This window comes from Vanellus vanellus (genome assembly GCF_965231255.1).
Source record: "Vanellus vanellus genome assembly, chromosome: 12".
Classification (NCBI taxonomy): Eukaryota; Metazoa; Chordata; class Aves; order Charadriiformes; family Charadriidae; genus Vanellus; species Vanellus vanellus.
The window spans coordinates 18067036-18604200 of record NC_138917.1 but is presented as its reverse complement, the minus strand read 5'-3'; the positions used below and the strand labels follow the sequence as shown (position 1 = coordinate 18604200).

Here is a 537165-nt window from a genome sequence, read left to right as displayed (position 1 = left end):
GACTAGCAAGACGCGCAAGATCAATACTGGATCAATACAGAAGGCAAATCAATCACAAGGGTTTTCTTTTCAAAATATTTAATTAAATGTGGTGGCAAATAACTTCAGGATTTATTGTTGGATGTTGAGCATTACTGATTTTTCTTTTCTAAATTTCCACATGGGGACTGCCTGGTTCCTGGTCAGAGGATTATAAGAGACTAGGGAGTGGAGGAGACAGATTTCCAATATATAATAACTTGTATATATACATGGTTATAGACTCACATGGTGCTTTAAATAATCCACTCTGTCGATGACTCATTCCATTAGCCCTGAAAAAGAAGGCATGTCTGACTTTAGTAGATGGTTTTGTGTTTACCCCTCAACATAAAATCCATTCGGCCTGTAAAGTTAACTGTGGAACAATTTCCATCCTTTACCCTGTCCGCGGGTTTTTCCTTACGATTTTCACCATCCCCGCGATCTGCTCTGCACCCGCGGGGGGACGGGGGACGACAACACGGGGCGGGTTTCGTGTAATGAGCTGGAGACGGGGGTGCAGGGGGGTACCCAGGGCGATGGCGGAGGGGCGCGGTGGGGGCGCGGGATGCGCGGTGCTGCCCGCAACACGCCCCGCCGCCCCGCAGCGCAGCGCAGCCCGGCCCGGCCCGGCCCGCCCCGCGGAGGCTCCGCGGAGGCTCCGCCGCGACTCCGCGCCCCCTCGCCCCTTACGCGGCCGCTCCGCTCCGCTCTGCTCCGCCCCGTCCCGCCCCAGCCCGCCCCGCTCCGCTCCGCCCGCGCGTTCCCTCCACGGCTCATCCCGGAGCTGTTCTCCGCACCTCCTGCTCACCCTTACTTACTTTTAACAAATCACTACAAGCCCGTGGAGCAATCAATAGCTCTGAACGATCGCGTTTGACCTGCTTAAGGAGAGGAAAGAGCAAGCGCCGGCCCCTTTTTTTTTCTCCTTTTTTTTTGGGGGGGGAGGTGTTATTTTTTGGCACGGTCCGGGGAGCCGCGTCCCGCCGCCGTACCGGCTGGGGCAGACGGGGCTGCAGAGAGGAGCCCCGAGCCCCGCTCCGCCCGAGCCCGCCCCCGCGCTCCCCGAAGGTTCCCGCTGCGCGGCGGCGCAGCGCTGCGGCGGGGCCCCGGCGGTTCCCTTCCGCTGCACACCCCTGGGGGGGGTCCCGCCGCCTGCCGGGCTCCCGCTCTGCCTGGCCTAAACCCACCCACCCCTACGGGTCTGTACCCCTTCTCCGGGCTTACACCGGCACCCTAAGGTGGGGGGGGGCTCAATCCCGCCACCCACTCCGCGCCCCCCCGGCCCCCTCGCCTTGCCCGGCCCGCCGAGCTCCCGCCGTCCGCGCCCCCCCCGTAGGTAGAGAGCGGTTCCCTCCCCCGGCGCGCTGCCGCCCGCCCCCCCGGGCCATCCCTCACCCACCACATCATCCATTTCCAGCCGCGCCTCCGCCACACCGGGCTCTATTTACCGCTCGGGTGTCGGGGCTGCACCGGGCCGGCAGCAGCGCCGGTGCCGGGCGGGTGGGGCAGAAACCCACCCACCGCCGGGGCGGCCGTCGGGGTCCCCCCCTGCCCCCGCCGGTGGTGTCCCCTCCCCGGTGAAAGGCAGCCGCGCGTTCTGCCTGGGGGTGTTTCCAGCCATGGGGCAGAGCACACACGCCCCTGGCACACTCCGTGTAGCCCGGGCTGCCCTGAGAGGTGTTTCCTATTCTTTTGGGGAGAATCTTTCCTTTTCTTTATTTATTTCTTTTTTTTTTTTTTTTTTTCCCCGGTCACATTGGAGGAAATGATTAAAAATTGCCTAAAAAAAAAAAAAGACAACTTAGAAAAATGTCACAAGACTAGGTGTCCCCGGTTGATGCACGCCGGCTGCCTGCCTCTCCCGCGCATACCGGCAGCTCCCGCCGCCTCGCATCCCCCCGCCCCGGTGCTCCCGGTGAGAGCATCTCCTCCCCGGCAGCGCACCGCCGGGCTGCCGGTCTCCCGCCCGGCTTCGCTCCCCGTACCGCCCCAGCTGGGGTACGGGGCTCCGCTTTACACCTCTCCCGCCCCTAACCGAGGTTTTACCCTCGGTGACTCCCCCCGTGTCCCGGTGCCGGTGCCTGACCGGCTGAAGGCGAGAAGCGCTATCGGAAATCAATGCGTGTCACCGTCCCGGTAATGATGGCAGAGCTGTAAAAACCGGCCATGGAGAAAAACAGCAGATAAACCGGGCCAAAGGCCGCCGATACAGGGAGCTCCGGTCATGCTCTCACTCATCTCCTAAATCGCTTCCCCTTTCCCCGTTTCTTTCCAAAATACACCGTGGCCCCTTCCCCGGGGCCGGGCGGGCAGGGCCCGGGCTGCCGTGCGCCGAGGAGTTTATAAAAGCATATTTCCTTCGCTAAGTGCTAACACCATCTGGTTATCTGCGACAGGGAGCACGCTGGGTTCCTGTTACCAGCCCTCAAGTCTTTTTTTTTTTTTTTTTTTTTTTTTTTCAGCTCAGCTCCGCCGTGGCCGAAAGCCGAGGGGAGCGGAGGACGCAGCGGTGCTGCCCCGGTAGGGCGGGACACCCCCGTCCCCGGCCCGGGGCACCGTCAGGGCTCCCCTCAAACCCGCTCCCCGCAGTTTTATCCGCCGTTATTGCAGCTCCAGCCTCTTCCACCAAACAACAGATGCAGCCTCTAATGCAAATATTGCCATTTCCCTGCTGAATTAGCCTTGTCACTTAGCCCAGAAGCTGGCAGCGTTAAGCCAGCTTGCATTTTAATTTGGCCCTGAAGTTACTTATTTCATTATTGATCAAACATAATGCTGAATCAATGTTCATCTTGTTACCTGGGCCATTTCCATGTAATACAGTGATAGCACTGCCTGGAGTTACTCATTCCCATCCCAAAGTGACTTTACCATAAAATCAATGCTTGTTTGTTACTGATATAAGGCAGCATCCGTGGGATGAAGAGCAAATAAAGCAGTTACGCCATCGCGATCTGAAAGTTTGGATGGAATATGTACGTGAATAAAGACTTTGATATTTAAATGTACTTTATCGGCATCAAATCGTCCTACCCAGGCCGGTGGGACGGAAAATCTCAGGCTGCAAGATGACGGGCTTTGATACTGTAGGTGTTGCCATTTGTAAACGCTACCTGGGACCTAATGGGGGAATCGTTTCTAAACCAGAGCATCATTACACAGCAGATGTGGGCTGTAAGCTCTTCCGGGCAGGGACTGTTTGGGAAAAATAGTAATTAATACAATCGTAATTAATGATTGTGTCACAAGATTAGGCTCCGCGCAGTGTTATCTTCAGTGCAGCTGCCGCTCCTTTTCTTCGCTTGTGTTTTCCCCTCCAGCTAATAAACCCGGTTACAAATGACACCGAGCTCTCCGCAGCCCCGGCTCTCCCGTGCGGCGGCCGGAGAGCGCTGAGGCATCTCACCCGGGGAATGCCCCACTTCGCTTCCACGCACACCCGAAAAGCGCCCAGGGGCGTCGTTTGAGTGGCACTTCCTTCGCACGGCGCACCGCCGCGTCCAGGTCGTGCGTCCTGTCCCCTTCCCCCGCCAGATGCGCCGTCTCCTGCCCGGGAGGAGTCACCTCCCGGCGGGCTGGGGACGAGGGAAGAGGGACGGGGGTACCCGGCCGGGGAAGCCCGGAGAGGCACCGTCCCGTCGGCCGCGGCGGCCCCGGGGGGGCGGGTCAGTGCCCGGGGCGATGTGACACACACACACACACCCCCCGGTGGCTCCGCGCTGCACCGTGCCGGAGGCTCCGCCGAGGGCGTACCGGGGAACGGAGGGGAATAATTTGGGTTTGAACCCGCTGGTAAAGCTCGAGAAACCCGGGATATTCCCGGCTCCGGTTTACCAAGGCTGCAGCCCTCCCGCCGGTGCCGCTGCCGGTGCCGGAGCCGCGCACAGCCCCGCAGCCGCGGAGGGGGTCGGCGGGGGCGGCCCCTGCCCGGGCCATAATACGCCGGGGGGCTGCGGGCGAGGAAAGATGATGGGACGGCAAAATGGCGAGGGGAAGTTCCCCACAGTTGTGTGCAGTTTCTGCCCACTTCTCCGCTCCCGAGGAGCGCCGGGAACGGCCCCCGCCGGGGGTCGGAGTCAAAGAGCCACACGGACACCAGCAAGGCACAAAAGCCACTCATTCCGATGGAAAGTCTAACCGGGTGCATAAAATATATTGGCATAAAATTAGTGAATTGCACTAACAGATTGTAAATCACCCAAACGGTCAAACCACAGATATGAATCACAAATTCCTATAAAGATTAATGTTTCCTAAGATTCACAGCAATTATGCATTTTTTGGACAAAAGCCTTCTCCCAACCTCTCATTCCTAAGCGCTGCTTCTTTTTTTTTTTTTTTTTTTTTTTTTTCTGAAGTCTTTCCAGGTTTCCGTGGGGTTTCTAATGAACGATTTACCAAAGGAAAGGTTTTATTAACACCTCTGAAAACTATAAAGTTTAAGGGGAGGGAGAAAGGGAGCAGATAGGAAGTTCGGTAACACAATATACTGACCTATTGGCAACGGTCCGAACGCAAATCAACAAAGCACCACAATGGTGGGAAAAAAAAAAAAAAAAGAAAACCTCAGAGAAATGAAAGGGAAAAAATAACACCAAGAGGCCAGCTTTGCCCAGGCGGGGACGAGGCTGCTGTTCAGAGCTGCCCCCGGAGCCTTCAGCATCTGCTGATGGCCCCTTACCTTTGCTTACCCCCTTGTGGTACACCGTGTAGTCTGGTCTGCTTAAAAGCAGCAGCAGAAGGAGGAGAACACGGGTGCGAGCAGAAAGGGGACATTATATCTCGAGGAAATAGGCTGGCAGGAGGTGTACGGGACTTCAGGTCTCTCAGGCGCTATTTTTCCTTTCTCGCCTCTGTGCAGAACTGGAGATAATAGTTGGGGCTGCAGGTAACGGAGTCTGTTCTTATTCAATTTCCCTAAATGGCCTGGAGAGCACTTAAAAGCCCGGAGAGCTTCTGGCCAGCATTTTCTTATTAACTAATTTCACTTCGATCCTATTAAAGTGTACGCTTTATAACCTTCAAATGAACCTCTCTCCCTTCTAAAACAAAGCCATTACCTTTTAATGACCGAGTAAAGCTTTCAAAAATCTTGCTCCTTCCTTTCCTAACATTACAGGACGTGTGATGCACAAACAGCCCCGGAGCACCCACCGCTGCTGTGTCCCCCCCTTAGCACCCGGGGGGGGCTCGGCCGAGGCTCAGGGGTCCCAGAGCCCGGGAAGGAGCGGCGGAGCCAAGGGGAGCCGTGGGCAGAGGGCGCTAGAAAATGGGATTGGGGAGATTGGCTTTATTTCGCTTTGGGAAAATCTCTGCAATAATGGGTTTTAAATGGATACATATATTTACCATTTCAAACGGGTTCTGCTGTTTCCTGGTAACGCTCACCACAAATGGTAATAATAAAAGATGAAGTGTTTTTTCTCACCTTAGGTCATTAGATTTACAGACAAGGTACTAAATCATTTTAGCTCCCCAAACCTTGAAGGAAAGGCGCGCACGCACTCCCGTCCCCTTCTCTTCTCCTCCCCCTTCTGAAGAAACCTGCAACGGGAACGGAGACAAAACAGTGCCGAGGCTCGAGGAATGTCTCCCCTTAGTAGTTTACCAATACTACTACTAATAATAATAAAAAAAAGTTGACGTTGGCTGCAGAGCGCGGATTGTCAGCGGCCTCGTCCCAAAGCCTTAACATGAAGGGTCATTAATTGTGTTTTCTTTCCAAATCATATGTCACTGCAATTAACAGATTCTGATCAAGAGACTCCTTTCAGATTGATTCCATATGTGATAAGGAATGTGCAGCTTGTTATCTATCTGTCGCCTTGGAATTATGGAAAAGCTTCAAACGTGTAATTTGAAGAGTCTTTTACCCAGCGCTTTGATCTTTCCCTCTATTTTTTTAACTCTTTTTTAACTGCGGCCCTTCTACTAATCCAACTTGTTTGTTTACCCCCCCTTCCCTGGGTGGCTGCGCCCCTGTCCCGCCCCCCCCCGCCGTGCAGCGGCACACGCCGCAGCTCCCACCCCACCCGGGACCCCGCACACCCCACGGGCGCCTGCCTGAGCCCCGCAGCTCCGCCGGCGGCTCTGCTGCAACTTCCAGCAGGCAGCCCCCGGCTCCCCAGCCGGGCCCTGCGGCAGAGACACACACCCCCGGCCTGGGGCCACCGCGTCCCCCTGGTCCCCTCCGTCGCCCGTGACCCGGCGGCGGGGCGTCAGCGGTGACAACCGGGACTGGGGTCCCAGGGGCACCGGGGCGGGCGCGACGCTGCCCCGGCCCGCTACATCCTCCCGGAGCCGGTTGCGGACTCGGGGAAGCCCAAATGCGGCCGGAGGGAGGTTTGGTTGGAGCTCGGCGACCGTGTGAGCCAGCCGGGAGAAGAGGGAGGCGAGGCCGGGGGGAGGGCGGGCGGCGGGAGGGGGTGTGTGTGTGTGTGTGTGTGTGTGTGTGTTTGGGGTAATAAATCAGGAGCCGCTCTCCCAGCTTTGACAGGTCCCGGCCAGAAGACACGTGTCTGTCCGGCCGAGGAGCGCTCCGCCGCTGCGGCTTCCCCCACCCCCCCCCGCCCCGGGGGCGGCGGCGGCCGTCGGGGCCCCGCGGCTCCCTCCCGGCCGCCCCGGAGGACGAGCCGGCTCCAGCCTCCCCTTCTCATCTCCCTTCGGCTCCGGCCGGGCAAAGCGCCTCCCGCTCAGCTTCGCTCTCCCCCTGCGGCTCGCTCCGCTCCCGCCGCCGCCCCCCGTTCGCCCCGCCGGGCTCCGCTCCCCTCCTCGGCCCGGCCCCGGGCTTCCCCCGGCCCCGCGGACACCCTCCCGCCGCCACCGGCCGCCCCCCCGCTGCCAAAGGCGTGCGGCGCTTCTAGCCGTGAACATCGCTCCCACACCCCCGCCCCACCCCCGGGAAGATGCCTCCTCTCCTCCTTCTCTCTTCCCCCACCGTTTGCTGTCTTCTCCGCTTTCTTTTTTAATTTTATTATTTTTTTTCCCCTCCCCCGTCAGCCAAGAGCCGCATCCCTCCAGATTTCTCCTCCCGTCCGTTTGGTCCGGCTACGTTTCCTCTCCCTTTCTTTCCCATTAATAAACCACCCCTCGCCCTGCCCTGGATCCATTCGCACCCATAATTTCTCGCCTCCCGTGTCTCCCTCCCGGCTGCCTGCCCGCCACTTCCCCCCCACCGCCAGCCCCCCACCCCACCCCCCCGGCCCCGGGGGACCCCCCGCTCCCGCATCGCCCCGGCCGCTCCCACGCCAGCCCCTGCCGGCGGCTCCCGCGGGGGACGAACTCGTATTGATTGTGCTGTTGATTAAAAATCACAGAATAATCCTGCCGGCTTCGACACTCCGTGCCAGCCACAAAACGACGGGTCCGGTTATGTGGGACACGCGTGTGCCCCGTGTGCGGGACACAGCCCGGCTCTAACACCAGCGTGGCGAGCGCGGCTGCACCTAACGGCGACCGATTTGTCCAATTTTTCATATTCGTCCCTTTTCTCTCCGAGGCAGATATTTTTTAAAAGTTGTGGTCTGCATCCAGACTCTCCGTGGACGCCCTCAACACCGCCTCGCCCCCGCCGAGCGCTTCCCACAGAAAAGTTTAAAGCAAATCGGGACGTGAGGTTCGCTGCCTGTTTTCCTTCTGAATTAAAAAGAAATAAACTTATAACTGAATTTAATATTGTTATCTCCCTTGCATTAGACTATCAAAAGCTATTACAGGAGCAACGTCGAATAGAAGAAAATAAATTCCTCCAACCCAGAGTTGTTTTTGCACTAGATTAGCAGATAGGAAATGCTATAAAGATGAACTTAATACGATTAGAGATGTTTCCTACAGATTTTCATATATTGATTCAGGGAATTTTAATTCTGGAGCTTGCTTTGCTATAATCCGCATTTATTACAAGCTGATATAGTTTTATTATAGCAAGCTATCAAGGTCGATTCCTTTAACTGCATAATCTGACATGAATTTCATTTTTAAAGAAATGTAGTTATAAAAATCCATACTGTGGGCACAGTGGTTATATTGTACCTAAATCATATTTTAAAGGCAATAAATCCAGAGAGTATTTAGGAAGAGAGGGGGATACGGTTAAACGGCTCTCCTCCAGCCTCAACTCCTCAAAAGACTCTTCAAACTTTTTTTTTTTTTTTTTAAACACCGAGTATTTAAAAAAGCAGATAACGGTGGCAGGTTAAGGTCCCCTCTCCCCTGCCCACAATCGCAGCCCCACAGGTTGTACGAACTTTTCCCGTTTCCCTCCAGCCTCTCCCTGCGCACGGCGGGAGCGGAGCTGGGCGCACGGGCGCTTGCGAAAGACGCGCCGTGATTGAACTGTATTTTAACTACTCTTAAAAGGCTAAATTGCAACTCACACGCTGGTTTCGGGGAAGGATGGGGTGGGGGGCGGAAAAAAAAAAGAAAGAAAAAAGAAAATAAAAGCAAACTGTAATTTAAAATGTGTTGATCATAAAAAAAAATCTTATTCGGTAATTAAAACGTATCTTGACTGCTTCTCAATAGCTCCTCACAAGCCCGTGCCACTGCTCCCTTTGCAAATGTTGCACGTACCAGGTACTTCCTTCTAAGCCTTGTAGTGATTCAGAACAGAGGGAATAAGCAAAATGATCATAAATTTCCTAATTAGAGATTTCGCACCAAGACAAAAAGGTGTTAATGAGTTTAATTCCAGTGCCTGTCATTGTCCCTTTTTTCACACCACTTATTTACTAATGGCCCAGAGGGCTGCTCCCGTCTCTCCTTTGTTAAGATTTTAATTTGCCTTCTTTTCTGCCTTTGATGTAAAATTGTGACCTACAACTCTTTGAAGTCCCTTATTAGGAGGAAAATTAACTTAGCTTTTCCACTGTATCTGCCCACTGTTAGCCTAGACAAAATGTAGAGAAGTCCTTAAATATTCAGTACATTAGGAAAATTTTCAAGGTAGCTCTGGAAATGCAAATTAAAAAAAAAAAAAAACCAAAAACCTAATAGACTTTTAAATCTATATTAGGAGATGTAACCCTCGTCAGGGCCGGAGAGGGGGAAGGGAAGGAGGGAATATCTTAATAAAGAAAACAAAATGAAACCGGGCAAGGAAAGCCTGTAAATTTGAAAACCTGAAAAGGGAGACTGGGGGGGGGGGGTGTGTGAGCCTTTATTTTTAAATGTCACAACTTTTTCCTGTCCCTCTCGTGTGCCGCTCACAGCTGACACCCTGGCTTCCTATGCTCCGGGGGAGGGGGGGGGAGCTATGAAAGAAATTATATCTAAATCTATCTCTATATAATTAGAATACCATGAGGCAGGGTTAAACCTTTGTAAAACACACAACTGATTGGCGATCGCTAAAACGAGATTTGAAAGCAACTCAAATAAAAGATCGCGACGTCAGTAAACAGATTTAGGGGGGAAAAAAAAAAAGGAAGGGAAAAAAAAAAGAAAAGCAGCTAGTGACAAACCCGGCGAGAGCGAGCTCTGGGCATGAGAGAGAGAGGGAGGCAGAGGGAGAGAGAGAGACTTAAAAGAAATAGGAGGGGCTTGTGAGAGACTAGAAATGTCAATCACAGCCCAGAGTCCCAATAATCTCAGGCAATCTGTTAGGACCTGACCTGGGTCCACTCAGATCAATAGGAAAAGTGAGAGAAGAAAGAAGCGATCGGATCGTTTACCGCGGCGGCCGAGGACAGGAGGGAGCCCGCGGCCTCCGCGCACCCCCGGCTCCCCCCCCCCCCTTACCCCCCCCCCCTCCTCCTCCATGTCCGCCGGAGTTTGCGGGAGGCGCTGAAAGTGCGGGCGGCCGGCGAGGGCGAGCGACCCGGCTCCCTCCTCCGCTCCCGGCCCTGCTACTTTCTCCCCTTTCTCTCCCTTCTTCCTCTCTTCTCCCCCACCCTCCTCCTCCTCCTCCTCCTCCTCCTCCTTCTCCTCCCCCCCTCCTCCCCTGCCCCCGCTCCCCCACCATGTCTTTCCCCCAGCTGGGCTACCAGTACATCAGGCCGATTTACCCGGCGGAGCGCCCGGGCAGCGGCGGCTCCCGCGGCGGCGCCGAGCTGGCCCCGTCCGGGACCCTCTCCAACGTGCTCTCCTCCATGTACGGCGCGCCCTACGCCGCCGCCGCCGCCGCCCAGGGCTACGGAGCCTTCCTGCCCTACGCCGCCGAGCTGCCCATCTTCCCCCAGCTGGTAAGAGACGCCCCCCCCCCCCGCCCCGGGGGGCTCGGTCCCCGCCAGCGGGATCGCGCCGGGGATCCATCGGTCGGGGCGGGGGGTGGGGGGGGCGGCCGGGGAAGAGGCCGGGAGGGCTGTCAGTGGAGCCGGGGCGTTATCGCCGCCCTGCCCCGGCAGAGCCGCCGGAGAGGGGCAGGGCTGGAGCGGCGACCCCGCGGCTTCTTCACCCCCCCGCCCCCCCCGCCTCCTCTGTCCGTCCGGTCCGTCCGTCCGTCCGCCCGCCGGGTTTGACGGCTGCCGGCGGCCCCGCCGCGCAACACAGGCACCTGGGGAGCCGGTCCTGCCTCCCCTCCCGGGCACCCCCGCGGGCACCGGGGGGCGCAGGCGGCGGGGCCCGGGCTGCCGGGGCCGGGGAGCGCGGCGGCGCGGGGAGGCGGCTCGGCCCGGCCCGGCCCGGCGGGCGGGCTCCGCTCCCGGTAACGGCGGCGGGATGGAGGGGGCCCCGGGTCGGGCCCGGCGCGCCGTTCTCAGCCGGGGCCGCCCCTTCCCTCTCGCTGCAGGGCGCCCAGTACGAGCTGAAGGAGAGCCCGGGGGTGCAGCACGCCGCCTTCCCCCACCACCACCCCGCCTTCTACCCCTACGGGCAGTACCAGTTCGGGGACCCGTCGCGGCCCAAGAACGCCACCCGGGAGAGCACCAGCACCCTCAAGGCCTGGCTCAACGAGCACCGGAAAAACCCCTACCCCACCAAGGGCGAGAAGATCATGCTGGCCATCATCACCAAAATGACCCTCACCCAGGTCTCCACCTGGTTCGCCAACGCGCGGCGGCGGCTCAAAAAGGAGAATAAAATGACCTGGGCCCCCCGCAGCAGGACGGACGAGGAGGGCAACTCCTACGGGAGCGACCACGAGGGGGAAGAGGACAAGAGGGAGGACGAGGAGGAGATCGACCTGGAGAACATCGACACCGAGAACATCGAGAGCAACAAGGACGAGCTGGAGGACGAGCTGCAGGACGCCGACCTCCTGCACTCCGACTCCAAGACGGACTCGGAGGGCTCCGAGGGCTTCGAGGACCTGCCCGGCTCCGAGGAGCGCTACCTCAAGGCCGCCGAGGGGGAGCCGCACCACCTCCGCCACCACCACCTCCACCACCATCACCACCACCACCACCACCACAAGTGCGAGCTCCCCGCCGCCGCCGCCCCCCCCGCCGGCCTGGAGCCCCTCAAGCCGCCCCTCCAGCCGCCGCCGCACCACCTCTCGCCCCCCTCCTCCGCCTCCTCCTCCGCCGCCTCCTCCCCGACGGACGGCGCTTTGGCCGGCACCCTGCCGAAGCCCAAGATCTGGTCGCTGGCCGAGACGGCCACCAGCCCGGACAACCCCCGCAAGTCTCCCGGCGGCGGCTCCCCGCCGGCGGCCGCCCCCCAGCCGCTGCCGCTGCCCCCCCCGCCGCCCCACAGACTCGTCTCCTCCTGCCCCCTGGGCAAGTTCCCCAACTGGACCAACCGCGCCTTCCCGGCCCACCACCACCACCACCACCACCCGCCCCCGCACCCGCTGGCCTTACTGAACACTCCCCACCTGCTGGGGCTGGGGGCCGCCCCGGCCGCCCCCCCCGCCGCCGCCGCCGCCGCCGCCGCCTTCCCGCGGCCCGCGGACCAGGCGCAGAGCGCGGAGCCCGCCGGAGCAGGTGACCGCTGAGGGACGCGGCGGGGACGGGACGGGACGGGACGCTGCGCGGTGCTGCGCGGAGCGGCGCGGGAGGCCCCGCCGGGCCGAGGCGTTGGGGACGTGGGGGGGTGTGGGGGGCGCCGGCCCCGCGGGTTTCTCACGCTGCCCCCCGGGCCCGGCGCAGCCGTCGGGGCGCAGGTGGCGGCGGGGGGGGGGCGGCGGCGGGACACCTCCTCGCCAGGTTAGTCTCAGCCCCCGAGATTTACCTTCCTCCGACGGAGATAATTTTTGTTGCTGTTGTTGTTGCTGCTGCTGAAATGGTCTTTGTGGGAAGGACCCGGCCGTGAGGGCTGCTCCGGGCTTGGTTTATTTTCCTCTTGACGGTCACTCCCGCAGCAAAGCAGTCGTCTGGTCGTATTTGCAACTTGCTGAGAAGAGATCTTGAGTCTAGAGCCTTAATTCAGGGATGGGAGGGGGAGAATAAAACGGGGGCTATAAAGGAACGCTTTTTTTTTTTTTTTCCCCTTCTCTTTTTAGATCGATCTAGTGCCTTGGAAGTAGAGAAAAAGTTAATAAAGACAGCTTTCCAGCCAGTGCAGAGGCGGTAAGAGATTGCTTCCTCAGTCTCCTAAGGATATATAGAGGCAGTTGTAAATGGTTAGCTTATTTTCTCCGCTTCTTTAGTCCCCTTTCCAGGGCGGTTTCTTGTTCTTCCTCTGCGTGCGTGGTGGGTTATTCTGATTATCTTTTTTTTTTTTTTTTCTTTCTTTCTGTTTTCTCTTCTGGACTTGGCGAGCGGTTCCCGCGGGCAGGCCGCGCTGCGTTCGGGGGCGGCGGGGCGGCGCGGGGGACCGAGCCCGGGGTCGGGCCGGGCCGGGCGGGAGCCCATCGGGGACCCCGAGCACCCCCGGCACGGCCGGGACCCGCCGGTGCCGCCTGGCCGGCGGGAGAAATACAGCGGCAGTGGGAAAACAATCCATAAAAATTCAAAAATATAACCCCAAACCCAGCGAGTATGAGAGGCGAAGAGGCTGCGCCGTGCTGTCCTAAGTTTGGCGTAGTAGTCACCGAAATCAATTACTCTTTTGATTGACTGAAACCACGGGGATCGGGCCCGTGGTATTTTCGTAGCCAAATAAATTTGCTCTAAGTCACTCCGAAAAGTTTTTTATTTTTAATTTAGAAATCTATTTTTAAAAATAACAACAACAACAACAAAACCAGTGCTACCTACAGTTAAAAATATTGTGCCAGCCCGATCTGACTAGAAACCCTATTAAATATATTTTTTTTTTTCTGTGTCATTTTTTTCCAGGCCCCAGAACCAACTTGATGCCGCTATGGTTCTATCGGCGTTGTCATCATCATAGTTAATTTTTTTTGTTGTTGTAATGATTGTAAAAAAAAAAAAAATCTCTGTATAGTTACAACTTGTAAGCATGTCCGTATATTAAAACTAAAAAGGAAAAAAAAAACCCGCTTCTGTACTATCATCTGGATTAGCTGAGTTTGTGAGGTTTTTTGGGAGTCCAGTGAGAATTAGGTGTTTCGATTTTTTTTTTTTTTTGGTTGTCGTTTTTGTACATATAGTAAAAATGTACATATGTGTGAACCAAATTGTACAAGAAAGTATATATTTTTGGCTAATAAATAAACTGTTGCCACTTTGACTACACTCTCTCCTCCCACCTCTGGAGTTATTTTCCTCCGTTCCCCGGTGTCCCCCCTCCCCGTTCCCCCGCCGGTCACAGCTTCTCCGAGGCGGCGGCGGGCGCATCTTCGGGCGGACGGCGGGGCCGGGGCCGAGGGCCCTTGGCCGGGGCCGGGGCCGGGGCGGGCGGCGGCGGAGCCCAACGCTGGAGCCGCAGCGCCCCCTGCAGGCGCCGGTGCCCCCTCCCGGTGCCCGCCGGTGGGTGGTGGCGGGGCGGCGGCGGCGGCGGCGGGGGGGGGGGTGTGTATGTGTGCGACTCCGTGCGCGGCTCCGGGGGACGGCGGCGGGGTGGGGGGAGCCCGGGGGCAACCGGCGGTAATCCGTCGCCCCCCGAGGACGTTATTACCGGGTACCGGCTATCGACACCCCCTCCCCCCCCCCGCCGCCCCTCGGAGCACGGGAGGGGTTAATTGAAAGGAAACTTCGGGGGTCGACGGTGCGGCAGCGGAGCTGCGTTATCCCCCCCCGCCCCGCTGCGCGCATCTCAGAGGTCAGGGTTATTTTGGGGGGGCTCTCCCCGGTCCCCGCCGCTGCCGGGGGTTTACACCGGGCGGGAGTTACCGACCGAGAAGCGGAGCGCGGCGGCGCACGGCCGGCGGGGATCTCCGCGCCGCTCCGCGCCGGGCTGCCCGCCCGCCCCGCCGAGCCCCGGGAGCCGCGGCTTCCCCGCCGCCTCGAGAACTTGTAGCTTCGTTTCCTCGGAAAAACGCTCAAAATTGGCCCCGGTGCGGGAAAAGCCGGCGCTGGCTGCCGGCGGGGCTGGCGAGGGGGGGGGAAGGCGGCCGCGGGCCCCTCCCGCCTGGCGGTGAGATGGAAACCACCCCCACGGTGGTTGTTGTTGGGGGGGGGAGGGGGCGGGGGGTGCTCCCCCCTCCCTTCGTCCCAATTTACCCGCGGCAATCGGTGCCCGCGGATGGCCGCGCTCATCCCCGCGCCCCCCCCCCGGCTGGAGGGGGCAGGTAGAGCTCCCAGCCCGGCTCCCCCCTGCTTTTGTTCCCAGGCTCTTCCTCAACATCTCTGTCGGGGGGAGGGGGGGGGGGACACGGGACGTGCCCCCCACCCTTCCTCGCCTTACAGTCCTGGAAACGGCATAATTACGGGAGGTGGTGATTAAACAGCTTTTCTGGTTTGGGTGACAGACCCTGCGGAGGGGGAGGGCGCGCGGAGCTAGGAAGCGAGAGTTAAAATGAAGTTAAAGTACAAACAGAGGCACATAGCTGACATGCTTCAAGTTTAGACAGTACAAGATATGCAAATGTGCAGGGCTGCGCGGTATTGACATTTTGAGGTCATAGTGATAGGAATGTATTATTTATAGGATTGGGTTGCGCTAGGCCGATAAACTACATTTTAAATCCTAGGTGTTTGAAAGTGCTGAGATTTATATGTATGTTTACGCTATCTATACGTGTGTGAGTATACACACGTTTTATATAGGTGTTTTAATATTTCACCATTAATATTCTCCCTGGCAGGCGGTGCATTGCGGTGGGGAGACCCCTCGCCTGGCGCTGGGAGCCCTGGCTGCAGCGGGGCCAGCTCTGGCCCTCCAGGGAGGCCACGGAAGGGACCCGCGGAGTTTACGGCAGCGTTGCCATCTCTGGGTTCTTCCTCCCACCTCCCCTTCCTTTCCCCCTACGTCTTCTCTGGCCCTCCAGGGAGGCCACGGAAGGGACCCGCGGAGTTTACGGCAGCGTTGCCATCTCTGGGTTCTTCCTCCCACCTCCCCTTCCTTTCCCCCTACGTCTTCTCTGGCCCCAGCTCGCCCTGGAAATGGCGTTGGGAACCCTTCCCCTTCTTTCGCTCTGACAGGCTCCCAAAACGAGGGGAAACTCTGCGGGTGGGTGGTTAGAAAACGGATTGTTTCTCATGTAAATTTTACCCAGTCTCTCTGCACTTTGTATCCCTGCTTTTTCCTTAGCCAAATCTTGCTGAGGGGGAGAAAAAAAAAAGAAGGAAAAAAAAAAGATTAATGGGGGGGGGGGGAAGAGAAAGCTAGAGGCAAATTTCCACATCCCCTTCCTCTGGACATCCTGGTGGGTTTTCCATAGAAACTTTCACACAGTGGCCAGACAGATGCTTAAAAGGGATGGAAGAAAATAATGAGACCACGATGGGAAAACAATTGCATCCCCAGCTTTCCACCTCCCATTAAAGGCTCCTTTGCCTTCGCAGCGGAGCCCCTCGGCTCCCCATGCCCGCGGAGCCCTCTCCCCTCGCCCCGACTGGCGGGGATGCTCCCGCGGCAGCGGCGGCTGCGTGGCAGCCATGGGAAAGCCGCCCCTTTGGCTTCTGGAAGTGAGAACTTGGTTTCCCTGCGGGGGGAAAGCAGCTTTTGTGCCTGCCTGGCTTCCCTAATGTGGAGAAAATTCCCATTAATTTTGTGAGGAAACATTTTGTTATGTGCGTTTCAACAAACATTAAAAACCCTACTCGTATTTTTTTTTTTTTTTTTTAGAAATCACTCTCGCAGCTTGACAGCCTCGCTGGAGCCCCGGCCAGGCCTGCCCGAGACGGCGCAGAGAGGCCTCCCTCTCCTTCTCCCTCTCTGTTGGCTGCTCTTTTCCTGTCTAATCAATTATCTCCCTAGCTAGTCCTTCTCAAAGGTGAGAGCTCATTATGCATATTCATAAATCACAGCTCCCAGACCTGACACTGATTGATGTAATCATCTCCCGCTCGCTCCCTGTCTGCGCGGGGCAGGCCGGAGGAAGCGCCGGCGAGGAGGAGAAGGAGGAGGAGGAGGAGGAGGAGGAGGAGGCAGGAGAAAGAGACTTCCAACTTGTCAGCCCTACTTCTGCTGGGAGCGGCTCGGCGGGCGTAGCGGGCCGTGTCAGGCCTCCCATTCACCGCCGCCAAAGTGCCCATCACAGCCCGGGGACGAGACAGCAGAAAAGCCCCGTGAGCTGAGAAACACCAGTGAGCCGCCTCCAGCACAGCTAACTGTTACGCAGGCAAAATCGCAAGAGTAAGGAAAAGATCCGGCAGTTTTCACAACTAGGCATCAGGCCATGCATTAAAATACTTCCCCCCCCCCCCCCCAAGCTTTCGTGTTAGCCAACGCGCCTGCTTTTATTTTCCTTAGCTAGTTAAAGCTGGTTTCTCCCCATGAGCACAGATGTATTCTAGTATGGATTCTGATCATGTGTGTTTAGATAAGCAATATGGCAAATATCTTTACTACTACACCTGCAGCTGTTCTCAGGACCTATATTGTAAAAAAAAACGAAAAGGAAAAAGTTGTGAACGATGTAAGTTACCGCTGGGAGGGTTTGAGGGCGGAAGGGCTGCTCCAGCCCTGCCTACACCAGCTTTCCAGCTAGGAAGGTGTATCTCAGCTGTGATTTGTTTCCCAAAGCGTGCTTCGGCATGGCAGCCTTCGAGATGCTGTTCAGATTATGCGGTTTACCTGTACGGTTAATATTTACACTTTTAAGATACCTCTTTTTATCACTTTGATCAGAACGATCAGTGTTACTAAAGTAATAATACAAAAATATATGCCCTGGAAATCATAACAAGATACAAATCAAAGGGAGTCCTAATCAAGTACTTTTGAGAGCGTTATCTTCCTTGTTAACAAATGGTAATAAGAAAATTAAGGCTTACAGCTTGCTTGCATTTTATCTAAGAAGACCAATAAAGATATCAGATGTTCTTTGTTTTATATGTTTGAATGTAAAGCGGAAGAATGAAGAACACGTACCTTCTAAGGCTTCGTTTGCTTTATGGGTATTAACCCTTTAGGACGCCAGCGACATTCTGAATTTGCAGAGCGAGGAGGAGACTGCGCTGCCACCCGGGGTTTTGAGGCCCGCTTTTGCTGCAGTCGAGGCAACATCTTTTTTTATTAAATGCTGAAATTGGAACAAAGCAACAATGGCTGCTTGCTAACTATGCATGTCCAACAGCCCTCTTTACTATTCAGCAAATGGAAGATATTAAACAACGTTTTGCTTAAAGGTACACTGAGGCCATTTCCATTAGGACATGGTGTCATTCATTTATTCACATGTTAAGTGGATGTCCTTGTGGCTAATGAGTAATAATCAACAGTGACTCCACTTTATTCCTTTGCTCCCAGCGATGTTAAATACTCTGATGGAGTCTCTTTGCTGACACACTAGAGAATACGGTTAAAAAGTGCTAAAGGACATTTTCAGCTTAGAGCAGCCGCGTACACGCGTGCTGGAAATAGCACTTTTATTACAGTCTATTCTATTAGGCTTTGTTCCTGTTTAAGGCATGGCGCGTGGAAACCGCTGATATTTATTTGAAGGTAGTTTATGCCTTAAAAGCCGAGAACTCTCCCGGTTTGAGAGTCACTTTGGTTATTGCTGGGAGATGAGCTCTCGCCCAGCTAGTTTATATAGAAAAAAAAAATAAAATCAAACTGCACCTTACGGTACCTTCTCAGAGAAATGTTTAGCGGTGGAGCGATTTAGGACGAAACCTTTCCTGAAAAAAATCTAGTTTGACACGTATTTTATAAAATAAACTAACTCTCCTGCCAGCTAATTAATCCATTTTATTACATCAACCTCAGCAGCTAAGTAGGCTAATAAACTGTATTAATATATATTTTTTCCTGTACGTGATTGCTTACGCTGGAGCCTGCAGCTTGGTTGTCTCCTGTGTCAATTCCTAAAGTTTGAAAGGTATAAATGAATCATTCTTGGTCATGATTAAGCTTAAGTTAGAAATAAAATATGTCAATCAATCCGGTTGGAAATGTTCCTGCTGTCTAAGTTGGTTATGCAAAACACTCTAAGGTGTGTAGGCATGCTCAATTAGGTCAAGGGATCTGATGGCACTCCTAGCCATAAATGTGTGTCACTCGGATTCCTCATTATTTTTAGCAGTGGTGAAAATACATGTCAGTAGGCCAGCTAGCCAGGCTGGAATAAAATTACTTACCGAGCACGCATAAAACCGAGGGTTTAATACATTAATATTATACTTATTTTCAAGCAAAACAGCGAAAGGAAAATACGTCTGTCTCTCTCGGTCTCAAATACGTGAGTCACTCTATTGCATTTCTCAGCCATCATTAGTATAATTCACACTGGACTATGCAATACTCAAGATACCTTAGCGGTAAAATTTGAGTGCCTAAAAACATAGATGTAATGTGAAATTAGATACAAGGAGTAAAACATCGATTTGCTCAGTTACAGTCTAACTTGCTTCCAAGAGAGGTGAAGCGCAAGCTTCGCTAGGAGGCCAGACCAGCCCCGGTCCAAAATAATTTGATGAGAAAGGACATTGGAGACGGCTATTGAAGAGCGGCGCTCGAGCCGGTGTTCTCAGATGGAGACTTCCGTGAGCCATTCCTACAGAAGATGAGGTTAGAAATTTACGCTTGATAGACAGGTCTCCTCCGGCGTACCGAATCATGGCCTGAGACTAACAGAAATGTTTCCGGGTAATTCCAGGAAAATTCAAGAAAAAGCCAGGCAAAGCAAGTTTTAGCGCTCAGGGCTGCCCTCCCGGCGCCTGGGGGAGTCGCTGCACGGGCTAAGTGACCGGGGTTAACCCTCCGGTTTTAAACTTGCCGTGCTGGTACTTTGAACCGCACCGAGACCCGGGGCTTGGGCGCACGCGACAGAATGAGAAACCAGCTGAAACCAGCTAGAACCAGCACAAATTTTTGTTAGGAAAAAAACCCAACCAACCTCAAAGCAGGGGCAAACTGGCAAACTAGAAGAAAACCGTTGCTTGCGGGACTCGGAGGCAGGACGGGTACTGCAGGTAAGGCTGGCGCGTCTTGAGCGCGATTCTTAAACGCGGTGTTAAAGATGGCAGCGTCTCTTTAAGAACAGCAACCACGCAGCTAGTGTTTTCTTTACTGCCAACAAAATGCAATTAAATCTCATGAATTAATATATTCACTTGGGGAAGAATTCTCATTCTTTTCTCCGGATATCAAAATGGAGCCATCATCAGTCAGTCAGTTAAATAGGAGAATCCGGAGGGTAAGTAAATGGAAGAGCTTTCAAATGCGGGGCTGAAAATGCCCAATGAATGTGTAGGGGGCTTCAATAAAAAGATTTTGACTTGTGTTTTCACCCCTTTCCCACTTTGCTCATTGTTTACTGACACTGCTATGGACACAGTATTCAGTCCCTGCCCGCCCCAGCCCTGGGATGTAAAAATGTCATCTCTATTGTGCTGCCGGGCTCCCTTTGATGCTGCCGCGGCCCTTTGTGTGCCCTTCTCAATCCCTTTATAAGGCTGTCCCGATTGTCCATACTGAACATTGCCACAAAAGCTCGTCTTATTGAGAAAATAAAAAAGTCAGAGAGGGGCCAAATGACGGGAGATTGGGCCTTTGCTGTAAAAGACCTACTATTCACATTCAGCGGTCACTTTTTCACCAAGGAATTACAAAGTTGGGACAGTGACCGCACCAGCAAAGCCATTTTAGACACTTTCTTCTTCAGTTTCATTTAAAATTACTATTACTGCTTGTTTTGTTTTGTTTTTTTTTTTTTAAAGATCACGTACTACTGAGGACAAACGTCAAATCCTACAAGCTGTCGCGGAGGGTATTTTCGCCTTTCCAAACGAAAAATACTGCATAACTCTTCATGTGCGTGCTTCATCTGGGAAGTTAAGACACACAGATTGGGTGGAAAGTCAACGATATGTATACTACAAGAAGGTCTTGTTGTGGTTGCAAAATAAGCCAGAAACAGACCCCACCGCCCCCCGCTATGTAGGAGCACAGATTTGCAACCGAGAACCTGAGACTGAGGGTTGAAATTGTCGGTCTGGAAAACCTCTACCAGTTGTTCTTCCCCTTAACGCTACCCTAACTTGTACCGAGTGTCCGTGGGCAGGACGGAGACAAAGGCTGGATAAGGTCTTATTCTTTGGGAACGGGCTATCGGAATGGGAGGACGGTGATTTCATGGCTTTTGTTACCGAGGTTAGGGACCGAATTCTCTCACTGAATTAGAATGGTAACAAGTGGGACTGGGGATCTCTGGGGCTTTTGTAGTGCACTCATCTGAGAGATTGCGCTTTTCTCAGCCCTTCAGATTTATTTTGCCAAAGTTACAGGGCAATTATGGAAATGCGCCCTTTGAAGCCCGGCCGATTTCTCTTTATTTTCTCCCCCCTCCCAAAGCAAAGCCTCCCTCGCCTCCTTTCTTCAGCAAGTCAGCAGTCATTAGGCAGCGGGGTTTCGAGTGGCCATTCAAATATTCTTTTGAATAGTGCGAGAAAATTTTTAAAAAATATATGTTAAAAAGAATCGACTTTGAAGCTTTTTGGGAAGGAAGTGTAAAATAACAGCAAGGTAACGACGTCCCAGAAAAGGCTCCGTGTGCGCGAGGTGCTGGAACATGAAATGCTTCCCATGAAAAGAGGCTCAGTGTTGCCGGGACCGGGGCCGGCCGGTGGCACGCAGGGTGTTTGGCCAAGTGGCCACCTGGGCGCTGCCGCTGCCTCGCCACGCCGGTGCGGTCGGCAGCTCTGTAGAAGCGCTTTGCTTCTCATCCCTCGCATCTCCCTAACGAGAGGCCCACGACAAACAGAATTGTACTTTCGCACCTTTGTACATTATTTATCACGGGAGTTCGGAATCTCGGTGCTGCCTGTGAACTAAGATGACACAGCTTTTACTTTACTTGACATACTAACGTTAAGGAAACGTGTCTCGAACCAGATGGTGAGACCTGGAGCGAGGCAGGCTCCGACCGGCACTGCTTTTTGCCCAGAAACTCAGTTCTGTACGTCTCTCTTCACTCTCTACTCTGTTTCTTTATTTGTATTGGGCTACTTTGCTCTTGTAAGATAAATCGGTGTTTTTCTGGGCTATTTAACAAATGCTACGGGCCAAAGTCAGACTTGATGTAAGAGGGAGGAGATACTATTGGTGCCCCTGAAAGTTATACACGCTTAACACGGGGCCTGAGCCTGGCCTGAAGCGCGGACCTTCCACCGTCAGCAAAACATGGCAGGAATATTAAAGTTTTTTGTCCGAGTTTTGTAACTGAGGCACAGATATCTTTTTTGCTTTCTGTGGAGTTCGTGAGGGATCCTAGGACCACATCTCCAGCAGCACAGAGCATAAGAGGTTTGTGTTTTCTGGACCTTAGGGCTCACAAATTTTGCAGCAGAAAGCTCCTCCTAATCACGAATCTGCTCAAAAGCATGAAAACCCAGCTCAGACCTCTACGGAAGCGTGCTTACAATAAATTGATACTAATATTTCTCACGATGGATGCAGAAGGTTGAAGGCTGCATCTGTAGCATTCAGCACTGTGCACAGAGGTCTCGGCAAAGAAATTTTGTGAGTTGGGCTCAGTGGAGTTGCAGTGGGTACCACGGGAGGACCAACAACTCCCCAAACTTCTCCCCATCCTCCCCCCCTAGTTCCCTTTCACACATCTAAATTTCTTCCCCAGCCTCACACAAGTGTTGAGGGTTCCTTCCTATTCCTCTGTACCTTCTCCCGGTCTGGGATCATCTTCGTTTTTTCTGGAACCCATCCCGTTATTGGGACGAATTCCGAATCTGCCCAAACAGGATCCATTGTCTAAAAGCCCTCCAGGACCTTTGGGATATCCGATTCATTTCAACTTGCAGCTGGGTATGGCGTGCTCTCCTTTTGTTTGTAATAAAGAGAGGAGGGCTTGTGGGATACAGTTCTAGGTTCAGGTTTGGGTACAAAACCTTCAAATGGGTTTAGGCTCTAACGTGCTGGTCTACTCCAATAACATTTCTAATTTTAAAAACTTACAAGTCAAGTTAAGAGAAGAGAAACACGCTAATAATATTAAGAAGCTATCCCAACTGCAGACATAACAGGGTGGGGAGTTGACTCTGAAAAACGGTAGTATTCATACTCTTGGTAGCTCCTGACATAACCCTAGGAAACACGCAATGGCAAACGACCAACGCCTTGCTAGGGAAATCATTTAGGGAAATTAATGCAATCCTTCTGTTTCTGCCTTGAACAATTTCTATTTATTGATATGTTTTAAATTCTACATAAAACCCAAACAGCGCGCTTATGTTTTGAGCCTCAGGCTTGTCACGGACGCTGCAAAGGGTCAGGTGGCAGCCGACAAGCCAGGTGTCACCCTCCAAGCCACAGGCTGAGCTTGCCTAGCTCATCGCCTTTTGCTTGGAGGAGACGGAGAACAGCCGCCTGGGCAGCACAACCTGCCTTCCGTGCTCCCTATCCTTACAGCCAGGCACCCGCACCTTCAGGTCTGCACAGCCCCTGGGGGAGGAGACGTGTCTGCAGGCTACCTTCGGGTGCCTCCAGGATGAGTTGGACCACAGTAGAGGACAGTTTCACGTGCCTTTGTTGTACCTTGTAGCTGTAAGTATTTGTCATGTGCGTCTCCCCTGAGAAACACCACGGTGTGACACGGTGCGTGGGTTCCTCAGAGAGTCCGGCTTTCTACTGCTTTAGGCTTTAAACACCAATAATTAAAAAGACTTTGAATCATACCTGCTAATGCGGTTCGCCAGCTTCCCCAGGTGAGGGCCCTCGAGCAGTCATGCTGCTCCTCTCCGGCAGCTCCGGCCTGCAGGTGGTTTTGGGGGGTGCATTGTAGTAATCTGGCCTTAAGGCCACAGATGCGTAGATCACCACAACGAAGAAGTCTCTGACCGGAGGTAAAGGTCACAGATTTTGAATACTTTAGATATTTTGTAAGCCACTTTTGAAGACTGTAAAGAAAACAGGTTTCCATGTTTGGTGCTGTCAAAAACGACCCTCAGGATGCAACGCTTCTCGGCGTGCTTAGGTCAAAGCCCACCAATAGGGAGGGCAGTCGTAGCAGGGTGAGATCTTCCAGATGCTTTGTCTCACAGGGAATAATCCTGGCTCATCTGGCTTGAGTTTTAGCCCCTGGGCCTTGCATTTACTCTGTGCAGGTCAGAGTTGTGACAATCAGTGTCTTGAAGGTTTAGCAATAGAGGCGTGGCCATTATAACCTGTAACGATAAACTTATTTACAGTACACGAGATGGTGTCTCCCTACTACTCCTACAAATAGACTTTAGATACGGGTGTCTACTATTTGACTGTCAGTGGGAAGTGTATATCTCGTAAGGCTCTGACCTGGTTATCTTCTCACCCTGAGCAATTAATCACCAGCATCTAATAGGCAACAGCAGTGCATGGGAGCGTTTGGGGTCCAGCCTGTTCAAAGCAACGCTTTCACCTTTTCTACAACTATCAGGCCTATACCTTCCCTCGACGTGGGACCGCTGCTCTTCTTTGGAAGAACTGGAACAAAATTAACCTTCCTCTGTAAGGGGAACCCACCAATTCCAGTCTCTTTAAAAAAACGTGCACAAAAAAGCCCCAGAACACCCAAACCAGAGCAGCCTGTGCAGGAAAGCCACCAAATACCAAGGGCTCAGTTATCAGCCACGCTGATATCTGCACGCGGGAGCAGAGGAGAAGAGAAAGGGTCCCCCGTTCCCCCTCCACGGGGGTTACCTGTGTTTCTAGCGCCTGTGTCTGCAGGAGCGGGCTGGGAGAGGACTGGAAACCGCAGTTCCTTCAGGCTGGTGGGGAGGGCTGGGGGCTTTCCCCACCCTCTCAGTTGTAAGCAGGAGGAACGGCTTTGTCTGCAGCGGGCTGCGCAAAGTTGGAGTAAAGTAGTGAAGGATCAGGCCCCATCGATTCTTTGTAGTAGTGGAGCTTTGTTTTGAAGTGCAATAAAAATACAGGTGGTGGAGGAGATAATGCACGGTACCGTTCCTTTGGGACACTCGGGGAGGCGGTAAGGAATTCCAAAATACGGAGCGTGGGGTTTTTTTTCTAGCATTGATCACAAACATTAGTTCAAGAAAACACCCAGAAGTAGTAAATATGCAAATTTGCTATGAAAGAAGAACCTACAAGTATGCACTGTGTTAGAGAATTTGTTTAAAGACATTTGATCCTCATGCAGAGTTTATCAGATTACGGCTTTAATTTGCACATTCACATTTTTTTCAAAAAAGGGGGAGGTTCCCTTTTAAAAATCTTTTCTTTCTCTTCTGCTCCAATACTTGTACTGGAGCTATCTCACTTCTGCTAAGATAGAAGAAGTCTGTTTACAGTGTAATATAAATCTGGGTTGAAGAATACCAATTTCATATAAATTAGATGGCAGAGCACTGTTCCGCTATTTTGTTGTCTAAATTATATGGAAATTGGTCTTATGCAAGGAGTAAGTCCTCACAGAACAGGGCCCTTAGGCTTTTGGTTTAATTATCATAAGCTTCCATTTAATTAAACTTATTAAATGGTTTGGTGTAAGAGCAGACTATCGTTTTGCAGAAGCTTTCTGGAAGAGAAAAATATTTATGACCGAGCTGCTTGGGAAGGAAATAAAACTTTCCTTCAGAGATGCTTCCCTCGATGTGAGAGTGAGGGTCACCTGGGCCATCCTCTCAGGCACCTTCAAACACTTCATACGCAGAGCCATTTTGACCCGATCCTTACTACAGGGCCAATGAGTAAGCTGAGTTTTTCCCGTGGTTGGTATTTCAGTTTACAGGTTAGAAATGATAGGATAACGCTGGCATAAGAAGCAGCAGACGTAAACGAACCACGAATACCTGGAAACTAAAATAAGGTCCTAAACCATCAGAACAGGGAGGCACTGTGACAGCAAAAAACCCCCAACCCAACCAACAAAAACAACTTGAACAAAACCCAAGCCCTTATTTGCTTTCAGATCAGCTTGATAAATTAGGTTTGGGCATTACATGATACAGTGTCTGTATTAACCAGAGATGGGACTTGATGACACGGGAAGCCTCCTCCAGTCTTTTGTTTGTAGGCAAACCTTGTGGCTAATGGGATTCACACCAAAAGTGTTGGCCATCTTCATATGCAACCATTGTCTGTGGTATATATCGCTTTAACCAGGAAAGGTCTTAACTGAGACTTAGATATTATAAAAATCCTTGTTCTGATGAATTTGACTGTTGGTGACTTCCTACAGAATCATGGCTTTATTTATTAAGTCAACTCTGTAACACAATCACTGGTAGTGCTGCCTTGTAGGAAACATTACACCTCTTACTCTACAAAACATAAAACTTTGTCTGCATTGAAAAAAAAAATAATCTATTCATTGATACTATTTCTCCACATACAACCTTGCGGAATAGCACTGCCTATTAGAACTTGTGGTACTGTGTACTGACTCCTTTAAAAAAGGAATAATTAGAAGAATAATTAGCTGAACACGTGAAATTGAGATGCTTCTTCAGGGACATGCGAGAAGCTGATTAATAAGAGGAAGGGGGGCCACTGTGTGTCAGGGACCTAATAAATATAGTTAAGGACAAATAGGTAGAAAAAGAAAGCACACATTACTAATGTTGATAGAAAGCCTTAACTGCTTAATGAATTTCAGAAATTGGTTGAGAATAGTTAATCTGTGTGATAACATGACCCTCGGGGTTAGTTAGATCTGTGAATTCTTATCCCCCTGGGGACTTAACAAGTTTCCAGAGATTCACACCAAATTCTTACAAGGAAAAGGCATTCACAGTTGGAAGATTTCATGCAGGTTTTGCTTCTGAATGCTCATGTTACACAAAACCCAATATACTCAGATAACGGCAGAGTGAAACTCGGTACCAGCCACACTGTTAATTACAATTTTCACTTTCTAACAAACAATCATGCACATTTGGATTTATTATTGGATCACATATAACTCCAGATGAAAGGAAGTGTTTTACCATAACAATAGTTGATTCTCTATGCTAAATTAAGCTCTGTATATATATGTGCTGAAAAGCAAATGTATCAGTTGGTATTTTCTTCATTGGATCAGGCATTTCTTACACACCCTTTACAAAAATTTCATGGGAAACTCACAGAAAAACCCACCTAACTTATATAGACTAGAGCTATAAAGTGCTTAGCAATTGCAGTCTCATCAGTGCTTTACGAACACTGCCAACGGCAAGGCAAAGCCAAATATTTCAGAGAGAGCTCAAAAGAAAAGGTAGGCAGCGTAACGTGCTATGACCCGAGCAGCAGTGCGACTGTGAGATTTCTTCTTCCGAAGTCAGCGGGCACCAGCGCTGTTGGGGGGGAGCGAAACGCGTCCCTTTGTGAGCAGGGGAGGCTGGAAAAGCCATTTCTTGTTTGCTTGAGATGCTGTGTCCCGGCTGGCCTAGGAGAGAGGTGCAAAACGAAGAGGAAACTTCCCTCGCAGAAGGTGGTTTTTACCCACCTCCCCCCAAGGACTATTAGATTAGGTTTTCCAAAAGAATTTCGGGCTGTTAGGCACCCAAATCCCACTGAAATCTCTGAAAAAATCTCAGCCGTAGCCGTTAGTGACATGTTATAGCAGCAGCTTTTTCTTTTGAAGAGTGGGATGGATTTCATTCTTCTTAATATGGATGTAAAGGTGCGGAAGGGGGCAAAAAAGGAAAGACGCCGAGTCCGCGGAGTTGGCATTCCGATTGAAAGGATGAGCGTGTCCCCACTTGTGTGGGGAATCTGCATTCACGTCCAACCCATGCTTTTGTCCAACCCATAATCCGGGGCTTGTCTTCCTGCACAGCGATCTCCAAAAGTCTTAAAAAGAGGCAAGTGAGACCAGAGAGTGATGATCCTGAAAATAAAAAGCAGATACGCATTTTGTGCGTGTATCTCTGACTATATACCTCCGGCTCACCCTCTAAAAAAAAAAAAAAAGGCAAAATTTGTTTGTAACAGTGACATTAACATAAATGGTGTTGAAGGTATACTTTTCAGCTGATATCGCAAAAGTGAATGCTCACTGTGTAGTTGTGCATAGGAGGTCCTGCTGAAAATACTTATATATAATTTAACAAAAAAGAAGCTTTTGTACTAAGAAATTATGGCTTAAAGCTTTCTTATTTGGGAAAATTCCAGCCTTTGTGCTCATATCCCAGTTATTACAGTAAAGACTTCCAAATGGGAGATATTTTAGAAGAAAACAGTACCAGAGCGATAAGGGTACTGTGCTTATTTTTCTTCAAGCAGTGGTATGCTTTTAGTTGGAGAAGGAATTTTAAAAGGTCCTAGATGAGATGGTACAAATCAAACATATTCTTATAATATTTATATAAAATATGTCAAGAAAAAGGACTAACACGGACTATTAAAAAACACTGCCTGAGAAACAACAATAGCAGGGCCAGAATGCATCTTATTGACCTATACGGAGCTAAAAATATATGAATCCGTCTGTAGCACAGGACAATAAAAATGATTTTAGAAACACAAACCTGTTACTAAACAAGACCAACATCTCAGTTGTCATTCCATTTAACTGCCTATTCGACATGGCTTCTGTGGGAAGACTTGCACGTGGAAGACTTGTGTGGACTGCCATTGCTAAAAATGGCCAAACCAAGGTGATGTTTCTTGACATCGGAATTAGTATTTGCTACTACAGTATCTTTTCCTGTAGGGACATTAACATACAGATAACATTAACAGAAAGAAAATTTATTAGCAATGACAGAAAGGCAAGGAAGATTGGCGAGTAAGATCCAAGGGTATGAGGGGAAAGATCAAAAAACATCACAGAGTCTATCATCAGTCTGTTCCTGGGTACCTACAAGAGAAAGCGAAGCTTCAAAAAGATGAGAAGAAAGCTGACGATGGGGTGACAGAAGCAGCTCCTCTCCAGGACAATGACAGAACAGTAATTACAGACAACGATGACATGTGATGGAGAGTTTCACCCTCCAACTTTACTGGAAAGGATCTAGGCAAAACACACGTATCGACATATTCTACGCTAGGAGGGATAGGGAGTGAGAGGAAAGGTGAAACGCATCCTCTGCCGCAGCCATATCACCATGCTGGTGGTATCAGGAGCGAGGAGAACCTAACGCAAGGGAAGCAGATAGGTGTGTCCCTCTGCAGAAGACAAGTGGGGCAGCTGAGCAGCCCCTGTGTCCTGGATGATGCTGGGGGCTCTCGCCATGACATGCTGACAGCCTGCAAGAGCTGCAGATCAGTGCTGGATGCTGCCAGCAACGATCCCGAGAAGCAGTACTTACGTATTAATTTCCTTTCACGATACATATATTTACAGTGCTTCCTCTAACCTGAAGATACCACAAACCAAAGAGAGTGTCACAGGACGTGTTTGAACCGCAGCATCTCCTACAGGAGCACTGAACAACTGCTGATGTCTCGCCTGCTCTGGTGGGAGGTGTCCCATGGCAGGGGGGTTGGAACTAGATGATCTTTAAGTTCCTTTCCAACCCAACCCATTCTGTGATTCTATGAAAGCCAACCAACGGCCCCTCACCACGACGACCAGCCTACAGGGAAGAGCAGCAGAAAAGTAGCACACGGAAGTCCTGTTTCGAGCAGGGTTTTCGGAGTCCCATCTGGACCGCGCGGGTGATGCACAGCGAGCGCCTCGCTGACGGCTCCCTTCCCACGCCGAAAGGACTCGGGTGTGACCACGTTCCCTGCCCATCACCCCACCGACACCACGAGGACAGCAGCCTGTCTCACCCCAAGCTTCCCAGCGCTGGGGCTTGTGATCTGGCATATTTTTGCTCCGAAGAGAGACTAAAGGATGGCTGGGTGTGAGATCCACCACACCAAGAGGCCGTTCCAGAGCATGCGGCTGCGGTGCCTTAGCGTTGACTCCCGCCACAGGGCCAGACCGGGTGGGATCGAAGCGCTGTGGCTTCGCCCTCTTTTACTGCCCCCGCACAGGCAGAGGGGGTTTGTTTTCATCTGGCTCAAAGGGGAAATAAAGCAAAATAAAGAGATTCCACATTTCACTTTCAATAAGGCCCGAGAAAAGTACCAGTTAAAAAAAAAAAAAAAAAGTAGCTTTGGTGAATAGCAGTGTGTTTCTGAGAAGTGCACTCTTTTTGTCAAAGGAATGAGCAATTAGGTTATTAGATAATATTCAAAGTAATAATTTTAATTATATCTCCAATAAAGTCTAATTGACAACAACCAACCCACTGCTAAACCATTTGAAAATACCCAACAAAATTGGTCCTGTTTTACCTCAAACCAGGACATTTTCCATTAAAATATATCTAGTTAATTTGGTCATAATTATTAAAATTTCTTTATATTTTATCTTGTCAAGAATAATCATAGAATGGTTTAGGTTGGAAAGGACCTTGAAGATCATTGAGTTCCAACCCCCCTGCCATAGGCAGGGACACCTCCCACTAGACCAGGTTGCCCGAGGCCATGTCCAGCCTGGCCTTGAACACCTCCAGGGATGGGGCCTCAACAGCCTCTCTGGGCAACCTGGGACAGTGCCTCACCACCCTCACAGTGAAAAACTTCTTCCTAATGTTCAATCTGAACCTGCCCTCTTCCGGTTTAAAGCCATTCCATCCTGCTGTCATCCTACTCGTCCTTCCCCTCGGCTCTGCTCCCAGGCAAGTGGGTGACGGGCCGGGGAGCAGTGGGAGCACCCTGTCCATGCCGCTGGCTCGTGCCATGCGGTGTGGAGAGCCGGAGCCCACCTACAAGCAGTAGATGTGCCCAAAGAGCCCTGTGGTCAGCTCTGCACAGCGCATCTAGAGACTGCTGGCAGTCTGAAAAGAAATAATCGCAGAATTTTTCCCCGTATCCATGCACACACGCGTGTTTGCTCTCTCTCACGCACACGGGTACTATAAGGACCAATAAAAGATCAAAAGCAAATAAACAAAGCAAATTAATGAAAATGAAGTGGAAGACTGTAATCACACCCAACCACGCCAAAAAAAAAAAAGCTCTGAACAAATTAGTATGTAATACACTACTTCAGACAGATGTTCAAACAGGAACAAAAGGAAATAAGGAGGAAAAGCATACACTGCTGGCTTCAGAACTTTCAGGAATATGAAAAAAAAAAAAAAAAAAAAAAAAAAAAAAAAAAGAGAGGATAATTTCCCATTTAGCCTGGAGCAGAAATAAGGCCGGATTCTGATCCACTGAAGATACCCTTCCCATCGCCTTCAACAAAATCCCTCTCTAGCCTCTGCAGTAACAGCTGAGAAACATGTTTCCTGAGCAAAAAGGGGCCGTGCCGTGCCTCGGGCTCCTGGACACGGGTTAGCACTTAACCCCAGGCACAGGGTCCTGCTTGGCTTCCACAGGATTCTTCTTTCTGCTCCTCCGTAACTATCCTTGCCCGCGATTTTTAACCATGAAAATCACAACTGTTTTCTTTAGCGTGCTAGGATTTTGGAACATTTGAATTCAGTTGTGATCACAAACAGATCAGCAAACTTCTGCCAGTGTGAGAGCTCCGGTGGGTAACTTTAGGGAAGGGCTACGGCAGCAAACAGCGTACAGAGCATCACGTCGGCACCTGTGCAGGCACAACCGTCAGCTCCCCAAAACCTTCAAAGCTTCCCAGTCTGTTCTATCTACTCACTCAACAAAAGTTGAATATGTCACGGTTTGGAGGGAGAGGGTACACGCAGTCATCAGTGATTCACAGCAATTTCACATCTTCTGCGTTTTCCGGCATCAAAATACTCAGTTTTATTGCAGCCATATAAGTGTTTTTCAATCTACTCCTTTAAGACAAAGTGTATTGGGTGTGGATTAATACTGGTAACTTTTTGTAAATTTATCACTGTAATTTTGCCATTTCAGAATGACATTCTCAGATACTAGAAATGTCAGTTGTAAGGCATAACACATACAACAGATTAATACAATGGTCTCCTTGATGGTGCCCGATATTGTTAGGAAACAGGTGGATTTTGAAGTGAAACCAGTTGTTACAAAGCGAAGCAAAACGCCTTCCCAGAAGAGACTTGCATTTTGGAAACCCCATTGCCTTTCTCTGTCTCGCAGTACAAATGGCCACGGGAGCCAGCTGTGCGTTCACTCTAATGTCCTCCTGCGGTCTGGTTTGTCCCTTGCCCCACAGCATTGCCAGGTCTCTGCTGTACATTTGGTGGATCATCTGCCCGCTTCCTCCACAAGCAGCCTCTGCTCCGCTGCCCTCTGCAAGTTTGGTCTTCAGGAGGTGGGTATCCTTCATCAAGCAGATGCTTAAACAGGTGGAACTCCCCCCTCAAAAATGCACCAAACAATTATCTTTTTTGTACCTACCTGTTTTCCGAGTGTCTCATTTCTGATGTGGTTTCACTGGCTGACTTTACTCAGCCATCTGCAATACCTCGTTTGAAGGTCAGCAACCTTTATGTGTTGATTTCTGAAGGTCTGTGGTTGTTGCACAAACCATCCTTAGAATAAATATAAACTCGAGCAGCTTGAATTTTCTACAGCGAACTATCCTTTATCTTTCCGTGCTGACCTGAACTCCTCTGTTTTCCCACGTGGAAAGACTTTCTCGTTAGCAGAAGAATCTGCATTGCCCACTTAGTTTAAGTCCTGCTTGGTTCTCTCTCCCACGGAGAAACATTGCCCCAGCAATTGCCCCCAGTCTAAATTATTTACTGGTACCATGGAGGGCAGTCCTGGGCTCAACAAGCCTTTCCCCTCCCAGAGGGGCAGGTGAACCTCAGATTACTGTTAGATTGCCATATTGTCTTTAACCTGAGGTCTGCGCTGTCACAGTTCTCTCCACTGCCTTCTCAAGACAGACCCAGAAGGTGCCAGAAGACACCAAAACCTCTCCATTGTTGGCTGCGGTCTTGAAGCTGACACTTCCCTTACCTTGCTCTTGGGCAGGACTGATGATTGAGTCTCTTCAACTGGGGTTTTAAGAGCTGGATGAATGATTTCTTGTCCAAACAGTAAAAAGCAGTTCTTGACTCATCATGCCAGATTGAGCAAAATGCCTTTTGGAAGCAAACAAAGCAGTTAAAGACTTTCCCATCCACTTATTTGAATTTGTCTGCAATCAGTTCAGGCACAGGACTTGGTGTGCTGTCCTATCTGCACTTTGAATCTCTGAAGAATTTCTGAAGAACTTAACTTCCTGAGCGGTAAGATCATGAGTTTGCATACTGTGAAAGGCCGGAGTCTAGGAACAGAGCCATGAAGCTGAAACCTCATCCCTCCGTATCTCAGTTACATCTGATAGCTGGGGAAAGGGGGAATTGCTTATCAGTAATTTTATACTCTAGAAGTACAAGCCTGACTTCTCCACTGCTGTGCACGAGAATTACTCATTACACTACCAAATCGACTAGGAGCAGTATTCTGCTGTTGCTCCGTTATAAACGAGGGGGAGAGGCTCCGGAGACCCGGAGCACTTATGAGAGGTGCAGCGACACCGCTGCAAATCGTCTCGTGTTTTAGTTATCAAGGAAAGAAAAGACACTGGCCCTTGCTGAGAAGTATGCCGCTGCAGCCAGACTGCTTCTCGTTTCTGACCTACCCTGTTTATAAAGTTATACATTTACTTCTGAAGTCAGCAGAGCCATCACGCATTTGAACTTCATGTAATTAGGAGAAAACGTCAGGTCATAAAAATGCAGAGCATGTCTTACCAAGAGAGGCAAGCAGGATTTGGTGGTCTTGACGGGGAGGAACAACGCAAAACCGCAGAAAGTATATTCAACACTCAACTGTAAAAATTGCAGTTGGCTGTGATGCCCACCTTGATGGGCTTTATAATATTATTGTAATTAATTTCATCCGTCTTTTTTCCTTTTACCATCTGTCCAGCTGCTTTCCCATCCCTGCAGATACTCTTCCCCGAGCCGGCAGTCCTTCCTTTGTCTCGAGGGAGGTGCCTCTGTAGGTTTTTGGTTTTTTTTTCTAAAAAGATCATTTCTATTCCCTTATGCCAAAAGATAAACATGACAACTCATTCAAATAATTAAAGGCTTATTATCAAACCAGAAAATACTGAATAAGTTAATTAAAATATTTATTATTTAATGCATTATGTCTTTCCACTCTTTTACATAATGCACCAGGATAACAGTGACATGCTCTTAAAGTGAATATACTCAGAGACTCAACTTCTGTTTCTAACTGCAACAGCACCAAATGGAAACTAGGAACTGTTTAACAGAATTGCAGACAGAGAAAGAATGAACAGAATTAATGGATAGAGAAATATGCTCATGAACCTCCATTTACGCTCGAATTGTGCATATTTTTTTCAAGTAGCATCAACTATTTGGGAAAAAAAATAAAGAAAAAAACCTACTTGATTGACTGTATACATATTTGTGTGAGGCAACAACAAAGTCTGGAATTATATTATACCAGAAGATTTTTGTAATTGTCCCTAAAAGCCAGTGATTTTCTGATGCTGTATTAGATCATAATGTAATACCCCTTACCAGCTGAATACATGGCCGGGGCCAAGCAGCCCTGGAACAGTATTTATGTTAATTAAAAAGAGTTTCTTTGCAAAGTTTTAGTCTTAGCAAACAATTTCAACTTAATGTGCACCTCCGAATTCACCTTTCTTTTTCTGTCAAGAAAGTATTTGCAGCAACATTGTCATTAGGCAGTTATGTTTGTGATATTAGGTACATATGATGGCAATTAGAGGCAGAACCTCCGAAAATCCTGGTAGTACACCCAGGCACGGCTACAGCTATTTTAAGCAGATTTATACTTAGGGCATCAAAGAATGTCACAGAGAGAAGAAAATATGGTAACTGTTGCTTTAAATTATAGCTATCATTACTTCAAAAGGATATTCAATCAAATACCACTGCAGACTAAAACTATTTATGTCTTCTGACACTGAAAGGAAAGTAGGCAGTTTCAGCCTGTCATCTCTTAATTCTTCCCCCCCCCCCTCTCTCTTTTTTAATAAAAGAAAAGTACTGTTTGGTCTGTAAGAAACAAGTTATAAGTCCAGGAGGAATGAGTCAGAACAGGTCTCCTGCTTGTTTTTGACCTTTCCCTGCCTGTCAGCCTCATTAAGTATTGCAGGTTCTTTGCTAGTTATTTTACAAAAGCTATTGGAAAAATGAGACAAAACTGTGCAGTAGTACTGCTTTGGCTACTCGGAGGACGTATCGCTCAGCAGCGTTTGCCCAGCAAAACACTTCGGGTGCCAAGTAGTAACAGGTAGAGCTTTTTTTACTCGCATGAAAACTTTTCCCTACAAAGCGAAAAGACAGAAGAAGTGAAACCGTGATGGCTTGCAGAGTAAGTTTTGAACAAAATAAGATCATGATTAAATTATCCAGGGGGATTCGCGGCCTCTTCTAGCAACAACAACAGACCCCCCCATTAGTAAAACATTTAAAAGCAAGGAACTTTCTATTCAGCCACTGGTTGGCTGTGGGATGCCCTGCAAAAATTAGCAGTTAGAAGTTTCAGAAATTAAATAAAAGTAAAAACAACAACAACAAGCAGCTATTTTCTTTTGATGCACCTTCTGCTTCCTTCCCCTCCCAGTGCACTTAATGTGCTGAGCAAACAGTGACAAGGAAATGTCATTAAATAAAAATAAAAAATCACTAAAAATGAGCGAGAAGGATCTCATGACAAGAGAGAGGAGAAAAGGACGTGTCCTCCATGGAAAAAACATTCCTTCAGCAAAACCAGCACCCCATATTCCCAGCTGCAGGGTAGAAGTAAGACGCGCGGGTCTGGAATTTGGAGATGGGTGGGCACAGAGGTGTATTTCCGATAACTCCGGGGTCCAGGCTTTGGGGGACCAGCCCGTGGGGTCCGAGGCATTATGCAGGGCAGCTGCAAACAGCTCACAGCGGAGCTCACGGGCTTCCTGTATGGTAACGGAGTGGTTGGTAGTTTGAATTACGCCGCGTTCGTCACGCACAAATATGTACATGAGGTGAGAGCAAAAGAACCCAAATCAAGAAACCAGCCTGTTGTGTGATTTCCAGAAAGCGGGACCATTTCTGAAGAACATTTCCGTTTTGAAACAAGGGGCTCCAAAAGCACGGGCCACAAGCCCAGCAGTGGCCGAGGACTCCTGCGAGGGTCTCTCCAGCACGGAGAGCAGTACACCAGGGAAGCAGTCAAGCCCTTCCACTACCAGATGGTTCTGGTTGATTTTTTTTTTGCTCCCAGTATAGCTGGTTTAAGATCCAGCTACCTGGCAGAGTAGGACTGGCAGGATCACAGCCTGGGGGGGGCTTCAAAACAAAAAAAAAAAAAAAAAAGGCAATTTCCAACCCAGCCGACTTCAGGTGGGTGCTGCAGTGTCCCACGGCAGCTGGTCCCCGAAGTGCCTGCGGAGCAGCCGGCTTCATGGACTGGGATCGCTAACGCCATCCTCCTTATGGAAGCGCTGAAGCCACACTGGTTCCGCTCGAAGTTGAACCTCTGCACCTACAGCGAGATGGAAGCCAAAATCAAACAGGTTCAGCACAGAACACGGGGCCTGAAATTTAGAAAAATGTCCAGTAAAAAACAAGCAAAGGCGGCAACTGAGTGTAACGTGTGTGGCCGCTCTCTTCATTGTTGGCATTTTAGCTGTATTTTGGACCACACACATAGCATCTTTCACAATTTGCTATTGTAATTTTTTTTTTTTTTATCTTTCCTTGGTAGAATCTATTTGTGCAAAAAAGTTACATTTTTCTGCTCCCCTTTCCAGTTCTGCAATATCAACGAATGGCCAAGCAGTCTGTACTGTTCCTAGATTTGTACCACTCACCACAGTGAAAAGGCAGTTACCTGACCCACATCTAAACAAACAAGCGGTCTCCTGTTGACATCTATTCTCAGCAGAGTTACCGATAGTAGTTTGCTCAGGCACAGAGTCCAGAACAGCTTTTCCCCACCGAGATTCACGTGCCTTTGGGTCACACACATCATCCCAGCTCGCTGCTTTTTTTGCTGCATGAGCAGGAGAGAGCACAAAGACCAGGGAGCAAGAGCAAGTATCTTCCCGTATGTGAATTAAAGTAAATAAATAATAATAATTAAAAAAAAATAATCCCTGAACACCTAAAGGAAAGTAAAGACATAATGGGGAGACAAAAGATACTACCCGGAGAAAGAAGTAGCTGAAGAATAAGTGTGTAAACGGCACTGAAAAGCGGAAGAGATGACCGAAAGCTTCGAAGTGTTTCATTCCACGGGGCCGCTGTCCCTTCCCAAGGGGATCACTGTACTTTCTAGATGCCATAAACTACTCCCTGACGATAGCTGGCCTCACTGCAGACACAGATGTGACGAGAGCGTTGGTGCTCGAGCGCAGGCAGTCCGTGTGCTAAGGCACGGGGAAGGAAAAAGGCTGCTGACAGTCAGCTATGTGTCTTTTCGTTACAGGTAACTACCACTTTAAGCAAATTGTTTCAGGGATTGGAATGTAGCAATAACTGATCTAATTAGCGTAAGCTGTAATTTAGGAGGGTTCATTATGTCACAGACATTATGACTCCTGGGTATTACTAAAGGACTCATTTGTAGTACTTGAAATGAATTTCTCCGAACACATATAATGTCACCCATATAACTAGTATGTAGCTTTAAGATGATGTGACATATTTAAAATCTCTGACTTTGAGCAGGATTAAGTTTCCAGACAGTAATAAACAAATCAGCAAATAGTACAGATTTACTTCTGGCCGAGAGAAGGAAAAAAATAAATATGTAACAATTTAATGGCTATTTCAGATTGAAATGGTGAGTAAACTCTGTGACAAAACTACAGAGGAAACTAATAAATCATGCCAGAGGAAATACAGATCGTGATTAAAGACACATACACACGCACACACAAACTTAGCAAAGACTTTGCATTTCTGGGTACAATACCTGTTTACTTCATGTAATAAGGAAAAAGTTTAACGGCTGCTTAAGAGAAGTCAGTTATTTATTATTTCTGCTCTCAAAGCTGCCGTGAGCCTTCCTGCAGCAGGACAGCAAGCCTATGTTTCAGGTGACAAACCCAACTACATGACATACATAACGAGACAAATGCATAGAAGTGTGTAAACAGGTTTCAGTAGCACAACGCTGAAGTAAAAACCGAGTTATAATTAAGTTTAAATTGGTAATCTGAAAAGGTTATAAATACAACCTCTGTTATTTGCTTCCCTTCAGGGGTCTCTCACCAACTAGCTATTTCATAGTTCTTTGCTTTTATGACCTAAAAAGTTCGTTCTCACACAGATAAAAATATGCTTTTCCTCTTTACTTACATAAATGTCTGATATTAAAAAAAAAAAAGAAAATTCTTCTGGAGAGCACTTATGTATATGCTTAACGTTAAGCAGTCCTTAGAGCCCCTGCCTGCACCTTCTTAAATCACTATTAAAGCCTCTCTTAATTTCATTTGTTCATGATCCCCACTCAAGGGGAAAATGCTATCATGACATCGACATTAGTGATTTCTGTGGTGTTCTATTCTGAGCCCACTGATCTCCAGACCTGATCTAAAATTAACTGAAAGTAATTAATTCTTTACTTACTTTCATATGATTTGCATCGGACCTGCCCTTCTTTGTGGGAGTCAGAATTCACATATTATTTTTTTCTCAACTTCCTTTTGAAAACTTGAATTTTACAAGATTAATTTTTAAAGTCCGAGTTCATAAAGTAGATTAGAATTAAATCCTGTACACTGAATATAGCATTGCTCAATCAGAAACAGGCGTGCCAAGTTGTGAATGAAGCCAATAGGAAAGTGCTTCAGCACGAGCTGCTTTTGTTTCACTGCAGTATGTTCCAGGGGCTTGGAGCACCCCTGGACTAAAATCAAAAACTTTAAAAATGATTTTGAAAAAATTCTTTCCCCTGGAAAGCTAAAGACCTAACTGGATGACTTATTCCCATTACTTCCTAATAGAGAAGGGGGTTCAATATCTCTTAAATGGGTTTTAAAAATCTCAGATATAAATTTAATTTCCAGATACAAATTAGATTCCCGTTCTCTTACAAAACCTTCTTTAATGTTGTTACCACTGGTGTGCTTTTTGGCTGCCTAGATATCAAATATATTTTTAAGTGGGTACTGAACCAGCTAGAAAGACTGACTGTATTTAGTCTTTAATTAAATGCTGATGGATTTCCTTCAATAGCATTAAGCTCCGAAGTGAAAAAACATAATTAAATGATGCTCCTACGCAGGCAATGATCAGCATTCTTGCATGCAAGGTGTGGTAGCAGAGTAAGCTAAGGATTACTTCTCAGTTTTAGCTTTCATATTAAAGTTCTCATAGCTCATGAGAAACCTTATTCTGTATGCATGAAACATAAACCAGGCAATTGTCCTAAGAATGCAGTGGATTTATAAAAGTCCATTAATCTGATTAATAATTGGATTGCTGACAAGTTAAGTGTCTCAGTGCTGTTAAAACTAAGTATATTTTAAACGTATCTGACTTCCTCCCATTATCTGTCATCTCACTGAAGATGTGGGCAAATAAAAGGTTGCTGCCATAAGAAGTCGCTCTCCTGCGGAAGCCCCTGTATCGCTAGCAAGCGGGGGAAAGCCCCAGCATGAAGAGCTGGTGGACTGTACAAGGTTTTGGGACATACCGAGGAACTGTATGACAGCAGAAAAGGAGGGCTATTAAGGTTAATCTTTAACACTACTGTTCTAAATGGAAATGTTTCCAATACTCGTGAACTGCAATTTCCACGTGTATATCTAAAACGCTCCTTTTTTGTGGACATGTTCTACGTGATGTCTTAGCAGAAACCAAGAGATACAGACTCTGATCTGAGCTTCGCCACTGACCTGCCCCGTGACCCTGGATAAATCATTCCTCTGTTCTGTTTCTCTTCTTACTTCTGCCTGTCTTGCTTCTCCAGAGCACAAGTTCTTCATAGGAGGAGCCGACATCTAGTTATGTTTTTTTCCAACATGTCGAGGCCCTGAGCTCAGAGCAAGCCTCTAGGGACTCCTGAAAATAACAAAAATGATGGTGAGGGGCAGATGGTACTGACATTCAGAACCCTCATTCCAGCCCAAGGAATACACCAGCATCAGCACAAGTACACCTACAATACTTCATCACGGGTTTTGGCCATGACTTAGTGGGGTACAGGTAAGAAAATACACCTCTGTGGTCATTACTGCTCGCTGTCGATAGTCTAATTTATGTTAAATAACGGAATTATTTTTCCATATCGCAAACATTTGACTAAGACCACAAACTCAATTAGACTGAAGAGCCAAAGGAAATTCTATCACCAATCCAGGCTGAATTGAGATGAGCCATTCTTTGTCTTCGACTTCCTCCCCTCACGCTGCGCCGAACACACGGATTTTTCAAGATAAAGAACAAAGTGCTACTCGTGCTAGATCAAGGCATAGCTGCTAGGTAGGACAGTTCCACGATATGAATTTGAACCCCTCCGGCCAAGTAGATGTCACGTCTTACCCACCTCAGAAGAGCACACGAATGATCAGCCTATTTTACAAAAGACTGGACATACTTCTGCCTCCTCTTGAGCCTGTGTTTCACGGATGACTGATGCTACTCCGGTACTTTGGGCATCAAGCCTGGAAGGTTTAAATCCTGATCTGATTTAGGATCTCCATTAGTTACAAGGACTCCCAAGAAGGGCACAGCTCCAGAAGGGTGCTCCTTAGCACCTCCTAGATTTTCCTTACTCAGTGTGCTGGCTGCTGTGACTCCTACTCCAAGTTGCCTCAAATCAGCTGACTTGGCCGAATCCCTCTACACCCTCATCTTACCAGGAAGACATGCTCAGGCACAGCCTTAGCAGTGGTGATACATAAGGAACAATGTAAGAAAGCCAATCCTACCCTCCAGCATGGGGACGGACAACCTGTGACACTTGAGCTTCGTGATGTTGATAAGCAGATTAAGTACAGCTCCCATGCTAAAACTACACCACGTGTCCGGCACCAGGATCGTGTTGGTGGAAAACCTTCTGGGTAATTCAGATCTTCAGCTGTGGGACTCTCTAAGTCAGCAAGAACTGCCAAAAACGGTATTCCAGGACTAGGCTGGGATGCGGTTGCGTGCTCACTCCAACCCCATTAGGTACTGCAAAACTGAGATCCCCCTGGGCAGCTTCCACCACCTTCCACCTGCAAACTTCTGCCTGTGTCTCTGAGGTACCTACCTGCCCAGTGCCTCTCAACCACTGCAAAATTTTGGTGTGTAGCCCATAAACTGGAGGAGGATTGCCCACTTTCTTGCTATCACCTCTGTCCTCACCAGTGATACCATATGCCCCCTTCAAAGCAAGAGCTTCAGTTCCTTGGGAACTTCAGCTGAGCTGTGAAAGCTGCCCTAAGGAATCTAGATAAATGAACGCATACACTAAATTACTTGGAAAGATTAATGATAAAAATTCTGTGTCGCTTCTGAGTTGAGCCCCATAAAAAGCAAAGGAAACTGGTGTCAGTTTTGGTAAACAGGCTTTACTAAAGAAACTGTTGTGGGCCCAAAAAACCACCCAGAAATACAGAATAAAGCTAAGACTGTAAGAAAAGATATAAGAAACTAACTATTTTCTTCTTTTCCTCCCTTTACCCTTCCTCCCTTTCTTAAAGTAAGCTTGACCTAGTGTGACTCCTAGAAGTTACCTGCTGGGCACATCAGAAATATATCAGTAACCAGAGAACGAGGAATATATCTTAGGCCATGGAAAAGAAACCAAAATGAAAGCTTTGCCATTAGGAGTATTAATATCAGTACTGTCTGAGTTAAGACAGTTACAGACTGGAAGACTCAGTTGCTGCTCTTAGCTTGGGTAAGCAGGAATATCAGGAATCAATCCTGTGAAAAACAGTACTCCAGCTGGTAGAGTTGGAAGAGAAGAGTGAGAGAAATTGAGGCCTTTCGTCTCAGATTACATGTCTAAGGGCTAGAAAAACCCTATTACCCCCACACCCCCGTAAAAAAAAAAAAAAAAAAAGAAAAAAAAAGAAACAGAAGGCAAAAAAACCCCACCAACAACATAGCGACATGACAGTGATGGGTATAATGATCTCTGGCAGCCTAAGATAAGATCACAGCCCTTGGGACTGGTGGAGCCTGGAGCTAACAGACCCCTGCTTTGGGGAAAAACTAGAAGTGTACAAAAAAAAAAAGTTCAGCTCTCTTTTTAATAAGAGAGGAGAGGTATGTTGCTAAATCTCTTCCTTCTGAAGAAACCTCTGAAAATACAAGTGTACGAAAACATCTGAGTCACTTCTGCATCCAGGAGTGAGTGATCCCCTCCATCCTCACCAGTAATGCCAGGAAGGGCTGCCCCACTCCCAGTTTGCCCCACGAACTACACCGTGTTCAGTTAGTTCCATCAATTTTGTTTCACTACAAGTCAACGCGCAGATATCATTCTCCTGTTGAAGTCACTTTATTTTGTTTTTTAATGCAAACTTGTGTGTAAATTTTAAATTGAGCGTATAACGAACGGGGCTCGTCAAAATTACTTCTGTCACTATCCAACCCTCAAATCTCCCTCAGACCTTGGGAACAAGCCTGTTCTTTCAGGGAGGTTGTTTGGAACAACTGTAAGGTAATTGAATAAAAAAAAAAAGAAATAAAAAATCAGTTCTGTTCCAGGAAAAGATCCAGAAACTCCTCAAAGTCCACAAGCAGCTTTGTTGTTTCTATTGATTTTAGATGGAAGGTGTGAAATACGACGACTAAATGGCAGTACCATTGAAAAAAATCAAGTTATTTATGGTTCTCTTCAGTTGGATCAGTTTCTCTAAATATTTCCTTGTTTATCTGCATTAGTGTTTGGACTACTGCAGTGCAAGGCAGGAGCAGGATGGGAAAACAACCTGCTTTTTTGGGATGCTATTTAAGCACATGTCAAACAGTGCCCTGGCTGCTGCTGAATCCTGAGCTCTTCTGAAAATCCAGCCCTTTCCCCGGGTGCTGAACAAAGACAAGCCACGCTCCTGGTTAGCTTAAAAGCCTGGTACCAAAAAAAAAAAAAAAAAAAAAAATAATCAGAGGGTTGGCAGCCCCGTGCATGTTTGAGCAGAGGAAAATACATGAGAATCAGATGCTGAGTGGGTGGAAAGAGCAGGGAGCAGCGGGGCTGTGAATCACTGCCTCCCCCAAGGCCTTGCTGTCATTAGGAGTACAGGTGTGCGGTTTTAAAACCACGCGTTGTCCATACTGATATTTTAACAAGCGTTAGTCAAAGCGGTAGCAGTTTTAACAGGCATTTACTGGTCAAGACAAACCCTAAGCCCCCCCCCCGGGTTATCGCAGTCAGCTAACATGTTAAAACTGTAGCTGCCTAGTCCCTAGTCCAAGAAAGGATTTTAACGCGAGTTAAAAATAAAGTCCTTTTTGTACATGCATGGCTTAAGAGAGGAGAGTCCAAATCCCTTCTTCCAGCAAGAAGAATAGAAAGAAGCAGAAGAAAAAGAGGATTAGAAGCAGCATATGTGCTCTGTCCTCCCCGTTTTCTTCCCAAGCTTTTATTTTGCTTACTGAGTGTGCCGCTGGGTGCCGACCCAAGGAATTTCCGTATTACCTTTCAAATCAGCCCCCCGTACAGAAGAGGGTCAAAGCCGGGATTTCTGCTGCCCAGTGCCCACCGGTACAGGAACAGGTAAATGTTTTGCAAAGCAAATGCTTCTGAAACGGCTGTCATCGACTCAAAATCTGTCATCTCTTTAAAAGCATTAGAAACAGAGGATGAGGGAGATGCTCTCACATCCAGCCAGCTCTGCCATTGGGAATACATCCGAAAAGCTCTCTGGCATTTTCTGAGGTGTAAGACGAGGCAGAATTTGCCCCAAAAGCATGAAAGCAAAGTTTATGTCCATTGCCGTGCGACTGTATTTACACTAATACTGAATTTGGAGCTCAATGCCCGGTACTAATCACTCATTCCGAGTCAATTTGAACGTACCTCTCTCTAGAGGCAACAGAAGTCTAAACTCAAAGACTGTAGGAAATAAAATGTCATTTCACTGGAGAGAGGAAAGAGCCTTGTGAAAGCGAGAGAATTCAAGGGGCACTCCTTTCTGCTGTCATTTGTCATGTATGACACAGGAATGTTGACATCATCCTCTGATAAATGACACTGGCACCTGCATCAGAGAGATATTCTTCAGCAAAATAGGAGTCTGAAAATCCAGCAGCAGGGCACTAGTAGTAGGTTCCAGGAGCTTGCAAGAAAGGAAAGATAGATGATGGTAATTTTCTTCCAAAGAGAAACATAAGACTTTTTAAGAACCATTCTCTTTTGCTTCCCCTTCTGCTCCCTCTGGGCTTTGGGAAATGATTCTGTTTTCTAAATCTAATAGCGGCTTAGACACAAGCTATATGTTATCCAAGAGCTAACCTGTGGCACTCGTGCCACCACCCCATCCGGGGGGATAAGTGTCAGGCAGAGAGCTCCAGAAGGCATAGCTGGGAAGGGGAGCTTCAAAGCGGCCAGTCTGGCCTTCTCCTGTCCCGGGCCAGTTAGAGATGTCAATGAACAGTCTATTCTGGCACTAATCCTTCCAAATCTCACCTTTGCATCCACAACCTGTAATGCAGAGAGCTTTTCCTCTTTGAAAGAGCGGGAACACACATCTCCATCCCGCTCCCGGGAGGTATTCTGTACAGCCGCAGGTTGGGTTTGTGGCAGAGGAAGATCCTCCGGGGACTTCTGCAGAGCCACGCAAAGCCTGCCATGGTGGGGTTCAACATCGGCAGGCAAAGCTGCTTAAAGATGACATGGTAAAAAGATTTCTTAAGAGAGACACATCACAGGTTTTCCGTTTTGAAAAGCTGAAGACCAGTGGATTAACTTTGTGAGGGAATGTCCTGCTACTCTTGAAAATGAAAAGCAAATAGATGTTTTCTCTGTCAGAATTTCCACTTGGTTGGCTCATGGAATTTATATGCAGCCCGATTTTTCTTCTAATTCTATGATTTTTTTTCCTTCCTTTCTGGGATAAATAAATCTATTTGATTTGGAACAGCAGGTCGGGAAGGCGAGTACGCAGGCTCTGCGACCAAGGTAGACTGGTTCATCCTCAGGAAATCTGCGTTCTGCGCCAAGGACCTCCCTAGCTACCGGCTAGCCCCACTTTGCTCCAACTTGCTAACTCCTGTCCAGTCTATTTATCATTTGCCATCTCCAGGGATCGCTGTGCAGTGATACGGACTAATAGCCCAGCAATATGCCAAGACATATCCTTTTCATCCCGCACAGCCAGCACTGTCTTCCAGACCTCTTAGTGCAAAGGGAGGCTGGAATCTGGATGAAGAACAGCTGGCTTAAAACACACCCTGACAAGCCAATACTGGCTGAAAGGAGAAAACACTGGAAGAATGAAGCAGTACCTTCATTTGCAGGGCTCTTTCTCCAGGACAGTTAAAATACTATCCTGCTTTTGCGTCTTACTGAATCCATCTTTGGTACTGAGCACTGGAGCAGAGGTAATCTCCACACTCGTGATTCTCCCGCTGGGATAACAACCCCGCATTCGCGTCTTCAGTATTTTCAGGTTGGATTATCGTAACCTGGGCTATGTAACACATTCACCACTTTCATCTTCTAATGCAGAGAGGCAAAAGAGAGCGCATCATACAGATGTGCTCTTCAGGCTGCTTTGGAGTAGAGACGTGTTAACTAAGCTGCAGCCTCGTGACTGGTGAGACCCAACCAGAAAGCACAAGACTTTCCGCACCATAGTGAAAGGGGAACGCTAACCCCAGATTCCGGCCCCTTGACCTACGGGGGTTAGGTCAGCCCCGTTTGGAAAGGCTGCTTAGCACATTTTGTCCATTTTGTCTCATCACGTCACACATGTACGGCTACGGTCATCACAGAAGACAGTGACTCAATTTTCATGCTCAAGCATGTGCCAAATTTCAAGTGCTTAGGCACTTGGATGAACAACTTTCAGCAGCCCGTTCTTCAGAAGGAAACAGTAACTTCGGGGACTGAGGGAGAATGTGAATTTTTACAAAGGAGGGCGAGACAGGGGATTGGTTTCTATCGTACACATTTTCTTCAACAAAATACTGACATTTATTATCCTTACAGTCTTGATACTCTTAACAGCTTTTCTGTAGCAATCTATTACTTGATTAGTTTATACTGTTTAGAGCACAGCAGTGATGACATAATTTTATTGTAGTGAAGATAAATACTATCTCAGAATGTCAGAAGGCACCACATCACCCGTTAAGTGTAATGACTTCAAAATACCCTAAAGAAAAGTCTTTGGGGCTGGTTGCAGGAAAATACACACACATACACGTCTGATTTTGATTAAAATACAAGTTATTGAAATGCTCAGTTCAGTCCAAGACTAGAATCAACTGTTCAGGCCCATAGACTGAAACACAGAATAAGGGGGGGGAAAAAAAAAATCCTCCTAGGACTCTCCGTGTTCTCTACGCGTTGGCCAGACAATGATCTAATAACAGCAGTGACTTTGGGGATATTTGTTTATCTACTGTGAGCCCAGTTAAGTAACTCAGAGGTAACAAGGCGTTTCACTGATGTTCTGTTGGGCCGAGCCGCGCTGTACTAGTAACTTTATCCGAAAGGAGGCGATTCATAGTAGGCACTCAGCAATGCTGCAAAAGCGGTAATTCGAAGACGGCTGCAAATACATTTGTGGATACAAATGAGGCAACCAAAAGTCTTCATATTTTATCTACGCAAACGCGAGTATAAGACGGCAGGGCGGGAGTCCGGAGGGTTTCCCCCAGAGCGGGGATGCTAGACCGGTTCTTCATCCAGCCGACAGGGGGTCTCTGGCTAGTTTTGATTATTAGACTGCTGAGTATTAGTCAGGAGTGCAGGATCAGGCCCTCAGCACCAACAAAATTCTGCGCTCAATCTTTTCTCACCTCTCATGTGAAAGTATGTTTAAACAACCGCAAAATACAGGAGATTGAGGAGACGGGGGCTAGAAGGAGGAAAGCTGAAGGAAAATACGCTCTAAATATGAACGGGGTCACATAAAAAGATTAAGTATAAAAGACAGCTTTCTTGTAATGTCCAGCTGTTTCTCCTAAATATTTCTAGCAAGCCTACCTATGTACAGTTTCAGAAAAGCACCAAGAGGGAATATTAGTACTTCACTTAGAAAAAACTCAGTAGGATTGCTAGTGGTTTTTGAAGCTGTAGTGCCGAGATCTGTCAGGATAGGACGGGAGTTATTTCAACGGTACTAAATAGCTCTCCCACTGCTTTACTGTGGATTGATGCATTTTCACCCTTTGTTGCCTTTCTGCAGTCACACGCAGATGTAAAACAGATTAAAGCTCCGTGGAAATAAAATAAAATAAAATAAAAAAGACACCTAGGACTTTTTTGACTTCCCCTACAATAAAGTGTGGGGAGAGGTGAATAAAGCCACGCAAGAGACAGTAACAAAATGAAAAAGGTCCTGACTGATAGTTTATCGAGATGACAACTCAGTGAGTTTTTAGACATCTCTGACATGAAGACTATTTTTGTCTTTCCACAAGTTAAAACACATGTACTATCAAGACGACTGCCTGCCTATCTGTTGAAGCTTGTTTCTCCCCATTACCTCTCTCTAACAGAGCCGTACCTGACTGCAAAATATTCCTTCTGCATTTTAATGTACTTTAGAACAACAGTTGACAATGCTTGAAAAGAAACCAAAGCAAAATAACAAACCATTATCAATATATTATTTATGCAGGATCCAAAAGCAGGGAAACATCACTAACAAGTCACTTAAATTTTCAGCCACAGATCTCGAGCGTGGAAAAGCATCATTATCCGCACCCGGCTGGTGGGGAAACGGTGCAGGGGAAGGAGTGCACCGTCGCAATGAGAAGGGTTTGATTGTTGCCCCTCGCAGCAATTCTTACCAGCGCAAAGGGAGAGCGAGAGACTTTTGCTCTGCCTGGGCAGCACTTGATACTCCATTTCTTTTGGTGCAGAGCTCTGCACAAGCTCCAGAACCGCAGGGGACCGATCCCTGGGCTCCCGCTCAGTCCCTGACCTCTGCCGCCAGGTCTTTTGCCTCCCAGCCTGGAGCACGGCCGACCGGACCTCGCTGCATGCAGCAGCCAGGCTCTGGAACGCCTCGGATTTAGCTTCAGACACAATACGGATTACAAATTATAGAGCACAGTGGGAATGAGAGAGATGGGTTGCCCCCTCTGACTATCCATCACTGTTTCCCGTGTCTCTGGGCAAAAGCAAACAAAGCTTTCTCAACAGCCCAAAGACAAAAATGGGTCGGTATCTATTTTTAAGTGTTATACTTTCCCACTCTTAGGCTAATAAAAGTCAGAAAATAGAGAAGGCATCGATTTTATACTTTCTAAAGTCACTAGTGTAAGAGTGCCCCTACAATTTGTATTTTCAAGCGATAAAATATTGAAGCAGAGGCAAGTAGTCAAAATAACATTTTTCAGCTCAAAGTGCTTAACAATGAAGCACTTCCATTATATGCAAATTTTGCTATCCCTTTTTTTATCTGCAGTAAGTTCAGGCACAAAGCAATTAAACAAGCTGCCGCACAGTCATATAGTAAGTGAGAATCAGTGAGGTTACATATCTGTTTTGAGGTTTAAAATGTGAAACTGACTAAAAACTAGATGGTTTCGAACTTAAGAGAAGGCTCATACTGGACCCGATCCTGTCATACGATCGCAAGCTCTCAGAGATGCCAAACAGAATTTAAAACTAACAATTTTTTGTGATAATAATTCCAAAAGTCAGAACAATATTGGATATTTCTAGGAGTTCTGGTTTGCGCCTTCTTGGCCAACTCCAGCAATTTGTTGGGGACTGTTGACTGCTGAAGGCACCACTGCCATTAGCTGGAGATAAAAGATCTCAAGGTGATGGCTGTAGATGGGGCAAAGAGAGCGCACGAAGTTACAGATACATATGCCTAGTCGTTTATTATTATTAAATTTTAGAACGCCCCTGAATACATACACAGATACACACAAACACTGGTGCACAAAAGCACGCATTTTAGAACAAGGCTTCCCTGACAGCAGTTGTTGTATTTTGATGTCAGTCTAAGGAAATGCGTTGGCAGCTCCTCCACACAAAAATCTATTTTCCACAAACAGCGTATTCTGCCAGTATAAAATTCATCATCCAGCCATACAAAGGACACAGGGCCAAGGGGCTTGAGTGACACACCAAAAACCTCAAAACACATGTCTGAGCTGCCGCATGACTTGTATAACACTGTTCACGTACAGCATGAAACCAGAGCTCTGTAAGCTGCATCTTCATAATCTTTTGCAACATCCTGTAAATTCATCGCAGGGAAACATACGAATACTAAAAGCAGTCTGGCCACTGCAATGACAGACACCCTCTAATTACTCCAATTTTAATTTTTTTTTTTTTTTTTTAAAAAAAAAAGGGGAAGATGTTGACTGGAGGGGAAGTCAGTCATGCCGTTTATGCAACACTAAATACTCAAGCCGTGCATCTTGGTAAAGAAAAAAGGTACATCGTATCTCAGCTGCTATTCAGTGGAAACAAGGTACTGCTGAAGCCATATAATTGGCGATTTGAAGCCACAGGCCATCTCTGGAATGGAGATAATTCCAAAGGAAATAGTTTAATGATGTAAGGAAAGAGGGCCACTGTGGAAAAATATCTTAAACAAAGTAGGGGAAAAAAAAAAAAAAAAAAAAAAAAGGCCTTCATGGAACATTGATTTAGTTGGTTCTCCAGGATTCCAGTGGAAAGATAAATCTCATACCTGAGCCAAATGGATTTGTGAAAGAGATAGAAGTTATCAGCATCTTCTATCCCCGGTTTCTTCTGTTTTTATTCCACTTTTCAACACTGGGAGAACAACTTAGAAATTGTTCATGAAATTAATACTAATAAGCACTGAGATGTTTTATCATTTGCCCTGATGGGTAATTCCTGAGAAGAAGGTAATTTCTGCAGGCTCGAGAGTCCTGCAAATAAACCAGCAACAACCCAAAACTCAGAATCTAAAAACTGCAGAAAAGGGGAATTCAGCTCTGTTTTCAAAACTCAGTTTAATAAATCTTTTTGGTGGTTTTATGACTAACGTAAGACTGAAAGTAGGCAAATTCCATCTGTGGTTCATCTGAGCAGGAGCAAACATGCACTAAAAATATAATTTCATCAAAAAAGCGCTGGGCAATTTAACACGAGATCTACGGTATTTTAAAGGCGGGAAGTATCTTTGTGAAAATGCCCTTTTTCCTTAATCAGAAAAAATCAATACAGAGTCGAACCGGGAGAATATTTATCTTTTAAATAAGAGCGTGAGAGATTCTTGCGGAGTGCTTCTGGCTGACTAATACGTAGCTGCTTCACCTCCCAGCACAGAGCGAGATCTTTGTGCGTTGGATAAGCAGCCTCCTTGCGCAACCCTTGCGCTTCCGTGTCCACGGCCGGGTTATCTCAGCACACGCGTGCGCGGGAGGGTCACGCAGCCCGAAATCACCAGCGCCCAGCCCCAGGTCTTACCCCTCACAGCGCTCCTGCTCCTCAGCCACGTACCCGGGCTATATACCCGCGTGACTAGGAACTTGCGGCATCCGGCTTGTATTAATTTGCCCCCTTAGAAATTATTCTTAGCCTGCTGGGGACCGCGGGGCAGCACCTCGCCCAAGGGGGATCTCTTCTCCCTGCAGCAGCCATCTCCACTGCTGCTTCTTGGGAGACGGCGGTACCGAGAGCTGCAGCAATTCCTGTGACAATGTTTCAGGGGCAAATTCTCTTTTGATACTGCCGGAAAATCCTTGCCAAGCTGACGCTACATATTAAAGGGTTCACAATAACAGAAGGCAGAAATTAAATTGAACAGGATATTAATACCTTGTAGTTGAGGAAATGATATTTCCTTTTGATTTTACTTTTTGCTTTGTGAATTAGCCAAAACCTGCAGCCCTGCATAAACCGAACCAGCTCACCAGGTTCTCCACAAAGAAACACAGTGGCCCTCCTCCCCCCGAGCGTGCCACAACAGCAACCGCCTCCAATGCCTCCCCTGCTAAAAACGCTCTTCAGAAACCTGGCAGGTTTAAAATAATCAGGTCTACTTCATTCCACAGCCCATCCAGATCTTTTATCCAATCCTATTAGTTTCCACAGCAGCAAATATTAGTTGGCTTGTGATTAACTCATCTGAACAGCCCACAGATGTGAAGAGAAGGTTTAAAATGTGAAAAAGGGTTTTCACAGCCCGATTTCATTCTGTTTCTTTCTGCTGTGCACGAAGATCTTTTATTTTCCCCACTCTCTTTCATTGCTACAGAGAGCATTCGAGCGCATGGATCCAACAAACATGAATAAGCACTACCTGGGCTAAGACAGTTAGAAAGATAGAGGAAATATCAGAGGGGGAAAATCTATGTTTTGAAGGGAGCCAAACTGAAGCACCTGGGTGTGTTCATAGACTTAAGCGACAAAATTATTTCCAAAAAGATTAAAAGTGTTTTCTGTTGCACGACGTATTTCGGTGGGTTGAGGACACTTTGCTTACATGAGAAACTCTTACTGACCCACTGTGACTTATTAACGCTTCGCACTCTGGAGTGTGAAGTGGCTATCGCGCGTGGCTGACGAGACGCGTATTAAGGTTCACACAGGGTAAAACGTGTTACTGTCTTTCAAAAAAGGATCTATCACACTTTACTAAGCTAGATATGAGAAACCACCTGTGCCAAGGTAAGAAATACCATTTTCACAGCTGCTGAAATTGCCTCTATACCTTCAACGATAAACAAATTAACTACGGCAGCCAAAAGGTGTGGGTTTGCAAACCTGCCTTTACAGACCGGCTCTGGTCCCGTGCACAGCCCTTGGCTGCCCCAGCCTGCCCTGGCCTCCTGCGAGGCATCTTCCCGCGGCCCCATGCATCTGTGGCTCCATCTCATGGTGCGACTCCGCGGGCAGGACATGGCCCCGCTGCACAGCCCAGCCTGTTCTCCCTCTTCCCCCTGTGCAGCAGCCTGCAGGGGAGAGTTAGGGCTGGCCGTGATCCCTTTGTCCAAAAAGTTTGAGGAGGGCTGCTTTGGTTACGCCTACGGAGCTCCATCACATCATGGAAGAACCACTTCGGGAATAATGTGCCAACATCTCTCTGTTAACTGGATTCTCGCTAAAATCCATACATTGGCATGAGAGGTGCGTGAGTAGATACGCGTATTTAAGAGAAACCCATCGGTATGTACGCTCTGTAGGGACTGACTTTTTAAAAACATTAGGTTGCAGTATTTGTACATTATCCAGGCTCAATTTAATTCAGCTTTCGGAGCGCTGGCATGGCGCAAATTAGTTGGTCTGCATGCCAGCAGCCATCACTAGCGTAGCAGCAGAGCCAAATTGGGGAAACATTAAGAAGCACGTTTTGTGTACATAATTGTGTGTTTACAAATGAGGCATTTGAATATTATATAGTTAGTCCTGTGCAACACTGAGATGGGAGTCATAAGAGTAAGGAAATTTGGCACGCTGGTATGAAACTCTAGCCAAAAACATCATTTAATCCAGACAAGGAAAAAGATCGATCAATTATGCCAGTAAGTTTGAAACAGCACTATAAAAAGAAAAAGTGACATGGCATAGGTTTGTGGTTCCCAGCTAATGGAGCTAAAACCTACCATCAGATGGTTTGTATTTTACATTATTGTCAAACAAAAATAAATCATCAAAAACATGGCAGAATCAAGCCTAACTGGCAGGACATACCATAAAAAAAAAGCAGCTAGCGGTTGAAGTGAAAATTAAGAAGTGCTGTTCATTCTCCCAGAAATGCCAGGGCTAACCAGAAGAAGCAGCTCACACTTACAGGCTTTGCAATCCCCTTCTCTTTTTTCCTGCAAGCAAGAGGCTGTTAGGCCATAGCCGAGTTCTGCTCCAGTGAGATTTTGCTTCCTGATGTTCAGAGATTAGCATATTAAGTACATTATGTACTGTATTTACATAACTATTGTATTATGGCGCAGTTAAAATTTTGTTGGCATTTCTATTGTAAACCCCAGTTTCGGAGCCTAGAGTTGTGATTAAAGATTATCTCCAGATGACCATCTTTACAGGGGTCGGGGAAAGGGGAGATTAAGTATTTATTTTTAAAACATATTCCAGATTTCCAAAAGAAACAATAAACTGCCAAAGACACAGCAGTCTAATCGATACATCAGTACTGGAAGGGAACAAGTTTTCTTCCAGGAGGAATTGATCTTTCACACGCGAGAATTGACAGGCCGATGCTAAAATGACTTCATCGTTCTTTACATTACCACCAACCCCAAAGACTCACATATCACGGACCTGAGCCCCAAGATTAGAAGCTTACCTTAAAAACAACGGGACCTAAAAGATCACAGATTTTGAGATAATTCTATGTTCTTTCAATTTTTTGAAGCTATCGACTTCTAACACCACCTAGCTTTCCTTGGCCACTGTATGGGCTACACTTATCAACTAAAGAACACACTGTCCTTTGAATCTGGGAGATAGACCTACATAAATGAGAGTCATGATAAAGTCACGAAAGTTGCCAGCTTTGTATTACGCTATGTTCTAGGTTATTCTATGTTTTTAAGAACTATCAGAAGAACAGAAGTAGCTATTTCACCAAGCAATTTCTGGTTTGTATTTCCAACCACCGTGATGTTCTTCCCCCAAGCCCTCCTGACTGGCTGTGCCGGGCTTTCTTCTGCGCTGGTGCAACTCGAGAGGTGGCACTTGCAGCGCCGACCCGGAGCTCTGCATGCCCTGTGCTCCCCCCGGGCCTGCAACCGCTGCTGCGCTGTATCAGATTAAAACAACCACTGGGCCACAGACTAGGGATTACCATCAGTGGGCTGTGTTTGGCTCCAACCAGAGTGATGCAGAGGGGTCAGGGAACCAAGAAAATCTTCCAGGCAGGGTTTGCCCAGCCGAGTTCTGCGCTAGCCTCTCCCACGGTCCCGGCGCCATGGGCCACCCGCAGCCCTGAGCGTCCCTCCTGGCCAGTGCAGGACAATACGACGATTCCCCGGTTTCATCTGTTGCGGTGGGTTTCCCTGCCTGCATCAACGGCGCACGATTGCAGCAGCGCTACTCCCGCATCTCCACCAGCAATGCCCTTGCAGCAACCCAAGCACAGCAGTGGCTGGAAGCATTTGCGCTTGATCTCCTCCCATCTTTGCCATAGTTCGGATGGGGAATTTATTTAGATTTAAATAGCCACATCAAAAACTCATACAAGTTTTACTTTAAATTGCTAGCATCGACAAATGCACTGCTCCAGCTGACCTGGCATCACGTCAGCTCACATTTCGAGCACAGGACATTCAGCCGTGTCTCAGGGCCAGATTCCCAAATGCAGCCAGGTGTCTCAAAGCGCAGGGAAATATCTACGTTACAACACTACAATTAAAGTGACTATTCGAAACTTTAGACACTTTAATTTTGGCGTATAGGATTCTACATCCCAGTGACTCTCAACGAGACTCAGGCTCTTAAGTGCTTTCATTACTTTATTAAGACTGAGTCTCGAGGCCAAATTTTAAAAGCCATTTAATCTTAATTCTCATCTGGCCCTAAGCCACTGAGCAGCTTTGAAACCTTTACCCACTCTCTCTTCTAACTGGAATGGAGAAATTGAGAGGATGGTGACACATTTTATAATGAAAAACTGGATCCTGCTTAAACGGAATGGGACTCTAGAGGAAGACTGGGGCTGTCCAGCGCCATAGCCCGGCCTCACATACATCTCAGATGCCTATGCATTGTCACTCAGAAAAATGAGTGAATGAAGTCCTCATTCATAACTTCTCTATGAAAAGTCACTTCTCCAGAATATAAATTTCTACTTGTAAACTTTGTGTCAAAACAGGTTTTGTTTTAAAAAAAATTTTTTGGCTTACGTCACACGGCAGATCTTTGTCATGAGGAAATGTTTATGCAGAAATTATAATGTTCTGAATACAGGTGGCTATAGTAGGAATAAAAACACATCCAGACCATTAACTGTAATGGCAGACTGGGGCAGTGTTGACACATACACACACATATCATATTTATTGACAAGTTACAGCATTTACGAATTTCTGAAGTTCTGAAGTTGGAAAGTCTGTACTGTATGTGGAGCCAAAGGCTATGGGCAATATTTCACCACTGAGGTAACTTTCTTAACTCATGAATTTACTCGCCTGTAGATCATCTTTAAGTATATCATGTGGCATGTCTACATCAATGAGCAGCTCTTTCAATCCCCAAGATTACCATAAATTACATACGTCGCGCTATGCAGAGAAAGGTAAAAATCTTGACTACACTGAAGCATCTCACCTTGCTAAAGTCAACACCTGCCTCGTTTTGCTTAACAGCAAAGCGATCCAACCAATTTAGAGCAAACTTGGCCACTCTCCACCCAACCAAACACTTACAAAACTTCGGTTAGTTTATCCGTCCAACATATTATGGAAATATTAGTATTTGCTGCTCTGAAAAATACTTTTTTTGGCATCTTCATTTCCCATCCCTATTCTAAGATAAACACTGACAGCTGACGGTATTCAGGAACACTGCCATATGTTCCCTTAGAAATGGAATTCTGGAATACGGCTGTTATCCACCGATTGGCATATTTACTAATTAGCACAAGATTGCTCAAATACATTCATTTCTCCCCCAAGGGAGAATCCCTCTGAAGAATTCTCATCTGATGCATCAGGATCTCCTACTCGCCACTTACCCACTCTCACAGATTCTGATTTAATGGTTAACACAAGGAATCAAACAACTCTCCTAGGGAGCAAAGTCAAACCCCGTATCTTCGATTGCTACTTTTTTTTCCAGACGAGCAATGCAAACAGCACTCGTAGAGTTAATATTTGAATGCCTTTTCTAATAAAACCAGCTTCCAGTTTTTCAGTCTTTTGTGCAAGTTTAATAAAATAAATTTTGAATATCAATGGAGTACATTCTATTTTTCTTGGCACGTCTCTGCCTCGCTATGTCCCTCTATTGCAGGAGTCATGCCATAGGGAGAGCACTTTTCCACAGTCCATTGAAGTTGTGCCATAAGGGCTGGAGATGATTTGCTAAAATGCTCCAAAGGTATTCAAATTTCTTTAAAGAAGAAATTCAATTTATGTGCATTTATATTGCAGTGTCTGTCAGGAAGAAAGGTTATAATCACCAGCATATTTTAGATTTACATTTTCTTCTATACATGAGGTAATGGTATTAGAGGTAAACTATGAGGTTTAAAGTTGAATTCGATGTATGGTACTATTTTCATTGCTGCTAAAAGCATGTTTTTGAAGTTCTCGAGGAAAGCATATGTTAGCATATGTTACTGAAATATCAAGAACAGGATGCTGGGTGGCTTAGAGGATAAACCATTTGTCTTTCTTCTCCGCATTCTTATATAAAGTACGGCTGGATTTCAAGAGCAAAACGAATAGAGGATTCTCGGCTCACAGATCAGTTCGCATCATAAAGTTGCGGCGCAGTTTTGTTAAGCAGAGCTATCAGTGAGGCGCATTTCTGCATTAACACGCGAGCTAAACGTGCCTTCAGTTGTGCCACGGAGGAAGGGAAAAAGAGGGCTTAGAATTTTGTGATATCGCTTATGTAACCCTCAGAAGAACAAATACTCATCAAAAATTAAAAGGAAACCCTGTCTCAACCATATTGCTGTGGGAAGTGCTTCGCCTCGTTTTTCTCTGAAAATTGACTTCATTTAAATTTCCTGTGACTGTATTAAATATTTAGATGTTGATATTTTCACCGAGTAGAAAACATTATCGCAATTCTTATCAAGTTGGATTCATTATAAGCATATGTTAAAGTTATCTGATAATTAAATTGCCACGCTTATCTCATTTAGGACCCCACTAATTATAGCCCAAGTACATCGGTGGTATATACTGCAACTGATTTCAGAACTGTAGCCAAACGTCCTCTTTTAAATAAACACTCATAGTTGGTTTGTAGATTTATTTTATAATTTCACTGCTACCCCTGCAATCTCTGTCAAAAGGGAGCAACCAAAGCTATTACGATGGGGTTCGCACCGCAAGCTAATTGTATTTTAAGCCTACTTCCAAAGGAATTCCCGATAGCTATCCGACCTTGTAAACAGTCATTTGAGCAGCACTCTTTGGGGAAGTGCACACGCACCCCATTTGCTTCATAGATTTCAACAGATAAAAAAAATCCTGTTTTGTTTCTCACAGAGTGTTTATTTTTAATATGTTATAACTAGATACCGGGCCAGATAAGACAACAACAACAGATATTTGCCGAGTACCTGACATGCCCTAGATAAGACCGGGCTTCAGCCCTGCACTCAGGTCCATGTGCCCAGAACCCCCCACGACTTTTCTGTGAGCAGAGTATCAAGATGCATAAATACTTGGAGACAAGAAAGATGTCAAGAGAGGGGTTCTTTGCATAATTGTACATGGTCTATCTAAGCCTAATTCCCTGAACACTCTTATCCTTGCCTTTCTCGCATAGGCTTCTCCTGACTATCAAATCTGATGTGAGCCATTGCCATAACAGGGTGTATTTTGGGATAGCATTTGAGATCTCTTTGTTGAAAGTTTTGTATGGTGTTTAATACCATTGTGTGTGCAAACACACGTGCGCACACAAAGCGTTTCCCTTTGCAAAGTATGGGAACGCCACTTGGATACTCAAAGGTCCAGGTCCAATGCAGGATACAAACATCTCCTGAGGAGAGTCAGTCCCTTATCTTCTCACCAGGAAATGGCTAATCAATTGGTTGGGAGTTCTCCATTGACATGGATGGACCACAACGTGAACTCTTACGTTCAGTCTGAAGCCCTATCCCAAGCATTCTTCATTACCAACAACTGAAAAAAAAACCCAAAACAGTGAAACATCATCTACAAAGTATGACTAACGGTGACACAAGCAGTAATGTAACAAGGCTGTTACTGAAGAAAGAGTACAGAGGAAAAATACACTTAAGGTATACTCTGCGCATTGGACCACGTCTGGTTTATAGCAAGTCCTTGTCACAAGTAAAGCAATTGAAACCAGCAGAACTACCGATAGAGCAGGGTAGGAAACACAGGTATGCTTCCCCCATCACTTTGCACAGTCTGAGCTTTGGATACATCTCAGTGTGCTCAGCTTTGGAGGGCGTATTCTGAAGGTTTTGTGTTCTGTCCCTTTCTAAATGGAAGTTATAGTTGAGTAATGCATGCATGATCATTTATTTAGGGTCCGAAGACTTTTTATTTCTCTTGTCTGTTCCTACCTTCCAGTTATTTTCCAGAGCAGCTCAAGTCTGCTTTTCTTTTGTTTCTTCTCTGCAGTGAAGCCGGCCATTGTTAAGAGGGGCCAATAAACTGCACCTAACATAAAAGGCTTTCATAAAAATAAAGTATAAATTTCCAAAAGTGTATGCTTAGAGTCAAAGTTAAAAATCAATCACCAAATTGTTACCAGATTGCTATTTACATTTCTATTCGCTCATCTGAAGGCCATTTGTTTTACATTGGAAAATTAAAATCTTGCACATGATTTACCTGCTCTAGACTCGCCTGGGAACTCTTCCAACTTGCACTATATTTTGGTGTAACCAACAGTGGCAGGAGTATTAATAAACAACAGATAGCAGCATTCTTACTATGCTGCATTACCTGGCTGGTTTTTGTGCTCTTCCCATTGTTGTTAACAGTTGCTGGAAGATACTCCCCAAACTCTAGAACTATTCCAAATTAATCCAGCCACTGGGTAAAACTAGGCCTTCTGGGCGTGTTCCAGTCCATTCAGTGCAATACCAGCAGTGGTTAAAAAAAAAAAAAAAAAAAAAAAAAAAAAAAAAAAAAAGCAGCAAAGCTTCCTACAGCTCAGCTGTCCATAGCAGTACTTAATTCTACGTACAGTTTTCTGACAGAGTAATTGCAAAATGGTTTTCCAGCAGCAGCAAAGCCAACTTAAGGAGTTCCCATCACCCCCGAGCTGATGACTCCCACCCTGGACAACAGCTCATTTGCAAAGCTCATCCATATGCAGTGCTGAGACCAAAGCTGTGTTACTGAAACGATTCAAGTTAAAAAAAAAAAGTATTTTGCCACCACAGGAAACATACTGGGACCTAAACATGAGACGTGCTGACACCCTACATGCATCGGTAACATCAGCAGTGGTGATGTCACCAGCTGGTGATCAGTGATGACCATGTTTTCTGAAGGGATCCATGTGAAAGGAGCTCAGCTGGCAGTGAGAGACAGAGCTGTGAACGCACCCCTGCATTAAGGGGATTCGAAGCAGGAAGGGAAAATAGGTTCAAACAAGAGCACAAAAAGAGTGAACAAGCAGAAAGGAAAGATTAGCACGGAGGAAAGGACAGGACAGCACGTACCGTATTAGATAATAGATGTCATTTACAAGAACTCCGCTGACCCTTGAATTTGATGCAGCTTTGAGTAAAATCAGATTGTTTTGATTCTCACACTCACCGTATTCACCTGTAATAATAACAAAGACAGTCTATACTTCTATATTGTAACCAGAACTGCCATTTTACTTAGTGCTAAATAACGACGTACAAACAGCAGTAATCCCCTACTAGCCTTCTCTGCATTCCTTCCTACACATTGGCTGTAATGAGCATCTTCACTACTGCTAGAAATCAGGGCTGATTTTCAGCTGGTAAGTGCAGAGATGCTCTTGAAACACAGGAAAGGTAAAAGCAGAGCGATGGGCCCCGTGCCACCGCTGGCTGAGACTTTTCCAGCGAGGTGTCTTCCACGAGAAAACACCAACTAGTAGGAGAATAAACGTTCTGTGGAAGCATATAGATTTTAAATGAGGAGGAGCCCAAACTTTCCAGGTCCACCACAAGCCACGTGGTGTGCTCTGGAGCCCGGCACCAAGGACATCCCTGCTCTGGGACAGCTCTGCCACCCGTATGGCACCGGAGGTGAGGAAGCCTTGGTGAGTGCACTGTGGGCTCATGCCACAGCAGGGAATGTGAAATTTTGGGCCCTTGCTCAATGCCATGTGCAATACACAGGTCTCAAGGACACCTGTCACTGTGTTCAGCCCTCAGCTGCTTCAGATTCAGGAGAAACATGCCCCAGAGGCCACCATGAGCTAGGGGCTTCCTGTATCCACAGGAAGGCCAAGAAGAAACGAAGGCGGGGTAGCTGACCAGTCCCATTTTTGGGGGAGTGTTGTGTTGAGCTGATTTCTCTGAACTTATTTCTAACAGGAAATATCAATATATCTACATTTAATGCTGGTGAGAAATAAAACCCTTAGCATGTTCTTGTTTCCTCCAGCTGTAGCTACTGAAAAAGAAAGCCACCAGATAAGCTGTACCGCTTGGGAAAGGAAGCTTTCAGAGGCTCACCAGGCTCGTAAAGGTCTGGCCTGCACTCTGGGGAAGGGAGGCGATGGGACGGAATGGGACACTTGGTTCCATTTTTACAGGTTTTCCTATTTCAGTGGTGGTAGGCTTTTTCCCCTCGTGTACGTGCTGAGCTGAACCAGGCACAAAGGTGCTATATGGTGTTATGGCTGACCCCGGGACAGCTCCTTTCTCTTTTACACTCACTGGTAGGCACACGTTTGTACACCAGTCGTACCAGTATGGAGAGCTCTGCCCTCCCTCGATGGACGCTGGCACTGCTCACAGCCTGGGTATCGCAGTCCAAGCCTGCTCCAAGGCCCAGCTCCACAACAACACCTCACGAGCTAAAGAAGAAACAGCGAGCTGTGCCAGGAGCCGAAGTGGGCTAGGGCAAAAGGAGGAACGATAGCCATCTTCCAGGCTTCCCCAGGCCACCCGCTGCAAGGGCAGAGCGGGGTTTTCCTCCGGCACTCCTGTCAGAGCCTGTCCTTACACTTCCAAATGAGAACATAAGTCATTAACATAATGCAGCGACATACGCACTCTCTTGCTAAACAGGCACACTATTTCTAGAGGCAAAACCTAGATCCTTCCTTAACACCAGCACTGATGCCTACAAGAAATGCAAAGGCTGAGAAGCTTAGTTTATGTTTAAAATGGATCACTTATCTTATTGTAACATGCGATAGTCAAATTCCTTGAAGGCTCCTCAGATGCACTTTCTGATGCTCAATTCCACCACGGTGAACAGTAGCTTCTCGCATCCAGCAATAGCCTCCTGTCCTTGTGCTCACACCTGCACTCTGCCAGGTCTCCAGCCACATTTTGAGTAGGGATGGATTATATTTCCTCACATTTGCATTTTCAGTTGCATTACCCACGGCAGAACATAATTCTTTTACACGGGCAAAGCATGTGAGGATTTGAATTTATGATGCTGCTGTATCTGTAAGGACACAGCCTTGTACTTCCACAAGACTTCACAACACTTGAAGATTCTGCCCACCCTAAACCTTTTGCAGGACACAGTCTGTAAGCTCCTCCCAGATTGAGATAAAACTGCAAAATAAGTGATAGTCATGAATCCGTATGCTCATCTGCCATCCCAATCTAAAAGATGTACATTCCAATTTGACAAGTCTAAGCAAAATCAAAACCAAAAAAATTTTAGGTGCCCCAAAGAATTTTCCAAAGGCAAATCAATTAAAAGAAAGGCACATTTGAAATTCAAAACAGTCCTACACATTTGGATCCATTGAAAGATATTACATGAGAAATCACAACCACAGTCACTTCAGTGGTCAGCACAGACACGTGTCTGCACTGTGCTTCACTGCATCCCTGCACGTGGTACTTGAAAAAGCATGGTAATTTGCAAAAGTAATTTTGTAAAAGCTTTCATACATGTCCTGTTAAGAGCAATTTGGCTAGTATCTATTGCTAGCCGTGAGCACGCTTTTAGATATTAGATGGATAAGTGCAGACTAGCAGAAGGAAAAAAAAAAAAAAAAACAAAACGGAGAGGATAAATACTTGGCAGGTCTCTAGCAACTTTCACTAGAGGATCGCGAAGTGATTTACAAACATCAATTAATTAAGCCTCAAAAAGCCCCAGTGAGATAGGTAAGTATCATTACTCTCATTTCACTAATGTGTAAACTGAGACACTGAGAGAATAAGTCTTTCACCCAAGGTCACACAGCAAGCAGCTGGCAGAGCCAGGGATAGAAACCAAGAACGCTGACTTACCTTGCTCCTTACCTACCAGACCATTATATTGCTCTTAAAACAGTTTAAAGCTTCTCTTGCACTTGATATTAGCAAATGCTAAATCCGGCAAACCCAGCAAAGTTTCTTTCTACGTCTGGGATCACAAGTCAGAAAACCTCACCAGTGCCATACATTACTGCTGCTGGGTAACACATGAAGGTTCCTAACCTCCTGGTTCCCAGGTTCTATTGCCCAGTCCCAGACTGGTCATGGGGGCAAAGACTGGAGGTAGAATGAAAAAAAAAAAAAAAAAAAAAAGCCAACCACCCCCAAAACAACCAAACCCCGCAAACCCCCCAACCTTCAAGGCTGGAAGCAAAGCCAGTACGGATGGTTCCTGTGCTCTAACCCTGGGACATGCTGCACTGACCATAACACAGAATCACTCAGCCATGACCAAAAATATCACTTCCTTTTAATCGTGGCTCAGCTGAGGAAGCGGTCAGATTGACAGACAGCACTTTCGGGCTAGGCGGAATATACACATGGATGCACAGACTCACACCATACAGAAAGCAAGCCAGAACGGTTGTGTTGATAGCACTAGGTAACACCATACGCTTGGAAAACACCACATGTTTCTGCTTTAAACCAGCAATTACAACAAAAAAAAACACACCACAAAAAACCCCAACCCCCCAAAAAAACAACCCAAACCTTTTCATGCCTGGGGTTACTACTGAATACATTACCAGAGATCAGTTTACAAGGATTTAGGGCATAACTTAAAAAATTGGAATAGCGTCTAGAAATAGATATATACAATATATAATATACGCTCAATATGGCTACACCAGGACACAGACACTATGTATAAAATATTTTAGAAGACACGTGACCCCTGGTATCAGCAGAAATAAACTCCCAACAAACAAACAGCTCTGAATAGATTTGTTTCAGCTCTGAATACATTTGTTTATATACATACATATAATTTTATATGTAGACAATCAACAACAACGGCTTACAGGCAAACAGAAAAAGGATAGAAAACCTTTGCACTATTGGCCGATAACCCTCAAATTTAGATGGACCAATGGGAGAAACAGGTGCCAAAGCCTCCGAACTATCCATATTCATACAGAAGTGCTCTGTTTGGTAATAAAGTTAACTAGCTGGCTGCTGAGATTTGGCAGCTGACTACAGAAGAAACAACAAAACCAAAAAACCCTGCACAACAGTCATGTAGCTACCTGCTGGATGGTCATATGGCAAGGAAACAATTTGTTGTCCACTGACCATAGATATCACAAAAAAGCCACATTGTCCATTTAGCTACTTAAAATGGAAGACAAAAATCACTGAAGAAAGAAAATACTTGCTGTTTGCCTATCCTGCTTTCTTGTGGAGAGAACTGCAAGGACTGGCAGAGAAGAGGTATCTTCTTTCACGTGGAACCATCATTACAGCCAGATTCCCTCGCTAGAAAGAGCGATTGTCCTTTCGGTGTGGAGAATTAGACAACGGCCCCTGTGATTTTGCTGCTGAGGAAGGCCCCTACACGGCTGCTTTAGCATTGCTTGGGTAATGGCTCCGCGAGCTGAACCAGAAAGGCTGCAGGAACTACGTTCTCCCAGACCTCCTGTGAAGTGAGACCCTACAGAAGAACGGGACAGGGTGTCTTCCTGTGCTGCCCCAGGGACCGTGCTGCCTCCACACCCTCTACCTCTTGCATCAGTGAAGACTGGTGATTCAGTCCACTGTATTTGGTACTTACCATGAAGAACTACTCAAAACCCATTCTTGGTGACTCATGGGTGAACGATCAGTTGTGGATTAACCACGTTCCTCGCTAATCCAACGTTCTGCCTGGGGAGCATGCAGTGCTCGCTCCACTCTCTACAGAAAGCCACGGAGAGGCAAATGTACAAATTTTGTCCTTAGACACTAATTTACACAGGTTTTATAATATAGGAGGCTTTGCTTTGCATTTGTCTTGCCCGGCTCCTGCCCCAGCTCACAGATGACTGAGAGAAGACAGACGGACAGAAGGAAGCCAGCTTTCCCACTCTTCCCTCCATGCACCTCGTGTCTGTTCCTCACAGCCAAGGCCACAATCTAGCTGCAAACCCAAGCTGCTGGGCTAGCACATCTGCAATAAGAGAAACACAAGAAACAACTAAAATCCAGGCAGATTACGCATAAAAGAATTTTTTACATTTATCCATTTATGCGTAAAGTAATATTAGTAAAACTGTTGCTTTTTTAAAGCGATTGCCTAATGTATTTATGTGCAAAAAAGGATATATGTGGTATGCTCAGCTATTGCAAATAATTCTGGTGTGCTCCCAAAGAAAGAATTTCAATTTAAATTATTTATCCAAGATTCCATATTAAATCATATAATAAAATACCATTCCTACACAGAAAATAGATTTATTGCATACAGATGTGCTAAAAGCAAAACATCTGCACATGAAAAATCATCAATACCGTGATACTTTATCTACTTTGTGCAGATAAAGCAACCAACTAATTGCTTTCTGAAAAATGCAGGACAGAAATTTAATGCACCAAATATTTATGGGTTAAAAAGAAATGTAGTAATTACAGAATCCTGTATCACTTCCATTTGTACTTAGCGCACTGAGAGTACGCACATGCCACCAGACCTCAAGTAATGCTTTGTAGATTGATGAAGTCTGACTCAAACAATATGTCACAACAGGAGCCTGACAACTGAAAGCATGCTTAATGTAAACTTGCAAAGTCTTCGAGAAGAACGCTAGGTTTTTAGCCAGTTAATGATTTGAGCAGTGGGCTCTTTTTACTGCTACTGAAATGAAATACTCAGTAAACCGCTCATCATTTACAGATGTCCTTCTGTACCAAAATCATGCACCACTTTTGTCTCTTCTACAACATCATATGAAGCAGAGCTGGATCTTTTACTTCTTCCTAAAGTAGATAGACATTATCTTCTCCCCAGTCTAATCTGCTTTGCAGTTTTCTGAGTAAAAATGTAAGCCAAACAACTTAGCAAACAACTCCAATTCTTACTTTTGATAGAAAAGTTCATAACATCTCGTAACGGTAAGCTTTTTGTTTCTGTCTAGCTACTAGACACTGAAGTCATTGGGGATATCTATTAAAATGCATTCAGCTTCTCTTTAGTATGATGTTAATTCTAAATTTATGCTTCCGTAGAGCACGATGAATAACGCTATAATGGCACTTGTTTAGTACTTCATCCACGTACAAAATCATTGGCTGTAAAAAATTCAAGGAATATATAGAGTGGTTGAGAAGTGTTGGAAAAAAAACAACCTTATAAAGGTAAGAAAAGTACTGAAGTTTTGGGAAAAGTATTATTGTCTATTTTTAAATACATATTTAAAGAGCAAGGATGTAGGTGGAGAAATGTGATTATCAAATGTAATTTTAAGTCTTCTTTCCTTTAGAAACTAAATATCTATGAGGATGATTTTTGTACTGTAGGAATGGATTATAAAATTAAAAAAAATGTGCTACATTTTATCCTAAGATGTTGTCTTAAATATTTGATGGATGCAGGTGCCCGACTCTTACAGCTTACATGACACATCTGATCTTCTCAGATAACAATATCGCCCTCCTCATTTTTATTTAATAAATCCTCTGTCAAAAAAAAAAAAAAAGAAAAGAATGGTCTGAGTAGAGTGCGTATAATTTGAAGGAACAGGCAAATTGTGACACTTAGGCAGCTGTTACTGTACCTAAACAAGACGCCACCCCAAAGCCACAGCTATCTGTAGGAAGGGTGGATACAAGGTACTCACATTTGGTTTATAATCAACGTATAAAAGACAATGAAAAAGATGTCAATATAGCAGATGTATCCGACCTAGAGCACCAACCTGGAAACTAGCTTCACTGGACAAATTTCCCCAAGGAATATTCCACCTAGTCAAAGGCAGGGATGAGGAGAGTTGTTTCTTTCTTTCCCACTATATTTATGAAAGGTATTGCATTTCAAGCCATTTAAGGGGGAGGTGGCCTTTCAAGCTGGGTCTTGGAATTGTTATTGTAACAACCTGAATTATCAGCTCTTTAACTCTACTTTTTCCACATGTCCAAAATCCATGAGCTCAGACTTACAATAAAAAAAAAAAAAAAAAAAAAAGAAAAAAAAAAAAGGAAAGTTTTCCAAAAGCCTCATACCAGAAACTGTTAATTTGTCAGCTGTACTATCAGAAGCAGTTTCCACATGCCTCTCCAGGCCTTTGAAACTTCATGGTACATCTATCTCCCTGTAACAACATTTACAGATGCTCTTTTTCTGGCGTGCGTAAGGTGCCTGGACTTATGCTATTAGCATAGCAAGCTCTGTTTGAAATCTTGCCTGGCCTCTACCTAAGAGCACATTTAAAAAGAAAAATTAATACTTTCTGTCCTCCTTATTTTCAAATCATTAAATATAATAAGAATAAAATGAATATATAAGTACATTTAGTATTACAAAATGTTAAATGCTCCTACATTAAGAAACTGGGTAACAAGCAACATCAATATTATATTGTACATAATTCAATAAGACCAATAGCTAAAGAAATTCAGGATTTTCTTTTGCTGCACGGAATCGTGAATGCCTTGATGTTTTCAAATGAGACACTTTGTCAATGTTGCGCTATCTAATAGTACTTGTTCGGTTTGGGAACCAGCTTTTATTGCAGCTGAAATGAGCTGAGAATTTGCAAGAATAAAGACAGACAAAGGTTTAGTTTCCTGATCTGTCTGGGGATGTGATGTTCATTTGAGGACAGTGGAAGAAGTGCAGCGCTGCAGGCGAGCTGGAGAAGGGGAGCAGAACACGGCCATAAACCAGCTATCGGTGGCTTGTTCAGCACTTGACGATTCAGGCTTTAAAAGCACAGACCCAGACAAATGCCTTGATTGGAGCATCTAAACTGCCAATGTAGGCACTAGGGACAGCAAGGTAACGGTGAAGAAAGCTTTTCTCTGGTATCTCCTGGAACCTTGCCACGTTCCACCTTTTCCTTTGTGACAACTCAATGCCTCTCCTCCGTGGTACACCTCCGGTTTGAGAGGTTTCTGCTCTGCAGTGCTGCCCATACAGACAATCCATACATGTGTTTGTAGGGATTTGTGCATAAGCCATATATTGCTGAAAACAGTCAAGCAACCTTTTCCTTTCCTCTTGTCCATAATTAGAATTGCTCATTATATCTTAAGGCAGAATTTAAGCACCTCTGAATATATGCATGCAACGTAACGCAACAGGACTGTTACCGCACCTGCGATTTTCAGGTGTTATCTCAGGTTGAGTACATTAGTTTGGTAGAATGTAAATGCTCGCTATATAGTCACACAAGGATCACAAATGGAGTCACATATTTGCCTTTGTTCTTGTTCACGTATGTTTAAAAGTAAAAAATAAATAGATGAAATAGCAGAACAGCAACAGGAACCTTGACAATTATCTAGAGAGTACCATAACAACTCTGTTGATTCAATTCTTAAGCTTGGAAATGAGAAGGTTGCTCTAAATCACTCACCAGCTGCTCAAAAAAAAAAAAAAAAAAAAAAAAAACCACAACCCCAGATAAACATGTAAAGAAAGCTCAACTCACATCTTCTGGAAACGGCTATGTTTACCATAGCAATCCACCCAGTTCAAATTAGCTCTTGTGAGGACCTGATCACTCGGACCACCTGCTATAGCAGAATTTTAGGGACAGTGCAGTTAGGCATTAGAAGCAAGAGAGCTGCGACCATACCAACTGTGGATGCATGTGAACCACCCAGGAGCTGCCAGGCCAGGGAACACACCATCCTTTCTGTTTACTGAGGAAAAGCTCACTGAGGGGCTCAGCCTGCAAGTCTCCTGCCTCCCTAAGAAACACGGCTGCAAAGTTTTTGTTTAGCATCCTTTTCACTGGCACTTCTATTAAGCATGAATTGCTGCAATTAATACAAGAAGGTAGAAACAAATCTTTCAGTACGAGCTTTGCACAGCCACGTTGTCCGTTTAAGTGTTTCCATCTAATCACTCCACGAAATCCACCCTCTGTGTCCCCGTGCTATTGAGGTAAATCAGCACTAAACAGAACTAGGGATAGAGAGCTCAAAAGGAAATGCTTGGATATAAATGATATAAGTTATGTCATTTCCTCTCTCATAGGACCTCTATCTAAAATTATGACTATGTTCTTTTCTTCCTTTTTACCCATCTCAGATGTGTATACATATATACATGCACGTCCCGTCCCGTCCCGTCCCGTCCCCCCCCCCCCCCAGGTCAGTTTTTACACAATCCAACTTAGAGTCTTTGGGACAAGATAGGTTATGTCACATCACTTGCATAAGAATGGGAGTTTCCATAACCAGGAAAGAAACGTAATGTGTACTCATTCCTGGAGACAAATTGTGCCACGTCCTCCATCCCGACAGCACTGCGCAGACATGGCAGAGGAGTTACAAGGACGTTTGCAAATCTAGGTCCCATATTTGTGCTATGTTCGTAGAATAGTTTGGGTTGGAAGGGACCTTTAAAGGTCATCACACCTAGTCCAACCCCCCTGCAATGAGCAGGGACATCTTCAACTAGGTCAAGCTGCTCAGAGCCCCATCTGAATGTTTCCAGGGACAGGGCATCTACCACCTCTCTGGGCAACCTGTGCCAGTGTTTCACCATCCTCATTGTAAACACTTCTTTCTTATATCTAGCCTAAATCTACCCTCTTTTAGCTTAAGCCATTACCCCCTGTCCTATCGCAACAGGCCCTGCTAAAAAGTCTGTCCTAATCTTTCTTATAAGTCCTCTTTAAGCAGTGAAAGGCTGTACTAAAGTCTCCCCGGAGCCTTCTCTTGTCCGGGCCGAACAACCCCGACTCTCTCAGCCTGTCCCCACAACGGAGGGGCTCCAGCCCTCCCATCATCTTTGTGGCCCTCCTCTGGGAGACCTTCTTATACTTCTTTGGAAAACCATTCCACAGGCTGACACTCGTGCTCAACTGTTATAATCTGAACTTAAAACCCGTTACAGGATCTAAGATTTGGGAATCTGAAAAGCCTTATTCTTTATTACGTGTTTTAAAGAAACACTAGCAAAACTTTGGCTACAATTAGATTCTAAGAACCCCAGCTGTATCTCACTGCTGTAAAACTGTTTCATCGCACTCTGTGAAAGAATATACTATTTATCATTATCATCTCAGGAACTGAAAAAACATCATCTTTCGGTCACAGATTGTGATGGTGTTATCCATTTTATGTATGTCTACAACTACACTCATCATGTATACATGCAAAGAAAAACAGATTAAACAGAGCAGGTGTGTAAACATATAAGTACATATGCAATAAAGACAGATATATGTCAGCAAGCCCTACATTAACTGAAATAAACTGCCAAAATAAAACATTTAACATAAGGCTGTAGACCCACTTTTTTTTTTTTTTTTGCCACATTCCAGAAATCTCGCCCTAGCAGTCCATTACATTTCCTCCTGGTTTTTTTTGTTTGTTTGTTTTTCCTGTCCACGTTCTCAAATTTGGCTAAGTCTTGCCAAGGGAAATGTAATGACACTAATTTTATTTAATGCTGCCAATCAGCATTTAAAAAACATTTTTCTTTTAAACTCCTCTAGCTCCCATTTCGAGCCTTTTTTATGGCTATTACATTTCAATCATTTTAGGGAAATGGATGGAGGTAAAATAGCAAAAAACCATAAGAAATTGCTAAGTTCAGCAGCACAATTAATGCAGTCATCATTGGCAGGTTGGATGAAGACAATCAACAATCAATGGCTGGAAGGTGACCTGGCTTCACAGTTTTCTGCCATAGCAATCAATATCATTCTTACTGCAGACAGGCTACTCTAGATATGTGAGGTTTCATCTCAATGGCTTTTACTCTTGTATAAATACCTTAAATAAATAGCACAAGAAGAACACCTAGGGCTACTTTAAATTACATCCATATCGTGCAAAGTTGAAAGTAGTTCCACTTGGCAGAATTTGCCCTTCTGTCCAAGACAAGATACTTTTAAAAAGGAAAAGCAGAACTTAACAAAATGTTATTTGCACACCCTGCAAGCTTGCATTACGCTGTTTTCACATTATCGGAAACCATTTCCGGTTTGATAGCATCTAGGCTTTGTAAAAAGGCAAATTCTTATAAATTTCTTTTGTTTCCAACTGAAACTTCATAGAGCACCGATTCTATTTACTTGTTACTTTAATAGCAACAAAAACAGTCCCAAAGCAAGCACCATTTGTCAGGGACATTTTTTTCTTCTTCAGAAAATACTGTATAAATCCCTTAAAGATTATATCTGATAAAGCTTTCTTTGATTTTTTTTTTTTATTATATTTATCTTCCATCCCTTTTTTGTGATACGTAAACAGATTGGAAGATTATTGTGTAGTTGTTCCGAGGTAGAAAATAATACAAAAATATTGACAAACAATTGGTTGGGGATGTTCTTGACCAGTACTATTACTGGACCAATTTAGTCAGGAGTGCATTGGGTGGATCCTTTACAAAGACAGTTCTTCAATTCTTTCCATATATGCAAGGTTTCCCACAGCATTAACAACATCTTTTTCATCTCTACACCCAGACTGGCTTCTACAGAAGCCTGTGGGAGTCTTTCTATCAGCAGACAAAGACAGAACTGTGAGTTTCTTTCAAGTGCACTCCCTTAATTTGAGACAGGCTAAGAAAATCCCCTTACAACTCTGGAAAAAAAAAAGTTTCAGTGAGCTAGTAACTAACTTCCACGCCAGGCACAATATTCTCCAGATATGTCCCAAATAAAAGCAATAAGATAAAATTCTTCAGCTAGAATGTATTTGTAAGGGACGGTAATGCCGTGTTTAATTATATGAAATCAAATATTTGAACGGCAGTGCACGACCTCCCAATTACTGCTTGAAAACGTACTTCTAATTATCTGAACAAATGCATCTTAGTAGCTCCTTATGGTACACAGATTGCGAGACAGTTAGGCACCTTCTTCAAAGCCCTGAACATGGGGTGACCCTGATCACAGCGAGATTTGTCCCCAAGGCTGAGCACTACCGCGCTGGAAGGACTGCGAGGAGCAGCTCATTGCTTCCCCATGCGCAGATTACGTGTGGAATGGCAGACATGTGGCACGAGTTGCGGAATTATTTTCAGATTTGTTTTGTGGTGGCTATGTTTGCAGCAAATACTGAAAATATTATACTAAATACTGAAAGCATGCCCATGGCCCCCAGGGACAGACAAGTACATTTTATAAATCAAATTACTATATGCTTCTGGCCTTTTAGTCAACAAGCTACACCAGTACACGCTTACATTCTTGCATAAGGGCGTACGGAAGCACATGCTTAAGGATAAGCACATCACTAGATTTTTTTTGTATAACCAGAATCTGGGATAAGAAGAGCGAAAGAAATAATTTGGGTGCGTGATATCTTTAGGAGGAGGACAGCAAATCTCATCCAAACTAAAAAACCCTAGGCATTAAACTTCCAATACTAACCAAATGCCTGTTTCAAATTATGTCCCGGTCCAACACCGATTCTTTCAATCTCAAAGAGCTTTAGCATAAAAAGAAAAAGAAAAAAGTTAAAAGCCAAACAGAATGGAAATCTATAGTCAGTAACATTATTTGTCTTACAGTAGTTAATGTTACATTCCTTTGGCTCAAGAAAAAAAAAAAAAAATCATAGTCAAATTGCTTTCTTAGGGAAAGATTATAGAATAGCTATTGAAAATACAGAACATTTTTGCCTCTGATTAATAGGAGGTTTTTTAATTACAAAGGAGCTTCAACACTAAGCTTTCTTGTTGCTAGAGTCTATTAAAGAACCTCAAAGTTGCTGAGCAATGCACTTTTAACAGCCGATAAGCATATGCAAGAGTAAGGCCTGGTTTTAAATGCACAGATGTAAGTTATCAAAAGTAACCATTCATTTGATGTCAGCTTTAATATTCTCAACTTGATATACTTTTGATGACTAACTACTTGACTTGTATTCTTAAAAGCAATAGCCTTTGACTCGTGACACTCGAAATGAAGAATGGTAACTAGAGTTGCAGCTCATCTAAGCACGTCAGTAGTCTTACCAACTTTGATTAAACTACTTACATGTTTAAAGTTGGGCAGATGCTTTAGTAATTAGCTGGATCAGGCACAAACCCCAGTAAGTATTGTTAAATTTCCTCACGTTCCATTATATAGAAATCAAGGCATAAAAATTTTTAATGAACATCAGAGAACTGTGTCAGCATTGTTCTAGGAGAACTACAGATTTGTACAGTTTAGATATGTTCTAATTTAAAGATTTCCACAATAGGGAATTAAAAAGACCTGAATTATAATTCCTTTAATGGCAGATCACTTGATAACACTGCCATCTCAAGCAGTTCTATTTTAAAATGCATGGTAGTGCAGACAAATACTTTTTGAAGGAAAAGTGTTTAACATTATCTTTTAACTTTGTCTAATTAGCTGAATACTGTGTTTTTTCACCCTGCAGCTCTTAAAAAGCCGATCTAATTTCACAATGAACACTTAATGCCATTATATTTGGAAATAGTTGCATTTGCCAACTCTTGTGCAACCACCATTCATCCCGCTGCACTCACCCCTGGCTTCTCTTTCCTTGGGAAGGATTCTCTACTTTCTGCCTAGATAAGCTCCTTCCATTAAAACCACCGTTTTGCTGAATCAAGAAAAAAAAAAAAAGTCAGAAAAGTTTCTCTGTGGATATGTGCAGACATCCTCGTACCACTACATGCTAGCTCCTTTTCAAAGGGAGGATGTTTGCCCTCCACATGTATGTTCCATCTCTTCCATCCATGGGAGCTCCTCAACAGCACTGAAATTCAGATTCGGAGGAGTTTCCATGCTCACCACGTGCCCCTTTGCAACTGTTGAATCACAGAATCACCCAGAACAGATGAGGTGGGAAGGGACCTGTGGAAATCACCTAGTCCAAAACCCCCTGTTCAAGCAGGGTCAGCAGGAGCAGGGTGCCCAGGACCGTGTCCACTTGGCTGTTGAATATCTCCAAGGGTGGAGACTCCACAACCTCCCTAGGCAACCCGTTCCAGTGTTCGATCACCCTTATGGTAAAAAAGGCTTTCTTACGTTTAAACAATGTCCCATATTTCAGTCTATGCCCACTGTCTCTTGTCTTTTCACTGGGCACCACTGGGAAGAGCCTGGCCCTCCATCTGCTTTACTCCCCATGCCATCAGGTATTTATTCACATTGATGAGGTCCCCCTGAGCCTTCTCTTCTCAAGGCTGAAAAATCCCAGCTCCTTCAGCCTCTCCTCACAAAACAAATGCTCCAAACCCTTCACCACCTTTGTAGCCTTTTGCTGGACTCGCTCCAATATGCCCACGTCTCTTGTACTACTACTTCTGTGCCCGGAACTGGACACAGCACTCCAGATGTGTTCTCACCACTGCCAAGCAGAGGGGGAAACACAAGTCCGTACCACCATTTACAAAATAAGTTTACCCTTCACAAAAGCCGGCGCACCACCTAAGCCTAGGCTGCGGGCACAGGTTTCCTTCCAAGGCCAGCTCCGTCAGCAGGCTGATGACTAACCCGAAATGCCTGTGACCTCCTTCCTAGCAGAGGGTACAGACACTTGATAGAGCTCAGGCAAAATGAACAGGACTTGTTTACACAGTTTACGTGACTGGTCTACGCCAATCCAGGTGCGCTCAACTGACACAAGCAAAGGCCTGGGAATCCCCCGGAAGAGAACGGGAATGGGAATCCACGCCCGGGAGCAGTCGCTTCTTTCAGTGAAGCAGCCGGATTTTGAAGAGGCGGTCTCTCCACAGCTTAACTCACTAGCAGTTTTGAGCAGACTTTCTGCACGACGACACGTTCTCATTGCTCCAAACCTAGGCGAGCCGATTTCGGCGGCACTGGCAATACTGCTGCACATCTCTGAAAATACATCTGGAGCGCCACGCACAGCTGGGACTGCCTGAGATGAAACACTAATATAATTGATTAATCATGACAGCTATTGAGCATTTCACCAGTTAGGAGGATAAACACATTATGCAGTAAAAGGAGACATTGCCCCAACCTTTCTTTGACTCTATTACAGCAGAGAGCGAGCAGGTCCCGGCCGGAGAAAGGGGCCCTCGGCACCTATAAACCGCCCGAGACATGTCTGCGTACACTTTAGACAAACATTTCTTCGAAGCCGGCCAATTGTTTTTTCTTCTATTTTCATTTTCCATTTGCTTGCTCAACCTCTGCAGCCCCTTTGTTGCCTGGTAATAGGTGAGACAGGCAAATACGGGCTCCGGACACTGGAACGAAAGGGCCTTTCATGTCGTCGGCACCGCCGAATGAGCAAGCAGTGTAAGCCCCCTCCGCAGTTTACATACTGTAGTGGCCTGCTATAGAAACTATGTAATTTGGTTTGCTTTGTTATTTGATAAACGGCAAGGAAAGCTTTGTAGCATGTTGACTGACCCTACTTGTAAGGTCATAGGCCAGCACTGGAGTGAGAGGACACGGCCGTCTGCGTGGTCCCAGCGTGCCTCGAGATTGCCTGGGAGAAAGCAGGCTTTATTAGAGGTACAAAGAGCCCGCGGTGAAGAGCGGCAGCTCTTAATCAGGAAAAAATATTGGGGGAATTTCAACAAAAAGATACCGAGAAGTCTTAATGTGTAATGCCGCACGTAACGCACAATACAGAACAGTAAGTCATATAAATAATACTACCTACAGACAAACCCATAGTCTAGCCCGCCGTAGATTGCTCCTTTTTTGACCCAATCCTACACACTTTTTCACCCTGAACAGGCCTGTTCAAAACACAAGTTGTAAAACTGAGTCTTTCATTTATATTTGAGAAAAATATATCGGAGCGAAAGATGGGTTCGCTTCACTAAACTGTTATTTGTGGCAGCACCTGAGGAGGAATGAAGAAACAGAGCGTGGAAGAGATGCAAGTCAGCCTGTTCATATCAGCTTTTACCTCCAAGAGCCACTTGTGACACAAATCTCGATGATCTTCAAGGTCCTTTCCAATCTAAACCATTCTATGATTCTAAACCATTCTGAATTTGTTAAGAGGAGACTATGCCCAGCATTGGCTCTGAACAAGGGAGAATACTGGACCCCAGATGGTTGAAATATGTGGACATGGAAGAGAAATGGAATTTTAGCCAACAATGTCCATCCCTGCTATGTTATCCCCCCCCCCCCCCACCTGTGGGACCACAAACTGGGATCTTCCTTTAACAGGCCTGAATTGGCTGATATATATTAAAAAAGCTCATAAAACATAACAAGGAAGAGGCTGCACAGTGTCAGTGTGCTGCAGCACGGAGAGCCGACTGGGTGGAGGCAATCTGAAACAGGACTGTCCACCTAGGACCGTCCACCTAGGACCGAAGACTTTGAATCGGAGTACAGTTACAATTACAGTACAAACTGCTGTATTTTTATATATAGCAATTTTCCCTGTGAAACTATCTGGCTTACTCTAGTTCAAAGCTCTATAATTCATATGCACTGCTACATCTGTCCTACCGCTGAGGACGCACGGACACCGTCAAGGACCTGACCCCAAAGACATTCCACGGAAACACCAAGTTAATGGGAGTAGCTACTGTATAAGAAAAATTTGGCTCTCCACTGTGGAGGGTACAGGGCAAAAAAAATCAGTTGTCATTTTACTCAATGCCTTCTGATATACGATTAACATAATAGTCTGAGATGAGTACAGATTATTGACTTGTACCATCACTCAGAGCACTGCAGATCCAAACTGCCTTTGCAATGGAGGGTGGGAAGTTTGCAGAGATAGCAAAGGAACTGGGAGGACCCCGACCACGACAGCTCCGACCAGCTGGGGAGATGCCGATCGCACACAGCTCCAGCTCAAGGAGCGGGCTCAGCACTCGAGAGGAACCTGTTGCCAAATGACAGATGGGTGACAGAGAGATAAAAATCAGCACGTGGGGAGCCTGCACATTAAAGCTGGAATTTACACCTACCATTTTCATAGCAGATAGAACTCAAGACAAACCGAGATCCCTCTTCTGAATTATTTGGCTTGCTTCTTATTTATTTTGTTTTATTCTGCACCAGCTCAATTTTGCAACTCAGGGAGAAGCACTAAGTGGAAATTCCTTGTTAATCACTTAGTCAGAGCTGGACTACAGAGAGAGCCTTACCGAGAATCTCTTAAAACACAGAACAAAGGCTGAATTAGACCAGGAAAACTCACCTGGAAGCAAGCTGTTACAAAGGGGGCACCAAAGTTTGACAGGCAAGGGATGAGACTTACAGCTAGGGGGGGGGAAGAGAGGAAGAAGTTAAATGCTGTTTGGGAACACACAAAACATAAATAGCTCAAAATATTAAATATTTATTATTTGTAGCTCTGAGGGGTTATTTGGAAATATTTTACAGCTCTTTCTCTATCCCCAGTGCTTTTTATGGGAAAGAAGAAAAAGTGGAATACTTCAAAGGACATGAATCAGGAATGGGAGAAGAACTGGGGTGTGTGTTAATTCATGCGCTTCTGGTCTTTCTTTCATTCTCTGACTCATTCCATCCAAGTCTTGGATCTTTACTCAGGTTGAAAAGCCAACACGCACAGATTTGGAAGCGATGGGACTATTCTCACTCCAAGTGACAGTTGACTCTCATTATTAGGACTGGATTTGGAGTAAGCCAAGGCTCTCTAAGCCTCCCTGCTTTGGGCAGCAGGAGGGGACACGTTACCAGCAGAAGGTGTGGATGTACCCTTATCCCCCCTTCAAGGGTCAGGCTGCTCACTTCATAGCCGAGCTGTAACGCACTTTGAAAAGATGCGGTATATATGCATATCAGCCCTCTTTTAGTTACTACAGAAGAGGGACTCAGCCTACCCTTAGCCTCTTTGAGGTGTCAGGCTTACTGAATTATTGAGCTTTTCTGCTCCTTTGAGCACGCTTTCAAAATAGGTACTAGCTAGTCTTCAAGTATATGGATTCTCTATATTACGCAATACTCGTTGCAGTACCTGCGCTTGTTGATTGCGACACTATTATCCTCCCTTCAATCATTGCCATAAAAATCACAAACTTTCTGAAGAAAGAATAAATGCATTCTGAACCTTGGTCCTTTTTTCTCTGATGCTAACTTCGTTGCACTTAAGATTATTTCACATTTTTTTCTCCACAAGCAGGTAAGCTACAAATTTCTCTGTGCGTATTTTAAGTGAAAGCTTAAAGTTAGGGTCCAAGAAAAGCATTAGTTATTTTAAGACATAGAGAAAAATCATAGTTGATAAAGCTGGAATCTTCATTTTAAAGTGCATTGTAAACGTTAAGTAGTCCCTGCAATATCCACCCGAGTAAATAATATTATCTGCACATAGTGGGAATGGGATAAATCCAGAAAGGGACACGTGCGCTACTGAGCTGAGCAGTGCTGTCTCTGACTCCTGCTGACTGCAGCGAGCCCAGAATTTCACTCTCTTGCAATGCTCTGCAGAGCTGAGCCTAATATAAATCCAAAACCGAACAAGTCATCAAACTGCTGTATAACTTCACACACTGACACGTTTGCTAAGGTGTTCAAAGTTTCTCTTCTATTAGATACCATAGTTATTCATGCCAACCTGCTTATGCACCTAAACCTACCATCCTTTTAAGCTTTCTTTCCCTTGAGAACATTAAACTCTTATGTGACTGTATCTTTAAGTGAAATAAAGAATTACACATGCCTTTCCTCCAAAAGAAATGCTGTACGGATCTAGTGCAGCAGGGGAACCACATTAACAGGATCCTGATGAAAGAGAACAGCTTAAAGCAGTACAAGTAGGACAAAACAAGAGGTATTCCGGAGTGCCCTGTCCCTCCTCAAACATCCTAAAGAATTCTTAAGTGCGTTTAAAAAACAAATTTCTCTTTATTACCCTCAAGATAAACTAATCCTTTCAGCATTCTGGTACGGGGGTATCACATAAGTAAGGTCTCCAGCCAAAGATCTGAGGAATAAGGTAGTGCTGCGGGACCTTTTGAAACTGCTCACAGCTTCGGGCAGTGGAAAAGGCAAAGCTAAAGTCATCAAAAGCCGATGAAGTTATGTATGTAGCCTACAACACTTTTGTGATGGAGACTGCTACTCCCATGCTAGAGACAGATGAATCCCTTTATATCCACCAGCATACTCATATCAGCTGTTCCGTCAGAAAGGTAAAAGCAAAGCCAGGTGTGCAGAGCTAAAAACGCACATCTGGGTGCAGATAGGTGGCTGGGCTCACCACCACCGAGTGCAGACCCAGAGGTTCACCCAGGCCACCCTCTGCACCCCAAGCCAAAACAACATAGAGATATGCCGTCCTGAAACAAAGAAAATTACTGCTTATTGCCCGCAGGCTACTGACAGATCATCTCAAAGACAAAGCCCCTTCACCAACAGTATCCTCACCTGGTACAGCTGCCCGTTGTTCAGGCCAAAAGCAGGGGCCTTCTCAAGATGTTTACCATGGAGGGTTGGGGCCAGCCGCTCCCCAAGGGACGGAGGTGACACAGCCAGCAAGGCTGCATGGCAGTGACAAGGTGGAGCTGAGTTCAGGCCAGGAAATTAGTCGAGGACCAGGCAGAGGCATGGTTGAGCTGGAGCCCAGCGCTCCTACAACAAAGCTCTGGCAGGACTGGCTGCCCGTGGCTTTGAGCCCAGGGCTGAGCTGATTTAGAGCACCTGGGCTGGGGGTGTGGGGAGGACCCAAGTGGGGCTGGTCAGGGCCAGTGAGACCTCTAAGTGCCCTCAGGGCCCTGACAGTTCCAGCCCTTTTATCCCAGCTATAACACACCCAAAGCTTTCCTTCTACAGAAAGGAAACGAGCCACAGACTTCCACTGGTCTGCGCCCACCTGATAGCAAGGGATGGACAGTTTGAATGCATAGAACCACAGAATCGTCTAGGTTGGAATGATCCTTTAAGATCATCGAGTCCAATCACCAACCAAACACTGCCAAAACCACCACTAAACCACGTAGTGAGCATCTTTTAGCCAGGCAATGCAATCCACGGTCTGCTGTTCAAACTTGAAAATAGCTTGAGAAGATAACTAAGGAATTAATTCTGGATTAAGGTATGATGTGAATTTAATTTGCTAAGGCATCGCAAAGCAACTGAACTAAGCTCAGCTAGAAAAAAAGCACTTTTAGAGTCTGGTCCCTGGCTGCAGCTGAGGCAGGTTAGGAGGTGATGGGTGTCTCCCCGTGCCACTCACCTCCGCCGAGCCCTCTGGCTGCTTCCTCATCTGCTCTGTCAAAACCAGCGACTTAGGAAAATAAAAAGCGTTTAAGTTAAACCAGATAATCCTGACAAAATACAACAGAGCAAGGTGTGCCGCTGCGCCAGGAGATCTGACAGACAGTGACCTTTAGCGAGGCGAGCGTGTGCGCGTGTACGGGAAGCTCCTGAACCTCCTAACCCCGCTCAGCTCAGGCGGGCCGGCGCAGCTGGCTCTGCCCAGCTGTGTCCCCTGCATGGCACAGCCTGGCTGGTCTCATCTTCCTAAGCCAGATGTCCCTGGCCGGTTCCGTGCTCGCTGGGACACCCCACTGACTGGATCTGGTTAGGTACCTACTCATAACTAAATCCTTGGAATACAGATAAACAGTCTCCGCAGGAAAAAGAAAAGTAATACCAACCATAACCCGAATGCTGCTTTTGTTATTTCCCATGTAAAACACTAGGCCAGTATCGAACAATTACCCAAACTTTTTGAGAGAACTGGCCATAAACCAGTTCTTTTACCAGATGTCAATACCGCAGCTAAAGAAAATCTTTACACATGATATCGATCTGCATCTATCACATCTTGATCAAAGTTTCCTGCCTTCTGTGAAGGTGCTAATGATTTCCTAAGCAAAATCAAACACGGCTACTTCAGCTGTCTGAACAAGTTAGATGAAGTCACTTTAATTGCTGACTTTGATGCATCTTTTCTTGCATACCAATTTCAGCCAAGTAAGACGGCGAGCAAACACGAAATGATAAAGAAGGGCAGTAGCAGAGCCAGCTGCAGGGCATCTTGCAGAAAGTGTCTCACTCGTTCCTAAGCCTCAGTTTTAGGAACTTCCTTTTTCTCCTGTGTTCAGACAGACCCATAACAAGGTCTTGCTCCACAAATAATTCTTCAAGGCCCCAATAAATAAGAATATCCCAATGATAGTTGCAATATTGCTACAAATACAAAGATTCACACTATTGTTTTTTTCCACACGATCACACTATTATTATCTGCTGCCTCTATCTAGTCACCTTTGCTCAGACCTGAAGGGCAAATCTGAGGAACGAAATCAAAACTTCAAATTTACAGGCCTAGAGTGCTTCCTCAAAACAGCTGTGGCACACGCTCGCCCCGAGATTTCCCAGTGCCTCGGCAGCATCTCTTCTGACGTGGCTCCATCTTTGCCTCTTTAAAATTCCATATGGAGAGGCTCATGTTTTCTGTCTGTGCTTGCAACGTGATGAAAGGGAAAAATGAAAGGCAACGGGATTCTGATGGTAACATATTTGTATTGCTATTGTTAAACTTGTGTCAAGAGCTTAGAACTTGGCCATAGAAAAATTTGTACTTGGAGGAAATCTGGAATGAAAGTGCTTGGCCCTGGAGGGAATTTCACAAAATACCAAATTAAGAAATGTCAATTGGGTTCTTAAATTACGTAAAGGCAAAGCAAATAAGATACATCAGTGGCTTCAAGTGCTCTTTTGTAATCAAATGATTTATGTTTCAAACCTGAAATTTGGCAAGTAATTAATTCCTTCTGCATATCTATTTTGTATGTATTTTTTTTGCATTTTTAGAAAAAGATAGATTGCATCATAGTGTAGTAGAATATAAATTATATTATCACAGCATGAAGTTTTTTAGTCTGTGTCTGATTTTTTTATTTTACTTTGTAGAATATATAAGTGCTCTTGGAAATTCTTTCTCCGATTTTACAACTTGCGTCTTGCAAATTTTCTCTCTGACACGTTTGCTTAATTTTTGGATGACTGCCATGGTGTGCACAAATTAGATCTCCTGTTTTGGAACGCCAAGCCCCTTATCCATTACCTTTCCCATTGCTTTCAACAACCATTCAAGGTAGGATGTAAAGGCCCTCTGCACTGCACAGGACAGGGCCACCGGGTCACATGTGCATTTCAAGGAGCATCTCATGCTCCTTGAGCATCTCATCTGCCACTTGGTTCTCACCAGTACTGCTTGTGAACTTACAGTATTTGCACACATGAAGATTTCCCACTTAAGAGTAAATCGGAGAATGATTTTCAGCTCCAGTGGGAGAGCTTAGTGCTTGGGACTTCTACAAATTTGTCTCAGAAATTTGTCTCGGAAACACGTAGTGTAGATTTTAAGCCGAGCTGACCAACAGCTGGTGGCTTCTGAAAACTGGGGGAAGTCTTTTCAAATAGGCACGTACGCGCAGTTATCATCTGGCAGGTACTCTTAATTCACTTTTCTCCTTTTCAAGCCCATGCCTGAGTCACGGTGTTTTGTACCTGCATTACACAACCTCAAAGTACACACACCACTCTTTTCACAGCGCAGGTGACTAAGCCATTGGTCATCCGCAAACTATAGGTTTCCATTAGGCAAATTGCGCTGAAAAGGATGCGTGCGGGCTATTGTTTCAATAAACTCCAGTACATTTGGAAAAGTTCAAACGCACACAATATTAGAACACTAATTTTTGCTGTGCTGTCATACGTTACTTCCAATGGATTTGTGCTGAAGTTTCCCTCTGTTCTGCAAGTCCCCATGTACCTCTGCCAGGCTGGGGCATGGCGCTGGGTGTTTCTGCGGTCTAAAGCAAGTCCTGTTTTTCCTAGCTACACTTCAGTAGCAGTGATGGAGAGGTATCACTCATTGTTAGCCAGCCAGCCCAGTTCTGACCAGGATGAAGGACTTTGCCACCCACAGAAAATACACAGAAACACCTCAGCAATGAGGTAAGACATTTACTGAAATTGCATTTGCACGAAGCCTGGTGCAGAGCCGCCCCTCTGGTCTTGGGCTCCTCTCCAGGCACAAGCAATTTACGCTGGGGACAGAAACAGAGACCATTGCCAAGATACATGGGTTTATACAAACAAAAGTACCGACTTGAACCCCTCGGGATAGCCCGTCCCCTAGCACTGGTGATCTGTAGCAGTCTCTTCATGGGACACCAGAGGAAGGAGGAATGCTGACCACGACTGCTACCTTGGGTGACTTCCCTGAGAGAAGAGGTCTGGTGGAGTAAAGTTGCCCAATATGATGTGAGATAGCTCTAATACAAGAAAATCTTGTCTTTTCATCTCCACAGGCAAAACTCGGCGATCACTGAGAACTCCACAAAGTTCTCACACGTGCAGGGATGCACTGGGTGCAGGATAGGGGCAAAACAAAATCATTCCCTAAGGTCTAGGACTCTAAAATCCCATTTTCTTCAGCCATATTGTTGTTCTCGTTATGACCAGTATGTAAAACAGTTAGCACCAGTCTAACCTCATAATATTTATTATCAATGCGTAGTATTTATCATCAATGGAAGGAACACATCCCTGCCTCAAGTAATGAACACAAGTGCTCTTTCAAAGAGAGCAGAACAAGGTATCTTTTTATATACTACAGGCCAAATTACTTCCCTCCCTGAAGGGTACCCAAGTCTCCTTGGGAGGAACAAATAGGTAGTTTTTTATTTGAAAATGATTTGCTATCCTGTCACATAATCTGAAAGTCCCGAACCTTCATCAGCAGAGTCAAACAAGCGACATCTTTCCCCCTCTCTTTTTGTTTATACCATAGCCAATGTTCCTACCATGCAAAAGGTAAACTCTTTTGGATTTGTATTTCCTTTTATGCCATAACACTATTAATTTAGCTTTAACAACAAAAGTATTTACGATCTCCAGGTTTGAATGAATGCATTAATTGTTCTTTGTGCTCACGAGAGGCTTTGCTTTTGAGGTTGGGAAATATTTCTACTGTAAACATTAGACCAAGCAGCACAAATTCAGCTTTCATTTTTCTCCATAGTGATCTTTGCATACAACTTACGACACAAAAGTGAGTCAATATGGAATACAGCAGCAACAAAACATTTCAATAAAAAGAAATTCCATTTTGTTAATATTTCAGTTGCCTCTACAAACAAAAGATTTGCTGCTATGCCCGTGAATGGCCGGCTCAGCTGTAAGGTGTTTGGTATGTGTAAGGCTCACGACGTGAGCGTCGCCTTGTACCGAACTGCCCTGAAGCAGGAGGGTCATGAAATGTCTTCCTCATAAACTTATTTATATAAGACTGAAAACCAACAAGACTTCAGTTTTGAAGCTGTGAACACTTGAATGTGTGTGGATATACGTATTACGGACTAGAACTAATAAGAACTAGTGCAACTCCGAGGCCAAACCTAGTACGCCTCACCTACTTAATACGGTTGGGTTTTTTTCCCTGTAAAAAGGAATTTAGTTATTCATTAGGCCATTTACTTCAATTATATGTTACTCTGTGCCATCATATGTATCGGTCACTTCTAAAAATTACACGTGCACAATATTTTCTTTTTTGTATCGATATCGTGTGTATTAAAGCCTCATCATCAGCCCGGTAACAAATAGACTACTCGTCCTCAAAGTCTGTTTTCCACTCTGATAGAGGTACACGCAATTCCCAGTTCTGCCCGCTCTTACCATCGCAGGGCTGTGTACCACCAGAAGCCACTGAAACCCCCGATGTGCCTCTTCACCTGACAGACCTGCTAGATATTAGGATGCTCTCTTAAAAGAAGCGATTGTTGGCTTAAAATCATATTCATGTTGGAGACTCAACATTCCATTTTTCTACTTTTGTGTTAAATTACTGCATTATGTAGTTATAACAATAAAAAAAAAAGTCCAATTTCCCTTTATCAGCCATAGCTCTAAGTCACAGTAAGATTTTTGCTATTACAGAGTCTCCCTAGGTACACTGCTCTGTCACAGATCTTAACTCAAAATCATTTATTTAACATCTGTTCCACAATAATTTCTTAAAGATTTACTTCCTTTAAACACAACTAGGACACTCGATCCTCCCTTGTTTCAATCTGCAATATCCTTAAAAATAACAGTAAAAGATGTTATGAATACAAAACCAAAGCTGACACCAATAAATTTCAGTGACTCATTTCTCTTGCATTATTCCTGCCCGGCTGCTGTCTAGGAGGAGATGAACTATAGAGACACTCAGAGGCAATTTAGCGGTATTACAGAAAGACCCATTCAGGCTGGATTGGAAAGATTCTCTCAAAATTACAGGAAAACTTTTTCTGGGGGAGGAAGAAAGAACGATTTCTCAAGTAAGAAGCCCCAAATCACTGCCCGAGCTATGTTTAGAGTGAAGTGTGCACCGGAGCCAGGCACACTGTCCCCTGAGAGCAGGTAGTGCACAAATACAACCACTCTACATGGTCACTTCAGATTAAAAAACTGTTTTTCTTTTGCATAGGAGGTTATCTTTGCAAAATTCACTGTGGGTTTTTGGTTTTGGTTTGTTTGTTTTGTGTTTTTTTTTTTTTTCCTTCATAAACCTAATATATTAAAAGTATGAACAGATTTACCAGGTGTTAGAACATTTTATGTCAGGCTACGACAGCGTTGCCGTGGACTTGTCCTCTTTTTTCCACCTGGAAATTTTGCCTGAGCCGAATTTAAAGATTCCGGACATTGTTCCAGGATTTCTGGCAACCCAGTCAGAGCAGTGACTACTGCTGAGCTGATGGACATCCAGAAACGCCAAACAAACGGCTCCCAAGCAAGTACAGATCAAGTGTACGGCACGAGCACCCATTGACTGTGCAGGACACGCGCTTTAGGTCTCGCGTACCATAGATCTGCCGCAAACGCACAGACCATCTGTGCTACGCATGAGCATATATTTCAACCCAGGAAATCCTGGTCAGAAAGAGGACTACCTGAGCTCTCTGCTGCCCTCCCCCTCCACCAGAAGGCATGCTCTGGATTACAGCTGCCGGCCCACCCGTACCCCGGCTGGACCGGGTCTTGCTGAGCCACGGTGGGCTGCTTTGCCGCTGTCTTCAGCAAAGCGCAGGACCCAGGGCACCTACGCTGCGCTGAACAACCCAGCCAGGCTACGGTTTCCAACAAAGAGATTAAGCTGATATTGCAATGGGTATTGCAATCGAGGGGATCGCAATGTTCGTTGTTCTTGTAGTTGAACTTCTGCAGTCACAGGATTGTGTGAGAATTGGAACTTTTCATTTCAGAAAAATGAAAAAATGAAAAATTCAGATTAGAACCCTGCAGTTGAGAAAATGTAAATTATCTGACGATCTGACTCCAGACTATAGCTTGTCCAAACACGGCGAATAAAGAGCTTGCAAATGTGACCTTAGAGACTTGAAAAGCATAGGTATTTAAAAAGAATCCATAATATTGTGTTCCTTGTTAATAATTTTTAAGCCACGCATAACTCAAAACTATCAATAGCTTTGAAAGTCCACATCCTGCTGATAAACTGAGCAATTCTGTGCGGATTAAGGTTTGATTTAAAAATTAGATTTAAAATCCAATCTAATTTAATTGGGGGTTTTGTGGGGCTGAAGTGTTAATAATAATTGCTGTGCAAAAGATTTTCCTAGATGGGGGCTGTGGCAAATGATCACAAGCGCTTGTGCTGGAGGTATTTGTCACAGCGAGTGCCTGAGCTCCGCTCCCAAAGGGGGCTGGAGGGTCCGTTCCAGCCGGCTGTCGGGCCGTCCCTGCGCCAGCCTACGACAGGGTTTCAAATGGTGGGTGGATTGGATCGAATCAGCGTGGTCTGAGATCATGGGCCCCGATAATTTGTGTCAAGTGTCAAGGAGAGAGATCAGGAAAATAAAAAAAAAAAAAAAAAAGGAAAAGGAAATCTGACATACAAAAATTGTAACTTATTCAGAAAAAAATAATGGTAATTTTCTCAGTCCTATAGTTTCATGCAAACATTTGTAAGAGGCAACAACTACATTTTCCATTTGGTTCTTAATCACAATGCTTGTGAAAAGAGGTTTTTTTTAACAAGTGAAATTACTTGAAGTCTAGAAATTTTACACATTCTAATTTAGGTTAATCTGAAAGTCTAGGAACACAAATTTTATGTGTATATACAGATATTCGTTATAGAAGAGGCGTTCCTTAAAATTATTCCAGATGTATCAGTTTATAGATTTGTTTCTCTTTTTGCAATGGTACAAATCAGAATACACTCACTGAAATCAGTGGTGACACATCAGTGTAAGAATGGTATGAGTACGTGGAAAATCCATCACAACTGGAGTAAGGAATTAAGCCGGGTCCTCCCTCAACCACAGCACAGTTACACAGGTCCAGCCAAGTTAAAGTATAACGTATAGTGAACGAAGTCCCATGGGATGTTGTATATCTTACCGAGGTACTATTTCCCGACTGACAGTTCGTGTGGATGCTGCCGAGGGCTGTGCCTTACCCAGCAGCTCTGCCCTTTGCAACACCTACCCCAAACCGCATCGCTGCGTCCTGCCAAGAAGGTGCTTTATTAGGGAAAAGCAGTTCCACATCACTAATACGTTATGCCCGGTGTCTGTACACAAGAGCTGGCAACTGAAAGCTTTTCAACCATCTCAAACGCCATCACAACTTTATGAATCCTATTTTCCGAGAGGCTCACAGCTTCCCGAGATATCTTGCCTTAAAGGAGCTGGGCAGCCCCAGCGACCCTGGGCTATCTCCCTCTCTCTCCGCTACAATTCCCTGACGTTACCGTGCCGCACTCCTTCACACAAAACACTTGATGGAAAACCTCAAGCGTTCAACCAACTAGAGAGCGGCCAGTCTGCAGTCCTCTTCGCAGCTGCAAACCCCTTGGAAGGAGCCCTGATGGGCTGTGTGAGGAACGACTGTAGGACTGCATCCCATGGCTGCACTTAGAATAAACTACAAATAACCAGGAGTTATTTTAGGTTCTTCGGTACCTAAAGGGCCGTCACTTTTGCATAGGATCAGCTCCTTAAACCTCCAGAGCCAGAACTGAACCTGGCAGAGAAGCTGGAGGCAACGTCCGTAGGTGGCTTCCTCCCTGCCCCCAGTTTGCCAGCTGTCCTCCCTTTCCTGTCACTGTAGGTCCCTGACCCCCGTGTGCACCCCCCCCGCCCCACGCCCCCAATGCACCTCATCAGTCACGCAGTGCTGGGCACTCTCGAAAAACTCCTCACCCACACAGCACCCGGCTTGCCTTCAGACGGATGAGACAGAAGAGGTCTCCATTAAATTCCTTCTCAAAGCTGTTCTTTGCCGTCGCACCCGTACAGAATGTGACAGCTCCTCGGAGGCTGAGCTGTGCTGGGAGCCTGCCTGTGTTCCGACCCTCAGCACCGCCCGCGTCTCTCTTTTCTTGGCTCATAGGACTAACCTGCCTTATCACCCGCGTTCGTACAGCACCGAGCACAATGACGTTCTTGAGTCCAATGATGCATTTCAGCCCACAGCTGCAGCTCCTCGACACTAGAATAATGTAAAAAAGACATGACAACTTGCCTTAACCCCTTTTGCCAGAGAGTCATTAAATATCATTCCTTTATTTTAAGAGAAGAAAAGTGATCTTCATTGGAGGATATTCTTCTCCTACTTATGAGTATCCCAATTTAGAATATTTCTCAAAACATTAAGTACGACAGCAAAGATTCCCACACAAATGCAAACGTACCCACATTTTGACTCAACACAGTCATCCTTTTTTTGCTGGCAGTGAATTGTTTTAAATATCGTTCAGCACTGGCAGCAATGGGAACTGCCCCCAGCTGTATTTTCCCCTGACTATCCCTAGCGAGTGGGTCTCCAACATCTCACTCCAGTGGGAATCTGTAGCACTGGAGCCCTAACACGCCACCCGCTGCCTTTTTCGTGCTCGTATACTACCAGGACTGTTCCACCAAGGTTTGTGAACTTTCTGGTAGTCACGACGCTGTGTATTCCACCAGCTTTTCACAGCAGCCCCGGTCCTACATGGCTGAAAGCGATGTTAGGAGCTGGATGGATGGGCGGGAGCTAGATGAATTTCAGACCATTTTATCTGAATGCATCAAGGTTGCCGCTGAAAAATGGGCTTGTGTGCCCAAATACTTACCTGTTTCTCCATAATTATGCCTAGTTTAAGTATAACGTCTACAATGCCTATAACTAATAAGAGATACTGAATCTTCTTAAATATCTTGTCTCACTTTTATTCTAAGACTATCACGTCTACACCACCACTACTAATACGAGCACTTTACAATCATTAATGGATTAATCTTCACATCACTATTGTAGAGATAGAAGACGAAAGCACAGAGATAACGCGAATCGCTATTTAAGTCAGAGACACAACAAAAAAGGGAAAAAACCACCCCAGAATTTCCAGTTCCTCTTGTTCTTATGTCTGCATTGCAGCCTGGGCTTTTAGTTTTGATATGCCTTCTAAGGTTTTTTTGTAGCTTTTTTTAAATACACCAGAACTGAAAATTTTCATGTTTCAAATTTTCGTGTTTTCATGTTTCAAATTTTCATTTTCAGTTGCACAGAATACTAAACTTCCACAGAAAATCCTATTACAATCCAAAAGAAACTGTTTTGGTCACCATTTCCCAACTAACAATTTTGACCAGTTCTGGTTTTGACAACACAGCTACCAAAGCAAAATACGATTTTGCTGGAGACTTTATTGTAAAAAAGAATGGCTTCCTCAGTAAAGCCAGCTTTACAACAAGTCTAATTACTTACAGGCAAGAAATTATTTGTTATTTTGCTGGCATAAAGATACTAAATAACTGGCAAGATTAGGATGAGATAGGAGTCTAGGGGATGGTCACTGAATTACCCCCAAACCCCCAACTCCCCTCAGGTGCGAGCTTTTGTGTGGCTGCTTTCATTTGTGACCGGGGAAGGGAGTCTGGATTTCCAGAATAACTCATTTTCACTGGTTAATGGGCTAAACTGACTGACATATATATGCCTGAATACCCACAAGAAATATGTCCAAACATATACACTTGTGGGAACACAACAAAGTTAATGTGTGTTGTTTTTTTGTTTCCAGTCAAGCATATGAAAAAATGGAATTTATTTATCTTAAAGCTATTGAAAAAAACCTCCTCTGCTGGATCTGCTCTAGGTTTCCAATTCCTTCACTTTTCTGTATCAGCTGTCCTGTACAGATGCTTCATTCTTCAATGAGAAAGCCAGAAAATTAAAATCAATAACTTCATTATGTTTACAGTGTTTTTCTTTTCACCGGAGTTTTTCCAGTCTTAATGTCTTACTATAACTTAAAAATCACTGGCTGGTTTTACTGAAATATTCCATCTTCATCCCTTTCATATAACTGTTAGGAATATGGTAATTTTTGATAATGTATATTCTGCAAGGATTAAAATAAAAATCTCAGTCTGCTTTCACAAAACGTCCAACTGAGTGTCATGTAAACAAATATTTTTCTAGGATCTTCTACCGTATTGTAGAAATAATAATTATTATTTTAAAATGGAACAATTACCAGGGATCTTTGAAATTCCTATTCACATTTTCTGACAACAAGAATTCTTCCCGCACAGTTGTTCCTGTTTTTTGCATATACAAAAAATAAATAATTGACATTTTGTACTATATGAACTTCATGTATTATTAATTTGATGGAAATGAACACATGATGGAGCACCTTCTTTATCTTTGTGATTGTTTTCACAGATATGTCAGTAACACTGATATTGCATTTTATGATGTGTCCTAGGGACTGTAACATTTCAACAAAATATCTCCAGAAATATATGTGCACCCACAATGTCATCCAACAAACTCACCTTTCATTAAAGTCATCCACAGTAAATCTGAGCTTGCATTTGCAAGGCAAATCTAAAAAGCTATGAAATGAACGCTCAAGGTAAAAAAAAAATTATTAATATAGCAATAGAGCCTTAGAGATTACTTTTCCTATAATTCTAATGAGACAATAAAAATAAAAATCCAGAGATTCAGACTTGACGATAACACGGAACTTCCTTCGCAAGAATATTTGGGGTCTTCATTAAATGATATGCTATGTGCTATTTCTATCTCATCTAAAATTCTGGCATCTCCTGACAATGTCTTCTCCCAGTGATATGCACATGTGTAATCACTCATTTACATTAATGGGATTATGGGTGTTTTGTATCTAGGAGAGAATACCTTTTTTCTTTTTTTTTTTTTTTTTTTTCCTAAGAGTGGTTGCTCACTATGCACTTGGCAACTGAGATGTATTACGGTTTTTCCCTAAACAGGAATTAAGTCTCTACTGTACAGCATGTCATACTTGCCTGAAAGCAAAAATGCTGCCTACTAAGCAATAGACACCCTAATTAAAGTTGCCCAGCATAATATCAGCCCATTAGTATAAACTAAAGACCAAAGAGAATAATGGAGGTGGTATTAGGATACCTCAAAACACAACCTAAGGTCAAATAAAGATTACTTTGCTTTGGGTAATTTTTTTTAATTTATACATTTTCAACCAATTTTCAGCAGCTTTCCGAAGCCAAATATAAACAGGAAAATGCATGTCAGTTTTTAAGCCGCTGCCAGAGCAAAAATGATAACAAATAAACAGCAATAAAATAATTGTCAATCAGATGCTTTCGCACGAACATTTTGCAATAATGAGATACAATAAATATTCATCAACACATAATCCATAAAGGCGCATAGGAGCATATTTTATGCCTGCGTGTAACATATTATGCTGGGCAGTTACAGCTGATCGTGCAGCAGTCTTATAAAGCTTTCTTGCACACTTACAATTTCTTTACCCCTTACGCATAGTCTAGAAAATCTGAACCCTTATAAATTGCGGGAGAATAAGGGGGTAAATATTGCGCACTTTACAACCCAGTCCTTTTTGCAAGACATTCTCTAAAAGGGACGGGCAAAGCTCCAGAAAACGAGAAACCTTGGAATTCCCGTTTTCAAACTTCATGTTTCATCCACAGTCACATCTTTAATGGTGCAATTCCAAATATTCTTGGATTAACTGTTTCAGATCGAAACACTTTAAAATACCTCACAAACAGAAAAAGAATTCATTCTGTAATACTGCTGAATAATAATAATTCAGTAAGACCTCTTAAAATGGTTTTGGGGTTGGTTGTTTTTTTGTTTTGTTTTTTTTTTTTAAATATGACCCTGATCCTGAAAATTAACCAAATAAAATAGTAAATTATCCAGGTTCATTAAGAATGTTTGTATGGCACTTTAACAAACAGGAATGTGTTTCAAAACATGGGAAAATCCTCCCAGAACGGCTGATAAAGGAAACAGCTTGCAGAGAATCTGGTTTTGTTTCACAATACTATAAGCAGCACTTCAATTGTTTCTGCTGCGTGTCTCTCATACAGTTCCTTGAGATATTTATCACTGGATTCAGGAAAATAAGCATTAGGTGGAGTCTCAGGCGTTCCTCAAATGAAGACAAAGGGCCGAATCCTGCCCACACACACCACAGCCCTTTCCAGCATCCCACCGCGCAGCTGAGGACGTGCAATAGACACCTCTCTGGGGTCATTCCCAGCCCTATTTTCTATGATTCCACAAACCTAGCTCAAAATGAAGATCTCAGCCTTCCTTTTCTCTCCGTCCTTGCCCAGGAGGACAGCGACTGCGCTCAACAGAGCAAAGCCCGATGGTGTGCAAGGGGGACCTGCAGCTTCAGGCTTCCCCCCCTCCATAGCCCCATAGGGCACCGGAGAACGCACCTCGCGACGGGGGCAGTCACAGCCCACACCTCCAGAGAAGGGGAGGGAGGAGTAGGTGGTGTAGGGAGCCAGGTCCCCCCCCCGTCTGCTTGGAGGGCGACACAAGGCTGTCGGGTAACGGCACAGCACAGCCCCCCTCACTTCTAGGAATAACCGGAGCGCTTTGGTTTGTAATTGAGATTGGATTGCGGGAATTCATTAAAATAGCATATATTGTGCCAAGGATTCCATCTGTGGTGCACCAAATTAACGAATATGCCTATTAATATTTAGCTGTTGTCTCTGTAAACATCTACCAGAAACGCTTCCGTGTCCGGCACTTTCGCTGGCTTTTATTTTTCAAAAGTCAGAGTGCGCGATTGAGTATGTTCATATTATAGGCTCATGGTCTAGATTTATTCTGAATTTCTTCTGAGAGCTTCAGCCAAAGACCAAATGTAAAAGGACCATATCAGTTAGGAAATAGCCAAAACCTGATCGCCCGTGCCTGGAAAGCAGAGCTCTGAGGCGGTACTGGCTCTGTAAGAGCACCTGGGATTTAGACATGACATGTCTGTCTATTAGCCAGTGGTCTGCAAGTATTTGATAGTTACAAAATTGTCACCGGTAGGTTGTTTGGCTAGAAAAGAACAATAGCGGCAAGAAACATTTGAAATCTTTTGCCGGAGCGCCTGCTTCAGTGACGGTCTGAGCTGTTCTCATTAAAAGTCCGCAGAGAGGATCCTACTGCTTTCAATGCTACGAGCTCAAATCCCGCAAGCATCATTGTGCAGCTGAAAGTAGGTCTGCATAAGAACAATTACGTAGCACAGATCCCAGATACTTGAGCTCTCTTCAGCTGTGGAAGACTCCCGTTATCACATTTGGCAGTGGTACTCAAAATAAGGCTTTCACAGGTTTAAAATGGAGATGACAGAGTATCTCGTAATGGGACCCTTTGGGTGAATGAATTCCTTTGCTCCTCGAGCAACGTGATTAGATGGGCCTGGCTGGAAGGCACGGGAGGAATGACCTATCTGTACCGCAGAGGGGAACGGGTTCTTGGAAAAGATGGGTTAGACCTCTTATTACGATCCTCCTAATCTTATACCATTACACAGCAAGACGGGCAGGAGCTGCTAAAATAACTACGCGTCAGGCAATAACTGTGATGCTCATGGCTTTCTCTAAAATCAGAAAAGTCAGGTATGACTAAACCCCCCCAAGAGGTGGCAAAGTAAGTACGAAGAGAGGCTTTCTGGACCCATCCTGGCTATCACTTCTACCCAGGGCTCTTCCAGTGGTCCTGCAGGGTTGCAAACCCCGACCATTGCCTGATGCTTTGGTGAGCGTCCGTGGGACACTGCTCTCCGAGAACAGCTGTACAATGACCAAGGTGACAACGGCACATCTGCGCCTCAGCCACCCCCAAGCCCTCCTTCACCCCGCAGGGTTTTGGCAGGCTGGGTTTTTCAGCTGGGCCAGATCCATAGTCTGTTGGGTTTGATCATCTCCCCGTTTCATCAAGGTAGCCTTGGGCCACAGTCCAGTAATTGCCAGGGTTTTCCAAATGCCAGGATGAAAACAAGCTCCCATCAAAACTGAGTGGCTCTGCCAAGTTCAAAAGGTGAAATAAATGAATCTTTACACATTATAAGAACAAAATCAACATTCTTCTGTGGCATAAAGTGCCTGAAAAACTAGCAAGTAAAAGCAGGTGTGATGTGCTCCCTGTCAGCTAACAACACTGATAAGCTTGCCATGCCTGGTTCTGCTTCATTTCAAACAGACTGCTGGAAAAAAGGGGGAAAAGCCAGAGCAGAAATAATTGCTGGAGCTTCGAGTTAGCTGAGAGAGCCTGCAGGCTAAGATCAACGCGACTGATTTCATCCTCTTCCTTTTATTTCTATAACCTTAAACGTTCTGCTATTATAAAAGTCATCATGTCAGCTTTCCCCCAAGCCTTAGCAGCGGTCTATTTTAAAATTGTATCAATTGGTAAAGCTCTTGGCTGGAGTATTTTCATCTTGATTTATGGTTTTTGAGCCTTAAAGACGAAGAAAACTCCACTGACCCGATCCAAGCATGTACGCGCATTGTCCCACGCATATGTTTATAATCAGACCCTACAGAAACAACGCATGCTTGGGGAAGCTTTAAAATTATGGGGAAAGCAGCAAATTGCAAGTGAACGCTGTTTATCCCGTATTTGTCTCCAACAAAAAAACCCCACAACCACCTATTTTGATTCTAAATGTTTTCTTTCTCTGCTTAATATCAGGGATTTAGGACTTCCTGAGGCCATTGATAAGGTAAGGGTTTTAGAATTAAGAAACTCGTAAATCAGTGTAACAAATGTAGACATATAATACTGTGGCCTTCTCCTTGCTTCTAGATGAATGTAACTGATAAAAGAACTCTAGGATGGTGAGGAAGGGGGCAAAGGGACTTTTGCCGTTTTTTTTTTTAAGCGGGGACTGATCAAAAGCAACCCCATAACTTAGACTATTTCAGTAAAGCAGCAGCCATTCAGCGCTAACGCATATTGCTTCCCTTTAAACACTCGCAGCCCGGACCCCAGAGAATGCATTATTAAAATGTTCAAGAGGATCGTATTAGGGCTTCAGAATAAATACTAACTCCCCACAATAATCTTCACACATTCGTCCATAGGGAACGATGGAATAATGACCCTTTGAATTTGTAATACAAAGGAGAGGCTTTTCTTCTCCCCCTCTCCTTGCCAGCGGTGCGGTGGCATCGCAGGCGTAAGAGCCCGCCGTTCGCCGAGAGGTTAAGCTGCTAGAGGAGGCAGTTACAGAAAAGAAACTGACTCTAAAAAGATGGCGACCAAAGCAGGCACAGGGAGGTAAGGCTTCCTCACCCGACGGGGGACAATAAGACGCGCTCGTGATGCCCGGGGGTCGCGGGGGAGGCTGAGCAGCGCGTGGTTTCAGCCTGCAGTGAGATGCCCAGGAACCACCCGCAGCGCTGCTCCTGCCATCGCAGGGGAAAACACCTTCCCCTACGCAAAAAAGGTTTGAGCATGAGAAGTATTTGTGAGGTCCTCCCTCCAGATGATTTCATTTTTTGGTATGAGAACTAACCCGAGTAATACCTTAAATAACCTCAGATAAGCTATCCATCAAAAGCGCTGTTTCTTACAATGTGGGCAGAACAGAAGCTCAATCCAAATCTGAGAAAATTCTCTTCGGATTAAGTGGAATTTCAATGGTCCTCTAAAAATGATCTATGTCTGCTCTGCAGACAGACGGCAGGTCAAAAAAAGCTGTTGTCCTTTCGAGGCGAGCTGGTAGCCGCGCTTCTGAAACAATTCTTTCTCTCCTCTTTTGAGAAATGGCTCGACAGAGCTCACCTTACCCAGGGAGACGCTTGATAGATCGCACGTGAAAAAATCCGATCTATCCCTTTTCCCAGGACAGAATTGTTCCCTACAATATACTCCGTATCCACTATCAAATGAATTAAAACATGCAAATAGGAGGAAGGTCTGCTAAGTTATCCCGTTGCTTTGAAGGAGCCTAAAGCCACAATTTAGGGCAAGCGGGAGTCTTTTAAAAAACAGCAAGTGCTTTAGCTGAGCGGGGGGGGGGGAGAGGTTGTGCACGCAGTCGAAGCCACAAACGCAAGCCTCAGTCTGAAAAAAGGTAATTGTGCTGCGAACGCTGACAGGTTTGACAGAAAGTGTCTTCATTGAGCAATTGCATTTTGAAGTTCCCCCTCGTTCCTTCAGAAATAAATGGACGAAAGCAAGAGGGCCGGCTCTGACAGGAAGCGGGGACTCGGGACTTCAAATACAAACATTATGAAAAACAAGCAACATCTGCAAACAGTAAGTACTTATTTATATTTTATGGAGTGCGTGCTTGGGATTTTGACAGGTTTTTAAACAGAGCCTATATTAGGCCCATACAAAGGCGAGAATGTCCCTTTTTAAAAATACATTATGCTTCTGAAAAGCAGCCTAAATCTGCAGTCCAAGCCTCAGGTGAGCTCTGACCCCTCCTAACCTGGTCTAACAAAACACACATGTGGTGTTTGCAATAGAACAGTTTACTGCTACTTTCTCAAGGTCAGGACAAGACAGACACTTGAGGGTTAGTATTCAGCAAGCTTTTCCCTCAGCTGCCAGAGTGGCTTTGAACTTTTCCCTTTTGAACAAATAGGAAACGAAACTGTGAGGAAACAAGTGCTTGGAATCATAGAGAGGAACACATACCAAAAAGAGAGGGGGGAAAAAAAAAAAGCCCCAAACTATAAACAGACCTTTTTCAAGCAAATAAAAAAAAAAAAATCCCCAAACCAAACCCAGCCTGACATCTAATTTAAGGGTTTAAAATTATTCTGTGTGTAGTTTTGAAATTTTAACACACACACACACACACGCGCGCGCCTTTTCACATGCTACCCCTTTATTTTTTTATATAACAAATAATAACCAGTTGGCAGGTATGGTGCACTGTGCACTATAAAATATTTAGTAAGGCAATAACGACTCCCTGGGCAGCATAAGAAAACCGCGATTATATTCAGCGAGAAAGCCATGAACAAACAGAGGGGAAAAAAATACAAAGAAAGATAAAGGAAGGCCTTTCATCAGGTCTTCCTGTCCAATAACACACTCAGGCTTGATCCATATGTTTTGAGAAAAATCAAAGTGTCACGACTACCAAAAATGTCAATAGCTCCAGTAAGGAATATTGTCTAACATTTTCTATTACACTGTTGAAGAATTTGCCTCCCAGCGCAATTTGGAAGAAAAGTCTTTTATTTCTAAAACACTAAAAAAAACGAACAAGGCACGCTTCTGTGCAATGTGTAATACAATAATGCTGTGGGCTTCCAAACTATCCTGGAAACTGATACTTTGATGAAAGTGAGTCCTTCTCCACACCTCTCATATTTTCTGTCCTCTGCGCACAGACAGGGCTGCGAGGCACATCCTGGTCAGTTGGATCTAATAGCGCAATACACCATTCCGCTGGAAATTGGAGAAGGCAAACTTTCATCGGCCGTAATATTTTTATAATCCTGCATAATGACCCCCAGGGTTGGCTAACCCTCCCCTCCGCCCCCCCCCCAAAAAAAAAAGGCGGGAGGGGGGAGGCTGTCCAGGAAGGGGGCGTTAATCGTACTTTGCTCAAAGACGAGCATCTGCCTGCGCGCCGTTTGCATCCCTGCGCATAGCTTGGCTTTAAAGACATCCCGTTTCTTCCTGTCATCTGTAAACAAGCAATTTATTGCTGTCTTGGCAAAATGTAAACAAAACTTAGCACCTTGCCCTGGGGAGAGCTGCAGCTAACATATGGTTTGTCTGTACCTTGGTGCACAATTTCTTTTGTATTTGTCTTTTCCAGCACCCTTCAAGTTCCAGAGGGAAAACACATCAGTGCTGCCGTGTCTTTATCCCGCGGAATCTAAACCAGAATCGAGCGCGTTGCAGGCAATCAATATTACTGTGCAAATTAGCCTTTATGACTGAACCGCTGTTTGTTCACAAGGAGAAAAAAAAAATAGCTGGCGTGAGTACAGCGCACCTAAGAAACTGCTGCTGGGAGCACCCTGCAACTTAACTCGCGTCCCGGGCTTCTCTTCCAGAGGGTTTAGCATCTACCCGAGGGAGGAGTGCCACCAAAGAGCTACTCAGCACTATGAAGGACACAGAATTCATTTTTTAGGTTTTTGCCCTGCAGTCTGCTCCTATCCCCGGGGCTAGAGGAAAGCCAGGAAGGCCCCTTCGTGGCTGCGGCTGGGGTGCCGCCGCCATCGCAAGGGCTGGGTGGGCACTTCCAGTGCTTGGCACATCCCCAAAGGAGCAGGCGCAGCAGGTCCCCGCTTCTGCCCCGTCAGACTGCCCAAGCCCTGACAGACCAGAGCGGAGGGCCCACAAAGTGGCTGGGGCTGGAGCATTTGCTCTGCGAGGACAGGCTCAGGGAGCGGCACGTGTCCATCCTGGAGGAGAGAAGGCTTCAGGGGACCTGACAGCAGCCCCCAGAACCTGCGAGGGGGTTAGGGAGGAGACGGAGCCAGGCTCTTCACAGGGGCATGTGGTGGGAGGATGACACGCAAGGGGCAAAAGGCGACACAAGAGCGGTACGGACTGGAGAACAGGAGAAACTCCTCCCTGAGGCCAGCCAAGCAGGCTCACAGGTTACCCAGAGAGGCTGTGCGGTCTCCATCCTTGGAGGTTTTCAAGACCCAACAAGAAAAAGCCCCGAACGACCAGCTGAAAGCCCACAGCTGACTCTGCTTTCAGCAGGAGGTTGGACGAGAGACCTCCTGAGAGCCCTTCCAACGCAAATTACGAACCCTTCCCCAGTTACTCACAGGAAAGCCTTTTACTTCCCTACGACAGATTTTGGAATAAGATGCACGCTAAGACATTTCAGAGTCTGGCCTTTGGCACGCTGTTTGTCATTAACTTTTGTACTCACTTAACATATTCCAGTACAGTGTTTACACACTCTTACACGAACACACCCACTTACATATTGCTGCATGCAGAAATCCAACAAGGCCGCCCTGTCAATATTTGGTTTTATCGCTCAGTGCAAAGCAGTTTGTTTTCCACCTGTGTGTTATTAAAGGGGAGAGCTAACACGCTAATGGACATTAGTAGTCAATAAAATAAGCATTGATACTACTCATCATGTGAATAAGGTGGTGTTCAAAAGTGAAAATAAATATTGCCTGCCTAAACAAATCGTGGTAAGCGGAAGAAATGTTATAAGAATTTGTTTTGTAGAGGATAAACAATAGGAAATAACTATTACCGAGATACGTGCAATGAGCAAGTTATTCAACAAATGTAACTCCTTTTTCTTGTTTGCAAATTCTCTGCAAACAGAGCGCCAGCTTCTGTATCTATTTGCTATTTAGAATTACTCAGCAAATGGGTCATGTCAGCAAACTGCTGCCAGCGCTTTACCGGCATGTTTTTTACCACAACTATTACTTTGGATATGTGTTCTTTGTGCAATCAAGGATTTGTGCTCGGCACTTCCTCACCAGAGTCCCGTGGCGTCTTCCCTCTCTCCCTGCTGTATGGGGTCAGCCCATTCCCATGCCAGCAAAGAATGCACAAGATGACCATCTACTTTTGCCACCAGTAATTCATAATCACACGAATTCTTTCCACAAATGTTTTCATGCACAGAAAAGAGCTCATAATGTTCCCAGCGAGTGAACAAAGATGGAGCAAACACTGTCAAAGTCACTCGCAGCTTTCGTTTGAAACAACACTCGGAAAGCATTTTTTTCGAGTATTCACACGCCGCTGAAAATAACCCCTCTTAACTTCCTCCTGTAATAGCGGGCTATATTCTAAATAATACATTTTGAAAGGATCACAGAATCCACGAAGCCTTCCTTCCTTTATGTACTGGGTATAGGGTTTTTTGAGCTGCCGTACAACCCAGACGTCGCTTATGAGACTAGCATGCATAGGAAAACGGCCAGGAAGGGTAAGACTGGACTGACAGTCCTAGCTGCGTATGCATGCATCCCCCTTCCAAACACACGCCGGGAGGCGATCCTGTTCCTCCTAAGGCTGGCTGCAGCACTGGGGGCACACTGAGGCATCGCTACTTTGTCAACAGCGTTTTTCTTTGCGGTTCCCCACCGCACCCCCTGATTTTCCTGCAGGTCCATCGGCTGTGTGTTCAACGTGTATCGCTCCAGCTGGAACACACAGGCAGAGCGACATGATACGCGTTTCAACCATTTTCACTGCCTAAGCTGTTTTTTCGAAAAGAAGTCCAGCAAGAGATACTACAGCTAAGGTCTCAAGCATAATATTACCAGAGAGACGACACCGACTTATTCCTTCAGAGGAAAAATGGTCCCCAGGTGACTGAAATTTCCTTCTAGTCAGTGTCGGTAAACAGCAACAGAAATCAAAAGTCGCAAGGGTACAATTGTCATTAGTATGTAAATTTTAAAAGCTCAGTCAAAAATATCAATACTTTCCACTTAATTTATTACTATATAAAGATGGATGATAGTAAAGTGAAACATTGATTTTCAATGCCCTTTAAAAAATGGTGATGAAGAAAATACTCAAGGACAACTACTTCAAAATACACAGACTCAAAATTAATTATTGTATTTTTTTACAACTGCTTGTTCAGTTCAATCCCATTTGATTGCTTTTTTTAATGAAGAAAAGGAATAGACCATTTATGTAAAGAGCCATTTCAAAATTGATTAGATGTAAAGACAGGTTAGCATTTTTACAGTATTGACAGAAAACCATTAACCAAGCAGCCTATAGACACGGTCACTGAAAGTTAATCGAAGTGAATAGTAATTCGGTAGGGCTTTGCGTGACAGTCATACAAGCTCACTGCTTCTATTCACAGATTTTGGTTGTAACCGATCTCTGAGACGCATCGAACTGTCTCTTTTGAATGCAGTGTATAATTACTTTTTGATTATAATCACTGAATTTAAACATTTTTGATCGTGTGTAACTATTGTCACATGCTTGTTTCTAAAATTAACTACAGCGTATTTAACATGGCACAGAGACTTGGATTTCAAAGCACTCTAAGTACAGTCTTGGGTAATAACTTTTCTTTGATTATTTACCTTTCAGATTACTTGAGTCTACATTGTAAGATAAGGCTAAAGCTAAGAAATTATTTTAAAGGCAACAATACTTGTGGGCATTTTAGGTCGATGGTTCTGCAACAAATTCTGTACCACCTGACAAATATCACATGCTTGCAGCAAACACGTTCTTAATAGCGATAAGCTGCAACTAACCCCTTTCTCAAGTGGTTCTGGCATATGAAACAACCAGCACAAGTGAAACACACAGGGCAAACTAGATAGAGGGCCTGATTAAGGGGATACCCAATTTAATAACGTAGACAGCAAATAAGCACGTTTCCTTCCACATGTGTAATTACACTGCAGATTATTAAAATCAGGGCAATTAAAAAAAACAGCACAATTTTTTTTTACTCTACTTCACACAATTAACTCAATATTACCTTTGTTTCACTTTCTCATTCTTAGTGCATTATTTGAAGAAAATGTACTGCAGGTACTTTTTAATTTTCATTTTATTAAAAATATAGGCAGAGTATAACATAGTTATACTGAGTCTGAGGATAGCATAGCTCAGTCCCATGTTGCAGGGATAAAAAATTCGGAGCTTTAAGCTTCTTTCCAGATTCGAAATATTTAATCAACTAGCAACCTTGTCGACATCTTCCTGGAAAAGATTCATTCTAGATAATTAGGCTTTTGATAAAGTTTATTTGCTAGTATCTGTAACGCCATGAACTTAACACAGAAAAGACGAAACCAGGGTTGGATTTCATTCGCGTTGTCTGCGCCCTGGCTTGCGCGCCCACTTAAGGTCTCAGCAGTGACACCCCTGAGCTGGAGAACACCACCCTTGTAAAACTAATTTGTTTCATCATCTTATTCTCCCATGAGAACAACAAAACCCCAAAGGATGGAGCATTTGGAGATGAGTTCCTGAGCGATTAGGGAGCCTCTCAGCAGAAAACCCCTGTGCCCGCACTGGATTCGGAAGGGAACCGACCACAGCGAGGCCATGCAGAAGGACCAGTGTGAAAAGGTTTTTATTTTGATGCACCTTTCTCTGGAGGTAGTTTTTAATACAGCAGAAGGAGGCCAATTAGCCCCTGTTTCCTACTAACCTCATGTTACTCAGCTGACGGGGATGCACTCCACAAAGAGCCCTCGGAGCGGGCTATGAGCAGCAGGAGTAACTGAGGAGCTACTGCGTTAGTCCTCCACAGGAAAAGGCAGAGGCCGGTTTCCATCACCGCTGCAAAGTGCTCAAAAAACATATACGGCATTTTTTGCCGAAGGTCAAAATTTGGCCCTTGTGCAGTACAATATTACAATTCGGCCCTTGGGCGGAACAATGCTAATAGGGAATTTGTAACATTGTCCAGTGAGAGAGACAAACCAGTAATTAGGACAACCCTCAAACAAACAATTATCCGGAGGCTTTGGGAGACAGAGCTGCCTCTGCACGCCACAGCAACAGCACTAATCATTTCTCCTGGTTAGCTCCATTGCTCAAACGCTATGAAGAGCAACTGCTAAAGAGCTGCCATGCAGCGTGCGGCATGCCACGGCTGATGGACGCCTACCAGCGCTCACAGGGACAGGAGGTGCTCTATGCTCCTCAGTGCATTTCAGCTGGAAAGGCATTTAAAAGAGAACAAAATGAGAAGCTGGAGTATGTTCCTCGTCAAACCCAGATGAGGTTCAACCTGAAGTTTGAATACGTGGGCCTTGCGAAAAGGCTTAGTGTGAAAAGATTAAAATTGTTTCCTTGTTTGTCTTGAAAGGAAAATAGGAGCAAAAATGCAAAGATGCCACAAGTTCAGAGGCACGCAACCTCAGAAACACAAACTAAAGGCTGTCGCAACCTGCAGCTGTTGCACAAAATACGCTCAAACCCTTCCCCACGCAAGTATCTTCCTTGCCTGCCTCTTTATTAGCAAATGCTATGAACCCTGACCCAGCTTAGAAAAATTTAATATTTTTCCCCCTAAATACTTTAAAAAACATATTCAAGGGGCCTGCTGGAGTCAGGAAGTCTGGCAAAAGGTAATTTGACATGTGAATTATTTCAAGGCCAATATGGAAAGTTATTCAAAGGCTTATTTGGAGATACGTCAGTCAAGAGACCACTTCTACCACAGAGATGGTGTTCGAAGCCGAAATAGCTTTCAGAAGGCTATGAGATAGAGCAAGGGAACTATGGCGAGTGTCACATCTCAATCGAAGATGTCTATGATTAAGAAAATTACCTTGGTAATAGGCCTATTTCCACACCTGTAAAAGCATTTAAAACTTATTAAAAATGATGAGCGTAAACAATGAACACGGTGTAAAAGCTTCCCTCTGCTAATTTGGTTGCACTGATTAAGATTTTACGTGATGCTTCTAAATCGGAATGTCAGCCCCATGCTTCATGGTGAGGCTTCGCAGCTCGGGGGCCGCAGTGCTTTGGTTAAACAAGTGGCCTTTCCGGACTCTGCTGCGTTGAGGGGCAGGCAGTAGTAAACATCCTTTCTTTCATTTTACATAAGGTGTGGATGATTTAATTACTCTTTATTGTCCATGCAATGTGGCTTAAAATAAAATGGCCAAGCTTCTGCTTTGCTTTCTCCTAAAGCATTCCCCTGCATATAAAAAGATCATCTAATTATCCGCTATTAAAATCTGAAAAAGCATCACGGTTGTAATTATGCAAATCTGAAGCCATTTTGCTAAGAAATGCCCAAGTTCTGTCTGAAATGTAATCAGCAGCGGAAAAGGAAAAATAAATTAATTCGTGTTCATTTCTGCAAATTATTAGTAGTAGCACGTGGCTAACAGCTACTTAACAGGGAGAAAGGAGGTGCGCGGATCCTGGGATGCCTGTCTAAGATTTCTTTCTGCGAGTAACGCAGAGCAGCAACTCAGCCTCCCAGTCCCTGGCTTCATCGTTTTGATCGGAGCCCTGTCGCAGGCACTGCCACCGCTCAGCAGGAGCGGCAGTGACGGGGTTCGCTACTCCGCGACCAGCGCTGGGGAGGACGCGTGGTCAGTTCTAACTGTTCGGGGATCAGCTCTGGCATGAGGCAGTTGGAAGTGGTTTGCTGTCCCGGCTCGTTGCCATATATTATGGACAATTAAAACTATTTTTGCATTGTGCGGAGAGATGGATGACACGGGGCTGCGCAAGCAGAGCGGACAGAGTACCCAAAAGCCCTCACGCACACATGCAGTTTATCTTTAAATGCCCGAGCAGCATGTACGTATTTAAAATTACTTTTCTCATCTATTGATATAGCTGCATTCGTGGCATTCATCACCTAATATTAATGAGAACTTTGGACATAATTTAGTCCGAGGCCCGGGCCGGCAGTCCCTCCCACAGGCAAGGAGCATTGCCTGGATCAGGTCTCCAGGTATTAAAACTCAGCTCTGTGGCTGCAATTCTTAACTTCACAAAGTGAATTTCACAGAAAGTTCTTTTTTTTCTAGATTTACACACATAAACCTGCTACGTACTGATCTGTTCCTTAAAAAAAAAAAGGGTTTCTCCTGCCATTGGCATTTTCTTCGTACAAGCAGCTCTTCTTACCTTCTGCGGATTTTCTATTTTATGGCTCCCAGGCTCAGATTCCAACATACAGAAACTTTAAGTAATATCAGAAATACGACCTTGTCCCAGTATGAAGGCGCACTTCAAGGATAAGAGCCGGTCACGTGCTGGTGAGCGGCGCACTGATGCACCTCTGTGCCTGGCTGTTCCCCTGCACCTCTGGGGAGGAACCCATGGAGGCAGAACTGCGTCACGGCAATACTGCCTGCCTCCTCCCAAGGAAAGAGAGACCGGTATTAAAAAGAAATCTGCGCTGTCAGTTGTAGAAACAGATGGGCTCCCTGCTGCAGGACCATTTATCAGAGGGGGGAAAGAGCTCCCGCAGGTTGTGCCCTCTGTTCTCCAGTGCAGCCATCTCTCAGAAGCTGCTTTTCTCTCCCATCACTCGCCACCATTTCCATCTCAGCAGAGCCAGAACAGGCAGTGCCAGGCCCTTCCCCGGAGGCCGGCTTCACTCTAACCTCCCATCGGTTGCTCTCGCTCAGCCCCACTGTAATGCTTCACAAAGATTTTATCCACCAGCAAATCTCTTGCTAAAGGCTTGCTAATGCGGTGCCGATTGGAGAGATAGCTAATGCCTTGTTGCCAAGTGATTTCTACTTTAATTGCATATAAAGTCGCTTTTAATTGGACCTCTAAAAGTCTCGCGTACGGTAAGCGGAATAAAGTTATACCGTGTGCCTTATTAGTTCTCTCGCAAAGTATGTTCTGCGAAGGATTTCGTATGGCATTGTGGCCTTTCCATTCATTACTTTGAAGGAAAAGATTAGCCAATGATTTGGATATTACTGTTTAAATGGTGGCTCTGTAATTACAAATCTTTTCCTTCCACTAGAATGTTTAAAAACTCCACATATGAAATACAGTGGATGACACCAACCTAATCCTCACAAATAGTTTCTGACCTTTAGCTGCAGGCGTATATTTTCCTGGGTTCTCAGGAACGAAGCCCAGTGTTATGCTTCACAGCCAGCCGTCTCATCTCTCTGCGCACTCCTAAGTTTAAACTTTCTGCTCTGTCTCGCTGGTATTCACAAAGCCCACATATATTAAGGCCATACTTCCATTGACTTTGCTTTTAATATTAAACAGGCAGTACATGATACCCTCAGTATTGACTCTACTAAGTCCATTAATGACCCTTTTGTGGCTTCACTTTAATTTACGCTTTGAAGGAAAACTGCCGTGTTATGAGTCAGGGGTGAGAGAGAATATTGCTTATATTAAAGATCTGTATAAAAAGAATATCATCTCTGACCTACTAAGGCAAAGTTGAACACTCAAAATAATTCCTACTGTAAGGCACATGAAAAATATTATTATGGAATGCCCAGGCTTTCATCGGACAAGGAAGATTTAAGGATTTCATTGTTTATGTACATAAGAGGGAAAGGCCTTTAGTTTTTTGTCGCAGCCAGGCTGCAATAGAGCCAGAGCTGTCCAAAGGCAGAATACATAAATCTATCTCAAAATCCGTGTAATTATACAGATCTGAAGTGCCGCACAGAGTGTATTAAAAACATTAACTGTTGAGAGACATCTCGAGTACTTAAACCTTACAGGTCGCATTAAAGACAGAGTTTCAAAACTTCCCAAGTCTTGCTGGTTTAAGTGAAGCCCTTAATAATTCAGTATAGCTCCGTCTGTGTATATCAGACCCTGCGGTGGAGTTAAGCACGTTGTAATGAGATAGGAGCAGATCTGTATTACAGTGAAGGATGACACGGGCTAATGGCTTTGGCTACAGCATAAAGTGTGAGATTTAAATTGACTAAAGTGAAACTCAAGGGTGAGATTTGCTTGAATGCGGTCATCTGAGGCATATTCCTTCAGATTGCCCCAGGGAAGAAACAATTCAGAAAGGACATTCTGGAATCTGTCAAGGAGACTGTGCGCTCTCCAGCCCACTCTGAAAGGGCAGCTGCTGGGGATGAACAGGAAAGTCCTCCCCACCGGGGCTTGCGGCTCACAAGGCTTTACTAGTACCAGCTTACAGACAAGCATCTACAGGAAGAAGTTTGAAGGCTCCTACTACGTGCCGAAAAGGTGCTTGAGACACTGAGCAGCTGCAATCAAAAAAGTAAAAGACTCACAGGCCAATGATGCATCGAGAAACGCTAAAAGAATTTGAAGGCAGGGGACAGATTCAGAATATGGTTTAAATCAATAAACTTCTAAGTGCGCAGGCACAGAAGGTGCCCTGCAAAAAGCTGATGAACGGTATAGCTACTACATAAGCATCCCTAATGTAGGTTTTGCGATAATAAAGGCTTGCTACTTGGGAAATCGCAGTGAACTGCGAAGAACGTTGCAAAAGGCTAAGGAACACTTAGAAAAATTTGTTTTAAAAAAATTCCTCAAATAGCAGTTGGGAAGAAACTAAACACTAACAGACGCTGGTCCAGTGAAACTGAAATGCATTGGATGATAGCTATAAAAAGTGCAATTATCACACTTTGCCTGGGAGTCTGAACAATGTTCTGTACCATCTCTGCCAGGCTAACTTCAGTTATTGACTACAGCTTTGAATTGGAAAAAGACAAACAAACTCATCTGAAAACGAATCTACCGGAAGGACAATATTTTTCTATAAAGATCAAAAGCAGAGAAATACACATATATGCCTCTGTGTATACAAATTGCATCTGGTGCACTGTTTTTTTTTCATCTGGCCAACACTTGGTAATGCAATTATACGAAGATAAAAATGTGAAACATACCTTAGCATTTTCCAAGAGAGCCCGTGCTGTAAATTCTCAAGCAGCAATCCTCTCCCCCACCCAGGCACTCACCCTCAATCTCAAACCAACTCTTAATTTCCACTAATTGAGTCCTAGCTCAGTCAGGAAACCAAAGCAAGGCTTTTTTCAAGGTGAGCGAAGCCTGGAGTCTCTCAGTCAAACAACAAGAACCAAGAAGTCTGGGATAGTTATACCGACCCTTTTCCAGCCAGCAGCTTCCATAGCCAAAATAAAGCCTGGCAACATGCAGCTGGGCAAACGTTCACATAATACGCTAATTTTTTTTTTGTTTGTTTCACATTTGTGAATACCTTGTAAAAATCTTCAGTTAAAAAACAGATGTGGAAGAAATGTCTCAGCAGCCTGGAAGGAACGAAGCTACCTGTCATTAAGGGGGCAACACAAGTGTTTTTCGGTTTTCTCTATAATCGCACTACTGATTTGGAATGGTTTAGAGGAGAAACAGACTGGGATCAACCTGAATAGCAAACAACTTGCCTTCCTAAGCCCGAGCTCAGAGGTCACTGCTTCCTACAGTGAATAGTGCCAATGGATTGCAGTAGACCAGTGCTTTGCCCTATAAATACTTTAACAGAGGGTTGCATCCTTCTAACACTTCACAAGGGAAACTGTTAACTGACTCCCTCCCTCTGTATCTGTGTTCTGTAGTCATGTCCCTGTGAGAGAACCCGAACGCTGAGAAAGAACAAAGCTGCTGAACGGAGCTCCTGCCTAAACCAAACACAGGGCTTCAGGTCTCCCAGGTAAATGTCATTTTTGTCCTCACACCGGCTAGTTCTGCTCGTCTCTCCTGTGCGAAGGAAGACAGGGCAACCGCAGCCATGTCCCCTCCAAAGGGCTCTACCGGTCTCGTTTCCGTGCAGGATATGGACATCACGTCTCAACAGATTCCCACGGAAAGGTAACTTAGCAGAGCCTGGGATCCTCGTAGTTTCACTGCACTCTTAAGTAGGCGGTACTGTACCCCCAGGAGCATCACTGCAGAGCAGGCACACTACCTGGTGCCGGCAGGAGTCACAGCTCTGCAGGTATCCTGAGTTTAGCAGGACGCACCAACGTGAGTGTGTTAGTGCTGATGAGGAGCACGCTTTTGAGGTGAATCTCCCGATCGCCACCGCTTCCCACGCTTTGGTTGACACGGCGGAGCAGAAAGCCACTGCGTGAACTGGGATCCTCTCAGGTGAAACTAAACCTAACGTTCTCCAGCCACAGGCAAGCGCTCAGCGTGTGGCAGCAGACCAGAGCTCATTTGAAATAGAGTTCCCTGAAACACCCACAGTGTGGACTTCGGGTCTTTAGCACCACAGGTTTGGCTTTACAGAGCTGCTCCGATGGAGCTGCATGACTCCCTCCTGTAGGCTTGGCCTTGTGGACCCTGAGACGTCAGGAGCCCACATCTGCTCAGCGGGAGAGGTGCAAGGCAACGTCTCTGCGAGGGACTGGGGTGAGGCCCTGTTATCACGGACAGATAACATCAAGTGATGCTTGGAGCTAAGCAGTCCAACTTCCACCTCTTCTCACTGTGTAAAAAGAAATCACAAAAAGACCTCGGTATTCGGGCTATTGTCTTGATAAACAACACTGTTTAAAAGCAGGGGACGAAGTTCTGCAGCTTTTCTGTAATGAATACACAACTGCAGTAGGAATTTTTGCTGAATGAAAGGCTGCAGACTTTAGCCCATTAATTTTACAAATGTCTTGTCTTCAAATGCTACAGTAATTAGCTTAACTCCTTCACACTTTAAGATGCTTTAAAGTGTGCTGCAGGAATGTCTTAGATTTTAGGGCAAAGCTAATTTAAACTTCACTAGCAGTATGATCTCTTGGGATACTGCAGGCAATATTGATTTTTATCTGCAAACTCTCTTCTCTTAACTGTTGCCAAGGTTTTAGATGTTATCATAATGTATTCACAAATATTTATGGAAACTATAACTCAAATATGCATCGGTTAAAATTAAGCATATTTTACACAAGGTAACATCAGAGCCAGTTTATATAAATACGAGTTCTTAGCTGGTTCAGCAGGCTTATTTGTCACATTTAGGAAAAAAACACCTTTAAATCCTGACAAAGCTGTCTCATAAAGGAAAGCTAAATCTGTGGTTACGGCTTACTTGCCACCACACCTTTCTCGCGTGCGGTAGCTATTGCAGGAGTCACCGTGATGCTCCCAGCACGGCATCTGCCTGGCCCGGGCTGTGAAGTGAGCTAAGGTGGATGGGCTGTTCCATAGGAAAGCCAACGGTTCATCTGCGGCACAGAGCACAGCAGAGCAGCATGGAGCAGGGCTGAAATCTCACAGCCTTAGGGAACCCCGTGTCTCTGGATCCTGTACGTTTCTGGGGAATGAAAATTTTCCCATGATTGATCTGACTATGGGAATACTTTGGACACCAAAATGATGCAGGTAAAATAATACTCATTGAAACTTTTCAGAAAAAATAAGGAAATGCAATATGAGAACTCATCGACTTCTGGATGTTACAGATACGGAACTGTTCAGTGTAATAAAAGAATCATGGGAAAAGCAGAGGCAGAGGAAACAAAGCAAAGAAGGTACTCAACATTTCCATGGCGTATAAACCTAAATTCAATATTTTAAGTGTGAATATTTACTGTTAGCCCTGCAACCTCAAAAATGCCTACAGCATATGCATGTCATTCATGATTTTCTACAGTTCTAATTCAGCACGCTGCTCAGATTGTTGGGAGAAAATTTGTGGGGACAAAGGGCACCACTGAACAATGGCAAAATGAACCTTGCAGTAACCAAGGCTGGAATCCATCTTGGCTTCAGATAAACACAGATAAATGGATTCATACGTTCTTTGCACTGGAGTTTGTGTTTGACCCAAATTACACTAGTTAAGGGTTTACTCCTGCAAGGACAGTTGCAATGCCGGAAATCTTTAATCTCATGCTGCTTCTATTTTAGCTTGGCCTAATTAATTTCAACCGGCAAACCTTCTCATTAACCCCACAATACCATCACTCCTATGTCATTGACTGGTTTTCTGCCCACTCTACTTTTCTTGACAGGGTAAATTAGCCTATACAAAGGTCTGCGCTGTTACAGCTTGGGTTTAGGACAACAGTATCACTGAATGGTTGAGGTGGGAGGGGACCTCTGGAGTTCATCCGGTGCAACCCCCCTTCTCAAGCAGGGCCACCTAGAGCCCAGCACCGTGCCCAGATGCACGTCCTGGACCTTTAAAAGTTGTGCAGCCAAAAGGAGGACGAACTCATCTGAGCCTGTTAGAAAGGGAATGGCTATCAGGCAGAGCAGATATGCAGAATACGCGGGTTATAAAAAGAGCACATCTGGTATACACTTACAACGAACCTTTCCTCATCCACACATGACAGTGACTACAGCGTGTCTACCTTACACTGAAGTCACCTCTGTGCACGGACCCAATATAGGCCCTCAGTGACCAACAGAGCCCAATAAGGTGCAGGTACAAAGCTTCAGATTTGTAGCTGTAGCCATCCATGGGTGCAGTTTTTACTGTTTTTTTCCTACTGCTTTGGACCAGGTTATTGCTCGGTAGAGGCCTTCTGCTATCAGCAATACCAGATAGGTGCGTCTATTACCTTTAAAGCCCTTGACTACATTTTTAAACCACTTGTTCTCTGGTTATTTTCTTGACTGGATTTTTTTAAGTTCCTTTGACTCCAACAGAAATGAACAACTGTATGAGCTAAGTCTATAAGCTATAGACTATAAGCTAAGCGTAGATTTTTTTCTTCCCCCATATACAGCGTATGGCTAAACCGACAGTCCTGCCTTGATCTGTTATGCAGGTCAAATGAAAAACAGGGAAGGAAAAAACCCTATCAGTATTTGAAACACTTATTCCTTTCATATGCTGTTTTCAGTGACATACTGTGTTGCATGACCCTCTATTTTCTAGGCCGCCTTGGATTTTTTTCTCTTTTTCCACTCGCTATGTGATGTGACCGCTGTTGGAATTATGCTGCAGCCCACCAGGACTGAGGGCTAGGTACTTCTCATAATGCGAGGTCAAACTAAATGAAAGTCAGAGCCCCACCAGTTCTCACAGCTGAATTCCAACACTGGATATGACATGGCCAAGGGGAAAATATTGGATTTATTTTTATGAGTTAGTCATAACCCTAATGCCCTTAAGAGGTACTGTGAGAAGTGAATCCATTCATAAGGCCAACAAGGTCACTTTTAACTTGTAAAAATAAATCCAATATTTTTCACTATGTCTTATTAGGTTTGTACAATGCAGCAACCACAGTGGTTTGTTTTAAAAACGTCACTTCCCACAACTGCTTATATTGCTTTTTAGCATGATTCTCCTCTCCCCTGCTCCTCTGCTCCTCAGCTGAGGTCTGTATTGTCTCTTCCAACTGTCTGTCTTTGTGCTTCGAGACGCACCGACAGAACACATCCCGTTACTGAAAGTACTCTCGAGTTTTATCTTCACCCCTTGCTCTGACACAACTTCGTTGTCCCAACTCTTTCTCTTCTGCCTTATAAGTTTAACGCATCCTTGGCATTTCTCTTGGTTGTTTCCACACAGCCTCAGCCTTCGCTGACCAGTCTCAGTGTCTACTGCTAACTGAACTGCAATCAACAGAAATTCTAAGTAGCATATACAATTTGTTGGTTAGCCTGGTCTGACAAATAGTCTAATAATTAGCCTGAATCCGATAACTTCTTGAGCTTTTTCTTCCCCCCTCGAGGCTTCAGTAGCTTTCCACTCAGAGGAGAATGAAGAGCTGGGAAGCGACTTGGAATGGCCCCAGCCACGAAATCTGCCATTTCAGGCCACGGGAAGTCCTGCAGCCCTCAGAACTGCTTGAATTTGAAGGGCATTCCACCCCCAGACAGCAAGAGACCATTACACATTTCCTTCTTCTCTCTTACAGCCCATGCCATGACTTATAAACAAGAAGGAAACCGCAGAGGGTGCCGAAAGGCACTGCCTCGGAGGCAGGCTGGAACAAGTCTGCCGCAGTCTTACGGCCAAAGAAAGGTTTCAAGTGACTGTCAACACACAGGGGAGTGGGAAGATTTGGGGTGGCATAGCCACACCTTCTTGTTTGCGTGAGAAGGCAGGGCAGCACTTTGTGCCCAGTGGAGTTTGAACAGCTGAGCCTCAGAAAGGTCAGGAGAGATTACAGGGGTAAGGCAGGAAGCGTTTCAGAGGTGGCGAAAGGCAGAACGAGATACTCATCCCTTCGAAACACAGGTGGAAGAGTAGTGTTTCAGGGATGACACTAATACTTGCCACCAAGAAACTGAGGGAAAGCAGGGGATCAAAGAACGTGGACGGAGCAGAACAGTTTGCTCTCAGTATCATTCAAATTTGTTGGGCAGCTTCTGGGCACAAGCGTTAGGGGCATTAACAAAAATCTAATGAGAAAATGACATCTCTCTCACGAGTTATTAGCTCTCCTCATCTGGTTGTAATACATTAAATTAAAGACTAAATATACTAAATCAATTAAAAAGGAGATTTTTATGTCAATCACATTCTATTGCTTCCTTTTAAAACACTTAAAAAGAAAAGCTGGTTTATGCCAAGAAGTCTCTCCAGAAAATATTTGCTTTTTGCCTACAGGCGTGTTCAAAAGTTCCTGAAAGCAATGAAAGGAACTTGTATTTTCTCTCCCCTTTAAGACTAAGCAAAAGACAAACCGAGCTGTGAATAGGAATTAGAAGATCCGTCTCTCCTTGTCTTTCCCCATGTACCCCTCTGTATGTTCTCATTCACCTAAACACGACGATCCTGCATTTTTACTGGTGAAGACAAAGCAGAATTTGGCTGTGACCGATCCATAAATCAGATCTCTACACCACTGTAATTTTTTCACCCTTTATCCAAATTCTGAACCGTATTCCTTCCCAGTAGTGATTTCCACTCAGTTTGTACCAATGTAAATGACAGCATAAGGTGCAAAGGCAAAGCAGATCTTCAGCTGCGCATCTCGGTGAGAAAAGGCTCTGCACGAGCAAAGCAGCTCTAACCGTTCACACGCAGTTCTAAAAATGGCATGGCCACGTCTTTATAATTTCAAAGCTCCAGCTCCCCGTTTGAGTAGCAGCTCCAGATCATATAGTGCAATTTGAAATCTTGGCACTTGGCTTTCAATAATTCCCTGTTAGATTACTGTCTGTGGAAGAGTATATAACACAACTGCTACAAATGCTGGGAGCAAAATCTTCAATAACAACTTAGCGCATATGATAACTTTCCCAATTTCCTGCATCTACACCACCTATCTCTTTACTCGGGTCTGTAGCAGCTTGTTTCTTTATTGAACATCTGCCTTGGGACCCCCTGTCATAAAAAGTAATAAACACATCAATCCAAAAGAAAGAGTATTGCACGGCCCAAAACTACTTAACCAATCAAATTGGCAGCTGGTAGCATGAAACTAAAGGGATAAAACTCAGAGGTGCTTTTTATACAGAGTATTTCTAATGATATTACACACCTGCTGCCATCTTGCACACCTAGCTGCCTGAGCGCTTCTAATAAGTTAATTATAGTTTCTAGCACCAATTATAGATTTCAACCTTTGTGGAACTACCAAGCAATGGGATTAATTTGTAAATCTGCTATCTCACTGATATTTGACAGCTATTGCTTTGATTCTCCTTCCTACAAAATACAGACGGATTGTCTTGGGAAAAAAGCATTCTTTAACTAAATAATAATAAAAAAGCACAATAAAAATGCCTTGTAGCTTATTATCTACAGACCCCACAACTTGTAACTGCGACTGTAATTATAGTTGTTCTAGTTTCCCCCGCAGGTTTTGCTAAACAAACAAATGAAAAATATACCCAAAAGGAAAAACAAAAGCAATTGACGCTCTCCAGTTATCATAATATAAATATCCATAGATTACTTGCATAGAGAGTAGATCAGATCTAATCTTTCACTGGAGTTTCTTGTAAATTAGAAATTACGTTCACTCCAGGTGTATGTTGTTTGCCCAGTTCATATCCAGCTGTAAATTAGAGCAGTTTTGCCTTTTGGGAGAAAAACCTCACTTTTGAAATGTGTCTTATTGACTGTGTATAAATTACCAGCAGCTGATCCATGAAGTAGATTTGAAGGTAGAACTGCCTATAGGCAACTTCCTTTATTGATTGTAGATTGATATTCAGTTGATTTTAAAGAAAAGCAAAACAAAATAAAGCTGCAATGTAATTGCCAACTCTTTGTAGGAATAACAGAAACATTATCTCACATAATACTGCGCTTTGACAAGCTATGTGTTCCTCATCCTAGGACTCCGATTAGTATGGCTGGGCCACCTTTCTTTTCATTGTTTAGGAAGGGGAAGAGGGGAGGGAGCCTGTGGCCAGCTGGCGACCGAACATCCTAACACCCGCACAGCCACGGAGATCACTTGCGTTGCCTCTGTATAACGCCACGGTCCGCATTAACGGGCAGCCTGCCGCACGCGTCCCTTCGCAAGAAAAAGATCCCCGCTTTGGGTTAAAAATGTTGGACATTTTTTTTTAATATGGTGTTTGCTTTTAAAGCTTTATCACAGTAAAAAATACAGGGAGCTCCCTGAGCCATATGACACATGAATCCTTACTTCCTATGCAGCTCCGTCTCATAATTTAACACCTGTGTACGTTGGCTGATTTCTAGCAAGACTGAGTTCTCAAAACAGCCTTTTCCTTACTGGTATTAATAATGCCTCTTTTCCAGTTTCGTGAAACCTGCAGAAAACTTACCCTCTCCTTCAATTCAATTTGATCTAAATAGGTCTTTAGTTGATTCAGATACAGGACTAACAGACATATACGTATGAGCATATAGCACAACTGCAAACATCATACTTCTTCAGGAAGCCAGGGTAAATGATTTATTCTTCTGAAATAACCTCTGCTCAGAAAGTTAGAGAATTGAGGTGCAAAGCATCAGCCCTGATCCAGCAAAGCACTTACACATCTTCTCAACTGGGAAACTCATGCAACTTAAATCTAAATATACGCCCAAGTGCTTTGCTGGTTTGAGGCTGGAAAGCTCAATACCTAGCCCAATTCTACTCTAAGTGTCACACTGACTATTACAAGCAAACATGAGTTAAGAATGTGTGTGGATAATTCCTGGAAGCTTGAAAAATGTTAGCTTTTATATAGCCAAGGCACTTTAAATAACATCACCCTTGATTTATACGTGTAAAACAGAGAGAGTTGTGGTTTTCCCAGGGTCACCAGAAAGAACTCGTTTTGTGAGCAGCAGAACTAATGAAGCCTGATTTCCCATGGATTCAAATTCTTTGTCACCAAAATCCTGCCCCTATCCCCTCACCACAATAGCCCCGCTCTCTCCATGTTGTTTAGTGCTTCCTCTACCCAGGACACAGACCTGGCTGTGATTGACTGACCAGCTGGCTGCTGCAAAGGGACAGGGATGGTCATGTTCTGCTGGTTCCTCCTCACAAGAGACACTGCTGTACATCTCTCTTCTTTTGCCACTTTCTGAACTTCACAAAAATTTCTGAACTTTCATTTTTGAGACCTGAACTTCTATTTCATATTTGATTAAAACTGGCCATAAATGCAAAAGTCTTTAGGACAACTCAGAGAGGAACACACGATGAAAATGCATTCTTAGAGGCTTAGAGTTAAAAAGCAGCAGAGCAAGCGAAAGAGCTTGTCTTCCCAAGCGGAGTTTGGTCCACAGGGGTACCAAAGCCTTGTTCCTACAGATGGAGCGCTCATACTGAAAAATTTCCACGCCTGAATTTGACTCCCCTATTAGTCACAGAAAGTGTTAACTTATTTACTCTACTAAAAGCACTACTTTCTGCAAAACACCATAGTAAACTCAGAACTGTGGCGGAACAGTCCCACCTCCCTTTCTGCCTTCAAGCATGTCCACCAGCTTCTTCCAGCCTCTTTGACTTCCTCCCCACCACTTTTCTAGCTTTCTCCATTGCCACAGGCTCAAGGCTTCCTCCTGAGCTGCTGGGAAAGTAAATGGAGCTTGTGCGTATTTGCTTCCATCTCCTGTCATCTCAGACCTACTATAGCTGTGGATAAGCGTGTCCTTCATGTTTAAGGCCCAGAGCAGGGGGTGCCACCTTGTACATCAATGAATTGCAATTTTCCCCTGCCAAAGGAAGCCATTCCCGTGTATTTGAGGACATTACTTTCATTCCTGTATAAGCCCACACTTATATGACAACCACCTTTGTGGCTCACACAAGGTAAATTGAGGACACAAGGAGCCCACTAAAGCAAAAAACCTACCATTTCCACTAAAAACACTTGAAATGCTTTAACTGCAGATAGCATTAAATGATATCTGTGGACTACCTATAGAATGAACTACTAAAGCATGCTCACGAGCACATTACATTTGTAGAGCGCATAATCTGATGAACTACTCCTTCCTAGCTGGCACACCTCAGTTTCCCTGTAACAGAAATATTCAAATGACAGTATTTTAGAGGAGAAATCACTATAACAGCAAAAACGTATACACTGACCACTGACGCGCAGTTTGTGAGATGGCCCTACGTCTTCTTTCACTGCTGACCAGTTCACTTCTATCCCACATTTTCAATTTCCACCTTTAAAAAAAGTCCTTCCTGCTCCTTTATCTCAGTACTTTTTACATAACTTCACAACACAAACCCCAGTGAATACACAACCTTTGAAAGATATATTGAGTATTTTGTATCTAATTCCTAATGAAAATCAGCAGGTAGATAACCCATAATTGCACACAGCTGCTTCTATCATTTGGGGCAGTTAATTTTGATGCACGTGGTTTCGTCATTAATGATTGAGGGGTTTTCTTCTCTCCGATTACATTTTCTGCAAAAGTTCTGGCAAGGCCACTTGCTTGAGGAGGGTGGAACTACAGTGCAGCACCTCATTTCAGAGCACGTTATTCAGTGATAGGCAGGCAAAATTACTTCACCGGGTGTTTACTGCCCTTCTAATGGACATGAGGTCTGCAAACCTTTCCCTGTATGACTTTCCTACGCTTAAGTACAGGAGTTCCCTGAGCTATTGAGTTTGTCTGCTTTTTAGCATTGGGCATGGCACAAAGATTTACGTTGCTCTGTGAGACCATACCAATCATCCATCACTATTAGTTACAATAAAATCTTTCTCCTTGGTTTTAAAAGCCCTTTGAATTGGATTCCATTATGAGTTAACATACCACATATGGTCAAGTGCTTGTGAACACAGAGAAGGCAAACATTATTCAAAAAAAACCTCTGTGATCTGCCTAGGCTTCTATGTCTGGGAGAAAGTCAAGGGACTAAAGATGACTGTCCTCAACCAAATTTAGCTATCTGAAAGTTAGAAAAGCAAGTTACCTTAGCTCTTCCTAGAGTCAACGGGAAGAGATAGGCTTCTTCAGAGACAGTTCATCCTAACCTGAAATAAATACCAAAACCAGGTGTAATGATTAACCCTCTAGACCTGCTTCTCGCTTTTCATCGGTGATAGAAACCGTCTTAGAACATGGACCTAATTGTCAAAAGATCATCGCCTAGATAAGATGAACATATAGTTTTCCCAGTGGTTCTCAAATTATGGCAACCTTGGGCGTAAAAAAGAAACAAAAATATCTGAGGGGAATTAATAACTATCTGAACACAATTACGCAATTTTAAAAACAAATGCATCATATTCTTCTACTAAAGACAGGAAAATCATACTAAGAGTGGACGTGGCAAATAGTTTCGACTCTCACAAAGGAAATAGCACAGGCTACTTCTCTTCATCTGCAGAATTTCCTTTGAAGTAGTTACACTTAGGTGAGAAGACAGTACTTAATTTCAATTCAGAATAAGAAACACAAAAGTACATTTAAACTGTGCCAAATCCTTCCATTGAGGGGTCCAATTGCAGATATGCTGCATCTTTTTAACCGCTGATCCCATCCTATCGCCCATCAGCTTGTATTACATTTCTTTTCGTTCCAGCTGCCACGCTAAGGCTACATGCCCACTTAGTACTACCACCGCTAAATGCTCTTAATGGGGCAGGCTGCGACGACCGAGATCGTAGTTTTGTTACTAATATATGTTTTTAATTGGGATCTCTGTATTTGCCACCTCGTGTTTGAGTGCGCAAAGTTTACTCCTATTCCGTTCAGCCATAAACAGAAATTCTAGCTCCTCGCTTCTTATATGAAAGCTAAAACAACATTCTTTACAGAATCACTAATTTCCAGGACTTGAGACTTCAAGGAAAATATCAAATATTGCGTGTCTTCCAACTGACAGGAGGACACTAATATGATTTGTTCACAGCATTACTGCAAATCGACCCCCTATCTTTTCATGCTTTCCTTGTTCTTGGATTTAGAAAATCTACACAGCATGGCCTTAATCCACACTTCCCATGTCACCGACCTACTCGAGCCTTCGTCCCTGCCTGGGCCACTAAGGGCAACTGAAACGCACATCACAATGAATATGTTCTTTCATCTGTACGAGCAGACGTGTGCCTTCCTCCCCTGCCCTTCTAGCAGTTTCAGGTGTCTGTGGATCAGCAAGGGCAGCCAGGGGCACTGGCAGCAGTACAGGTTGTAAGGGGTGGGCTGGTTCCCCTGCACAAAGGCTGCTCCGCCGGAGAGGCACGGCACGGTCCTTGCTGACATGTGCTTGCAGGAGCAGGAGGCACTCAGTCAACAATACCTTGGCCACTTCTTAGGTAACAGAAACACAACAAAAGCAGAGTCTAATGGGATTTTTTTTTTCTTTTAAAAGAATTGGTTGGCCCTCTCCCACTTCCTCCAGAATACGGCCACCACTCGCTGTCAGCAGGGCAAGAGCATTATAGCATTCCTCAAGAACAGACATACTGGAATATACTTGCACAGAGTGCCTTTGTAATACCAGATTTTTCTGGATTCACTCAGTTTTACGCTCATGCTCTGAAGAAGACTACTTACCGCTCCTCTGGAAACATGGCTCTTGGGGTGTGGAAAAACCCTCCGTGGACTTTGGCGGTGGCACACCCACAGTACGTCTCCAGTTTAATTTTGCTGGTTTCATCTAGTTTGTATTGTAAGAACCTTTTCCACTATGACCCTCTATTTATTTCTTTTTAAACCCAACACGTTAGGTGTATCAGTGTTTCATCATCTGCTCTTACTGCCCCATTGCAGGAAGCCCCACTGCAGTAAACAGTGGATATTTCAGTGGGGCCTTATTCATCCCACGTGTCAACAACAGCCCTCCGAATGGCTCTTGCTACCTGTCCGATTGTGAAGGAGTTAAAATCCTAATTTTTCTATCGCGTGGCACTTTAAAGATAAACCCCTTTTATTACAGCTTGGTTCAAACCCTCGGCTTGCGCCAGCGTTGCTCAGCAGAGCATTTGGTTTTCTCTTTACATCATATTTTAGCGAATGTTGTGTTTCATAAGATAAAATGATAAATGGCCTGACCTAAATGACCGGAGGGTATCTACTTTCCTGCTACTCTATTTAAAAGGTTTCTGTGAACATTTTACACACCTTATTGTGTGACTGTGGCTGTCTAATAGCAAAGGAAACAATAGCCTCTGATGTCCACAAAGGCAGGGCATACCACACAGGTGCCATGTTTTACAACACCACTATATCTTGTCATTCAGAAGTGCTCCCTGAACAAATTGCCTGTCATATTTAAAGATAAAATCTGACAGTGCCAGAGCTGACAAGTAGTCCTCAACCCTGACATACAACACGGAGCTGAATTTTGCTAGGTTCACTGTAGATGGATTTGTCTTTAGAGATTCACAGCAAAGCCAACTGCTGGCAGAGCAGCAAAAATTATTTCAAAACATTGCTAAGTGTCAGACTTTATTAAACGGTTGCTTTAAAAAAAAAAAAGGGGAAAAAAGCTTCTGTGTTAGCTTTAGAAAAGAACTGTACAGAAATGTTTTTACATACTTTACTTCCCCGTAAAATAATGATGTACAGCGTTTCTAAATAATAGAAAATACTGCAGTACATTTCAGGAAATGTATTTTCATTGCTCCTTAACGCCGGGATATATTTACACTACAGGAGCTTGTGTTCTTTCATCTTTTACCCCGTGAGGCTGTGAAAGCTATGTACAGTAAATACGAATTAAGAAGGAATGACACAGCCATTTCAGTAATTACCGTGCACTGCTCAGGTGCTTACTGGGGAAATGTGGAGGGTTTGCCTTGGGGAGGTAAACACCGGTGCTTCAGTACTGCTGACCCCCACCAAGAGTAGAAGGAGCAGAGGGTTTACATTACAGCACTGCCAACCCCAAGCAGCAGCGGCGGCGCGGCCTGGCAGTGCGGGGCAGCTACTCCAGAGGTATGTTAAAATCCCAGTCTCTGACTGTTTTCCCCTTTTTGTCTTGTTTCGGGGTTCTGAGGGGGTGAAGAGCCACACACATGTTCACCTGCTTATGCAGCTCTTTGTAACCATGTGGTGCCCATGTTAGATCACTCTGCATTTAGCTCCTTCCTTGGCCACTGAATGCAAACTTTGGCATGAATAATTGGAGAGATTCTTCTCTTCCTGTTCGTTAGCCATTAATAAGGAGCTACGAGTTTGCCCTCAAAGAGGTAAAAAAGAGCCCTGAAATATTATCTACAGTTCAAAATGCCACACTGTTTGAAATCATTTCACAAAGACAGCCCTGATGTCGAGATGTCTTTTCGTACCTGCTCCCCAGGTAAAGGGAAGGTGCCAGCAACAACGAGGGAGAGAGACAACGAGGGCAGAAGGGAGGACTGTGCTGTCTCCCGCACGGGGTGACAGCAGGAAGGTGAGAGCGACAGTGCTGCAGCCATGTTTCGGAAGGGGCTGTGGTGCCACCACGCAACTTGATCTGACAAACTAGTGCTAATGCAGGAGTCTGGGTCAGGAGTATTATGCAAGTGTCCTGCGCATCCAGAATGGATGATTGATGTCAGTTAAGCCAGGAGCAACGACTGCAGAGCCTACTGCTACATCTTGCATGGAAAACCGGCATGTGCAGAAGGCTGCGGAATTACAACATTGAGAATTAAGTGGTCAGAAACAGGCAAGGTCTCAGCTACTGCCCACATCTACGATTTATGTTTCAGCCACTGAGCTGCCTTGGAAATCGGGATTTGAATTCAAGACTAATGGGTGGAAATTCCAGGATGCCTTGGACGTTCTGGGAATCGGTAACCTCAGAGGGGCATGCAAACCATCCCTGCTTTGGTTCAGATATACGTGAGCTCAGTGGCGGCTCTAATGCTCTCTAGCTGCACTTAGCACAAGAAGAAAATAAGCCAGACCTTACCAAGGGGACCCACGCAGGGCCACTCCTCACTGTCTCCAGCAGAAGAGCCGCTTATTTGAGCTTCATTTTCTCTCTCATAAAACTTTTCCATAGCGTGGACCTATCTACGAGTCACTTCACTAAAAAAGCTCCCCGATTACTCCATCACCCTGTTACCTACAAAGCATGACTTTGCCTTAGGAACAGTGTTAGTAAAAGCTGTAATTGTCATTCTCCTGGGCTGCATCAAATCTTATTTAAGGATGGATCTCCTCTCAATTTCTCTTAGAGGCACTTTACCCGAGAGAGAACCAATCCATTATTGGAAGAAGATGTTCCGACCCCATTAGCTGCGCAGATGTGTGTTTGAACTACAGACCTCTGAGCACCTTCAACCCAAGATGAGCTAGCTCAGGCTACTGTGTCTGGAAGGGATGCATCCTCAGAGATCCCTTTGCATGCTGCTCTGTACCACGCAGGCAAGTGCCAAACGCACATTGCAACAGGCAGCAGAGAGATCAGGATGCTCAAAAGGTGACTGAAATGAAGATATGCAGATAAATAAAAAATCCTAAGAAACATTACTTTGGACATACGCTTGGTTTAAAAATCAGCACTGGAAAGAAATTCTGCATGATTTGTAATTTTCATATTGGCAGGTACTAAAAATTAGTGTGTAATATGGAATTTTTTAGAAAGACTGCTCTGTTCCCAGCTTTCTTCATGCATGTTTGATTCTGGCCCTCTGAAAATACCGGAACCTGCATAATACAAGCATTTGTAATCTTTAAAAGTGGAAAAGTCATAATTTAGTCTTAGTTAATTGCGGAGCCGACGAAAATGCTGTTACCCAACAAGCTTTGCATTGCATTGATTTTTTTTCCATCGGCTGGGAGTTCTGGTAAAAGAATGATAGATCTAGTAATATCATCAAAGCAAACAAAGTAAGGAACAGTGAGCTCTTCAAAATAAGTAGGTCAGGCCACAATCAGTTTCCAGATTTGAAATTATGCTTTTAAAATGTATGTTTAATACAAGACCTTGTTCTATGTCTATCAAGTCAAAGCTTGTACGGTTTAAAGTTCCTGAACAACTGCTTTATCAGGTAGCCCAGACTTAGGCCCCAGAGGTTAAGCAATAAAAGAGAAACAAAAATAACTTAACAGTTTCTGCAGCTAGTTGAACCCAGCAACAGCTCCTTAAACAGCTTTTACATTCCGACGGTTTGAAATGCCATAAAGCCACAAGATACATTGAAAAGCTATGAATTTGCTAAGTAGCGTTTCACTTCCTCTTGTTATTAGAGGTCATTAAATTTATTAGATGTTAGTAAAATCCTTGTAAACAGAAAATATGAAGGCTTATAAAAGAGTGCTCTTTATTTTCACCCTAATAATTAAGATGCAACCAGGAATAGGATAATAACAGAAGCCTAGTTTATGAAGTGCCGTTAGTTCCAAAATCTTAGTGATAGTTATGCAACAAGTTTTACACATACCCCTTGAAATTAAATACAATTGTGTAAAGAGGGTATCATATAGATAAAATGAAAACTTGCATGTATGCCATCTTTAGTAGAAAATATGATGATTCAGTTACAAACTCTAAAATCCTACTCTTCACTGATGGAAAAGGCAAGTATCCAGAGTGATACAAACTTTCTCTACTTCTTTTTACCTATTTACAAACTCAGTGTGGTTCTTCTATTGTGAAATGAAGGTTCTTTAAATGATCTTGGAATAAAAAACCCAACACTTCTGAAAACGTTTAATAAAACCCACTTCTAGTTATTGAGTGTATTACTGCAAAATAAAGGCACTAGCTGACAGATAAACTGCACACCTGCAACTTCAGCAATATAACTGGAGACCTTTTAGTTCAGAAATGACGTCTTCTCACCGAAGGGAAAGCAGAATATCTTTTAGCTATAGCAGGGTGTATAACCTTTGCAAAACTCTTATTTGCGGGGTGATAACTGCATGTAACAGGGTGCTAGAGCCTTTATGATGAAAGGACAACTACAAGTCCCTCTCCTCAAAGAGAATTTAGGTTTTTATGACAGATTTTCTACAGAAAGGATGGAATTAGGGTAAAATTCAAAGTTCAACAAGCAATGTGTCCTGACTAGTCTCTGCCTCATTTAAGACAAGCTGCTCCTGAGTGCAGAGACTGAAAGGGTGCCTTACTGCTCCCCCCACCCCCAGAAGATGCCTACCTTGAGTGAAGAGGAGGAAGGTGTCCCTGCGCTTGTATCCTTCCAGAAAAGGCCGCCCCTGATGGTTGCATCTTTTTTTTTGAAAGGTCACTACTGCTGTGTGTTTTATCCATTTTTATGAAAAGTTAAGGAACAGGAAAACCTAGGGAATCTTTATCTCTGAAAGAACCTGAAGAAAAGGAACAGCTTAAGGGACTCTAGATCCCGGGGATGCTCATCTTGGTCTTTCTAGATATGCGTAATATATGTTACAGTGAATTGCAAGACATGTTGCAGAGTAATACCAGTTTCCCAAACAGCTCTCCATCCAGTTGCCTGTATACTGACTTTAGTTAAATCAATTAAAACTTTTTCTAAAGCAAAGAAAAGAATGTTCTAGGCTAAGAAATCAAATTTCTTACCTCTTAGATGCCTTGCTGACTCTAAGCTGGAGTATCTGTGCATAATGCTCTCTGTCAACTCTTTTTGGCTTGGAGACTCCATTCCATCCTGGCAGGGAATGACCTGGCCTCTGTTATTCACGCTTTCGTCACCTCTTGGCTGGAATTTAGGAATGCAGAATAACTTGGGAACACAGCCTTTGGCATTAAGGGAACTCCAGGTAATATGCACTGCAGTGCATCTCAGCCACAGGGGCACGTGCACATCAAAGCGTTCTGCTGTACTCTACAATGGCACTCTTCGGAGTATCACATGAAATTTGCAGTAACGGTCCTTGCCTGGCTCTGTGACCTGAAGCTGGGGTAGGTTGGACTTTAGGCTGTCCATAGCCCTGAGACAGAGACAACTGATAATAACTATTCCTTTGACACAGTAGAGCCCTCCACAAAATGCGCTGTGAGTGGGAGATAAAAATGTAAAATGAAGTTCCCTACAAACAACAAGAAATCACAAACTTCATCACCTTTTACTCTATGTGCAAGGCATTTCTTTGATATTGCTTTGTTTTAAATGACTACCTATGTTTCAAATTGCAAACTCTACCGCAACAAACACAGAAGGAACAGAGCACACACACAAACGGGTTGATGCAGTGCTGGTAGGTGCTGAGTTCCTACTACTCACGCACCATAAGAGTTTGTGTTAAACACGGGAAGCGTGGGGTTGCACAGCCAGTCAAATATCTTCTAAACCTAGCAGTAGAGCCATAAACTTTTGCTGAAGGAAACACTAATGCAGGGAGTAGAAGTCAGTCATGTGCATTTATGGTATGAGTCTTACCAAAGTAACGGAAATTAATGTGCCGCCTTTACTAGATTTGCAATATAATCAGAGTTTAATTCCATTAATTTCAAGAATAACAACAAATTCCCCATTATGTCTTTTACCTGTTTACCATTATTGAATTGTCAGCATAAGCATATGAGGATAACTATGCAACCTAACCCGGACTTGCAATACAGTTCAGGTAGAGAGATGAGCCACTGAAGGGTAGATTCAGAGTACCTTTGAGTTTGCTCCTTTGAAGAAGCTTACCTCTCGCTAGTCAGCATATAGAAAGCTTACAGAAATTCATTTTCTCATATAGGTGACTGAAGTTAGATGGCCTACAAATACACTCTTCTTCTGTGCACTGCAACAACGAGGTATTGAAGACAAGACCTAACACCTTCTAGAGGAAAATTATAGACAAACAGATTCTTTAAGTGGTTTATTTCATAAATGTCAGTAAATTAGCAAACACATAAGGCAAATTTAAATATCACCATGTATCTCAGTGTTATATAAATAATCCTTAATAAAAATTACATGTAGCTGTACCAAATGAGCAAGGAACAAAAATATCCTAATAAATCAGTTTGAAAATAAATGTACTTGAGACAATGCTATCTGATACAGAGCTTTTAAGTTTTCTCACTTTAAAGTCACGCCAGCTGAACAAAGAACACAACTTTTTAGTAACATTACTGTTAATACTGAGAACAAAAGGGAAAGAAAGGGCATCGGTGGACAGAAGAGAAAGAACAGCAATGAAAGACTTGTGGAATGCTTTGATAACGTTTGGGTAATAAATTATTAGGATGTTCATCAAAATAACTAGAAAAGCAGTGCTGTCAGTAAAGTACTACCAGACTACCAAATAGGTACCAGACAAAAGTGCTAACAGGTGCACAGCCAACATTCCAGTTTGTTCCAGCAATGCATCTTCACCTTGGTAAATAGCACCCAAATACCCGCCGGGTGCCTCCTTAAGAGTTCCCTAGTACAGCAGTTACACCGCCTTGTGGGGTGTGCGGTGGACATACTTAAAATAGAGTGGATTTTATTATATTATATTGTATTGTATTATAGACTGCATATCTGCATATTCTCCATGGAATAATTTAATAGTTCCAATAAAATTTACCTTTCCTCAGAGAGCTCAGGGACTTGGAATGTAACTAAAAGATTCACTGGAAAGTTTAATCAAACATTAGGAGGCCTGAAAGATCTCTGTTACGCGAGATGTATTACTGTATATTACGCAATTAAATAATATGTTAAATATGACATGAGGAGGACAGACTCCAGCTCCACTTTCAGAGATACCTTTGGAGAAAGTGTCTTCTGTGAGAGAATCTTTAATCTGTAAACTGAGCTGATTAACTGGAAGTAATTGAGACATGCCGGCGACGGAGGGTTTCTTATGCTCGGTTCCAGTGTTTGCAGTCAGAACACAGCTGCGCTTTTGACCTGTGCCTCAGTTTCTCTGTGTAAAGCATCCTGAGATCGTAAGATAAAAAGCTGCTTTAAAATATCACTACAATTGGAGGTTAGATTTTTCTGTGAAGCTTTTGAGCAAAGGACCTTGGAAAATTTCTTCCCATTGTGTATACGTCCCACCTTAATGGATACAATGAAATAGGAAAAAATGGAGGAAAAGCTTCTGAGAACATACAGGTGATTTTGCTGCATTTGGTTCTTCCTTTTTTATGTAGACATTCATCTTCCATGAGAAACCAAGCTCCTCAGGACGCGCTGGATAGCAAAAAGCCCCAGTCATACATGCTTAGTTTCAAAGTTACGTTACTACTCGGAGAAAGAAATCAATGTATACTATATTAAAAACAATCATCACAGCCCTTTAAATGATTGGATAGTTTAGCTTTGAATGCAATTCAACCTAATAGTGGCTTTAATGGCTTTTGACAGATTGTTCCACTGATCAAGGGACATGTATGAAAATAACTGCCTACCAAGCCCTGATTTGATTTTAAGAAAAGAAAACTGAAGGTTAATGGTAAACAGAAGTTGATTGTTCACATTTTCACTGAAATAACTCTACCTGACCTGCTCTTAGAAGCAATGAAATAAAGGATAATGGGAATCCTATACACCTGACTTTTTACTTTAGCCTCTAATCAAGGGGACTAATCAGACCAAGATGTGCTGGCATGAAAGCAAGTATTTGACGATACGGAGGGGGGGGGAAACAACTGTTGTGACCAAATTCTGATTCATCATGGACAAGCGCTGTAAAACCAGTGATTAGAGGGCATAAACCATAGCATAGTGCAGCCTTTTCTATCATGTGAATTATGATATCTCCAAAGCAGCAAGAAGATAAATCATAGTTTTCATGTCGTGTGTGAAGTGCTCACTCTCAAACATAAGCATTTTAGTGTGATAATTTTATCAGTTTTTTGTTGGCTTTTATATGACGTGTTCTTCGGCCAATTCTGCAGCCTAAGTACAGTCTTTTTGCAATCGTATAAATTATCTTCTCTTGTTCAATGAATGCCTCCAGGCTATGGTGAAGAGGACAGATGAATGTAAATGAAGATGTAAGCCCAGCCACACTGAAGGTGATGAGTCTCACTTTGGACTGGGAAGAGAACAGTGGTTGTATTCAGGATTGCCTTTGCCCTTACAGGTGGGGTGAGGTGACAGCCAGACTCATGCAGGTTGGGAGTCCTCAGAAATGCTGAATGCTGGTGGTTTTGCCTGAGTCTTTCATCACTACTTAACAGCTCCCACCCTCTGACACTAGATCAGCGTAGGGCTGAGCTTTTCACTCTGCTGTGGGGAGTGCAGAGGTTGTCATTTTTCAACCAAGGAAGCTCACTGTGACCAGTGTTCTGCTTGTTTGTCTGACCCTTCCCCATAGCAGCTCACCATCCCGGTGGGATAGTTCAGAAGATGAGCTGCAGCAACTTGAAACTCAAACGGGAAACAGATGTTGAGTGGAGGCAGTCAGTCCATGAAGGTGTAGTAGGACAGAGGTGGAGGTTGAAGCTGGGGATCAGGGTTTCTCATGCCTGTTGCTACAGTGGAACAACCACTCTTCCCAACTCCGTAACCTTGGTGCAAGACGACAGTGGTCAGCTCCTAGCAAAAAGCTGAGGACCAGCTGTCGGGGGCATGAGGGGGGTTAAGGAGCCAACATTAACTTTGCACCAGCTGGTAACACTTAAGGGAGAGATCCCGACCTGCACTGTACAAGTTACTGCTCAATGACTCCCATATGACTTAAGTTAATAAAGCTGTGGCCTTGAGAAAGCACATCCCTTGCATCTCATGTGCATCTCATCTCATCTCTCTTACCCTCCTCTCATCCCAGCTTAGAGATCAGATCCTGGGCAAGTTTAATCTCTGTTGCGTTAGCCCACATTCCACTGCATGACACAGCGCTAATGGAACTGCAATCCAATGAGGGAGAAAGGAGCAACGCCCACTCCTAACACACTACACTAGCCATCCTTTGAGATGGATTTTGGTATTCTTTTAATTTCTTTTTTTTCCTGTTGTTATGGCACTGGAATCCCCGAATCTGCCCCTCAGCATTAAGAAGTACAGCATGATTTTAAAGTGCATCTTGCGTCATTACCTGTGAAACTAAAACTATCTCTGGACGATAATAAGACAACTGAGCTGGGTATTTATTACGTTGCACGTTACCCATCCTGGACAGTTTCCAGTCGGTGATTACTCATGGCATTCTTATTTATACTTTAGATAATCAGAATCTGCTGTAAAGCTCAGAGCATAAGCATGATGCCTTTAAAATCTACTGTGTTGAGATTAATATTTTTTATTTACATAACCTTTTAACAAGAAGAAAGGACCTACAGGATAAAATATTTTTACATATGGAGATATGAATAAAGCATTATAAAAACATTTCTAATTACATGGCATAACGCAGCAGTTTTCTATCAAACACTTAAAACCGGCCTTTACCTTCCATCCCCCAAATTATAGAAACAATAAAAGTTTTTCATTTTCTGCCAACATTTTCTTTCTATCTGTGTAAAACCAACTCTATATCAGTTTTTTTAAAGAAAACCCTTGCCTCGAGCATTTCATTTGTATTGGTTCCATGTTTAGTCAGTAGCTTTTGTAAAATTGATGAATATTGTCTAAAGGCAAGTGCAGACAGGCAAACAGATCTGTATCTTCTGTAATCCATTTAGCCTGACACACACGTGCAAGTGAACTATTTTACCTTAATTCTTTCATGGCTGATGAAAAGTAATTGTAAGCAAAGTCGTGAACTTCACCATTTAAAAAGAATCACTGAATCTAATGTTAGAAGATAATTTATGCTCTCACCTCTTCCCTGAAAAAAACTGACCTTGGTCCTCATGCCTCTAGAGCATCCAGACTTGGCAAACAGTTGCTATACACAGAACATCCATTAGAGGCTGTGTTTTTCAGCTCATCCAAAACGGTGATGGGTTATCTAACGCTGGAATATAAATGGATTGCTAAAGTATCATTGCAACATGAGCTAAATTATAACTATTTGACTAAAATAATGAAAACTTTGAAGTATTTGTCTGCTTCTAGTATGTAATCCAAACACAGCAATAATTTACACTCGATCTCTCGGTTTTTTAATAGATATTCACCTTTAACCACGTTGGCATTACTGCATACTTCAAACAGTTCCACCAACCCTACTCAAGTCTTTGCTATCAACTCCTGTGGGCTTTGGAGATACGAAACCCTCTTATACTTCTATATTTCAATGGAACTCCATCAAGTTACAGCGATTTAGATGATGTGAGACTGGAATGCAACACAGAGAATTAACCACTTTAACCACTTCATTATTGGTAGTTTGCCAGTCAATCTTAGGTCTTATCCATTCCAAAGGTGTTCATTTGTTTATGTCAGTGCTATCCATGGCTTAAATGAGTGCTATCTGACTGCACCGAGGCTCGTACCACTTCGGCTAATTCACTAGCTTAAATCTTGAGCACAGAGAAGACTTAGAATCACATATTTTTACAAATTCTATTGCTGCAGGCAGTCTCCTAATACAAGAAAAACCCAGTGTTTTTTCACTACGGCTGGAAATAATATTTGCCAATCATCTTTTAATAGCTATGCCTCCACTTCAGCTACAAACTACAACACTGATGTGCCTTCTCTACCCTTTATGGCTGTCAGATTCATTTCAATACCGGGATCCCCATGGTTTCTAGCAGTGCTTAATTAAACACAAAATAATCATACAGTAACAGCATAAACAAACAAACAATCCCCTCAAACGCTGCGTTAACAGTGTTACATCATTAGCTTGTTTGAATTCATCTTGTTAATTTCCAAAGTAATATCTGTTTCTGTGAGAACTGCCTTTTCAAAAGCAGAATTCCCACATCTTCAGCTAGCTTTTCTCTAAGCGATCTCCAAAGTAAACAGTACTTAGTGTGGCGTTAATCCAAATATACGTTATTTGCCCACTGGTAAAGCCAGCTTTAGCTAGTGCAAGAAAGAAAAAGCTATGCCCATAACAGAGCATTTCCAAACGTTAAGAAATCTGCGGCACAAGAGATAACAGATAAATGTGTGGATCAAGGTTATAATATAATCAAACCTACTTTAAATAATAATTTATTCTTCAGAGAGTCTTTACATTCTGCAGGGTGGCTAATAGTTTTAGCAGAAGTCCAGGACTACAATGAAAAATGCTCGATGCAGGTCTTCATACTTTTGCTGGCACGGCTATATCAAAGGTGTTAAGAGGAACAATCTCCACTTGATATAATTGTCCTGGCAAAAGCTGGGAGGTGTGGACACAGTTTTATACCACTAAAACTGAATTTTTGCTGGCACAGCTTCTTTAGCTCCAGGGAGGTCTGGCATATGTTATACTGTCAAAAGTACACATTTCGGCAGTACGAGCCCCATCCACACACAGAGTGCTCTGCCAATACAGTATACTGGTATGCTCTGGGTAAGCCTGGCCTCAACAGTGATTTTAAACAGAAGATTAACACAGGAGGCGTATTCATTTCTTGGTGGCAACGTCAAGCTCTGAGTCTTACTGGTTTCTTTTGTAGTGGTAATACAGACTGAGTGCAGTTTCACCATAATATGATTTTCTTCTGCTTTTGATGGCAAAGGAAAAGGCATAGACCAGCTCAAGTTAAAATAGCAGCTTAACTAAATGAAAAATCTCTCCCTCATTCAGGAGTGCCCTGTATTGTCCAACACAGAATTGTTCTTTTCATAGCATGTTATTACCAAACAGATCACAAACAGCTTCATTTCTCATAGTTTTGTTCTCATAGATCTCACTAGATCTACACACATGCTGCAATGCCCAGTATCACACAACCTAAACCTCATCTGCCAGGGGACCTGACACACCAAAGGAAAACCCTTTCTGAGGTCCATCAGCTCTTTAGAGAATGCACTGGGAAACCTGGTCTTAGAATAGGATTCACAAAATGCAGAAACAACGCAATGGTTAGGAACCGAATTTTGACTTCCAGGAGGTATAGACTCACATTGGAAATCTCTCCCAGTACTACTCAATTTCCATGACAAAAACCAGCAAGAAAGTCTTGGGATCTATGTCAGGACGCTCCTCCAGAGTTCTTAATCTGAAAAGATGCTCTAAACAAGGAGCCACTGCATAAAGGACTTTCTCCACCATCTGTCTGTACCTCTGTCTATTTTAGCAGAAGAAGAAGTTGCCGTATTGTGTGCACAGCCCTATCCTGGAGATATCCAGCAGATTCACCCCAAGCTGGCATCTCACTAGGATACCTAGATCATGGATTTTGCTTTCTCACAGGTGTGAACTACCCCTTGTGTTGCTCAAACCTGCCAAGCCAGAGGCAGTTCTAGGCACTTGTGGAAGCTGAAAATTAGATTTCAAGGGAACCTGTGGAGAAACGGATATCCATGGGCTGTAGGGTCCATGGGAATTAAGAGTGGAGGAGGAAATAACTGAGGCTGGTGTTCTGGCCTTCAGGTCTTAAAAGCCACCTGTTTCTGTAGATTTGAGGCCTAGCCTTTTTTATTATGAGACAGTAACAAAGGTACTGTGTGAAGACCGGTGAAATCTGCATTGACACATAAAATAACACATGATCTAGGCGTCATAAAGCGGAAAATATTTATTTTAAACTAAAAGGCTTCTATCCAAATGATAAGCATCAATAATTCTAGGCTGGAAGGTCACCTGTTACTCTACCCACTGAACAAGACTTTGTAGATTCACGATTACTTCCTCAAGATCGTACGGCAGAGGCATGTTACTTTCATCATCTGTCCAGAAGGGATGGCATTCTGGTTTCTGGTCTTCTGGCAAGCTCTCTGCCGCTTCTGACTGGCATCTGGAAAGAAGGTAAGCAGACGAACTACTTAAATAAAACTGTATCAAGAAACTGAATACTCAGCAAGGATACATTTGTGCATTAATTCGAAGAGAAAGATGATAATAAAAAAGAAATACCACATCTTCTGACCAAATGGATTGTTCATTTACAGTGAAGTTGATTTCTGTCGTAGGCTTTGTATTTTCTATGGGGATTTCTCAAAAAGCCAATCACAGAGAAAACTCAGTTAGTGTACCTTTATATGGTGAATTATTTTTTCATTATCTCAGCTGTTATTTAAAGTATGTGATTAAACCATTATCAGATTTAAATGTTTGCCGGTTTCCAATGTATTACTAGATTATTGAGAAAGATTAAACTGAATTTACTGCATTAAGGTCAGGGGGGATAGATTAAACAATATTAAAGAAGCCGGACTAGCTTTGTAGATTCTGGAGATTTACAAGGGTATCAGCCTGTTTAGCTCTGAAAAAGGCAATATAAAAAGAGAAAATTCTATAAAGATAAATGGAAATAGAGGTTAATAACAACTTCCAATGATGAATAGGTGGGCAAAACTTCAATAAAATTAAATTAAGAGGTTAGTGTATGTTCGTCCCGAGAGAAAATGTTTAAATTACAGTGGTTTTTATTAAATGGATTATTCATCAATACTAGTGAAGCCTAATTATAATATTCAACTGAACTGCAGCCTGCAGAGGAAAGTTTTATAAGTGGCAACCATCACATCTCTTAAGATTAGGCTGTAATACAACACACTGCATCAAAAAAATTGTCACAGTTCAAGGAGGGTTTCTCCCCCTCTCTTTTCCCATTCCCTCAAACAATTTGCATGTTGCTGATTAATTAGTTAACGTTTGCAACGGGACACGACAAAGAAGAACACTAAGCAGTAATGTAATTTTTGGTAAATACTGCAGGTCTACATAGTTCTTCAAAGACATAAAAAGCCAATTGCAGAAATACACTTTTATCTCTTGTAAGACATTTTTTTAAAATTCGTGTTCTATAAAGCACATAACTGTTGTAACAATTTTAAAGTGGTTTTAAACATATATGTGTCTTTCATCTCTGTAAAATGAACTCTAAAATATTGACACATGCAACTTCCTCGTCCGCACCGTCAGCCTTCTGGAAGAGACTGTTTCCAAATGAAAGATGTCTTCTTCTCTTGGGAATTATTAATGGCAGTGTAATCCCCATGAGAAAACATACTTCAGCTTTACACCCATGTTGGTGTGTGGTTAATTGCCGCACCAGCATCCTGGGCACTCAATCCATCGTACATTACACTACAAGGACAGTATTAACACATAACATTCCAATATATCTTCAGCTCTCCACATCAGCCCCTGATAATAGCATCTGTTAACATGCACTAAGTACTATTATGTAGCACATCACTTCATAAATAATAAGATTAGCCGACCTCAGGGCCCTGGGAAGAGTAATGTGTTTAAATGTTCTCATTATTTATTTAAAACAAGAATTAAAGGAACAGAAGCTACTTGTGACAATCCTCTTAGCATAAATATTAAACTGTTTGCATTGATAAGCTGCACTGTACAGAATAACAGAGGATTTGTTTTGCCGGCTGCTTTATAATAGTTGTTAGAGCAAATGCAGTTTAGCGTATGAGTTCTGAGAGGTACTTAACTGATTGTGCCATCATGTTCTGAAGACATTTTCCAAATTGTATAAAGGAACAGGAGAAAATTAATATGCAGGGAAAGCTGAAACTAATTACAGCATAACTCTATAAGGCTTTTAAAATCTTGCTTTATTTTCTGTCTCGGCACAAAATAATACGCTCAATTTGCTGGGTAGTATGAAATATTCCAGTTTAAGCATTTCAATCTAAAAGTGGATAAATTAACCATGTAGAGATTATTGCAGATGACAAATCAAGAAGCTCAGCCGGTAAATACTGCAGGCATGTTATGTGGTCTGCAAAACTCAGCTTGTAATAATGACCATTTTCTCTTTGATACATCTGCTGTTAACAACAGAATTTTCATTGAGAGGAAAAACACACCAACTTTTAGCTTCTTTGGGATTTCAGAGCCCTTTTTTACCTTTAATGTCTCTTTGTTCCCTTGCGCTCTCACACAAACGGATTGACCAGCTTTTCCCCTCACATTTGGGTTTGGGGCACTTGTGTTGCTGTAGATGTGTCAGAAGTCGCAGTGATGCTGTGACTGAACAGCCCGTGAGCAACTATTCTAGTTGCTACTTTCCCTTCCCTATTTTTCATACCAGCGGAGCCATCTCTGAGAGGTCACCCGACAACTAAGCATGTGCCTTAACTTCCCGGCAATCGTGCACTTGGAAGTTCTAGCCATATCGTATTCCACGTGGAGGGATTAGAGGAATGGAAATGTGTCAGGTCCTTGGACTTCCTCTGCAAGTCTGATGACAGAAATGCATCGGTATGTTGTAAAAGTATAAAAAGGGTAAAACAGTGCTCTAATATTCCAAGTTCTGCAATCCCATAGCTCCTTTGTTCTTCTGTTCAGGATTTCCGTGGCTTTGCTTTATATCAGTAGCAAGAACAGCAGTGAATGTTACATTTTTACATCTTGTGAGTCACCTATTTTGACCAAAATTACAATCCCTGTGCCGGATCCGCTGACACCAAAGTCAGGTGCTCACATTTAAAGCTCAGGGGCTGAGTTCTAAGCAGTCATCGCTGCACCTGGCAGTTCATTAAGCAATTCACCTGAATGGCATCCGCTAGCTTGAACACAGTCATCCAAATATGTGCTGTCTGACTCAGAGCTACTGTGCAAGAACAGTCCTTTCCAGATGAGTATATCACTACTGATTTTAATAAATTTCTGTGGCAGAAACGGTTCCTACAATGCTCTTTAATTTGTAGCAGAGTAACAGACCTGAAGATCCTGCAAAAGGATAGCAATGTTTTTAACTGCAGCAGAACAATCAAAGGCACTTAAATAATTGCACAGAATTATTTCAAATTCCTTTGTAACTGGGGAAAGATAGCGAACATAAGTTAGCTATCTTTACTCAGAACAAACAAAAATTCTATCTTTTCCCAGATACGAAAGAATTTATGAGGCTCCATGTGGGAAACACTGCAAACATTTAAGTATGGTGGTAGTGGGAAAGTACCGAGATTTATAAGTTAATTAAAATATTACATATTAATTAAAACCTGTTAGTTGTGTGAATAAAGTCAAACCTCCAAAGCAGAGTAGATCTAATCTGTATATATTGTATGCACAAAATGTGTTAGGAGTGGAAATAACACATGCTCTGATCTACAGAACAGATGCCAAATCAACAGGCATCTTTCATACCTTATTTGCAGGAGAACAGAAAAACTGCCATAGTATATTCCAGAGCAATTTAGTTCTACCACCTCCACAATCCGTGTTCACCAATGTATTAAAGAAAAGGATGTTTTGTCTAAAGATGTGCAGAATGCACGAAACTCCATGGTCCCTACCTTCTTGTTAAAACAATCAAGACCTGTGCCAGTTTCAATTAAAAAAAGCCCATTTTAAAGGAACAATTACTTACTGTTGCGGTGCACATTCTCACTAGTCTCTCCTGTAAACTTCACAGACTTTTCATCCCCTTTATGTCCACTTTTGCCAAATGTATTTCCTTCATTATTATTTACCAATAGCTGGATATATTAATACAAGTTCAACTGAGTCATGACAAACATTAGTATGACTGTATGACAACATCCGACTCTGAAGGTGGCTGATTTCACGTGTATTCGCTAATACGCGGGCAGGTGTACCTTCCCCGAGACAGACACTTGCCTGTTTATGGTCCCCTGGGCTGCACTGACATTTTGATGATCAGGGTGTCAGCTACATTAGAGGACACTGATCACGATGCTAAAATTAACCAAGCTAGCTAAAGTATGTGTTAATTATGAGTATGCAAGCAGTCAATAAAAGGTTAATGCAAAAGTCAAAGGATAAATTTATTTCGGTATTGCATCACTCCACTGACTAAATGACTAACATTATGCTTTGTTTTTAATCGATATATTTTTCAGTAATGCGTGAGCCATTGATTTGAAAAACAGTCTACTTTCTAACAGTTAACGTTTTGCAACTACTAAGCACCAAGTATCAATATACTTAAAACACTCTTTCTTCAGAGCAGACACCTTTTTGTTCCGTTGTCAGGAACAGGAATGCATCTAAGCCAGGAGGCGGCTTTGGGTTCTGCTGATGAATGTGATTAATGCAAATAAGAATTATTACCTAGGAACCTAAATAAGGTACTGTGAATTAGAGTCCCTGGATTGGATTCTACTCTGCTGTTTGTCTACTCTACAGAAGCGCAGTCAAATCAGATCAATAGGGCTCAATTTGTGGCTCAGACTGCACAGGCGTGTGAAGAGTGAGGGGATGATGAGAGTAGCCCAGTTTCCTAGATGGTACTAATTTAGCTGCCTACGCCTGGCAGCTCAAAGACCAACGGAGATCACGTGGAACTTCACAAGGTAAGTCAAGGAACATGGGTCTAGCCATCTTCCCCATGTACTGACATGGTCAGAAAGGGAGGATGGGATACTGACTCCGCATGTACAAAAGTACACACTCACCCACACACGCTTCCTCCAGCATTCCTGAAACTATTATGTTTTATGTGGGAGTTATTTCCTCCCTCCATTCATGCTGGAATAAAGGTGATAATGAGCTGTTATTGAGAACTTCAGAGTATCTTTTAAAACAATAGTCCAGGTAAGAACAGGGCTTGGATCACCCAACTAGCACAAATGCATTCATTAGTCCCACACCAACGTTGGTTAAAATGATACGACGCTGCTAACGTGGATGCAGTTCTGAGTAGGAGTAACAGTAGTAGCTTCTTTCGACAGCATCTTCCATTCTTAAGATTCACAATACCTTTGCAAATTTGGGTCTGACCAAATATGGCTTATCGCTGTTCCAACACAGAGTTCTGCTGTGCGAACACAAATCCTAGTAGTACAGGTACCTGGTACATAGAGTTTTGCTTGCAGGTTTGGATTTTTTCATCCTTCAAACCTTTCTTCTGCCTGGAAATTACTGTGCAAACTACGTGTAGTTACTCTAATCTCAGCGTTAGGATTACCCTGTGTCATTTCAAGCTCACATTCTTAGCTGCCAAAGCATCATGAAGACAATACAGTGCGTTCTCAGATATCTGAATTGTTACACAAAGCACAGAGAAAATATAAAGTTACATACATGAGAACGATTCTTCAAGTTAACCTTGATTTTTTCTTTTTTCTAAATAGTGTATCTCATTGACAGGTATGACAAATTTACTTCTGCTGCTGAATGCATCCCAATTAAAACCTGATACTGATTGAGTCAAAGTTGAAACTTTCAAGAAGAAGATTTCAATGCTTTTCCAGAAACCATTCACAATAGACATGATCTAGTGTGCAAAATAATAAATAACAACCAAAAGAAATTATGGAAGGAATGAAATATAGTTTCTCAAAGTGAAATTTAGCAAGGGATACTCAATTTAGATTTTTTTTGTCCAATTACAACCACTTACAATGGTGGTTAAATTATTGGCATTGTAAGTCAGCTAATACAATGTGGAGTAACAAGATACGATGTTCTGTAACTTCAAAGTTGCCACAGGAAGAAAAAATACCTGTTTTATCAAACTGAATTGCTCAGTAAAGCACAGAAAAACTCTAAAGTGAAAACTCAGATTGATGCTGTAAATACACATTCTGCTTCACTTTTTGACATGGATAGGACACTGGGATAAAGTCCCTCAAAGGGACTGAAAAAGTCCCCCCTATTGTTTGAAGAACTAAATTTTCATGTATCTTCATGAAAAATGAAAAGGTGGAAGGGGTAAACGTAATTAATGATAAAATTGAACGGGGGTGAGAAATCTGAAAAGCAGCTGCTTTCTAGTTGGGTGCCCATTGCAGCACTAGCAATTTCAGAAATTACAATATGCCTCATTTTAAGTTTTCTTCTACTCCAGGCACCTGTTCGGACATAGTAGCTGGTAACAAGTGAAAGTTTCCGACCACTAATTAAGGATTAAGGCCATCAGGTTGACTGTTGAGAACAGTTTTACACCTAGATCTATTTGTCATGAGACACCAGTGGTGATGAGCGGGGCATTTTGCCAGCTGACCAGTTAGGAGCTGCTGCCCTCCGACATCAGTCGCTGGAGGGGGACACCTGGAGCCTGCACGGCTCCTTTCTGGCCGCATGGAATAATATGGGGATCAAATGGGCAGGGTGATTATATATGGCATATCTGAGGCAACCCCACTAGAGCTCTAACGTACTCAGAGTTGAATTCCAGAGCTGAGCACAAAACTGAGACAACTGTAGAAATGTACAAACCAAAAGGTGCGTGGTTTCACAGCGGTATCAGGCAGCTGTCCTTGCCGTGCGGGAGAAAGGACACGTTGTTCTCAAAGAACGATGAAAACAAACACAGTTGAAGAAACGGCAACTCTTCCATCCAGAGCAAAAGGTACAACAGGCGTTGTGTCACTGGTGCCCTCATCCTGCACGGACAGAGCTCCAGCCTGGATCAGCTATATCAGAGGGAAACCATTGCTACGCTCTCCCGGGAATACTCTTTCGGGAGATCTACTCCAAGACACGAGATTTACATAGGGAACTAGTGCTAAACTTCTTTAGAGTTAAAAAGTGTTGAAATCTTGACTTCTGGTTTGGCTTATTTTAGAGGAAATAACACAAAAATCAGTATTTTAGCTGGAACTTCACCAAAATTGAAGGGTGTTTGGAAAATGGGGGTTAGTTAATGCCCCATCGTGACACAGGCTTACGGTGGAATGTTTCTGGTCTCTTTGTTTAAAGCCTGTAAAACATAAGCAAGCCAAGAATTTACAAATCCTTCACTTGGTATTATGATTAAATATCATAATTTGTACCCTAAAAACTCTTTACTGAAAAAACAAAGGATGGAGAAAACATATTGAAATATAACAATATGAAGGTTTTTTCTTCATATGGGTGCACATGCTTTGTCTTTATCACCAACAAAATCTTAGTTTTTCATGCCAAAACTAGAATTTTGAAAGTTATTCAGTTCAATCTAAACCTTAAACCAAAGATTTTCTTAGCTTTTTTAATTAACCAGTCAGAAAGTTTTCAACCTTGGCAGAGAGTATTTCTTGCAGTTGCTCCCCACTGTGACTGCACAAGAAAAACCTTCCCAGGTTTCCTCTGCCCTTTAAGAACAAAACAAATTATATCAATAGTTGACTTTGCAAACCAGATTTCTGAAGTACTGCTCCCAAATAGGCAGTGAAATGAAATGGCCAGATGGAAAGAGAGTGGTGTTTCGTTCTTTTGAGCATCTAACCCCCAGTGTGTTCCCAAGGAGTCTGTCCCATTTACATCAAGTCACCGCTGATGCTCTTTCACGTGCTGTAACTAGAGTGTGCCCAGCCATAAGTAATGGCTGAGACCAGGAACTGCATTTATAGTAGGGACAAAATGAGTTTGTTTCCAGATAAGAACATTGAAAAGAGAATGCCAGATTTAGGAAGGGATGGAGGCGACACCAGTTACAATTTAATCCAAGAAAAGCCTTAGTATCAGCTGCACAAATATGCAAGTACAAATACACATGATGGCACGTAAGAAGACCTCTCCTGTCTACTTCTGTCAAAAGTTGATAATGATTTGTGTCACTGATGCATTTGGCCCTTACTACAGAACCAGTTTACAGTCACTGACCCAAGAGCTTTATGCCTCCAAAGGCCCCACTCTATCGAAAATGAGGACGCTGCTAAAATATCCTGAGGCATCACAGGTGACGTAGTGGGACAGCCTGACAACAGCCAGCTTTATCCTTGTGTGTCCTTCCACAAAGCGAATCTATAGCAGAATCCATCTTTTAACACTGGCCTGCGGAGTGCATTTTGCTGTTCCAGAGAGATGGGAGAGAGATCAATGAACCTGACACTAAAGAGGTTTAAATGACAGTTGCATGAACTTGAAAATGCCAGAGTTTCTATTATTATCCAAATTGTAAATCAGTTAAGTATGAGAAAAATATAAATTGTTAATACCCTCCAAATGTTGAAATAGCAGCAACCAAAGTACAGGTGGAGTCCAACTGTGAGGAGTTTTCAGGTGGTGTGCCATCATGTTTCACATGCATTTGTAGAAATATGGGAAAAACTCACAAAACTATTTTAAAAGAATGTTTTGCTTTGCCTTAACTGTGGAGAAACTAAAATAAATTTTCAACTTTTTTGACTACGATACTAATTGAAATCTGTAAAAGCATATTTCAGCCTTTCTAAGCTATTTAGCTGGCAAACTATGGGAAAGGATAGAGATTTGCTACTACAGAGTGGGGACTGTAAAACAAAGCCTCGGAAACATTCCAGCTCTAGGCGGAAAGAACAGAAGAAAAGGGCACAAGAAGCTACTCTACTTAATACATTAATCTCTACCGTGGGTGAATTAATAAACAGGGTTCTACCCAAAAGATACTTCTGATGAGATTGCCAGTGATTTTCCTCACCATGTCCACCAACTCCACCCTACCAAAGGGGAATTCCTAGGAGATGGCACTGCAACAGCTGTAAAGCCGCTGAGAACAGTGCTGGCACTGGACATGTGATGTAAACTTGACTTCCCCAGATGGAGACGTTCCTCTCTTTTGTGGCCTCCGTCCAACAGACTTAGAAACTGTCCATGAGAAAATCAGTGCGCCTCCTATTCCCACAAGAGAAGGGCTGTGTGGGGCAGCCTCCATTCCATGTTTGATTTTTTAATTAAGAAACATCACTACTCTCTATATAAAGTGCAGGGGGTAGGGAAATCCCCCAGAGAAACCCTGAATAAATAACACAGCATTTGCTGAAAGATGAAGTTAAATCCAATTTAACCTATAGGTCTACAAATTGTTCCCTTTCAGCCCTTTTTCTCAGATGCTTTTGTTTCCTGTTTTTAGAATAATAGGTATACAAGCAACGTATCCTGACCGTATGAGAAGCACGTTTATACATATTTATATACACACCCCATCATAGCAACACTTGCAAAAAATCCCCTCAGTCCAAAAGAGACAGCATTTAGGAGGAAATTTTCAGCACCCCGACATGGGTTTAGTTATATACTTTTCAGGATCAGCAATGGGATGCGAGTTATTCCCCCTGTGCTGAGAATATTTGGCTTTGACTTCAAACAGCGTAGAAATATATCAACCTCAATATAATTTATATTCTCTCAAAAGGAACCTAAAATGCTCTGAGCCTTTGCCGAGGCATCTGATGTTCCAGTCCCCTCTGTTGCACTGTATGATCGGCTGTTTTATTTCACTTGCTTTCCTATGATTTTTTCAGACAAAGAAACAAAATGTCTGCTACACACCGAGTATAAACACAGCTGACTTGTTTCCCCCAAAGTATTGATTTTATGCACTTTTAAAATAACTATTTTCATTCTGTTTGCATAATCAGCTGGGGCATTGTTCCTCTACATTTGCAGAAACACAGATGGAATTGCTGATTTGGAGCCTTTGGAGAGATTTTACAGTATTCTCCAGAATCTAAGCTTCTATTAAAATAAGGTTTCGAGCACTTCTGGTTGTGAAGATAGCCTGGACAATGTAAATTGATGCATGGTTATCTTGTCGAGTCCACAACCAGACAGACAGACACAATAGCGCCAAGGGAGCTGTGAACTTCCCCCACTTATTTTATTGGGTGTTTACTTGGGGCCAGACGCTCCCCTCTGTTGTGCAGAACGGCGTTAAATGACGGAGAAAAAGAGAGGAAAAGGAAATGGAAATAAAAACCAACAAAGAGGAGAAAAGGAAATCTCCACAGCCTGCTTCCCAGGGGGCTACAGATGCCCTCCCTTGCCAGTATTAGACTGCTGGAAGATTTGGGGCCGAGCCATGCATACGGCAAATTTTTTGAAAGACGCTGTATTTTCCAAAAGAATTTCACAAGAAAAGTTAATGACGCTTCCAGCATCATCTACTGCCTTTTGTTCTCCTTTTATGTAGATGTCATACAGCCAACGAAAAATGTAAACATAGGATGGTTTTAGATGACACTGCGGGAGGATGGCCCTTCCATTTAATGCCCCCTTGTTTAAAGTAAGCAATCACATTTTCCAAAGAACTTCAGGGCTTTCAGGCTCTGCCCTTCTGTAAGAAAGCTAAAGCATTTAACTGTTGAGTGTGCATTTTTTCGTAAGACAACCTTTCACGTTAATAAAAATCAACTGCTGTATGACAAATCCCTATTTGTTATATGTGGAAAGTGAGATCAAAAGAAGCGCAACTGAATGCAAGTAAAAGTAACCATATTACTTGATCCTTAAATGAGGCTGGACAGAAATGGGCTATATCTTTCCAGCATCAAAGCTATTAACCCTTGCAGCCCCAGGCGCTTCCTGCAGCACTGCTGCAAGCTGCTAACACAACCCATCCTCAAAATCCATGGACCAAACGCAAGGGCGACACAGAGGGGCGGCACTTGGGAGCAGAATGGAACCACAGACCTTAGATATTTGTAGTAACTACTGCGCAAGAAGGTCTCTGCATATGATTTTACGCGGAACAGTCCTTCGCTGATTTAAGTTTATGAGGGAGAGTGACACCAAAAGGAGATCTTGCCCCAGGAACCGTTTTGTCTAGCTGTTCTCAGTCTCTTACTAAAATACAGCTCTCTCTAGCTTTGGTCCATCCCAGTGAATATGCATGCTTCATTAGCCAAAAGGGAACTATGACAGACTGATAGCCAGCACCGTATGGGAAAGCTGAACAACCACGAGACTGACTCTCTGTTTGCAGGCTGAAATTGAGATCTTGCTTATCACTATAACTTTTGCTATAAATACCTATGTGTACATACATACATCTCATCTCTCTGTGTATACATAGATACATATATACTCACACACATATATGAGAGGAGCTTACACCACATTTTCTATCAAGAGATATGGCCTTGAACTCCTATGTGGCTTAGGGAAGAAAAAGTAAAAAAAAAAAAAAAAAAAAAAAAGAGGTTTATTGTGCTGCAGAACTACATTGTCTTCCCTGTGTTGTGCACCTCGGCTGTAGCCTGCAACCAGAATGTTTATAACACATATTGGAACTAATACTATAAGAGCAATGCAATCCTATGGACTAAAACACAGTTTCCTTTAGGTCAACATGAGGTCAAACAGAAGCAGAAGGGAACAAATAATAGGGAAATGAGAAAACAGATACAAGAAAGGCAGAGAGGCTCAAAAAGAGGAAAAAGAAGTTTAGGAATAAAAAAGAAAGCCTCATGTAACTAATCACATTTCAGCCACTGCAGAATTTCTCCATGGCTGCTGCTTTATTCGGCGATATTTTATGGATAAATCACTATAAAAATACACCGCCAAAAAAATACCAGTGCCGGCAGAGAAATAGACTTGATGTCCCAGGAAATGCTACAGTACATCCAGGCACAAATAAAAATCATATGGCAACAATATGCTCAATATGGTTCTTCTCTAATTCTGTAAGTGGAGTACGTCTTTCTGATTTCCAAACAAGACCTCAGAATTTTTTCTCTTTACCCCTTGCATTTCAAATAACTGAAAACATTATACAGAGATGGTAAATATCCTTTTCTACTTTGACTCACAAATAATTACCATCACTCAAATACAATGCGAATAAGCACATTTCTTTACTTATCTCCAACTGCATTAAGGGAAGAAATTGTGTGAAGGTTCAGAATCACTATACCTCAGAATTTTGCAATGAATGTAATTCTGTAATATTTTTAATACCAACTCAAATTCCAGTATAAACTGAACGATGATTTAAAGTTATTAGACAGGAATACACTTTCCTTTATGGAATACGATTGCATTCAACCAATTTAAACACACAAGAAACTACATGCACCTGATCCTGCCCTACTTTCACAGGCATTGTTTCCATGAGTGCTTAAAAGAAGTGCAAGGTCCTGATCTATAACATTCCATCCGTGGACTTGAACTCTCTCAGCACCATGAAGACTTATTACCGAAGTGAGTACCAAAATGCTACCAGTAGGTAAAACCTAAAATGTCTATTGCAACAAACACATACAGCTCTTCATATTGTTTTCCGTGGTGTAAGGAATATTTCTGACTGCAATATCAATGACTTTAAACCACAGACTAAGACTTTAGACCTTCTGGTGGTGCCAACTCACTTGTTTTATATGCTATGATATCTAGTCCTGGCTTTGAGCTATCTCTCACTACTGATGCTTTTGATGCTTTGTTCTCTTTTTACTTTAGGATGGAAAATAACAAATAATGCTGAGTTCTCTTCTTACTCTTGGATTCTTCTGATGTCTATCTTCAGAACTCTTCTAACATCCAATTTATGTCATTCTTTTTCTTTCTTATGCTGTGAATTTGAAACGAAAGAAGGTAACATAATATCATAAGATCTACGGACGACTGAAATGGCCTTCGGAGTAAACTTCAGAGTTATTCGTAAAACTACCTTGCCTCAATAGAAACTGAAAAATTGCTTTTCAATAGATAATGCAACTACTCTTGAAATTCTTCTTGGATGAAGTTATTGCCATAGGGAACACTCTAACGATAATAAAGCATACGGTGCCAATGCCTTAAGAGCAGTTCAGACAGGTTATTTTGTTAGTATTTGCAAAGCCCATTTCAAATTCCTTTCTCAAACATTTATGTGCTTTCTCTTGACTAATTCTTTATTAGAAAATGGCCACAAAACCTGACGTTTGTTAATGAGAAACTGACATCTGCTGTGCTGATTGACCTGCAATGCTATTCTCACGTTATTCTGTCACACAGTTCCTCTTAAAACATTCCATCAGAATTCCAAAGACCTCTTACATTAGTTAATTAAGAACCTGTTTCAATCTTCTATCAGGACTGAGCAAAATGCATAGTCACATATTTAAGTCTCATTTAGCTCAGTGGAACTTTCAAATATATTTGAAGCTCGGCACAAGCTTAAAAGCTTCACTGCATAGGGTCCCTAGAGAGGATTTCTACAGCAGTGCTCAACGCACAGCCATATACATATATATGGTTAACCGCAACTTTTCTTAAGAACCTGAGGTAGCCATCCTACCCCTACCCTAGCCCCTACCCTCACATTTAGTCTCCAGTCCCTGTACTGCACTGACCCGTTCTCTCTAATTCATTATGCAATGGGCATGAATCTTCCACGTGTTACCTGAACTAACGCAGCACTACGATACTGTACGAGCCGCGCTTTCCAGGGATCTCTGCCAAGTAACCTACATAACAGCCACACTGTCAGGTTCAAATTCTGTGGATAATGGTGTAATCTTTTGAGCCCAAGGAAGCAGAAATCTCCTCTTGTTGGGTGCCATAAGCTGTCCATCCCTCCGTACTTTGTGCAGATTCATGGGAAATCACGATATGCGTAATGAAAAGTATCCATTTCGTTACCCTCACAAGAGACCTACTGTTTTGTATTCCCTCATTCTGTGTCTGCTGAAGAACAGTTATTTAAACTTTATGAAAAGTGGATGGTCTTGGCCTTCCATACGTTTTATTTTGTCTATGAATGTTGTATTTCAGACTCCATTTTTTCTAGTTTATTGCTTGCCAGCTGAGCTACGTTAGTCATTCCTTTCAATGAACCGCTGATGAAATTTCTTCTCTTCCTGTGTTACAAGAAACACTACCACCCTGAGCACGCACCAGACCTAACATCCCTCCTAGTTTGTTTTTTCAAATAATATTGTGATTATATTAATCTGAAATGCAAAGTACGCATTCACCTTTTTCTTTGCTGGAATACTATTACTCCAACCTGTCTTAATGCCAAGGAACTAATGTGAAATTGAAGGGTTTTGGCAATAGTGACATAATCCTCCACTTGTTGGTGCAAACAGGAGGTGCCCTTGCTTCTTTTTTCCTTTCTTAAGTACTCCTGAGGAGTTATTAATTTGTAGTTTGTCTTTCTCAGATATGTGCAGTTCTACAGGGAAATTTCACACAACCTCCTGTTTATTGAAGTGCTGGTAAGAGCATCTAGGGAAGTTAATGACATTCCTCAGCCAGGCAAAAAGCCCATTTTCTTAGACCTTCTCCTACAGAGTTTGCCCTTTCCACTTTCACTTCAGCTTTTCTTAGCATTTCACCACTACTGAGCACATAGAACACTGTTGCTTTCTTTTAGTTTTCCTTTGGAAACAACTAAACACAATCCTTTCATACACAGCCTGTCTAAACCACGACATATGCCCGCATTAGCTACTTTCTGTTAGAAAATATCAATTTGGTCTCCCTTTTCCAAGCCTTAACGACTTTACCAGACTTGGTTCACTTAATGTTGGCTTGTCTGTCTAACCAGAGTGGGACACTGGTGAAATCACACTGTAATTGCAGGTTCTTCTCAAGTCCTTGAGGACTGCTCCGTGCACTTCGTCCTCTTTTTTTTTTTTTTTTTTTTCCCCTCTGACAAACATTAGAAAAATACTGTTCATTTAGATTTGTCTCATAATTTAAGCCAGGTACCAATCTTCTAGACATATTAGAAAGGTCACAAATTGGAAAGTTTAGAGTACCTTCAAGAAAGCAACTTTGCATCATGAAAACTTTGGGGGCTTAAAAACTCATTTGCCAGTCTACCTTCTGTATTTTTCACTCAGAAACAACAGAGGGTGTTATCCTCTGCATCTCTGGATTTTAGGAGACAAACAATCTTCTAGCAATGTAAAAAACCTGCTTGGTAGAAGTCTGCCAGGGCTGTGCCAGGAAGCTTTTAACAGTGTTCAGACCCTTCTTTTTTTTCTCAACCTGCTCCAGAACACACAAAAAAGAGCAGTACCCATCTTTGCACACAGGCAGCCCTCTGAGCCATAGTCACGTCTGGCACCGTGCTGTGTTTTTAACGTATAACAGACTGAAGAGCCCCGTGGCCCAGTAATGTTGATTTGAATCCAGGAAATTATAAAGGCTGCTGGAGTGCTGCTACAATGACAAGGGAAATGGAGCGATCCAGGCATCTACAGGCCCTGTAGCGTATCGTTAGGCAACAGAAAAGCTGGTATAGGATTCATTAAGCAGATAATACGAATGTATAAAGCAGGCCAGTCAGTATAACTTTTCTGGAAAACAAATCTTGTTGGACAAACCCTTCAAGATGACAAGTTCAGTCACCAGAAGAAACTATGGAAGAATAGTATGAGTTGATTTACGCTAGCTAGTGAATGATTTTTTTTTTCCCAAGTAGCACTGAATGTCACAGAACACACACCACAAGTAATGACTATCAAATAACATAAGGATAAATGTCAATGGGGAATCACTACTGAATGGTGACCCTCATAAAGGATTCCTCCAGAGACCAGCACAGTGGCCAGTATTAGTCACATTTTCATCAGTATTCTGAAAGTAAATGGCAATGATCAGGTACTCGGCAATTTTTGCAGACAGCAGAGACGGATATGGTTAAAAAACATGAGGAGAGGACTAGGACTTGGTCCTGCCAGGTCAGTTAGCGATCAGGACCAAATGTGTTTTAGAACTATATGTAATGACAGGGAGAAGGATGACTGGAAAATGGATGTGCTTGTGCTCAGAACCACTGCATCTGAAAACAACATAGATATTATCCCGGACAACTCAAAATGAATACCCAGCACAGTACCTAATCCTTCTGTATTTGACTAGGTAGACTAATACGAGTAACAGGGAATAACCTTGTTTCCAGCTTTTTTAGAAGTACGTTGAAGAGAGCAGAGAAAAGAGACTGTGGAGACAGGTGGAAAATATGCGATGATGATTAACTCAATTTGCTTCACTTATCAGATTTAAAACTGAGAGATTGAAGGAAAATATCTTGTATGAAAGAGATCTCTTGTCTAGCAGAGGAAGCTGGAATTTGAAAAAGAACCCAGAGAAATTCAAATATGGCTGTTTTTTGCAATGAAGTCAATCACACACTGGGACAAACTATTAAAGGAACAGAATATTCTTCATTTCTGACATCTTCAAATCAAGAAAAGATTCCTGCCTGGAAACCATGCAGTTACACAGCTAGCACATGGATAAAAGGATAAAATTTAGTAACTTGTTATAGAAGTCAAAACAGCTGACACAAAAATCCTAAATACAATGATGCTCAAACTTTTACACAACCATTCTTTAACGAGCTTACTTTGAGTAGGACTTCAAAAACTCCTTGTAATACATCTTGCTGTAAAATTACACATTCTAATGGGATTGGATACTCCAGGAGAATGAAAGAAAAGAGAAGACTTCTATTATCAAAGTCTCAGAAGTATTATCTTAGCCTTTGAACCCAATATCTCTATAGAGAGAAAAGCCCCGATGCATGGAATAAAAACCTTTCCGTGTTCTCTGTCCTCTTGCACTTGTCATAGACAGGTATAAGTCTAACTTTTTAATATACATAGGTTTAACTGAAAAGAGAATTGGCCCAAAGGTACGTACACACGCACATATTTAATATTACAATTTGTCATGTAATTCACGAAAAGTATTCAAGATATGAAAATGTAAGTAAACAGCATGTTTATTGTTTCATTTACTTCATTTCTCTTAAAGCACACTGGAATCACCAAAACATACAAGGTCACACTGAATCAAAGGATATCATCTGCTTGTTCAAAATGTCATTATGGAAGAATAAGGAAAGAGCAGCTGTATTACAACTCACCTTTCCAGATCTCACAAACAAACTATTAATGGAGAAAGTCAGTCCTTTACAGTGCATTACAGGACCAAGGTCACTTGGGAAACTGTAGGGCCTCACTGGCTACCCACAAGACCGGCTTGATTAGTCCGAGTGACCTCCTGCCCTTGCCAAGGGACTGATGGAAAGCCAAGTTTTTCAGCAGACTGCTAAGTTGGTATTCATGCCTTTTAGATGAACAGCTGTACAAAATAAAGTGTCTGAGATTGATCTGAAGCACTTCGTTCCAATTGCTGTACGGTGCTCACAACAGTATTCACTACTGTCTATTGGAATTGCTATGAGCATTATAATTTTGCTGACAATCACAAATTCTCTACATACAAAGATAATCTAAACTTGAATTTTACGTCAAGATTCATGCCTGCTAAAGAAGAGTGTAATTTTGGCATAGTAACTTTTAATTGTCTTGTTCCTTCTGACTGCCATAAATTAGGTGACAGGAACATATCACCAGGAAATAAGTTTTCTTGGAAATAACCTGTAACCTCAATATGCCCTAATTCTCTGTAAAGTTGAAATGAAGTAACAACTTTCTTTAATTCTCTATGCCTTTTTAATAACTTATTTTTCTCCATAGCATTTCATTTGGTTTCAGATAAGAAATTCTTTAAAACCTCCACGCCTAACTTTAAAATATACGAAAATTAAAATGAAGACTTCATGTTGTAATAAAAGCACATCAAGTGCTTCAGTATATGGTATTTACCTGTAAGCTCACCTGCTTCAAGTGCATATTTAACTACTTTCTATGCCCTCATCACTGCTCCATCCAAATACCTCACACCTCCCTTCTGGTGCCACGACAATGTGCTCTCAATGTATGGGAAATCAGTGCTTGAAGTAGTCAAGAACTGAATTAACTTCAGTGATCTTAGTATGGTGCCTGGACATCTGGACATCTACTATGTCCACTGGACATCTACTTCCCATCAGACTACTACTACTGCCGCCTTCTCACCATTCCTTTACCACTCTTAATTGGGCAATAACAGGCCATGCGCTTTCAAATCAGAATCCCACCCTACAAAGGATGCCATAGGCAAAGAAAAAAGCATGCTGAAAAGCTAAAGGAAATATAGATTATAGGCGTGCTTAGCATACCTGCAAAAGTTCCAAAAAGGTAATTCTGTGATGCAATGAATTTAAAACACTTCCTTCAAAGTTCAGAAAGTGCTCTGTCAGTTAATGCCTCTTCATCCACTCCTTCATAGGTGACAACCGGTGTGAGGAAAGAAGTGTTTTTCATCAGTAATCCTCATCTGATTTTTGCTATACAGGAACCTGGCACGAACAACAGAACCCTCTCTACTTCTCCACAAGAATAAGAGTTATGACAAATGTATCTTTAAGACATTTTCTTCATTAATTTGCAGCAATATCTCACTACTTAGGAGCTGCTAGAACCCTCTGTTCTCTAGAGATTTAATGCTAGAAGGTGCTGAACATTCAGTTCTCAGTGATGAAAATGGGAGTTGACGGCTCTCAGCAGCTCATCACATTAGACAGTAGGGATTGCTCACAAAAAGAATGACAGCCATAGCTGAAAAATGTTAAGCAAGGTCCTAACAGCTCGGTTACTGGCTGGCATGTGCCCAGAATTGGACAACAAAGTGATGAAGACAAAGTAAGCGTCACATTTTATGCTTACTTAAAAAGTGTTGCAATAAAAAAAAAAAAAAAGAAAAACCCTATGCATTTTCTGCTTACTTAAAAAGCGTTGCATTTTAAAGCTATGCTTATTTTAAATCATTTATATTGTTTCTACTTATCCACAATCTATTCTGAGAGAATGAGCACGGTGATACCAAATTGTCTATTAGAGCTACTTCAGGCACAGCTTCTGTTCATAGTACGATGCAAAGGATGTTTACAACAATTAGCTAGCCAACGCATATTCAAATATACCAGTCTAAAGTATTTCTGAGAATTTCTTTCTTTTCAATATATGAATTTCTGTTTAATATTTTCCATTATACCTTATATTTGCATTTAAAGTGTCTTATTTCCTCATTAAAAAAAATCCACTGGGAAGTGTGGTCATTCTACAGCGAGTACATGATTATATTTCAGATTTAAACTTCTTAGATGGAAAAAGATGCATCGTCCAAGTCTCATACCAGTTCTACACTGCCTTAATCAAACTGATTTATCGTCAACCTGTTCTGTCAGCTTTACACTAGTATAATTGAACTCAGTTCAACGGTTATTCTTATTTACACCTAAATAAGGAATCAAGCCCACAGCATTTCTTTTCATGACTCAAATACGTTGTCCAAGGATCCAGTAAAACTACGGACTTTCAATCCATGTGTGGTTTTATGCAGATACATGACACGCACACACACTTTCAACAGTTATGCAAGTGACAAGAACTGATGCCATTTCATCCGGGTTGGGTTTTTCCCCTCTCAAAAGGCAAGGAGATTTGGACCGTTTAATGCAGTCACATCAGAGTACAGCATGATCTCCACTCGTAAGAAATTTCAATTAGTTATTCTTTGCTTTCAGGTACTGTAGCCACTAAAGCAATTTAACTTTAATTCCATCTGACTTCAACTGTGTTCAAATTACAGTAAAAAGGAAGAAGACAACAAGCTGTAAATATGAAAAGAGACAGAAAATCATTGAGAATCATGCCTTTATGAATATTTGATGAAGAAAGGTTAGATCTACTGCTGGTAAATTACAAGAAATTATGTCCATCATGTGACTCTGTCAGCAAAGGTTAATACAAATAGGTTTGGATTTAGTTGAGATGACAACGAGGATTAAAAAAGATTTGTCCTGTCCTCGCTGCAATTAGTTTTTCTCCTCTTATTATTGTAACGGAGTTTATCGTTAGGATTATGGTAACAGAACTACTGCTCAATGAAATCATTTTGTTTTTCATAATACTGTGGCAGTTTTGCAATAAATTTTTCATCTCTACTAATCTACCTCTTTATTGTGCATTTGCCGAAGTAGAGATACAATCATTAACCCATTTCTTGCTGTAATAGGTTTTATTTTGACTGACGGGAATTCTGGGCGCCGCCTCGTGGGCTACAACAGGGCTCAGAGGCTGCCTGACCACCGCTCTGCGTGACGGCAGCAAGGGAGGAGCTGTTGATGAGGCGGGACGTCACACAAGGCCCTTTAGGCAAAACTAGCGATGACAGTTGATCTTGTCTGCAGTAACAGCTCTTCCATGCTCGCGGTGATGGAAAATGGGAAATCTAGAAGTTGTTCCTGTGCATGCATGCACACCAATAAAAAAGAACAGGGCTTGAAAATCACACCCTTCCTCTCGCACTCTAACTGCTTCAAAGCATAAGCTAAAGTAGATTGAAAACTTGCTACTATTTCCCATAGTAAGAATTTGTTCATAAAACAACTATCACACAACTATGCAAAAGAAAGCAGAAGCTTAAGTGAAGTTAGGTTTTCTTCCAAGGTGCATTTTCAATTTTAACTTCTAAGTTCAAATGTTACATTTGCTCCTGTTCTGACAAATTGCTTTAAATATAAAACGTAGCTACCCTGGAGTCTGTATTTTCTTTGGCTGCTTTTGAGTTTGGTTATACACTTTTAAGAATACACTTTGTAGGTAAAACAGAAATTTAATTCAGACATTTATGTTATGTCTGATAAAAATAAAGCTTTGGTGTAATCTCTTCTGATAAAAACATAAATTAAAACTCTAGAGTACGTAGTATATTAGTAGGGGTACAGAGAATTGCTAGAAAGCGTTAAAAGTGACTGGCAAATGACTAATTGGAATTGGCATGCGCAGCACAATTGATGGCAAGCAGTCATACTTTGCTAGTGTCCACTGAGAGTTACTTCTACAGTTACATATACTTCTTCCACACTTAATGCCACGTGAAAGAAGGAAATTTAACACATCAGGAAGCTTGCTAGATTATCAGAACATCTAATCAATACCATTGACAACAATTCTGTCTAAAAGCATTGGGGCAACCCTAAGTAAGATACGGACAGAGATCATCAGGACCACTGCCAATATATTACCTTTGACCCAGTGTTTCCACTCCATACCCAAGAGGCAACGTGGCTTCCTTTCCTGAGCTCTTCCACCTAACTGCTTTCCAGCTGCCTAGTTTAATCAAATGCACCCTTCACAGTAGCTTTGACCCAGCTAAAACCAAACCGAATAAAAACCCAAACCCCCCACTAGTGCCACAGCCTCTGAGGCATGAGAAACAGTGATTCAGGTCATACGGTTGCTACCCCGCTGCAGCCATCTTAGCGGTTGCAGAGATTGGACTTGTGTAAATCTCAGCAATGTGCTCAACATTACGGGACTCAGTGGGATACAAATGGCTTCTTCATGTACTAGGCTTGCTCACGGAGATTTGAGTTACCTGTGGAGCAACTTTCCCACTCTCTGACATACACCTGGTGGTCCTGAAAGACATCATGACAAATTTCCACTCGCCAGATTTAATGCTCTAAAAAGCACCCAGATTTTATTGCTCAAGTTGAAGTTAACTCTAAAAGACAGAAGACAGGGATGCATATGTCTCGAAATACCTCAGGTAGCATTAGGGAAATGAAGTGCAATGGAAAAAACATTAAACTCATAGTATATGCAACATATCAAGTTTGACTGTTGTTCCCACGTACTGGTAATGGCCATCTATCTTAAAAAAAAAAAAAAAAAAAAAAAGAAAAAACGTGATCAACCTGTTCTGAAAAGAAACATCTCAAAGCACAGATGTACTACACAGGAGTCACGGAACAGCATATAAACTTTTAAACATGTTGGCTAGTATAAAAAAATCAGAAAGGAGTACAACAAAGCGAGTCATAGCTATTCGGTAAAATATGCACATAACCCCTAGAAAAAGAAATGAATGTCACAGGGCAGGAAAAATGACTTTTTTCATGTTATCACTGACTTGATAGTGCGTTTAGCCCTGAGACCAGGCAGCCTGTGAGAATAATTCTTCTACGTACCATTGCAAGGCAATCCACGCAGCATAGGTTATTTTAAGGACATTCCACAGCCACATCTGTGACTGAATTTTGTAACTTTTAAACACAAATGTGAATATTGCTTTATTACTGCCCAAATGGCCACTTTTTCAAAGACTACCTAATGAGTCCCCAGAGACACAGTCCTTTAACTTAAGAATGTCTTTTTACAGTGATATCAAAGTAAAAAAAAAAAAAAAACAAAAACAAAAAACAAAAACAACCCAAGACAACATAATGAGATCAGAGATTCTGCCTGCAAAGAAATTAACTTATGGCTGATTAATGAAAGTAACCTTAAATAGTAGGCATATTGCCAAGAACGGAATACTATAACAAATGGGTAGGAAATAACAGGCAGCTTTCAAGGGGCTAATGACTAAATAAGTGGTATCTACTATAAAGTCCTCTATAAATTCCCCCCTTCCATGTATCCTTTAAGGATGTAGATAATGGATTTAATTAATTGTTGGTGAAAAAACACTTACTATATACAATCCATAATAAAAATTCTGCTTGTTGTTGTAGGAATTACCAGAAGTAAAAATCTGCTAGGTCCTATGAACCCTAAGGGTCCTCAGTTGCACTCAGAATTTGCTCCATTTTGTGTCAGCAGTATCTTTTGTTTATTGCTGTAATTCATCTTAAGTATCTTAGGACTCGTTCAATTATTATTGCTCCCTCTTCTCTTTGGTTGGCGTAAGATCAAGCCCCAAAAAAATGGGCTTCCAAAAGACACTTAGCTGGTCTCTTTGACCTTTTTGCTGCCTCTTCTGGCCTCAAACATGCTTGGTTTCATGTTCATACACTTGCTTCTTTACCAACCTCCCACAGTTCCTTATTACATTTTAGTACATCAATCATTCTCCGGTCCTCCCCAAAAATGTGCCTTAATATTTTATTCCACTGGATTGCTCAATTTCCTTTACCATAAGTGCTGAGGCCTCAAACAGCTGTAAAACAAGATTTTTTGTTTGTTTGTTTTTCTTTTTATTTAGCTTTTCATATCTTCAGCTCATTTTACCTTGGTAATTGAAACTAAAACTTCTCAAAAGATGAAGGCAAGACGCAAACACATATTGTTGCTTGGATTGTGCCTTATTTTCTCCTCTTTAAGTTATTAGCAATTAATGGTTCTAACTACATAAACTATATAGCATGATTATCATTACAAACTGTTTGTAAGCATGTCTAGGTGCTTATGTTGCTTTATACCATAAACCTAGTTTCATTTTCACTGATCTGGATGACATTTTTCTTGCCATTTTCGCCTGCCTACCTTTCTTTAAAATAATAGCATCATAAGCTGTCCAAAAGCTGGTGGAGGTCATTTGTGTATGCTTTTTATAAGCCCCGCACTAATATGAAATAACCAAAAGACTTTATTCATAGTGGACATGGGTGTTTTTAACAGGCTTGCTGATATTTTCTTACTGTATCTGCCAAATAGTAAGCAACCTTATAGATTAGTATCAAGAGAGAATCCTGTGGGCCATAATAAGGACTGAGATGCAGTGGAACTCAACTCGCCCTTCTTTTATCAGTTACAACCCAGTTGTCATCTGTTGAAATTTATTTTAGATCTCCAAATGATACCTCTAAGTCTTCGTACCTCCACTTAAAGTCTTCAAACAAAACTTAGTCTTTGCTACTTTTAATAATTCAGCAGAAATGTTTGCAACACTTTGTGCTTTGTTGCACCTGAGCACTTTCACCGCCCCTTGGATTTTTCAAGATTTGCTCAGTTGTCTGTAAAGCGCTGGGGGTTTGGTCACCTGTAATAACCTCAGCATCAGACAGCTCATTAAAGCACCCTTTCTGTCTCTCTATAACTAGACTTTAACTATAACTTTTACAATTAAAGTTTTTGTCTTCACCCTTTTTGTATGGTATACAAACTGCCATGTTTTCTTCTTCATTGTTGCAGTTGTTATCTTTTACCTATTTTTGTCTCTGATTATCTACCACTCGCTCCCCTTAACCTTCTCTCAATAATGTTCCAGACGCTCAAACCTGTTCTTAGTTGCCAGACAGTGTTCTTGTCTGTACTTTATATCCATCAAAGTTTACTTTTACCTGTTTCATTCAGCACTTTACTTTCACCAAGAAAGGAGGAGTGGAAACACTAAATACTTTGAGCTTGTGCTGGTCAGACATTCGTGCTAAACTGAGGGAATGATGGGAGACATGGTACATGCAAACATCACTGGTTTGCAAGAAACAAAACGGCTGGGAAACAGGTTGTTGTATTAGCAAATTTATGCTCTTTTGCGCTGGAGGAGAGACTCGAAGGTAGGAAATGGTAAGTGACACTATATACTCAGCAATTACTAGGCTTCTAATCAGCAGTGAACAAATTTGCTATTTAAAGAATAAAAGCAGAGCACTAAATTTATCAAAATACACAGTCTGCTAAAGAGTGAGCAAATGAAACACGGTATAAATTTAATGAAGAAGTTAAATTGATACATGGTAGGCTTCCAAAGTAAGACGTTCCAATTAACCTGTATGATGGTGATACTAATACAGAAAAGAAACAATGCAAAACCAACAGAAACAAGCCAGTTTTAAAAAAATATTTTCATCAAATATATGGTATGCTTGTGAAGAATATTATATGTTCACATTAAGAGTAATCAAAAGGTATTATGTATGTGCAGAAGGAGGTTAACATCAATCAGATTAACCATCCACTTATCGTTTCAAGACACAATAGTAATATTGATTACAGTAAAAATCTAGGAGATTAACAGCAGTTCAGATTGCTGTCTTCTAGGAAGATGGCAACATGTAGATTTTCCACAACAAACAGCTGAACAGACAAGCTGCCTAGGCCATTTATAGCTACACATTGAGATACTTGGTCATGCCGTCTTTTAAAAGCTGGTATTTCTTTTCACCTTCAAAAATAGTGAAAGCACAATTACAGAAAGATTTTTTTATGGAAAAGTCAAGATTAAAATAAAATCAAGACATTTTACTTTGGTATGTTGAAGTATCTTATTGACCCTGCGCATCAATAAACTGTTAACTCAAACCCACAAAATTTTGTATACTCTGGTTCTGACTCAACAAAGTCATTCAACACGCACTCATCTTCAGACATGGGCCTCCACAAAATTACTGATTCTCTTACACAGTGATCCATATAGCCTGCAGAGATAGGCCTGGAATGTTTAGCAATCTGTGGAATGAAACACATATGTAATACTGACATGAATGTGCACACAGAACAATTCATGACTTCTAGAAGAGGAGGTTAGAAGCTCTAGTTGCTGTCTGAAATCAGTAAAATTATGCATCGCAACAGAAACTGCTACAAATTTGTATATTATTAGGAATGGATTTTCCTGAAATAAAATGAAATAATTTCAATATGATCAGGTGAGGACAGTAATTTTAATAGTCTGAAGGAATGGACAATGTGTTAGTCTACAAATCAGCTGGCTTTATCAGTGGCTGTCAGAAGAACTCAGGAGTTTGATATTACCAGGGGGGTTATATTCATCTCTCAAAATTGCTCATGTGTGGCTTTGTATTTGATAGTTCAAGAAGAAACCAGGCAACCATACATTGGTTTTCATGCACTTCCTCTAAACCTAATGCTGGACACATGAATCTGATACAGCTTGTAATACTATGACATGCTGACAATGAGCTTTTTCTCATCAATCTTATATTAGCCTCAGTGCTTAATTTCCTGTGTAAGTGTACACTGCGCACTTATGTAAGAGCATATACTACATGCCACATCCTATGAAAATTAGTGAAGTTAACATGAATAAAGTGACCAAGATGAGCAATGTTAAACCATACCTCTTTTGTATAACTAGCATCTAGTTTAAGGAAAAAAAGAAGTGTCGTCTCTCATATTAAATAAAACTGTTCAGAACTGAACCTAAAAAAACTCCTACTCACGGTCAGTGGAACATTGAATCAAGACTGACACAAAAAATACATTGGCAGGCGCTTGAGAGTCATTATTATAAGTGAGCTTATGCTGCAAATGACACGAGTGCAATGTAGAATTGCTATTATTTTAATCTTTCAAATATGAAAACTTAAAATTGCTAGTTAAAACTTGGCGTGAATATAGCTGTACATCACTTTTATGATCCTGTACGATTAATGATTTAATTGCATTTCACCTACATAGAACCTAATTAAGACACCGAACAGCCAAATGTTTTGTGCATGTGACCAAATGCAGGATTTGTCTGATAAAGGCGCCTACAAACAACCACTGCAGGAAAAAAGTTTATCCCGGCTTGAACGGGCATCTAGAAAGGTAAAAAAAAAAATTGCTTTGATGACTGGGGGCTCAGAGCGTAGCCATAATGGTTTGTACTCCACTTGAATGCCAGTAAGCAAGCCGAGTACCACAGAGGTTTATAGCAGGACCTCTCGTTTAATGGCTTCATCAATGATCCTCAGCAGGTAAAGGACTGCATGCTCTTCAAGTTGGTAGATGACATCAAATTGTGGGGGGACATGACTACTAGTCAATATGCTCAAGGGCAGGGCTTCTATACAGATTGGAGGAATGGGTCAAGAGGAACCTTATGAAATTCAACACAGAAAAATGCAAAGTCCTGCGTGTCGAAAGAAATAATGATATAGTAGTGGTTGGGGTACAGCTCTGCTGAAAAAGACCTGAAGGTCTTGGTAGACAGCAAGCTGCACATGAGCCAGTAGTTTCTCTTGGCAGCAAAGATGACTTACAATGTCAAGGGAAGCAATCTTCCCCTTCTACTCATCAACTTTATATCACATCTAGTTACCGTCTCCAGTTGGAGATCTTCCAATACAAGACAGATGTTGACCAACCAAAGCAAGTTCAGCAGAGGGCTGCTAAGATGGTTGGAGGCTGGACCACCCGCCCTGTGAGAAAAGGCTGGAGAAGGAGCAGCATTAAGGGGACTTGATAGCAGCTTCCTAGTATCTAAGAAGAGGTTAGCAAGAAAATTTCGGAGCCAGGCTCTTCAGAGTGCTGCACAGGAGGACAAGAGGGAACAGACAAAGTTAAACAAGAGAGATTCTGGCCAGATATAAAAAGACCCCTTTGTTCCCATGAGGACAGCCGAGCAATGGAACAGGTTGCCCAAAGAAGTTGCACAGACTCCATCCTTGGAGGTTTTCAAGCTCTGACTGGTTAAAGCCCTGAGCAATCTGATCTGACCTGACCGATTATAATGCTTTGAGTAGGAGGTTGGCCTACAGAACTCCTGAAGTCCCTTCCAACCTCACTTATTCTATAAACCTGTGAAGTAAAGCTTTGACCTCGTTTCATGAAAGATGATTTAAATGCAGATTGGCTGTCTCTCTTCAGAGACGTAATCTCACATCTGCTTCCATAATAATAGACAACTGAAACCTTCTTATGTTGCAGTTAAAAATATTGACTTACTTCCAACTTCCCAAAGCAGGATGGGCAAGAAAGAAAGATGAAAAACCAAACCTTTATTGACATAAACCAAGACAGAGTGGCTTAAGGTTTCCCAAGTATTAACATCATAATTAGGAAACAAGAGTTTTTGTTCCAACTCTGGGTTTCTCACAACATCCTGCCTTAACAGGATCTCTTGGAATTTGTGACTACTTTAAGCACAAATTGTTCTTCCAAAGAGATGTTGACTTTTGTGGTCTATTAAGCAAGCAACACAAAATTGTACAGTGACGCAAGTGCTTCAGGCTAAGCTGTACATAAATCAGCTCCTTTTCCCTAGGGATTTTGCAAAAGTATAGACAAGATTAAAAGTAAACTTCAGTGTTTTAGCAATAAGTGGTCAGGAAACAAAAGCAATTCATGCAAGTTTGGTCATTGTTTCTTTTCCAGGTGAAAAGGTATCTGCCTACCTACAGAGAGATGGAATAATTGCAAGGGGAAAAATACAGATAGTCTGGTCTTTTGGGGTGAATGAAAATCAGGATGCATTTCCACGCTTTTGAACCCTTCTTCCACAGTAAGTATCTCCCATGTACATAAGGCTGCTGGAGTAGCCAGGGCCAAAGACTCAGAAAAATCTACACTACTGTCTGTAGGACAAAAGGGACAGAAACAACATGTGGATACCAGCAATCACAGCAGGGATTGTTTTAGCCTGCTACAGCCTCTAAGAAATCCTACCAGGCATATATCTGTGCTCAGATGGAGAGCAAAGAAAAGAAGTTAAAAAGAAATCTTCACAAGACAGTGTTTTACAGAGCAGAAATTCCACAAAGGTTTTTGTTCATTTACTTTTAGATTGTGCTATTACGCGCTTTTTCCCTCATTGGTGTGGAATGACCTACCAAACTCTCTGCTGGAAGACCAAGTTCAACAATAATATAAACAGATACAAGAAAATAACAAAAATCTACTCACATCAGTGAAAAATCTGACTTAATCTTATTTGCAAAAAAGTTATCTATTCATTTTTTGGCTAACATGCTAGATACAAGGATAGTCACATTTTGTCCTACAGGTTATGTAGGAAGTCAAGGAATGGTGGATATGAGGTATTTATTTTAGGATAGTTCTATTCTGCAGTATTTCACATGAAAATTAACCTGGAAATTGCTAATATACTGACAGCAGCCAAGGGCTCAGCATAGGATTACTTTACAAGTTCTTACTCGGGTTCTCAGACACATTCCTGGAGGTGTTTAAGAAAAGGGTAGATGAGGTGCTTAGGGACATGGTTTAGGAGTGGTGGTGTTTTTATCAGGGTAGGTTAATGGTTGGACTTGATGATCTTAAAGGTCCCTTCCAACCTCACTGATTCTATGATTCTATGATTCTATTTTGCTTAATTACATTTACTACCTGTGGTCCCCATCCATTGAGAAAGTTGTCTTGTATATGTTTCCAATAGATCTACTTAACAAGAAAGTTTCATGAAGCTTTAGATTACTTTTTCCAAACACACTGCTTTCAGTTTGCAATGCATCATATTAACGTCTACTGTTTTATTCTGCTGTTCTTGTTTGGACAAGACTCCCATTCACTTTGATTAATTCTTAACATGCTTCCTGTACAGAACTGTACACTATATCAATCTCAAAGCATAAACAGCAAATTTTTGGAGAAATTATATTCATATTCCAGCAAGATTAACCCTATATTTTTTCCCCCCAAAATACTGGACTACCATTGCTTTTTAACCTAGACCTTACTTCAAAGTGTTTTCTTTCTATTCAGATTTCAAAGTATTCCAGACACTTGTGCCAGTTTCAGCAATTACAAGTGTTATTTTCTTCTAAAAGAACCTATTTTAATTGATGTTACATGATACATGAGTTCAGATATCTATTATATGAATGCAATAAGTTCTCCATCTATAAAAGACCGAGATGTGATGCTTTGTGAAATACTTTGTACACTCCAGTCAGCAGAGCTGTAAACCAGTGAAGACCTTATGCATCGACATTTAATATACTATAACGTTTAATATATTCATTAATGACCTGGATGAGGGGACAGAGTGTATCCTCAGCAAGTTCCCTGATGATACCAAACTGGGTGGGGTGGCTGACACCCCAGAGGGCCGTGCTGCCATCCAGCGTGACCTGGACAGGCTGGAGAGCTGGGCAGAGAAGAACCTAATGAGGTTCAACAAAACCAAGTGCAAGGTCCTGCACCTGGGGAGGAAGAATGCTAGGCACCAGTACAGGTTAGGGGCAGACCTGCTGGGAGATAGCTTGGAGGAGAAGGATCTGGGGGTTGTGGTAGACAGTAAATTATCCATGGCCCAGCAATGTGCCCTTGTCGCCAAAAAGGCCAATGGAATCCTGGGCTGCATAGGGAAGAGTGTGGCCAGTAGGTCGAGGGAGGTCATTCTCCCTCTCTACTCTGTACTGGTGAGGCCACAACTGGAATACTGTGTCCAGTTTGGGGCTCCCCAGTTCAAGAGGGACAGGGAACTGCTGGAGCGAGTCCAGCAAAGGGCAACTAAGATGATTAAGGGCTTGGAGCATCTCCCTTATGAGGAAAGGCTGAGAGAGCTGGGACTCTTTAGCCTGGAGAAGAGAAGGCTGAGGGGAGACCTTATTATGGTGTACAAGTATCTAAAGGGTGGGCTGAAGGAGGATGGAGCCAGGCTCTTTTCAATGGTTCCCAGTGACAGGACGAGGGGTAACGGGCACAAGTTAGAACACAGGAAGTTCCGTTCAAATACACGGAAAAACTTCTTTACGGTGAGGGTGACAGAGCACTGGCACAGGCTGCCCAGGGAGGTTGTGGAGTCCCCTTCCCTGGAGATTTTCAAGACCTGCCTGGATGCAGTCCTGAGTAATGTGCTCTGGGCAATCCTGCTTTAGCAGGGGAGTTGGACTAGATGATCTCTAGAGGTCCCTTCCAACTCTGAAAATTCTGTGATTCTCTGATTCTGTGGTTCTGTGAACATTTCAACTTTAAAAATAAGTCCTTTCCACTGGGAGCTCATGCTCAGTTTGACAATTCATGAAATTTTATTTGGAGGTTTTAATTGTTCAACTGATCTGCCTATATGTCACTAATCAAAACAGGAGCATTGAGTTTTTGACAACTGCAATAAAATATTAGCAATGTGTGTTGAAGTTAACTCTTGTAGGATTCAAAAGGGAAACAAAGAGACTTTCTTTTTAAAGTCTTTGACAATTAGAAGTTTTCTACAGAACAAAAATAACTCTACTTATAATGTAACTTCCATGTTCCAGCTTCTATTTCTCCCAGCTCAAAGCACTTTATAACATTGGTCCAAATAGTTCATGCTTTATGCTTGGAAGCACTTTCATTAACTATTTATGTAGGTACAGAAAGCAAGATTTGGTCCATGATAAATAATAAATCTTCAATAGATTTAGCTGGGATCTTTTCAATGAAACACGTTTTCCCCAGAAAATCCTAGTTTCTTGAAACCGTAAAAGTTGGTGGAAAAGGTCAGTTTCAATTTATTAAACATTTCAAAGATATTTTGGAAAGACATTTCCAAATTGTAAAAACCCCTCATTTTAACATACTCAAACAAGTAACTTCCATTTGGAAATTTCAGCTAAATATATGCAAGAGACCTCTCAAAACTCATATATGTTTTGGGAACATGAAATACTTTCAGTAGCCTGTGCTAAAGTATCTTTTGAATTGAAGGTTACAGTAAATTTTTAAGAATTTGACTTTTTGTCCTTATAGAAAATATCTAAAACATTGACACTTTTACTGAGACTCACATCTACCCTTTATATCAATATTGATTACTACTATCTACATTTTCCTGTACAGATACAGGCGAATTACCTAAGACTACAAAGTAATTGGATTTTGCAACAGTGAGGAACAAGCCCAGTCTGTTTTCCAGTTAGATGCTGAAACTGTATTGCTCTTTACTTCTGAGAATATAAACTAATAAAGCCTCATCCACAATCCCAAGGTGCGATCCCATTCCTTTAAGCATCCCTGAGCTAGTCAGGATACACTTAACAGTTTAGGTAAGAGCGAGCAGTATACAGTATATGTCTTTGATCTTACAAAGTAACCCGGGACCTCAACAAGGGGACCAACACTTTATAGCTATGCTTCACCAGTACCCAATTGCAGTTAATTTAAAGCCACCCAGGGTATGACTATGTAAAGTGAATTTACAGTGCTGCACTGTAATTTACAAACAGTGGGTCCAATCAGCCCATCTGCAGATGAAATAATAAGGAACACATGGAGCTTTTCTCCCATCATTTCAATTACTGGTAAAGAACTGGACAAAACCCATTCTGGCTGAGTATTTGCTCTGTTCTCTAATCACAGTAAGTGCTCAGAACCTAAGAAAAGGAGCAGACTGAAGCTAAGCGAAAAATCCAAGCCAGACATGGAACAGAAAGAATACCACATAGATGCCAAGACTGTGCAATTGAAAGCCCTATACAAGTCCCGTCCTGTCGTCCCCCAGTCTGCTGCTAAAATCTATAGGAGTCTGCCACCTTAGTCATTCATTCCAGGGACCTGTCAGGCAAATATTTGTGTTCCTACTCTGATTCCCCACCACATACAAAAATTCAGTTCTAGGTCAGTTCTGAGACAAACCCTTCCACCCCCCTGGGAGATTCCTGGGATCTCCCACAAGAGCAACCCCAAAGCAATGAAGTCACTGGGGTTAAATAAACAGAAGAAATTCAGAAGGGAAGAACGAGGCATTCCTGCTACACGGTACTCCTTTCTACCCTGTCCTGTCCTGCACAATTCCAGAATGTGGCTAATAACTTTTCATATATGATACATATTTATATGATAAATATTACAATTACTCAGGAGGGCAACCGGGATAACCTACTATTTGCACATAAACAGATTCTGGGGGGAAAAAAAAAAAAAAAAAAAGTTGTATGATATGCTCTCAGAGGTGGCTTAAACAATAAGAACTTGAAGAACTTTTTCTTTGTGATTTAATTTTAGCATTTATGCAGTTACAAATAAACCTGAGGCATTCAGAATTGCCACGCTAAGGTATCATAAAGGCTGAGTCAGGACTTCCCACTGCCATCAGAGACCCTGAAAAGTAATCAGAACACAGCCATTTGTCCTTTGGATGTTGTTTTGGTACTAGCTCATTTAACAGGGTGCAGGGAACCCAACAAAATCAGTGTCTCTGCCAAGGTAAAGTTGAGGGTTTGGCTTAAATTAACCAAGCATGCCAGCAGATATATAAACTTAACTAAACACAAAAGTCTCAATTGAGCTAGAATTTTAAAACAGCCCAAGTGGAGAAGTTTTCTTTTTATATAAAACAGGGAGGAAAAAAAGTAGTGATTTTGTTGTGGGGGGAGTTTCTGAGCCCTCCCTTCCCAATGGCAACAAAGAACCCGCTGGCATTCACTAGACCACCCAGAGTACATAAAGTATATTGGAAATGTCAAGAAAGAGCTGCATGTGAAAATATAGACTATATGCCCTATTTCCTATGAAACACTTCAATATGGCATGCATAATGTTTTAAAATTTTCCACTGAAATATTGGCAGTTACTCCCGACCAACCTGGATTGTCACTCAAATGTCAGGACAGAAGGAGAAAATGCTGGGCTCGATTTTTTCCTTTGCTTTAAACTTACCCATAATTTTACTGTCAGTCACCACCTCTTTCTTGCAACTAACGGTAGCCCCTAAAAATCTGAGCGGCGGCATGGAGCATTTCTAAAACCAGCACTCAGCCTACCCAGGGGTGGGCAAGCAGACGGGTACATTACACTTGTGCGACCTTGGGGCAGCAGGTCCCCGCAGGTCCGAGTTGTCAGATTCCCACTTCCAACACAGAAACTCATTTCTGGAATTGTAAAATAAGGTACGACGTGCCACGTTGCTATCACACTGGTGTAAGGAAGGGATGTTTCTCTACAAAAAAAGACGACAAAGAGCTGACAAACAAGGGCACATGCGGCTGCACAAATGTAGCCAGACAGTCCAATTCTTGAGCAGTCAGAATGTTGTTACTGAATTATTTTCCTGAGAAAAATCTTCAGAGAGGCAGCGGTGGGATGCTTTTATCAGATATATACACATATATTAATACTAGGTCACGCAGCAAACTCCACAAGGTGAAGCTGCACGCTACAAATATGACACCATTTTAAAAAAAAAATCCTGGTTTTCAGTATTTTCTAATACGGGAAAAAACAAAATACAAAAGCATGGAAATGGAAACATGCAGGTCATCTGTGTTAATTTGCTGCTCTCAAACCTCTAGATTTTAACATAGAAATGCAAAGCACAACTTTCTAACGTTCTCTGGTAAGCAGCTGCTTTATGAATAACTGGAAGAAAACCTTTATGCTTGGTCACACCACCAGCAGGAGACAACTGGCTTTTCTCATGTAATACAGGGAATTGCAGCCAGTACTTCATTAAAACACAAGACACTTTGGCAGACATGGATGCTGAACATTGCTTACTGTTCACATCTGTGGGTAAATGACAGCAGGCTGAAACTGTTGCCTTCCACTAAAGAGCAAGTACATGATCCAGCGCAGTTAATCAATAAGATAATGGAATGAATCAATAGCAAAGATTTTTAGGAGGTCTTAATTAAACAAACACTTGCAGATACAAATGATGTCTTCAATCTATTGATGGTACCAGGGTGAGGGGTTAAACACGAACAAAACCATCAACTTTATTTTACCAGCATGTATTTCTCTGAAGTACCATATAGCTTCTTGGCCTCTGCATTGGCCCATCACTTCATCTCTTTTCATTTTCATCACCACGTTACACAGGCATATTAGCCCATAATAAAGCAAAAAACCACACAAAAAACCCAAACGACAAAAAACCCCCGAACAATTCAAGATGTGATCACAAAGCAGATAAAAGTCACTATTATCCACTGCTATTTCTTCTCTGCGAAAGGTGCGACTACCTAGCCACAAGTTCTAATAAAGTCAGTTTCCAGCTGCAAGGTGTGCAATTAGAATAATTAAAGAACATCTAAATTGATGGACCCATTAATGCAGGAGCTCTCCAGTGGGCCTTCTGCACAAACATGGTAAGTCGATATTTTTGATTCCCCCAATGGTTCTGTGCTAGGCACTGTTTTAAAGAGACATCAATCTATGATGTCAGCATTTATCTAATGAACCTTCAAAAATCAATGTCAAGATGGCCTGCTACATGTATGCACCCAATTTGTCAGTTCTCCAAGGGATACTAGATAAAACAAAAACATTATAAGGGCAGTGAAAACCGACTGTGACCAGTCTACCTGACCTTGAAGATGTTAACGGAAGGAGGGAAACTTGACCTGGCTGTAGGCATAAACAATAGGTTTCCAGTGATAATATACGTATTCCAGTATCTACCATATAATACATATGTATAAACAATAGGTATTCCAAAGAGAAAAGAAAATTAAGTGGCTTGATTGAAGGTTGAAGGCCCTCTAAAAGTGCCTTTGTCAGCTTCACAGCACAATGACAAACAGGTTGTTTGTTGTTGTTTTTTTTTTTTTTTTTTCCAAATGACTATAATCAGGATTCTTAAGGATAACAAGATTACCTTAGCTATTAATATAATTCTCGTCCCCATCGCTAGTAGTACTTTCCTTGGCAGAATTCTTGCCTGCACCCGACAGCCAGTGTGTTGAATCCCTTTCACAGCTATTAGCAAGGATCGCCATTCAGCTTCGCTGAAGCCGTAGATTCTTTTAGCTATTGTCTTGTTAGTGTTTAGACTCGACTTATCCTCACCATTCTGTCCACAAGACTCCCTGAAACTGATGTTTTGACACCGTATCAGACAGAAAGTGGAGGTCTAAGTTAGCTTCTTCCTCTCTACTGTTTGAATAATAAACTGGTCTCTCTAGTTGCCAGGAGGTAGGGCTGCCTCCAGCTTGTAACTGGAGGTGACAGGTACTCTCTAGCAGATGGGCTGTCTTGTAATCTTCTTCTTTATTCACAGCAACTCTGTCTCGTCCTTCTGTTCAGAGTATTTACTCTTGTTGGTAGCATGTAAGCAGTTAGGTATGCCTTAGACAGTTCAAAGATGTGTTACGTGGGTGAATTAGTTGTTGCAGGCTGCCTGTCTGCCTTCATTCATATGCTTCTTTCAAACGCTCCTTTGCCAGACTTCTGCCCAATTAACTGACGACGACGGAGCCCGGTCCTGAGCTCCTCGCACAGCGGAAACCTCCCCTGAATTCACAGGAAAAGTCCTCAGGAAGCTGAGAATCCATCCGAAGATGCCACGATTTCTCCACTGTAAAATGCTCCATTCCAAATATTTGGTAGACTTGCAAAACGTTTACACCCTTTTATCAAAATACAAAGCATGTAATTTAACTCCTTTCATAAACTTCGTGTTTCTCAGTGCTACACAGGAGTTGGAATGAATGCAGACTATTTTTTTTTTTACATATAAAAATTACACAGAGAAATTTCCTTAAGTATGTGTATTCTACGGCATCTAGGGCAGCACTGACAAACGGGACAGCTTCTGCGGAATGCTGATGTCTCACAACACGTACACTAATATTTCATAATGGCTTGTTTTCTTTGCCTGTCTGTTGTAGAAGTGCTGCTGATTTGTCTTTACTCACAGCTAACACTGCGGGGCCAAGTTTTCTATTTGATGCAATCACACGAGGACTGAATTTGATTGCTGATATTTTGGCAAATGTAGCTGAGTTTTGTATTTTAATACTAACAATGCTCAACTTGGCTCCTTTTGGGAAAACTAATTCCCTGTGGGATGAAGTTGCATCTCCGCATAAACATACGCTCTTGCGTGTTTATGAAATATTCTTTTTTATTTTTCTTAATGCAAGTGAAATTTTCAAAGCTGCCCAAAAACCTTTGGTGCGAACCCCCATTAACCTTCCCAGGGATTCTGTATTTAGTTGTATTTAATTTACCACCCTTTTTTTATTAAACAGAACGCAACTCAGTTTTCAAAAATGAGCATGCAAATTAATTTTAAAAACTACTATTCAGTTCTTCAAAGAGATATCTTCTATAGCTATCTAATTCTATAATCAGCATGGTAACACAGCGTTTGTTCTGCAAAACGCACCACCAGTCAAATAAGTAATAATTCGGCAGTTAGTTCACATTTTTGTGGCACAAGAGAAGAAATTTTCCTATACTTTATAGCACCTACTTTACTCTGAATTTTCAGAAGGTTATGTCAGGTTTCCTAATGTTATGTAAGCTGAGGGTAAAGGTTATGGTCTACTGCTGTCAGCTAAAAAAAATAAAAGTCAAATCGATAAAAGTCAATAGGTATGTTATACATGTCCTACTGGTTAATTTTACTAGGCGATATCACAGCTATCATAGGCTTCTACTTCATCCCTGGGTATTTCCTAGTGCAAGTGTTTTAATTTTACATTCAGAGTTTTCATTTGCTGGGGGATGTCGCTAAAGACACGTGCCTCCACGGCACTTTGGCAGCTTAACTTATTAATAAAAACTTCTGTGAAAAGACCGAATGGGACTCAAGCATAAACAAAGGGAAATCTCATTCTTTAAAGAAACACTTGCAGAGGGTATTTTGCACTATTCAGCCACCTTCTCATTTGTTTAAGATGAAATTTGTCCCAAAGTCCTCATTTTACAAAGGGCAGGATGTGCAGGCAACAAAATAACAGGCTCTTAAATGTCTTTGTGAACCTGAGCCTGAGCACCTGCATATCTTGTACAAAAACAGGGCACCGCTGACAGTATAGCACCCCTAGTATTACACTAGAATAGTCATTAATAGGTCAGAACGCCTGCAAAAATATCCAACTGTTCTTTAGGCAGGGTTAAGATACTCCTTCGCGATCTCGCAAGAACTGACTGGTTTCAATCTTTCTTGAGAGATCTTTGCAAAGCAAACGTAGGCTTAAAACACTATGCTCTTGCAATTTCAATATGCGTGCTTCATATTCTTGTCGAAAAGGTTGAATTGAAACTCTAGCCAGACACAGCATGTGTGCTATGCTCTTTGGAAGCATGTTATAAACACAATCTAAAATCAATAGCAAGAAACAATTACAGCATCTGAATACTATTTGGGTGAAATAAGCTGCTGGTGGTGAAGCAACCAGACGATGTATGTCAATACTTGCAACAAAGTATTCTACAGCGTTTGCGCAAAGAGGGGTTGAGTAAATATCAATAAAGCAACTCCTGCTACAAACAGTAAAAATGATAAAATCAATATTATAAAATAAAAAGTTAGCACATGGATGAACTCTGTGATCTAGACAGTGCTGTGTTGAGTGTCCCTAAGTTCCGGGGTCTCAGGAACAGACAGTGGCTGAACTCCTCCAGTGCTCTGAATAATCAAGAAACCAAAGTATACAACAAATGGCGTGCAAACGTTGTACCATGGAAATTCATGCAAACCCCATATTTATGTCCTACAGCAGGAGGAATCACATATCTACTGCACCTGCTAGTCCTGCGCACTGTCAAGAATCCATCTAATAGCACACAACACGCTGCGTGCTGCCAGCACCGCCTGCTTAACGGGAAGACCCTGAAGGACCTCCCATTCGTCTGTGAAAAAGGACAGATTAAGAAAAAATAACCCGGTCTTGCCAAAAATTTATATGAAAACATCAAACCTCAGTAAATTCCTTAAAACCCCAGCAACTAAAAGGGTAGAACTGTGAGTGACAGCCCATCTGCAAGATGCTGTCTGTAGCTCTGACCTGCATTTCAAACAGGGCTGTTTAGCCTTTTGAGCACCTAAAGTTGGTTTTGTTGTCTGCATTTCATAGAAACTACTTTTGAAAGTAAACAAGAACCTTTAGTGAATTATTTAGCATACAAATAAACCAGCAAAGAAGCCTAAGTAGGCCAATATGAACTAACTGGATTGAAATATTCATCTGTAAATAACTTTTCAATCTGCTGCTTTCACGTACAAATACTACATGGAACATTAGACACAACTAGCTTCTAGGGATATTTAGGCTCACTGGAGAGCAATTTTTATGTCTACTGGCATCTGTGGGTAGTGATATGGACTGACTGTTAATATAACCAACATAAAATTTATGTGAACACTCACTGCAATAGCAACACACTGTCAGACAGCTGGTGGTTGATGCGTAGCACATGCGGATTTTATATGCACTGTGTAAACTAACCTTTGCAATAAAGATTTAGCAGGTTTATTAGTTTAGGAAATCGCTATAATTAAGGATAATTCATAATGGCCGCTTACCCACTCTATAGCAATAGCTGCTTTAATTTAGACTCTGTTTCTCTGAGCCATAAATAAGTGTGCTGATATCTTCTGCACAGATGTGGCATTCAACCTGTTCAAGTTGGTTGAGTTTTGCTTGTGTTTCAATCAAAAGAATTAGTAGATAAGCCCATAAAATGCACTTTGCTTGAAGTAAATTAGCAAGAAATGTGGTTTGGAAGTTCTGAAACTCTACTAGTAGCTCCTTTTTGGAAGGAGGGAGTAGAACACAAATTTTCCGTAAAAAAGGAACACAGTATATGGTCACAGATCTGACCTGAGACAGAATACCAGATTTGCATAATTAATCATAGGAAAAAGAGATATGTCTGTGACCTACGTGTATTAGTTACAATCTCTTCAGTTTGTAATTGAGGGTTTGACCTTCGTGAGCCCTTTTAGTAACACTGTGACTTTCCTCCTTTTGTGCACAACCCAAGGCTTCTCCGCAGAATAATATGTACGGTGCCTCATTGCTTTAATTCCTATTAATAATTCCTGTGAAACCATTCCTTGTATACACATTACTTATGCAGTGGAGGGCACTTTTCCAGAATTTTCAGCCACCCCATGTTCTAACTGGTTGGAAACACTGTGGGTCTCTCTAACCAAACACCCACAAAGCCAGTTTTCTTTCCATTCCTTCCCCTTGGACAAAATTATATAGTCTCGGCTTAGGTATTACAGAGACACTCAACACCATCACGCCTGAAGAGCAGAGAGGGATTTTGCCCTTTCTAGTACCTCGGTAAGGCAAGCAGAGAGAATACGACGGGCCTAAGTTCTTAAACAGGCCAAAGCTCAGCTGAAAGGAACAGAGATGTCTCACAGCAGACATTCCCGGGGTTTTTGTTGGTACCACACATGAGGACCTTGTCACAGGTTTTTAAAGGAAGAGCTCAATTCTTTCCAGCAATTGCTTTACTAAAGGATCGCTCTATTGTAAATTTACCCAGGGCTTTCAGCTAGGCGGCCCTACTCCAGAACTCCCCATTTTCCTCCTTACTCAAGTTACTCATTGCTGCCCAGTGCTTCTCAGAGCATTTCCAACCACCACCTCCTGCAAAGGGCCATGTCTGCACACACCCTCCTCCCCATACCTACCCCTGCGTGATTCTAACAGAGCCCTCCGTTGGAGTAATAGCCCAGTAAAGGGTACAGCATACAGTGCACCAGGCTGAAGAGTTGAAGGAAAGGGAAGAATGTAATCGTACAATTAACAGGGAGGATATTTGAGGGAATAAATATCATAAACAATATAATAAATACCATAAAAACTGTCCTATATTACTCTTCCCTACACATCTGCTTGTGGTCGTTGCTGGAGAGGGATACTCAGCCAGATGGAACCTTATACTTCCTCTGCATGTATCTGTACTTTTGTGCAACGAAAAGATATTTTCACTTGCTCTCATCCTGATGTGGAAACGCTCGACTTATTGAAGTATCATACCTAGACATAATACAATTACATGTACTGGCTCTCCACAGGCGTTCTTAGCAGAGACCTTCCGCAGGTAACTACTTTACTAATCAAGAACTATTACCACAAAGGCCTACAATAGTAACTGACATATCAAATTATCCGTTTTTGCAAAAAAAAAAAAAACCAAAAAAAAACCTGCTACATTTGCCACTTATGACCCCATTAGTACTTTCTGTGAAAAATTACTATGGACCAACCCAACTAAGAGTTTATGATTTGAGGTGTCTATCAGCAAATATTTAATAAGATGACTAGCGCAGCATCTTGACCTATCAAATGATCACAAGTTTAGAAGTAAATATAATCCAGACTTTCCTGATTCCAAATTCTGCTCCTTCCCTTTCTTTGGGAGAATCCTAGATCGGAATCTCCAGTAAAAAAATTGGATATTGAGCTTCACGACAGATGACTAACAGCTTAAAGTACTGTTTCCTTTTGTATAAAGACAAAAATCTGGAGTGTTATGGAAAACTATCTAGCTTTGTAAGTCTCCTGCCACAAAATTACTAATTCATTGCCTTTTCAGCAAGGGAGGGGGAATCTACAATTTTTTCTAGTTGGATTTTGTAGTAACCTCAATAGTGGCACAGAAGTCAGTGGAACACCGTAGACATTCGCTAGTCGGGATCAAGTCAGTTAAAGACAAAATTCTTTTCCTGGACTGTACTCAGTTTTCCCATCAGCCCAACTTACACTTTGCCTGAAGTATGTGTACCAGCCAAAGCACCGGATCTATTAGTTTAGTATAAGCCTTCTCTAAAAAGGAGAAGATAGAAATTTTTTTTGTTTTAAGAATCAAATACAACAAACCTAGGAGCAATCTGCTTGCAATCACCAATAAAATGCATGACAATCACAGTTAACAAAGGGAGATGTAGTTATCACCATACATACTCAATTTCAGGTTATCTAAACCTGTCATTTTCAATCTCCTGATGGCAAGTGACCACATCATTCTATTCATTTTCAGTCCAGTTTGAAGAGGTATTCGTTATGAGATTCATACTTCATTATTAAAATGATCTTGGCTAATCAAAATATTAATTTAAGCTACAAAGTAGTGCTGGACCTCAGATTGCAGAGGCAAGCTCAGTCAGACTATGACTTTAGCTTTGCATCATCAAACACTTAGGCTAAAAATGTATTTGCTACTAAATTCTGTAGGGCTAACTAAGATCAGTTCAAGAACACAACTCCTGAAGTCTTTAAAAAGTTTCTATTACACGAGCGTGCACAAAGACAACATACACTTAAAAACATAGGTCATTCATTATCAGCAAAGTTTATATTGCATATCATTCGCATATTTTATATATGCATAGATAATACGTCAAGCAGGGACAGGTCAACATTGCTGCAAAATTCTTTTCCTGGGAAAGATCCGGACACACAAACTGAAAACATCAGAACACCTAAGCAAAATGAACATTATCTAAAGAAAAGTGAGCATTAGAAACAGATATTCCATTATCAGTTTTCTAAAATATATTAGAATACGTTTTTGATATGTTGAATCATTACATTGAATTTTTTCATGAGTGTATGGAAGAGACTATGAAAGTATAAAAATGTCTACCGATTCCCTTTGCAAATCCATGAGGCAGTAAAGCACAACTGCTGCTTTAGCACCATTCAAAGCAGAAGAATTGCAGTCATTAAGTACCTTCTGGCTAAAGGCACTACAAAAAGAGAAGGAAAATGGGAAACAAACTTATTAAAAAAAAAAAAATTTCTAAGCGGTGACAGGAAATAACTGTATTTTCCTTCCCCAACTCAGAGCCAAGATTAGAATGGAAGCGGGAGAGATGAGCTCTAGAGCTAGAAGTTTTGCCGTCAATGCAAGGCACCTTTTGGCAGTATCCTCTTGCTCTCTGGGTTCTGACTAATATGTTTTGAATGAGATAAAAGCTCCTCCATTAGCATTCAGTTCAACCAACAAGAGCAATTGACTATAGAAGAGAATTGCTTTGCCAATGGCATATTGCACATAAGCTGAGTGAAAACGCAAATCTCTGTGCCAGAGGAAATTTTGAAACTTCCATTGCTTTTTTATATATTGCATTTTTTTTTTTATCAAATAATGCCCAAATAATTCCAAATTGCAATGTTCACTCTGATTTGTAGAACTCGGCTGAAACACTTGGTTTTTAGTCAGTGAAATATTGAACTGCATTCTTCAAAAAGCTTGACAGGAGTCGTGGCAGGTGAGCCTGACGTTCACGTTCACACTATAGTCGGCATCCCTTACAGGAGACTACATCTCCTATAATTTATTCAGCAGTAATTTACCTCCTACAGGCCATTACATGGCTTTATCATACAAAGTCCAAAATACATTAAAGATATACTATTTTTGCCAAGAAGCTGAACAAACAGAACAAAATGGGAGTTTAATCTACACTTCCAGAAGACAATTATAATCCCACAAAATGAAATGTTTTTGAATAATCAAAAACCTGAATTACTGTACTTCAGGTCAAACTCATACAAAATTAAACAGATTTTGTTTTAATCAAATGGAGATATTTTCCATAGCAAGCTTTAGCTTTGTAAAAATTGCACTTTTTGGTGAAACAGCATTTGACCTAAATTTTGATTAGCTAAAATAAGTGTATCTCAGCAAAAATAAGATAAAATGGGAAAGAGTTAGACACTGCTTTGCTAATTCTTGTAGCTTATAAAAATTTCACAGTATTTGCTGCATCTTTATCAAATAAGAAATTCTTGGACTTGAATAACACATAATTCTTAACCTCTTCTTTAAAAAGGCTTTACTGTTAAAGATTCCAATGGAAATACAAACCCTACCTGCTCAAAAAGACAAGCTGAAAACACATTAGAAAGTCTTTTAGAATCTAAAAATGTACGTTAATAATCATTGGGTGAGGGGCATCATCTTTCACACTTGTGGGAAAAACTGATATATATGTAACAAAGTTATAAATATCTATCTTCATTTCTCTCCTGAGACACTTTTTTTACTGTAAAACTGTCCTCTAAGTACTCCACAAAGTGCTGTAACAATCGGAAAGAATCAGGAAAAAAACCAACCCTTATCCTAGACTACGAACAGCTACAAATTATTCTCAAAGGCAAAACTTGTTATAGCTTTGGACAAGGAGAAGCAAGCAGATCAAGAAAAAGAGGAAGGTCAGCGCAGATCCTGTCGGTAGGAGGCCAAGTACCACCATGTCCCACCTTGCACAAATCATCCAGAAAACCTGTGCCCATCACTATGCCAAAGAGGCAAAGAATAAGAAAGAAAATAGTACAGTATGAACTTAATGCTTAAATAGGGTTTGTATGTGATGTACATAAGTGCTCAGCTAGGAAGTTGGCATTGGCACTCAGGGCTGAGCACCAGACCCGTCGCACCCCGCTGCCTTCCAGCTTGGTCAAGGTATTTGGGTGAAGGGAATCAGTACTGGTTTAGCGCACTACAGATGTTATTCAGAAGCTGGCGGTATGGAAGGGAATTGACGACACGACAGTGAGCTTCCAGTTTGGAAGAAAAAAGAAAAAAAACATGTAAAACAATCCGGAGTATGTGGGATGTGAGGCCATGTAAGGGTGGCAGTTCTTTTTGCTCTCTAACCCAGGGATCAAAATGACTTCAGAGGTTGCCTCCAAAGGACATTTTCTTAAAAGTGAAAGCCAATGGCCAGACTGCGAAGAAAGGGGGAAATAGAGATTATAAACCAAACAAAATAAAAACCCAAGCATATAATCTGCCTTTGGTTGTAACTCATTTCTTTCCTGAGAAACAAACTTCAAATTATCAAATATGAATAATGGAAAAAAAGCTCATGAAGGGTGACCGAATTCTGAAGCGGCCCTCAAAATTAGATTACATCCATTTGTCCAACAAACAAAAAAAGCAGTAAAACTATCATTACATTTCTAAAGAATATTTTAAAAAAGGCAAGTGACTATTTTTTTTACAAAACAAAATGCATTTGCAATAGGAATGAACACATTCTTGAACATAATAAACAGCAAAGGGTTTGGTACTGATCTTTAGCACCTATGGTTTACTGCAACAGCTTAAGTACATTATTTTTAAAAGCAGAACGTATTTCTTAAGTCACAAGTTTCTTCATTTGATTTGCAGATGGGGACCTCTATTGGTATAAAATAATTACTAAAAAAATGACACCTAGAAACAGTCCTGTTGGCTCCCACGAAAATCACATTGGCCAAATTCATATTTTCATTACATTAATATTAACCCATACTGATTTCAATTAAAATTGCAGGAATAGGCCCGATCAAATGTAATTAATATAAGAATTTGGCCCAATTGTGAAAGACATCAAGCATACTTCTAAAAAAAATGCTACAAAGAAGAACTAATATACCTTGAAGTTAACCTTCTCATCCTTACGCCTGGGGGCTCTTCTGTGCGCGTGCCTTACGTGTGTTTCTACCACAACCTTGGTGTAGCGGTGTGGTATTCCAGCTTTGGACTGACATATCTCTGTGCCGGGCAGGATTTTCAATCCTTCATGACTATCTATTTGTCACTGCAGGTGAGTGGTAGCACTCAGGCTGATCCCCAGCCACTTTCACAGTTACTTATCTGTCTTTATGGATTCTTCCCGTGTGTCAAGTTGGTGCAAAACAGCATTACTGTCAGGGTGACAAAATTGTCCCCAGAGTGTCACAAATGATTCCCTAGCCTTATGGCTGCAAGCAGGTAGTAACACATCGACACTGCCTTTCCAAGCTCATCTTTCTCCAGCCCTCCCACCCGCCCATTATTCTGTATGCACTTGCACACATTCCCCTACACGTACGTAATTCTCAGTTAAGAATTTAGACAGTTCTAATTTTGGTCCTTTAAAATTACCAGGGAAAATGAGCGGCAGTTGTTTTCAGGGTGAAATCTTTATCTTTGAAAAGCCTGTTCCTCTGCCATATTTTTAAAGAATAGAGTTTTGCAGGGAAGAAAACACTGCAGAATTGCTGTTTTCTAAATACAGAAACCACGATTACAAATTCAAAACGGTAACTCAGATAGCTGTATGCACAGAATTTTGTTGAATTCCATATGCCATCCAAGCTCTTAGTGTCTTGATCATCATGCAAAGCCTGTTTTTTACTTCCTATGATTTTGTTGTGGTTGTTTTTTTTTTTACTTAATTCTATTCTGCATACAGTAACACCTGTTTTAAAATAACATTTTCTCCAGTTCAGCTCTCATTTTCTCCAGTTCAACTCTGGGTGTGAATCTGTGATAAATTAAAAATTGTATTCGACAAGGGTTAAATAGTTCCCCTCCCCTCCTTGCCAATGTAAAACCATTCCAAGGAGAAAAGAATCCACCAAGTTAAAACAATTTATATATTATTTTGAGAAGGCTGAGGATCTTGATGAACGTATAAAAAAAGAATGCTTCAGCAGCAAAGCTTGACTATTTCATGGTCACATAGTACAACCTAGGATTTCAATGATTCTTAGATGAACCCTGTTCTATGTAAATAAATTTTCCTCTGTTTAAGTCCAGTGGACTTCGATTCTTCAAAGTGTCTTCAAGGTAACCGCTTCCAGACAATGCCGTCTGACGAGAACCTGCACAGGAGAGTCCTCTGGGCGCCCGTGCTTCCAGCACCTCGCTCAAACAGCTCACCTCTCCGTGCCTCAGTTTCCCTAACTGTGAACTGAAGACTATTACACCTATTTTTTATAAAGTTGCCAAACAAACTGCAGAGTAGTAAAACTAGTTAAAATTAAATGTGCATTGAGACAAAAGAAAAGCCTTTTGTTTGGAAGATGGACCTTTAAAGAATGACCGTGTGTGTGTGTGTGTGTGTGTGTGTGTGTGTGTGTGTGTGTGTGAAATGTACGGTGGAACCCTGCTCCCTTGAGGAACGCAGCTGGACTAAAGGTGGCTGATCCTCGTTAACGCCAGCACGGCCGAGGACAGCAGCGTTCCAGCAAAGGTGTTCAGGTGCCCGCGCACACCCTCCCCACCCCTCCCACCATTTGTCCTTCACCTGATGAGCGTCCGATGTCTGATTTTTCAGATCGGTTCAGTATGATTTCTGACACTGGAAAAACAAACCTAAAAGCAATTTAGAAATACCTGCCCATGAAGTCAAAAGGCAAAATATCTAAAGCTTCTCCTGGAATCTCTGACCTCAGAGGCTGACATGGTTTGATGGGAAATTTAATGTAATAGTCTGGGAAAGCCAAAAGGCCTATTGTCAGCAATGAAGTCTGAAAGTTAGCAGAATTAATATAACTGTACAATGGAAGTGCCCTCAAGGGACAAGGCTGCAGAGCCAGGGCAGAGGGAAAAATGACTTTTGAAGTCATTTCACTATGACATTCTGTCATCGCTGCTAAACGGAAATAAAAAATCATCTGAATCACCACATGCTTCAGTGTGTGTCCCTTCCTTATCTAATATAAAGTAATAACGCTGACGTCCCGTGCCCCACCTAAGCTGGGAAGGGGCTCTGCAGGGACTTCGGGAGCTCCATTTTGAATTGCTAAATGCAATAAGAATAAATGCAAGTGGGAGTCTGTTTAGCAGAGAATGATGTCTGGTCTGTAGCCCATCAAAGCCCAATAAATCTCAATGCTTCAACAAGAGATGAAAATGGTTATCTCATCATTTCAGTGCCAGGGTGAAATTTTCTCTGAGCCAGAGTATTTTTACAGATGATTTATGTCTGGGAAGGGTAGTTGTTTAACAAAATGGCAGATAATGATAAATAGAAAGTAAATAGAAACAGCAGCAAGGGAGTGGTTCTTAGTTGCAGCAGTAGAATAAACAATATACTTACATAAAGTATATGTCACATATAAGTGCCATTATTCTAAATCCTATGAGTTATACGTTACTTGGAACATCACATAAAAGATCGGGTAATATGATTTACAGGATGGGGAATTCAGCACGTATGCAAGGCAAATAAGCATCAAAATTCTTCTTTCTGTTACACCTGTGTTAATAGCTCTTCACTCAAATTACTCTGGATTTACAATTGTATAATAAACAATAAGCGGCTCTGTGTTTACTGGGTTTAATACATTATTATATTAAAATGAGAGGGATCAGGAGATGGGCTAATTTTGCTGTCCTTACACATTTATTTTTAAACCCAATACTTATATTGACTGTGTGCTAAAATACAAATACTTCTACAGAAAAGAGAACGACTGATACATACACTGTCTGGACATGTTTTTTATAAAGTTGTCTGAAAATAAAACTTTTTTTTTTTTTTAAGATCTTAGTTTGGATGACATGATAAAACAAATATTCATGGAGTTAATGATGAGAAGAAAAAAACGGTAAAAAGCAAACAGAGCTGCCTTTGTGAGTTTACAGTATCTCTAATTCAGAAAACAACGTCAAACTGGAGATAGCGATTTGAGGTCAGGGTGCTCGGTTTGGGTTTCTTTTTCTTTTTATGCATTTTTCCTGTGGCTGTACACAAAGGCAAAAAAATCTAATTACAGTTTTAAATGCCCAAAATGCCATGTCCACCAAAAGCCCGATGCTCATTAGTACTAGTAATTAACTTTACAACTGTCAACACAAACACCACACAGGCTGACAGATAGATAGTAGCTCTGAGGGTGCTAATAAATCCGGAAATAACAACTTGACACGCAGATGCACAAAAGGATGCAGGTGATAAAGAAATGTTGACATCAAATCTAATTATCTTCGAAACGGCCAACTACCGCACAATCCACAGTAATGCACTGTTATTGCTAGTGATGAGCCCCACTGGAATGGCTCTTAACCACAGCATACAACCGAGCTTTTACAGCCCCTTGTCATATCTAGTGAGGACAATATCAAAAAGGAAATTATGAGTGTCATGACCCCTCCAAGTCAAAAATCTAGTGATGAATATAGGCTCAGCAAGGCATAGCAGATTACCCCCTTACGAGTTTTAAAGCCAGGATGATATATGACATTTTTATCAGGCACTTTCTCAGGAATGTCACCAAGAGGGAAAATAAAGGCCCTGAAAAGAGACGACTAGGTGAATTATGCAACTGTAATTGCCGATCATAACCTGATATGAGCTGAAATTGCTCTGTTTTCATATTGAGATAGCATAAAATTGTCGGGAAATGCAATGGCTCCTTAATGTGGCCTAGATGAGTCTAATATTCTGATCATTTTTCACTCAGCTGCTAGGTAAATAGTGCTTCTTTAACACAACCACCGTGGCCCAGGGCAATCTGGGGGCCCAATTTTACACTTGAATTGAGGAAATATGTGTAAACTACAATTTTTCATATTTTCTGCATACATAAGAAGATGAAACATCTTTATCATGTGTATTGTCTGGCTGAGCTTATACAAAATATTAGTTTATCTCTCCTACTTTGGTTTATTCCATAAGCAAAACACATAGATCTAAAGGACAGGCAATATTCTATATACAAAATAGGTCCATCTTTTATGCAGCCTCATATGAAGATTTCTACCATTTTGTTTTTGAAAAGCTGGCAATTAGAAAGTGCAGATTTTGAAAAATAAATTAAAATATTCTAAAATGCTCACATTTTTCTCCAAATCAGTGTGAAAAATGCAGAAAACAAAAGGTCATAGAAATATTTATCTGCACAACCTGAGATATTAGTTTAAACAATAACATCTAGGAGAAAAAAAAAAGGTGAAGAGCGCCTCTTTATTACCATGCTATAAGAGAAATTTATTTTATCAGAAATCTGCTGTATTAAATGGTTCATGAAACATATTTGCTTAAAAAAATCTTGAGTTAAAATAAAAAAAAAATAATCAGACAAACCCCATTGAAACAAAAAGCATGCTACTACCCATTCTCAGATAATAATCAGCAATAATACCTGGGGCAGAAAGGTCATAAACCATACTTCCAAGACAGGAATAATTCATTGTACTACTATGTGTTTAAGAATTAGTTTGATAGAGTCACTATCTAGACTGCGAGATATTGTCTATCAATCTGACCTTCTAAAAATGAACCAGCAGACTCCCACTTAGATCAAAACCTCTTTGCTTTTATGATACATGGTGTCATCTTTATGATGAATTTTAGGACCAGGTTTAGGATAAGCGCAGCATCATTTGCAAAATACATCAACGTAAAAGTGAAGCAATACAAACTCTGACATAATTGGGTGTTTCTTTCTAAATTTCTGAACATATTTCTCCCCAAAAGGAACCATACTGAAATGCAACCTCTTTCTATTTTTCTGCTCAAGAAGCAGTTCAGAAATAAACAAGTACAAAGGAGGTCAAAAGGTTTAAATTTCTTTGTTTGCATTTATGTTATCTGTTCTTAGCTCCTATATATCCACCTTATCTAGGTGCTCCAACACTAATTGCAAAGCAGCACTGACTAGCAGTAATAACTAGCGCTCAGAAAACCCCGGCGCGTTGCTGGCGACTGTAGATAAGAGCCCCTTAACAAAGTTGGATATATCTGCATCAACTTACTTCCTACTCCCTTTTACATTTTATGCTTTCTAAAGGCTGAGATTTTGTACTATGTAACATAGCAGAGCGTGATACCTCACTCTACAGAGAGGCTTCAAGTACAGCGGATTTCTAAAGGCTTTGGGGTGTGAGATATACGGTACTGAAAATAACACTGTGATACTTTAGTAATCACACGAGTCTTTGTAAAATATTTCACTGAATAAAACAGAACAAGATTGAAATATAGTTCCTGGCAATTAATACTGTGTGATCCTAAACATAGAGTTGTTCCGATCTCAAAAGAATTTAAAAATGTAGACCCATCCATAATTACTACATTACCACTAACCCTATTATTAACAGTCTTTATGTAATTAACATACCAGCAGGGAATTTAAGAGGTACTTGGCATTAATTTTCAATCCCTGTTCTCCATGAATTTGGTACTCAATTGTAGTGATAAATAGAAGACACATGGTTATGGTTACGCGTTTTCTGTAACAATTATGCACCCCAGCAGAAAATACCTCATAACGTAACGCCGGCTCACAGTTAGCAAGAAGACACATTTACTACTACATTTCCATTCTGTAATTCAGAAAGTCAAGTGACCAGTTTCCATTTTTTTCCCCTGGTTCACAGGATCTGCTTACAGAGGACTTTTCCCACAGTCACTGGCACTTAGCAGAAAAATAACTTACAACCTTTATCATTCTCTTACAAAGTCAACCACGCTGAAACTATATTTATTTCATCTTCCTGTCTCTGTATCCCCCTTCCGGAGACTCAGCGAAGAGGCTGCAGCGACTGTTGCTAAGCAACTATACCACAGCACTGCATCACCAATTACAGATCTTTCCCATCATTTTCAGCCTCACAAATTTGGGAGCTAGTATAATAATAGGAAGTGGTACAGATAACAAAAGTATTACCTATGGACTGGTAAGTTAGCAGATGGATCATCAGGACTAAAAAAGGGACTACTACAACAATAACACTGAGCAATTATTGCTAGTTTTATTTTCAATCCCCCTTTTCTTTTTTTATTAGTACAGTCTCCACAAAGAACTTTACATATTCACTATGTGTGAATGCAAAAGTATTTTTGAATTCTGATGATTTTTTTTTGTGGGTCTTTCTGTGCAAGAGAACACCACAGTAACTGAGCTGCTGAAAGCTACCACGAGATCATTAGTAATCAAATTTCAGCCCGGATTTTATGGTTAGTCTAACCGAGTTAATTTCTCTAATGTTAGCAATTCATGGAAGAGGTCTCTTGTGGCAGCACAAACCTGGGATCCACAGCAGCTGTCAGAAGAGACTCTGAGGAATTCCTTATTAGCCAGAATGCAACCAGGCAGAAAACTCATTACACAGTGCTAAATATACTTAATCACATCTATTAGAGAAAAATGAACTTGATAATTACAACAAATAACTAAAGAGCAAAAAGTGTTCATGGAAAAACCCACACCAGGATGTGTAAGAAAAGGGGCTGCGTACTGACCCTGTGTGGGAGAAAGCCATGCCTCGCTGTAAACTCTTCTAATAGAAAAGGATTACACCCCAACGTACAAATGATTTAGGTTCCCCTTCAAAGTGAAGCACTTACATTTAACAGCCTACATCAATTTAATGTAATAATTAATTACTTAAATTTTAAAAATTAATTTGGAAGGCTCTTCTGAGAGTTGAGGCAACTGCATCTTCTCAACACGCTTTTTGGGGAAAGGAAGTGTCCTACAGACATTCAACACAATAAATCAAGGTAATTTCACAATAGCCGAGGCTGTAACCAAGCAAAAGCATCACATACTCTTCGTGGAATCACATACCATACACCGGCACTCCAACCAGACCTGAATACCATCTGCCAAAACCTCCCTTGCTCTGCCATCCCAGAAATATCTTAAGCCTGCATTATTTTGATTTGCACATTGCCTAGTCAGCACATGTGAAGTGCGAGCGTTCTAATTTTGCAGCAATCGAAAGCCTGATATGCTGACACCTGGGGAACACAACAGAGCAGCGAATCGGGCTCCTTACCCTTAGCACAGGCCTAACACCCAGACTTTTATCACTTCAAACCAGCCCCCTCTCACATCTTATGAGAAGCGGTTCATATTCAAGCAGCTCTGTGAACTTGGTTTGGAGACTTTTTGAACCCAAACTTTATTTCAACTTCCTACCCAGCTGTATATATTTTTAATTCGACGACATCTAAATAAAGAAACTGGGCGTATTGAAATCATCAAATAAAATCTTAGAAGGGATACTCTGAGGTTTTCATACAATTCTGACTTTGTTGGAAGAAGGCAGCTAAGTAACGCACGAAGCAAACCATCTGTGTTTTCCTTTTTATTTAGCCATAGAACATTTTCACCTTAATTCCTATGAAATACCATTAAAATACTGGATAGCATCTAGCAAAAAATAAGACAAATTCGTCACAGTTATATACAAATAGAGACAGTACACAATGGCCCCAGAAAGCCCTTACCTAAAGGCTGACAAAGACATACAAGAAGCCAACGCTTTTGCAAGCCCAGGTTAGGGACCTCGGTAGGTTTCAAGTGAAAGGTCTACGTTGCCATCTTCCTCTCTTCACCTCATTCCTTTCCTCCAGCTGTCATGAAGCGAGGCAAGAAACTACAGAACTCCATTCCCTAGGACCGTAACTTAGAATGGTGGAAATTAGGAAACAGGATTTGATTCATTGCGTGGCCTAACAGCAGTCCAAGATCCAACCTCTGCACGATGATAAATTAAGAGCAGATGGACATGACTTTGTACTGACAGAAGAATACTTCTTTTACTATTTCCTTGCACTTGTTTTCCTTCATTTTAGCTGATTCATACTTTCTCTGGGTCACTTCCGCTGTCTCTGTATCATGTCAGAATCAGAATTTTAGAATAAAAAAAGGTATTAGCCACAAAGCTCAGCCAGTAGCCGCTTCTCAGAATCTAAGCACCACGTAGATACCATTTTCAAAAATGTTCCTTCCAGTGAATTATACTTATGGACTGATGTTATTTAAAGGAAAAAATGTAAAAGCTACTCTAAAATAGTCTAAAAATTGAACGCTCTCTCTTTTCCAATGAAAACATACCATCCCATACACACATGCATACAGTACTTTGCTTGGCTGGGTTTTAGAGCAACAGAGCGTATTTTTGGGGTGGCAGTAATTCTGAGGATTTTTCGTTCATTCACAATCTACTGTTTACAGAGCAGACAATGCCCTTACAGAAAGAAGCTACTGAGCCTTGCAAAAATTATTCACTTTATGAAGTCCTTTACTTATCCTATAAATCTAAAGAGTGAAGTTTACTATAGAAAACACGATAAAGCATTCCTCTTGTGTGAACAAAAAGTAGCACAAAACATATATAATTGCTTACTCAGTTCTATACAGCTATTAAATCCATGTTTTAATTTGTACAAACTGAAATTCTAACGTTAGGCCATCAGTCACAACTTAGCACATACACAATGCCACGCTGAAATCAGAATTAATATATGCACGCGCATTAAATTATGGGCACAGAATTATATGCAAATTTTTAAGTGATTTGTACAGTGTTCTACTGTATTTCAACAAATTTAACTCCCACTTCGTTATACCAGGTCTTCTTCACATCTTCTTCCAGTAAGGTTGAGATGTGGAAAACCAGTTTTTGTCTTCCGGCATTGTCCCTCTCCACTCTTTCTCTAAGCTTTCAAAACTGGGCACAGTTCAGATTGGCTTACGGAATTAGGTGGACCTTTCACCTGAACTTTCATTGCAGTTTTTATATTCTTACAACTAAGATACTCTTTACCCTAGAAATTTAAGTTGGCAACACAAATGTGACATTAACTGATACGAACAGAAAGAGAGCTACGGTAGCAACGATAAGATAGAAAAATGAAACAAGCAAGTTTTAAAGGGCATAAAAGGCCATGATCTTCCTTTATGTGTACAGAAAATGCCTACAATTGGACCAGAATTTTGCTCAAAGAGTTACAGACCGCTCCTTTTAGAATATCAGCCTTCATTTTCCATGGTTAAGGTTTTGGACAAGAAAGGTAGGTTCAGTAATACTTCTCAGTTTTACAGTATGAACTCTGAGTGCAAAAAATCCATACATGTATAATTATGCAGTGCTAGCGGTGACAAAAAGGAGGTATAATATCCTTACATAACACTCACATTCAGGAAGGCTAAACACAGGAACGTCGTCAGAATGTCAGAAACCTGCCATTACTATTTTGGGGATGAAATGCCCATTAAAATCTTTTCTGTCCTGTCATTCAATAAACAATAATAATCTCTCTTCACTTGAAGCAGAAAAATTATCTATTTGAATAAAAAAGATCATTAGAATTTACCAAGAATTAAATTAATAGGAATGGAAAAGCTGCTGTAGAATTAGAGTATTAATAGTATATTAACTGCAGGTATTTCCTTTTTAATCTAGATAATTCTTGAAGGGATATAAATGCCTATTCTTGCCTATTCTTATTCAATTCTCTATTGGGGGGGCTTATAATTTTTTTCTTTTTTTTTTTTTTTTTTTTTTTTTTTAGGAAAGGCACTTTCTTTTCCATAAAAATGTAGTATTCTAAATAGGAAAAGAAAATATAAAAATCTGTGGAGATGTTTGCAGACCAAGCTATTGTTTTAGAATGAAGAACAGTTTGGAAGTCTTCACAGAGTGATGCACAGTGGCAAACACAAGAACAGGGGAATCATTCCTCCTGCAGTCCTCACTGACAGTCCAAGGATTCCATGGGCACAAATTTTTCATAAGAGAAAACCATTCTATCTGATAGCAGGAAAAGCTGACTAAAAGGGCTAAAATAGAGCTTTGTTGTTACAAAGTAGGGAAAACCCCATAGCTCTACATGGCCCAGCCTGTGCAGTCCCTAACTAGAGCCTACAATGGTCATGAAACTTTTCCTAGTTTTTTCCTCTTTTCCAACACAGTGTTGTATCAAACACCCTTGAAAAATATGGAAGAGTTGGGAAAACACTGACAAACAGAGCAAGCAGAAGCAGCACAGTGTGCTAGCAGCTGCAGTAGTACAGGACTGGCAGTAGGACGGAACACATGGTTGGCACTTATCAAACAAGAGAGACAACCACTATATACCAAGAATGAGGTCTATCTCCGTGGGGTTCCACCACAAGAAATGACAAGAAGAACTGTATCTATGACTTACTCTAACGTTCATAACTCAAAAACTCCGACCTTGATCATTTTAGCAGATGGTTTTGCTCTGCTGTAGTTGCAATTTAACAGAGTGTGCCAAAGTGAAGAGCAAATTACCCATGCTATCTATCCCAGCTAAAAAAAATCTGCAGTCTTCCAGTACCTAGTGGGACAATATCCAAGATTCTCCAGCCTCAGCCCATGCTGGATTGCCATTATATTTTATGTCAGTCAGTACTTCAGAGAGTCCAAGACCCTTGGCATATGTTCTTAGTTAACAAAATGGAAAATTAAACTTTGTAGCAACCCCCTGCCACTCCCAAAATAAAAGAAAAATTCTATCTACATCAATGAGCAGGAAGTCTGATCTCCCTGTGCCAGGCAAAAAGCCTGCAATATAAGGACATTTGGCTGAAGAAAGGAATTCCAAATAAGCAAACTAGCCTAAATTCACACTCCTGCATTTCAGGGACTGAGGAATATTCAGGAGGAATACGAATTTTAAAATCACCTCTGATATTGACAAGCATAAGTTTATGACTTTAACAGAGCTTTTAAGCTTTTAACAAAACAAGTTCATTGTTTGCGACTTGTCATCACGGAGGAACTGCTCTTGAGCTTCATCAACACACTACAAATACCATGATTGTCAACCCACTCCATACACCACCAAAGAAAAAAAAAAAAGTATTGCAACAAAACAGGAAGAGGTACCTTAACATTGTGGCATATTCACTAATTAATGACCATGTACAAGAGCCCATGGAGTGTGAAGGACAGAACAAGACAGCTTCTAAGTATGAGACCTACTCTTCGGTTCCCAGCTATCAGGGCTACGCCGAAAAGGAATCATGAGCAGCGTCTGCTCATTGGTTCCCTTGCATCGCTGAATTAGAAATACCCAAGTACAGTAGTTTTCAAATTAAATGCATGAAAACTCTGATGAGTAGTCTTACAAAAATGATATTTGAGAGTAGGTCTGAATATGAAGAAGCGATGCAGATAAACAACCTCACTGGCAAACTGACGTGAAGTTTTTTACAGTCCAGATGGTAAGGGGTAAATGAAAAGGGGGCATTTATGTCAGAGCTCATACAATAGGAACAAGAACGCTGATACGGTTTCTTTTTTTATATATAGCTGGGTAAAGAGATCAGAGAACACTGGAACGTTAGCCAAAACAAGTTACCCAGCTGCACTGTGTTTCATCACATATCAATTTTTACTGAAAGAAAACCATACAAATTTAATCAGTTCTTCATATGGTAATATTTAACATTTTTTTCCAAGTTGTTTGATATTATTGTTTTAAAAGTTCCTTTTCCCCCTCCCTTGAACGTGATGTGTGATAGTGGTGAACACAGGAAAAATATCTATCCCTGGCAAGACTGAAAGTCTCATTTACAGTAGACTCAGTAATAAATGCACTGGCGTCTGTGTCAATTGACTGTCTCAATGAAGAACAGGTCAGTATAGGAAACAGTACAAGCAGCGTCTACGTTTGAACTCCCACATCCTCATCCCACGCATGTTTGTAGCATCAGTAGAAATTAAATTACCCTAATAAACCTTTCTGCCTCCTCCCCTCCCCAAGAAACGGGATTTTTTTTTCCTGACATCTTAAACCACATGGGTTTTCCCTCTTTTTTGTAAGGCTATCATATGGCATTTGTATAGCACTTTTAATTATTTGAAAATATATAATAGAGTGGAGACACGGATCCCACTTATATAAATGCCTATTAAAAGGCCATGTATTCTCTCAGTAACCATAAAACATAAAACACCTCTTAAAAGAATATAATTCCTTTGTTTCTAAGCCAAACACATATAATAAGACAGCTTGCTCCTTTTAAGTAAATAAAAATGATTTGTATTAAATAAAATGAAATATTGTATGCACTATATAATTTAACAATAAGACACATCAAAGTATGCATTACTGCGAGCTAACCCATGCCTCGGAGGTGTTGCAAGTCAAATATTTTAAACGATCCAAGAAACATGTTGTTACAGAAAAGCAAAAACCACAGCGCGTCATAAACTATTGGTCAGATGAGATGTAAAACCAAGTTCCTAACCATTTGTGGTCACTAAAATCCCCTGGCGCTTACTGTACCCTTAGAATGTTGATTTTGCCCAAACGGGAATGTTTTTAATACATAACTTTTCTGCCACCTAGCTTTATTCCTTATTTCTTTGGAGCGAAGTCCCCCTTGCCCTACACCGTTCAGCGCTGAGCCAGCCCACTGCAGCCTTGCCACGCTCTGCCATAGGAATGCCTGCGCTTCAAGTGGTTTCAAGAAGCATCTTGCATGTAAACACGTTCATATGGATCTCTGCGTGCTCTAGTCATAAGGATCTCTACATGCTCTCTCTGTTACAGCCCATTAAAACAGGTGAAGCTAATGGGATTTCTTGGGAGGTACTTGATAGTGAAATTTGAGCCATAGTTTGTAACACCGTTTCAAATCCCTCAACTATAATGCAAGTATAAATAACATGATTATGTTGTATATAAGCCCAAATAAAATGATTTAAAAATGTAATCACTGAGAATACACTAAACCCCTTGATATAACACAAAGTACGTTAAAAAACACAGCAAAAATCAGCACAGAAAAGCTTGTACATTGTTTCTATCAGTTTTAAATGGATTTAAACCACCACATTGCATCCACGTTCCCCATTTATGAACTGCTCTGTAGTTTTGACTGTTCTATTTTTAAAACGTTTCAGTGGAAACACTGTGCTCAATCAGAATGTGTACAAAGCTGACGAGTCAGTACTTTTTGCTAAAAAGGAGAAGGTTTCTCTCCAAGAGTGTTAACAAGTATAGCGTAGTTTTTGTTCTAGCTGTGCCAACTGCCTACTAGCAGGAGAAAAAAAACCCCACAGCATTGCTAGCAAGGGTAGTAAAATTCTTTTATGAAATATGTCAAGCAGCAAGGAAATGAACAGTAAACCTAATGATGTCTAGAATCCATAAGGAGTGAGTGAATGGTGGCAAAAAGTGAAATGTGAACCGGAAAGTTAGTGAGTTAGAGAACAGTTTACAAACACTAATGCCATTTCATAAAAGAAACCTCTCCGAAACATGACAGAAGTGCAGACTTTCTACTGCATCCCAAACCATCACTACTAAACCATCAACTAAGATAGTTAAGTTATATTTTTATTGTTATTTCAATGACTAAATACCTATGACACAGTGCTCCTAATCCCAAAGAGATCGGTTGCCATGACACGTGCCCTACGGTTGGCACCGCACACAGAGCAGCTCAAAGAGCAGGGCTGCATTGCACAGGGCAGATGTGCAGGAGGTGGAAACTCACTCTCTGCTGGTCACAACAGTCACACATTCCACCCGCAAAAGACTCCACTCACAACAACAGTAATTTTTTTTTTCCATGATTCTTGAAAAACTCTTTTTGAGTAATAAGCCAACCTTAACTGATAAACAATGAAGCACGGTGGAGTTTTTCCAAACAACTGTAAGCCCCAAACATTTTGCTTTCTTGATGTAAATACACTTGCTAGGGCTGGTAGGAAAACCACTGACACTACGTACCATCCGTTTTATTCTATTTTTACGGACACACCAGACAACACATTAACATATTCCAAACATTTCTATAAAAATATCACGTTAAGTAATAATACCGAGGTTATTTTTTTCATACTGTAATGTCAAACAAAAATTAGAGTGTGCTTATGCTATTTTTTCTTGTTAACTTTAATTAATAGTATCTGAACTTTTGCTGCCATCTTGCAAATTAACCCGCACCTGCCGTTTCCTGTGCCTGCAGATTCGCCACCAAAAGTCACATGGTGGTACAGTAACATTCAATAAACACCTTTTATTAACCTGTCTTCCATCCACAGTATTATTACAGTCACTAAATGTTACAACATTGTTATGTTGCCTAAAAATTGTTATTAATTTGCATTTGATCAACTCCATGTGTCCTCCGAGCTCAACAGCACCGCTCACTGTTCCTAGCACAGAGCTGAAGCTCTTCTGAAGCAGCTTCACACCCTTCCAAAACCAAAAGGATATGCCCATTGAACAAACAGCAGCCAAATCCTCCTTAATTTAGTTGCTCTAGGAGTGCTGGTGAACTATTCACACTGACTGGCATCGTTCAATTTTTAATAAAGGATTTGCTGAAGTGACGGATACTTGTGGAAATAAAATGCTGACAGATTTGCCAAGTTACATGAGTAATTAAGTATGTAAAGCTGCAGATGTTGAACAATAGTGCCTTCCACCAAGATGTATGCCATAATATCAAAAAATAACCTGGCATCTGGTTTGTTTATTTAAGTACCTTTCTTAGGGTTTGGATCTTAATTTTTTACAGTTGACAGCAATGTTATTCAAGCCAGTCAGTGGCATCTGGTTGCTGGGGGGGTAGGAAAAAAAAAAAAAAAGGGAAAAAAAAGGGTGTGGGGGAGAGCTGTATGCACTTTAATTAATTGTGGAGAGATTACATGGTCTTCCAACCGTGTAGTTTGTCATCAGAGCACATTACAGATTTATATTAGATGTTTCTCCACAGTGTCAAGAATAATTAAAAAGGGATAGGAAATGATGCCAGCTAGCAATGCTTTATATCAGTGGTGAAAGTTTTATATTTATTACAGCCAAACAATTTTAAAAGAAGATGTCAATTTTGTAGTTATACTGTGCGAGGAATAAATATTAGGTGGGTAAAGCAGCCAATACATTTCAGCTGCTTGAATAATGAGATGTTCATGTTTAATCTATCAGACCTACCAGAATTGGTGTGACATGTCAGTGTTATTAATGAAGCAGCATCCCCTTTTCTCATAAAAACATCCTCTCAATACAATAACTAACATATGTTTTCCTTTTCTTCCTAAAAGGATCTCTGCCCAACTCTTCCTTCCGATTCATGTAAGAACAGACATGCCAACTGTACACAAATTTTTTTGCTCAATTAATTTGCAATACCTTTAGTCTTGGGCTGTGCTAATAGTACAGTGTCTATGTGTACTCAAGCTCTCAATTCACTGGTCATAAAGGGCCACATTTCTCTCCTCCCCTGCGCACGGACTTCTTTGTACACGTGGATGAGCGAAGCGTATGGACCTAAAAGCAGCTTGCAGCCTAAGGAATGACTTCTACCCAAGCACTACAGGTCTCATTTCTGCCCTCGTATAGACTCATTCACAAATTGCATCTCCCACACCCCTTCAATACATTTCTATTTATTTCATGCAGTTTTACTAATTTAGGTTCTTTTGCTTTAAACGTTCTCTAGTAGGAAACCAGTGCAAACAAGTCGCTTCCTTTTGCTATGAAATAGCTTTCAACCTCTGAGCTCAAATGGAGATTTTCTTTCACGTGTCAATGTTAAGATGAATTATTAAAAGCAGGTGTAAATTGTCCCCTCTTCTTATTCTGCCATGTTTTCAGAATCACAATGAGAAAATAATTTCAAATTACTACACTCAATGGTGATCAAATGCCTTGGCCCTCATGGTTGTTTTTACTGAGCCCAAACCAGGAAACAAGCACTCCTGAATCAAGCGGCCAGCTTTCACATTCAGTTCGTGTCTTTTGGCAAGTTATATTTTAGAAAAGTAAAAATGTAAGAATTTACATCCTACATCTACATTACCACGCAAATACGTTCATAGTCCCTAAATCAAAGTGCTGGCCCGTAGGAAGCTGGAGCATCTTCCATACGAGGTAGGCAGTGCGCTCCAGCAGACAGCTTCGGACTGAGATGCCGAAGACGGTAATGCTTCACCTTGGCATTGCGGGGAAATCACTGTACGGCCTTGAGTAACTCTCTCTTTTCTTTACGGTGTGCCACTACAGAAGGAGCCATTCATTTCATTTAATTTCAGGCACTTAGGCATCTGTTCGCCACCATACACAATGTTACCCCAATTAGAGATGGAGTTCTAGATGTTATTATAATGCGCATAGATTTAACCAAAATGTAAAAAACAGTCTTTCAATCTTTAATTGTTTTGACTTCATTTGAGATGTGTAACCGTGCAATACAACATTACTGGGTTAAGATATCACAGAACTTTTCTGCTTATTGAAGCTGCTCTGGCATGCTTCATAATTGCTTCCTAGCTAGCAACGGACACCACACCACCTGCTTTTGTTTGGTTTTGTTTTCTGCTGAATGATTACTTCATTTACCATAGAAAACATGGCAATGACAGTTCCATAATGTTTCATATCTATAATTAGTCTATTTGGAAACGGTAGCCAGTGCACCATTTGTTTGCTAAGAGATGGATCTCTAAACGTTGCAAAGCTTCGCAATGGAAATTTTTATTTACTGCTCTCTTGTAAGCGCATTTTAAAATGCAGGTTGTCCTGTAAATTTCTAAAACCTGAGGGAAATTACCTAAATGTCCTTTCTCTCTTTTTCATCTACCCACAGTAGCAACTGCTGCAACTGTACACAGCAGCAATATCTAAGAGAAGCAACACTGGTAAGTGAGTGAGATCTCTTTCTTTGAAGCCAGATTATTGGCGTTTTTTTTCTTCCCTGGCATTCCCTTCTCCCTAAGAGTTGAGGAAGCATTCTGTGCCGAGTCAGGTAAGGCTGTGGGGAATTCTCAAGAGATTTGCTCTGATTATTTTTAGGTTGATAAGGTATTTGATTTGATTGGAAGAGAGAAGAAGGGAAGAAACTGTTGGTCGTCTTATCAAAGAGGATCAGATTTATTTTCAGATTATTTGGAGCACTGAGAGCAAGATATAGTAAATAAAATATGAACACAAAAAAAGGAGGAGGAAACTGTTCACAGCTACACACTGCATTACATACTGCATTTTACTTTGCTGATGTCTTACAAGTGCCAGTCAAAACAAAAAAAGTTTCAGCTTCTCTCAGATTTCTGTGTGAGAGTACATGTGCCACTGACAATTCAAAGCCTTGTCAGCCCTCAGAGAGCTAATAAACATATTCCAATGAATTTCAGAGGTGCTAAAGAAGCAAAGAGAAGACATGTTCCCTTGTGCCCAAACTCAAATGTCCTTTTATTTTGAAATTAAAAATTAGTCCTCTAATCTCAGTTCAATTTCTTCATCATAAAAGATCACTTGGATGAAAACCCACTGCTAAGAGGCAAATATCAGCTGTTCACAATGACTGACAAAGCTTTTGGTTCAGAATCAATGTACGGCTAATATCAATGCACCAAACAGCACGCCAAGTCGTACCTCCTGGAGAATTAAAGCTGGACCTCAGAGTATCTCCTGAACGACAGCTTCTAGCTCAGCAAAAGCCATACAGGTAAAATTACAGCATTATACTCCAACCTATGGTTTCAGATATGACCCAGGGACTCAAATATCCTGAACGTGTCTGGGAAAGTAATCTCCCCACCATGTTACTTTGTCCTCTGAACTACTTTTCCCCTCCCTCTCTCTACAGTTCAGTGACAGGCAGACAGCAAGAGCCATTAGTAGAGATATGGCTGGTACGGTAGCTACTGCATACTTTGATGATCTGCTTTGATCATCTTGCATCATATTCATTAGAGAACTTTTTACCCTTTCCATTCTGTAGAGGGTGGATACCTCCATTAAAAATCCCCTTCTCTGATTATTAGCAATACTGGGGAATTAATTCATAGCTTGCAATGTAGCCTTCAGATCTGACACACCCAGAGATGACAATGTTCAAATTTAATGCTTCAGCTGCATCAATATACAACTGCTTTACAGTCAAATCAATCCACTGATTAACAATATTTTATTATTGACTTGAAATTTCGCCCATGCAGAACACAAGCAAGTTATTAATATTTGTTCTGATCTATCCTACCCTAATCAATGCTCAGCCGCTATCTATTTTAACTATAGAATGTTTATTATCTAATATTAAAAAAAAAAAAAAGCATTATCCAAGTTTTGGACATCTTCTAAAGCATATTAATGTCTTATGAGGCCACCCAGACCTACTAAAAACATACACACAAAAGCCATTACTTTGCATGAAATCAATGAAAGGGATAAAGCATAACTATGGATATTTATCAAATTATTTACCACAGCAATGGCTGCCTTAATTTTTTCCCCCTCTGCTTTTGTAAGGAGTAGGACTTAGATAAAAGAATCACAACTTTCCTAGTCTGGTTCTTTACATTCTATTTAATACCATTAAGTTATTATTCCACTTTCACCCCACCCTGCTAACACATCCAGCGGCTGCAATGGCAACTAAAATGCATTAAACCATAAAGACTAATCATGATTTAAAACTACTTCTCTTTGGAGGGGATTTTGAGGAAGGGATGTTGGGCGTGGAAGCTGAGAAACATTCCGAAGCCGAACACTTACTTAAAAAGATCATACTAGAACGGCAACATGGTTTTCTAGACCTAAAGTCCCTAGATACTTTGTGACTCGCGTTACAAAGAGATGGTGAATATTAGCAAGAAGAAACAAATTAACTCTGCTTTTTTACATCTGTGTGTTCACTTAGCAACAGATGAATTAATTTACAAAAATATTTACCACTTATTATAGACTGAACAAGGTCTAAATGTAATCAACATTGTTGACGTTTTTATTCAAATGAAACAAATTAACCGAAGTCTTTTAACTATAAAAATTAAACTCATTCATGCAACTGCCAAAAAAAAGTGATGCTTCTTAACCAAAACCTTTGCATCAGAAAATTAAAAAGCTCTTTCACTGAGACACTTCCCAGGAGCTAAAAATGTGCACGGGCTGGCTCCTGTTGCTGTGTGTATCAAAGCTAATATAAATTTGAACTTTGAGAAGAGTATTCTTCAGGCCTCTTCCAACAAATGGTTACTATGACAAATAATTACAGTGAAACACGTTTTTTACAATGATAATGTACTGTATATTATCAGACGTCTTCATCAAAATCATGCGTTCTTGATAAAGGATAAAAGCACACTTTTTCTAGAAGAGTTAGCACCACTTGTATTACCATTGAGTGGCAAGGTGGTAAGGATGATTTTTTTTATCCACCACAACATATTCCGATACTCACTATGACTCAGAATTATGAAATATTTTACACATAGCAACCATGACTGCAAATATTCATATACTAAACAAAAAACCCCGCCCCATTCAGTGGTGTCGGTACCATTTCCAGTTTAGCAGGGCGTGTCAGACTATGCTGGCTGCTAAAGTGGCACAAAACACCCGCAAAAAAGACAGAACCACATTGTTCTGACTCAGGGTCCCAACCAAGCACAGCCAGTACTGGCAGCGTACAACTGGTACCGGTGGCTTTAGCCACAGCCAACGCCTTCCATGGCTGGACAAGCCACCATTCCAGTTACAGCCCCTGCCTTGATGGCAGCAGTAACCAGCTCCGGCAGCGACCCCGCTTCATGCCTCGGTGTCAACAGCACCTCCAACGCCACTCTGGGACTGCTGAGCAGTTACACACGTACAGGACGTAAAAACTTTGAGGGGCAGATTTTTTTTAAAAGACCAAGGTTTTGGTTTCAGAGCAATTTCCCTGTGAAATGGCACGACTGGCAGCCGAGACTGTCTGTTTTCCCTGGCTGCACTAACAGCAGCAGGCATCTCCACCTTCAGATGAAAACCAGCAGCTGTTAAGTCGTACAGGTGAATTTTAGATGCATACACCTTGCTACAGTTGTTTTCACATGCATTCGGGGGTATAGCCTTGGGCATCTGTCTTTGTGAAAGTTAGAACAATCCAAAAATAGCAACAAAAGGAGGGGAAAAAAAAAAGTCTACTTAGGACCTGTCCAGAACCCTTAGATCACCGAGGTGAAATAAGGAAACTGCCTAGGTTAATATGGAAAAAGAAAACTATTTTGACTTACTTTTCCTCTAAAAGCCTTGGCAGCATTTCTTCTGCATATCACCATGAATTACATCTATACAAAGACAGGCAGGTAGAAAAACTTAATGCCTTCTAACATGTTAATACTTTTTTTATTTATTCAAAGTCCATTAAAGTCACCACCACAATTTCTATTCACTGCCAATGCAAGCAAGATTGGGTCTTAATATTATAGTCATACTTTTCTTCAAAGTAACAACATCCATTCTACTCCTAGTCAAACTCCAGTTTCTTCACTAACTAAAATCCTATTCATTTACAACTGAAACTATTCTTGAGTTTAGGTACATGCAGCTGAAGTTAACAGAAATGGCTTAATAAGTCTGTTTAGGATCTGAAACCATAAGCAGCATACAAGTGATTCTGTGAAAATGCAGATTTTTTGGAAGAAAAAAATGAAAAGTGTTTTTCTTTTCTAATCTGCCAAATAAAATGCTGACATTCCCTGATTTTTTTCTTGTGTACCTCCCATCAAAATCACTGGAAAGACTTTAGTGGCAGTTGACCTGGACCCTTACTGTCTTTTGTATCTATATTTTTAAAAAGAATTTTAATTCTTTAAAAGGCCACTGTGTTCTGTACCACAGGTGCCAATACTCTAGTGGTGTGCTAGATGATGTAACATAAGTTAAGAGTTTTCTAAAGTACTTTGGGATCCTTGGGGATAAAAGGTGCTACATAAATGTAAGACGTACATTTTTAAATAACAAAATTGCGTCTCCCTTATAACACATGTACATCTACATGTTTGCAGGCTGCATAAGAAGCTCCATTTTTGTTGTTGTGAATACCTTATCCCTTTGTGGAGAGACATACTAAAAAAGAAATTTTAGTAAAAAAAAAAAAACAACAAAACAACCAAACAACAAGCAACAACAAAAAAATAATCCCCCACACAATTAGATTTCAGGCTGAAAACCTGACAGATCTTTTGCTCTAGCGCCCACATCGAACCCCTAGTAAATCCTGTTCTAGACATTTATGAAAAAACACACAGATAGAAAGGTAAATGTCAATTATGCTCTATAATCTTTAAAGAGGTTTTATGCTGGAGTCTAAAATATGCGCAAGCACTTCAGAAATAAACGGCCTTGTATTTTTTTTCTTGATTTCAAATAGTCTAAACATTTTAGCATTTGATGTGCCTCTACACTCACAGCCTTTGCAGTGCACCTTTTGACCTTTCAGCACTCAAAAGTGGGGCTGAGATAACGAAAATCTGGGAAAGGTAGTAAAACATGGAGCACATAATAAATTAAAGACCTGGAAAATTGTGGTAATAAGCCCTTTGGGGTAAGTCTCTCTCAAAGCAGTAGCACTGTTTAATGCTACTGGAGCAATTCTTGTTTTATTCAAGACTTGTGTTATGGAGCTTCACCTCCTGGTTACAGATATGAAACATGTTTCTGTTAAGATGACACTATTCTGTGTCAATGAGTTTCTGGCTTATTTCATGATGTCTTTAGATCTTTGCCTAAATAAAAAGATAATAGTTCGGTGAAATGTTTAGTCCCATTACATAGAAAGTCAAGTTACTCCTTGCATCAAATGCTTCGATTCTCAAAGCATGAGATTTGGGGAAGAAAAATAGGTGAATTAGTTGACTAAAATGAAAATTAACTTTGGCGAAGAGTCTTCTGGGATACCGTGTTTGTGCAAAGCATTGTATGAACGGGAACCACAATTATTATCCAGATCTCACCTATGGCAGTGTTAGGTTAATGGTTGGACTCAATAATCCTAAAGGTCCCTTCCAGCCTAGATGATTCTATGATTCTGTGATTTTATAAAAGTGATTGCTAGAGGGAAGACTGCCCTCACAGAAAGGAAGAACCACTGGCAGCTGGATCCAGATGATGGAACTATCACAGTAATGAGAAAGAGGCATAAATGACAAGGAATGCCTCACACTATAAAGAATATTCGCATGAAGCCCTTAAGGAATGTCAGTAAGTCCTGGTAAAGGTAGACTGGTCTTTCATGGAAATTTGGTAATGCAGAGATAGATGGTGGTCATGCGCATGCAGAAACTCTGGGGAATTCTGTTCTAAGCTAAGAAAGCTGAGAATAACTGAGGTAGAGGAAACCTGAACCATTCTATAGGTTTTGGACATATAAGAGGGGAGGCAAAACACGTTCAACTGGGGAAAACACCCAACCACCAAGCTCCAATACTGAAGCCATGTGGACGTGCACTTAATGAAGGAGTTCTAGTTACCACCTGCAAATCTGCAATGAGAAAACTGGATAAGCAACCAGCAATTCTGCAACACATGAAAATCAGAAATTAATAACCATTAAGTAACTGTTAAAAAACAGTCCCAGGTGACTTTCTGGTCTGTCCTCCTGCAATGGGGCAGTACTGATGTAATTATGAGCGTTTACGTTCTCAAAACAACTGATGTGAAAACATGCTAAGGGTGTCAGTTGATAAATGATAGCAAACATAGATCAAAATGAAGCAAGCAAATTGGCAGGAAAAATGAGTGACTGAATTGCCTGAGGGATCACACAGGTGTTATATATATGACCATGTGAACAGAAACGCATACAAGTATTCACACGGAGCATCTTTTTACCAAGAACATTTTTTATCTCCTCACTATTATAAAACTGTCAACTCAAATATATCTCTTACAACTCTAACTCTAAAGAAAAAAAAAAACCCAAACCAAAATGACTCATTGCTATTTATTAGTTTGATATGTTAACTAGCAAAAGGGAAAAAATCCAGATGAATTAAGTATCTGGAAGCTGCCTACTCTTAATATCTCTAACAAATCTTGGATCTATGTTAATCTCATGTTATTGTAAGAAGCATGCAGGACCATCATTCATCTCACATATGAGCAAGGCACTCTTGCGTGTCATGATAGATTTTTATCAAGAAGAAAATGAAGTCAAAGGTGGCTGTCAAGGCAGCAGGGTTTTGAGTGAGTGGAGAACCTCAGAATGGGGTTTTTAACTTGCAGAATTTGATGGAGGAAGCAAGGAAATTTAATCAACCACTTTACATACACAGTACTTCATTGATCATCGAAAAGCTTTCCTCATCTAAATTCAGATAGAAGAATCTTGTTCAGTTTACCAGGTAGAGGGAACTTGCAAAGTAATCAACAGCAGTTCAGGGCACAAATGAAACAATAGAATAGTTTGATACTGGAAAGGATGCCCTTTCCTTATTCCTTTTAAATGTTATGTAGAGATGGGATTTGAGCACAGCAGTAAATGCAGGGCATGAGACTGTTGACAGGATATTAGAAGGAATCCTGTGGTGGCAAAGTCAATGTAATTCTCATCACTCCACAGAAAGAGGTCTATGCTATTTTATGAGCAGCAAGTACAAATAATATTCACTTTGGCTTTTAGCAGACTAGTGACTGGCAAAAATACAAGAATTCTTTTTTTAAACAGAAGTCATAAAAAGGTGGTGGTTTTGGTTTGTCTTTTTTTTTTTTTTTTAATTTGCCAGACTATGCTAAAAAAACTCAAAAAAGGTAAAATTAGAAGTACATTTTTCTTTGCACTTGAGTATAACATTTTTTTTTTTTTTAAACTAGCCAGTGTTGCATTACAGGACGGCACACAAAAGTTCTCTCAGACATGCAGCGGATACTGAAGGCATTTCACTTGTGTTGAAGTTAACCAGGAAAGTATCTCAGTGCTCGTTACTGAGAGGAGTTACTGTCCTCACTGTCTGCAACAGTTTCAATACAGATCAGCTGAGCGTTAGACTCAGACCCAGTTCGCCTGCTGATACTCTTGACTGGTTAGCGCTACTGGCATCCTTACTCCACAGCATTTTTCAAGAAGTATTTGCACCAGGACTTCAGAAAGCACCTGTGCAGGCGGGCAGACTGGCAGTGAGCTTTTGAGCTCATAAATAACTGCAGGAGAGCAAGTTAAGCATGGCCAGGAAGGTCTAGCACTATGACTGCTTATTTAACCTCAAGTGGATACAAATATTTATACCACGGTCTTCTGAGCTCATCTCTAAATGATAGTGTTTCCTATCCCATCTTGTTGTTACCAAAATGTTAGCACTGCAAGTTGCCACTACACTGTACTAAACTCTTTTGTAACCAGAACAGTAAAAGGCATTTGGACACTAATTTCTGCTATATAAAATGTTACACCTGCACTTTTTTTTTTTTTGTTTTCTGGGCTTAGGGGTGAATATCTATATGAAAGCCAGTAATTTTTGGCTTCTTTTACCTAATGTATTTCAAATTTTCAAATGATTACGAGAGAAACTGTACATAGGCAGAAGAGTTTACATCCTGCTGGTAAGGGATTGGTTTTAGCTCTGTGTTAAGGGCTTCAACAGCATTTAAATGGTACATAATTCTCATGGTAGCCTGCTGCACAAGAACAAGCATCACCTATGACCACCGTCTGTACAGGAGACGGTCCACAGTGGACTTCTCATCACATTAACGTGTAAACACTATCTCATCCCAAAAATTGCAAGTACCATAAGATTAGCATGACAGAAAGAATATACGTTGAGCTGACAATGAAACTAGAGGTCCACACATATACTGTTCATACTACTGACACATACCCTAAAATTAAATTAAGTGGGAATAAAGGTCTATATTTAGCCATTGATGCCTCAAGGTTTTTTTCTTCTTCTACATGGAGACAAGACTCCACCCATGTTAAAAAAAAAAAACCCAACCAAACATCAATTCTCCCCTTCATTTTCCCACACTAATGCATTATTGACTACAATGTACCAAACTTGCACTTGCAGTCTAACCCACTATTACAGCACCTTGTATCAGTACTTTAAACATTGCTTAACAAGAAAAATATGTCAATATACAATGAAAGCTTTCATTTATGCTTTCAAATTGAGCAAACTGCTGGAAGCTATGTTGTAAATTACCCCCAAGAATGTTTAACCGGGCAAAATAGCGAACAAATTTTAGTGACATCAGACGTGACTGGATTCATAATTAGCAACACTTAACAATATATTAGGTTTATCTCCTTTCTATTCCAGTGACCCTTTAGTTCTAAGCAATGTTTGCATATGCTACCATAAATCACGTTGCAGATTTGTCAACAAGCCCTGAGTACTTTCGTTATTTGTGAAAATTACAAAGTGAACTCCTCGTTCAAAAATTTTTTGATAGGTGGGACCTGCTTGGTCTCAGCTTCACTCCAGTCTCTCTTGAAACTGAAAAAGAGCTATAATGAGTATCTATGCAGAAGTCGATTGCTGCAATAACTGGTGCTACTGACTGGTAGGGCCATGCCAAACTGATCAAAACCAGGTACCAATGCCAAGTTAGCACTCTGCCTAAAGCAACTGTCAAGTAATGATAGATTAGACAAATCTGATTGCTCTATCAAAACATTCATCTCAAATCTTGATTAGTAAACCTATTGAATTATGATTAATTCACAAGAGCACTGCTGACAGATAAGGTACTTTATCTGACAATATCTGGTAGGTGCTTTGTCTGAAGCAAAAACATCTCTGAAGTTGCTGGTAAAATAAACAGTATCAACTACAACACACCAAGAAGGATAATGAGGCTACATGTGCCTTTTAATTTAATAAAGGCTGATCTATGAGAACCTAGCTTCAGCCACAAAACCATAGGAAACGGAGGATAAGGGCCAGGAAATCATAGAAGTAAATGGCAAGAGAGGAGGTAAAACCGCCAGATTGAAAGTACAGAGCTGAAAGCTGCATAGGATGGGCTGTAGGGGCTTCTAGGGCATGTAGGATGAATCAGGAAATCCAAATCTCCTCGGCTTTGAGGAAAAATCCGATTCCAAAGTTATGGCATATGGCCTCCACCTATTGCATCGTCTTGGTTGTACTGTCTTGTGCAGGAGTAATACACTACAGAACACAACACTTGTGTGAGATGTGATGTCACCTACTTTGCACTTCCAGCAAATGAAACAAGGGGTTAAAAACTGAAAACCGTCTTGAATACATTACACCAGGAGGAGAGACTTGCTTCAGCATTACTAAAATGATATTAAAAGAATATCTTGCATTCTTTATAACTTGCCACAAAATTCAATAGTAAACAAAACATTATTGTGTTTCTGCAGCTTTTAAAACTATCGACAACAATGGCATTTTTACAAGTAATGAAAATGCAGTGCTATGGAATTATCAAACTTCTTTCAGTGCCACCTCTGCCCACTCACTGTGAATTTGTCCCAGATTCAGTATATCATAACAGACCTTCCTTTACCGGGTAAAGTTAAAACCTACCGGTTTCGGCTCAATTTTGCTATCCTGATAGCTGCATGTGTACATGGGTAGACCGCTAGAAAGCTCCCCATTACTTGAATTTACAGCACAGTCAGTGAAAAATAGGTACGGTAATATTCAGCTCCGACTTAATGAAGAATCCACCTTCTCCAAGTCACTTGTTAGCTTATCCTGACCTAATAATTTTACAAAAACTCTAATGCACTATAATTATGTTTCTCCCCAGCCAGTATTAACCTTTCTGTGACTCTTTTTTCTTTCTTCTCTCTCTCACATATTTATTTATTTTACCTAGCCTCTGTTAATCAATGTGAACTGCAGATGGGGTCAAGGAAAGCTACTTCCTCCTTTGATAGCCTCCAATGCTTTCACTCCTGGGGATAAAAATGCTTTAAATGGAGTTATATTCTAGGAAAATCAATATATGATTACTGCAAAGATTTGTATCGATTGCCCTGTTGCATTGCAAAAAGGCTAAAGAAAAATTGCACGGCACATTCCCTTCATTTTCTACTTCATAGAACTCGCTGCAAATATTTTGAGCAAGTAAGTAGTGTTGGAACTTTATTTAATAACCTAAACTTTTCTTCGTTTAATCCTGCTACTTGCATGTTTACTTTGAGAAAAACTCCCCACAGACATCTCTTTTATAATGCCTGAAATCAGAGCGCTACAAGATCCTGAAAAACAAATGCACTGCAGTAAATATCTAGCTCTCAAAAACTTCACATTTTACACATTTCACACACTCACAAAAATATTCCCATTTTACTACTTTACCAGAATTGTTCATGCTTCTTCCTAGCACAGACACCACACCAAACGTTCAGGCTGGATCTTGTTTTCAGACTATAGTGGTGGAGGAACTGGGTTTCCTGGCCTGGTTTCATTTGTTGTGATGTAAGCAGAGCCAGACTTGTTCTCCCTCTGGAAAGTCCTAAGAGCTGGATACATGGCTTCACCAATTATTGCACCCAAATCAAATAAATTCTCCCACAGAAACAGGCTCCCACTCTCTTCTCTCCCGCCACCAAGAATTAGGTTCAAGTTTGAAGAGGATCTTATTAAAATTCTTTACAGAAATCTGTTTTGTTCTTTTTTTTAAAATGCATCTGATTTTGCAAGAATGGCCTACGTGCTTTTGGCAAATTCTCTTCAGACAATGGTTTCTGTAAACTTGTTGTTTCTTGTATCACCTATGTTTTATTTACGTTACATGGCATGCTATCCAAATATCAGACCATTGCTTTTACTGCTTGAAACAATAATTTTAAAATGTTAAATAAAGTAACACACCACAATAGTTCAAAGTCAATTTGGATAAGTTACTGCATTTCTCTGTTCATCAGTTTCCTGAAGGATAGTATATTTACCTCTTTGTAAATTATTCAGAGATCTACTGCCAAAAAGCACTATGGAAGGACTAAGATGATGACATCTTTATTAGTGAACACGAAATACAAATACAAAGCTGTATTTTAAAAGGCACTTAATTTGAACCAGAATGTACAAGTACTTCCCCGAATGCACACAAATTCTTTGAATGTGGCAAAGAAATAGTATGAACTTAGAATTTGCAACTTGTTCCTTTCATTTTCAAACCACGCTTATTAATCAGTTCTTGTGGTTCTAGTACCCTAAAATTTAAAAAGGAGTTGCTAGTCAAAGCATTCCTGATTACAAAATGCATGTCATCCAGATCTGATTATTTTCACGTTTAAGTGATTCAAGTGTTGTCTCACAGTCATTAAACATAGTTTCTACTGTGGCTTTGTTAAGAAATAAGGAAAAAATGTAAAGAATGATTTTTCAAACTGTGTTGATGAATGTAAAGTTCCTTAGATTCTCACTCTTTTCTCCAGTTTTGTACATCAGTGGCTTTACAGCTTTATTAACATTTCTTTTGTACAAAGACCTTTTAAAATACCTTCTTTCTCTAGTCCTATTTACTAGAAGTAGATCATCCTGCACGTGTGTTTTATGACCTTTGTCCTTTCTCTGTAAGCTTTCAATTTAACCTTTGCTGTGTCTTCTGCTTTCTGTTCCTCTCCTTATCCATAATATATTTCAGTTTTTAAGAAGTCCTGAGAATATCATACTGGTTCCTTCTGCTACTTATATTTTTCTACTTCAGGAATACTGTAAATTATTTCAATTCCAATTACATTAAAAGGTATTTCACGGCATGCTCCATTACAGTATCTGGTAGAATTCTTCAGGCTTTTCTCACCTTGCTCATTTTCATTGTTAAACTCCTGACACTAGGCTTCTTTTGTTAATTCTTTGCAACCTTTTCTCTGCAGTAGGTGCTAAACATAATCCAAATTAATGCTAAACATACTCATTAACTGACAAAGTGACATCATTTATGTAAAGAAAGGATACTACTAAGCCACATCCGATTCATGAGACTAATATTCAGAAATTTTTCTTGTATAGATGTACACGTGTAGAAAAAAAATTAATTCTGTTTCAGGTGGAGAGTTACTAACAGCTCAATAATTCAGATGCCTGGCCATTTCACTGTTCTGGTGGAAGAGGAGAAAGACTAGGAATAATGTTTGTTGCCAGATTATTGTTTATGTTAGTTACTAGGTGAATGGAGGGTCCCACGTATTTTTGGATAATCACTGCTTGTATAATTGCACTTTTGACATGTCTCAAAGAGTGCCTGGAGAATAGGCACACCTTTTTATGGAATGTATATATAAGCAGAGTAAATACACACATGGGATGTGAACTCCTGTGAAAACCTGTCTTTTTTAATGAGATTGTAAAATGGAAAGTGCTAACTGCTGAGCTTTTTAAAAATTTGAGTCTTTGTATTTTCCCATCCTTTCTCCTGCAAGACAATCTTACTGCAGACTGGATGGTGACATTGCTACCCAGCCTCATGCTCCTGGACTGTGCGGACTGTATCGCTAGTGTTACCTGGAAGAGGGCGACAGCAAGCTGCCTTCCAGCCAGGTCTCCACGCTGCCCCAGTGCAAGAGTTAACCCTTACACAGCCCCTGCAGCACACCCACCTGATACACCAGCACCGCATACACTGGGGCACTGGGCATAACAGGTAAGAATCCCCTTCACTCATACATGGAGGCTGAGCAAAGCATCATTTATACCTGCCCTTTTCTTATTCCCTAGGTATCTGCATACGGCCACTCTTGGAGGCGGAACACGCAGAGTTTGATGGATCCTTGGTCTGAACTAACTCCTGTGTTTATCCCCATGTCACCCTACCCACCTCGGAAAGGCAGATGCTCCGCAGCGGCAGCAGCAGCGATGCTACACATCGCCCTGTCCAACTGCCTGCCTTCTATTCTTCTGCAGCAGCGTAAAATGGGTTACACACCAGTCATACATTTTAGGAGTAAATTGGTTTGCGGTTTTTTGGATAGGTGTTCTGTTAACAGAGTAATGCATTGAATGTGCACTAGTAGTCACAAAGCTAAGGAGAAAAGAGGGAAAGAATCCAATTCCTATTAGGACATGTAAAATAAATATATACAGGAAGCACCACATGCCCTTCTCTGTAAAATGAATTCACATATGCAGAGAGGCTTACTCCTGATAAAAACAAGTAAAATATAAGATAACTTTATATATTTTTAAAAATTCTGCTTTTACCTATGGAAAAGTAAACAAAATAAATACAATTTGAATTGAATACTGTACATCCAGAATAACCGGCTGTCAAAACACCTGTTAGATTTACAGAAGGCTTTTGCTAAAATAAATGGAAAACTATCCATAACAGTTCTAAACTGAGTTTCTCAAATTACCTTTCCTGCCAATTTATGTCAGATGTAGTACATCGTTTTACAGGAGAAAATTTATTACCAGGAAAAAGTGAAGTTTTTTTAATCTTCTACATCCCATTCTAAAAATGGCAGCCAAGCATTTACCACCGAATTTAAAAGCTTCCTACTAAATATTGCTAGTTTACCTCCACATTATAACACTAACGATCAGATAATTTGAGATTTTACTTTTTGATAGGATAAATCTTTCCTGAAGCCTGGACCAAAACTCTGGCTGAAGCACATAGACATGTCACGTAAGAGATATGAAGGTTACTACAGCTTATGAAAAAGCATGACAGTACTAAAATGAAGAACGATACTCCTTTCCGTGCTGGATGAATCCTCTGAATGAGGTCTGGATATGTAAGGTGCTACTGCAAGTCAAACCTCCTCCTCAATCCCCTTCCCCGCACTAAAAAAAAGTAGCAATTATTCAATTAGGCAAAACTAAGTATGTTTTAACTTGGAGATTTTCACACTCCGACAAATAACTATCTAAAAAGGCGGCCATTCACCCTGCGTTTTCAGACTGTATTGGTGGTCACCTACAAACGCCCAGCCAATCCCACAGCAGAACAGTAAGTGTTTAGATCATGGCTCTGCAGTTCAGGGAATTCTCTGTCCTTTGATGAACACAGAGAACTGGCCACAACACTGAGAAAACAGTAATACCTGTTCAAGTAAATATGAAGTGGTGTAGCCCACATAACAGAAGTCAGTGGTACGCAGAATCTCTTCCAGACATTAAGGCACCACTAGCTGGTCAGTGAAAGTAAGATTGTCATCTCCATTAAAAGGGACGTTAGGCTTTCACAAAATAAAGTTTCGTTTTAATTAAACCAGATTAAAGATATCACTCAAAATCTACAGTAATTATAACCAGGCAACCTTGCAAAACACCCTGGGCACCAGTAATAAAGCCCCAGATTTAAAAATTCCAATAATACGTATGTATATATATAAACACATACACACACACACACTCATTTTAGTACTGTCTCATAAAAGGAGTAAGTGAAAACTGACTGTAGACTCAAATACATAGAAATCTAGGCCCTGTTTATTCTATACATATATAATGCTATTCCTGTGCAATCTAGGAGTAAAAAGTCTGGTTTTGTTACATTCTGAAACACAATTTCTACAATGTACAAAACTGTATAGTTTATTAAAGAAACACAAACTGGGATATAATGGCATACATTTGTTTTCATTACAAGTAGTAACGCAATATTTCTCTAAGGTTTAGGACATTAGCATTTCTCCCCATGTTCCAAATGCCTTTGAACTTTCTGAAAAGCTACATCTGTTAGCTCCCTTGTATACAGCCGAAACTTACCAAGTGAATTAACTTTTAATATAAATTGCTGTGTTCACTATTAAGATTGATGTTGGACACACTGTACTGTAAGTTGCAAACTGCAATTACAATTCGCTGCAATTATCTCTGGTTGTTAATAGCACAAGATAGCATGTCACTTTCTACCAAGTGTATAATTTATCATTTGCTTTTTTTTTTCCCTTCATGAACTCTTGTGGTATTCCAAATGTATAATCTTGTTGTATTTATTTCCCAGTGGTCTAACAAAATGCACAGCAAGTGCTGACTAGAACAAACTAAAAGGCAGTGCTATTGACAAGCCGTCACTTGAGCAGTAATGAACACTCTGCCTCTACTTTCACCTCACCAAACTAACAGCTTTAATTTATGATAAAGCAAACGAGAGACAACCTCCAGTTTTATTATACCCTCAGTGCTGTTTCAAATAAAGTAATTAGAAGGTCAAGAGGCAGGTCTAGAAAGCCAAATACAAATGCAAGCCCTCTGCACTGACATTTTTAAAAAATCTTGAATGTTCAAAGAGCATTTTATCCATCCTTCTTCTGCAGAGCAGCACAAGGCAGCTTTTACCACCGTAACCAATCTGAAACAGTGTGGTTCAATTCTTTGCTGCATAATTCAGCCCATATGTTAAGAGAGATACCTAGCAGACAATGTCCCTTCCCCAGGCCTTTAATTTAAAAAAAAGGTACAGGTGAGTTTTAAAAGCATGTTTTCCAACAGAAACTTTCACATACAAGCGGCTTTTTTTTCTTTTTAGAAGCACAAGAAATTTCATGGGATATCATAAAAAAAAAAAAAAAAAAACAACCAGACCAAAAATGAAATATTTGAAACAAATAAATAGGAAAAAAATCGATGTTAGAAAGGTGAGCTTAAATCCCCTAAAAGCTTATTTATAACTTGACAAATAAACTATTCCTAGAACTGCTGAAGAGCTAGTTTTTCCTGAATGTTTGGACCAACAGGAATATAACACACATAGCACATAACTATATTTGGCCTTTGGTGTATTCTTATATAAATATTTGCAACTAGAGAGATATAATTATGTTAATGCAGCATGGCTCCATTTTCATTATATGATAACATCTTGAATTTAAATTTCGGTCAAACGTACCTCATAACACCTTACAAGCTAGTCAAAATCATTCCTCAGCTAGATGTAATGAAACCTATACAATCAGGCATTCTTAATAGGCAACCGTGTGCCTTAAGCGACATGAAAGGATTCCCTGGATGTGTTTAAGAGACGTTTAGATGTGGTGTTGGGGGATATGGTGTAGGGGAGAATTTTGTAGAGTAGGGTAGATGGTTGGACTTGATGATCCCAAGGGTCTCTTCCAACCTAGACGATTCTATGATTCTATGATCCTCTAATGTATTACTAGAGTTCTGTTATATGCTGATTGGAAAATTACTTCCCATTAAGAAACTGTTTAATGCCGTTAATGAGTAGTCTTAGACCAGCTTCACAACTTAAGATAAATCACTGAACTCCAGCCAGGTCTAAATAAAAAGGAGCAGCTCTTTAACACAGTTTAGGAAAGATAAATCGGAGTTCAAAGGAAGTAGTTTGGGGAACTAAGTCAGAACATGGCTGGCGATCTGCGTGGCCATTTGCTCTTCATTAGAGTGCCTGCTAGGAATTCTCACAATACCTTGGAGGCAGAACTTTCTCTCATCCAAAATGCTATTGTTCCACCAATGTCCCAGGATTCACGCAAATACCTCTCCACAGATAACACCACCTCAGGAACAGAAAGAGGAGTGCCACCTGCAGACTTATGCCACACACTAACTCAGCACCTCTGCAATGTATTCTTGTGAAACTATCAAATCAGCTTGTGCAGATTTCCTTAGCTAAATAGCATGGTGGAATTCATACACATAGGTTTATCTGCCTCCAGCCAGGGCTACGGCTCTCAACTCCCAGCATTATTTCTATGCGGCACAGACCTTAGATGAGTTTAACGTACACAACAAAAACTGCACCCGAATGGAAATGAAGGCAAAAGTCTCACAAGCTTATGCATAAGAAAACACTGAGACTTTGCAAACATTTGTGCATCAGGGGAGTTTTTAGCCTGTAGTATATACTATATTTTGGTAAGCATGTCTTACATACTTAATGGTGTTTTAAATAAGACTCTGTTTCACCATTTTTCTCAAAGTAATTTTTGCTCTATCGTGGCATGTTCACATAGCAAGTGCAATTATACTTAATGACATAAGTGGTGTAAATGTGTGATTATACAATTAGAACACGCAGTTATGTTGTGAAGGTCCTTGTGGAACTGAAGAAACCCCATAAGATACTGAACACATACATGATATAATTAACATAACTCTGCAACCTCCACTTCAGTCCACTTCAGTTTTTACAGACAACACCAAGGGAATCATTTCAGAGGTTCCCCCCCTCTCCCCCCCTTAAAAAAGCTGTTCAAACAACAATCCTTTATATAAACCATTGTAAGCAGCTTCCATCCTCCCTCCTCCATAGTTGCTAACAGTGATTTAAACATTTGTAGTGCTAACAGTGACAGAAAAGTCTGAACGACTACAATGATAGCAGACATGGAATTATATGGACATTCTGGCGAATAAAGACTACTGCTCTTTCCACATCTTAATTACCACTCCTTCATAACTGATGCAGTTATGTGTTATTTGATCTGAATTCAATTATTTGGTCTGTATGTCTGAATGTCCATAATCTGTTTTCTCACAGTATGATTCAGTTTTATACAACCAAGTAACATCACACCAATACAGCTACAGCAGTAAAGAGAAGCCCTTTGAACTGTAAAGTTTTATCTTGGCTCATATGAAAAATCTGAAGCTATTTGAATTCAAACTGAAGCATTTCGCTGAATCCCTCATGACTCCACTATTTTTCCCTGATAATTGTTTTCAGGGTCTATTTCCTCAAACGGGTGTTTACTACACAAGGTTAAATTTCTTTTTGTCTAGGCTGCGTACTCCCCCCCTAACGTTTCCCACACATACATAGCCAACCTGCTTTTATCCTACTTCTCAGGTCAACAGCACTTGCAAAGATTACTTTGTTTGCCATCTTTTGCCACAAGAAATTTCAACTCTCAAGCCTCCACTTTCCACATACCCTCAGGGAAAGTAAATGCTAAGCTGCCGCTTAGATGAAATTGATGGCTGCCCCTTTGCTGTCCCCTCACCTGCTTCCATCTTCTGTTTACTACCTCCCTTACTCAAATGGGTCTTACACCAAATGGTGAATACAACAGGTCTGTAGACTTTGCATGAAAGTTTAAAAAATAAATACACAATATATGCATTATAAAGTTCAGAATACAGTAAAGAAACATCAGATGCCTCTACTGCTCAGTGTATTTTTAGATTGACATAGAGGATGTCTGTATGTAGTAGGCAAAAAGTATCTGAAATTGGGAGTAAGTGTGTGTGAACATAAGAAATTGAACCTTTCAGTTAAATAGATTGGGAACTCTTCTTTGTAGCACTACCTACTGACATGCCATCCAAACTCATAAGATTCAAACCAGATAATATTCAGTGCTAAGTATTTCTTTGGCAAACCTTTGATGGGTTCTCAGATTTATGACCTTTTAACAAATGGAGCTTATGAGGATCATTATGAGATTATTTTTTTTTTTTAATTTAAAATCATTCATTCCTCAATTCAGACACAGCCATTGCAAAGCATAACAGTCGTTATCTTCAAACTACTGTTCAAAGATTGTTAAGCGGTAGAGGAAGTACTGAGGATATAAGGAAATCTGTGAATCAGTGAAAGACGTTGGTATGCAAAAGTGAAGATATAGCAGCTGGTCTCCTGCTTCAGCTGGTTACCAAAGGGCCAGGAAGAAATTAGTCTCAGACATCAGTTGAAAGAACACCTGGACATTAACCTGGGGCACCAATTCCCTTATGAACAAGGTAATCTTTGTTTCCTCACCAATACATCTCGAAACTAAATAATGAGTATTAAAAAAAAAAAAAATCCTTGCTCCCAAGTGTTCTTAAATCGCTTAGCTTCAATATAGAAAAAAAGTATTTATGAAAAGGCTAGGGGAAAACACAGCAACAGGCTTTGCTCTGACTTAGGGATACAGGCAAAATAAACTGCAGTGACATCTCTGGCCTCCTTGACAAAGGCATGCAAACCTAGGGCTGCGTGGACAAACTAATTTGAAAGTCTGCATCTAATTTATTTCTCGTAAAGACAATAATAAATTGTTGATGCTTTCCTCAAGCATTTGCCTTGTTGGATGAAAATGGAGCACAAGGTAATGGAATTCACTGTTTGGATAGACAGAACTTGTACACTGATGACGATACTGGTTCTCAAAATAAATTCTATGCTGTATTTTGGCCAGTGGCCTGTACCTTCTCTTAATTCAGAGATCTTGCCTTAGGATACAGAATGAGGACACAGTTTGTGTTTGCATATTTAGATCGTCCCCAAAAATGAGTATTGCACAATTTCCACAGATATTTACAAAATCTCACATATGGCTAAGTAGAAACTATTAGTGGTGTGAGAATCATATTATATTTGGCAGCACTGATATTTAGACTGCCAAATACCACCCAATTCCAAATACGGGACAAAACCTCTGTTTTAATACTCCAGCAGACTCTGTCCTTCATAAATCTTCAAAAGGAAACGCTAAAGAATTAAATGAAATCATTACTTTTTCTCCTATAAACAATGGCTTTTTGAAAAAAGCTTAGTATATTTTTCAGAAGAATTATATTCTTCTTACAAGATATTTGATTGCTTTGCAATCCAAAATGAAGAAAATGTTATTTTATTTAATTTATAAAGATCTTATGTTTGTCTTTTGGTTTCTGTTATCCTGTCGTGAGGGAAGAAAAGAACAGAATGATTTCTACTACCACATGGATACACGTGGAAAAAATGTATTTGCCACTCAAATTGGAAACAAAGCTGACAAAAAGAATTGTTTTCAGATTAAATTCAATACTTAAATTATTTTTATTAAACTGTCAGTACACTTCAGAAGAAAATCCAAATTCCACTATAAATTGGGCGTGATTCTGCTTGCCATTTTATTTTTTTCTCTAGTATTCTTGGTGGGGGATGTGTATTACTTTCTCAGTATTTTTGTCCTTTTCTAGGCAGCCAGCAGCATCCTGGCATAGCATTTGATGATGGACGTTCTGTCTGCTCAGTTGGTATCAACAAAGTTTTGCAGTAAAAATTTACATCACTGATATCAGGTACCCTGTTCCTACAGAAGTAGGAAACCTAGATAATGCGCATGCAGAAGGACTGGGGAAGGGAGGGAGGGAAGGGAGAGGCAGATAGAAACTTCCAAATAACTAAACATTTTTTCCACCACTGATTTCTGCAATAAAATGCACAGCATACTTTACATTCCTACACTAAAATACTATTTTCTCCTAGTTAGTGTCAGTACTAAAGCCAGTCTTTGGCTATCACCACTCAAAAGTATATATCGTGAGCGCTAAAAGTTGATTTGGGTTTCATAGCTATATTTGGATGGCAGAAAATTTTATTACTACGCCATACAAGTACATGCCTACTATGGAAAAAGATATTTTGCAAAGTTTCCAAAGGTAGCCAACTTATTCCTAACGTGCACTTTTACGCCAATTTTCTTTTATGATTTGCATTAGTTTTAACCATCATCCTTCAGATGACATGGAACAGAACAGAAATACTCCTCTCTCACAGCAGATTTTATTCCTGTAGTAATGCAATACAAATTCTACTCCAGCCAGCTAGTGGAGTCCTCCATTTTTGGGTCAGCCTTCATTTGCATGTTTACACACACTAAAGATGTATATTTTATCTCTCAATCAATTCACATCAGTACATGAAAGACACTTCCTAGAAATTCTTTGCTACAGCTTCTGATTCATGATTTATTTTATGGAAGACATATTTTAGGTTGTCTGTCCTTTGATTTCCCACAGAAACTAATAAATAATCAACAAAAATATGATTAAAGACATTGCTTGAACTCTCAGCCAAAATGAATAGTAGGCTAGTTGAAAATCTTTCTGATCCAAATCTGTTTATCTTAGAAACAGAATTCTAACTTAGGTTTTAAAAAGCCTGATGAAGGGTTGAGCTAAGTTTTGACATGATAGTTTCATATTCAAAATATCTCCTGAAATAAGAGGGAAAAGGTTATGAAACTTGAAACTATAGAGGGATGAAATAGAGCTTAAACTAGAAAAAAGTATTTATCTGTAATTGCAATTCTCAGAAAAAAAAAAATTCCTTTGAAATCTTATTCAACCGGTACTTGATGTATTCTTGTGAACACTGCTTTAACACTTCGTTTACTTAACTATAAGATCGCAGCTAACAACAGATAATAGATTAAAAATATTCTAACACGTCTGCCTTCCAGAATCAAAAGGTGAGGAAAAACTAAATGTAAAACTTCAAACTGAGTATTTCCTGTAATTCAATTCTCTGTAAGTCCATCTGTTTATCTAAACCTCTATTCCAAACTTCCCAAACATATTCAACAAATTAGGAAGTGGGCTTATATGTTTATTTTGAGAACATACATGGGACTTCTTCCTTGTCTAAACTTGCTTTTACAAGTATAGGAAAAATACAAAAGATCTGGGTAAAGAATATAATTTAAGAAAACATATATGACCTCTAGCCTTTTTACAGAAGTATTTGTTTTCATACAGGTAAACCTGAGATACTTTTATAGATCAGTTATTGCTATCTGTAAATGCCCAAGATCTGACTTGTGAACCTTATATTTTGTCATGGGAGAACAGTTTTAACTCCAAAGAACAACATCAACTAAGTAAACATGAGTGGAACCACCGATGGAAGGGATTCTTTGTGAGAAGCCGAGAAATACTAATTACATCTTTCAGTTGTTTTCTTACAAAAATATTGCTAATTGATTAGCAATTATTAAAAAAAGTTGTTTTACAACTCAGTACAATAACTATAGCACTTGTTAGACAATTTTGTTCGATTCTATGTTATAAACATCTATTTAGCCAATTGTATACATTTCAGCACTTTGGAAATAATTACTAGTTCTTTAAATATTTAGTAAAAAAGACAAAAAGTGTGATTTAGGTCTACATTTGGAAAAGAATTGAAAAGGCACAAGGTGATAATTTTTTGAATAGTTGGATTTTAATTAAATTAAACCCAAAGTTAGTGCATTGGATATATTACAAAATAATTAGTTCTTTTATTTCTGTTTTTAATGTCCAGCAAGCACTTAAAACTTGTAGCTCAAGTCCTCTTACATATCAATTTATTTAAAGGTTAGAATAGGAAAATAAGCTTTCCTGTGTTTTCAACTCTCTATTGGTTTCTCAGCTTTGAATGAATTAGTGAACTGAACCACAATGGAGGAAAAACTCTCTGCATGCTGCTGCTGCTGCCAGCAGGCAGCTTCCCAGTTTAGCAGACTCGCTCCAGGTGTTTAACTCTTTCAGTCATTCAGCTGTAAACAAGTGTGCTGCTTGATTATTGTTGTAATACAAATGGGTTTCACCGATTTTAAGAAGTCTGTACGTTAACACTGACTGTCGTGTTTATTTTTACTTTTTATTTTAAACTAGAATGATTCAAATACAAACCCTAGGTTTTATTCATTTCTTTACATTGACTTTTTTTTACCTACTCTAACTTCTACACAGCATATTTAAAGTTGCCTTAAGAACACCGTGGACCTTTGCTTCACTATAGAAATTCTTCTCCGATAGCTGTTCCTCAGCATCTGAGAAAACCAGACAAAACTATACTTTCTTGTAGCTTTCTCTGCCAGTCCTGCTCAGCACTTTTAGCAGGTAGTTCTCACAGTAAATTCTGCAACTGGGGCAAAGAAGTCTCCTTAACTTCAAAATTTAAGGGAAGATGTGAAGCAAATTTTACTTCTTAAAAGCATCTGCAGTGATTATACAAACACGAGCCCATGCAGATCAACAAAAGACCTCCTTCTTCCTCAAAGCTGCCTAGATGCAGCATGGAAATAACATGTCCATAAGCCTATAAACCTCATATGCAGTTACTTAGTGCTCCAGTAAGATGACTTTCTCTGTTCACGGTAACGAGCATTAGCAGTTTAGAAGTCTTGGTGATAAAAAGCAGATGCCCAGAAAAAGCTTAATTTGATTTAGAAGAGAGATGTATCTCTAATACATGACCTAACGTAGGGACTGGGTCTGTTTTAAGACGAGCTGACAAAGATTGACTTGCAGGCAGTCATCTGTGGTAGCCAGCCAGGAAGACCTCGCGACTTAGAGAACGTCCCCTGTGGTACAACTGTTTGCACAAGACATCAGATGGGAACAGCCGAGTGATAAAGTTTGCACATCATCAGTAGGAACTAGTCATCTTTCAACCCTTGGTTATTCTGATCGGAAATCAAAACACTAAAAGTTCCCAAGCAGGCATAACACAGTGTTCCCAAGAACTGCGTTTTACTAACATGATTGCATTCTTAGCACCCTTTTCATCTGACTTGAACCAACTATATTCTCAAAACACAGTTTTCAAGACCAGTGCAGGCAATGTCCAACAAAACCACAACAATTAAATGAATCCCTGTGCAGAAAAGCTCTGAAAACAGTAGTCAAATGTGCCACACTTGTTATGCTCAAAAATATACAGAGCTGATTTTTTTTTTTTTTTTGACAAAAAGGACACATTTCTTACATAATTGAAATGCTGTTTTTTGACACTTCTGTGCAAACATGGTACCTTTTTTCCTCATTATCTACAGATGATACACAAAATGATTTTAGACTTTCAAAGAAATTTTGCAAGAGAAATACGAGGATTTGCGTATTCAGAGTAAATACACTTCCAGAGTAAACACACTTCCAGAATAAACAGTTTATGCCTTTGAAATGTTTTCATTCGTTATGTAATTTACAGAAAAAAATCAACAGCACTGAAACACACGTCACAACATTATCTGCTCTATCAGAAAAAAAAACCAACCCAAAAACCTAGCATTACTGAAAGATGATCTGACATTTGTCCTTAAATGAAGAACACAGGCAAGTTTAATCCCTCCTGCTGAAAGGACATTCATAACAGAGTGCCTTAACCCAGCTTCAATGCACTATGACATTTCACTAAAAATCTTTTGATTATCGGTGGTGTTCCTGGCATACTTTAAACATAATATGCTAGTGTAGTGCAAACATATCATTTAGGTTGTGTGTAAATGTGATTTTAAATATACCTTATGCATGGAGGCTGGGGCCATCTATTCTCCTGTCTGCTCAAGCTGCTCTTTGCACTCAGCTAACTAACTCTCGCATTTCACGAAGAGACTCATCCAAACTCACGGAGGGAATTCCTTAAAGGAATACAAAATTTCAGCCACAGCTCCCAAACCAAAGCATGAACCACATAAAGACTCGGTCTTCAATGCATCAAACAGCTTGTAGTCCATAACTTAAAATAAATTAAAAAGGAAGCAATTAAAAATTATAGAAAACACAACTGTCTGTTTATGCACTCTCAGCAACCGCTCCGTGGGTTGCTCCATCCCAAAACCATGTAAACTAAATTTTAAAGAAGTATTTCTCTCTACATGGAAGTCCTTTGTGCATATTTCCTATCACTTATGGTATTTAAGAGCAAAACACCAACAACATTGGGTGTGTCAGTACAATCGGCGCAGAATTGAATGTCACAAACATTGGCACGTACAAGCACCAAGGTAACTTCTATGAACTACAAAGAAGCTAAAGGATTTCCCAGCAGAGAATACAAACACTTGAAAGAAGCAGATGACAAATTATTTTGGTGCTACTTATACTCAGCAACTAAGTGATAAGAAAATGTGTCTCTTCAGTTGTCCGTATGAAAGTACAGGTCCCTTATGAACCATTTTAACAAAAATTTTAATAATTCAGCTTTACCCCTAATACTCTATACTTGCAAATATTTAAAACAGTATGCATCCCACCAACAGTTGTTTATAGAGGTAAGAGTTGTAATACAGTAGGCTGAAAATAAAGCTGCTGAAAATGTGCAGATCAGCACAGTACTAATTGAACACCTATTGTACACAAAGAAGGAGTTGAAGGCATGAGTTACTTCGTGTGAGCGATGAGTGTCAATGAAGAACCCTATAAATCATAGTCAAACTAAGCTTTGCTTACCTATTGTCTGTTTATAAGGAGGATAAAAAAAAGTCTTCTCAGCACAGAAATGTCTACATAACAGCAAAATTAAAAATATAATAATTACAACCAATGAGTGTACAAATATATTTCTCGATTCCAAACAGTAATATTATTTCTTCCTATGCTCATCCATTTTGTTTTGTTACCTTACCTTTCCCCCTGTACTCGGCACTGGTGACACCCCACCTCAAGTACTGTGTTCAGTTTTGGGCCCCTCACTACAAGAAGGACATTGAGGTGTTGGAGCGTGTCCAGAGAAAGGCTACAAAGCTGGTGAGGGGTCTGGAGGACAAGTCTTATGAGGAACGACTGAGGGAACTGGGGTTGTTCAGCCTGGAGAAAAGGAGGCTGAGGGGAGACCTTATCACCCTCTACAACTACCTGAAAGGAGGGTGACAAGTGATAGGACGAGAGGAAATGGGTTCAAGTTATGTCAGATGAGGTTTAGATTGGATATTAGGAAAAATTTTTTCACTGGAAGGATTATTAAACATTGGAATAGGCTGCCCAGGGAGGGGGTGGATTCGCCATCCCTGGAGGTGTTTAAAAAAAGGGTAGATGTAGTACTTGGGGACATGGTTTTGTTAGGGTAGGTTAATGGTTGGACTTGATGACCTTAAAGGTCCCTTCCAACCTCAGCAAGTCTATGATTCTTAAAAAAATAATTCTGGGATACTATAACAAACACTTACACATCACCAACAGAAAAGATACAATGAACAGAAACGCCAAGAATGCACGGCAGCGATCACAGTTTTTGTTGACAATTTGCCGATGAAACCAAGTACCTAGAATTCAAGTCTAACCCAGAGCAGCACCAATATCTATTTCTACAGAATTAATCCCTAGCCTGCATTTGATTTTCCATAAGATTATTAGGTCACTTCCTCAGAAATGCGATATATACACTTTCTACAATCCTAGGCACTATTTGTGGCTCTGCACCTGAAACAAGCAAAATCTCTATCAAATTCCTGGGTCTGCTGTAGTTAACAGCAAAGTTCTCACAGACACCAACGTGACCTTGTATTTCGTCATAGTAGGAAACTTAAATGACGCAAAATATGAATAAAAATTGCGAGCTCCAATGAAAACTAAAATAACAGGGCAACTGTCTGAATCATATTGCCTGTTTTGAAGATGAAAGGCTGAGCAGCAGCCAGGGAGAGTGAACAAACTACAAGGGGAAGCGCAGCATCACAAACTCTCAAGCAAAGGCCCCGAATGGATTTGCGTATCTTAAATCTCATTATTATTCACTCTGAAGTCAACGCTACTAAGACAACACCAGAGCATCCATTCTGTTTAATACAATCCACCATAATTCCACCGCATACTGTCCTTCAAGAAAGTATGAAGTGTTTTAAAGCTCCAAAAGCCAAAAAAGACTAATTATTGTATTTATAAAAGCTATTTAATAACTATATAAGCAAAGATGAAAAAAACAGAAAAAGAAAACATTTTCTGTGATGACCAGTAATCATACACTCCCTTCAACCACAGCCACTCCCATCTCTGACATATGAACCATCTGTCTCTAAGAATTCTTTTTAGCCTGTATGAGCACAGTTAACTGTTTGACTTGTTCTGCAAGTTGTTTTTAATTGCTTGAATGTGAAAAAAACAGTGACAATTAAATTATCATGCAGATCTCCCAACCGTGTTGACAGTTTCAGTAAGAGAAACATCACATTAAAGTACACCTTCACAGCATAGAGCAAACCATGAATAAACCCTTGGAAACTGGCCATGTTGACACTAGCAGTGAAAGCCGAGTAAAAATATGAATTTCGTACAAGATAAAGTGCTGTAGCAAAGTGGCAATTATAACTCATTTTAATGATTATTTTCAGAACCATACAGAAAGAAGAAAAATATCTAACACACAACTTTTGTAAACCTAACATAGTAAATTAATACTCCTGTAGTATGATGCCAAAATGAATATTTTTCCTTAAATCATCGTGTCACCGTGTGAATTTGGTAGGGATCATTCTGTGTATGGCCTCTAGATCAATGACATTATATTTCAGTTTGCTAGAGACGGAACTGAGTTCTTTATCGCCAAATACCCCAGACCATACAGTACTATATGACAACCCTTTTGTTCCTACAGAACTATTCCAGACAGCAGGAAGTCAGTTCTGGAAGTTTACAGAATACCTTTTAGCCATTCTGATTTTAATTTGTCTCTGCTGGCAGTGGATTTGGGGTACATGGATTTGCACAGGTGGATTGCTGGGTCTCTCAATACAGTCTTTTTTCCTCAGGCTACTTTACCCTTCAGCCCTGTTAGACTTTCCATGGTACATTTGGAGCCATACTAGATGAGTTCAGAGCACACATCCTATCCTTTATAAAGAGAATCTACTCACTACATTCCCCCCCCCTACAGCTTTGAAACTTCTTGCCTTAGTCTTTAACATGTCTTTGCTACCTTTCTGAAGTAGGCTAAGCTAAGGAAATCCACATCCTAGCTTCTCATTCTCTAGACTATGAATCTCTGGATAAATCCACATGATGTTTTCTGAAAGACACAGGTAGTGATTCTGATATGCTACTGATTTCAAACGAAGGCTGAATTCTTAAGCCTATGGCAACCATACACATTTTCGAAAGGAAGATTTATTTCAGATCTTATCTTGAAGAACGACCAGAATTCTGACGGACCCAAGGGCCTGCACCAACAGCAGCGAGCACAGAGCGTGGGGCCGGGTCCCTGGGGACGGAAAGGCAAGCGGGTGGAATCCAAGGTGACTCACCGCCTGCTTTGGACATTCCAAACATAGGGCACTGCATTGGCTAGGGAAGGATTTGGTTACAGCAGACAGAGGATATTAATAGCACAGTATACATCAGCTACTATTTGTCTCCACCAAATAATACTCAGGGCCAAGCAATACTCAGGACAGTGAAGACCACCCCTTGGTTTTGGGCCTGAAGGTTTAACCCCAGAATTCATCGCTACTGCAAAATCTGTGGTGTAAACTAGAAGGCTGTCAAAACATTTGCAAATGTGCTTACATAGCAAATAAATTGTTTCATTTGTGCCTACCCATTACTGGAAGTGCAGAAGCATTAGGCTACTGATTTTCATTGTATATGTCCACACAGTTGTGGAAGCAGTATTTCCTGTAGAAGAAACTTAATTTAAAACTTGCTCTTTCTCATGGCAGGTAAAACAAAAAGCAGAACGAGGCCAGTGACAACAGTTATACTACCCTTCAGAAGCATAAAGAGTCTCTTCTCCACTAAAATACCCTCTCCTCCCATATATATATATAAAAAATACATATATATACACACATGTAGATAAACACCATACAAATATAGTTTAAGACAAGCTTAACTAATGTGATTTTGATTGCTTTTCCAAATAGCAACATAGGACATGGATTTTTGTTCAGTTTTATCAGTTAGAATTCAAGCTTCCCAACTTAGCTAGCCTAGAAGACTGTAAACTCTGTCACTTACCAGGTACACATTCTGTCAACCTCGATCCTGCACGTGCTAAATGCCAGCAGCCAGCTAGTGTGGAATATTGCTGTGGCCACTCTCTGTATAGGCTAATGGCTTTTTAAACTATACACAGCTCTGCTGTGGAAAAGTTTTGAAAGACACAATGAGCTACTTTTATTCAAACATCTTCTCACACTTACTACCACATACTAATAAGTTTCTCATTTGAGATAGAAGTATACTAGTACAAAGTCTAGAAAACGTGCTTCTAAATTTGTGTAACCAAGATTGTGCTGACTCAATGTTTTGTGAGTCCCCCCAGACAGATATAGAGATGTAAATGGCATGTGTGTAATACCCTCTAGCTAACTGATTTGTCCGCAGAAACCCAGAAGATGGTTCCAGGGCCTTTGGCCATAGGAGGCCATACCCCACGTAGTGCTGACAGCGGTTACGGTCTCAAGGAGACAAGAAAAGATACTGGCCATTTTAGCCTTTCCATTTGCTTCCCTGTCCTCCTCCCTTCATTCATACTTTTACACTTTTTGCTTGCAAGCAGCATATTACGTACAATTAAAACCCAAATAGGAGAGACTTGCCCTTGAAGTCTTTCTAAATGTTTCAATTGTCAGAACTATAACCTTTCCAAGTTTAACAGCACAGATTTCATTTCCAGCCATATTAAACACCGATCTTCAAGACTTCAAGTTATTAGAAGCTTAATCTAATAATCACAAAGAAACTATTATTATACTATTAGAGAAACATCTGTCAACTGTGTTTATAGTTTTTAAGAAACTATGCGTTAATGAGATCCTATGCTTTGTGTTCAGACAATGCCCAGTAGATTTGTCCGTGTCCTACAAATCCTGCCATTATAAAGTACAAAGCGCAGCTTTTACATTTTATCACTCTTATAAAACATTCAACAAGATTTTCTTTCAAAAATAACACTGGTTTTGGATTGGAGTAACAGCAAAAAAAGGACACCTTCTTAGCTGACATCATAGCACTACCTAAATAAAACAGATACCGAGGTTCACGTTAACATGATAAACATTTGAAACATAGAATTTGATTATTCCAGGGGTCTTAAAAGGTTTTTTTGAAGAGTGAGGCATAAAATAAAAGAAATAAAAGTGTAAAATAACCCACTCTTCTGCTATAAATCATTGAGCTCCTTTTCCCAAATCCATTAATAAAAACAGCGATTGTATTTCATGTTACAGTTATCTACAAAAGACCATTCTTAATTGCTCTTAAGGCATCATGTTTTATTTTAGCCAGGTTCACATTTTATTAAAGGCGACTAATGGGGCATAGACTCCCAGCAGAACTTATTTTAAACCTTGGACCAGTCAACTATAAAAAGGGTATAAAAATACTTATAGAGGCAAAATAAAAATTAAAAACTATAGCTAAGCTTTCAGATTTACAGGTATAATAAAATGTGTCATAAACTTTTGCTTTCATTCCAAAGCTTTGTCGTAAGAACATGCAGAATCTCTCTCCATTTCAGAAGTGTGTGTTCAATTGTTAAATCTTTCTGTTTTCATTTTTAGTTTATAGCTTTGCTTGGGTACGTGTGTTTTCCTAAAATTTATTGCTATTTCATTAAATATCCTTGCTGATCAGAATGCAGGAGTGATAAGAAGGAGAACCATTACAGGATAATAATAATAACTTAATGGCATTTCTTGTTAATGAGGTAATAACAAGAGGCCTTCAGGCTTTCTGCTTCAAAGTTTATTTAACCAAACTACTTTTGTTATTATCTTATTAACCAGAACCCTCAAGTTGTCATTGCCCTAATAATAATTCAAAGACCTACTGGATTCATTTATCAAATTAGTTAAGGAATCAAATAAGTTAGAGTGAGAACTTATAAAACCTCCTGATATTAGACAGAGATGACCTTGTCAGTGTGTAATACCGAGTTAGTGCTGATTCAAGACAATAGGTGTAGCTATACTGTTTGCAGCAAGATCTCTCAGAAAAGACTGAAATCCTAATCCTTTAACATATGTAAATATTTTCTAGATCAAAGAAATTAGCATTTCTATCCTTAAAAATTCTAGCTTACTTATGCCATCTTGCCTACTTGCTTCTGCTTATTAGTTGCAGCTGGGTATCATTCTATTTTATTTTGAAATTTAATTGTATTGATGCAGCTGAGCTGCAACTCAATTATGAGTTTCTTGACATTGAGGATACGATCTGAAAAAAGAGTCGTCTTAAAAGAAAAAAATCAAGTTAATCTTCATTGTCACAGTGGAAAGTGTCTTGAACAGTCAGAACTATGCCAGACTTGTGGGGGCTGACTTTCTTTACACATTTCCTAATTTTTAATCTACTCTTGTAGTTTTTGAGGTTTCTCATTAGTTCCAAAGGTGGTTTATTTTAACAGGAAAGCCATATCTTCAAACGGCTAGCATGGCTTACCTGCGAAAGAGCTGCAGAAATAACACTATTGCCTACCATGGCAACAACAAATACAGAGACAGGGAGGCTAACAAAAAAGTTTTCCTATGAAGTGTACGTGAATATTTTGGAACAATCTGGGAGCAAAGAGGCAAAGGGACTTGACAGAAAGCCTACTGCTGGCAAGGTGCGCAGTCACCCAATGGCTTTTGCTCAAATCTAACTAGAAACTGTGGTTATAGCCATGGAAGAAGCACCACCTCTTGTTCACAGAATGGGCTAGTTCTTTAGTACTGTGCTACAATACTCAGTTTTATGTACTGTTGTAGCAGGTTCCATTCTGCTAAAGATACCGCATTTTCAGGCTGAAGGAGCTATGCAAATCTGCGTCACATGAACAGAGTGTAGTTTCTCTAACTGTTCTGCTCCATTTCTGGTTGTACGAGAATTAACCAAGCCAAATTATCCATGTGGAAATACTGTTCACCTAGGAAATAAGCCCTCCACAGAGAAAACTGCTTCATTATGCACATACGCAAAATGACGTGCGCAAAAATGTATATGCAATAGATATCTCTATTACCCCAAGATATCAGCAGCTAACAGGTTTATTTCTAATTCCCCGTCATACTCTCCTGCCACAAACACTTTCAAATAGAAGAATCTTGAAGTGGCTCAGGTTTGTTCCCAGCAGGCATACTTGTAAAGATAAAAAGAATACAGTTTTTTTTTTTCCCCCTGCTTACTCCCTATTTTCGTAGTTATTAACCAGAAGAAGGGCTAAGGAAGGAATGGAATGTTTAGCCCAGCACCACAGCTTGCTCTTGCAGAAAAAGAAAACAAGAGCAGTCAAGCAAAGTAACTACGCTCCTATTTCTGGGTCTAAATTTCCATGCCAGGTTGTCTTTTAATGTCTGGTTCTCGAAGTTTTCCTACTCTTAATCCTTCTTGCTAAAAAATTTGTTGTGTTTTTTCATCCTGCAGCTTCTGGCAGCAAGCGGTATGTAAATGTTCAGTAGCCCATCTGAACCCTGTTTCAGAACAAAACAATTTCAGTTTCTAAGTGTCTGAATTACTTTAACTAAATCTGAGGATTTACCTATTGAAGCTTGAGCAGCTCCCTTTCAACTCTGAATGAAGGAAGAATTATGAGACTGGAGTTATTCAATGAGAGCTATCTGTCCTGGCACTTAATCAAAGGGATTAGGATTTGGAAAGAAAAGCCTACAGGTGATCCTCCAGGAAGCATACCAAGCAGTTATCAAAAACATACAAGTTCAAAGCAGCTCAATTTTCATATGTTAAAAGTATTTGGATGAAGCCTCAGGCTTGTTTCTAGGTAAAGAATTGTGTTAAAGCTGTTTGTACTTGCATACTTAGTAGACAAGGGAATGAAATAGCATGTGGTGAAGCAGTACTAGGTCCATCTAACCCTGATGTAACACAATAAATCAATCTTGTTCTGTTAGTGAAACATGATCCGATACTGAGTCCAGGTTTCAATGCTCTTTCCTCACTCTGGCAGTCATAACAGACACTCATTTACCTCTTCAGTGAAGAAAGCTGCCATAACATAAAGGCAAAGATGTTACACGCTACATCAAGCGCTTTAATAATTGTTATTAATCTTGTAGCTATGTTCCCTCCCTCCACACAATATTTTGAATTTAAAATATATCCAGTGTCTTTATTTTGTAAGACTATCTTTAAACTATTAAAATACTAATAATCAGAGGCCTGTTTTAGTCAATTAGAGGTGTCAATAATCAAAGCTAAAGTTGAATCATAACTCAGCTACAATGACTTTATTTACCACAAGCACTACATCATACTGGCATAAAAGGGCAGGCTAGGGACAATGAACAGCATGTTCCATCGCACTGCCAAGAGAGGAAAGAACATTTGAGTAGTGGGGCCGGGCCAGCTGTGGATCCAGGACATAGTACTTTGGAGTTATAAGCCTCAGCACCACATCTCTGAGATGGCTTTCCTTGCCAACCGCAGGCAGTTACATTTTACATGCAATAAATGGAGATATGTCTGTCCAGAAGGAGACAGAAATAGAAAGAATCCACTGTATATAGTATGTTCCTACCTAAAGTCACCATAAATCATGCAGCCAGTCGTCATGTAAGTTAACATGGAATCATTCTCTGCAAAGTTTCCCCGCACAGTCCATGAACACCAAGAGAGGTGCAGAAAGCTGAGTTATACTCAGCAGCAGCAGCTGAGGTATACTTGGCACCAGCAGTCTGGAAACCGAGACAGTTCTTAAAGCACCGAGTACATGGCTTTGGGCCACATAAAAATTCTTAAAACTCAAGAGGTTTTAAATATGTATATATAATCTCGCTATATATATTTATACATCTGTATATATACATCTCTCTATATATTTATACATCTATATCTCTCTATAAATCATTATCTCAACTTGAGTGCAAGTACTTCACAGCCAAGTCCACAGGAACGGAGAAAGGCACTGATTTCCCAAAATGGGAAAAAAAAAAAAAAAAAAAAATTTCCACGCAGAAAGGTGCTCAGCGCCCCAGCTTTCAGTCTTTGCCTGATAGCATTTAGAAGAAAACCTTTGTGTTTCTTCTTTCCTTGCTGTTAATATCACCATCCTACGTACATATCACATGTATAACCCTGCATAACAGCCAACCAATCAACTGAATTCTGTGTGTGGGAAGTAGAGACTTCTGCATCCGTCAATTTCTCTGGCAAAGAAAGAAAGGAAATTTGAGGTACCTTATAGAGCAAAGTTAACCAGACCAGCTTGGTTAACACAAAAGTAAAAGATAAATTCTATAAAATGACAGAGCTTGGAGTTGCACAGTATACGTGGAAAAAGTACTTTAAAACTAGGTGTTTAAAATACGTCAGATGCTTACACAAATATTAAGATCTGTCAATATTTACAAACCTACTTAGTAATAATTTGTAACCAAGACTTGGGTTGTGGATTTTTCATGGATAAGTCTCTTAGTTAATTTAAACAAATGATGGAAAACAAATAAATTATGGATTTGGAGGAAATTGTTTTGAGTAGGTCATCATGGATCATTCAGAATAATTAAGTTATACACTCCTGAAAAACAAACCTTGTAACAATGTAAAACGTAGCAGAGCTATCAGACACAACTGAGAAACAATACCATAATACCGACTGTCTGTAGCTTCCTACCATCTTTGCATTAAATTACCTGCATAAATACTTCTCAGAGACAATCCTGAAGTCCTTGTTTGGGCCAAATTCACACTTAAGAGCAGCAAGATTTAGCCCCAAAATATTTAAAAATGAGGAACTGGAATAAATTTAAATTTATATTCTGATTCTGCCTCCATACAGTCTCATATGCTTATGTTCACAGTTGTAGAACCAGGGCCTTAAATGTTCATAGGAAAATAGTAAGTAGAAAAACGTGCAACAGTTTTCTTACATGTCCTTCGCAATTATTCTCTAAAAAAGCAGATTTTTTGAACAGAAATATATATTGAAACAGTAAGAGTATACTAAAATATACCCTGGCTTCAAGTGAAATATACATAGTTTATTTTGAACTTATGCTTATATAAATAAAACTAAATGAGCAAGAAGTCTTACCTTATTAATGCAGGTTGCAAGGCATTACATTATCAAAAAGTTGCGTGCTATACTACAGAACAAACATATTAATCCTTAATATTTTTAGCCTACTGATAGACAAATTAGCTACTCCAAAGAAATTCCAAAGTCTTAAAAGATACTAGACATCATTAGGGAACTGCCAGGTACCCTAATTCGTTTATATATTTCACTTAGGATTTGACTGATACCTCTATCAATGGAGACTACTCACAGTCCTGACACTGTGCTAGACACCATATAAACAAAGAGTAGTAATCAGCCATGAAGAGCCTACAGTCAAAAAAAAAAAAAAAAAAAAAAAAAGGACAAATAAGGCAGGAGAAATTTTGTGTTATGATTACAGTAGTACAGAGCCATCAAGTACCTTTCCTAAGTACCTATACAAAGACTAAAGGAAAGCTGGAATTGAATCCATACCTCTTATCTCTCTTTCCAGAGCACAGAAAAAACCCCTATCAAAGTCAACAATAGCTGAGGGCACTCAGAACTTTGTAAGATCAGTCCAGCAAGAAGTTCATCTTTCTTTAAAATAAAGCTATTGAAAGCCAAATATCACTGTCGTTCATAATGGTGTAAACCCACAAAGATTTTTTATTTCAGTGGAGATCCTTAGAGTGGAATTTGGCTCCGGAAAGAGGCAGTTATTGAAACTGATGAGTTTGGTAAGGAATTTTAACTAACTTCAACGGAGTTCCTTTGCATTTACACCAGCGTAACAGTGTACTTGACCTTGTACAACTAAAATAAAAGGCTATATCAGTTAGCTGCCCGTGCTGTCTCTCATAAAAATAGAAAGGGCTGTTACCATCACAGCATAAACACTGGAATACATCTTGTGTATGCTATTTAAAAAAAAAAAAGAAAAAAGAAAGATGTATTGCATGATTGCTACAATTTTATTCTTATGTCTTTTTGCCAAAAAGAAAATATGGCTTTAATATACGTTTACATCTGCGTGGTATTACATGCATGTAAAACAGATGTAACCTAATTACATTTTCATTTAAATTGCTAAATAGCTACTTAAGTAAAAAGCTAAAATAACATACAAACAACAGTTACTATAATAACAAGTGTACTTAGAATTAAATGAAAGGGATCAAAGCTACAGCATACAAAATTTGAGCTGGTCTTTGAAAAAGATACAGTGACATAACAGCGCTGTATTGATTTACCCAGTAATTTAATGTCTCTACAACTCAGCCAGAAGACACATCTCAGTTTAGCAGAGACACATGGAGGAAAATTCAGAGAGTTTATACAAAGACTTTGGGTCTCATAAAGATTAGACATACTCTACTAGAGATTATGTAGCAAAATCCCAAATTGGAAATTAGAATACCACTGCAATACAATCAACTTGATTATAGTTTTAGGCAGACCTGTCTGAACTAGCTGGACTCAGAAATCATGTCCTAACAGTGCAATCAGAGCGTACTTTCTTTATTTTTAGCAGAGAACTGCAGTCTTCAGAAGAGATACCGTATTTATTTCTATTTCTTTCTGTGTAAGCATCTGTTCGCTAGAGCTAAATTTGGGGGGCTAATCAAAATACAGTGAGTACAGTGGAGGGCCTAGAATCAACTCTCCCAGGTCATTAAAGAAGGGAAAATAAATCTCATTTTCATTCAAACATATTTAGCAGAAAGGGCTAAAATTTCCAAGCCTGAACACAAATACGAAAGGATGACTCGCATTGGTAAGGCATATTTAAGCGTACGTGAGCTAGTCAAGAACAGGAAATGCAAATGCAGGATTCCATATTCCTACTGTCACTCTCAGGAACTTAAGACAGTGGTAACATTTTGTATTAATACATTTCTATTACATGCAGATAGCTGTGACTTCTATTAGAGTACCACTTTAGGGAAAAAGCAATCATATACTTTTATCTGTGACAAATCCTATCTTTTAATTACCTTATTTGTTCACACTTTGTATTTTATAGAGTTTGCCATCTGCATGCTTGTCTTTCCAAGCCAATTGTACAGACTTTTGTATGCAGATGTAAGATTACTATGTAGGTTTTGCATATACATCTACACTTTGCTAGAGACTGTTCTTTGTACCCTATCACATTTCTGTTTACCTGTTAGGCTGCATATGACTGATGAAGGTTCAACAAGCTGATAAGCAGAGCTTTGTAGGAACATGCAAAAACACGGCAATTTTTTCTAAGAAATTATTTTTATATTAGATAAACAGTTAACGCTATTATTTAATAGATTTTCAGAATAATGCCAATGTAAACATTCAAGTTAAACTGGCGCCTTCAGTACCTGTAGGCCACTTACCATTGGTTGATTGAATTAAACTTTGTCCTCTTTAGAAACACATGTGGGCAAGAGCAATGTGCGCCTGCTGCTTTGTTAAAAAAAAAAGACAAGACAATGACACTCACACACACACGACTCTTCCGCACAATGAAGTTATAGAGGTAGCAGCTCCTCAGCATCAAGGAACTTACTGAAATGTTCAAATTCCCATTATTTTCACTGTTCCCGAGATCTTAATCTTTAGTTGCCTCTTTGATAATTAGTTATAAACCACCTGAATTTATGATTCTATTTTCCCCTAACCTGGCAGACCCTAACAAGCACCAGTTTTTGCAACTCACAGTTTGTTTTGCATATGCATATACATAGGTTCTCTAAAGTTATTATTTGCTTAAAAAGAGTATCTACAAACATCTAAATTCCATCGAGGAATTGCTTTTTTTTTTTTCTACAACACCGCAAGCAGCAGCAGTCTAACCAGATTCTAGTTTGACTTGAGGTGGCCGCTCCCTGATAAACCACAGCTCTTGTCCTCTCATTATTCGTCTTGGAATTTTAATCTTGAATTATAGCAAATTCTAAGGAATAGCCCAGCTGAACATGTGTTTCATCTACCAGCAGTTTGAAGGCAGGAGAAGTTAAGTAAAGAGCACAAGCTATTTAACCTTCCCACTTACACAAAACCATATGTAATTTGCAACAGAAACTTGAGGGTTATTAAAGTGATAGGAGACACATTTGAAACAAATTCAGTTCCCAACCAGGTCAACAGAAGTTCAGATTGCTCATGCTCAGCATTTAATTACAGGTACTCAGTATGTGTTGAGCTCAGGACCCAAATGAAATTCCTATTTAGGGTCCTCAAAATCTATACTCCTTCATTTCAATTTTATTAACATCTACTCTTCTCTTGCTTTTATCTATCCAGACATCACTACTAGTGGTTTAATGCTTACAGAAAATTACTTAGCGCATAATATACACTTTGATTCTGTACAAAAGTCTGACCTTGAGACCAAAACACATTCTACTGTTCAGGCACAAACCAGTTTGGGGGAATACGCAAAGTCAGGAAGTCGATGCGAGTGCTCTCTTTTGCCGCTGTACATCAGAAGGAAATAGGACTACTGGAAAGTCCTATTGTTAGTAGTCTATCTTAAAAAGATAGATGAAATAACATCACCAAGATTGGGTGCAAGAAGATTTTGAAGCAAAGGTTTGGTATCCTTCTGCATCCTTTTTATGCTACCTAGACCAAACAGGAGTCTTAGCTGACGACAGCAGGCTGCTGAGAGGGCAGAGACTCCTGCCCTCCCAACACATCACGTTGCACACCTCTCCTTTCTGCAGGAAAGCTAAGTACAGACAGGCGGAAGTATAGTTTTACATGTTTTGGTATTAGACATGGATCAACTGGAAAAAAGATACATTTATCTTGCAGAAGCACAGCTTTTTCTTTGCTTCTTCTAAAGAAATTATCTGCATTAAAAGAAACATGAATTAACTTGCCAGGCAGATGTTATTTCGCTGGTCTCTTCTGTGCGGGCTGGATAGAATAAATCATCTCTCTGAAAACTTCCATTTTCACATAATACTGAAGCCCTATATTACTATTTATAGAAATCTTGTGGTCTTTTGAAATAAAAAAGAATTCTGTGTGTTTTTTCCACTAGAAAAAAGCAACAGTAGTTACTTTATCATGAAAGGTTCTGTGTATGCAGTAATACACATTAGAACATTGACACTTCTAAAGGAGGAACCAGCCTCTGACCCTATTTTGACGTGCCAATACAACTTTAGTGTTTGCATTTTAAAATATTTATTTCCTTCATAGATACTTTATGTGTAGGTCTCAGTCCCTCAGCAGTAAATATTCTTCTTTTCCTATTAGCAGAAGCCCAAGACTAACATGATTCTGTAATATGCAAGACTTCCCTTCTTGGAAATCAGATTTGTCTTCTCCTGTCTTAAACTCAGAATCAAAGGCATAAAATCACGTGCACATTTGGTGACAGATAGATGTAGAATCATAAACATGGAAATGCAAATTCTTCACTGACATGCTGAAGGAAAACTTTTTTATATTCTTGCCTCTGTGGGGGAATTATCCTCTGTTTTGAATTGTTGTTTTTATGCTTTGAGATAATTTACATCGCTTTCCAACTTAGCTCTACTCCCTCTATTATTATGTAGCTTTATAACTCTTCTGTTTGAGGGAGGCATATAGAAGACTATGATTATCAGAAAGTCAAGAAAAGTCATCACACTTTCAAGTGAGTTTCTCTCCCTCACAAACAGTAAGTACCCTTCTGACTGCTGCCAGAACTGAAGCCACCAGTTCTGACAGAAATCTGTTAACCAGGAATCGGTAAGCGCCAGCATAGCGAAGCTGCCATTTTTTCCTGTAGTATCTTCTACACAATTAAAATCAGTGCTGTCTGACAGGAAAAATCACTACCAAGAAAAGTACTCGACCTCCTGACACAAGCTGCCTTCATAACACAAGAACAAGTCAAGTTACCCTCAAGATATGCATACATTTTTGTTCCTTAATGGTCAGTATACTCCAGTAGTGTGTCCTTTTGATTGTATTTTGTGTCACCTAACTACTAATTTCCCCCTTCATGTTCAAGCCCTTTTTCCCCTCACCTTTCCTTCTCTTTTCTCTCACCCATCTTTTCACTCCCTACTGGCAAAGCCATCCCAAAACACCAATGTTCCTTAGCATGAGAAAAAACCCACAGTATTCTAGATCTCAATTTCCTCTTCAATCTTTCTATTTTTAGTCCTCCTATATGCATTGAATGTCAGTTTACTACCATTGTGCCAAGTTCCTCTCAACTTCCTCTCTGATCACTTCAGCTTGGACCACCTTTTGTCCACAGAAGTTGCTTCCACTACACTTCATAATACTTTCCTTGAAAATTTTTACAGCCTTTCCCATTTCCATTCTCCTTTACATCTTTATTGCCCTTAATCTTACTGTTCCCACAATCCTGGAAATCTGTTTGTGTCTGAGCATTTAACATTCCTTTGGTAGTCCCTTTCACATGTCTTCTAGCAGGTCCTTCTCCTCCCATGAGCCATTCTTGGTTTCTTCAAATGACCAGTTCCTTCATAGGGAGTTTATTAACTTTTCCTTTCCGACATATTAAACCCTTTGCTGTCTATTGATTTGACCCCGCTGTCAAACTCACATCATGTCCTGACATCTCTCTGTGAATTTCTTATCAATTAAAAAACTTTAAATGACTGATCCATCTTCAACAATCTGTTGAGTCCCTGTTTTTGCATGATCGGTTAAGGAATCAGAAAATTACTTCACGGCACACAATGAACGTATAGTAACATAAAATGTGTTACGTTTAATCTACACTAGTAATTTACTTGGGAGCACACATGTGCAGTTATGAGCTGATCAGGCTGTTTCAAACAAAATGAAGAGATTAGTCTCCCTTATTTGTGAAATTTAATATTGGAAGACATATTCCTCCCCTAGTTCATAAGTCAGAGATGTTCCTCACCTCCGTCTTGTCCTTGCTCTATGCCAGGTTTTATCTTAACATCATTCAAGTAAAACCTAACTTATTAGTTTGATAAAGTAAAACATGTAACTTTTTACTGAGCTGTTAGAAACTTATCCTATTTATTCATAAGCTATGTAAATATAAAGTGGCTACATCCAGGATAATATGCTTCCAGAGAAATGCCAGACCCAGACCAAGAAATACATAAGAATGCAACCTTTCTGAATTTTCCTCTAGAAGATGACATAAAATACCAAACTAACTTTACCTATTTATATTTGGGCTTCTGAAACCTGTGGGGATGCAAAAATACACCCAAGAATTGTTTCTTTGACTGCTTTGCATGTTACATCAAACCAGCTGATACTTACGTGTGCATAATGGCGAAGATAATCAATTCTCAAACTTGTAAAACAAATTTAGAATCCAGTCACAGACTTAATTTCACTTGGTTCTTTATATATAAATCAGTTGAAACAAACCTCTGCCTAAAAGGCTAAAAGAAGTGTTATTTTATTAAATAGCACATGGAAAAAAGCTTAGCAATTTCAAAGACATAATATGGAGAGAGTTGCAGGGATAAAATGAAAAGAATAAAAGTCTAGAGAGATCCTTCTGGGACTCTTAAAGTTTTATGAGAATAGCCTTAGCGAAAGATCTCCGAATGTGTAAATGTAAATTAATTGAAGAAATTGAATCTTTACCTGCATAAATGTTACATTTAACAATTAAAATCTATTTAAATGTTAATGATCTAAAATTTAAAACGTGCCCCCTATTAACAGCAATGAAACTCTCTACAGTTTAATCATTAATGAAAGAAAAATGTTAAGGTAACAAAACCTAGTGCATTAGTAGCTATTGGGGAACAGGACTTTTTTTTTTTTTTTTTAAAGTTTTCTATAATCACACAGGTTATAGCATCAGATAGATGCATATTGTATAAAAGAAAACCTGCAAAGGGTGATTTTAAGAAGAAAGAGCCTAGCAATTCTGTACACACTCTGGAAGGTTGCTCATCGTTAGGGATTGTCACCTTACATACACTAACCAACAACTTGGTATCAGAAGTAGAACAAGCCACTCAAGCTGAAGAATGACATATGAAATAATCCACTTCTCACTAGCTAATACACGCCTCTTGTACACATAACGTTGGTAGCAAACTCACCGCACTCTAAATTGCTAGGCAGCAATCATCTATGGAAATGAAGCAATTATCGGGTGTGTTATGCTGTATCCTATAATTATGTCCCGTACTTGAATTCATCATGATTTTATATAATTGTTAGCAATACCTTCTAAAACACACATCCTAACTCTCAGACACATCTTTCTATCAAATGATAGTTTTTGTTATTTGTCTTTGTCCACAAACTAACTGAACTGTTACATATATTTTTTCATAGAAATACTCTCCCCCTCCCGCCCCCCAAGTGGCTTTGAAACTTTACGTATAGGTTCCTTTTACTTTCTGTGCACAACTGTCTTACTTCCCTCCTACAATTTTCATATCTCAGGAGCGAAGTAACCTCAAAAATTTTTAGTTGCAGGTAAATCCACACAAACATTAAGACTTGATCGTGAAGTTCTCTTCAACCTGAGACTTTCCAAGAATCAGTTCATGTATTACTAGTGCCTCTTTCAAGACCTGACTCATCTCCATAGTACTAGAGGGAGACAAGGTGAGTACAGATGAGTTCAAATTCAGGGAAAGAAAAATGGAAGACTATTACTGATAAATTTTGCATCCTGGGAGCCAGGATGTAAACTGCAAAACCATTGTAGGACATTCAAAATCAATCTCAAACCTGGGTGCCTAAAAGAGCTTCTAAGACTAATTTAGACATTATTGACTTGAAGGACAGGAGGTGGAGATGGATCTACAAATAACCCTAAAGTAACTCAGCATACAGATGATTGCCTTTTCTCCTACAATGTTCCATCAAGCTTTTACGAAGGCTTAAACATGACCTGGATAGCGACAAGACACCTACCAGTGAGCCACCTGTATTCCTGGATTTGTAGCTGTGCTGTACCACCAGAGGGCACACGCACATATAAATGAAGACACCTAACTGGAATGAAATGTGTCCCCATTGGTAGAACTAGGTATCTGGGTTCTTTGTCTCTCCTTAACCCAGAGAAGGAATAACACAAACAATCAACTTGGAAATTCAAAATGTCTGAGAAGAGCATTCAGGTTTAAAAGTAACAGGAATCATGCAGAGTCATTTTAAGGCATTTCTACTCAACGGCGCATACCAAGATTAGCTTTCACTTACGGTTCCCCAAATGACCAAAGATTTGTCCTAATAAAAAAATCATGCTCTAAGGTCTTCAAAAATCCCATGGAACTTTTTACAAACCCCACGTTCTGTCCAACATCCAGCTTGAATTATGCAGCTTCCCCTGTAATTTGAGTAAGTTAATTTTCTTATTTCTTGCCCTACCTATGTAAAGAAGGTGCAGGCTGGCACATGTGATACGCATTCTTTATCAGGTGGCACAGGGCTATGGGATTCTAAACATACTGCCTACCAATCACTTTCCTTTTGAATAGCTGGATCTATATAAAGCATACATTTGACTATTATTATGCCATTAAGGACCATGCAAAATATTTTATCTTCATATTAAACATAAAGTGATTAACTGAAAATTTAGTAACTGACTACATATGGCAATCAGAGCAAATAAGAAAGCACCAATGAACATTAATACATTTCCATGCCTTAAAAATCACTAACGTTTTTAGCGTATAATTTCAAAAAAAAAGGAAAGACACTTACTGTAAGGAAATCTTTAGTTGCTAAAACTTAACAATAGTTGCTTTCTTAACAAAAGGCTGGCTTGTGACAGAAATACACAGAACTGCCCCACAGGAGATAAGCTTTTGAGAGTCAATATGAAACTTCTGATTACCGATAGTCTGGCATTAAAATGAAATGATAGTCACTGTATGCAAACAAGCCTTCTGAACTACATATTAATATAGAAATCTATACACTTCTTCAATGGCCTGTTTATAAGGAGGACTCTTGACAGCACAGGTCCTGAATTTAACTTCTGCCTAAGTTTTCTCTGTCCAAAGTATTTCAGACAGAAACAACCCCTTTTTAGAACAGATACTTGTGAAGTTCCTTTACATCTACGCTGATATCTCAACACCAGTATTCCGCCTAGAAAAGAGACCATAGATGTCTTCATTCATTTACTCAAGGCAGGCGAATAAACTCTGATCTGACTTCAGTTCCACCTTGTATGTTTAATGAAACAGACAAATAAATGAAGTTATAATTTTCTATCTGAATAGTAGATGCTAGACATCTACTGCGTTGTGAAAATAATAATTATGAATCATGTGTATGTCAATTCCTATGTTTCCCTTCACAAAACCCAGTCTTTTAGACAAATTAGAAAAATACATGCAACCTACGAAGACAAATGAACTCATTTATATGAATACGGTGATGTTTGTATATGATTAGATGCAAAGCATGAAGGACTAAACAGTTTTGGTTCCCCTCCTCAAAGCAGATATACTACAATTAAGCAAGACAAAGAAGAGTGATATGGAAAGGAATCTGTATGAAGAATGATTAGAGAAAGACTGTTCAGCCTAGAAAAGTGATCACAAAAGGGAGATACAATGGAACTCGACAAAATCATAAATGAACAAAAAACCCCACCCAAACTTACCTAGGGAATTACTTTTCACTATTTGCTAATAAAAGAAACAAACGAGCAAAAGCAGACAGGATTTTTGGTTTGGTGGGATTTTTGGTTTGGGTGTTTTTTTTGGGTTTTTTTTTTTTGTTTTTTGTTTGTTTGTTTTTTGAGGGGTGGGCTGTGTGGCCATAATCTTTAGTACATAGTGTAACTGCTCAGAACAAAATACTGAGGCTATTAAAAGTCTACATAAAAACAATTGCATAAATTCTCTGAAAAGAAGTATCTATGCAGGACCATTAAATGCAAAGATATCACCTTTGCATCAGAAATTGTTAGCCACAAATTATTTGGGCTAGATCAATATTCAGAGAGAGAATCACTATATACTTATCTTGCTCTAATTTTTTGCTTTTGCTATCTGCTATTGTCCAGCATTGTATGACACCGAGCTAGCAAGATCTTTGGTCTGACCTGGCATGGTGCTGCTTACCATGGGGGAAGGAGAGCAGCACAATAGATTATTACAGCAACATCTCAGCACTCTTTTTTTCCGCTCTTCTTATTGATAGACACTTTTTTCCTCTACGTTACTACATTAAAACCATGAATGAAGATAGTATTAAAACAACAAACAGGGATGCTACTTACAAATTATTAATCTTGACTTGCATAAATATATGATATTCAGAATATAGGTACTTGGTATTCAGACCATGCATGCACTATGATACTCAGTGAACGCAGGGACCGCTGGGAGCAACTATGGACACTAATGAGCTACAGCGGAAGTGTACAGATGCAGAATTGTTCCTGGGCAAACGTGTGTTGGGGAAGGAAGTTCATACAGTGAAGCAGGTTGCTTTCCTGAAGGGGGAAGGTGGACACTCCAACTTATAATTTTTACAGAGGAAACAATCCCAAAACTAGGTGTCTGGCTCACGTAAATCTCATTCTCAACCCTTTGCCTTCCCCTCCTCTCTACCACAAGACAGACATATATAACAATAATTTATCTACAACTCTACTGTATTCAGCTTTGCTGAAGCCTTCCTTAAATCATACGTGCACATGCTTAGATTAATAAACCATTTGGTTTACTTGCCAATACCTATCAAAATTCTGGAATGAAAAAAAAAAACAGGACACAGACTAGAAAATAGGAGCTTAAAGAACCTAAAAATTGTTCGCAAGTTTGTAACTATTTATAAGAAAGAATTTTTATTCAGAATAAAGGACAAATGCTGTCCTTTTAATTATCAACATTTATCTCTAGGACAAGAACATCAGGTATATAATACAGAAGATTCTTTTAATATAGAGGACAGATGGCAACTTCACTCCTGGGACTTCCTTAGAGTGCCCCAGAAAAAAAACCCAACAACCCAAAACAAAACAAAACCAACACCAAACCCCCACAATTTTGAAAGGCTTTGAAAAGTCCCAAAGGAATGCTAGTCTGGATACAGGAAAGCTGAACTGCCTTGTTTGCAAAGCAAATGACAAAACATTTCGGGAACCTACAGAAACTCCTTAGGATGACAATGAACAAAATTAACTTAAAGAATACGTTTCCTTGTCATCTAATCACACAAATTTAGAATCCATTCACACACTTCAAAATTTCACTTGGTTCTTTACATATAAATCTGTTGAAACAAACCTTATGGGAAATTAAATTTTGTCAGCAGAATTTATGATGATGTAATATGTAAACGCAGTACGGCAGGTAGGAATGTTTAGGAAAGACGTTATTTGCTTGTTTCGCAACATAAAAATATTTCAATAAACTAATAATACCAAAGCAGATTTCTAATCCTTTAAAAAAAGCAGCTCTACTTGTCTAAAATCATACATGCATCCATAGATGCATGTGGCATTTCAGAGGCATGTTTCCTACTTCACTTACAGGGTGTTAATATCGTAAGCTGTGAACCAACACTTTCTCCTTGAGTGTTAATACTATTAATGTCCTGCTGGGTAAACAGCCAGAACCAAACCGGTGTTCTAAACTGCCTCTGACAACAGTTAGCCTTCCTACCCTTGGTTTTCAGGACAGTAAACCCATTCCTTTTGTAACTATGAAATTTCTCATGGAAAAAAAAATAAGGGTCTGGATAGAAGAAGAGTTGAATATTGGTTTAAGAAAAGTGGAAGAGATACTTTGTGCAACAGCTTGAATTGAATATTCTGCAATTGCAGAGTAACACGATTATTACCGAGGTTTTCCAATCTTTTTTACAAAAGTGTAATTTAGTTGACTAAATCATGCTCATCTCTATTTCTGATGCTTTGGGCCACAAAGGATAATTTCCATCTCTCCCAGTTTCCTTTACATTGGCTTAAAAAGAAAAAACAATAAGTTTCTTTTTTTTCTTTCCTTAAGCCTTTAAATGTAAAGAATGAAATAATGCAAATATTTTTCCTCCTCCAGTTTAGACCAAAGCGTCAAAACAGCAGTATTTTATATTGCACGAAGTGCCCTTTAAATAATTAAACCGTTCAGCTCCATGCCTAAGTTAAAAATATATAGAACAAGCACAGCCATCAATACAGGATTTGCCCCTCTCTGAATTAATCCAATTATTCAAATGTCAGTTATAACTGTCAGAGAGCAGTTCCTTGGGCTGGACCAAACTGTTAAAAATTAAAACTGTTTTACCTCGTTTAGTCTCTCTGCCTTTTTAATGTAAAATCCATGGTCTTGACAAAAAGTTGTGGGATTTGACACCCAATGCAACACAACCCTATTTCTGTCATACATGCATAATTCACTTTGGAAATTTGCACTTGCTTTAAAATATTACTAAAATATACATGTAACATATGCTAATTTAGCCGCACTGGCTTGTAAGCTCCAGCCACTAGGTTATATGTAAACTTTGCCAAGTGCATACACTGTACATAAAGGGATTATAAATGAAAGAAAAGATCACTGTCCCTAGCTCTCAGTTTCCAGCCTTGGCCAAACTGACAGCCCCAAATCCCAGCAACATCTAACATGCCCTTCCTGTGGAGAAGACAGCCTGTTCTCAGAGTCTTAATTACATCCCAGCTGACTGCCCAGCGTTGCCAAAATCAGGCAACAAACGATGCACCTTCACTTGCAATATGGTCTGCTAAACAGACTCCCAGTCACACAGAAAGAAACTTTCACTACAAGGAGAAATAAAGGGACAAGCTAGAGAGCGAGGGAGAGGGCAAGCAGCAATCAAGACACGGAAAAAACCTCTTCCCGGCCTCCTGAGGGACCAGGGAGCAGCAGCATGTAACAAACAAGGCTATCCCTTGCTCAAAACAAACCCACGGCCCAAGGTGCCTCACGCCAAGGACTGCTGTTCTCCAAGATGGGCCACTGTAACTAAGACTCGGTAGATTAATGATTGTTAAGGAAGGCTAACCAACCCCTCACTGCTCAGGCCATTATAATTACAGAAGAACAGCATGCCGCATTCTGCAATCGCAAATGGTATCATATGTTTTCCTGGCTGGCTTGCAGGAGGAGCTTTATTTACACAGATGAAATACGAGAGCTGCAGATTTAAAGCAACAGAATTTTAAATTTAACACAATTACATGTGCTTATGGAGACCCACAGAACAGAGTTACGCTGACATCTGTTTTAGCTTGCAGACCTACAAAGATCAAAGTCTCTGTGAGGGAAAATACTCACCTGTCCTATCTGAGCCTGATGGATATATGGAAAATATTTATATCATCGAGAATGTTCTATTAATGAAATTAATTCAACTTTACAAAAGTGCTAATAATGCACATACTTTTACTAAGAATATGTGACTTTTTTAGAATCTGTGAAATGAAACTTGCCTCTTACCAAATGTGCTAAGGAAACAGAGATTATTTGCTACTCATTCAAAGAATATTAATATCAAAATTATGTTAATTAGGTTCCAAAAGATGGACTTCATACTATTTTTCACAAAAGTTTACTATTTGCAAAAATATCACTACATTCTAGAAATACGACGTATGCACTGACATTCCGTAAATTTGAATTAACGGATTTCCAGAAAAGCTTACAATAGTTAAAAAATATTTTGGGTTACTCCCAGTACCAAGCTATCTATTCCACTGATAAAGCTAGGTAGTTCTACCTAATAGTTACACTTCACTTTTAAATTTGCATCCTTCTCAAATAGCCATTTGATGAAATAGCATAATGTGATACTTATATAAAAAGATATCTACCCTATCAGTTTAAGACTCCTTCAACCTTATCTCCGTGTTTAAACTTGTACATGATGGACCACCTACTTCCACAAGAGTCAAAGAATTTTTGCCACTGACCTCGCTGAGCAACTAAGGCTGCAAATACCGGCTGCATAAACCAAGAAGGATATACCACAAAAAGGAAACCTTAATGTTCTATGAATGAGAGCACAGGTATCTCTTGAAAATAGTTCCAGATTAGTCAGCCTTATTGATACAAGCTTACAGGACAGAACCCAAATACAACAACTCTCACAAAACGCAGTTAGAGATTTTCTACCTTTCCAGTGCTTTATATAAAAAGAAGAGTTACAAAAATCAATTGCTGTAGTTGGAGTACATTACACTGAAGCCAAGGATTACAGTTATTACCTTTTAATATAAGCCTATTAGGGAAAATTCTTTAAAACACAGGACAATTTTCATCAATACCTGAATTCAGAAGATTGAGCTCGATAGAAGGTAACAATCCTGTTTTAGCACAGAAAGAAGTCTTATTCTTGCATTTTAATATTCAGCCCTGAAACCTCATAATCAGAATGCAGTTTGCCTACTAAGAGACATTCACATCTGATGCTTTGTAGAACCATAAAGTCATAGAATGGTTGTCAAAGTTGACATGCAAATATTACAAGCATTCACTAATTCTTGCATATACTTACTGCTAAATATTGGCATTCTCTTTTTCACACACAAAAACTATGGCAGCAACATGACCGAAGCCAAAACGGGAGGAAGGGTTACTCTATGATTCACATGAGATCAAGCTACTAACACAGTCTGGGAAGAAATAACGTTATTTATAACTTAGCGTTTCTGTTATGCTAGAATAGGAACTACAGAAGACTAATTTTTAGACAGATACACGTGCACGCAATCCTCCTCCTCGACCTGCTGATTAAGGCCTTTTGGGCCTTAATAAAAGCACTGAAAGGTCTACCTCGCCAGAGCAGCAATCACAGCATAGAACTGGTGTCCTGAAGATGGTTCTGAAAGAATGAATGCAAATATTTACAAGCAAGTACAATTCATTGGAAATTTACTTTGAGATATTTAAATTCAGAGAGTTTCATGTATTGCATTCTAAGGTTATTCCGGGTTCAAGGTTTCTTGGGTGAAGAGGTATAACTACATTAAGGAAATATTTGAAGTTAGCTGTGGATTTTGTTCTGAAATATTACTTTTGGCATGAATCACAGGTGAAAGAACTCCCCTACCAAATAGAAGCATTTGTATTCCTACCCAAGTCCTGCCTATAGAAGTTAATTGCACTTTTGCTTTACTTCAGGAATTTTCCGATTTGCTCTCCCTCTCACAAAACATGGAACCGTTCTTCCTTCATGATTCTTTTCATTTCCCCATCACCTTTTACTTAAGTCTTGCTTCTCCTCATCACAGATGTTCTTTTTTTTTATTTTAATATTTGAACCAGAAAATACATTAACAAATTATTTTTCTGATATTTTTGTGAATAATTGTGCTTTCAAACCTATGGACCCGACTGTGGCATCCTCTCTATAGGAAGATGGAGCAAAAGAAACCCAAGAGGTCATCTAACTTTGCAGGTAGATGATGATTTAAAGGAGTGCAAAAAAAATTCAGCTTTTCAGTGCAATAAATATCTACAAAAAAAGTTTCACTCCACAGTTCCACCCCTTTCTCCTGAGACACACACAAAGACTAGTAGATTTAGGCAGCCACACAAGGGATTATACACTGTACCTTTTACAGTAATGCATTAAATCCCCTGTGTTCCTGACACGTGCATTAAGCAGTGCTTTCTTTTGCAGATCTTGGGGCATGATTCTTTTTTAAATGTAATTCAAGAAATAACAGCAGGTGGGGTTTGGGGGTTTTGGGTGTGGGTTTTTTTTGTGTTTTTTTTTTTTTTTTTTCTTGTTTTGGTTGGCTGATTTTAAATACAGACCCCCAAGAGCTAAGAGAAAAATACATATTTTTTTATACTCGTGAAATAGATTCCGACTACCTTAGAACACTGAACTTAATACAAGAGTTGTTGCAAATATGAAAGTTAATACCAACAGGTAAGAAAACCCAAAATAGTGAATACATCACAATATACAAACTACCCTTCCAAAAGTATAATTGACATGTAAGCAAGTGAAGGATGATTTTGCCAGCCCGTATTTATGTCTTGAGAATATACCATTGGAAACATACACTTTTTTCCCCCCAAAAGATGATGATAATTTTACCTCCAACACCCACTGCTCTATACACAATAGAGTAAAATTATTCAACCCACACACTCTTAAATCTTCTGAATACCAAAATATCAGGGTTTATTTTCCAGCTTTCTCATGGCATAGTGCACAATTCGTGACCTGATCTGGTGAAAAAGTTTGCCTGAGAATAAGGTGCTACCAAAGCAAGGAACTGTGTATTACTATCCATCCATCAAGCACTCCCACTGTTAACTTTGGCCTGCCAGGCTGAGGGGGGCAGCGTGGAAACAGTGCTCCAAGTGGGAGGCAATGGCTGGTTTACTGCAAAGTTTCATCCTGGCAGCTGTAGAATGCATTTTTTTTTTTTTTTTTTGATAGCTGCATTGCTAAGAACAGCACGGGACTTGAGTCCACTATACATCGATACAGATTTTGTCGAACATGTTGAATGCTGTGGAATTTGAGGGTAAAAATGCATGTATAGGAACCAAAGAACTAGTTTTCAAAGAGTTTATTCTTGTAGATTACTATGAGATTACAATGATATGAGTAAAAGGACAAAATAGGAAAGGGGAGGCAGAGGAAGGATGTGGTAGGAATATTATCACAACATAACAGTAACATTAAGGAAATAAATGTAGATTTATGACTGGCATATAACTGTCTTTCATACCCGAATGCTAGTCAAATATTTCTTGCTTTTAGAAAAGCTTGTTTACTATATAGAAGTTTGGATTATTAGTTAAAAAGATATATATTTTCTGTAGATTTGTAAATAGGGATGTATGTATTTTTCTCCTTTGTCTGTCTCTGGCTGTTGCCACTGGTGTCCAAGACCTTGGTGCTGCAAACACTAATTTGTAGAATATTCTAACTCTGTGAATAGCCCTAAAAATCTGGCTAAAATGTCTGCTTAAAAGAGTAAATTCTACACAACATAAGAGAGATTTTGAAGCAACTAGACAAAACTGACTGATAGTTTATTTCTTCGAATAATAAACAGTAGGAATTCCAGAATACTAATTCTAATAATAATAATTCCACTAAATGTACTGCACTTTACTTTTGCAGCCCGCTTTGTTCAACTGGAAGACCACTGCGTTGGTGGGCAAAGCGAGGACATGAAAGTTGCACTGGGGATGCAAATTCATAGGCATTAAGAGAGGTGAAAAATCAAGAAACTGTTATGACAAGGTGAAAGATTTTGAGACCTTCCTGGAGATGTAGGTCTCCTCTTCTTCATATTGTGTAGATAGGAACATGGCTTTTTGTTGAGTCGCTCTGAAGTTCAGCATTAATCTCCCCTGGACAAATATAACAGAAAAAGTAAGCCATATCCAAGCGCCTTCTGGCACAAACAATTAAAATTGGTCATGACCCATCTATTACAAGAAATCCAATCCTATATGACCAAAATCCTATTTCAAAAAGAAATCAGACAGTATTTTTGTTGGCTGCTGTTAGCTGTAAAAGACAAACCCTAAGAACAGAGGGCAGATAACACCTACCGAGCAGCAGTAGTTCTCTAGAATTCGATTTATATGTGGTAGGAATAGTATTTGTGAACAGAAAAACAATGAACAATTTTTAAAAGCAAAATAAACTGCATCAGATACACTACCAGTCATACAGAAAACATGTGAATCAGGTAGTGCATAGTTATCCACTACCTCCAGGATTAAAAATTAATCACAATACTGTTTCAGCAAGCAGATGCAAGAAGCCCTTAAAAGCAAGCTTAAAAATACTCCTTTATAAAAGGAAGTTTATACTACAGCTTTCATGTATTCCTCAGAAACAATGTAGTAATAGTTATGCTACTGATCTACCTGGAAAGGAAGCCAGCTTGAACTTTTTTTAAAAACCCTTTCCACAGAAAATAAATGAACTTTAAGCAGCTATGATTAACCAGTTATGTCATCACCCAAATGTCCCGAGTTTGGAAATCGCATCCATTGATTCAGCTCAACAAATTGCAGTGTCAGGCTCTAGGGCCATTATTAGTAGAAGAAGTTAAAGGAAGTATCTCTAGGGTGGAAGAGAGAGAGTGATTAGGTGTTTTTAGAAAACACCTTCCTTCCAACCCTGCAAGAAAAATTATGCTGAAATATAGCTCCTAGGGTCAACTTGGCTTCCTAGTATTTATACCCTTATTAGTACACCATATAGAAAAGTTAGAAGTGTTCAAAACACACCTCTCAGAGGTGGAAATGATGAAGACTGTGATGAACTAGGAATCAAAAGCATTATAAATCATCACCTGTTAAGTATAAGCTTTCAAAATGAATTGTATAACCAGGTATCCAAAAGTTCCTAAAGAGCAAGAAGAGAATTTTTATTTTGGTTTTGGCTTCCTGTTCACTTTTAGATGATAAGCACTAACATAGAAATTTCACAATATTGGAAGTATGGGCCCAAAAGTACACAACAGAAGGTGGTGCAGAGCCTTGAGCTAACATCACATTTAGTGTATACAGCTTCTTGAACCCAAAACAACAGCTCTGCATGTAACCTTACAATGTGAGGCAAATACCTTTATAGATCTCAATCTGCCAAGCCGCTCAGAAACAGAGAAACGAAACGACCTCTGTTTATACACACTTCTGTAGACAGAAAGTACTGGACACTAATGGGTTTTTTCCTGTCTAGCACAGAAAATTATAGTAAGGACTAAACACTAAAAGATTGCTAAAGCCAAGCTTTCAAATAGAAAACAGAACTTTTAAATCGTGAGGCTGATTAACAATTGAATTAAATCCCAGAGAAGTGGTAGATTCTCCATTTCCCACTGTCCTCAGACCAACGGACACCACTCCGAAAGATGCATTTAAACCCAAAGACAAATCATTGGACTCAGTACAGGGACAGCCAAATGAAATGTAATGCCTTATGGTATACAGGAGGTCAAACTAGCTGATCAAATGGTCCCTTCTGGCCTTAAACTCTATGAATCTACAAATCACAAAAAAAGAACATAGAAAAAATACAGGAGGTGGAAAATAAACTACAAATCTTTTTTAAAATGTTTGTTCCTTCAAACAGAACTGAATTTTAATCTGTAATTTGAGCCAGTGGCATGCAATTCTTTTGATACGCTATTTGAAAATTTATTAAATTTTCATTCAAAGTATTTGTTTAAATTAAGAGTGGATAAAATCCCAAAGGCAAAATTTATCTTCATTTCTAAAGGGTATAGACTTAAAAATTGCATTCTTTTCAGATGAAGGAAATACATCCTCTTACTATAGTATTCTATCAGCGCAATCCTTGAACCCAGCTCTGAACATCCACTGAAATGTTCTTTTGAAGAATGCACAAGATGAATGTCATTCACTCAGCATCCATAAATCAACTTGAATAATTTAATACCTGTTGAAATTTCCCCCCAATTTATTATATGAAATAGTAACATGCGAAGTAATTACAATAAAGAAAAAGTTCAGGTGCAACAGCATTAGTTCAACATCTAGGATCAAGTGTCAGTGGAGATTAACAAATTTCATTCATTTTATCTCCAGTACTGGAGACATGCTGCTCCTAGCTTTAATAGTCAGGAATGTCTGTTAGTTAAATGACTTTGTAAAGGCAGTCAAGTGAGGGCAGACAGCGACAGTTTAATTAGGGAGCTTGCTATAACTCTATCTGGGAGCTGCAGGCACTGGACTAGAACAAGTGTAAAACTGCACTCAATACTGACTAGCAACCCCTGCCCCCCCACCCAACAAAACCCCTCCAACACAAAAAAAAACCCCAAGAAGATACTTTTCATGGCAGGTTCTCTCATTTATTCTGGCGTCAGGTTGGCTACAGGTGAACAGGAGCAACATAACCGCTGCAGCAGAAGAAAGGTGAGGTTAAGAGAGCAATCATTTATCTTGTATTGATTTCTGGACACTATGTCCTAGATACATTCCAAGATAGAATGACAGCTTTCTGTTTTGTGTCGGTAAGAGAAGAAAATGACTAGCACCAGTACCCATTGTTTTCCTATCATATTTCCTTTTAGAAACATGCCACACTTAGATTTTTATTCAGACAAGGAAATCCAAACAAGTTTATCACAGAAAAGGAGGGTTAGGGGATGGTTAATCAGCCATTTGTCTTTGCTGCTGGGTAGTTGGGAGTCAAAGGGTCAAGAATGAGCACAATTGGGCCATTTGGTTTTATCTCAGGTAACCCTACATCTCTGGTAATTGAACCCATTTCACTCGGTCAGAGTTCCTGTCACTCATATTCAATGTCTGTCATTACTGAGAAATGCTTCATGACATATTACACTGACAGAACCACCACTGCAAGACTAGAAAGAATCCCCAGGCACCAGAAGTAGAAGACAATGGAAGCTTCTTTCAGACCAGTGATGTTTAACATTTTATGTGCTGACATTGTGATTGTAGCCACAATATAACGAAAGTCTAGCAAATGGAAGATCAAAAAAAAAAAAAAAAATCCATAGTTTATCTGCTTCAGGGACTAGCAGGCAACATGAGAAATAAAACAAACTGGCAGCTCCAAGGTTACTTGCACATAACATTAAAATCCTTAGAAAAAGTTACATACTGTACTATGTGCATAAACACACACACACTTAATACTGGACCTAAATACGATACTGATTTTATTTCTGATAGGCTTTACAAATGTTACACCTCCCTTAACTACAGGACATACAAATCCTTTTCTTCTTTCTACAGTTTCTTTACTTCTAAGGTGCAAACAGTAACAGTAAGCATAATTTGCGTAACCTCTGATATGCTGAAGACAATGAAAAACACCCTAGCTTTTTAAAACCTCTGAAATGCTCCTGCATGTAGAAATTCTAAATGCAAAAATGCCAAAGTTATCCTCCCACTTTTCAGCTTTATAATCCTTACAAGTGATCCCCTAATTTATTGTTTCCATAGAGGCATGACTGCAGTTTGTTAGGTCACCTCTGTGTGTTTGAGGCACACCACTTACCACCACCACACTTGACTTCATCAGATATATTCAAGCCAGCTTCCTTGGACCATACCAATTTTTGCCAGAATCTGTCTCAGTCCAGGGACTTAAAATTCTACACATGTATTAACTGCATATTAACGTTCTATTAGCACCTTCTTTAGAAGACACGGTGGATGGAAAGATGAGAGACTGGGAAATGGTGGGGGGGCAGAAGCAACATAACACTGAAAATGTCATTGTGATCTTAATGGCTTTAACTCAATTTAACTTCTTTTCATAACAATGTGGAAGCCAGGTGTCTAACAAGTCATTTAACTGAATCTCTTCAAGTAGCCGAAAACTGATTTCACCATATTTAAAACTCGATTTCTAAGGACCAGCTTTGAACTCCAAGAGTTACTAGACTCCCAAGACCCTTTGCTAGGCACCCGGTTCAAAGAATAAGATTGTATTTTTACTATCTACCATTTGTAGCAATTTCTTATACTGATTTAGTCATGTCCAGACCAACCAGCAGAGAGAAAGAATTTCTTTCCATCCTGAGTGCCCTGAATGAAAAATAAACAGGATTAAGTTGTTCTCTCAAATTTGGTGGAAGTCCAGAATTTTAGCTGAGATTATTATATTAAACACTCATAGCTTCAAGGCTGAGGCAAATACCAAAGGAACATCACAGTGTGAACAGTTAGCTTCCATCCTAGGATTATAATGAATTTCACACAGAACAATGGTAAAATATCCTTAAACTAGATAGCTCACATTTTATGAAATCAATTTTCATTAATTTATAGGATTAAATCAAATTTTTCCACAGCGCTCATGCAATATGTGAGTGATTAATTTTAAATAAGGAGGTGCTAGGAATTCCAAGATCAATAAGGAACTTTAGCATTATTCACTATCAGCAGAAGACATTTGAATGGCAAACAAAGTCATCTTAAACTATGAAATTGTTCCATGAAGATCTGAGAATATATTGCCTGAAGTTCATAAAAGATCTAATATTAAGTAAAGTACATTATTTCTAAAGCAACCATTACTTTCACTTTGAGAATAATCTGTATTTCATTGTAAAGGACATTCACCACCACCACCACCACCCTCCCCCAAAATCTTAAACAGACTTAGAAACTACATGTTGCAGCAGTAAAAGCAGTTAACATGTCCAATAAGAAATATATGACAAATAACAGCACAATAATTCAGCCATTTATAAGTCTGGCACAATAATGATTATCTTGTCATAAAGTAAGATAATACATCTCCAGTCCCTCCGTGCTGGATTTTTATAGTGTATTTCTATGCTAAAAGCCTTCTTAGAAGCAGATACTTCAATTCAAGGCTCCAAAACCCCACTCATATGTAACTGCTTTATTCAACCAGCCATTTTTGCCCACTGCCCCACACTGAATACTCCTTATACTTAAAGCAGTGAGCACAGTTTGGAGTACTTTGGCCAAAGAATCAAAATGAATGATATTCAGGTCTATAGCCTAGCAGGGAAAAATGTGTTGCAACAATTTTTCTAATGCTGAAATACCATTTCACCAAATGTTCCTGTCAAGGCATAGTTTAATTACCTTGGCACCCATGCCACTTATAATCACCTGTCATTAGCAACAATGCTTGCATCTGTTTCCACGTCTGTCAGAAACGCCAGCCCAGATGAAATCGAAAAATAAGACAACTTTTGCTAGCACTTGACCCCAGATGTGGAAAGGTCATCTTAAGGTTATCTATCCCCAGAGTGAAACATGTACAGTAACTAAAAGGTTTTTTATTAATTCTTTAGTTTATAATCCACTTGATTACTTCTGTATAGCATTAGAGTGCTGTAAGCTAACAAGACAATACAAGACAGTATCGATATTCTTTCAAAACTCTGATTATTTTTTTTTTGGCATTTGGAGAGATTTTTGTGAAACCATTTCCAAATTTAGTTACCCAGAACGCAGTTATTTGCTTTAGTCCATTAAAATGCTTATTTATTGATTAGCTGCTTTCCTCAGAGATAACCTTAAACAGAGAACAAAGAATGAATTTCTAACTCAAAATATAATTTTACAGGCAGTATTACCATTAAATATGGGAGTGGAGCAAGTACGCCAATGAACACTAAAAAAATTGAGTCATTAGGCCGCGACATTGTAAAAACTTCAGGTTTTGATGGACTAAAAATGTCATCATCCTGACTAGAAATGTGCATTTCAGGCCAGCTGCTTTAATAACTCGTATTAATGGTGTTCTTAAATAAAATTATGTGTTTTTAAAGCTATTTCATGGAATATCTGGTTTACAATTTTCTCCACACAAGGTATCTTTCTACTGAGGCAAATATTTCTGTCCCCTATATCATTCATATGGATAAAGGACTGCTGTGGATTTTTAAAGTACTGGAAGTCAGTGGTATTTTGGTCTTTGAACTCCATTCAGCAATTGGGAGTTGAAATTCATAGCAAACATTTTCTGTTCGAGAAGCAGGAGAGAGATAACTAGATAATGATCTGCTGCACAAAGAAATAAATACTACAGTTTGACAGAGAGAAACAAATGCAATGTGTATTTCTGTGACATGCATTTAAATTAAACGGTACCGATTGTTACATCATCTGTTTTGATTCAAAACTACACAGAAGGGTCCCATCCTTATATATACATTCCGGTGGGGGACACATTCTCTACACACAGTTTGTCCCGGCATTTTTCTGTAGATTACATCCATCTATTTCAAGGGTATTCAGCAACAGATAACAACAACATTTAAAACTCTTTCACAACTTTCAACTGTAAAGAACTCGGTACGACAATGTTTTTGCCATACTGCTTTCTCGGCGTGGACTTTGCAACCATGAGGCTTCTCTCTTTTTCATTGTTGCACATATTGCATAGCAGTTTCATCCAGGAATTATATAAGTATTATATAAGATAGAACAAATAGTCCAAGATATACTAAAAAGACCCTTCTGGAGGTACAGAGCAATTAAACCATTGCTCTGCATCTCAAGTTATTATAATGCAGGAGGACAAGGCAGGACAAGACAAATTCTGAATGATATTCTGGCAATCTCTACTTACTAGAGGGACTCATTGTGTATCAATTCGGTATACACACCAGGAAATCACGTATGCATGCAGTTGCATGTTGAGTGCTAGGGAAATAACACCCTAAATTGAGGGGAAGAGCCTCTATGAGTAAGACTCCTGGAACAAAATAAATACATGTTCCATGGTTTTGTGCTATGCAACTGGAACACTCACTGCAAGCTATTCTAGCTATTTGGCACATATCTCTAGAACAAGTACCCAAGTCAATTACAAAAGCAAATGTATGGGTCGGTCCTGCAAATACTATCTGCTGCAGCACTTGCTCTTTAACACCACAGCAAGTTAGCTGTGCATTCAGAAGCATTTTGAAGGATAAAAACACTTAGTAGATGTCAGCACTCTGAGCACAATGCCCCACACAGAGCAGATGTGCACCTGCCTTTTCCTTTATATAAGCGCGTGTATGGCATTGCTGGTATCACTGCGTTCGAGCTCCTGCTTGAAGGACTGGAGATAGCTTTTTTCCAGACTCTGTTTCTAGAAAGTTAGAGGACCTTCCACCAAGCTCTTCAGCTGGCAAATTAAGAGAGTTTACTGCACAAGTATTTTTACATCTTTATAATGTTGAAAATAAAAGCTTGCAGATGTTACAGAAACATGCAGCTACGCTGAGTCCTACAATTTAAATGCACTTTCTATCCTTGTAAGACACATGAAACAAAGCCAAGAACTCTTTGGCTTTACATTCTAGTGAAATCCAAACTGGTCTGAACGACTATAAATGGTTACTGTTTGTCTTGGCTCCTACCTATATCAGATTCAGACTGAAGAATCTTAGTGAAGAAATTATAAGGGATAAAATGGATATTTCTAAATTACAAGACTGCAATTCCAGTGGCTCAGAATATCAGTTTTCTGTTTCATCTAAGTCTGCTGCAGAGAAAATTGTGGAATCTGACAACAAAGGATCGAAAACATTTACTTTCATGAGCCAAAAGCTTCTTGCCTTGATTATACTGAAGACTAACACTCCCCTATCCCCATTCCCCCCCCCCCCCCCCGTGCAAAAAACCCCATCCCAGATCAGGATCAGTTACATTTTGTTAATGAGTCAAAGTGGCGTAGGTCACCAACAGAATGGTTACCAGCATAACTTTAAAGTGCACTCAATTAAAAAGGTATATAACAGCAGTCAAATTAATCTAATGCTGAATTTTAATCCCAGTCATGTGTGTCTTTCAAGTAACCTTTGGGTTTGTACCATTAAAAATTAAGGGAAGCAAGTTCTGCAACTGTGTTTTCTGTTTGATGAGGGGACATAACGCTTAGGACTGACAGTCTATCACCGCTTAAAACCAGCACCCTTTATTCATTTTGGTTTTTTATCTGACGTTAACGACTTCTTTACCAGATAGGCAGGGCATATTAGTGACACCTTAGCCATCAGCACTACTCACACCCAGCGCAGAAGAATGCAACATCTGGGAGTAAAACAGACCAATATTGCCAGCTTCTGTTTCACTTTGAGTCACTCAGCAGAATCAGATTAACAAGTAGAAAGACATAACCTATTGCGCACAGGATGCACAACAGCACGAAAAGTCCTTCCTCAAGGTTTGTACCAAAGCCATAACGTATCTGAATAACATCATCATCATAACTTCAATTGAAATATAATGCTCAAAGCAATATTAACACTGATATAGAAACTTCCTACAGTCGCTACACAGTTTGCTGGATGGTGAATATGATAAAAATTTGTGTGTTTGACCACCCGAAAGCAGTTAGCAGTCTCTCAGCGAGAAAGCCAAGCCATGCTGAGGATGCCTGCTTCACGGAAACCCATGCAAGTCAAGGCACCCACCCATCAGGGCAACCAACAACTGATTTCCTAGAAATCATAAAAAAGAAATATTGACAGAGCATTTGGCATCACATAAGCTGAGAATCACAGTGGATGATGCACACGGGACAAGACAAACAAGGATAATTTTCCTGCCTAAACCAGACCATAAATTCCGTAGAATATAGACCATATACTATTCTTCCAAATGCTCCCACAGTCGGAACATGCTCTAGAGCTTAACATACTTCATTATTAATTTATTATGGATTACTGTTCCTATTATAGCTTCTAATAACACATTATGAATATGACTAGAAGAGATATGTATTAGTATATACATCCTTAAAATACAAAAATGGAAAAGGATTAGGACCAAGGATGCACAGATAGCAGGATGAGAAGGAAGCGGAGAATGGAAAATTTCTGAAAAGAAAATAAAATACTTTTCCTTGAAGCCTTTGTTGAAAGCATTGAATTCTATGGGAAAAATATGAAGAAGTTTTTTTATTTTTTTAACTGAATGCTAAACAATTTGTTGAGTAACATTACCGCTATTGTGACACATCAGCCATTCAAAATATTTTCTATAGCTATTTCATACAATAGAGTAGTTAGAAATTAAAATTTTTGTTTCTAAAATATAATACAAATAGATAAGGAGATACAGTGTATTTTCTAAACTAAGGTATAATATTTATGTATTATTATACAATGTGATGTAATAATGATGTAACATTATTTTTATTTTCCAATTAAGATGGAATTTCCCTCTCATTCAATATATAAGGATATATTAACACTCAGAATAAAGAACTAGAAGCAACTACATCAGTATACAGTGCAGCTCCATATCTAAAAGTAAATGCATTTCAGAAGTTTGAACAAGATTACAAAAGCCAGTGCAGAGGAGAGGCAACATCCCCTGACATTTTTAAATACCATCATTAAATACTAATCATCACGGATGGCAAAAGTTATACCACTGCTAGAATGCCTCTGAACGTGGCTTAGTTCCATGTACATAAACCTAGTATCACCTCCTTTCACTCCACTATTCAACCGCAATTAAAGATGGGATGTTATATACGAATCACCCAATATTCCAAGCCACAATTTAAGGTGATGCACAGCTACCTGAAGTTTACTTCCTACCATGAGATGTATTCAACCACACAGAAAAAATAAATCCCTAACCTGTATTAATTGTAAAAGCTCATTATGTTCCCACTCTCTACTGTCCTATAATTGAACTAATTATTACAAATAACTGTTCCCTAAAAGAAGCTCATCAATGCAGAATTAATTGTGAACCATCCGGTTTTAGTTTTCCACCTTCCAGCATTGGTGGTGATAGTAGTTATACACTCTAAAAAGAAGTTTTAAATAGTTTCATTGATATACACAGCATTCAAGTAATGATCCGCAGCATTTTCAGCTCAGACATTTTCGTATTAGAAAAGACAGATGACTCATGAAAGATAAGTTAGCATATCTGCCACAAACACATTACCACAGAATAACACAGGACATAAAGCTTGCCATTTGCACCATTAGGTTTGCCACAATAAATGAGACACTGTATGTGATGTATAGCACAGGAAAGAAACCACAGCTGTTTGCTTCTGTAGAGGAGTACATAGGTGCTCGGCACCTGAGTCTGCAAATATTTATTAAGTCCTTAACAGTGAGGCTGTGATGTTCAGAACAGCTACTGCCGAAAACCATTATCTATGGATAATTAACTATGTCAGGACACTGAGGTCCTAACATGAGGTCCTCATAATTCCTCACTAAAGGAAAGACAGTACGACATTATTACAATATTAGTAATATTTAATAACAGGATCATACTATTTGTGCTTTAATAACGAAGGCTGAATACCATAGCAGGGTTTACATTATTATTAGTTTCCGATGGTGCAGTTTAAGTCAGGCTTAACAAATTCTCAGTTTTTGTTACTCGTAAGCAATGTGATACACCAGCAAACAAGGACAACATCTAATTAGAAAATGGTTTTATTTGTAAATAAAGCATTTGTGTCCTTGCATGTTTAATTATTATTAATGCACTTTTTCTACCATTTGCCAGCAGAAATCTAAAATTATTGGGAAGAAAAAAGAAATGGAAAAAGAAAAATTCTGTTTTTTTACTTGACCAAAATAATTCACTTGAACTTTGGAAGCCCTTGCATTTTTTCAAGCGTTTTCAGAAACAACTAGTAAAAAAAAAAAAAAAAAAAATATTTCATCACGCAATAAAAAGGCTTTTTGACACACGAAGACAAAAGCTTCAGGCCGTTTATTAAGACTACTTCCTACTGTGTTGGGCTTTGTTTTATCTCATAATTAAAATCACACCTGAGCTGGGCCATCTGTGAGAGCGTATTAAGTTTCTTACAAAACATGAAAATCCTTTCATTTTTTCCATACAAATGCCAATAAATCTTGTAGGGTTTTTTTTGTGTGTGTGACACAGAAAAATAATATGCTTAAACAAAGGTCAGACTTCGAGCAAAAAAAAAAAAAAACAACAAAAACGAGCAGGCAAACAAAATTATTTTTCTGTGTTCATCATCAATTGCACCTCATAATAACTGATACATTTTAAAAAGTTGTACACTTAAACATAAAAATGAAACCTTCTTTGTTTTGATATTTGATATTATGTTGTTTTCTTACAGTTGCTTTTGTTGGATAAAAATAAAAAAATAGTAAAAATTGAAAATTAGTATATTCCATACCAGTTAACAATTAAGAGTGTGCAGAAAAGGTCAGTCAGCACTTTTTGAAGATCAGCAACTATGTTAGCCTGGTAACGCGTATGCTTACAAGTTCTAGTGAGAAAAAAGAAAAGCTCTGTATTTCATAAATGTAGATACTTTATAAAGTTCAAGAACTTTGTTTTGATTTGGGTGTTTTTTTTTTGGGGGGGGGGGGATTTTGGGGGTTTCTTTTTGTTGGTTTGTTTGTTGTTTTTTTTTTGTTTTGTTTTAAAACACTCTGAAGAGAGACCAAGAGGATTTCCTTTTATAAGAGGACATAGCGGAGAGACAAATCCCTCTGAGCAGATGCCTTTTCAACCAAGTATTTTTTGCATGTTAAACTGAAGGACTAATGACAGGAGGACCTAAATTCATGCTAGAAGTCAGACATATACTTAAAGTAGCTTGCTTCGAACACGTGCAAATTTAAACACGTACGTGATTCTGTTTACTTTGTTGCAAGCTATATTCCTTCAAAGAGACTATAAATTCTTGAAATTATCTTGTTTAATGCTTCTGTTGAGCCAGGAACCAAATACATATCAAGCTTTTGCTTCTTAATCATGTAACTTTAATTGCACAATTAATTTGCGTAGTATTTTGGTAGTCTAGCAATCCTACTCAAAGTTTTAAACTTCTCAGCCAAAGGAAATTATAAAATGGCTATCTTACACCACATTGACAGCAAATACAACTCCCTAAAACAGCAGTGAAGAACAGTGATTTTCCATCTCAGAGTAACAAAAGAGCAAAATATGGGAATATTGTGGAATAAAAGAAAGACATCATTTCACATCAAAATGTACTATATTAGAGTACAATAAGAGGTAAGCTGTATTGATAACTTGTTTTCATGGGCAGACTGAATGAGCAAATGCTCAACTGCATGCAGCACTCCATCGATTTAGTGAGATTCAACACGCACAGTGGTCTTCCCATGGTACTGGAACTTATAATTAACTTAACAAGCAGAAAACTCAAAAAAATCATTAAAAAATATTTCTTCATACATTTTGAAGCACCAAGCTTTAACACTGATCTACACAAACTATCACTGATTTAAATCCCTTTGATATTTACATATATTTGACCTACAAAATTGTTTTTATTCTTAGAAATTAATCTGGCTGATAGTGCACTTAATTGGCAAGCATATTTCACTTGAGTTTGTGTTCTTTCAAATTACTTCTTTCACAACAAAAAATGTCTAAGTTCTGTGTGTCATAAATAAGACTCAAAAGCTATAACCCACACACCCCCTTTCCAAATGTTTTTTGGAACCTAATGACTATCTAATACTGAGGCTATTTTGAAAATTCATTTTCTTCTTGGGTTGAGGATATAAACGAACATATTGGGTCATGTTAAGCAAGAAACAGCAACGTTTTTTTAAATGTGTCTGCCTGTGACAACTGAGTGGTCTGGATCAAACTCTTAAAGTTGTCCTCTCTCTTGCTATTTTACACCTACTTTAATCCATCTTCCTAAAAAACAAGTTCGCAATACTACATAGTTCAATAGCTTTCCAAATGCAGTTTTTCTCATTGACGTTGGCCAAGTGCCAAGAAACAAAGACACTTTATTCTGAAAAAGGTTTTCTTATTCAATTGCACAAAAAAAGATTTCTTATATTTAAAAGAGATTTACTTTGGTAATGATCATTTTACCTGCCAAATTACAAATTATAAAGACTTTTCCAACCAGATGTGTCTTTCTGCAGCAGTGTCACAATAAAAGTTTGAGATTCCATCACAAGAAAACGTGAAGAATATTTGCCAGGACCTGTGCCCCGATTCTCTTCTCACAGTTACACAAACTCAAATCAAGAGTAACTCCCAGCAATGCTGCAAGGGTGTAAAAACAATCTGAGAAGAGATGATGATAACAATGATAATTGGGGTATTTTCACATGATTTTAAGCAAAATAAATGTTATAATTTTGGATACTCAGCAGTCATCTTACCCATACAGAAACCAGTATGGGACATTAAAATTCTCAGGCTGCTTCTTCCCTGTTCCCAACCTTCTCTACCTACACAAATTAATCAGGTGTGATGCAGAATCATAACTGGGAAGTACCCCACAACGGAGGGAGTGCTTTGGCAATACTGACGGATAATCTTTATATAGTGATTGACATCCTACAGTGTAGGTGATATTGACAGATGACCAGGTGAAGCAACCTCCCACTAAATGGTATATGCCAGCAACAGTTACCATTTTCCTGCTCCCTCTTCTGTGAGGGGCAAGGAAAGGTTGAAGACAAGAAGGAACTCTACTTCTAAAAAAACAATGCCTCTGGGTCTAGTTGTGAGGCCATCCTGGTTTTACAACTCACTTTGCCCAAGGCTGTGTCTAATGCACAGCTTCCCTCCGAATAAACTAAACAAACACAGGATTCCGGGGAATTGAAACTTAAGAGTTTCTTCTATGAATACCCTGAAACGTGTATTGTTGACTCCGGGAAAAGAATGGACTTCTGAAAGATATCACAAGGCATGTTTACTGTAAATTGCAAGGGAAAAGCAATAACGAACATACATTAGAAGTGTACTAACTTGCACACTCTAATCAGCCTTTTTCTCCTCTCTTTACAAACATATAAAAGGTCAAATTTACAAAGTCAGCATTATTTTGAAAAATTTTTCTTCCCTGTATAATGAATGAACAAAAATAAATTAAACTGAATGAAGACTGTGAAAACGAATGAACAATATATATTTAGATACATTATCCTTGCTGGTTTTCATTATCGTGTTTGTTCATTTTCTCCTCGATTGAATTCACAACATTTACTCATTCACAATGGGTCTGTACATTCACATCTGCCCAGCAGTTGCCTATGGAAATGCATTAAGTATCAGCTTTCGGTGTTCCTTCTCAGATGCCCTCCCAGCTGTAAATGAGGTTAGGAAACAACACTGTAAACACAGAAGTCCTTTCAAAAGGTAAAATAGTGGAAGAAAAAAAAGTCTCTCAGGACATTTGATTTGTACTTAGGTTTCACTCTTAAAGGAACACCCAAAGCTTGACAACATTTAAAACTATTGAAATACAAAATATTAAAGGAAGAGACAGCAGAATTAGGAATGATATATTTATGGTACTCTTGTATTTTTACTATAAAGAGCAGAATAAGGCATTGCAATAATAATACAAGCGTACTCCAAAAATACAAATAGCACTGACTGCCGAGCTCATTGTTCTGAGTAGTGGGTTGCTTTCTTTTTTTCTTTTTTACCCCATCTTTTCTTAAAGAAAACAAGCGTTTGCAATTCCTTCAGCAAATAGAGAGGACACACAGACAGATGTCATAAATAATTCCAATATAAACCCATGCTAATTTAGTTAATGTGAAACTCCAACACAAATTACTTAGCAATGAAATTGCACCGCCTCGTATTGTGTATGCAAAATAAAAGCGAACAGATGTGCTCTTCCAAACCACGCTATTGCTACAATTAAACCAACAGTCATTTTACAAACCAACGAGCTATTTCATGTGCGTCTGCGGTGCTAATCATCTTTTCTCCCCTTCCCCAGCCCAGCAGAACAGCGAGTTATTTATAGAGTTATCTATCTTGCACTTTGCAGATGATGCCTAGCATTATGACAACAGTGAAAAGGTCTCCGTACCTGCCTTCCTAAAACAAGTTTCTGTAAAGTAATGAATAGAGACAGCTTGGGGACCATCCACCTGCACTGCCTGCCTTTTCCTGCCTGCAAAGTGAAGCCACAAGGGACTGGCAGCGGGGACTTGTCTGACAGGGCCAGGACAGCCTTTCTCCACAGTGACAGCCTGGGCCCAGCCTCCAAAACCTGACCCACCACCATTCCTTCGCAACGCAGCAGCGAGGCAGCTGACAGTAGCAGCTGCACCTCCTAAGCGAGATGGATGGAATTTTCATAACTAGTTCCCCAAGTTACATTTTACCTTCAAGATAATTTATGAGCTGCTGTGGACCCTTGAAGAGACAATATGCTTGCCATAAAATTAACTGTAACAGTCTTGTAGGTTATAATTAACGCTGGGAGGGTAGCACCAACTGGATGAAACACATGGCATAATTGATGGTGAAACTGGAAATTAAGGAAGCTAACAATATCATTACTGTGCACATCACTTTAGTGAAACCTATGCTTTCCAGGGGTTAATGGCAATCCCCTCCTAACGTACACATTCTGACGGGGAGTGGATGAGTATCACAGCTAGGAAGAGGCAGGTTTGCTGGCAAGGCCACCTTGCACCTGGACTGATGTATATATTGTTTTTTTGCCTGGAAGAGATATACATGTCAAAGCAGCAGCACCAGCACCTGAACATCTGGCAGCAGGCACGCTGTAGCTTAGAGACAGATGAGTGCTCAAGCCTCATAGAATATTTCGTTTTCTCTGTAGCCAGCATACTTAATGGCAAAGAAGAAAAAATCCTCTCTGAGATTTCACTTAATGGCACACATTATTAATTTAAATGACTTGAGCAAAGAAAAACATTTTAACTTTATATTGCCTTAACTTAGCAGCAAATTAAGATCTTTTTTTTCATCATTGTATTATCATCTTGCTTTATTACATTACTCTTTAGAAACACACAGAGCAATCCTTTTAGCATCTTGCCTGTCAAGGGAATACTGAAGTGAAGATGCAGTGCTAGTGAGCTAGTTAATCAGAAATAATATTATAAACTGCTGCCATCTTTGGGAAGGAGAACATACAATTCATCTACCTGTATCTAAGACTCTACTCTCTAGCCAAGGCTTAAGGAATCATCAGTGTAATGTATTTATTTAAATCTGTCTCATTTTAATGAAACTTTTTTTTTTGTCCCTGGACAAGATATGTGAAAATGTACAGATAAACGATGCAACAGTGTCACCTACAGGCAAGCAAAACAGTTAAAAAACCTTCTCTAACATTGCACCCTCTTACCTCTCAAATCCCTTTCCTCCCCTCCTTTCCCCTCCTCCAACCTTCCCCTCGATCCCTAACACACATATGGATTTTGTGATTATCCGTATCTCCAAATATAAAAAGAAGGGCAAATACCTAAAATGCTTTCATGATGGCCCAATATAAAATAATTAGACCTTATACATATTAAACTATGCCTTAAAATAAACATGCCGTACAGCTAGCAGTCACCTACGCTGGAGCACATACATTGATTACCGTACATCTCCTGAGCACTTGTTCAAATCCACCTTTACTAGGTGGTCACAAATAATTCTGATAAGAATATTTTTCAGAACTCAGACCAAATGTTGTCATTACTAAATATGAGAAAACACAAATGAGAAAATGTTGACTTGCCTAAAAACAAATGGCAACAATTTTAAGTCTATTGTCTAAACTTGTACAAAAAATGCCCTCCAGCATAATCTGGAGCTAAATCTAACTCCAGCACATCCACAGGCAGAACTGATGGATCCATTCATCCTACCCTTGTAGAAAGGGTGGAACACCCTCTTATTAGTAGCTTTTAAAATTCTCAGAGTGCTCCTTTTCTCAACAGAATACTCTTTTCTCCTACTATTACTGTTTTTACTTTAATACTCTATAGACTTTTTTTAGCTTCTCCCACAAACCCTGCATTTTGAGAGCTGTTAACTGTTTCTCAGTTAATCTTTTTGATACATCAAGATATCTTTTTGTTTCTATTATTTCTCTCAATTTCTAATTGTATCACTGATGTCACTTTAACGCCCTTCTCAGCCATGACTCCTATCTGCTGCACCACCAACCCAAGCTAGACAATCTCTAGAGTACATCAATATGGAAACATGAATACTGTGAATTGCCAGTAAGTTGGGGTGTTGTGTACCTCTAGAAGTGTTCTCGGTTGGCTAAGCTACTCAACTAAGTTTAGTAGGATTTTTCTTCTCCTACCACGACATATGCTTTAAGCACTGTTCCCATTTGGGGCTGCTGCTATTTACCAAAATAAGACAAAGAATATAAAAAACAATGCATGCTATTTAACAGGTTCCCAAGTTCTCTGTTTTTACAGAACATCTTAAGCCTAAGAAATGCCAACTTCTTTTTTTAGCTATTTTAAACATCACCGTAGTTTATAATTTAATAATTCCACAGCAACAATACATTAAAAATTGAAATTTCAGACAAAATAACCAGAACAAATAACATAGCCAAATTAAACTGTTAAAAAGCCCTGAGGATCTCACTTGTAGTAAAAATAAGCAAGCAAATCTGATTCTATTGTCCAGTTCATCTTGGTTTCTCCGATTAGTTGATAGATGTCCAACCATTCTTTGACATCCCAGTGTATTGCACTTCCCGCCCGTCCAATGCTGTTGACATCGTCTAGTAATTTACAACAGCGCTCTCACCAGCATAGGATTATCTGTGTAAACTACCATAACTTGTAGTGCAATGCAACAGACTGAGATCCTCTCTTTGCCCACAGTCAGCCATGATATTCATTGGCTTCTCACTACCTCACAACCATGGTCTAGACTGCTTAGAGCATTGACAGCATCTTACTCAGTTTCTACGTCCATTTAATTTTTGGCTGCTCTGAAAATACCAGCAAGGGTACCAATTAGTGTCAGCTGTAACAGTTGTTTTACGTGATATACACACCTGCCTACCAGGGCTGGAGAACCAATGCATTTTACATAGGCCATCAAACACAGATACCCAATGGGAATAATCTTTGGCACCATCTACCTGAACTGCTGACCTGAAAACAAAAGGCTTTGTATTTCATTACCAATCCCTGGAGCCATCAAGTTCTATATATGTGAAAAAACTTTAATAACATAAGGCTGACAGCATTTTAGACTTAAATCATGAACTTATGTAAGCATCTGCTCACTCATGCCTCATGCTATGACATAAGCATACCATTTAGCTAGGTAAACCCTCTTTGTTTTCTGTGTTGGTAATGTATACAGATTACTTAATGCAGATCCTCCAAATTAAATTTATTTAATTCAGCTTTATGACAGATAAAGCTGTGATAATAATGGTACTAACAACATTAACAAAAAAAGTCCTGTTTGGATAAGGCTTCTATTATTTTACAGAAGAGACAAGTCTATCTTTAGACTTGTTTAATTTTAAATGTCTAGTTTTAGACAAAGTTTTAGCTCATACTAAGTTTGCTAGTAGTTTTATGGATGTGTTACATTCCATGACATTAGCACACTTTGCTGAAGGCAAAGGAAAGTATGGATTGACATTGCAGAAGAAAAACCTCAGTGGATAAAGCACAATAAATCTATGGTAATTTTTTATTCTCTGGACCAGTCACACTTTATCCCTAGTTTATAACACCAGGTCCTTAGCTAATGTGGGCAGCCACAGAGCACTGTACAACACACTGAATTCTCCTGGCTTTTCTCCTTTTCCCTTGCCTCTGGCAGACACCATTCCCTCTTGCAGGAATGATGACAGCTGATGTTAATGCTACTTTGTGGTTCAACTGTCTGATGATGTGGCTAACGCTTTGTCTCCATAGATTACAAATTTGTCACCTCTGTGATCTATTCAATCTCCAGTATCCTGCAGCCTGTAAATGCAATATTCTCCATTTCCAGCATTCAGATCTCCCAGCAGTAGTGAGCAAATCATTGTCAAATCACTGGAAAAACAACATTATCTTTCTTGAACTGCAATCACACAAGCTTACAGAAAGAAGGAAATGTCACCCATGCTGACTTTAAAAGCCTGTCCAGGTGAAATAAAGTAAAAAAAATCAAAAATAAGTCATCAAATGCACTCCGATAGAGTGAGAAAATTCTTTATAACTTTTTGTTTTGGAAACTTTAATTGCACTATAAATAAGGCCTAAATTTGTGTCATTTGTCAGTTTTGGAAGTGTCACTGAATCATCTTTTGAAAATTCCATCTTACATAACAAGAAGAAAAGCATGAAATCAAAAAAGGGAAATGTCAAAGAATTTTGATTCAGTAGTTACTCAGGTATGGGATAATGCATCTCCTTGCGGTTTGCAGAAATGAAGCATTAAAACAGAACTAAAATGCTAAAGTAAACCCTCAGAGTAAACAATCCTTACGAAGTGCCTTAATGAAAGAGTGTAACACACACAAAAGCCACACACAGAGCTGAAGTTCTGCAACTTCTACTAGACTGCCCTATAATGCCGTTTGTTTTAAGTCCCTGCACCAAATAACAGTTTGCACCATATTTGCTGTGTACATAGTGACATCACAAAGTAAGAAGCAGCATTTTCTGTAAGCAGCCACCGCTTGTAAACATAAAGTCTTTTCAAGGGTAAAGGGTCAAGACAGTTTCAAAAGAAATAATAGCGGTGGTTAACCAGCAGCATTTAATCAAGCAGTATTGCCATTGTTCTGTAGAGTACTTGTACCTATTGATCCCAAGCTTGGTTGCTTCAAAGAGTCCTCAATACAAGAAACACAGGTGAAAGACAGAGGCGGAAAACAGGAAGGGTCACGAGAAGCAAAAGAAGTCTGGTAATAAGCAACTGGAGAAAAGTCAAAGGTCAATCAAGGCAGCTGATGTCTAAGCATAACTACAGCAGGAGACCTGACAACTTCATTGAAGTCCCAGTGTTTTCTCCATTCATTCGAAAGCTGCAAGGTTGGTATTCAGTCTGCCTCAAAGCATCTTCCTGATTAACATACAGTATTCAGCACTACCATCGAAGTCACAATGTACATTTACTTTCTGAAAAATGGATTTAGGTTACATACTGGGTGCTGAACAGTTTACTTTTCTTCTTTTAAAGAGCATACACGCGCACACACACAAAATATGAATATCAAAGAATCCAAATATAATCTTCTCTTTTTCCCCCCACTGTGATTTCCAAAACAATGAATCAAAATTTTTGTCTATGCCTGTTGCTAACTTACTGAGTATCCATTCCAGCTGACACACATATTGTCCAGAAAGGACAACTGTTACAAAAAACCCACTGGAGATCAGGCAGCTATGTGTACTGAAATCCTTATTAACTTCAGAAACATGGATGTTGGATTCCTCAACAGGGGGGGGGAGGGGGGTGGGGGTGGAGAATCTGTCATTCTAATGTTACAAAAAACAGCCAGAAAAGTTTTAAACAGCCCAAATATCCAAACCTCACTCTCTGTCAGACTCTGATACCTCTGCCATTTGTCTGTTAAATCTTTGGAACTAGTGTAGCTCCCACTTGCAGTAGTTTCTGAAGAGTTCACAATATTTCATATATTTATCATCTTGGCAGGCCTGTGAGAGTGTAAAAAATTTCAGTATTTGTCAACCAGTCTTCAACTGGTATTATTACCACATTTCATTAAAAAACTAACATTTAGTGAGTTCCTGAAAAATACAAAAAGTCTGTGACAGAAGGCAAAAACGCTCCAATTTTGCCAAAACCCATGCTAACTTCTTAATCCGTGGACTTTATTATAGAAGCAGATGTGTTCCTTCTTTACATCAACACCACTTTCTCCTACTGGAGCTAAAAAGAATAAAATGTACCTCAATTACCTTCTTCGATATGATGTAAAATTGCAAGTTATGAAGAGGTAAGGCATAAAAAAAAAAAAAAAACAAACAAAAAACAACCCAAAACTTTCTTCAGAACAGGAAATAAAATATATAAAAATCTTCCTGTTTGTACCTCATTTAACATGCACACTGTTTTAGAATTCCACTCTTATTATATTCCTCATTGGTCTTATTATAGAACTGAACAGCATCATCACAGATTAGGACTCAATTGTCACACTATGTACTTATAATTTAAATTCCTATAGAGATATCCACATAATAATCCAGATTTCACTGCTGAGAGGTAAGACTATCTCAGTAGTATGATAAGTGTTTGCTGTAGCTAGAAAAAAAACCCCGAACCTTTACCTTGTTCTGTCAAAACTGATCTAAGAAGGGGTTTGACAAAGGCAAAAAACGCTAAGGAATTATAGCTCAAGTTTGACTTGAAACCTGAAATTTATACAACTTGCCATGAGTAAGAGGTTCCTTCTTGAAGTGTTGTGCAAAGATGGAGGAATATAACAATTCTAAAAATACAGTGATCTGACCTACAAAATGTTATGGGTTGTAGAATGACCTCATCACATAGATTTTTTTTTCATTGTGTTATTCAATGAGCCAAGGTTTTAAGCTACTGATTCTTACAAGATACAATCAAGTATCACTTTTCTGCTGTTTATCTCATGAACCAGAAAAATTTTGTGTTTACTTTGGTCCAAATTATTTATTGAATGTTTATTCTGTTTTCACCATGTCAATTTGTCATTACATGATGACATAGAGAGAACTTAAGATTTCAGAATTTGCCTAAGTAGCACAACTATGAAAATACAATCATCATAAATAATTTTATTTTTCCTATCAAAATTTCCACTTCATTATGTCTTTCTCCAAAACTTTACATTTTCCATTACCTGCCTGAGTTTCCCCTAAGAGAAGTATTGCAATTTCACTCAGGGAAATAGCAAAGTGGACATCGGAGTCTGTGTCATAATAAAACCATTTCGGACTAATACATTTTTTGCATGAAAAAGACTTATACTAGTAATGGTTTAACTAACCATGTTTTTTCCTAGCCATTAATAATTTCAATGCAGTTAAATATTATTCTTTAAAATAATCTATTGATTTATTGACGACAAAGTAGTTTGGTAGTAAATGTACCTATAATGAAAATATAGCAAAAAATACTAGCAATTAAGTGCATGATGTTGTGCAAGCACTAAAGACAATATTATTATAACATGATAAAAGTTCTACTTGGAGGAATAAGAGATACAATTTTTATTGAACTGTAGTCCAGTTCTCTTGGGCATTTACCGATCAGGTAAAGTGCAACACTCTGTCTTGAAATTCAAGTACTTTTTTTTTTTTTTGGCTAAACTGTTTCTTTAGGATATAACAACTTCTGTGGCTCCAGTCAAAAAGTAAAATAAAAAAATGTCAATAGCATCATCAACGGGGTAAAAATATTAAGGCCTTTTTTGAAAATGAATCAGGTGCAGATATTGAACTGTACTTTTTCATCCTTTGTCTCACTTTTCAAATGATAATTTCTTCCACAGCCACCATTAAATCTTGATCTATTCCAGTTCTCTGTATGGGTCATTGATTCTAGATGTACCATGGTTATTTTAAAATGTTTCCCTTTCGTAGAGAAAAAGAGGGCTGTCTAGAGCCAGATGGGTAACTTCACACTTCATTTATCAAACCCAATGCATTAGACGCCACCCTCTCTTTCCCACTATTGCTGTTAAATTTCCATATAATTTGGTAACAATTTTCATTATCATACAGTGACCCTAAAAAGTCTACAGGTTTGCATGGTTAGTCCAAAATTCACAGCTGTTCCCTTTACACTCTACAGTAGAATCTAAGGTTCCCCCTACTTTATACGCTGAACAGTGACCTTCTATAAGCAGAGGTCAAGAAGGGGTCAGTTCAAAGGGCTAGAGCAGCTCTTTAACAGCTCTAACAACCTGTCCATCAGGCACTATCATGAAGAATAAACAAATCTGGAGCTTTAGAAACTCTGGACCATTTCTGTTAACACTTAGAGGACATTCACTGAGTCCTACCTGAAGTATTTTGGATCACTACCACTCAACAGAAAACAACTTGAATCTAGAAGACCTGCTCAGATACTTAAGATATTGATGACATCTTTGAGTCAAAAGTATGTGAAATGGTGAACCATAACACTAAGTGCGCTACCATGTGTTTTGGACTATGGACCTGAAATAAAGAGTAAGTTCAGTTCATTAAAATGCAGAAACACTAGTACAACATAAAGTAAATACAAGGACATGCTGTAACCAAGCAGATACATATCAAAACAGTTCATATTCCTTTCCCTGAGAAAGGCTAAATTTCTAAAAGTTGAATCAATTTGTATTAACAGTTCCCAGCACATATTTTTTTTTAGGGTGCCAATGACACAAATAAAACCCATGGAAGAACAGAATGCCTACTTAACTCTACAAAGACCAAGTGCAGAGTAAAGTTTTTCCCAGCTGCCCTCCCTTCATTGACCTAAATTTCTTGAAGCTGCACTGTTCATAATGCGCTCTCTAATGCACAATGTAAAGTAATTAGAGTCATCTGTATTTAACTTCCAGAGGAAAAAAAAAAAAAAAAAAATCTATTATCTAATCTAGCTGATCCCCTGATAGCCTGTTGAAAGTAAAATACTGTAACCTATTGCCTGCCCTTTGACAAGTGCTAATTATTTCCTGTCCAAGCACATTTTTCTCATGTAATTCCAAAGTACACAATAGACTGATCTCTAAAACATGGGCAGCCCTGCTAGTACCACGGTGGACGTTTTATAACTTTCACCACCGTATGCTTGATGGCTACCACAGTCAGTGCCTCATTCCAGACATCTAGCTGAAGCTTTGATGAAGTAAAGTGAGGTGTATGGTAACAGTCTGTTTATGCAGATCGTATGGATGAGACTCTCGGATAGGTCACTGGGATGGGAAACATCAAATGGAAAGAAAAAGGATTACGGATATTTAATACTCAAAGGACACTTTCTTTCAGAACTTTCAAGGCACGGTGCTCTTGAAATTTTCTTTCAGGTGTTTAGTTTTAAGGAGGCCTGCACTTCATCTGCTTGTGCCTGTCCTCCCAACCCCAGAACATGGAGGTTCCTGTGTCAGAGACCAGACTATGGCTACAACGGCAATGCTGGCTCCAGCCTCCCATTACAGTGTGGGCAGAGGCCAGAAAGACTGTAACCACATTACTTCTAAATTAGTCCCAATTGCTATGATTTGTATATTAGGAAATCATTGTTCTAAACAAACACTGAAGAGATGTTCCACTCATTAGAATTGTTTAGCCTTTTCCTATCTCTAGGAAGCTTTCTATTCCAGTTCACAAAAGATGCATGCGTCCAACGGAAAAGCCTTAAGTGATTACCTCTGTTTCCTATGTAGCGAAACCATTTACATTATTCATTAAGCATGGTGATGGAAGGCAAAAAAAAACACCCCAAAAAATCCCTTAAATTCCTCAAAAAGGAAGAAACAAAAACCCCACATGATAAAACAAACAATATTGTAGACCCACCTTGGTTCTTTTCCACTCTGAGACCTTAACTGGTAAGTATACAAATAAACATTCCATACTTGTAAGAATGCAAAATTATAAAACACATCCTCTAATTTGCATAATAATTGCTACTATATAATAATGTTTAATTTTTATCTAAAGCTTCTAAAATATTTCAAGTCCACCCGCTGTAATTATTGGGAACAGCAAAGACACTCAAGCGTCAGATCCAATATCTAAAATTAACTTTTTAAAGTCAATCTCAGGAACTTTCCAAAATTATACACTAACAAACAAAGGAGAACTCCCTTAACTGGAACATTTAAGGCAGGTAAAAAAAAATCATGCCAGTTAAGTGCTAATTTTGATTAACAAAATCTCATTAAAAAATACCTTTGACTAAAAACTGTATTTAATTGTAAGCACAGGACATCTCCTGTTTTTAAAGGAAAACTGAAAACTGTAGAAAAAATTCATAGACTGTTAGATTTTTTTTATGTAAACACCATAAATAAAAAAGCCAGATTAAATGAGTATAAATCTATAGCTTTTAGAAATAGATGTGAGAACAGGTGACCAATTCATTTAGCAGCTCAAGAGAAGGACACAAGGTGGTATATGGTGGAAATTTCACATATTTCTGAAAGAACCACAAGTATGATGAATCTGTAGTGGCTGAAATGCATTCATCTGATTACATTCTAGTAAAGAACTTTTTCAAATAAAAACATAAACAACTCTTTAAATTGCTAACAACTTCACCTGATTTATTACCATGGTGATGAGTTCAATTTAAGAAATCAGATATAATAAAAGAGTCACACAGAATCATAGAACGGTTCGGGTTGGAAAGGACCTTGAAGATCATCGAGTTCCAACCCCCCTGCCATAGGCAGGCACACCTCCCACTAGACCAGGTTGCCCAAGGCCACATCCAGCCTGGCCTTGAACACCTCCAGGGATGGGGCCTCAACAACCTCTCTGGGCAACCTGTTCCAGTGCCTCACCACCCTCAAAGTGAAAAACTTCTTCCTAATGTTTAATCTGAACCTGCCCTCTTCCAGTTTAAAGCCATTCCCCCTTTCGCTACATGCCCGAGTAAAAAGTCTTTCCCCAGCTCTCCTTTGCCCCCCCCTTTAGGTACTGGAAGGCTGCAATAAATGATACAAACTCAAGCAATAAGTACATTTATGCCAATCTCAACCAACGCAACCCAGCTAACATCAGTAGGACATCACTAGAAAACGCAAGGATTGTGAAGAAATCAGACAAGAAGGGTGTCTTTTAGCATGGCATAACAGCAAGTAGTATTGCTCGTACCGTTAGCAATATAAGGAAAACCTTACGGCACTTAGGTGATACCAGTCCTCAAATATGTATGCTGCCTATCAAACTATTATCAATAGATTGCACTATATAAGCACAATAAGGGAGCATTCTACTCCTCAAAGGAACTCCAAAATCAGAAGCAGAAACATTGACTATTCCATCCAAGGAAAAAATATTTGAACAGTAAAAATTTTCACTTTTTTAAAATGTCAACGTGCCCTCCCAAGTAGATTTATGGGAGTGTATTTGATATTGTTTCTTATTTTATTGTCTTACTATTCTTCTCAAATTTCTCACCTTGCTGTCCATTCTTTACGCAGCCTTTGTCGTTCAGTAAGAACCAGCAAGAGGCAGTTGATTGTTTCATTCCTTTGTTCCTCAATTTGCTCCTCTTTTCCAACTTCAGAGAGGACCAGGCTTGTCTTAAAGGGAAAAAAAACCACATAAAAAGTAGAATCTAGAAATAGGAAACAAAGTGTAAAATTAATAAAAAGCCCATAAGCAAATAAGGACAGTAAATCAATAGCTTTTTTTATTACAGTTCCACTGCTGACAAATCAATACAGTAAATGATGGTTAGAAATGGCCACCATATATTTGGTATTTAATCAATGTACATGGCACATAAGGTAAACCTTAAAATCTCATTGCTTTAAGTAACACAACAAGACATTGTGCTTTCTAGCTCTCATTTTCTTGAGACATAATTATTTTCTTTTCTAAATATTTTCTTGTATCAAATCATATCAGAAATGTTTCCCTCAATACAGCATTCGTTTGGGGGATTTCCCCCTCCCTTTTGATCCTTAGAGAAGCTAAATTAGAAAATAACTGTGTTCTATCTTCTGAAAGGAATTTCTGATGATGTCCCCATGTTCTCTTTATTATGAAATATTTCACGTAAGCAAGTAGTAAAACTCTACCTTTTTTCATTTAGGAAGTAAACTAAAAATTGCTTTTATATATATACACACACACACACAATGGATTTAAGTTTCTGTGGGGTAGGATCACATGTGGTGTCTGCAGACCAAGAGTTATTGGCCTCACCAAGTGTTGTGTTGACAGTTAGTGTTGATGTAACGAAGCTGCATATCTTCTTAACGTCCTTCATACACCCAGCAAGCTAACTCCAACTCCCTCACTCTGTCTTTGCCTTCAACTGCCAACTCGGCCACCTTTTCCTCCTCTTCTTCCCCATGTCTGCCAACTTGGGAAAGCAATGGCACATGCTACCAACGCATACTTCCACCAGTGCACATGTGCTGACTTGGTGTGCAGCAGTCCAACCTCAGAGTTCTAGAGTGGATGCAGCAGTCTTTTCCTTCAGTGGAGATGTTATATTTGCCTTTCTCGCCTCAACCAGCCACTGATATTCACTTAATTATTTTTGCTATCCTAACCTTCAGTCACATGATCTGCAAACACAGCAAAGTATCTAAACATTTTTGGGATGGATGACCGAATGTGCAGAATGCTTGCACAAACCTAGGTTTTTTTCCACAGAAAAGGAGGCAAAAAAAATGTTTCTAACCTGAGCAGTTATGGAATTGAGTTTGAAAACACAACTAAAATACCACAAAGAGCTGCAATTACTATTCCCAGGATGGCCTCTCTTATAGGAACAACGTGACAAAAAGACATGGCATATTGCCCCCCTCAACATCTCTCACATGCTACATCCTGCCCTGCCCAAATGTACACCCACTAAAATTCCTCTGGGGATTCTGTGAGATAAATGGTTATTATCTTCAGTTTGTGAAAACAGGAAGATCTATCCTCGGCCTGACAATTTTTTTTTTTCCACAAGAAAGAATAATATGCAGATTATACATTACTTAAGCTATGTAAAGTAGCAGTAACAAGCATGACAGAGTTCATAGAGACAGAAAATCATTTTATTACACCAACATCAGATGACAAAGAGCAAAAAGCATCTTCGTCCCCACCTCCCAGCTCTATCAGTCGGCCTACCAAAAGGCATTACCCCGTCACATGGGACTTATACATCAAAGGACGTTTTCTTGTAAAAACCCAAAATGTTCAAAACTCTGTCTATACAGATCACATTCTTGACCCTGCTTTGACATTACAAAGCAAACAAAAAGCCAGAGAGTATTTTCAGATAACGATTCCCTGACATGGGCTTCCCTTGCACTGACCTACAACATCTTTTCCACAAGCTCTAATATCCGCCAACTTCAACAATCCTGATCTTACACCCTCAGCGCCAGCAGCTGCACCGTTTACAGCAGGATTTGATAGAGAACTTCAGCATGTGAGAACATACTCACATGAGAGGAAGAGATGTGCATTCTTTAATCGATGTAAATTAACACTCCTTGTCGTTCAGAATAAATATACCTATTAAGGCTTTAACTTTTATATTTTACCATGTGCAAGACTTGATGCAGCACTATAACTAAAGCTTATCTCTGTATTATAGGAAGATCAGACTGTAGTCATACAGCTAGGTCACAGTACACCAAGATTTCCCTTTCAGAATCCTTGGATGGCCTTATTAATCACAATGGGATAGGGAAATTCACTGGTGACAGCACAGAAGTCTGCTTCTCTCCGAGACAGCGGAAAAGCCCAAATTTGAATGACGCTATGCCTCACAAAGCTGAAAGCATAGTTATTTGCAGGCAACAACCATCAAGATGCCATAAATAAGTGATTCCCAAAGCATAGAGCATGGAGAACTGATAGTTCCTAAAGAATTTTCAGTTAAAATCTGATGAAAAAATGATGTGATTTGAGTATTATCAGTCAGAGCAAATGGGTGACTCCTTCTCCAAGGATTCACAATCACATAAAGATTTTGTATGAATCCTGATGGCCTGGCCAAATTGCACCTTTGGTACTGAGTTCCACCACCTAAAGTTCCCTCCATCTACAGGAACATAGTAACTCTGGAAATGGAACATAATTTAATTTTTTATTGAGAGAACAATTATATTGCTCCAGCCTTACGTTAACACCTTTCACTTATGCCGTGATGTACACATTTCAAGTCAAACTCATAGTTTGACACCGACATCATACACACTTCTCTACTGAGCCCTGTAAGTACAGTTGCAGCTACCTGGAGGGTGAAATAGTACTATTAAGCAACATATAACAACAATACATAGCAATTTAACTGATTTACTTTTTTCCTAAGAGTGCTGAGGGCAGTAAGGTTACCCAGAACCCGAGTGCAGGGCTTGATATGTAGCTTTTATAGAGGCATTTCTTAATAACTTGCTATTCTTATCATCTAAATAGAAGTCCCAAATTGTAACAAATAAAGCAGCATTCTGGGTAAAATATTATAAAACACGTTCCTTTGGAAGTTTTCTTTTCCATGTAACTTGTTGGGGATTTATTTTTAACAAGGGGATTCAATATATACCTTGACTGATAAAGGTCAAGGGTTCAAGAAACTCGGTCAAAGATGTTATCGGCTGGGAAAGCCATTTCCTCATATCAACACTGATAAAAATCCATCAGAAACCCAGCTGATACCACCCCTGCTCTAAAGGGCAGGAATGGCCTTCTTTTGAACATCACTATAGTTGCACATCCCATCAAAGAAAATCTGACCTTGTGTCTCAATTCTTTTAACGTTCTTTAATGACAGATAATTGTCTGCAGAGACCCCCTTTGCCCAACGCTGAGTGAAGCTTTCACATTTCTGAACTGAGCTCAACACTGACTCAGTGTTTTTCAGCACACTCGGGACAGCAGGACAGTAGAATAAATAAACAACGTAACCAGCCCTACAGCCTGTCTTATCTCATCCTTGTGTTCACAGAAATTCTTGAGGATGGCAATGTTTACAAATTGTTGAAACTTACTTTCTTCTGCTTCCTGAGCTGGCAAAAACATATCCTGGACAACCTAAGCAACGAGATTACGCAAATCGCTTATCACTCGAGGGAAGCAACTTCTTGTCTCATTGGCCAGCACATCTCTTTAATAAGTGGTACTGTTAATATTTTTGGCAAATCTTCCCCAATTCTCCTTACAGATCTATTAATTTATTTAGGGCATTTCCTTTTAAATCCCTAGTGGCACGGTCTTAAAAACAAACACACAACCCACCTCTCAAAAAATCCCAAAGCTATATACTCATATATATATATATATCAGATGCCCATCCAGCCTTCTATGTTAAAGATAGTATTTAGGAAATTATACCCTTTACCTTCCCTCCTGGTACAGTGGCAAAACTAAATCTAGTGCTCCACTGACATATCAGGCAACAGCCATCAGAGCATCTTCTCACATAAGGAAGCAAGGTACTAAGATAGGATTTTAAGAGACCAATATCATATCCCTCTCCATATCCACTGACAAAATATATCAGTGACACTGGACTGAATAGAAACTCTTATAGTCAAGTCTTACTATTCACTCAGGCTACACACTCAAAATTGAATACCTTTTATTAGTCTTAACAGAGCTAACCAAGGTATTTGTACCAGGATTACAACAACATTTTATTTTCTTAGATACACAGCAGAAGAAACTACTTTTCAACATAAACAGTCCACTACCCTGCTTAACTGTATTTATGCTGGGTGAATACCACAACATGTTTACAAACAAGCAAGAAAAAAAAACCAAACAAAAAACAAAAACCACCACAACAAAAAAGCACACTGTAAACACTCCAAAACCCACACGGGTACATTGTTAGCTTTTTAAAGCTGGATTTTTCTTCCTTTAATACAGACCTCTTGAGGAGCCAGACTTAAGGTTAGAAACGTTGCATAGCTGGAGACATGAAGCCTAGTATTCTGTCAGACAAATTAGCCTTCAGTCTGAACTAAAGTGGCACTTGGGACAGTTTGTCTCTTGGTCCCACTTTATTGGGTCAACAAATCAGATTTTTCACTCTGAGTTAAAATTTAATTTACTCACCACCAGTTTAAATAGGTTAAGCTTCTGAATCTTCACTAACCACTTCTACTTTAATATAGCAATCATCTCTCAATAATAAATAACTAACACAGAAAGGACAGGCAAAGTGTAAAATCTGTAAGCAGGGTTAAAATTTTAAATGTTGTTTTGTATCTTCTGACTGTATTTTGCTCTTAGGGCAAAAAGTATCCTGATAAAAGTTTGTAAAACTAGAACACCATGCCTTTTAGCAGGGGGGGAATAAATTAAAAAAAAAAAAACAAAACAAAACAAACCTGAAATCTATTAAGCCATGTTAATTTAACATGTCATAACCTCTATGTGATAAAAAAGCTAGTAATTGCTTACAAACCACTGCTCATTTCTTCTTTACTTTTAAAATTTTTACTTAAAATATGAGCAAATGCACCCATTTTCATTGATATGATGGAAGCAGCCAGTATGGTTTAAGTTATCACCCAGTAATTTGGGCACATTAAACCCAATTCTCTGCCTTTTGTTTATTAATCCACTATGCCAGATATCACAGTTTCACTCAGCAACCCTCATGTTTTGGATGATATTGAAAAATGGCTCATGTTTGTCAAAGAAAGTTAAAAAAAAAGGTAAAGAGGAAAAAAGTGTTGTTTATAGAAGCCAGCTGCTCTGGCTTCGGCGCCAGCAGCTCTTCATCCTGCTATTTTACGCTCGCAACCCCCACTGCCCTCACTGGCACAGGTACAACTAAATGTTGACTTCAATGCTTCAGAGAGCACTCAACTGATTCTGTACATGATTAATTGCCAAAGACATGGCTGACCATATGGAACAGAGAAAGCATCAAGTAATTCATACTTCTGTATATGATCATTTGGCCCCTGTTGTTTTAATGTACAGGAAAGAGCTAGTATAGCACAGACCTGGTGTCTTGCCCTTGACAGCCCATTAAGAAATCTCAAAGCACCTAGTTGAAGTTATGCTGTTGGCTTTTCAATAGCAGCCTAATAAAACAGAAGCAAAGCTTTCCAACGAGTCTTAAATCTTTCACATACAGTACATTAACCACTGCTGCTAAAACAACTGGTTTCTTATGATAGGAAATGGGATTTGATTTCTAGCCTCTGCATACTTACTGAAAGCCTTTTTCTGACCTTTGGAGGGTTTACAAAATCATTGTTCGTTTTTCCTGCCATTTTCCCAGTTTCTTGCCATGGTGATCCTAATAGATTTGTTTAAGGTTCAGTACATTCTACTCTTACTAGCTGTTATATGCAAACTGTACAATGAAGGTAGGCTCATGGGAGCTGAAAGGAAAGAAATTATTATTAACTGTTTTCTTCCTAAGAGTCAGAGAAGTCACTGCAACATCTAAAACATAATTTACTTTTAAAGAGCCTATAAAACAAAACAAAAAAATCCTGAAAAGAAGCAATATACTAGCGTGTGCTTTCTTTTATCAGACTGGAGACAAATCATCAAATTTCATTTGAGAAGGAAGGACAATTTATTTCAAAGCTGTAGTATTCTCAAGGATGTCTGACATAGAGCTCAATGAAAAGAAAAAGGTGCAGACTTGGAATACATGTCAGTATCATTAACTCCTTTATATTAGTTTTATCTACTGTTAACATCTTCTCAGTCATATGCAGTCAAAGAAAAATGTTTAAATAATGTTTCCCTGTCGAGGCTTTTAAGATGACAGTGCTAAAAAGTTAATCCCCATCCTCACAGATCTTCTGGCAGTTCTGACATATGTTGGCAAGGATGTATTTGCTGGCACCTTCCATTAGAAAATATTTACATGGAGTTTTCTTGTCTGTGCATTTTCTGGTTGTCTAAATGATCGCCATGGTCTGAAGAGCCTTACGTGAGAAATCCTAATCATTGGACATTCATCAGTGGTAATTTCTCAGGCTACTGAATTCAGCTAATACTATTAATACTTCAACAGAACACATGAATAATCCACAAGACAACATAAAACTCCATAACCATTCTGGTTATTGATAGAGCACTTCCAACATTAAAACAGTCTGTCTTTGAGTCAACTATTATGTCTGTATTTAAAGAAAATATAAAGGAATAGAGTATTTTATGAAAGACATGTAATTTTTCTATTTTTATAGGATAAAAGGAACGGAGGCTCAAGTTGCTGGTGTGAAATCATTGCCACAGAGATTATATATTCTCCCCTACCATTATCTTCAATGGTGCACATCTAATCTAAGCAAGTAACCAACCCAATTAGAGAGTAGAATGCTTAGTTAGACATATGCTTAAGCTCCATATACAAGCCTACATGCATTAAAATGTAGGGAGCCCTGCCTCTCTTTGAGGTATTCACTGCTGACAACAAAGGATGAATACCTGACTTGATAGATGAGTAGTTCGACCTAGAAAAACCTACAGAGTAGATCACTTAGACATTTCCAAAGAAACTTTAGGTCTTGTCTACACTAAAAAGTCATACCATTTAACTATACCTGTGGAGCTAAAGCAGTACATTTTCTAGCTACGAGTTTAAAGGTCATAAATTAAACCAGGCAGACTTTATTACTAAATAACCATTACCTTTATGCCTATATAAGTGTATTTATACTAGACTCTTGAACCATATATTTAGGAAAAAGGAATCCAAACAGAAGTAACGGCTGAGTAATTTTTGGTTACTCTGGCATGCCAAAACTGAATGAATTTGCAGTGGAGAAAAAAAAAAAAATAATCTTTTTTTACTGGATGATTCAATGCAGTTATGATATGCCTCTCAAAGATTTTTCAATACTTTGTTACAAAGGGAAAAAAAGTGTAAAGATCAACTATTTTTGCTGCACTAATCGGTTTGGCAAAGTTCTAAAGGTGAAGTATAACCCATCTCATCATGAAAGAACAACCGAACCACTCAAGTTATTTGGAATACGAGTGGCTTAGCATCTTCAGATGTATGGGTGAGTGAAAGGTTACCCCTTAGCCACATTCTCCCAGAGCATGGCCCCTCCACCTCTGAATCATCAATAGCACAAAGACTGAAGCAGGCCTACCATGCATAGTGGATTATATGAAGTGTAAAACATTGTGGGGAAAAACCTTTTGAAAGAAGTCAGGAAAAAGAAATCACACTTGCAAGAAGATCCAGCTGACAGGCTAGTCCCTAACAAGTGAATATGGTTGAAAACATCGTGAATGCAAGAAAAGAACATGCCTTTTGTTTCCAAACCTACAGTGTGTCTTTAGCCCAACTGTTGCCTGCATGGCTGAACATATGTTTTCTGAACAAGAACTGAAGCAGAAAGTGTTCTTTGTTATAATTCACTCCTTTGTATACACGTCCCTTTTCCCATTTTGGTCACATGCAAACAGTAGTTACGCTGAACACTTAAGTTCTGAAGAACTGCACAGCAGTGTATGCTTCAGTGATTATTCACTATTGCTGAAATCAGTTGAGCTAAGATGCAATACAAGACTCACTTCACCAATGCGCATGCTGGACAGCTTACATTTTGCAATACTGAATCACAGCGAGTACAACCTACACACATCACTTAGCCCACAGACAGAATTTTCAGCATCAACAATTATGTGCAGTTCTAATAAAGACTGAAGAATCATGTAACAAATGATCTTATGTGTTCAGAAGAACTCAAAAGAGTACCCTATGAGTATCATTTTCTTAGCATATCAAAATTAACATCGTCAGCTATTATGAATAATTTAGGGGGGAAGGGAGGAGAGGAAAAAATGATGGGCTTCAAAGCCAGAAGTAGGTAACAGCATCTCAAAAACACTGAAATAAACTCTAGTTTGGATAAAATACACTATTTTACTGATTCTAATGAAATAATTCTACATGTAAGCAAGGCTTCGCTTTGACTCATCTAATTTACACCGAAGCCCTAATATGCTAAGCTACATATGAGCTTCTCTTAAAATATTTACAGAGGCAAACTTGCACCAAAATCTCCAAAGTAGACACTCAGTCTTTGTAGGACTCAAAATACAAACTGGAATCACTAAACTTAATATTATTGGTCACATGAAAAATTACTTTTAAACGTCCCCAAATTATGAAGAAAGATAGAAAACACGAAGTGCTAGATTCCGAATTGATTATTGCATTTTTATTTGTGACTATCTTTTACTGTCATATTACTGATTTACTTGAACAGCACATCTCAGCATCTATTTAGTGTGGAAAAGCCTAGCATACCAACATTTTCTTTCCTCCCATTCCTGAAGCCACTACCTGTTGCCCTCAAGCCACTTACTGCCTTCTTGGCCACAACACTTTCTAGCACAATGTCTAGTAACACAGTTGTGCAAAAATTTGGGACATATTCCCACTGTCATGAGTTTTATTGAAATAATTTAAAACACAGAAAGCCATGTTACAGAATGGGTTAAACACTGCAGAACGAAGAAGCTGTAAGCCACAATCAAATGAAATAGCAAGCCACATGTCCAGAAGTGCCTGTGGGCATGCTTTGTCTAAGACGCATGCCATAGCAGAATAGCAATTTAGTACATATGCAAGATAACCACATACAGCTGAATCATATCTTCGAATGACATAAGGGTTTCAATGCCTTTATCATCCTCACAGCACTACATGCACTGGGTCTGTGGATATCCCTGTGAGAATGGGACTCTCACCATGTTGTTTCAAAAAGGAAGTTTTGTCCCATTTGGCTCAAATAACAGCTTCATTACCCCCAGTGACACCATGGCACACCGTTACGAAGATTTAAAATTCATAATCATGTAAGTGCAGTAGTAATACTAGCTGTCATAGCAAAAGGGACAGAAACAGAATTTAGAGCACAAGAAATAAAACCAAAACAGAACCTGATACACTATATGCATTTAATGTAAGGGGAATACAACATTGTAAAGCAGCAAGGAGGACATCACCACCCATTGCTAGAGGTTGATCATAACAGCAGCACTTGGAAATACACTTCTTTGCAAGCTATGATCCTTATTCCTCAACTCAAAACTAGGCAATCAGATTTCAGTGTCTTATCCTCCTCCAGTTTTATTGACAGTAAATAACTATATTTTTACATAAAAACATGTGCTAGGCACTTCATACATAGGCCACAAAAAAGATGATGATGTGCCATTGAGGGTGGGCTGCATAAAGTGTACAAACAAATGCAATATATTAGCAAATTAAAAAAATGGGGGACTGGCAAAGGAGAAGATACAGAGGATTTTACTGATTTAACTCTCATCGGTCACCCAAAATATGTACAGTCACTATTTCAGATGCTGTACTTACAGTAAATATAGATACCTCCTGGGAGGGCAGACAACTACTTATTTTTAATTCCCTTGCATTCAGGGCATGGTTAGGAAGAAAGTTTTGCACGTGTCGCCTTGACTTATTAGAGCATAAAGCTACATAATCCTGTAATGTATATATATGCCACCTATATATGGACAATAATTTCCTATTACAAGTGAAAAAGGGGAATATATCCTACTAGTATATACAGGCAGCACAAATCTTACAAGAAAAAAGATAATTGCAAAATGAATTCAGCAGTCCAGGTGCACCTACAATGCTAAATAAGGCAATGCTTCATTATAACTAATATGTCTGATCAAACTTTCCAACCTGTAGGCTCAAAAGAAACCTACACTTTTTTCCCAGGGGAAAAAAAAAAAAAACCAAAACCAAACAACACAAAACCAAACAATCAAAAAAACCTCCTCCTAAATTAAAACCAAAGTAAACTCTGCCTAATCTTATATGTGTATGCCCATATACGCTTTATACAGATATACACAGACCAGGGTACAACACAGATAGCACACCTGCAGTCACCGTTTGTGTCACGTCCTGCTTAATTGCAGTATGCCGTCATGGAGTTGGATCAGTAATTCACAGTACATGCAAGCAGACCTCCACCCCTTCTGAGGGCAGGTCATTTCCCACAGACGTTCTCATCCTCTTGAGTCACTCGGTTGATTACTTCCGTTATACCAGGAACCCAGTAATATTTCTTGCTATTTATTGTTCTTCTGAATGCAATATATCTGTAAAACCTACACTTTATAAAACTGTTACTGCAAACTATAGCCAGTTATTGATTATTCTGTTTTGATTGACTTGTGTTACAGTAAAAGACCATGCTATCCACTACACTTCCTGGACATTAGATCTGGATCCTGCCCATGTTTTCCTTTCATGGCTATATGGATATGACAAATACCAACATATTAATAGTCCATGCTATTAAAGTACCTTTTCTTCCATTTATATTATCCCATATGGGTTTGTTACCATTCTATTTTGATTTGGGGGAAAGGATTTTTGCTCTGTTTCACACTCTTGGGAAGGGAGCAATGAAGCACTCAGTAATTAGTTTATCTCCTCAGGAGAAAGAATAGAAAAGGTTCATTTTTCATCCTTAAGAGGAAGATTACCAACTAATTAACCCAACAATTAAAAGTACACACATGGAAAGATCAAGGAGGTAGCTCAGGGGCAAAATAAATCAGTTAAGAAAATTTTAAAATTTAATTCCTGTCACCTACTAGTGCATTAAAAAAAAAGCTGCTTCTGGAAATGTTATTATTTAGAGTCTAATCAAGTCCTAAATGTTGTCAATTTGTCATATTCATTTTCCATGAACATTCAAGTATTTATAGATGAATACATGAGAAAGAATTTAACGCTTGAATGCCCAAGTATTTGAAAACTTCACTCTATCAAAAATCATTATATAGACAATTTTCATTAATGACACAGCATTCAATCAGGGAAAATAAACTTTCACCATATGATTCATGTGCCTAACAAAGAAAACAAACAGCATGATCAACAGATGACTGAATATATGCATGTCGATTAGTCTCTGAAACAAAAATCACATGCTGAAGATTCTGGCAATTTAACAAATATGACATTTGCATGATGCGCTCATAACTATGACAATACAATTTGGAAAACAGAAAACACTGTTACTCTGTGACACCCTGTAACAATACATTCTGTTACACTACACTGTGACATTCACAGCTCCTGCCTTACCATTCACTAGTGTTCTATAGGCGCGTGAAATAAGATACGGGTTCTCAAGTTCAGCTGCAAAGTCCAACTTAGGAGAGAGGTCAAAGGTGGCTGACTAATCACTTCTGCACTCTTCCAGAAGGATCAGTTAATCCACTAGTAAAAGCTAAAGCAACGTCAAGGATGTATTAACATAAACTGGCCAAGTGTCCTTAACAGACACATAGTGAGTACATGCCACAATGGAGATGTTCTCCGCTAACCTAAAAAAGCTTTTGGATCTTCTGAGTTGCTGCAGAAATGAAAAATAGCAGTTTGTGGAGGAGGGTTTGACCTGTGTTCTCTCCTACAAAAACTTCTACCCCTAAAGATACATCATAATGAGCTATACTAGAGCTGTAAATCTCCATTTAATGTTATTGCCTATCCACTTCATGTTCTGCTTTAACACAACACTATAGGGTAAATCACACTTCACAGATTCAGAGTCCACACATAAGAGATATAGCCTATGAGAACAATTATCAAAACTAATAATGTGGTATATATAAATACTTCTGTTCCTAAAGAGGATGAAAACCAGGTCTCTTCGGTATTTGGATTCTGGAGTTTGTGTTTGTTAGTGGGTTTTTTTTTTTCTTTTTAAATTTTTATTTAAGATGTTGTTATGCAACCTTTTTACATATGCGAAATCAATTTCCAGGGATAACTTTACATTCATTTAGGAAAATAATAAGCTAAAATATTTTCATTAGGCTATGGACTGCCTCTTAACAATATTTGATTATTTTTTTCATATTCAGCAACAGCTCTGTTGTCAAGACGACTGAATACTGGAAGACTTATTTGTTGTACTACTTATTTATAGTCTTAAATGTTATACATTTCTTTTTTGTTTCACAAAAAGGTTTCTTGAATGTTTATTGACAGAACTACTCTAATATTAAACTATCATTATGTTCTTGAGTGTTAAATAATCTTCATTCAAGGTTGGCAGATATCATCCTGTTTAAACTTCTATGAGTAGTCAAATCGGTTATTCTCATACTGGAGAAGTCACTAAAGTTGCTCTACATATAGTACCTGTGACAAAGAATGCTGAAAGTTTAGACGAATTGTAAGAAAATTAAAAAGCAAGACAAAATTTCTTTGTCCAAAGGCGAAGAGCATAGCAGATATTATGAAGAAATATAATATTTTGATAATCATTTGCGAAAACAAGTTGTCACAACATTTTGGTTTTACAATAGAGCAACCAAATACTATGAACTTAAGTTCACACACTGAAGAGTTTTCACCTCAGCCAAGTCCCTATTTTTGTCTCAACTGCAAGTTGGCAAACAAAAAATTTTTTACCTTGATTAACACAGTCTGAAAACCAACAAAGTACTATTCCTACTAAGTTGCCATATTCAGAACAGTGTTCCGATTTGATAAGCATTATTATTGCTTCATCTTCTAGACAGAATAGCTTCCCCTTGCCTTGTTCATTCAGTGCTGCTTCATTCAGTACACGCACTGAAACTGTTGCATACAACCCTCTTGGATCAAACGCATCACACTGGATGGATCACAGCCATATATATATGCTATTTTCATGTGCTGGTATAAATCTATGTGTCTCAAAACCAGACATGAATCAAGTTGTATTCATGGTCCAAAATTATATCCAAATATTAAAACAGCAAACAACCTGGAACAGGGATATCCCAAAAAAAGGGCTCGATTTTGACACAGTGCAATACTTGCTTAAGACCGTGACTTCAACTTTTTTGGCCTACAAAAACAACTACAGATGCCAGCCACCGACTACAATCAGCATTGGGTTTGAAATCACCTAAAATTGTGGGACTCAGGGCCAATTCTAGATAACCCAGACTAGCAAGGTAACCCAGACTAGCAAGGTAACCCATAAGATTTCAACAGTATTTTTCCTCCTTGCACAAATGACTACAGATAGAAAAGCACAAGACTTATTTAAAACTCATGAAACCATTTAAAAAGGCTATACTTTGTTCATTTTTAAACTGATTAAAAGCACTGAGCATATTAATTTAATCTGGCATTTTTAGAAAGTCTTATTTTTAAACCTCTACATCAACACAAAACCAGCAACCGGCCAATTGCTATGTAAAGGGCTTTAGGTGGAAAAGAGCAGTTCCAGCTTTGTTTACTACTTTTAAGATATCAGGAAAGGAAAGAGGAAAAGCTTCTTTTTCATTATTTGAGGTGAATCCATTAGCTCAGTTAAAAAAAAAAAAAAAAAAGAAAAAAAAGTATCACAGCTCAAAAGAACAAAATGACACACAAAAATCCATTGCCAAACTGGCTGTCGGTTGGATGCACAAGAGTAAGGCTAAACAACTGTGGTATGGAGACAAAATATGCTTTCTTTAAGAGGCTGTTACAATAAGTTATTTAAGCCTTGTGAACAGCCTTGCCTTGCACCCACCCCTCACACATTAATGAAAACAAAGGAGGCCCATTTATATTGTAACCGTGCAGTGGGGTTAAGCATGTGACCTTAAAGTATGGTGGGCTTGTGCTTGGTGGAAAAGTTCTTGACAATATAAACAAGAATTACTGCTGTTAGAGAAAGGGAAGACAATTAAAAACAATCTAGGATGCATGTTGTACAGCTGTTCAAATTTCAGCTACATCTGACTTCTAAAGATGCTACACGTTTTACTTCAGAAACTTAAGCCATTTTAGTTTTATTAAACTAATCCTGCAACAAAAACTGAATTTGTATGACAAACACAAAGTTTTATATGAGTAACAATGAAAATTGCGTATTGCTGGCAAAACATGCCATCGCTGCAGTTAAAAGATGTTGTGGTCCGCACATCTCTTTCCAATAGCGAAGTTTACTAACAGCTAAGCAAAAAGGAAATCTTTATGAAGAAAGCTAAGAAAACCTGTTTAGAAAAAAGCTGTTCTTGAAGAAAGAAAAAAAGACTTCAACAGGTCAAATCCCATAACCAAATCTGTTTGACAGACCTTTGTGCCCAGGCAAAAAAGCCTGGGTGATTTCAGCAAAACTCTGCAGGCGCAGTGTCCCAGTATAGATCAAATTGCAGGACCAAGGAGCCACAACATTTTTTTAAGCTTAATTTTGGATACCATTGATTCCAAATGCCGTAAAGACAGACTGCAATTATGGTTAGTATTTTCTTTATACAAATTTTCTAATAACTAAGAAAATACTTATACTTTAGAGAGAAATGATAGAACGAGCTTTTTTTCCCCCACATCAGCCACTACAACCAATTGTCCTAATATTGTCCTTAAAAAAAAGGGTTATAGAAGAAAAACTTATGAGAAAATAACAAAGATCTTGGCTAAGTTTCTCAAAACCACAATTTTCCTGCCTGTTTGATCTTTGTACAGTCAGCATAAGCCACTGAAACTCCTCCACAAATGAAAGGCATTCATGGGAAGCCATCAGAAAGCATTGCTCTTCCTCTGGGACCCAGGACAATAAAAGGAAAGTTTGTGTCTGCCACGTGGGCCTACGATTCAGCTTAAATGAACAAACCATTGCAATATCCTTCAGCTTTGTGAAAGTGATACTTCCTACTTTTTTGGAAGAAAGGAAGTCATATATAAACAGAACAAAGGGAAGAGGCAACACTAGGAGAGCCTCTCATAATAAATATTACAGTGAAAGTTTTGCTCATCAAACCAAGATTAAAAACATATTTTAATCTCCCAAGTTTTATGCCTTTGATGTATGTCGAAGAGGAAAGCTTATATATTTTGTAAGATTTACAACATTTCTAGTGGGAATAGCTTTGTATTTCAGCTTTTTCCTTGTTTCTGAAATTGAGAATATATTGGGTTGATTCTATCCCTTAGTTCTGTGTCACATTGAGCACTTCTTCAGAGAACAGCAGTTCGGATGTCCTTTGGATATTTTTTCCCCCACAAATAGGCTAGTGTTCCACTGAGCAAAGCACTGCAAAATCATTATCGTGGTGTAATGGTAATCTTTGTAACTATGAAATACTTCTTAAAATACCAGCTTTCCTAGACCACAGGAAAGATCAAGCATTCGCACTAAACTCTATAGCACAGAGAACCACTAAATTGCATTTCTTTGTGGTGCTAAAATTAGGAGAAGGTTATATAGCTTCAGCAGGAAAAGTAGTAATTTCTTATCTGTAATTTCACCACTACATGCCCACAACAGCCTGATATAACACACAAAGCATTAATTTTCAGAATTACAACACAGAAAGCACAAAACTTATGCATCAGGAGCACCCTTTATAACATGTCCTGTTAAATTCTGCACAATTTTCTTGCCCTCCCAATACAACCTTTCTCTGCAGCTTTTCTTGTTCTCTCTTACTACAGCACCCATTGCTACAACCAAAGTACCTGCACTTAAAATCACATTGGCTTGCTGTAACACAGTCAAATAGCTGCTCATTGCCACAACCTTAGGTGAGGGCAAAACCAAATACGCTAACGGTCCCTCCTCAGATGGTGTAAGGCAAAACAGCTGAAAGTTTCAATGTAAGCAATAATAAGAGACAGCAGGTAAGCATGCTCTCTCTGGTTTTGCATGTTGTACAACACTGTTGCTTTGGTCTTAACAGTCAACCATTAACTTTGGGGGACATCATCAGAAGAGGCAATTTTCAAGTACTGTTTCACAAACACTTAAGTCAGAAGAGCAAAGGTGAAAGATGCTAGAGTTAACATTTTAAACAACTGTTACAGTGAAGATAAATGTATTGAATACTGGTAGACTTAAATTAACAATTTTTAAGGAAGATCTGCTAGTTTCAGAGAAATATGAAACGAGTACTAAACAGTTATAAGTGAAGAAAACTCTGGCCATTAGACAGGTCTGTTGTTTAGGAGGTGGGAAGGAGGTAGCAGCTGAGGAGGTGACAAAAACCTTTTCACAGCTGTAGCAGCCCCTATAGAGTTGCTAAAGATTCTCCTCCTATGCACCATTTCAAAGGCATACAGACCGCAGAACCGACTTTCCAGAAGCCAAATCCTTTTAACGTCTGGCATTAAAGTACTCTCAATCAGTCCATTCAATTCCAAAGATACATAAAAGAGATGCACAAAGTTGTCCAGAGATGGTAACTTGCAGATAAAGGAAAAAAGAGAAGGCAGAGGTTTCAAGGACAGCAATAACACAGTCATAGCAGACTGCCTTTCTTAAGGAAAATAAGCAAAATGCTCTAAGAGACAAAAGTGTTATAGTACCAGAAAATGAATATAGATTTCAACCTAGGAACAGTCAAGAAAAGATTATTCTAGAACTATTAAGAAAAACAACAATAAAATTATAATCAGCTGGAATGACACCAAAAGAAACTTCAAGGAGCCTGACAGGGAAGACAGGTGTCTTGTCAATAAACACTGTGCATGAACCTTCTTCTGGCACAACTTCTTAAGTCATTTGCCCAAAGCAAATAGCAAGCAAATGAAAGTGTGAGGAATAATAGGATTCTTGTCTCCTACTCTCCATTTCCCTTCATGTTGCCATATGGTATCCATATCTGTGAGGATAAGCGGTACTTTGTACCCTGGTGTTTCAGTTTTCATGACACTTTACAAGTCTCATTGCTCATTTCACTGCTTTCCACTAGCTACTCCTTAATGACACCCAGCCATTGCTTCCTTTGCTTCCCCATAAAAATAACATACTCAGGAAATAATGAATGTATATTTGTCTCTTTCAAGTAACTGCAGCTCCGTTTTAACCATTTACTTTGCAGTAAAATGTTTTAAGAGAGGCTTCCCCCCTCCTCCCAAAAAAAGAAGTCTATATATCTTAAGGATCACAATATACTAATTTTTTTAAATATACAAATAATATTCTATGGCCTTACTTCAGAGCTACAACCTACATTAATTTCTTCACCACAGGGAAAAAAAAAAAAACAAAACAAAACACAATAGATGCAACAACTGCTCACTCCATAGCTCGTTTTGAGTCTTCAGCCCAAACAGAAATACCCAGTGACTGGTATGGTTCACGAAGAAGACTATCAAATTACTTCTAATAGTGACTGGCTACAAAGCATACTTTGCTAGATGGAGTCACTTAAGAAGTTGCCGTGGAAACAAGAAAGAATTGGCCCAGAGAGGAGTAGTGTAAGCTTATTAACAACGGCATGCCCAAGTGCTCCAAGCCTTAACTGAAAGAACCACCTGAAAAGGCAGAGTCATTTGCTCTCCTCTGATGAGTGCAAATCGTGGACTCAAACCAGTTGTCAAGACTGAGCAGGTTTGGTGAAGATGCAGGTAGAGCCTGAGGAGATGCTAGAAGGGAAAATGAATCCTCCAGTACTACAGAAGCCAGGAACGTACCTCAGGAAAAAAAATAATAATTGAGATGAACATGACTCAAAGATTTACCTTTTGGCAGGGCAGTCTTGCTCTGCTTTATTCTTTCTCAGTGCAAAACTGCAACATAGTCTATATGAGAAAATTCTGCATTTTTCTGCATTAAACTAGCTACTGAAGCAGGTATCAAAACTTATGTTTAAAAAAGAGAATTCTCTGTAGAAGACTCAACATTTTAAGATATTTTAAAGCAGGATAAGGTAACGCTTAATATTGTTGAAGCCTCTGAAAAAAGAATGCTTCATAATAAATTAGGAGAAAAATATCCCTGGGAAATTGGAAATCGAAAATCCTTCTCCTCTCCCCAACCCCCAGATTTTCATAGATTTTTAAAGCCTATTCCATTCACAGACCATTGCAACTCCCTGGAAACTCTCCTAAAAGGTAATTTTTCCCTGTGTTTAGAGAAGTGTTTGAAATGTGTTCTACAGCATGCCCTAGGAATAATATTCCAAATTTTTCACCTTTAAATGATAAACTTGCATATGAACAACATATGAAGAAAACCAATTTGGACTTTTTTTCCTCCTTTTTTTTTTTTTTTTTTAAGAATGCAGTAAAATTAATATAGCAAAAGGAAAAGATTCATCACTGTTCATAAGAATTTGTTCGCCCAGGGAATTTTTTCATCTGCCCTCTCCTTTACGTAACTAGACAGAAAATAGATTTTGCTGGCTATGTTTAATTTCCACAGCTGTCACTGTGATCTAAAACATTTCTATTGGAGCAATCACATTTATACTCAGGAAAACAAGAACTGGAGTACCAGTTCAGACACTATATAGGCTACCTACTATCTTCTGACCCCAGTGGTGTCTTAGATTTAGAAGTACTATGCAAATAAGCAGTAAAATGTTTGGGGTGTTTTTTTTGCTTAAAATATATTTGAAAAATGCAATTAGTTCTTGAAACAGCAAAAGTTCACATGGTTCATCCATGTTTACTGACACATCTAAGACAAAAGGAGATAAAACAGTAAAACAAAACCAGGTGACAAATATTTAATATTTCCAATGTACATCTCTAAGGTTATTTCAAGTAGCATACTTTGAATGTCTAGTAATGAATTTCATCGTATAAATTCCACTTATGGCAAGAGTCACCAAAAAAAGAGCATCGCAAGTAACAAATTCATAGCCCTAGTGAGAAAGTCATGTTATTTACTTAAGTCCATTATGCAAACTATTCAAACGGTTGTTTTGAAAAAAAGCCTATAGCACTTCTGCAAATATTTATGGTTCAACCCAAGAAAATAAACAGTTGTTTGTGACAGATGTAAAAAGGAGTCAAGCACATTTCAGCACACTTTGAAACAGGACTAGCAATATTGTAATGTAATACATATTTGTACACAATATAATCTTCAATATAAAAACTGCTAAGTACATTGTTCTAGTTATACCAGTCAAATCAGCAAACAACTTGCTCCATCTTTCCTGAAGCAAATCTTAGTTACCAAGCTGGATCTTATTATTCACATTTAACATGTTGATATTTATATAAGTTTAAGTTATGCGTTCAGTTGTATGTTCTTTCAGTCTTTTCTTGCTACCCACTAATTTCTTTCCCTCCCCTCTCCCCCCCCTTGTAGTAGTAAAAATGGATTTACACAAAACCAATAACAAGTTTTAGTGAAAAATACATACTGGTTTTAATCAGGCAGCTCACCATTTAAAATTTCACACATACACACTATTGCAAATGTTTTATCTGCAGACTTTCAGGCTGAATGCTCTGCTACAGTAAGGCCATAATACAAGAACCCCTTCAAGAAAGTTGACTCAGAAATATGTCAGCACACAAAAAAATATTTTTTATATATAAAGTGAAATAATACATTTGCACAAAAGTCACGTTTTCAACTAATTGTATCATTTGTTATTAGAAGCGTACATATTGAATTTTCCCAGAGCAAGACACTACTAAATGCTGCAGCCAACAAGCTCAAGTGTAACAGATGAAAATTCAGATCTTTGTATTAATACTTAACAGTTCTTTTGATCCATGAAAGCAAGTATCTGCCTAGTTTCTCTTTCCCATTCGATCACTATGTTTTTTCTACCTTCAAGGGATACAGGAAGGAAAAATAATTTTGAAAGATGATGCATCAGCTTTCACATTAACTTTATTATGCTGACTACAAATAAAGTTTAAAAAGTACAGACACTTTCTAATGTATTACTATTCTCTTTCCTGTCACACTATCTCTTTTACTTCCAAGATTCCTTATATTTCCATTATCTTTATTCCCATTTCTCTCTATTTTTTAACCCTTCTCTCACTTTGTTATACACTCTCCTTCTTACAATTGTTTCCCTTCCCTGCTCCTCCCTCTTTCCTGCAACTTATTTCCTCCTAATTCCTCTCTCTGCTCTGCTCACAAAAGCACATTGGCCTTTAATTCTGCCTCCTACTGAACCCTCCTTCAAGTTCTTATGCTTGCCATGCATTTTGCGGTGCCAGACTAGTCACAATCTCTCTGCAGATGTAGAAAAAACATTTCTAAGTGTAAATGAAACTATTAAAATATAAGTGAAACATTAAAGGAACAAAAAAAAGAAGGAATGAAGCCAGTGTAGTGTTTAGTGTTTGTACGAGAGAAATAAAGCTAACCACAGGCCAGCAACTGAATGGCAGACAGCAGTCAGACAATCTCAAACAGAAAAGTCATGTAGGAAGCCACAGTGCAGAGTTCCCCCTGGAGCATGTACAGGAAAAAAGTCCCCCAAAAATTTTAGCATGTCTGCTTTTTATGCCACAACATAGGGCTAATTGTCCTCAGTGTCTGAGCTTGCATGCTAGAGCAGAACAAATACTGCTTTTTCACTTATCTGTCACAGCAAACATGAAAGATTATGACAAAAGCAAACCAGCACTAATCTTAGCACCTCACAGAGCTCTGAGCAAAACACCATAGAGAAAAGCAGTAAGAAAGCTAGCACACAACAGACAGTAAAACAAAATCATCAAATGAGTAGCTGGATGGGAGCATCTTGCCTCTGTGCTCCTCCTTCCTTAACAGTCATCCTATCTGCCGCAGAACAAGATTAAAACACCCACAGATTTGGTACCAAGATTAAACATAATTATTATAATATGTTTCAATTTTCTGACAGATTGAACGACTTCATCCAGCAGTTCAGGCATTAAGCCCATAGCTGCTAACTGAGTTAAAACAGAGCCATTATACACCAGTGAACTCACATTCCAGCTCTGCAAAATGTACGTTGTTAACGCTTGATCAGCCTAGCCTGATGCTGAGTTTTCTCAAAACACCAAGTCAAGTTCAGTTATGCCTCTATCGGAAAATGCAGAGGCAGGCTATCATATCCCTTTATAGTTACTAAGATTAGCATCATTTGAGCTGAGAACATACTACAGTCTGAAGCTTGAAAAACTGACCCCACCTGATGAGCTGCTCTCCTTTCATTTTTGGCTTCCTAACATCAATGTTTCCTTCCTTGCTCTTTGACCACTTTCTTTGTTTATATGCAATATGCAAGTCCCAAACATTGCAAGCTACTGTGTACCAACACAATTCTCCTGTAACTGGCTTCTAGCAGTTTCAGTTACTACCAGAGAGGTTTTAGAGTGGAAAGACGCCAGTCAGGGAACCCTTGCAGGTCCTCTGCCATATGCTTCCAGATTTGGAGTAGGTGGAACACCCACAGTATGAAGAAACCTCCAGTGGAATGCCTCCGCATTTGCAGTCAAGGAACATGTTATGGTTATCTTTACAGAAGGGAGCAAAGCCAGTGTCACAGCATACTTCAGTAAACCCTGACACTGGCCGTAGACCACCAGCAAAGTCTTTGCAGTTGGACACAGCAACTCAGAAAACCTGGACAGACAACTGAATTCTCCTGGAGATGTATGAACGGTTACACAATCCCAGGACTGTGTGAAAAACAAAACGGCAAAAAGCCTTCGCTGCTTCCTTCTCACCAGCTCCAGCAACAGGAACACAGCTCAGCAAAACACAGAAAAGACCACCTTATTTAGAGAAACGCTTGAAATATTAGGGTTACTTTTGCACAGCCACAATCTTTGAAAGAATTGAAGGCTTTAAAAATAGCTCCTCAATTCTGGAAACACAGTAATTGGGAGACAGTTGACAGCTAGACAAGAATCTCTAAGGTATCTCCAAATCAGGTGAAGTGACAGCCATATATATTTATACATTGTAAAGTGTGTGTGTATATGTATACATACACACAATTTTATATATACACAAATATAGAATCTTTTCTTTAATAAATCTCTCAAAAATGGCTTAGGACGAGATACGGGAAGGTATCTACTCTTTAAAGGCTAATAGGGAATGCCTTCTTCCACGTGCTTTTGACTAGGCTTCTTTCGGTTAAGAGACTGTCACTAACTTTAAATGAAGGATTTCTGGAGGGCCTGTTCATTGTTCATTGCAAAGAGAATTTATGTTCTAATGACTACAGCTTCAACAGACTTGGGCTCCTAAGGAAGAAGGATGCTCTTCTCCTCCCCTCACCCCAAATTACCTCAAAGTAATTTTCAGATAAAACAGAGAACATAAAACCTTTAGTTAAAAAAAAAAAAAAAACAAACCAAAAACAAAAAAAAAAAAGAAAAAAAAAAACCCAAGAAAGAAACACTGCAAAACAAACCCAAATAAAAAAATGTACCTTTGACCTCTGGTAATTCAAATAGAGTGTTAATCACCAAAGGATTAACACTCTCTGCATTATAAATAACATAACCAGTCATCAGAAAATTATAACACCCCATTTAATCAAGAAACACTGAAGTCTACCATAGAATTATGCCCAAGCAGTGGGAGGTACCAAGATGAGAAACTAACATACTGTATCAGTTCAGTAAGATTCTGCAACTTCAACCGTTATGGAGAACAGCTCAGTACTCAAAGAGATTACCCTCTTTCCCTCTGTAAGTACACGTGTATGTGTGTATATATATGCGTTTGTGCCATGTGTTTATGTATATAAACACATAAACATACGAGTCACACTTTTAAACATTATATGCCTTTTTTAAATTGTTAAAAATCTATGCATATACTATCTCCCTGTTTTTTTTTCTGGGTAATTTTATATATCTGTTGCATTAAAATCAAATACTTTTTAGCATACTTGAAGTAACTTTCTGCATTCGATGTAATTATTTTTTGGTTAAACAAGGAATATTTCTCCCTTACTTGGTTCTGTAGTATAACTCAGTAATATATTAAATGTAGTATTATTACTGCACAAAAGCATCAATAGCTACTCACAATATTCTGCTTTGAAGGAGACATTTTATCTTCTGCCACCTTCTCCATAACCACTACCTCATTGCAAAGCTTCCCCCATCCTATTTTTTCTCAAACCACACCACTCCTTTTTGCCTGAGAGCCTTTGCCATCCTTCCTACTCTTTCTCTATCTCCAAAGCTTTTCCTGATAAGCTTGTTTTCTATTTCCACTATACGCAAAGGTCCACTCCATCTGCACATCCAGTTTCAACTCTTCCAACCACTACAGCACTTCAAAACTCCTGTCCCAGGAGTCCTCACTCATATTGCCTTTGGTCCTGTTATTCTGTTAACAGAATGGCTCCTAACCCCTCTTTTCCCCATGTTTTCACTGGCCACTGGCACCTGCTGCCACTCTCTCCTTGGCCAACTGCAACCTGCAGCCTGCTGTCCTGCTTGTTTTTTTGTCCCCCCACACCTTGCTCTTTCAAAAACCCATACAGGTAAGTAAATATGTAAACATTAATATACCAGATGAACCAAATGAGATGGGAAGTAGAATTCTCTCAGCACTTATTGTTTTCAGCTGTGCACGTGACTTACTAATCAATCTACTCCTCTAACCTCCCAGGCAGGAGGGTTCCACTAGGACCAGTATCCCAGTGTTTCCCCAAGAGGAAAATCAGATCTTTAACTTGGAGTACCTCATGAAGAACATGAAGAGCAACTCATCTCAAGCGAGAACAACTTAGTTCAAATTACTTTAATTTGAAGTTTTCTGCTGAGACCAAGAGATCAGGGGAGAGAAGATCCACATCATTACAATCACACCACACTAGTTTACCTTCTTCCAAAGAAATTACAAGAGAAGGTACTGTCACAGAATCTGGTGACATATTGGCAATCAGGCGAGGTGAGGTTGGGATGAACGTGGACAGCTCTTCCCATGTACAAAAATGTTAAAATTAGATGGGGGAAAAAAGGGAAAGGAGACTTTCACATATAAAAATGTTAAAATCAGATGAGAGGGGAAAGAAAAGTAGACTTTCTCAGTTTAAGAAGCCTTTACAACCTACACTGCATTAGAATTTCTCCTTTAAATCTTCAGTACAGAGACATACTCCTTTAGTTCACTTCTTCACCTTGTAGAACAAACTAGCAAATTTCAGCTTTTTCGAGCCCTCTTTAAAAACCCATAGGATTTTTCCAACCTGGTCTCATTCCACAACTATGAAATAGAATTTCTAAAAGAAATACCGTTTAAGGCTGTACTGTGGGGAAAAAGCACAGCTTAATTAAGTTAACTAAGCTGATTAAGCCATGCTCTTTCCCCCATTACAGGAAGTATTTAGCCCTGGAGCCATCCTAAAGGCACCTCACACAGTGTATGACATGTTTTCCAGAGATACTGTATATATTTAGTCACTGCGGAAGGGGAAAAAGCAAACACCCCACATGTCAGCATGCCAACAAAAGAACAGAAGTAGGATCAGCTGATAAAGCAGCTGTTTACATCTCATTCTTGTCTGGAAGGTAGGTATTACATTACTAGCGAATAGATGAAGAGAACATTACCCCAACACCTCAGATCTGACTGCTATAAAACAATTGCAGTAGGAAAACTCTCTCTGAAAATCTCAGTCAGATATTATTACTGGGATCTTTGTATGTTTACAAACAACTCGGACAAACGCATTTAAATTTGAATAGATTACAGCAGCCTTATTTTAAAACAATTAAGATTAATCTTTCTCCTTTGTTATATCTAAATGAGTTTATATCATTAAAAGAACTCTTTAAAATTTTCAATCCTTTCAAGATGTCTAAAAGCAATTTCTAAAATAAAGACATAGCTAAATAGCATTATTCTTATCTTGGCTTTTGCCAGTATATGGGTGCTGCTCTGTGTCTCATAAAGATTTCTGGCAGAGTGAGAAAACCTGGTCACTATCAGAGTCTTTCCTGGGACCTGTCTGAAGTGTCGACAAGCAGCTAAGCTGAATATTAATACACTCTCCATCATCAAAGCTGTTGCATACCCAAAGGATGAGAAATATTTTAATCAGCTTTCAGCTTGTCTAGTAGAAGTCAGTTTACTCCTTTGGGATTACACTCTATGTGCTCAATTTTTGTCTTCGCTCTCTCTCTATATATATATAACTTTTGAAACTAGCAGCAAAGAGCCTAAATCTGCTGTTTTGTTGGAAAAACCCAGCTAATGCTATGATTCAATTACAGTATTTTGCATTTAACAAGAAAAATGTAGAAGACGAAAAGCAAAGAAGAAAGTTGAGAAATCGGTCCTGTATCCTGGCTTTTAACAGTAGGATTTCTTAAAGAAACCAGTGGGACTTCTTTTTGTTTTGTTCAATATTTCTGCAAATTTTATGAGATTTGAGAACTGACTCATCTCTTATCTTACCCATATTTTCCCCTCCCCAGCAGACAGTTTTGATACTGTAAATTCACAATTCCTTTAGCATAATGACCACCAGTGGAATTGACCCATGAATGTATGCATGGTTTAGGAACACATGTATCAAGTATGACGTACGTGAAAGCCAACAAAAGATCGGTAACGAAATAATAGTCTGAAAAGCCTTGACTGTAAAGCTGTAATTGCATGGTAACCTCTCCTTTCTCTACTGTTATTCCTCTGAGAGACAAAGTCAGTCATTGTAACATTGCATTAATGAAGATGCCACCTACAGAAGACTTTTAAAAGTGAGAAATAATAATCCTAATTATGTGTATTTTTAATCCTTTTAAAAGCATCATAACATTTCTGACTAAGATACAGCCAGGACTTGTACTGGCCTTTGCATTGAGCATCTACATAAACACAATATAGAATTAATTTCATGTTACTTCATCCCCACTTCCTTGGGAACAGATCTATTACCATTGTACATGTAATACCATGGTGCTCTTTCCTCTTTCCCATAAGAGGAGACAGACATACAAAGCTTAGCTGCTGAAAGATTTTCAGATACTACATCATCTCAAGGAATTCTGAGAAGTACAACCTTTGTGTACTTTGGTAATACACAGCATCAGGATAAATTGGTTTGCACAGGCTAATCTTAAAATCATTTCTACCCAAATCTTCCATCAGCAACATAACCAATCATTGGTTTCGAGCAGAGGAGTGAATTCTGTGGTCCTACTACTGCAAGTGATTTTAACACAGAACCTCCTGTTTCATGACATAGAAGCACGTCATTGGCAAAAAATATGAGAACAATCAGTAAAGGATGACAATGAGTAAACTTACTCTGCCATGTGTCTGAATAACAAGAAAAGTCCTATAACTCACTTATTCAAGCTGAGTTCCACCACAACATTGACAAAACAATTGACCTTCTAGCCAGCTAGTGAAGCTTTAATTTGTTAGCTTGAAGATTAAGCTAAAATATACTTATTAGCAGTGCATATATGCATACATATACCCCTACACAAAAATAAAACAATCACTTCAGTTTATTACACAATTATATTGATCCCTAGGCAGCTAGACAACATGAACCAATACACTATTCCCAGCTATTAACAGTGCACTTTGCAGAATAGCGCATGCTAAGCATGATGTCGGATTCATCTTGAGCTTAGTTCCGCTGATGCCATTCCTATTCACAAGCAAGAATCTGGCCCGTTCTCACCATTCCCTTCATCATTCTATTATATTACAGAAATTCAAGATGAGTCCTATAAAAAGAGATGTCACTAGTCTGATTGTGATAAACAATCACATTATTTTACAGGAATAATTTACAAAATTTGCTATGCTTTAACTTTACGTTAGAGCCTCTGCTGTGAGAATTACACGGAGTTCAGATTCACTAGCAGTCCAAGGAGAACTGCCAAAACCTGATGCTAACTAGAGACATTCCATAAAAGCCAGTAATTATCATCTTATTGCAGAACAGTAAACATTATATTATGTCTACAGCTTCAGGGTTATTAAGCAGAAGCATGTGTAGTAAGAAACGAAAAGTGCAAAAAAGATTCGCTCAAAAGCTCCTGACAGCTAGAACTGGGAACAGCTGGGAGACAATCAGGGTCAGCCAAAACACAGTAAGCTCCTTCTGTCATACTTAAATGGATAGAACTTGCCCATCACAAAAAAAAGTAAATAAATAAATCTTAGATGTGGCCCAAATTCCACAATTTCTAATCATGGTAAGGGGGAGGCAGAAATTTGTTGGGTTCCTTCAACTGCAGGATGTTCTCTCCCTAGGACACAGCCAATACGTAACTCTCAGTTACAGTAAAAATTTAAGATCAGAAACAGTGTGCAATCTAAAACCAAAGTAAGACCTCAACATTTTGATCTCCACACTAATTTTGAAAACCACACTTAAGTTACTTGCACACTAAACAGAGGGTCAGTGAAAGAATTAGCACCTAATCCATCAGAGCATAATGCTTTGCATGGCAAGTACTGAAGCCAAGTTTTACTACTTCATATATAAAATGAGAGCTGTAATTTTGATCAAAGATGAAGTAACTGTTAAAAAATACATTGCAAAAACACTATTCAGTCATGACCTTGTTAGGAATTAGAAGGACTGATGACCAGATAGGAACGAAAACGTATCAATGCACCAACAGCAGCTTTTCGGAAGACTTCACCTCCTTTGCTTACAAAAGCCATTTGGAAAGTAAAACAGCTGTATTCTATTTTATAGTGGTTACATAGCCACTAAAATACAACAGCAATAAAACCATGTTTATCAATATTAGTTGTACTCTAGAAAAAAAAAATTAAACTACAGCAATGTAGATGGCGACATTTTAGTCATACTGCCATTTGCTTTCACCTTCATTCAAAATCACAACTTCCCCTAGTTTATAGCAATCATGGTAAAAATTACTCCCGCCAAACCACTGTAATTCACAGTTTCAACACCAAACCAAATCTTTTTTTGTATCTATGTAGCATGTGCATAAACATACATACACAAATGTACAAATCCATAAGCTCTGTATCTGGTCACTTCTATGATTGCATAAATGAGAACCAGAAACCACTTTAACTATAGTCAATAATTAATCAAGTTTTATATGTTATATAGATATACAATTTCAAGGATACAGAAGAATTTATTTTCAGGAAATGTTATTCTCACTGTTCGTATATGGTCTTCTATTCTGTTTTTCTATTAGGAAATAGATTTCTAAGATCATGAAAGGCTTTGCAAAGAATAATTAGACTAGTAAAAGAATAGCATAATAGTACTATTTCACTATTTCCACAGCAAGTAATAAGCCTTGATAAACACACTGTTGATAAAAAGATATTTTATTATTCCAGTATATATTCATCCAAGTTTTGGGGGAAAAAATGGTGGAAACAGCACACAATTTTATACCATCTAGAGCAGCCCGTCATACCAATTCTGCTTTCACTGAAATTGATCACATAGGTCCTATTAACAATAAAATGGCAACACCAGGTAAAATATCCCCTTCCAGGACTGACACTGGATTCACAGGGAAGCAGCAGGAAGTACAATCTGAGCTTTTCCCTCTCTGCCACACACTGGGTGACTTGCAGTACTACCAATGCAGTCTAATGCTCTCTAAACTCTTTTCCTACGTTGTTCCTGCTGCTGAGAACTGCAAGCAGTCACCCTCAAGGCTCATTCCCTATAAATGCCTCTTCTTTAAGTATAACTTTATATGATTCAGAAGTTACATAAAGAAGTTAATTAGAAGATCATCACCATTAAAAATCCCAACATACCTGTGTATGTACTTGTGTGTAGAAGCATGTACATACACATACTGCTACACTACGGACCAGCTCTGTCAGTCTATCCACTATGAGAAAACTTTTACATGTAATGGAGAACTGTGTTTAAGACACAGTGCTCAGCTCAGATACAGAGACCTGTTTGTACAATTCAGACGCACGATTGGGGCATAACCTATATGCACAATTTTGATTTCCACTGATTGTGTGTCATATGTATTTATGTTTTAAATACTAACACCAAGCTCATCACATTTTAAATGCAAGTATATGTATATACTACACACAATTATATACAACTGGTAGTATAAAAATATAGTGAAGACGACAGAAAGAAGCCCCATTACAGTAAGAGTTAAGCACAAGACAACAGAATTCTAGTCATTCAAACCCAAAGCTCACCAAGGCAGTTGTGTGCACAAGAATACCTACAAATGTCAATCTTGTAACTCAAGTGCAAATCCACCTAGAAGGGAACAGAGCAGTGGGAGAGTGTGCCCACCTCCTTTGCACCATCTGGTGCAGCACACATAACCAGCCACACGACATGATGCACAGCTGCATGAGCCACCCATGGTCCTCCCCTTTGGGCTGTCAGAAACGCATCTCACTTTCCCACAGGACATAAATTGTCCTAAACTTTTCCTGGCTTACGCCACTTTACATGATAACCTTAATGTTTTCAGCATAATTCTCACAGTACGCTGTACGAGTTGGGAGACTGCCCTTTTAACAATTCCAGTTTACAACAGAAATGCTATAGTGGGTCATATCAACACAGCTCAGATCTCAACCTGCTCACATAAGGGTTAAAAATAGAAAGTGCTATCCACTGGTTTGCTCTGATGTTCCTGTAGATATTGTCACTGGATGTATCCTCAGTAGAATTCTATTCAACACCTCTGTCTTTAAGTACAAAGCTGTAGGCTGTAGCAGCTTTAGGAAACATAAGTATCCTTTTTTCTGCTGCACAGTATCTGTGTGTGAAATTCTCTAAAGGGGTTTAAGTATTTACCCTGAACACTATCAGACAGTTTCTAAAATTTTCCTTATCCTGTTGCAAAAACACTTCAAAGAGAATCATAAACACAGTCCTTTGTGCTTTCAGCACACACTTTGTTTTGGAAGCTTAAGTCTGAATTCCCTCAGAATTGTAAATACTTTTTTCTGATGTGCAATACAACTTCACTTTTTTTTTTTTTTTTTTTTTTTTTTTTTTTAGAAGAGATTGGTAGTGATTCTTCTACACAATGCCAAATCCTTTCTCCCATTTCTGACAGCGAAAAGTATTGAGGTCAAGGAAATTAGTGCCAAAAACTGAAAATAAAGTCTTCAGGATCAGGTTGTGCTATTGTTGTTTAAGATAAAAGGTACATTTCCAGAAACACCTGACTCAGCATATATAAAATATAACCTGCCAAAAATACATTTATTTAAGGGGTCTGGCCTAAACAGATAAGAAGAGCCCCAAAAGACAAGAAATATGGCCAAAATTTGGGTCTTTGAGCTGCCATGTTGTGCCTACATTTCACAGCTCATTAGGCAAATACGATCACCCATCACCACATGGCCCTCCAATAAAGGAGTGTGACACTGCAATATCTAAGCACAACAGGAAAGCTAAAAAAGAAATTAAAATAATACCTCAGAATTTCTTGAATTCTGGCTGACAAGGTCAAACCAATTCAAATGTCAGTTAAGTTGCTCTGCACTTTCTGAAAAAAAGCTAACAAACCAACCAGCCTGTTTGTGATCCAATTATCTGTTTGTTTGTTTTTTTTAAATATAATTAGTTAGCTGTTTAAAGTGCCAAAGTCTACAAAAGCTAGGAGGATTCCTTTTAAAAGCATATTTTGTCTTACAGCTTTTCATGGTTATTCTGGAACTGAAATACTAATTTAAACATATTTATACCCTTGTTTTAATTTGGGGCAATAAATAAATAAATATATTATGGCACTGGGCTGAGATTTTGTAGCTCAAGTTTCAGCCTAGACTCAATTCTAACTGTCAGGCTGTAAGCCCCAGACAATAGTGGCTTACAGCTGAAACTATGACATACTTCATATGTAGCAATAGTAGCAAATAATGAAAAAGAATTCAAAAAGAAAAATAATTTTACAAGAAAATAGCCTTGCTGTCTGATTTCATTTTAGTTGTATAAACTGATAAAAGCATGATATTGAGAATAACAGTAATAATACAACTAGTAAATACAGCTTTTAAGAAGTTTTACAAATCAAGATATCAGTTTGCATGAAATGCCACTTTGCTCATTACAACTACAAAGACCGCGCACACTTCTGCTTTTATACTACGTTTCTAAATTAAAAGGTGTGCTGCATTTCATTGTCATTAGCTGGATTTTAGGATGCCAAAAATGAAACAAAATGTGTAACAACTACTTGTGTTTCAGTTACACCGTTAAAAAATCAGTTTTTTAAGATCTATGATTCATTACTTTAAGTAGACCCTTATTGTAGGCAAACAGTTATGCTGTTAAATGTAACTCCACATCAGTTATACTTTTCTCTACATCTTAGTTCTACAATTTTTTCATCTTGCCAAATTCCTGCATAAATAGGTAGGATTAAATGGAGCCTAGCCTACCTAACATAATTATATATGTTGTGATTTTATACCGCAATGAAACTGATACATTTTAATAATCCCAGTCTTGGCTCTTACCCACTAAAGTCAATAAAGGTTATTAAGGCCAACTGTCATATAAATACATTGCTAAATGGACTGTCAAAGCAGGAAATACAATTCACGCCATACAGCACTAGTAGGGTCTTCATTTATTTTATATTTTTTTAAAAGGAACACTAGATATGTTAAAAAAGTCTTTAAAGATTCAATAGTGTATCATTATCATAAGTATAATCATATACGTCTACCTTTCATTCCACAAACAAAAACCATTTAATTGATTTACATTTTACTCATTCAAATGTGAATCAGACTAAAACAAAATAAACCAAAAAAGACTGTAGGACTTCTGCAGTTCTTACTGATTTGGCATGGTGTTGGAAGATTTTCATAGCTAAAATAAATGTCAGATTGCAAGGTTTGCATGATATCAGACCCTGAGAGACAAATTGTCTCTCCACTGAATCTCAAAACAGCTACAGCAAGACTTCCTCACATCACATGAGATTTCAGCTTTTCAGACTTCTCTTTACCCAGAAAGCAAAGCTTGTACGGTCTTTTTTCAAATGGTAACTCTCCCTTTGAATTCAGCAAGCATTTATCCTGATGTTGCAGATGATAACGTGTTAATCTTGGATGACTTTTTTAAAAACCCCTCAAACATTTGAATAGCCTTCATATTTTCAAGGGAGGGGGAAAAAGAGAAGAAGATTGGTTAAACTGCTTTGGATTTAATGGTTCATAAATTCATGAGGTAATATTGTGGGAAATGTGATGTTTTATCAGAATGTCATTCAAATGAAAGGTTTAACATTTACATCACAAGAGCGAGCTTTAAGTAAAACTATCCTCAGGGAAAGAAATGCCAGGAATAAACATGATAAAATTGTGTGCTTGCTATAATGTACAAAAATATTAAATAAAGCCCAAAGGTTTGAAGACACTGGGTTGAACTTTCTGCAGTATTACTCCAATGTCACAGCAGAGTATAATTACAATTAGCTGAATCAGAAATGGTTTTGACAACTTTCTTTTCTCCTTTATAAATGCTTTGCTAAACAAAGGGACAAAAAAAAAAAAAAAAAAAGGCACACAGGGACCCCAAGACTGACTTTTGTATCACTCTAGATACACACAAATAAAAAAATAAGTCAAGAGTTGTTCAGCTCATACAGAAAAGTAAGAAAAATCCATCGCTTAAGTATTTTATTTTAAGAAATAATTCCTTTTAAGCAACAATAGTCTTCTAAGACAAGATCAACAATTCTAAGACATTTTTACTCTTAGCATTTTGACACAATTTTTTTTTTAAAGAATCATCCAGCTAAAATTATAAATTTTGAGGAAAAAAACATTGGCTGTAGACTACTAGGTATCTTCAGAAATACCTTTTTGATTTAACTTAATGCTGTAAAAGCTAAGCATGCACCAAAACACTGCACTTTTTATGTTAAATTGCTGTTGAATTTGTTAACCCACAATTGATTTCCTGTGTTATGGAATCTTAGAGATTACAGCTAACTTGAAGCAACAGGGATAATTCTTGATGTTAATGCTACATTTCTATGTATTTTTATAAAATCAGTGCCTGTTGTTGCATTAAAACTGCGGCTCAACATTGCCCCCTACTGTCATCTTGTGGAATACTAAAGGACACAATGTAGGTTAAATCTAAAAAAAACACAAACCACACCACCCACCCTACCTCCAAGTCCCAAATACAGTAAGCATCAAATTTACTTAAGAGACTCAACAAAACAGACCTTCTCAATTAACATTCTCTTCTGTCTCCTTCAATAGCTGAAATTAATTGTGATTAATATGTTATAAGTCATAAAACATTACAGCAATTTTTAAAATTTAAATTAAAAGCAGCTTCTGTCTTGGCCCAACCTTCAGTTTGCTGATAAATATCATCCTGAGGCCTGTTGAAAGGAGATACACTGACGCCACCGTGTTTCTAATTAGAGACACATGGTAATGTCACACCAATTGCAGAAAACCTAACCCTTGAGAATTCCTGAGTTTGCTGTTTTTCCATGTTCTCAACACACAATGGATATAAAATAACAATCAAACATTCTTGTCTCTACCTCATCTAAGCCTATGTTACAAGAGAGTAAGTTGTCATTTGAAAGAAAAACAAACCAAAAGATTTTTTTTAAAATATAAAGGTCATTCAAGAATGTAAGCACAAAAAACACAAAAATGAGGAAAAAACCCCACATAAAAAAGTTATAATTTCTCTCCTTTTGCAGGAATGTTTAACGTTCACTGATTCCTTGCAGCAACTGATTTCACAAATTGATATTCTACTTTTCCACACTTGTTTTCCAAGTCTGAAACCAGCCATTGCTGGAAAGCTTACAATATGTTTGAGCAGGTTAGTGAGTCACAACATTCCCCTCAAAACTCAAGAGCATATTCTTCTTGCACCATACCAGCAGAGATTCAAAACCACCTCTACTACAAATCATATTCAGCATCCTCAGCTACATTACAAACTTTTCCAAGTCAACTATGGGCAAATTGAGGGTTACGCTGCAACTGGCAGAAATGACTGAGAAGCAGCTTCTAATGCAGACATATGGATACGAACAACCCAAGTTTGTCAATATAGTTCCAGTGTACAAAACTAGAAGCAGTTATGCTGGTAACTGTACTGAACACTTTCAATAATTAAGTCTCCCAACTGAGTCTCTACTTGGCAGCAACAACAAGCAGGCTAACAGTGCTTGTCACTAAGTCTGTTTTCAAGGAAAGCAGGGTTGCACTTCCAACTATACAGGAGCCAATATCACTACAGTTATTAAAGAAACTAATCTACTCTTGTTGGTTCTAGCTATGGTGTAAGTGTGCAGGTGGACTACAGGCAGGTAGTTTTACCTCCAGATCACCAGATTTTATTCTCAACTTTCCTCAGATGCATTCAGCATTGCCGTTACCAGCAGAGTTGTCTATCTTGGTGTTGTACAGAAAAGTGGACAATGCACAGTTTCGTGTACCAATTCATGTGACATAATATATGAGGCTGTCAAACTTTAAAAACAACCAAAGTCGGGAAATAACTAAAATCTTGGGGTTTGGGGTTTTGTTTTGCTCACGTTTCTTCTGGCTACTGGAGAGAAAAATAAGAGGAGGCAGTGGAAGGCTGATATTGATTCTACCTTTCATATGTTCTGAATAAAATTTAAAAGTGGTTACTGTAGTACAATTAAAAACATAATTGTGAGTGCTCTCAGAATTAAGCTCCAGAGGCTTTAGACTACAAAACTAGTACTTACCATAATCTCCATTTTTCTCCAGAATTCTTCCAACTTAGCCATAGGCTTACGCCACCAATCAGTGCACTTCAAATACCGCTTGCCTTGAAACCAAAACTGCCTGAGCCACTCAAATTCAACCTGCAAGATAAAACCATACAGTAGCATAAACATCTATTTTCATTATCTGGGGCAGAATGGGGTAATGCATGAATCCAGCTATAGCTGAACAATCCCACAGAAAAGAAGGCTACCAAAGTACTCATTTCTAAATGTGTCCTTACCCCGAGCTGTTTATTTGATTTCTATTCCACATGAATTTGTGACCTGAGCTACTCCCTTCAAACTTGAGAGGTGCAAACCCCAACTCTTTTCTTTACATGTGGTACACGTACAAAGAACATTAAAAGTTCAGGTTTACCCACAATTCAGTCAAGTATGTACCAGCTCTGGCTTATTTTGATTAACATTGTGGGTTTTAAAATATTTCAGTCACATAAAAGATTGAAAAAATTTGCAGTAATAAAATTGCTAGAATGCAGCCTGGTCAATTGCTATGGAATGAGAGTGTAGCATTACAATGAATCATAGTTCCTCATACTTTACCAAACAATCTGGTTACCAGATAGGCTACCAATAACTTTAGGATTAACTGGATCTCAACAGGAGCCATGAAAGCCCTGCTTGGGTAGACCTGCGGGGGAGAAGGGGAGCCCCAAGCCGCTTACACTCCCTCCACTGGATCTGCCGTTACCCAAAACCCGCTAACCCACAACAACGCACACCTATCGGGAGCCAAAAAGCTTCTCAAGGAATCTGAAGTAAGAGGTTTTTCTAGGAGAATGCTTCTGCAGAAGCCGTGCTTTGCAAAGAAAAATTGCCCACTGAAGCAATAAAATTTCCATCAGGAGCAAGCTAATACTTTTATTTAGAACATGAAACACAACAAATGATATAATACTTTACTAGTTGGTGTTTATAAAAAAATTCATATATGGATGGCCCATCAACTTTAAGACAAGAGAAATATTAACTTACTAAAAGATAACATGACTATATAACTTATCAAATTTTCTTCAAGCAAAATAATTCTATTTATCCTGATTTCATCCGAGCCTTTTTTCCTTTAATAGTAACCCATAGTTCTGGTCTTCAGAATTTTGTATTTATCTTGGTTGTGGTACTTATGTTTCACACTGAGTTCAAAGCTGCTTTAATCATTATTTGTACCACAAAGAAGTTTTTGTTTATCCCTGCTCAGCACCGATGATGCAAACAACAACAACCTGCCAAGGTGAAAGAATAAAGCAAACTGCCCAAAGGTGTCACCTAACTTTCTTTCCTACAAGGGTGAACAGAATGACTGCAGAAATCTGAAAGTGTTCCAGTTAACATTAACTAAATGTTTGGTCAATATATGTTAAAGATTACTATAAAAGATACTTACATGTGAAGTGTATAAAAAGAATATTAAAGCAACTTTGTTGGTAAAATATAACAACATGATTAGTTGGCAGACAGATCTTAAAATATTTTCAAAAAAATTGACTGCAAGCCTAGTGACTTTTTAGCACAGAATTTTTGATTATATCCTTCCCAAATAAAAGCTGAAGGAAAGTTTGCTTCCTCTACAGTATTAACGAGGTATGAAGGATCAAGTTATGTTTGTTAAAAATCAGTATACGTAGTTTTGGGAAGGCTAAGCATATTGACAGTTCAACTAGAGTTTTAAGCACTCTACTTCTTCCCCCCCCACACTTCTTTTTGGTTTTGCTGGCCTCTGCCACTGAAAGGGCTTATAACACATGATGTCTGGCAAACATCTTTCAGGAAATGAATCACATGAGGCCATTAATCAATGATTTTTTTTTTTTTTCTACAAAAATTAAAATCAATGTTACAATATGGCACATCAAGACAAGACTCTATTTCAGTCAATCTGATTTTTGACTAGTCACATCGATTTGTTACATTAATCCATGCAATTTCAGCCCAATTCAAGTCTGGCATCTTGGGCAATTTTTAAATGCATCTTGATCCTCTACAGAATATACAACTTGACACAGAAGAGCTGCTTTTTAGGTGCAAGAGGTAAAGTTTAGCAACAGGCTAGTTAATTTTCTGCAGGATTAGCTGGTCTTATCAGAGGTCAGTGTACCAAATTGCAATGTGTGGCTGTTTGACGATGTGGACTGCCATGTGGTATTGGGGGATATGGTGTAGGGCACAACTGTGTAGAGTAGGGTAGATGGTTGGACTCGATGATCCCAAGGGTCTCTTCCAACCTAGAGGATTCTATGATTTACTAGGGCTCTCAAACTCAGGTCCATATTCAACTTGTGATGTCTTGGTTTAGCTCTAAACTGAGTTAATAAAATGAGGGTGGGGGTGAAAAAATGTTTCACCCACCAACTTAGAAGCTGCTTGACAAGTGACTGCTCAGAACTATCACCTCTGGACAGATAACTGTTGATTCTGAAAAAAAAAAAAAAAAAAAAGTAACATTGATGAGGCAATGGTGACGTGATTCGCCCATCACTCGATCCTTATTCCAGACATATGCAAGCATAAATACTTCGTCTTGCTAAAAATCTCCAGAGCTTCCAGTTATGCTAAGTTTGTTTGGTATTTTTAACACATGAACATTTTTCACACCACATCCATTACTAAGTACACGTTTTAATAAGAACATATGCTATCTGCTTTCCGTGTTCTCCTAAAAGCTGTATGTCCTCTTGCTTTCATTGAACACTAGTCAGTATTATCTTCTCCTGTATCAGGAAAGCTCTTCTCCTGTATCAGGAAAGCACTCCTATTGCCTTGCCTGCTTCCGTGAACAGGAGGAGCTGTACCAGGAAAAACGGCACAACAGCAAATACTGTAGAGACACAAAAAGCTCAACTTTAGCCTTAGTGGAACTGAAGTTACAAAACATTCCTATTCCGTGACAAAACTCTCCGTTTAACAGCTCTTGCCAAGGATTTTGTCAAAGAGTTTTAATTTGGAGACTCCCATATATCAGAGCTATCTTTAGTTAGCACTAGAAAGCATTTTACATGACTGAACAGGACAGAGGCTAAGCATATTAACATATTACAAAATATATATGCTGAGTGTTTTGGGAATAATTTTCATCTCCTAATTAATTTTCACTTAACGACTTGCATCTGTGCAAGTAAGCTCAGAATCAGGCCTCATATGTCTAACCTCAACATATTTCCAAGTTGTCCTTTAAACAATGATTAAAGGCCAATTTTAGGTTATAGTCAATACTGGGTAGTAAAAGGCCAACAGTAGCATTTGACATTTTGTGAGGCAGTGCTCCTCAGTCAATTATTTAAAAGTATCGGTTATTAAATGCCACACGTGCAGGTGATCTATATTTTCTCTCTTCTGTACTAGCCAGCCACCAACCATGCTGTCAGCTCACTGTGATGTGCTAAAACGTATTAACCTTCTTTTGGCTGCACACACTACCACCCTTTCTCAGCAGTGCCCTCAGTGTCTAACACTGTATACCTTCAACTTATCTAGCCCAGGATTTTCTATGTGCTTGTGCATTCACCACACTTAAATGTGGCTACTGCTGCCATAAAAATAGATTTGCTGTAGATAAAAGTGACACTACCTCACAAGCAACAGAGCAACCAATTCAATCGCAAGTTTTAATCATAGTAATCAGGATTTGATAATCACAGTTGATCATAAACACTGATGAGGACAAAACCCTACCTTTTCAAACTTGAGTACTTACTCTGAAACCTGCTACATTTCCAACACAGTCCCCAGATGCTAAAAAACTTCCTCTAGCGTTTTACTTCATAGAGAACATCCAATCATTAGTTTGGCAAACAAAGAAGCCTTGAAACTACCTCACACAACATGAACTATTATCAGATGTTGCATTACTCAGAGCAAGGAAAACAAATTCTTTGTAATGTGAAGAATAGGCTGGCGATGATCTTTTCTGCAGATTTATTTTCATATGTATGAGCATTTATATCATCTGCCCAGCAGTGTTTTATTACTTTAAAAAGCATTTGCTTGCCAATTGGTTTCCCCGGGTCCCCTGTAGCTCTCTTTGGGACATACCCAGTAGCTGTATATATTTTGGAAAGCCAAGTGTGATTCAGTAGGGGCAAGAGGTTCACATCCAGTGAACTCTGCAAGATCATTTACTTCAGGGTAAATTATTACTGGCCAAACAACAATCTGATTGCTTAAAGGGGTAACAATCTCGACCACTATGGGTGCATTGTTAGGCTACTGTACTTCACAGCTGTCCAGGTAATTACTTCTGTTCACCCTGCTACACTGTTCATCGGATACCCTGCCATTGAGGTATTTGTTCAGACTTCAAGCCCATAAGCTACTCAGACAAGCAGCACATGAACACCCTTAATTAAGGTTATCTTTACTTACAACTACAAAGTACATACTGGGAGTGAAGTGACTCACACATCTAACAAACAGCACATACCTTGCAATTACTCAGATATTCCTTTGAAGACTGTTTTAGTGAGGGAGACCATGGCAACAAAGCTAAATCTAAAGAAATATTAAACTTCTACCTGGCTGCCCGCTAGAGATGCTAAAAGCCTCCTCAGGATAGCATCTTACCTTTTTGACAGGAATACCCCTGTCAAGACATTGAAGACGAGGCTGTGACAAATGAACTCTGGGAAATCTAACATCAGTAAAGACACCACCAGTCACTCACCCATACTTCTTTTAGAGGTTTCTCTGCCCACCGCAAAAATGGACAAAACTGTCTCCACCTATGCTTCCAACCTACTTTATCAGCACAGCAAGTCAATTTTCCTGCCTAGGAATACAAAAGTGAAGGCACAGAATCATACCTCATTCTTTCAGACTTGCTCTTAGGCTTTTTCCCTCTAGCAGACACAGATAATTCATCCAGACCTCATTTGGCAGAGCAGTTAATTTCAGCACAGAATGTGAATCTGTGCTAAACTACTATATTTTAGCTTAGTCATACACAGCCTGATGGTACTGTGATGGTTCTGTTTCAGTTAATGAGCTCTGATGACCATTTCAGAGGTGCCAGCAAGATGGGTTAAAAAAAAAAAAAAAAAGCATAGCATTTCAGGAAGACAGAGAATCAAAACCAATGGCTGCATCTAATTATCTGAGTTAAACCCTGTGAAGAACTTCAGTTATGATAATATTTGAAAATAAAATACAACCACACCACCTCCTCTACAGATGGAAATGCTACTTAATTTCAATCTCATGATATCTGTTCCAAAAGAATAGAAAAAAAATTCAAAAGGAGGTTTAGAACTAGCACAGAAAGCTGAATATCAGAACAGAAATACACAGGCAAAAATGGCTGGGAGTTGTTCATTAATTCTGTGTTCAGCTTTTTGTGCAATTCTGTCTTTTTTATTGAAAAATACTAACAAACTAAGAAAAAACAAACAAACAAACAGTGACCAAATCCTGATTATATCAATCAAACAGAAGATTCATTTTCATCAGTAAACAGTTTGACTCTTTAATGAAACAACACATGTTCTTGTTCTTCATCTGCCTGCAAAAATTTGAACCTTAAACCTGTATTAGTGCCTGAAAATACAAGGATTTATCATACAGGGAGCAAAAGAAGGTGGGAAGCTTTTACATGCAAAAAAAAAAAGTTGCATTAGCCTCACAGATGCATATGTTTCACTTCAGTGATGTTCAAAAAAGAAAAGTGCATTTACCACAGTGATAAGCCACTAGTAATTTTGTCTACTTGTGCAGCAAAGAAATTAAATTTAAATAGCACTCCAACATACGGAGTGTATCCTTCAAGTGAAGAGCTGACCTTGGGAAAAAAGAATTGAAAAAATAAAAGGTGAGTGGGTATTCTCCTTTCAAATGAAATATAGATCCAATGTGTCTACTAACTCTAAGTGCACAATATGTACAAGTTAAACAATGATTTCTGTTACAGTATATCCCATATGCGTAACAGAAAACATCCCTGTATGTCACATAGCAAAATTATTCAGGTGACTGCAAACACCAGGGGCTAGTCTCTCACCTGATGTAAACGGCACATGTCTTTGATGTTAAAGGACCCGTGCAAATTTACACCAGCTGTGCATGTGGCCCTAGCTGTGCAAACCACATATGCGTATAGTTTTATGGACTGAGCCTGATTAATGTTTTGTAAAGCCCTGCATGCATCAGACTTCTCTAAATTGCTCTAGGAGCTGTTTTACTAAAAGTCAAGGGTGCAAATCTTTTGCCATCACTATATTCAATTTTACCAACTGTAAACACAATACAGATAAAAATGTTTGTACAACAAGTTTTAGTAACAATACACAATATTATATTCCTCAGCAGAGAGCAATTTAAACAGTTTACACAAACGTTAATTTGAGTGTATTTACTATACAGCTCCTGATAGTGATCATACTAATCTTAGTAGAAATATAGAACAGCTCCTTCAAAATGTCTGAATATAGGAGTGCTGTAAGAAACCACCGATATTTTAGCAAAAAGTGGCTCAGAAGTTTGTTTTAACTGGTTGCTATAGCCATTTTTAAAGAGAGACGCTCTTTTAAAGAGATCAGTGCTTTATAGTTAGGAACAGCGAAAGTTTTGTTTCAGGTAGGACAGCTTTTCCAGAGCATGAACACAATCTGTCATTTTAAACCCCCAATACATGCTTTGACTACATTTTCTGTAACTTAAAAAAAATAAAAAAAGAAAAAAAAAAGAAGCCTTAAGTTTACCATCTTCCGAAACACCACCCTTGTAAGAAGACCCGGTCCGTTGTGTAACATTCCTGACTCTTTTCACTAACAGAGAACAAGCCAAATTACATTTTTGTGATACTGCCTACCTTTCATACCACAGGAAAAATTACCTGCTTCCACAGTCTCCCAAAAATACTGTCTGATATTTTCAATTCATTTGTCAAATCAATGCGTTTGTTAAGACTCCAGATCTGTACTTCAAACAAGAAAGCACTGCCAGATTCAGTGGAATTCCGTGAAAGTGCAGTTATACTTGCATATTTTGTTTAAATAGATCATTCTGCGCTACATGTTCCTCACAACTATCTCCACTGTATTTTCTTCAGAATATAATTTAAAGCACATACTCACAATTGTGTCACACCTGGCATTCTGTAAAAACCTGGTTCAACACCCGACAAACAACTGAAAAAATTTTACCTTTTTTCCTTTATTTTTATTTTTCTCAATTTGTGTTAGAGAAGTGCTAGAGTCTGGTTTGTCCCCCACACTATCAGGTTTGGGGATATCTTACTGAAACTACTCTTTTACTCTACCAGCAGAGGGACTTAAGAAGGAAGAATGAAAACTTCATGGGAATGAAAGTATCAATCCAAGCTAATCCCAGTTACTGCAACCAAGTAAAAAGCGTCATAGAAAACACATTTCAAACTTATGCCGAGAAATGCATTGTGAGCAGCTGAACACACTTAATTGCCATTAACTCCACAAGTAGACTGAACCTCTCAGAACCTGGCTGAAGTACTTTCAGTGCAGATCATCTCACCTCATTATGTATTTCTTCTACTTGCTTTACAACTGCAGTTTCCAGTGATTTCAAAGATAAAGCCATTGAATCAGAATCAGTCTGTAAATTCTGGAGTGCCAGTTCACATTGTTCAAATATGTATTCCAAAGTTCCTCTTGAACACTACAAAGACACAGTAAAAATTTATATATAGCTACTTCAGAACATACGTATTGCTCAAATATACTGAACTATTTGCTTCTGAAATAATCAAGGTGAAGGAGCACAAGGGATGTATTTCTGTAACTTCATTTCATGATTTCTTAAAAGAAAAGCGTAATGCCTCCTGGATTGTCTATATAGTTATTAATATAAATTTCGCAAATGTCTAATCGATCAAACATTTAGCCAACCAGTGCAGCATAGACTGAAAGGAGAAAGAAAATAATTCCTTTTAAACTAACTTTAAAAATACAGTATACAAAAATATGCCCATACTTTCCATTGCTTCCTGGCCAGTTTCTGACAGTATTTCACAATTAGTTGTATTTGCCCAGTTGTATGGGCTTCCAGTAACACTAAAATGTAGCTCCATATCCAGTCTGAGCAAGCTGTTTGGTTACAAGGTATGGAGAACATGAACAAAAAAATTTGCACTTACGCTCCTTTTATTTTGTTTTCATTAAATTTCCTTCAAAATGGGAAGGAAATCTGTAAAGATCCTTTTGAAAGAACAGAAAGAAGACATCTACATCTTTTAATTATTTTTAATTAAATATCTATACCTTCAGTTAAATTTCCAGGAATAATCTTGAATAAGGACCCCCTGGTCTCATATTCTTTGTAAAAAAAAATTTCCATACTATACAACTTGAAGTCACAACAGTTTACAAAAACAAAGCATAATCACTTAATAGGGAAGCTTTTCATACTGTGAAAATAAGCGTGCATTTTCCTGCAAAAGTAACAGAGACAGAAGCAGTAGGTCAGAGCACCCTTAAAATAAGAGATGAAAAATACAGAATTAGTCGTTTTAAAATGTACAGTGTACTTTTACTTTATGCCAAATGCCAGTTCAAGCAAGCGGAGTGTATATTTGTTTGGGAAATAAAGGCACTTTTTTAATATTACAACTTATATATATGTACATGTCCATATTTAAAATTGCTTCATTTCCATTCCTGCACAAATTAGAAAGAGTAATGAGGAAAAAAAGTATATGGGTACACATATCTCTCTTGCTTCAATAGTGTTATATTTTGCCTTGCTAAAAGAAGAAAGTGGTAATTGTAACTCTTAAAAATTAATTTTTATAGTACATACTATTTTTCTTTTTCTGTATGCGTTCCCATTAGAATACTACATAAACAAAACTAGTGATAACACCATGGAACAGAATATGGAGGAAAGGTCTAGTAAAAAACTAAATAAAAAAGGTATCTTAGCATTTGAGAATATCAGGCTGAAGGCTTGTTATTTCAGAACAACTCTGAGACATGGGACTCCGTATCCTTTTTTTGCTTCTTCAATGCACAGAAGGATACAATTTAAAGCATATTCATGACTGCTCTTAGCTGTTCTGATCTCCTAAAGGCCATTTTTGCCAGTAGACACTGCTGACACACGTTTTGAGTATTTCTATCTCATCATGAGTATTACCTTCCAACTAGAACAGGGATATAAGCACAGCAAAATAGTTTAAAAACATTCCAAGCAAAAATGCAGTTGTTTCTACATTTTATCAGTAATCCATGAGGTGTGGTGTAGCACGTTCTTAATTTATATCTACCAATATAGGAAGAAGTGTACCTCAGTCCAAAAATAAACAAGTAGCAGTTGTTCAAGAAAACAGTCTGAGTCATAAGCATAACTGAACCACAGATCTGGATAAGACAACACATAAGAATATTAATTTTATGAATGACCAAACAGCAAACCATTTTTGATACTTACATCTGCCACTCTGTGAGTTGAGCTGAATCGAGGTGAAAAACCAGCCAGAACACAGTGCTGATGCGTCATATTGAGATCATCTAGGGACAGATTAGAAAACCTTAAGTACAGGGCAAAAGTTATACTTAATAAAACTTACTCTGGCTGATTATGAATTAAAGACACTACATTAAACATTTAAAGAAAAAAAAAGAGAATTCAGTCAGATAGTACTATATTCATAGCGCCCTGATGTTTAGCAGAGCATGATAACTATTCACTGTCCTAGTGTTAAAGATCTCTTAGTTTTCTGCCAGTTTGTAGTACAGTTTAGGTGGTATTTTCCCACCTCCTACAGGAAAAAAAAAAAAACAAGTAAAAAAAAATTACTTCAAATTTGAGGATCACAAACAACAGACTACTCAGAAATTACAATCTCTTTTCTCAAAAATCACTAAACGATACTGACAAAAGAGAAACAAAGAGAAAGGAAAGAGTCAAAGACATATTATTTCATCTTTTTATCTGAAACTTATCTGAAGTTCTCCCTTCAGCTCAGAGCCAAGAAAATGGGAACCCAGAAAGCACAATCTGCTCAAGGACCGGTCTCCAAAGCATTTCATTTATGACTTTCTTGTAGCCTGCCAGAGGGCTGTCAGGGACTTAAGTTCACAAACTGGCAAACAAACAACCCCACAAACCTCTGCAGATGGAATCTACTTGGTTGCCATGAGAGTTTCATCAAAATGATCATAACTGAAGAACAAGTGAATTTTGACAAATTAGCACTTTTTAGAGGAAACATATTCCTCTGGAAAAGTTCAGACTAAACCTAGTAAGACACTGTTACATTGAAAACCACACATGAAGTGCTTTCAATTCAAACAGTTTTGGTGTTAAAACTATGCTGCCCTCTCAGCGTTAACAAGAGGTTCAGGAAAAGCTATCAGAAAACTTCTGTAAAATCACTCCTGGGTTATGGTTTTGTAAGTTAGTAGAAAGAGACTAAAAAAACCATCCAAAACTAGGTGACCTGAAGTGTCACCAAGCAAAAACCTGTCATGGACAAAATTAAAAGAGAACAGGAATAGACACCTATAAGATGCAAGTTAACCTGGAGTCTGTATTTTCAACAATATCTATTCTTTCAGGGAATTTAGCTTCCGTCAGGATCATCCTTCCATCACATATATATAATTTCTTTAAGAGATCAATATTTGCACATCTGAAACTTGATATCCCAAATTCCTCCTGATTTTTTTAAAATGCTCCTCTGCCCATAATGACAGACTGTCAGACTGAAAAGAACAGTGTGTGAGGTTTAATGGTATTCTCTCTATTACTCAGAAAAAAAGATATGCTCTACAACTTTTACTTTGCCTTGCAACAAGTCTGAAACTTTAAAACTGAGAAAAGTCTAATGAATAAGAATTCAGAAAAATGACTGAAGTTATCCTAGTTGTAAGAACAGTGTCTGCTTTTTATGAATTTTATAAGCAACTATTAACAAAGATCATACCCAAGAAAGCAGATAGCATCACAAACTTGAAAAAAATAAAAATAAAACAACAATTTATACCAGGAATAGGCAGACAAGTGTTATGAAACAGGATTGAATTCCCACTGAGAAACTTTGGATAGGAGGCTTATTTTCTATTTACATGAGGTTTGCAGATAGGTAAAGTTGAAAAGCTTGAAAAAATGCTCCAAAACAAACAAGAAGAACATAGGAAAAAGCAGTTTCCTACACAAACATAAGAGGGTTAACGTCCTGGTTTGAAGTAAACAGAACCAAATGTCTTTTTAGTAATTTTACTTTTCTGTTAAGCCTCTTCTACCTATCTAACTCTCTGAAAAGTAAAATTACTGAAAAGAAAATTGTTTCTGTTTTACCTCGCATAGAGCCAAGTCTTGCAAGGGCCACAGAACAGTATTATCTCTGGACATTGCAATCTTTAAATATGACAAACACTTTCAAGAAGAATTGTGACAGAAAACAAACCTAAACACTTCCACCACCCCATTCAGCGCCCATTCACTGTGGTGTGTTTTAATGCTAGGTTTGCTACATAAAAGTATTACATTTTGATTTGCACCTTTATTCAAACCCTTGGAAAATCTTTCATTTTAGAGCTCCCCCTTGAAATTGCTTCCAACTGTCTCTAGTCCTTTATGACTCTCAGAAAGAAGCCTGTAATTTTAAATTAAGAGTTTATAATTCATCTAAAACTGTAATTGTACAAAAATAGTTGAAGCTTCGTGGATTGCACATCTCAAAGGATATTTGAAAAATACATTCTAGGACTTAAAAGATTACAGTAAAGATTTGCTTTTCTTTTCCTTCTAAAAATATATTAATTGAAAAGAAAAAGCACTCGTTGTTGAATTAGCCATTGTCCATTTGGCAGCAAAGCTTTTATTCAGATACAGACCACTACATCCAAATTACTGGTTTTGGTTTAGAGTGAAATCAAAACTGTTACCTTCCTCGGACACCCATGTCAAAACTACCATAGCGCTCTTGTGGTTTTAGGTAAAATAAAATACATACAGAACTAACATCAGTTTTACATGATGCAACACTGATTGGTGAGGCTTGGAAAACGAAAACAGCCTCTCCAGTATTATGCATCACATAAAATACACTCATATGTGTTGTGGTTTCAGCTGGGATAGAGTTAACTTTCTTGCTAGCAGCTGGTATAGTGCCACATGTTGGATTTAGGATGAGAATGCTGTTGATAAGCATACCGGTGGTTTTGGTTGTTGCTAAGCAGTCAAGACCTTTTCTGCTCCTCACACCACCCTGCCAGCAAGTAGGTTGGGGGGACACAAAAAGTTGGGAGGAAACCCAGCCAGGACAGCTGACCCCAAGTGACCAAAGGGATATTCCATGCTACGTGACATCATGCTCAGTATGTAAAGCTAAGGGAAGAAGGAAGAGGGGGGACGTCTGGAGTGATGGCGTTTTGCCTTCCCAAGTATTGATTATGAGTGATGGAGGCCTGCTTTCCTGGGGATGGCTGAACACCTGCCTGCCTGTGGGAAGCAGTGGATGAATTCCTTGTTTTGCTTTCTTGTGTGTGCAGCTTTTGCTCTACCTATTAAACTGTCTTTTTCTCAACCCATGAATTTTTCCTCACTTTTACTCTTTTGATTCTCTCCCCCATCCCAAACAGGGGGCAGTGAGCGAACAGCAGCATGGTTCTAGCTGCCGGCTGGAGTCGAACCACAGCAATATAAAAGTAGGAACATACGTAGTCCTGCTTTAGAAAACTGCATGCAGGCAAGTTATTTGTCAGACAGTTCTGAATTTGTGCTGAGCTAAGAGCCAACATGGCATCTTTTCGGCCATGAAAGTGGGCCCTTATCTTGCCACGAATTCAGGACAGCTATGGCAGGGACATCTAATTTCAGTATCTATTACAAAACCAAAACCCCACAAAACTTACGTGAACTGTATGATGCATATGAGAAGTGACATTTTATTTTAAATCATCAGCAGCACCAACTAAGCAATGTATTTAGTACAGTTTCAAGAACTGTCACACAATCCCTTCTCCTCCTTAAAACTGTCTTGCCTTACATATGGATGCTTACAAGGTACATATGCCAATTAACTAATTACTAGGCAAGAAAGAAGTTTTGAGAATTGGACTACAATTTTCTGCTTACAGAAACTCACTGACAGTTCCTCTCCCAAAGCTTTCCTACCTCTATGAGAAACGCTGTTACTTGCACAGATTATTTTTGAGGTCAGTTCAGACTTGTTGCTTGTCTATAAATTTTAAACTGCTACAAATAACCCAAATTTAAAATAGTAACTCCAGAAAACAATCAAAAAACCCTAATGAAGTCCAATACACACAAGAGGGCTATCCAGACCAGAGAATTTTCTCAATCAAAGCCTAATCACAGACACTAAAGCTATACATATTTACCTGTATTAACAGGATACCATTGTGCCACCAGACCCTGTGCAAATGGGGATGATTACCCGCACTTCAGGCAGTATAATGTCTAAATCAGTTCCCCCCAAACTACTGACAATATTGCAAAAGGCTTGTTTGAAAGGAACACAACCTGGTTGGTAACAGACACTTGGTGTTTGAGCGCTGCTAAAAAAACCCTTCCTTTTTCTGTCTAAGGTGAAGCACCTAAGAAACAGTAAGACTACTTCCTGCATACACATATGTGGCAAAATCTGTATTTCTTTTAAATGGATTGGTTTATTCTTTTATTTCTACTACTTTCTGCTTGCCACTTCCCAATGAATCACCTGCCACCTTATGGTCAGATCCCATTATAGGGCTACTATAGCTGAGCTAAGGTTTATTAAAAGAAATTAATCACATGTATGATTGTGTACAGGTGGCCAAAGCCACCTTGGAAACCAAAGTTATCAACTTGAAGTCTGTTTGAATAATTTGGAGGTCAGATTTTGACTTTACAGATGAAGTACTAACAAGTCATATGAATGTTTAGCAGATGATCTGATTAGTTGCAAATACATGCAATTATTTGACACAGAAACTTCAGATAACACACCTTGTGTAAAACAGTTACAAAATAGAGTTTTTATTTAATACAGATCCCTATTCCTCACACCTGCAGGACAAAGCAAAAAAAGGACAAAACCCAAACAACACAAAATCATCTAAGGTACTTGCTGCTTTAATACATTTATCCATGCATGACCTCTGTAAAGTTGCTAACTGACACAGAAAAACCTAAGGGTAAGGAGAAGTTAAGGGACTTGCCAAAGATTGCATGGAAATTCTGTGAGAAGCAGGCTTACAGCTAAAACTGATGATATTGTTTTAACATCTGACCATCCTTCCACCATCAGACACAGACTATTATTCTCTATGTGGACCCCCTTATCAGACAAGCTTCTCAGTGATTTTCCTGCTATTGACAGACAGTAGATATATTTTGGAATTCAGATCCTGCATATTCTATTTTAAATTGTGGGAGCAAGTTCATGTCCTAGACCTTTCTGTCCCCACCCTGTATAAGACTTCTGCAATCCTGTTCTTTTCTCAGATACATCCCTCCTAGCACAGAATCTCAGCACAGTCCTCTCCACTGCTTGAAACCACTACCAGTTCCTCTCTCTTCTCTCTGATGGTGTTCTTCTCAGTCCCTGTCCCTACCTCACTGTATGCTTTCTTCTAGACAGCTGAATTACCTGGGCACCACCATCAGAAACACTGAAAGCCCTGTGCTCATATAGCCTTTGCCAAAATAGAGGACTAATGGATATGTGTATGTATATACACTTAATCAATGTATGTATACTTAATTCTACCGTTTAACTAATTATCAGAGCAGCAGTGAGGTGAGGAGCAGAAGCACTCAGAGAGAAACAATGACTGTACAACCATGTCACTGCAGGCTACTAAGACATAACAAATACAAGGTAGTAAGAGAGGAAATTAATTCTTAGCCAATCCTTACTGAAAGGAGTACGGACTAAAGGCCCAAAACTCATTTCTTCTAGGTAAAGTACTTCCCAGGAAAACACAAACCACAATGGAAAATGCTCTCAGAATTAGCAAGGCGTTGTTTATATCATCTTTTCTATCTTCTTTCAAGTCTTCTTCCTGAACTTTTAAGACAGTTGTCTTTTTGTCATTTATTTCATGAAGCAGATAAAAGGTACAGTGGGGTTTAAAGCACTGGCAAAAGGTTTGATATTCTAAACACCACAAATATCTACAAAAGTGAAGTGGACTTGTGCCATCAGTTTTCTTAACTACCATAAAGTAATAAAGCATTTTCTTTTTAACCATATTACAGTGCAATTTTCAAAAGCACTAAAATGCTTTTCCACCATTTCCTATTCTACTTGTATCCAACTGCACACAATGCTCCAACAGGAGAAAACCGTACCAAACTAATTTTACTGTAGGTATGTGTCAACAAAAAGCACCAGGAAAATAGGCCTCCTTCCCCAAGAAATTATGGGTCAATGGAATACTACTTTCACAACAGAAAGCTAGAGGGATGATCTGTCCCTAATTAAGAAATATTTTTAGTTTTTAAACAAGAAAATTGTGCACTAAGAAAACACAGAATGAATTAAAAGGCTGAAATAAACAAAACAAAAAGATGTCTGGCATTTGCCAAACTTCATGATCAAAGTTTGGTAACAACAAATAAGTCTCTGGGGTTCGAAGTCTTAATAATCAAGGAATATAGCATTTGGATTAAATGTGAACTCAAGGAAAAAAAAAAAAAAAAAGGGTTAAAAAACTCCAACACATTCAAGATGCTAGAGAGCAAAGAGGGTTCAAGTTAGTTTGTGGAAATAGAAGCAGATTAAATATCTAGAAATAGTTTAATGAGCCACTACATACATGTGGAAGTGTTTCCATTAAATATTTATCTTTAACCACAAGCCAACCTCTGCAATGTGTGCACCCGACTTCTGGTTGGTTACGAAAATAATTTTTTGATGCTTCTTGAACTATAATTTGCTGGGGGTGGGGAGGGGTATAAGACTCCAAGTTCATCTTCATGCTGTTTTAAAACCCTAACCTTCAACCAAGAGCTTGATCTATGGGAAACAGCTGCAGAAAAGTAAATCTCCCTTTGAAAAAGTCCAGAATGTATTTTTGTTAAGTGTGTTCTGAAGTCATGGTAGGAAAATTAGTGAAAATTGTAAATCTGCTTGCAAATCTGGTCGTGTCTAACTCAAAGATTAGGGGAAAGATTCCAATTTAATAGTAAGACCATGACAACCCTAGTTAAGCATGCTCTAGGACAGAGCAGATGGGGCCCTTTGCTCACCTCCACGCGTTTTGGATTTATTGCATGCACCCAACACGTTTCATATTAGACACCCCTTGACTGTGTACTTGAGACAGCAGGGTTCAGTATGCACTTCCTCTGCAGACCAATATATTATTCTAAATTGAGCTAAAGTGTTTCCGTTTCATGAGTGATATAAAGTTCAGATTAGAGTTTTTTAGGCAGCAGATTTGCAGTCATTCACCAGATCTTTTTTCTTCATATTAGGAAAAGTAAGACTTAAAAAAAAAAAATAATCTGTCTTACTGAAAGTAATTTTGTATTTTGTAGGTTTTCTTTAAACAAAATAAATTTATATTATTGTAATAGCTCACTTGAAGGATGGATTTGATCACTTCATGTTTAGTATTAACATACATTTAAATTATGGCTTACGATTTCATCTGAAGAGGACAGCTGAGAACGCAGGTGTAAATTTGTATTTGAAGACTGCATTTTACTAAAATTCCACCTAGAATCACAAAACCAATTTATAGAGCCAATGAAAAGAAAATAAACATAACTAAACGTCTACTAGAAATTTCGGTATTTCACAACATTCATATAAAGCAGTAAGCACTATGCCATTTCAACAACTGCAAGAAGAGACCTACAGAGTTGCTAAGTTTTTTGCTAGAGTTGGATGAGCCAATGGCAGTCAGAAAAAGTACAGAGTCCTGCGAATCAGTCCCTGTACATCAACAGCTACTATTAGCTGCAGTACTCTCAACGTTGTATTTTCTAGATGCCTTGCATACTGCTGCCACTGCTTTAAAATAATGCCGGCAAGAAGACACTGCTTACTAAAATGAGGTTCTGGAATGCATGATGTATAAAGGCACAAGATAAATTAATCTAGAATTGGCTTCTTTATTGCCAAGTTACTTTTTATACAAAGTTTTCATATTTTGTCTTTTAGATGGCATCCTCAAGATGCCTCCTCTTAAAAGTCAGTTTAAAAAAATCTGAAAAGTAAAAAATACAGGAAAACGGCATATATCCACTTATACTGTCTTTTACTTCAAGTGAAAATGATAAAGGCAGTTCTGCTGTACATAGAAACCTAATAAAAGGGCCAGTTTGAGAATACTCTCACACTGTATAAAATAGTATTATTTTTTTTAAGTAATTGAGAAAAAAATACAAAGGCTATGGAAATGCAGAAGAGATTATCAAACACCTGGCCTACAGAGCTCAAATCTGTCGCTCTTCACAAAGTATTAATAAGAAAGTGATTTACACATCATTTTCAAAAGAATGTTTAATATATCCTTTGCTTCCATAAACATGACCATGTTGTTATGTGTTAAATAAACTAACTTTCTCACCCTCCCTTCATATACCCTCCCTGATAATACTTTAGTTACTGTTTATAAATTTCATTGGGGAATAAAAAATGTCCTTATAATCTGGTAATTCAGTCAACTACAATCTACAGTATTTTGCAATAAAAATACTGAAGTTAGACCCCTTTTATTACTTGCTTTTTGAATCTGTTGCCCAGCAAAGCTGTGTATGCACAAACTTCCCAGTCAGGAAGGATTAGATAAGAAGTTTACTTCATACCCAAACTGCTATTGCACAAAAATGGATTAGTAATTCCCTTTCTAGGAATGTTTAGTTGCCACTTAAACTTCCCTTTCATATAAGAAATGTCTCAGTTTCCCTCCAGGCTGCTACTCCATATCCCGAGAAATACAGAATAGGGAAGCACATCACTGTACCAAAGGATCGCACATCTTAACACTTGATCTGTTCATACGTGAACACACTTAAGAGCACAGACAGTCCAGTTTTTATACAAGATACTTCATTGATGACAGTGCACAGGATTTGATGAGGTAACTAAGAACAAGGAATGGTATATGTTTTTTAAGATTGCCCCACAAATGTATTGCTTGTAGCAAGTAAACCATTTTCATATTTGTTGGAAGATTAAAATGAAAGGTAAAAGTTAAAAGACTGTTCAGCCCAATAAGTTGGCAGTGTGACAGTCATTCTAGGGATGTTCCATGGCATCTACCTTCCAAGTCACAAACACATAAACAGCGACCACTGCAAGTGCTCACACTCTTTGGAGACAATGTCTGTGAAGCCAAGTCACTAAACAGGTAAACACGGTGATGTCAGAAGTCTTGTTCATGTTTTGAGTTGTGTGATTTATAACTAAATCTGTTTTAAAAAAATTATAACTAAGAAAAACACAAGCCAAAATAAAAAGCAACAGATTTTGTGTCAACAAACCTTAGCCACAGTTCTTGCCTTGTTTCTTTCGATAGAAAAACCTTAGTGCATCAGCTCAGCTGCTCAAGTAAATGAACTCAATTTAATTTTCTTTTTTTAATCCCCTACACTTGAGACATTGAGACTCACTCTTGGACTATGACAGTTTTGTTCATTACAATCTTAGTACAATCCCACTACTAGGAAATAGTACGTTTGAACATACACATGGAAAAGCATAGCAGAAGTGTCATGTCTAGAACTGGTGACTAATAAAACATCTACAGATTGGCATAATGATTGACATTTCAAGAACAATGGTACCAGAAAACTTTAATACTGCTACAGTCACAGCTTACACAGTACGTAACCAGTCTATAAGCCAAACCCAAGAAGAGGAATTTTTTTGTTGAACATAACAGACAGATGCTCACAGTTACTCAGTAAATCCACATAAAGAACACAAAAAGGAATTGGCATCTACAAATACAAGGATGGGACAGATACAGCTCAACCTCTCACAAGATCTGAGGAAATTCTGCTTATAGCCTGAAGCCAAACTTGGACTTGCAATTCTCACTGCACGACAGAAAAGGCTCAAAAAGAGTATTTTCCTTTTTTAGCTGTGAAGTTAAAGAAACACTAGGAAAAAAAAGTTCCCCAAAATACACTGGAAGTGGGCAGGGTAGGAGGAATTTATTATACGCTCTAGCCAGATCTCAGGTCTTTCTAAATAAGGAAAGTCCTAACTGAAAGGAAGACAGGATAATTTATATTAAAATAAGTGTCATTTTCTCTGCTTTCAACAGAAGGTTCACCTTCTTAGCCCTTGAAAATTACCAAGCATCAAGTAGAAGTCTCCTTGGTGAAGTGGAATTGCTAATCCAGGTGTCTCTATGTCCCATGCTACCTTCAAGCCTACGTGCCAAACAGATGGGTCTCGTCCCTTCAGTTTTTGTTCATTACTTTCTTCCACAGCTGAACCTTTAAAGAGAGAGAAGGAAAAACACCACAAAGATGACAGACAAGGTGAGAATCATAAAATACAAAACCTGGTCTAACAATACAGACTTAATGATACCCCACATTGATACAGTCTTAATAGGTTTAAACTTTCTATAATCCCCATTTGGTATAATCACCACCTCCAAATTCAAAAGTACATAATAGGTAAAAAATGCTACATGAGATCAAGAATTTTTTGCAATCAACTGTACTAAGATGAAAACTTCATGTTAACTACAAAGTAAAGGCAAATCAAGGCAAAGTTTGCAATGGACTCAAGTTTTTCTGAAGTTCTCAGGTAAATGTATGGGAGTATTAGTTAATCTTCACTTTTTTTTTTTACATTACTAAAACTGTAAGCATAGAAGAAAAAAGAAAAAAATGCAGCAACATTGATATAAAAATAGATAAATTCTGAAAGAATTTCAAGCCATAAAATGCCAAAGCATTTTATGAACAATTTCATTTGTTTACTTACTTGCAATTTGACCAAATCATAAACTGAGGCAAAGTAAGGTGAAACAAGGGGCATAAAACACAATCTAGACAAAGTTGAGCGAATCTCAGAATCACATCTGTCATTCTTTTCTCAAAATTATTAGTCAAACATGCTAGATAACATGCACAGGAGCCAACGAAACTTCAATACATTTGTCACAACATTCTTCTCATCATTAAGCAACATGAATGTGTTGAGCTTGGGGAAAAAATAATCCACTGTACAGAAATAGTATTTAGAGCTTAATCCCTCAGAACTATTTTCATAAGCTTACTTCACTGCAGTATAAATTGAAAGATACAGTCAGCATTTACAACAAGGTATTTGGGAGCTATGGTATAACAGTTTTATGGCTAAAGTAACAGAGCATTTTGACAGAGGGAGGATGAAGTTTTAATAAGCAGTTGGCACAGAACAGCAGTAAACAGTTAGAAATCATCAGCTACATAGCATGCCTCATTATTGCTTATAAGTTAGTAACTGCATGTGTCCATTTCACTGTCCATTTCAAATATGCTTTCATGTAATAATTTTTAAAACTTTTGTCTTCATTTAATTACAGAATAAAAATACTAAAATTATTTATAATTCCTATAATATGCACACATAAAAGGTGACCTTGAAGTCACATTTTCAGAAATATTCAAGTCATTCATCTCACACAGTTACTGCAATGTTTGTTTAGTTGGGAGTAGCCTTTAATAATTAGTATGTCAATTAAATATTGCCTAAATTCAGGAAGCAGAAAGCCAAAATCTTATAAAAAGCCAAACTAAAGTTCTTAGTTAAAACTCCTACTGTAAATTCAGTCCCCATATTCCCTCCCTGCACTGCTGCAGTTCTCATCCAGCAGAAGCTTTGGCTCAGGAGCAGCTCTAGGCCTTTCTATCAAGGAGCACACAAATGAGAAAACAAGAGCTAGCAAATACTCAGAAAAATCAATACTAAAGTCTTCAAGGGGCTTTCATATTTTCTGCCCTGTTCAGATAAATCGTAACTTAATTTAAGAAAAATGTTTTCTGAAAACTGCAAATAGGATGGCTTTCAAGGCATTTTTAATGCAATACATCATGGATATTATAAAAAGAGGTAACCTTTCTGGGTTAACTCTCTCTGTTATGCTGCTTTCCCATTCACTTTGGCAGCAGCACTGTTCGCAATATGGCACCAATAAAATATAGAACTACAATCAGAGACAGCAATTTCAATCAAAGTTTCCTGGGGTCTCCTCATAAATCCAGCACCTTTGGAATGTGCTCGTTAAAATGACTTATTTTTTGCAGTTTGATAAATTTTTTATTGCTTAAGTACAGAGTTCAAATGTAGCTCACAGTCTCCTTTTCTCTACATTCTCAATTATTGCACCTTATAATTATCAGCAGCAATTGAAACTGATTGCTTCTACCATGTCATTTTGGTAACAAATGGAAACAAGCTGCTACTAGCTTTTAAATGCAACCTATTTTGAAAGTGAGAGCAAGAGAAAAAAAAAAAAAGACACCTTAACATTTGTGGTATATCCCTAGGTAGTACTGACAAACTTTTACATAAAAAGTAGTTGTTATTAAATTCTGTATGTCACACCTCAAGCATGACTGAATGCTGTATATTCATTGATTTAACTACAGTTCCCATTAAAGTGAAAATATTTGGATGCACCTAAACCATAGGTTTTTGAGAGTAAATCATGTGGATCCTGCACATACCCAGCACCTTCAGAAGATGTATTTATTTTGGAGTAGACCATACAGAAATGGTCAAACGTAGCAGTATTTAATGGAAATATAAGAAAACTATCTGCAAATTTGAATTCTCTTCATTAAAGATTTATAGAATTTGGTCTGCAAGAACCCTTTACCCTTGCATCCCAAATGAAATGGTGCAACCAGGTAACAAGCTTACCACAACATTAACAACTCCTCATCAAACCCATAATTAAGGTAGAACCATGAAAGAGAGAATGTAGCTGCAGAGAATTGGCCATAACATTATGCCTATAACTAGACAGCTCAAATTTCAGAGATGTTCCAGCTCTAAAACCCGATCTTATCAGGTTAGGTTCAGAACAACATGAAATTTGTTTTCCTGGAACTAGTTTGGTTATTGTTCCACAGCACAGAAAGTAAAAGTAGCCTTGAAAGGTTTCTTTGCTACTCGGCACCAAAATCTTCAAGAAGAGTTTAAGATTTTCCGTACTCTGAAACCTAAATGTTCTCTATTCAACTCAAATTGTAATGCCAAACTATATCCTAAATGTACTCTTAAATCAAACATGATTTCTTCGACGACGGAAACATTGCCAACACATTGCTAAAAACAAGCAGGACCGTAAACATCTACTTTGTCATTAAATCCAACTGACCACTGTTATATAGATACAGAAAAAAGGATTCTTTTTTTTTTTTTAACGGATCAATTGATTTTTCAAGAATTTAAAAGAGTTTGAGCATGTGTTCAGCAATTAATGAAATATATGCATTATTACTGTCTTCCATAGCAATTTATATATGTTATATGCAAAAAGTGAAAGCAGCAGAGCATGCATTGCTTTTCAGCAGCTGGTGGGAAAGTGAGTATTTACCCACAGTTATTTGTTCTGCCTTGTTAGTGAAAAGCCATAGCATAAGAAGTTAATTAAACTGTACTAAGATTTTAACTTTTGCCTGCAACCGACTTTCACAAAAAACGGAAGATTTGCTAACATTGTTCTTATCAATTCACATTTAGAATCCCATGTCCAAATGTATCAAGTACAAAAGCACCAAAATAAGAATAATCTGTCATCCCTTCGTTCTTGAAGGGGAGACTTTATTTGATCAAATCAGTGAAAGCATGGCTAAAAAACCAAAACAACACAACAGTTTTAATTCAAATTATTATTTCTTTTTAGAAAACAGGGATTCAAATCTACTGTTATAAGAGTAATTAGAATATCAAAAATTGATTTTCTCAGAAAATAATTCCAATAGAACCTACAAGTTGCAGATGTGACCATTTCACTCATATTCATTTCTTTAGTCATATATATATTTCTACATAACATTTCTATCTTTCAACAAGCAATACTTATGCTACATTACTGACATTAGAAACCATTTAATATAATTGTTCTCATCCTGTACAAATGTCTACTCCATGACTTTTATCCATTAAGCAGTACATAAAGATGATTATTGGTCAACTACAACTTTAGATTGACTTCAAATCTGAACAACTTTTTTTGTAGTTTCAACACTTTTTTTTTAACCTAGTGAGGAAATGTACATCTGTAGTGAATCTCAATTATTTTTATTCGCAATTACTGTAGGAATGAAATAGCAGTCATTAGGTTTAGTGCTAGGATATCACTTCTAACATCACAGTCTGAAAAAAAATCAAAAGAAACAAGCTTAGAAGCTCCTTCAAGATCAGTCATTACTGCGACTAGCCGTGAGTTTGTTAAACCTTTCAACATTACCTTGTCAGCAAACAGAGCCGACTGTTTAGTACCTCAGGAGATTTCTATAGCAAGTAGGCCTAACAGCAAGGTGACAGAAAGAATCTAGAGAAAACTACTTATCTAACCTCAAACATAGTCTCTTACCTGGGAAATCCAGGTAAGAGAAAGATGGACACTTCCAGTGACCAGATTATCTCCCATCTCCATTTCAGTCGGTAACTGAAACAAGTCTTTACTTCAAAGAACATCTTTAGAAGGCGCTAGTACTCTGCTAAGCAATAAAACTTCCTACAAAACTTAAAGGCCTGAGGGAAAACTGTTCATTAGGAATTTTTCATGGGTAAAATCCAATTTTTGAAAATGCACTTATTCCACCAGTATTTGGATTGCAATTCACTCCTATAAAAGAGCAGGAAATAAAAATGGGTTATTAGCTTACTAAATTAAAATCCTGAACAAGTTTTTACCTTGATGCTCTCATGTGATAGGATATTCATAAGCTAGTGTATTATTAAAAATCCTTAATTGGGAAAAATTCGGGATTCCTGTTCCATGGTAAATTCTGAAAAGTAAATTAATTCTGAATAGTGTTAGTGACAGTATAAGTGAACACACATTCTCTATTGTATTCAGTTCTGCATATGCACCATGACTACCACACATGCACTTTCATGCAGTACACACATTAAAAGGAAGTTTCCCAAATTTTTGTGAGGGCCTTTTCTTACCACTTAATAACTACTTTTAGCCTAGTGCAATGTAAAGCATTTTATTTTAGTGTAAATAAAAGCAAATACTATTCAGATGAGCATTAAGCAAAACTTCTATCTTAATTTGTTGTTAGAAATGTACCTCATTTGAAGTTGCTTTGAAACAGTTTGACACTGGAAATAAGAAAATAAACAGTGATACTAATTAGAACATCAGCTTGTTCCAATACCTTTATGTTGGCTCTCAAATTTTATTTTCTGGCATATTAAAAACTGCTTCTACTCCAATTAATACTGATCAAAGTCTCAAACATTAAATTTTCATTATGGCATCAAACACTGAACAAGAAAATAAAGTTATTTCAATTACAGTAGTATCTGTTTTAATACTATTTCATCAAATATGTAGGTACCAAACTAATGATATAAAAATGCAAATGAAAGTAAAAAGAAAACCAGATAACCTGAGTTGTGCATCTATAAACAGTCTGCCAAACAGCTGCCATAATGCAGTAAGATTCCTTGACTCCTAGGGCTCCTGCTGTTCAAAATCTAAAACCCTGGGGATTCTCAATTTGTGGCAGGATAAACTGGTACCAGCCACAAAGCTCTGGAAGCCCCAGCTTGCCCATGCTAAGGGGCTGCCACAGATCCTCAGTGTCTGGAGTACCACAGAGACCAGTGAGAATTTGAGGATTAGAGAGTTGACAAAAAACCATACAAGACCTAGCAGAAAAGAGAATCAAGCTAGTTTTAACAAAAACCAACACGCTTAATTTGTGTTTGAATTTCCCATATAATCAGTGTTTTCTCCCAGAAAATTACTAATCCATCTAATCAACATCTTGTAAGGAAAAAATGTTCCATCAAAAAATTTCTGCCCACCTCTACTCTTTTATGTATTCTGTAATGATTCTGTGATAGCCTTTATACACTACAGTGAGAATTCAATGTTAACTCAATACTAAATGAATTAATGGAGTAAGTACTAATAAAAGATACCGGTGTAAAAAGCAAATATATTTATGGAAAATGGGAAGAGGAGTCAAGATACGATTCTGCAAAGATTTAACAATCTTCAAAAAGATCTGGAGCTTCTTCATGCTTCACAGTTATGGAGAGCTTGGTAAGAGATACAGTAAATATTGACTGTCTTTGTGAACTGCAGAAACCACCAACACATTGAAGAGATATGGAACTGGAAAGAATAATATTATAAGCACTGCTAAGTTTATAACCACCAGCATTTGAAAACTATAAACAGGAAACCAGAAGAGCAAAAGAGACCATCTATTTATTTCTCCAAAATCAAGTAGACTAATTACTCCTCTTGGATGCACTGGGTAGAAAACTTCAACACACAAGTATTTAATTACAACGCCACATTCATAAACTATAAACAGGTTCCAATTCCTTCAATTTATGAATAATTAGGCCAACTATAAATACAGCTGCACTTAGGGACATACAATGACAACCACAATCCGAATACAGATGTGAGTGAATTGTTTTGACACAAAGGACACTACAGGACGTTTCCTCATGATGCTCTGGAGCCATGCTAGGCACCTTGAACTCTCTCTAAAGTTCATGCAACCAACTTGAGCCATGCTCAAGAGTGATCAAGTTTAATTCAACCTTATTCAGGTTTAGATCTGACTTCATAGATCATTTTCTTCCCAAAAAGTGTCTTTTACACTGTCTCACTACACTGAGGTTTCAATATTGCCATCTCCTGCCAAGAGATTCCCGTGTCCATCCCCCATCCACCCCCAATATATAATCAAACTTTTGGAATCATTGCAAAAATAGAAGAATTTGAAGTAGTAATTTTTTAATTACTTTGTAAATGTAAATAACAGAATGATCAGTTTATTCACTGGAAAGCTCCTAGGTTTCTTTAAGGTTTTACGTCTATTTTTAAGTCCTTCAGAAAAAAAAAAATTAAGATTATTTATGAAAAAACTTTGTATATGGCAAAAAATGTTAATTATATATAGGTACCCAAATAACTTTTGGTCTAAATATATGAAATACTTCTTTCTACCCTCATCGATCAAATCTTCCATAGAATTTGCAATGGTTTTAAAACAGCATAATTTTTTACCTAACTTGCTGAACTTTAAGAAACAAAATCAAGTGACAAGTTATAAATAAACGTAGGAGATTTCTTTTTTGTTACTTTATAGCTCTCTGAACTTAAAGGGACTCATTTTTTTTCCCTCCACAAGCAAATTTTATGTTAAAGCAAAAAGTTTTAAAGCATATTACAATAAATCCTCACACACACTATTATTTACTAGAAGTTCATGCTTGTGTTTCTTTAAATATTTTTTCAGTAACATTTTAAGTTATCTACAGTACTACTGAAAAAATACATTTACTGGACATAAAATATCAACATCATTGGCAAGTAAGACAAAAAAGATCATGGACAAAATGACACTTGTACTGGTCAGGGAACCTTGTCTATTCAATTTGCTAAGCCAGCTGATGTTTTATGTCCAGGAAAATGTAAACATGATGATTTCCGCTGAACATTAAATAACAAAGTGTCCCATAGTTTTAAAACTAATAAGAAAACTAACAAAGAGCATGCACATGAAAGTATAAGCTATTATTTTTACATCGTGATCTTTAGCCAAAACCTACCAAAGTCAATATGAATTCTTCCCATGTTTTGAAGCAAACATCAAAGAATTTTTGGAAGGACCAAAAATCAGTTCTGAATTATGAAACATAAGGGAGTATTTGCAAATTCAAATCAAGTGTCTAAATTCTAATCTTATGTTTGCAAAACTGGAAGCCATTAAAAAAAAATATCGAAGGCTTTGTTCAAAATTTGTTAGGAAAAAATAAACAAGTCTTTATGTCTGCTTTTAAATAAAGATAGAGATGGGAAAGGTACTTTAAACTAAAAATGAAATTATTTAGTGACTCTAACTACAAATTTATCCCCCAATAGTGCATTAAATAACCAAGAGTCTGCAAAGCCTGTCAGACAACAGGTCTTTTAATGGAAAACTTCCACCTTTCCCAACTACAGAAACATTGGCAAGTCCTCTGCAAAATGTGCATTAGCACGATAGCATGCCTAGACAAAATATATGTATTTCCCAGCAAATACAGTAATAGTTTTATACAAAAGCAACTTTAAATGATCTTCTCAAAGAAAGAAGAGTAGTAAAATCAGCATAAAGCAGAAGTAAGCCTGTATGCAATAAATTACACAATAAAGACAGTGATCTCAACTACAATGAAACATTTTACAGGCTAGAAAATATGCACACACGTTAACCTGAAATAGGTATTTGACAGATTTTGATTTCCTGGCTCTTAGTCAGCAAGTTAAACATACCAATTTTTACGTCTACTTAGAGAACGACTGATACGCCAGCTGCAGTAAACACAGGTATGTTTTGTACAGGTTTTAGTAGAAATAAAGATTAAGCTTAAAGTACCACAATGTCTTCAGAAGCACATAACAAATCTAGAACAGCATGCAGGTGTGCTTATGTCCATACACACAAGGAAACATAAAAGAGCTTCAGGGATTTAAGCTATTTATATCACTAGTCATCTCATACCTCCCATCACTCACCTTCACAGCTGTAACTGTACACAGCAACTGTTGACCTTTCAACCAGATTCTCATCATGGTGCCAGCTCACTGCCATGTTCCCCATTCCAAAATAAGGTTCTTGTTTCAAGTACAGCATTTGTAGTGGATCCATATAATTTAATAAAGTCAAGTTGTAAGATGTTCTGTTCTTTAGACTTACGTAGTCATCCTCTGGCACACAACAACTGCTTTCATCTTTTGAAACAGACCCTTTCTCCGTAAAAGTAGTAGCAAAATGTTGCTCCCTATCTATTACAGTAGTATCTTTAATTTCTTTGGTCTCAAACAAATTTTGTCCTTGCAATGCCTTGACTGATTCAATATGCAAGAAGTCATTAAGTCTGATTAATGCTTTACAAGCATCATGTATCTGATGACTGCAATATTTTATATCATAACCTTCAGTAGGCCAAGGAACTGTAAATAATCTTGTGTTCAAGTACTTATAAGTACATCCTGGGTTTCCAATTAATATACGAGACACTGGGGTAACAAAATCTTTTCCTTTGATCCTTACAAGATCTTGAAAGAAACAATCATGTTTTCGCAAGGTCAGAAAGCCTTCTTGTACCATTTGATGGAGCTCTCCAGGTACTGTATCAGATTTTCCAAAAATCAGCTTGGAATATTTGGTCTTCCACTAAGGGAGAAAAAAACCAAACAACAAAAACAGCAAAAGAGTTATTCTTTTTACATGAAACACAGTATTTCATATATTCAAGAACAGACAAGGCTAAGCAGACAAGTTATCAAGCATGAGTCTAGAATATGGTGAAGAAATAGATGCCAGTATTTCTTACTTTATTTTCATATTTCAATATATTGCACAAACTATGGATATGTACCAGTGACCTGTAACCAGCAAGTATCACCAGGTCAAATCTCTAAATAATTAAATCTGAGGATTCTAGCAGAAATCAAGAGAATGCATGAGCTTCCCTGATAAACCTGTAGATAATGCTACCTTTCAGTATACAAACAACAGAATATCCAGCAGTAACAAGTGACTCCTCTTTTTCTAATGGTTGCAAAGACCATTCCGTCTCATTCCAACGTACAGAATTCTAGAAGGATACACGATAAACTGGAATAGTTCTATAGAACAACAATTTTAGGGCAAAACCAAGAAAATGAAAAAGTAAAGTTTCAAAAAAGGATAACATTCTGCTGCACTGCACCTCTATCTTCAAAATAGTCCTTGACATAACAGTCCTTTCTATTTTCATATTCTTCAATGCACACCAATTGCTCTCCTATTTTATATAAGAGGTTCCCCTTCTAGATAAAAAAAAAAAAAAAAAAAATAATCCAAACCTATTTTCCTCCCCATCTCCCCAACTGTAATACCCTTTTTCCTCATCCTCCTCTGACCACACCAGCTCTGGTATCAGCTGCAGTTCAGATTCCAGCAGTTTGCAGAAGTAACAACCTCCAGCAAGGTATGATGCTGCTAATCAGCAGTATCTTGCTTTGTGTCCACAACACTGTTTCCCACTCCAGGAAGGTCTGGATAATTTTATTTTGTTAATCTGGTTTTCTAAGGAAGCGAGTATCATATTATCACACCTTTTACTGGTTGCTTGTAAAACTGCTTTAACTATTGCTGAGACTGTTTGGCAAACTGGACAAAGGCTAGAGAGCAAGTTCTTAAATCATAGAATGGTTTAGGTTGGAAAGGACCTTGAAGATCATCGAGTTCCAACCCTTCTGCCATAGGCAGGGACACCTCCCACTAGACCAGGTTGCCCAAAACCACGTGCAGCCTGGCCTTGAACACCTCCAGGGATGGGACCTCAGTTCCTATGTATTTCGTTAAAATGAATAAATAAATAAATGGATACAAACTAGTGCCCTTAGTAAGTGAAAGGCTGTAAGGTGAGCTTATCAGGTGTCAACTAACACGTGTGAAGCTCCTAAGACTCACTACATCTATTTCCTTTTGTCCAGAAGTTAGTCACTCCTCTGGGGAAAAAGTAAATACTGATGGTGGTGTGGGGAAAAAAAATTAAGGTAAACTGAAATCAGAAGGCATTAGGCAATGGGGCAAGAGCACATGGATGCACAAAACTGATCTATGAAACCTTTTACTAACATAATAGTTTGTGTTCAAAGTGCTTTTAAGAAACAAATAAAAGCCACCAGCACAAAAGCATCACACTGACCTATGTTCTACCTGTGGGCTCCTTCTGGTACAACTCAAAACCACTTTACTAGCACTATCTACTTCCAAGTCAGATTTAAACCTGCTTTTTGCGAAATTCATTCTGAAAACCAGAAAAGTTGTATTTTTTAAAGACAAAGCAGGCAGTAAGTCAGTATGCACGTTTTCTACTGCATAAAAACAGGTAGACTTTTGCATCATAACACATTGTTATCCTACAACACTGAAGAGGTGGCTTTATAGGATCATTTGTTTCTACTAAAAAGGGGAATATAAAAGGAAGTCTATTTTTAAAATAATGATTACATGTAATAAATCTTAGTTTAGCTATAAACCTTGCCACCATTTCCTGTGAATTTTTACAGTGAAGCTAATTCCCTTTCTTCACATGTTCTTATGTTTTCCAAAAACTAGCTTCCTAGAGAGGGGAAAAAGCCCCGTAACAGTATCTACAGACAATAATAATTTCTGACAACAGTATTTACATGCATAACTGTAAATACCAAAGCTTGAAATAAGTCCCAGATATTTATTTGACAGTCCAGCTACAATCCCCAGCACAGAACACTGGATCCCAACTTTCATTAAAACAACTGAATATAAATTTGATAAACGCAATTTGCCCAAGCTTGCCAAAAGCCTGAAACAATTCCTTTAGAGGCTCTGAACTGTCCCCTTTGTTTCAATCCGTGCTTTCTACCTGTATGCTTATGAACAGTACAGCGAAAAAATCCTTATAAAAGTCAGTAACTGCAAATTTTAAGGATTTAAGGTGGGTATAGGTTGATAGGTATCATAAGTATTCTTTCACAGTCACACTTAATAATGTCAGAACATTACATGTTGGAATATATAAAGATTACTACTACATGATTTGTTTCATTATGCAAATGTTATGTATAAAAGAACAAGCATTAGCAGTTCTATAGCAGTATCCCAGTATTTCTATAAATAATTCTCTACATTGGACATACTCAGGTCAGATTAACCAATTACAGCATTACATATACTACTATAGCAAATTTTAAAAGTCATTATTACTACATATTTTTAAACCATTTAATATATTGAATTTCTGACATGAATCGCATACATGAAATTCCAAGCAAGTATTACAAACAGAAGGAGGGAAATAACAATGAGATGTAAAGCAACTAAATGCCTGAAAACATGCACTAGAAAGGAAGCACACATATTTTACAAAGGTAACAACATAAATCCCCCTCCTGAACTGCAGAGGTAATGTCTTCCACATTTTATTGCCAGCAAATTCAGAAGCATGTTACCTTTGGGTTGTGCTTTAAGATTACATGCCTAAGAACTATCTTACTAAGTTTTACACAGTATACTTCGGACTCTACCTTAAAAAAATCCCAATACACTGATATCTCAGAAGAAATCAGGAACAGGAAACACATTTCCGACACATCACATGAAAACAGTTTGGTCTTCTTTAAATCTCCAACCAGTCACTATGCTATGTCTCACATAAGGAAAGCATTAAGGCATCAGAACACGGGGTGAATGCTGTTCACACTGGACATCTTGTTGTTTTGAGGGGGGGGATGGGGAAGGGGGAGTAGTCATGTACTCTGTGTTGTAACTCTGAGAGCAAGTATTAAAGATCAATTCACCGTTCACTCTGAAAGAAGTACGTACATTACTGGCAACTAGAGGACAAAAAAAAAGCTCAATTCTTCATATGAATATTACATACACGACTTTAAATATACACATGCTTTCCTTTCTAATGGTGGTACTCAACACAGAGAATCACCCTACAGGATGACTCAAGTGATAGAACAAAGTTTGAAATGAGCAATAAGGACCCTTGATAAGAAAACTGCCACTTACATCATTAAATTATAGTTTATACTTCAGATATTTGTGAATTGCCTTGTTAACAGACATTTTCTTGTTCATAACTGCCTTTAAACATGACATTGTTTCAGCCTATGGTATTGGGCCCATTTCTAAAATCCTTCATCAGGCAAGACACATCGAAAGAGAACGCTAGTGAAGCTTTCTTTGTGATGGAATTTCTTAGTTTTCTTGAGACTGTACATTTCCACACCTGACAGGATACTGTAGTTTTTCAGTTGCATCCTACCTGACCTTTCCAACACATTCAAAGAATACTACTTTATAAGGCATGGATCCTTAAACAAGTAAGGCAGATGTCTCCAGGAAAGACAGACTATAAAACTAAACTGTGTATGATATTTCATTCTGGCAATTTGTTGCCTTCAAGCTTTCACCCTTCTTTTCCTCTCCATCTGTAGCACATTTAAGCATCATGGAACTTGTAATACCTACAGCTGTGATTAAAGTAACATTTCATAACCACCATAAGAATTTGAAAGGTGCTTGTGATGCTTATGATCACACATATACTTAAAAATACCTAGTGTGCACACAAACACTACACAAAAAGTTTAATTCTATATGATGCAAAAAGAATGTATCTAAACTCTATTAAGGCCTGAACAGGTCTGATTCCACTGCTTATCTTGTTCCCTTTGCGTTCTATATTTATGGATTACTGATACTGAAAAAATGAGATGCCACTTGGGCAACCTTGGCTCCATTTTCTCTTTTCACATCAGCTCCACAAGACTGCGGATTTAAAGATGAAAAAGAGAAAGAGAAGCTGAGCATAGCAGCTCTTGGCAACAACAGATATAAAAGAAGAGAACAAACAGGATAGGATGTAACAGGACTAGGAAAGAGAAAACATAAGCTGCCTGAGCCTCAAAAGGGGAAGAGCTTCTTCTGGAACATTAGTTTAAGACTGAAAAGAATGTGTTTAGTGTTGGGTGTTTCTGTAAAGGAAAAAAAAAAAGAAAAAGAAAAATCACTCTGTTAAGCTCTTCTATACTTTACCTTGCCCTTATCCACAACAGTGCTTTTACAGTTAACAGCAAGTTAGGTGTTTTCATATTATTATCCTCACATCTGTTAAAGATCCCAATGAAGAGATTACTTCCACTATGTTCAGTACTGCAAGAATAGAGACAAAACCATGCTTTCCCTAAGCATCCCACAACCCAAATAAACGAGAAAGGTGAGGGACGTATACAGATTGCTCAATATCACAATTGCAATCCTGTGGCAAAACTGGAGTTTGACTTCATGCTTCTGAGTCACAGTCCAGTACCAGACCCATAAACGCATCTTTCCTTTTCTGTAGTATGGTGTGTGCTAAACTTTTCTTGCCCTTGGAATCCTGCAAAAGAGAAATTCATTCTTGCAAGGAAAGAGTCAGACCTATTTTTATGCCACCCTACGCATCTTTGAGCCATACGTCAATACAAGAAAGGTGACATGCCTGTAATGTAAGCATACTTGCTGTAGCTGTTCAAACTATGTGATTCTTTCTTAGGCTTTTCATCTTACCATGTTCCGATTTGATCTAATTAAACCTACAATTCTTGCCATATGTTCTGTAGCTGACCTAGAAAGATCCAAGATAGATGCAGAATATTCTATTCATTTCATGATACTCTTCCATACACTCATTTGGTTTACTACTCATGTGGCTACAGGGCCTGATTTTACTTTTATTTGGTTTCATTTCAGGCATGCATTCCAGTTTCCACAGTTCGTTTTATAAGCAAAGTCTTAAGGGACACTTATTGTTTGAAAGTAGAATTAAGCCAAAAATTTTCAGATTTCTATGTTAATATATTCCCTATTTTGCCAAACCTGAGCTACAAAGAATAGTCTTTGCAACTCAGGAAAAAAAGAAAGCAAAAAACCAAAAAGCCTTAAAAGAACGGTGATGTGTATTTTATTTTAACAAAGCATAAGAAACTGTGATGCATTGTTACACGTGTTACCTGGTACTCGGGTACTGACACTCAGGGCAAAATCCTACAAATAAATGAAGTTCACGAAGTTTTCATTTTTTAATATCCCAATTCTAGAGGTCTTATTTTGCACCACCTGAAAGTACCTTATCAGCCATCAGGATACATTTTTTTCATATCAGATTTCCTGTCTCTGAAGAAAGATTTATTTGTTGTTCAGTGCAAACAGCCATTTAAGTTTAAATCAAGGCCAGTTAAAAGAAATACATTACCAATTGATGGAAATCAGCATCAGCTGGTGTCATATATGGAAGTCTATTCTCTCCAAGTTCTTCAAGAAGCTTTTTTTTCTGTTTTGGAGGGGTAAAATTGAAACAGAAAATTAGACTAAAACCAAGATAAAACCAGCCAAGTATAAAACTACCTGTATTAAAGAGACACAAACATGTACAATTATTTCTCTTACTACCTTCAATTCTGGAAATTTAAGTATGGAAAAATGGATCCAGAAAGTCAGTGGAGCTTTTCCACTGACAAAGCAGTAATTCAGGTTAGGGAGTTTCAGAGCACGTTGAGTATTTTTCCTCCTAAATTCTTTTTTAGATAATCAGTCCCTGTTACACTGACGAAAATCCATCTTGGTCCAATGCCTACTTTGTACCTTGATACTAATTTCTTTTTAATTTTATTTTCTATTTCAATTTGTGGATCCAATGGGTACAAAGCTCATATTCCATTAAATGGCTCAATGATTTACTTTATTAAAACAATGAGCCTCAGAGTTGGGCGTACTATAAAATGGTTTCTGAAATGGGTGTATGAATGAAAAAGAAAACATCTACAGCACACCAAAGCCCCTACAACCTGAAAATATTTAAAATGCCATACTCAACACCTGCCATTCCAGCAGACAGCCACAAAACTGGTTTGATATTGGAAGCATGCCAAGAACCAGCGGACTGAAGAGCATGTTTTCTTTGTCCCCCTTGTTCTCTTAACTCCCTTTTTACTTCTCTTCTAGACTGAGAGTATCTCCACCTATGTTCAGTCAACACGAACACTAAGAAATTGGTTAAGATAAAAGCCTGATTTTCCTCAAACTGCATTTTCCAGGTTTTTATGAATCAAAGAAGAATTTTTGTATGCATTATACAATTAATTGTGCAGCTGAAGATTTATAAAGTGCAAGAGAAGCTCAAAACACGCCATCAGATTATTGGAATCAAACAATCCCAATCCATTACAAGTGCATCCACATTTATCCACCCACAGTCTAACTCAAAACTAACTCAACATAAATACAGATTAACAACAGTGTAGAAACTGACACAGTGGAAGTATTGGCCTAGAAAATTAATACACTGCTTCCTTTATTTCTTCTTTCTTTTAGCTTGCAAGGATGGTTTCTTTACAAACATTGATCATTAATAAATATTTACTAATACAAATGCAACTCAAAGATCATAAAACTACATCTGTCATAGTGCTTGAATATTTCAGACAACAGGATTCAAATTCTCATTTTTATTGCAATATTTTCAACTACATAAACAGTACCACAAGAAAGAATTGCAGTTGCAGTTTGCTCAGTACTTTTATGTTGCATGAGCAAGGCCAGATGGAAATGGAATACAGTTTTTAAAAGAATGATAAGGGCGTACTACACAGGGAAACACAGAATAAGTTAAAAAAGGATATCACTAACACCTCTGTAAAACCAAAGTTATATGGGAACAACTACATATCTCATCACCTAGATGCCACTGCAAATTGCTTATTCACTCAAAAAAAAAAAAATCTTTTTCTTGTAAATTCCTCTTTTCATAATCTTTTTGTGTTGCATATATGTGTCACAACAGATAATCCCTATTCTGGCAATCCTATTTAAAAAACCCAAGAAATACTACATGTGGTAACTAACTCCTGGCATATAGGAAACACATAAACAAGGAAAGCTGAACTATGAAAAGTGTTACTGTGTATTTTATTCTGTGAAAGTGAATTTCATTTATTCAAATTCAAACATCAAAGATACAGAGCCTTAAAAGCATAAGAAAGTGTGGAAGATTGAGGTTCATAGCTAACAGATCAGTTGAACTAAAATAAGAGCAGGCTGCTCTTATCTCCATGCTCACACTCCACTGATCACCGACTCAACTAGGCTGAGAAGAGCAGCATTGACATTTATGAACTAGCAATGTAATTTCTCTAAGTCTCTAGTTTTCTTTGGGGACAGGTTGTTGGTATGTTGTCATGAAGCCATTGGTGAAACCAAGCATAATGTAACTTCAGATTAAGTTCACAAAAAAATGACATGCTTATTTGCTGCATATTCTAAAAAAGTAACACTTCTCTATTACAAGCTTGCTACAATTTTATTCCATGAAATCACTGAAAACATTAGATTGGCTTTTGTTATCTGTAAGATAAACCATATTAAACTGCAGAAAAAAAAAATCGTATTTCAACATGGACTCACATCTGTGGGAAGAAAAAAAGAGGTGGGAAGAAGAGAGATTCTGACAATTTCTTTGTCAAGTACCAGCGTCTTGGCAAAAAGCACACAACATTAAAATGCACTCCTGTGTATAGGTAGTACTAGTTCACATTTGATTGTCAGATCTGGCTAAGTGCCGCTCTTCAGCTTGATGTACAGACTAATACACACAGCTGGGTGGTATAACAGGCTGCTCATCTCTTATGCAAGAAGCTGTCACACAGATGTCAAAAACATCAAGCTACTCACAAATACCTCCAAAATGTAAAAAATGAGAAAAACTGAAGATCTGCCTATACCAGCTGGCTGATGTGTAAGTCTAAGCACTGTTACATAAGCGTTGCTTATAGGCTCTTCCAACACTTAAACCCCTAAATAAAAAAATATTGCATTTACTTGAAGGTATTGGGAATCCTAAAAAGCATTTTTCTAAATCTGTTTTTAACATTTTAAAAATTATTAACAGTGTAACAGTTAATTCAGTTACTACTAACTTTAAAAACCGATGTGATTTTTATATATACATTAGCGATGCCAATACATGAAAGAATCTTATGCGCACCATCCCTATAATGCCATCATGCACTGTGCACTGCTCAAGAAACCTTGTTAAGTGCTGTATTTGGGCCTTCAGAAAAGAGAAGATATCTCCAAATATCTTATTTTGTAGGCTGCTGTCAGTGTTAATGGATCTATTATAGCTGACTCTGATAACTGAAATGAATACCAGAAGCACTAATGCCCAATTTTAGAGTCTGCGATGAAATTCCTTCAGATATTAACAATCTCTGCTCATTTATTAGCAATATGGTTTTATTAATGAGATGGTTGGTTATAAAATTCAGCAAGTGGAATGGTAATAATTGAAATTTCTCAATCACTACAATCATTTTTATTTTTTTTTCTAAGCTTCTTCATGACAATGGAAGTAATGCATTGTATGTTACAGAGCAGAAGTAGTAATAGAAACACAGCTAATACACAAAGTCACATGCCAAAATCCAGTTATGTTATACATACATGGTCTGTTATTTTCAAATTAAGTGGTATAAGAGAAAGATGGGACTTAATGACATTTTCTGGCCAAGGAGTATGACAGTGTAAAAGTTTTTGCAGCTGACATTTTCCTGCAGGGTTCAATACCATTCTCAAAAGGTTTCATTTCTCTCTTAATTGTAAGACAAAAGTTCCCTATCTAGGCCATACAGGCTTGTGAAGGCCTTAGTGTTTCAAATTAGAATTCCCACTTAGTTTCATCATCAAACAAGTTGGAAGACAATAGTCATTCTCCAATTTGTGGATCATTATATTGGCTGAAACAATGTATTATAAAAACCAATTTTATTGAAATCACATTGAAATATTACTGAAATTAGTTCTGACAACAAATTTAAGGCTGCAATGTCACAACAATTTCTAACACATAAACCTACTGAAAACATTAAGAAGCAAAAAGTTTGGGGTTTCCCCCCCAATACTTAGCATAAAACACACAGAAGGATTTATTGAAGAAACTGCATTTGTTCACACAAGGAGACTTAAACCAATGCAAGTAGTATTCAGGTCTAAAAAGATAACCCTGTTTGCTGCCAAGCATTTCTCCTGAATTTGGGGAAAATGTCAGTTCCACTACACCTAGCAATCTCTCTGGACCTGGAGCAGCATCCCATACAGGTGTGAAAAGTCAGTCACAAAAGTCCAAGACATGGACAGGTACAAACAGTGCCTAGGAAACATTTTAAAGATGTTAATTTTTAGTTAAACAACAAGAACTCACTCTGATGAGCATTTAAAATACATACTATATTGGTATGTATATACTATATTCAAACTAGCAGACTGCCAAAAAACACGACTCTTACTATTCTGGAAAAGCCCATCTCATTATTCCCTAAAAAATATTTTTTTCAGAAAAGACAGTATTTTGAAACTTCTAACAGGTACTTTCCTGAACTCTGAGGGGATGCAAGCAACCTTTTTTTTCAGCCATTGATTACTTACTTTCACATTACCATCATCATTACACAGAAAGAAGCAAAACATGAATCATGCTATGGGAAAGATACATGAAAGAAGACAAAACCAAAAACAGAATACCTCACTGTTGCATTTAACTTCCTATTTTAACAATTCTTAGATATTTATTATTTACAAATATTTCATATACACATTACACTGGGGAACAACCGGTTTTAATACTCTGCAGATGGCTGAGAACTGGCTGGACTTTTCAATCCGCCTTTCAGGCAAGATGGTGCTTGCCTGATGCAGAGAAAGCACAACGAGTAAAACAATTCTACGTACTCATATATGCTCTTCCCTGCAAAATAATTGAATTTTCTGATTCACTACCTGACTCATGTTACAGCTAATGTTGGCTTAATTTCATTGGGTCAATGTTGTATTTTTTTTTTTCCTAAATAAAGCAAAGATTGAAAATGCTCCTCATTTTTACTCTCCTCCGCCCTCAGCAATCTTACAAAGAGAGGTAAAAGAAAGCTGAACATTTTATCTAGGTTGAATTTTACCTATCTCATGTTTAGATCTGACAAATAATCTTATTGGGGCTAAAGCAGGGAACAATATACTGCTGGAGGCGAGAGTGGAAAAGGAAGGCCTAGTAGCTTTGAAACAGCATCTCCACTCAGCGCCTACAAAAGCCCTTCTGCCTTAACTCCTTTCATTAGGAGTTCTTAAAACATTGGCCAATTTTTTTGTCCTAAAAAGTTTTCCTAACTGCCTGCTGCAGTTTTTACACTTTTGAGAATACTGACTCAGGACCAGAACTAGTAAGACACAGGGACTTAGGGTTTTTTTTTTTTGTTTTCAATACAATTCACTGCATTTGCAGAAATTTCTGGACTGGCTCCTAAAATACAGGAACTCTATTCAAAGCATAAGAAAGTATTATCTCCATCTCCAATACTGTTTTTCCCCAATAGCATTTTGTTTTCCAAAAGGTTATTGGGTTTAGCAAGGCACTCTGAGAATGCATATTGTCATGAAAGAAAGACCTGAATCACAAGTTCAGATGCAAACCTCTGGTTTTCCAAAAATCCCTCCTTTCTATTAGCTTTTTCCCCACATAAGAATGTATATTAACAACTGTGTTTCACCTTTGTCATTTTTTTTTAATCAACTATAAGAAAACGTGGATTTCTTTCAAGTCATGCATGAAGAAAAGTGCTAGTGCTCTGAAGTGAGAGCTCAATGGCTTTATAAAAGAGGAAGATTAAACACTTTACATAGTAAAAATTTTGTGACACAATACTAAGACCCCATCTAGAAAAAAGCCATCACTTTATAGGAACTTTCATAACCTTGCCTCCTAACATTCTTTCACATGTTTTTAAAAATAAAATTAAAAAAAAAAAACCACTACTACACAAAATTAGGGATAGTTTCTAAAGGCAGGAATGGGATTTTGAAGTTGACATTTGTTTAAACTACAAGGCTTTCCAAGTGTTCGATATTAAAACTTCAGAGCAACCAAGATCATTCAAGTGGCTCACTAAAACCACTTATGTCAGAAATGAACCTAGAGCAATAAAAAAATACATTCTAAATGCACTATTACAGTTTTTATTTCTCCATTATCACATATATGAGATTTCAGAATTTTTTTTCTTCAAATTATTTCTGTAAACTCCACTCATGAAAAGATCTTAAGGGACTGGCCAATTTTACAGCACCATTTACTCATGTGAAAAAGTTATATTTCCAGGTTACCCTTCATTATGCTCAAGTCTTGCCACAAGCCTTGTCTGTGCTACATTCTTTCTACATCCAGCCTGTGAAAAACACTGGCAGATGTGCTTGTACTGTACCGCACTTTGCATACTACAGCTTCCCTCCCACCTCCCCAATACTAGCCAAAACCATTTTTATATTAAAGAAAAACTTGCAATATGATTATTCTTATATAAATTCATATTAAGATTATCTATGACTATCAATATTTAATAGCTGATAAATCAATTTCCCAACAGCACGTCAATAAAGTACACTGCTTATTTACTGTAACTATTGTGCATCTTGCTCTCCCACTGAACAAATCGGTTCCGTTACAGAAGTAGTAGGATGCAGTTCAAGCAATCTGGTCATGAAAAAATTTACATAACGAGCAATCTACTGTAATGCAGAGGCCTCAGGTCTAACGCCTGCATTTGTAACTGAGCAGCTGTCCAAAGGACTGCTTGATATTCTTTCCTGCCAAGGGACTGTTTGGCTTTGCCTACTAATTTCAACTTCTCTTACCCTTTCTCATAAATCAACAGGCTCAGATTTTAGTTTACACACACACGCAGACCAGTCATGCATATGCACAACATACTTGACTGATGTAACTGAACTACAAGTTAATTTATGCATTGAAGCAGCTTAGCAATGTGTGAAAAATGTCTTTCCTACAAGCATCCCCTCTCCCCACCTTAACATCTTAAGGGCCCCTTAATTGTTGTTTTAACCTACAGGAACATTGTTCCTTTGGCCAGTGGCTGTTAATGGAACACAACTGGCAATTTTCTTACCCAGATGAGTGTAGATTTGTCACACATGGATTACCACTTTAAGTAATCATAATAAAAATTTCAATAAAATTTAACAATAAATTGTTCAAACAGCCACTTTTTTTCTGACAAAATGCCCCTAAGCCTGCTCAGTATACCTGTTGATAAAATTCTACCATCACTGCAAGCATCTTGACGCCACAATCCAGTTCTTGTTCCCTGTCATTTGTGCACCCTCTTCCAGCAGGTACCAGTTGGTAAATGATCAGCTGTATTAGGTGAGAAGTAAGCACATTCAAACTTCATTTGAAAAAAATGATCAAGTTTCAGTCAGATCTCCAGTTCTTCAGTTCCCTTCTTACACATATGGGCAGAAGAGCACACATGAATGTAAGAAAATGTTTAAAACAGTGGATACTTTTAGATCAACATGTTTGTGAATCACAAGGAATAGATGAGGACACTGGGCCACATCTGCATGCCATTCTTTGCACAGTTTCACTGAGAAATGACTAATAGTTGCTGAGAAATCAGATTTCCTAATCAAGCAGTTCTTAACCAGCTCACCTCCAAAGAATCAGCAGAGAGGAACCTTAATGACTGTCATCACTAACTGATTCTGCATGAAGTAGCAAAAATATCTCTATACACCCAATCGCAAGAAATCAGTTGAGTTTGACCAGTTGTGAAATACAAAGCACCAATCCTTCAACGGAGAAAAGAGTCAAAGATTAAAAAAAGGTAAAATAAAACTATAGATTATAACAAGGGTTAATGTTGAAACAAGGATACATTTGGCCTTGCTGTCTTTAAACCTCTCATGTTCTAATGACACTAAGAAGTCATTAACTTCTCCTGAAGTCCGTTACCAGAACGTAGGGCACTAGAGCTGTATAGCCTTAGGGGCTGCATGCTATGCTTATGAACAGGAAATATACTGACATGGTGCTGTTTGTCCTTGAATGGCCCAAGGAAACGGAAAGTACCATTAACAACCACTACACTGTTTTGGGATGCATTGTATATCTGCAATGTGGAATTGTACAGCCTTCACTGGGGTGTAATATCTAATTAGTGTAGCAAAGCAACAGCAAACACACTGACCAACAACCACCAAATGAATTCGAGGACCTCCAGAATGAAAACCAAGGGCTGACACAGCTTGAGATGCATATTCAGAACTTTTGTGACAGGCTTGTAACTTCTGTAGATGTAGACAGACAAAGAACTTTAACACACACACGAGCAGGTAACACTAATACAGTTTTCCAGAACCACCAGCAAGATCAAAGATTTCCGGTCTATATATATTTTGATCAGTCATGGTAGAAGTGTCCAATGTGTAATAAGGATACTTATTTTAAAAAAAAAAAAAAAAAAGGAGGATTTTAAGTGTTAAAAAATCACCCAGAGGAAGAAAGTTAAAAGTAAAGTGAAAATAAATGGATACTTAAAAAAAAAAAAAATATGTATTTCCTTAAATACTTAAGTTTAGCATCAAGTGGTTTCCGAAGTCCCCTTGATAACACTGCTGAAGATAGTGTTAATGTACAAAGACCAGGTGCTAAGTGCAAATGCTTGTGCCATGCAATCGGCTACAAGGAAGATCAATACGGAGCTAGAGCATTAAATTTCACATACTTTAACTGTCATGCCCATTACATAGTATTTGAACATCTTCATATGCCATTACAAAACTTTTGACTCTTGATATTTATTTTTTTTAACATAATTAAATTATTTTCCAGAGATTTTATAAGTACATTAAGCACTATGAAAGTATTAAGCACTTCAAATTTCACCAAGTTTGTAAGACCTTTACAGCCTCCAAGACATCATATTTGATTATTTAACTGTATTCTTCACTCCAGAATAAAAAGACAGGAAGATGGTTGAAAGCCTAACAGACAAAAGGAAATGTGTTCCAGGAACACATTTATTTTAGGTTAGTCACATTTCACCAGATAGAGAGCCAATGTATTTTAAAGGAGGTATTTAGAAGATAATTCCTGAGAGTACATGCCACAATTAACAACATCACTGCAGACAGAATACACAGAAGGAAGGGGCAGGCTAGGTCCCCTGAGGTTCAGCTGCAGAAGCAGCACCCTGCTTCCTGCCTCTGCTCTTCAATATTTGTGATTTGTCTTTTTCAAGGACATGATAAACACAGATTTTCCTTCAAACATTTCTCACACTAGAGGAGCCTTTGAGCAGACGTTTTGTGCAATTCCCTCTCCTCTCCCCAAAATAATTTGAAGCCAACCATCACTGATTTGTTATCATGGTTACAACAAATTTGCTATCATACAAATTGTCAACGTACTTCCAAACAGCACAACCATTGAGATGTTATTTTTGAAGTTACATAGGAGCACAATGTCAATACAGTTGCACCATTTTTTACAAGTTATTTTGAAGGATATAAAAATTACAGATCACATTATGTACATAAATTTAACATGTCTATCAATATTTGTACAAAACTATTCCTTGGCAAAAAGTGTAATTTGTAACATTTTACACATTTATAAGAGTAATCTGTGTAATAAATGCAGACATTTTTTGTGTTTATAACATAATAATTTCCTAATTTTGCATAAACTACGCCATTGGTGAAATAATGATAACACTCACATAGAAAACCTATAAACTGCAGTTGTTGCCTCAACTTCATAATACAATAACTATTAATGAAATACTGTTGAATGTTGGCATATAAGTTCAAGAAGGATACTGCTACATGGAGTTTGCTGAGAGGGTTATTTGTAACAAAATTTAAAGAAAAAAGCTCATAGTGAAAAATGCAAACAAAGTGAACAATTCGAACTTAGCTAATTTTGTTTCATTTGAAGGCTTTGTTTTGTTCACAGCCTCTGGAATAAGCCACATGGACAACAGAAAGCTAACATTTAAGTTGGCAGACAATGATCAGCAAAATTCAGGGTCTGAGAGAAGGTTAGGCAAGTTCAGACCAGAAACAGGGAGCACAATTTACAAGAAAGGATAATTAAGCACTGGAGCAGATCATCATTGTGTCAGATGAATTCTCCATCATGGGAATTCTTTTTTAGATCAAGCTTGGATGTTTTTTCTAAATGATACATTTTAGTTCAGTGGTTCCCAAACTGTTTAGACCAGCAGACTACAATGAATCATCCATATTCCCTTAAGAAGTTCTGCACATACAGCCTAACCAAATAAACTGAAGGCAGTAGAGTCACACTGATTGAAAATTTGATGCATCTTATTCCTCATGGTTTTGATTCATCTTTTTGCCAGTCACCAGTGGTCAGTGAATCAGGAGACCCTGGTCTACTTCTGTAAGAATATATTTTTGTGAGGCTGAAGCCAGCTTTAGGACTTCTCAACTCATACAAATTTAGACAAGAGTTTGTTGGGATCTGTATTTCATAGTACTTGGAACGTTTACAGTACTATCATAAGGTTAAAGAACCACAGCTAAAGGAATCACTACTCAATTTTCTCTCACTCACATTTTATTCTCGAACTGACTTTGAATAATTTAAAGAATAAGCTTAGGTATACTAAGAGGTAAAATACAAGAGAGCACTGATCTGCTATGAAAGAAGTAGATCTGTTAAGCCACTTCCTTTGTGCCAAACCAAGGCAAATTACATAATGTAAATCAACATTTTGCTTAAGAATACATTTGTTGAGCAAATTTAAGAACCATTATTTTTTTCAAATAATGCTGTTTTAAAAAAGCAATGCTAACTTTTGCAAAGGCTCATAATTTCCAGTTTTCATTTATTACTTGCATATACAGACCTTATTTCTTGTTAACTTTTTCCCCTCACTTGCAACAATCCAGTATAATTTTGCAGAGCACCACTACTCAACAAAAATGGACACGCGCAAAAATTATTTCTTAAGTCTTCTGTGTACATTTGTTCAGGGAAAATTTCGTCTGCCCTTTCTCCCCATACACTTACATTCCTAACTGGTCTAAGAGTCTAGATAGTCCTGCTGCTACCATTGTCTGTACTTTGTGAATGTGAAGTAGTACAGTAGTGACAAGCCTTTTAAAAAAAACATCTCTTTCCTCCTCCATGCTATTCTCAAATACAGGCTGGACTTCTGAAGGTGAAAAACACAGAGGCTGGCAGAGAGGATCATCCCAGACTTCAACACAACTCTCCTATTCGCTCCCTTCTACTGGAAAAAAAAAAAAAAAAATCCTAGACTTATACTACAGCATATTCCTACTGCCAAATTTAGCAAACAAACAATTCTTACAAAGAGTACTAACTCATTCTAGAATGGTTTGGATTCGTTGTCTAAACAAAGGAAGAAGAGAGGCAACCATAATGATCTGTAACAGATACTAAAGCTGTATAAGGCTGATAGGAAAATATAGACATGTTTTATCAACTGTGTGGCAACATTCAAAATTGAATCTATGAAATGACCCGATAAAGAAGCACTACCAAATAGTTTCCAACTGTATTTTTAAGTAAATACTTGCATATGTTATGTAAGAACATCATCAAAAAGCCCACAGGTAAATTAGTACAAGGGAAGGAACAGAGATGGTGAGGAGATGTAAAAACCCCTTTATAAAAAGATATACACACACAAAAAATAATCCTAATATGTAAGTACAACTTGATAGAGAAGGATTGTTCTAAACTATCATGAAATTAAAGGTGTGTAGGCAAGTGTCTGTCCCAATGAAAATGTTGCGGACACCTTAAAATTCTAGACTCTCTTGCTTTCTTAAAGAACATGTCAAAGACAAGAATAAATAAACTTCATCTCCTTAAGAATGTCTACAAGGACTTGAGTCAACCATTTTATAATTTGATACAGTGGTTTTATATATTGGGGTACTCAACCTGAAATTCAAAAATCTAGGCCACCCTTTTTGACACATAGTATCCATGTCTGTGTTAAAACCACCTGAGTGACAGCAGCTCAGATGCATTAATAAGGGAGGCTGAGGGCAAGGAAGTGACATTAAGAGAAAGCTGCCAGAGCCACCTTTGTTCTTATTTGCTAGCTTAACATGCTGTATTACTTCCCCTTCTACAACGGAATTGCTTCAGCAGTAACTAGAATTCAAGAAGGGCTGGGTGAAAAAAGAATGAACAACGTAGGTTAAAAAAAATGACTGGAAGGGAAGATTTCAAAATTAAATAATATAAGACAAGTGCAAAAGCTTATGACCAACATTTAACACTACATACGCTGCAATTCCCATCTAAACTAGAAGTGACAAAGGTTTAATGGTCTCCATGCAGAGCTGAGCTCCCATATGACAAATGTCTCAAATCAGTGTTATTTGAATTAATTAATTACATAGGAGTTTCATTAGATTTTTACTTAGGAGTTTAAATAAAAAAAAAGGCTACCTTTATCTAACAATTTTGGGAACCCTTAATTCTATCTATACTTGCCACTGCACTTGGAAAGAAACATGACACGGATTCCTATCCTAGCGTTTATTCAAGGACCTTTTCTTGTTATTTCCATCAGAATACTTTTCAACACACTCACTCACAGCTAGCAAAATAAAAAAAAAAAAAATAAAAAAAAAAAAGCAAGAGATGTTCAACTTTGGCTTCCCACCTTTATTTTCATACTAAGCGGAGTAACTGTTTGAGCATTATGACGGCAGAACGATAACCTTTAATATGCATGACAATTGTTCCTCCAAAACAGGGTACAGTAATCTGCACCAAACATCATAAAGCATTACAACAGGCTTCTAAAGCATGCCGTTGTTAAAAGACAGCATACTCTAATTTCTACAGCTCCTCATTCAATTTCTCTTGTTCTTTAAGTTGACAAGTTAACTGTTCTGTGCTTACAAGTTTTCAATAGCCTATTACAAAAAGACTCAAATTTGTTTGCATTACACACCACATGGATTAAAAAGGAGTTAATATATATCTATTCAAAACTATTGTGCAGAAAATAGCTGTGTTGTACAGGGCTTAGGCTGTGACCCGCTTAACTTTATTCATAGAATGCACAATCCATCACGTACAAAAACAGAGGAAAATGTGAGGTGTTGGTTAGTAGCGCTGTTAGTGAGAAATTCTGCTAATTATTACACCAAATAAGCATAGCCAACAGGCCAGAGCTGTGAGAGGGCATGTTTCAGGGCATTAAATGGCTGCCTTGGGTGGAGATGAATATATTACACTATGCCCTTTAACAATAAAACAATTTCCCTGACACTTACAAATCCAGGCAGCTCTAGTAGCGCAGATGAAGAGCTCAAGACTGTACTTGGCAAACAGCGATGTTTCAGTGCCACCTAGTGACGTGCACTTTAACTTTATTGTCTCTTCAGATTTATAGTACATGAAAAGTTCAAAAGCTAATTCAGCTCAAGCGTGGAGTCCACACCATACCAAAGAGAAGCCCCACTCTTTGCCAAGATAGACAAAGAGAGGTCACGATAAGACAAACTCCTCCCCTTTCTTTATAACTAAACCACACGCTTCCTTAAATAGCTGATAAAGCATTACACACATTTTTATTACAGCCTGCTCTTGCAGTCAAAAAAAAAAAGAGAAAAGCCTTGCAGGAAAGGACAAAACCTGGTACACTTTAAAGCATGCACAAGAAGGTTTAGATAGCTTGGATATTTTATGACATTGATTTTAGGAAAATATTCCATCAATTTAAAAATTTTCAAAATTATTCCCCCACCACCTGAATGGACGTTATTAAAATAATGATAATCTGGAGTGCTTTCACAATTTAAAGTGTTCTAGAGACTGTAAAATTTGCTCATTCGTTCCTTGTTTGCATTTTCATACTTTGTATACTTCTGCCACCATATTTATTATTGCTTCAATGGAGATTGAAGCCATCAACAGCCATTTCACATCTCCATTATCCTGTTGCTCTTCCACTGATTGCTACTGCAGATTAGTCCTGCAGCTGCATTTTTAGGTTGATGCAAAGTAACTAAACTTCACATTGCAACCTAGCCCAAGAAAAGCTGTGAAGAGGCTGAAATATATTTTATGCTGAATATAAATTAATGTGGGTATTGAATACCAGCACAATTGTCTACCAATCCAAAAAAAAAAAATTTGCATGCTTATATCAAGTTAAAAGCATAGATTGCAAAGAAAAAGATGCTAATACAATCCCTGACATCTGTCTCTGCATTTTTATTTCATGAGATTTTTTACAGGAAAAAGCAAGTTAAAGTCTATGTTCGCTAACTATTTAGCGCATGGACAGCACTTATTTATGGACACTTTCTGTATAGTTTAATAAATTAAAAATTCTCCATCTGAACGGCACGTCTATCATCATGAAATGGATAGCAACATATTAATACTTTATAGTACTCATTTCAGTAGAAAACCAACCCCAACAAAGCTGCTTCCTATTGCTTGCCTTAAATTGCCACTTCGAGCACCTCATGACTCTAAATTTTGTGTACTTAGCTTCATTACACTAAATGAAACTACAACTTTTGGGGGATATTTTTGAACTGCGTACTACAGAACAAGGAAATGAAATCTGAATAAAAATCTAAAATCCCCACAAGGAAGATTTACTACTACTAGAGGAAACCAATTGCCTTTTCTGATTGAAATATAGCCTCTATCACAAATTTTAAAGAAAGAAATTGCTTTAAACATAATTTCTCCAAATTCTGAAGCAGTAAGAAGTGTGAAGGAGAAGCATGAAGAAGAGGAATACTGGCTTTTAAAACATTGCTCATGAAAACATTATACAGACTGCAACAGAACTACACTTGCAGAAAGAGTTTGTCTAAAGTAATTTCGCTACCCCAAACTCATTGAAATCATAATGTAAGATCTAAGAAAGGTTTTGCATGTGCTCATATCTTGACTATTACAGGGTTTGGACCTTGGAGATTACATGACAAACAAAGAATCTTCTTAATTTATATATCTGCATCAAAAAAACACTAAAATGACGTTGAATGAAAGAAGATTCTCAAGTTAAAATTCTCACCTTGGTGGTTAGATTAAGACAACACAACTTCGTGGATTAAAACTTGTAGTGTACTAGGCAAATAGTTATGATGTAAAGTGCCTAGATACTGCAGGACTAAAAAGCCCTTAGAAATCCTACTGGCAAAAACTTCACTCAGTGAGCAGGCAGCACTCTAAGTTTGGAAACCTCTACTGCAATAGATGTTTTAATCTATAACCTGCCTTAGGACCTAAACTGCCAGAAGAACCAATATTGTCCCTACTTTAAATAGGAAACAGAAAAGGAAGATAACCTTGTTCCTTACATATCTCAGAATTCTACTCATCGATTCTCAGATTACACTTCCAGCTTCAAAGAAAGTATTTGTACTTCCTGGAGTACTTTCACTGCTGTCACATGTTGTAAAACTTAAGTGAAGAGACTGGAGGAAAGATTTGCTGATACAAAGCAATGAAAAATGGTATAACGGTTAAGGAACTGTCCAGTCCACAAGACAAAGAAAGCAGTATTAACAGTGAAAACCAATTGTTTGGGTAAACCCTGTTTACCACAGCGATAAACAAAACAGTTTAAAGTTTGTTGATCACTGAATTATATTATTACTGTCCAAGCTTTTAAGGATCTGTCTTTTTTTTTTTTTTTTTTTTTTTTTTTTGCTGTTACAAGAATACTTTGTTTTATCTACTGGCAGTTGTGTAAGAAAGAATTTAAACTAGAGTAACTCCTGATCAGCACGTTAGAAGTTTTTATCCCAAAAGAACCCAAACTACTCGTTGCCTTGAGAAATACATGTAGTTCTTCTACTCCAAAACAGGTATCTTTTCTTAAGGATCCTGAGATGCACAGCCTTCTGAAAGCCAGGAGTATGCTACTTCACTAGATTCCAGATGCAATCTTAAAGTTAAATGCTGCATAATTTCCAATTCTTGACATCCAATAAGCAAACAAGGAATATGGGGCAAGTTTAAGACAGTGGATTGAGCCCACTTGGGCTTCTCTTCAGTTCAGTCCCTATTCAAAACATCTCTGCTCACATCACTAGCATCAAGTTATCAACATTCTAGCTCTGTAGTCCACATCAATTTTACAGTCACAGAGGAATGCTTCTCAGAACAGCTATCACCTGCAAAACTTTTTACCTCAAAGTAAAACTCATCTAAGAAGAGAACGTCACATTACATTTCTGTCACATCGTTTTTGTAAAACATATCATTCACATAAATTTGCAGGGATATACCATTTTTTCCTCAAAGCTGGAAAAATGTATTTGCCCTTATACCTCAAGATACGCTTGACTGACCAATGCTGAACTGGTCATATGCCTTAGATACTTCACATTCATAATCACTCACATTCTCAAGAATGCTGATCACTTACAAACACCGAACGGCTACCCATGATGAAGCTGTCTTTAAGAAATTAATTGCTAAGCATCTTTCCAACTAAAGCAGTAAGCTGGGGAAAAATTCTAAGGAAAAAAAAAAAAAAAAAAAAAAAAAGTAAACCAAAGTTTCCAGTATCCACTTCCAAGGATTTATCTTTGCCACAAAATATTAAAACAAAACAAAAACAAACCTCAGTGATGACTTAAAGCAACAAAATCTAAAATTGTGGTATATGTTCTCTTTTGCTATTACAAGGAAATGAATATATGAAAAAGGGGCTTGATAGTATTCCATTTTACTTCATTTTCAATATTAATTTGTTTTAATCACATGACATGACAGATCATTAAATGCAAACAGGTTCATCATAGTAATACAGGCTTCACAGAGTATTTTAAAGAAATTCAATTTACTGTCACCTTTGTTTTATTTCTTTCCAATAACTGAAAGCTATTTGGAATGCATCAAAAAGGATAAGAACTTCTAACAAAATTAATCTACTCTTCAGTGTAGAAATTAAGTTGTTATCCTATGCTTTTTATAAAGTAATTTCCTTTAAAAATTATGTGGAAAGTCAAGCATGATCTATTTTAAAAGTGCAGTGCAAGCAATATCAACTGTTCTACAATCGTTATTTGCAGGTGTGTCCCGTCCCCCCTCCCCCCAAAAAAAACCAAAACCACAAACAAGGGCACATAAACAAGTATCATGCACTTCAAGGACTCTGGATATCAGTAAAATGGATTTACTCCCATGAAACTGCTCAGCAGTATAGAGGGCAGTAGGGAGAAGGATATTGCTTCTTGTTTTCATGAGTTCTGCTGAGTATAGCCACAGCGCAACTTTCTTTTGGACACAATTCTCAAGATGGCTCCTATGTTAGAAAATCCAATGTAAAACTAAGGTAAAGCAAAGCAGTTCTAGTAACATACAGGTGAAAATTTACTTTTGGTTAATATTAAACGTTTGATTGTTACCCAATTATTAATTCTTATTCCTGAATTTAGCAATCATTCTTACATTATAAGAGGTATGGAGTGATATCAACACCAGATTATACCGATGAAGTCTTGAAAATTATCTTGTATGACAGTAAAGAGTCACAGATTTTTAAATGTCATATAAAATAGGTAAAGAAATACAGTAGTTATGAGTTTCTTAGAGAAACGCTGCTAGTTATTAAAAGTTCTCCTGTAGGAAGTTATACTACAGTACACTGGGGTTTATGCACCTTACTGCAAAGACAGTCTCTTTTCTGCTGTAAAGATGCTTTTGCTATATGTAAATATTTAATGTTATTACCATCATTCACTCAGTGCTCATATTGTCTGTTCAAGCATCTATTACTGTCTACTAGATACACGTGAGGATAACATTTATTCATGTCTACTGCTCAGTCACATACAGGCCCTACTTCTCAAAGATTCTTCAAAGTTCAATAATTTATTAAACACTGTGCACAAAGGTCTGTATCATTTGCAAAAAACGCCTAACTGTAGAGTATGCAAAACTAAGATTTTACTAGTGCAAGTATATGCACTGAATGCATGGAATAAACTATAGCAGTTTATATAATACCAAGACTGTACTTTTACTCAGGGTTCTTTAAACCATTTAAACTAGAGAAATAAATTTTATGTTACCAGAACTCCTAGGTAAGAAATACAGATTTTAACAGGAGTATACTGAGTGCATTTTAGTTAACATAATTCTGTGAAAACAAATCAAAATAAACACCAGTGGTCGGTTTTACCCCTAGTTGTAGTTGCATACATCACAACACTTTTGTCTTTACCCAAATTCACAGTAATAGATACATCATGTGTGTAATACACGATTTTATTGTATTATCACTTGATGCACCTTCCAATAAAATACCTCAGAAATCAGATTTCCAAAACACTGAAGTCCTGTTAAGACAGACAAGACAAACTGCCAGAATCCTCTAAGGCTTGCCTTGGATTAAACAGGTCTCTTCAAGTCAATCTCCTAGTTTGTATGTAACAGAGAAATCTGGACATGAAATGTATAAAATGAAGCATAATATTTCATAATCTATAGCCCTAATTTAACCTGCATAGAAAATGTCAAATAAGGACAATACAGGAGTGACTGGGCTTTCAGGGTTCTTAAGGCTGGTCTGTTTGTTCAATCTTTTAAGACTTAAGCAGAAGCACCTAAGCAGGGAAAGCTTATAAAAGTCTCATTCAAAAGAAAAAAAAGAGGAGCCTTTAACAAGAAGATATTTGAAATATAATACTGTCATAATTTTTAAGGAGAATGTTGTTGTTGAAATGAAAGAAAAATAATTAGCTATACGAGAAGCAGGACAGTCTCTCTAATAGTCTGAAACAAGTTTTCGTTTTCTAGTCTCAGTTTTAGTTTAGACAAAAGGGAATTTTATTTTTTTTTTTTTTTTTTTTTAGGAAACACTAAGCATCACAAACAGATCATCCTAGAAAGTGCAAGACAGCCCAATTATTCCTTCTATACCAGTGGACCATCACCCTTTATGAACATATGACAAGATCCAGCTATTCATCAGTGAGGCTAGAAGGAAATGAAAACATTGAATTCAAAAGATCTGCCTTTCATTTAACATCCTTAATGTAAATTAGGGTTAAATGTGAATAAAATTAATATTTAATCACTTGAAAAAATTCCGTCCCTTTCTTCTCTTTAAACACTAAAACTTAATTATAAAATAATGTAAAACAAGTGTAAATTTTAAAGAATCATTTTGAAGATTTGCATTAGTAGTTCAAGACCTATTGACACTGAAGAAAAGAAGAGGAATCCCAACATTATGTTGCTTTAAAATAACGTGTGATTCTATTCCTTGCCAACAGACATCAGGAGCCCAAAGACACCCGGGAGCGCTGCGGTAGGGAAGAAGGGAGACAGCAGGATGGAATGGCATTGCAGGACAGCATAGTGAGGCCGACCTAGGTTAAAAAGGCAGTCAAGTATGACTGCAGGAGGGGGGCAGCATTGGGGAGAAGAAACCCAGTGTTCTAACTGCTAGAACAGGGTCTCAACATATCACTTCAGATATCACCACGAAATAAAAAGTTCATGTCATACAAGGGCAAAATCCAGTATTTAATCATGATGCAGCATGACACACATAAAATAGTGCAAAATGGGGGGGAGGGGGGGAAAGCATCTGACATCAGCACAATACCTCTCAAAAGTCTTGCAGCTCCTATGTAATCTAAACTGCTGCTCTCTCAAACTTCTGTTATGAAACCCCACACAAAGTGAATCCTGTATGCCTTACAGTTTTGCACAGTGGTTACTGTTATGCAGTCTATATTTACTGTTAGTTACTATGCTATCATATGGGAAAGCTAACAATTATTCTCTATTCCAACACAGAACTTTTTAAATGGTTAAAAAAACAACACAGAAAAGCTTAGACTTTGATAATTTGTATCTCCATGAAAGGCAATTTGGCTGTAAATAAATGAAGGGGCTCGCTCCACCATTCTTCTCTGCATAAACTTTGAACTAAACCCAGGTTAGAAGTTGGTTCCACAAACAGTAATGAAATTCAAAATCTCTGAAGTGTTTCCCATTCCTTTCTGGAATGTAACTGAAGCAATTTGTTACTTGCAAAAAACATACACAAATGAAATACAAGAGTGAGCTTTCATGGGAAGCAGCAGTCACACAGGGTATGCATTTGCATGCTGAAAACCCAAATCCAAGAACTTCTTTCAAATCAGCTTTAGACTACTCCAAGTTGAAATCTTTACCTTCCTCTCTTACACCCTAAAACTTCCCCCTGCACCTGCTAAACTTCTTTTGACTAGAATTCTCTTGAAGTTATAACCTACTCCAAAAAACTTTGGCTTCTATGAGGAAGTAGCATGTTCTGTGAAAAATGGGTATGTAATGAATTCTAATTCATTATATGTGATGTAGTGAATTCTAATATTACATCATTCAACAAATAAATCCAGCGGCATTGTCTATCACTGAAGCATACACTCAAAAGTTCTGTTTTACTGAAGTGAATATATCTCTAATAGATGCCATTGTTCAGTCTCACAAACTGTACTTGAACATAATGCTACTTTTCCTTCCAAAGGGAAAATTCAAAAACAGTTGAGTATTATGGTTAACCCTTCCAAATATGGACAAGCTCAGTTGCACAGCACAGCATATTTCTCCCTGGAAGAAGCACAGGTGGTCATTTCATTTCTGCCCTGCTCAAGTCAAAGTTAAGATAGGATAGAGCTGTTTTTAGCAAATGGCATCAAAATATGAAAGAGGAAATTATCTGCAAAATATTTTTTTGATACAAAGAACCAAACACTCCACTGAAACTATAAAGGTTTATTAGACTTTACCATCACGATGCTGGTATTTTGTTAAATGCCTTTTTCTAGTTATTTAATTTCTGCTAATTGAACTTTACTAACGCCTAGTAAAAGTAAGCGGTCTTATTTCCTGTCAAATACTAGGTTTTCTTGCCCCTTTCTGCAATTACTTTGTTTACATGGACTTTTTTGACTGTACTTTAAACACACAACATTTTAAAACCTGAATCTCAATCAGGGCTACCCTCATTAAAAATATGACCTTTCACCTTCTATGAAGCACTGCTAACATAAATTACATTTTGTTGTAGCCCAAAGGTGATAAGAGATGAGAGTAGGATAAACAAGGTATAATACAAAAGCCAGTTGGGTCAGCCTTTCATTACAGCCCTTTCAAAAGCTATTAATCTCCCTTGTAGTCAGTAGGCTGAAAATAATTACTTCTTCTAACCTATGTTGTACTCAAAAGTAGCAATAAGGACAGGTCATGCAAGACGCAAATAATCCTTGGTCCTCATAAAACCACTTCAAATGGTATTAGGGGAACATCATGACATTTTACTTCAAATCTCACTGACAGACGGAATCTCAACAATATCAATTGTACATTATGCTACGTCGTGTCAGCTACATTTGGCCATAATATACCATAAAGAATGGATAAGAAATAATCATGGCAAATTCAAAGTGACTATAAAATAGTTCTTTAGATTTTTAAATGAGAATAGAAAATGCTATTCGTCAAGTTCAGCTTAATTTATCTTTCCAATCAGGGTCCACATTTAAAACAATGTAAGACGAAAAGAACCTTACTCATCGTCAGACTATTCAGTGTGTCTTGGTTGCCTTCTGATTTACAAGAATGAACACTGACCCTTATCCCATTCAAAGAAAAAAGATCCTCATGTTGATAGGGAACACAAGGATCCTGGGAACCACGCATTACCAGACAGCAGGTCAATAAAAAAATTAAACTTGGTAACTCAATGACAGTTGTAAGTACTGTCTGGAGAACAGGTAGTTACTTCAAAATTACATGTTAAGAAAAGTTTTTGATAAAGACCGGGCTACTAACAAATTTGTGATGAACTGGATACACAAAAATTAGTGTTAGCCCAAATAAAATGTTTGCTTAAAAAAAATATTCTACTGAGCATGTCATGTGCAAATTGTTCTAGAATAAAGTGAATTTAAATACCACCTGAGAGTTCCACAAACTAACAGCAACCTAGTGCTCATTCATCTGAACTAAATAGCTAAGTGATAAAAAGGAGGGGAAAAAAAACCACAGAAATTTTGGGTTGTGCAATGTGAACAAAAAGTCCATGCTACATTTAATCACATCAGCATTTTACACATAACTGAGAGAGACCACGTGTCTCTCTCACATATGTAGAACAACAGATTCATATCTCAGTGACTCCAAGAGCTGCTGTAAGATGAATACTGTGGGATACTAACTGAAACTTCTGTGCTGCCTTTTTTTTTTTACTCTACTGGTCAATTAGTAAGCCAACTACACACTTAAAAGTTATAGCCAATTCTTATCAAAGAGCATTACAAATCTTCTACTGACATCTCTGAAAAGACAGATAAACATTTAATGCACTGAGAACAGATGGCTGGAGAGAGAGAGAGGAAAAGATAGCCAAAACAAAACCCACCTTCCATTGTATTTTTGTAGTGATAGCCTAGACTTCCTAAAGCTTTTTTTTCGGGGGAGGGGTGTCATTGCTACTATTACTATAAAATACTAACCAGTAGGATAGTTCGAACAGACCTGGAGTCAGGAGAATCTTTTATTCAATATCCAGTGCTGATTTTTTTTTGGCTTTTAATTCAATTTTGCTTTGACCCTCAAGGGTCAGTACTGGGTCCAGTCCTGTTCAATATGTTCATCGATCATCTGGATGAAGGGATAGAGCGTACCATCAGCAAGTTTGCTGATGACACTAAACTGGGAGGAGTGGCTGACATGCCAGAAGGCTGTGCTGCTTTACAGCGTGACCTGGACAGGCTGGAGAGTTGGGCAGAGAGGAACCTAATGATATTCAACAAGGGTAAATGTAGGGTACTGCATCTAGGGAGGAATAACCCCACGCATCAGTACAGGTTGGGGGCTGACCACCTGGAGAGCAGCTCTGTGGAAAGGGACCTGGGAGTCCTGGTGGACAACAGGATGACCATGAGCCAGCAATGTGCCCTGGCAGCCAAGAGGGCCAATGGCATCCTGGGGTGCATCAAAAAGTGTGGCCAGCAGGTCGAGGGAGGTCATCCTCCCCCTCTACTCTGCCCTGGTGAGGCCGCATCTGGAGTACTGCGTCCAGTTCTGGGCTCCGCAGTTCAAGAAAGACAGGGATCTGCTGGAAAGGGTCCAGCAAAGGACTACAAAGATGATTAGGGGATTAGAACATCTTTCATGTGAGGAAAGGCTGCGGAACTTGGGTCTCTTTAGTCTAGAGAAAAGAAGAATGAGGGGGGGATCTTATTAATGCTTTCAAATACTTAAAGGGAGGATGCCAGAGGGATGGGAGGAGTCTTTTTTTCAGTGGTGCCCATTGATAGGACGAGGGGTAATGGGCACAAGCTTGAACATAGGAAGTTCCATCTTAACATGAGGAGGAACTTCTTCGCTTTGAGGGTAGTGGAGCACTGGAACAGGCTGCCCAGAGAGGTTGTAGAGTCTCCCACTCTGGAGACATTCAGAACCCGCCTGGACGCTGTCCTGTGCAACCTGTTGTAGGTGACCCTGCTCTGGCAGGGGGGTTGGACTACATGATCTCCAGAGGTCCCTTCCAACCCTGACTATTCTGTGAATATGACCAAATCAATCAGTCTTCCTAAGCCTTCAGTACTCTATCTTCCTCCTAGATTGTCTCAACACTTAAACATCAAGAAATTCACATGAATGATTTCAATCAAATATTCATTTTGTCCATAACCTAGCATATAAACAAAAAGTCTGTTTTAAAATAATGACATCTGCACATGGTTAAATATGCGGTTAAATTTGGATCCAACCAAAGGGAGTACAATGCCAGCAACTTCAGCACAGCTACAGCACCCCACATCAGATCTACCTTCAATGATCAAGAAAATCAAGACAATGAAAGAAAGTAGGTTCAGTGCCTAGCTATACAGCTATCAAACAGCTCAGGAATCTGCCCAAGGACAAAGGTAGACATGCCAAAAAAAAAAAAAAAAAAAAGGGCAGATAACTGCAAAACAAATACTAACTTACGTTCAAGAAAACAAAAGTAATTCTGAAAGAGATTAATGTAACTACAGGCATTTTAGACATCTAGCCTCACTCAAGCAGTGTGAAAGGACCCAGAGAAAAGTCCAATGCTTTGTCAAACTCTCCCTTCCCCCTTCCAAATAAAAGTAGGCATTCCCGTATTTCAAAGAACCAGGCACAAACCCAGGTACAAGCCAGTCCTTATGAAATACAATGACAGATTTTAGTAGTAGGCAACAATGATTTTGTCTACCTGCATCTTTCTTTTGGTACTTCATGGCCAATTATGGTAAAAGTTGCTCAACAGGATGCATACATAAGAAAATTCCTGTCACAGAGCAGATGCAAATTTAATTACTTTAAGTTAAACCTTCCATCTTGTCTAGAGGTCCTCAAAAATGCAACTGTAAACAAGCACTACATTGCAATCAGGTGTCAAGAGCTTATTTGATCTCTTACAAAATATGTCACAAATCACTGGCAGAAAGTGGGTCGAGAGGGAGAACAAAGGAAAAAACTGTCAATGGACTAGGTAGCTCATGTGAGCATGCCTATTAGTGCAGTGGATCTTTCTGCTCCTGTCTAATGCTGTCCATATAAAACCTTCTTAGTTTGACAGTGTTCTGTTATCCTGCATTTGATGTAATTTTTCTGTACTAAGCAAATATAAGAAAAAAAAAATCTGTGAAAAGAACTGATAAAGTAACCAGAGAACACATTGAAGATACCAAAATTATTCTGCTAAAATATCAGTTTTGTGCTATTCTTCATTTGTTATATGTTACATAACTTCTAAAAAGCTTTACATTTTTGAGAAAACAACCACATAAAAGCTGGAAGTAAATTAACTTTACCTTGCAATAGAATTATAGATGCCCCCAAACAAATAGCAGGTAACGTTCTCTTAAGAAAACTACAATATTGTACAACTGGCTGGAAGCAAAGCATGTGTATGTGCTGTGCACATTTCACCTTTCACTGAAACATCAGATACTTTTTGGGACTAGAGACAAAATACCAGACAGCTCTCTGCAGTCTTCAGGTGGTCCTAAAATTCTAGTAGATCACTGCTCATTATGAATCCCTGCACTACAATGTAATTCAGAACAGACAGAGTCTAAGTGACAAAGTATACGTAATGTTAAGAAATTTGTGAATACACAGCTACAAAGACATACCTCTTATGGCAGGAAGGCTGGGTAGGTTTTTTATTTAGTAGAAGAATCCACTAGATATGTACATAAGTGTACAGAGTTTCCTGCACACACTCAGTTAAAACATTTACCAATGTCCTGGTTTGAGGTAAAACAGGACCAATTTTGTTCAGTAACTTTACTTCTTAGCTAGGCCTCTTCTAACTACTGAAATTAACAGCATATTGTGCAGAATCTGTTCACTCTCGAAGTGATAAGACCTATGTTTATAGTTGATGCAAAGGAATGACATCCTCTGCTTCTCTCTTTGAGGAGGGATGGGAGGAGCATCTGTCTCTCACCTGATGGCCAGTTCAGCCTAAACCATGACACATAGTTAAAAATATATTTAGAAATTCATTAAGAATTCAAGACCGAATATGCCAAACATCTCTCAGAGGTCTTTTGAGATCTGTGGAGTTAAACCACAGATGAATTGTGCAACTTCGGCAACAAAGACTAACTGCTCTGCATAGCACATCTTGTCTGTTATAAAGCACAGTGTTGTGTGTGTGTGTGAAGGAGTGGAACTAACCCAAAATACATTATGCTACGGTACCCATGATAGTTGGAGGCAATGTAATAGCTGTAGTTATGTCTTTCATAGGATCACCCAGAATCACTGGAATAAGTCAGACTAGCTTTAGGGCACGCAAGCCCTTCTTCAGCCTTATCTAACTTTTATAACCTTACAAGTTGGTCTAATACATATTACCCCTGCTTATCAAACTTGTCTTAACACAGCAAGGAAAATACCAGAACTGCTATTCTTACATTACATACTTTAATACCACTGTCAGAAACTGGAACTTCATTTTCTCTGACTCAAACAGCATAACTTCTACATAACATTAATTGCACGCTTTCTGTTTAAGTGCCTATCTAGTCTAAAAAAATAATAAGTGGAAAAAATCCTCAACTGTTGTTATTAATTATGGTTCCTCTATGTACTGAATTAATATTCCAATGCATTTTCATGAAACCAAAGCACATCCTTACTACCTGTAATACAATGATATTTTCAAACACAGTATCTTACAGAGTCAACTTAAAGAAACCCTACTTAATCAGGCAAAACATGCTAAGGAGTTTCTTCTTCATACAATCAGAATTACCCAAAACTAGAAAAGACAAAAAGGGAAAAGATGATAATTTTCCTCTTTGGTTTGCAAAACCAAGCCTTTCTGATCTAAGCTGAAAGAGCAGATAATGAACAAGAGCAGGTAGGAAGCTAACTGCCTAAAAATCATTTCCACATTCCATGTACATTTTCTTGCTATTGGGCAAAAAAACCAAATCGTTGAAGTTTTCTCACCTAGTTCCCCTTATTAGCAGAATACACACCTTTAAAAAAAGAACTTGAACAGCTGATACTCTTTCTTTTAAAAAATAAATTTTCCTTTCCTCTTGGTTCAAAAAAAAAAAAAACAAACTCAACCAAGAAAAAAAACAAACCCCCAAAACAGTTTTAAATCTAAATTATTTTAGTCATATATTAGATAACAGAGTAGTGGCAATCACTTTGCTTAGAACTGACTTTTTTAAATTCACCAGATGACTTTAACACTGCATTTACCAACAAAAATGCACTAGATCTATTTATCTCACTCCAATAAAATTTAAATAGTGTAACATTGCCGCGATTGAGAGACGGAGACCTAGCTGGGTGCACGCCAGATCTAACTTTATTGTTTTCAGCAACCATCTTTTATATGATCAAATATTCATCAGAAGACAGCGTGTTAGAGTCTGATTGGTTACACAGAAAATCATCTCATACATATTACAAAAGCTGAGTTCCTAATTGGCCAGTCATTTCAAAGTCGTCCGTCTCTTTTCGCATCCTGTTGCCCAATTTCTTTCAACCACCAATTCCTTGTTCTATAAACAAAGCCAGGATGTTGCAGTCTGTTGTTCCTGATGTTTATCTTGTGACAGATAACAGTCTTGCCCAAGCAGAGGCTTTTTTCAAGGCGCTGCATTGTTCAAACTTTCTGTAGTTCGCGCTGCATAAGCTCCAGCACATCCTTTTCGATTAGCTGGCTATCACTAGGAGTTCTTCCAAGGCTGATCAGATCATTCCCTTCATCTCCCCCCTCTTGTTGCACAATAAGGACCCGCTTCATTGAGTTTGCTATTAACCTCTGTAAACATTGCAACAGACAGGGTAAAAAGAGCAATAAAAGGACAAAGACAGCCAAAGCATACACAATTGTTTTTACCAGGCTTCTTAGCCAGCCAGACAAACCCCATCCTTTAAAAAGTTTGTCTAGCCAATCCCAGCTGTCATCCTGGTGGAGTTTAGAGACTCCTTCCTTAAGCTGCTGAATACTTGCGTGAATCGATTCAGAATGATCAGAAAGGTTCATACAACACATACCTTCAAAATCCTCACACCTATGGCCTTGTGCTAAAAGCAAAAAATCTATAGCAGCCCTATTTTGCAGTGTAGCATGGCGAACACTATCCACATCTAGCAAGAGACCAGATAATGCCTTGCTGGTGGCATTTGTTTGCTTGGCAAGCCAACAGCCAAGTTTATCTAAAGTTGCCAAGGCTTTCCCAGCAGCAGCCCCAGGCAACAAAAAAGAAGCAGCAAAGCGTTGACCAAAAGACCAAAATTCCACACTATCATCACAGTCAGGGGTATAGGTATGGACACTACGTTTTGCCCTATGAGAAAGGCGGTGTTGCAAAATCATAGACGTGTTGGGGGTCAAGACTGAGAGGCGTCCAAGACTGCAGGGACCCTCTTTTATATGAGAAGGGATGCTAGGCTAAGCTCTATCTCCACAAATAAAGAATATTCCGGGGGGTAATAAGAGGGGGACATTCGTAGATTTAGACACATTTAAGGCTGTGGAGTTACACCAAACACTAGCATTCCGGAAGACAGGGTGAACGGGAGAAACATCCCACACCTTAGACTGATTTTTTCCTGTATAATTAAATTTAAAACAAAGATCCATTTTTACTGATCCCAATAACTCAATTTCTTGCGGTTCCAAACTGGCCTGCGGGAGTCGGGGGGCCCACGCGTCCCAATATTTTATTATTTCCCTGACGTCTACTTTTCTTAAATCTTGGGGTACCGGCCATTCATCTAGCGGCAAACCTACGAGACAGGTAGAGAAAGGGTTGTTCGGGGAAGCAGTAGATAGACACAAGGTATCCTGTCCCGTGAGATTTGCTAGTGTTACCCATACATTAACCTTAGGCAATGCTGGCGGAAACAGATTGCCCCATGCTCCTCCCATTATATTGGTCATAATTATTATTGGGAAAATTGACGTCGCCACCCCTTTTCCATTTTCTAAGTAAACCGCCTTTTGCATTCTCTTTTTGTATGGTCCCAGTCCTTTCTTAAGACGGGCCAGATGGCGGGTACCAGATTGGTCCTACTACACTCCAAGTCACAAACCAATATCTTTCCTGCTTGATCAGTCACTATTTTTGCCCAATCAGTAAGGCAGGAAAAGTATCGATCAGTGTCACCTAACTCGTGTCCTGTGACAAGCAGGAGTCTGGCCGTACTAATCTCTTTTTCTAAACAAATTTCACACCAGCGTCCAGCAAGCGTCGCCCGACGCCACCACTCCTTGTCACAAGTGTAACAAACACACAGGACCCAGGGGTCACAATGTCCACACAAGCCACAGGTAATGTTTCTAATGGGCACTTCACGACACTTATTCATAGAACGCTTATTTGTTCAGAACAGCCAGTTCCTTTTGCTCTGTTTCCTCGATGAGAGATTCTTCTACGTGATGATCAGGATTCTCCGGTGAGGTTTGCGGTAGGGGCTCGCGGAAGGGTCGCACATTCTTAGCAGGAATCCACCTGGGACCCTTCTCTGTGGAGACACAAGCATAACCTCTACCCCAGGTGATAAGAGGATAAGGTCCCACAATTTTACCTGTTTCTGGGTCTCGGACCAAGACTGGTGGCTTAATCCGCATTTCCAGCGAGGCGTTCATGTTAAAATGGCGTACTATAGGAGGATTGCTGTCTAATAAAGAACAGTTCAGAAAATTAAAAACATATAAAGCTTTCTGTAAGCGCTCCTCGGGGGTAGCAGTCCCTACTCCCCCTTTCTGCTGTAGTAAGAGGCGTTTTAAGGATTGATGGGAGCGCTCGATTAACGATTGTCCTGTAGGGGAGTGAGGAATTCCGGTGACATGATCGATTCCCCAGGAGTCAAAAAATTTTTTAATTGCTGCTGATATATATGCAGGACCGTTATCAGTCTTAATTTGGGAGGGTATACCTAAAGTGGCAAATGCACGTGCCAAATGCCTTTGGACATCGCGCGCCCTTTCTCCTGTATGGCAGGAGGCAAATAATGCGCCAGAGAAGGTATCAATGGAAGAATGAATATATTTTAGGTGGCCAAATTCCGAAAAGTGGGTGACATCGGTTTGCCAGAGTTGCAAACTCTGCAAACCCCTAGGGTTAACTCCTCCTGCTACTGAGGGAAAGGAGTGTTTTTGACAATCAGGGCATACAGCAATGATAGTCGTTGCTTGCTGAGTAGTAAGACTAAATTGTCGTTTAAGACCTCCAGCATTTTGGTGGAAAAAGGAATGACTTAATTTGGCTTGTGCTACACGGTCCGGTAACACTTGCACTGGTAATGTAAGCAGATCGGCTTGTCGATTTCCCTCTGCAATAAAACCAGGCAAAGAAGTATGAGACCTAACATGCATAATAAAATAAGGGTGAGGACGTGAGTCGAGGAGGTAAATAAGCTCCTGTAACAAAGAAAATAAGTCAGCATGTGAAACATCACGCAACAAAGATGCCTCGGCTCGCTCAACAATTCCTGTAACATAAGCAGAGTCTGTAACAATATTAAGTGGCATCGACCATTTTCTAAATGCGCGGACAACTGCTGCTAATTCTACTATTTGAGGAGAGCCTGGCACAGTCTCTATATCAGAGTCCCATTGTCCACTGTGGTTATCCCACCAGAGAATAACTGACTTGTGTGATTTTCCGGATCCGTCTGTAAATACAGTTAAGGCTTGCAGAGGTTGGTCACTTCTTTTTGGCTTGGACACCAGACGGAAGTCGGCGCTAAACAGTTTATGAGAAGGTGGGTGAGAAGAAAGCTGACCTGCGTAGCCGGCTACTGCTATACTGAAGGCCTCTGATTGTTGGTGGAGCCACTGCAGATATTCGTTTGCTATAGGCAAATAAATACAAATAAAATCTATTCCTGACAATGTTAATAAACGCCTCCGGGCTCGAATGATTAAAAATGCAAACATTTCATGCTGTGTTACGATAGTCTTTGTGGGCTGATTTGGCAAAAAGACCCATTCAATAATTAACAATGGATCGGATTTCTGAAAATCCCATTGAAATATCAAGGCGTAAGGCTGTCGAGCAGGATTTAAGATGATTAGATAAAAGGGTGACTCAGGAGCGCATCGGTGTGCTTGTCTAAGGGCAATTGCAGTTGCGACTCTTTGCAGAGAGTCAACAGCCTCAGGGCCGAGAGCCCGAGGGGAGTTTAAATTAGTATCTCCTTTAAGCAATTCAAACAAAGGACTTAAGTCTGCATTAGAAATTCCCAACAACGGTCGTACCCAATTAATTGTTCCTAACAACTTTTGCACATCATGTAAGTTTTTTATGTCTGCCCGAATTTGCAGGGGCTGAGGAACTATGGTTTGCGCTCGTATGCGCCAGCCTAGATATTTCCATGGTGCAATTTTTTGAATTTTTTCTGGCGCAATACAGAGACCTGCTGAATTAACAGCAGCTGTGACAAGGGCTACAGCTTCCTCCAGGACCTCGTGATGTTGTGCAGCCATCAGGATATCATCCATATAATGATACAATAAGACACTGGGCATCTTAGTCCTAACAGGACTAAGGACTTTGGCTACATACCATTGGCATATCGTAGGGCTATTTTTCATTCCTTGTGGCAGCACAACCCACTGATATCTTTGCAACGGGGCTTGCATGTTGACACTTGGAACTGAGAAGGCAAATTTAGGAGCATCATCCGGATGCAACGGAATATTAAAAAAGCAATCTTTAAGATCGATAACAGTTAAATGCCAATCTCGAGGGATCATAGTAGGGGACGGGAGCCCCGGTTGGAGGGCTCCCATGTCCTCCATCGCGTCATTGATTTTTCTAAGGTCATGGAGCAAGCGCCACTTGCCGGTTTGCTTTTTAATAACAAAGACAGGGGAATTCCAAGGACTAACAGAGGGTACAATGTGGCCTTTTGACAGTTGTTCTGTAACTAATTCCTGGAGAGCGCGAAGCTTTTCTAACGGTAGGGGCCATTGGTCAACCCAAACAGGGGTATTGGTTTTCCAAGTCAATTTCAGGGTGTCGCGCTCTTCAATGGCCCCACCTAAAAATGTGTCTGAATAGACATCCCCCACTGGGACAACACATCTCGTCCCCACAAGATCATAGGAACAGGCAACACAAAGGGCTTAACAGAAGCTACATGTCCCTCTGGGCCTTTAATTTGGATCAAATCCAAACTTTGTTGGCTATTACCAGTCCCTCCAATGCCCGCCAACGCCTGAGAAATATTAGCTAGAGGCCATTGCGGGGGCCATTTGGCCTGAGAGATTACTGTAACATCAGCTCCAGTATCAATGATTCCGCTTAACACTATTTGCTGTCCCTCGCGGGTAAGAGTACATTGACATACGGGCCTTCTCTGGGAAATGGATTGTACCCACAAGATTTGCGGGTTTCCCGTAGACCCAAAGCCCCCTTTCCTCTGTTGGGATTGAGTGGGGATAGGGGCGCCAGTCTCCTTGGGAATTAATATCAGTTGCGCTATACGGCTACCTTTCGGTATTGTACAGGGGGGGAATGGAGTCCATGCCATGATCTTAATCTCATCAATACTATCAGAGTCAATAACTCCCGGCAACACAAAAAGTCCTGACAAAGTTGTAGATGATCTTCCTAACAATAACGCTTGCGTTCCAGGGGGCAGAGGCCCCGAAACATTTGTAGATAATAGGTGGACCGAGGGATCGAGTACCGTTACTGTGTGGGCGGTTGCCAGGTCCAGTCCGGCGCTCCCGGCTGTTGCTGGACGAAGACTTGAGGCGCTGCTGCCCCCCCCTGAGGGTTTGGGAATGTCTGCTGCGGCATTTGTGTCTGCACGCGTCGCTGCTCCGCGCTCCGTGATCGGTTTCCCTGGATTAATTGACCCTGCAAATCATACTTAGACCGACATTGATTAGCATAATGACGCCCTTTCTTACATCTGGGACAAATTCCCGGAGCTCGAGGTTTAGTACTGCCGTTAGCGGCTAAGCAATTTTTCTTCAAGTGACCAGGCTTACCGCACCCATAGCAGACACTCGGACCCATTGGGCCGCGCATAGCCGCAAAGGCAGCTGCCATGGCTTCATACTTATGATCCGCAGTACCAATCCTATTACAGGCTTCAACCATTTCAACTAGGGTGGGGTTTTGATTAGGGAGAGATTTCAAAAGTTTTTTGCAATCTGCATTAGCATTTTCCACAGCCAGTTTTAACAACAAAATTTCTCGAGCTTCCGCATTATCTATCTGACGTTCCAGAGCTTGTTTCAATCTGTCAACAAACTGCATATAGGGTTCCCGAGGTTCTATGGGTCCTGGGTCAAAGGGATCCTCCTCCGGGGGATACCCTGCCGCTCCCACCGTGAGGGGCCCTTTAGTATGCTCGGTACCTGGCGGGTTATCGGTGTCTCCAGCCTCTCTACCGTCCTTGCCCTCCTGCGCCTTTAAGGTTTCAAAAATAGTTCGCCACCACGGAAGCATACGCTGCGCTCCAACGTTTCCAGTTGTGGCTGCATGCCACAGTTTCACCCCTACATCATCCCACAGTTCCCGTGTAAAAATAGTGGAGGCAGTCACAGTGGGTATTTTTACTTGTACCCATTTAAGCATCATTTTAAGGTCTTGCCCAGAAATATTCTTTCCATGTTTCTTAAGAAGAGCTTTCATAAGCTCATATACGTCTCTCTCTGGGGAAGACGCTTGATTTCCCATGTTTCCCACAGCTCACCTCTTCGTTCCAGAGGGATTCTTAGGCCGGCTCCTGCTTCCTTTCAGCAGCTCATTTAAAGTTCTGTGGGACTCGCAGCCTGCCACGCAGTTAGGTGGTTGTCGAACCCGGGAATCACGTCGGGGTCACCAATTTGCCGCGATTGAGAGACGGAGACCTAGCTGGGTGCACGCCAGATCTAACTTTATTGTTTTCAGCAACCATCTTTTATATGATCAAATATTCATCAGAAGACAGCGTGTTAGAGTCTGATTGGTTACACAGAAAATCATCTCATACATATTACAAAAGCTGAGTTCCTAATTGGCCAGTCATTTCAAAGTCGTCCGTCTCTTTTCGCATCCTGTTGCCCAATTTCTTTCAACCACCAATTCCTTGTTCTATAAACAAAGCCAGGATGTTGCAGTCTGTTGTTCCTGATGTTTATCTTGTGACAGATAACAGTCTTGCCCAAGCAGAGGCTTTTTTCAAGGCGCTGCATTGTTCAAACTTTCTGTAGTTCGCGCTGCATAAGCTCCAGCACATCCTTTTCGATTAGCTGGCTATCACTAGGAGTTCTTCCAAGGCTGATCAGATCATTCCCTTCATAACATATTACTCATCTATCCATATTATAAACCGTTGTGTACATTAAGTGTATAATATTATTAACACTAATGTTTCTGTAGGCTATTCATAAAATAAATGGTGGGCAAAGTAATTCCATCTATTACACATGGAGCTCAATAACAGCTGTAAATGAGAAAATTGCAATAGACACACTGAGTAATAATCAAAACTAAAAGGACAACTGTAACAATATATCCATTGTGTAAATGTTCTGATTATAGAACCACAGACTAATCTGTAATTTTTCATCACTGATAAACATTGGTAACTGTCCAGAATTCAGATTATACTTTATGCAGTTACTGCCTAAAAAAGCTGCAAAAGCTACTTGATTTATTAATTTAACGAGATAGATACAATAAATATTTTGTTTACTTTGATACAGAAATATGTGCAGCATGACATCAAATCACTATACCCACCTAAAAACTACAGTTAGCAAAATGTACTATACCTTTCCACGTATGCAGCTACAAATGTGACATACACAGTTTTGCCAGCATAACATCAGAAAGCTATACTGGCTTGTCAGTAGGAAGTTCTCTAAGGCTTCTTGTTAACATTTTCAGGCACCATGTGATCCCAGTTTAGAGCCTGCAAAAGCAACTGCTCATGTCAGAAAAGAGATTGAGGTAATTTTCTAGTATGACAGCTTTGGTGGACTTAGTTAAAAATCTTTTAATTACCTCAAATATCTTAACATTTTTACTACTGTGCATGTAATAATGCCTACAAATTATCTGTTGAAGCACAAAAAACGCTATGGCATGCTAAAAACTCAGTTCAGTAACACTATAAGGTCAGCCAAGAAAATTCTGGCTCATTTCTAAGAATGATTACAATAAAAGCCCTGATATTTGGGATAAGAGGCACTAAGCTATCTGATACAAAATTGCTGCAGTCAAAACATCAAGCATGATTTTTTGCAAATAGTGCTAATTTATTAACAGGAAAACACTCAGCGTGGCAAACACCAGGGATAATTATATAAAGGCTCCTTCAGAAAATGCCATTTATCTTGCATTTTCTGTCTCTTTACCAAGGGTCACACAAACTTCCAGCTAGAGATGAAAGAGGTTGAGGTGTGGTCCAGCTTCATGATACTGACCAGATGGGGAAGATGCTGCAATTGGCATAGAGCCCAAGGAGAAAGAGATCTATGGGGAGTTAGGAAGAGGGAAACACATTTGACAGCAAGACAAGAGCTCTCTCCCAGACATCATCCATGGGGATCCTTCATTCCCCTTTGCTTATATTGTCACTGTATATACACAGAATGACTGAATATATTATGCATGGGAATTAATCTTGCCACTGGCACTGTCAAGAAGTCACTGAGCTTTTATTATGCATGCAAAGTTCTGCCATTTTGCACACGCAGATGAAATTTGGAATTCTCAAACAAAGAAATCCAAAACTAAATTAGAAAGGAGAGAAGATTAGGCCCAGGGTCACAAGAATAGAGAAGATTCCACATGCAAAGGAGATTTTTCAAAAAATAAGTGACAAGGTCCTACACACTGTCTCCTCTGACAGAACAGTTCAGACTTTTTCAGCCAGGTACCTCTTGAAAGGACTCAATGGCCAAGTCCCAGCAGGTACTTATGCATGAACAGGCCACGTGTTCTCCCCAGCTATTTGTGTAGCTATGTTAACATTCCATGCTTAAAAAAAACTTCCTTTTTTTTCCTCAGTGTCAATTAATTGCTCTTGCTCACTACTTTTCATAAAACAAGAATTAGCAGATGCCCAAGTGAAAAAATTACTTGTTTTGAAAAAAATTTGAAGCACTTACTTACATTGCCAAACAGGTTCACCTCAATTCATCTGAATATAAAAAATAGCATAACCACAACCTCCCCCTTCTAAAATTCAGCTCCAGTATCACTTAAGGTGAGGGAAATGAGGAGGAAAGAAGCAAAAGTGTTCTTGCCCTCATCAGGCTGCTGGTTTGCAAATGACTTGTTCCTCCTACCCTGTTTAGCAAAGCAGTCACAACCTACTCTCTTCAGTCATGTCAGTATAAGGGTTGGATAGTGTTAGCCCTTCACATGTCCTTACAGTAATAGCTCGTTTTCAGAAAATGCCAGTAAATCTTTTAAACATCAAATCACACATGTAAATTTGTTTATATGTAGTTTACATAACAGTCACTGATTACATTCCAATCAATCAAATGCTAGGATATTACACTGGAATCCACTAGATGTCTGGCTTTTTAATTCACATTTTACTGATTCTCCATCCCTCAATTTTGTGTCACTTTTCTGCTTATTTAATCTCCCCCCCCAAAAAAAGTATCACATTACCTTAATATTTTACCATCCTCCAGCAAGTCCCTATTTGCCGAGTTCTTAATTTTTTCCTTCATCGCTCATTGCCTGCCTCCACTAGTGACTCTATTCTCTGATTTAGTTTTCTTAAGAACTGGATTATCTCCAGTTCTTGACTTAAATGCCTTGGAATAAAAGTATTTGGAATTAAAAGTAAAACCCCCACAGATTATAAAACAAACAAAAAAAAAAGATAATAAGCAGACTTGGTAATGCACATTTCTAAACACTCTTTAAATAAAGTTCATGTAAAATGAGGGCCAGTCAAGTATGAGCCTATGTAATATTGAATGCTATATACACTTAGAAATCGAAAGAGTTCTGTAAAGCAATAAGCTTTTACTTTATCTCAAGCTACTACCTTTCTAGGAAATGACTGGAAACATTCTACAACACTCAATAAATCCAAATTCCTGCGACTTAAGTGTTCTTTCACTTTTTAACCCATATACCAGTTTATAACCATATCAAAAGATATAAAGATTAAATTGATATTTCCACTGATATTGCTATACTTTAAATAGTTTAAAATAAACTTGATTTAGTTCATCAGCTTGTCACACTCAAAGTACTTTCAACCAGAAGTCAACTTCATAGCACTTGATACCATGGCATACCACCTGATACCATGGCATAGCACCAACTTTAAGGAAACTGCAGACTTTTGAGGCAAAATTGTCCCAGCATAAATACCTGTCCTGGTTCCGGCAGGGATGGGGTTAATTTCCCCAAGGAGCCGGCAGGGGAGGCAGGTATTCCATACTACGTGACCCATGCCCCGCTATACGAGGAGCTGGGGGGGTGGGGGGGGGCAGACGCCACTCGGGGGCGGGCTGCGGCGGTGTGGGTCCGGTCGGTGCGCTACGCGGTGGTACGGGAATCGCGTCCTTATACTCCTTTATCGGTGTTGTTTTCCTTTCTTCTTCCCTTTGGCTGTTCTGTTAAATTACACTGTTTCAACCCACGAGTTTTGCCTTTTTCTGCCGATTTTTCCCACGGCTGTGGGAGTTGAGCGAGCAGCTGCGTGGGTCTTTGACGCTGGCTGAAGCCAAACCACAACAGTACCATTTCAACAAGTTTAAAAGAACTGTCTGCTTAATGTCCTTTTTCAGGACAATCTAACAGCTCTCTTTTCCATGCTTTAAAAAAAAAAAAAAATTCTAAACAATTTGGGAAAACTATCTAAATTGTTTAGGCTTCAGAAGCAGCATTTATTTTCTAGTTTCATCTTATTCTACTGTAATTCAACCAAATACCAACAGATTTCTACCTTCTTTATGAATACTTAAAGCTTTAAGGCACAAGTAGTTTAATAAGTTTCATTTGCAAATAGCAGAAACTAGACCAAAGTTTACGCTTTTAATGCTTTCTTTAAAATGCTTCCATGCCTTTTACAGAAGCTTTCTCACTTTCTCTTATGGACGTCATAGCTTCACTTCACTCAAAGAAATGCACATTTTGGCCATAGATTTCAGTGTAACCAAAAAAAAAAAAGTATCAGTTTGGCAACAGGAAGTCAATTTCCTATCCCTTGGGGTCTCACTCCTGTAACAACTTTTTTTTTTTTTTTGAACACTCATTAGCAAACACCAATTTAGCCCATTGAAGGGACCAGATTTTAAATTCATCATTTATTTTTCAGTTTTCAAAAGTTACACTATATAAAAGTAGCCTTACACATTTTCATTACTTAACAAACTACTGATTCACTCTCAGGCTTTTTTAACTGATAAGGAATAAATGATAGAAGTGACTGATTCAGGCATAGGACCCATAAAGCTCCCAGTAAAGCACTGGTAAAAGACACTGCATTTATCTGCTAAGAGGATGCTATAAACAAATTTAACTTTGGGCCTGTTTTGTCTTTCTCAGAAAGAAATCTTTGAGCTTTCAAACCAAAGACAAAATTATTATGCAAGGAACTCACACAAGAAGCATCTTTTGCATTTCATCACCATCTTGCAAAGCGTGAATGAATGCTGAAAAACACTCTATTCTTAAATAGCAGTAAAGAACATAACAGAAATCTTCCCTTCATCCTTAAGTCCAGTTTCTGATTAGCATAAAGAGCACCTTCATTTAATTTACAGAATGCCACAGAAATACTACTAATAGCTTAAAGTACATTTCACAGTCTGAGATGTTCCAGCTGTAGTTTAAACCAACTCTCAAAGTTATTTACATATTTCATCACTCACAGTTACAGTAAATGACTTACCATAGTGACTGCTAAATTAATTGTTACAAAACTATAAATGCTTTGGAATGCTATAGAGAAAGGGTCTTGAATAAGACACCAATTATTTCCAGAATATAAGAAATACTGTTACTTGTATTACCTAAGTGCATGATTAAACTCCAAGTTGCACAGTACACCAAAATTTCAAGACATGACTCAAGAGTTGTCAGCTTTTTGTGTACCAAAAGGCCACGGACAAGTAGAAAGCAGGGTTAAACACAGAACTTGAACCTCGAGTGTCTGAAATCGTCAGAAGGAATCTCTTGATACATATCATGTGTCTTGCGATACCAAGGGCTCACACAATAAAGAATCTCTGCATTTCTTCACAACCTTGTTTAGCAGCATAAACCAGTTCCTTCTTTCTACCCATGAGTATATTTTATCAGTAGCTAGAAATGTCAAATACTTCTATGGTAAACAGAAATATCCTGGCCTTTTTTATTTTTCTACACCCCAATACTAAAAAAAGTGACAATATAATCTGCCCCAGGCAACTCTATCACCATCCACAGTAGACAGGTCATTTTCCTTTTTATCAAAGAGGAGTAGGTCATCACATTTTAGTACATGTTGACACCACTGCTAGTAAAAAGAGATAAGAATTCAGTGCCCTTAAGGTGCCTTATCCACTGTTTTACCTAACACAGATATTTCACAGCTATTGCATTAAAGCCAGAAGAGAGACAGATTTGTACCCTGAAAGAATGCACTACAAAGGTCTCAACCTTTGTGACAAGCTGATATTTGTACTGCAGAGAGTATAGGTGACAACTAAACACTTCCCTTACAGTATCTACCTTTCTTTTATTTTGGGTAAGAGGATTTATTCTTCTTTTATAACACCAGAGGATCATGGATGTTTAACCTCTCAAGTACATGTACGCAGTTTTTTAGTGCTTTTCAAAGTTGAAATAAAAAGCACGTGTATACCTCCTGTCATCCTCAAAACAACTTCAGAAGTTTCTTTGCTTGATTAAAACATTCTGCTTTCAGTCAGAACACAAAACAAAATAATGACACTTAACTGCTGTTGACTTTATTCACTGTGTTTTCATTTTCAAACATTTGATTCTAATGTCTAAAGAAAGTTGGAAAACACTTTTATGGCAATGTTCCTTATGTCTTATTTTTTGTTGCATTTTATGTTAATAAACTGGTTTCTCCACATCCTTTTAAAATAGTGGTAAGTTTAAAAGATCTGCAGGGCAAGAATGAGAACACCAACACAAACTGCTTAGTTATTACCCTGCCTGTACAGCATTCACAAAAGGACTTTTTCTATTTGGAAAAATATAAAGATATGAACACACTTGCAATAAACTGCATAATGATGCTCAGTTTCTTCTGCACATAAGTGTAAAATCTTACTTCAAAATGGGCAAAAGAGAAGCCACTGGTTAGAGGAAGAACAGGAATTCCATGCTGTAAGTGAAATAATAGATTTGTGCTTAAAGATTCTAAACCTTTTTTTCCCCCCCCAGGAATGCAAATTGTACTATTAACTCCCACTAGAAATTAAACCTTGATTTGTACAGTAAGAGAAAGAGCAACTTCTTTATGAAATGTAAAATAACATTCCTCTATTTTGAAAATAGTCTGTTCAATTTTTCTATTCATTTTGGCAATATTTTTTTTTTAAAACGTGGAGGCCAAGAAAGTAGTTCTGAGTTCAGAGACCATATCAACAAACACAAAGGCTCACTATTTGAGTGCTCGTTACTTATTTGTATACCTAAATGCACTTAAATGACTGCATGTTTGCCTACACACACTTTCAAAACTCCATCCTCCTTCACCAAAACATATTGCATAGGTATACATTACTCAAGAAGAGGGAAACAAACAAAAAAATTAGTAACAGAAACTTTGTGACCAGAGTACAGTGTTTAGAAGAACATGATTTTATCACCTAATAACAGGCCGCTTTATTTGCCAAAGAATTTTGCACATTTATGGCATGCATATATACACAGATGTACACAAACACGCATCTGAATGCACACATTTTATACTCCGTTTCAGACTAGGCACATATTAATGCATTAGCAAAGACTGAAATCAAAGAGTTAGACCGTTATTACACAGCAACAACATTTAAGATTAAGAGCAAGACCAAAGACTAAAAGATCTTCATGACACAAGCTCATTTTTTAGATCAGTGCATCTGAACTGAGGTCTCTTCCAAATGACATTGTAAGCAGAAAAAAATAAAACCTGGCTCAGAAAACATACAGGGGGCAAAAATATTATGAAAATAATAATCTTTTTGTTTCTAAGCAATCTAACCAGTAACCACTTTCAATTTTATTCTTTTTACCGCTATTCTGATTTTACTGTTTTTACTCAATTAGCATGAAGTTGTTTTGAAATACGAAGAAAAAAAAATGTTATAGCTGGTTAGCAAGATAATGCTATTTTTATGCTTTGGATAGAAGTCATCACGAACAAGCTTTAGTGAATCTGTTTTTTTAAACTGATATTTATATTTTGTGATATCATTTTGATACACAATTTCAAATGCAAAGGAAGTGGGATATTTTGAGAGAAGTAAACAGACATGTTTGAAATTCAATAAAAAAACCCTGCAGTTACAGATGGCTTCTGCCCAAGTGAATAGCGAATATTACACTAAAGCAGTATATGACTCTTCCAAGCATGAGGCAATTCAAAGTATTTGTTACTATATGAGAGTTTGCAGAAATGATTTACCTACGCAGTAAGCTTGTGTTCCTAATTAACTCAGGGGTACAATTCCCATTTGTTAAATTAAGCATGAGGTTCAGCTCCAAATGACTTCAGCATTCATTATCAGAAGATACAAATATGTCTGCCTGTTAAATATTTTCAATGTCAAGCATTTATTACTTAGTGAATTTCAGCCTTACTGACTCTTCATACTGAATTTTGATGCTCTTTTATGCACTATATTCTGTACTTGTCAGAAAAATGACCATTTTGCATTGCTTTAGGTTTTCTTACTTTATGATAAATTCTATCTTCTCTTCAACTCTTTCAAGAGAAAAAAACAAGTACCTGAAATAAACAATATTTCAGTCATTTTAAGTTCACAGAACTGCTTTACAAATCACACAGCCTGACCTCCTTCTATAATATTACACTACAGCAAGATCCAAAATAACATTCCAGTTTGACAGCTAACCTCAGGCACCACTGGTCTAGTATCTCGCTGCTTATAGTGCTGGCTGAAAAGCTGATAGGATACGCAAGACAAGCTGAGAGTTTAACTGGCAGAGCTGTTCAAATCTAAATTGTGCTATTTGAAACTTAGACCACAGGAGACAACAGTTCACTTTTTACCATGGCAGCAGATTCAACCTCTTGGCCCTGTGAAAGTCATATGAATACATTTAGCACACACAAAAAATATCTCCCTATATTATGATCAAAGACATATTCAACACACATTTTTTATGCACATTTGATCGTTCTGTTGACAGTCTTGGAAGTTAAGTAATATGGACTGCTGCACATAGGTTTCAAACCTTGATGGAGCCCAATGGCAGGCTACTTTTGACAGTCAAATAATGACAAGCACGTTGCAGGCCGATGCCCGTCATTTATGAACATCTTGGCCTGCTCCAACCGTTGCGCAGCGACTAAGTGGACGGTCAAAGGTTAAGTTCGAAGAAGACAGCAATGAAGGGCAACTGTCATGCACCACTGAATACTGTGAGGCAGCAAGGAGTGGTTGTCTTCTGAAGAACATGCAAAATGTTCTCGTTCTGTCCAGGCAGACACATATTTGAAGGTCCTAAATGAGACCACTGCCAATTCATGAAGAGCCAAACTGACAGCATGCCATTCAAACTGTCTCTCTCAAATTTGACTTTTTTTTTCTTATTTGAAATCACAAATGCATGCAAAGTGTAACGTTAAACAGAACTCTCAGCAGCTGTTCTAAGCAAGCCAGATTTGGCAGGGTAGGAAGGGTGAGGGGAAATACATCGAAACTTTTTCCCTTCTCTTTCTTGTAATATTTAAGAGAAGTTCAATTATTTCACAATAAATTCTTCCGTTTTCTTGTAATGGCATGCATTTATCTCCAAAATTACATCTGTTCTACCCCTTTTTCTAAATACTGGGGTTTCTTCCAGTATTAAAAAGCAGAGCCTAACACTTTATAATTAGGGCTAATACAATCACCTGGAATTTTAATTCTGCATTTGTATATTAATATTGCAATAGGAGCATACATTAAAGCATGCAAATGGATATTATGCATCAGTCTCTGAATATCCTAAGCATTTCTGTTATAAATGGTACAATAACAGTATTTTCTATTTGTTTAAAAGCATTGTTTTGTGTGGAGTTATGGCTTGAACAGCATGATTAACAATGAAATTGCATTATTTTGCATAAAACATATACATCTTACTTTTAACCCATTGCCAGTAAAGATGTATATTTTTTACTTACACATTTAAATTATGCAATCATATTCACGTTTGCTTCTATTAACATATAAAATACTTCAGGAAAAATAGAAATACTTTTTTTTATTAGATAAACAGTGATGCCGCTCATCTTTCATATGAATGAATGCTTGACACTAAATTTAATCAGGCTGACAAAGCATCATATGAGTTAGCTCTTTATGCCCTTTTCATCATCAGTCCAGCTCTCCTGCACTTACAGGGCCAAATAGTGCCCTTTAACAAAACAGATCAACATGCAAAGTGCTTGTTTCTTTTTGCTGGGTCAGTGGTATCATCCTGCTCATGACATTATCGCTTTGTACTAATTTCTGTCATGATACCATTACATTCAGGACCCTATTCACAAACTGCGCTTTGCAAACTAAAGAGAAAATTATTTGTCATTAGTTACGAGGGATATGTTTGAATCACGAAGCATAAAACCCCTTGTCTGTCATGTACACAGACATACACACAGAGCATAAACTCTTTAAGGCGAGAATTCATACGTTCTATTGCACAAGTCAAATACTATCAACACTTTTTAAATCACATAATGACCAACCTACTGTCTTGATCACCATCAATGGCTTTCAGGAAGTCAGAAGCATAAAATAAAAATTCAACTTATTTTGAACTGAAGAACAAATTTCAAGGCTTTTCTACATAGGCAAGAGGGTCTTATCTAGATCAGAAATTATCAACTTGGGGAAAGCTCATCAATGTCTTTTACACTCTATGTAGGTGGAAGAAAAAAAAACAAAACAAAACACATACTTTAATTGTTAGAACACTTTCTTGGTTACACATCCGTTTTCCCCATCCCCAGCTGCTTCTTCTCTTTTTGTCTTATAATGAGGTTCAAATCCATTCAGAAGCACTCTGTAGTTAGTCTGAAATTTCTAAATCTTAAATTCTGGATGTCCTGACTTCACTCTTCATTGTTGAAGTGCGCAGTGCTACTGCACACATACTGCACTTCCTGACCCTTTCATTGTGAGCTGTACAGTGCGCATGCACACACACAGTAGCTATTTCAGGTAGTCAGACCCTGTCCAAATGAAATGGACTTACCGCTCACACACCATTCAGTCACAAGGAATTTAAGCAGTGCATCTGATGCCTATTATGTGTTATCAACTTACTTATGAGAATTAGAAAGTTAAAGTTTCTCTGCATTTTGATTTCCATTTCTAGAAGAGGGGGAAAATACCCCCCTACTGCAGAGATCTTTTGTGAGGATAAACTTACGAAATAATATGACATAAGAAGATACACTAAGGAGCCACAGGTAAGTACACTGTATAATAAAAATACTTCAGTAACATAAGACATTTTTAAAACAGTTCAGGGAAGGCTGACAAATATCTACAGTTTATTATAAGAGTTTAGGCTAGAATGCCACTAAGAACTCTGTTATATACTGTTATCAAGCACCACAACTTGCAGAGGTCAAGTGATTATGAGAACTTTTGTGAAGTATCAGTTCCTGGAGTCAGGAAATTTTCATACAAGTTTCCACTCTTATTTGCAAGAATACTGGAGAAAACCTCATGGAATGTACTTGAAAATATGAATACTAATAATGCTAAGAAACCCAGAAGAACAACAAAGCTTTTTTTAAAAAAAAATATAACTTTTTTTTTAACTCTGGTAGAAGGCAATACAGGCCAGAGGAAAGACAAGACAAAAATGAGAGAGAACCAGACAGTGTGTTAGATCTCCTGTTACATTACCTGTCGGTTACTGTTATCTAAGGAGTGCACAGTATATCATATAGGTAGATACAATATACAATACAAAATAGCTCTATTCCCAAATATACAGGAGTTCCTCATGACACATTCAAGCAAAATTGGTTAAAGAGGAAGCCACTCAGGAACACAAGTTTTTACTAATGGAAGTAAAAGACTTCTGAAGTCTTTTAAAGTGAAATACAAGACTAGGAAATCAAAACATTGGTAGTACTCATAATTTATCTCATTTTTGTCTATGTATAAATGCTTTCCATAAACACGTTCCAGTGAACCAAGACTGATAGTGTCCATACGACTATATCACAGGACTATTTTTCAGACACCAATGACAGAAGTTCAAGAAATGAAAGACAGCACATACCAGAAGGCTTCCAAGCTTGACAATGCAGAAGCTTAATAGCTTCTGTTTTAAGGAACAGAGGCAGTCTATGCAAACTATCATTTGTCCCGGTACTTTTCCTCCTAAAAAGTTCAACTACCGCCATTGTCATTAAGTTCAGAAAGAAAGAAAAACACTAATATAGTACACTTTTTAGATTTCACATGCCAGAGGCAAAATCCAGAGCACTGAACATCCATAAAAGGTTAACTGCCTACCGACCTAGTCATCACAGTAAAAAACCCAAAACAAAACAGCTTCTCTTCCCTATTACCAAATACACAAGGAGCCACACAACTGATTCAACCCATCTTAATCTAAAGGACTGACAAGGGAATGGTTGGAAAGTGGGGAATGGAACTGCCTTTTGATCTTACCTCCTATCAGGTCAGTTCCACTATACTCAGCAAATACAAAATCTGAAATAACAAATTCAGTAAAAATTACCTTTTGGCTCCTACCTGGACAGAAAGCAGAAGTGGATTTTTTGGACACCATAATAACTGCAGTAAAAAAAAAAAAAATTCTTCTACATTTCAGTAAAACTCCAGGCTGATAAAAACAGTTTCAAACTGATCAGAGCTTTGGTATAATTTCCAGTGTTTTTATATTGCATACTAAAATATGCCACTTACATGGTCTCAGAATAAACAACTGAAATACTCAATCTCTCTTTGGAACTTCTTTCCACAATTTTCTGCCTAAATGTCTTGCAAAAGTGTTACATTTGACAAATACTCATTTTCTTTAAAAAAGTTTATTACAAATTTCTATCTAAACCTTGACTCTAAATAAGCTTTCCAACCCAGAAAGATAGTCATTTCACTGTTGTTTATATGTGCTGTTCATGATGAAGGCCCCAAATAACTTTCTCCTACGTAGTTTCTCTGGATTAAATGATTTGTTCTGTTTTCATTCTGTGATTAGGTACAAACATATTCACCATAGCACACGGTTCAATATTTTACTATCTGCAGTTCTTTGCCATCCCATGATTTAGATACAAGAGGGTGAAGCATTCCCTTTGAGCACAAAAGCATCATTACCTTCTGCAATTACATCATTTACATTAGAAGTAAACATAGAAGAAAATCAGAACAGAATACAGCCAAATACAAATTGTTTCCAGATCTACAAGCTGTTGTTTAATTAATTTACATAAACCCATCCTTTTGTATACAATCTCCTTTCCAAATACAGACGTACATTTCAAAAGGACTACTGCTTTAAGACAACAGTCAGATTTTTAAAACCTTCTTGCTCAATTCGAGTGCCATTCAGTATCAACAGGATTGGGCTTTGAAAGCCCTTTAAATGCTTGTGAAAATCCTACCTATTTCAATTCAGAGTTAAAGAAATCTATTAAATGTGTATTTGAACATGAATTTCACCAATTAAACCGCCAGAAGAAATATGTAAGGTGTATGATTCTACAGAGCAGTAATAGCAATGTTTTCTAATCCCAAAGTTGCTTAAACTTACTGTTCACTTTTTGGAGATGAAAACATTGTCTGATCCTGACCTCCGTTTTTCCCCCTAAAAGCATGTACAGTGTAAGTTTCACTGCCAAGATCCAACGCGTGAAATTTCTGCACTCAAAACAGAGGACACAGCATGCGTCAGAAGTCGGAGGGTTTGCTTTATGTAAAATGTTTTGCCATTATAGACTGGAGTCTCTCTGGTAAGTTACAGGCAGAGGTTTCAGTAATTTTATTATCTGTACAGAAATGTGCAAATCAGACCCTGATTTTAATATTATGGGATGTTTGATTTCAATACACTTTTAAACCTTAGAACAGAATCAGCAACATATTTTAATCTGATACCTTTTCAAGTATTCACTGCATGAAGTACCAGATGCCTGGGGGGTATGAAATAATACTAAAAACTTTATAATCATTCATTGATTTAGTTTTGAGCATAGTATATCATTTGAATCCAATGGGAACATAAAGAGCTATTTGTGAGGTCAACCACAGTACAGACAGAGGCTGACATGATATCGATGGCAAGGTGGAAAGAAATTGCCAAATACAGCAGATCAATACCTCGTTTCACTGTTACAGCCTTCTGGAGACATAAAATATATATCTTTACAGCTACGAAAATAATAATAATGGAAGTGGGAGATAAATGCTTCCCTCAAGGTAAACTATTTGATTAGCTGAGGGCAAAGGTGACAATAGCAGCTACACTAAAGTAACTTTACAGTCTTAAATAAAAATGGTGGGATGAGCAGCAGATAAAAGGGCAAAATGAAACAAGTTCTAGGAGATAAAGGCAAAAAAATGTAAAGCTAAATATGGTAGAGCAGAGTTTCCTCCCATAGTAAGAGTCCAGTAACTAAAAAAAAAAAACGTGTTTTGAAATTACAGACTATCACTTTCTATCCAGAAGCCTTCAAAGATATCTTTAATCTGTCCCATACTTTAAATGCCAATAAATATTCATAACCATGTTTTGCACTTCACTACTGAACCTAATAGAATACAGTAATACGCTATAGTACTTCTTAGTCTCAACTGTAGGGAAGAAGATCATCTGATATTTTGGATGCTCTTGGTCATTAAAGGCTAATCAAATAATTTAAGAAATTGATGAATTATTAAAGCATGAGAGCTCCATCCTGCTTCAGCTGAAAGTTGCTTAAGTTTCATCACCAATTGCACTGGGCACAAACACAAGCTTCAGGCATTCACTGTTAGGCCTGTCTAGCTTTCACTAACCTGGGTCAGAAGCAACTGAATCCTACCTGCTGTAAAAAGGTAAGTATAATAATTATTCCCTAAATGTTTTCCAAATCTACCAATAAAGGTGAAAGTAGGGCCAGTACTGCACCTCCAGCAGTGACATTTCACTATAGCTTCATTTCAAAAATGCCAATTTGCATCTGAAACTTTTAAGATTATAAGCTAAATTCAGAATCAGAAGACAAGAGGGTCTGGGTGACCTACATCTGAGACTATCTAGATTTCTGAAATTGAATCACCTGCTAACAACTTCCAAAAGATTTTTCTTCAGAAAGATGCTCATTCAAAACTAAAAATTCAATCCACATGAAGTTTTATTTTCTACAGAAAACAGGCTGGATTTCCACAATGTGCTTTTCTTTGGTTTGGGGGGTAAATTTAATTTGCCTGAATGCCACAATTTATAGAAATATTTGAAAAATAATATAAACAACTATCATTGTTTTTATACACTGCACATCTAACACTGGATTTGTAAATGATCGTTTTCTTTGTCTCAGTGTTGCTGTTTTAGAACATACTCACATAACATATTTCATAACAGTCTAGTTGCACATTTACTAAGACAACAAAAAAATTTTGAGTTCATCTTAAATTTGGCCACATAGCTTTCAGCTGAATAAGTGAACTCCTCCAAATCACCACATCATTACACAAGATGCTTCATTGTACGCATTTCTAGTCTGCTGTCTTGAAAATTACAGTATAGAGGCTGTTCAGTAGGGAATTGGAATTAAGCAAGCAACATATGCTCCGTTCATATTCTTTATTAGAAGGCAAAAAACAAAATTTACGGCTCTGAGGCAGACAAGGAATCAAAATCCCAGTAAAGGTATTGGTATTCCAGTATGTTTTAGGAAATGTGAAGTGTCTCTAAATGTCACAAGTTGAATGAGTTAACTTATGACAAAAAAGAAAGCAGAGGGGTAACTAGGTAAACAAACATGCTGTTCATTTTGCCGGAGCAAAAATCTAATTGACACTGCCACAACAACAACAAAAAAATCCTAAAACGCATAGAACACTACCAGAGTCTTTAAAATAAGCAAGCAGTTCTGCATCTTGTCCCCCTTCTAGGACACTTCTTGCCCCCCATAGGCTGGCAAGATACCAGTGGCTGTCATGTGGTAGGAGCCTATATTAATGGTCTAATGAAAGGTCAGGGTTAATGGAACCATTTCATGCAGCCATGTCCTACGAGGTATTGTGTACCTCTAACAGCTATTATACTTGTGGCATGCAACTGGGCCAAAATCTCAGTTGGCTAGAGGCTATACAAGTAACAGACATGAGCTTACAATCTTAACATACAAAACTATAAAAAACAAAAAACAAAAAACAAAACAAACCACCAACAAAACAGATGAGGCCAGGGGCAGGGGGGAGAAAAACAGAAAAAGGAGAAGCCTTCCCAAGAGTGCATATACAGACATGGAATATGCACAACTCCCATACCACTGTCTCATGTAGTAGATCGCTAGGATCAAAGTAACCTGAGGACCTTTAGATTCCTGGCATTTGACTTCTCTTACATTACTCTTATACACAACAGCCTTACAGGCCACAATCAACAAAACATGAATTACTGTTTTCAGCATCCATGTTCCTCACAGCCCTAGCTCCAGGACCTTAGACGATTCTAACATGCAAAGCATAGATCTGCTCCTATTTACAGCAAAAACAAGAGACAATGTAAAACAGCATGTTTAATAAATCTGCAGAGCCTAAAGTACCAATATAATTCAGAGCAGCAACATAGACATGCACTTCTTAATTAAGTGGGTGATGTTCTAGTTAAAACAAAAAGACAACCCAGGGCCATAGCTAAGATTAAGCACACACTCTTGCAAAGGAAGCTCCTACTATTATCAATTTAAAGGCTTTAAATCACAAAAAATAAACCATCTAATAGTCTGTATTCAATAGTAAGTAGAAAGTCAGGACACGGACTGACTTGGATTAACACATTTTCAGTTATAACAAGTAATTTTACAGAGGATTAGTATCTTGATGGTCTGATCAATACTAGGCACTGCTGCTATTACAGATGAAGAGAAAATTACCCCTCCAGTAATAAAGTGTGTATGTCTTGGTTCTCCTTCATTTGCCGAGTCCATTACTGTAATGGTTGCAGCATTAGCAGCTGAGGCAATTTAAGCAGAAGGAATGTGATGAATTCAAAAGCAAGGAACATTTGCCACTTATTCCTTCTTGTGTTTTAGTCTGCATATGCAAGGCTTCTACCTGACCATTTCCCATATACAAATCATGTGTTATGGGACTATCAACACTATTTCTTAATTATTGTCTCATTAATAATGGGAAGGGCCAATAATGTGATTACCACAAAAATTGCTACTGGCATATTGGCTGCTGATTCTGCTAAAACCTACACACCATTTACCTAAGCAAAAATATGACATGACAAGAAGCTTATTTAACTGCATCTAGCTGCTTCAATAACTTTAGTTTTCCTAAATACAACTTCTAAAAAAAAAAAAAAAAAATCTATTTAACCTGTCAATTAGAAACTTTTATTGTTTTATATCTTAAGAGGCAGAACTAATACCAGGAAACAAGAAATTAATGTAATATTTGAACAATTATAAGAGTGTTAAAGTTTATATACTTCATTGCATTGTATGGGTGACATTTTTCAGCACTAATCCAAAAACCATTCCCCTGCTATTAAGTGCTCTGAGAATACTTGCCTATTTTTCCCTGAGTTTCCCTATGTTGAAACAACATATTTTATCTCATAAATATATATTATTCTCCAGCCAGCAAAAATGAGGAAGATGCAGGAAATGAGACTTTTCATTGAAGTATCAGCCAAAACACTGTATATTCCCCTTTCTTCCTTGTAAATAAAATACATACAAAGCTTTGTGTTATTTAAAGCTTTATATTTCCTTGACACTTTGTCTAACATGTCTCACAAATGTGAAATTGTGCATGAATATCTTTGTAAAAGCCCTTGTGAATATTCAGATATGTGCATATTGATGCATTTATTATTTGTATAGCAATAACTTTATTGGATTGAGGTCCCAGCTGTGCTGGGAGCTGTACAAACATAACAGTAATGTCTGTGGAATACATTCTCTGTAGTCAGTTCTGGTTTCACAGTAATGTGAATTAGCATAAACAGCTACATAAGGTAATTGTGAACTGGGCTTAGCGGTTTCTTCCAAAGACCCGTCAATGTAATCCTTTTAAAGTAAAAGAAAATAATACTTCAGACTAGCTGAGCATCTTATCTTTCACAAAGTAATGACATAGGGTCTTAAGATGCAAAGAGTGGCAAGAGGAAGCATATAAATGTACTGACTAGAACTTGGCGTCTGTCACACTGAAACTAACATGAAATAAACTTTCACTAAGTCTTGAGAACAGTCTTACATTAAAGATGAACTTTTTTAACAAACCTGCAAATATTAATCAAGATAATAAACATTCTAAAGGGAAAACAGCTTTCTTCCCAAGTTTAAAAGGAGAAAATAGTCTAAGTAGACTACCAAATAAGAGCTTTATGTTTGGTTTTACTTTATGCAGTACCTTTTCCTCACCTAGCAAAAGAAAGTTTACTGCAAGCTGACCAAAACTCTGATCAACAGTGTAAAGAAAAAAATAATCAAAATAACTAGAAACTGTACCGGTTAAAACTGAATTCTAAGTTAAAGCAAACAACATGAACAAACACAAGACACCCTCTGTTTTTATGTACAGAGGAAATAGTTGCTATAGGTAAGACCAGAGAAGCTGATGGCATTCGACATCTCTAAAGATGTCTTTAGAAACTTAAGAATAATCATGTTTTACTGTCCACTTAAGACTCAGAAATATTCCACAGGACACTAGCATCCCCAACATGGTGTTTAAGACAATTGAGTAATTAACTTCTGGCTACTGTTTCCCAAATTTTTTCAGACCCTCTTCCCAGAAATGAATTTGTGTCCTCCTCCTCCTCTTGGTCTTGGAACACCAAATACTAGCATAAACAATTTCATTTCTGCTACACACTCAATCTTACTCAATCCAATGGAGTGATCTGCAAAGTGGAAATTGCTGTATGACAGCACTGTACTCTGAAGAATTTCTACCACATGCACTTGGAACAGAAATTATCTTCTATAACAGCATAAATCAAAACTTGCTATAGACATGAAAATTTGAAAGCTTATCACATATAAGAAACACATTGCATAATTACAAAGCAAAAGCCAATCACCAGGCTTCAGATAGATAGCACATAATTATAGCAAAACAAGAACTTTTATTCAGGATTTAATTCTCCAGAATGGAGACATTGCCAGAAGATACATAATCCAAACCACCTTCTCTATCCAACCACTTCCCTCTCATTAGTAGGCCTCATAAATCTTATTCTCCAGAAGAGGTCGGGTTAACCTCACTAATATTTGGTTTTCTATGAAATATTTTGATCAGGACCTAAACGGAAGTCTTGGCAGAATTACTAGAATAAGTACACACTTCCTTTCCCTTCAGCATTTCTTAGGTGAGAAACATAAGTGAACAATGTTTAAATTTAGGGACTGAAGGGTGAACTGGCATAGTGCTGGGAGCACAAAGATTACATTTCTAATTAAGTTGTATAAAATAATACCAGTATGAGGGTGGTCCCATGAAAAGAAAGCATACGTTGCTTCTTGAATAATCTTTCCTTTTCCCATTGCTGCCTTCTCCTTTGGCATCGTTTATTCTAAAGTCTTCTACAGGCTCTTTTTGTTTCACTTTCAATATACAGGAAGTTTCTCTCTAGTACCCAACTTACAACACACTCCTAAGACATCCTAATAGTATTCAGACCTTTAAATTCTCTACAAGGATCTCTTCTTAATTTTCATCCTTCCCTGTCTGTGCTCCTACAACATCTAGGAGTGTCTAAGGTCACATTCTTTCACTCTGGCTTCCTTTCATTTTTCTTACATATTGCTCCCCTGATACCTCTTCACAGGCACCTTATCCTCCTACAACCTTTGCCAGTGTAGTTCACAGTTCCATCCTCTTACTCCCTCACACATATCCTCGAATGATTTTCTTATCAATGGCAATTAATCTTCTAACGCAAATGATTCCCAAACATGTTTGGGACATATTGCAAAGACAAAAGCTTAACCCAGCCTTGGATAGATAGCATAAAAGTACAGGCTAAAAAAGGTATGGGGTGGGCTTTTTTCCTGCAATGTAATTACACTGGATGAGATGGAACAACTTACATCTGCACCTGTTTTCACACAAACAGAAAGAGCAGAAACACTGAAGTTACTGTCCTTCAGCAACAAAGGATAGCAGAAAGACTAATTACAAAATGACCAGGTTGGCCTTAAAGAGTTACTTACTACTGTGAGCAGGCTTTAAACTTATTTTCTTATTAAAATATTTAGTTGCAAACTTAAGTCAGACCTTTTCCCTTCCCCTGTAGTGAAATAAGTTTTAATGCTAAATAGTAAATTAATAGCAAAACCAAAACCAGTATGTACTGTATGCAAAGACAGGTGAACCAGATTACCATCTTCGAAAGCTTTTTCTAAGTTTATAACGGAATTAGCCTTTCTTTCACCAAGATCACTAAAACAGCACTATGCTTTCAAACAAGTCAGTTACCGCTTCTCTGTACCACTATTTTGTAAACAAAATCAGTAGAGGCACAACAACCGTCAAGAGCTGCAGTCAAATGTTGTACAAGGTGGTAGAAACAAGCCCTTCAAAGGCACCTGAAACAGCAAAACATTCAGCAATGCTGTCTGCTTATACAAACAATGTAATTACATCTTCCATATAAGCATGCAACAGCACTGCATCCAAACGCACTACCAACAGAAAAACATCATTAAAAATGTTTATTTAGGCTTGCAGTAGAGCAAGAGTCCTTTCAAATTTGAAAAGCGTGGTTACATAACACACCACCTCACTGAGAACGTACCAAAGATAGGACTTTCTCATATAACCTGTAGAACTCCCTTTTAAACTACAACATCCAAGCCGAGATGGTAAAAAAACTTTATTATTAGCCGCTGTTAAAGCCCTACGAGGCTCCCCTCTCTACAGGGAGAGGGAAACCCCGCGACCCCCCCGGGTTAGGGAGAGCGGCGCTGCTCGGCCCCGCCGCAGCCCCCCGCGGCCGCGAGCGTTACTGCCCGCACCGAGCACACCGCACACAGCCACCTCCCAGCCGGGAGGGAAGAGCCGCAGCCCCCGAGGGCTCCGACCCCGGGAGGTGCTGCCGTCAGCCCCTCCAAGCCGCTACAAGGCACCGGCGGGCCGCAGTCCTTCCCGGCGGCGCAGGAAGGCGGCCGCGGGCTGTGGGGCCGCGGCGGGTAGCTGTGCGCTCGGGCTGCTTCCCTCGCACCACAAACTTCACGGCGGCCCGGGAGCCCCCCCTCACACGGGGCTCCCCGCTCCAGCCCGCCCGGACTCTCTGCCCCCTTGCAGCCCCCCAACAAGGGCGCAGCAGCCGCGGGGAGGAAGACTGGCCGCGGGCGCGCTCCGCAAGGCTGGAGGGGAGCAAGGGGCAGGTACCTTCCGTTCTTTCTCCCGCTCCCCCGCTCTCCTCTTCATGGCGCCGCCTCAGCCGCCCTCCCGCCCCGCCTGAGGCGGCACGCGCCCTCCTCCACGCGCAGCTCCCGCCGCCGGCACCCGCGCAGCGCACAGGACAACTACAACTCCCGGCGCGCGCCGCGGCGAAAATCAGCCACGGACCCGCGCGGGGAGGCGGAGGCGGTGCCCGGCCCCACCCCGAACTACAGCTCCCAGCAGGCAGCGGGGCCCGGAAGTGGGGGGATCCGGGTAGCAACGGAGGCAGTTGCTAACGGAGCGGTGAGCGGAACCATAGGGCTAGCGGGGAGCTGTGAGTACGGGGGAAGCTTGTCCTCCTCTGGGGCCCGGTGGGGGGAAGGACAGTCATGCTGGAGCCGCTCAGGGGGACGTGGTGCCCTGGCCCGCAGCGGGGGTGTCGCTGAGGAGCGGGGCTGGCGGGGTCGTTGCTCTGCCGCGCTGAGGGGCAGCCCGGCCTGGGGCTGTACTCCCCGAGCGGTTGTTTTAGACCCCTGAGGCTCCCTTCCTCTCAGCTCCTGGGGAAGGGCAGGGCGCCTCACCGCTTGTTTGTTGTTTGGGTATTTTTTTTAACATTAGCCCTGTAGCTCCTCTCAGCTGTGTGTGTAGAAGGGCCACTGGACTCAAGCGGCAGCTGTGTTCCTGTGCCCGTGGGCAGGAAAAAAGCGGGAGCGCAGGCGTTCCTCCCTGAGGCAAACGCTGCTTCTCCTCCCTGCCCCCCGCAGCCCTGTGAGCTGACGGAGTTGAAGGAAAGTTCGGAAAGCGCTTTTAACATATGTTGTAGCCAGACACGGTTATTTTGATTTCTTTCTGCGCTGCAGCAGGACTTACAGGTCTGAAGGGTATTTCTTCCCTCAGACTACAGCAAGATGTGGTGGTCTCCTTTCCTAATATCTTCCATATCTTCTCTCTTTTTTTTTTTTTTCCTTCCCCCCTCCTGAAACTCGCGACACTGCAACAGATGATATTTGAAAGACGATATGTGTGTATACTCCTACCAAGTAATGAATGAGATTATTTTAGATGACAAGCCCAGTAGAGTGCAAACATTTATCTTTAAGGAATCAATAGAGGAAGAACGTAGGCTGGGAATACTTTGTGATAGGCTGATAGATGGGTGGTCTGTCTCTCCTCCTTTTTTTTTTTTTTCCTTCCCCCTGTTTTTTTTATTTTTTTCTTCCCTCTACCAGAGAAGTGGGGTAGGATTTTTGTAAGAAAAGCATAATCTTGGCCATGGCCAAGACTCATGAAATTCTAAATCCATGTTGAAAGAATTAAGTAAGTGTTGTAATTTTTAAGATTTCACTAGAAACTGTCCTTTCTAGCCCCTCTGGCTGAGAACTTTTGGAAATTTAAGTACTCCCTCCTCAGTTTTGCTTCATTTGAATGATGTTGGGAGGACAGTACACTTCTGTGAGTTATATAAGAATTTGGACCTAAAGCATGAGCTTTGATACTTTAAGCATTTATGCTCATTACTGTCTGGTCTTGCATAATACTGCAAACTTGTGTGCAGTTTTTTTGTAGTGATTTGTCAGATACTGGTGATAATAGTACCAGTTTTGTAAGTAGTGCAGTATATAAGAAAGTTACGTTTTTTTTAACTTCAGTAACTATATCTAAAATTCTTGTTTATACCAAACTTGAAATTCTTATAGGTTAATCCCAGAGGCATAGAAAATTTTCCTCTTTTTGTATGTGAAGTTCTTTTTTTCTTGTTTTTTAGGAACAAGAAGTGTTGAATGACTTTAACATAACCTTTCTTGGAAATAAAAACTGTTTTAAGTTGTTGAGTTTCAGCATGACACATGGATCAGTCCAGATGCAAATACAAATTTATATATCTTTTACTTTATTATGCTTTGTTATAGGAAATGCTGGACTTCTAAGTACAATCACTTTTGTGGCAGTGTTGCTGTACAATTTTGTCAGGTTTAATCACTTTGGAAATGCTTTCCAAAGAAGTAATATGGAACTATATGGACATATCTTATATGCTTTTATAAATAATGTTGGAACTGTTGACTTCAAGGAAAGTAATTTTGTTAAAGTGTTTGTGATTGACACTGAGGTAATATTCAAAAAGTAACTAACATGTAACACGTGATTTGCTGTTTGAAGTGTCCTCTGTCAGAGAAGAACCATAAATGATGGTTGTTAGTGTTTATTAAAGATATAGGTGATTCTCATATTACTAATGAGGGAAATTGCCAGGCCAAATTCTAAAACTGTAGTTATATTTTGCCTCCCTAAAACAGGGAGGCAGGTTTGTACTATTTCTATCTAAAAACACTCTTTTTCCTAAAAACAGCTAATTTTTTTTTCCTGTGGCCCAGGACAGAGAAGCAAGCTGAATACTTAATTTCCATCACTTTGTAATGAAAATGAAACAACCAGTTCTTCCTTTCACTTTTTGAAAATTTCACCTTTCTAAGTTTTTTATAGCACATGTATTTTGTCACCTGTCGTCAAGTGGTGTCATGTTGCTAGTTAAAGCTGGCTTTCATGTAGAGCCCTGCTATGTTTGTTTGCTTACAACTTAAATATTTCTGTTTTTCCTGCAGCCAGTAATGGAATGCTACTGAGGGGGGTTTTGTTTGTTTATTTGAGGGAGAAGCATGTGTTGTTTTGTCTTTGTTTTTTAAATTAATGGGTTTCTTTCACGCTGAAAATAACAGGTAGATATTCATAGCAAAGTTTCTTTAGCAAGTGACAAATAGTGAAAAACAGTAACATTTGCCTGTGCCTATTATTGTGCTAGAGTTTTTGAAGCTCGATTTTGATAGATCACAAACATTGCAGAGCCGTGCTGATAAAATATTTGTTTAGCTCTTGACCTCTCTGAAATTTGCCAAAAAAATCTGTCATTTTTGATTTGTGAAGACTGAGACAATCACATTCTAAAAAGACATATAATGGTAGCATATTCCCCTTGCTACCATCATGAACCAAATTTGGATTGATCATCTAGAGGTAAAGGTTTCTGTTTCCCTGTAATCTCAGTTGCTGTAATGATATTGATACAGTGACATACAATAATGGCTGCAGTAATGAACCTAGACCTGAGTGAAGTCAATGACTGCAGATAGTGCTAATTTGACAAATTACAAAAAAAGTTTTGAGGCATTTGTGTGAATAACACAAAAGGAGCTGAGAACACTGAGGAGCTAGATTCCAGCTGATACGTGTCTGTCATTAGGATTGTGCCATTGATTACAACAGCTGCATGCCATGGACCTCAACATCAGAAAGTATTATTCTCCATTTCTGTGACTGAGAGCATTGAAACTGCAATGTTATTGCTGATGTAAAAGTGTACATCCATTCAGGCATTTCAACAGTCATGACAAGGAAACATTTGTTCCACACAAAAGAAAAATGTTCAGGTTGTTATAAACAGTGAAAGCTGGAAATAATACTTTATCCTAAAACTTAATTATGAAAAACCATAAGATTGAAAGCAAGCTTGACTTGATGGAAACTAAACTTCCATTAATCCTTTCCGTTCCTTTTGGACAAAGCCATAAGGAGACTTGTTTATGAAAGAAAACTTTACTGGTAGAAGAAAGGTATTTTAGTTATGATAGGATTAAAAGATATTTCAGGGAATGTCTGTGAGTTGTACTCTGTCACTTTTGTCCTCTGATACAGGTCTTTAGTAATGTCAGTGTTAATTTCCTAATGCTTTGCTAGATGTTTTTGGATTTGCTAAGGACTTGTATAACCTGAAGAGTGTAACAAGGGGGGGTGGGGGGTGGGAAGACTGTCTAAAGGACCTCATATCTTTCTTTCCATGCTATTTCAGCCTTACTGGACTCTATGGCCAACATCTAATTTCCTGCACTGGAAGAGAAGAAAGAAACAATAGTTGTTAAAAAGTATCTTCATATATTACACTGAAACATATGTACTACTTTCTCACATTAATACTTTCCTAATCTCTTTGTCATGTACCTAAGCTTTCTGTTGCCTCAAGAAAGAAATGTGTTCAGATTTATGAGAATCATTCATAGGAGGGTCTCTAGCTTAGAAAGTCATTTCTCATATGACAGTGATTGAGAAGACTAAGAGAATGGTAGGCAATGCTGAGATGACTTCATAACCACCAGCACCTCTGTTTCAGAGTCCCATTCAAAATGTGGAAGATGGCATTTACTCATCTACCAGTTGAGGCCTTAAGCTTTGACCTGTCTTAAAATGAACAAATAAACAATTAAAAAAACCAAACCAAAACAAACCCATAGGCCGCCCTCCCACATGCACTTAGAAATATGGGCTTAGCAAAACGATTGCTGAAGACAACAGAACTAGAACTTCAAAAAGCTACTTCCACGTACATTCAGTAAAAACAGAGCTATTGCATAGCAAAGAAGCCATATTTTGTGCACAGATTAAAACTGGCATAAAGTTAAACTTAAAAGTTAAAGTTTAGATTGTCCTCTGAGTGATACAAGTGAGGTAGGAGCATTTACAGTTCGAGTCTGTCATTTCAGTGAATCTGTCATTACTTTTTTCTTCATTTTATATGATGTATTGTAGTTCGTTCTTGTCTCGCAGTTTAAGTTACAGATGGAGAAGGTTTTCATTTGAGTTTTGTTATCCGTAGATAAGCCATGTCCGTCCCAGCTGATGAAACTGTGGGGGACCTGCCTGTGAGAGATGTAGGTCTAACTCTAGCTGGAATTGGAGGATTGCAAGGTTTGTACCAGCTGCTATTTATTACAGTTACAGACTTTGATCAGTGGCTTCTTTAGTTTCTTTCTGAAAATGTTTCTGACATTCATACTCACAAAATCAAGTTCAAATACCATTCAAAATCTGGGTTAAATTCTGGAAGATACTGTGACCCATTCTGTCTTTGTGTTGCTTGTTATAAGAAGGGAGTTGATGTGAAGTGCTAAAAACTGGAAATCTCATTGAGCTATAACATTCATTCTTCCAGAAGAAGAGAGGCTTTTTTTCTGAATTGAGGACAAGGCCAGTCCTATTTAATAAAATGGGAACCAAAAGTACTATGCAATTTGGATATGTTACTCAGTTGCTATTAAACGGAACTACTGGGATTAGCCTTGTATCTGAGTAAATTCACAGAATTATGTTAGTCTTTTCAAGCTTCAAGAGAGTATGTTAACTTTGAAACAGATTAGAAAGCATCTTTGTGGTAATGATCATCTTATCTTTTTAAGTAGTGTGGTTGACAGTACCTGGTTACTTGCTAAACTATTTCCTTTGTGTTGTCTAGTGGGTAATCAGTTTGCTGTATCATTTGAATTGCTTTTTCATCTGTAAGAGGGAGGTAAAAAGCGATTAATATGGCACTAAATCTGAAAAAATTAATCAACAGACTCAAACAAGTGTAAAATATCAAATTACTTGAAAACTTTCATTATTTTTTTTTCAGTATTTCAAGATGAGTTAGACTTTGGGTTACATGTTGTTGAATGTATTGAAGGTAATTTAAAGTTCTCTTGGTTTGGGTAGAATCATCAACCACACACAATGTTAGAGCACGACAGTCTGTATCGCGAATCAGTCGAGAGGAACTGGAGGACAGATTTCTTCGTTTACGTGATGAGAACATCTTACTCAAGCAGCATGCAAATAAGCAAGAGGAGAAAATTAAAAGGTATGACTTTCAATGTTTTTATTTTAGCTCAGAATAATGTTTTTGCCCTTTAAAGCATTACCAACAAATTAAAAATCATGCTGATTGCTCTCAGAGCACTTTTTAAAGCAGTAGCAAAAATCACTCATTAGAATTCATTTTTGTATTGATTTCTGGTTGTCTCTGTAGTGTGTGGGATATTTTTTTGCAGTGGACAGTATTAGATGTCCACGTACACCTGCTATCCACTACTTCACAGGTGGTACCTTGGGTTCATAGCTCTGCAGTCTGTGTACAAATATAGCGCATATATATAACAAATATGTATATTGAGTTCTGGAACTGAAGAAGAGGTTATAGAAGCGTAATTATTCATCAGGAATTTCATCTTAGAATCAGAATGGCCTATCCAGAGAGATTCTGCCCCTTTTTTTGTCCTTCTCTGTCGTCCAAGAAGTTGACTAGCCTCTAGCCTTCTATGGTCTAGTTATCTGTATAATTACGATCAGCTCTCTTTTATTCAGGGTAATAGATAACTTCAATGAAGAAGTCCCAAGTAGCATGGGGAGCACAGTTCCCAGTCTACCCAAGCATATGCAAGCAACTATAGGCTTATTATTAAAATTTGTTCTGTGCTGGCAAGCCAACCTGGACTCAGCAGAACTGTTTATGGCATTACTATATTCCAGGAGGGCTAATTAATCCAAAAGCATAAGCCATTGTGCTGTGCTTAAGCTAATAAAACTTTGCTGAATCTAAGGTAGCTTGTGGTTGGAAGCTAACCGCTTCATGAAGGTGCATCTGAAGATACTGCCTCTGTAGCTGGGACTGTTTCATACCTTTCTAAAGTCTGAAACATTCTTTCCTTTTGACTCAGTGAGTCAGGATCAAATTGATCAGCATGATGTAACTTCCATGTTTTCTGTCAGGCTACTGTCAAATACAAGACGGTGGAACAAATGAATTGTTTGCTTATTCCAAGTAGCATTTCCTGTGTTTCTATTAGATGACTTATCAAATGCACTCATCATCCACTTAGGTAAAATTACACAGAGGGCCCAAATTGGAATACCTGAATTAATATTTTAGGGCACAGTAAAAATAAAATACAATGTTTGTCTAGATTAGCAGAGAAAAACCTTAAGTCCTCAAGCTAAATTTCTTTCCCAGCATCCTTCATGCCAAAACCCTTGTAACAAAAATTCTGGAAAGAATTTGCAGTAGAAGTAAATTGAAAAAAAAAAAAAAACCACAAATAAACAAAAAACCTGCTTACAGGCAAGTAACATTCTGTGACATCCTAAAGTTGTTATGGATTTTTTTTTGCTTCACTTTTGTTCTTTAAAGTAGAAGCTTCTGTCCATAAGTATACAAAAATAAAACAAGCTCCTTTAAACAAATGAAGTGTGTCCTTATTTTCAGTTTTCTTTCTGGGCCTGCAAAAATAGATTCACTGTAAACTAGATACAGGTCTTGAAGATGTGCGACTAATTTTGTAAAGTCTTGAACTTGTCTTTCTCATCAAAGCCACCTTTTCTTTCTTTACATGCCAAGTTTTTTCCATTCACTGCTGGGTATGTTTTCTGTTCTTGTATATTACATCACCTCCATGTGCCCTCTCTGCCTTTTGTTCTAGCTTACCAATGTTTATCAAAACTAAAGGAAATCAAAGGTACAACTCTTGAGATGCCAAAAGCAAAATTTGTATCCTTTTAAAGATAGATGAAAACCATACTCTCTGTATCTAATTATATTCTTCAGCTAACCGTTCCTTCTCTGAAGCACAAGGGTAATATTTACCAAGTATAACACTGAGTACGGTAATGAGAACTATTAAGTCTTCTTTTATTTGGACTACCTTCTTAAATATCTCCACCTATATATTTTAGATACTTTAGAAATGAAATATATATTTAAATCCTAAAATACTAGAAATTATATATCATTGGAATGTTGCATATTACTAGCATTCTTTCAATAGTTGAATGTTTTGTGGAACTGTAGCTTTTATAGTTTGACCCACCACATCCCAAATCTGTAACTTTACTTAACAGCATGCAGAGGTTCCTATATAAGGTCATGCGTTAAAAATTACATTCAAGCAGCATATGGAGTAAATATGTGTCCTCCCTTTAGTAACCTTAAATGATAAGCCTTAGGAAACTGTTATTTGTCAGTGCTATAAAGCAGATTGCTGCACAGTGGTTTCAATTATCTTCAAAGAGTTCTTCACAGGCAGTAATAGTTATATCAAAACCTGAAATTTATTATTCAGGTTCTACGCTGAAGTCTTCACAGTGATTATGTTCCTTTCAACAGAATGCTTTTTATGCTGACTTTTCACATTCTTTTTCATCTTTTTTTATTATTTTCCCCAGAATGGCCACCAAGTTAATACGGCTTGTTAATGATAAAAAAAGGTCTGAACAGGTTGGTGGCGGCCCCAAGCGGCTGGGTCAGGCTGTGGAGCTGGAAGAAATGATTGAGCATTTGCAAGAGAGACTTCGTGAGCTTGAGAAACAAAATGAGAGCCTCCGCAGCAAACTCATTTCAACTAAACAGCAGCTCCAGATTCAAGGCCATAGGCCTTGTCCGTACAGCTATGTTCAATCTCGTATTAACACTGGTCTCAAAAAAGTGAATGAGGCTGCTGGCATGCCAGAGCACGCAAAGAAAGGTATAATTCACCTTTATTAAAAGTAGTGGTTTATACAGGTACCCCTAATTATTGCTTCACTGTAGCAAGTATGTCCTCTTTTCTGTTCAGCAGTGGGAAATAGTACCTGTAGGCAGAAAGTTTGTTCTTCCCTCCTTTTGTCGTATTTATTTATAGCAGTCATGACAGTTTGGCTTTGATATCCTTATTTTGAGAATCCACAGTGGTAGGGGTAAAACAAAAGTACAGATTTGTAAATAAAGTAGTTATCAAGCAATTTTTATAATAGTTAAATCATGGAACTTCCCTAGTATAACTTTTCTACATGTTAAAGGCTTATAAAAGAAGTATATGAAAAAATTTAGTGTTGTCATGTTATAACAAAGTTTTACATCTGTAGTTTGTTTGCACATGTTTTTCCTTTATTAATTTCAAGGTTTGTTCTCGTCTCTCGATACATGTGTGCACAACACTGCAGACTGGAAAAATCTATTACATGTGCGGACTTTTGAAAGCACGTACCACAATGCAGCCATCTTTAATGATGCCTTTTACTGTCAAGACTTACTGCTTAAGGCAGTCTTACTCTCAGTCCTTTATTTATGGTAGCTACATTTGGAAATTACACTCTAAAACCTTTCTATTTTCATAGCAACATTTGTAGAGGTAGTGTACTCAGTTAACATACACAGTACAGATAATGTGTTTAAAAAAAAAAATGCAGCTATGTTGGCCCTGATTCAAAACTGAGTCAGCAGAATTGTCTCCTTAACTTCTTCAAGCTACGGATCAGGCTGATAGCCAGTTATGCTGTTTTTTTTCTGCATCTCACCCTCCCACCGGTCTCTTTTTTTTTGTTTCATTGATTATTCAGGTGTATGAAAACAGAAACAATTGTCATGTTTTTAGACAGGCAATAGAAAGCAATTGGCTCTGCCACTCTGCTTCTTCAATTTGAATAGTGCAAGTTTTGACATTTTAAATGCACCTACATTGTCACACTTTGTCATGAATTAGGCAATTTTATTCCCAAATCAAATTTTTGTTTGTTTTAACAATGCAATAGTAGGGTAAAAATATAATAAATTTGTTCAGTCCCAGTGCTAGCAGAGAGAAAAGGGCAACTCGGTTCAAGGATTAAAGATCAAATGTTAAAATGGCGTGCTGCGAGGACTTCTCTTGGCATAAGAACAGATTCAGATCAAAGACGTCCTGTGCAGAACTAAGACTGGGGCCATTTTGATTGAGGCAGTGGTTTTTAAACTAAAGAGAACATGAGGATGAAAAAAAAAAAAAAAAAGCAAAAGTTGTCCACAGAACATTTGGTTCAGATAATAACATTCAGAAACTTCACAGAAGTTCTAGTATGCCTATCTCAGTTCTAAGACCTTGTCCAAACTAGAAGCGTTCTGATAATTTGAGTGCTATGAACATGCAATTTCTTGAACACACTTTTTCTAAGGTGAAGACTATTATTAAGAATCTAGTAACCAATACTCAGAACTTGGACACAGTGGTGGTGTCTTCCAGATGGTCAGAGAATATGTTCTATACTATTCATTAGCATGGACTGTTTCATGTGTGTTTTCTCACCCTGCCCTTTTGATTAATGGTTATAAACCTAGCAGTCTGGTGTTGGGTATATGCCTCCTATCTTTAATGGCTGCTGGACTCTTAGATTGCTCTGTAGAACCATGAGGCTGAAACTCAAAATATTTTTAGCGCAGATCAGAAAATATACGGAGCAATTCTCCAAAAATAAAATGAGTGCCTGGAAAAATTCAGACCTTAGCTGTCTCCAGGGTATGAAGAGGCAATAAGAATCCTCAAACAATAAATAGACCGTACTGTATCTGCTTTGTGTTTGGCTGGTTTACAAGTACCGTAGCAAGTAGATCCAAAAGATGTGGTCAGGTATGAATGTTCACTAAATACTCACTGGTTTGTCTCATTACTTTCTTTATTGAGTACAACCTTCTTAGATATATCATGATTGAACAAAAATAAATAAAAAATATATACTCTAGGGATATATATATAAACATGTATGCAGCACAACTATGAATACCTTAAAATAATACTTAGAGATCAAAATTCAAAACATAAATTAAATGAATCAAATTACGTCAGCACAAATGCAAAGTAGGTAATTTTTTTTAGTCATTTTGTGAACCTGCTGGTATTGTTGTACCTTGAACCTAAATGACTCAATTTTGGGGACTGAGGGATGGCAGCCATAATGCTGTATTTGAAATTTAATGCATAGTTTGATGCCACCTCAAAACTTCATTAATTTCTTCTTGCTGAGGAAAGAAAAGAAGAAGAAAGATTTGGAGAAACCGTTACTTTTACTCCTGAACTAACAATTTTTCCTTAGGTAATTTCTTACTTTTCTTCATCACCAGGGACTTGATATGCTTCTAAAGAACGTAAGGAGATTATTTGCACTGCTGCTAAAAATGGTCCTGTAGTTGCTTGTCTAGGTAAATGACACTCGTGATTTTGTAAAGAAAGTGCTGTCAGAGAAAAAGTGATTACGAGTCCATGTTCCTGTTTAATAATATTGATATTGTTCTTTAAAGGCACCATCTCTGTTCTCTGTCTTTAAAAGTAAAATCTTCTAAGGAAGATGTTTCAAGACACGTTTTTAGGATTTCTCTTTAACAGCACATGCTGTATTACCCAAAGTTCAAATTTTACGGCAGCTATGTTGTAGATACTTTGATTATCTCTTTCTATGTGAATTTGATGTAAAAATACTTTTTATGGCATCTATATAGGGGTTGTAAGTATTTGTACTGTATAGAGATTGTTGTTTTGTGAAATGCTTTTCATTCAGCATGACAAAAATGTATCTTTTCTTTGTTTTCAGGAATGAGATTTCAGGATTTAGAAGTCAGATCACCTAACCCTGTGCTCCCAAGATATGGAGAGAGTCTGCTTGAGGATCCGAGAGCTGAAATAAAAAATTTGTATGATTTTTATATTCCTTAATTTTTGCCATTAAAATTGTTAAAACTTGTGGGTTTCTTGAAGGAATTTTTTTTTTTTTTTTTTTAGAAATTTTTACTTCAGAAAATAAAGTGAAGTTGTTGGATCTGACAACCGTTAACACTGGTAACAATGCAGAAGTGGTTAATGATAAGGAAAATGTAGGATCAGGAATTTAGAATGCAAAATGTAGGTACATAAGAATTTGGCTGGAGGTTAAAACTGATCTTCAACGGTGAGGCTCTCTTTTTGCTAGGATGCAATGCTGCCTAGCTTACTACTGGACAAAATTGACAAAAGCAGAAAGAATCTTAGCTGCAAAATTATTACCAACATAACTCCTGAAATGTGTACGATAACCCATGCAAGTAGTGACTGTATTGAATGTGTTACGCATTTAAGCTTTATTTCTAGAGGTAGTCAGATTTTATGGACAAGTCGCAAAAAGTGCAGTATAGAATAGTAACGTAAAATGATTTTGATTCACTTCTGCATTTTGAAAGTTGATTGTAGTCCAGTTTCATAATTTCATGGAAATTGAAGCTCAGGAAACTCTTAACATCCTTAACATAAAGACTGTGTGAGAACAGAGAGGTGTTACATAGGATGCAGAAAAGGTAGTTAACATCTAATTTCAAGATATTGAGGTCTGATCAGAACATTCTTCTTCTCCAAAGTATAGGAGAACTTGCTTTTTAGACACCTGGTTTTCTGAAAACTACATTCAGTATGTGTATTTCTTTCCATAATTATTTACCTAAAGCAGATTTACTACAATATCTGTAAATGCTAAACTTCCAATAAATGGGCAAGCTAAGTATACAAACATATGAATTATTGGGCATTTATGTATTTTGTGCTTGAAGTTTTGTAAACACAAAAATTTAGTGGGATCATAGGAAATAATTTTACAGGAATATTCTTACAACTGATTTTAATAATGAAATTATTTAACAATATTTAAATTGCACTCTTGCTAGCATCCTGTCTGAATTTAACCCTTGCTGAACAGTTACAGGTTTTTTAAAAAAATAATTTGCATCATAATAGAATGTTGTTATTGAAAAAAAAAATATTTAGTAGTATTAAAGTGATCAGCCTAGAAGGGCCATTTCTCCTATAACTATCACTTTTGAAGACTTGGAAAATAAGAGCTATCCATTAAGACTGCCATGAATCTTGGTGTTCACAATCATGTTATAATGCAGAAATCATTCAAATAGCTTTTTTTTCAGAGATATCAGTTCTCTCAAAGGTGGAAAGAACAAACACAATTGCTCAGAATGGTGATCTCAGGTACAAAAGCAAACATGTGGCCAAAAAACTCAAGGTGCTTTTAAGTCTACAATAGGTGTGTGAAGTAATGAAGAACTGTAGCTTATGCATCAAAAGCCTTAGATTGGAAAAAATTGTAGATAAATTGTTGCTTATTCTTATTAGAAAAAATGTTATTGGAAAAGACATCTGAGATTAACTTGTCAAGAAAATAAAAATCACAAAGTTGTGGCCACTAAAAAATATTCAGACTGTGATCTCTATTGTTTTCTGCCTTTCTTTTTTTAATTGCATTTGCTGGATAAATTCCACTGTTAGAGACACATCTGTGGTTTTTTGCATAAAGTTACCTAAAAATCAGAATGAAAGCTTAAAAATTACTCTCGCTGCTCTGTCCACTGAAGATTTCATATTCTTTTGATACCTACTAAAGGTTGTTTCCCTTTCAGAAAACACTTGGTACTAATGGATTAGGAGGAGGGTGTTTTAATATAGAGTATAAGAAACCATAAACAATGTTTTTAGCTAGTTTCTGCTGAACGTTATTCAGTCCACATAAACACTTATTTTAAGAGTATCATCTTGTTTGTGTTGTGTTTGTTAATGTGTTTGAATTATGTATCTATTTATTGTATTATTTACATCTTTTCATGTGGTGACCTCTAATTATTGTCACGGTAAGTTGAACTCTTAAACCTCTCTTGTGATACATGTCATTAAAAAATACAAGTTTTGCTGAACATTTAAAATTTTTACTCAAGTATTTATTTCATTTCTTTCTTTTATTAAATACTTAGATGGTTTTGTAATGTAAGATGCTTGTACTTGCAGAGAGACTGTGATTGAGTCCCAAAGGGAACACATTGAGGAACTAGAACATGCCAGAGAGATACTTGTGAGTCAGCTAAGAAGGAAAGGAAAGGAAATTGAAGAATCCGTCCTACGGCTGAAAGAGCAAGAAACAACAAGCCAAAGGTATTGTGAAAAATAGAAATCTCCGTGGTGGAAGCATTAGAAGAGCTATGTCATAATACTTATGTATAGCTGTAAAAATTACTTGTTCTGGTAAGAAATATGTGCTTTATTCATTTTTCCCGTTGGTGAAACTAAGTCATAAAATGTTGTACCAAATAGCCATGGATAATTCTAACCAAGGAGATTGTTCTGATAATAGGTTATTATGATTTTTCACAAATAAACAAAGAGGTTCATAATTGCCATTTTAGAGAATTCATTTCCAGCTGATTCAGATTCAATTGAAGATTAACTCATTAAATTTTAATCATCTATTGTTTCTTCAATATAATTACTAGAAAATTTTAGATATAGGTTCATAGGGGATAATTTAATGTTCATTAATACTCATAGATAATTTGGAGTCTACAAATAGTAGAAAAATAATAACCCTGTAAGGGTAAATTAGGAAATTTTTGAAGGAATATGGTATATCTGTGCAGTGAAACAAAGGCAGACAAACATGCTTGTGGAATGGCTTCACAGTAAAGCCTCTATTAGTTTTAATCTCTTTTCTTTTTCTTTCTCTTTCTTCTTTCACTTTTGCCAAAAATATATGCAAAAGTATACAACTTGGCATATATTTTCCCTTTTTTTTTACTGTTTCAATTTCAGCCTGTTACTTTTAATTGTATTAAAGATCTAGTACGGCATGATCTTGCATTCCTTACTCATTTGATTTCAGTGAAAGTTCTACTTGAATGAGAAATATGTGGTCAGTTCTTTAGCTGCCTTTCACAAGAGGGACCCTGTGTTAGCATTCTTTTGTGCATCAGTGGTGCTACATAAATAATACATCATAATGTTTGCTATTAAATTATTCACAAAGTCATAAGTCTCCCCTATTCAGAATTTCCTTTATATAGTTTAAATAGGTTAAAGAAGTTGTTATCATAAATAATTTCTCACTCTGTGCCTACAGTGAATTCAGAAAATATTTAAAAGATTTTTTTCATTATTTGAAAATAATCTGATACAAATCTTAAAGAACTTCTGTGCTTCATTTTTCTATAGATAAGCACTGTTCTTTAAATATAGCAGTCAGAAACTGAACATAACTTCTAAATTTGATATCAGCTACCATGTTTCTGTGAAATTTTTAAGGAGTTTTAAGGTAAAGATACACTTCAAGTTCAGCTAAAAAATCCTTAAATACAGTCAGGCTATAAAAGGTAGTCCAGATCCGTATTTATTTATGTTTATCAAATTACTTGTATACAATCCATGATACTTGACCTAAGTTACAATCTGTGAATTCACATTTGAAGTTCTGGAATTATTTCCTTTATAGTCTATTTCTCGTTTGAAACCGGATAAAAGATATGTTATGAGTTCCCGTGTTTGTCTCAAGACACTGGGAAAAGAAATGTCCACTAGTGCATATCCAGAATAGTGTGAGTTCTATAATTTTGCCATTGGAATACTTTATGAAAGGCTGTTAATCCCCATGTTTTTCAAGTTTGTTTGTTTGGGTTTTTTTAATGCTGAATGAACCAGAGCCAGAACTTAGAGGGATACTGTTCTCTCCAGGTTTAACTGTAACCATAGGTACCTATGCATATTATCTTTAGGAGATTTAGATTAGCTTTTCTTCTTGGAAATCTTGTAACTGCTATTTAGAGCAGTCTGTATTAGTTGTTTTATTACACAAATACATTTACAGGTTCTATATCCTTACTTTTAGTAGTCTCTGCGTCAGCAAAGAAGGAACTGTCAATACCAGAATGTTAGAGGAAAACTTGGAAATTTGGGTGATAAGGTCATCTTATTTAATCTTTGTAGCTTATGTCTTTGAATTTTGGTGCAGTTGGCAGGTTTTTATCGTGTTTTGTAAGAATACACTTGGCTGTCACCTAGTTACGTTACTACCCAAAGACAGTCAATCTGTTGAAATTATTTAGGAACTGTATTGTGCCCAAAGGACATAATAAATGTGCTTCCACCAATGTTCATGTTGTAGTAGCATTTGATCTTATCCTGGTGTTAAAAAATTGGGTTACTTTCAACCTTTAGGAAAACATTCTTTATTCTGCTACATGATTAAGAAGTTCTTGTGATTGAAATAACTAGTTTCCAAGTAGTGAAGCAGCCACAGTTGCTAATCATTGATCCATCAGCAGTAATGGAGTGAGACACTATTTATCCCAAGTCCTATACCAACAGGAAATCCAGTTATATTTTAAAGATGCCTTTGTAGCTTCATTACTGTTTCTGTATAACATCACAAGACCTACGTAGCAGAGCTGAGTTCATATGCAGTGTGGTCCTTGAGATGATTATTGTAACATGGCTGCAATCAATGTTTTTTTCACTATTTCATCAGAGATTGTTTGGGGGTTATTTCAGGAATATATAATTCTGATTTAATTCTAATTTAAGGGAGAAACTTGGCCTGTGGGTTGTTAGACTAAACCCATTTTCTTAAGTACAAAATTTAACTGCATTTAGCGTGATTGTTTTTAATTTAAAGATGGCCAAAACCATAATAACCTCATGGTTTGATGTCTATGATACACAGTGTGCAAGTTAAAATATTGGGTTTAAACAATCACATTTTGCAAGCAGCTAGCTTCAAATGACTTAATTGCTCATCATACTTTCCAAACACATTTTTAAAGCTACCCCAAAATGCATTTGTGAAGCAGGTACCTGGGTTTTACACGTTTCTGGGGGTTTTGTGTTTTGTTTGGGGTTTTTTGATGAAAAAAGCTTATTTGGCAGTCGGTTTTTAATTCTTTTGTCTTTTTGCTGCAACATGACTTTGGAATTAGACCTATTAAGTGTGTGAAGTTTTGAACAGGAGTATCATATCCGATGCACTCCTGACTTCTATTTTTGTGTTATAGCATTGCAAACCTAAATTAAAATGTGGAACATTAGTCATAATACATGATGTAAATGGTTTTGAGAAACTACAGCATGTATATAAATTTGCTAAATCATGTCTGTTGTGTTTGTATGCATACATGTTTAGTATAAAAAAAAAAAAAAAAAACACCTTATGTTTGCATTTCCGTGTCTGATTTTTCATTTTTAACCAGTTTCCCTAAAGATCACTACTTTTTTTCATTTGTAGATAGTTTTTTAGCCAGGCAAACAAATTTAGAAATTATATTGGTATTTATACAATCTTAATAATTTAGGTGCTAGAGCTATTGATGCAATGCTAATGTTTTGCTTATTGCCAATATACTGTCAATTACAACATAAAGGTGCTACAAGAAGGTAAACACGGTTGAGGGGTTTTTTTCCCCCCTTTATATTGACTTCCTATGAGAAATAAGAGGTAATCTGTGTCAACATATAATCCTGTTAGATACTAAGCATTGTAAAATGAGAAGAGTACTGCACATTGATGTTCTATTCTTTACTTCTCTGCTTGGGAGTCTATGTATATATCTTGGCCATTGATGCATTTGTGATTGAAAACTATTAGCCTAGAAACCTTTTGTTTATTTTGCCAGACAGGGTAAGTGATCTTGAGAAATATGGGGCTAATATTTTCTCACTTGCTTGTTTTTCTTGTTCTGAAATTTTGTGAGCCACGGGTTCAGTTGACGCTCTCTAAGAGTAGTCTCAGTATCGTATCTGTGTGCTGCTTATATGGAAGTAAAGACAAGATGCAAGGGATGTGGTTTAATTAGACCTCAATTTTATTAGTTTAGCCATCTGGGATTTACTGGCATAAATTTGTACAGTGCAGGTCAAGATCCTTTCTTTAATCATTTCCTTCTGGTGTAGGTTGCTATCAGTCCCCCATTCCCACACAGCTGGTCCCCAGCCTGTTATTGGGACCCCACTCTATATGCTTTTTATCCGAATGATAAAAGGTCTGGAGAAGAGATTGTCTTTTTGGTGTACTTCAGACATTAACCCTAAATGTAATTCTTAGTTTTTTAAAGAGTCACTTTCTCCTAACTTCATTTCCAATTTCAGACTTTTTAATCCAGCTTTAAGATGAAGTTTAGTGTGGAAGGATAGAGTTCACGTTCTTTATTTCTGCAGTTGTGGCAGAAGGCGTGCTAGAGCTAAATCAGTATGCTCATTAATCCAGCTTAGTTCGTCTAAAGGGATATTAGTTCCTTTTCTTTTTCTAACTTCTGCTCCAGGTTTGCCTCTTGTCTTCAGGTTCTGTGGCAGAATTTTGGTCTTTTTTGGCAACAGAGAAATACTGAATGAGCTATCTTAGTACAGCGTACAGCTTTATTCTTATACATTATTTTGTTGTTCTTTGAGCAAAATATTATCTATGTAAGTGAAAGGTAGCATTGACTTTTATATCAAATCTGTGTATAACCCCTATTATATCAGAATACCCGGGCAGATGTTCTGGGAGCAGAACACATCAACTACCTGGGAGGAAGATAGCTGTGTAGATAATCAATTTCTGTTCTATTCAGCTCTTTTTTGACTTAATTTACAGAAAAATTAATCTTCCCAACAGAATCATCCTCAATTAACTTTACCTTGCCCACAAAATCCAAAATGATTTTGTTGTTCAGCAGTAAACTTCTTGTCGTGTACCTAGATGCGTTGAACGTCTAGTAGACCTATTTTATTTAAATAAATTATAATAATAATAAATAAAATTTATTTAAATAAATAAATAAAATATTGTAGAAGTACTGTAGAGAAACAATTTTGTTGCTGTAGCCTGTGATGAGAGCTGAGATTGTGATTGATGTAATGCACTAATAAGAAATTAATGGCACGTGCTTTCCGTACCTAGAAACTTCATGAGATAAATACTCTTAAAATTGTAAGAATTCAAATAATCCCAACAAAAAGTAATTTTTCATTTCCAAATTTGAATAATTTGCTTCATAATATCAGTACCCCAGACCTGTTTAAATCAAATGCTGTTTCATTCGCTGTTGAAAAAATAGTTAATGTTGATTGTCAGGAGCCATGGGGTTTACATCTGTACATCATAAATTTCACTATCATCTGCTCCTTTTTCTACTTAAAAAGGAAAAAAAAGCCCCCTGCTTAAAAAAAAAAAAAAAGCCCCCTGCTTAAAAAAGAAGGGAAAAAAATAAAAAGAAAAAGAAAAAGCCTTTGAAGGCATCGGAGCCTTTTGTTTGATGTGTGGAACGAGATTAATAAAAACGTGCCACTACATTAGCTTTTAAATAGCTAGCATGAGACAGTGCTGCTGTCTATACTCACCACAACTTTAATTTATGTAGATAACATGTTTTAGACACATGATTGTTTTAGCATTGCGTTAGTGCCTTTTTTTTTTTGCAGAAGATCTCTGGTTTGTGACTATGTTTATCTTCTGTGTAAGGACAATTAACTGGGCAATGCCAAAACACTGTAGGCTTTGATATTTTACAGAATAAAAGGAAAGTATTTCACGTACTCAGCTGGTTTACAGATGTGTAAGCTTTGTAGTCCATTTTCTTGCTCCAGCATGGCATTGTGACAATTCCTCCAATACGTCTAAAATAGGTAAATATTGGAAGAGAAATTAACTTTTCAAATGCTAAAGACTTATTTTGATTTTATCATATGTTATATTAATACAAATCAGAATGGGTTTTGCTTCCCATATTTGAAGAAGCTGTGAAAATAACGGGGTTTAGTTTCACTGCTTGAATTAAGAGAAAACACCAGAAATAACTATTTATTTAAATTTTGAATTATTTTAAACATCATTTCCATTAAACAGTACATTCTCAAAATTAGTCTTAAAATTATAACAGTATGGAACATCTACATGGATATTAAATGCTTTTCATGTAGTTAAGACATGCCTCCAGCTTCTTTGAATGCCAGCCTTAAGGTGTTATAGTGTAAATTGCTAAGTCACTTTTTCTTAGCAGTGTTGGATAGGTTTAAACTCTAAGAGGAAGCTGTATAAAATGGTAATCTGCTGGCACCAAATACTTTGGAGGGTCCAAAATTAGTGTATGGAAAACAAATAATCTCTTTAGGTATAGGATTGTTTTCTCTTCCTGTCATATATAGGTTGATATGATAAACAAAGATGTATATGTATCAATTGAAGTTGCTATGTCATCATGCGGTAGAATATTTATTTACCTAAATTCTGTCATGTGGATTTTAGAATAAGAAAATTATTTGGATATTACGCACTAAATCTTCTCCCAAATGTGTTGTAGAAAGCTGATTTGGAAAGGATTTCAACTTTTCAAGACAAAGATAATAAGATAATTCATTTTGTATCTTTAAGCTCATGATGTATTTCTTTTTAATACAATTTTGAAGGCTAAACATCCGGGACAATGTGGAAATGATCAAGGTCCGTAAACAGCTGGTTGAGAAAAGTAATGCTCTTTCAGCAATGGAAGGAAAACTTCTCCACCTTCAAGAGGTAATTGCCATTTGGTCAGTAACATTCCATTACTTTTGTCACATAAGCATGTGTAAATGGAAAATAAATATGCACAGTTCTTGATTCTGAGTCAATGCTGGGGACATGAAAGTGAACCGCATAATACATTCACCCAAGGTACTCCAAATGTGTAAGGTTTTTTTAATCTTCAAATTATTTCTTTTTTTTCGGAGGGTCTTGCAGGTCTAAAGATTCTGTCTGCAAAGCCATCTCGGGCAGATTGTGGAGAATGAGCTGAGTTGTCTGGCAATCTAAAGAGATTTCTGATCATTTAAAAAGAGGGCTTTGACTTAAATGTACTGACTTACTAAAGAAGCGGCACCAGATCCCCCTCACTTCATCAGTCTTTGATAAAGTTGGGGGGTTTGGCTGTTTAGAGTTCTGACATTAGGACTTAACTTGTGTTCATAAGTCCATGGAAATTATTTTGGAGGGCTACTGTAAGTAATAGATTTTCTTTATAAAAAGACCATTTTTATGAAAATATCTCCTGAACATGCAACTCTGTGGTAGATTCTGTATAGGTCTTAGTTATACAGCATTTTTCTGCTTCTTCCCATGCATATTTGGAGCACCACATGTGTGTACAGACAGTGGTAGTATGATAAAAGTGTAGAAACAGGAGAGTTCTGAGTAGGAATTCTACACGCAATAGGTCTTTATGAAGTATCCTAACCTTATGAGGTGGAAGCATTGCATGTCCTTGTAAACTTACTGCTGCCTGCTTCTTGTCATTTTAGCATGCTAAATAACTTGTGCTATTAGATTTTTGTTCTGTTACTTTTTTCCTGTGTTTTTCTGCTTCTACGCTTTGCTTTGCTTCCCATTCCCTGGCCCGCTGTAATACCTATATCTTCTCTGCCAAAGCAGGTCTTGTGTTAGTAGCTCAAATCCAATTTTTCACAGGGTGAACTATGTAGAGTGTAAATTCCAGGGGAGACAGGTTGCACATGGCTTTTTGTGTTCTTAAATAGAAAGCGATAAGTAAACTGTTCAATTTTAAAGCATATGCGACTTTTTGTAATTTACAGCAAACGTCAAGTACTTATGCCTCTATCTTGGCAGCGGCTGAATGGAAACACATGCCTAGGATTCAAACTGGTATTTGAAGACATTGTTTCTGATATTCACAGTGAAAGCTGCATTTTTTAAAAAAGCATGAGTGTGGATCTCTTTTTTTTTTTTTTACAAGATAACACATACAATGTTTTTCCCATTTCCAGTCATTTGAATGTTTGAAGCATGTCTGGTAAATATGAATAACTGTAAAATCCAAAATTTCTAGCTTAGATGGCACATAAAGTACTTATCAACAGAGCAGTTTTTAATATTTTTTAATGTTTATCTGTATGATTTTTTATGACTATTGAGTTCATTATCATTTACTTTCAGCTTCTACCAATTGAAAGCCATACAATTCCTTCATGTTCATCTTTGAACTTAAGTCAGCCCAAAATGTAAAACTGTGAAAATACAGAATGATAAGAGCCTGTAATCCTGCTCCATCTAATGATATTGAAGTTTGCTAGCAAACATTTACAGGACAGTTTTGTTGATGAAGAATTTTAATGCAGCCAGTTGAATGAAGGAATTGTGTAATCTGCTTAAAAGAGGATTAGATTAGAAGGACCCTGAAACTGTTTGGATTATGTATTTGTTCCCATTGGTATATTTATTTGCTTCAGTTACAGACTGAACATTCAGGATTTCATGATTTGTAATAAGAAATATGCTAACCTATGAAACTATAATTTAAAATACTATAGAGAGTTAATTCTTCTCTTGAACAATCAGTACAACAATTTCACAACTATAATTGAGAACAGTTTATGTTCATTTGTGCAGTATTTCTAGGAGGTATAGATCCATTTTCTTTAAATGAGTTGTTTCTAATTGACAACAATATGTTTCCCAAAGAAAGAAAATTCCAGACTAGAAATACCAAAATAAAATCATCATCCCAATTGTTGCCATGACCCAAGTCTTGGGATACTCAAGGGAGAGCAGGATAGAAAACAGTTTGGGGCATAATGGAGAAAAAGTGATGACAGAACACTCAGATATAGAAGAATATCCAGGTAAATATTGCATTTTGGGGAAAAAAAAAAAAAAGTAATAATGAGGGTGAAGTCATGGTACCGTTAAAGTTAAGGAGGAAGGTTAATCCAAAATGGTCAGGAGAATATCAGAGACACTGAAGGGTTAGAATGAAGTTGAAGCAAGCAGATTTTTCAGGAGGATATTTTAGTGCTTTTAATGAGATGGTTCAGTAGAATAAATATGACTGTTGAATTTGTTTTTAACGATTCTGGAAAGGAAAGAGATAACAGTGAAATGGTCTAATAAATTCTGCTTTGCCAAGATGGCAGTGGGGGGTGTTTCTTCATGTATAGTGGATTGAAGTGATGCAAGTGAGATAGAGAAGAAAAGATGAGTTCACTTGGACAGTTGAAAGGGTTAGAAACCATAAGGATTCTGATTTTGAGGAGAAAGGAAAGAAATTTGGAGAGAAATGAAAAGTGTAGAAATTATTTTTAAGGTGTCATTTTTTGAAGTTATTGACATACAGTTCACACATATAGGACAGAGCACTGAAGAAAGACTTAAAAATTGATGAGTAATATACTTCATTATCTCTCTGAAATAAGACTGGCTGCTAATATTGTTTATTTTCCATGGCATTTTTCTTATGGAGAAATGAGAGATGAGAGGCTGAAGATCAGTTTGGTGATTGGGTTTTCTGTGGGTTTTTTGTTTGTTTCTAGGATATTCAGACTGCATGTGAAGCTAAACGATTTGTACAGCGTTCACATTCAGCTTCTCCATTTAACTACTTTGTAGGAATATTATATAGAATACATGAAGCTAACTTTTTTTCTGTCTACAATCATTAAACATTATCTACGTTCATACATGTATTTGACAAATTTTCATATAATCATTTTATTAAACAGGAAATTGACTTTTGGGCTGTTTTGTTTCAAGTCATACTTTGAATGTGATTTACATTGAAATTCTTAATGAATGAGGCTTTAATAAAGCATTGTGGAATGTAGGAAGTAGAATATTAACTAATATTCTGGAAATAGAGGTTCTATCAGCATCGTCCATTTAATATTAAAATTGGTTAAATGTGCCTTAATATAATCCATTGAAGTAAATTAAAATGTAAAAGAAATCATAAGTCCCTTGTTAAATTACTGCTAGCGGGGAAATAGTACCAAGTGTATTAGGATTATAAAACAATTATATATCTACAATTAAGGGTTAACAGAGCTGTGGCAAGTTCTGTGATTAACATAACTGTGGTCAACATTCATTTTTGCTTGCTACTGCAGTGTTTTTGGTCAGCATGTCTAACCACTGTAACCACAGCAAAATCTTTTAATTGCTGAACAGATGTATTTCTTGGTTGTTTTCATCATGACTGAACTGAGGGTTTGATGTTCATGAGAGCAACGAGAATGCCACCTTCTCCTGGCCATGCGTAATGAAAGTTGCTTTCAGTTACTTAGTTCAAGAGTGTCTCCTGTTGACCACATTGAGAATATATATTAAATAATGCCATGAGAGACCACTGGTCGAACATGCAGAGTGCTGTAACATTCTACTAAGTGTAATTTTATTTTTTTTTTAATTTATTTATTTATTTTCCTTTTCTGGATTTTTCTTTCTTTTTCATAGAACCAAAAGAACTTGAAGATGAGCCATGATGCTTTAATAGCAAAAGGTGATGAACTGAATCGGCAGCTTAAAGAGGAGCGGTTAAGGTGCCTCCATCTTGAAAAAGAATTGCAATCAGTGACTATTTCAAACCGAAGGACAGAGGAGGTGAGATTGTGTTCAAGAAAGCTAGAATCTGCTTTGGGTAGTACACATAGATAAAGGAAGAGTTAATGATGGGATACCTTTTGATTGCAGAGATGTGAATAGACCTTTCAAACGCATTTAGAAGAATGACCTGGTAACATATATATTCTTTTATCCCATGAAAAAGAAAATCCTGTGGCTGCTGCTTGCATTTCGTAGAATCGTGAACCGTACCTGGTCCTCATGCCTCATAATCATTGCATCAGTGTTTGGACAATATTTGAGGTTAAAGCATAGGATTCCAATTCTGATACTAAACAAATGGTTTGTTAACCAGAAAAAACCCATAATACTTGATTTATTGGTCTTTTATTGCTAGTTTTTTAGTATTATTTCAATCTGATTTGATTATGGTACAGTGAGATATTACTTCTTACTCACTAAGTAACTGCTAACAGTCACCCACATATAGGGCTAAAAATCAAGTGTGTTATTCCTCATTCTATTCAATATATGAGGAGTAAGAGTCTACAAACTTTAATTGTTTTTTCTTTCATTTTGTAGCAACTTAAGTTTAGTTTTACCAGCTGGTTTACCTGTTTTGAATGTATTTTAAATGTACCTTTGAACTATTATAATGCATGTTGGGTATATCTTCTGGGTTAAAGCATCTCGTAGCTTTAAAACCATATCCTGTTTTAGTGAGTATTTTGAAAGCAAGGACTTGTTTCTTCTATAAGGTCAATAAAAAAAAAAAAAATTACAGGAACCATGAACTAGCTAATATAATACTCACCAAAACAGAAATAAAAAATTTTAATGCAATAGATTTTTTTCGGCTGGGGGTGTGTGTGTGTGTGGTTTTTTTTTTTTCCATAAGGCAGAATGTGATTAGATACTGTTGTTCAACCATGACATGTTAGTCTCAGCTTCATACAAACAACATGAAAAAGAGTATCTTGGCCAAATGTAAGCCCATGTTGTGAAAAAAAAAGTGTCATTTTGAAACTTCTAAGAGACTGTTGTATAAAAAGAACAAATAAAAGCCTTACAATGCCTACAATTTATTATCTAATTGTCTTTACACATTCACTGTAATTTCCTTTTGTGCTGTGCATTGCTTGAAACTTCCTTCTTCGTTTTAGTTACAGGAAAGAATAAATGATCTAGAAAAAGAGAAAGAACTCTTGAGGGAAAACTATGATAAACTCTATAACAGGTAAGTTATGGTTTCTGTATATAAAAAAAACTTGATTCCTGTCCTGTTTAGTAGGTCTTCGTATACTATGTGCTTGAATGTGCATATGCATATTGTGTGTGCAGACATGTAAATATATTTGTGCTATAGTTCATTGTATCAATAAGTGCATATGGAAACTTTTATGGTGAGCTACCCCTATTTCATCTGTTCTGTTAAAACAGAGCAGCTTCCATACTTGTGCTAATACTCCTGAAATAGTAGATTACTTCTTTTTAAAAATCTAATCGAAAACTAAGTAGAAGTCGCTTTATTTTGAACATCAATGCAAAAAGGTTTTATTTGAATTTCTAATATTTTTTTAGGCGTTTTGTTGAAAGAATAATACACCTAGGTAGGCATATATTCCTTTGGGTTTATTTTCTTTTATTTTATTTGGGGAAAAGTGGTGTTTGAACTTTTTGTACAAGTTCTTCCAGCACTTATCAGTGAACCTGTATAAAGTCTCATATCTGACAGCTTCTCCAGTGTCTATTTTTGAGGGTTAATTGGTTTATTTTGGTAATAGCTACCATTTCGCTTGTACTGGGTTTGCTTGAAATTTTTGTATATGCTCCTGTAAGTTTTTACAAAGGTTCCTGTGCATAATAAGTTGTGTAATTGTATCAGCAGTGCTTACAATGAAAATACATTGCCAGATACAATTCTGAAAATCTCTGGTACAGAAAAGAAGTAATTGTAGTCAATTGACATGAGCATACTAAAGGAAAAAATGACCTTCAAATGAACTTTTCCTTTACTGTGTCTTTTACACTGAAGAAGGTTAGAAAATCAGAGAAATTTCCTAGAGCTAATAATTGCCTTGGAAAGTAGGAAGAATGCTCAAAGTCTTTTCTCATATCAAAATTATTTATCCTCTTAAAGTTTGTTTGGTTTGTCAGTGTGATGTCTGTCAAAAATAATACCAATGAGTAAACACAGTGTGAGTGATGTCAAGTGTTGTTCATCGTATTCGTACAGTATTTGTTATACTTTTTGTACTTTCTACAGTGAAATTTAAAATTATAGTAAAAAACTGTGCGTACAAATAGCTTAAAACTTTTTTTACATATGAGATGTAACAGTTGTATAATCACAATATTTAGAGTTTTGTATAAGGGTAGTTGATCAGATGTCTCTAGCGTAAGTTCATTGTAGATCCCTCCAAAGTCTGATCATGTTTTAAATATTTCTGGTTTATGATTTTTTTCTAATCTATCATCATGCAGAGAAATAACTCCTACTAACAAACCAACTTACAATCTTGGCTTGAAATTTTCTGTTCTACTTAAATTGTAGTGGGATAACTTAAAAAGATATTTGATAATATAAATTTAAATATGGTTCTCTCATAACCCGGTAATCTAAAATATGGCTTTTCTTTTCCCTAAAACGAACTGTCTTTTCATATACTCCCATTTAAACTTTGATTCATGTTTCATTATTCCGTGTTACCATATAGGAAACAAGAAATTAGAAAGAGAAATGGATCATTTCATTATAACTACTGTTTAATGGCCAACTTCTGTTGCCCATCTGAACAATGCAACTTTCCTACAGGTTACCTGTTGCTAGGAGTGGATAGGCCAGTGTCCACAGGTGCCAGATAATTAAGAAATATTTCTTTCTTTTTTTTTAATGGGGTATGAGAGACATAAAGCCGTTTTTTGCCAATGTTATTTTTTTTGAAATTCATTTGAAGTTGATGTGGAATTTTGCCAAAGCCAAGACTGCAGAACTGGATCTGAAAAGTTTACAAAGAACAAGTATGAATTTGTCAGTTGACTTATTATTTAGTCAGTATCCAAGAAAACAATTCGTTTGGATAAAAGGTTTGGAGGAATTGTTTTCATATGACCTTGTAATGCAAATCTAGCAATGCTTAAACTCCCTCCAAAGGAAACGGTGCCAGATGTGGTTGACCATTTATAGTTACCCAGATGGCTCCAACTCCAGTGAAATACAGTAAATGTGAAAGAAAGTCCACTTGAATTCAAGTAAAAGTAATCTTGAAATTCAAAGGAAGAAACTGACAGAATTGGACTCAATTCAAACTGACATAAACATTAGCATTATATAGGCTTGGATAAAACCTGTTTTCTAAATTGTTCTTCATTTAAACATCTACATTCTGAATTACTATCATAGTAACTGTTAATGATTTTTCTGCCAGTGTAGTCTTTTGAAAAACTGAAATAATGTATAGCTACACCTTTATGTGAAGTAATTGTACCTAAAGATAAGGATTGCACATATAACTAGATATCATGGTCATTAAAACTTGAGAACGTTTTCAGATGTGTGAAAGCTACAGGTATTTGATGTCTTTTCTTGCTAAGATTTATTCTTTCCTTACGGGAGCCAATCAAACTTTGATGAGTGGTAACTCTAAGCAATTATAGCACCTACTGTGGCTCTTCTGTACCTATGCAGTATTATGGAAATGATTGTGGGTTCCGTGCATTATATTCACTACATATTATCTTCAAAATTATAGCAGAGTGAGGTATATATTGCTGTAGGACTTAGAAACGTTGCTTAATTTCATAGTTCATGCATGCTGTAAAAGATACTCTATCACACCGTAAGATGGTATATGCCTAGAGGACTGTATAAATAAGTGAGATAGATACTGTGTGAGAAAAAGACTGTTTCTATGAAGATTGCAAATTGAGAATGTAAACTCTTGCTGTATACTTTATATACACTTCAGGCTATAACTTTTTTTCTTTAGTCTTAAAATCATTCTTCAAATATGTTAGATATAAATGCACTTATATGTACTCAGAACAACTTTATTTAGTCATAGCCATCAAAACAGTCATCATGTACAGTCTTCGAAGCTACGTGGATTGGACTGTCCCTTCTGTAATATTTCTTCTCCTCTGTTTTTTTGGTTGAGGTTTCTCTTGCATATATCTCTGAGATAGATTGATAAATAGCTATATATCAGAAGACCTTTTTTTTTTTTTTATACATTTATAGATGTAAAAATTAACTGTTTTAACTGCTGAGCTTCACCAAGGTGAAGACTTGAGGAACTGACTCTTTTGTTTAAAAAAAAACAACCAAACCCTACAATTTCTAATTTTTCACAGAACACAAAAGCACAAAAGTGAATAAACTGGTTTATCATTGGTTAAGATAAAGGACATTTTTTTCCAGCCAATAAGAATGCAAGTATTGAATAATAATAATATGAAAGCGATAGTACTCACTGTCTAAATTATATGAAAGCACATTGCATTGCCTTGTCTTTTCGCCTACTGGGAATTATACTGTAAATTATATAATGTATTTAATTTTGTTTCAGTCTGAGGTACACATTTGGTTGTAGTTTCAGCAGTTCTGATTCTGTGTCCGTGCAATCCTTTTTGCACATAGATTGGGAGTTTACAAGTAAATAATGTGTTACAGGGAAAATAGTTATTCTAATTTCTTTGCCCACCTCTGTTTTTTATTTCTTAAAGTAGGAGAAAGATTACTTTATATGTGCTTCTTAATCAGTATCAGAATTGTTGTTTTACGGTATGAGAAAACTGTTGTCGCTTTGTGGTCAACATTTCTTTGAATGGGCAACTGACTTTAGGCTCTGCATGTTTTACAGATTTAAAAGAAATCAGGTGGGTGATCCCAGCTCTCTACATTGAGAGGTTTTGTATGCGGAAAGAATGGTTTTGTCAGTTGTCAGTTGCTGAGGTTTGGAGTTGTGGATTACTCTGGGATATGCATCTGAATTCCTTTCCTAGTCCCACAAATGTTGCATGCTGCCAACTTTTCTGACTTTGGAGCTCTAAATTAAGGCCAGTTCCTTTGCTCATCCCACAAACTCTTTCATGTTTTTTAACCGCAGCCTGAGAAAGGCGCCTTGGTTTCAACAGCAGCAGACCAGCATATGTTTACTTAATTCCTAAGACATGATGACAGTGGTCTCTGTGCCACTAAAAGCTTTTTTCTTTATTATTTTCTGTTGAAGCTGATTTCTAAAAGTTTTTCACATGCCACATGTTTTATTGCAGTGTCTTCAGTATGACCCATGAACAGCAATGGATATTAAAGGAACAGCAACTGAAACAGCAAATTGCTGAACTAGAGACTGCTATCAAATCTGATCTAGCAGACAAAAATGAAATCCTTGCCAAGATCAAAGTAGAAAGAGGTATATTTCTGAAATAACTATCATTTTCTCATGATGTGAGATTTCTGCTGTGTCGGAGTTCAGGTATATTGCCCGCAAAAGTATAGTTTCTGTTGTTGGTGATTTCAGAGCTGCCTTTTAAATGTACGTTTGAACAATACGCTTACTTTGTGAATAGCTATTAATTACAAAAATTGACCCAATACAGGTTATGTGCTGAATGAGGATCCTATAACTCCCAGTTCATTCATTCTTCATCCATTAGATTAATACGGATGCTTTATTTTATATTTCTCTTCTACATTGAAAATTCTTATGGAAAAGACTATCTAACAGTCTCTCTCAAATTATAAACCACTATTCTATTTTTATTTACTGTACAAAGTTTCATGAAGCCTATATAGGCCCTTGAAGATGGTTAATTGTCTTTCAGTTTTGTGAATTCGGAAATTTTTAAATATTTTCAGTATACACTAATTTTTATTTACAGTAATACAGTTTTCTTCCAATCTACTGAACAGATTCTTTCATATGTGCTTTTCCCATGCTGTAGGACAACTTCTCAGTGAATCTTTAAGACCTTGCAATCTTTTTTTTTTTTTTATCTCAATATTGTGATATAATGTGACAAAAAGTTTACAAAGCAAGAGCACTGGCAGGAAGTAAACTAATTTTTTTTAGTGTTGATTCTTCAAATCTATATTTTTAAAAGGTGTATTTCTGTGAACAATCTAATGGAATGAAGTGGGCCAACTTGTGAATAATTCTTCTTATGACTATGGCTCGATTTCAGCCTATGCTTACTATTAAGATTCTGAGTAGCTCTACTTACTTCAAATACCAGATTAAATATTTAAACGTCTTATTTGACCACAGTAAGTGTTTGCAGAATTAGCCTTAAGTGATACTAAAATAAATGAGATTTCTTAAGCTACAGTAATATGAAGTTATGACATATTGACAGTTATAGACAGTTAATGACAATTTGATTAGGCAATGTGAAATTTGAAGTGATATTAAGTGCATGAAAATGTTATAGGCCATTTGGTTGAGCTGACTTTGGAAAATCGGGCAACACCTTCCATTGCCTTTCCTTCCTATGGGCATTACGTTTAAGTGGCAGTCTTTACCACCCCTTCCTCAGATTGGCACTTAATTGCTTATTGTACTCTTAAACTGGATCACCATGTTACTACACTTTAAATTTCTATTGAATTGAATTTGCTGCAGCTTGAGTAGATGTTGTAATACCCTTCAAGGCCCGTCTGTGTATGTAGGATTTGATTACAGCTTCTTGTCTTTGGCAAAACTTAGGCAGTATAAGTTTCTTCAATCGCATACTTCAGAGTATCTGCCTTTGCTGCACATCCCTTTTTCAAGCTCAGCAGCAGAACTGAAGTACTGTTTGTCTTAACCTGCTGCCTGGAACTAGTGTAGAAATAGTGTCTTCTCTATCCTTTGTAGTTTGGCATATGAATCGTTTTTCAAAACTTCTTTGCCAGGACTAAGATAGATGTTAAAATAAATGAAGTCTTGAACATTCTTAGTGCTACATAAGGCTAACATCATCTTGCCTTTTTCCAAGTCCTTCAATATTTCTCTTTTAGAGTGGTCATGTAATTTGGAGCTGATTTTTTTAGTATTATTTTTCTGTCCATAACTTCATAACGTGTTTGGTAATAGTTAGAAAAAATACATTTAGGCAGCAGACAGAGTAATTTGTTTCAGCCCATGGGCTAACAAAGAGGGCAATCCAGTGCCCCTAAATTAGACCTAGTCTAATAGAGCATTTGGCAAGGAAGAGGGGGAGGATAGATTCTCCTGTGGGTAGATTTTGGGATAGTAAGCAAAATAGGGCTCAGTGGTCTTCAAAGCATGTACTTATTTACGTGGAAAGACAGTGATGGTTTTCTTTTCTTCTCCCCTGCAATTGTACCTGGTTGGTACTAGTTGGTCTATAAGAACTCTTTCTGTGAATTTATGTAGGAGTTGAACAAATGTGGAGGCTTTTGCTGATTAAGATTCTAATTATTTTGATGTTTTGTGAATATGTGCAAATATTCATTGGGGAAGACACCTGTGCAAGTTTACTTAAATTCTGATTTTGAATGGGAGTGCCTATATTGCGCAATATGTATTTTGGTTACAACTGAGAAGAATATTATTGTAACAGTCCCTTAGGTGTCTTAAAGCCCTTATCAGCACAGGGCGATGTCTGCAAATCCGTCGTCTGCTTCCGCTCATGGCTCTGTAGCCTTTCACGCAAGCTGCTTTGGCAGTGTTTTCCAAAGCCTTTGGGGCAGCTTTTTCCCCTCTTTCTTGTGCTGTTACTGTCATAGCCTTCCTGCTGGAAACCCTGATATTGTTGTGATGATGTGTTCTTGTGGGATGTGGTCACCAATGGTGTGAGAACCACTTCTTCTCTCCCTGCTCTCCTTCCCCTTCAGCTGCAGCTTTTGGGTTACATAAGGGGAAGCAAGCTGAGCAGCAGCCAGCATGCAGCATCAACCCTCATCCAAGTGTGCTCCAATCAGTATTGATAGTATTATAAGTGGAAACAACCAATAGAGAGTGGTTCTTGATGAAAAACGGTGTAGTTACATGGGAAAACTGAATGGCAGGACCCTCATGTCACTTCTGCTCCCTAAAGGCTATTGCAGAATTATTCCCTTTCCTCCTGCCTCTCTCCCTGCATTTCTTGCATTTTTATCTTTGGTTGGGATCATGGAAACAGCCTGTTGAGACACTGGAGAGGCAACGTGGACGGTGCTAAGGTAGACTGAGCTGGGCTATTGACAAATTGGCCCATTTTGGTTCAACAAGCTGTTGAAATTGCCTCAATTTGAACAATAGCTAGTTTCCTTTCTACATAGCATTTACAGTTTTGAAGTTAACTTTTTAAGCAGCAAGTGTGAATGAATATTAAAAATATCTACAAAAACTTCACTGGGATTCATGTTAGAAAAAGAGTGGACTGCGCTTGCTGCTTTTATCAGAAAATTCACATGGCAATGAGATATGAGTACTTGAGGAGGGATATCTGGTCTCCTTATCCCTGGAAAAAGTGCCAGTTCAGATCTCAGTTTACATTGTAGGGAAAAGAAACATTAGCACGAGGGGCCCTTCTTCTCTGTGGAAACCTCCCAACAGATAGAGGTCTTTTGGGTATATTATGTGGGAGAGTCCAGAAGACTCAATTGCTGCTAAGTGTTTCACCATGTTTTCTGAAGGCCTGCCTTCTCTGCCCATTCACAAGGCTTATTTTAATTGTTTTCTCATTTGCTTTCTAATTTTTAGCCTTTAGCATTTCTAATTATATTTTCTTCTCAATTGCACAAATGCATTACATTTTCCTCATAACTGAAGAGAATTAAAACCTTACTGGTGATTATGTGTTTAAATTGAAAGTGACTCGTGGAGTCCCAACACATGTATGAGTCAGGCTACTGTGTATAGGAGCAATGGCATCGGGTGATTAATTTTTAGTGAAGATGTCATTTGATATATAAACTCCGCAAAATTAAAACATTTCAAAACCCTTGAGCCTACCGTCTCAGCCACCTATTTCCTGCTGAGTTCAAGCCTCTCAGCTATTTTTACAGAATAGCTTTTTAGTTAAGTTGTGCATTGTGCCCTGAGGGTCGACGGAAAAGATTCCAGCGATAAAAAGATATTGTAAACTATTTTGTTGAAAGCAGTCGAATATATTCTCAACTAAGTATGTAATGTTTTACCAATCAGCTCCCGCCAGTGGAGATGGGAATTACAAAGGCTAATACTTGCACATTAGGTTGACAGCTAACATATCGTTCTGACCTTTAATATGAATTCTTAGTGTTTAAGTACGTGGTATGAGAATATAACTTTGGGACTTTCAAAAAACACAGGAAAAAATGGAAGGAGATGATATGTTGTTATCAAGAGAGTAAGGAGTTTGGCCAAGGGAGAAGAGTGAGAGAGTACTTTCGTTCCTTAGAAATCTCAATGATTTTGAGAAAAGCTTGCTTTTAAAACTTGTCCATGCAAAAGGATGTGTGTTGTTATAACTAAATTATTTCACCTAATCCTTAGGGTTTTTTTCACACATCTTATTGAGAAATCATTGTGGATGTAGCTGTGCATTAGTGGGTATTTGTGTAAAATCTGTGTAACCTTCTACTGCTAAGTTTAACAGTGTTTAGTCATTCAGATTGACAAGGAGTCTTATAGCCTTTCTGCTCCCCTCTCCCCTCCTGCCCCCCAAAACAGAAAGTTTACTTAGTTGGGCATATCTTTCTATTTAGAAATACACAAAGCGTAGATTTTTGGACACCGTATGATACCTTTTAATGAAAGTAAGAATGTTTTGCTTTTTTTAATCCATACACCTATACCAGATCAAAGAGGAGTAATTTTCTATCCCTCTCTTTGATTTGTTAATACCAAAGGTTTACCTATACAAAATAAATTGGTTTCTACGTTTTAAAATGAAGTTTTCATGCGTAAGTTAATATGCAAAAGCAAGTTTATAATTTTTATAATTATGTTGAATTAAGTAGAATATTTTGTTCTTTTTCTATGTTAAGACCAAAAGGAAAAGCTGATGCAAGAGAACAAAGACCTTCAGTTATGCTGCCTGGAACATAAGCAACAACTAGACGAACTGAAAAATCGCATGAAGTTTTTGACCGAGGTGAACTCTATTTCTGTTTAGAATATAAGCAAAAAAACCCATTCTATGTTTTATGCATAGTGCAAATACTTCTTGAAAGTAAAAGAATATAGAAATATAACTGTTTATTTATTCATGATATCAAGCAAAATGTCATGTCTAGTGAGAATGCATCTTGTTATTCTGAATGTATTTCTTCGATATTCATTCACATCTGATAACACCTTTTCATTAAGTATTTCTGTTTCAGGAAGGTGATACTGATGTGGCAGAACTCCGTGAAGCCCTCTTGCTTATAAAGGTAACTTACAAAGAATGATCCATATGGGAGGTTTGAAGTAGATGATCTTTAAGATCCTTTCCAACCCAAAACATTCTATGGTGCTATATACTTGGAATGTATTCTCTTTTTTTTTTTTTCTTGTTTTTAAACACTTGGTTGATCGTTACGTATTTTATACACGATGCCAGGGGGCTTTTCAAGGGCTGATTTTTTTTGTGCATCTTTTAGTAGTTAATGCTTCAAGCTCGTATGTGTGCTTTTGTCATTTTTCAGTTACAGTGAAGCAGAAGGGAAGATGAAAAAAATGCTAGGATAAAATCTAGGGTTATGTAGATAATTCATGGTAACATCAAAAGTGAATTAAACGAGATTCACAAGCATTTTTTTGAAAAACTTTTTTTTTTTCTCAGCTAAATGACTTATCATGCCATCTTGTTCTTCCTATAATGTTTATTAAAAGTAATTTTTGTTTATTCTGTAATTTTTGGGAGTATGCTATAAGTATGGAAGTTCTAAAATGTGATACAGTGATGCATAGCAACTTTTCTTTGATTCTTAAAACAGAAAACCAAAAATACCCAGACAGTGTTCTATTTTTTTCTCTTGCAGATAAGTTGTAATTTTATTGTTCACAGCAAAATTGAAAATTAAGTGGGGACGGGGGGAAGAAATCAGTGAAAAAATTAAGTTTGCTTAAAGTTTTCACTGTTCAGTGACTTACATTTCATTTTCTTGAGAAAGTGTTTACTGTCATTTCTGCTACTGAAATGCAAATGATAATTCTATAATTATAATGAAAAAAAAAAAGAAAGCAAAAAACCCAAACAAACAAAACCCTAGAGGAAAATTAAAACCCCAATATTAATAACAGAAGCAACGTAGACTTGAAAATAATAATTAATTCGCCAAAGCAGATATTAATTATATGAAAGGCAAATATGTTAAGGGTTTTGTGTTTTCATTGGATAGACAGGAGTAATTGCTTCTGAATATCTCATACTTTTTAATTGGTTCCTGATAATTACAAGATAACATTATGGAATACAATCCCGACACTTACTGGTCTACCTCATTCCTATTTTTTATGTTACCACATGCTCAAAATTTACAAAGTTGTCCTTACTGTCTTATTGTTGATCCAAAATTATATCCCAGCGTTGCATTTAACCAGGTACAAATACATCCAAATATTTTATAGAAGTTTGTTCTAGTAATTTTTCAAATTTGCTCCAGGTTCAAAAGCAGCAGAAGAATGAGGACCTTATGTTTTTGGAAAAAGTAGAAGATGATATCCATAAAGATCTAGAACACTCCATGCAGGAGCTGCAATTAACACATGCAGAGACAGTGCAAGAACTTGAAAAGACAAGGAATATGTTAATTGTGCAGCACAAAATTAACAAAGATTACCAGGTACTAAACTCTACTCACAGGGGAAAATAACCCGATAATATTTTAACATTTGTAGCACTGAAACTTGTCATAATTAAGACATGCAAATTCAGTAACAAAGCCAGTCTGTTTATAGGTAACCTAACATGAGATTTACTTTTGAAAATATTGTTTAAAAAGCATGAGATCCAAATGACTGTAACTTCAGTCTTTTAACTCGGCTTGATCAGAGCCCTCAAACTACTTCTTGAGATTCTCTCTGACCTCTATCACGTCCTCACAGGAAAAATAGAAAGTGTACTTATCAAATAAGCTTCCTTTTTCACAACACTCCTTTTGCTCTCTTGTGCTGGATTATTGCAGGCTATATTTTGACTTTTCATTCAATTAATCTAAGTTTAAAATAACAAAATCATTAAAGAAACTACTAGGAACATTGTCCTAAAAGAATAACTAGTCTGTTTTTCTTAATAATGTTTTTTAGATTTTGCTGAAATTTGAATTGCTGTATTTCTGAATTAAAAATTGCTGCTATTTTTGTGTACTCTAAATATTCTTTCCTCAAATCAAACTGTATTTTAATTTGTAGCTAAAAGCATGTGCAGCGTCAGTGCAGACAAGTCTCAAAAGTCCTTTTTACATGTTTGTTGTTTTTTTTTCAGACTGAAGTAGAAGCAGTGACACAAAAGATGGAAAGTCTGCAGAAAGACTACGAGTTAAAACTGGAGCAGTATGTCCATCTTCTTGATATTAGAGCTGCACGCATCAGAAAACTAGAAGGTATCTTTAAAGTATATTCTTCTCTAATTATTTTTAATGTTTTATCTCTTGCAAATTATTGTTCTTCAGTTGAAACACTTTTTCATTCCTAAAACTAGTAGAAAATTCAGTTCTTTCATGGAAAATTATCTGTGGGCTGTTTCATTGACTTAAATGGGAAAGTTATTAATGAAACAAAATTCAACAAATCTGTTTATGCTGCAGCTATTGCTGAATAAAACTACGAAACTTAAATTTATTTCTTTTTAAATTAATAGTACATTTATGGTCAACCTTTTATTTTGCTGTCCTATCATTACATAATCGTTGTGTCTGTTGCTAAAAATCCCAAAGTCATGGTGTAATACACCTATGGTATATTTCAATATGATGAATTTAAAATGTTGTCTTAATGGCTTCAGTGTGTAGAAGGTGCATAGGAAGCCTGGAATAGGATACTTTACGAACCCCAGTGTCATAACAGTTTTCATGTTTTGTGTCCAAGTTGCATCCCCTGTACTAATGACTGTGTCATGGTTTATGTCCTAATTCTGTAAGCGTGTATTTTGATTTGTTCACTGTTTACTGCCTGTGAGGGCAGGCAACATGTAAGGGTCTTTGCTGATAGTTCCTGTTCACTCAAGGTATTACAGAGGTTGAAAGTCAGATGTATTCTTTCTTTCCCTGGCAAATTTAGTTCAACTCTACAGAAATATGTATCTTAAGTCTCTGCTGCGTTTGCATAGTGATAATTATTTTCATCATTGCATAAGACTTCTGAATTTTTGCTTGTTAACTCCCTTGTAATCTGTTATTAATTGTTAGGGGCCTGTGTCTATTTTCGTGTATCTCGAAGCAGCTCCATTGGGGAGGTATTCTTGATTGTTGTCAGTGTGCTAAATCAGTAGTACATGTAGGATTGTAGATGTGTGGTTTCTTTTTTGGTCATACCTTTAGGAAAGTAACGTTATTGATATAATTTAATTGTGCTTTTTTCCTCTCTACTCAGTCACTAATTATATTTTGAACAAGAAGATCATATTGTAGCTCTATTCTGTTTTATTTGTTGCAGCCCGACTAAGAGATATTGCCTATGGTACAAAACCGCATAAACCCAGACCAGAAATATTGCCAGGTGATCCAGTGGATGAATTTGATGAAACTTTACATTTAAAAAGAGGAGAGAACCTTTTTGAAATTCATATCGACAAAGTGATCTTCTCTTCTGGTGCTATGCATGCTTTTGGTGACCATGAACCTGCAACTTTTTGTACTTACGCATTCTATGACTTCGAGCTTCAGATAACCCCAGTAGTTAATGGGCGTACCCCTTCATATGACTTCACTTCTCAGTATCTTGTGCAGGCTGATGACTGCTTCTTGCACTATATACAGCAAAACAGTATCACACTTGAGGTTCATCGTGCATATGGCACAGATTACGAAACAGTTGCTTCGTGTCAACTGAAGTTCCATGAAATCCTGGAAAACAATGGCAAGATCTACGGCACAGCAAATTTAGTTGGTAATTAACATATGAAAAAGTATTCTGTTTGATGTGGTATTTTAAGTCACAAGTAATGTGTAGTTGGCCGACAATGAATTAATACGTTACTACTATAAAAGAAAAAAAAAAAAAGGTTTAGACAACATGGTATTTCCTGTTGGATGTGCAGCATGTTCTGATGATTCTACTGACAGTTGTGGGAAAACTCTGACAGGTGCAATTGTGCCCATAATGGCTGAGGACAAGATGGTGTTAATATAGTGATCCTGAAGTACGGGACGAGCTGAAAATGGCATTAGAAAACCTTGTCTGAAAATAGCAAGTGATTCTTTGTCTTGTGTACAAGGTTACTTGCAAAGTGTTACTACTGCACATGCAAAGAATTTTAATAAAGGATAGCATCACCTTATTCAACAGAATTATACAAAACCAACATGGAGAAAGTAGTTAGTAGAGCAGTGCACTTGATTGCATTGTAGTACTGTTCCTATGGTAGAATTTATCTTTGAATACTGTAGAAAAGATATTTTAAAATAAGACTGATATTCTTTTTCATTTTGCTTTATTATGTGCTGTTACTTGTATTTTAGTTGTTTAATGCAAGTTTCTTTCACCTCTGAGACCGTTATTGATACAATGGGGCCCTCCTTCAACTGTGACACATACAGTAATTTCAGTGAAGTCTTGTAATATATTTAAATGAAATTAAATTATTCTACTTTTGCGTATGCAATTTCTCTGTTTGGCAGAATATACATTAAAAACAAAAACATTTCAGCATTAGAAGACTGTCAAACGTCAGTGCTTTATATCTGGCCCAGGTATCATAAATATTTCCCCTTGTCCCTTACCAGTAAATAAAGGAAGGAAATGGTTGCAGTGGTTGTAATTTAAACTGGTAAGTCAGAGGTCTTCATGTCATTGTCATAAGGCATCAAAAAGGTGCAAATAATAGTGATTACAGTTAATGATATTTCAGATCGTAGCATAATCTATGGGGGAGTTGGTTTAGGTTTTGTGCATTTTTTTCCTTTTAATTTAATTTTTTGTTTTAAAATAATCTTAAGATATACTGGACAAGCCTTTTTTAAGAAGTACTTTTTCTTTTAGAAGTATTTTGTCAGATCAGTATGTTCAGAGACCTCAAACTGCCCGCTTTTGTCAAAAATGTGGTTTAATAAGCCATTATAAAGTACCATTTTTGCCAATAATTTAAACTCCATACCACTTTATGGGACATTTCCAACTGTTGACATACAAATTGTCCTAAGATTTACTTGCTTTAAAGAGATTAAAATAATGACCTTGACTTGGCTGCATATCTTGGACAGTAAATACTGCAGATGAAAAAAATGGTCATGTTTTGGGTCATACATGTAGAGCCAGAGGAGTTATTTCTGTTTCTAGTAGGAACTGCACATGTCATGTCACAAACATTGTCATAATGCATACTCACAAGATAACTAGTCTTTAATTTGTGGCATTTCCAGGCTTTTGACTTCAGTACTTTAATGTTGAAAAGAAAATTAATGCAATCCTGTATGTACTTGTTCCTTAGGAATCAAAGAAAACATTCAAAATTATGGTACCATAGAATACTGGATCAGGTTACGAGTTCCTATGGATCAAGCTATTAGTCTCTACAAAGAGAGGTCAAAGGCTCTGGGGTATATAACATCCAACTTTAGGGGACATGAACAACCATCCCAGGTATGTTTGGGTTTGTACTTCATGGTTTTGATAGAATAAACTGTTCAAAATTAACTTTTTCGGGTCAAATAGCTTCCTTCAAGTCTTGTTATGTTCAAGGTTAACAAAGTTAAACGTTCTTGAACTGGAAAATATCTTTAGCAGTTGAATGACGTGGTTTTTGTATAAAAAGATAAAGAACCAGTTGAATTATAGCTTTCCTGAAGAGGCAAAGTCTGAAATTGTCACTAGAATATTTGGAATTATTAAATTTAATTTTCTTAGCCTGTAAATGCCAGATTTTGTTAACATTTTGTTCTAGTACAGTATTCAGGAATGTTAAACCAACTGGGTGTCAGATCAGTATAAGAGGTGAAGCAGAAAGGTCTCAAAGATCTTAATGTTTGAGTATTATGAAGTTGAAACAATTTCACATTTGGTTTTTTTTTTCCTTTTTTTAAACTGGATAATGAAGATAATTTTGATAATATAGTGCACTGTATAATCATGTTTAAATAAGGGTAACAGGAAAAGGAGCTTTCAGACATCTTGAACAATTTCTTGAGAACTAAAAACAATCAGGTTGAAATGTATAAATTAAAGCACTTTAGAGTTTTTAATGGGCATTTTTTAAGCTATAGGTGTTTAAATTACCATAAGTCTGGAGTAACTTTAATGTTTTATATTATTCCATAATGTAAATTTATATTATACTAGAATCTCAATGGATTCCGTGATGTAATCTGAGAAGTATGGTTAGTGTATGAATTCTATTGAAGGTCAGTGTAGGCATTTTTCAAAATAACTGGTTTTGATAACATTGTAACATTTTCTTTAAATCTGATTTTTAAAAGAATCAAAGGTATTCTTAACTAACTCACGAAATCTGGCAGTTGTTAAATGCCAAAATCTGTTATTTAGTTTTCTCTATTTTTGATTATGTTATTTCTAGCTGTGTTACCACTACAAACACAGTTGAAAGGTAAGGCCTGTGGGACAGAGCATTTTGTTGTAATTATTGTAAAATTGCAAATTGAAACATGGCAACTGAAATACACTGATTATACAGGAGGAAATAAAATGGGAAAAATGGCAGAAATTAAGAACAGCTTCTACAGCGCTGTTTGAAACACTGCAGTTTTCCGAAATGTTTCATGGCAGAAACTAGAAGTCATATAGCTATAGCAGATGGTTACATTTTGCTAAGGGTTCTGTCAATCTGCAGCTGCAAAAGTAGCTTCAGTTGTGCGTTCCAAAACTCTAGCTTTCACTAGTTAAACATACATATAAAATTTTCTGTCCTGTGTAGCAGGCAGAAATCATGGAAACATGAACTGCACATAAACTGCTATAATTTTTTTCCCGTTCTGTACGTAGCTAGAATACTTCAGTGTGGATCATTTAATCCAAATATTTAACATTTTATCACCAAAATCAAATTGATACGTGTTCTCCCATATACCAAAAGACAGAACTCTGGCTTCCACAAGCAAGATAATTATGTACAATTAATGAAAATAGCTGTGACATATTACAGTTAAAAAGGAGAGCCTTTTAAGTTCAATATAGATGGGGATTGCTCATTTAAGATAGTCATGTTGGGTTTTTTTCTTCTTAATTTTTAATTTTTATTAAAATTAATTTCACAGTTTGCCAGCTGTGCATTCCACAGTATGTACAAGCCATGATAGGTAATTCCAAAAATAGTGATATCATTGAAGTTTTTTTAAATTTACTTTTAACGCTTATTATTACTCTTTACAGGCTGATTTCTAATTTTTGTAAATTGTTTATGTAGGTAAAGGTTTTGAAGGAAGAAAAAACTAGAGGAGTCTGCAGTGCAATTTTAATTATTGAGAAGTACATATATAAAAGGGACTACAGTTACAAAAAATGTCTTGACACAGAATAGCTGTCAAGATCAGAATCCTTAACTTTAAAGTGGCACTAGATATGAATCACTCTTAAAACTGTGATCTTCACTGCTTTGTAGATAATCAAATGACAAGTAGATCATAAAACTTTAGAAGAATAAAGCAAACAATCACAGATCTGAAAGGATTAACCTCTTATTTCCTTATATCAACAACCCAAGAGAGATGTTATCGAATTTATAGAACAAGTAATATTTTGACATATAAAATTAAACAGTAGTTGGAATGTCATTGAAATACTTGGTTATTTGTTCTATTTATATAGTTCTTAGAATTCACCAACATAAGAATTCTAATGGTTTTAATTTAACTTCTTTTTCATTTAAAGCAGCAGATACTCAGAACTGCCCAAGTCAGCACTTCAACAGATGGCAATTTAAATGAGCTCCACATTACAATAAAATGTTGTAACAATCTACAGTCCCGAAAAAAACATCTTCAGCCAAATCCTTATGTTGTCTACAAGTTCTTTGATTTTGCAGACCATGATACTCTCATCATCCCTAGCAGCAGCAACCCACAAATAGATGACCATATGTATTTCCAAGTGCCAATGAATGCAGATTTAGACCGATACCTGAAATCAGAATCCTTAACCTTTTATGTATTTGATGATGGTGAAACGGAAGAAGGTGCTTATGTAGGAAAAGCCAATGTGCCTCTTATTTCTTTAGCACATGACAGATCTATCTCAGGTAAGAATTAGACCTCTTTAAACTTAAAATCTTCCCTTCCTGTTTCATATATCTTTAAATCTCTGTAAGAACCAAACTAAAGAAAGGCTCTTCAGAGGCATCTGGACAGGCTGGATCAATGGGCCGAGGTTCAATAAGGCCAAGTGACAGCTCCTGCACTTGGGTCACAAGAACCCCATGCAACATTACAGGCTTGAGGATGAGAGGAGCCTACCAAATTTACCAGTTATATTTCTCACGCTACTATATTATGAGTATCTTTCGTTATTAGGTAGAAAGACCCTGGTAGTCTTAACATCAGGTGGGAAGGAGTGGCTGAAAGCTGGATTTCAAAATTTACTGCTTTCTTAACTGACAAGATATCTGTGAAACAAAAATAGTAGCTGTCTTGAAATAACTCTTGAAAAAAACATCAAGTGTTTCTCTCTGGTTCCAAAGTAACCTGGAAACATTTTATATCTTTTTACTGGTCCTTTTTTATGTTCTAATGATAAAAAATGTTTCCTGCCATATACATACTTTCTCCCACCTCCTTTTCTTCTGGTGTTGCTACTTCTGCTTTATTTCAGGACTGGTATGCTAATTTATAACATGGTTTCTGGCTTGTATTATTTTTGTCAAACAGGACCAGCTCTTTTTCTGCAAGGCTGCTTGTGGCCAGTCACCCCCCAGCCTGTACTGCTACTTGGGGCTATTCCTGGGCCAGTGCAGGACTTTGCATTTGCTTTTGTTGGACTTCATGAGGTTTCCATCAGCCCATTTTTCTACTGTGTGAATAGCAGCCCTGCCTGCAGTCTATTAACTGCTCCCTGCAAGTTGATATCAGTTACAAATTTTCTGTGGTGTTTATAATATAAAAGCTGGTTAATGAATATTTCATTGTCAACTATAAGACATTCATGAAAATTAAAAAATACGATTCTGTAATTATCCCATATAAATGGATAGCATGAGAAAAATTGCAAGTGAATTTAGGGTGTTTCTTCTTTGATAAAGACTTAGCTCAGATTTTTAAACCCTTTTTATTTTCTTTAAAAAGAAGTAAATATTAGTAAAACATGGAGGTGTTTTAGTTCGATCTTTTGAAAGTTGTCAATAAGAATTAGTTACCTGGTATTGGATTATTTGAGAAACCTACAAGACATCTTGAACGAACACAGTAATCCTGTCCCTTCTAAATCCTGTATTTTTGAATGTCCACTGTGTTATATTGGATATATTTGGATCTACAAAACACAATATTTTGACACTATTTAGCTTCTAAAATGAAGACTATCAAGTTATGTAGTTTCTTAATACCATTCAGTTTTGCATTGCGTTTTCTTATATACGTATAGAATAACATAATGTAGACAAGATCTGCGTTTTACTTTCAGGTACTTTTGAACTAACAGATCCTGAAAGACGTGCTACTGGTGCCATCACAGTCGAATTAAAATGGAAGTTTGTCTACCTACCACCAAGTGGATCAACAATGGCTGCAGACTTAGTGAATTACATTCAAAATGAGAAATCAATGGCAACTAAATTACTAGCAGAGGAAAAAACGCAGACTCCAGCCCTGTCTCCTTCTTTTACTTCATCGGTGGCAGTAAGTAATTTACCAAACTCACACAAGTTAAGAGATATAAAAGACCTATTACAGCAGGTCATTTAGTTCTTCCCTGGTGACCAAGATTTGTTCTTACTGTAAAATAATGCTTACTACAAATACTTCATATAACCACCATCTTCGACTTCCTTTGGAAAGTGAAATCTTTCTTGTGTCCAAAACTTTTAAAAGTCTTCTATAATGGTAGATAACTGATTAGCAAAAGGGTGAGGAGAAAGGGTGGAGAAATAACTAACACTGAGTGTCTTCCCTATAAATTTAGTGCTTATTAATTCTCTTTCCAATGTAGACATCCTACATAAAATGGAGCACATGCTTGTGCAATTTCAGGGCTACGGTTGAAATTTATGACAGTCATGAAATCAGCTATTATTTCTGTGGCCTCTTAGAAACTCAGACAGAACTCTGGGATAGGTTTGAGCCAAAAGAATCCTCAAGCAGCGAGACCCAAGCCATATGTACAGACACACAGGTGTATCTGCACCACACTCTCTGTTACTCTGGTGCCTGGAACATGGTGCTAAGATACCCAATAGATTCTTAAAAATCATTCATAAATTAAATGTAGTGTAAGGCATTTTTTTTTGTGTGTATAAAAATCACCGGAAATAGAGGATAATTTCTACCTTCATTAAGAGAGTAAAACATGAGGAGTAATAAACCACTTGTTCTTTATTGTTTTTTGTCTTTTGTCTTATAACATCATGGCAGAAATATTTCTGGATCGTTTTGCTAATTTTGCAACTGTTACCAGTCTCTCTTCTGTTTCTGCATTAAAATTCTCCAAAGGGAGTGGGATGAGGAAAGGTGTCGAAGATATAGTAAGCTACAGAACAAGAAAAAGAATCAAGCACTCCATAAACAATAATAACAAATCATTCTGCCACATATATGACACCACTGACTTCAGTCCTACAAGTATTTCTCACCTGGAACTCACATTGCATTTCACAGATGTTCTGTAGAGTTTTATAGCCATTTGTGGCTGAATTCTGAAACATATCTCCATTTGGGGGGGACTTACTCAAAGAACGTATACATCATCTTGCCTGTTTAGAATTTAATTTAGTGCAGTTAGATTTGGCTTTGAGAAAAATTAGGATCCTTCAAAATTTACTGTAAAATAAGATGGTTAGAATATGGCAATAAATGGTCTTCAACTGTGCTTGTTTTATTACAGAAACCAACACCCAAACCAAGGCAGCGTGTGGCTCAAGCAGACAAGAAAGTATCTTTTCTGGATCTTAGTCCAATACAGATGGCAGTAAGTTTTACATATTTTGCTCGTGCATGTTGAAGCAAGAAAGACTACGTATGTCTCAGTATGGACAGTTTGTACAACTAATAATTGAGAACACTCAATTATTTTAGCAACACAGGACTGGAATGTCCCAGGCAGTGTATAATAGCACAGCACTGCATATAGTTGGGGGATACAATACAGCGATATTCAGCGATATTTGTGTGACTCCCTCAGAATTGTTTGCTATCCCCCACAGTTTACAAGCTTTGACTTTCATAGTCTTAGGGCAGGTTCTAACAGGACCAATCAACTGTCTGCACTGTGTTTCTCAGCTCTCTGGGTTGTTAATTGAAGTGTTATTGTACGGTGTACCACTTGCACAGACATATAAATGGCTCTACAAAAACCAGCTTGATCCAAACAGATCCTGTGTGTTGTGCTAATGAGATACACAATTTGACACAGTTCAGAGTCACTTAAAAACAATTACGCTTGTGAACTTGGAAAGCACTGTCAAGTGTACATCCTTCAAGACTCTAGGAGAGACTGCATGGAGCTACCTCAAACATGTCTGCTGTATGGTGTAAATTTTCAGTAAATAATCAGTTTTCAATTCACAGGTCCTCCTATTGTTTAGTTTACCATGACTAGAACTTTGTTTTGAGCCATAGAGCATAGACTGGAAACTTTTTTTTTTAAACTTTTTAAAAAGAAGTCAAATGTTGGTGAAATCAAATCTTTTAAGAGCTTAGATATGGAAAACTGAAATGTCAGCCATATAGTTACACACACAACATATCTTCATCTGTCCAAACAGTAACTTTGAGAAGTTCAACAGTTTTTCACAAACTAGGATTTTCTAAGGAAGATAGCTACTCAGTCTCCATCAGAAGTCTTCATTACTGGGTGGGCAGCTTCCCTAGCTGTTTTAAAAATCCAAGCCTCACTGTCTGGTTAGAGGCAAAAGTACTGTTGGAACTAAATAATGAAATAGCTGGGGCTTCTCTGATGTCTAAACTTTGTGGTGAAATGGCAAGAGAGTGTCCAGGCAAGAGAATTAGAAGTTCAACAGATTAAAATAGAACAGGAACAGTCTGTTTCATTTTCCTGTTCATCTTCTGAATAGCAGAGAATCTAGTTCTTGGACATTAATGTGATACATGCCAAAGCAAATAGTTGTTTTGGGAAAAGAAGTCTCACTAAAAGGTGGGATTAATGGTTTGACTTACTCGAACCATTAGGTAGAAGATATAGTAGAGGATAGAAGCAGTAATGCGAATTCAGGGAAGCAAAGGAGGGTATAATTTCCTGTCCAAATGCTTCTCCACAGGTAAATTTATACCTACTTTTGTGTGTTATTTGTCTACTGTATATTAACGGCTTTCCCTTGTTTTACCCATAACTTAGGGCTCTGTTGTTGAAAATAGCGTGGAACTTGCACAGAAGATGAAGGCTTCAAGAGTTCCAAGTGTTTCAGAGGTATGAGGTTATTCACGTTTTGTGGTTTTATATAATATATTGCATTTGAATTCCATGTGTATGCTATTTCTTCAGAGTGATGCGTCAAAAGTCAAACTGCAGTGAAGTGAGATCTCAAAAGCTTCACAGAAATATGAAAAAAGTTATATATTCCTTGTGATGACAATCTTCTTTTTTTTGGTCATTAGAAAGGGAAGAATATCACTCCTTACTTCCTTTTATATTTGGATGAGGTTTATTTTCTCTTCCATCTAAAAATTACAATCATATAGCAGGAGGAAATGAATAAGAAATGGAGTAACTTCGGAATATTGCTAAATATGTAGCATTCCAAGGATAAAAGTATTAAATATTATAATTTGTAATGGTCCAATTGGTTGTGACAGTAAGTTGTGGCAGATTGGCAAATTGTAGTTTCTAGTGGTGTAACACAATATTTAATCACAGGCTCTTATATTCCTTTCACTTTTCTACTTTAAAGCTCATCTGGGGCTTTGATTGAGAAGTCTCCCACCACATCAGGTGGTATTGGTCAAGTAGAATAATCTAAAGTATTCTCTTTCTGAAAAGTTTATCCACAAAATGCAACTCTCTCACTGAACAAATTCAAAAGAATGGCCAAACATTGTCTAAAACACAGTGGTTATGACCCATCATCTATGCCAAGGAGGAGGATAAGAGACAGTCAGTTTTCTACAACTTGAAAACTTCAAGGATAACCTTTATTTATAGAATAAGGCTCTTCAGTGTTTGTTAACGTTTCTTTGCTTTGTGTGGCTCCAAAAATGTTAGAATAGAAAAAACTCTTCAGGTCCACTTTTTTGAAAACCCGGATGTTCTATGGACAGCTGAAAGTTATCTCAGGGATTCTGAGGGTGGGAGGCGATGCGTCAGTGTCTCTCTGGAAAATTCAGTCCTAGAGAACTGTTGGGTAATAAGTAATGCATAGGTTTCCAGCAAATTTCCATGGAAGATGCCATGTCTGTAATGTTATATCCATTGATGAGGTATTATTCTATGTAATTGTACTCAAAGAGAAAGAAGAGAATAAGATTACTTCAGAGTAAATTATGCACTAAAGATATTACCTTAGATAACATGGTTGTACTTTGTAGCAAAGCCGATTCTTTTTTATGATTTTAGTTTGCTTTTCAAACAGAAAATATTGTATAATTAAAGTTATAAAATTGCCAGCTGAGTAAGGTGGTGGTGGTGTTTGGTTTGTTTGGGGGTGGGTTTTTTTTTTTTATTTATTTTAAACTGAGTCTTGTAGAACTGAAAGAGCTGAAATATAAATGAATCTGGAAATCTAACAGGCTGTATATATGTTGACAAGTACCAAATGATTATAATAGTTATATTTTCAAATATGTACATTGTTAGAGAATTGTCTTTCTACTGTATCAATTATTTGTTGCTGCACTTGACAACTTCTCATTGTTTCCTGCACTGCGTAAGCAATATAATTGTTTAAAGGCTATGTATAATGAATGAGCCGTAACTCTTCAAGTTTTGAACTTTAGTAACTTTTACTATTCAAGTAGCATTATAAAGACTGTAAGTTTATCTATTTTTATATAGCATGTGGTACATGAGGTTAAACGAGAAAGGCTAGCAGATGATAAGGTGAAGGAGATGACTGAAGAAATTCAACAGGAAAAAGAAGACCTCTCGTGTCTGTCAGAGGGGCAGTTGGCCGACCAAAGCTCACTTACCTCTGGAGACGAGACAGAAATAACTGAAGAATTGGAACCAGAAGGTAGAATTCATTTTTATGAATAAGTTACTATATTTTCTTAATAAATCTATGTCTCTTTCCATTTTCTGAAGCATTTCTTACTAGCAGTGGGAGCTGCCTCATTATGAGAAGCTTCATGACAGAAATGATATTCTGGTGTACTTTATAGCTGAAGCTGGGTGTGGATATGGTGGTGTTATTTTCTTCCCAAATGGAAACTGTATTGTAATTGAATGCAAAAATCTGGTATCTGACCTAGATTCATAAAATATTAAAGGAAACCTGGCTTCTATTTTAAATGTCTTTATATTCTCCCTTAGAACTATGCTGTTCTAAAGACTGTTTTAATGAATATGCTCCTTTTGTCTGCAGATAACAGCCAATGCTGATATCGGAAATCCTTTCAGACAGTGAAAGGGGTAGTCTGTCTTATCCCATCTGTGACATAAAGTTGTTAGAGGCAGATTTATTTAAAGATTATAAAAGCCGGGTCATCCTGTTCCACCTCCAAGCTTAAACTGTTTATCGTTAAAATAAACCAAGTCCACGTTACCAAGTTTAAAGTAAAAGCACAAGCAGGATGCTAAAATGTTATGTTCAGTTGTTTGCAGCTTCTGTATAAGAATTCACTAGAAAAATTGGAAAACATGATGTTGAATCTCTGTGGTGTATATAAGAAATTTCTCCAGGAAAGAAAAGACCTGAATGCTTTAGAAAATAATTCACCTGCATACAGAACTCCTTTTTTTTTTTTTTTTTTTTTTTTTTTTTTTTTTTTTTTTATAAAGTACATTCTTCTTTACATGTGCAAGTTTTTAAATGTAGTCAGAGGAAATCCACAAATTCAGGCTATATACTTATATAAAGCTAACTGTTGTCCATACTTCAGTTCATCACAGGACACATATCATTCCACTCATCAACTTTCATCTGGGAAACATTACTTTTTTTTTTTTCTTTTTTTAGCAAGGCAGAAAAAATACAGTTTAGACAACTTTAAAGGTAATTGATTTGCCAGTGTTAATCTTCTGCAAGGAAGAGGAGATTTACCTGGCACTTATACTTTGTTAGAAAAGCATGTATATTGCTAGCAGGTTTCTCAGCAAGTCTCAGATGGACTACAAATGCAGGGAAGGTTTAACTACATTGATTTCTCTTTTCCTTTTTTTTTTTTATATCAAGATGATAGACAAGAAAATGATGCCATTGAATCAATAATAACTGACAGCGATGACTGTATTGTTTCAAGTCCAGTATCAAAGAATATTAGACAGGTGAGTCAGAGTATTTATGGCAATTATTTGGTAAGTCTAAGAAAAATATTTCAAACCTAATGTCCTCTAGGAGTAGCTTTGCTATATCTAAGGTTGGATTCTACGATGTTTTCAAAAAATTTATGTTTTCCTGTTTCCAGCTCAAATAGACACCTTTTCACAGGAAAAAAAAAAAAAGACAACTTAACCTGACCATATTGGGCACGTGATTTATAGGCGTTTTTTTAATGGGGAAATTTGTTATCATGTTTTCCATTATTGTCATACACACGTAGAAGTAGACATTTCTAACTAGTTTCAATCTGAATTCAAATTTTAGTCCTGCACAAAATATCCCTAACAAAAGATAACTATTGTAACGTGAATGTCTAAAGAACTTAGTCTTGTTCTTCAGTCCTACCTGTTGTCTTTGTGTGGGAAAATGTGCTTTTTCTGCTTCTCCCAGTGCTTTCTGAGGAAGGGGAGGATAATTTCTCTTGTCAAGGCCTATAGTAAATCTACAATGCTTAGCTACCCACTGTGTTTCTTCCCAGTATGTTGACTTGATTGAATGTTGTTGAAATGTCAATTGTGTAAGCTTGAGGTTGTTAATAACATGCAAATCTTGCATATATTTTCTAGTTCATCCACATAGATATCTTTTTGTTCCTGACTTCCCAACAGTTTTAGAACTGAACATCAGTTTTCAATAAAGTTTGTACATGTGCAGTATCTAATCACTTCTGTGTACTACTTTTTCTATTAGTAGCTGCGGGCATGTACAATAATGATATTCTCTTGACTTGTTTTTAAAACCAGCAATTAATGAGCATAAAGTCGTATATTCAAAGTAACAGAACGTAATACAATTTGGAAAATTTAATTTGAACAGTATTTACATAGTATAATTCTCTAAAAAAAAATAAGAGTATTTCGTACTGTTAGATCTAACATTGACGGAACAATCTTAAAAAATATAAAATTAGCACTTAACTGTTAGAAGTATTATAATCAATTTTAATACTTCTCTGGTCTGTCTTAGCCTTCTTTTAAAGGACCGGGGGTGTACTGTTATATCTCATCAGTCTTCACTTTTTTTAATGTTCTGCAGTGTGATAACCTAGAGGCAGTTTGATTTTTTTTTTTTTTTTTTTTTTTTTTTTTAACCCTTTTTCAAGGCTGTGTGACATCTTACAAAGTAACTAGCAACAAGAAGCAATGCTTCGTATGAGAAATATTGCTCTTTTTTTTCTTAATTAAGTTGTAGAAGGGATTTAGAAATGCTATCAATTATATATGCTGCGGAAAAACATAGAAGGTACTTTTGAAGACAGATTTGCATTGTTTATATGTAAAATGTTAAAAAAAAAATTTCACCTGTAATTTTGAGAACTAAAATGACCACTACTCATCACCATTAAATCAAACTAATACGGTTGACATATATATTTCTAGACATCCTGTACTTTATTTTATCAAAATTATTTAAGAAAACTTCTGAGTTGATTTTGAGTGTGGATTCATTTCAGGTTCATTAATTTCTACCTCTCTCCATCGATTTGTTCCTCTGGTAACTAAGTGCATGTTCAAGAAGTGTAGTTAAGACAACGAAAACTATAAACTATTAAGGCAACATGTTTGATACAAGTTGGATTTTAAAAATAGGCATTGATATATTTGAAATCTTGGGTTAATTATAGAATACAGCATGTGAAAATGGTGATTGAATTTTTATTTTTTTAAGATGAAAAATCACTGCCTTTTATCTTTTGAGATAAATATCCTGCTGGTAATCAAACACTGTAAATAAGTCTTGTGATTTTTAGAGATCGTTATGCTAATTATCCTGTAAATCTGAGTTGTATGCCAAACTGTTTAAGCCATTTAAGATCATACTGTTTCTTCTTTGCATGTTGCAAATTAGACAGTTCATGGTTATTTCTTAGATATGTTGATCATAAAGGGTATCTAACAGATTTTCCAGTACTTAGCTGTACCACTTGCTTCTTTCTCTTTTCTTCTTGTCTATGATGTATAATTAATCATAGATTACTTCATTTTGTTTCATTTCATTTACAACATTTATGAGCTTCACTTTGTCGGTATGAAATGCTTGTCCCCTTCTTTCCTTTCCAAAGTGGCGTAATTAGTGTTAGCATCTTTTTTAACAGGCTACATAAAGTTTAGTGGCTGGATTAAATCAAGTCATTAACATAATGTGCTATACAATTTGCCCCTATCTCTTTTCGTTTCCAGTACATCAAAGTGCCACAGAGTGCCAGTGTAATTGGGCCTTGCTAGCTTGTCAGGTTCAGTCAGGCTGATGGCTGCTGCTTTTACTAAAAAGCTTCCAGGCATGATAATTAATAGAGAAAAGAAGTCTGAGAAATGTAAAAGTTTGGACAGTTCTCTATGAATATTTCATACATTGGAATAATCAGAAGTTAACATTATCAATTTGATGTATAATACATTGATTAAAAGCCTTGTTTCATATCCTCAAAATAGACATCAAAACTGGAAATTTGCATTTTCTCTGGCATGGTCTTTATATTTAAAAAAATATACATAAAAAAAAAAAAATCTTTTCTCTTCCATCCCCTCCTCCCTTTCACCCCCATGTCTACACTTTATCCTTACAGGAGATAATATAGCATTCAGTTATCACAATAAAATTTATCTTAAAATGTGCCCATAAGGCAACTACTGACAAAAACAATTTATTTGGTGGTGGTCCCATTTTTTCTATAGGTGTGTTTACGTCTTTCTTTTTTGTTGCCAATACTGGGAGTGCATTATCTTGCGCTAATAGCAGTTTATTGAAAATTGGCTTTATCAGTTCCTGTAAATTAAGATCTTGGGGTGTAATTAATTTTTATGTGAAAATCTCTCCTTAAACACCATTAAAAAGCAATACCAATTGCTTGTGCTTCTGCTGGCCAATGAAATATGTTTGTGCAAAGGTGGGAAGATGCAAAGCATAAAGCTTATGTATAGCAAAGCAATAAATACTTTTTCCTTTATTATGCCTTTTTTCGACAATTACTTGAAGAGTGCATTTCCTCCTATGAGATATCTGCATTAATTGGAAAAAAGAAAATTATTTGGACATTGTGTTGTTCTTCTAAATTTTGGCTGTCTTGGCTTCTCTTTACATTTATTTTCTGTGGGGCTTTTGTGCCTTTGGTGTACTTCAGGGAGATTTCAGAGTGCTCGGTGTTTTTCTTAAACTGGCTTGTTCTGTGAATAGCTAATCTGAATTTAGAGAATTAAAATTTTAGGTTTTTAGTATTACCCTGTGTTGCTTGATTCTGCCGTGCCAGAAATACTAATCCTTTGTATTCTCTTAGTTTTGTGTAGATCTAACCTTAGTTGCTTTGTACTTTTTTTTCTATAAGAAAGTGGGGAAGTAGAAGTGCCACACCAGCATATTTAATAAAACAAGAAATAAAATTCATGAAACGGAACTGTCTTATCAGAGTAAGATAGAAGTGACTTACTAAAGCTTTATAGTCAGTATTTTCAAAGACTACTGATCGGTCTAAGATTAAGAATGAGCATTTGCCATTATCCATTTTTAAGGTGATTGTTTGCTGTTATGGTCACTATTAGACAGGAACTAAAGTGAAAGAGAGAAAGATTGAAGAGTCCAAGAAAAAACTAAGAATCTTAAGTTATTAGGTAACCCACTACTTCTTAGATAACAAATAAAACTAATTAGCCAAAAAGATGAAGTAGAAAGTCAGGTTTAAGGCTGAGTGCAGAAGCCCACAGGAAAAGCATCAACAGGAGCCATTTGTAACGTAGCTGGGAATATTTTTTTGTGGTTACGAATATGAATGCTCCTTAGTTGCTTACTTGAGAGACTGTATTCATCAGAGCTCATTGACATAGAAGTAAGTTCTGGTAACTTACAAGTAGAAAGGGGTATTTTCCTAACTGGAAGTCTAAAAGGCAAAGGATGGGATTTGAAACTAAATTTGAGTTTTGATTAGATGCAGAATATATCACCAAGCATAATTTTTTTCACACTGTGGGTAACATGAAAGAGAATCAAATTACTTTAATTTTTGCTTGTCTATGTTGTCCCCACACAATACCGTAATGGTTAGGAGGGAGCAGGGAGAACAGTATCAAATCTTAAGTAGTAAAGCTGTAAATAAAAAGAACAGCTGTATTAAAAATGTGCAATTGGATTGTTTTTCTTCCACTACAGATGTCCTCTTAACAAGTGAAAATGCTATACTGATACTTCTGCTTTCTTCCTATACTAAGGGGCTTTTTTTCTGAATGGATTAACATTCAAATGCAGATTTGTAAAATTTAATTTATTTTTTAAATCAAACCAGAAGTCTGTGATCTACATATAGAAAAATACATGCACAGATATATACAAAAGCAGAAATCGTATTATATTTGTCTTTGTTTAGTTTTGTATGTAATGCTGCTACTTATTTCATCTTATTTCTCTTACTTAAATGTTGCTGTGTATTAGCTGAGTGAAATTGTACAGAGAAGCAAGATGTCTCTTTATCAGGAAATTTTGTCTTTCGTGCTTATTTGCCAAAGGATCATGGTTCCTTTTGAAATGAAACGTAATTGTAAGTTTACAGAGCATTTGAATTACTTAATTGTGTGACTAGTTGGTACTGATTTATCTAACTGGCTTCGAGGTTTGATAAAGCTGTTTTTTTTTTATTTTATTTTATCTGGTGGTATAATCAATGGTGAGGGATTAAGCACTAAAAATTGAAGTCTTCTCTTTGAGACAGTCTGCAGTAGAGAGGGATGTATCTTAGTTCAGGACTGTACCTCTATTGCTTTTGTAGCCTTCCACACTTTTGGGGGAGAAAATAAAACTCAGAGTTAAGGAAGTATGTATCTCACCAGTCAAACAGCTCCAGATATATCTGCTTTTTTCTATCTGTTCATGCCTAGAAAAAGGTTGTCTTTAAAAGCTGTTAGTTGAGGCAATGCCACAGGTAAGTTGCAAACCCAAGGCTTAAAAAGGCAATTTGGCTTCAGGAGAAACATGGAACAATTTTATGTTTATTTTTCAGAAAGGGTGGGGGAGGCAAGCTGTTTGAAGGGAAGAAAGTACCTTATTCAGGTAGTCCAAAGTTGTATTATGAGCAAAGTGCAAAAGTGACTTTAAGTTCATATATATAGCTGTCATGGTCATGGTGAGAAAGCTTCAGATCCCTCAGAAACTTAGTATTTTCAAAAATGTTTGGTGTTTTATACCTAATTATAAATTGTCTTTTCTGAAAAAAAAAAAAAATAAATCAATGCATTGATGAGTATGTTGCAGATTTGCATAGGAGGGGCAATATCTAATCATTGAGTTGTCTCAAGCTGTAGCAAGTAATTCATGCCTTTGGATATATGAAAGATGAATTCATGTTCTGAAAATGATGCATTTGGACCCTGCACTAGACAAAATGGCAGCAACCAGAGACTTATGCATTGTCAAAAATAGAATTTTGTTTAGTGTGTCCTTAATTTTAGACAGAGCTGAAGGGATGGCATCAAACTTTATTATGGTGCTATTTTACCATCGCGTTCTCCTCCTAGCACGTGGCAAAAAGTCAGTGATGCTCGGGGAAGGTTATATGTGCCTTTCCCTCCTTCACAGTAAACCCAACCTCAAAAGAGCTATGGAACAAGGAGAGACGCCTTTGCCCCAGGTCTCAGGGAGAGTCTAAAGTGCACGTGCTTTTGTAAGTCACATCCATTTGGAGAAGGAACAGGGAGCATCTCTGTATCCCTCTTTCTATTCTCATATCTACACCATTATGGGGAAAACCTAAAAATAGAAGACATTCCTAACATGAAAAATCACTGCATACGCTTAAGAACTAGAATAATTTTTTGTAATACGTAATTTCATGTGTATATGTAAGATGTTGACTTCTCAATTGTAATTACTTAGCAAGTAATGTTTGTGTCTCTGAACAGTTAAATTAGGTTGACATTCCTGTGATAGCATTCCTTTGCAGCTCTGTTCTGACATTGTTATAGGATGATCACAGGAATTTGTCACTTGATAGAATTGTCCTCTTCCTCTATTACTTGATTGACAAATACATTTATTGAATGAGAAGTTGTTCTCATTCAATCAAGTAATGTTGATAGCGATTGAAGTATCGATAGCAAATGGATGATTATCTGATACGCTCTCTGCTTGAAATAGAAGGGTACAAGTGAATAAGTGGACCATGGAAATAAATACAGAAATACATAAAATATTAAGGAGTAAAGCATAAATATTTTTAAGCATTGGTAAAGATAGGATTCAAGTTGATCTTACAGTTGAGAAGTTTCCTTTATTTTGAGCTTTTCAAGAGCGATATATTAGTTAAAACTGTGGATGCAAAAAGTAGGAACATTGTTTACATTGTTCCTATAAGCAAGGCATTTTCAATGCTGTTTTGTGCAGAAAGCACAAACTCTTTTTTTGTACTTACACTTAGTTCTGTGGGATACTGTTGTGGGCCATTTGAGTCAGTTGGAATTTTATTACTTCAAATTCTTAGCATTTTATTGTGACCAAAAAGGAAATCAAAATATGGCAATCAAGCCTTTATATGAAATTAAAAAAAAAAAGCTTTTTTAATCTCAGACATTAGAAAGATGAAAAAAGTTATATTGGGACTTCAAATTCTGATGTAGTCTCCAATGCATTTAGTACTCAACCTACTCCTAAAGCTTGTTGATGGATTTTGGTGATTCTTCCAAACCTCTGGGTAGTAGTAATTAAAAAGAGTCAATATTAAATGATAAAGAAAGAGTATTTGCAGAGACTAGATATCTTGCCCATGTTTTCTTTTCCTCCCTTAAAATTAAGGCACTGAACCAGTTTCTCAGAAGACAGTCTTTGAAAGCATTTAATATCCTTTATATTGATACGCATGTCCAATCTCTCGTAGAGGAAATTTCATATTATATTTTGTTTTAAATACTAAATTTAAAGACTAATTTTATTCCCATCAAAGTCAAATGATTTGTGAGAAGTAATTGGTCATGAAAAACTACCAGATTTTCACTTGAATAGTACCTAAAAAGTGAGACCGAGGCTTCAAAAAAAAAAAACCAACTTAGGAAAAGATTTAAATAACATACTTCACTCTGCATCATAGAAATAAAAATGTTCTTTAAAAATTAATTCCTGTCATATATGGGATGCTACGTGTATCTTCAGCATGGCTATATGAGCGGTTTTGTGTTAGTAGTGAAATATGTCATGCTAGCTATGCTATTCTTAAGCAGTTCTATATTTTTTATTTGTAAATGTCTTTTTTTAATCAGCTTGTGTCTTCCTTTGTATGTCCAATATGCATGTTTAATATTAATAAACCCGGGCCTTAAAATAGTCTTGACTCTTAAGCTCTAATGTAATTTATTTTTTTTCTTACAATTTTCTAAGTATGACTCGGTTACTTGCTTCCAGAGAAGTTAGAAAGCAGAATACCTGGATTTACCCTCCTGTCCTTGAAAAACTGTAATATTCTTTGCCTACGGTATGCAATTACAAGTGTAAATATGTCAAACAATTTTTAAGTTACGTAAAAGAAATACTTTATAATGCAGGATATTGTATTTGGACTGGATTCATAAACTACCGTCTGTGTACAAACTAGTTTGACGTAGCTGCTAAATACTTTGGGGCGAACAAAACCGCTCAGCATATCACTTTAAATACAGATGCTAATACATCTGTTCAGTGTAAGAAGAAAAGAGTTGTTTCTGAAGTAAAATTAGACAATAGAGCCAATTTCATTTTTTATGCATGTGAATGTAGAGTGCTTGAGGTTATTAGTTGAAACTGAGTAACCTTTCCAGGCTTTCATCTCTTTCTTTTCAAATTTGAATATGAAAAGCATATTCAAGTCAAAGACCATCACTTTAATGACATTTGGCAGTCATTTGATTTATTAGATTTTTGAAAAAAAAAATTTCCTTTAAATATTTCATCATTCTATGCTAATCCCAGTAATATTGCCAGCTGAAGCCATGTACCTGTATTAGTGGAGACAGAATGGTGTGGAATTTTCTCTGTCATCCTAGTAAAATTTCCATGAATCTACTGAATAATAAAACAACCTTATTGAAATATTCAGATTTGGGTTTTTAGTTAAAGTGTCTTAGGATACATAATAAAAGGAAATGTCTTTCGAAAGGAGGGGGTAAAATTACTTCATCAAATATTGAAAGGGCTTGACAGCAATGGAAATTGTTCTATATGATGGATATTTTTACGATAGGATACACCTGCTTTTCAGTTTGATTACTTATATAATTTGCTTGGAAAAATATAAGCTATCTGTATAATAAATTAGAATATTGGCTTGCACTTCTAACACTGACTCTAGAAAGTTAGTCTTTTGAATAAGATTTATTACTTCAAGTGATTTCAGTTTACAATCAAAAATTGTCAAAACATTTCCGTATAGGGGAGATATTTTTAATAAAGTTGTGAACATGAAAAGAAAAGAAAGAAGAAAAAAAAAAAATTTTTACATTTCTGAACTCCAGCATGTTCTGTTTGCTCTTTGAAGAATCTCATCTTTGAATGTTCACCTATGTACTCCAATTTTAAACCGTAGTGGCTTTTCTTTCTTTGAATTACAGAGTTACCTAGGGAAATATTTGTGTCTCTTTCTGTCAAGTCTGACATTCCCAGTTAAATACATAAAACTTATTAAAATGTTTCTGTACACAAATAATATAGACTTTGCTGAGCAGTATGAAACAATTTCATCTAAGCAACAGAAAAATGTCATTTTCATTGAAGATAATAAGAAAAGGCACTGGTGAAGAACAATTGGGATATTACTTTTATTATCAGGTTGTTAATATTAGCTTTTAAATGTATATTTGGTTTAACAAGAAAAGCTTAGTATATGAAGTTGAATTCCGTATAAATACAGTGTTACTTTACATGCCTAACTACTTTGTGACTTGAGGGACTTGTTTTGAACTATTTGTAGTATAGTCTGCAGTAGGCACGTAGGCACTGAGTCTAACAATTCTCTTTCATTTGGAAAACTTTGGTACCCAATATTACTGAGACTATTTCTAGCAATTCCAGGATCAAGATACTTTGTGTAGCTAAAAATAATGGCAACTGAAATTTGTGATTCAGTTATCATTTGTATATGAAGATAACCTTAACCTAATCTCCTGCAGCAGAATATGACTATTGCAAAAATATTTTCAACACTGAATGTAAATCAGTATCTGTTACAACAGTAGTCTTCGCTACAAACCATGGGGCCTTAGAGTCTCATTGTGTCTATGTTATACGTATACAATATCCAAAGATGTTCATGTATGTTTGTTTGGTTTGTGTTAATACTTTAAAAACCACAAAATAATTTGTGTTATGTCTCTGCTTTGTTTTTAAATAGGCAACTGAAAAAATACGGATTGAAATTATATCGTTTAGTCTTACTGACTCATGGATTGCATCAGATGAAACAATACAGCAGCTGTTTGTAGAATGCAGATTATACAATTTCCTTGCAGAGGAGACCCCACTGTCACTTCCAAAACCAACAAGTGGTCAGAGGATTCACTATAACTACAGCAATGGTAAATATGATGTATTCCCAAGCAGGTTTGTTTCTTCTCTTAAACTCTGTCTCATGAAAATGCCTGCCAGTAAAGCCTACTTTCTCTATATATCATAGTTGCATTTATCTGTGTACCACTTGTATTTGTCTATTTCCCTAATATTTAGGGAAACATTAAAGGTGATTTTTAAGAAATGAGGCACGATGTAATTATCTGGTATAAAATGAATTGTTGAAGTAGGCTGCTGTATGAAATGGTAACACAGCAATATATTTAAATTGGTTGCTAGCACATAAATTTTAAAATTAGGCTATACGTAACTAAAATATATGTATTCTTTTTAAAATAACTTGATGAACTGATTTCTCTATTGGTACATGATGATACAGCAAAAGAAAAACATTCCATGTAACCATGTACAACTGAAAAACAGTGGAAAAGAGGAAATATATAATTAGACTTGATCGTCACTTGGGAATACTCAGTGTTCCTTTAATAAGAACTTTTTGAAATAGGAAATTATTCAGCCATGTTCAATACTAATACATTGCTATTTACTTCGGAATACTTAATCCTGCATGTTCCATATGCTGTTCTCTAATAAATGAACATTTGAAAATACTTTATGTCAATACACAATGTAATTTACACTAATAGCATACACAGAACTATTGTAATAATTGATAATTCACTTGCTAATTATTTTCCCAGCTATTTCATAGTATTTCAATTATTCATTAACTTTTTTTTCCCTGTTAAAGTTTATTTCATTTAAGATTCAGTCCAAGTGCTTCATGTTGTCTTGGACTTTAAGAATTGCATTTTTAGCTGAGCGTACCCTGAAGCAGGTGAATCAGTTTGCTATTTGTGACACACCACTAATACAGACATTCAAATTAGCATTCTTTTAAAGAAAATTTTGGAAAAGTGTCTCTGCAAAAGTGGTGTCACAGTCAGATCTTTAAAATTGCTACCATCTAGAAACCTGATTTTAGAAGGAGACTTGCCAAAGAATTTACTCATTTATGTCCTCCTAGTACTGATAAACTATTGGATTACCCCATAGTTGAAGACGGAAATCCCCTGTAGATGTCACATCAATTATCACTATAGTGGGACTGCCCATTTGAGAGAGAATATAGAGGACAGGACACGATGTGTTAACTTCTGTCACTCTAAGACAGACAGTAATCTTTGTAAGGATTTAGGAAAAAACAAACAAACAACAACAACAACAAAACCCAAAACAAACCAAAAACCCACCCTAAAACCTAATAGCACTCTAAACTTCTATTCACTGAGGCTTGCTTCCATACAACCAAATGGGATTTCTTGCATCAAATACTAAATGAGACATCAGATAGCTCTTTTTATGAGCTGAACAGTATTCATCTTGCTAGCTGCTGTAAACAGTTTCCCAAATGTTCTAGATAGGCAGACATATTGAAATAAATTTTTAAAACCTCATTGAAATAAGACTATAAACTAATAAAAGCTATTTATCACTTTTAATTTCTATGCTGCTTGAATTTCTCATTGCTCTGAATATAAGAAGCATTCACAAGGTATAAGAATTCCTACACAGTATTCCGATTCCTGTGTATATTGGGTATGGTCTACGCATAATACTAGCTTTTTAAGTATTGACTCTGTAAAGTTAAACTAGCAAAACACGGCAAAGTTGTGATGAAAAGAGAGTGAAATTTCAGTCTCTTAAGACAATTATGAAACTTAAATATATGTCAAGCTGTGATATTTGAAAATGGTATCATGCTTTGTAGAGTCTGTAATTCGTAAGGCTTTCCAATCTGGTCGTGCTGTATCATATTATTTCTGCAAGTCAAAACCTGGCTTCATAACTTTGATTTTTCTATTTGCTGCTGAAGTATCAAATATAGAACTGTTTAAACTAACGAATCAATATCAAAAGGTGGTTTTGATCTTAATTGCAATTCAGTATTGTAGTCTGCAGCATAATACTAATATGGTTGTTATTTGCAGAGTTTTGCTTAGATAATTGGTCATCTAATTTCTACTCAAGATTAGCTTTGCATATGGGGGGGAAAAAACCTAATGACTCTGATGTTTGATAATGTCAGTTGGAAAGCCAGTAAGATGATGATAATGAAATCTGCATGTGTGTTTACTATAGCTTTACTGCATCTCTTATTCATGTCTAATTAGATTTGAGTATGTTGAATATTGGAGGTTAATTGAATATTTTCTTTAATAAAAATGAGATTTGCATGGGTAGAAAGAAATTTACTTTGAGCTTAGAAGGAAACTAATAGTCTTCTAGATTTTTGCATGGGGAAAATCAGGGTAAGTCCGTAAGTAATCTAAAAAATCATTAAATCTTATAAATAAAACATTTTATATTATTTATAACTGGAACAGCTCGACTGTTTTAAAAACATCTTAACTGACACAGAAGGCTCCATTCGTTGCTTAAAAAACATTTGAAATTTTTCTATACCTTTTACACATCCTTCACTGTCATTGCTAGATATGTAAGATAACTGAAGATTAATGGAATTTTGTTAAAAACAATATAGAACTCCATTGATCTGGACATACAAGATCCTATGAATTTCTGTTTTCACAAGCAGTTAGACCATGTAACTTGACATTAATTGGTTTTTTTGACTATGAATGGTTAGAAGATCATTTTCTTTCTTCTGAGGTCTTGGAACGGAAACTTGAATGGGAGGCTTATACACTTTAGGGTTATACTGCATAACTCTTATTTCCCATGACTTTAACTGTTACATCTACTGATGGCCATACTGACTGAGGAGAGGAGCTATTGTGTTTGTTAGTGGTGGAAAGAGTTATTAGATTATCCAAGAATGCTTCCAAACATTACAGTCCCATAAAGTCAAAGAAGAGGGGAACTTGCCAAATTGTGCTCACGCCATGACTCTGTCCTGTAATTTGGTAGAAAGGAAGGATTCTGATTTTTTGATGGGCTTTGTTTTGGTGTCACTTGGTTTTGATGTTAGGGTGTGTTACAGACCATAGTAAGCAATGAATTCAAATTTTACCTTTTTAATGCAGTTCAAAATTGTGTGCTGCAAATGATGTATTTCCAGTCATGTCACAATACATGCTTTAAAGTGAACGTAACGGCAGCTTCACTGTCAGAAACATGTAGGGAAACATGTTGCTCCAAGCAAACAAAGCCCAGTCTCCCTCACATATAAATGCTTCTATTGATCTTTGACTCTTACTTTCAGTAAAATAAATATTTTTCTTGTCAAGGCCACAATTGCTTAAATTATGAAGTAAGATTAGTTCATAAATGTTGTTAACAGAAAGCATTCCCATTTTATTAAATATAAAGACTTAACTACCAAAATGCTGAGATGGCAAGAGAGTTACTAGAAAGTAAGGTTGATAAGGGGTCTGAAATTTGTCCTTTTCACTGTATACAGTGGTCCCAGAGACCGGCAGCAGGAGAAGAAAGATTTATGAAATTTTGTAAAGATTTTATATGACATTTAATTGGAAAGATTTCTCTCTTGAGTGAACAGGTGGTTATTTGAACAACTTGAAATACAAATGTAAGTAGACCAAAGGAAGGGAAGGTGGGGGAAAGATGGTAGGGTTTATTTGTTATTAAAAATAAACTTCTGAATCCATATGCTAAAAGGTGGATTCCTCAGTTAAGGCCTTATAACATTGTTTTCTGATACACTGCTTTGTGTTTATTCCTTTTCTCCACGAAGGCTCAATACTCTATGAGGTATTTTTTCTTCATCCTTGTGATGAAACTCTGCTTCATCCCATGGTCACTTAGTTTTGTTAGAAAGTGAACTATAAAAAAAAAAAGCTTAACAGAACGAGCAATGTTACTGTTTGGAATTGCAGTGATTTTTAACAATGTTCCAGGGTCATTGTAATCTTCAGGTTTTAATGCTTCTTTAGGACAAACTTTAACATTATAATTTTTAATGCAAACTGTCACAAGTTCTTTTTGAATTACTTTTGCAATTAATTGGATAGCAATATGAGATGTTCAAGAAATAGAACCTTGGAGCAAGGTTATAATTCTAAGTTCAAGCACTACTAAGCAGTGATATGAAAGCACGTTATTCATCAGGAACTAAAAATATATTTTTCACTATGGTTAATTTTCCCCAGACTTGAATGGAGTTCTCGTGCTGAATGTTTTGCTAGTCTGAATTTTTCCATTGAGTGAAATTAATTCGAACTCCTTGGGCTTGTAAATAATTTCCATTTCAAATTGGTTTAGATAGAATTAATAAACTTGGGAAATTCCATTTGGGATGCTTATGGGGAAGGGAAGAATCTGTCGATGTGGCAACTCCTTTGAAGTTCTTTGGCTGTCCATCTGTCTCCCTGCTGCCTCCCCATCACTTCCTGTGGTGGCCCCAGGAGCACTTGGCCATGAGAGTAGCACATGTGGAAAGTCATCCGCATGCCCAAAAGAATAGCAGATGGCAGTTATAGCTTCTTTTAACCTGTCTAAGAAAGTAAGCCTATTGTGGGTGGAAACTAAGGGTTCCAAGATAGACCAGCAATGCTTTGATTTCTGTTAGTAGAGAAAAAAAGTGTTAAATTGCAGATTCCTTTGATTGAATGATCCAGATACCAATTGTACTGGCTGCTTTCTGAAAGTAACTGACTTCTAATAGCGATTTTGCTGGCCAGGTAAGAGCTGAGGAGCAGCTTTGGAGAAAGCTAGAGAACCTGGAGCTCTGGAAGGTGTGCTTCCTAGAGGGACTTTTATGGAGATGTCCGTCAATAAATCCCTCTGCAAGGAATTAATTTGAGCCTTATTATCTCTCTTTCATACTCCTGTATTCCAGTACTCTCTGCTCCTTGGTAGAATTAGTAATTTCTGTTTATACAAATCAGTTTATTTTGCATAGTAGAAGAGTACGAAATATGTTCATGATTTGTCAGCGCATCGGAAAAGGAAACCTTAATGTGATGCAGAGAGTGAAAAAGAGCATTTTTGAGTACAGTAGCAGAGAAACCAGAAGGGAGTGAGGCACATGAATATTAAAGATGTTGGAATTTAAAGACAGACAAATTTCTAGCTCCTCCTCCTGCCCTCAAAAACAAGTGAAAAATGTTCCTTAGAGCTGTGTTTGTTTCTGAGGGTTCTATTAATTCTAATTCTGTCCTAGAAAAATTTTTTCAGCTGCATTTCTTGGTTAAAAAAAAAAAAGTAATTCCTTTAAGACTGTTTTTCAATTTTTGCATCCTGAATTTTTATAATCTTTCACAGTGATTTACTGATACTTGTAGGTGGATACTATTTGCAGAAAATAAGCTACTTTCTTAGTATAAGATGCCCAAAAACTTTGTAAAGAATTTCCAAAAAACCCTGCTTCTCATTCTTTTATTGTTTTTTCCAAACCAAGGCTATTTTTCACTGTAGGTCATATTAATGGTACAAAAATTAAAAGCCAGTCCTTGTGTTTGTATTTTAAATTAAAACAATAAAAGGCTTTCGGAGCACTCTCACTCCCCAGGTTGTGGGTTTTCTCCAATCCATTGGTCTAGATGTTTCTCTTATTAAAATACTGTGGCAGGAAAGGAGGATTAAATTACTGAGGCTGTCAAAAAGGACAAGCACTCTGCCATACATTATCATTATCACTAGCTTCCTCAGTGGAAGAAAATGCAGTAAATCACTTCAAATACAAAGCAATAAAGACCACTGGCTTTTAAAATCGTGACTGCTATTGTCATTAACAGAAAATGACAGCTATGTGGCACGCTTAGATGCTGCTTGTATCTTTTTTTGACAGTGCGCACATAAACCTGCCAGTGACACGCCATTAGATCACATGACCTTTCAAATTTGATTCTAACATTGTTGCTTTTCCTTAGGAAAGACAAGGGGAAAATGTTTGTTTTTCTTTGTTCTTTTCTTCATGGTCTTTCTTCTAAAAGATGACAAACAATTGATAACTAATATTAATTCTGATTTGCTTTGCAGTGATATATGTGGATAAAGCAAATAATCACCCAAGAAGAGAGTATCTCAAGTCTATGCTTCTAAAGCCAGATCTGCATACTGACAGGTACACGTTAGTGCTGAAAAAGTCTGCAAAGGTCTTTGTAAATAATGCTTATGATTTGGGTTGTTGTTTGACTTTTATTGAGAGGTATCCCTGAGAAGTTAATACATAACAAACTAACTAGAGAAAATTTTGTTTCAGCTAGGAATGATACATTCCGATGTGGTGATTGATCTACATTTCTTCTCTGAGTATGTTCATGTGGCATGGAATATTGCAATATCTCTTAATGCTGTTTTAGTGCTGTGTTTTGGTTTTGTTAACAACCTAATTTTGCAAAAGATAGAATCTATCGTCATCATTCTAGCAATAATTAATTTGAAAAGCACGTATCTACCCGATCATAGAGTAATGCATCTGCTGCTTTCTGAATTCAAAGCACTAAAAGGAGTGTAAAAGATTCAGAAATTGTTCCTTGGCCCTAGCATTTCCAAAAATCTATATATGTAGAGAGAGATGTAGTAGGCAGCTATGATATGTGTATATATATATATGAGAAAGTAGAAATTAGTCTTGTCCAAGGTCATAATAATAAATTTGTTCTTATTCAAATTTTTTGATTGAGGTAGTGTGTGCATTACTTTGAGAGAATGAATGACATCATAGAATCATAGAATGATTAGATTGGGAAGGGACCTTAAAGATCATCTCCTTCCACCCGCCCTGCCCTGGGCAGGGACACCTCCCCCCAGCCCAGGTTGCTCCAAGCCCCGTCCAACCTGGCCTTGAACACCTCCAGGGATGGGGCAGCCACAGCTTCTCGGGGCAACCTAGGCTGGTGCCTCACCACTCTCATAGTAAAGAATTTCTGCCCAATATGTAATCTAAATCTGCCCTCTTCCAGTTTAAAACCGTTACCCTTTGTCCTATCGCTACACTCTCTGATATGGAGTCCCTCCCCAGCTTTCCTGTAGGCCTCTTCCCCTTTTAGTACTGGAAGGCTGCTCTGCATCCTTTGATTCTGTTTCCTTTTGAAGGTCAATCTTCATTAAAATGGAACGATTATTAATTTAAAGATTCATATAATTTGTGGGAATGTAGAATACCTGCTGATTGTGTTTGAAGTGTAGGAGTTATTCTAAATCTTTTAAATATATATTTATTCACAAATCACAGATTCACTCTGCAGTAAGAGAGAGAGTGATGTCTCTTCATTCCATTTCCCTTCTAAAGCTGAGTTTCATGCCTTGGCCACAAAACAGGTTTTACTGGAACAGAGCAGGGAACACCATGAAACGATTACTTGTTGGGGTGGAAATCTCATACCAAAACATTCTTAGATTTGGAGATTTATTTTTTTTTAAATAGTCTTCACTTCATAAGCAAGCAGAGGACTTATTTTACTGTATAGATTGGGAAAGTGGGTAACTAGGAATTTAACAATACTGAGGACAAAATATTCTTTCTTTCCTGAGGGGTAGTTCAGCAAAGGAAAATAGCTAGTCTGTGGTATGCAATTTCACCTATAAGTACTTAGATAAATATAATAAATATTTAACAAACCTAAGGTAAAAATAAGGTAAAATAACAGCAGCGAGGTTTTTCCCATAACAGAGGCATTCATCTTTTACATATGCCATCATGGTACTATCCTCTGGTTACTAGGTAGGTTGTTTTCTGCATTTATCTGCATGTCTAGTTTGGTCTGTAGTGAAATGTCCGTTCTGTGTTGACTAACAAGGCAGAAAGTTCATCAGTAGTCCAGTTGCCCACTTTATCCTAGGGAGAGGACCACCAGGAAACAGAATTTATGGAAAGATTCTGCCTATACACCAAATGTTTTCAACTCTCTGCGTTTTAAACCTGGCCTAGTTAGATCTTCAACACGTTTTCTGTCACAAGCCTTACAAAAAACTAATATCAGAGCTTTTTCAGCTGAAACAGGAACTGAACTAAACTAATGCTTTAAAGCTCAGGAAACCAAATTATCAAGGTTATAAATATCATTGCAAATTGCCTGCACGTGGTTAAGCCTGACATTTTATTGGTGTTTGCGCTATGCCAGATTATAGGAGCGTAGCTAGTGTATTGTGTATATTAAGTGGTGTAATAAGTTTTCAGGTGAGCTTTCTCCCTGTCACAATAAATGTTGTTAGAAATGATACTCATAATGATTTGGTCTATATTAGAACATAAATAGATACATCACATGCTATTTTTGTCTTCCAAAAGGAGAGTCACTTTAACAAATGTCCCTTGAAAAGGATAAATATTCTTAGGTGTTAAAAGAGATATTAATATAATACATAAAATTACTGCTAAGCCAAAGTTGCAACTGTAGCCTAATCCTATAGCTCAAACAGGAGCCCTGAAAATAATGCATTCCACAGCTTTATAGTGTTTTAGTTTACACTTGCAATTAAATAAATGTAGATTGACACGGCATTTATATGGGAAAGTACGTTTATTTCACTGAATCGTAGAATTGTTTAGGTTCGAAAAGACCTTTAAGATCATTAAGTCCAGCCGTAAACCTAAAACTGCCAAGTTACCACTAAACCATGTCCCTCAGCACCACGTCTACTTGTCTTTTAAATGCCTCCAGGGATGGTGACTCCACCGCTTCCCTGGGCAGCCTGTTCCAGTGTTTGACAACCCTTTTGGTGAAGAACTTTTTCCTAATATGCCATCTAAAATTTGTTGGGAGTGAGGGTTACTGTTCATTAAAAGATAAGATTTCAAAACAAAGTTGATTCTTCTCTTCTTTCAATTTTACTTCTTGATATGGAAACATTGTAAGTGTTTATTAGAAATATTGACTTTGTTTCCACATTTGAAATGGCTTTAGTGGCAGAAAATGAAAGAATATTCAGTATTCAAGAAAATAAAGGAAATATGCTGCTAAATGGAATGATAGAAAATCTAAAATATATGAGCATGTAGAAGACTAGGAAGACTGTTTGAAATCCTAATTAGGTTAGGAATTGTTGCATACCACGAAGATGTTTCTTCTCTTCTGATAAGCATCTTTGTCTTTACGTTCTCAGACAGACAATGTCTCTATCATTAATACGGAAATTTTGTCAGAAGACTTGCTTTTTCTTATAGCTGTATTCTGTGACATGAGTAGCTGTTTTGCTTCTTTTTCTGTATAATAGGGATTCAAATTACATTCCTTATTATGTTAAGAAGCTATACTTACTAATATTTGTAAAACATTGCAAAAAAAGATAGAAAAGTATTATTTTATTTTATCATCTGAACCCTGTAGTTATTTACTTACGTGTTCAAGTCTTTAAATCAGTTAATAACAGGAGGCATTTCTGGCAGTCCTTACTGTAACTGTGTCATATTTATCTTTTATTCTTCATCCTGTTTGTATCCACTGTTGCCTTGCGGCATTTTAAGAGTGTAAAACTTTGGCTCATATAGAGAAACTTACCTGATTCCTCATGCCAGATTGTACTTGCAGACCTGGTGATAGAGTATGTGCTCTTCTGACAAGTGTCAAATGAGACATATGTGAAGAATGGAGGAATCCATTCTTCTAACAGTCACCCTGCTGTGATGACAAGAGTGAACAGGTTTATGCAAGAGGTTTCCAGGCTGATTCTGACAGGTGCATCATTTCTTGGTAGGAAATGATTGTTACTCTAAGAAACTGACTGTATGAAGTCGTTGTTCTCCAAAGTAACAAAATCTGCGCATCCATGTTATAGGACCACAGAGCATGTGTACAATGTGAGCTTCATATTAGCATACTATATTAACACACAAGATTTTCTCCTTGCTGCTTAAAAATGCCTGATCTCTGGAATAAAGAATTAGAATCAAATTTGCCTACGTGACAGCTTTTGGCCACACACTCTAAATTCCCTGCTGGTGATAACACCTTTAAGGGTTATCATAAAAACAACAGTAAATATTTGTCCAGGGTTTTCTGTTTCATTGTAAAGCACATTTTAAGCTTAAGGCAATTATTATTTTTCACTTGTCTTTTAGCCCTTTATTAGCAGACAAGTTTCATTTAGTTCTCTAGTCTTTCGTGCGGTGGCTAGCAAATATCTTCCCACATAGTACTTTTAACAGGATGTCAAGATTGTTTCTTATTCTGCCACTAGGCATGGGATTCCCGCAGGGAAGTGAGTACTGATACCTGATGTTACACAAATGTGGAAATGAGCTAGAGAGAAAGTCTAGGATCCTAGAGAGAAAGTCTAGGATCCTAGAGAGAAGTACGGGAGAGGAACGCTATGCATAGCTTTATGTAAGAAATCCTAGTATGACTTCGATAGTCCAACTTCCATCAAAGTTTCTTACATAAGTGAGGCAGAGTTAAGGTAAGATGGGACAGTGGCTGCACATTTGTGCATTCTATGCTGAAGCAGAGTGGGGAGTCTGTTCATGTGCAGTATGTTCCAAGGCAATGGAAACTTTGTGGTTTTAGCCAGTTCAACCTGAAAACAAAACTCTTGCAATTTTTGGTAGATGAAGAACACAAGTGAAAGCATACTGAATATCATATTTAAGTATTCTCTAAAATTAAAGCATTTGTAGTATTTTTAAAAAATACAAATGTCAAAGCGATTGTGGTACCATTCTTGCAGTCTACTATTTGGGATATTTCCATGGGATCCAGAGTTCAAATCTCCTCCTTCCTGATCAGCAGCAAAGACTTAATCCAATATTATGATCTTTTAAGCATATTGGGACTATAAGGGGTTAGAGGTGCAGTTCTTTTGATGTGTTGTGTTGAAGCTTGTTCTATTTATGTAAAATACTTGAGTATGATCTGAACCAGAAAGTGGACCAGTATGAACGAGACTCCACTTTGGCTCTAAGGTCCCAATGTCCCAAATGTTCCTAGGTCTGCTTTTAGTTTATGCTTTAGTGAACATTTTAGTAGTAATTGGTACCCTGAAGTGATAAAAATTAAGCCAGCACTAATCTCTTCCCATTCTAACACTGTCTTAACTGCTAAACTGGATTCTCCAATTGATCTGATTTAATACTGACATAATCATAACAAAACCGATCTGTTCCCAATACCCAACAGTTTTATTGGTTATTCTTACTATTTTTAATTGTTTTCTTTCATTTAATATTTGTCTTACACATCTAATTATTTCCTTTTTAATTGAGTTTTGGCAGTTTTGCTGCTGCTTAGCTCTGTGCCAAAATCTTAAATTAGATCCATTATACTCAATCAAGCCACCTGCTGTTGGAAATAGCTGTGATGTTTTTTCTTTTTTTGCCTCCAGAAATTTTTCTTAAAGACACGTATTTTCCATAGGTGTCTGGTTTTAGTGACGAACAAATATTTATGTGTATATTTACCTGCTGTAGGTGACCCTGATCTGGCAGGGAGGTTGCACTAGATGATCTCCAGAGGTCCCTTCCAACCCTGACCATTCTGTGATTCTGTGCGATTCTGTGATTTTCTATAATAAATACTTGTTCGTAAGAGCCAGGCACAAAAATAAACTACTATAAAAGCATATTGCAGTTGTTGTTGCGTTTAAAGTCTTTCAGGAAGATTTGATTGTATTTTAACTAAGATATCCTTTCTTGTAGACATGGATTTTACCCAACTTGATAGTTACTCATTTGGAATTTTGCTTATTGTAACATTTTTAGGCTGTAAAGCTCACAAGCATTCACAGTTTAAACAACATTGCCAAGACATATCAAAAAAGCAGTTAGCTCTGAATTCCTGTCATTTTGTCAGTCTCCATGTTTTTGGCCCCGACACAAGCCACTAACTCAAGTCAGCTCCAGCACAATACTGGAATTGTGTGTTTAAAACAAAAGCCATACTTGGATGCAGTGAGTGTAATTTAAGTTCACAGAAGAAATGCAAATATTTTGTACAGTTGTTGGGTTTAGATGTTTGGGGTGGACAAACAGACCCCCATTTAGAAAGCACAGTAAATACTCAAAGGCCTTTTTATACAGGCTGTACTCACAGGTAGGTTTTTATGTGTAAAGCAGGAACAGAATAATGAAGATAAAAGATGAGAGGTATTGGTCAAAGGGGACAAGTACAGGACAAATCGCTGTGTAAGCTCCAACTTTAAATAACGAATACACAAGACAACATTAGAAAGATGCCATTTGGAGAGAACTGCCTTTAGGTTCCTGTTATTTTTGTGGAATGTGTTCTTGGGTAGAATATGCTCTCCAAGTGTCTAAATGAAGTGTGAAAATTCTCAATAACTTTCTGCTAAATATTTTACACTTGGTACTTGGAAATAATCGCTTCATTGACTCTGGGTAGTATTTCTGCTATCAGGAAAACATTTGGTATGGTTTGTCTTTCTCAATTATTCATCTCATGTCTCCCACGCCACTCAATGTAAAGCCAAGAAAATGCAGTGGCTTAAAATTTACTAAAGCTACATCTAAATTATCAAGTGGAGCAGACCAGAGAATCTCTAGCACAATGCACTTGTTGCTAATAGTCTGATATTCACAGTACATAGATTGTTAGGATGATTCAGAATACTAGTTAATGCTACTGACTGAATGTCTATTGCAGTGGGGTGCATTAGGGGTAGCTACTCCCGGAGCACACCTTCAGGTTAGTTTAGTCAGTCCAACAGGAATCCAATTAACATGCTTCAAGACATCAAATGCAAATAAAGCACCATAACTGGGGTCAAGTGAAAAGTTTTACTTCGTAAGCATGTTCCACATCAAAGCTGAAATAATCATACAGGTTCATCTTCTGTGTCCTGACTGAATTAAAGTACTTGAACTTTTTCAACAAGTTTATGGAATTAAAAGGTTTTAACCAACAAAACATAATTGCATTTAATCTAAACCTTCCATTATTGCTTATGAATTGTTTTTATTTCTTCACTTCAAATAATTTGCATGGTATGGTCAACACAGTAAAAATTAAAGAAAAAAAAAAAAATTTAAAAACACCCAAAACAACAAAAAGCTAAAAAAACCACTAACTATATTTTTAGATATTTTATATAAATGAGTTTTGCTATAAAAGCCTCCAAGTACATAGACACAATCTTGATTTTTACCTATGGGAGGTAAATACAAGAATTTAAGTGACTTGAACAGATGATTCAGCAGCTGAGCTGAACAAACTTACAAGTTTCAAATGTGAAAAAGTCTTTAATCCTTAGACTATTCTGCCTGTCACTGCTGTATGAACAAGAATTGTACCACAGGGTGGTGGGGAGGGGGGAGAAATGAAACAATTCTATAAGCCTGCAGATCTGTGGTTACAACTTCTCTGTCCTTCTAGTACTGCCAGTAATGCTTAAGAAGGAGGGAGGATTTAAAAGAAAGGGTCTCAGACTATTCTTGTAATGGAAAATGTTTAATATACTTGGTAAAGGGTTCTGGTTTATGCTTAACTGGTGAAATAGAGCATGGTTTTGCCTTTTTTTCTGATTTTTGAGTTAATTTTCAACTCTTTTTGAAGGTAAAATATCAAATATCGGGTTTTGGTTTTGTTTTTTATGCTTAGCCTACGGTTCACAGTGGTCAGTGATCCCCCAGAAGATGAACAGGATCTTGAATGCGAAGATATCGGTTTCGCTTATGTCAGTTTGAGAGAGATATTCCAGAAGCAAAGAGATATTATTGAGCAAGATATTGACGGTAAGTTTTAGAGATTACTTTCTTGTAACCTAAATTTTTTTTGTTGAATTTCTGCTTTTCTCTGCAAGTAATTGCTTGACATTGTTTCAATAAGAAATTCTTTAATATTAACTCATGACTTCCACGTTTGTTTACAAAAGTTGGCAAAAACTGTGTTGTAGTTATTCCTTAAAATCTGCTTTAAAATAAAAACGAAACCCAAAACAAAACCAAACCACACTCCTAGCTCATAGTTATTAGTTTATAAAACCTAACAACTTTCAGGACATGTCGACTTACTATAATTCTCTATTTTGTACAGCAAACTTCATGCTAGTAAGACTATAAATATATATTTTTCTATTAAAATTTATGCCAGTAATTCTGTATTGCTAATGTCTATATCTTATTTGAAGTTACATTATAACCCCCAGAGTACCTCAAGCTTGTGTCTTTCATATGAAACCTGTATCTGAGACAATCTAAAGCACTGGTGCCTTTGGTTAGGTATCAGTTTAGCGTAAGCATCCTTCTGGAACAGACTGTGACCACACTTTCACTCTGACTCATTAAGGCAAGGTGAGGTGAGTAGGAGGTGTGGAATCTTCCGTTCCCTGGGTCTTACGACAGCATTTTTATAACACTGACAAGAAGAGTCAAGAAGGATACTTGATCCTTCCACAGACAGTGAAGGAAAATATTCTCCTTGCTTAGGCTTTTCTGTTCCCCAAGGTAGCAGGGACACGGTTATGAATGGTGCCTTTTTCTCCGTACCTGTTCCTCTCCATCCTCTTTCCCCATTGCGGTAAAGCTCAGTGAAGAAGCTCAGAGTGTATCTGTTATAAAACAGTTACTCTGCTATAACAGTAAGTGAACCAGCTTGATTACTTGACACAGTGCACCCATGTTCACAAGGTACTCTTTGCAACAGCAAGAATTCTGGTTAGCTCTAGTAGAATGCCAAGCTAATGGGACTTTGCTACTTCTCCTGTTGTGTGTAATTACCATACCTTAAGTGATGGAGAGCTGAGTAGCAAGGGAAAGAAATAGGCTTTCTTATCCATTTCCATTATCATGCATGGTTTGCATCCATGCTGTAGCTACAATACTCAAAGTATGCATCAAAGTTCCAGGAACACGATAAGGAAAATTCTAAGAATCAAATTTCTGTACCCTGGAAAAATAATATACGGATTTGATGGACTACTTACTGTGGCTGAACCACTTAATCGTTTCTCCACCAAGAATTTTTTTTCCAAGTAGTTGTATGAAAGCACATCTCCTCCAAAAAGGTATTTCATAGTCTCTCACTGGAAAATTGTTTTTGTTCTGGATTTTGTGGCCATAATTCCCATTGTCATGATTCCCATTTGATAAGATTGATTAGTGACATAAATATAACTTTGTACCCTTGAAAGTCACCTTTCACAAAAGTCTTGAAACTCCTAATCGTCATCTGAGATAATAATTATGACAGGAAGGACTGTTTTTTGTTACTAGTTGTTGTTCTATCAAAAGGTAGTCATTACACTGTAATGGCAACTACTTCAATACTGTGAGAAGCATTTCTTGCCCTAATCACAAGACATTTGAACTAATTTCTACTTTGTGTACATTATGTCTACAAAAGTGATAGTAGTAGATAGAAATACTTTTATTCTTATTCCTATCCACACTTCTCCCCTTCCCTGCAGATGCTGTACAGTTTAGATTTATTTTTTTTATTGCATCCATAACCATATTTTCTGAAAATTTAGAACTTCCAGAGAATTGAAATTAATTTTACATTAATATATGTAAGATCATGGCAGAAGTAGAATATATCAGTATATTTTCTTGGATGAAGTCATTGTAAAAGGGTATGTTCTTCAGATCTGGACACAGACTTCAATTAAATGTAATGGCACAATACATAGAATTCCTAAATAATATTGTACACCTTCTCTGAGGTGGATATTGGTTTGAGGGGAAAGAGAATAAACCTAGACACAGGGAAGTTCATAGATGCTACCACATGAAGATCTGATCATTCTGAAGTTAGATACCATAAACTGCCTTCATTCTTTTTGAGGACTGCAAGCGTATATCTTTTCCAAATCTTGTTTCTTTCGTTGGTGATTGTGTGAAAGCGGCCTACATGAAATCTGAAGCAATTAAGTGAATGGGTAATCAAGAGGCTGGATGAAAAAGAGTATAGACAAGACACATAACAATATGTCTCAGAGATAATATGACAATATCAAAACTGAGAAAATAGAATTAATGTTATCTTCTGATATCATTAGTTACAGTTATCCTACTGTTCTTAAAAGTAAAGACAATAATGTCCCCTGAAGTCTGCTCTTTTAATTTGACAGTTCACTGAGTGATTTGTTCAAGGGTATACAAAATGGTTTGCGTCTCGAAGAATAGCGTCCAATCTGTCCTATAATAGTTTTGTCAACAAAGTAAATTAAGGTTTATCCCATGTTTTTCTTTCTCCAAACCTCCGGTGAGCTGTCCCAGCAGCCTAGAAGTTGTAGCATGCAGTATTGTTGTATGTCCCAGAGTACTTATCCCAGTTTATATAGTAAATACATAACCTTGCCATTTGTCTGCTGTATAATTTACTTTGAAAAGATGTGCTGTCAACATTACTTGTTTTTATTTGAATTCCTTCTAGAGTCATGTTAGACAGCCTCATCGCTTTTTATGCAGGACTGGGAAAGAGCCCCATTTTTGACTGTTAGCAGCATGTTTTTAATCACAGCAGCAGAGATTGCAGCCCTCTGGGCTTACTTAGATATTGTAAAAGACTGCAATTTTACATCGTTAGCTAATTTCTGTAAAGTAGAAATTTTAAATACTACTTTAAAACCCACATAGACAAAGGTGAAGGTAGTTAAATAGGTTAGTCTAGGCAAAATACCATCTTTGTCTACAGTTCGCTATTTTACAACACACATAAGCCTGGAATTAAAATAATTTTGCATTGCACCAACTGGAAAAACAAACAAACAAACAAACAAAAACAACAACAACACCAATTTACTATTTAAATACTAATATAACTGTCCAGGCTGATTTGGACTGGTTGTACAAACAGTGTAGAAAATGCATTAATCTGTGTGTTTTTTCCTTAAAACTATTTATAAGTATGCATATATGCCTTTACTAGAGTTTGGAACATCTATATTTACATACTGTGAAAAATAATTTATATAGGCAATTATGATAGAGATGCTTTTCTTTATTACAAAGTTAATTCCAACACTAATACTTTTATTGATGTACATTCTAGATCTTGGAGTGCTTAGTTTCCAGTAGGCTGAGTGCCTGAACTGAAAGATTTTTGTCTTATTTATAGATATTTTTTTTTCTCTTTTTTTAAGCCTATGCTATGTGCTTTGAGTCTGTCCAAATGCTATGGAAAATTATCAGAACAAAAGCAAAACCTTAAATGAAACTGCTAATGCTGTTTTCTGATGTTTCCTTTCTAGTTTTCGATTCACAAGATGATAGTGCAGTAATTGGAAAGCTCAAAGTGTCAGTGGAAGCCCTCCATGCACTGCGTTCAGTCTATGAGGAATGCAAAGATGACTAGGAGGCATGAAAGGGAAGTTTGCCTACAGAAGTTCCTTCTCCCAGTGTAAATACATGCTTGATAGTGCTTCAAAGATGAGATCTTTGTAATTCTTACAGTATATTTAATGTATAATTTATATGAAAAGGACGCTTGATTTGTAGTTGTAAAGTTTTGTATACTTTTCAGTCTGTTTGTTTTTATATTTCCCCCCTAAGGCTAAGAATCTCTCCACAATGGACAACGTCTTGTAAATAATTAATACCTACATGATTGAACGATGTGCTTTATTTGCATTTTCAAGATTTTTTTCCTACATAAAACAGTAATAAAAATGCAAGTCAAATTTTTAATTTTTAATAAAAAAACCATAAGCCTTAGAAAACTGATTAAAAATACTTTTATGTTATCCCTAATCACCCCACTAAATGGAATGCCTGTGATTAGCCTCATTAAGAATTTTATACTGTGAAGATTTTATTAAAAGCAATATATGAAAATTACTTGGATTAATGTGTTAATCTGCCTCTTTAAAATGCTAATATCCATTTTATGCACATTAAATCTCAGTATGTGTTTTCTTTGATGCATGCAGTTCCTATCAATTAAATATAAAAAATGAGGCTAGTTGCAGGACTTATTAAATTACTGCAACCTTTTTTAAATAACTTTTACCCTTCTACTAACATTATAATCAGCTGTTTATGATTATCATGATTTGAAGTAGGGGGAGGGCAGGCACAATCATTTTTCTCTACAGTAAAAGATTTACTTTCAGCCAACATCTGTCGAAGCACAAAAAGAAGCCATACAGTATCAGATTTTGCTTCACCTAGTTTGAGCCGTAGGGACAGGCAACTGTGTTTTCATTTGTTTTTTGTCACTTTTAGAACTTACATCAAACATATACAATGCATTGTTGTATCTGAATAACCAGCGTCTGGCTTGGAAAGTTAATTTTCCAGCTTTTAACCAATCTCAGTGGAGGATTTAATTGATATTTTTAATGGAGCTGTGAATCGATGCTGCAAAAGGATTGTCTCTGGAGAACGAGGATCTAATACATTTCTTTTTTTAATTTACTTTTTTATTTGTCATTTTCTTCAAAGGATTTTATAGGCTGTGGATTTCCACTGTTTGCAAACAGGCTATGTTTCTTCATAAGCATATGTAAAGTATTCGGAGAGATAAGTAATTTATTAAAATCTACCTAATTTGCCGTGATATATTAAATCTCTGCTTCAGTGATCACAGACCATTTCATTTAGAGAATTAGGCATTCCCTCTTTGTGTGATTAAAGCTCTGGAAAATGAGTTCTTTGCTCCTATTTGTGAACATTCAAAGCCTGCTAATGGCAAGAAGATGGAATAGATTATGAGACAATTCATTACAGTTCAACAGGAAAAAAAAAACAGCTATAATGCAGAAATGCAAGTATGAATATCTGCATATAGTTTGAACCATCTGTGCTCTAATGGCTTCAATAATGGGTCTTCGTCTTCAGTAGGCTTTGAAATGACATCCATACAATATTAATTTGTTGATGTACATTATGAGGCCAATGGAATGAATATATTCTGACCACAGAAATCTCTGAATTCCAACATGAACCGATGGTTGACTCCATTTTAGGACCTACCGTCTTCACTAGTGCTTCTCATCCAGACTTTGCCAATCCTCCCAGCATTTCATTCCTCTGGAACTTTGAGGAGACCACAGACAGCTGCATTCCTAAACCCCTCCATTCTTCAGTTAATGGCCATATGTTTGTTGTCATTTGGGCTGGCGCTTAGTTCATCCTTTTGGCCACTATTTCTAGCTTTTTTTGGCTCTGTGCATCTATATTGTCAATAAGACTGTTATTATACATTACAATAATTTGAAACAGCTAGATTCAACACTGAGATTAACTGAGTGGCTTTTTAGAAATTTAGTTGCGGTATTGTGTCAGGAGGTTCTTATTATTCTTCTAATACTTTGCAAACCAAACTAAATATCCTGCACATAAACAAAGAAGCAAATTGTATTGAGTTTTTGTGTGTGACTGTTTACTGACTTGCAGGACAACTATGTAACTGGTGCTTGTTTTCTTCTGAAATAAACCATGTGGTAAAATTAGAAAGTCGGTGATGTTCATCTCACTTAAACATTTACAGTAACACCCTTAGCACTTAATCTTCGCCATCTGAAGTTGAAAACTTAGAAACCAAGCATTCATATATTCATTAAACACAGACCTGTCTGGTAAGTTACTGCAAAGTATTCCAGTTGACGTTTGGTTACATTGTGTTAACTGTTCTCAGTGACTCTCTCGTTAACATGTGTAATTTGCCTCAGGTCCCTAAACAGATTTCTTTGGAAAGCTCACTATTACTCAGTTTTGGATTAAAAAAAAAATCTTGATTTTTATTATTCATGTTTATTACTAAGAGAGATATAATATTCAGTGAGGATTTCTCCAACAGATGGATTGTATTATCTTATGCAATATAAACATATGACCATACTAGAAAGTTTTGTTCTTTCATTAAGTAGTCTGTATTTCCAACATGCTCTTAAATCTTAAGTCTAAATACTGCACTGTGCAGGGAAAGTGGAAAATGTAATCTAGTACTATTTTTGTCCAGATTTTAGCTATGAATATCTTGAAGAAAACTTACATCTATGTACTCTCTAGCCTAAGGTAGAAAGTATCCTTTTTTGTGTGTGCAATGTTAGTAAGCACATTCCTTTTTGCAATTTAAAAAAAGAGCGTTATTAATGCTGGGTACTACCAGAGTTTTGAAATGTTACTTAACTGAAATTCATTTTCGTGGAACAGATAAATTTTTTCTATGGTGTAACACGGATGCAAGAGTGGTCCTGCATAAGATGAATTGCGCGAGGTCAGGTGATCAGTTTTCGTTTTTATATCTTTTCCCATTAGTTGTTACAGCTTATAGCTTCATTGTGGTATCTTCTGATGTGATATAATAGCTGCTCTTCTCCAAGTGTGTATGTTTATCAAGATGGAAGCTTAAGTTTTGTACAGTTGCTTTTAACCTGTTATAACCTTAACCTAGGGCTGGAAGTTATAAAAGCAAATACATCATGAATCAAGGTAACATTACCTGTGTGAACTTGATTGTTTCTGCTGTACAGTAAGCCTCAGCTTATTACACGCTTATAAGAGTAGATATAACATGACAAAAAATTATAAAAACTTGCCTCACAGAACTTCTGCAACTGAAGATCAGTATTTACGTTAATAGTAATATTGTTTTAAAATGCTTTTTATTATTTCGAGGCATAGTAAGACATTAACATAACAGGCCACCAAAGATACCAAGACTACATATTAGCTGTTAAATTCCGTTTTCTTGTTTTGTATTATAACTGAGAAATAAATTAAAATACAAAATTAAAATTGTGCAACAAACTTTGCTACATGTTTCAGAGCCAGAAAAATATTTTATGTTGCAGCTAGGTAGACACGTCTTTTTGCAGGTGATGGTAATGATTTATCCATCAGTTTTTCCAGATATTCCACAAGTGAATAAATATTTTTTTTTTATAAGACATCCTTAACATTACTGTTTATCGGACTAGGTCCCAATCCTGCAACTACTACTGTATTGAATGCATTATGTCAGCTGTATGAAATTAATTGCAGAATATAAGTTCAAGTTTGCATCTTTTAAAATGGGATGAGGTAACTTCTTCAGAACTTGATTTCATCAGAATAATTTCTCAGGGGAAGAATTTGACCTATGTTTTATTTCTTATTATAGTATAATTTTGGGACTCACAGGACATGACCTTGAAAGGCACATATAACATGGAGACTTCAGTCTTAATTCATAAGCACCAAACTCCTCCTAAATTGTGCATCTGTGGGCTTTAGAAGTATTTAAAAGCTTTTCTTATTTCTAAGGTCTGTGCTGAATCAGCCTTCAAGCTCTCAACACTTCATGGGATCAAGGTCTACCTCAGCCCTAGCAAAGTTTCATTTCAAACACAAGCTGCTTATGAATTATCCAGTAACAGTTGAGAATATATTGTCTAAGTAAATAAGCAACTGTGAACCTTCAAACAGAAATGCTTATAGGTTATTAATAGTAGTAGTTCTACCATAGTACTGTATCAGGATAGGATTGTTCAGGTTAGAAGGGGTCTCGGGTGGTCTGTCGTCCAACCTGCTGCAGTGTTAGCTATAATGTTGGACCACGTTGCTCAGGGCTGTATCCTGTCTGGTCTTGAAAACCTCCAAGGATATGGAGACTGCAGAACTTCTCTGAGCAACCTGGTCCAATGCCTGACTGTCCTCATGGTGAAAAAAGGAAACATTACTTCAATCCAAATTGAAGCCAAATCTAGATCTTAAGCATGTGAAAACAGCTTTTGCACTTACTATACCATCTGATACCTGATTTTTTTTTTTTTTTTTTTTTATTCTATGGATGGCATAAGCATGACCTTGTTTGTCATTTGTTGCAGCCATTTAACATTTTGCACAGAAATACAAATAACTAGGCATTTTCGTATTGACTTTCATACCTACTGCCTTGTAGTATGCCATCAAATTTCCATCCAGTTTTGTGAAGCAATTGACAAAAAGTAGCTATGTTGTTAATGTGGTTTGCTCAGATAATTTTTCTGTAGATTTCAGTAGTAAAATGTTTTCCTATATACTATGATTTATTCCTGATTTTGTTATATTAGGCTTAAATTATTTTAGGAGTAAGAAAACAAACAGATAAATCAAACAAGACCAGGCTCATGTTGAAATTATACTCTTCATGACCTTCATTCATGAATTCTTAACACATTTTAGATTTACAAAGAAACTGTGTTCCCTGAGCTGTGAGAAACAGGGATATAAACCTGGAACCTCTGTCCACACCCATTCTCTGTATCAAAATGTATCTTACTTCAGTAGTCCAACATCAACAGCTGCAACAGTGCAAGACAGGTCTTGCACACGATCTAGCAATGATTTGTTTAACATTTATGTGGATTTGGAAAATAATCTATTTTCTGTTTAGGCAAACTGTCATTCTTGTTGAATGCAAAATTATTTCCTTATGCAGTAAAGCTGTAAGAACTGAACTTTCCTTGAAACACCATTGGAAAAATGTGGTCCTTCTACTACTACAAAAAAAAAAAAAAAGTAAAAATCAATAAAGTGAAGGTTTTTTTGCTTGAAGAACTATCATGCAACCAGTGATTATTCTGATTTACCTACTCATAAGTATAAATAGTTCCAATAGCTGATAGCCTTTGACTTCAATGACAATGAAAAACCGAAACTGTAATACCATAGGTAGGGCAATTTTTCCAGAAAAATGAAAGGAGGAAACACCAATCACCATCTGACTCCAAACACACAGTATAGAAATAGTAAATAAAACACAGTAAACTTAAGAAGAGAACATACAGAAGATCTTTCCACATTTTAAAAACATTCTTTAATCTTATTTCCTCTGTAATAAGCAGTTACTGTAGTATAGCAAAACCAGACCCATTTGGAAACTTTCTGATAGGTTCGTAATGTCAATAGTACAATTTACATAAAATACACAAAAATTGAATTATTTATAAAGCAGTATCAGTTTTGTATCAACATATCGTAAATATAACCAGAGTATGAATCTACGTGGGGTTTTTTGTAGCCTACCTGTAGCCTACAAGTTAGCGTAACTGGAAATTTATTTCAGAATGGAATTTACAGTTATGTACTCCAAGTGTTTGGTAACAGAGCTTTTCACAGGAGTTTGAGAGTAATGGGGGATTACATTTCCACCCACAATATCAGACAAATAGGACAGGGGTCTGTAACATAGCCCCTGTACAGCTATTAATGGATCCTACATCATCGTGCGTGTTGTGGAATGCACTGATTACTGTAGCTTTGTTAAATCTCTCTCCAGTATCTTCTCTTTTTGAGCTGGCCTGTTTAGGGAGAGCACAGAAGTTAACTGTTACAAGGTCTGTAGAGTGTGAGACATGCTGTTTCTCTATCTTCTTCATTCTCTGGGGGACAGTCTCCCTACAGCAGGTAAGTCGAAGGACGATTTTTCTACTAAGGTGGGGTGTGGGGTTTTTTTAAAACAAGGTACAGAAAAGCTTTGGGAAAAATTGACAAGAATTGCTTAGATGCTGTAAATCAAAATACTTTTTCTGTTTGACTTGCACTTCAGTAAGTGGAAAGTCCTTATCCTGTCAGGCCCATAACCTTAATCCTTGTACTTGGTTGGTTGTAAATTTTGATGAACTTTTGGCAAGTCCCAATGGCGACAGAAGAAAAATAGAGCACAGAAAGATGTAGAGCGAAGAGATTAAGCTCTTTGGGGTGTAGAATTAGTTTATGGTTAAGAGGGCAAAAGATTTGGAGATTTCCGTATGGTAACTGTGGATATTGTCTGTCAGAATTTCTTTCCTGTTTGCACACTCAGCATGCTTCAGATACTACTTTTCTTTTTTTTTTTTTTTGTAACTGGAGAGCACTGCCTCAAAAATCACAGGATCACAGAAAGGCTGAGGCTGGAGAGGACCTCTGGAGGTTACCTTGTCCAACCCCACCGTTTCTTCAAAAGTTTCCTTTCCTCACAACAGAAAGAATCCTTGAAATGGTTCTAAATAACAGCATTTTGGATATTGATGATACAGAAGCTTTTATTCAAATGAAAGGTGAAATGAATTAGCCATTTACTGGCAGCTTCCCTTCTGTCTTTATGCTTACCGTGTGAGGAAACGAGGCCTTACAATTAACAAGAGAAGAAACGTATCTACTTGTGACTGTTCTGTTGTATTTGAGCTAATTCTACACGTTGGTGCCCATCACCTGGGAGAAAACCGAAAAGACTAGCCATCTTTCCATAACCATTGCAGGTTCCGCTCAGGCTGTTCGAGGAAAAGCCCCGTGACTGCAGCCCTCCTCGAGCAGTGGAGCTGCCGCTGCGTCCTGCTGCTCCCCTGCCCTCGCCAGCCCGGGCCAGGAGACAGTGGCCGCCTGCCTGCCGCGGTGGCAGACGGGGAAGAAGAAAGCGAAGGTAGGACCTGTGAGATTTAACAGTTACCTCTACCTAGAGCAAGTTAAGTGACTGCAAAGGATGTGGTAATTTTTGAATGCCTGAGGAATATGGGCTCCTCCTTGGGATCGCTGTAGGTCAGTGAGGAAATGGAGGGAAAAGGTGGGTCTGAGGGAGGGGACGTCGCACAGGGGATATCCTGGGAGATGAGGAAGGAGAAAAAGTAGGATGAGGAAATTAAAAAGAAAATGGAGAAGTAAACACTGTAAAGAAGGCGGCGGCCTTTACAAAGTGAACTTTTCATGCTGAGCTTCTCCTCAGGACGTGTGACCAGGGCTGGTCTGAGGTGCCAAGGAGAGGGAGGGCCGCGGGTGCTTACGCTGGCGGGACAGCAGGCAGGGGTGCTGTGAGCCCGGTCTTGTCTCTGTTCATTTGCCTCCTGTAGTATCGAGCCTGTTTTCTTGAAGCTTTTACATTAGGAAAAAGGAGGTTTCCAGAAAGCTCTGTGGCTTTTTTGCCTTTGGGCCACACTTACCGGGGTTTCAGCAGAAACAAGTCTGTCACGTATAGGTTATTCCGTACCAAGGGAAGAGAAAGGACACAACTGAACTTCACGGTCCATTTGGCTGTCCCTCCAGGATGACCTTCCTCAGCCTGAGGAACCACATCTACTGTCTGTTTTGAAATCAAACCCTGGGTACAAGCGAGGAGGCAAATGAACTGGAAGTTGAGTCCTGGCACACCAACTCATGAATGGGCACTCAGAGAGAAAATCGTCAGGGGGAGAAAAAGGGAGCGGAAAACAACTTTTTGGTTTCACCTGGAGTTTAGTCCTGTCAAAACACAGTAATATAACAGCATGATGCTTCTCAGCCATAGGTTAAAAGACCAAAAGAACAACCAAAGTACAGAAAAACCCAACCCACCCAGTAATTTTTAAAACAGCACAAATTATGGGATCATGAGGTAATCTCAAGTAATCTCTTGTGGTAAAATGTCTGCTCTGCTTATTTTACTATGCTTTTTATGATTAGTTTTGCTTGTAAAGTAGTACTGTTGATACCAGTTACACACATGCTCTCTGAGTATTAACATGAAAATATAAGTTCATTTTGGGAACTGCTGGCGGGTGGATGTTTTTAACATCTTGTAATCCTTGTTTATGTTATGCTCTGCCTATTAAGTAAAATACAGTTTAAGTGCACTAACTGAAACAGGAGATTTATATTTTAAGGTGGGGTTACGTTTAGAGAAATAATTGTTGGCTTCACCACTGAGAAAAACAAATACATAGTGCATTTTCTTTGTGTTTAAAGCCGGACAAGACATTCATAATAAGCTATTTGGACCCCCTAACAAAGGCTGTTGCATTTAGTTACCTCTCAGGACACTTAAGAAGAAAGGTCTGCAGTCAGTTTCTGGCTTTGTTGCTGCAGTTTGACATCCACTGCATTTCACTCAAGTTTGAAGCTGAAATGGAGCATGAAGTTTTATATGATTTGGTCCCAGTATTTAACATCCTTCACTTGAAATCATGGTTCTGTCCCAACTTGCTAAAAACTCACCCTAAGCCTAACCGCTTCATTCTGTGAACCCTACAGCAGGACTAGCCCTAGTTTTGTAGGTTTATTACAAGTATTATTGTTCTACTCGACTAGGTTTGGTCTGAAAATACTTTAAGTGTTACCTTACTTCTTTACTTTCACTAATCCGATCATTTAAAAAAGGAAACATAAATTTTAAAGGGAAATCCATTAGTTGCATATTAAATTCTGTAAATTATATAATCGTTTAATCCAAAATCATCATTGTATAATATAGTTAAGTACACATGGAAAAAATCCTACTTTATGTCCGACTGTTTTTATCTTTTGATGCCATGCCTGTTTTTAGCATTTGCTGTCAGGGGAAATTCGTGGCAAAAACTTTCCTTTTTCAAGTGATACAAAATTTGACACACTATATAGAATATCAATTTATTCTTAAATATGGACTTATTGTTAAACATAATCTAATTATGCATGTTAATATAATTAATGAATATTTTGATATTTTTATCAAATTTTATATTAGTCCCTGCTCTGTTTTTTAGGGTGTTAAATTATTGCTTTTATAAATTGCTTATTCAAGGAAGAATTATTTATCAAAATGTAAGTGTGGAAAGATTCTTCTTGAGATTTGTTTCTCACAAATCCTATCACAGCAAACTACAGGAATGTAATTGTCCTTCTCTCATTTCTCAACAGCTTTGAGATTGTAGTTTGTTATTTTATCTTGCAGCATTTTTCCAGTATATAAACCAGATATTTCCTCAGCACACTGCCTGGAGAACAAAATGGGAGTTTGAAAATGAAACCTTCCATTTTACAAAATTGATATAGACCACACAATAAACTTAGGTAAATACAGAACGTACCCACTTCATGTCATTATATTAGATAGCAAAATGCAGAAAGTATGACTTGTGGGTGAAAGTTGCCCCCTGCTGTCTGATGTGACATTTGCATACAGAAGACTAAGTCACAAAATTTGAGATTAATTTGTCTACTGGTTCTTTAAAAAACATATTTAATTCTAAATTTTAGAATTTCATATAGGCATATGGTACATAAAAGGTCAGATATTGCAGGAAGAAAATGAGCTCAAATTGGGCACCAGTGAAAGTCAACAGGTATCACTGAAAAGATGAAATACTAAAATTAAATTATCTGTTTAGTTTTTAGATTTGGCATTTAATATACATATAAAATTGGAGGAATTAAATTGAAAGGACCTTATTGTTTTTCCCGCTTGTTTATTGCAATGGATATTTCTTGGGTTTCTATGCAGTGTGTCTCTACCATTCAATGCATACAGTGTTAGATCAAAGGTGAAAAGCCAGTTTAGGAGGGGAAAACAGAGACTGCACACACAAGGAAATAAATATGTTACTAACAAAAATGTTACTGAGATATTGATCAGTGTTTCATTCCATATATATAAGACTTGGAGTTAAAAGAATGTAATTTTGAGGGAATCTGTATCCATGCTGGGTGTTACAAACCTTTAGAGGGATTTAGTTTAAAATATACGTTTTTAGTGTCTGGTTAGTTGCTGCAGATTACCCCCTTCTGACCTGTTGTTTCAATTATGCAATAATCATAGAGTACCCTTCTATGATACATCATGTGGTTAATTTGAATAATTTTTGTTTGTTCAGATCATTGTGCACGTTAAGAAAGAAACAAATATACAAGCTTTTAAATTTCTAAAATGCACCTTTTCAGAACACTGTAAATTAACTTTTTATTTATCCCTTAAATATTAGTAGTTAGTTCAGCTTAGCTACCTACCGATGCTTACTGAGAATTTGTCAGCAATGCAAGTTAGCAGTTCAAAATCATTACATGCATAAATAATTTTAAGACTGAGGGGAAATTAATCACAAATGCCAAACCTCTGGGAAGCTTGTAAAGCATTGTTCTACTCACAATGTGAGTATGTGTTTTTATTTATACTGCACAAATGGTACTTGAAAACAGCTACAGTGGTAACAAAACAATTGCCAATGTTTATGCTTTCCAATTATGTCTGTCAGAACAATTTGCATGTAAGGATCTTAAATGATTCAGTAATAAATGCCAAACAATGTTGTAGCAGATGACAACTGATATCACACTGATATTATTAAGATTTATTACATTGTTGTTATTAAGATTTACATTCCATTTTTGCTGGATTTTTTAATGAAATAACAATATTTTCAAATCCAATCTTGGCTTTGCAGTTTCCAACAAGGAATCCTTAAAGCATTTTACAAACTGTGTGGGACACAGAAATAATTTTGAAAAGAGAAAAAGTAAGAAAATAAAATGCCTGGAGGCAGTTGGTGGGAGTTGAGGACTTGTCAATGGCAAAGTGGCAATGCAACTGTACGAGGACTGAGATTGCAGGGATAACGGTGTATTTTTGAAGGCAATACACATTCTTTTCTTCTCAGTCCTAGTACCCGTTGCTCCTCTCCATACTACTTAATTTCTGTAGAAGACCTGTTTCTCTTTTTGAGGATTCATTGGCACTGTGGGGAGATGCCAACCAGGAGTGGCAGCTTCTCCTTGGATGTTGTTCTAACGGTTAAGCTTGGCATGCCTACAGGGGACAACAGGACAAGTTTAAGGATCAGAAATCCATGGAGGCTTACTAAATACTTAGGAATCACTTGTGGCTCAGAAGTCCCCTGCACTGAAGATAGATGGAGGGTGAGGGAATGTTAGGAAGATGTGTTATATAGTCTCCCTGTTGTTATTATTTAGGCACTGTTAGACATTGCAGCAATCAGGAAACCTTTGATCTGTCTCCACAACATAAATTTTAAGTCATTTATATCGGAACATGAAATTAAGCCTTATATGTTATCTTCTTGGTTGTTGGGCTTTCTACTACGTTGCTCAAAAGAGCTCTTCAACAGTATACTGCATTCAGCATGCTTCTGCTTGGGACAGCAGATGCTTTTAAACTGGAAAAAGAACAAAAAGCAAGCAGGAACTGACATTATGAAAGCTGAAGCACAATATAGGTCATGTATTCTAATTTCTCTGTTTTTTTTTTTTCTTGAATTTCTTGCATGCCAGAGGTTGTAAACTGTACAGTTTTAAATTTGGGGTCACGGTGGAAATTAACTATTCTGTAACCCAGTAATCAAATTATGACTCTGCGGTTTGCTGACTTGCCACTATTATCATTTCAAGAATTTAGGGTTTAGTGCATATGCTTTGAAGTCATTAGTATATGTGAAAATACATACTTGAACAAGCAACCACTGTGTTGCACAAGTTTGAACTTCCTCTCATCTGAACTGTGATGTGGTCCCAAAATGTTCAGTTTAACAAGGTTTCACTGTAACCCAAACGTACTCTGTAAATTTATCTGCATTAAATTAAAACCAAAAAGAACAACATAACAATCATATTTGTAAGCATTCACAAACAGGGTCAGACCAAGTAACAGATCTGATTCAGTATGTCTGAAAGGATGTAGAATAATCAACCTAAAAAACAGGCATCTGGCAATATTACAGACGTCTTTCTCAGAAAAAGTAAAAAAAAAAAAAAAAAAAGTACTTTAATCCTAGAAACTTAAAGAAAGATTGACCAGATATTTGAAGAGGAGATTTTTTCAAAGTTCCAGGGGTTCGCTTTTTGACATTTACTATTGTAGTTCAGTTCATATGTACGAATGTTGTGTCACTCCTTAATTTCACTTTTATATTGTCACCTTTACATCAAATGTTATTGAGTTCATTGCTCTTCTTTTGGCACAAGCATCATTACCAGAATGTTTTGTGTTGTCTATATGTAGCATGTTTCTGCTGATCAAAGTGACCAGAAAGGAAACCCTACCATTACTTGTGTATATAGCTGTGTATATTAGAGCCTATATGTTAAAAGCATGTACTGATATGCAGTATAAATGCAAATGTGATATAGAATATTGAATTTTTGGATTTTCCTCTATATTTTCACTGTGTAGATTATCAATCTTAATATATTCCTTAGTTGGTGTAACATAGCAGCTGACTAAATTCTTCTATTGATTGTAGCTTGGATCAGCATAAAACCAGCAACAAAGAGAGATGTTGCGGTGGGCAATCTGAAGTATCCCAGGGCAAAGGCCAGTTTTTGTTTTGTTTTCAAATGTATAGCAAGGCAAAATCCATCTGTGAAATTAATAGCAAGGTCCCATTTAAAGAAAAAAATTTCTACTTGTGTCAATACATTTACTGTAGTTTCCCATTAAACCTTTTTTCCAATTTATTTCCTTCTTTGCTAGATGCCACATATTTGACTGAAAAGTAGTTGCAATAATGTGAAGTTTTCTGGAAAGTCATGAATACCTTATGTGAGTGGAAATGTGTTCAGTTGCCTGTTGATCCACAACCATTAATCTGATGAATAAAGAGTTTGCACATGGGTTCACTTGGAGAGTTAACATCTGATTTTACATGGAAATATTTGAAAGAAAAAGTACAGTATAGCCTGAAGCCTGTTAGAAAGATTTTGAGAGATTTATTTAATGCAGTTTCTTGCCTTGGTTCCTGGTGTGTAGTTAGAAAAGAATGTTGTTTTGAAATGTAAAATGAAATAAGGGGAAACAATTCAAACAATGTTTCTACTGGACCAAAAAAAAAAAAATCCCTTACCTCAAACACATACAAATCCTGTCGGTTTTCATTACTCATCTGTTGTTCGACTATTTCATTATCATCTACATTAAATCAGATGATTCCCCACCTCTACGCTGGTGCTTTGGAGATAAAACAAAAGGGCAGGAGCTACCTTCATTTATCAACATGAAATAACATCAGCATTTGTACTGGGATAGTATTTATGTCAATAATTCATTTTTAGAACAAAGAATGAAAAGAATTAGTAGTTATTGTTTCTCTCTGTGGGGATAAATGCTTGATACGGGAGTACTAGTCAGTTGAACATCTCAAGTTACAGGGCAATACTGAATCTCAGCTTGATCTTAAAGTGGATTCTAGTTTCCTGGTGAATTCAGGAAATTTTCAAATCTAAGTTGTGTCCCTGTTTGCTGCTTCTGTTATTACTTTTGAATTTATTGACTCTGGGATGTTATTACTTAAAGTTGGAGAGAATGTGAAATAGGTGGGACGTCTCTATTAATTAGCTGAATATGTTGAATGACCCATTATTGGTAAGATTGTAAGTACTCGGCCTCTGACAGTTACCTCAATGTTTGCTTATTACAGTGCACTGGATGTGGGTGATTGGAATAATACTAGATTGGAATTTCCCTTGCTGCTTCCTATAAGGTTTTTTAATGACATTGAAGAGACTTAGGACTTGAAGCTAACCCTCATACAATCAGAAATTGCATTGCTTTGACAAAGAGTATTTCATGTTTTGTTCATATTGTGTACTTGACTTTAAAAACACAACTAGATGCACCACTTGAAAATACCTTTTGTCTTCTCTGAATTGCTATTGAAGATGCTCTTGGCCTGAATTTTTTTAAAATCTAATTTTAGATTCTTTTCTGACCAGAATTGGTAAATTGTCTTAAAAAGGCTTGTTTTGATACAAAAGACTGCGTGAAATCATCTGTTCAATGTCTAATGTCTTTGGTATAAAATCTGATGCTTGCTCATTTCTGAGTGAATTCGATTCCTTAATACAGTTGTACATAGAAAGGTTTTGGTTGGGGGTTTTTTTGGTTGTTTTTTAGAGTTAAATCTGATGACTTCTGCAGATTTTATGATTACAGGTAGCTGTGAACTATACTCAAATAGCAGTTGAGTGTCCTTAGATTATAAACGTATATGACGTTCGTGTTCTGATCTGTGCTCCATTGTATCTGTGGGGTGGCCCATAGAGACCAGCTGGCCCGCATGCCTGCAAGATAAGCCAGGACTCTAGATAGTTCGTGACCAAATACAGAGAGCCAAAGGCAAGAAAATGAAAGCTTATTTCTTTACTTTTACAATGTTTAGCAAACATTGACTATGCACAAAAGCCTCAGATCCTTCAGACACCACTTGGAATATTTGGCTGTGACTTGTCTTCTAAGAAGCTTCCATAGGAAGGCTTCCCTTGCTTGCCAAATGTTCATGTATGGGAACAAAGCTTGTTTCAGAGCAGGCTTTGCCTTCATTTAGCTTGGTTATTAACTTTGGAAGATTATAAAAAGAGACAGATACAGGCTATGCAAAAAAAGGGCTTTGTTGGCCTGCTGAAAGGTGAAAATAAAGCCGTGGATTGAATAAGAGTGGAGAGGAAAATAATGCTGTGAAATGAAATGTTGGTGGGGGAAAGATCTTTAACTCTGAGCTGCAGTCACATGTTATAGTGAGATCTTTTGTAAGATGATGTCTCCAGAAGCGAGTTATTCCAAAAGGGCCATCATTGAATTGAGATGAAATTACTCCTATTATATTTCTTTACCTGCTGTCTGAGAGAAATACCCATAGGAACATATACTCAGGGTGTGTTTTTTAAACAGGATATTGACAACTATCAGCTGCTTGTGAAAACTTCCATATATGCTCCCTTGATTGATAACAAAACATGCTGTTCGCAGATCGTATCCTTTTGTTCTATTATGAAATTTAATTGTCTTAAACTTGGCTTTCCAGCAGAAGTCAAATGCTTTTGAATGGATAACAACACTGTATTTAAAGAGCATTTGAGTAAGTAAATTCTTTAACACCTTAATATATATTGCCCAGAACAATAGAGGCATATATGCCCGGGAGTTAATACATAGATGTGTGTGGCAGATGCAAGGCCTGCATATGGATGTTCAAATCCACATCAAGGCTTGTATCAACTCAGCATGATACAGCAGTTGAGAATGGCTGCTTGTAGAGCTCTGGCCAGCATTAGCAAAAAAACCCAAACAAAACAAAACAAAACAAAAAAAACCCCAAAAAAAAACAGCAGGGTTTGCATTCCACAGTGGTGGTGTAAGTCAGCCTCTGTAAACCTGCCTTCATGTGGGTGCACATCATTCTTCAGACACGTCCTTGGTTTAGGCTAACTGCGACTCACATGGATAATGTGTTAATCTGACAGTTTATCTTGCTAAAAATGGATTAACTACTATGTACACATGACAGAATATCTAGCAAGAGGCATGATTTTGCTTTTCAGATACTCTATTTTCTTCCAGTAGACTCCTTCTCCTTTTGTTCAAGGGGACCATCTGCTCATCGAAAATGTGTTATACTTGCTTCTACTTCTTGAGAGAGATGGCTCCGTATTGCCATTTAGCTTCAGAAAACTTTCTGAGTTTTTTGTCTCCCTGATAATTCTTCTTGACATTTTCATATCATCAAAGTTAACTATCTTGCCCATAAAGATATTGAGGACACAAAAACATCTGTGAACCATGCCCTGCAGTTAAATACTTCCCAAATCAGGATTAATGGTCACTGTTTTGTTTTGTTTTGTTTTCCAAAGGAAAAACAATGCACGAGTCCTTAAACAGAGGATGGATTTCTGATTAACTGAAATGACACCTTCTAATTATTAGCTTTCTCTGTAATAAAATGTGAAAATAAGTAAATCTTACTTTTAGAAGACACTAACTTCAGCAGTATATTGTTCCTAATAGGCTCTGAAGTAACTTGACAAGAGTCTCAAAAAGCTCATGGTAAAATAGGAGTGGGGTGAAGGTCATTCCACCTGCGGTGGCAATACTAAAACTAGCTGTGTTGGCTGAACTGAAATTCACAAAAAAGGACTTTAGGACAGAAAGTTGAAAACAATACTGAGGTAGAGTACACACCTTTTATTCTTGGAAGCAGCACTATGGATAACTGCAAATTGTCACCCAAATGAATGAATGGAATTAAAAACATTTAATTGATAACCAAAGGTTCATTTTCATGACTAACATTCAAAACTGCCATCTTCTAGAGTTATTAAAAATAAGAAAAAGTTCCCATTTCTTATGATATAGACAAATCATAAAACTCAAAACTCATTATGCAAAGTATTAGAGAGAGATTGCAGTATTATTATTTGATTTTACTGCAATTGTTTCAGTTGCAGTAGTTTCTGAAGTGAAAATAAATCCCAATTTAAATTCTCCATTACCTTTCACCAGTAAATGCTGCGGTGTTTTGGTTTGTATTTTGACTACCGGGGGCTTTCTTGCACAAGGCTGCACACAAGCACGTGTTTGGAAATTTGCTTGTGTATTCACTGCCAAGCAGGGTTTTGCTTCCTCAATAGTGATCAGATATTAGTTTGACTGTTTGTGGAAATGTGCAGTAAATCAGTGATGAATTTTTCCATATGTCTTGCATAAAATCCAAAAATGGTTATCTAATGTAAGCCAGAACACCAGAAAACAAATTCTACTGTCATATATTAAAAAAAGCCTTAATAGAGTTATGAAATAAATAAACAATGTAACACATTGATCTTAATAGTATGAATTGCTATAATTGTTTTAGCTAAAGGATTCTGTTATTTGGCTAATGAATTTCTTGAAATGTGTGATTATCTTCTTCCACTTAATTATGTAACATATTTGCTCCAGGGTTTAGAAGCTGCAGATACATGATTCAGTCTGTGGATCAACAGGTACCCAAAGATGCTGCAGTTAAATCCAGTTTCCTTGCCTTTCAGAAGTGATCCAAGCCATGCAGTAGAAGCTCAAATAAGCGCTTTCAAACACTGGAGCTCTAAGGGAAGCTCTCTGAGCTATGTTGTGCTGGTTTAAATACATTGATTCTGTCACCGCAGGACAGAACTGATCTATATGCTTCCTTTTCTCTCTGCTCATTTCTTTATCTTTATAAAGACAGAGTTAAACAGATCTCTTATACAGTATCTACATCTATTTGACAGTATTGTGTAAGTGATTACAGATCAAAACAATAAATAGCTCCCATAGGACTTTATTGGGCATCATTTGGTCAGGTTAGTTTTTAAAAGCAATTTAACTTTATTTTAATTAGGAAGAATCTGAAAAATTGTATTTAAACAGAACACACAGACATCTATGATATTTCATGCAGTATAACTTGGAGCACATTTCAGCACCTGGATAGACTAAATTTAATGTCATTCATCTGTACAGACTGCTTTTCCTTGAGTTAAAGAATATCATATGTAAAAATTAGCAGATATGTTTTATGACTGAATAAAGAAATGAAAGGAGATGAAGAGAATTATTATCATTAATTTAAGGAAATTTTCTGAGCGATGAGAAGACAACTATTAGCTCATGGGTTTAAAAAAATTTATCTCCCTATAGACGATTTTGCATTTTATAATTGACTACAAAATAAATGATTCCAAAATGAGGTAAATTAACAAAATCAAGCTGCAAATCAGTATAGTATATTCTTAACCTTACATACCTTTGTAGTCAAAGTCAACTGAAAGAAAAAAATTACAATAAATAGGATATATCGTATTTCTCTTGCTAAGAATCCCTTACTATGCTATAACCCTAGATGTTCTCAAGTGCTTTTATTATTAACATAACATGTTAATTGAATCAGCAAATAATTTTCAATCTGAAAATCATCTTCATGGCAATTACTGACGTTAAATATACAGTTTATATGAAATGCACAGAGTATGTAATTGACACAACTAAACAGCTGTTTGAATTCCAGTTTATTTTCAACTCCTGTGTCTATATTCAATGTAAATGTACTGAACCTGGAAGTACTGGCTAGTTCAAATTGAAATACCATTACATCATTATGTAATGTACCATGAAATGCTAATTGTATAACTTTACTGTACCATCAGAAATTAACTTTCATTAACATGTACTAAAAAATAGTATTTTTTGACAATTAGTGCATGTAAAACTGAGTTTCGCAGATGTTTACCAGAAGTTAATCTCAGTCTCAAAATAAACTCATGTACCTGTTCGTTTCACATAAATTAAGGGATGTAAAGCATTTGCGGTTGATTGCTATCTTTTAAATCATATAGGCTGCCCAGGGAGGTGGTGGATTCGCCATCCCTGGAGGTGTTTAAGAAAAAGGTAGATGTGGTACTTGGGGACATGGTTTAGAAGTGGTTTTTGTCAGGGTAGGTTAATGGTTGGACTTGATGATCTTAAAGGTCCCTTCCAACCTCAGCAATTCTCTGATTCTCTGATTCTATATGTATTTGAGCGTTAGTCAGGAAGCTGTGTCTTGAATATAGAAGGCAATACATGGGCTTGTAGTTACCTTAAACTGTGCGCTTTAAGAGGGAGTGAAGTTACCCAATCCTATCCCACAGTGCAGTACAGGGTCCCTATTTCTGCTGTTCCTTCTTGTTTATCTCTCTTGAGTGACCTTTGGCAATGTGAACTTTTTGGTATGCAGCTTTTAGAACCAGAGATTTGCCAACCATGCTATAAAATTAGGGTTTTCATTAACTTTGTAAAATAATAATAATAATAATAACAACAATAACTACTAGTAGCATTATTCTAAAAGTATTTCTGGTTGTTACAGCTCCCCATGTTCAGACACTGATTGCAAATACCAATGCAACACCAACAGTCCCTGCATATGTGTATTGTCTTCCAGAACATTAGTGATACCAGTTGTTTCTTAGAGTTTGAAACAGGCAAAATAACTTGAAAAGTATGAAAAAATGTATTACTTTGATATTTCTGCTTATTTGTTTTGTGGAGGTTTGTGTCTGTTTTACTGCAAGGAATCAAGAAATACTTTGGGTTTGGAACAAGTGAGCTATAGGAAGGAAAGGATTAATTATACTCATGAACCCTGTATTGTTAGCCACAGTGATAACTGTAGACGTATTTTACTCCTATAAATAGCTCCTCTTTTATCTAACATCTTTCAGTCAGATGGTGCTAATATCCCTCCTTCCTCACTAAGATTCCTACAGTCCATATTTCAGCAGTATGTTTTATATGTAATACAGTAAAATCCACAAAAAGTGCTGTTGCTTTGCCTTTTAGTACAGTAGCATAAATTTATGAAAGGAATAATGGGTGCAGGGGGTGAATAAGAATAGTCAGGTTTGGATTTCATTTTCTAAATGAATTCAGCTGGACTGACAGCCCTAGAGGTGCCCTTAAGCAGAGAAATTGTTAGAGAAGGTTAGATTAGGTGATAATTGCAGGACAGAATAAAAGTTGAACAACTGTTTTTCTTTCTTTCTGGATTTTTGAGGAGAATTGAATCAGTTTGGCATATTGAGAAACCAGGAAAACAGTGGGCTTCTCACATTGTTTGTCCTGAAAATTAAAACCTCAATAATGTAAAAATGCTGAAAAGCCTCTAAATATATTCTACAAAATTCCGAACTTGTATTGCCAAGAGGGTATTTACTTATGTTAGGGCTCCATCTACAGTCACGAGGAAGAAAATCTTACCATTGATGGCAGCTATCTCTGTTTCTGGGGCTTTGCAAATTCACCATGTTTGACATAATAAACTCTCCCCTTTTATTTGGGTCAGCATACTTCAAGCTGGTTTTCAGCCACAGTTAAAGTATCTGATCTCTAATTATTTCCAGTAAAGCAGAAAATACGGTTATATTGACTGTTTCTTTATACACCAGTATGCTGGTAGGGTTGGCTTAAATTTCAAGTAGTTTTATTATCAAAAGGCTAGGAGGCACAGAGAAGCTTATCGTATAATCTCGCTCACACAGTAACCAACTTCCATTTTTAAAATTGTTAGGATTTTTGCCCCCTCGCTATTTCAGTTTGAGAGGCTCGTCAAGAACACTGCTGCTCAGATTATGAGCACCGTTCCAATACTTTTGATTTAAATGTATTAATGGGTTGCTTGTATCCTCTTGATTTTAAGACACTATTGACCTTGAGTTAAAATAGGTTGGATTTAATCCTCACCCTCAGTTTAAGATAAAATTTAGAAACTGTTATAGTACTTAATGTAACTAAATTAACTGAAATAGTGCTCTTTTATTTAGTACTTTTGCCCGTCCATATATGAATTGGAATTTGACTTTTCCAATTTTTTTTGGAACAGACAACCAGAAGAGAAAACAGCTGCCTGTGAGGAAAATGGAGGCTGAGCAACATGTAAGTGCAAGTATGTTTATTTCTCTAGTACTGTCTGTGTGTTAATCTTTTGAATAATTAATCTTGTATAAATAAAAACAAGCAAACAAAAATGCCCAAATCTTGTCCTTCACTTATAAAACAAGTAGAAGGAGGTAGTAAATTAGGGGAAATAGTTAAATATCAAAAATGGTAACAAAAAGGAGGGCTAAACATGGGACAATACAAAGCATTGACACGGTTTACTGAAAGTTTCACACTTAAGCTAACAGACTTATGAAGTTGATTGATAGGACAAAGCTTAGAGGTACAAAGATCAGTCTTGCAGTTTTTGTATAATATGTACTAATGAGAGTTTAGCTACTGGCTGCATAATAGTAGCCAAGAAATGCATGGAATAGCGGGCATTGGCTTGAGCATGACCACGCATGTTAAAAAGTTGTAAGAATCTAAAAAGAGTGTTAAAGAATATGACAACTCTCATGTAACTAAGGTTGAACATTGGAATTTCTAATTAGAAAAGGAAGGCTGAGTAATTGAAATAATGGTTAAACAAATAATTATTGGGGGGGGGGTAGTAGTTAAAAACTTTTTAATAAATAGCGCACACAAAAAAAAAGCCAGTTCTCACTTTTCTTTTAAAATAAAGCTCACACAAAGTGAATGTTTTCTCTGCATCCATTTGCCGCAGTCCTCCATGCATTTCAAAAGCCTTAGCAATAGCTCTCTACTGAGGGTGAATTACGTTGCTTACTGCCAGTACCTCAAGAGCAGTAGGAACACCACCTTCCTGTTTACTGGAGGGCAGTGTACAGTAAGAGAATGCGCACATGATTACTGTGGAGCAGGTGGTGGCACCCTCTGGTAACCTGTGTGTCGAAACAATTATTTGCTAATGATCTTGTGGATCTGAAACTGGAATGGATGTGTGTCTGTTTTCTGAATGTTTGTGACAAGTAAGAAATATTAAGGAAGGAAACAAGGGTTGAAAAATGAGAACAATCAGCTCCAGCAGATGCTGCTATAGGAAAATACTGAAAAGAGAAGGGGGGTGGATGTGGGCACAAAAAGTGTCTCTCTAGACGAGTTTCATTGCAGTGCTCTCCACTTAGATTCTTTAATAATGTTGCATTTTCACATTTATCTGGTTAAAAATCAGGAATAGTGCTCCAAATCAACAAGACCGAGCTAGTGCAAGTATGAAAATATGGAGAAAGGTTTTTTCGTGCAGTTACCTCACCATTTTCCAGTAGGGGAAAGGAAATTTCTTTACAATTCTTAGAGAGGCATAAAAAGTGCTCACAGCTCAACTAAAGAAAAAGCTTGCTGTACTAGATGTTTGGTGAACTGCTAGAAGTACTGGTGAACAGTAAAATAATTTTGAAGGATTTGTGTGTTGGGGTTTGGTTTGAATTGTTTTTTTTTTAAATCATGAGTAGATAATACCCTTAACACTGTGGCAGGTTTCTGTTGTTGTTCTAAAGTGGATTGTAAAAAAGATGTCAGCAAATAGAAGAAAATGTGGAAGATGAGAAAGAGCCTGCTTGCAGAGAAGGATGATGTCTGTGGTCATTTAAAGCGATGGCTTTTTGTCTTGTGTTGTTGTGAGTGTCACCCTCTTTTACAGGCTTCCAGAACATTCTTGCACTTTTTTTTTCAGCCTACCTAAGTTGTATTTTGATGCATGTAAAATTTTGATGAGCAGCAACCAATTCATTTATAAACACAGTAACCTTACAGTATGAATTTAATATTTAATTCAAAGAAACATGAATAGTTTTTAAAACAAGTAAATTATTTTGAGTATACAATCAGCGAGGAGAAATTTTCACAATGCAAAGAAAGCTGAGGCTGTCCAAAACTTGCCAACGTTTTGGATGCTTACATATGTTCAGAGTTTTTAGGCCTCTTATTACAAAAAGTTCATTTGTAGGTTGGCCAGAACAGCAAAACCACTACATAAGTTGGCTAAAGAAAGGAAACCATTTCACTGATCAGCAGTGTGTGATTTAGCATTTTGAGAGTCAAAGAGGCTCTTGTGATTGCTCCTGTTTTAGTCTCCCTGTGTTTCAAAAACCCTTTCATATTGTGCACAGCTGCTAACACTTACAGTTTGGGGATAGTGTTGACACAGGAACACAAAGGGTTTGAGATATTGCTAGCTTATTACCAGGGTGGGAGGTCAGTGGGAGGACGTGTGGGGGTAGGAGTTTTCCAAAGACGAATTATTGCAAAAGTAACTCATGACTATGGTTAAAGACTGTTTTCTTGGTTGGAAATTTACGATCAGGATAGACCATGCATCTCATTCAATGATTCTGTAAATTCAGGTATTCTGAGGGAAACTTGCCAAGCAGTTACAGATCTACCACACTGCCGCTGAGTTGAACACGATCGTGGCAATGCTACTGTTGCATTCATATGGCAGTTTGATTGCTAGTTGCAAGTATTTCTATAAACAGGAATAAGTGAACTTGGTTAAAAAAATAAAATTACAAAAACAAACAAAACCCCTTTTCTATTCTGGACCCATGAGTTGCTGAAACTGACAGTAGAATCTTGAAGTTTGTGCTACATATGAACAAGCCGCTGATAAACCACTTACCTGAGAAAGTATCTTCTTCAGCCATCACAGCAAAAGCTTATTGTTCACAATGGGAAATAAGGAGATGGAAAAACTTGATGATGGCAAGGATAGGGCATTGATGATGCACAGGTAAATGTGGTTGGTATGTCAGATCACAGGACACACGGAAAGATGAACAGAATCTCACCCCTCTATGGGCTCCCGTTAAGTACACTGGTTGGGCCTCTCCAGTGATGTGTACCTGTAACACCAGGCTGTACTTAATTTTTTGAGAAAAGCGATATAACATCATGATTTTAAAACTGTTGGACTGCAGGAACCTTGGCATTTTGTACATTATGCCTGGACCTGAGTTAGGTTCTCACAGTCTAGCAACACTGGACATTTTCACAAATTAGCCTGTAAGAAGCCAAGGAGAAGCTGGTTGCACTTGGGCTGAGGTTAAAGACTTGAAATTTTTTTAGTAAGTTTGTCAAGCTCTCTAGTCTGTAGAGAAAGAGAAGTTGTTTGCAGAGTGACTCAGACTAGGAATTTAACAAAACCTTGGTGGACCACCTTTTGGTGGAATCATTTCTTGCCAGAGAGAAGAAATCAAGAGAGCTTAGACCACTATGTTAACCATAACCCTTGTAGATACCCTCAAGGGATTTCATGCAGTGTTTGGTAGTGAACTGAAGAAAAAACTATTCTCATGGATGAAGTTCCTAAAGAGGAAAAAAAAATAATTTGGATGATGTAGAAAACCTGTAGATAAAAATCATGTTTATTTCTACAAAAAATAAAACACTTAAGCAGGTAAGGACACTTAGCTGTACTTTTTATAATCTCCAAGCATGTGTTTACAATCCTAGGACAAAGAAAAGCAGGACTCCTTTGAGGGATCCAATAAAATACTGATACATATCTAAGAAGCAATGAATGGGATACATTGGGTCCCAAGACTTTATTCAGAGTTATTAATAAGGAATAGATGATGTGATAACAAGGATTTCAGTAAAATTGCCTCAATATAACGATTGTATGATGTGCTGACTAACAAAGACTTCGAAGCAAGAAGCAAAGAAACAATTTCCATCTGTTCAAAAATGTTGTGCATTCTTTATAAATACATAGGATTAAAGGAAAAAAAAACCACCTGATTTCAGCATCTGTTTCTTTTCAGATGGAAACAAATGAAGGTTAGTAAGCTTTTGGTTGTTGGAATGGTTTTGATGGGGTTTTTTTTGCCTGTTTGTTTCTTCAAAACTCAGGTGAAAAAAAAAAGGGTAATAATACTTCCAATAGTAACAACTTGGTGTTGCGTTCATAGAGAAAGAATTTGGATTCCTATCCAAAACATATGTTTTTCTGTAAAAGTCAGAAGGGGTGGAAAAAACCCTCAAAAGTTTGAAGCTAAAGAAATTTTGTACAAAATGAACGTGTCGGTATGCTTCAACTGGCAAACAGTGAGTTGCCTGTAACCTCCAGGCTGTTCTTACACTGAGTGACAATCACTGCATAGAACTGCAATTTCACCTGATCGCTATAATAGAGGTGAGATCTTTGCAATTCCTTTCTCCTCCAGCTTTATTTCTGTGAAAATTCTACATGCCCTAAAGTATTGTTAATATTCTGCTTGTAGTAACTCTGATTTTAATGCTAAACTACGCCACCAAATTAGTTAATTTTAATGCTCGCTGAAAATTTAGAGGTTGGGGTTGAAAAGGCAGTTCCTTTAGGTATCTTGCTGATTTTAATCACCATCAAAATTCACACTTTAACCAGCATAATTCAAATCAATCTACCTTGTCACCATCAGAGTGCAAAGCATCCATCTGAAGAGAATGATTGAGGCCTTGAGATGCAAGGTGTTTGACTGGACCTTCTCTCCGCTCTGCAAAGCATCCAGTGAACTGCTGCTGTACAAATGGATTCCCAGAAGCCTCATGAGCAAGGTCAGTCCTTGACTTTGTCTCTTTTTTCATGACCCGGTGCCTTAAAGTGCTGACATGTCAAGCTCAATTACTGTTGTTTGCAGCTTTCTAGATGTTTCCTAGGTAAGTTGTATTTGCCATTATTGGCTTTTGTCGTCTGCAAGGATATAAAAAAATCAGAAACTGATCGTGATAGGGGGAACATATATAGCTTTAAAATATTATGGGAGTGGGGGACTGATATGATGTACAGACTTCAAACAGAAATAAAGCAGTTGCGTGTTTGGGCTTGATATTTTTACTTTGAATTTATACTGATACCATAGTGGAAACATAATTTTAGCATGTGTATGTGTTTATCACTCTTTTCCACTATTATGGACAGAAGTTTAATTGTACTTTAATTGTATTTTCTAGTTAAATATATATACACAGAAACTAAAGAGGACTGAAACTATGAGACGTTGGTATCCATGGCGGGCAGAGATTTCATGTAAAATGTGAACATATTCAACCCTGCTTATCAGCAAACAGAATTGCCATGTCCTTAAATCAGGACAAGAAGAAAGTTGTGCTTTTAGCAATATATATTCTGTCTGGTTTGTTTTGTGGTTGGTTTTTGGTTGAGTGTATTAGCCAGCATAACTTGCCTAAATGACAGCTGTAGAAAGGAGCTAATATTTGAACTGTGTAACCATCAAAGATGGTGTTTATTTACATTGCTATGAAGTGACGAGACTGGCAGGAAGTAGATCACACTTACAAAAGACAAGAAACTTTATAATGCTGCAATGTGTAAAGCTGTGGATTAATTTCACAAATGAGGTTAGGGAATCCCCGCTGCTTAAGAGTATTTAAAACTATTCCAAATGTGATGCATGTTCTCAAGCATAATCTGGGACAGACAAAAAGGCTGAACTATGAACGACAGGTTCCTACGCCATCTCAGTACTTAACATATCACAGTAATAATCAGGGATAATAACAGTTTTGAGCAATTATCCTAGTGACAATTAGTTCTTAAAAATCTCTGTTGTGATTCAAACGATACGACTTTGTTGGTTCTTACACTGGAAGACACAACAGGAATTGTTGTAATATTCCCTTAACTTCCTAAAGATTCATTTGTGTTCTCTGAAAAAATGTTGGTATTAAGAGAGTTGTTTTAGGGCACAGCCATGTGAATAGGTGCTGCTCTACACAAAGAAGCTGTACGTATGGTCTTAGTTCTTGGTAAATGGAAGTAATTTGCTACTTACCAAAGGACATTTCAGCTACCCCACACCTATAGATCTGTCAGTCAGGTTCCTTTGCAGCTCATGTTATTGCACAGTAACAGTACGGACTTTCTGCTTTAAACTCCATGTGGAGATGTAAAAGGTCATTTGCCCGCTGCTGATAAGGGAGAGCTGTCGGGTATTGGGCCGTGGACTACGAGAGAGGTTGCAGGTATGAGTCTGCAGCTGAGGAGTGCCTCATTCAGCCAGGCGCCTGTTCAGAGGAGTCCTTTACAAACACGTGCACCACAGTTGCTGATTAACGCCACTCAGTGTATTGTGTTTGGCATGTAGTACAAGTATTTGCGTAGGGAGCCAGGTCCAGACCTCATTCACCTGAGATCTGGAGGAGCCACTCTCTCCATGGATTTTCTCGCTTAGGGAGACTACAGTGCCCGACTGGGGCCTAACTGAGATGTGGTAAGTTGCTGCTCTTCTGTAAGTTCATACCCAAGTCTACCAAGTAGTGATTTTCATGTGGAACAGATCCAATTTTCCTTGTTGTAGTCCATCTAAGTAGACTATTAGTTGTGTTAGTTATTTTTGTCAATTGTTATTTTTTAACTTGCAATAATGTGATTTTTAGAAGTACAAATATTTTGCTTAGTAGTAAAATTTTACAATGGCACTTCTGGTATAAGGTTTGTTCATTTTGGCACAGGTTTTTAAAAATTACATTGCGTGCTATCAAGCACTTATATTGCCATTGAGTAGAATGATAGCTTTGTAAGTATTTGACTTTTTCTGTGCTTTTACAGTTGCCTGTTTAATGAGGTCTAACATTATCTATCCGACAATGTTACATCTTCATTTCGATAGTCATAGTACAATTACTAAGGTCCCCTGATAAATCCAATGAAGTTGTACTGAAGTTACACCAAGCTATAACTTCCATTTTACTTGAGAAAGCTCAGCTATAAAATATAATGTGGCTTGCCTGAAGCCACACAGCAAACCTTTCAGAAAGCCAGAGTGGGTTTGAATTTATTCTTTCTATCTTTTGTTTTAAATATAAGATATATTTCTTCTTCCAAATAAGGTAAGACATGTAGGGAGAAATTATCATGGTTGTATACCCCAGAAGAGAAACAGATTATGCAGTAGTGTACGTTAGCATATATGTTTGCACTTGCAAGTTAAGATCAGTCATCAAAAATTTCATCTTAAATGAAAATTGTAAGTATGTGCATTTGAACAACTATACAGCTTTATTATCTGAACTGTGGCTTTTTCTAAAGATGCATAAATATGCATCTACTTGAAAGATTTCTAATATTGCTATATTAAAATTCTTATTATCAATAAAAAAAAAATCTGTTGAATAACGAATGATTTTTCCATATGCAAAAATCTTCAGAACTGTGTGGTCTAAAAATGAGACATTTCCAAATAAAATTGAGCTATGTGGAAGAAATTGAGGGAAAAGTCCTTAAGGTGACTTTTAAATGAAAATGAAATGTCTTTTAGTAAGTTTCAGAGGTACAATATTACAGACTAGTAGAATTGTATCTCATTAATTTCAAACATAGACTTTATGTGAGGCTATTTGATTATAATTTGATTATCTGACCCTGTAATTAAAGTTTATTGCCAATTTCAAAGCTTATGTGTAAAATGAACTGGTTTTCTTCAAAGCAATATACAATCCATTGGACTCATTGACTTCTAGTTTTGCATTTAAATCGAAAAGTCTGTTATAACATGACAAACAGGTTCAGTTTTTGATCATTAATCCTGCTAAGCAATATTCATAAATTCAATTTTGAATCAGTTGGAATACTTTTCTTTTATTAGTTTCTGTGTTATTAAATGAGATTGTTTCTGACTAATATATTTCTGGACTCAAACTGTAGCTCCAAGCTGTTATTCAAATCAAATAACATGCCCCTTACTTGTGCCTAGCACTAATAAATGCCAACTTGTGATACATTTGCTGGAGACTGTCACGAATATTAAAGGAGGCAATAATGCCACTAATGTCTCATAAGTAAGCTTATTTTTCTAAAGGGCTGAAATCAGTCATCCTACTGAGGGGAGCAAAGGGGGAAGAACCTTTAAGACTTAAAGCCTAAAGCATTATTTTGCTCAGCTAAACATTATTATTGAGGAAGTAAATGACCAAGAAATTACCACTGGAGAGAATGAAAAATATAGCGTGTAACTTCTGATGCCACCCTGAGCAACAGAAATGCATCCACTGGCTAAGCATATGCTGCCTTTAGTAGAATTGCATGTTCCTTGGTTTGGAGGCACGTTTTTCTCCGAGTGTTTGAATTAAAGGAAGAAAAAAAAAAAAAAAAATCCCTTTTACTGTTTTTGTCAACCACCTACTTTAGTTCTTTTGAGATATTACTGGAAATAGTTAGGGGTTTTGGTGTAGAACACAAGTTTAACAAGTTGATATGAAATTATCTAAATAGAATTAACTTGTTTTAAGTCATCATCCTGCAATCTGGGGGTATGACTGGGACTGAGAGACGTAGCATGGACCCTACCTGTGTCCCGGTTGGATACAAGGGCACTGCTGAGATTTAGACACAATAATTTTACCTGTTTTGCTTTCTCTATCTCAGAATATTCACCCCTTTTTTGTTGGAGGTAGAATATTGCTAAGGAATGTCCACTCTATGATTCTATGTACTTTTTTATGCCACTTTGAGCCACATATTCATCCCTTTGTTTCTCCAGCTTGTCCCAAAATGTTTAAAAATTAATTAAAAAAAGAAGTAGTTGTGGTTTATATTTTGTGCAGTGTGAGTTCTCATCTTTCCTCCTTTCTCAAATGTTCTGTGTAATAACTTTGTATTTACTTTTCTAAAATTAAACAAAAATCATCTCTTAAAGTTCATTAGTGTCAGTATCACAGAATGTACCAAAATAACTGATAGGTTCTAGTAAAGCAGCTAATGTATTTGGGTATGGTTCGCTTTTTTTTAAATGATGATTCCTACATTAAAGGTGCTTTTAATTGGAAAGGATGAAAGGGTCGAGACAAAATCTGATGGTCTGTTTTATGATTGCCTCTAGTTGTTGCAAACTGTTCTGTGTTGTGCAGGATGTATGCCAACTTGATTAAGTTTACAAATCGTCTGTGACCTCTGCGTTAGCTATTTCAGAAAGGTGCTCTTTCTTACAGACTTCACTGAGAATTTTGTAGCCTAGCTGGAATGCCTGCACTGCTCCCACATTTTGTTATGGCCTCCAGCCATACCACCTTACCTCGGGCAGTGATCTTGTCAGAGTTCATAAGCTAATAGGTCATGCAAGATGAATCATGAATGGGATACCTGTAAGGAGGCATCACTTTACCCTCTGAGCTAGCAGGAAACCCCTGGCCTAGCACTTTGCTTTTAGATTTTCAGTTTTTCATGTAAAAAAGAAACTAATCGTGACTTCTTATCATTAGACGTATTATTGGACTCTCTGGAGCTAAGGCGGAGCTACAGTTCACAGCATAGATGAACAATACTTGACTAAAGGGTCCTGTAATTCATCTGATTTTTTTTTTTTTTCATTCTAAAATGTTGCCATGTTTAACAAATGCTGTGATCCTCCCCAAAGAGGGATTCGTATCAATGCCTCCTCTACCTGTAAGTTCTCACTATTTCTGAAGCACAATGGAACTACTTGTTTTGAACACTTCTATGTTATTTTTTTAATGGCAATTTTTTATTTGGCACTTGTTATTGTAGACATACTACTTAGTTCTTACAATGCATATAGTAAGATGACAGACTGTCATATATAATGCAGATTATGACTGATAGCATGTGATCCTAAGATTGGATATTATGATGCAAAAATTACTTGAAATGTATTTATATTTCCATCTTCTTGTGACCGGGATTGCTCCTCAAATTGTGAGTTAGAACAACCTCAGCCTTCATGGTAAGAAAGAAGCCCATTCAAAAATGGCTTTGGTATCTAGCTGTCTTAACAGTGGTTAAGTTCTTCTATCATGCAGCAATATCTTTAGGCTGAAAGAAGAGGCATTGTTTAATCTTAAAGATAGACTGCTTCTCATAACTTGTTCATCCTAAGTTAAGTATCTAATATCAATATAAATTTTGTGGTATACCTAACCACTCTTAACAGTTATCTTCCATACTTTTGGTTTCAAGAGTAAACTTGCTGACTTTAGATGGTGTCTAATTACCATCTTCAGGTTTTGAAATATAACATGAGAACAGAGAAGTGTGGTAACACCCATATCTAGCATAGTCAGTTATATTAACAGCAATAACAAAGGCCAATAATAGTGCATTGATTGCTGGGGATTCTCAATAAGCTGTGTAAGAACGCCAGGACAATGAAAGACTTAATTAAAAGAATAAGAATCAAGGGCCAGATGCGTTGGCAAGTTCTGGTTGTTTTTTTGCCACATGCTTACGGAGATGTGCAGTAGATACCTGCTTTTTATTCCTATAGCAATCAATTAGTTTATACAAATGTATAACCCATAACATGTTTTCATTTAGTGCTCAATAGCTCATGTCCTCCAGGTTTCCTAGAACAGTATTTCATAGAAAAGTTTGTTGTAACACTTAGCATATGCTTACTCTTCAACATGTGCTTAAATATTCCACTCAATGAATGTAGGAATACTGAATGTGAAAATTAATACCAACGCTAATGTTTTCTTAAGGTAAGTCCCTAATTATTATTACTTCTTAAGCAAATCAGTTTAAATTTTCAGAAAAAAAATGGAGCGTCTGAAGATGCTTGTTGTTTGACATTTAATAAAAAAATAATTAGGTTTGGCATGATTGTTTAAATATTGCTTAGGTTACAATTCTGTTTTTAAAGTATTATTTTGGAGAAACTTATGATAGTGGTTATCATAACATCTGGTTATGTCATTCAAAGGTTCCCTGAAAATAATTAAAAAGTAATATTTTGGAAAATAAATGTAAAATGTTTTCCTTATTCATATTTTAGCTCTGGAAATATTTCTTTTCCAGTACTGTACTGCTAGCAAATTTTTGTTCCATGTAAACAGTGTTAGAATAGAAAGATAGATGTGATTTTAATCATACAAAAAATGTAGGGTCAGTGAATGCTACTTGCTGCACACTTAATTTGTTTCCTTACAGTGAACAGATACATGTTGTCTTCTGCCAAATTTTCAGGTTTCCACTCTCAGCACAGACATTCTTCTATTTTTAAAGGGGATCATAAAAAATACTACAAAGAAGTAAGACTAAAGGCATTCATTCATTATCTCAGTACTATTTCCCCAAACATAAAAACTTGGATTTTTTTTCTTTTCTAATATTTTAGCAAAATAATAGCTTTGTATGTGGGCATTACTTAAAATTTAAATTGAAGATGTGCACACCTAACATCTTATTCACATTGTTTAAAGGACTTTGAAGGTTAAGGAGGGACTTACGAAGTTCCGGGCATACACTAAAAGTGGAAGGTAGTGCTTCACCACTCTTAACAAATTTGGTTCTTTTAAGAAGGGGAATTATTTATTTTTATTTCTATTTTAAGTGTGACAGAAGTGATAATACTTTTAATACAAAAGATTTGATTTTTATTTTTTTATTTTTTTTTTGCAGGGGTTGGCAAAGTCTTGAAACTGTTTAGTACTCCAGCTTCATATCTGTCCACATTGTGATGGCAACAGGAAAACGTATTAGTAAGATATTTTAATAAATTTTCATACCGCTTTAATTTCCTATAATAACTTTAAGTAACTTTTTTGGAATACGGTTAACATCATCTCAGTAAAATGAACAGAGATTAACACTGTTTTAAATCCATTCTCTGTAGTCTCAGGAAATGACAGTGTCAGTTAACTTTGAATATGTGATTAATATTTTTATTTCGAGTGGTTACAGGTTCTAAATTATCTCTTAAAAGAAATTTTCCATTTTAGATTATAATATTCACTATTTTTGAAGTGACAGTGATTATGTGATTATAATTCCCACCAGAAGGCTCATGAGGACTTTAAGAAAACTCATAACACTGTTTATAACACTGTCAAATAGTTTACCTCATATTTAATTCTTAAAATCTAAAAATTAATTTTATGATAAAATTTCAGACTTCTTCCTAGAGAAAAACTATTTCTTTTTTTTTTTGGAATGAGATAGTTTGGACTTCAGTTGACTGACTTACATATTTGTTTAGCTGCTTTGTGGTCAAAAATGCTGCATATCAGTCATTAGATTTTGAAGATTATCAAAATCTGGTAACCAGCATAGTTACTTTTATATTTAATGACCAAGGAGCATCGAATTGGATACGCTTTGAAGAATATTAGGCACTCTAAAATTGTCTAGGTTGTACTATTTCTTAAACCTGTTTACCAAAAAGAAAAAAATATTAAAAATTATATTCCAAATATTAAAACAAAAACAAACAAACAAACAAAACGCAAACAAACAAAACCAACCAACAAAAAAAAAAAACCTAACCACAAAACCAAGACCCACAAACAGCACAGGAAATTCTCATGCTGACAATTTTTTTTTCCTGGTGTGTAGATAGTGTTGTCTATACTTTTGCTACATTTTACTCCAAAACAGTGAAAAACCTGTATCTGTATGAAATGTCATTCTGATCTTTCATATAAACAACAAAGTACTAATTAATTTCCAAAAACTGGACTAGGTCAGTACAGTAACTTATTTTACTGAATACTGTAGTTCCTTTTTGTGGACTTAATGTCATCTCATGCTTTTAAAGGATAAATGATGTTTGTGTAAGTACTATTTTTGTTGTAACAAATTATGCAACTAATTATAACTATTGTTATAAAAAATGGATTTTGTACTAAATATTTATTGCCTTTTTTTCTTAGGTCATATCCTTTGGACTGCTCATTAGAGTTTGGAGGGTTCACATTGTGGAAAATGTATCTGTGACATCTTTCACATAAGTAAGTTATAGAGGGATTAAGCATTTTTTATCAAGCCTCATTTATTCTGAGCATGTCAGCTCTTGAATGCCTCTGCTGAAGTTTACTTGCATAGTTAAAGTTCAGCACAAAATTTGTAGGAAACAGCTCAGAATATGCAGAACCTTGCAAAACTGGTCTCTTTGAAATACGTCCAAATAGATATTCAAATCAGTATTACAACATAAATCAGAAATGCTTTCCACATGTTACAGTGTAATTCATATGACAAGAACATTTCCTCTCAGATATAGTTCTTTCTCAGAGCGAAAATCTTCAACTTGATGGTACTTGATGGCAAAAGAATGTTAACTGAAGTGTGGCATAATGCTGTTGCTTGTTCCCATTCAAATTTAAAATAATAAAAAAAAATATGAAGAAGTGGAGGAAAAAGAACTGTTTATCACACAGTTCATCCACTAAAACAATTTCAACTTGCAAGCACAAATTTATTCATGACGTTAGTGCCATTACAGCACAGGTGATTTTATCCCCGCTGCTTTTCTTCATGGGTGTTGCTGTCAAAGCTTCCCAGTCACTTCGGTTAATTCATTCCATGTGCCAAAAGTAATTATCCTAAGTTCCACGCTGACTGCAATGATTTGAAACTTTGGAATCTGTGCAGCTATGATGTCATAAGGGGATCGTTAATGTAAGAGTGACTTATGTGGAGGTCTGAAGGCCCGTGCCAATTAATCACATTCCCATATGAAAGGTATCGATTTAATCATTCTGATGGCAGACTGAATGAATGATGTCAGACATGTAAGTGTCCACTGACGGTACAAATGTGTAAACAGACAGTCCAGCAAAAGGCAGCAATCTTTCACAGTAACATTCTACGTTATTCTGATCATTCCGCTTGTTTTCCTCCTCGTCGTGCCCCCAGCCCAAGTCTGTTATTGATATAAAGGTTGAAGCTCAGGCAGCTTAACTGTTATGTGGAATGACCTTTACTTTTAATATTAATATATTATTGTAAAGTCTATGAGACTCATAAATGCAATTTTAGAATTCATATGAAATGCCATGTGCTGAACCTATTGCAACTTTTCCTCTAGTCCTGTGGCAGGTTGCAAACTATGCGAATTAATATGCATCATATTCTTTCCCCTTTATTTACTTAGAGAGGTTTGCCGAGCAACTTTATCAAGAGTAACATTATCAAGAGCTTTCCTGCAAGCTTCTTTATCATATTCACACCCGTGTCTGCTCGACACTTGTCACTGTCAATCAAATCGCAATAATACGCAGATGATTTGCTCATTTGGTTTAATAAAATCTCTCTGCTTATTTGCACTGCAGTCATTATGCCACATAATTGCTCTGCCGCTGAGGTGAAAGGCAGCCAGTTGCCTGGGGGATAAGAAGAGACTATTGCTATATGAAGGATTTGTTTCTTTGCCTCTGTCTCTCCCTAGTCACTCATATCCCTAAAATTAATATTGTATTTGAATCCAGTCCTGCTATTCTTATGCAGGCTAACATTGTTATTACTTATTATTTGGATGTGAAGTCATTTATTTTTAGTTTTGATGTCCAAGCTGTCAAGCTAAATTTCATTGTGTACTGCCACATACAATTTTTAACTGCCAGTTAAACTCGATTCAAAATCCAAATTATGAAGAGAACATGTTCAAAGGAATGGGCTGACAGGAAGTATAGCTACAATTTTTATTTCCCGGGAAATCAAAGTATAGATCTTGTTATTGTTCTATGGTGGAGATATGTGCAGTTTTCATACTTCATAATCTTTTTTGTATTGGCTGGACACTGTGATTCAGAAACAGAAAAACGGGGGCTATTTATGCATACGAGCAGCCCTTAGGGCGCAAAACAAAGGCATTCGCTTCCAGAAATGATATAGCACAGAACTAGCTCAACTTACTGTTGTAAATTCGTGAATGATTTGTACTCCATTTTCCAGTAGAGTCTACTAGGATGGATGACGGAAGTAAAAATGAGGAATCTCTCCGTGTAGCACAAACCTTAGCTCCTTCACTGCACACTTAATATAGCAGTAACTGCCATGTGATAATAATCATGATCCCGTATTTTGGGGATGATTCCATCTCAGTGGCATATTCATTAGGAGCCTAAATTACTTGTATTTTTAAATGTATTCCAGACAGCGAGTACTTAATAGTTCATTTTAAAGAAAACAAAAAAACAGACAAAAACTGCCCATGAGAAAATATGGCTATGTTCAGCTTCCCTCTTTTTGGTCAAAGTCCTGCATTGAGCTTAGATGGGATCTGTTGGTAGGTCAGAGGAAGTACTAGTATTTAAAGGCAGTTGAACTTGCGGACATCTTTTCCGTTGGTATAAACTCAATCTAACAGCATTCAGATATAGAAAGAGGGAGTGATTAGTCATAATATTAACATGGGGATAGTTTCTTTAGCTGCCTGAATTGAGAAATCCACATTTAAATAGAAGAGGCCATTAACTCTCACAGAAGTCCAAAAAAGTACTGTCACCTCCAGCCTTTGTGGTAGGCCACTACCTTTCATCCAGTCAATGTGGCACTGAACCCAGTGGCTATAAAAAACAAATTTATACTGTGAGATTTTCAAACCCACTTTGAAGAAATCAAGAGATATAAAATAACTCCTTTCAGTAGTTAAAGTGGTTAATCATTCTCAGCATTAAAATATTTGCTGAATGTTTTGTTTGAAATTCCTTCTTGTTATGGCTTTCTGCACTAGATTAAAAAGGTACTTATCTCCCAGCATTTTCTCTGTTTTCTTTTGTCTTGCAATTGAGTTCTTTCTCAGTAGTTTTTAGCAAAATTAACATATCCCTTGACATGGCATTTCACCAGCTTTTTATGTGTATGTGGCTCTTTGTTTTTATCATAAGCAAGTAATGACACCAGGCATCTGAGCAGTGTTTGGTGAAACATTAATATTTATGTTATAGGGGCAGGGAGGCATAGCAGTTATAATGGACTGATAATATTGATCTTTTTTAGTTCTATAGTGTTTTGGAAATATACAGAAGGACTGCATTTCTCTTTTTCTCCGCTGTATCATTTAGTATTTAGTTTGCATTTTTGTTTGAATGAGCATATCTATGAAGCAGGTGTGATCACCCTTTTACTACTTATCTTGATCATTATTTACCACTGTGGAATGGATTGAACATGTGTGGTATGCAAGTATGCTTGAAGCTTTTATTTCCTAGGGAAAAATGTATTAGGTCTGTTATCAACCCAGCACTGGGATCTCTCGTAGTAAGACAGGTTATGATAGAAAACATTCTAAACCTGATAGTCTGTGCAATGGAGTTCAAGTGAACTATATGCTGCAGTGTAGTCTAGAGACACCTAGCCATGAAGTGTGGGCTGGAGGTAGCAGAAGCGCACTTTAGCTAGATGCCGCAACATTACTTGCCTATGCTGCTGCTTCTTCATGAATGATCTTGAGTACTCCTCTTCTACATTGCACATAGCAGCGTTGATTTATTCTAACTCAGAACTCTCATTATCCTTCCTGAATAATAAATTGTTCATCAAAAGAAACTGGTAAAATTTCCTTCAGGTAGTTAAACACGCGTAGATGGAGATCTAGTGAGCAGTAAAGGGAGATGAGAGGCTTTTCTCTTAAGTTTGAGACTACTAAAGATCTTTTCACCCGTCTGCATGGCTGTTACAGTTTATATGGCATTTTTTTTCTGTAGAATACAGTTCCTCATCCTGTCCTCTTCCATAATTTACATTTGCTGTCATATTGGGTTCTGACCCAAATGGTTGTTCACTACAGACCAGCTGTTGCTACTACTACACAGTAGCCTATGTAGACAGATCAGGAAAGTGAAGATCTTGTGAGGGTGGTCAAGTAGTGGAACAGTTTGCTCAGAAAGGTTGCGGTGTCTCTCCATCTTTGGAGATATTCAAACCCCGGTTGGATGTGGTCCTGAGCAATCTGCTCCAGCTGACCCTGCACTGAGCACGGGGGTTGACCAGATGATCTCCAGAGGACCCTTCCCACCTCATCCTTTCTGTCGTTCAAGGATGCAGAAGTACCATATGACTTGTAAAAGTTCTTGATATAATGTTATTTATTGTCGTAGTTTGGTAAGGAATAATTTAATAGTCTGATGAAAATATTAATCTGCATTACCAGTTGTAAAGAACTTTATTTTGCCTGAATGCTTGGGTTTTTGGTTGTTGGGGTTTTTTTTCCTGGGTTTTGAGCTTTTTGTTTTGCTTTTTTGTTGTTGTTGTTGTTGTTGTTGTTGTTTTTATTGGTTTTTAGAGGAGAGGTTGTTTTTAAAAAATACAGATCTACTTAGCTACTTCTAGGCTTGACTAATTTTAGTCAATAGGAGCAGATTCAAAATATTTTCTGCTAATTAAATGGTAGGTAGGTTTTAAACCAGATTTCTAAAGAGGCCAGCCACAGAAAACGTCAACACCAAGCCCTAAAGATTGTTTTGAAACAAAATCTTTACTTCAGGTTAATTGCAAAAGCAGTCAGAGAGGAAGGAAGGAGAGTTTCATTTTCCTGTCCTTACGGTGGTTGTTGATCCTTTCTAATCTCTAATATTAAAATGATCTTAATTCTAAATACGCTTATTTTGCCATGGTGGCTGATTTGGCTTTATGAAATGTAATGAGTGTTTGGAAGAAATGTTAACTATTGTACCCTTAATGGTTTTCTCACATGGAAGTACAGCTGTTGTGTTACTATTGTTTTAGTATTGGCTCACTTTCTCCTTTTTGTATACAATCCATTGCATGTTCCATTTTAACAGCATGTTTATGCAATTTACAACGGGAAGTAGCAACAGTCTGAAAAAGAAATTGTTGCCTATATTTTTTGTAGACATATCTTAGTTTCAGATAAATTGGTTTTAGAAGTTCATATGCTATTGAATTGTGTATTACAGAAAATGAAAATAATATGTTTTTTTTTCGAAAAATACCGTGCTTAGCTTGGTGTGCAATTGCCATAATTACTAAAAGAAGATATTGGTGTGTTTGGATTAGCACTCCATGCATTTGTATACACAGACTGGTGCATACACATACACACAGACTGATGTTGTCATAATTTAAAGACGACAGGGAATTTCCCTCCAGCCCAAATACGCAAAGCACCTGCCTGTTTTCAAAACTTTGATAGGATTTTCAGAGGTACTGAAAAGAAAAATTAATTTGTAATTACACAGTCTGTTCTGAAATAATGAAACGTAATTCAGTTTTGCCAGCAGCTCTTTGCTTGGCTATTGAATAAGTTACGTGACATATTTCAGCAACATGCTCTGCTATCAATTGGAACCAATATATAAAATAACAGAAAATACTGCATCAGGGAACATGCTATCCAGGATTTTCATAAAAGAGAGAAATCTAATATTATAGCCTGCTATTAATTAACATTAGATTTACTATCTGAAAGAAGGTGTTTAAAATTCTGCAAAATGAGACATGATTATGTTTGTACAGCCTTTTTCATAATCTTCATTTTCCAAAGGCATTAAGGGACCTTATATTTGCAAAGTGGAGATTATTAAGGATAATTAAGATGAGTGTTATTTACAGAGGATTTCTCCTGATGTTTGGAAATACTCAGTTTAAATCTAATCTCAGTTCACACTCTTGCATTTTAGAATGAAATGCTATGTAATAAAGGGAAACCACAAACACCCAAGCCACATTTCAAAACTGCAGAGACACTACTTGTGTCCCTTAAAAAAGGAAGAAAAATTAAACTTCCCAACATCTTGCGGTTTTGGTAACTGTCAAATGGATAGAAGATAGGACTGAATGAAATGAGAATCACAGTACCTTGAGGAAACAAAGAACTGAGTGGGAGGTACAAGCTTACACTAGCCTATAAAAAAATAAGGTTACAGGTGGCATAGAAAAGCTACCAAAATTCAGCTAAAAAATAAAACACTTGAAACAGATGTGGACAGAGATGTTCTATTGAAGGGTTTTTTTCCAACAGAAGTTCTCATTCATAGATGAAGTATCTCAACTGAAATCTTGTTGAAGTTAACAGGAATTTTGTCAATGCTTTTAATTGGTCTGTAATGTCCCTAAAACACTAATTTGTGACTAGTCAAATTGGTTGTGACTAATCGGAATTGGGAGGCAGACTGAAGTTGCTATACCTTGGTCATGATGCAGTAGGAGCTAACAATAACCTTATTTGACTTTAAATCACCTCCTGCTGAGCAGATATTTGATTTTCCCTCTACCAATGTTCGTTTTTGTAAGGCTCTTCAGCTGTAACTGCAGACAGCCAGATCCTGAATCCAATTGCGTTTCCAAGACAGACAATCATCTGAGTCAGTGCTCTCCTTGCTTCTCTTGCTCATTGCAAGGGATCCATCTGCATTGGAATCAAAATGCTACTCTATTTTCCCACACCACCCAGCAGCTCAGCTTGTGTTGGCTAAAAATTTGAGAACAAATCTGAGACATTACCAGCTCCTACATGCCTGCTTTCAGTAGAAGAATTACTGTACCACATCATCTTCTACCCCAAATTCCAGGATGTGCAGCCTGTGGGAAGACGGTAGGTCTGTTAGTCTTTTATTTCTCTTTGTGTTCAGTCTAGCTTTAGAAAGAGCTAAATGAAGTAATTGTTTTCTTTATATACTGTCTATAGTATTTCTGTTTAGCTTAAGCCAGAAATATATAGATAGGATATAGAACCAGAAAAAAAAAAGGGGGGTGTTGTGGTGATAGGGGTGGTTTTGAGTTTTCATTCAGTCCTTTATGTATACAAACGTAGCTTCTCTGTCCTGACTTACAAACTCTGAGTAGGTAGCACTGGCTATAGTTTATATTTGGAGGGATGAAGGGAAGAGAAACAATCTTTCTCACAAATTTTTAATCTATTGGAATACCAAGGTCACCAACCTCGCATGTTAGACTGTGTGACAGGGCAGCTGGCAATCCGGATTGGCTCACTGAGGGGTTGGATGAACCCTGAAGAAGACGGGGCTTTATGGCCTGGATTGGAAGGATGGGCTATAAGATGCTGCTCAGTGGCATGCCATTTATTTAAGCACATTTGTCTCTGCTGATATGTTCATATCCTGCTTTCTCTTTCTGCCTTTGAAGCAAGGAGCCCAGTACTGTTTCATATGGTTGAGATGTGTTTGGGATTTTTAGATAGAGGGTATAAACTGTTAAAGTCTCATATTTGAGCCGTGAGGTTTAACTGGTCTGATGTGATAATCTTTCTCACATGGAAAGGACATTCTGCATTGTTTCTCTAAGTATCAGATCTTGCTAATTCTTACTGATGTGTTCTGGAGTAGAGCGCCCTAAATCATCTCTATTTGGAACTGTATTAGTTGACCAAGGCAGACAGAATCTGTGGTAGCTTTTCATAGCTGTTTCCCATTGAATGTGATAGCTTCCTTTGCATATTCACCCTCTCTCTCCAGTCTTTACTCTTCATATTCCGTTCTTTGATCAGTCACACACTAAGTTTTTTAAATATGCAGCTTTTTAAAATTACCAACCACTTACATACCTGCTTAATATGTCACTTTACCAGGAAAGTAATAAGAAGATGAAAGGAGGAAAGTGACTTTGTGTAGAAATCTGGCACAAGGTGTGAGTGGAGGAAAAAAATAGTCCTACTTTAATATGTCTTATCATCTCTGAAATTATGTAGGTATTTTTCAGTCAACAAATTAATTTTCAGATGGAAAATCACAGTTATGAATTGGGTTTGGTCTGTCTTTCACTCATCATATCATACTATTACAGCAAAAACTGGGGTTCATAATGATATTGTGGAAACTGCTGATCAAAGGTTGTTTACATGGACTGTGTTCACTGATTTGGCGAAGTTGTCTCATCCAGGTGCACTTTAATGACTATTCTCTACAAAACTGATTTTTCAAAAAGATTCTTTAATCTGATTACTCTGTAATCTTGGTTATTCTTGAGAGTGTGAGATTACAACCATATTTGTTTGAAAGTATGTTTTACATGATTGTGATTCAAAATGTTCCCTGAAAGGAGTTATTGCAAAAAAAAAACCCCAAAAACATCTTATTCATAAGAAAGTAGTAATTACAGCTGCAAGTCTAATTAACACCTTATGAAAAATCATCGAAGAATGGCTGTAAAAAATCTAAAATGAGCCATTTTAATTCCTTAGTAGGCATACGTAGGTAAGAACTAAATATAGGCTCTTATCCTGAAAATGTCTATATATAAATAATTCGTATGGATTTTTAGTTTTTAAAATATTTTTATATGTTAGCATTTACAAGGCAGAGTAATCATATGATCATATGATTTTGATACCCATGGAACATATTTCCAAAATGTGTTACAAACAAATTGAGTGCCTCTCATCCACTTATCTTTTCTGGGATATTTTACCCTATAAGCAAGTATGCAAGTAGAAAAACAATGCAATTGAGATCTGCGACTTCTCTCATGGTATTTCTTCTGACGTTATAAACGTCTAATCAGATTAAAGGATCCAACTTTTTCTTTTTTTTTCAGTTTCTTGATAAAATAGTCCTTCTCCTCAAAATGTGGAATTACTTCCAAATTCATACTGTGCAGAATCAAAATTCATCTTAGAATGGTAATTCTCACCATTCAAATAACAGCTACTTTGTATGCAAATAAGGAAGGAATAAAAAAAGTACTTTAAGTCAGTTTTAGAAGTTTCATGGTTCTGAATTCTGCACAGTTGGGCTCATAATAATTAAAGTTTCTACCTCATAAATTAAGGAATCTGAAATACATTCAGATTTAAATGTTTATTGTAGGTTTTCCACAATGTGAGACATATTGAAGAAAGTGTAGTTTGAAGGCTATGATGTGATCTTTAATTAGTCATTGATAGCTTCTGCTATTCGGGAAACACTAATACAGCCAAGCCCTCATGTTGTTAAATACATTGACAGCCATGCAAACATGAAAGTGTCTGAATATTATATACATATGTATTCTTTTTTTTTTTATATGAAGTGTCCTATGGGGAATAAATACATCTAATATTTCTGACCCTCTGTTATAATAGTGAGTTTGCAGTTGAAGATTTACCCCTTTGTTTCTGACTGAGCAGAGACCTGCGATTCTACCCTAAGAACTAAATAACAAATTTTGATGATGCATTTAGCCCTGTTTCTTCTTATCTCTTCTACAGGAAAAAGAGATATGCATGCAAAAGCATTTTTGTGTTGGTGCATTTATAGCTACATCCATTCTAGCAATTTCATTGTAATAAAAACATTAGGCAAAATAAGTACAACCTCTTTAACTGACAATACTATACGAAAAAGTTTCCAGCTTATGCTTGGTTTTAAGTAACTAGAGAAATATCACACAGTTAAGTGTAACCTAGAAGGGAGGGTTGTGTTTGGTTTGCTGTTTATTTCCAACCTTTTTCCTAAAAAAACCCTGAACTTCAAATTAATCATTTAATGGTTTTGATCTTTTCTTTCTTATACTTTGTTAACAGGCTTGTCTTTTGCTAAGGTAAATCTGGGTGAAACTGAGAAAAACAGTACTTGCTTTCAAATCCAAATGGAGCGGAGTGCCAAAGCAGCTCAAGAGACCCATACCCCAGCACATGTTACAGGAACCATGGGGTCAGGCAGCATTTTCTGTCAAGCTGTGAAAGCCTGTATGGAAACCCAGGTAATGAGTTTTGAGGAGACCTTCCCAAACTAAATACCTTTCTGGAACATACCTGGCATTACCTGGCAAGAAGGGCCAGAGACATTGGATAGCTCTAGCCTCACCAGAATATATCCACCCATTTTAAAATATTCTTGTGTGTTTATAAACATATTTTAGGGATCTGACAATTTCTCTCTCTTGGTTTACTGAAAGGATATGTCCTGTTATCAGAAATTCCACATTCACCATTCAGAAATTACGCAAATAGGCACCAGCATGGAGAAATTTAAAATAATCCCTGCATCATTCTCACACAGGAAGAAAAAATCTAAATGGACTACTTGGCTGCTTTTATTTTTACTAGATTTTGTTTTATTTTTACTTTGGGTTTACTTGATTTTGTGTTGATAATATGTTCATCTAGTACACAAATCACAAGGGAATTGCACTTGGAAGTATAAAAAAGATGTACAGGTTTTTTGCCATATTTGTAATTCAGCTTTTCAGGTTTGAAAAAGAAAATTCCGTCTTTCACCTTTAGAGAGAAAAAGTCATGTTAATATCAGTAGTTATCAAGTAAAGTCATGTTTTGTGTAGTTATATAGGTTATTTTTCAAAATTCTTTTACTGGTCTCCCTATAGAACTGCTGGGGACTTCAGTGGGAGATAAGCATACATATTTGTTTGCAGCTAGGAGCACTAGGCCTGATCATGTCTTTTTGTCATACAACATATATCGTGTTTCAGTCAAAGTGTTTTTGTCATTTATCTGCCTATGGATGACAATATGCGACTAGAACAGCTGTAGAACACCACCTAGTGGTGGCCATACTCAGTAAAAACAGAATTTAACTTTCCTCATGTCTCTTTAGTTCAGATTACTTCTCAAAACTGCTGCCACCACAAGGTGAAATTCTGGCTCAGATTAAGTCAGGCAGAACTAACCAGCCTCTTCACATGGTAAACAATTAAACATAACATTGAATTTGCCTTAAACGATATGGCCATCGCGCTCTTTCTCCTTCCACAGAGATACAGGTAGGTGCTTGGCACTTTTAGGTTTTGGATTATGAGTACATATCGGGGTATGAACATACATATTGTGAAAAATCTTGGTCAGCACTTTTTTCCTATGCTAACCTAAAAACATTGTTTTAAATGAAATTGCAGATGGTCGAGAAGGCCAATGGCATCCTGCCCTGTATCAGTAATAGTGTGGTGAGCAGGACTGGGGCAGTGATTTTTTCCCCTGTACTCAGCACTGGTGAAGTCCCACCTCGAGTACTGTGTTCAGTTTTGGTCCCCTCACTACAAGAAAGACACTGAGGTGCTGGAGTGTGTCCAGAGAAGGGCAATGATGCTGGTGAGGGGTCTGGATCACAAGTCTGATGAGGAGCGGCTGAGGGAACTGGGTTTTTTAGCTTGGAGAAAAGGAGGCTGAGGGGAGGCTTTATGGCTCTCTACAACTACCTGAAAGGAGATTGTAGAGAGGTGGGGGTCAGTCTCTTCTCGCTAGTAACAAGCAATAGGACAAGAGGAAAAGGCCTCAAGTTGCACCAGGGGAGGTTTAGATTGGATATTAGGAAAAAGTTCTTCACTGAAAGGGTTGTCAAGCATTGGCACAAGCTGCCCAGGGAAGTGGTGGAGTCTCCATCCCTGGAGGTATTTAAAAGATGGGTTGACGTGGTGCTGAGGGACATGGTTTGGTGGTGGTTTTGGCAGTCTTAGGTTGATGGTTGGACTCAATGATCTTAAAGGTCTTTTCCAACCTAAATGATTCTGTGTGTCTATGACTTCGAAATCTGGGTGAAACAGATACAAATTATCTAAATGTATGAAAAATAGTATCTAATGGTTATTTAGACTTGTACTAATCTTACAATATTTTCTGTAGGTACCAAGCTGTAGGAAAAGAAGCCTTTAGTAAGGTAAGCCATATACAAAAAGCATTCTAGGCCAGATTATTCTCTTATATCTAATAAATACAAAGATTTTGTTAAGTAGGATTCATTCAGATCTGGTGTGACCAAGAAGGTAATCTAGTCTTAGTCTACCATACAATTTTTTGAGGCTTCTGTATTTTAGGTCATCTTGCAGGTCAACTTTCTGCATTCCTCTTCAAAGTAATTATATTTAAGTTTAGCTATTCTGGTGTTATTGCTTTACCAGCATGTAAACCATGTATTCATTTAACTTTCCTGATGTGTAAAGCTCACCTGAGGACATCCGTTTGGATGGGCTCTGGGTTTCAGAAGCAAAAGAGGGAATACATTTTATGACACTGCAGTTGTACAATCAGTACAGCTAAGTGAGGTTTAGGCATACATCAAAGATTTAGTACCGCACTTTATTGAAAGCCATGTTTTCAGATTTCCTCACTTAATTGTACACAGGACAAAATGATGCAACAAATCCGGGGACCTTAAACAGTGCTTTGGTATTTTCAGAATGCCTTTCACAACGTTTGTGCGCAGAGACACTATTTTAAGCGATGACCTTGCATCGAGATCACAAACAGGTACTGTTTCTGAATTCACACAAACGATGGTGGTGTAGATCTGTGTGTTAATTACAGGTGGTTCTAGTAAAAGATTACGGAAAAAGTGTTTTCCTCATCAGTGGTTGAGAAAAAAGCATTTAAGAAAAAGTATGAGATGAAAATTAGTTTCTTTCTTGTCTAAGTATTGTTTCCGCAGTTGGCAAAATAGGGCACTTTGGACTATAGTGGGGGTTTGGAAGATTATTGTGTTCAATGGCTTGATAAAGTATTCCTCTCAATCCTTGGCATCAAAGCTAAAATATTATTCACATTATGATTGTGATACACTTCCGCAACATCCTGAACGTGTCCACTGAATTAACACTAAAACGTTGTTCAAGCCACAGAATTTTGCGGTGTGGGATCGATGACATGTGCATAATGTGTAAATGAGCATTTCGTGAGTGTTTTGCACTCCTTGGCAAGGGCAGGACCTACCGCGGGCAAGACGCTGTGAGGAGTGGTTGGGCCTGAAAAGCCCACGGGTGAAGGTATTACCATGCAACAAAGAGTTCTGGAAATGTAACCCTCAAAGGAGAGGTGGGGGGAACAGGTTCGGAGCAGGAAAAAAAAGGAAAAAAAAAAAAGAAAAGAAAATGCATATAACAGGCAGGAGGTTGATAGGGAGAAGGAGGTAATGAGAAGGAGAAGGTAATGAGAAGGAGGTAATGAGAAGGGAGAAGGAGGCGGGTGATTCGGGGCTGCGCAGCACCCCAGAGGTGGGGTGGGGGGGACGGGGAGGGGCGGCACAGAGGGGGCTGGAACCCCCTCTGGGCTGGAATGGTGGTGTCAACAACGGGCTGAGGGCGTTAAAGTGGCCTTTTGAGGACAGGAAGGGTAGGAGAAGGTCGCAGTAATCAAGGCAAAGCAATAACCTCAGCGTGGTGGTTTTGCTCATAGCTTGGGGGGGGGGGAAATCTGTCCTCTATTCATTATTATTTTTTTTACTATTTTCTCTGATTTTTATAGTTGAGATAGCACAGATTTTGTTGTCATCTTCCAAACCCGGACAAATTACTTCAGATTTAGAGCTTTTGCGGTTCCTCTGGGCTCAGAAAAAGTCTGATTACAAATAACAGCTCTTATTTTGCTCCCTCTCTTCAGCGGCTTTTTAGAGGTAAATTTTGTGTGTTTACACACAGGTATATGTACGGATAACTATAAATTAGCACTCTGTGTGTGTATTTACACCTGCTCAGCGATAGTATCGGAAGCTGCTACGTGTTATATGTCTAAGGAAGGAATCCAGGTAAAACGCGTCCTCTGAGAGCTCTGTCCCCTGAGGGAGGCGGCCGGCGCCCTCGGCTGTACCCGCCCCGCCCCGCCGGCCAATCGCACGCCTCCCCGCTCCCACCGCCGGCCAATGAGAGAGATTCGTTTCCCTAAGCTCCAGCCCTAGGCGCCTTCTTCCTGCTGAGAGAGTGACAGGTGCGTCACCCCTGCCCCATTGGTCTGTCCGCCCTGAGACGGACAGGGCCTCAGACCAATCCCCGTCCTCAGGGCAAACCCCCTGAGGCTGCCCGCCCCTCGCGGTGACAGGAGAAGAGTCGGCCTTACGGCGTCACGGAGAGGGCGGTGGCTGTGATTGGCTGCCTTTGTCCCCGCCGCCCCGCCCAGCGGAGCCTTCCCGGAAGGACTGGGCGGCCATTGGCCGAGGGGAAGGCCAGGTCCGGATGTGCGATGCCGAGGGGCGGGCTTTAAATGGGGCAGTGGCGGGGGTAGAGGGGGAGCGGCGGCGGCGGCGGGGCCTGGGCCGCGCGTGCAGCGGAGCGACGGGACCCTCGGCGCGGGTGAGTGAGCGCCGGAGTGGGGCGGCGGCGGCGGCGGCGGTACCGCCACAGTGCCGGGCCCGGCCCAGCTCCGCTTTCCCGGGCGCAGCGCCAGCGGTGGCCGCAGGGAGGCAGCCCCCGCCGGCGCGGGAGGGCGGCGGACGGCCCCGGCCGCGCTGAGGGGCGGCGGTTCGTCTGTCCGCGCGCCCGCGGGGCTGACACCTGTCGCCGGAGGGAGGGTGGGCCGGCTCGAGCGGCGCCCGCCCCTTCGCCCCGTGAGGAGCGTCTGCCGGCCCGGCCAGCCCTGCCCCTCTGGGGACCGGCCCGGCGCCCCCGCCGTGTGAGGCACCCGGCGGCCCCTTCCCTCCAGGGCCCGGGGCGGCTGCGGGCGGTGCGGGGTCCCGGCGGTCCTCCCTCCGCGCCCTCCCAAGTGGCCTGGCGCCGGGCGCGGCCTCGGCGTGGAATGTCGCCGGGAACTGACAGGGCTGCGCCCTGCTCCGGTGTCGGGGCTGCGCAGAACTGTTGTTTTTTCCCTGCTGTGACCCCCACAGTCCTGTAGCTGACAGTCCCCTCTGGGAGCCCGGCTGTGCTGCCAAACCCGGCAGGTCATCCCCTTGTGTCTCCTAAACTGTTCGCTGTTGTATAAGAGCTGGCCTCGTTGGTGCAGATTATGGTTTCCTTGAGAAGTGTGAGAGGATTGGAATCGTAGCAGCAGGTGTTGGTATGAAAGGTGTAATCCGTCGGTGGAGGAGGAGTTGGCGAACAGGCTTGACTGGCCAGTGTTCCTGGTGACTGTCAGCATTCCTTCAGCGGCTCCCTCCTTGGCCACTGGGTTCAGGTGTGGGCTAGTGAAGTCTTTGGGTCCTAAGAAGATCAGGTGGGCTAAGGAGAAATGAGTTCTGGTGTAAACTGACAGTTACAGTTTCTGGACAAATGTTTATTGTTGTGTTGTGATCAACATGTATTGTTCTTTTCTAGTGCTCTGCCTCATCAGCTCTGTTTCTTCTCAGGTGTAGGAGTGGTTCCCTTCCCTTTTAGGTAGGGAATCAAATGCATAAAAACATATATCTATAAATTTATATATATTATATGTTTGTCTATACATTTTTTTTTCTTCTTGGGGAATTGTGTGTTTCAAAAAAATATTTAGAAAAGTGCTCTGTTCCAAGGTGTTGACGTTTTTGTCAAATTGGTTTAGTGTTGTGTTTAATCTAATGACCCTGCTGATGACAGGGGAAAAATATGACACATGATATGACAGTAGGTATAAATAATAGAAGTAATCTTTAATGAGACTACCTGGTGTAGAGAAGGAAAGAGAAGGAAAAGGTGTGAAAGCAAGCTACTTAAAATTTTGGTTTTCATTAGTGATAACTTTGTTTTTTGAAGTATTTTAGAGTGATGATGAAGTATTGCATGAGTTTACGCTTGCTCTGACAGCTTTTGTGTACCTCAGTGCCGGTGAACATCAACATAAGGTTATACTTTGTGGCAGATGGCTTTCTTGGTCCAGGTGTGGTAGTACCTTAGTAATGCAGTGCTGTATTGAAGTTAGAACTCTTTTCCAAGAAGCAGCATTTGAAATAATGTTTATTTACAAGTTTGTGTTGTGTCTTTTTTTAATTGCTGTTGTACTAGAAGGAAAACATTACAGAAAAGATGTCTATAAAAAGCCCATGGGAGGACTGCTTAGGAGACTTGTTGTCACTTTCTATTCTTGAAGTGGGAGAAATTAGTAGAACATGTTACTGACCGGCACACTATTAAGCGTCTTCTTAATTAAGGCACTGTGAATGATGACAGTGTGAAAGGAGGCAGGGTGCTGATTTTGAGTGTATTTATTTCCTTTTGGTGTAACAAGGAGAGTGTATTGGGTTCTTTTGGGGAGCTGGCGATTTCAGCAGTTACAGCACCGTAAGCTGCTGTAGTGGTAGGTACCTTGTGGTAGACACTGCAGCCCCATGTAAGATTGAATGACTAAGCTGCCTAGAAGTTCAGCTTAATGACATTGGGACTTACCTCTCCTTGTCTGCTGCATAGTGAGAAGTAGGGTAAACTGTCTAACTTAAATGTGCTGTTAATTATTTTTTTCATTTTTTTTTAAATTATTCTTGTGATTGATATGGGGTAGTAAATTGTGAGGTGAAGACACTTAGAGAGCATAAGCAATTGCAGATAAGTTTCAAGTACTGAAATCATTCTCCACTCCCATGTAGTATAGCTAGAAGGGAGAGAGTGTGATTTGAAATAAACTCTAAAACACCTTGAAAGGGTTTTTAAATGATCCAACTCCAGGAAGCTGGTACTCTGAGATTATTAGTTTTCCATCATAAGTAGTATTTTAATAAGTGAATGAGACCGGAGACAGTTTAACAATAAGTTTAGGGTAACACCATGTATCTCTTATTACTGGCAGGCAACTGGATAAAAGATCTCTGTGCAGGAGAATCTCTGTAGTGTAACTAGAGCTATCATAATGTTTTATTTGGAGATGTAAACAGTTCTTAATAGCCTGTAAATAGGCATCTCTATAATGAAAAGCTTTTCAACAAAGCTGGAAGTGTACTGAGATGCATAGCTGACTTCTGAAAGGTGGACTCAGTGACTGAACTCCATCTAGTGCCAGTTACGAAGCTTCTAGATCAGTTCCCTGTTTCACTGGTAATAAGTTAGGCTGGTTTTTACGTACATACCTCGTTCTTTGTCCTGTTCAACTCCTGTATCTCGTATGTCTGATTCTGGAATAATGCAATTTATGTCACCTAGTCTTAAAAAGAAAAATCACCAGCCCAAACCAAACAAGCAAAAAAATAAGTCCAACCCAAGCCCCATAATCACTCCAGATTCTAGCTAATTGTCTCCCAACCTGTACCTCAGCTTCCACCACTTTTCTCTCTTGTCAAAGCCATAGCATTCAGGTGCTCTCTTTGTGTGTCAGTTCCTCCACCCTCTGCTTACACTGAGTTTTCCCGAGGAAATGTCTTGTACCTTCTTAGCCTCGCATCTGGCTGAGTTTCATGGAAGAGAAAAGGCCGATGGTGTAGCCCTCTGGTGTGGCTCTGCTTTCCAGACAGGAGATGGGGAAAAGTGAAAACATCATGCCCCTGCTATCACAGGGCATGCCCCAGTGCAGTTTTATTGCTTTAACTTCCTGTTTTCAGTGGCTCAGAATGATATGAGACTCTCTGGCTGCTGAAGAAGAAAAACAACTGGAGGACTAATGTGTACTGGAACATTTGAGATGATTTTGGGGTGGGGAAATGAATTAATTTTCATCACTTTTCTGAATGGTGGTTGCATTTTTTTGCATGCTTGGCTGCTACATATTCTAGAAGGATACCTATGATTTTATATCAATGTTTCTTTTGAAAATTTGCTGTTGCTCGACTTTCTTTGGATAAATTATCTGGCTTTTTTCTCTTTTTTTTTTTTTTTTTTTTTTTTTTTTTCCCCTCCATTAGCAAGGTTGGTGTTTATTTTCCTTTTAGGAAGATTTTGATCATAATATTACTGGTTCTCTATAAACTGACCAAAGCAGTGGGTGAGCAGGTGGTACCTTGCTTACTGTTGACCACAATAGAACCTTGTGCCATTCTGTCTGTTTCTCTCACATCCTGTGAATTGCCTTGGTCAATGTTGTACAACTTCCTATTAAAGAAATTGAGTAAAGTGAATTTCCCCAAAGCCCTAGTTAATACAGCCAGAAATGGGGAGGTGGGTAGGGAAAGGGAAACCAGGAGAACTGGAGGGAAAAAGAAAGAGTAGAGTACATAGGCTGTGCTGGCCAAGAGGTGCTGTAGATAAGAGTTCTTGGGCAAACAATAGCAAGACTTTAAAAGAAAAAAAAAAAAAAAAGGAGAAAGAAAAACAAAGACACACAGTAGATGACACTGAAACTCTAAATACTGCTGAAGTCCTTGTTATTGAACTGCTGATCAAAAGAGTGCTAAGCCTTAGTGCTCATAATGAAACCATTAAATAAGCTACAGAAAAACTTCTGTGTTCTGTGGCTTTGTCTATTCCTGGTGGTGTTCCAATGCAGATGAAAACAAAATGATACATACATGATGCAAACTAAATGGGAGGATCATCTCTTTCACCAGAAATGGCAGAGATTTGTTCAAACCGGAGCACTTCAGAAACATGCAAAGTCAGCAGTGTAGGCAAGGGGCAACACTTAACCATGCTACAGGAGTAAGCCATTCTAGTACTGTCTGGTGCTGGACTGACATGGTGAAGTGATAACTTTTTAATACTTGCATGTGTAGAGGATCTTTCTTGACTGTGCTGACCCAATAGATGGTGTTTTTTTCCAGTTGGCAAGACAAAACATGGAATGCAGAACCTGCAGTGTCTTTTTAGCAGAAAGAAAGCAGGGATTCATGTACAAAAGTTATTTCATAGACAACTATATTATTTTTCTGGAATCTAATATATAATAGAGCTTTAACTATAGTCAGTTTTCTTCTGAAGTTACAGAAATATAAAGCTGGCTGCAGAATTGGATCTGAATCCTATTTATATCTTGAGTCTTGTTTATCTGTTTGAATGCATATTAATTCTGTGTGGTTTTAGGGTATAAACCAGGGAGGCCTGAGGACACTCTGAAGACACTGAAAAGTTGCAGTACTTTGTTTGGAATACACGTTATGAACCCTTTCTGGAGCATGTCTACAAGTTCTGTGCGCAAGGTAGGTATTTGATGAATGGATGCCATAAGCTGTTAACATGCATTGAGGGGTGGTAGCAGTTCTGGAAAAGACCTTCAGACGATGTAGAAATGCAGCTGGAGTGTGTGTTTTATCCTGAGGATTGTGATCATCTTCAATAAAAGTGTAAGCTAGCTTTGAGCTGCATTAACTGGAATGTGCCTGTGGATGGAGTCTGCTCCAGTATTTGTTGACTTTTCTTATCTGAAGCATCTTTGAGTAGGAAAAATGAAACAAACTTGTTCAAATGGTTGAAACACTTGTTTCTCAGGGCATTTGTTTACTGTCTCGTATAGAGCTTAGCCAGGTATTGCATGTGCAGTGACTGTTGAAAAAACTGCACCTCTATAATTCTATTGCTACTGTATATTGTGTGTGTAAAAGCATGATGGTTCTCAGGTTAATCACTTCTCAGGTGTTGAGTGCCAGGGCAAATTATATAACTCTGTTGATGACGCTTGTGACATAGATATTGTTAGTAGTCCAAGTTTCAAGCACTAAATCATGCCTTTAGTCACCACAACTAGCCTAATCACAAGTCTGTAGCCTTCAGGTTTGTCTTGGCAATCTATAGAAAAATTTTGAGGTCTGTACATACTACAGTTTTTTCTAGCAGTGTAGCAGTGACCAATTAAGTAGAAAAGGTTTTTTTGTTTGTTTTTTCTTTTTTAATAAAATACAGCATAGGAATAAAAAGGTTGCTATAGCAAAAGTATTTAACCTGGGCTTGATATCAACTGCCAAAATGTGATTTCCCCCACTGTGGGAATGGGCTATACAATCAGTTCCAAGTGGGATGTTGGTGTCTTAAGTACTGGTAGGAAGTGAAATACATGAAGTTTTCTATAGAAAGTTCTTATTTCATCTCAGCTTTACTACACTACTTTAAAAGACTCTTTGAAGTCTAGAACGTGAGAATGCTTGTCAGTGGAAATGATTTATCTTGATGCACTGTGTACTGGAAATAGATTGACTTCTAAGCTGATGTTGTATACTATCTGGTTCCAGTTTCTAAATAAATGTAAGCCTCCTTAAGCATTTGTCCTAATCTGCAGATTTCCTATCCAGCATTGATTACTTCTGTACTTGTAGGCTAGATTTGATTGAATAAAAGTCTATTTAAAAACAAAACCTAGAGACACCACCCCCAACTCACAAACAATAGGACACCAAAACCCAAGATATGTTTGTTTCATTGGCCAAACTTGTAATTAGCAACGTTGGGTTTAAACCTGTGATAAAATATGTTCATATGTTAAATGTCTATGAAATGTGGCCTGTAATCTCATGGTTCTCTTTTAATCTAACAGAGACCTGACGCTGAAGAGAAAACTTTGAGTGGAGAGCTGCGAACCAGTCCTCTACGAGCCTCTACAAAGAAACAGTTGCCTTCTATTCCAAAGAATGCTGTGCCAATAACAAAGCCTGCTTCCCCTGCTGCGTCATCCCAGTCGACAAATGGAACACATGCTTCTTATGGGCCTTTTTATTTGGAGTATTCCCTCCTTGCAGAGTTGTAGGTTTTCACTTTTTTATCTTTTTTAGGTCACTGGGTTTATGCTTCAGTGGGAAGAAAAAATGCACAGAGATCTAGTTCTTGCATGGTGTCTTTGCCTTAGTCCTTGAAGAATGCGGTAAAACTTAAGTTCCACAAAATTATTTTTCTGGAGCAGTAGCCTCAATCTCTTGAGGTAGCAAAAGAGAGGAAGATGAGATGAGATTTTGAGGGGTGTGTTCAGATGTGATTCTCTGAATTAGTATATTTCTCAGTCTTCACATAAACACATTCTGGGTTTAGGCATCCTGATCGGTTATCCTAATAGCTTTTTGGTCAGAAATACTGAATTATTGAAACAAGTATTAAAATAGAAGCAGGCAGATGTCTAGTGGGAAGATGGTTATGAATGTATGGTATTGTTGAATGGAGTTAGAATGTGGGAGCTTCCTTCAGTTGTTACATGGAACACTTGAACACCACCTGACAGGGCTTATTAAGTGGATAGTAGGAAGAGTGTATTCTTTCCTGTCTTTCAGTGATATTTAAAATGAAACTTACGAGGGAGGACTTAGTGTGATTTAAATAGGTTTCTTTAGATCAGTCGCAAGCTAGTGATTTGTAGGCTACTGTGGGAGCATACAAATCTCTTTGCAAAACTTTCTAGTTGTATTAAGTTACATAAACTATTTTGTGCTACGAGGCTGGAGGGATTTCCTGTGTAATAGACATACTGGATTCTCAAGTATGTAGTGCCTTTTGGAATGAAGTCCCTGGAGTCCCTTATGCAACACTAAGTCTCAGTTCTTGCATTTAACCATTAAATTGAAAGAGAGAATTCTCAAAACATTGATTTTTTTTTTTTTTTTTTTTTTTTTCCCCTCCCCTCTCCAGGGAACTGACCCTGACTACTTAATTCAAGAAATATGTTTTTCTTTTGCCCCATGCAAAAATATATCGGTATCATAATGTAAACTCCTCTAGTTTAGCAAATTCATTGTTAGGGAAATAACAATTAAAATTATGGAACTGTATTAATGTTTTGCTTTAATATTATTGTTTATTTGAGCAAGCATGAGGAGTTCAGTTTACTGGGCCTATATGCCAAGTAACTGGAAAACCTATGAAGTGAATAATTTGGTTTATCATTTGTAGTGTTCAGTAGAATCCGCATACCATACAACTACAGCTGGTTAAACCTACTAGCAACTTACTGTGTTTATTGATTTGAAAAATAGTAAAAATAGCACATTTTCCCTACTAGTATGGTTGATTATCAAATGGACTTTCCTAAAAGGCAAAGGGAGAGGTAGAAACTCTTTTCATAGTGCACTGGTCATTGATGATTGAAGATCATGGCTGAATTATCACAGGAAGTGAGATAGCAAATAAGTGAAAGTTTGGGACAATGACTTGGTCCATCCTGTTAATGAGATGCCTCAAATTACTGGATCCAGATCTGTAATACACCTTTCTTCTTGCCTGTCCTTTTTATTCTCTGTTACTTTTTGTCAGTTGCCAGTGTAATTTGACCTGCAACATAGTTTTATCTTCAATTTTAAACAAGTAGTTTTTGAGTTTAAGTTAAAGCTTTGGGCACATTTCAGAATTAACTACAATTGACTGCAAGTCTGCATTCAAAATTACTTAATTGCATTTCTTTTTTCTTCTTTACTTTGAAACTGGGGTTTTGGTAGAGAAGTGGAAATTTCAGTACTGACATGCATTAAATGCATCTACTGGGGAATAATTTATTTCTACTTCTCTACTTAGTTTTATCTGGAGAAATAATGTTTACTGTTAGTAACTCTTTAAGTGGAGGGGTAGGAAAAGCAAGAGTGAAAGAATATGGCTTCACTAGTTTTCTGCCACCTCCTTCTGTGAGGAATCTGCCCTTGGGAATTGATTGTAAGTTTGTGAAGAAGTCATTGTTAAGCTATTGGCTGTACATTTGGGGTTTACTGTTGTCACCTTGCTGTAGATTTAGTGTAGTTGTGGAGCTGTTCTAACTAATGATTCTAATTGCAGTACCTTGGTTGTAAAGCAGAAATTGCCAGGTGTCTACGTGCAGCCATCTTACCGATCAGCATTAAGTAAGTTAAGCTTAAACTTTAAATTTTTTTTTTATATACTTTTTTAAAAAATTCTTTCACTTAAGCAAACTTTCTCACTTGCAGTGTGGTTTGGTGTAATATTCATAAGACATGGGCTCTACCAGGATGGTGTGTTTAAATTTACTGTCTATATTCCTGATAATTACCCAGATGGAGACTGCCCGGTAAGTGGTTGTGTGTGTCTTGGGTTTTTCTTGTTTTCTGGTGTTTGAAGTATGACTTTTTGTTAAAGCTAACATACCAATTATTTTCTCATTTCCTTTAACTAGTTTTGTTCAGTTGGCTGGGCTCACTTGTGATGTCTTATATGTATTTCCTAACATCTGTGGAAGAATCATGTTACTCTGGTTACCGAGGCTGGTGTAGAGTGAATTTCATTAGGTTAAATGCATTAGAGTATTAAGTAATCAACCAGTTCCTTACCTCAACTCTTGATCTGCTACTTCCTTGGCAAGAAAGTTAACATTGAAACACTTAAAGAAGTATCCAAATTCTGAGTAGCAATGTAATGGAACATAAAATCTAGGCACCTGTGTTGTGCTTGCTGTAGTACTGCAGGATTTCTTGCCTGTTTCTCTTCTAAATTACATTGAAACAAAGAACGAAAAGAGCTTGAGGAGAAAGTTGGTGAAACAAAGGGAGAGGGAGGTGGATAGTAGGGTGTTCCATCTCTGCTTTCTGTTTTTCTCTTTAGAGAAAAGTATCCGATTTATTACATGAATTAAAAATAATAATAATGAAAAAATCTTGTGGCAATCTGACTCTCCAGACCAGAGCAGCCAGCCCTCTGGGCCAAATTTCTTTGAGGAAGACTGGAGACAGGTGTACGTAACTGCTGTAGCTCAGAACAAGTTGCTATGTCAGGAAGCTGTCTGCTTGGCGTCAAGTTTTGTTGTAAAGCTATCGTCTTTAAAAGGACAGAAATAGTAGGAAACAGTTTCTTTCAAAGATTAGACTTCAGTATCTCTCATACAGTCATTACTCTTTTGCTAGTATAGGGCTTCTTGTTGAAACGAAGTTTTCTTTTGGAAGAATGCATGAACACTGGAGGAAACTAGCTATAGAGGACTCAAGACACCACAATATAACTGCACAGTTTACTTAAAAATGTGTAGGATAAAAAAAGTATTGATTGTGGCTCAAGTATGTAAAAAGCTTTCAGTCACAAACAGCTAAACCAGAAAAACTCCTTTAATTTGATCTTATCTGATATTATTACCTGTGTTGGCACTAGTGCTTGTGTGGTTAGCTGGATTAGTTTCCTGATTTGGCGATAAGCTTGTGAGAGAGGACAAGACCCTGCGTGTTACATGGGTGTGTTGGGTTACAATCTTGCAGCTGGTATAAATCACTTCAGGTTGCTTTTTTTTAATACAGTAACAGTTAGTTAGTATTTGGAAGCAACATCTGACTGACCTTCACCCAGTGGTTTTAACACTAGGATTGAAATTGTCATAATGAATTTCTTTTTTCTAATGCAGCGCTTGGTTTTTGATCTGCCTGTCTTCCATCCACTAGTAGATCCTTTGTCTGGTGAACTGGATGTGAAAAGAGCATTTGCAAAGTGGAGGTTAGTGGTAGCATATTGATTATACTTTGAAAGAGGTTTGTTCCTTTCTTCATTGGGCTTTATTCTTTTTAGGCGAAATCATAATCACATATGGCAAGTATTAATGTATGCTCGCAGAGTCTTCTACAAGATTGATACAACTAGTCCTCTGAACCCTGAGGCTGCAGTGCTGTAAGTATCTTCCATGCGTGTAGACATGGTCTCTTTAGAGATTTTTGCATAGACTTGCAGAAACAAGAGATTTGTAAAATTGTTTATCAGTTCATGGTCTCTACCTCCAGAGTTGGTTGCACTAGGAACTAAAGTTGAGGCTTTGCCAATTCTGTCTGTGATTCTAGAGCAAACCTGTGCCTCCTTACAATTGCTTAATGTTACTTATTTCTCTCTTGCAGGTATGAAAAAGATATTCAGCTGTTCAAAAGTAAAGTGGTGGACAGTGTCAAACTATGCAGCAGTCATTTATTTGATCAGCCCAAAATAGAGGATCCCTATGCAATCGTGTAAGTACCATGAACAAATTCACCGTGTCCTAATGTTTCAAGAACAAATTTTGGCGTAGTTGTTGATTTGAAGCCTTTCTCAGCCAGGTTTACTGACCTGTTTTTTCTTATGTTTATACCAATACTTTGAATATTCCTACCCTCATTTCCTTCTGTTTAATGAGTGAATCTTAAATATAATCAGACACTTATGTTTACTGTTTTTGCACTAAGCAACCAAGACTTAAAGAAATCTCAACAAAACCCTAAACAAACCCCAAAACAAACAAACAAAGCATCCCAAAACATCCCACTTCCCTCAAGTAGAGATACCGGTGGAGTAAGTATTGTTTTCAGGCTTTCCTGAACTCAATTTGCATGACTGTAGCTTTGGTAATACTTTTTAAATACTTTTAAGCTTGACTGCATGGGGGATGGCACAGTCAGCTCCATAGTGAATGTGAATAGTATTTCACATAACACCTGACTAATTGCCAGCTCTCATTGTAAACAAAAATGAAAACCTAAATATTTCTTGTTTGAAAGATCCATGACAATGTGAACTTAGTTCTTAACTGTGTTTTAACACTGAAAACTCAGGCTTGTAGTTTACTTGAAACTCAACAAACTTATCCAAGGAAAATTGCTGCTTTCTACTCTGTCTATGCTGTAGATTGCAAAAATGCAAAGTAAGAGATAACTATACTTTCTCTATAGTTTTTCTCCATGGAATCCAGCTATACATGATGAAGCTAGAGAGAAGATGTTGACTCAGAAGGTATGTGCAAAGTCCAGATTCTCACTATAGTAAGGGCATATTGCCTGATACGGGAAGAAAGGGTCTCTGTTTCTTTGTGATGAGCATGTACTAGGCAGACCTTATTCCACCCCTCTTTTGGATCAGCAGGCATGCTGAAACTGATTTGGTCTCCTAATTAAGCAGTTATGTCACTGTTCTGACTTCAGTGTGTTAAGCAATTAATCATTTAGCCATCTGGAAAGCTTTGTTAGTACAATTGTAGGCACACTTGGCAGATTTTTTTTATTTAGGGATGGATGGGAGGGCAGAAGAGGAAAGAGATTTGCTGACTGCCTATTAGCTTGTTCTGCACTTGTCACGGCTGTTACCACTTCTGCATAACCTGACAGTCTGTGAATTCTTTGTTCTCTTCTGTTGAGAGATCTTTCATTACTGAATCAAAGCTTCGGGGCTTTCTTCTCATTCCAAACTTTTTGAAGCAGCACAAGCAGAGTACCTTGCTCGCATCTCCCATTCTACTGATTTCTAATAAGACAACATCAGCTAATCAAACAGTGCTTAGAGTTACTTCTGTCACAAGGCACTCTTACCCATACAGCAAGAAGGTGTTGGTTCACATAGCTTTCACCTGAGCAAGACCTTTGGTTTTGGGGTGGGGGGGGTTGGTTTTGGGGTGTTTTGGGGGTTTGTGTTGTTTGTTTTTTTTTTTTTAATTATTTCTTTGCATTTGACAAGAGCTGACACACAGCAATTCTGGTTCTGCACTGGGCGGAATGACAAGTCAATCCGCTGCAGTGCCTAGGGATTCTGAAATGGTGGCTGGTATCTTTGCTGCTCTGGCAAGGAAATGCACTCTGAATGTTTTGGTTACTGACTTGGGCTCCTTGCAATAGAACTGTGGTGTGGTTTGCTGCTTTTTTTGTAATTAAAAAAAAACAATTTTTTTTTTGGTCAGTCCAAACTTCAGTCTTCCTCACTGCAGGCTTTAACTCATGTTCTTGCATGTCTTCTGGCATGAATGAGATTTTTACATTGATCTGCCTGTAAGCTCAGTGTAGCAATATTCCCAACTGCCAGAGTCACAGTAAGGCTTGAGGTGAGGTGGCCTTCTCCAGCCTTAGAAAACTTCTTGATGTTCTTACAAAAACTTAAAAAATATTTTTGACTCTTCCCACCCCCCTGCTCTTCATTCTCCACCTCCTTCTTTCTTATCCCCTAAATCAAAGACCTAAAGAGAAGGAACAGGTTGAGGTGCTTGAAATGGAAGGGATATGATGTTGTCTCAGAGACTGATAGCAAGCGTAATGCCAGTGGTGACTTTTCATCCTTTTTCTTTGGAGATGCATGTTAAATTCTTTTTAAATGAAAACTGACATCTTCAGTAACTATTGCATGTGTGGTACTTTAGTTGCTCCAGTAGTTTGTTGATAACAGGATTGGCCAAACTTCTGTGTCTTAGGAGATTTATTCCAAAATGTCAGTGTAGCTGAGAACATTATTTTCTTTCCCTATAAAAGTAAGTTTCCCAATCACGTATGCTGTCTTTCCTTTCTTCTGCAACCCTGGATCCTTGTTTATTACCCATGTAATTCCTATGCCTTGGCAAACAACTAGCCCATTCTGGAACTGTAGCCCAGGAAAGGCTGTGAAGTCCCAGTTCCCACTAAGCACGTAGCTTTTGCTAGAGGCTGTCCTGTGTGCCACATGTGATAGGCAGGTGCTTCTCTGCCAGGCTCAGGCCTAACCGACCCCTGTTGTCTGATGCGTTATGGCAATTCTGTCACGCAGTCTCACCTTCTACACAAAACATGGGGAGGGACAGAAGTGCAGGTTCAGTTTTCTTGCTGACTTAATTTACTTTGTCAGTGGCTTCCCATAGTATGACAAAGTCTACTCACATAATTATCCCTTTCTAGAACTTGATGCATCATTCTAGGTTTGATGTAGCTGGCATACCCATGGTCTGATGAGCCTATAGCAGTGTGGAGGCAGGGCTGGTTCCTGGTTTGCAAAACACCTGCAAGCTATTCTGTTTATTTGATCTGCTAGAGTAGGTATCTAATTTACTAATCTTCTTAAACTACTTTAAGTCTACAGATGCCTGAAGTTGCACGTTTGTCCCTCAACTTGAAGCTTTTTTTTTTGTCTTCTAAATTTCAAGCAAAAGGCGCTATTCAAAGATTATCTTTTAACCTGTATGGTATGATGGGGTAGCGGTACATGAGCTAAGTCATTAAAACTCTCTGCAATGTCAGGGTAGTTCTACAGATGCCACACACGTTTGCAGAAGTTAAACCAATAGCCATTTGACTTTTCCTCTTTGAGGAGAGGAAATGATGCTAGCTGCTGTTATGCTTGTATTTGCCAAAGGTAAAATGGGTGGGGAGGGACTTATGAGGGTTTGGGGTATCTAACAATTCTGACTTGAACTTTCTTCTACCTAGAAGAAGCCAGAAGATCAGCACTGCAAAAGCATGCATGTTTCTGGCCTGTCGTGGGTAAAGCCTGGCTCAGTTCAGCCTTTCAGCAAAGAAGAGAAGACGATGCCTACTTAGCTCTTCTGGACTGTGGTGCACAAAACACTTTCTGTGGGTGGAGGGAATGTAATGGAGGGAGAAACAGCAAAGCAGCAGTTTCCTTCTTGACTACGGATTAGTAAAATCTGAATGGTAGCAGCGACGCCAGTAAACCTGTTCAATGGATTACTGACTCTTAAAGTTTTACATATGCATTGGGTTTTAAAGGCTTGCCTGGAGTTTGGAAGTCTCTCTTGAACACTGCAGTACTTCTACCTGAAGACTGTCTAGGGTGGGTAATTCCTCAGGGCTCTGAAATGCCTGGAGGTTTTGGGTTGGTTTTTAAGCTTTTATTTTTTTCCCTCCAGGAATAGCAATTTTTTTTTTAAAACTTAAATTACTGGCAGAAATATTATCAGGAAATATGATGCCAGAGGTAAGCTGTGTTCATGTAAACTAATATAGCAGAGTTAAACACTATATTTAATGGTTTTAAATACTTTGGTTTCTATTGTAAATATATTAGGATTTGAAATTGTAAATAGACGGTTCATTGACTCCATTTAGCACTTTCCAGAGGTAAAGCTGGGGATGATGTATGATGTATTATTGATTTGTAAATGGATATTGTCACTAAAGCGCACATTAGTCTGACAGGGTGAAAGCAGAATGTCAGGCTTGTTAGACTTTTATTACACAAACACTAAAATTAAAGCTTTTAATGGTGGTCTCTTGAGCTAATAAAATCTTAGAGGATTTTAGATTCCCTAGGTGTCTAGGGGATTACTTGGGATAGCTTGACTAATGTGTGTTAATAGTGACATCTTAAAATAAAAAGAAACCGTGATCTAGATTTCGTCCTTCTGTTTGTCTATATTGTAAACATTTAGCAAAGACTGCAACCAGAATGGAAGCACGTGGCTACATATATATGTTTGCCTGCGTATGTATTCGGAATGTTAAGGGGATAATGGGATGTTAAGGGGATAACACGGTGTTGTGTACTGATGAGACCGGTTAAGTACAGTGTTGTTCCATGTATAGGAAAACCTTTCTAAAGCGTGTGTGAGCTCAGGACAGAATCTTTTACTGTTCACAAGTCTTCCTAATGTCATAGCATAACGCCTTATTCCGGCCTGACAGGGTTTTGCTGTCAAAACCTGTAATGTTTACAGCTGGGCTGCTTTTTCTTTGGCTCTTTTGGCGTTAACACAAACCCTACTGTCTAGTAACAAGTAGTAGTGACTTCATATATAAATGTGGTGTGGTGTGTGATTTGTTTTTTGTGGGTATTTTTTTGTCTTTTGTTTTTCTGATAAGCTAAATCCACTTGTCATATAACAACCTCTCGCTGTTCCTTTAGAGAACAACTTCTTAGCTCTTAAGGAAATAGACAAAGACTTCACAAGTAATATGCTATCATATACCAAATGATTAATTTAATGTACTGTTAAGGATGAGTTGAGAGTAAATTAAGTACTTACTCTGTTTTAGGTAACGTTTAAATCTTAATGCATGATGTTGCTTTAAACCTTTTAAAGCTTCTGCATTTGAGATGCAGCGGTTTCCTGGAGCTGCCTGGAGTGTCTCTAGGACTGCCGGAATTCCTTTTTAGACAGAAGAATGCAGAGGATGTGCAGAGAGTGAGGATCCTCTTTAAGGCAGAGAAGGAAGTGCATCAAAGGTGCTTTTCTTGGGGCTCTTTCCTCTTTAACTCCCCTCATCTTGTAAAGTGTGTGTTGTAAGACCTATGTTCTTGACTAAATGCTAAAGAGTTCTTTCTAAACTTTAGTATATCTCTTTATACTCAGTGTAATAAGAGAAATGTAATTTAGAGTGGCTTCTTTCTATACAAATTTGAGGTTAAAGTAAGAGGAATTCTAAGCATAAGTGCTTCTGAGCAAGGTATTTGCAGCTGAGCTGTTGCTTTCTGACAGCTCTTGCTAACTCTGTATTTGTGAGGTATGGGTTGACGTCAACTGAAGGCTCTGGTCATGTGAATTAGTACAGCTGCTTTAAACATATTTAATGGCTTTAAATGCACTGTGGGTTTTTTTATTGTAAACTGTATTGAAAGTGGTGGTTGAGTGCAGATCTTCCAAAAGGGTATTTTTGTAAAGGTGAGTCAACCACTGGGTGAGATGTCTGTCACTTGGTATGCTTTTGTAGGGCAATTAACTCAGACTCAGTTTCTACTGTCTTCACAAGTCTCTCTCCTCTAGCTCAGATCTTAGTCTGACTTTGTTATGAGGCTGAGAAGAAGACATGTTAAGGCAGTGGTGTGTAAAAATGGACAGGGAAATCTAGAGCAAATCTACAGTCTTCAGTGGCTCTCGGAAGGTTGCTGCTGATACATTTTCAGACAATTGCAAAGTCATTACTGGAATAATTCTGGGTATTTCCACTTTACGTCACTGTTACCACGTCATCCCCAGAGAAGCTCATCATGAACAATCTACTACCTTGATGTAACGGTAACTGGAGTAAAGCCAACAGACTTGGTGTGGGATGATTTGCCGTTTGAGTCCTGAAACAGTGGCTACTGTTAGGAGAGCACTATGTCTGTTTCTACAGCAACACTAGAAAACCGCACCAGCAAGATAACATCAAACTGAACGTTGCTTTCTTGCTGGTAGTGATGGCTTGTTTGAGCAAAACGTTCAACTCCAAGCCTTGAAGTAAACCTATGCTTTAGGTTTAAACCAAAAAAATGGATTTGAGATTTTTGTGCTGGTTTCTCTTCTCTCCTGTTCCTACCGCTTGGGAAGGAAGGAGTGGGAGAAGGCTTAGGACTCGCAAGAACTTTGCTCTTACTCTTAAGTTGTGGTTTGTTTTTTTGGTTTGTTTTGTTTTTTTTTTTTAAATCATATGTTACATAAATAACTGTTAAGTCCTGTCTTCAGATCAAAAACTTTGAAGAGAAAATTCTACCTCTTTATTTGAAAGTAGTGTTGCTGGCATTGTTTTGCATTCTTTATCTTGCATGCTAAAGTTAATTATTTGGTGAGAACAGGACTTGGATGGCAGATAGCTGTAACCCTTTTGTAATTTTTTTCCACGTATCCGTATAGAAAAGAAGGAAAAACATGTGGATCTTGGAAGAAGGCAGGGGATTCTCGCTGCTGTTCCTGTTGACAGTTCTGTGATAACGTGCAGAAAGACTTTCTGTCCTTCCCTCTCCTCCTTACCCAGCATGGGAAAGAAAAAGGAAGCAGAAACCTTCTGGAGCAGTTGCTTAGTGCCACAGCTGTTTCTTGAAAAGCTAGTGAGTAACAGTGCTGGAGAGTGTGAGAGTGTGTGTGTGTGTGTGCGCACGCATGCGTGTGGTTTTCCTCCTGTGTGAGCAAAGGAATGAATAGCTGGGCATGTAGCACTTCTCTGCTCCAGTCCTGATTCAATGATCTTCAGGAAACTACTGCGAGTGTAAAATAGAGGTTTGAAACTTATTTTTTCAGTCGTTCAAAGCAAAGAATGTCATCCGTACCCTGTATTGCCAGCCACAGAAGCTGTCTGTCCCAGCTCCACTGGTGAGAGGGAAGTCCTGTGTGCTGGGAGGCTGTGTGTGCCTGCTCTCAGGTGCAGTGTGTTACCCAAAGTGGCAGGTTAAGGGTGTGCTGGTGGCACCTGTGGCTTCTCCAGGACCAGTGTGGCTGTGTGCAGCTCTATGGGCCCCACGCAGCTCTGCAGAGAGCTCCTGGCTTCATCTCCCACCACGGATGTGGTTGCTTCTCGCTGGGATCTTTGAAGAGATCAAAGACCATGTCCACCCCTCATGGAAAAGGGTGAGTGATTTCGCTGCTGATCTGCTCGGGAGGGAGGGAGGGTGGGAGGTGGTAGTGGGGGAACTGGTGTTTTGCTCAGCTTCCCTCTTCTTGTACCAGAAAAACCTCATAGGTAGTGCAGGACAGGGCTGTAACAGTGGCTGTATTGTGGGACTTCAGCTGTTTTCTGCCTCAAGTATTACTGAAACACTTGGGAGAAGCAAAGGCCTTGAGTGCTCGTGCACAGCCTGGGGCTGAAGAATGTTTCTTTTGTTGCTGCAACTCTTACCTTTTTCTTGCTTCTTGTGCAGCTGATTGCTACTTACAAAAGTCCTTAGTAGTGTTTCTGGCTTTTGTTATTTGCATTCTAGGGAGCAGATTTCTGATATTCCTAAATATGCATTTGTTTGATTTCTCTCCATCCTCCACGTCACATGCCACTGGTTGTTAACCTTTCTAACAAATATATGGCTTTAAGGCACACGTGGCCCTGCTGTTGAGCAGCTTGCTTTCAGGAGGGCTTTTCTGCTGGGGAAGTCTCTAGAATGATATTTGGCACAGTTGAAGTGGGCTTTAACACGGTGTTGAGCTTGTAAAAACTTGTGAGAGAAACATCCAGTTTCCTTGTGACCCGGTACAAAGGAAAAAGAGGTGGCTCCGTGTCACTTACTGCGGTCAGCTTCCTCTTCTTTGTGGCATTAAGGCCCCTGCTAGCCTGTGTGCCTGTGAGGAATTGCAGGTGCCTTGGGATTGTCAAATGCCTGCTTGGAGTTTGCAGTAGAAAACAAATGGAGGGACTGATCTGAAGGCTGCGCTCGTCTTGCTGGGTAAATAGTGACGTGGCTTTGTCAAGGAAAGCATGTGGGAAAAGTTTTTGAGGGCTGGTGTACCAGCCTGGAGTGTAGCTACTAAAATGCTGTGACCATGAATTCTGTTGCTGCTGTTGTTTCTCTTACGCTTTTCTTGGGAAGGCTGAAATTTGGAATGTAAATGCTTCAGATTTAGCATTAGAAGAGTTTAGTTAAAGGACTGTTGTGTGAAGCAGAACACGGGCCTGGTGGTGTGACTGAGCGCGATGTACCAGCTGGGCGGGGAGACAGATCTAGTGTTAAATGGAAATGCGATAGTTCCTCTATTTACTTTTTATGATTATTCAGAAGCCTTTGTAATAAATCACTGACTTGCAAATTTCCTAAACCACTTAGGTGAAGGACTTGCGTAGAAGTTTAATCCCTTCTAATCTCAGGCTGCTCTTTCATCTCGGCTGCAGCTGGGTAGAGGCAGGGCTGGATTCCTGCTGCTGTGCAAAGCAGCAAAGCGACTGTATCCCCCCCCCCCCCCCGTTTACTGATGGGGGGAGTGAAACGTGGAGCAAATCCTGGTAATTGTTACCTAATGGCAGTTCAGAGACGGGGCGGCTCTGTTCCAGTGGTTTGATTGTTGCTGGGGTTTAGAAAACAGCACAGTTAAAGACCAGTAAAAACAATGACAGAGAAGAATTGTGGAATGATGTGTAAAATGATGGTTATTTGAGTAAGTTCTGTTTATCTTTGAGTTGTTATGACCTTTGTAGGTCTGGTGAGTCGGCTGGATTGCCCAAAGCTAAATCCATGCTAATAGCAGTTTGCTGAACAGAAAATAATGTTGTTTATCTAAAGAATGCTGAATTTTGTTAGTTTAGAATGAATAATTGGATATTTATTTTTTTTTTTAGGTTGAGAAAGGGGAGAGAATGCTATGTCTTCTGCAATGGGATTTGTGTGTTAAAAGAAGCTGTTCCAGGAGCAAGGTAGGCGAACAAGTGCAGAAATGATACCACTGCAATCAAATCCTTTCTCCTGAATTCAGCTGTCATCTTTCCCAGTACAGGTATATGAAAAAGGTACTGAAAACCTAGATTTAAGTCCCTGCCAATACTTTCAGAAAGTGGCAATTTTGAATGTCATATCTTTGCAATTCTGAATTCTGTAAAGAATATTTCAGAAAGAGAAATCGGTGTTGTGCTATAGCAGTCTTAACTGGTTCCATTTGCAGCTGGATGAGGTGATCGTTGTAGGTCCCTTCCCACTGACCTGTTCAAAGTCTTGAAAGAAATGTTCTGAAGCTACTTGAGATTTTTATTTTTTTTTAAATCATGTTTACATACTAGATTTTTTTTCCCCCCCCCTTTGGAACTCCTCTGGTGAAATAGCTTTTTTTAGCATTTGTTTCAAAGCATAAACTGCAGATTGTACCTCCAGTGTTATTTACAACTGAAGGGTGCTAAACAGCTTGGTTTCAGAAGGGGTTCAAAACAACAGAAGCTGATGAAACTTAGTGCCTGGGACACTAGGTAAAGATGAAGGGGAAGACCCAGTACTTTCTTAGCTGTAAAAATACAGTACCTGGCTGCCAGGGGCCAAAACAGTTCTTAATGACTTAATTAAAAATTCTTGGAAGTTACCCTCATTTAGTTTGAACATGAGTACATAGGCTAGTGTGTATGAAATTCATTCTGCTTTCATTGCATTAAAATGTGAGGTCTCTTAATACAAGCTCCTGCAAGGAAGACAGACCAGCTTGCTTTGTTCTAGGGTCCTTCCTTGTCCGCTGTGTAGCTGAGATGGCCTTCTTCCTCCTCTTCCTCCTCCTCTGCAGAGAGGAGCAGCGCTGTGAGCCTGTGGCTGCTCTGGCAGAGATTCACTGGTATTGGCAGCCCTCAGCCCTGTCCTGCAGCAGGCTCCTTCTGCTGAGTGCTGGCAGAGCCACAGGAGGAAACGCATTTAGAACAAACACGATGCGTAAACTGGAGCAAGAGTAAGTCCTTTTAATGTGACTAACAAGTGCAATTATTTTTTTTTTTTAAACCATTAATTGTAATGTTTTACTGAAGTTCTCGCAATCAAGTATGTCACATAAAACTGTGAGTTTATAAATTCTTTATTGAAAAATACACTTGCAGTATTTTCATACAAAGTAATGTAAATGGTACAGAGTAACAAGAATTGTCTGACAATTTCATAAATATTTTTACAGAAACATCTACACAATTTCTCGACTTCAGCCTTTTTGTTATGCAGGTAAGAATGAAAGACACTTTTATTTTACTTTAATTTACAGTGGAATATAGTCCTATATTTTTCCCATTATTCAGAGGAGTGGGAATGACTGAAAACACAGAGATTTTACCTTTTGCTTCCTTGTAAAAAATTCCGGAATCTGAGTGTGCTACATTTTAGGTTACCACCAGCACTGTCCCCAGTTGTGTCACTGAAAAGGAGCACGTTGGCATACAGTACCGGTTGTTGTTAGTATGTTTAACACTTTCCTAGTAAGTCTGGTATTTTGGAACTATTTGAAATGAAAACAACTAAGTCTAATATATGCACCACTTTCTTATCCTGTTAGTAGGGGAGCGATTTCTCCCAGGCAGCCTGATTTAGTCCATTAAAAAAACAAAACAAAAGTCACCCCACCCCCAACCCCCGTCCTTTAAAAACAAAGAAAAAAAGCTACATATATGTTTTAAGAGATGGACACCACCGTCCTTCGAGTGAGGAATCAAGGTGGCCAGTTCCCGACTCTCAAGAAAAGCAATCTGAAAAAACATTACAAGCATATAAAATTCCTTGGAAAAAGCAAACATCCCGAGCTTCCTGCATTCATTACTGCACATACATCAAGGTAAAATGCATTCTTGATGACGTTTGCTGAAGAAAGGAGCTATGGGATGTCAATTTGAAAATAAATACAAAAGTCAAATTGCTTCAATACAGCAAAACATCTGAAGTCAGCCTTTGAAAAAAAATATTCACATTTAGAAAGTGCCATTGCAAATATACAGCAAAACTAATCTGCCTTTAAAATGACGCTTCACAGCCCTATCAAAAGTGCCACCTTTTGAACATGAGTTCACGTTAAAACATTGCACAGCTACAACCCATGCGCAAACAAAACCCTCTGCCTTGGTACAATGAGGTGCCCAAACGTTAGGGCAAAACGATGTGGTGGTTTTCAGGGGCACAGGAAACATCCTGAATATGGAAAGGAGCCATCCGGACAGCTTCCTTCAGGGCT

The 537165-nt window shown here is 38.7% G+C and overlaps 4 protein-coding genes and 1 long non-coding RNA gene across 9 annotated transcripts; 4 read left to right on the top strand and 1 right to left on the bottom strand.

Moving 5' to 3' along the window:
• Window positions 1-9983: 9983 nt before the first annotated feature.
• IRX3 (iroquois homeobox 3) lies at window positions 9984-13271 on the top strand (the record flags this gene model as incomplete). The annotated part of the gene is made up of 4 exons (XM_082489361.1): window positions 9984-10205; window positions 10751-11885; window positions 12404-12470; window positions 13182-13271. 4 exons carry the CDS (start codon window positions 9984-9986, stop codon window positions 13234-13236), a joined length of 1479 nt encoding a protein of 492 aa, XP_082345487.1. The 3' UTR covers window positions 13237-13271.
• Window positions 13272-130917: 117646 nt separating this feature from the next.
• Window positions 130918-392510, bottom strand: FTO (FTO alpha-ketoglutarate dependent dioxygenase; the record flags this gene model as incomplete). The annotated part of the gene is made up of 10 exons (XM_082489185.1): window positions 130918-131114; window positions 226764-226822; window positions 269709-269833; window positions 304603-304722; window positions 312121-312264; window positions 314035-314114; window positions 323872-324015; window positions 332286-332946; window positions 338549-338626; window positions 392472-392510. 10 exons carry the CDS (start codon window positions 392508-392510, stop codon window positions 131002-131004), a joined length of 1563 nt encoding a protein of 520 aa, XP_082345311.1. The 3' UTR covers window positions 130918-131001.
• Window positions 392511-397066: 4556 nt separating this feature from the next.
• RPGRIP1L (RPGRIP1 like) lies at window positions 397067-469202 on the top strand. 4 transcript variants are annotated; one of them, XM_082489430.1, is made up of 25 exons: window positions 397067-397202; window positions 397986-398130; window positions 400488-400786; window positions 403638-403737; window positions 405863-406006; window positions 412280-412385; window positions 416091-416237; window positions 417362-417435; window positions 421473-421612; window positions 426157-426263; window positions 426493-426543; window positions 427759-427938; window positions 428580-428697; window positions 429749-430201; window positions 431742-431893; window positions 434138-434501; window positions 435878-436092; window positions 437294-437377; window positions 438764-438835; window positions 440417-440594; window positions 441750-441847; window positions 451237-451420; window positions 457377-457461; window positions 464891-465024; window positions 468483-469202. In XM_082489430.1, exons 1-25 carry the CDS (start codon window positions 397118-397120, stop codon window positions 468584-468586), a joined length of 3819 nt encoding a protein of 1272 aa, XP_082345556.1. In that variant the 5' UTR covers window positions 397067-397117; the 3' UTR covers window positions 468587-469202. The 4 variants fall into 4 exon arrangements, 3 of the variants coding, with proteins under 3 accessions (XP_082345556.1, XP_082345555.1, XP_082345557.1); XM_082489429.1 differs by having other exon boundaries at window positions 434135-434501; window positions 441756-441847; XM_082489431.1 differs by lacking the exons at window positions 426493-426543; window positions 434138-434501; window positions 435878-436092; window positions 438764-438835 and having other exon boundaries at window positions 441756-441877.
• Window positions 469203-515693: 46491 nt separating this feature from the next.
• On the top strand, window positions 515694-530477 carry AKTIP (AKT interacting protein). Of its 2 annotated transcripts, none has more exons than XM_082489202.1 (10): window positions 515694-515726; window positions 520281-520396; window positions 521725-521930; window positions 523938-524002; window positions 524087-524187; window positions 525505-525593; window positions 525666-525764; window positions 525986-526093; window positions 526790-526850; window positions 529280-530477. In XM_082489202.1, the coding sequence occupies exons 2-10, from the start codon at window positions 520355-520357 to the stop codon at window positions 529385-529387; spliced, it is 879 nt and encodes a 292-aa protein (XP_082345328.1). In that variant the 5' UTR covers window positions 515694-515726; window positions 520281-520354; the 3' UTR covers window positions 529388-530477. The 2 variants fall into 2 exon arrangements, with proteins under 2 accessions (XP_082345328.1, XP_082345327.1); XM_082489201.1 differs by having other exon boundaries at window positions 529277-530477.
• A 4277-nt stretch (window positions 530478-534754) lies between these two features.
• Window positions 534755-536195, top strand: LOC309676601. The gene is made up of 3 exons (XR_014269605.1): window positions 534755-534898; window positions 535683-535905; window positions 536125-536195. It is a non-coding gene; the product is annotated as an uncharacterized lncRNA (long non-coding RNA).
• Window positions 536196-537165: the final 970 nt, after the last annotated feature.

Coding starts and splice junctions, on each gene's coding strand:
- RPGRIP1L (XM_082489430.1), top strand. CDS start 397,118: ATGTCCGTCCCAGCTGATGAAACTGTGGGGGACCTGCCTGTGAGAGAT. Junction 430,202..431,741: donor CGGCACAGCAAATTTAGTTG/GTAATTAACATA, acceptor CTTGTTCCTTAG/GAATCAAAGAAAACATTCAA. Junction 451,421..457,376: donor TCACTATAACTACAGCAATG/GTAAATATGATG, acceptor TTTGCTTTGCAG/TGATATATGTGGATAAAGCA.
- AKTIP (XM_082489201.1), top strand. CDS start 520,355: ATGAACCCTTTCTGGAGCATGTCTACAAGTTCTGTGCGCAAG. Junction 524,003..524,086: donor ATCTTACCGATCAGCATTAA/GTAAGTTAAGCT, acceptor TCTCACTTGCAG/TGTGGTTTGGTGTAATATTC. Junction 525,594..525,665: donor AGAGCATTTGCAAAGTGGAG/GTTAGTGGTAGC, acceptor TATTCTTTTTAG/GCGAAATCATAATCACATAT.